Source organism: Acanthopagrus latus, chromosome 19 (assembly GCF_904848185.1).
Source record: "Acanthopagrus latus isolate v.2019 chromosome 19, fAcaLat1.1, whole genome shotgun sequence".
Classification (NCBI taxonomy): Eukaryota; Metazoa; Chordata; class Actinopteri; order Spariformes; family Sparidae; genus Acanthopagrus; species Acanthopagrus latus.
Genome location: NC_051057.1, coordinates 13660591 through 14237306, shown reverse-complemented (window position 1 = coordinate 14237306; position 576716 = coordinate 13660591). Strand labels below are relative to the sequence as shown.

Below are 576716 nucleotides of genomic sequence, written 5' to 3'. Positions count from 1 at the left end.
TGACTACTGAGAGAGAGTGTACAGGGTGCGAACAAAGACGAGCCCAAGGCTTTACAATGGGCTTAATGCTGTGAGGTTATAACATCCTGCTTCTTCCTAAACAGCATGTGAAAGATTAATATATTTTTATTCAAGAAATTGTGTATGTGGCAAAACTCTTGCTGAGCTTATTAAGATGACTAAATGAAACAATTTTGTAATCGTTTGCAAGTTAAACAAACCTAAATACCTCACGACAGAGTCTCACTTGCTATATTTTCTTGCTAAACTTTACTCATTCTTAAAGGATAAGTTCAACCAATAATGAAAATTCACTCATTATCTACTCACACGCCTGTCGCTGGAAAAGTTAAGTTTCATAGTTCACAAAACATTTCTGGAGCTTTGCGGCAAAGCAGCGTTGTAGTATTTTCCAAAACAACTTAAGTAATATAGATGGGGAAAATAAATAAAATAGCTCCATGGTGTTTCTGGAAGCCCCAAAATCCCAAACTGATTTGGAAAGATTTCCTTTACATCTTTGAATGGTGGTTTAACTTGTGCACCCACCTCAGACAGGGTGTGTGCTAACACTTGTAGCTTAACAGCTACAGTGACGATTTTGAGAAGTGAGCAGATCTGGGGACCCCCGTATTTTTCGTTGTAAGTAATACAATGGCAGAATGTGTGACTGTTTCTGTCATGTGTTTTTGTGTAATGAAACATCTTAAGGCAAAAAATATTCTTATATGGGGGACAAAATCTGATCAGAAAGGGGGCCAGTGATCGAATTTGAGTCAAGGGGTGCTTGATGTGAAAAGGTTTGAGAAAGTGAAGAATTTCAGAGGCAGTTTAAATCCACACAATATCAAAGTACAAACACAAACTTCCCCCGGGCAGTGTGAACTGCGTATATTTCAACTTGAAAAAGGTTTTTGCTCGTATCTCTGGGTTTAATGAGTCTGCCTCTTAAACACACAGAGGGGAGGAGAAAGCTTTGGTGAGCTCTGTCGGAGGCTGAGCTGAACACAAACACACACAAAGTCTCCACACACAGACACAGTTGCTAGCTAGCTTACAGCTAACGGCTGTACAGTTGGCTGTTTGGGGTGAGTCAACACACGGACAACGCAGACAGTCCATGGGTCGAAAATGCACATTTGACGCAGGGCAGGTTTTGTTTTTTTTTTGCTACCGATACATTCTTTAGAGTCAAATAAGAAGGTGCCACAGGCGGCAGGTTAAGCATGGCAGTTTAGTTTAGCATAATAGCATGGAAACAGTTGTTGACAGCTAGCTTAACTTTGACAAGTACCACAATATATCTTGTGTGATCAATCCGTATAAAAACCAAAGTGTAACAACACACGAGGGGGTTATGTGCTGGCCAATTTCTCCCATTTCTTCAGTTTCTTTTCAGGATGTCACCGCTCCTTTAGTCAGCGCCAGGCTAGCTGTGTCTCCGTCTTCCAAGGCTTCATGCGAGGCTGAACAAACTGTCTCCTGGCTTTAGCTTTATATTTAACACACGGATATGAGAGTGGTATTTATCCTCTTCCTGCAAGAAAGCAAAATCTTCTCAAAATGTCGTGTAATTCCTTCCGAGCATTATTTGAGCCCTTTTGATATAAAGAAGACGCCGTCATTCCTCTCTCAGTCATTCAGTAAGAAATAACACAACCATTGTCCTGTCAGAACTGGTATGAATCTGTATCATATATTCTGCAAGTGATGAATATTCCTGTGATTAAAAGGTAAAGATTCTGGGTGTTTGGCTACAAAGCTCTGGCCAGGAACACGGTGCTGTGTGCCAGGACATCTCACAGCTCAGCTGCTGCCTTCATGCAGCAGAAGTGTCATCGACACCTCGCTCCATCTCTAAAGATAAGGCAGTAATGACGTTCTGTATTCCGTCCTGGGCCCCTCCAGTCTGGGTGTTAGTCGCCATTTGGCCCAAGTGGTAAAGATCTTGACGGCAAAATAGCGTGCTGACAACATATGATAAATTAATTTAAACTCCCTCATTTCCCAGTCATGTTCCTTTCTTTTCAGACGGTGGACAATAGATGGATGATGAAACCCTTGAGGGCGATGCTATGTCAAAAAAAAAAAACAAAAAAAAACAAAAATGTCTTCTCATTGTGTTCTAAATCAATTCCTTCAGAGATCAATCAATCAGTTTTTCATTACATTAAATGTCACCATCATCACACTCTTAGTGTTAAAAGGGTCACAAGCACCAGCACCCGAGGGATCTTCTCCAGAGACCTCCTGCAACGTGAAGCGCTCCTGTTTACTGTATCAATTCTGTGACCTCTGGCGATATCTGGTCCCTTTATCTCCCCGCTGACTGTATAACTGTGTAACTGTTTGGTTGTAAAACTGACAAAACTGAGAAGAATTGGATTAATGAAGACAAATGTGTGAACTCAGTTGTATGAATGTGGCCTTTCTCGTCCCTCTGGATGGTATTTTTGCTCCAAAGGCCTTTTCTCTCAATCATTGTAATAAGGCTGATCCCAGTCAGAGCTCTGACAGCTCGGAGGCGAGGCTACCCTCGCACTGCACGGCGCTCGGCGCAGCACAAGAGGAGACACAATGACTGGACTAACAAACACAGATCTGCAGTTGCTAACAAATTCAGTGCAAGCTGTTGCGTTTGGTTCTATCTCAGCTTAAAATTAAAGCAATGAACAGCCAGACAGATCTGTGGGAATTCATGTCAGAGGTCTGTGATTTCTGAACAATATTGCAGATATTTAAATCAGTATTTTAACAAAAAACTCAGTACTTGAGATGTCGAGGAGGACGGTGTGCATTGTTTTCGGTGGTGGAATGTAACTAAGTACATTTACTCAACTACTGTATTTAAGTACGCATTCGTTTTTTACTTTACTTTGATCCATTTTTCTTCCTTTGGCATGGCAGCGATGAGCTACCACAGCTCTCACACAATCATAGAAACTACCCGACAGTATAACAAAGAAGTTAAGTTAGCTCAAACGTTAACATCCACGGCAGTAAGTCATACACATAGATGGAGCAATAAGTAACACACATCATTTATATAAGGTGAGAAAGCCGCCTTGATGCACACAGCAGTGTATCCTCATTATCTTGACATTGTTATGAGTCTCAGTGGAAGTACACACCGAGGGTCTTTAAGGAATCCTGTCCCATTAAGATGCTCAGACGTCTCTCCCACGAGGGTAAAACCTTTAATTTTTTGTACTGATGTCGGCTTCCGCCGAGTGCAGTAACATGTTGTTGTTTGGCCAGGAGGAGGTGAAAAAATGAAACATCATTTGTGGTTTTTCACAGTCGCATGAGCATCGAGCACACTGTCCACAGAGCGTGTTACGTCGCCGCTTTTAATGGGATGTTGTTTATTTGAATTGTAAGGAGTCACGTCTAATCGAGCTTTACCTCATGTTACACTGGTGCAGGGATGCAGCTCCTCTCCTGCTTTTATAGGTTCTGTGTTAATGCACAAGTGACAGCGTTAATAATGCTTACGTAAGTAATTACCTTTAATAAATGAGATATTTTACCATTTCAGTGTGCCGATCCTCCCTGACCCAAAACTGACAATTGTGTTAATTGGATCTGATGAGGTTAGTTGACACAAATTTACATTTAACCACATTAAAGTGAAAAAGGAAGAAGACATCGCCCTCGGAGTCATCAACTCAATCAACACTAATGACTCTAATGCTTCTTTGAATTTAATACTTTATCACACATTTAGTTGAGGCTCGGAGAAGGAAAGGTGAAGCAGCAGGATCTGTTTCCTGTGTCATTTTACAAAACATTTGAGACCGCTGCAGGAGAGAATGGAATGTGTAGAGATTTTCAGCATAAGCATCAGAAAGAGTTTGGGTTTTTTTTTTTTTTTAGAATTTTATGAGAAGAGGTTTTTGCAGCTCTTTACTTTTTCATCTTTTCCTCTTGACCTTCACGTCATCCCCACTTTTGCCTCTCGTGATTTTACTGATCAGACCTCCGTTCAAAGCATCTCTCCAGTCACTCCGGCACGCTCCGAGGCTCTGCATCTGATTTCACCACCACAAGGATCCTCGGGAAAACAAAAAAGTCACATTTATCTCTGTAATTGGCCCCAGCGTTTAAGTGGATAATGTGGTTATTGCTGCATTCTTTGTTTCATTTCTTCCCCTCCACCGCTCCTTCTTTTCTTACCCCCTTATTCTCTCTTTTTTTCCCCCCTCTGGGATTTTTCTTTTTTTTCTGAAACTGTTGAGCTGGTAAGTTCAATGCAGAGGCACGTATGCACTCTGGAAAGGTAATCTAGAAGCCAGTTGAGCCATGACAAATAGGGACAGCTGGCCTAATTGAATCATTTGAGCTAAGACAGCTCAACTTGGTTATCCCCTCTGCAGCCCACACTGATATTAGTGCGGGAATCATTAGCCATGAAATCATGTCTGCTCTCTCTGACTGCATCCTTTATGACATGACAGCCAGCCCGGCCTGTCTCTTTCACTCTCACACCAAAAAGAGCCCTTCATCATAAACAGGCAGAGGTGGAGGCGAGCAGGACTGGGTTGGATGTCTTTTTGTCTTTTTTTTTTTTTTTTTTCTGGACGCAAGTATTTCATTAAATACCATGTAGACTTTTATCTCTACATGTTCTGCTTAGTCACAAAACATGCACAGTTGTGTCATCCTGTCCTCAAAAACTGGGCTCCCAAATGTATTTTTTCACGTCTTTGTCTTTTTATGTGACCCTGATTCTGGATTGTAGCGCATTTTCCCGTCCTCCTTTCCAAAAATCTTCATTCGCTTCCTGTCACACCTCATGGCCCTTAATGAGACACTCATTCCTGAGGATCATTTGCGAATAATGAAATCAGGTGGTCGTGATGGGCTCCACCGAAGGATCTGGAAGGGGGCCCCTCTCGGTGGCAGGGGGGAAGGGGTGCCACATGGTCTGAGACCCCCCCTTCCTCGCAGCCTGTTTTCTTTGGTTCCTCTCTGCAGGACGCCCCGTCGGGCCAGGAGGTGCCAAGGGCATCGACGGAGCTGAGAGGGATCGAGCAGCCAGGCAGGCAGACAACTTAGTGACATTTTTGTGTTTTATTTTTATGATTCAAATGGTGGAAAAACACTCCTTCTATGGCCATTAGAAGCTCATTATTCTCTTCTCTAGCCACAGTGTAGTGATGTAGGACACGACTATGAGCTCAATGGATGATCCTTGTGCTCTGCGTAATAATGGACATCCATCCCAGAGTGAGGATGCCTAGCTTAATGGAGCTCAGACTGGGGATACTGTGCAATGTTCAGGCCCATTTCCTTTTGACTCACATTCCACTGGGGGTGGCGTGACCCCAATGAGACGCCTGCTTTCCCCAGGTGGCAGTGAGCGATGCTCCTCCACAGTGTCGGTGCAAGGGAGCGAGGAGACCCCTCTTTGCCCAATGGGCTGAGCTGGAAAAACAGACGCCCACACAGACTCTCACACATCTCTCACGCACACATACACTCCAGTTGCACCCTTCACACCCTCGGGGCCCCAAGCCCACTTTCAAGGAAATTTCGACATGAGCAATTATGGGGGGTTAGGGAGTGACAGGTCTATTCCAGGTTTCAACAGGCGCACAGAAGAGAGGCGGACTGACAATTGTCTGGAATCACCACTCGGGTTGAAGCAGTGTGCAGGACTAAGTGAGCTGCATGTCTGTCTGCCTCTGTTTTGCCCCCTCGGGGCTTTTTAGGACAAGCGCTCTGCCTCTCCCTGGATGTTTACACATCATTAAGGTTCCCCTGTCTCATCTCTGCTCTGTCCTTTAAAGAACAGGCCTGCATTGGTGTGAGGCGGAAGCAAAGAGTTTCTGGTCAAGCGTGAGAGAAGGAAAGCAGCGCTGCAGAGGAGGCAGCGAGAAAACACTTCAGCTCATGTCAAGAGGAACTGTTTACGGAGTTCTTCTAGACAAACTTGATGCCCAGACTTTGAAAAATAAAACTCTTGTTGTGAAATATTATTATTATACAACTGAAACTTTTTGTCTGAGCTGCACTGCATCATATATATTATCTGGAACACGCAATTAATCACATAATCTGCAATTTTGTCAGTTGTGCATATTAAACAAAATCGGCAATTATTATCAAAAGTAATCAGCGATTTGTTTGTGCACGTCATCGACAAAGCTTTAAAAAGAACTTTAGAAATGTGACTTCTGAAAGAAAAAAGCAGAAGCAGGAAAGTGTGGTGTGTGGCAGACACGTTAGACAACACTGGTAATGAAGCATTGGCAGAAAGTGATAATTATTTTAATTAATGATAATGGTTTTAATGATTCAACATTTTGGCTAATTGATTATGATTGATTGCACATTACTAAACAAGGAAAGTGAATCAGGGAGGTAATCAGGGAGATGACAGCACAGGTCAACACTACAGCGTGACGGAACATACACTACACATGCTAATCAGACCCGGAGAGACGGAGAGAGGGAGAAGCGGAGGGAGAGAGACGGGGCAGATGGAGGGACGGAGTGGAAAGAAGTGAAGAAACGCAGGGAGATAAAGAATGGATTGTGCCGAGAAAAAATGTCACAAAAAAGAGCAAGCTATCGGAGAGACGGAGCTGGGCAACCAGACACAAAAATATGCAAATTTAAGATGATTTTCAGCAAATAGAACTGGAAAGATTCTCTTTGTTTTGTGATTTAGTTGAGATGAACTGCTGATTAATTCCTCTGAATCAATCATTTTTTTTATATACTTTTAAGAAGCGAACTGTATTTTCTTTGTCAAATTTTGGACAAGATCTTTGTTTCCAGTGTTATGTTATATGGAACGTGTCTGAAGAAATGGTGTTTTGCCGTCTTTCATAAATACATGTGGGCCAAATTTGTATGTACAATAGAGTGTCAGCAGGTATATAGTTTTTATTATTATTATTATTATTATTATTATTCTATATACTATATTCTAAGGTCTACTTTACTATGAAGATTGATTGTCATCGTATTGAGCACAATGGGCACATACTTAGGGCCACTAGGGGTCCCAGACAAAGGAGAAAGAACCGTCCACTTGAAAAATGAGATTTCAAAAATTTTAAAATCTCTGGTCTCAAGCTTTATTCCAATGTTTACATGTGTATTAATCATATTTTTAACATATAGTGTTAGCTATACTGTTCTTAAAAGTACATGTTGCGCTTAATAACACATTTTATAAACAGAAAAAGTAGATACCTAACATGTAAGCAATTTTGTTTGTTAATTACTGATAAGTTATACAGCAATACTGGGAAACTGTGATGTTTTCTGAGATGTTATCGAACAGAGAGCATTTCACACCGTTGCATCCCTACTTGTATGTTAATGGCACAAAAAATAATGTAACTCACTTGTTTCTCTCCAACCTCCAGCTTAATTGCAGAGGATGAGAGGTGATATTAAACAGAGCCTTCAGTTGCATTCCGGGCATGCACAAGCACGCATTTCCTTTCCTAAGAGGTATCAGTCACACTAGTGCCTCCTCACAGCCACTAGAAGTGTGTTTGTGTCGGGGAGGAGGCATTGTTCGTACCACACGGTGTCGCCCCCTGACCCGGCTGGTGATTAGCATTAAAGGAGGGAGTCGGTCCTTCGTCTCCATCTTCTCCTCTTGCTTTTTCTCCACTGTGCAGACACTTGTCAGATGGATCTTTTTTTTTTTTTTTTTTGCTTCCCAGACTCCCCACTCCACCTCCATCATCAGCTGCTATTGTCTAACCCTGTTGCTGTACCCCACCCAGTGCCCATGACATGCAAATCTGTCCCCTTGATTTCACTTTGGAGAGATGGTGAGTGGAGTGGTGAAGCGTCCTGCCCTCTGCCACCGTCCTCCCCGCCCCGCCTCCTCCATCCCTGCCCACCTCCGTCTCCTGCTCCTACCCTACGGATGGGGTGCTCCTCAGAGTGGATGGACTGGGTTCGAGTTTAATTAATGAAATGTATGATAATGTGATTTCTTTAATAGAATGACATAGTCTAATGGTGTTGTGTGATCATGATTAATATAGTACTTTGGTGGGAGAGAACATCAGCCAAAGGCTAAATGAGGACCAGTCCTGCTCCGGTCCTGGACACATTTCAACTCTGCTTTGGACCTCTGAACGCCGCCTGTGTCTGTCTCACTGAAATAACTGCAGAACTTGCTATATTATCACCAGTTAGCATGTTAGCATACAGCTGATTATTCACACATCTGGCAGATGCGGAGCAATGTTAACGCTGGCAAATGTTCAAGGATATATGTTGGTTTGCACCAATTCTGAAGGTAAATATCTCACTCTGTAGCTGCTAAATGCTCAATGAACTTCACCATTTGGTGCTAAGCAGTTACTGTATAGTTGGCTTTTAAAGCTTTGAGCTAAAAGTTTAGGGCCCAAAACCAAAACAAAGCACAACATAGTCCAATGATCCAATGTTTTCTTGGCTAACCTGCTGTTAGCTAAATAGCTTAGTAAGCTGTGTAGCTAGCAGTCTGGACTGGGAGCTTGTATTACTCGGGAAGTGCTGGTGTTTACACAACTAGCTTCAGACTGGGACAGGCCAGAGTGAGTCGGTTAGCATCAACTTTACTAGATATCTCTGCAACATAGAACATAGAAGTCATAACCTCAAAACTGTTTTCTTCACATTCTGTTGACAAGTTTAGTAAAAGTTTAGATGTTATCAAACAAAAATGAATACGTATTGCACCTTTAAAGACATAACATGTAACATTTCTTCATTAAAATGTCTGAAAACAATCAGATCTTTGTTTTAAATTAGTTAAGTTTTGTACTTAAGTTATCCCAAATGTTTCAAACAATGTTGAAATTCAGAGAAATCAGTTATTTTATTCAAGGCAACGGCTGATTAGATTTTTCATCAGCAATGGTGGCAACTCGCATGATCCCTCACTGCTCACGTCTTTTCTATTGTTTTGACTGAAAGTCCCCTGGTGGAAGAATACAAACTGTGCCGTTTAAACTGCAAAAACATAGCCTCTTTGCCTTGTTAATAAAATATGTCAATATTTATGCTCTTTGTGAAATCCACCTCCAAAAAGCTGCTCCTATTTTCATTTGAACTGTGTTGACCTCACATAAACATGTAGAACATAAATGTCTCACACCGATCACTCATGGTTCTATATATCTTACATTTCTAATGATCCCACGGGTCAAAGGTCGCTATCGTCTCTTTCAGATGTAGACCGGTGAAGTGGCAGTCAAGCATGAATCATATTATCCTTGAAGAGATTAATGTAGCTGACTGAATGAAGAGGGTAATGATGTGAACAAAGGCCACTTACTCTCCCTTTACAATGGCCGTAACTGCTTTGATTCCTGCGAGGTGTTTACCTCTTTTTGCAAATTTTTGGCCTAATTTCACCATATGGCAGGAGAACTTCTCATTAGATTTCATTCTGTATGGAAGCATGAAATGTCAAAACCCATAAGATTTTACTTTTGAGCTTCAGAAGTGACATCTCTGGCAGCGAGTGGAAAGTGATGAATCAAGGTGGATGCTTCTCCCTCAGAAACAAAGCCCTCCATCATTTCTCCACCTGTCTGAAGGTCGCCTGAAGGACAGAAGTGATGCCTGATCGTCTGGAGAAACAGGAGGCTTGAGGGAAGTGCTTCTCCGCAACCGTTTGTCACTCTGATATTTGGTAAATGTGATAATTAATACTGTAATTTAACTAAACCCACTCGGCGAGGTCTGTAATTAAAACTGATGTACCTACTTAGCACACCAAGCATCACAGGTGGGCCCAAATTAATCTGCAAATAGAGCTAAATTGCCTGTGCTTAGCGTTTTCGTCAACGTCACTCACTTTGGGGGGAAATATGTGTAATTAATTCTGATATAACAAAGTCATAAATTTGAGGTTAAATGCAGCCTTGACAACAGACGCGATGACAGCAAGAGACCTCATCTAGCCGTCCCAGATGGGATCCAAAGACTCTGCTTTCTCCCGAGAACTTGGCTGCGACTTCCTCTGACAACTGTTTGCCGCTATAAAGGCAAGAGAGAGAGAAAGAGGGAGAGATTCGAAGATAGACTCATCTTTTCTTGCATGCTCTCAGTCTTTTTCAATTTCGAGTAAATCGAAATGAACTGGAGTGAAAGCCGACTTCCAGGCTTACAGAACGGAAAATGAAATGATTAGTTCTGGATGGAAGCCAAATGAATGAATGCATTTTTGATTTTGACTTGAAATGAAGCTGCAGCCGCACGGCAACTTACAAGCTTGTAAAGTCTGAGTTTCTGCTCCTCTTCATCATTTCTGTGCTACTCTGGACCCCACAATAACAGTTTACTGTGTGTTTAATATATTCAGTATGCTCTTTGCTCGTACAGTTTGGCAAATATCAGCTCTTTCTTTTAGAAAAAATATGTCAGAAGGGATCTTAATTGCAAATGTGGAGCATTTAAATCATTCAGAAACTTAATGTATATTTAATTCACACCAGAATAGATTGTTCAAACCTTTGATTTTGCAGATTCAATGCCACGAAAGATCATTTAGTTCACAACGTGACCTCAGACAGGAGCATCCAAAGACATCTCCACATACACAAAGGATCTCAAATCATCACCAAACACAAAGACACTAAATTAGCATATGGATGATGTAAAACGGAGGTGTATTGAAATTAAAGGGTCCAAAAAAATTAAAGGCTCCTTTGAATGCACGGTATTGTTCATTGTTCCCTCCTGGGTTTTTGTTTTGGTTGGTACACACAGCACAAGCTGGCACGCCGCTATTGTTGAGCAAAAATAGTAGATTAAACTAAACGACAGTCAAATCAAAGAAATAATCACATATTTATGAATATTTAATACGGCCGTGGCAAATAAGGCAAGTAATTAGGAGTTTCCATAAATTAGCAAATTGTTATTTTATGTTAATGAGAGATCTTCAGCTTTTTTCCCCATGAATAATTTATGAATCCACAAAAAAAATAAAAGTTTAGCAGGGAAGGAATGAGGAAGTCGTGTTGATCAGACACACGCACGTGTGCCGAGACACGCACATGCATGCACGCACATGTATGCACACGCATGCACACACACACACACACACACACACAGCTCTCTTTCAGTTCCTATTGTTTTGTTCAATTTGTCACTTGATATTTATTAGGCTGGAGATGGCAGGTTGTATCAGTCGAATGTACAATGCAGCCGGGTGTGCGGTTGTTTTGGAAGGAGAGGTGATACTGGCATCTCGAGACGACACCACAAACGCCTGCTCGTGTCCACTTTATTCACAAAGCAGCTTCTATCCCAAAGGTGCAGAACAAAGAGATCTCGCAAGGGAGAAATAACGAGCAAAATCAGACCGTCATCTGCCAAATGTAAGGAATAAGGAAAATAACAGGACGGAGGAAACATGAGACAGAGCGTACAGTGAAGACCCTGAGCCGGGAGGGGTCTCACTAAAGGGGTTAATATGAAGGCGGGGGGGGGAGGAGTGGGTGGGGCAGGAAGGGCAGCGAGTCAGAAAACAAGAGCAAAACAAATCTGTGATCTGGAACTCGGAGAGCAGCCACTCAGGAGGGATTAATGAGAAGTAGGAGGCTGTGAAATTATGTGGCCTTTGAGTGGGGAGAATGGCCCTAGCAGAGCATGGCCCTGAAATGAGGTGAGACAAACTTCACCTGATCCACAATTAACGGCATCATGCGGATGGGTGACACAGGGTCACAGCAGGAGGGTGGGGGGGAGTGGGGGAGGGCGGGAGGGGAGAGGAAAAAGAATCACAATTCACTTTGTGGCAAATTATCACCCCCTCAAAAAAAGGGCAGCCATCAGAAACACGGAGTCAATGAGGAGAGGAGAGGATTTTACACACCTGTCTTTAAAAAAAAAAAAAAAAAAAAAAGACAGCGATGAGGATGAGAGGAGAGCTTGTTAGAAAGATTTATGCCTAATAAGGACAGACAGTAGCAGGGGATGGAGACAATTAACAGTCAGGAAAAACATAAATAAGAAGTGAAAGAGTGAGAGGCAGAGGGGGAAAATGGGGTAGAGTTGATTGCACAGGGGGTGAGGAGCAATAACAGGAGCACAAATGATTAAGTGGTGTTCGGGACTAAGAACACTTGTTTGCAAGGACAATCTTTGTGTGCTTTTGTTGTCTGCCGGCCGCCTTTATCTTTGTGTAATTCTCCGTCTGATGAAATGTGTTTAAAGAGATGAATTGGGATCGGAGGAGCCGTCCTGACATGATTATGAGGGATTCATCTGCAGCCATCTGCCACCGTTATGAAAAGGGGGGGGGGGGGCGAGGGAGGGCTAGCAGAGAGATAGAGAGAGAGATGGAGGGAGGAAGGGAGGGAGGGAAGTGCAGACCTTCTGTTCAGCAACCCTGCCACAAACCCACCATTACACAGGCCTCTGGCCTGCAGTTTAACATAAAGACTTGCTTTGCTTGAGTGTGTGAAGGTGCAGCTTTGGGTGCAGTTAAAGAAGCAGAAGTGGGTCATAAAAACTTGTGCACTTGCTTTTGTTTTACACGTGTCAAAAGCCCATTAAAATCTTAACAGGAAAGATATGCAGAGACATGCTAGCAGTTCCAAGTACCATAAGACGAAACTTAATCATGTTTTAAAGAATATCTTCCAGGTACCACTGGCATTACACTCCGACTTGGAAACGGCACCTAGAGACTACATCATATTCACACACCAGTTGGAGGAGAGGGCACAGCAGATGGGTCCATTGCTCATCACAACGTCCACTTGTTCTAAAGGGGAAAGCGGGGGCTTCAGACAGCATGTCTTAAGTTGTGTAATAGGCTTTTAGTGTCACAAATGAAAGTCACACGTTCATTTATTTTTCTCAGGTTGTTTGGTGTGTTTGTTTTTTTTTTCTTTTTTTTTTCAGAGTGAAACATTTGCTCACACAGCTCAAACATCCCTGCGGATAAAAATGGAGTTTAAGTAAATTGTGTGACATAAACCAACATGATCTTATAGAGGAGCAGAATGTGGCTGAAACACTCGTCACTTTTGGTGATTTTGAACTGTATCGATGACTATTATCTCACTCTCTAATGTGTCAGCTGTTGCCATGGCAGCTGGCACGCAGTTATAAAATCACAGTCTGTGTTATTCGCCTCTATAAGTTGAATTTTACATTGGCAGCTGTCTCATTTTTATGATCACTTTGCTCTAAAAAAAAAAAAAATCCTCCTCTTCTCCTGTGTTTTTAACCGAGCACCTTTTTTTTTTTTTTTCGTTTCTGCCCACTATACGACTGAGCCATCACTTCATATTACAGGTCAACGTTACGGTGCTTAATTATGTGCCGGCTGCTTGGGGCTCCTAATAACCTGTCATTGAGGGGAATTTGAATGTCACACCATATTGTTGGGCCCTAATGGCAGCAGGCAGATCCACTGATGAGCCGTTTTGGGACAATTACAGCAGATATTCAAATCACAGGTCTGGTCTGTGTGCTGAACTGCGTCCACACACAACCTGACACACACATGCACACACACACAGACACACACACACACACACACACACACACACACACACACACACACACACACACACACACACACACACTTGTTGTATCTTGACCCTGCACGGCCTCCACTCTTGACACATAAAGAAGATGCCTCCCCCTGCTGCTGCTGCTGCTGCTGCTGAAACAGTTTAACTGTAGCCTGATCGCTTTTATTATCCGCCTAATCCAGATATCAGCGATTTCATCAAGATGGGAAGATATGCATATCATGAATTATTTTGACACTGGGACCTTTTAATTTTCGCCGGCAATATTTCATCCCACCAATCAGTGCCTGGAGTGGTTGTCGGACGCGGCGGTGTCAGAGGACGAGGCTCCCCCCCGGCGGATCCAAATCATCCGGGGGACAATAATGAGCTATGGCCACAATTATGAGCTGCCTGTGTGTGCACGCATCTCATCAAGGCCCCCCACGCAAGCTGCTGCAGGAGGAGGGAGCATGCACAGAGATACACAATGCAAGACGTACAGTACACAGCAAAGATTCCATTTTTCATTCAAATCAGCTTCTGAGTGTTTCATTCAGTCGACATCGTCTCATACTCGTCGAGAGATGCATTCTTAAATGTTGTTCACAGGAGTGGAAGGCAAGATAACACTTTGTAACAACCAACATTAATACAGTGAAAATGATAAATTAATTAAACGTTAGTGAACAGTTACTTCACTGTTAACAAACAATGAAATGCTTTATAAGGCATTCATCGGGAAATTGTTTATTATTAACATTTACAATTGTTTAATAAATGGTTTCAAAGCAGTGAAATATCTTTAAGTTTAATTAACTATTTGATATAACATTTATTAGAGATGGTTATTATAAAGTGTTACTGAAAGGAACTAAGTTTACTTAAGAAGTAGCTTACTGTTGTTTTATACTGCTTTGAGAGAGAAAAACTGTACTCTATAAAATATTATATAGTGATGTACAATACTGTCATTTCTGAGAGGGGCCATTCTGCTTCAATAATGAATAGTTTTAGTTAGTTTGACATTTTCTTTGTTTGTTGCATGAGCTGTGAATTTTCAAAATAAGATCCATTGTCATAGATCATACTACCAGAAGTAGTTCAAATTCTTGTTGACCAGCTATAACATAATAGAGTACTTTAATGTATAAATATCCCGTAATATAACTGGATAATACTGACTGGAGCCATTCTGCATTATGAGCATCACATTTGAGTAATTTACTTTTACTTGCAATGGAAAATATAAGCATTGTGTTGCTGAATACTTACAGTAACACAATGATTACTGTACTTGATACTTGATAATTAAAACCCCTAATTAACTACTAAGGTCACACTTTATGCTATTATAAATATTACTATTTATATTTTCTATTAAAAGAGGGTCTTGATACTTAAGTAATGCTTGCCTAATGCTTGACTCCTGAGTATTTAATGCAGGTTTTTAATACAAGGATGTATCATAAATATCTGTTGCTCACCATGAAGTAATCACTACAAATGATTAAGACACTGATCAGTTAACAATTAATAGATCATCGGTTAATGAATGGTGACTCACATTTCCATATACTAAGTGATTAGCCACAAAGTTAGTTGGATTTCAGTTGAGTGCATTTATGTGCCTGTACTTGTGTTTTATATTTATCATGTAAATATTTCCATATGATTACTACTTTGATTAAATAAATAAATAAATAAATAAATAAATAAGAACAGCTTCACATTTATATGCGATCACATACTCTGGGCAAAAAATAGGTGTGAAATAAAGTTTTTTCGAATTGAAATTGATATCAATAATCAGGAATGCAGTGAGTTGCTGTTAATTGACATTCCTTAAATGATGATGTATTGAGTTTGAGTTACTCACATAAAGTCACAGTCATACATTTGTCAGTGTTGAGCATGAATTCATGACACATCCTGCAGTAATGGATGCCTTGAATTATCGTGAGTCATGCATTAGATAACCATTACTGAACTATATACCGGTAGTTTATATATAGTAGTCTGACGTTACCACCATCAAAGTGTTATTTCCAAAGAAACAGATAAATTAATGCACATAAGATTTTTCTCTGAATTCCCCTGAATGTATCTTTTTGTTTGTTTGTTTTTTTAGCACAGGTTTAAAAGTGATGTATGCACAATTAATAAATTATTGATAAAGCCATTAGCCTCTATAAAAGGTGCTTTATTTGTTCCCTTACACACTCACAGCAGCCACACATGAAGTCATAGGGACACTTCACACTCCACCATGTCTGTGTGTGATATGTGGACTGTGTAACTTAATACTTGCCTTTGCCCAGCTCCCTGTGGAGCGGGTATTACATGAGCAAATTGGATGCTCAAACAGTCAGTCCATGACCTTCCCTCATCCTGGATGTTGACCCCCGTATAAAGAGAGACATTACATCTCGTTACACAACAACACGGCTCCGGCGCTTCGCTCCAGATAAAGAAAAATGTCTCAATTAAATCTTCACCGGGGCCCCCCTGCCAAAGAGTTATCGCTGCCCCGGTAGCGCTGATCGCTACACTCACACATCCTCAAAAGTTATTTGACATAAATTGCCGGAGTCACATCATTTCCTGCCACACTCTGAGCGGGATTTACAGCTGATCCCATTGACTGGGAGCTGAACCTCCAATAAAATTCCTCAAGTGCCCACGGGGCCGTGAGACGCACCTATCTACCCTCCATCAGCCCCCACCCTGCATGCGCGCAGATTAACCATGCAAATACACACAGGTGGGAGGGTGATACTGACAACACATTTATGCACATGTATGCAGCTGGGCTGATACGGTTGGGGGGCGGGGGATGAGGACGGTGCACAAGGCAGGCTGATTGTGTTTTATCTGATGGTGACGGAGGGGGTGAAATGGTACGGTGGCTTATCCAAAGCACTGAAGGAGGAGTGAGAGTGAAATTATCTGTGGCTTTAATTTGAGCGTGAGAGGTGAGAGCCACTGTTATGGTCTCTGGAGGATATGTGCCCAAAAAAAGAAAAAAAGAAAAGAAAAAAAACTTCTGAGGGGAGTAATATCATTATAAGGCAGCGTATAAACCCTTGAGGAAAATCGTTTAAAAGTGGAAATTGCTTTTTACATTAGTGCCTGGGCATTGTGGAGAGAAGCGCACACTGTATTAACTACTAAAAACAACCTTATGGCTGCATTAGTCTGCAGATATTATTACAGTGCGAGGTGAGCAAAGCATGTTAATGGTTGTGAGCGTGTTAATGGTTACGGCGGTTCTTGCTCAAGCTCACACTGACCAGATGGAGGTGTGGTTCCAGCAGGGCTCTGAGGAATCTTAGGTCATCTAATTACAAACAAGTGTTTTCATCACATGTTATCAGATTATAGTCTGGACCCCACAATTTGTTCTCCTTGTCAGGCTTACTGTCTCTCTCTAGTGGTGATAAGTGAGAAGTCTCAGCTCGGAGGCCGCGCAGGCCTCTTTTACTACAAGTTGTACACCAAAGAGCACGACAGATCGCTGTGAACTGGTTGGTATTTTTTGGTAAATGTCCATGGGACTGCATAAAAGTAGTTTTTAGATATTGGTAACATTTTATAATGTTGGAATCTTCTTGATGCAGACTACCACAGAGGTTTTTGAAGACTTGAGACAAAATGTGAGATTTGACGCCCTGAAGCCCTCAGAGAAAAATCTGGAAATTTGATCATCTGACTTTCCCCGTCTACCTGGCTATTTCCACATGCTGATGAAAACCATGTGATATGACCGAAAAGCTCCAGAACAGAGCCAGGAAATATATCAACATTACATTGTTATCGTGATACAAGACTACATGTTGTCCTAGATTTTGGATATCATTATATTGTGACTAAGTGTGCCCCAACTTGATGTTTTCTTGGAGAAAACATCAAGTTGGTTCATTTTTGTTAGTGCTGTTTGTAGTCTATATAATGCTGCTCTGGTTTCTGGTCTGTTTGTTCTTTTCTCTAAAAGGCCTATTCAGGCCAGGTGCATTATTTGTGCATGACACAATAATAAAATTAATCATCATGATTATCTTCATCATAATGTGATATAAGTATCATCTTTTCCTGTTTTGAAAGGCTGCATTAACGTGATATCATTTTCTGAACTTGTTCTAATACATGTCTTAACCCACTTAGTCCTTATGCACATATTACTGATGATTATTGATCAAACATCTGTTTAAGTATTATTAGTAATATTCACACTATCAGTATCAAGGTATTTGGCCAAGAACTTTTGTCACATTTGATTCTGTTGAAGAGTTTGTGTTGCCCGACCAACAGGGTAACCATGGTTACAGCTCGCCTGTTTGGACTCATTACAGACCAGAACAGTGGCAATAACTTTAAAATGGCATTGATCTACGCACATGGATATGAGATGTGAAATGTATTTACTTTTTTTTTTTAATTGATAGATCTTGAAAGCAGCACAAGAATTGATGTCACTGAATTTTTGTCCAAAGCCGGGTTGGGGTCGGGTGTCCTTGTTCTATTCTTTTTTTGGTTGTGCATTGTGGCTTAAAAAAAAAAAAACACCATCATTTTGTTAGCTCTGAAACTTATTAGAAAATCCAAAATCAGTCAGTACTCTAATGATCCCCGAGGTGAAACTGGTAGTTATGTTTCGCATTTAAGAATTTTTATGTAAAATATATTTCCTCAGGTGAGTTTACAGTTTACATGAAGGTTTCGCTTAAAATGATCTGAGCACACTAACGTCAAAACTGTCATTTAAACGTGCTCTGTAGTCACCTCCCATCCAGATGATACAGCAGGGCAGTGCAGGCCTCCCCTCCAGCTTGGCACAGTGTTTCATTGGAGGCTCAGCGGCAGAAGCAGAAGCAGCATCAGCATCAGCAGTGGCTCCAGGGCCTCCAGCTGGGGCTGGCTGCTGCCTCTGCCTGCCTACCAGTACCGAGGCTGGGGGAGGTGGTGGGCAGGCCGCTGGATTGCCCTGGGGCACCTCACTTATGCACCAGTAAAGAAAACTGAATTTCTCCCCTCTCTATCGCTCTCTGCTAAGAATGGTTGCTGCCTTCAGCAATTTAATTTGACAAAGTGAGGTCTGGAGCACTGGTGTAAGCACTGCACATGCCAGGAAGTGTTTCATGAGAGTGTAATACTGGGAAATGACTGGTCAAGACCATGTTCTCATACATACATGAATACATACATACATACATACAATCAGCCACAAAAAAAAAAAAAAAAAAACAGAACCAGAAATGTTTGATTTTAAGTTTATCATCATTTGCATTAACAGTGTATGGGAATCTACAGTTTTAAGATCTGCATTACATTATATTACATTACATTTGATGACAGACATGTGAAGTCTGTACACATGAAGTTACATTTTTGAGTCTGTGGTTGTTTGTCAACCTTACAGATGCCATTATTCTAATAGGTAAGGGTAATGTACACATGTATCAACACATAAGGACAGTTCTAAGAAACGTTCAAGTATTTCTTTGCAGTATGAGCCGAGACACCGAATATTAAAAATCAAATCACATGATGCAATTTAAGAGCTTAATCCTGTGCAAAATGGAAAAATAAAGAAGTAACTTTAATACTGATGCTGATCCTAACTTTTAACACATACCTTTTTATTAAAGGATGGATGATGACAATGTATAATCACTATGTTTAATGCAAAAAAAAATTAAAATATTATTGCTTGTCCAGAGAAGAGCCATCATCAATTAGATTATTCAGGTCATTCTGTGCAATTCTGCTATCTGTTTGACCTCAACCAACTGTGACGTCTCCGCACCATCAGAATAATATAAGTTGCCTGGTCAGCACTGTGTATAATAACTGCTAATGACACTCAAACAAGTCAGAAGAGATAATAAACAAACCTGGTGCGAGATGAGGGGTTGTAACGACTAAATAAAAAGGACAATACTTGCTATTAGCATTAGCTGCTACATCCTATTATGTGACCTTAAAAAAATGCAAACCAGTATTAGAAAAACAGAAGAAAAAAAAAAAACCTTCACATGAAAAGGTCTGAGATTTTAGGGAATCAGGCACAATTTACAAAATGTACATAATCACGCCTTTGTTCCAGTTTATCACTACTGCTCATGACAGCAATAATGAGTCCTCTGTATGTATGCATGTGTGTGTGTGTGTGTGTGTTTGAGCGTGCACCAACATGATTTTTGCTTTAAGGACACTGCTGGCTAAACTAAAAGTCGAACTGAACAGGTGGGAGCTAGAATACTGTAAAAAAAAAAAAAAAAAAGTCCAGGTAACAGGAGGAAGTATTTGACGAGCAGGCAGCTAACGTGTTTGTCTTCACCATGCTTTACTAAAAGCTACCAAAGACTGAATATAATGATGATGTGCGACAAGAGGGCTGAAAGCAGAGGTAGCCTAAAGTCTGTGCAAATAACACAAGGAGCTGTCAGTCAATACGACGCCACTGCAGAACTCCATTTGATTTTTCCTGCATTTTAGCATCATCAGAGGAGTCCTGATATATGACAGCTAAACGCAGTAAGGGGCCTACTCACTAAGCACTTCTCAGTATAGAACCATTGAATGCATGTGAGCCAGTGGCTGACTGCTGCAGCCTCTTGCTGGTGTCTAAGTTTAGCATTTCTACTGAAGTGATGACCCTCTGTGAGCTTAAAGCTAACGGGAGCCCAGGCCAGGCTGCTGCTGCTGCTAAGGGCCGCGTGGGAAGCACAAACGTTACATCTGACATGCTTGGAGCTCTCGAATCATTTGAATGAATGTTGAAAAAAATAATAATAATAGTAATTATAATATTATCAAAGTAAAATGTCAAAAAGGCACACACAATAATCAAAGATCTAGGCATCAGGCAAGATTGGCACAAGAGACTCGTTGCATGCTAATAAAACTGAAAGGAGGAAAAAAAAAATATTTTGGAAATTAAAGAACAAAAAATCTGAATTTTTTTTTTTTTTTAGTAAAAAGGACGATGACTGGGAATAGACACCAAGAGGAAAACAACAAAAAATCATGCACAAAAAAAGAAATGAAAAATAACTCCCAATTTTCTTACAAAATCAGCCTCAGAACGATTAAACAGCCTGCCACGTGTTCGTCCGTCAACGTAGCGGTACACATTTCCAGAATGGTATTTGGTTTGGGCTGATTTAAAGTCCTCTGGCTATGCCTTGTGAGATACATATGCAGCTAGTATATAGTTGTGCACACACAGCCAGTAGTGGGGTTTGTAGCTCAATATATACACAAGTTAAAGTTATTGCAGGTTCCACTTGGCAGTCCAGCACTTGTTGCACACATTTGGTCTGTGCACTTTGCAGAGGGGGGAGTCTAGACTAGTATAGGGCCGTGAGGCAGGGTTTAGTCCAGGACGAGGCTGAGAAAGACGCTAAGGCTGCAGATGGATGGAACTTTAGAGAAAACGGGGAGCGGAGAGGGAAACACAGGAAGTGGTCACCAGTAAAAGGAGCGCGTCAGGAAGTTGGCGGCCGTGCTTAGCCAGCCCATGCCGTCCGTGATGGATCCCACGCGTGTGACGGCTTTGTCCTGCTCCTCGGACGGACTCTCCTCCTCGGGCAGGTAGTCTGGGATATCCGTGTTCTCCTCCACCAGCACCTCAGAGTCCTCCTGGAATGGCACCATGAGCTGCACAAAGACAGAGGAGAAATATTTAGTTAAAGAAGAACAAAGAAAAAACGAACAGCGGCGAGAATAAGTTGTGTTTGTATTGTCACGAAGCATGCAATGTGTCCAAAAAAACTCATTAAATCCAGGATTAATGTAAAGCACACTTCGACTACAGAGCCAAATGAGCATCATCTGGAGTCAGATTACATGAGTGAGCCACGTCTGCCCCCTGCTGGCCACACTGTATACGACTATTAATGCAGCCTTCAACCTTTTTTCCCCCCCTGAACTATTTCAGCAACAACTAATAAAATCTTTTGCAGATTACTGGACAACATACACTTTGGAATCTCATATTTTGTGAAATTTCAATATGCAGTTTGGGTACGAGCTGCAAATTAGGAATACTCTGCTGTAAATGATGCCAACTAGGACTGTCCATGTGTTTGGCAAAATGCATGTAGCCTACAGGCTGAGGCAGAGATGTGACTAGCTAATCATGTCAGTGTGAATAAGCCTCAGCCACAGGCAAGGGCGGCTGCACTCCCCGTACAGAGATACACACGACATACAGCGAGATTACTGATCCATCAGCTGACACGTTCTAGGTCTTACATACATTAACTTAATGTAAACAATAGATGTTATATCTCTTACCTCTCCTCCATCGTCTGTCTTCACCACCTGCTGAGCCGTCATTACTTTGGTGGAGTTGATTGCTGTGCCCAATGCCTGTGAGAAGAAAACACCGTTATCATTCACAGCTCAGCTCGAACAGGAATGGGGAAACTTTTGGTAAATCAAATGTGAACGATCAAGCAACGGCAATGGAAAAGCTGCTCCAGACACAGGCGGGCGATCTACTCTTCAGCTTTCTTGTATGATATCATACCAACATCAAAGTTATGCCTGAGAAATCCAACCAATCAGATAGAGTAGATTTAAGTTTAAAGTACATTTTAGGCAAATCAGGCTCATTTTTATCAAATGGGATAGTTACCAAGTTTTAAGTACAAATAATAAAGCAACTTTTTTTCCTTAAGCTTTTGCACTGACTGAAGCTTTTTATTTCACGCTTTCAATATTAGCACAAAAAAAAAAAAATCAACAAAGTAATAATAAAACAGGTTACAGTCACATTTTCCAAGTTTCCTAGATTGCAGGAATAAAGACATATGGAGTTATCACTATTATCCTGTCCAACAGAATTGCAATTCACAATATTAACTGGATTATCATCAACATATCTAATTGCACTGAAACACAGTGACATCACTTTAACCTTACATTTTGTTCAGAAAGATATTTTTTATTGCATAACAGATTGGACACTCATCTTTTTAGTGAACAAAAAAAAGATAAAATGAAGAATCTAAGTAATCTTCTTATATGCATGGTTGTTTACGTAGGAATATCACCGATAATGTAACTTTTTAGCTTTAGACTTTGGTGCTGCACCTCAACAGTTTCCTTACTGATTTGGCTGTATTTATTGAGAATTTTAAATCCAATGTCTGAATGTGAAAATTTCAATTGAATTGCTCTTTGAAAGGGCATACCTACATTATCATGCTATTATATTATCATTAAATCAGTGGGATAAAATGGTCTTAAAATGACAATAATATTGTTTATCGCAGTTATATAGTGTCCAACAAAGCCACTGTGACAGGCATATCACACATGCTTCCTAACTTCCTGTATTTTCTGCGTCTGGACAGACGCTCACCTCAGCTTTAAGGTCAGAGCGGATCCTGACAACACATCTCTTGACGGCCATCTGGAAGGTGAAGCTGATGACCCCCCGAATCTTAAGCAACGCCTCCTCGCAAAGGCTCCTTCGAGTCTGCCAACAGACGGGAAACAGATGAAAGGTTTGAGTGGACGTGCGACACAACAGGGCCAACAAGTCATGAGTTAGGAAATGATTGTGGCTTTAAAAGGTACATCAAAGAGTAAAGTAAAGAATCTGCGACAGTTTTATCAAGTCCAGTGTGGGGATATCAGAAATATAAGAAGTCCAGTGAACATGAGTATGGTTTCCAGCTGCCACATTGTTGTGTTTCTGCTGCAGTGATAGCGATGCAGCCCACCAGAGGCCGTCTGTCTGCTGTAATGTAATCTGGCTAGGTGAAAGCTTCCTGCAGTGCAGCGTTCAGGTTCAATCTTAACATCCTGCTGTTCAATGGCTGACATTTACAACCTGACCCCTCCACCCCCCCCCCAGTCCTGTGCCAGACAGACACCACTAAGCTGCACTGACAACACTGTGATAATGACAGCAGCGAGCATGATGCCGCCAAAATGAGATTTTTGTGCATCAGCAGACGTTTGGTGTGTCGGAGCATGATAGATGCGCGCCAGTGCGTCGTGTTGAGACCTGGACGTGCTCCGTGAACACTTACAGGGTCGTCCAGTCCGTCGATGTGCAGCACCACAGTTTTGGCCCTCTTGTTGTTGGAGCCCAGGAAGAAGTGGGCTTTACGCTGGCAGGAGGCAGCTGCTGCCTCGGCCTGTTCGGCTTCTTCTTTACCGGCCGCTTGCAAGATCTCATAGATCTCAGAGGCCAACAGTTTGGTCTCCCCTGGCGACGTACCCCTTTGGTGAGAGAGTAAGAACAAGGTTGGAGCGGGGACAATCGTCAAAGATATGACACATGAATTGCAGATGTGGTTCATGTACACACACGTGCTCCGTTGTGTTGACAGTGTATTTGAAAATACATCTGTAACAAAATAGAAAAATAAGTCTAAATATAGGATATCTTGAACATTGATATATAAGCACAGTTTGCTATGTGATGTGATGTAATGGTGTCCTGAGCAGAATATGACTTCACACTAACTCCATATGTGCTTTTTCGTAGCCATCCAGCTGTGCAGGTATGTTAGCACATTAGAGGGCCTCACTATCATCTCCGTGTCCATTTTCAAAATGGCGGCGAGCACACTTAAACCTTTTGAAAAGGCAGCTAAACAGTGCACTAAAATATGTTTCTGCAAGGGTTTGAGGCAGGAAAGTTAAGATCCTCCTTGAGGTTTGTAGAGACAGTGATGTCTAACATCCTCTTCTGTCAAACTTTACACAACCTCTTGTGCAAAGTAATGTAAATAATGCAACGTGAGTTATAGCAAGCGGCATGGCAGATGAGGAGCTTGTGCTGAAAAAGGACCCTCTTTACTGCAATTTTGTGTTTTAATGGTGCAAATGGAGACATTCCTTGGCTGCATCAAGCCTGGCATTTCATTTAGACAATTATAGGTCTAATAGGACAATTTAGATCACGACTGTGACTAAATAGATCGTAGTGTCAAAAATATTGAAAACCAATACATATAGGAATATTTGAAACTGTTTCAATTCTTATTTTTCGCAGTATCGATACACCAGTATTAGTTCTCTCCTCTCCAACAGAGTTGGTCCATGCCATCCATGCCGTGTAACTCTTGCTCTCAGAGAGCTGTACACAAGTCTCGTTACATTTATCTTTCGATAACAATCTACAATATGAGCTCAACATTGTGTCAACACCAGTAGTAACAAATTCTTGATCTGCACCACAGTTTGACAATTTGATCTGAGCTTCATGAGCAGTGCATGTTCAGATGCCACTTTCTTCTTTTTTTTATTTCTTTATTTCCAACTTTCATGACAAAACAAAATGCCTGAGGTTCTGGTGGTCTAATGCCATTTCTAGTGACAATGAATGTCCTACATATAGCCTGTAAAGGTGCAATACGGTTGAATACATGTAAGACTGAAATCAAGAATAGGTAAACTTGTGCATTCTTAAAAGGCCAAGCTAGAAAAACCCACGACCCACACTTCTGTGGGAGGGAATAAGTGTGAATGCGGCTTAAAATGTTGATAAATTCATTCAGCTTCCTTTTTGTCTCTGATGCTGGAGCATTAGAACACGGAGGGGCACAGTGACAGCCTATCATCAGCCAACCTTTCAAGTATACAAACACGATCAATCTCTGAGTGTGTTCATCCCAATATATTCTGTGTACACTGAAAGACAATGCTGCAATCCATCACACAACATCCAAACTCATGCTAATTAAAACCTATTCTGCACTTCAATCATATTTTTACCGCCCTTTTAGCAAAAAAGAAATACACAAAAGAGTGGAATATCTTAGTGGGCAGCAGCTTTCCCTGAAGACGCCACAGGAGGTCGGTTGCAGTTACTGATATTTTCTGAGGGATCCTGCGATACCTCTGCAGGCTATATTGCTTTATGTGTCACCAAGTCATCACTCCTTCTATAGTAACCACATACGACATCAGCTGTCTGGCTTGACTGCCCTCTGGGAGCCTGGTGCTTCCCAGCGCTGCACAACCTAATAATCCTGATCCAGCTCTATGGAAACCTGCCAGCCCTTAGGCGATTGATTTATTTACCTCTTTGTCACTTTCATGAGCTGAATAAGAGCCAACATTGTCTTGAGCTTCTGATCTTAATGTCTTGAAGGAACGAAAATGGTATTCACACCTGTTCGGTGCAACTATGCAAGACGCTGCAAGACGCTGCCCCCTCAGCCGCGTGTTGCCACTCTGTCCAGCTACGATCGACCTCTACCCAACGTCACATCGACTGGACTGCAAGCAGGGAGAGCTGCTGCCATTACTGCAGGGCTCCTCTTGATGCCACCCCTGACTAGCTGAAGTGACTCGCTCACTCCAGGGCCAGCAAGAGCTTTGCCGCAGGAGAGACGAGAGGAGGGGGCGACAAAAATCATACAGGCTACAGCCGGCCACTTGAACATAGGTCTATTCCTATCAGGGCGCTAATGATGAACAGCAGTCACTTAACAGAGCTGCCACGCACCCGGGGGTAAGAGCAGCTATCTGGAGCACAACACGTCCTCAAAGCGGACCTGCCTATGACACTACATGGGTGACCAGAGTGGGTTCATTATGCTGGAATAAAGTGGGCACCACACTTTTTTTTTTTTTTTTTTAAAGATTGCTTAGAATCAGTGCTAGTTCAGCTTTTTAATAATAGGAAAATTCAAGCACTCTCAACATACCAAAATCAAAAACTGTCCTGCCCAAATATCACAACAGACGATGTTACGGTCTCAGAGTGAGAATGACATGTAGTCTCATTTGAATCCCTTGGTTGATATATTGGTTGATATTTGATTTCACAAGAGTTTATTCATACATTTAATCTATCATGGCGACATGAAAGCAGATAGAAATGGGGTCAAACTGCTTTCTTCTTCATGCCCAGTGGCAGACTAAATTGCAGTGAAAACAAGTTTTATATGGAACTAATCCAATTGCAGATGGTGTCATTGTTCTATAGCCATCACACTGTGTGATCAGGTGACAGGATACAAAAAAATATGATGACGGGCTTGTTTCATCTAAAACCCTTTAAGGTTTTCGGTTTACAGGAGTGATGTAAACGCCAGGTTAAAGAATTAGAGTTCAAGCATATTCCTAACCTCAAAAAACACAATTTTTAAGCATTTTACAACATTTCAAGACTTTTTTACAAACCCTGCAAAATGTACCTTGTGTGAAAAATGAGCCACCTCCGCTAAACAACCTGCTAACTCCACTACAAAACAGGAGCAAATATGAGCTCACATCAGTAAAAACACGCATGTGGACTCATCAAGAAATTGTCGAGAGGTGGCAGGATGCATTAACATCTATGACATGCAGAAACAGCAATTTAACTGTTTACTGCACGACTCTATTTCAACTTTAATCACATTCATCCTGACAGGGCAGCTGGATTGACGTCATCCTGCATGGAAAATTTGCAGACTGGCACACATTGTCTGTGCAAAACAAAAGAAATCCTAGGTTAAGGTTTTACGCTAAAGAAAGTGCACAGTGAGCGTGTGTGTGTGTGTGTGTGTGTGTGTGTGAGATGTCGTGATGATGGGGACTTGCTTCTGCATGACATTCTGCAGACTCAGCATCATGCCCAGCTCGCCCTTCATCTTCTCCCTGTTGGCTCGACATTCTGCCAGGTAGCGCACGGCCTGCAAGGACAAGGGCAACCGTTATCTATCCGCCGCTAAAAGCTGACAGACCCCTTGTGATATCAGAGGAGAGAGAGCTTTCAAAATGAGTGAGCCTGTACAATGCGAAAAATATTACATAACCAATATAAATACACATGCACTGACCCCGTGTTTACACTTCACGGGTTACCGTCAAGGAGGAACTGTTACGTAAAAGCCACTGAAGTGTTTGCTCACAATAAAGCATTGCAGGAAAGGGTGCCGGTGGTGCAAGTTGGTTGCCATTTCAAGCCTTGTGTTAAAACACTAAACAGACAGCAGATGTCACCATTGCACAGTGTTTTCTTTTTATGTACATATAAAGTGCATGTGTAGCTGTTTAAATACCACCACGTGTCAGCTTGTGACTGTGACACAGTGGTGGGAGAAGTGGCCTTTAGACGGTCAGAGGAACCTGCTCTGAGGCTGCTGGACAGCAGGGGGGGACAGACTGTGACATGAGCAGAAAACAACTAAAGTAAAGAACCAGTAGAGAACTTAACCAATTAATAACAAAGGCCTATTGAATCTGAACAGTTGCTGTAGATATTTAGACTCATACATTTAAATAATTGATATGTATCTTTGTTGGGTCGTAAAGAATACCGTTTCTCTTAAGGCACCAGTAGCCGTCTGTGAGGAGTCTTACATGTGAACTTATGACGAAAATGTAAATAATTGATGCTGATGGCTCACCAATAGTGCAGAGTAGACGACCTGTGGGTTGGGGTGGTCCAAAAAAAGGATGAGACCTGGCAGACAGCCTTGGTCTTCTACTATGGCTCTTCTGTTCAGGGGGTCTGCAGCGAGATCTCTCAGCTGGTTCACCACAGTCAGTGCATCAAGCTCCGCACTCATGGTGCCTCTTGTCTTGACGTCACGCACATCAAACCAACCTCTTCCCTCTACTAACAAAAAAAAAAAGAAAGATGGAACTCAGGGAGCTTACATTAGTCAAATCATGGCTGGAGCTAACTAAGCATGATTATACTGTTGATTGTCTCAATTAATTGTTTTTCCTACTAAATGTCAAAAGGTGATATCTTCATATGTTCGCAACCACTCGTAATAAACCTAGAAATATCCAGTTTTTGAAACAAGTCTTTACATTTGAGAAGCTGAAAACAAGAAATGTTTAGGCTTTTAAATTCTTAAATGACATGAACATAAACTGGCTGTCACTATTACTGAAAGATCATTTCCTGTGAGCCAGCTGATCAATTAATAAACGACTGGTTGCAACACTGAAACAAATACAATTTATGTGCATAACAACAAATCTCAACACCTAGTCTGTTTTATGTTTCACTTAGCAATATGAAGTGTCTCGGCATAACCGTCCTACTAAACTTCAACAAGTATCCCACTGCCTTAGACCAAGTTTTACTGAGATGTTTGTTATTTCTATGGATTTATATCAGCAATAACCTCTTAAATGAGGTGACACGCCAGCTGACTGATTAGAGACTCTTGTAAAGTTGCTGATTTTACTGATATACACTGATAACTGCAGATAGCTCATGTAAGAGCAAATAGCTTAGCATGCTTTGGTAAGCTAGTTCATAAAACATGCGGTTCGATCTCGTGATTTTCTGCTGACAGAATAAAGCAATTTGTGCAAGTCAGAACACAAACACTTGTTTTTGACAAAGGCACTTTCTACGACCCCCAGCCTCACCTCAAATCACGCCCTGTGGTACAGGGGCGATTCAGCAGCTAAGCTAGGCTAGCTAACGTTACTTGACAATTATAGCATACCTTTTGGACAGTGTTCAGTGAAACCATGAGACAACCCCAGCTGACTTCAGTTACAACAGATGCAAAAACAAGAACCAAGAGAGATACGGCTAAGTTTCGATGACACCTTTAAAACAACTGTAACAAAATAATATCACAAACGCTAGGCCTGCGCCTCTTTCTTTACTACGGTACTGAGGCTAGCAGCTGTGCCCAGTGTTTGGGTTTTGTGGCAGATCAACGGGTACAGCTGTTTCGTTAATCGGGACATCCCAGTTTTCCGTTAAAATCCCAGCGGTGAGGCAAGGCAAAGCCTCGCCGGGCAACGTAGGGACATATAACGAACATACAGCAAGTTCCCAAAATATGATTGGACATTATAATTTGATTGACTGGTATTAGACCCAATCATCAGATGGTATTCTGTTAAAGCTCAAATGCAATCGGTGACTTTGCCTGTCAATCAATATAAATAACCAATGGTGGCGTGCCATAGTCACAACCTAGCTATTGTAATCTGTGTAATCCAATTGGCTAAAGATGTATTCCATGACTCTTCCCACATTTCCCCTGCAGTGGATGTCCGACAGAAGACAAGTTGGAAAAAATTACTAAAGTTGTCAACCAGCGTCCGTCACGGTAAGTTGGTCTCAAACTCACGTAGAACTGACCTCCGCCTGTGAATACATCGTTTAAACATTTTGTCTGGTGTCACACCTTTGGGTTACATAGAAGTACGGGTGTCTTTAGCGTATCCTACGAAATGTTGCTAAAGGTGGCTGGAGTTAGCTAGCGTAGCTATCGTTGCTAGCATCAGTTAACTGTTCTGCCCGCTAAATGTAACATCCACCCGTTTAATTTGGCTGAGCTAACCGCTAGCCTGTCACAACCATACCAGCTGACATCTGTCAGTGAACGATTAAGAGTTTCTTGTCCTTATCGTATGTGAGTTCATGAAACCAACAAACAGCGGTAGATAGTATCTCGTGAATATCGTGCTGCATTAACAGAAACGCTGGATAGACAACGCTAGTTAAATAGTTGGTACTGATGAGAGAAATGGAAAGTACTTCATTAATCTCAGTCATAAACTACAGTGTTAGAGCAGACAGTCGTACTTGTAATGGCAAATCAATGTCAGCTGTTAATTATAACTCTACCAAGTTCAATCTCTGTAGTACCTTTGTTTGTTACTGTTTTAGCTAAACGTTACCATCCTTTTGCACTTGAAATCGTTTGCTGAAATGGCTCGGATCAGGCTAATTCATCTAGAAATAAATGTTTTGGGGTTTTTTTAAGTAGCTCTTGTAAATCTTGTAATAGCTTGTATTTACTTTGTTGCCAGTTTGCCAGTTGTACATGCCCCACTTGTTGGGAAAAGGATGGAGAACTTCGTATTCCTCACTGGCAGCAATGATTACATTGGACAAATTACTGTAAGCTTTTTGAAGTCAATACTGGTCAACACTACTAAAGCCTGAGACATAATCGGTGTATTGTACTAGAGCATTTTAACTCAGGATTACATTGTAGAGGCTTAAGGCTCCTCAAGAAGTTATTGTCGGTCTTAAGTTTTGGCATTCAAGTTGAATGTATCACGTTTGTTTCATGTTTCTTCTAGGTGACCGTTTGGTGATGATGCCTTTGGTGTCAGGGCGCATGTCTACCTGCCCTTTTGAAACACATCAACAGAAATGAGTAAAGATCATACACAAATTGAAATGGACCTGGTATGTGAAAGTCCATGTTGATATCTGAGATTAACATGTCTGATAAACATTCTTTTTCCAGACATTTTGAAATTTGATTTCGTGGTCTTACAGAGCACATTCTACCTTTTTTATTGACTCTCAACTCAAAGCCTATTGTGAAGGTCTCTCAGTTGCAAGATCTGATAAGTACCAACCCTGACTAGTGAAATCTGCCGGTGCTCCCACGTGTTTCTAGCTTGTGTAGACTGCAAGTTATTAAATGAATTAACTGTAAATGACAGAATTTGGAATTTAATTTATTTCTTTTATTTGTGACTCAAGTGATTGTTTAAACTTCTGTATTGCAGGCTTTTGGATCAGCTAAGCCCTATGGGTCCTCGAGAAGTATTGTGAGGAGGATAGCTGCTAGTCTTCCTCTTAAACCCTGCCCCAGGGTTCATTTTCAGGTGAGGGAAGGTTAGCTGAGTTTTCATAGTTTTGTCATTCAACAGACTAACCCTTATGTCTTTAAAATGTAGTGTGTATATTTTGTATTTTTAGATAATGGCATGTTGTCCTTCTTGTTATTCCATGTTTTTTTAAATAGTCACCTATGACACAGCCAAATCTACTCTTCTGTCTTTCTGCCTATGTCTGCCGACTGTTCACACACAAATCACACTCACTCTTCAACGTTTATTAACCCTGCTCGTCTGACTGTTTACATTTATGAACCATAAACCGTGGATGCCGTCATTATGACAGCTATTTTGTTATTATTCGAGTTCTGACTGTTTGTTCAGAAGTTTTTAAACTGTTATCAATACAACCCTTGACATATTTCAGATAATTCAGTGGCATGACATTTTAAAACTGAATTGGATCTTCTTGACTTTTCTGTCTCCTTCAACACTGTGCCTTCTCTTTTCTTCTGTCTCCAGCTCCCCTTCCCTAGCAATGAGGAATGCAGCATGTCTGCTTTAGGTCAGTTTTTTTTAGCAATCCTCAAGCTGATGAAAGACCTGTTGAGCTTCCTGAACCTTTCATTTACAACTTGTAGATCTCCTCCTAACCCCTTACCTCTGAACTGCCATTTTTACTTAATTAGTTGCTTTTATTAATTGCTGAAATGCACTGTTGTGCTGTGTGCTTGGATGTGGTCTTTTCCATGATGAGTTTTTTCTGTTTAAATGTTAAACATGGCATCCCTCTCTAACAGCTTCATCCATATACTGAGGATGCTGGTGTCTTTATTGGCGCTAGGAGGCAGAATGGTGTTGTGGCCTCTCTGGCTGATATTGCCTTGATAGACAGGGATGATGAGGACGAAGACAACCTGGGCAAACCCAGGTGAGAGCTCAGTTTCATGCGTCATAATTAAGTTTGTAACTATGGATTGTGTGTAGAAAAGATGATTCCCCTTTTTACAACAGGTCCGGGATCTCACAAGGACTCGTGTTCCGAGCACGCGAGCCTCATTCCCAGAGAAAACCTTTCACCCGCCGGAGGTCACTGCCTAGTCTACATGAGGGGGCTCTGGATCCCCAGGGACAAACAGTCGCCAACGATGAGGCCTTTCAGAAGATCAGTGTGCTGGAGAATGAACTTGCGAAACTCAGAGCACAGATAGCGCAGATCGTGTTGGCTCAGGAAAAGAGCGCACAGCCAGGTAAATAAACAGACTCTCTGTGTTTGGTGTCAACACTGACTGTTTCTGCTCTGCTGTAGTTACATGCATTTTACTGTAGATGGCAGCAGGATTTCACATGTTCCACAGCTTTGAGCTTTCTCTTTCCTTTGTTTCACCTCAGCTGCTACCATAGGGACACCTCCCCCTCCACCCTCTGGTGCCCTGCCTCCCCCGCCACCTCCTCCTCCTCCTCCTCCACCACCACCACCACCACCTCTTCTAGGTCTCCAGCGGACATTTTCTGCCATAGACTTAATAAGGGAGCGCAGAGGGAAGAAGACAGAGGGACAGACAACTTTGGATCCAAAGCCAGCAGAAATTCCCAACATGCTTGATGTCCTGAAAGACATTGGCAAAGTCAAGTTGCGGTCAGTCAAAAGGTAGGCCTCTGCTTTCATAGTGGACCAATCAAAATGATTTCAGAAACATTGTGGAGAATTGAGTTTCTTTTTTTTTTTGGAAGCTAATAAATATGTGTCTCAGCTAACAGTGGTGTTTTTTAAATTCCTGACTTGATTTGAATGTTTATGCTCTAAAGTCGTCCAGTGGAAGTTGATCCCAAATTGAAGTCTAACGAGCCGGCGGATCCTGCAACTCTCATCGCAGAGGCCCTGAAACGCAAGTTCGCCCACCGTTATCGACACAACAGTGAACGAGATGACAAGGAAGAGTTCAGTCTTCCTGTTCCAGCAGTGAAACCTCAAACTGAAACCCCTTTGGTGAGAGATGTTACAGTTTTAATCACTGCTATATAAAACAAGCCACCGACTCCACTAAGTCTGCCATTAATTCATACTTTACGTCCGAGGTAGGCTGTTCTTTTCTTAGCGTGGGACTTCGAGGGTCTGCTCTAACATGTTCTTTTGTCATCAGACTGATCTGATCTAAGTGGTTTACAGTGTGTCATGTACTTGTTTTGTCCTCTGTCTGCTTTCACAGTTTGGGCAGCACATGTTGAAAAAAACTGGAAAAAAGAAGTTGCTCTGAACAGGTGATTCTGAGCCGGAGGTCCAGATGTACCACCGACACTTTGAAGTGCCTCATCAACCTTTTAATATCAGCTGTTTCTGTGGAAGGACAAGGGATTCTGTCTGAAATAGATGACTAGTCTGCTTCAAGTATCAGTCATCTCATAATATTGCATCTGATGATCATCTTGACCATCTGTTTTTGCACTTTTCTAACTTATAATATTAGCTTTCTCTTTTAGAAACATGATTTTTTATGTTTAACTGAATGTTTTTTGTTTTTGTGTTGAATAGTCTGAATTTATGTCCATCACAGTCCTCGGCGAACAAGTTGGAGGCATGAGCACATCTTTCAGCAACACTACAGAATAGTTAAAATCGGTTTTATTGTTCAGTCATCACTTTGGATTTTGTTAAACTTTTGTTGCACACAACATAGTTGGTCATTTCCATTCTCATGGGGTTTGTGAAAGCCAGATAGTTATTCTACCATAAGAAGAAAGGGAGCACTTTCTTACTCATGGAATATTGTGCTTTATTGTTCATGTATGTATCATGACATGTAGATTAATTTATAATTGGGATACGTTTATTTATGTTAGAGTTAAAATAGATAATTAAGTTTTGAACAGGTAATTATGTTACAGATTTTACTGTTATTAATTCCAGGCAGGTTTTGAAGAGTTTTGTTGGATCCTGTGTTGGGTCCCAGTTGCCAGTCTTGCCAGGACTTGTGTGTGTTTTGCTGGTTAAAATAAATGTCTCAGTTTTAGTTGACATTATTTATCTCTGTTCTACAATTAGATTAAAGGGCCAAAGACATTCCAGTTGTGCTCTGCGAGATTCTGCCTTTCACTGCCAAATGACCTTTTTCTGTTTCCTATTTGGGATACTACTGTAACTGTTCAGCAAACTTTATATTTCTAGATTATTAACGGTACAGTTACATGTGTAATGTTATGTTGCTTTATCAATACTTCTCTTGATAAGAGAAGTCCTTTTTATCAGAAGCATGTAAGACTCACAGTTCAAAATCCTCAAATAAGTACTTGTTGTGGTTAACTTTGTATTGACAACATATTTTAGTCATGGGTCCTAAGGCACCCACTGTTATCAGTGTCCCAAAGGTGTAAATGATGGTTTTGTGCCAGCAATCTTCACATTGTCATGCCTCAGTTTGAACTTGTGTCTCAGAAAATGAAAACTACTGTCATGCAAGCACTTTGTTCCAAGTGTCTGATTGCAGTTGTTCCCAGTTTTGTTCACTATGCCAGTGTAGTTGCTGCTTCCACACAACTTCACTAGTATTACCTTTTATATAAAGGGAAGGTGTGTCAGTACTAAGTGTTCAAGGGTTTGTAGAAACGTTGTCTTCCATAAAAACTATCCACTTGAATTGTTGAATCTCTAAATAAAAGTTTGTCTGCCTCACTTGGTCAAGTGTGTATCTGTCATGGCTGAGTGTTAACAGAAGCTGTTGACATCTTTAAAAGTTTGTGAGTTTTAGAGAAAAAAAAAAGATCTTGAGAGTTTAGTTTGATATATTTAGCATAGATATACACGCAGAGAAATTAACATTCTGTCTATATTTTTTAATTGTTCTGCTGTCTGTGCGTCTGTCGCAGTTGCTCCTTGTTGGTTGTGGATGCTTAAGGCATTAGCCCTTTATAAATTACATGAAGTTACACCAGCCAGCAAACCTGCCTTTCATATTAATGTTATCAAGACATATATCAAGCACATTAATAGGGCAAACGATATAAATAACATTAATACAGAGCCCCTGGAGTCCCGAAGCCGCCCCCCAAAGATTCATACTGAAATGGCGCGTTGAATTTAGCCCGGCATTAAAAGTGCGTCCGGACGATGCCTGATTTCACCTCTTTTATTTTGGAATATGAATATGTATCATAGTCGTTCATCATATGAGAATGGTTGATTTATTGATTGATTGGTATACTTATGAATTAATTACCCCACAACATTCAGTGTGAGTGGAAAATAATCTGCAACTAGTTACGATTTACCTACGTATTACTGCAGCGTCACTTCCGCCATAACTTGTGCGTTTGTTCGTGCGTGACAGCGAGTGTGTGTGTGTGTGTGTGTGTGTGTGTGTGCGCGCGCGCGCGCGCGAGTGTTCGATGGGCGCTTTGATGTTCGTTCTAAATGACGCACGCACATTGCTTGAAAGCTAATTGTGACGTCATAGAATGTCCAAAAAAGATTACAGCAGGTTTGCAATCCTGGATATAAACGACTTTTAGTTTATACTTGCGATAGGTACTGATCAGACTAGACCAGACCCAGCACAAGAGCTAGAGCTAATAGCTATTTACTACGAACAGCACCCAACAACTTTCAGCGAGTTTCAAACCAACTTGAGGAAAGAAATAGACATGTCTTCAGTGGAGCAGTGCGGATCTCCGATGGATACCACCATCACTATCAAACCAGGAGCTGTGAAGCCCATTGTGAACAAACACTTTGATCAAATCTCTGAAATACAGTGGAGCCTGTTAGCTTCTGGGATTTGTGAGCCAGAAGTCGAATTGATACTGACTGATATGCTGTGTGAAATCATACAGACGATCGCTTCGTCGGCTTTGAGCATAGTTTTACCAATGTTTCAGGAGCGTCTGCGGACTAATACTTCCCAGGATGAGATAAATACAGCTTTGGAATACGTCAACACACAGCTGGGCGAGTCCCTCATTGACAGTTTTGCTGAGGTTCTTCACGTCTCACCGGAAAAAAGTGAGAGTGTAGACAAGCTGACGGAGCTGGTCGAGGAGGAAGTTTCACGTAAGGTTGCCACTGCTGTATCTCTGGCCATCAACAGCCCGACTATACCAGAAAGCTCTTCCATTTTCATCTCTGGCACCATGTGCTGCGGCACGTCCCTCTATCAAATGGTGACTCATGTTATCGAATGTCTGAGAAGATTTATGAATAAGATGACATCCAGCTGCATGCGCTGTTTGCGCTCAAACACTCCTGAATCTGAAACACTGACCCTGGAATCAGAGATGAAATCGTCTCAGAGGATGAAATCCAAGATTTCTGTTCTCTCAGAGCAATGTGAATCTTCTGGGACCATGACATCCAAGGTCTCTGTTCCCTCGGCGAGATGTGAATCGTCTCAGAGCAGGATATCTAAGATCTCAGTTCCCTCAGCGATGTGTGAATCATCTCAGAGCAGGACGTCTAAGATCTCAGTTCCCTTAGCGACGTGTGAATCATCTCAGAGCAGGACGTCTAAGACCTCAGTTCCCTCAGCAAGGCGTGAATCATCTCAGAGCAGGACGTCTAAGACCTCAGTTCCCTCAGCGAGGCGTGAATCATCTCAGAGCAGGACATCTAAGACCTCAGTTCCATCAGCGAGGTCTAAATCATCTCAGAGCAGGACGTCTAAGACCTCCGTTCCCTCAGTGAAATGTGAATCGCCTCTGAGTATGAAATCAAAGGTCTCTCTCCTCTCAGTGACTCAAGCTGTGGCTGAAATCCTTGACAAGTGGTCCACTGAGCAGGTTAGCTCTGTCTCCCAGGGTCCCAGCCCCTCTTTGGATGCTTGTGATGCAGCATTTGAGATTGTCCGCATTGTAAGTAATGATCTTCATTATTCTGACAGAGATGATGATAGTGACAAGAAGAGTAGCTCATCCAAACATCATTTCAATTTGAGATTAATACTTAATAAAGTGAAAGAGTTTTTTGCCTGCCGGGCCACACTTTCAAAGGACACCTCAGATGAAAGCCCAGAGGAGCGCAAATGCAGATTTCTTAAGTTTTCAAAGAAACAATTTCAGAAAATGGAGTCAGAGCTGAAAATGTCTCTTGAGAAAGAAGACCTTGCCTTTGGCGTGCCTCTCAGCCAGGATTCAGGGTCCTCTCAGCCGACGCAAAAAGTGGCCTCAGATGAAAGTTCTGATTTGCCAGGAGCCGATTCAGGGTCTCCAAGACCGAAATCAGAGGCCGGCATTCAGACTGGCATGGTGCCATTAATCAGTTTACAAGAGAAGCTGCCCTCTTCTATAGAGTTTGATTCGATCAAAAGTACTGTCGAGACCTTGTTTGATATCTCCACCCAGCCAGAGAAATCTAAACCACAGGCCAAGGAAAGCCTGAGAAGCCTGGCTAAGCAGCTTTCAAAAGACTTGACTGACAAGATTTATGGTCATGTCGCGGTTGTCGGCATAGATCAAATTCCCTCAAACCCGCTGAGAAGAAGCGTCTCTGACCCTATCATCGTTCGTCTTGGGGAGAGGGTGAGCCCTACTCTGTTCTACCCTTCTCTTCAAAGTAGGCATGTCATCATAGAGGACTCAGTGGGAAAGTTCCTGCAGCAGATGTGTCACTGGGTGGAGAAGGAGCAATCAAACAGGACAAGTCACAGTGAGAAAGTGTCCGGTGCACTAGGTGACATCAGAGACCTAATCGAAGAAACAGTGACCCCACCAAAGGACGCTGTGCCGGAGACCCTTGAAGCCTGCGACAGCCAGACTAGAACACCCAGTCGTTCAGCTCCAGTCACACTATGCAGTGACGATTCAGTGAAAGACAGCCAGAGTAGAGCAACCAGTTGTTCGACTCTAGACTCACGACTCGGCGATGATTCATTGAAATCAGTTACCGGACTCTCACCGCTGGCAGCCCACTGCTCATCTCGTGTATCAGAGAGGACAACCAACAACATCATCACGGCTCTACTCATGAGACTCGTCATGACTGAGGCCCCTAGGCAAGTCAGAAAGTCCAGTCAGGCAAAGGACATTGAAACCATCATCGAGCGCCTCTCAGAAGTAGCACGGGAGAACATCAACATCAGCGACTCTGATGTCAGAAAAACTAGGAACAACATGACAAAAATCAACATGGCGGTGATCAAGGACCTTAAGAAGGAGTTTGGCTCTTGTAAAATGATACTGGAGGCTTCAATGGCAGAGAACAATCCAGCTTTTGATAGAGCTGTGATTAAGTGTCTGAAAACCCACCTGGATGACCTCTACAGACCGAAAAGGTCTGCTTTTACCAGGTTCTTCATAAGGGTGGGTAAAGCTCTAACCAAACCCTTTAGGTGCTGTTTCTCTGACTGTAGTGATGACTAGATAACCATCTCCGACTTTTTCACCTCCCCCGCAGCGATGCTTGCAGCGATCATCTCGAAGGAAACAGGTTCACAAATGATCACACCTTCCATCTCACCTGACCTGCAGTAGGTCAGATGAAGTGGAAATTAGCTGTGGAACTAGAGAACTTCTTTCCTTCAAGATGAGCGGCTTCAACGGACCTTTCTCACAGTGATGGTCAAGGTTGGATTCCCAGCCTAGATCTTTACTCTGTGTAGTTTCTTGACTCCCTTGGTTAGTAGGGTTTCCTCCGAGTTGCTTCGGTTCCCCCAATGATACATTTGTATTATTAAAAAAAAATTGCTAACCAGGCCATGGAGGCAATGCATCGTGGGCAGCGGCGATGACTAAATTACAATCTTCCTCTTTTTCACCTCTGCTTGCGTCTTTGAAATCTCAAAACGTGCTGCATTCATCTTGAAGGAAACAAAAGGTTTACAAACCATCACAACTGTCATCCCACCGACTTGTAGTAGGTCAGAGTGGAGGGGCAGCTGTGGTCAAAAAATTGAGAACTTCTTTCCTTCAAGATGAACTTCTTCAACAGACCTTTCTCACAGTGATGATCAGGGTTGGATTCCCAGCCTTGATCCTTACTCTGTGTAGTTTCTTGACTCCCTTGGTTAGTAGGGTTTCCTCTGAGTTGCTTCAGTTCCCCCAATGATACATTTTGTATTATTAAAAAAATTGCTAACCAGGCCATGGAGGCAATGCATCGTGGGCAGCGGCGATGACTAAATCACTATCTCTCTCTTTTTCACCTCCCCTCGCTTCTTTAAATTCTTGAAGCTTGCTGCATTCATCTTGAAGGAACCAAACCCGCCGTTTACAAACCATCTCAACTTTCATCCCACCTCTTTCCTTCAAGGTGAATGCCTTTTATGGACCTTTCTCATAGTGGCTTTTTTGACATAACTATTCCCTGACAGCAAAACTGCTCCGGCAAACAAGAGCAAAATCACCACTGTGAGAAACATCCCGTTTCCCCCCACATAGAAAATAAATGCAATCCAATATAACAATTATTAAAAATAAAATAATCAAAATTGAAAAAAGAAAAAAAAATGTCTGTATTTTTAAAATGTATACTCAAGCTGATTCAAGTGAAAATAAATCATGTGCATTTATATAAACATTTTATTTCGATTACTTTTTATTAATTATATATATATATATATATATATATATATATATATATATATATATATATATATATACACCTGGTAACAACAGTTTTGTTGGTACATGTTGTTCCATTGTTCAATTTAAGAAAAAAAAACTGTATTATGAACTTAGGTTCTTACATCAAAAGCAATTTTCTTTTGCACAATACAGTTTCAGAGTACTTCTTCAGGACATTTTCAGCTTTTTACTCAGTAAAGTTTGTGTTGACTGAGAAAAGTGAGTAATATAAGTTATATAGTAATATCCTGGTAGTACCCTGCAAACCAGACAAGTCTTCCATTTACAGTCCAGTTTCCTCTTACTTATTGAGTAAATTGGCAAGAATAAAGTCAGTATTACCCAGACAACCCTACAGAGAGAAAGTACTCCGGTGGTGTGTGTTACCAAGTAAGGATTGATGTCACTTGTCAGCTTAAATAGAAAAATGTACATAGTTTCCAAAGTAAGTTAAGGTCAATTGTGTGAAACTTCGAGCACAACAAGCTGAGCACAATACTGTGACTGGATGGGTGTAGCTGGATCCTCCCTCAACAAGGCATCTGCAGGTGCTTGTCATCTCCTCGTGGTGTCAGCAGGTGGAGCCGGGTCCTCGCTGATGTGACATCACATGCAGACCACAAGTTTCTGTGCTGCTCCTCCAGGTCTGACCTCACAGAGGCACAAAGACAAGATACAGACTCAGAGTGGAGCAACCATGAGAACATTTCTTTACTGTTGTGGAGTTTGTGTAAGACATCATATGATGATAAAAATCAGTTCGTAATAAATAACAGATAATAAATATCCAAGAAAATGAATGAATGTGATTTTGTTTCCACTGTTATGACATTTAAAGCATGCTTGTAAACCATCTGCAGGGATTTTCCTGTTGATATTTTTCTGATAGTTACCAGTACAGCCTATATACATTTGATATTTTAAAAGTCTGAACTGACTTTTCATGGCTGTCATGTCCATTAACCCAGAGGGACAATGACTCCTGGTAGCTTGAAGTCATTAGACCTTTTTTTTTCTTAATTTCTTGCACAAAATCAAGTAATCTGTTTATCATTAGTATGGATGCTGATTCAACGCTGCTCTTCCAGTTTATTAGTATTCTGTATTCCATACGTTTTTCAAAGGATTCCCCTCTTACAAACCGTTCGACTTCTACATTATCACTACTACTTCACCTACTACTCTTTCTTCTACTGATACTACATGAGGGTTTTTCAGCAGTGTAGATTCATGCAATTTCGGGCAATTATTTTCCAGCATATTCAGCAGTTTTTTGTTGTTTTGTTTTACAATTACATCAGCTATAAGCATTCATACTGTATTTTCCGTAAGAAATAGAATTTTTCTAGTTTCATGTGCAAACAGCCTCCAGAAAATACACATTTAACTGGTTATGAAAAGTTCTTTCTGCCATCATCAACCTTGGTTATATTTGTCTTTTACTAAAAATGGAATATCAATATTTTTCAAGGTATTGTGTCAAAGTAAGAGATGTAAGTATTGTTACAACAGTAGTCCACAGGCATGGCAACACACTCAACCAAAGAATGGAAGTCACTTGTAGCAGCTTTAACCTTGATTTGTGTTTCAAAAGTTCCATGTTGGGTCCTGGAAGTTGAGAAAACTGAGCCTGGGGGAAAAAAATAAATGTGTGGGGACCCTTCTTCATTTTGTATTGCTTCTAAGTAGTTAGGACAAGTCAAAGGCAAGGGAAAAGTTGCCCTACTAAGATTAATAAAAGGCTTACTTAACTGTGTGCAAGTCAAAGAAACATTTGTCAACAACAGGTTTTATTATTCAAATTGTAACTGCAACAGGCATGTATCAAAAAGGTCAATACAGCAAAGCCTTTACAAAATCTGGCTCGACACTTAAGTCTTCCCAAAAATGGCTGTCGCAACAAATTGTAAACAGTTTTATCAACAGTCTTACAGCACTTACAGCAAAATACAAATCAGCTAAAGTAAGAAAAGCACCTGTTATCTTTCAAAATGTTTAAACACAAAACACAATTTGTGCCACTGTACAGAATCAAAGTAGACAAACCAAACACAAAGAAATGGAATGTTCAAAGTCACTCGGCCATTTTTGTTTCCATACAAAAAAAAAAAAAAAAAAAGAAGGAAAGGACAGCTGGAGTTGTTCCTCACAACAAAAAGGCAAAGGGATCGGACAGTGCATTCAAAGACAAGCACACCATGCACTTGATGGGAACAGGAGCTGGTTTGGTCACTTAGCATAGTTTGTGCATAGTTATAAGGCATCAATCGAGCAGTCCTTTAGGTTGCATGTGGCTGAGAGAGACAATCTGCGGAGAGGGAGAGTCTCCTTCAGTAGATCCTAGACAGGAAAACAAAACAAAAACAAACCAACAACCTTGCATCGCCTGCAGTCACCTTCCTCCCCCTCTCCCTCTTGAAAAGAGACTGGCAAAACCCCTGAGCGAGTCGAGTTGCGTGGAGTGGAGTTCCAGGTGAGATGCATGTGCAGTGAGTAACTGATCTCCAGTCTGGGAGGGAAGTTCAACCAGCACTGGAACAGTCGGAAACATCATCAGGAAAGGGCTAATTTTCTACAATACCTTTCGCAGGGGTCTCTCCGAGGTGTCACGGAGACGAAAGCTGCACAATCCAAAACCAATCGTTATTTGGGAGTGCAAGAACACATTGTAGCACAGGTGGAGTTACTTATGGCATCTGGTGTGTTTGAATAAGGTTCTGCTCATGGCTTCAACAGTGGGATGACAGTTCAAAACGAGTGGTTCTTCACATCTGTGCTTCGAAGGCAAACCGTGGAGCTGACGTGATTCACTTCAGTTCAAGGGATAGAAACAACAAAACAAGGAGATGCGTAAACAGTCTTCGTAGAGGCAGCAAAAGGACTGGGCTTGTCACATTTTTTTTTTCTTGTTATTTCTGTTTTTTTTTTTTGTTTTTTTTTTTTACATGAGGAAGAATCTTCAATACGAATGCAACACGGCTTTAAGTCTTAGAAGGGTGTCATGTCTGAATACTCAAGTTGTCTCAGTCAATGCAGTTCGGATCATTCTTCAAATCTTTGTTTTCAAATGGCACTTCAAAATACCAGGAAAAAAAAAATGTCTTCTTCAGTTCGTATACTGCTTTCCCCTTAAGGTTCACCAACACAGAAAGTGGTGTGTTCAGTCAGTAATGCCAAAACTACAGTGGACAAATAAATAAAATAAAGCAAATAAAAGAAAAATACAGCAGTAGCCAAATGAGGTATCTATGTATTGCTCTATGCCAAAAGAGGAATTAAAAATTAAATAAATTAAATAAAATCAGTGGTTTATCAAGATGGGAGGCAAAAGCAACAAAACATAAACAAGTTGTTAGGATCAGGTGGGGCAGCGGCAGGGGGGCTGCAGGCCATAACATGCCCCACCCGGCCCCCAGTGTGTGGTGAGGCCCGAGGCCGGGAGGGTCAGGGGTCAGGAGGTTGAGGTGAAAGGGCACACGAGGAGTGTCAGGATTCTCTGCTTCCCTGAGGTATTTCTTTGGAGCTGGTTCCTCCTGTGTTGCCGTCTTTTTGGGCGGCAGCGTCTTCTACGTCGGTGCCGGCCGTGCTGGGCTCCACCTCCTCGGAGACGGAGGTTTGTTCCTGCTGTAGGCCACTCCAGCTGGCCTTGTTCAGCCCCATGTGGCCAAGCATGGTCTGGGACAGACGTGTGTCAGAGAAACGGGCCCACTCTGCAAACAGCGGCTCGGCCACGTACGTCATGAAGCCTGGAGGGGGAGACGAGGTGGCAGATGAACACCAGGGCTAAAGATGAAATATTCTTGTACTGAAGTAAAAGTATCAATACCATCGTATAAAAATGATTTGTTACTTGTTAAAAAAAAGTACAAGTACCTCAAAACTCTTACCAATGTAAAAACAAGCTATATGTGACTGAATCTGAATACAACAAACAAACAACACAGATACTTGCCTATTTGAATGTTGCCAACTGTGTTAGCCACTCTGTCACAAAGTGGGCTGACTTCAAGTTTGTGCTTCTTCTCAATGTCTCCTAGAAGAGCATGACAAAATGTTATTCATATATAAGGTATTATATGGCATTGTATGTTCTAATATTATAGAACTGATTGATAATAGAGAATAAACACACTGAATAACAAAGGAATTAACGGTTAGTAATGACAATATAAGAGCTGGCAACAGGATAAAAAGAAAACCTTGTTGGAAGAACTCCTTGGTCACTTTCTCGCTCCACTGTTTGCTCAGCTCCCAGGGTCTGCAGGGGTTGCAGATGTCCGCACACTTCAGAGCCATCTGTACATGGTGGGCAGAAAAAACAAAAACAAAATAAGAGCTCACAGTTCTTCCTGAGATGCAGGAGTTGTGTGTGGTGACCGAGGAGGACACCGACCTGCAGGAGAAAGTGACGGTGGCTGGCGTTGCTCAGGCACAGGTTCTCCTGGTCCAGGTGCAGGCGAAACTTGGACAGGTAATCGTTCTGTCTGCTGATGTCCGTGGCCAGGATTAAAGAGCCTAACTCCCTCTCCATGTTCAGGCTGAAGGGTCAGAAAGACAAAATGATCAGACTATTAAGCACCAACTGTGGTATCCAGTATCATTTCCTCTGTAAAACTGAGCAGATATGTGTTTTGAAACATGTATTATCTTTCAACAGAAGCTTTCTAATATGGTTTTCCTGGTGCACTCAGCATCAGTGCCGTGTCAGGCCGACCTGTCTTCAGCAGGCAGATGGGAGAACAGCCCAGTCTCTCTCAGCAGGCCCACTGCCGACTTCCAGTGGTGGTTTTCCAGAACTGAGGTATTCTGCATGTTGAAAAGTGTGCACGGAAGATTTCATTTAATAAATCATATGATTTCATCCCCTACTGTACTTTCAGGCTAAAGAGTGACCATTTTGTGGTTTTACCCTATAGAGTGTAGCTAGATAGTGGTCAGTCTTGATGAGGAAAGGCTGGTTGACCCCTGGATGGTCCAGGTCGTGTGTGGCGGCCGCTAGGAGTCCCAGCAGGATGTCACGGGAGGTCAGAGACTTGGCGAGCTGCAGTCACAACGAGCACATAAATTATGATGCGTGATTTTTACAACACAAATACCGCTCAAATGATGCTTTTCCAGGATAAGAAAGAAAGGGTTAAAGGAAGTTTCCCGAGCCAAAAGGAACCAAAATGTCTTGTTTGCATTTCTCACCATGGGTTCCCGCATGTAGCAGTACATGGCCTGTGTGACATCTGCAGCGTGGACTGCGTTGTGGTAGGGGTTGTCGCTGTGGTAGTCCTCCTGGACCATGACCAGGAACCTCCAGAGTTTGACCATGTCCAGCTGGTAGAGCTCCACCAGGCCATACTGGTTCAGCAGGTGGAAGGTCAGAGTGATCAGGCTGTTTCCTGAACAAGAAGACAAGCAGAGTTAGCGTTTGTCTGGTTTGTGTATCTCTTTTCAGATGTATTAAACAAGAGGAACTGCTGTCACAATGTAAAACATCATCCATCTATTTGCTAAGACAGTAATGTTTTCACCCGTCTGTTTTTGTTGGTTGGTTTGTTAGCAGGATCACACAAAAACTACTGAACGGATTTCATTAAAACGTGGATTGCGGATGGGTCCCAGCCCAGAACAGCCCCCCATTCATCTTGGTGCAGATCCAGGAATGTTTTTCTCAGTTTCGTTTACCTTGCATTTATTTGCATTTTTGTTAATTTGTCAGAGAACAATTAAATGATCTTGATGAAAAAAAAAAACCATCAGGAGTATTTAGGTGGCTTGGGACTGTCGGGCGCTCTACTGACTATCATTGTAGGTTTTTTTTTTTCCTAACCTTCCTCATTTCCCGTAACTACTTCTTTATGTGATTTTCATCCTTTTATCTGCTCCCAAAGCACTCTGGCACTGCAGCCGTTATCTCTTCCCATCCATTTCTCTATCTCCTGCTATTGAGTTACACAGTATATATCAAGACAGATGCGTGGCCAAACATATAATAACCAAGAACATACTTCGTTCTGCTCATGTTTGGTCTGACTCATGCCCCTTATTCATAATACAACATATCTTGTGTCTGGAGCCCCTTTCCAGTCTGTTGTACCAAGGCTACTGTTGGTTGCAGGAGGATCTACTATACAATTTTACACCAGCACAGCAGGTTTTTTAAAAATGGGCAAACCCGCTAAAAAAAATAGGTGATTAACTATTATTCAAGTGCAGGAAAAGGGGTGAAAATGTGCATGTCCATCTTTGTGTTTCCATCAGTGCTGATTGGAGGTGGAGCCAACAAATACTTGTGACTTGTGAATGAATGGCGACAGTACCCTTTACCTGATGATGACACTGGATAGTTGTTAGCCTGGGTTTAGAGTCTATTGAACAATGGTTAGATCACTGCATTGGAAAAATTGCTAATATATTGTTGTGTACTCTCCCAAAAGCAAATGACAACAAAACAAACCAAAGACAGCAGGATTCTCTGATCTGTTTTCTCTTTTTCAAAATAAAATTCAGTGATTTATAATAGAGGTAATCATGATACAGTAAATCCTCCGTGTCGGCCAGCATCCAATAGATGGCACCATTGGTAACACATTCAGTCCAAGGCTGGTTTAAAACTGGATACCCCTGTCAGCACTGAATCACTTCTGTCATCACGACTTTTAATTCAACTTCTTTCATCATATTTGACCTACCGTTTGTCAACCTATCGAAGAGGAAAATGTCAAAGTTCCAGTTCCCGACTTTTTCCAGCATGCACTGTGAGAGAGGAAAAAAAAAGAAGCACGGGATTAGGGATGAGACGTCTGAACAAAGCAAATCATGTGCTATGATGGTATCATTATATAAAAAGGAGTGTGTCATACTCTGGCCTGTCCAGTGTAGTCTTCATCCAGGATGTGGAGGGGGATCTGCTGGGGGACTCCTCGCAGCAGACGGGATGAGTGCAGGTACCTCTGGAAGCTGAGCAGTCTGTGGACCCTCCTCTCCGGGGCAGAGCTCGCCGACGTGGACCCACAGCCCAGCCGCGCTGCGCACACACACACAAATTGACAAAAGATTTAACATTTAAAATATGTAACAATGCTTTTTGGTTTATGTTTCACTTCACAAGCTCATTAGGCTCAGAGAATCATTTTGGCTGCACAAACTCGGTGGGGATCTGACACCAACACAGAGATATACAAACAGTCGCTGCTGACACAGCCGCCCACTCGTAAGCCTTTCGTCTGGGATCACACAGCAGACATGCTTTGTCAGTGGTCTCTCTCTCTCTCTCTCTCCCTCACACTCACATCTAAACACACACACACACACACACACACACACACACACATACACACACACACACATGCACAGAAGCACTGTGTCTGAATAAACCGTGACTGCAATCCGGAAACACGTCAGCATGAGGACGGATTACTTTTGGGTCAAGATGTCAACACACACACTGACATGCACACACACACACACACACACACACACACACACACACACACACACACACACACACACACACACACACACACACACACACACACACACACACACACACACACACACACACACACACGACCTCTTTGTAACCATTTGAGTTTTCAAAGTAGATTTCACTGAGTGGGAAAACTGCTATTTTCTCACACGCCTATTCACAAAGCTTTGATAAAAACAATCCTTTCACAAGGTGTACACTTAGACACACGTTGGTCGTTATCGTTATTTGAAACGCTGTGAAAGCACCGCACAAACATCTGTCAATCTGGCTGCGAGTTAACAAACTGTATTCGGAAGCTACAGTTTGATAATGTCTCTCGTTATCAGCTAGGCTGGCGAAGTCGGGGTGATTGGCTGCAATTTATACTCACTGTGAAGAGTTCGGAAGTCGATGCACAGGTACGGGTGGGAGCTTCTTCGTTCCGGTTCAAATCCAACCTGACTTCTGACTCTCACATCTCCTAGAAGAAATCAGCACTTATTTCCTCAAGATTCATGTGGTTTGAAAAGAAAAGTGTCCGAATGTGCTAGGCCGAAAAGTATTTACAAATGTTCTCGATTATATACTGGAATTTATTTTGTGCGAGTGCCACAAGAATGGACTTTACCACAGGACAATGAAGAGTCGCCAATGTATTAATGTAAGAAAACGAAAAAAGTTTAAACCAGCCAAATTTCTGGTAAAGCATGCATGTGGCTAGAAGGTTTGCTTCACTTCACCAGTCAAAAAGACAATAGTTATCTATTGAGTGGCTGGTAAAACTGTCACTAGCTATTTGGTCAGTGGACAGATGTTTTTTTTGCACCCCACCAACACGACTGAAATCCTGTCTTCCATTTCAGCATATCGCAGTTCCATGAGGCAAACAGAATATTTAGCATCGTAGAAGGTTTTTTTTATCATAAAAAGCTGAAACAGATTCCAGTAAGGAGCTTGTAAATTTGAGACAAAACTTTATCCTCAACCATTTTGTTAGAAATCAGTTGAATTTTAGTTAGATGGTTGCTTCCAAAGCCTCATGGGAGCTGTAGACCTTGAATGCAATTAAAATAATAATTAATAATTTTGTCTTTTTTCTTTTAAATATGTGGCATCAGGACTCTGGATTAACTTTTCACACTGGTACGCCTGACTTTTTTAGTTAGTCGCACCAGTACATAATTTAGCTGTGTCCAGTAATACATTTACATTTACATTTTATCTATGAACTGTAAAAAGCAAAAAAGTGAAGACATCTTTAGTGCTTGTGAAACTCAAATAAATACAGATATGAACATAAAGTGTTATTAAGGTATTATAAAAGAAAGATTAATAAAAAAAAAATGCTTACACTTGCTCTACATACTATAGAACATAATCACACCTGCTAAATTTCAGCTGCAGTAGTGTGACCAGTGAAAATGTTTTGTTGCAAACTTCCAGCACATGTGTGACCTAAATGGTTGCGCCCTGGAGATCACTTCTTTGTTGTCTGTATAGTGCAGGATATGCATTTACAGAAGCTCGGATTGTGGACGGAAAACCCACTGTCACGTTTCAGCTTTTTATGATAGTTAAGAAATCCAATGTATGAAAGCATTGAAAGTCAAGCAGGATTTTCCTTCTCTATTGTCAAAATGTGGTAAAACCCATCATTTTGGTACTCTAAAATAAGCAATAGAGATTTTGTAAATACTATTGGACCCAAGTCTGGCGTATCCTATCCATGTGTGGGCACAGTCACGCACAAACACACACTCCCACGTCCCAAAAGAGAAAATTCAATGGACAGACAAGTCAATCAAACAGCTGAGCATGCAATGCCATGTCAGGACAGTCTGATCTACTATTAGTACTCAAAGCCACTGAGTGTGACCTACAGTATAGTCTGTCTGTTTTAAGAAGTCAGGCAGAAGAACAGGGAGAGGCTCGGACAAAACATACGGCAGCCGGCCTGCTTGTAGACTGCAGTCAGGAGCAGTGAGAGCACAGTGAGGTGACGGGATGGTGCTATGACACTGATGCAGTAAAATGCCGGTGTGTCGGTCCAGGCAACACTCTATATGCGGCAAGACTGTGTGGCAGTGTACTCGTCAAGGTGCTTAACGGTGCAATGGTATGTTTCCAGCATGGCACTTCTGAACGTGTCGCGTGTGCATTAGAATTAAAGTCAAAGCAATCACACAGGTGTTTTTACCCCAACCAGCATGTTACTTACTTGCACACAGCTGTTTGAATACTACACAAGCTCCTATCAAAATACCAGAAACTAAGAATTACAATTCAGTCCATAACGATGCTCAACAGTATTTCTGAAAAGCTGCTTGTGAAGTTGTTGGTATGAATGTGGAGGGTGAAACCGTATCGGTGGTGTGTCACGTGCAGAAACGTAAATTATGACCAAAACACACTACAATTCATGCATTCCTAAGCAGTTAGGGTGTGTGTGCCTGGATGTATATACATCTGTCATATCTGCAGATGCATGTGCTAGGGCTCAGCACGTGTGTGCGTGCGTGTGTGTGATTAGTGTGTTATGAGAGTCACAGGGTCCATGTTTCCCCTGTGGTGCATTAGTGCTGGCGCTCTGGGGTGGATGTAGGTCATGTCATTATAACTGATGCGGCGAAAGCTCCGAGTCCAGCTATTTGAAAGCACATCAGCATTAACTTGGCAGACTGAACCCTGGCCCAGGCAAACACCAGTCTGCATTAACGTGCTTCTCCTCACACTCGATTTAATATAAAATCTACAGACACAGATGCTTTAGGCCCGTAGCGTATGAGATTGCCATCATACTTAGCCAAGTAAAATGATTAAAAAGCTAAAGCTCCTTCAGTCAGCTCAATAAATCGCTGTTACTGTGACTGGACGCACGTGGCAGCAGTCGACTCACGGGCATTACAAAGCTGGAGAGAAACAAAGTATAGCAATATTATGTGAACTATGTGGAGCTACAGCAAACAGGCTTCCAACAAAGACTTTCAGTAAGCCCTAAACTGCCCTGGCTGTTTAATGCTTCCTGCCTACTCACTATGCTTCACAGGAGCAATCTAATGTCTATGAACGACACTGACAGGATGTCACTCTGAGCAGTTCTAGTTTCTTCCTTTCTGCTCGCAGCCAGTCACACCATTCGATTTATGAATTGAGGGTGGCAAAAGTTGCACGGAGGGCGCATCTTTGCGCAGTAGTCCGATGTCAGGGGTACATCCAGGCTCTAATCGCTCCATTATCCCCAATAACCTTATTGATTAGAAAGCCAAGGCTGATCTGGCGGCTTCCTGGATGCATTTGACTCCATCTGCCTGGCAGAGCTCCAAGCTCTCCATCCTCTCATCCATTTTCTAAACTGCTTATCCTGTGTGGGGTGACCGAGGGCAGCACTGGGCAAATGGACACACAGGCGTGTACAGCAACACAAAAACACACTCTGCTAATGAGTCCATTTCTGGACACAAACGTGATCAACCTACACTCAACATTAAAAGATGCACACAACCCAAATCTATTCTGATTGAGGGATTACCAAAAGGCCAGGGATTGAGTGGACATGCACTCTTGTGCGTCCACAGCTCTTTATAATCTCTGTATCCCTCTGTCCATCCAACCACTTCCTATCTCACTGCTTTTTAAGCCAATGTGTATTAAGGAAATGGATTTGAGCACAGGCAGAGATGTGTGTGTGTGTGTGTGTGTGTGTGTGTGTGTGTGTGTATGTGTGTTTCTACTGAAAATACATGTGCTTGTATGCACTGAGAGCGGGGAAACACTTACCTAGCATACGGATGTACAGCGCCGTCTGGTCGGAGCTGTCGTAGGAGATCGCCCCCCGTCTCTGAACAAACAAAAAGAAACATGATCAACAAACTGCTATTATACCAATACAAAGTATGTCATTGTGATGATCTAGTAGGTCAGCCCACCAACCGTAACTGGCTGTTATGTGATGTGGGTGGTATCACAACCCCATCTCCTCCAAACACACACCGAAAAAAAAACGCATAAAAAGACTTAAGCAAGTGGAGGGTTGTGCAATGTGGTGTCTACTGTTGGTTCTAATCTGCTGTGTGTGTGTGTGTGTGTGTGTGTGTGTGTGTGTGTGTGTGTGTGTGTGTGTGTGTGTGTGTGTGTGTGTGTGTGTGTGTGTGTGTGTGTGTGTGTGTGTGTGAGTGAGTGCAAACTGCCACACTGATAAACATGTTCCAGCTCCATATCATCAGCCTGATACGGCACTTCACTGCTGCTATCAGTCATGTGAGAAACACACGTGTTATGTCTGCACACGCACACAGAAACTATTTTGGGTCCCATCCAACGACGCTCTCCGATATTTTGACTTGTCATTATCAGTCTGCCTCAAACGACACAGTTCACTGTAGTACACTGTATATTGATAAAATGACTCCTCTAACCTGACGTCAGCAGGCAGACGCAATTTGAATGAATTTGAATTTGTATTTAAATTGACTTTAGTGGAACTGACATCGGGGACAATAACTGCGGTCCATCAACCTTCAGATCAATATTGTTCCAAAAGAGCCAAGTATTTCATAAAACATGAATGATATGAGTAAAAAAAAATTCTAGTTAGCATCTCTAAATTTATATTTTCTTCCCTGCAAGATTAATCTAATGAACTCAACGCTGCATGCAGACTTTATCTAAAAAGCAGCTACAGTTGTCAGCCCACCAACTTTAGTGACGATCTGGTAACTGTTGTGCAATATAAAATTATCAAAATCTGAATTTGGACATTTGATTTGGACTTTTTCCACATGTGTTGCAAATCTTGGGGAGTCCCCTCACTTACCATTTTACAAAATGTCTTTGTACGAATCAGAATGCAAAAACATCGGCCAGTATGCAGCAAAGTTCATGTCGATATTATTATGATGATATTACACCAGAGAAAAGTTCTGAGCAAGCATAGCAAGTTCTTGTTTTTAAATAAAATGATCAACACCATAGAAAACCGCTCGGCTAAGATGTAAACTTAGCTGCCCTAACTATGAACTTATTCTGTTGATAATCAAATGTAGAAAAAAAGAACAAAACAAAACACCACAGTACTCTGCTGTTGCATGCTGCACGTGCAAATTAAGGCAAAAACTTCTTCCAAGCATGTCTTCCAAACACACGTCTAAACGGATACACAGAGCGAGAATGTTTGCTTTGTAAAATACCCAAATCCATGTGAACAATGCCTGAGGGTGCTTCTGTTGACCTCGGAACAATTTGCCAAAATATGGGTGAAGATCCAAACAAATCAAACTGGTAAGTTGTCTGTTTCATCTTGTGTCTGCAGCACCATCCAGCGCAGCAGCGGAGCCTCGAGCACAGTGGTAGTTGTAGCAGGTATGACTGTGGTAACTGCATATTTGCTCTGTCGACTGACAGCTGCTCCGGGCTACACTGAGGTGTTGGCTCACCTCTCTGTGCACTCTGCACATCCCCACCCCCTCCAGCCCTACTCTCCCTTCTGGGGCTACCCTCGTCTAGGGTTTCCCCATTCCACAGGCAGCCTGCACGACTGGCCGGTGGACACTGACGGACTCTGTCTAAGATCTGGGACCATTTAATGACAACCATCAACTGGCCACACCACAAACATCTGCAAACACAAATGGACACGCTTGTACACTCATTACTTCATATACTTAGGATTATTGTCAAATCTCCTTCACACACATGCACACACCTGACACTGTCTGTCCTCTAAGCTCAGGACAGACGCCGATCTAAAGCTAATATTTTACCTGCTAGCAAACAGCTCGACTCAGGCAGGGTAATCTGCAAGGCAGTATTTTAGTGTCAACAGGCCTCTGTGTTTACACACAGCACCAGTGGTTAGTGTGAATATTATAGATTGTGTATCTAGAATGGGTGTGCATGTTTTTGTGTGTGTGTGTGTGTGTGTGTGTGTGTGTGTGTGTGTGTGTGTGTGTGTGTGTGTGTGTGTGTGTGTGTGTGTGTGTGTGCGTGTGTATGCGAGTGTGTAAGGGGATTGGTATCGGCTGTAACATGCGTGGGAACTGTATAATGCTGGCTCCATGGCTGGGAATGGAAGAGTGACCAGCTCTGCCAACACTTGCCCAAACAAACCTTTTGGCTAGAGCTTGCTGCAAACACACACACACACACACACACACACACACACACACACACAAACTCATACACTCAAACAGGGCCAGCCACCAGTTGGCACTTAAGAGGACACTGGCATGTGCTCCCTTGTGAGTTGGTGAGAAGGAGGCGGCAGTGCAAACACTTTGTCAATGTCACATTCCCACTGCGAACGGTTGGGAAAGTCACGTTTTACCCTTGAAACGACCAGCCCACAAACACATACACCTCGGCCACGCCTCACAATGCCAAGTGCCAACACACACACACAAAAAAAAACATAGTGGTCCCGTCATGGTCCAACATGAACTCAGGCCCCTTTGAAAGTGCTGTGTTATTTGGCATTTATGCTTCACAGCTGAAGGTAATGGGAAATAGGGGAGAGAGAAAGATGCAGCATGTCGAAGGACTTCATGTCACAGATGCATTATTCGTTTATTGAAATCTCCTTTGCACGTTGTCCCTCAGTGCACGGGCTTATCATACATTTTAATCGTATGAAACAACAGGAATGTAGTCCGGCAGTGGTTAATCTTTTAGTGTAAGCTGCCTGCCTGATCTAAAAAAGGTTTTTCTGACTGTATCTTACATCACTTCGCAGCAGAACTTGGGACGGTTAGGAGGGTTGTTTGCGTTCCTGTTGCAACGACAGGACAATATTACTCCACATATTGAGCCCGAACCGAAAAACGTTAAGCATGTTAAGTTAATGTCGCAGCAAACTGACAAGCTCAATTTGCATCCTTCATGCCAGAAGCCAGAAAGAGCTCAACATTTTGTACAGCTGCTTGACAATAAAAGCTTTCTGTAAGCCAGATAGCTTCTGGAAAGGTTCAGCTATGAAGCAGCTGCAGGAGGTCATGACTTGTTATGAATCGACTGCGAGCTCTATTGTTTGATGAATCCGTCACAGTCTAACAGTGGTTAGACTTAAAGATGCTGGCAATAAGCAGAACTAAGTTGAATGTTAACCCTCAAACTGGAGACATGTGGGTGGTTCAGTGCCCATATCACGAGTTCTGATCGCAGTTGTTCGCTGATGTGCCACAGCGAAGGTATCTAGCTTGTACAAACACAGATAACAACATCCGAGGCATTATTTTGAGTTTATTGGGGGATATATGAAGCTTGGATTTGCATGTACGCCTCATTACCAACACTGTCAGTTATAAGGGCCATAAACTGAAAAGACATGTATTTACCGTAGGACAGCTGTGTCACTGGCACTACAAACCATGGCATTTGGGTTTTCATCACCAGATTGAAGCATGCAGAGTTGTGTCGCAGGAGACGGGGACTGACGTTTTTCAAAAGTTTGTGTTCAGCTCGCCACTTCCAGGCGTTTTTGGGGAGCCGTGTTCAGTTACTGCCAGTGAAAATATTTCCTGATTTTGCAGCTTCATAACAAAAGGATTTTTAAAAATAAATAAATAACAGGTGGATTTTATTTTTATACAAAATAAAATTGGGCGTATCCATTAATAGCTTGTCACTATAAATCACTTGTAGAGCTTTGTTAGTGGCGATTCTTCAATAGGGAGCAAGGAAGGGCAACAGTCGCTCCTTTAACAACTATTCAAGACGAGTGCATCATTAATTAAGGACACAACTTTAAGTGGGTAGCCCTAAAATTCCACCCAACTTCTTGAAACAATTTAAACAGGCACTGATTGGTCAATTGTAAGAAAAAGTTAAGTCAAGGTATAATGTGGAGCAGCTGATGGTTCCGGATTCTTAAATGTAAACATTTAATTTTTTTGTCATTAATGACAGTAACTGAGGGGTCTCTGGGTTGAGTGTTGCCTGCCTAAAACAGGCCCTGAGGTTACATTTAACCGATTAACAATGTCCTAAAGCGGTTGCAGGCTACGTTCTTTCTAGTGAATCTCCATGAAGCTCTACAAGTTTAACTTCAACTACTACTTTATTTTGGAGCGGATATGGAAACAGGTCGGATTTACAGCCCGTAGGTGTTCAGAGCGAGCGTTAACTCAGTTTTGTTTCGAGTTTACCGTCAGCAACAGTCGGCTCATTGTGCTGCCCGCAATTCCACGTGAGCTCGTTTACATACGGCTCTGTTTCTTATCACAGCTTAGTCCCGCTGCCTGAGGTTACAGCACTCAGGTTTCTAAGGTCAGGGGGTCATGTGATGTCAAAACTTTCGACTGGATGTGTTACTCCAAGGCTTCAATGTTTGACATTTTCTGACTCCTACACTTCAAAACATGCTAACAGCATCACAGTGGTTCAAAAATGCGAACTCAGGTGACTTTACTGGAATCTGGTGATCATCTGCGAGTAAAGGTGTGCTGAATAACTGGTTTCTGTCCCCAGTAACAGGAACCTTATTGTCATGGTGACGTTTAGTCAAGGCTAACTGTACTATGTGTCTATGTGTTTGTGTTTATGTGTGTGTGTGTCTGTTTAAACCAAAAAGGCTCTGGCCGAGTTGCAAGAACTCAAATTCAAAGCTGCCCAGTAGCTTTTTCAAACAAGCTCTCTTGTCATCATAGCATTGTGATTGAGCTGATATTGCAGTCTGACGCCCTTTGAATGGCATTCAACGGTCCAGTGCGCAGTGCAGCATTCTCATACTTCCTTGTCTCAAGCATAGACTTTAAAACCTACTTTTATTATGTCATTTAGCTGTAAAAAAAAAAAAAAGAAAAAAAAGAAAAGAAAATCTAGTCTTTAGCTGACGACAGGCTCAACTGCAGTCAGTGAGTCAGCTGGGGCCAAGCAATGAGGAAGCCAGCAGTATTCCTATAAACTGTCATTTCAGAAACAAAGCAGTGCGCACACGTAGATGTAAATTCTCCAGATAAAAGCTGCTGGACTCAGCACAGTTTTATAAACTGAAAGCTTCCTTCTGAGTTATGACCTCTTGCAGCGCTACACTGTGTGGGACGGCACATTCCAGTAACTGAGTGCTAGGCCATAAACGCGGACAGGTTTGGATTGAGTGAGTATGTGTGTGTGTGTGTGTGTGTGTGTTTTTGTGCACCAGCCGTTGCATACACAAAAGCCCTAGATGGAGTCTACCTGCTGTAGGAGAGTTTTATGAGAACACTGTCCACTCTGACACACTCCAGCTGCAGTGAGTTTTTGAGAGAGAGGGCTGCTGGTTTGAGGGGAGGCCCGGGGTGAACTGGCCCGATGCCTTGGCCAGCGAATGACGAGGCGGTGTTGTCGCCAAAGAACAAAAGAAGCATGCTTGTCGAGCGGTAATATATCTGTAACCAATATTTGTTTTACTGGCGGCGAGAGTGTCTTAAAATGATTTAAGCCTTCTTTACACACAGTGCTTAAAAAGGGCCTTGTGTAAATGTGCTTTAAGCAGCGCTCTATGAAACAAGTAGAGTTAACGGGTGGGGGAAGGGGGAGACTTGCTCCATATTCTCACAGGCTGTCTACCCCTGCACAGGAATTTCATTCATTTTTAAACATCATCCCCAGGCTCTAATTGCTTCTCTGGGGCCAGCTTAATACCCCCCAACCCCCTTGGAAGTCTTAACCTTCTGAGGGAGAGCAAACAAACCCATAGTTGCCAAACAATGCGCCTGCGGACAACTCTGTAATGTTTAAAAACTAGCAACTGGTAAATAAAGTCTTCCTTCCTGTATAGGCTCATCTCATAAGTATAAAAGACTACAGTAAACATAATTAACATTCAGCCGGAGCGGTTGGCCTCTGACGTTGTGTCCGTTACTGTGTTGATGTGTGGAACCACATTCTCACGGCCGATTGCACTCAACACTGCAGCACAAAAACAGAATGGTCATGTGATAAGAGAGGCCCCACGCAGAGAGAGGCAGACAGCGAAACAAGGAGAGTGTGTTTAAATAAAGACAGGGCGAAAGGTTTGTTTATTTACTAAATAATACACATCCTCGCTTGATAACAAACAGTGCCATTCACTCCGGCTCATTCACATTTGGCAGAGAACCTGGGTCTGGCAGGGAGAGAGTTAAAGTTTTTGTGAAAGGTTGTGAAACACCCAGCTCAGAGTCTGAGCGGCTCCTTCAGCATTCTTACCACATCCTGAAACTACGTCAATCCGATGGCACTGTGCACAAAAAAAAGCCTTATCGCTTCAGTTAAAATCAACAGAGTAACTCCCTCAGAAAGAAGCACTGTTGTCTGTATTCCCTTATGCCTTATCATGTCCTGCACCGAAACATCCATAGTGCGGATGAAATCATCGGCGCTATCTCCCGTCTTTACGCACAGGCCCATCATCAACTCCTGTCGCATCTAAAAATCAGAAGGAGCCGATCTGGGGTCAGTGGCCTAGACACATATGCTGATATCTCTGACTCTGATATGATGGACTGAGCTGGCAGCAGGTCGGTGTTTCCCGTCCGAGCCGCTTTCCTCCCATTATTGCTGAAAGCCATGTGACTGCTAAGGCAACATCAATACCGTGCATCTGTTTATTGATTCTTGCATCTCTGCTAGGGGTTTTTTTTTTTCCTGTTATGAAAAAGGTGTCAATTGCACAGCCTCATCCGACCATGTGACTGTGTGTGAATGTGTCGCTAGTACCAAATCCTGACAGCCAGCCACATGGCATCGAAACTTAATCTCAGTCCTGCAATGCGCATCATCTCAGACGTGCGATGTCAAACTTCATGTGCGAATACACGTGTGTTTTGCAGTTGAAATGAGAACCACATGAGCTTTTGTTCTTTGTGACTCCTCAGCTCACACTCCTGCACCAAACCAATACTTCGGTCCAGTGTTTACCCCTCACTCCAGAGAAGCCAAAGGGGACCAGCGTGCCTCACTACATACAGCACAAGCAAATTCAAATAATCCTCCATGACACTTTCAGGAATTAGCCAACATGCATTCTAATAAAAAATGAAAACAATAGAGGCGTTGTAATAGACGAATGAGCCCATTTATTTAATGCCGTTGCTGTTTTCAACGCCTCTTCATTGGCATATTTACACCCATTGTAAGCATTCCACGACCACAGAGTGACATATTCTTCTGAGACTGTGTCGTGTCTTCAACCCTACATGTCCTCTGTTTACAAGAGGAAATGTCTTCATCTGCGAGGGAAGGGGGGGGGGGGGGGGCTTAAAGGAGAAAGAGAAAGAAAGAGAGGGAGCTTGTGAGTGAGCGGAACAAGATAGCCGGAGAAAGAAAAGAGACTGAGACTCCGGCCATCTGTGAGTCTGGCAGCGATCCAAACCACTGCCCACAGAGCCCAGGCACATGCCTAACTGCCTCTTTCTGCAATGGTCGTCCAGAACTGCTTCCACAAACAACAGGCCTGTGGAACCACACACAAAAACACAGCAGCCACCAAGGACAAATGCACCCTTATGGTCATAAATAGGGCCCGAAACACAATATTTGTAGAAGTGTAATTGCTCTGTGACAAAGGCTGAGTGACACTGCTGTATGCGCACATGCATGTTCGCCCCGTTCTGCCAGTGTTCAGCGAGAAGCAAAAAAAAAGACAAATGACTATGTCAGCAGGTCTTTATGTTAAATTACTGCATCTATCGCTGTCGCTGAAAGGAAAAAAAAAGGTTTGTAAACCTCATGCAATTCAACAATGTCTCCACAAATATGACATGCAGATCATTATTGTTTCACTGGAAACTCACTTAGCACTACAAAGTGCACTGCTTGCTGCAAATGACCCCTCTTTTCACAACAAAGCAGCACGATGACAAACACACCTCACACCTGCCAATTGAAAATGAACTTTGGCCCACTTGAGAGATCAACTGTTGATATCCTACCAAGAGACACAATAGCTTTACGCTTGTGTTTGTATGCGGAGCATAAGCAATCAAGCATTGTGCTGAGATGGGTTTTCTCCTGAGGTTTTGGGACCTCTCCAGGGAACCCTCCTGTGGGGCTGCGGTGTGAGAAGCAACCAGCAGGGAAGGCGCTGGACAGCTACAGGCCCTGAGATTAGTTTTATAAGTCTAACTAAGTGATGATGGATTTGTAGAATTATATATGGATAGAAAGATAAGTGGATGGTCCAAAAAGTCTTGTGTAGCCAGTTTATCCAACATTTCATGAAAAAAAAAAAAATCTGTCAACCCTGTGAAAAAAGGCACCACTGGCGATGAGAGACATTATGGGCCTTTGATAGCCGCGGCTACGCATTAGTCTTTGAGGGAGCTGGCCGTGATGGTGTTGCAGGTTCAAAGCGGACACACATGGGTGGTTATGTGGAGCAGCGTCTTGCACAAAGCACTAATGGATGGCTCATTGAAGAAGGGGATGCTAACAAACGTGAAAACAGTGACTTAAAGCTTAGTTAATGTGTTGAGAGACACTGTTCATGACCAACTAGCGGAAACGTGACCCAAAGGGATGACAATAAACCCGCTGTTTTTGTGCAAAACCACTGAAGCAATAGAGAGGACGGCCCAAAATGTGAGGAAAGAGTTCACTGACTCATGTCTTGATGTGCAACTCTTCTCTGAGCTGAGGCACACGTGTTACAGCTAGTTAAGTGAGTGTACTGCACCTAATGGACAGTACATCATTGGAGACACATGCTTATACAGTACACAACGGTGACTCAGTGCTTGGCTCTAATGCATTGGAGATGTATTGTACTGCTGTGCCAGTTTCACTGTGTACATGAGAGTCAAGCAAAACATGACCTCCCCCAACTACATGAAGATGTGCTGTTGTGGCCTGGGTTTTTTTCTTCGTCTTCCACCGCAGAGGAGAAATATAGAGGCAGGCTCACCAGAGGCACATTTTCAAGTATTCAAGACTCTGAGAAAGCAGGAAGTTCAAGTATGACTCAATGATTTATGTTTCTTTCTGTCAATGTGTCAAGGGTCTGTTAACACAAATAACAGTGTGGCACGTTCCCTCCTGACAAACGTAGCGAGTCCCAGGAGTGAGCTGGTGTACTTCAGGCATCAGGCTGCCAGCGGCTGGCTAAAGTGTAAGCCAAGAGGGCCTTTATCTGTGAGCAACATGCACAAATGCAAAGTGGTTTCAGGAGATGGCTGCTTGGTGTGTGTTTAAGGTGTAATAGATAAGAACATGTTGTATGAGTGTGCAAATGAGTGTTCACTGTGTGTGTGTGTGTGTGTGTGTGTGTGTGTGTGTGTGTGTGTGTGTGTGTGTGTGTGTTAGGGCCTAGATATCCAACAACCACCTGCAAGATTCCTGTGGATTATTCATGTATTGGTTTAGGTGCTGCGTTCAAAAGACCGTGTGAACCCCAAGAGCCAAACCCACTGTGACTAAATGTCATAAAAACCGGAGATGAGCATGATTTAAAAAAAATAAAAATAAAATAAATGTATTTACCTGTGACAGCTGTCTCGGATCAGGAGCCCCGAAGAGAGAAGAGCTGGAGCTGAAACTAATGGCTCCCCTCCGGCTGAGGACATGCTTGGGAACCGGCCTGTCTAGAGGCAAAACCGGCAGCTGATAACATACTTCCATTGAATAATCAGGGGCTGGATCCGGATCAAAAATTTAAAAAAGAAAGAAAAAAAAAAGGAAAGAAAAATCAAACGTATAGTTGGAAAGGATAATGCGAAGATAGATGACTGGTGAGTTAGAAAAAAAAAATCTCCCAAAGCCGAAAAAAAAAATTAAAAAAAATCTCTCAATATTGTAGAAACGATCTGCTGTCGAGCTGCAAAGTATTTCTGTTCATTATGAGCGACTCAAAACTTGTCCAGATCGCCTTCATTGATGCTGCGTCTCATCTACCTCCACCGCTTCACCTCCTTTGGTGTCATCCTGCCAGGGGGGAGACAGAGGAAAAAAATCATGCTGCTGTTGCATTCGCTCCTTTCCTTCTCATTTTACTCAAATCCGGGCCCACGGACGACGAGACCTTCTTGCCATTTTCTGGGTCTTTATGAAAACGCTTCCTCATTTTCACAGCAGGAAAAAAACGTCCGCTCGCTTGCGCTTCGTCGCGTCCACGGATCCGCAGCTATCACATATCCCGAAATGAAAACAAAAGGCACGACCACTTCCAAAAAATGTCATCAACATATCATAGTGTGAGTGTGAGTGTGTGTGTGTTGGTACGCCGGCGGATGAGGTGAGGCAGCTCCAGGATGTGAGACCCCCTTCTTCTTCTTCTTTTTCTTTTTCTTCTTCTTCTCCTCCGTCAGCCGTGGCCGGGAGCTGCTGCTTCTTCTTCTCTCATTCAGACTCGCACGAAATAAAAATCAACATGTAGGGCTTCCCGTCTTTTCTCCGGAGCTGCATGATGAAGGAGCAGTTGTCTAATTCACCGCTGACCGTGGAGCACAAAGTGTCTGGCTCAGAGAGGGAAACCCCGACGTTCATCCCATCCACTGCGGTTCCGGTGGTTTTAGAGGACACGTAATGGCACGTAAAGCGAAGATACCGACCGAAAAACGACAAATGAATCACCTTAAGTGTGGCTATTCCCCTATAACTACCTACCTATCGTCCTAAACGTTAGCCTACTGTATGGTTTTAAAGCACACACCACCTGCCAGAGATGGTGCTGTTGGAGCTAGCGAAAAACGCCCTTGTCTAAAATCGACCAATGGCGTCCTGCCAGTGATTGTTACCTCAACGCTCATTGGACAGAAGCACCCCCGACGTATAAACCGATGTTCAGGATTGGCTGCGCGGCCAGGGCGATCCCAAGACCCATATGAGCAGTCGTTTGCAGACGGCGTGGACTTTCTCAAGGGTATTCCTCCACAACGGGGCTTGCCCTGCAGCGGTCCACATCATTGCCTGTGATTACCTTCCTCTCATGACTCATACTACTTGGGAGCTGAGACTCACCGGGAGTTTGAAATGCAGCCTGGGAAATACAGCAAAAATGTTGCAGCTCTGTTGAGGCAATCTGCTCCATATGACAGCATGGTGACTCAAAACACATGCAGATTGTATAGTAAAGCAGACTCTTGAGTTACTCATTTTCTTGTGTGGGTTTAACATATACTGGACCACAGCTGACTCCATGGTTCAGCCAATTTATCAAATAATCTCCCCCTCGAAACAGAGCATTAATCAACCAGAGCTTGAACCTTTTCACTGAAGGTTTCTGTGCCATGCCCATGTGCCCGGGGGACAATGGAAGTGCCATGGCAACAGTAGGGCCCTGTGCCAGTGAAGGCATAATCCCCTCCCTCCACATTTCCATGGGTCTGAATGTTGGTCTCCCACAATCATACCCCCCACACAGAGGTCCTGCATCTTTTCCAGGCAACTAAGGCAACACTGCAAAACACAACAACAAATGAGCTGTAGACAGTGTCAGGGGTGGAAAGAGGCCCTGAATACCCCACACAAGTCTTTCAAACTACAAAAGGAGCTGTTTTGACTTAGATACAGTCAAAAGTAACACTAACAAATGTCCATCTAAAGGTAAAAGTTCTCAGACTAAAACACAAGCCCTCCACCGGTTGTGAAAATCATTACAAGGTTTTTTCACAAAACATATTTCATGTCTGTCATACCCAAAGCTTTCTCAGCAACATTTGTATTTGTATTTTTAAACTTTGACCCAATGCTAGTATAAAAAACAACAGTCAATATTTAGTTCCAATACCACAACCAAACAGCAGAAAAAAAAAAAGTCAGGCACAGATAATAGGAATTTATTTTTTTCTATTATCAACTTGTAGCTGGGAGGATGGTACAGTCACATACATTCGTAAGACTCTTAATCAGTTCCTCCAGGATTTTGCAGACTTTATTTGTGGCCTAAAATGCTTGATTTCATGGCAGCATGTCCAAGAAACCTTCAACCCATGCTGTACAGTTTTAAGATGTTTTTTTTCTCAATTTCTTAATAAAAAGTTGCCCTTTCTGCAGAAAAAAAATGTCAACTGATGTATTCCATTTGTGTTCTGCCGACACCAGGAAATTGCATTGCACTGTCTTTAGTGGTGAGGTAAATGTAAGAAGACTGTGTCACACATTTTCACAATCGTCACAACCACAAACAAGAAAGTGAGTTATATGATGCTCATGAGTGGCTCAGTGTTTTCCTCGTGGGACTATTTTGATTGGCGAACCTCATAGGAAACTACAAATTTGTGGGAAAACTGTGTTGCTGCAAGTTCACGCAGCATTCAAGCGGAAGTGGTTGGATTTGTGTTTTTTGTTACAATTGCAAAATTGCAACTTCCTGGAGGGGCTGGGTCGAACTGTAGAGTGAATAATGAAAAATTGGTTCATGTAAAGCTGAATCACTGTTGTCAGAATGCACTTAGCGAACTACAAGGCAAAAAAATACTCTCAGTCACAATTCACTTCTTTCATACTCTGAGTGTTGGAACACCTCGTGGCTGAGAACACAAGAACTTGATCTACTTTTCCCTAATAGTCAGTGTCAGCGACTAACATTTCAAGTCTTCATTCTTAACGGTATTTGCTGCAAACAGAGTAGTGAAGATCAACCAACTGCAAACACACTTGCATCGTTTTTGTTGCCAGACAACTCTGAAACTGCCTGATCTGGCATATGACTACGTCAACAGCACATCACATGTGTGCACAGGACAGCACATATTTTACACTCACTCCTCTAAGTGTACATGTGGGAAAAAGTGTTTGTGAGGCATTCCTGTTAATTAACTTCCTTCAATTAACCACAGCCCTTAATTTGCCACATTCACACATGCAGGCTATCTAACACACATCACACACACAGACACACACCTTTTTAGCATGGTAGGTGTGTTTAACGGCTCTAGCAGCAGCCTCGGGAGCTTTCGCAAAGACAGGTGAGCTGCATACCTGATGATTCCCCTTTGTACAGTATCTGCTTGCGAGGCCCCAGGGGCTCCACTCGCCCTGACTCTAGTCTTACTGAGAGCTCTCTGGAGGTAGACTGCAATCCTCCACGGCGTTCCTAATTGATTTACCTGTTATCCTCTGACGACACTGCCCACGCAGCAGTTTTACACTTATAGTGCCCTTTGGCACACATATTCTATATGTGCATTGGTAAACAAACACACCGACGCATCATGGAGTATGTCTGTGCGCTCCATTCTAAATGTTTTCAATATTTATGAATGATGTAACAGTGCATCATCCTCAAATGATTGTCTCATATTTTCCTTGACTGATTAATTACATTTCTATCAGTTATTCGATACATTTGCAGCTGTCGTCATATCATCAGGTTAAATGTTAAATGTAAATTGGAACAACATTTTTGTACTGTAATATAATTGTATTTTAAGCACCATTGCAAGTGCCTAAAAATGTATTGTTATTGGTATGCAGAGCCATCTTGTGGTGAAAAGGAGCTATTGCAGGAACAACACAAAAAAAAGGAAAAATGTTGAGGTCAGTGACAGTATATACAGGATTTTAGCCTGGTTTCTTACAAGAGGGTGTTGATAAGTATTGAGTCCTTAACTTTTCTTTTCACTGGGTTATTCAACACATTCAGGAAGAGGAAGCTCATAGACAATTCAGAGTTCTTACCAGTGTAAGAAAACATTATCACATTGCAGGTATTAATGCACTTTTTAAAATTTGTTACCACCAACAGTTGTTGGTTGGTTTGTCAGCAGGAAAAACGATACTACCAATTTCCATGAAACTTGGATGGAGGATCTGTCACAGCTACAGGATTTCATTTCTTTTTCTTTATTTTTCTTCACTTTTTTAACATGTTTAACGTTTTTTTGTTGACATTTGACAAAAAAGTGTAATGAGGTTGCTGTTTCTATGAGTGAGTACAAAATGGGACTGTTGGGTCTTGGTGGAGGTATGACCTCTACTGTATTCCATTCTAATGCTTACTGTTGTACCAATACCTTGCATATGCCTAATGTTTTTATGCCTCTTTTTAAATGTATAGCACATTGATTTTGCGTTCCATAAATAAAGCTCTCTTGCCTTGCCAGTATACAGACAACTACACTGTAGAACGCCAAATACATACATGAATTCTATGATCTAAATGGATTTAAAAGTGAAACGTGACGACTGCAGCGATCGACATGACATAGTCTGCCCTCTCCCTACCACTAGATAGCACTCTTTTACTGTGTTACAGGCCAGCAGGCTTGACAGTCACAGCTCCTCAGCAAAAACCCTAGTATAATGCTCATTCAATCAACACTGACATTTAAATTCTTTATTCATTAGCACTGTTTATTCAGAAAATAATCTGGTAAAAAAAAAAAAAAAATGCAATGAAATAGTGGTGGCAGGACTAAGAGGAGAATCGAAATTCTTACCATTTGATGAACTGTAATACTGAGGCTCATCAGTCAGGAGATGTAAGGTGTCTGTCAGGGGATTGTAGTTACAACACTCTCCCTCATCATGCAAGGCAGCTATCTGCAAAGACATAAAATGTCACAAGTAAATAAAAAAATTAAGTTTATACTGGGGCATTTATAGCTGTCTTTTGTAAAAACAAATAACTGAATTAAGCTCCACAGATATGAATGCCTTCTACTTATTGTCAAGAACACTTAGATCTAGATTTACATGATAAGCATGTAAATGTTTTCATCACAGAAAATGTACCATGTACACAGTTCACAAAATGAACCACAAAAACTGTGGATATAGTTTGCTTGATTCACACTGTCTCTGCATCAAAGAAAACTTGATGACTTTGGGCTACATCTTTCAAAGGCTCTCTGTTCTCTCCTCTTAAGGTACTGTACCCTAGTTTAACCCACTTAACGCAGGCAGGCAGGCTGTTGGTGTGTAAACACCCAGCTGCTGGTTGTTGAAATCACCCTGCTTCACTACGTTTCAATTTTAGTGTTAGAGATGAAACAATGTAGATTGCAATTCTCTCGGCGCAGAGGCTGTGGGGCTGAAGCCAAGCTGAGAGAAGCACTTGAATGCTGAGCACATCTCAGGTTCCCATGACCATGAGCTGCAGCGGTGCCCGTTAAAACAGACTGACGTCTCTCGTACGTCATTGTATGGGAGGATGTTACATAAAACTCCATGCAGATATCTTGCTGTTTGACTTCACCCTTCTTATCATCAAGTGAGTATATGTCAAAAATGATGAAAGGCATTTGCAAATCTGAGGGTCCACATTACATTGTCATGCAAATCCATTATCAGTAACCCTGCTTAATACTTACATTGGCTTATCCCAGACACAGTGTGGTAGATTGTGATTGTGGAAAATGCAACAGCTTATCTGCAGTTATTTCAAAAACTGTAATTCTATTTTCAGCATTTGTAGATTGCTTAGAATATCTCTGCTCTGTGATATTGTGGGTCAGTGTGTTTCATTATAGTGTTGGGATTTCTTTAAAAAAAAAATTTGCAACCTTGATCTACACTCTTTTTCAGCATGGCCAGCTCACATGTGATTATAACTAAATACAAATATTAAATACATCTTGATTTAAATATTTAGACACAGAAACATGTGGTAACCTGTGAAAAATAATAACACAAGGTAAACTGACATCCACAGTGACGTGAGAGAAATGATAATGGTAAGCTTGAGAGCTCAAGAGTTCAACAGGTTAAGAAGCTGTCCCTGACCCTGATTGTGCAAAACTGCCTGCTGGAAGGTCTTTTACAGAACTGATGAAAGAGTCACCATCCACCCTAAAAGAAGATATGTACTATACTCTGAGATACTCTGCATCTGCAGTCATCCTGCACAAAAGAAGCCACTTGTGTGGCCACGTCAAAAAATGTCATGTCAAAAGATGTTCTGAAGCTCACTGTCTAAAACACAATGAAAAGATAAAGAGAGATGAAAACACCTAGTTTGCACATTATAATAAATTCTGCACATTTATCTGCTTAGGTTCAGAGTTCATAGTACCTGTGAAACTATATACGTAACATCTATCAATATATTTTTTTTGTATTTGTGCATTTTAAATAACAATTATCACCAAACACATACACCGTAAACTGTCACTGTACCTTGCAAACTACTTATGACATGACATAGCTGAAAGCCTTTAAAATGAATTTTCACTTAATTTCTAATTTAATATGAAGACAAAGGGGAAATAGACATATAGACAACATGATGTTTACCAAGACCTTTTAAATCACATGCTGCGACTGCTACCATCTGTATGACTTCCACCTAACTGAAATATTCATACACGAGAACAGATGGCACCCTTTTCTGGCCCCATATACACTTTTATCCTGTTCACAAGCTTCCAGACTTATGTGTAATGTCGTGTGTGATTGTATGCACGTAACACATCCTGCTGTGTACCTTGTGGCCTTGGCAGTATCTGCAGACCCTTTTACTGTGTGATCAAAACAACGCGTACCACCACCGGCCAACACAGAAGAAAAGTAGGGTCAGGCTGAGCTCTTTAAACTGGCAGCCTCTGGCCTCCAATTTCAAAGCAGCGCCTATCTGGCTTTTTATCATCAAGCAATCTTCATACTGCTATTAATTTGTCAGTCTTCAATCTTAATTGCATTTTTTTGCGAATAGGCTCTGCAATATTATGAGTCAGAAAGAAAAGGCTTAAACATTTAAAATTCCCTTCAATCACAAAGACATAACCCATAACATCTTCTTAATTGATATAATTTAAATTCACTTTTAGGAGCCATCTAAATGGAGAGCATCTGAGCCGTCTTTCCTAGCTATTAATGAAAATTGAATCATACTAGTTAAGCCTTTTAAAGACTACTAATTAATACTGAACGAAGTGGTGGGCCCACGGCATCACAGAGTAACAAGAAAGCATCATTTGTAGTAGACCACAAGGTATACACAGAAAGGTAGAATCGAGTTAAATATGTCTACACTTAGAAAATGGCAAAAGGTAAGACATGTATTGTCCCCAGACTGACACCAAATGAGGCAAAGCGAGAGAAATTAGAGAGAGGGGCTGGAGAATGACATTCATTCATTTTGGAGTGATAACATCTGTCTAAAACGTTTAAATATGACTCACTGACTCTGACGTGCCTGTGTCAAAAGCATTGTGTGTGCTGAGCCATGTGGACTAATTATAAAGGGAATGGAAGTGCAGGAAAGGCAGATGTCATATTGTATGAGTCAAAAAAAAAAAAAACCTCAGATTGTGTATGCTTAGATAGGTTGTGAACTGACACAGCGTTGAGAATCCTGTGCAATGCTGGTTTGATAGTAAGAACATAGATTCTTAAAATGTAACATAATTCCCTCATCCACATTTTCTTTTTTTTAAATATATCAGTGGCTCCTGAAAAGCTCAATGATGGAAAACCTCCTGACTAACAGTGTAGCTCTGCTGGTTTAAAGGATCATCCATTGATTAGAGTTTGATCTTGTCATACGGCTATAGACACTGACCCCCAAACTGTTTCTGATGTGAGATGTGTGTTGGACACACTGACACACTTTGCTTCCTCCAGAAATAAAGCTTTGAAACTATTCTCCAAACAACGATGCTGGAAACCCCCAAAAAATATATTTTCACGTGAGAATACGTCTTGGAAATAATTGACACAAAAAGACTTATACTGCTGAGGAGAACAAATGGAGAGAGGATAGCATCTTCGCGAGAACACACTAAAATGCAGCCATTATAGATAAAGCAACTTTATTGGTGTGTGTGTCTTTATTAGTTTCTGAGTCATCCATCTAAACAGAATTGCGGTGCATTTGCAAGCCATTTTCACAGTCAAAGCAAATGAGGATTTTTTTTTTTCCAGCAATAGTTGCAACCAAATCACCTTTAAACACCCATACAAGTGCTTGCAGGTGGGATCATGTTTCATCAAACGTCATATTTTTAATGCAGACCTATGCTGTCACGAAAGCTGTCATTTTTATGTCTGTCTGACGATGAAATACTGGCATATTTCCGCCAAGGCATCTGCGCATCCTCTCAACAAATGTCTAACTATTGCTGAGTTAACAGGGGATTGGGTGACTATTATTAATCAGGTTATTTGCAACCCTTTGCTCAATGTTAATCTGTAGAACAGAATAGAGGAATACATTAGACACTACATTTCAGCTTATCCCACGAAAGACAATTCTGCTTGTTTACTTGAGGTGTGTAATGTAGTAAATTGAAGAAAACCATCATATGGTAGGCAACTATTATAACCATTTGCATTGTCTTTTTTTAACTTAGCTCCCTTTTTTGTTTCTTGGCTAATTCACTTCTCTGACTGCTAACTTTATGCTAACGTTATGAGATGATTATTACGACTGTATAAATTGCTTGAAGTAGGGTTTATTTTCTTCATAAAGAATGTTACTGTGTAACGTTGGGCATTTCAAGAGTAGGCTTCCACTCTGTTTAGTTTATACATTCGAAAATAAATGCGTTTTAGCCGTGAGCGATTTGTCAGTGCGCTGCTAACTTGACATGGGCCTAGCAAGTTGCATTTTGGGAAGAAAAAAAAATGTCATCTCCTTCGAGCCGGATTTGAACCAGCGACCTAAGGATTTCCATGTAGCCACTACAGTCCTCCGCTCTACCAACTGAGCTATCGAAGGGACATGGCTTCGAAGGCGGAACTCCATGAGTTATTGTGTCCGTGAAACGTATCCGGTGTATTTGCTGCGACGGTAGCGAGCCACAGACAGAACGAGCTTCGAAGAAAATGAGCAGTCATTGCTCTAAAATGCTAACGTGTCAGCGTTAAAGTTAGCTGCTAGCTCGCTATTAGCGTTAGCTAAACTCTAGCTTGTCAATGCTAGCAAGGTCAGGGTGGTACCTTTCCATAGAACGATTGTCGCTTTTGAACGCCACATGACAGTCCCCAAAGACACATGATATAAAATGTTCCTCTGACTAGTATAACTTAATTTAATGGAATATGTAGCATATCATGTCTTTTGATTATGCTATGGGTTAGCAAGGCCTATAGATGGGGAATTAGCTCAAATGGTAGAGCGCTCGCTTAGCATGCGAGAGGTAGCGGGATCGATGCCCGCATTCTCCAAATTCCTTTTCACCTGGGAAAGTTTTATTCTGTTTTCACAATCCACATTGACAACAATATGCATACGCATTCAGCTCATTTTTTACTTGTTCTTCTTTACTGCTAACTTCGGTGATGGGCTCGTGAATAAAAATTGTGTAATAATCGCTACTTTGTACCGTGATGATAAGACAAGTTAGCTTAAGTTAGCTAAAATTAGCTGTGCTAATGTTAGTTTAAGTTAGCTAACATTAGCTGTGCTAATTAACAATTAGCACATGAGCAAATACGCAGTTACTGCAGGCCTTAGAGACGGTGAAAGTTGTTCAGTGCTACCTCAAACATGTCCCCGTCTTGTTGTGGTTGACTAGTGCTGCTAAAATACTTTTTAATGAGTATGGTCATCGTCCCTTTGGTGCACGAAGTTTCTACTTTTAAGTTCCAACAGTTGTCGCGGGGATGCCGCCCGCTAGCTAGCGCCTCTAACGGCTACCTAAAATGTTAGCTACGTCAGCAGGCTAACATTTCACAGGGCCAACATTAGCTTACGTGTTATCCTGCAGAACTGTTTAGTAAGTGTAATTGACTTGAGTATATGAATACGTTGTTCATCACTTGCCTTAACATAATGGTTTTGATGATCAGTTATGTAGTTACTCATCTTGGCAAAATCCAAATCTTATTTTTAGGAGCATGCCCCTGCTGGAAAACCCAGCATGGTCCAGCACCAAAACATAACATATGCTGGACCAGTCACCAACAAGACCAGCATATGTTGTGTTTTGGTGCTGGTTTTGGGGCTACTCTATGCTGTTTGTTTTTTGTTTGTTTTTTTTTCCAGCAGGATGCTTCAACTCAAATAGTCCTATAGCCCTTTTTTCATGGCTATGTAACAACTGATTTATGTCAATGTGATGCAAAGCCTAACCACACACACACTCGTGTTACATACACTGCACCAGACGCCCAGTCACCTCTGCTAGCAGCAGAGTAGAGGAGAGCATAGGGGCTGGTGGGCAGCTGTCCTGTTTCATATATGGGCAAGGTAAAAATGGCAACCTTTGACGTGACAGCAATAGCTGCTAAAAACAGAACTGACAGCAGCGAGATAGGAGCCCACACCCGCTAGGACACAAGCAGCAGGCCTACTCCTCAGGCCCACTGTAGGCTCTGTTTTATACACAGGCTCTTTACTAACTTTTACCTTCCTTCGTGGTCTTATCTAACTATTTTTCTTTAATTGTCGTGTTTGTTTTTGGGGTCCCTGAAAGCGTTTGTTAAAAACATGAGTATGGACAACTTGGAGAAGCAGCTGATCTGTCCTATATGTCTGGAGATGTTTACAAAGCCCGTGGTCATCCTGCCGTGCCAACACAACCTCTGCAGAAAATGTGCCAATGATATTTTTCAGGTAAGCAGCTGAACAAAATGCCACTCATGTGTGTCCAATGAGAAAGTATTTGTAAACTTGAGGAGGACTGTTGATTTACATATGCATCTCCAGCTAACAGCCTATGTCATTTGAACCACTGGTCTTTAATGAACCTGCCCTACATTTGTGATGTATGAGGCCAAACCAAATTTAGGCTTACATCTTTAACAGATGTATAAGTTTCAGACGGTAAATCAGCATATTTTTGTGTCAGAACCGATCATCATTTTGTATGCGTGGCGTTGTTTACCAGCATCATTAATATGTTTACTCATTTATTCACCAGCATCAGAGAAGATCATCGGCTTGGGAAATGTAAGATGTGCTGTGTACAGTGTTGTTTTTCGTTCATAAAAAAACCTGTCAGCAAACTTGGGATAGCAGCTAGGCATGGGATAATATGAACATTTCTCGTCATTATTATCCTGGCCTAAATAATTGCAGTTTATGGTATTAGCCCAATAAACATCTGAATATGCTTTAGTATTTCCAAATGGCACAAAAGGAAGTTGTAGGACTGTTCATCAGCGAGCTAGATAGTTTTTCTAAGTCACTCGTGAGGACGCTTAAGATTATCCTGATAATGGAAACTGACTATGATCAACTTATCCTTAAGTTTTCTTTTATTGTCCCACCTCTGATAGCGCGACAGTTCAGTGTTTTGACAGTTGGTCCTGGGGTTACACTTGTTATTATGAACATTTGATGAATTAGATTAACCTTAACTGTTGATTAAAACATTTTTATTTGATCTTTTTGTAACTGAGATGAGCTTGTGTATCAAAACCATGTGCCATCCATCTATATTTAGGTGTGCACTGTGACTCTTTACAGGCCTCTAATCCGTACCTACCGACAAGAGCTGGCTCACTGACGTCCGGTGGCCGCTTCCGATGCCCGTCCTGCAGACATGAGGTGGTTCTTGACAGGCACGGTGTTTATGGGCTGCAGAGGAACCTTCTGGTTGAGAATATCATTGACATGTTCAAACAGGAGTCCAGCAGGTGAGACAGATCAGACACACTCATGCGTATTGTTCAGTTCCTTTATCAGACAAAGCTTTGTTTCACCCTGAGGCCAGTGAGCAGAGATTATACAGGAGAATGAGGATAAACTGGTGGTGTCATGGAAGCGCAGCAGTTGCTTGTGCCAGTGGCTTCTGAGTCAGAGAGCGGGAGTGGATGACAGGATGTTTGTACTTTTAGTCATATATCTACACATTTGATTTCCCAAATCTGGCTAAAAGGCTTGTATGATATAATATCCACCAAACTCAGGAAGCTCAACTTGATACAGTCAAGATTTTTTGTCAAGACGTTATGGACATTATGGACATAATAGAAATCAAGCATAACGCCACACACCTTCACCTCCACCTGCATACTGCGCATGTTATGGGGACGCACAGTATTGATTACAGTACAGTGTGTGTGGCAAGGCGAGTCTGATGGATAATCAATAGAACTGCTGAGATGTGTACCTGTGACATTATCAAACTGACATTACACGTCACATCAATATGCACCGACACCCCTGCTTTCTTTAAACATCAACAGCAGCAAGCCGGCGCCAGAGAGAAAGGAAGAGATGCCCATGTGTGACGTTCACGAGGACGAGAAGATCAACATTTACTGTGTCACCCACGGCGTGCCCACGTGCTCCATGTGCAAGGTGTTCGGGGCACACAAAGACTGCGAGGTGGCGCCCATCTCCAGCATCTACCAGACAAAGAAGGTGAGGTCTGAAATGCTCATGCGGGTCATGAGATTTTGACAATGTTGAGCAGTAGATACTGTCAATGTATGTTTTTGTAAAAATGGTGTAACTCTTTATAAAGTAAGTAGGAAAATATTACACACAATATTGAATATGTGAAATATCACTTCCCCTCAGTATCGATCAGTGGTGCCAGCTGTGCTTTCTTGTTGTCGCTTCTCTCCGACAGCAAATATCCGAACACACCTCTCGCCACAGGGCCCACATCTCCTCGTCTCTTCTCCTATTCACTCAAAGTGCTGTCTTGTCGCCACTTGTCCCAGTCACTACATTTCGTTAGTGTGTTGTAACTCACAAAAGATGGCAAGACCAGTTTGGGTTGTCAAAGAAAAACAGTGGGAGTGCTATTTGGAAATACTTTGCATTGAGGCAAAAAAACAAAGGAGGGGCAAAGGGCACGAGCACGACCCATACGCTAAGGATGCTGCAGTTCAGTGCTAACAAATACACAAGAAATACAATTCTTAAGTTTTATCTGGATTCCTCTGATCAGTTTGTGGCTCTCGCAACTCCCTTATGCACTGTATTATGGTCTTGTATAAAAGTGAATAAAGTGTGGATATTTATAATCTGTACAATATAAATTCAGTGTTCGGCTGAGCTGGGCATCTCAGAATGCCCCCCAAAAATATGATATCCTACTGGGTGGTCAGGTTACGTTTTCGCCCCTTGTTTATAAGAAGCTCATTTTAAAACACTGAAAAAACCTTCTTGATGACCCACTGAGGAATAGTACTACATTTATGAAGCCTTGTGACATCTAAGGTAACAAGCTGTGGCATGGCTGGTATGGGAAAGTGGAATCTGGTGGAGAGTACAGGACACTGAATCATTGTGAGGAGTGTGTGTTTGTGAGCGTGTGTGTGTTTATGTTTGCAGAGGATGGGATGATAGGGATGTGCTTTCGTGTAAGATAAATGAATGTGACATGAATGTACACATCCCTCATCTTGTGTCTTACGCCTTTGGTTTGTGACTGTATAAATGTTTCATATCATCCCGATACCATCCTTGGATAGTCGAAACTGCTTTGCACATTATGTTATTATATACATTGTACTGCCAAAAGTATTCACTCACTGGTGTTCCAATCACTTCCATGGTCACAGGTGTATAAAAGCAAGCACCTAGGCATGCAGACTGTATCTACAATCATTTGTGAAAGAATGGGTCACTCTCAGCAGCTCGTGAATTCCAGCGTGGTGCTGTCAAAGGACGCCACCTGTGCAACAAGTCCAGTCGTGAAATTTCCTCACTCCTAAATATTCCACAGTCAACTGTCAGTGGTATCATAACAAAGTGGAAACGATTGGGAATGACAGCAACTCAGCCACAAAGCGGAGACGCGTTCTCTGGAGTGACAAATCGCGCTTCTCCATCTGGCAATCTGATGGACGAGTCTGGGTTTGGCGGTTGCCAGGAGAACGGTACTTGTCTGACTGCATTGTGCCAAGTGAAAAGTTTGGTGGAGGGGGATTATGGTGTGGGGTTGTTTTTCAGGAGCTTGGCTTGGCCCCTTAGTTCCAGTGAAAGGACCTCTTAGCACACCAAGAGATGTTGGACAATTCCAGGCTCCCAACTTTGTGGGAACAGTGTGGGGATGGCCCCTTCCTGTTCTTACATGACTGCGGACCAGTGCACAAAGCAAGGTCCATAAACCATGGATGAGGGACTGAGAGCCAGGCCTTCCCGTCCAACATCAGTGTGTGACCTCACAAATGTGCTTCTGGAAGAATGAAAAATTCCCATGAACACACTCCTAAACCTTGTGGAAAGCCTTCCCAGAGGAGTTGAAGCTGTTACAGCTGCAAAGGGTGGACTGATGTGATATTAAACCTTATGGATTAAGAATGGGATGTCACTTAAGCTCATATGCCAGCCAAGGCAGGTGAGCAAATACTTTTGGCAATATAGTGTATGTATGTTGGTGAGAGACTGTAAGTAAGACCCCAGAGTGAAAAGCAAGAAATTAAACAAAGGTCATTCTACAAAAAAAAAAAGATCAGGGCTAACGATAAACAAATCTAGCAAAGCAAGAGAGACCGACATACTGCTCAAAGCTATCCCCCATGTCCCTGTTGTTCGAAAATGGTATCGAGTTTCCATATGTTTAAGGTATTTTATCAAACTTGGAAATATGGAAATACTTGGAATATGATCACAACACTGTTGCACCATTAAGTATATTTACTCAGGTCAGGTCTCAGGTATTTACTCTGCTGTGTCCTTGCCCCTCAGACGGAGCTGAGTGACGGAATCGCCATGATGGTCGGGAACAACGACAGGATGCAAGGCATCATTAGTCAGCTAGAAGAAGCCTGTCGTGCCATAGAGGTCAGTGTCCAACTGCTGCAGCGCCTGGCCGCTCACTCACGCAGCAAGCACTCGCTCTGTGCGCACACTAATGCACCTGCACTCACCTGCACAGACGCACATAACAGACATAATGTGTCCTTGTCTCTGCTGCTCTCCCTGCTTTTATCTGTCTCTGAGATGTAGACAGTGAGTTGGAGTGAGCAAAATTAATGTCTTTTTGCCTCAGTCTGGCTCTTTCCCACATTTTCTTCTACATGCACTTAGCAGGGTACTCCATTCTGCCTCTGGCCCATTGACTTTAAAAAACGAGCAGTGTAACTGATGGAGGGAGAACAGACAGCTTTCGTATGGTTCACGTGCCACAGTTGGACATAGTTGGGAGGAAGCTGGAGAGGTTCCGGTCCCCCATGTGTCACCCTCAGTGGAGTCACTCACGACGGACACACAGAATGAGCTTCAGTGCCCTCCCTGCACATATGGCACTACCGGATGGGCGGAGGACAGGCTAACCAGAACATTTGTAGTTTACAGGACTGAACCATTTTACAGAAAGCCATTACCTCATTTTCTTTATTTGGGTTTCATTTATTTGTGTATTTTTTTCTCCAAAACTGAAATGAATGATGAATGAATGAATGGATTTTCAGAATTTCTGATCTTTTCCTTTGTGCGTGCGTACATAGGAAAATGGCCGGAGGCAAAAAACTGTGGTGTGCGAGAAGTTCGACCAGTTGTACACCATCCTGGAGGAGAAGAAGAGGCAGATGAGTCAGAAGGTGACGGCCGAACAGGAAGAGAAAGTGAACTACATCCGGGGCCTTACCAAGAAGTACGGGGACCATCTGGAGGAGAGCTGTAAGATTGTTGAGCAGGGGATCCAGACTATGGAGGAGCCAGAAATGGCTTTGTTTCTACAGGTCAGGCTTGAAATGGGGTTCACATGGGGTTTAAACTCATCACACAATGGTTACAGTGATCGGTATTTTATGTTAGATGTTTTGTTTCTCCTCCTCTTGTCTAATTTAGAACACAAAGCCTCTCCTCAAGAAGTAAGTACATGTTTTTATCCATCATTGATTACAATGACATTGGGTAAGGGGAAATATTCAGCTATTTTTAAAGCTGTCCCTGTTTTTTAGATACATTGGGATGTGAATAACTAATGGGTGTAAAAAGTTTGGGGATTTGTGCTTGTTTTTGCCACTGACAAGTTTAGATTGTCATTCTAATTGTCTGACAACATTATGGGATGGATACCTACGGCGAGGGACTTTTTTGTTAAAGAGCAATGTCCTCTTTAACCTAGAACAGCCATTATATAGCTCTGTTCAAAACCACCAGACTTCTTTGACAAAATCATTAATTTTAACTCACAGAACACGGAAGTTGGTGCCCCACCTCGGCCTGAATCAGGCAGATTGTTTGTGTCCCCAACCGATGTGCTGCAGGATTATGTTAGTAGCATAGATTATTATTATTAGAAATAAATGTGTACAGAGTGATTAGAAAACGCCTTTTGTTATAGAGGCTGTTTTGTACAGATATTACTGCAAGAGGGCCTTGACATTTTGGCTTGCCCTTTGGTGTACCTTAGGAACAAAAAGTGTGAAAACCACTGGATTAAATGTTTTAACACCTTAGTTTCAAATTGACATCCCATTCTGTGGCTGCCAGAGGCGATCTTCTGGACCATCTCCAAAACTTTTTAGACCTATAGTCAATTAGCCACCTAAATACTCAAAGAATAGGGCCCGGCTCTAAAAATAATAAAATACACCTCAACACTATTAAAAACTGCCAATGGGTATGTTTGCATGTTTATTTTTTCCATAGACTTGTGAATGACTTACCAAATTTACATCTGCCTCTACACATACAAAACCACCAGCAGCAAGATCACACCTCGAGAGTAATTCTGTGAAATGTAGCAAATCACTATTTGCAGCTGAATATCCTGAAATAACTTGCAGAAAGTGCTAAAAATCACAGATTGATGATGCATCGCAAGTGTCACATTATCTGTTTGAGGGTGGGTTTTTTTCCCCCCCGTAAATGTTCTAATTGCATCTTCTGCACTCAGGATTGCAGACGCATCCAGCACAGCACACTTGGACAAAGTTGAGCGCAGCTATGAGAATATGGATCATTACAACGTAGAGTTCAAGAAAGAGGGGAGAGCCCTGCGCAGCATTGACTTCATCCAAGGTGAAGGGACAGAGTTGTTGATGGCACCACTGGGAATAGGCAACATATACAATAAATATATAAAGATTTCAAGACATAAAGATATATATAAATATGTGTGTGTGAGTGTGTGTGTGTGTGTGTGTGTGTGTGTGTGTGTGTGTGTGTGTGTGTGTGTGTGTGTGTGTGTGTGTGTGTTTTTATGGTGATGTGAAACTGTAAATTGCCTTAGATATACAGTCAAAACAAAATCTCATTGTGGTGACATTATGTGAAAGTAGTCATACTATAGACAAATCGCCCAGTCCTAGGCAGCACTCAGACTTGTAATAATCTTGACTTTGATCTCCTTCCTATCCTCTCTCCAGATGAAGAGGATGAAGAAGAAGATGATGTGGATGGAGAAGCAGGCGCTGAGGAAGGAGAGGGGGCCCAGACTGTTTCAGGAGGCAATGCTGTCACAGCAGCCTCCGTCCAACCTCCTGCACCCCAGCAGACAAACTCCCCCCCGAGTGCAGCCAAGAGCGCTGCTTCAACCTAGCTGTCAGCCCCCCAGCCAAGACACCACCCTAAACTAGGAGCAGGATAAGTTTTGCTCCTAGATGTTGATTTCAGGTCAGTTGTGGTACTATTCCTTCCAGATTGGGGAACAGCAAGACGGATTTAGATCTGTGCCGAAGGGAAATCCTGAGTTGTTGAGGTAGATCTAAAGGAGGAGACGGAAGTTTCTGTTCTCTTCTTTTCCTTCTGCTGTGATTGTGTTAATGTGCGTCACTGCAAACTGATTTTTTTTCCTGACTGAATACACATTTTTGTTCCTCCTGTAGTTGTACTTTTACATGCAGTCTGTTGGTTATTTCCAGAATTCAGTGTCATACATTTTTAAAGTCGCTGACCTTTTGTGTCTCACTGCTTAAACTACATCATTAGAGAGAACAGCGAAGGGGAGCCTGAGGTTTTCCTCCCTGTCACATACTTTTTTTACGACCGATATGACTTTGAGTAGGTGAAGCAGATAAAAATTTTTTAGTCATTTTAGTTGTTCATATGTGCAATAGCCTGTGTCATGCGTTGTGTTCTTTGTTGTGTAACATTTTAGTATGATGGACGAAAGGTCACATGCTGCTCGGTGTATTATATGTAATGTGTCATTAAAACAGAATTGCACAAACACCGGCAGGATAGAAATCCTCAAATCTTGGTTGAGAGCACCAATACAGCTGTTCTCAGTTTCATCTCGCTGCCACATGTGTCGCTGTACTTTGTGTGATGCTTTTTGCCTGGACTGAATTACCAGTGAAATAGACTTTGTGTAACAGCCTCCCCGTTTGACTGACTTTTCTCTTTCTCCCTCCCTTTATCTCTTCTTCACACTCTTTATTTGTTTATTTTTGTCAAAGGAAATCCATCCAGCAAAGCCTTTAGTGCCAGTTGTATAGCTTCTCTCTACAGCATGGTCGTGATACCGTTCTGCCCACAACCTTCTCTGCATTATCAGAAGGAGGCGTGCTGCAGGCCACCAGTTCTCTATTTGCCGCCCCGTGATGGTCTCACCTTGCTGTCCCTCTACCATTGAGGTGGTCCTGTCTAATTATTGCGTGAGTTAGTTGGATCCTTTACAAATGGGTTCAATGCAGCACTAAGCCTCAAGTTGCTAAGTGGGCCAAACAGAATAGGATGACTCACACCCACAGCTCTTGTCTAGTTTACTCTGACACTGTGGGTCAAGGATCAGCACAACACACACACACAGTGCCTTTCACACTCATTAGCTGTCAGTGGTGCATCTTTCAGCTCCAGCCTCTTGCTGGTATAATGAGAATTACTTCTTGGGGGATTACAGGGTTTAGGAGAAAAGGACGCTATGTGAATGTTCTCCACCTGCAGATGCTCCTTAAAAATGTCTTTTTGGTAAATGTTTTTGTTGTTACAGCTCCTTTTAGAGAGGAGGCACAGTGTTAACCCACGACTTGGCTCCGGAGCAATGCCACGGTTACACCATATAAGATTTTTATATTCTGTTTGAGAGACCTTTCTCTATCAATCAATATTTGTGTAGGCAAGACTCAAGATGCAGTGGCCATTTGCACTCTCTCCAAACAACTGTTTGCATATTGCTCCTATTTAAGATTAGAAAATCTGTCAGGAAATTGTATGTTAATCAAATTAGTAATTGAAGTGGGAATAGTTAGCTTTCATTTTAGCTGGTGTGTAAGGATATCCACAGAGAAGTGTAAGCATTGCTTTTAATTTTTTTATTAAAAAATATAGATATAAGACGTTCTCTTGCACAACAGAAAATGACTGGTTGCACATAAGTTTATTAACAAACATAAATATCATAAATACAGTGATTCGTAATCTAAAACAAAGTATGCCAGTTTTGTCAATGCAGTATTTCATGTCAACCCAAAGTATTTCATCTCAAACATGAAGAACGGCGTAATTCTACAGATTTGACACCAACATTAAAATGGCAAGGTACAATCGGATCATTATAAGTCAAGCCCGTTTACGCTCCATAGTTTGAGGTTAAAGCTATAAATAATAGAGTGATAAAGCAGCACTATATTGTACAGAGCATGTTTTTGTGCTGATGGTAAAAATGCAACAAAGAAAAAAAAGAAAAAGAAAATGAAAGGAAAGGGAGATCTTTGGCGGACTGGAAAGAGGTCTTCATTTCCCGAAGAGCTCCATCATTCTTCTGTTATTTTGCGCTTGCTGGGCCAGCTGTTCCGCCCTGGACATCTCCATCATCTCCCGGAGCAGGTGGAAGGTCAGATCCAGGGAAATCGGCGGGTCCTCGGACCTCCTTCCCCTCTCCATCGAGTCGTCCCCGCGGTCTCCGAAGCCGCTTATGAGCGCCCTGATGTTCCCAACTTTTCCTTGTAAAAGACGCCGCGTCAGCTGGAGTTGCAACGCTCTGTTGTAGATCGCAGGTGATCCGCCGGGATACATGGACGATGATGGGAAAGAGTTAGAGTCCCCGTTGCCCAGTCGGATGAAATACTCCTCTCCAAGCCGCTCCAGGATGGGACCAGACTGCTGTTGCTGCTGCTGGGAGTTTTGGGTTTGGGGAGCTGGGACGCGCAGGGCACCGCCAGGGCTCTCAATAGCCCGACATTCGTAGCGGGGTAAGAAGGCAACGAGCAGAATCACGGTGGTGCCAAGTAAATTGAGCTTCATGTCAGGATATCAGCAGGAATCTGAGAGGGAAAACAAATGCCTGAATTATTTTCATGCCACATTTATTTATTGTTTACCTGTTCCGGTATGAAATGCGATGCGTACTGAGGAATTTACGCACGAAAAACAAGCATTTGTTTTTTATGTAATGTGGAATATCCCGCGCGTAAAGAGGATTTTTGATGAACTGTGTAAGTTTGAATGTCACTGCTTGCCGCTTAATAAATCAGAATCAAGTTTAGAAATTCAGTACAATTACTAAAGAATCCACTTCGTGATCTGTAAATAAACGTTTGTGAAACCAAAGCGCGGGACCTGTTTCTTCATATTCACCTGGAGTTGAGTTGTGCGGAGAAAATGAGAATAAGTAAACCGCCAGAGAGGACATGCAGACAAACTCACAACATGTTTGAAAATAAATGAATGCATTTCATACCTTCAGTCTTTAGATTAGGTCCAGAACAGCCGTGCAGTTTGCCAGGTAGTTGGCGAGATGCCGCCCTCCTTCACTTCTTAGGAGAAACAAGTATATAGTTACTTAAAGAGTAGATGCTGAATGGACTTATATAGCCAAGCTCACTATAAGTGTCGCGCTCCAAGCTGAGATTGAGTCTGCGCGTACTTGCATGGGTGTAACGTGAATGGACGCCTCTGACAAAGTGCTTTAGTTTAGATGAGATGAGTCATATGTGAGCGTGCGCGCGCGTGCGCGAGCGTCTACCACTGTGCTTTCAGAATAGACCTATAGGTGCCACACCTGCTGGCATTTCCACTTGCATGAGTGAGTTCAGAATAATTGTGGAGGATTCTGAGAGGAAGATAGTGAAGTGTGAAAGACTGAATACTGAGACATTTGTATTGTCTTGCTTCTTCTCAGTCACAGCTCATTTTCAGACTGATGTGCCCAGAGTTAGATCGTGGTGTGCTTTGCATGACGAAAGTATTTCTTCTCAAATAACAGACAGTGACTGTTTTTGTCTTTTCATTTTTTATGTTTCTTTTTGATCAACTTGTAATAATGAGTAAAAGGTTTATTGTTTTTTTTGTTTTTTTGTTTTTGTTTTTTGGAAAAGCATCTGCAGGCACAACAGGGTGCAGTCTGCAGGACTGACTTTGTTTCTGCACTCTAATGACTCCAGAGCTTGTTGACCTGTGTTGTGTTCAGTGCATCTGCAAACAGCTCAGGCTGAGAGGGGGGCATTGTCTCCCAGTGATTCATTGCTGCCGCACATACGTACGTCACTACCTCTGCCACCGGGTGCCTCGGCCACCTCGCCCCGGAGGGGCCCAACGCCAAGCCAGCCTTTTCAAGATGGAGAGTCCGATCTGACACCAGACGAGCTGTAAGAATCCCAAACAGTCTGGTGACAAAAAGTAGAACTCTCTCGCTCCTCCAGCTTCAGTGCAACGTGATGAAATAACCCCAACATGAGCATGATCAAAATGAATGAGGAGCGCAAGCATGAACTCTGTATCTGTCACAATGTGGTAAAAAAAAATAAAATACATTAAAAAAGTACTTAACAATAAATCCATTTCGATCAGACATTTAGTGTGTGTGTGTGTTTATGGGGTGGGGGAGTTCTAGACATACAGTAAATACTTAGGTCAAAGTGACTTAGCACACACTGTGCTCTCAAGTAGGAGCCAGCCAATTTACAAGACGGGAGAGGAGAACATTTGGTTGTATAAATGTATAGTTAAGCTTCACAAGGTTGGGGGGTTTTTTCCCACCATGAATATCTGCCATCTCTCCTGAAAGTCACGTATCGTCAGCAGACATTTGAGTGAGTGGGCATCAGAGTGTAATTCGCAGTCGGTGTGAAGATGTTTCTCCTGTAGCGGCTCCACTTTGTCGCTCTTCATGCTCCGCGCGGCTCCGGGGCGCGAGGTGTCAGGTCCCATCATGAGAAACACATGTTGGCTGACACAAATAGAAAACACCGCGAGATGAGAGAGTGGCTGCTCGTGGTCAACTCATGTCACCTCATCTTCAAATCACTGTCCCGCATCCCCCCTCCACCCCCCAACACCCACAACCCCTGCACCGATCACTGCGAGAGAAATCCTCCCCTGTGACGACACGCCGGAAAAGACTCGGGCTTTAAACGTTATCCCCTTTGTTTCCTCAATTAGAGCAAGTCTCTCAGACGATTAGATCAGATTAGATTAGATTAGATTAGATACAATTTTAATGATTCCTCCGGGAGAAACTGGAATGGTGCCATTTATTATGGCTGCCGACCTTTTGTGTCTGACCTCTTTCCGCAGGTGGACAGTGCAGAATAGCCATGATCAGATGAAGATCTGGACCAGAGCAGACAGGACTTCACAGACGAAGAAACATCATGGCAGCAGATTCTTTTTTTTTAATTGATCATTTACCTTTCTAATTGTGATCAACTACAGGAAAGTGCTTCTGGCCGAACTGTCCCTTCCTATATAATTGGACAGCTATCCCCTGTGGACCGAGCTTGCTGTTTTGTTTTGTTTTTTTCTTTCCTCCTAATACTTCCGGTGTGCAGCTCGACTTTGACAAACTCATTTTCATAAACAAGGTCACTCTGGCTGTTTAGATAAGCCTGAACAGGTATTCTGGTTGCAAGATCACTGGGTCTGCAGAGACCACGGCCTGACCTCGGACGGCACTGTTGCTCAGGTGTCCTTCTGGTTTATAGTCCAGTGATATAACCTGCTATAAGAACAGCTCTCTAATAGAAGTGAGAGCTTGGCCTTTCATCTTCAGAAAAAAAAAGGCACGGAAAACTTTACAGAAATGGCTTTTTCTTGTTTTACAATCAGCCACAAAACTGCCCAAAGCTAACAAGCCAACTAGATATATCAGCACTTCACTCATTGGCAGTTTAGGGCAAAGAAGACTCATCAATTATGCAGATTCAAAGCTGCTGACTAGTATCCCCCCTGATTTTCTTGATTTTAAAAGTTCTCCTCAGTGGAACTGTTTTCAAAATGTGTCTCAATGCGTTTGAAATGATAGAATAAAGGAATCCTCTGAAGCTCCAGACATGATCACCTCTTAAAAAATTAAAAGCGAGACAGCTGGGTTCCCTCTCCTGCGGTTTGCATGCAACTTACGTATGCAGCCCCAGCGAGAACGTGTGAAGCAAAGCTGTCCATAATGCAGCGACCCCCACGCTCCCCCCCAGGACCATTCTGTCTATATAATTCTAACATGTGCCGCTCTGAAGGTGTCAAACCAGAAGCTTCTCTAATGCTTGTACACGTAACGGATGCCAGTCTCCTCCTAACGGCTGTATTTGCTCGCAGTCACATCCCCGTAACTTTGATTTAAAACAAGCTTATCTCTCAATTGGATTGGCCACTGACGATCTATCTGTGCATGATGTGATGAGTGAACTGAAGGAGAGGTCTGGTGTTTTGTCTATATTTTTCTTACTGCTAACAAAGTCCTGTAAAAACCCAACAATATGCCAGCCGGGCCTTTATTACCCTCTGACACCTCTGCCCTGTCTGTGGCCCTCAGCTGTTCCTGAAGGTGTAAAACAGGCTGCAAAGAGTTGGAGATCTCTATAAACGCTTTAATAATTTCAAGGAACGGCTGCTCTTTTTTTTTTGTTTGTTTTATTTTTTTAATCAAAGGTTACTCATTGCGTATATGTGTGTCACTTGTTCACAACTATATAACACACATGCGGTGTGCTAGTTGCTGTTTATAGCATCAGGACAGGATGGTGTGTTGTCAGAAATAAAAAAGAACAAAGTGCCTGTGTTCCTCTTAATGGAGGAGCATGCAACTGCGTGGCTAAATAAGTATGTGTTTTTGGACAATAATTCAACTCTGTAGCATGTCAAATATGAATTGAACACACCCTGCCTTGGATTTTCAAAATTCATCAGTTTTTGTTTGAATTGCATGAGAAAAAATAAATTCTCTCTCTCTATGCTATTCAACATTTACATCGGATGTCAGTCTCACTATTTACACTGTAAAAATGTATTTCATTTTATGGGTTTCTCTGTTTGTTTTTTCTGTATTTTTTGAATACACAAAATATCCAAATATCCAACAATTTTTTTGTTGTAAAATGTAAATTGTTCTCCCTATAGTGTAGTCTAAATGTAACCCACTCTGCTTGTTTATAGATATTCTTCAAAATCCCACTTTCAGTATATAATATAACTAACTTATGTTATATATACTGAAGGGTTCAGCTTTGTTTCATTAAACGCTAAATGTTCTGCCTCTGTGCATGATTTGGTGTTATTAGGCCATTATTTTTTTGCCATACGGGAGTAATGCTTCACAGAAATGCATGGCAGCGCACCTAGAGAGCATAGAGTTTACTGCTTCATAAACTGACAGAAAATACCGTCTCGAGAGAAATCTAGGGCAAAGCCATTCCACCCAAATTGTAACCCAGTTTTCGTCTCTCTTTGATAACACACTTTGACCATAATTGGCTCTTCAAGGCCCCTTATTCGTAACATATAATGCGGATACTGTCTTCCCTGTGTGGCCTCATGGCCAAAGCTGGAAGCGTCTATAACTCTCTGTTTCTGCTAAAACACTTGGTCTGTCATTGAAGTAACTCCAGGCCTTAGTGCAAAATGATTGACGAACATCATATACATCGACTCTGACAGTTCTCATTCAGGCCCAGGACGTCAGGCAGAAACATTTCGAATGGTTGTCTTTATTTTATACTCGACTTGTCTCTGAGCATCAATGACCTTAAAAATCCTCCTCTTTTTTTTTCTCAACGCTTCTCCCCTCATCCCATGTAACAATCAGAGGCATAAAGGCTGAAATGGTTGAACGGGTTTCCTCCTGTCTCTGTCGATGTATGTCACCTCGGTCTGTCTTACAGCATTCACTGGTTAGCTCAAGATATGTTCACATGAGGACTTTTTTTTATCAGGGTTAAGATCGAAGACACGTCGATGAGACCAAGCAAAGTTGCTGAAATATGCAGATTATAATGATAATTCTTGCTGTTATACAACCTTTCACATGTAACATTTGAATGTGTATGGACAACTGTTTCGTAGACGTATGCTTTGTTATGAGGAGCAGATCCTGTCAGCGTCGGTCGATATAAGATGTATTTATTGTGAAGTGGAGTGATAGAAAAAAAGAAAAAAAGCCAGTGTAGGAGGAGGCAGCGTGGTCTTTTCTTCCTTTCCTCAACCGAGCTGCAACCTCTTTTCTCTCGAACAGAAGGAGTCCCAATAAGTGACAGTTCAGCGTGATGATGGCCAAGACTGCCCCGTAGTCAACATATAAGGGAAACTGATGTCAGTTGAGTCGGAGTTGACTTGTTGGCCTTTGTCTATAAGAAATCAAACATGTACATTTCTTGGAATTGACTCAAAGTTGCCTGTCTCCAAGAAAGCCTCCTCCTCTCTCTACATGTGCACAAATAGGAGCCCTTTCTTAAAGCCGTGTGCACAAAACCTCTCAGATGGTCGCACCGTGTGCCCCACAGCACACATAATGCGTGTCCTCCACCACATTAGACCGGATGCAAGCCAGTGAAGATGCAGTGAAATCGGCTGTGTTTGTGCAGGACGTGATGCTTTGTTGTTTGCTCAGAAAATGCGTCTAAAATAGTCTAATGAGGAAAACAACAGGCCTGGGCTGTGAGTTGCAAATACAGTCAAGAAATATCCTGACAGCCCTTGTGCACAAAGGGGGCTAACCTCCCCACGTAAATATAGTCTTGATTTTGTCGTTATCACATCAGAATCTAATTAGATGAGTGTCTGTCCAATACAAACGTTGTGGAGATAAGTGACCTTGTTATCCGTGCTTGTTTTAACCCTGCAGAAATGGAATGACTCATCCTTTGTTTTGGTTTCTCTGTTTTGCTGGTTAAGATCAGAAGATGGCTGATGGGTTTCTACAGTAAGTTGCAAAGCATTCCTCTTCTCCAATTGTCTGTGTAGGTGTCTGTGCTCCCTCCTCGGTTTCCCTCTGATCATCAGCGAGGAGCTAACAGGCACTGATCACACAGTGGCATCAGGCCAGAATCAAAAAATGAGACAATTACAGCAGACAGCAGCACACTGGAAAAATCTAAGAATAGCCCGAGAAAGGACAGAAGAAAGAAGAACCACATTACAAGGGAGCTAATATATTTTTGCGTATTTTTTAACATTTTACAATGTTGAATGTTTAAATTAAGTGCTGCCAAAGTTTCAATATCAGGTAAACGTATTTAAAACTAATCCTGAGCTCGGGTTTCAGACTGCTCTGACTGTAACGTTTCCACTTGTGTTTTTTCTTCTTACACAACGATCCGACACATTTTGTCACCAGATTATTTACTGGTAATGGACAAGCTGTGCCTGGGGCACAGCATGTCTACAGAGTACATTGATAAGCTCAACTACCAGCTCAGACTGTCCTTTCTACCAAGGTGATGTAAAGCAGCTCTGACCAGGACTCTGATCTGGATCATATTTCATGGAAAATAAATCTGATTTTATCTCTGTTTGAACTCTAGGTCATTTAGTTTCCTAATAGAAAGATAGGTTTTCTTTTTGGTAACAGTAAGCACTAACCCCAGCTCAGTTAGCCGTCCAGTTAGCATTGCTATTAGCTGACTCTTCCCACTGGGCCCGCCCCTGCCGCTAGCCTGAAAACTGCGGTCCAAAGCTCCTGCAGGTGTAAACATGAAGTCTGAGCAGAGCTGTAGCTGCTAGCTGGCTAACCAACTGCAAGGCCAACTGAGCTTACTAGCCAATGGCTTGAGCACATTTTTAAAGTTGCCAGATCGCTTTCCTGTTCTTGCAACAAAACTTTCTGCCTTGTTGCCGGGAGTCTTGCACTTTGTGTGGTTTTCATATTAGACCACAAGACTGATCGGCAAAGTCTTTGAATTCATGCTTGATAGAATAAATCCAATTCCCCTCTCAATAAAGCTCTGAAGCTGTGTTTTTGTACATCAGTGAGGTCTGGACTCATCCAGTTCAGTACTCAATATTGCTAGGCTGTTGAGCACACCGGCAAGAGGATGGTGGCTGCGTTCGTGACGCCATCTGATCGATGGGTGCTGACGAAGCACCCGGGAAGTAGGCCGGGCTTTGAAGCCAATTTAAGAGACTGGCCAAACTGAGCCTGTTTCCCTCATAGAAATAACCACATAGGTAAAACAATGGCAGGTGCATCGCAGTGATTTGAGCCCAAAATATATATATATATTTTTTATATATATATTGATAGATATATATATATATATATATATATATATATATATATATATATATATATATATATATATAGAAAATTGCTTAGGTTAAGTTTAAAAAAAAAAAAAAAAAAAAAAAAACTGAGACCGTACAATGAAGGTCCAGGGAGACGCTGACTAGTGATCTAATCAGTCGTTTCAGTATGAGGACGTGTTGAACCATGTAATTATAATGTCACCTGATGCTGAGTGCCTGTGAGTGTAGGTGCATGCAGCCTGTCACGTCTGCCACTGCCTGTTTTAAATAATTTCCCCCTCGAAGGGATCAACGAAGAATTTCTGATTCTGATTCTGATGCACTCAAGCTGAAAAAAAAGACTTGGGCTTGCGATGAGCAGAATAGGTCCCTTTTAACAAAGCCGGTGGGGGAAAAGGTTTTGGCTTTTGTAACCGTGTAATAAATGATATGTTTTTATCAAATAAAACAGGCGTTGAGAGCACAAACTATGTCAGAGAGTCGCTGCTAGACTGAACTGAACTGTTCTCTGTGATTAATTCGACTGAGTGGCCGTAATTTAAAAGCTTCCAGAGCTCGGCATCAATCAACTGAACTGGTCAAATAAAACTAATGTGATGAATCAATCAGCAGAGATACACACATTAATCTGCTCCTCTGTCAGAAGCCTTTCAACATCAGGCTTAACCCTCCAGAGACAGCGTGCGAGAGAGAACAGTATGGATGCTTCTGGTAAGTGTTAGAGAAAACACACGTGGGAGACAGAGAGGAGGAAGATGCAGGTACAGTCAGGACAGATGGCAGGTAGTCAGACACGCAAGCCTGACCCATCGTGTAAATTCATCAGCGTGATTGATTGGACGACTCAAGAGTGACATCGTTTCTTGGGATGAGCAACGTGGGGAGGCAGCTGTCAGACTGAGAAGAGGTGCCAGGAACTGTACTGTCCTTCACTGTCCCCCCTTTTATCCAGCGATGATGGGAGGTCATCCAAACATTTAGAGGATCCCAACATTTAGAGAAAAACTAACTTCGACACTTGAGGGAAGGTAGAAGCCTGCATGAAGGGGTTTGTCAGCTCGTCTCAAACGCGTGTCATGGATTGTTTGCAGGAATTCTCCTTTCCACAATCACTTCCCTCTGAAATTTTCTGCACAGAAGATTAAAAAAAAAGAACAGATGCTAGGTTTTAAAGACCAATACTGATTTTATTAAAAAGCTCATGCTGATGTCAGCCAATATCAGGACTTTTAAAATCCCTACGGATTTAGAAATCGGGTTGTGTTACACACATAAGAACAAACTCACAAAGACGGATTTTCTTCTCTCTAATCTTAAATGTGTACACACTACAGGATTTCAGAATAATGGCTCGTCACACACGTGATCTCATGGGGAAGCAGACGTAAACAAAATGGAGATTAGCATGGTCCAACAACTTGCTGTCGTAATGCATCACAGTGACAAAAAAAAAAAATGTTTTTTAAGGTAACTTGTTTGTCCCTTTCTTGGTTTTTATTGAACAATACAAAGACAGGAGAAGAGTGACAGGGAACAGGGAGCGTGATTAGACTCAAGCCTGGATCTGTGAACGCCTCACATTAACAGGCACCGCACTAATTGTTACAAAGCTGGAATGAGGACAATAACCACAAGTTGACATGTCAGAGATACATGTTTTAACAGAGCAGTAATAATATATAACTTAACTTATCTCACTGATAAATTGTATTTTTTACCCCAGTCATTAAAAGTGTTTCCTTGTGCCCAGCCCTACAAAGTAAAGACTCTCCTCTTCTGCGTTCTCTTAAGTTTTATTCACTGGCTCCTGTACTGCTTAAGGCGAGAAAATATTTATGTGCTTTTGATTGCAGCTGCCAGGTTGTTGTTATGCTGCCAAGCATATTGACCTTGAGAAAGACTTTGCATCCTGATATGTTAAAGCACCGCTGTGTCTGAGCCCAGAGGATACGCGTGGTCTTTACACAGCCACCGCCTCAGCTTCTGCGCTGATGGCAGCACATCGCAGGTTGCCCACGATGTAATCCACCTTCATCTTTTCTTTATTCTTCCGTCTTTATGCGGCCTCAGTTTATCCTCAGTCTCCGCTTCAGCTGCTTTGGCAGTCCCTAGGATATCCTGCTGGCGACGCACTGACGCTACAACCAGTTGGCTGTTTTGTTTTTGTTGTGTTTCATACAGGGTTGTCTGTGTCAAGAGCGGGACCTCTGCAGCCCTGTTGTGTTTTCTTTTGTGCGGGTGTTGCAGCTCACCGCTCATCCGTCTCTTTCAGGGCCTATTTTCACTACTACCTATTTTTGGCCTCTTCTTGGCATCAAGTTTCTCACTTCTGTATCCTCTGTTAGAATTAAAACAACCTTGATCCGTAGATTTAACGGTTTCCGTTTGCCTGCCAACACTGACCCCTGTGCTGTATGTCGTCTAAGCCGCTTAGCACATTCTGCCTGAGCTCCTAAATATCTTCTTTGTTGTAAGGTTTCACATTATGCCATCTTCTTAATCTTTAGAAAAGCTTCTCTCTCAGGATCCCAAAATTGTATCTTTGCCACGCAGTGCTTTGTCTTTTTGCTGCAGTTCACCTTAACAATCACTGCCCTCAGTGAATCTCTGGTCATGACAGCTCCCGGTCATGACGAGCGAAGACAGACCTCGCCTAACAACCGGTAATGATACAACCCTCAGATCTCTTTTCTGCTTTATCCCCACAGCTCCTGCTGAAGTTTTTGATCTTTACCTGTGTGTCCAGGAGCTGTGTTGCAACACGTACATTTTTTTAGATATCTAAATATGGCACAATTAAATGTGTGGTTCTCGCTTCTGCACCTGCACAATGCAGTGTGACGTCTGTCTGCTTTATGAACTGTGCCAACTCTACAGGATACATCTATAGTTTCCTCTGTGCTATTTAATCCCCAGCTTAGTCAAAATGCGTCAGTTTTCACAGTTCCCTTTGTAAATAGTGTCAGTAGTTTAAGTTCCTTTTTGTATGTCGTCTTTTTAACATTTTTTTTTTTTTCGATAATCACTTAGGTGTTTTTAACTTGTGAGGTTAGCGTGTCAGCTAGCCTAGCTGGCTTCCTAAAAAGCTCTGCATACACATAACAGAGTTCAGAGCTTTACTACTCGCGTTCACTCTATTTTCTCCGCAGCTCTTCCAACCAGCGAGTGTAAAAATGCAATAGCAATAGTGTTTGATTCGCTAACGTCGCTAACAGTTATCTGTCTATCAAGCTACAGACTAAGTCAATAGTTAAATCAGTATTTTAACTATAGACAGATAACTGTTAGCAGTGTATCCTAGCCACGTGCTAACATTAGGTCGCTATGGCTCGTTTTCTGCACTTGTTGCTTCGAACAGCTGCTGAAACTGAAAGTGATGAGAGACGCAGAGCTCTGACCTCGATGTTGGATTTCAATCACAAATCAGAGAGAATGTGAACGTTTCTGCTGTTGTATTGAAAACATAAATGAAATTATCAAAAATGCCAAAAAAAACTAACAAAAAAATACGACAAACACAAATGAACGGAAAGCTAATGACAATATATAGAAAGGGAACTGTGAAAAGTATTTTAACAAAGGTGGGAATGAAAACGCACTGAGATAACTATGGATATATACTTTTTTATATATGCTTTTTATAAAGTGGATTTAAGTCACATGATATTTTACAAGTGGAGACTACACACTCATTTCACACAGACATCATTTGATTAATTAACATACTATATAAACTTGCTTGATTTTGCTGATAAAGAGCAAAGAACATCTTGACTGTGTTCCTTGAAAGTACAAAAATACACGTTACATGCCGTAAAAAATTGTGGTCAACAGTTCAGACTGCTTCTCACAATACTGTGCAATTAAATTACAGCACCTATTAAAAACCTCACTAAGTGCTCTGTGACGGCAGGAGGTGGTGATTGCTTTAGAGTTTGCTACCGTTAATAGAGGAAATTAATTTCATCTCAGGTTTGAGGACCTGCATTTCCATCGCTAATTGCTGTTTGCGCTTCCACGTATTAATCAGTCTGAGGAGAGCAAATGCCCCAAAATGTTGCTCGGCAAGTTTTCCAAGAACTTGCTCTTTGATTACTGATGTGCTCTGTGACCACTGTTTGCAAGCTGTGTTTTGTAATTAGATTGTGTTTTTCTCTTTCTCCCCTCAATCCCTCCTGATGTGTCCAGCTCACTGGGCTGTGCACACGACTCCCGCACAGGCGATTGTCAACTCAGGTGGGCTTCCCCAAGCTCCTTGACCCCTCTCATCATGGGCAAGCATGAATTACATTAGCCGCAGTTATGTAAACAGTAATTAGACGGGGGATTTGGATAGTGGCACAACACCAATCTCTCTCTCTCTCCTCTGCACTGAGCTGGAAGCCATCGCTCTCCACGAAGTATTCCTTGTATCCGAGTACACGTTTATGTATGCATGGATATGTTTGTCTGTCATGCTCACAACAATGCCTACACTAATAAACCTCCGGGAGGAAGCAAGCTGAGCTCAGGCTGAGCATATGCAGCCATCTGCTTGATTGAGTAGTGATGTAACACCGAGCCGCGGGGTAGTTTAGTTTAACTTGGGTTGGCAATGACTTTCAAACAGGGCAGAAGGAACAGGAGCCTAACTAACTACAAGTAGGTTGTAGATAGCCGCAGGCGATTCACACAATTACAGTCAGGATGCTGCTTTGTTGCAGCCCTCCTCCCCTCCCACGACGGCATGTGAAGAATCACAAACTGGATCCATTATCTGTGACACTGAATCATCGTGTTTTATTTGCGTGCACATATGGAGTCGAGGCCGTGACGCTGCATTGATCTCCCAAAACAACAAGCACGCAAGCAAACGAGCAAATGAAGTGTAAGTCATCCTTATATCAGAGAAACGCCTTTAGAAATACCCCAAAATAAGCCAGAGACTTAGCACAGTGATAGTGGTGTTTGGTTTCACTTCATAGGTGCTTGTTTTAGGAACTGGACTGGAAAAATGAATGTGTGTGTGAGTGTGTGTGTGTGTGTTAAGACAGAGTTTGTGTTGTGTTTGTCTCAACATGGAGAAAATTAAAAGACCTGTTGTTTATTCCCATTTGCCCGCCATTTTTGATCATTTTAACAACTTTCAATGTGAATCAAAACTTTCAAACACTCCAGAGTGTCGACAGAGCTTCGGGGAGTCCCACATTTGAAGAACTACCACCTCTCATCTGAACTCAGAGTGCTTGCAAGTGTGGACAAAATACCAGAAACTGCCAATAACATGAAGCACCTAGAGAGGAGCAGCGTCACAGTCTCTTAAACAAATTCAAGCCCTCTTTAGATGCCGTCACAGTGTGAAACTGTAGAATAAAATCCCCTCTTTGAAGGATGAAGGAGGTGGAAATCAGCTTTGCACGCACAGATCCAAAACTTCGAAGATGAAGATTCACTGACGCTCGGTTCTTTTCATTTCTCAGGGGTGCAGGTTTAAGGCTCCTTACGCCTGGTCTTGCTTCTTTGTGCACAGGCATTGGATAAAAGTGGTTTTCCGAAAGGCAGACCTGCCGTACATGCAAGCTTTGTATCCTGAAGGCCGCTACCTACACAGTGACAAAGGTGCCAGTTCAATTTAGCAGCCATATTTGAGGCACTTACCACTCTAAAGTGTCCATTTGTGACAAGCGCTCCTCTTCGCTGATGCACTTTGTCTTCATCCAGCAACTGCTGGCTTGATTCTATGTGTTGCTTTGCATGTGCACGTTAAACGTTTAAAGCTGCAACATTTGGCTAATAGGCAATCAACATATGAATGACTCACCGTGCATTTGTAATTGTAATGTATGAATTCCATTTGTCATGTTTTGTACACCACTTACAAAGACCCAGGATTGGCTTTTAAATGCTAATCAGCGAGTCGGCGGTTCATAGTCAAATTAGCATTAGCCTCAGCCTTGGCGATGAAATCATTATCATAACTCATTTATCTCAACACAAACTTAGGGTTAACAGTTCCTGATCAATTTGACACCAACGATGCTTTAACTCTCAGATCAAATGTTTTTTTAGGAACCATTTTCGGATGCTGGAATATTTCGCAACCTGAGACGCCTTGGGAAATTCTTCTTAATTGTTTCACTTACTCAAACTCTAGGGCATGTGGTGGGGAAGAGAAGCGGGGAATTCTATTTACATATCAAAGCAAGCATACAGTTGCTTGAGGGTCCCTGCATAGATGTATGTGATCCATATTATTTATAGCTCAGGAGCCTCCCCTGGGATCCTGATGCTGTTCGGTGTCTGACATGCTACAAGTGAGGACAGTTGGGTGAATGTAGCTTGCAATTAGCGACTCTCGCACATCATGTCAGGCCGAAGGGTTGCGTGAGGCGTGACCAACATTTAAAGGCGCAATTGATCAGACAACTTTTTGGAGAACAAAGCAAACCGGTTGACAGGAGAGACTTTGAGGGCCACAACGGTGAGAGCAGGAGAAGGATCGTACCGCTGATCCTCTGCTCCGACATGAATCTGGTCATACGGGGATGTTTAGCATGCCACCGACACACTGACACTCTGTTGGTGATAAGTGACAGTGGCCCTGAGGATGAGTGGAGCAAGGTGACTTCTGCCCTTTTGCTAATGAGCACCGCGGCTCTGACTCATGCTACAACGTTGACTGATACAGGAGGAGTCGCTGCTGCTGAATGTCGCAGTATTCCCTGATGATTATCCTGGAACCTCGACCTATTCAGGGTGCACGGAATATACATCGTGCGAAAGAGCATGTGCAAAGAGTAAAACATCCTCACCTGCTGCGCATTTATGGAGGGTCAGGAATGGACAGACAGAAACGCAAGTTTCACAGTCTATGGCGGAGTAAATTAGACAGTTGGTAAAATGATAGTGATGATAGCCAAATAAACAAGTTCATCTCTAATCATGCGTCAATCATCTGGAATCATCCTTTTCCATGATGTGCATCTCCCACTCAACGGTTTTCCTGCTCTGCTCACAAATGATTAAGAGTTGTTGAACTTCAATAGACAGATATGATGTCTGAACGGCTCTACGAATCCCTCTTGAAACCTCATGACTTGCTGCCCACGAGGGAGACAACAGCACTTCCACGGTGTCTCCAGTGTTTCTCTGAAAAGGCCAATTTGTCACTTGTCAGAATGCATATTTTGTTTGAAATCATTTCTTCCTGTATCATTTCTTTTTTTTTTTTTCTTCTTACATTCCCCATGGCCCGTTGCCATCAAATCAGTCGGCGTCAAGATGAGCAGCACTTAGAGGCTGAAAGCACTCTTGTCCATGATAAAGCGTGTGAAGGGGACGTCATTAGGGTGTCTTGCTTGCGTTTTTTAAAAGCCTCACTTAAGACTGATCAGTGGTCATTATGTTGCATTTAGAGAAAACAAGTGCTGTACATGAAATGAAAATGAACATATTGTTCATGTGTTGTGTGTGGACATTATATATATGCATGCTTTTGCCCAAATTGTCTCTCTGATTGACCAAATTCAACACCCTTCCTGCAGTGAACAATTCCCCAGAGGAATTAGTGGCTGTCTGCATTCATTAAGCTCAGTATCAGTCTAATTATGCGCCAATGTGCACCTACGGACTAATTAACAAGGGATCAATAAGGGCCCTGGATGCCCCTCACGTAGGGGCCCGGTACTCAGCCCCCTCATTATTGGAGCTGCACCGAAGCTTCAAAGAGGATTTCTCAGGCTCTACCCGAGGGGCTGGATGACACATTAGGCTGCACAGGTTTGGCAAAAGTTTGTGTTTCGTCTCCGCTCTCTCTCTCTCTCTCTCTCTCTCTCTCCCTCTCTCACTATTTCCGTGTGTTTGTGTTGTTGGGTCTGATTATAAGTATGTGAAAATTACCACAGGCTGTCGAAGAAGATGACAAGCTATTTAAAGATACTCCACAAGTCATGAGGCCCAGTGGAGATTCAACATGATTCTGAGGTGAAAGACTTAAAGAAACTGTGACAGCACAAATTTAACCATAATGCGTCTGCACCGCACATCACTGGTGGGACTTTAATAAGAAGATATGATATGATTTCTAATATCTGTCTGATAATATAAAACTACTGTTGGCTAAGCTTAGCCTAAAGAATAGAAAAACATCTTACTTTCACCACAGAGATATGAGAGAGTTATTGATCTTCTTTTTCAACTATTGGCCAATATTCCTATCAGCATACTATACCTAGTATTTTTGGACCAAAAAGGTTCAAATCTGATGCAGCATCACTAGACGTATCATCATCAACTGCTGACATTTCTGTCGGAGTTTTGAGTGTATTGTGCTACTTGCGGCCAAGGTTTTTTAATTCCCTTGCCTTCTTCATCTCCATAGTCATAGCTGTGATTGGAGGCACTGTAAATCACCTCTGTACTGTATCCTGTCTTCTGTATGTCTCGTAGGACGTGTTCAGTCATTGTCTCGATCACTCGGAGGCTGGTTGAGCTGAGCATCCAGTGGTGACACCCCCCTTAACTCTGTTGCAGTCCAGGATAACTCGAGTCAGCTAATGAGGTCACAGGCTGCATGACTAACTGAACTAACTAGGTACCAGCATGTCGTTACTACAGGGAAAGACAGCTGCAGCAAAGATTAGCAGCAGCTGGTGGTTATTCATGTTGAGCCCTATTTGTTTGGAGAGGCCTTTGACAAGTGAGCATATAATACACACTGCACCTTTAAAAGTGGCCTTAAGACAAAAGCCTCAGGCGGAGACAAAAAGTGGACTGCAGAGGTCTGACTAACTTTTTAGACACGTCTTGATTTAAAAACACCAATTCTGACGGAACGGAAAAGACGAAGGCTGTTCTCTGCAACAAGATGCTAAGTTAAATTATAGAAATAACTTTGAGCAGTCGATGAGGAGATCCTTTAATCCAATCATTTGATTGTTATTCTCACAAAGTTGCGAGGCAACTTGGTGCAGGCCCCGGCTCAACAGAGTACAGGGTGTACCCGATGATGTCACTGCGATAAGCCCCCACAGTGCTGCTGAATACCAAACTGAGGGACGACCTCTGGAAGTTGCCATGACACCAGGCGCTAACCAGCTCTGGCTGCTTCCAACATCCAGCATGAAGCCACTGCAGCACATACACACTCGCGCAAACACGTACGTCACGCGCTCACTTGCAAGATTGTGTACCCCCCTTGCACACACACACACACACACACAAACTCACTGGTAATGCGGTTGGAATGATATCTCAAGGACTCTCCCCTCCATGCCGTGCTGGTTCTAGGAACCCAGCCAGGTTTTGGGGAGCAGTTGAAGTGTTTCGCTCACGTCAGGGTGTGCACTTCCGGGACACAACAGCTGTGTATTCCTGCTCACCTCCACGCAGCACACCCACTGTGAAGTGGCTCCATGAGAGCAGGGTAATACCTGCCACAGCAAGCGGTCTGAACACTTTTGTCATGTTCTGAGACGTCTAAAATGAACAGGAGAGATGCAGCGAAGTGAAGCCCTTGTCGAAGCCCTGTAGAAGAGAAAAAAAAACAGATGATGCAGTTTATCTTCTGGCTTGTCCTTCTCGCAGTGTGAGATACCACGCCGAGCGGGCGGTAGTTTAGAAGCAGCAGGCGGCTGTGAGGCATTACACATGGCCAAATGGTGTTTCTGTCCCAACCACAGCAGATCAATAAAGGCTCTGACCTCAACTGTCAGCCAACTCAGATCTGTTCGCCAGGGGACGCTCATTTCCCTTTCATAGTGGAAACAGGAAGCGGTGAATGTAATCTACAAAAGTGCCTAAGCCTATCAGCTAACAGTTCAGTCATGTGGATTTTTTGTTTTTGCGTGAGCAGCTTAGGGTTAACTTGCACAGACAGTCCGCTTTATTGATCGCTTTCTGAGAAATCGCGTCACGTGAAGCTGCCTCCCATGATATTTACCACGGTAATGGATGTATAGATCTCTGTATGTTCAGGGAATATTTCTAAGCCATCTATATGCCCCTGTGACACGTGTGAACCTCAGAAACCCTCCTCAACACGGAGACTTCACCCTGTGATCTGATGTGAAGTAAACAGAGAGAGCGCGAGGTTCTTAGAAGGCAATGAAAAGCGCAATATCTGACAAAATCCTGGAAACGTGCAAGAAAACCAGCGTCTGTGTCCTCCAGCCAAGCACGTCAAAGAATTTTTATGTAATAATAACGACGACTATAAATACACAAGCAAACTGTCAGCAGCTAATCACGTCAGATTTATGCCCCGATGGTGCTGACGAGATTATTTTGCCCACCTTCTAAATCTGGCCCTCCAGCGCTCTCACCTCTTCTTTGACGCTAACGGGTCAACTTTTGGAAGCAGGGGGAAGTTATGAGCCTCGGGCCAGTTTTTTTTTTTTCTTTTTGCATGAATGAATGTCCTTTTTACCCTCCCCTGTGATTCATGGATCACAGTGACTACCAGTCAGTAGGTATTTAAAGAGGGAGATGACAAAACAAAGCACCATGGCAAACGTTTTCCTGTGTGAAGAAATGCAGGATAGAGATAATACAAACATTAAATGAACTACATCACTGTGAAAAGCTTCAAATGTATTAGACAAAAGCATTTTTTTTTCAATATTTTCTATGAATATCCTTCAATATTTGGCGTTAATGGCGTTTGGGATTAAATTATCGAGTGTAATTACCTGGACCGCTTCATATGTAGAGAACGGATACACAACTGTTCCTTCAGCATGTTTTTGAAGAGATTTCTATGCATGCAAACGCTGAATTATTGACGTAATGTGAAAGACAAGTGAGGCCGTACTTGTCAGAAATGGACAACAGATTGCCCACTCAGCCCAGAATAAAAGGGACAGAGATAGAAACATATTTATTTCATTCTTTTTATTTGAACTTAACTTAAGCAGAAAGTAAGAGTCACATTTTAGACAGAAAATCACATGAATCTTTTCCTGTATTTTCAGTGAGACGCCTCCAGTTTACACACTGTAACGATGACATTGTGATCCAAAATTGAAAATGTAATGCAAAAAGGAATGTCAATCGCCTTTGGTTTATTCATTTGACAGTTTGCTGATTGAACATATAAAGCATAACACAACACAAAAAACATCACATTTCCATACATGTAAATATGGAAAATATTTTCATTGGACATTAAAGGATTAGTTCACTCAAAACTGAGAATTCTGTCATTATTTATTTACCCACATGCCAATGGAAATTCTGGAGAAGATTCATTTTCCATCAGTCATGTCTGGAGCTTTTCACAATGTAAACATAAATAAATAACACCTTTTAAAAAATGGTTCCATACAGCTCGACCCGTATAATCCAAGTCTCCAGAAGCCCAGTGATCCAAAAGTTGATTTGAAAGACATTATTTACTGTCTTTTAGAAGCTGCAATCTCCCTGTAGGCTGCTAAACTAAAGCACTGAAGTGTCAAAGGTGTAAATATTTTCTCTTTTTTTGCTGTTTTTTTTTTTTTGCTGCTTTTTTAGGTTTCAAAACAAGTGCCCATCTGCTTCGTCACAAAGGAGTTTTTCTGTTACATTCCATACACATTAATGAATCACTAATTATAATCCATTTGCACAGCTGTTAGTTGTAATAGTTTATTTCTCCACTGTGGTATTTGCTTTCACTTCAGTAAAAGTTCAGAGCTCTTCCCCCACCCCTGCAGTGACTACAGCATGAACTCAGGTGAGACTCAGTTGCACAATGTCAGATTAAAAGCCTCCTGCAAGTCCACGCTGTCAATTATTTCAGGAACTTGGGACAGAAGAGGAAATCAAAGAATCGACTCGGTAAGGAGGATTGAGCTGAAACTAACAAACAAAAGAAACCAAAACCTGCGAGGAGGGTTTTCACATGAAAGCGGCGGTATGTAATGGAGAGAACTATTTCTATGAATCTTATCCTCTAAGCACATTTAAGAGCTGTGGAGACTCGGACGCTGGGAGTGAGAGCGGCTTTGCTCCACGGTCACAGCTCATAGATAACTTTATCCAGCCTGTGATGTGTATTCTTCCTTAAGAGAAACACCATGGAAAAGTAATCCTGTTTTGCTGAATTCACCAAGGATCAAAAGTCAGCAAAAAAAAAAAAACCCTTCAACACTTGTGGAGACAGTGGAGGAGACAGTCAGGGAGACCAGCGGCTCGTGGACCACGTTTAAATTGGCTGAATTAAGATGATATAGATTTGCGTCACAGAGGACCTTATAGTCTTCTCTAAATCAGGAAGGGGGGACTTTGGGCCACTAATTACGCATTTCCTCCTCACATCTCCAAACACAGCATCACTTGTGACCTTATCTCTGCGCCTGTCAGAGCGTTAGCATTCACATGGCAAGTGTGGCGATGAATGTAATTACTGGAGCCCAAAATAATAACACCATCGTCTTTGAGCAACCAGCCAGTCAATTGTAAGAGGACCCCCACCCCGCCTCCTCCGCCTCCTCCTCCTCCTCCTCCCTCTCCATCTCCTCCAAATCAGTGGAGACAAGGACAAAAATAGAGTTATTAGAGTCGTGGATCTAAACACATACCGAGTATGTTATACAGAGAAAGAGGGATATTAATATTTCAGGGGATTTAATCTCTCATGAAAACACTTAGAGTAATCCTATTATGAAGTTTATTACAACTTCATAACTTTAAAATGAGGCGCAGCCATTAAAAGAGTCTTGATGCAGAAGCTTAGAGGTGAAAACACCAAAGAAGACCTTGATATATATGTTTAAATAATGTCTATTCTGAGTTTTATTGCCAGGGTTTTGGTCTTTATATTTTCATTTACAATGTGTTCAGTGTTCTGTTATTCTACTTGTTTTGTTTTGTTTTATTTTGTCTGTCTTATGATACGTGACTGCTCCAGAATTTGATTTGTTTTATTGCATTTATTCTACTTGGTTTCACTTCATGTCTTACGATCGCATCCTCCTATGTGTTTCCAAATCATAATTAAAGAAACAATTGTTAAAATAAGGAATTTTTGGTCATTATTTGGTATTTTGCACAGTTTCAGATACAAGAGTCTGCACAGCCAAATCTGTCAGCATGCCCTGCAGTTATTGTCTTTCCCTCATTCAGTTTTTCATTCTGGCTGTATTTTTATGGTTCATTATGCTTATAAAGCAACAACAAAATTCAGAAAACACCATATACACCAACTGATGAACACCAATATGTGTGCGTGTGTGTATCTTTATGGGAATTTTGAAATAAAAAGGAAAGGCCACTTCTCATCCATCTCACCAAGCTTTAGTTGTGTCACATGATCACTGGCATGTCAACAGCTGTTTCAAGACGAACTGTCAAGAAATATTGTTCAACATTATCATGAGAGAGAAATCCTGAAAGTGCTTTTAAAGTTTGTAAGTTTGAACGGGCAAACTCCATCTACTGATGTAGATGAGCTCATACAATCAGAAGCTGTAGGACACACTCACTGGGTCACAGTTTTTCGTGCAAAACAAGAAAAGGAATAGGCTACATGTAGGCTAATATCATGCACTGTGGTAATAGATAAACTCTATATACATGAATGTATCTTTAAACGTATGTCCAAATTTTTCAATTTTTCACTTTGAATCGGGGAAAAAAGTAGAAAATGTCTCAAAGTCCCAGTGAAAAAACATGTTTTGCTAAACGTGATCTTCTAGTTGCAGAATTATGTTTCACACTGGGTGTCTGTTTGCACAATAAATTTGCATTCAAGGCATGTACATAATGGATGATTTTGTTACATCACAACTAGTTTGAAAGGCAATCATTGGTCCAGAATGACACACAACACAAGTGAGACGTAAAAACTTGACACTCTCTGTCCACATCAGTGCACAGAGAGGGGCCTTATTTTGTAAACATAGCAAAGAAACAATCTCTCAAAACTGTTTTTGAGCGTGAAATATCTAAAACAATTGTGGATAGACAGTTGCACCCTTGAATCAACTTCATCCTTATTCACTAACAGATATTTTCCATGTATCTTCCAAACCTTTTTACATTATCTCCATTTCCTGTTCATTATTTAGACTTATTTTTCTACAGTTCTTTCTCAAAATGTAAAAATAAAATAAAAATAGAGTGAACGTTCTAGTGAAATAAGAAACATATTGTGTTTGTGAATTAAATATTTGAATGCTGGATATTTCATTGCGGTAGAAAGGGTAGATTTTAGGAAATCATTTTCATAAAAAATGTTGTATTAAGTATATGTGTCTTGAAATATGTCTGAGAGGGATCTTTAAGGAACACTGCCGCCATCTTGTGTCTGGAGGCGGGACTTCTTCACGCTAACTGTGACCCGGAAGTAGTGTTCCTGTGTTTTTCTATTTGGCACGTGGGGAGCAGACGTCCAACAGCACTGTCCAACATGGCGGCGTGCAGTGTGGAAGCGCTGCTTGCTAAAGCTGAGCAAGAAGAGGCCGAAAAACTGAAAAGCATCTCCGTCCAGAAGGAGCTGGACCTGGAGTTTGACATCGGCAACCTGCTAGCTTGTGACAAAAACCGCATCGACCTGCGGGAGTTCAGAGAGCAGAAGAAAGAAGACTTCCTGCGGTCGCTAGCTCGTGACAACACGCAGCTGCTCATCAACGAGATCTGGAAGCAGCCCACGGAGAGAGTCCAGGAGGCGATAGTGGTCAAACTACCCGAACCGGCGACCCCGCTGCCCAGAGAGAAACCACCTCCGAAGGCCAAACCACCCACAAAATGGGAGCAGTTCGCCAAGCTGAAGGGCATACAGAAGAAGAAGAAGACCAACTTGGTGTGGGACGAAACAGCGAAGGAGTGGAAGAGGCGCTGGGGCTACAAGAGGGCTAAAGACGACACCAAAGAGTGGCTGATCGAGGTGCCGGAGACCGCAGACCCGAACGAGGACCAGTTCGCCAAACGCGTCAAAGCCAAGAAGGAGAGGGTGGCTAAAAACGAGTACAACCGGCTGAAGAACATCGCCAGGGCGCAGAAGGGCAAAGTGCCAGTCATGGGGCTGGCCACCTCAACCCAGCAGTCCAAAGACGAGCTGTCTCTAGCTGTGAGTGTGGCCAGGACCTCCACAGCATCCGTGGGCAGGTTCCAGGACCGCCTGCCCAAAGAGAAGGCACCAAAGAACACGGGCAAGAAGAGGAAGTTCGAGCCCCTCATCGGTGACTTTTCCAGCGAGAGGCACAAGCAGCTGGAGCTCCTCAAGCTCATGGACGGCAAGAAGCCCAAGCTGGACATCACCAAGGCTGTCAATAAGCAGATGAGAGAGGAGGACAGGGAGGAGGCGGCGGCCAAGTACAAGAAGAGGGCAGGGAAGAAGGGACGCAAAGGAGGCAACATGTCAGGGAAGGGCAAAGGGAAGGGTGGGAAGGGGAAAGGAGGTAAAGCTGGAGGAGGAGGAGGAGGGAAGCGGAGAGGCAAACCTGGGAAACACTGAGGACTTCCTGTAACCTGCTACACCTGACTGTGCCTTGATCATCAGAGCATTGGACTGGACTGATATGATGCGATATGAAGTGACTGATGATCTTGTGTCAAGTCCAGAATGTCTGTGGCTCTTTCACCGTACGTTTAAAACTGTCACCAGACTCTTTTAAATGTCTGTCCCAGCATCATGGAGGCTAACTGATCAATATGTTTATTATAAATGGAAAATATCTAAACTGCTGCCAGAATTTAAAAAAACAAACAAACAGATAATTGTGATTCCTTTTCCCGTTTGCATTCAGAATTTACTAGGTCAGCATGTTAGAGATAAGACACATGGCAACAAGAAAAGAAGTAGAGCTGCAGTGACTGACTAGTTTTCACCTGTTTATATTAATCACCATCTGTTTTTGATGATCGTTTAGTCCGTTTGAGTAATTCGGCTTCTTCAGTGTGAATATTTCATGGTTGAACTGAAAATCTTGACATCATTTGACATTTGAGGATATCATCTTGGGGACCGATTCAACATTTTTCACCAATTTCTAGCAAAGAAACTAATCATATAATTGCAAAATTAATCGACAGATCAGTCGACAATGACAGTAGTTACTGGAATCAGCCCTTACACAGTGCATCGTTCCAAAACTAAGAATTTTTATATTGGGAAGATTGAGATTGCCCTCTAAAAATGTTATGTAAGATGCAAATAATGACATTTTTCACATATGTTCAATGTTATCAGAAATACAGTAAGCTGGTGTTATAATGTGTAAACATGTCACAGTCTACAGCAGTGTTACTGACGTTCAGAGTGACATAACAGGATTCAGACTTTCACCCATGTGACATGTCATCATCAGTAAAAAAGCCTTTTCATTGGTCTGTGTGTCAAGTAAAAAGGATGATATTATTATTATTAGTTGGCTGTATTCACATAAGATAAAAAATGAAAACTGTAATTATATTGACAGATTTGATTGCCTTGTGATTCATGATTGGCCCAAATGAATGTTTTTGCGTTGTAATTTTCATTTCAGTGAAAAAAAAATATACAGTTAAATCCTGACGTGATGTTTGTTTCCTTACATCTGCAGAAGAAGAGAAACTGAACACAACTTTTATCGTTGTACATGAAATTTCATATCATATCAATACACATAATTATATGATACATTGACAAAAAAAGAAATGAATCGAGGAAGTGTTTATGGATTAGTCTGGTTTTAGACTAAATTAGAAATAAACTAATGGCTGGCAACACCGATGTACTTCATCACATTGATGCTAAAGTCACATCCAGTATATCTATAAACGTGATATTTAAGGGATATATATCATAAATGGTAAATATCTAATGGTTTAGACATTTATATATATTTACTTTGTTTCAGGTTGCTTCAGTGAAACTGCATCAGCTACAGTTTAGACAAACTCAGTCCAGTGAAAGCGTCTCATGTTTAATGTCTGCTCTGCCTTTTCTTAACTTTCAGCACTTAAATCCTTGAACATTGAGGTGCCCGGGTGTTTTCTTCTCCCTAGAAGTGAACGTCAGTCCTGTTTTCTAAGCGGCTTAGCTGTGGTTTTCGGTTATGTAAAGGCTTTTCTTTGGCCTTGGTGTCTAGACTGGAGGCGTCACACTGTGAGAAGACCTACAGACTACAAAAAAAAAAAGAAGAAGAAGAAAAAAAAAGCCCCTTTGGAGCATTTTGATTCAAGCAAAGTACAATAAAGGCTGTTAATAATCAAAGCTTTCTATCATTAATGAGCATGTCGTTATCCTACTGATTATTTCTTCATGTTCAGGTATGTAATTTCACGCGCCACCTGTTTTTAAAGAGACTCCTCGTAGGACCAGAGAGGATTCAGTCCTGTCAAGTGTTCTGCAGGAGCAATGAGGCCACAGATAATGAGGTTAAGTCTCATCCAGTTACTGTTGCTTACACTTTGAGACAAACACATGTCACCTAGTTCAGCTTACAAAGCTCATCCACAGCTTTCCTGACAGGATTTTAACCACGTTCCTTCTTTACGCTGACGAACTAAAATTTTCATGTTTGTTTAGGTAAATATGTGAGTAAGTTAGATTATTGTGACCAATAACTGTAATCAAATCTCAAGGAGCACCTGAAATTAGTATCTTTTATATGATATTACGTGATTGTGTGTGTCACGGCAGCGTATTTTCAGCTTTTGGGACGTGATGAATGAATAAAGAAATACTGTTTGGCTGCAGTGTGTCAGGCTGTTCGTGACCACAGTTGTTTTAGTGATGGTTTGGAATTTGATCTGAGGACATGATCAACAGATGTAGTATCACCTGGCTGTGTAATGACTTTCCTATGTAAAAAGACTATAGACTTACATTTAAAGGGGATAAAAGGTCTCACACTATAAACTGGTATTTTATTGAAGACTAAATATTCTTAAGTTGATGATTTAGCCTTTATTTTCCCAAGGCAGTGTTTACATTTTAGACTTAAATGGCCTAGTTGATGTTCCAAAAATAAAGAAAAAAAAAAAAAAGAAAAATGTAAAGTAAGTAAGAGCACCTGACTGAACCTGAAGACATCAGAGCATTGAACCTTGTGAACTAAATGCACAGTTCAATTACTGACACAGTTTGATTACTGACCAGAGACATCTTCACCGGCTCTAAAGATCGATTGCATTCGCTCCCAGTCTCTCAGCCAGCACGTGAAGCTGCTGAGCTGCACTGGCCCTCACTGCAGGACTCAGGCGGCTGTGGCAGGAAAAAGCCAAAATCTAACAAGTTGGTTTAATTTCATGTCATTATAATGACGTTGCTATCGGGCTCCTCCAACTCCTGAGGGAAATATCTAACTCTTTAGCTGCTAAATCCTTCAGTATGTTCACCAGCTAAGTTGCTAACTTTGTCTGTCTGCTGTTTGTTGCTTTGCAATTTTAGTACAGTGGTAAATGCAGATTGGAGCAGTGAGAGTGAACCAAAACATTAAAGTTAAGCACTGTAACATCAAAACAGCAAGCTGAAAGACACTGAAACATTGTGTGATAATCTTCTTCTGGTTCAGGCAACAAAGGAGGAAGACCACACATCAGGCTTTACCAAAAACTGTGGATAAGTTATTGAAGTATCTTTTTACATAAAACAACTACATGGGAAATCAGAAACTCCTGCTATGAGGGTGTGTGCACTGGTGAGTGATGATCACAAAGCTAATTTAAGGATCTGAGATGGGGGGACTTCGCGGGCTGGTTTTAGAGGCTTCCCACACCACAAGCCCAGGAGACGCTGCTCTCAGAGCAGCTACACAGGAGGGGTCGTCACAGAGACCTCTCTCACCCATCTGTTGAGCAGTCCGCCACCCCGTCCCAAGCTCATTCATCTTTGTCTCTGCTCACCCAGGCCTCCGGAAAATGGGACACAGTCAATAACCCTGAATCAATCAAGCCCTCTCGGAGAGGCAAAATTATGAATTCTCATCCACATCCACAGATGGTCAAAGAACAATAGGCACAGGCATGAAAATGAGGTGGTCAAGCATGATCTCTGCCTTTTATTCGACTGTCGGGGTGAAACAGATTGAAAATAGACCTGTCTGGTTGAATACAATCTTAAAAATGAAGAAAAACATAATTATTAGTTTCACAATCACAAGATTTTCTTTTCCCCTTCAGTCTGCTGCACATGCTTGTGTGTGTGTGTGTGTGTGTGTGTGTGTTGCACTCTAGGAAGGACGCGTTGCTGCTCGTGTCCAGCTCCAGTCAGTGCTGCAGTGGATTAGTCAGCTGCATTTATTTAAAGGTAGTGCAGAGAGTGCTGGAGCCTCGGCTCAGTGTGCAAGTGTCAGATCTTCAACATGCAGCGCATCTACATGCACAGCAATGAACACTTTGAAGTCTTCACCACTGTCCTTGCTCCACAAGGTGAGTGGGATTATATCTGCAGTGAAGTGTGGCGTCGCATGACATTATTTACATTGCCGGCGGGAGCGAGATGGCATATCAGTGTCAGATGATTAATAGATAATGGGATGGATCCTTTGTTTTTCTCCCCATGTGGTCTCTGTAATGGAGGATGTTGTTGTAGACATAGCTATGTGCATGCATTTATGTAAGACATTCCTATGCATCTTGCAGTTCTGACAAATGTAGTAAATACTGTTTTTTGCTGATTCATTTCCACTCTTCATGGTTAACAGGGAGATATCGGTACAGAGCAGAAGCTGAAAAGGCAAGTTAATCATTTCCATTCATTTAAATATCGATCTGAATAAAAATGCATCTGTTGAGCTCATATTGTGTTGGCCTTGAACTACAGAATCAACACAAACAGATCATTGATGTTGTCTAAATTTTACATGTGCTGGAGACTGACTGACAAGTCTGACGTTGACATTATGTGAGGTCAGCTGTTATGATGTTATGTCAGTCAATTTCCCATGGCTCCATTATGTGTTTCACTCATCTAACTCCTCAGACAAACATGGACTATATTTAGGAGAACAGATAATGAAGCGTACACCCAGATTTAGGGTTTCTATTTCACTGCCCAGCAGTTAATCTGGACACATAATCCTCTGACCCATAGACTGCAGTGAACATATAGACTTCAGCTTTTATTGGTCCAGCGAAAACAGAAGCAACAAACCGTACCTTTGCTTTAACTGTGTGTAAAATCTTGCAGTTTGAGATGAAAACAACAGGCTGTAACTCTCCCTCTGTCCATCAGATGGTAGTGGTGCACAGCTACAGGCCCAGCTGGCCAGATGAGCTGGAGCTGTGTGCCGGTGACGTCATCCTGGTGCTGTCCAAACATGAGGAGGAGAGGTGGTTTGGGCGGCTGCAGGACGGCCAGCGGGGCTACTTCCCCGCCTCCTGTGTGATGGAGCTGAGCCAGGTTGGTTGGCTGCCTGAATGAGCTCAGCAATGCAGCATTACCGGCCTGTGCTGTTGCTGCTGCTTAATATCAGGAGGCAGATTGTACTTTCTACTCTTTCATATCCTGCTCTTCTTCCGCAGCACGGTCAGGTTTCAAAGATCATGCAAACACAGTTTCTTAATCAGCTTCTGGCTAAAAGAGATCTTAACACACTGTTTTAAAGGATTCAGTACATGAGATTGAGTTTACTGGTAACAAGGACCACTACTCTGCCGTGGAAAACATTTTAATTCGTTCTGTGGTGCTCAAGCAGCTTTTTCTTTTCAAAGGCCAGCGACATGGTGACATCACTACGACATGATCAGGCCAATCTTAGCTTCAGTCTTGAGTTTGAAAATGGCTGATCGTGAGCCTGCTTTACAAAGTGGTATCAGAATCAGAATAAGTTGGAATTTAGGAGGTCTAATGACAGACAAGATGGAGTTGCATCGTGGGAAATGTTGTCTCCAGTGTTTTTAGGGCTCTCAACTAGAACATGTGTAGGCTAAGTGTATAAATCTGGTACTAAATCACTGAAGTAGCTCTTCAAAGGTCTAAAGAAATACCTCAGTTGTGAGCTTTTCAAGGCCTTTAACAGGAACACAACCGGGACTTCCTTAATTCATGTCCAATTTAAAAGCATGAATAGACTTGATAATATAAATAGAGTTCATTTTATTTTACAGGTGTCCCTAACCCTAACCCTAACAAGTAATTCATAAATTATATAATTATACATTAATATACAAACATACACAAGATGAAATAATTAGATAAAGTAAAGATAAGATTAAGTAGAATAATATGTTCAATCTAACAGCACAAATAAACTCACACTTCTGTTCTGCCACCGTCTAAATAAAGACATCAGAACAGCTAAATAAAGCCTCAAAGAGTTTGAGCTATTTACTCTGTTCAAACATGATACCAGAGGAAGTGTGTTTATATCAGGGCATCTGACAGACGTTTTTTTTAACTCAAACGTTTTGATCGACCGATCCCATTCTCAGGTGAATCTTCCTCCGAGAGCCGTGCGAAGGAGCGTGTCTCTGAGGAGCTATGCCTGTGAGAACGACTCTGGTATACGAGGCAGAAAGTAAGTGTAATATTCAAGCAGTGGCCACAACAACAAACTCGGCAAGTGCATGCACACACATCGTTCGCACACCCAGCACCCAGCAGCTGTTCAATCACCGAACCCCCAACACATCCCCCATCCCCAAATCCCATCCCACCGCTCTCCGCCCAGCACCCCTGAACAGGTGGCCCCTCTGTCCCTCATTAGTTGACAAAGCACACTGATTACTAACCCCCCTGAACACACGCAGGCTCGCACACACACACACACACACACACACACACACACACACACACACTAGCCGATCCCCTCTCACCGCACTGCATCTCATTAAGGCCGAAAAAGGATCAGGAGGGAAAGGAAAAGACTTTGAAGTGTTTTCATCTAAAGGGACAAGCAAATGTTTGACAGCTCCTTGAAATCTTGTCGGAATATTTGCGAAAGACTGACAACATTTTCTCAGTGTTGCAGCAGATGATAGGATACTGTATCTCTCTGGTGGTTTATTTGACAGCGGGGGGCATTTATTTTTGACAGTCTGCCACTGAACTTTGCTCACACACCCTCACATATACACACACACGCACACCACACAGAGCCCTCTGTACGGCTCCGTGCCTGTCTTGTCTGCTAGCGGTGGAATTTGGGTCATGAGGAATAAACAGCGCCTTTGTGTTTGTTATTTCCTCTTTGTCCCCCAGTGGACACATTCTACAGGCGCTCAGGAGGGGGAGCAGAGGAGGTGGAGCAGGAGGTGGAGGGGGAGGAGGAGGAGGAGGCGGAGGAGGGGGAGCCAGGCTGGATGGGGGCCAAGGTGAGAAGGAGGGCCCCATCCCGGCGCAGAGGCCCCAGATCCCTGCGCCTCAGCCCGCGGCCTCCCAACCTCAGACACACAGATCCCCGGGCCTCCTCCACAGGATCTTGTCCAAGTGCCGGAAAAAGAGTGAATGCCAGGGAGCCACGAACGGGGCCTTTGAGGGCGACTAAGAGGCCCTCCTCTTTGTCATGTGTGGCCGAGAGGAGGGGCTGCGGTGGGGGAAGGAAGCACGAAAAGACGGGTCTTTGATTATCCTGACGATGGCAGGTTGATAATTGTCATATCAGGTGTTTCTTGACCCAGCCGCATTTCAAAAAGCCAGAGGTTGAATGGGGATTGTACAAACCGGACGAGATCAGTGATGTCACAGACAATGTTCTGCCCATTGCATCTGATGGACTGTGCCCGATGTGACATCACTGATGGGGGGCGGGGCCACACATGCAAACATACCTGAACGTTTGAATGTACAGAGAGCTGAGCAGCTGCTGTTTTTCTGCCACCTTTATCCTCCTAGTGAGAACGCCAGGCTCATGCTTTGGAAAATATATAAATGCAATCACTGTGTTCATTTGTGTAACAAAGAGCAGTAATCATAAGAGTTAGTGGCAAACAACAAGGCAATAAGCGATGCTTTAATTATCATATGTAGCCTTTTTCTATGACCTGCTGCTGTTACCCAAGAGAAATGGGTTGCACTATATATCAAGGTCCATGTAATAAGAGTTGATAATTTATGCATTTGTTGTTGATTATGAGGCATTTGCAAGAAATGTAGCAATTTGTAGACTGCCAAAGAATATTAAAGGTCCAGTGTGTCAAATTTGGGAGAATCTATTAGCAGAAATGGAAGATAATATTGGACATGATTATGTTTTGATTAGTGTACGAGCACCTGAAAGTAAGCATCATTGTGTTTTTGTTGCCTAAGAATGAGCCTTTCACATTTACAGGGGGCACGGGTCATCTTTCACTGAGTCCACCATGTTGCACTGCCATGTTTCCACAGTAGCCCAGAGCGGACAAACCAAACACTGAGGGGGATTCAGTTGGTTTTCGATCCGCAACCGCACTGCTAGAGGCCTCTAAATCCTACACACTGGACCTTCAAAGGTTAAGTTCACCCAAAAATGAACATTCAGTTGTTACCTACTCACCCCCACGCCGACTGAAAGTCAGGTCAGAAGCCTCAGAGAGATTTTTGGAGTATCACATCAAAACAGTTTTGTAGCATTCTTCTAAACAACTGAAGTAGATGAGGACTGGTTTTAAAACAAAAAAAAAGCAACTGAAAAAAATATACAAAATGCCTCCACACAGCTTGTCTGGCATAATCCAAGTCTCAGGATATTTACACCCTTTTTAAAGCAAAAGACTTTATCTTAGGTGCTAAGCTGAAAGCGTGCAAACCTTGAGCGCATCGTAAGGTTTTGTTTATTTTTTCAGTTGTTATTTTCACATTTTAAACAAGTCCCCATCTACTACAGTTCAGTTTAGGAGACTGCTGCAACGCTGTTTTGCTGTGAACCTCCAGGAATGTTTTGTGGACTTGGAAACTTCACCTGACTTTCCATCAGTGTTGTGGTGAGAAGACAATGACTGAATTTTCATTTTCAGATGAACCTATTCTTTAACAAAAGCCTTATGAGTTTCCTTTTATTGTTTATTTAGATTAATATATACCTCATTATACGTTTGTTGCAGCTATTGGACCTTATCACCTAGTAACTCATGCTTATTACAAGGAGCTTGATGTAAAACGCTACCGAGAAATGTTATTTTTGTTCCATCGTTCATGTGTCTTAACTTCATCTGCTCATGTGAGTCCATTTATATGTATATTTTTGGCTGCTTAATATGCAATAATTACTATGATTATAAAACCAGTAAACCCTTCCAGGCTAACGTGTTTTTATTTCAGTGGAAACATGCCTCAGTGTATTACCTCATACCTCAGCTCCTGCTCATTTTCCTTTGAACGCTGCTGGGCCTCCCTCCTATTTAACAGCGCTGGAGGAAAAAAAACAACTCTCTCAAGCGAAAGGAAGTGTGATTGAGGCCTGCTGAAAGCCTCGCCAAAGGAGCGGGGATTGTGCTGGTTGCCCCAGCAACCCTAAAGCAGCTCTCAGATGTCGCATGTAGTCTTCTTCGTCTTCTTCTTCTGTGGTGCCTCCCAGCATGTTTCCGTAGCAGGGTCTCTATAGGGTGGGCTGTAGATTACCTCCTTCCAGAGGACACAAAAAAAAAACCCAAACCTAATCCTAACCTTGGCCTTGACCTCCGTGGGGAAACACACTCCTCCTCCTCCCCCACCATTTGATATTCACTGTTGTATAATCCTTTGTAATAAAGGCTGTAGGAGGCAGTCACTCTGGGGCCAGTGTTTGGGCGGCATGTCTTGCACTGGAAGGGTGTAAATGTTACAAAGAGAGACGGCTCCAGTGGTCCTCTGTGCAGACTCTGATTCACGGGGTGAATATTTGAGTGGGCCAGTCACTGTTATTGCTTATCTTGAGCTCGAGACTCTCTGTCGTAAAGGCTTTCGGCATGTTTGAATTCAACTTTTGACCTTTAAACAAGATTACAACGACTAAATATGACAGGGTATAAAATCAGTATATCAGAGTATAGAAGGAGACATTTCACTCATCTTTAAGGTATCAGGTGTTTTTTTTCACATGGGAGTATGAATAGTGTTTTATTACTAATTTACAAGTAATAATTCCAATTCAGATAAGGTCACAGAATGTGCAGATATAGCTTACTTTCATTCTTAAATCCAAGTCAATCATCCACCAGGTTTTGCTTCAAACATGGCAGTCAAATGAGAGCCTGAGTTACCTCACACGGCGCTGACACACGCAAGTGGAAACAGTGACCTATATAGGGTGGAAAGGCCAGGGTCCAATTTTAACACACACACAAACACAAACACAAACACACACACACAAACCCAGGCTGTGGACTCTCCCGCCTAAAAGTGCCCAATCCTTGCTGTGTTGTGCTGGGTGTCTTCAGGGGGATGGTGAGGGGGGAGGAAAAGGGGAAGGAGGGGTAACAGGGTGCCTGCCAGATGACTGCTCTGTCAGTCCAATAATGGGCTGCCATCTGCTGTCTAGCATACACAAAGGCAAACTGTGTGTGTGTGTGTGTGTGTGTGTGGAGAGTGAGTTTGTGTGCTTGTTTTTGGGTGTGTGCTCAGAGGAAGAGGGCAGGGTAGATTTGGTTGGACGCCTGCAGGCTCTGTTTCATGTCTTCTGTGTACAAGGTGGACAGGAAAAAAGAGCACACGCACATACAGTCATCGCATTGGGTGTATTTATAGCTAAGTAAATGACTGAATATGAGCGTACCAGATCTGCTGTGGATAATAAAAATGGGTTGGGCACATCATTTTATTCAAATAAAAAGATGGAAAAGGTAACTCACTTTTAATAAATCACATATAAAAACAGCTCTGTATGTCTATAACGTCGATTCTATAGACAGCACATATGTGTCTACATGTCGGTAAGTCACTATAGTCTAAGAGTTTCCTCCCTTTTAATACATGCATGAAGAATAAGGTAGAGGGGCTGCCGCCAATAACCAATTAAGAAGCAAAAGGTCCCTGACATCTTTCAACTCTTAGTGCGGGTCAAACAGGAACAAAAGACCCTCTTGTACAGGATCGAGAGCGAAGGGAGGACAGGTTGATTAAGTGGACATGGCGTGCATGTGGCGCCCGTGTGTTTACGTGCGCATTGTTTATGTGCGTGTGCACTGCTGCTCCTTCAGCATAAGGCAAGTCGTCACGTTCTTTTGCCTCCCTCCGTTTTGGGGGGCAATTGAGTGAATGGGCCTGTAAAACCAACAGCCCCAAGGACAAAAGAGCCTGGGGGCATTAAGTCATGGGTGAGTGGGCCCCTTTAGGGCCAGCAGCTGACCCTGTGGAGAGGCCTCTTGTTCTGGTGGAGGGGGCTCGTGTCCCTGGACCCCAGGCCAAGTTGACAGCATCCCAACATATACATACACGCATGACGGGGGGGGGGCGTTCAGCTTAAACCACTCTATCAGATGTAAACTCTCAACCCATAACAATTCACCTGCATGGCTGTCAACTCCACCTGGGAGTAAGATTAAAGATGGAGGATTTGGATTTTCATCCCTCCCCCCCACAAAAAAAAAAAAAAAAAAAAAAAAAAAGCGCTTTTCAATGAACCATTTTTTGGCAGGAGCTCAAGAGGTTGCCATGCCTGCTGTGAGCATGTCAGAAAAACTAAAGCATCACCAGAAATCTTTATTATGCGGGAAATACCATGTAACCTACACTAATTTGCACAGGAGCACTTGGCAGAGAGAGGGAGAACGCAGACACAGATGTCATGCAGCATGATGCATTTATTTTTTGCAAATTAAGTACACGGTTAAACAGACAGTTGGCAGGATTTCTATGGTACCTTGGTTATGATTTCAACTGAAAATGCTACAAAATATAGAGTGTTACGTCTGTGATTCACCTCGTCGATTAAAGCAAAATCCAGCATCTTGTGTATTGCTCATGCATAACTACAGTAGTATATAACAGCCGCTGCTACAATCCTGTAAATGTACTGAATTCCCTCAAAACCTATGATGTTACGTGGCCAAATGTTGTTAACGCGCAAACATATCAACAGGTGGAATGTACAAACACAAGTCAAGCCAACAAACAGAACGTATAACACAATTATATACAGATTAGACACATCTCAACCGCCAGACCTAAACACAAATGTGGACGTTAGGTTACTTTGTGTTTTAGAGGCGTGCACTCATGATCTTTCCACCTGATCTCCCTGACAAGATTCCCTTCTTATTCTCACTCAATTGCCTAATGCAGGATAATCCAGATTATAACTAACACTGGATCCACTAATGCCGATAATACGAGGAAGACCATTTATAGCTGTAGTGTTACTTCACCAGATTATAAAAAGTTTGGTGCGTGGATGGTTAAAAATGACACGTTAACGCTGAAGCACAGTGCAGTACATTTCGTCAAAATCACACCCAGATTTGCATAACTTGTGTCAAATAATGAGTGAGCAGGTAGAAGTTTAGGGTCTTGCTCAAAGGCATTTCAGCAGGATAGAAGGTTTTTCAGACACTGGCAGCTGCAGGGATTAAATTTGGATGTTGCTGAAATACTCTGGAGGCACCCGTCTGAAAAATATCTGAATGCAAGGCTGTAACATAGATACATTTCTGCAGCCGAACAGGAGAAAGAACATGTTGAAATCAAGCAGCGAGATCTTAATGTCAGCATTCATTACAACACGGGGAGACAACAGTAACACACACACACACACACACAAAATTAAAAAGGACAAGAGCTACATCATCAGAATGAACAAACATTTCAAATTAAATGATGAGTAAAAAAGTGCAATTTGTCTATGATTAGAGGTCGGAAATGGCGTCCTGCTACCTAAAAAAGAAAAATGTCCTATCTATATGTTACAAGGTCACAGATACAACTACACAATGATTATTTGCTAGATCTTGCCTGGTATGAAATTAACATTAAATTAGTGGCAGTGCATGTTCTACTAACTTGGAGTAATGGAACTGAATGGTAGCCCAATCCTGACTTTTTGAAAGAGAAAAGACGATAAAAATTCTTCAATAATTTCTATTAAATGTTTTTTTAAAAGAAATAAATAAATTAGTAGACATTAAATAAATAAAAACCTACAGCCTTCACATAAAACGTAAATCCTTCTCGACCAAATGCTTGTGGCAGAACACTGATGATATGAAAACTGGTCGGCATCAACCAAAGCAATGGTGACCATTCACTCTATCACAGATACCCCTTATCCACCAAACTAGCTCTGGTTCTTGAACCGGTTCTGTTCAGGACTGTTGGAGCCGTGGTGTGATGTGGCGAACCAGCCTGTGTTTTTTGCTGGCTTTGAGCTTTGTGTTCTTGTGTTAATGGTGCAATATGTAACAAGTTGCCCCCCTGTCAAAATAATAATTGGCAGCATATCACCAGAGTAACCACTCACAGCTGCTACTTGTCATCCAATAGCTGGTTAGCTCAGTTAAGCTTGTGCTATTTACACCACTAGCACTCAAGCTTTGACCGCTGGGTGGAGGTGGTTTTCAGAGCTAGGACGGGGGTGACTGAGCGAGGAAGGCTGGCAGAGAGCAGCGCCAGAATGTGCAGAGAAACGGTGGGTTCAGGTGGGGATAGCAGAGGTTTGAAGGGAGAGGTTTGGCATCAGTCAGCGCTCAACCTCAGGAGTCCTGAGCTATACTGTACAGGACAGGCCAGGGCTAGCTGGTTAGCATGCTAACTTCAGTAGATATCTCGGCAACAGAGTACAAAGGCGTCTTAACATCAGTGTTGTTATTTCTTCAAATTCTGTTGATGTTTGTTGAATTTTTTTTTTTTTACTAAAATTCTTACATATTGCACCTGTAAAGAAAACTGTTTTGTCTATTGTCCATAAGATTATCCTGGACTAACTTGTTATGATAAGTAGATGTAGAATACCATTAGTGCAAGATGGACATACTGGTCCATCCTCTCTTTTCCAACCTGTAGAGTGTCACATGCCCACTCATGTCGTTACTGGTTGCACTTCAGGTCAAGGAAAACCTGCTATTTTTTGGTTCCAGCTGAATTTTCAGTTTCCCAATCAGTTTAATTTTTTGGTCAAAATGCTCCAAACGCTTCAAAATTTGGTGCACTGAGCCAGAACAGAACCTGTTCCATGTTGGTGGAAAAGGGGTCAGAGGGAGCTGATTTAGAGCAAGTGAGGGTTTTTAGGCTGTTTTGTCAGCAAAGTTAAACTTCTTAAAAACTCATGGTGTCCGATTTTATATTAATATCTAAGCTTTAGAGCTGTCAGATAATAAATAAAACAAACAGAAATAAACATTAATGTACCCTTCCATTTTTTGAGGTTCTTACACATGAACATTGCAATGAAATACATTCAACCGATGTCTCGAAAGACACTATGGCCTTGGAAAGGAATCGTGTTGTTAAAAAAAAAAAAAGAAAAAAGATACCATCACAAGTGCTATCCAGTTTGCCCTTAAAAACACTTTGCTCCTTTCTCAGCAGCAAAATCAACTCAGTAGTGCAATACTGACAGCTTCTTATTTCCATCCTCAAAAAAATTCACATCACCGTGGAGACGCATTCAGCAACGTAACACTGCTGTCACACAAAAAACACAAAAATGCCTTTTCCCCTACAATGTTCAAAGGAATTGTTAAGATTATATTCTTTACTGTACGTGTATTTGCTAAAAACCCATGGTGTGATTTTTAAAAATACATGGGTGTCATTATAATGCAAGTACGCATTTTTCTTTCTGATAACAGCAATTGGGGGAGTTTAGAAAAACAAGCTGGAGGAGATACACAATGAGTAGCGTTACTTTATAAAAATGTCTTTCATGTCATTTAAACAATATATTAACAATATAAAACTCAGAAGCAGCCACTGCTAGTAATAAACACTATTCCTACACCCTACTGTATGTGCAGGATGTTTCAACATTACTGACTAGTGCAGAAAAAAGTTCTAGCGTTTCATATCTGTACAAGACTGTTTACGTTGCCAGGTTGTGTGTATTCGAGGAGGAAGGAGAAAACTACTACGACAGTGACCTAGAGTTGTGTTGAAAACAATACCAGCAGCCATGTCTTTTTGTGGGCGTCGTTGGCAGTGCATTTCTGCTTCAAAAGAAAAGTTAAATCATTTGTCTTCACTGGATTGTCTCTTACAGGATGCAGTGGAGGTTTCAGCTGTCGGACGGGTGTAGTAGTGTTGCCTGCGCAGCGAGGGGACGGCTTTAAAGCACAAGGGCCCTTGAGGTAGAGCCAGACGACGGGTAAGGGTTCAGGTACTGACGGGCCTGTTCTGTCATGATCAGCTGGTCCTCTGTCTTCCCATAAACCACTGCTTCCCACTCACTCACCTGCAGAGAAGGCAACCGGTCATTACCAATGGTTGCCAAAGAAGCTAACCTTTCATTATGCAAAATCGTTTTAGGGTATTTTGTGTCTTATTAGACTTGGTTTTAGTTAAATATAATATATACCTGCACAGAGGTGTGTTTTGGTGTTTTGTGGGAGGCAAGAAATTTCTTCATCCGGGGGCTGGTGAAGCGATGAGGATGAACGGGGACTAATGAGGGCTCCTGTCGGCCAGAGCTCAAAGAACGGCTACACTCCTGCTCAGGGTTTGGGCTGATCAGTGAAGAGTTTGTCAGTAGGCTTTCATCTGGAACCTGCGATATGAGCAAATAAATGGAAAATCTAAATTAACATGATGATCCTGAAAGTAGCATTGTAAGTGGTACCATTATTTCCATTTCCAAAGGCAAAATTCTTTTGTGTTTGTGAGTTGTGAGCCGTACTCTTGTTCATTTAGGTGGTTGTCACCAAGTATGTTTTCTCATCCAGCTAAAGAATCTGAACTACTGATTTTAAATTTAGCATCGTGACTTACTTGTGCATTGTTGAGCTGTTCTTGGAAGAGTTGGACATTTAGGCAGTCTTTCTCCCACGGGTCCAGCACAAGAGACTTGCGCACCTTTCTAGCAGGGCCATCAATCTGAAATCAAAAGGACAAATATACAAATAACAGTTAATTCTCTAGTTCGCTAGCCGTATAGCTTTGATTAAGTTCAGTACTATATTTCAATAAGGGGAGAAAGTGTGTGTGCTACACATACATTATGCTTCCACACTCTGTACTCTGGCTGGATGTCTGCTCTATTAAAGAAGTCTGCTCCAGTCTCCTGCTTTAGAACCTCTCGAATATCTTCCTCTAGAAATGCCAGTGGCTGTGGCTGAAAAACACAAACACACATATAAATACAGCCACAAGATCATGGAGCCATATACTGTACAAAATAGGGAAAAGTTCTCATGAACAAAAGTTGAACAAAAGAGTGAAAACACACAGCTTAACTGCACATCGGCACATTTTTCCTCTTACCTCCATCTTCAGTGGCCCATGCATTTTCTCCTGAGCAGCCAAAGCATTTTTGAAGGGGGTTGGTGTCCTCGGTGTCGGGATCATGACAGTTTTACGGAATTTGGGGGTCCGTGAACTAGAAAGTTGACAGAAATTATTATAAACCTTGTACTCTCTTGTACACTCTAAATTTAAGGTGAAACTACGAAAATACGGCCAATCTTAAAAGTGCTTCTTTCATCGTAAATTATGCTTTTACACGAAGGTTTGACTCATATACATTCACAAAAAAAGCCTAGGTTTCATTTTGGCGAGAGTTTCACTTTAAGATCGAAGACTCTTGTGGAACTTTTGCTGCTTTTATATACTTATTTACCCATCATTCTCTTTCTGGTGCTTAGGTGTGGTCTCTTTTTGGAGCGGCGTGTTGAGGAGACACCTTTGGCCACACACAGGAGTTGAGGTGAGGGCGGGGTTATCCAGATTCAGATGCTCCGCCCCTGATATGTTGGAGAACTGGGAAAACAGACAAAGCACATTAATTCATGACAAATCAAATCTATGAGGAAATAGCCAAGCTGAGGTGGGGATAAGGATGGGTGAAGAAGAAAAATAGATTTTATTTACTCGTGATGGTGTGAATGGCAGTGACTTTGTGGGCGTCTTCTTGGGAGAATTTGAGATATTTTCCAAGAAGGAGGAGCAGGTCCTGTCGCACAAAGGAGACGGTTCTCCCCGATCTCTTCTCCTCCTTCTCCCAGTGGAGGCTTGGGAGGGTTTTGATGAGTTGATAGGAGTCAGGGTGGTGACACAGCCCAGACCAAATGGAGCACAGTTCTTATCACGACCAGAGACAGTGGTCGGGGTGTTGACTGTGTAGCCCATTGAATTGTCAATTGTGCGCTCTTGCAGGAGGGTGGCGTAGCCCGCCTGGTTGTGCCTGGGCGGCGTTGCTGCGTCTGACAAGTCGAAACTGGCCATTTCACTCCATGCAACAGGGTCCTGCAGAGCAAAACACATCTACAGTAGATCTTTAATACATTCATGACTTTTAGTCGACAAAGTAAGACTGAGACTTGTTTTCTGCTGTGCTCCTTCTGTTACTCACTGAGTCAATGAGCTCCATGGTCTCTGCAAACTCCGGTATGGTCTGCAGGGTAGAGAGCACAGTGCTGGCCTCTGCAGCCAGGAACTTGCTGGGGGAGACAGGAAGCTGTGGTGGAGGCCCTTGGGGGATCTCAGGGCCCCTCCAGGACCTTGTCTCCGCCTGTTCCTCCAGGCTGCTGCTACTTGTGGTCAATGCGTCATCTGACACACTATCAGGCCAGGCTGAGTACTGCTCCAGGTTCTGAGGGGGCAGGATGAGAAGGATTAGATCACTGGCGCCAGCGGCAGATCTGATATAATGGTGTGAGATTGGTTTATGTTGAGTAAAATTATAATAGTTTCTAAATTTGCACCAGTCTTAAAAAGTGTAGAAAACACTGACCAATCTTCCACCATTAAAATATTCAGTATGAGGGATGACACATCACATGAATGGAATGAATCAAATGTGAAAGGGGGGGTCAGAACAGGACCAGGAGACAGAGGGGGGTGCTTGGTTCAAACTGCTGGCTGAGCGTGGGCATGGGGGGGTGAGGGCCGGTGGAGATGAAGGAGAAAGCTCATGTTTGGGACGATGGTAATGGGGGAGAAGGGCAGCTACCAAGCGCAGCTTCAGGCCAGTTTGAATGAGTAGCGAGATGGGGAAGGTGGTTACTATAGCAACACTACAGCAATTCAGGCACACATACATGTGCGCCATTCTCGTTTTCACACACATACACTGCAAAAAGTCATTAAGTATAAAGTCTTAAAATCTTCTTTTCCTTAAAGAAAGGAAATGTCTAGTGAGGAGATGGCTCTCAAGAATTTTCTTTTAACAAGTGGCTCAAGAAAATTCACAATATCCTCTCTTAACCTCATTATGATTTGATTTTAAGACTCAAAGTGGATTTAATAATACATTTAAGATTACAAATGACTGTTTTAAAACTTTTTACAGTGTACGTAAGCTACAAACACACGCAAGCTATGCTGACTATATGCAAACACACATTCAGAGTGTGTTCTTACACGTGGACCTCTGCACTGCACTTGTCGTTGGACTTCACTCTCTGCTGACATAAGCAGCAGCTCAAGCTCCTTAATTCTTTGCTCTCTGTCAGGATCATCCAGGCAGGATGGCTGAAATGAACAAACGTCAGGGAGGAGAGGTCGAGAAGGACAGGAAGGAAAGGAAGAAGTTAAGAAAAGCAGACAAAAAACAGATAACACATAAAATATATACCCCCTTTGATCTGTTTTCAAATGTTAGGTGAAAATAACAGGACATTCAAGTGTTTTGATTTGAAGTCCAGAGTTAGCAATCACAAGAATAACTAAAGAAAGTCCAGAAAATAAAGAATGTGACAAGTATTTCACCCACAAGCATGCAAAGAAATACACAAAGACTCACTGATATGAACCCCGAATTTTCAGGAAGACTGTCCATCAAATGCCCACTGTGCGGATCATAAGGATAGCCCCCCATCTAAAATATAGAGAATGCTATTTCAGTAAAAATAGACAGAGCAGAACTAAAACAAAGTATATCTTGTAGAGCTCAGAAGGGAAGTGGACCTGGTTCTGGCCAGCTATAGGCAGGGGACTGCCCTCACAGTGCTGCGGCTCTGTTGGAGGACATGGTCTGTGGTGGCGTCTTTTCACTCCAGCGTGAGAAGATGTGAAACTCTTGCAGCCATCTTGCAGGTACCCCTCATGCTCCACCTTCCTCCTCATGGTAGAGTTCCAGTGGTTCTTGATGGAGTTGTCCGTCCTGTCAGGGAGAAGATCAGTTTAGCGATTATCTGTTTCGTGACTCAAACTGGAAATGAAGACATGCAATGTGTGCACGAGACTGTATTACCTTCCAGGAAGAAGCTTGGAGATCTCTGCCCAGCGGTTGCCAAGCCGTTTGTGGGCCTCGTAGATGATTCGGTCCTCTTCCTGTGTCCATGAAGACTTCTTCACCTCTGGATTGAGGTGGTTGTGCCACCGTTCGCGGCACTGCTTTCCAATCCTCCCTTGGAGGTGCTTAGCGATCACGGACCAACGCTTGGGGCCATACTTGTGTACCAGGTCAATAACCTGCACAAACATTTAGTTTTAGTACAGTTTGTAAATCAGAATAATATAATCTGTGTTATATTTCATTTTATGGATGGAGAAGAGCCATAACTGGGTTCATTAAAACATGAAGAAACATCTTTTCATCTTTGTATTCATAGCCAGCTGCAGCACCAGTGTTTAGAAAGCTTTGACTGTAGCAGCAGCAGAGCTTGTTAGCCTGTTTCTGTCAAGGCTGAAAAATGCTGTGAGGTCATCGTTGGCAGCCCATGCTGTTATTGATAGGTCTATGTTTCTGTTGTGATGCCAAGATGTTGGAGGAATGAGACGCAATTCTTGACATTCCTGAAGAATTGTGATCCATTTAAGGAACACATTGTTCAGCTTACAGCTGAGGAAGATATTAGAGCTTTGCTTTACTGTACAAAGAAGGACTGGGCTGTGAACTAGTGACTTGGAAAGGGTTATTAGGGATGACGTAGTGGAGGATTAGCTTTGCAAAAAAAAAAAAAGAAAGAAAGAAAAAGAAGCTGAGGCTAAGAAAGTTTTGGCGGGAAGTAATCTTGCACATGTGCGCAGCCTTGTTAGTCTAAAGGTAAAGGATACATTGCATATTGTGGCATTTGTGTGCTCTCTACAGAGCGTCCGTCTGCATCCCCTATCATTTACCTATTTTATCCTCCCTCCTTCTATCCAGAACAGGAAACTCCCAGCTCCGCTTACCTTTTGATCCTCCTCTTTTGTCCAGGGGCCTTTCACCAGCTCCGGGTTGAGCACCTTCTGCCAGCGGTGCTGACACTGGCCATCTGTCCTCCCCTGTGATAGAGGCAAACAAAGCACAACACCTTATTACACCACACGACTACCTCGCAGTTACACCTACTCCTAATGGCTGTAACTATATCTGCCAACATCCTATTGAGAAACGATGTTAATTAATCTAAATAGTTTCAATGGTTATTAACCATTTGAATGGAAAGAAATGGAGTACTATGGCATAAAGAAGTCAGATGCAACTCTCAACTCTCTTATTATTACTCTGCAGACACATTCAGTTGCATACTTACTGGAAAGAAGTTAGCTATTAATTTCCAGGAGTCACTTCCGTGCTGCTCTACAAGTTTTTTCAGCTTTTCATCCTGAGAGAGTAAGGAGAAATAGAGCGACACAGAAAGTGAAAACACTAACCGTGATCAACTGAAACAATTTAAAAAAAAAAGATCATTATTACAATGTGAGTGGCAGACACTTAAACACAGTCTTATTTACAAGAAGATGAAAAAAGGCCAGACCTCACTTGTGCCTCTGATAAACGTACCTCATCTCGGGACCACTTTACTTTGCACAGGGTCTTTTTGTCTTTGCTCTTCTCTTTACTCTCTGGGTCTGTGGAGTGCAGCTCTTCATCCTCATCATTGCTATAAAAAAAAGCAGATTTTTTTTTCATTGGAGCAAAACTACAGCTGAACACCTTTTTTACAAAACTGGAATAGGGATATTAACCTGGTATTGCATGGAATTTGCTAATACAGACGATTAGTACCATAGATTTTATCAGCACTTTTCGAATAATCAGCAAAACTGCATCTGGATTAGTCATAAAAATATATGCAAATGCAACATATACTTGTTCTGCTCTTGTAAAGGATATCCTGTCACTGCTCAAGCAGTCAAGGTTAAGCCAAAAGAAGCTTAATCATTACACAGGCTACAGAAAGTCAAGCTGTTCCTTTCTGTTGTGAATGCACAAATATCATGGGAAAAGATGTGAGAGGATCACTCTAACCAGCAAGTTACCAATTAAGATCACTAGTTGTAGATCAGAACTACTTTTCTTGTGTCAAAAGCCAAAGCGAGCAAGACAGGGAAAATAAGCAAGACACATTCAATCAGTCTTGAACTGATTCAAGAACTTAAACAACACTGTAGCACTGAAATTAATAATCAGGGAACACACAGGGCCACCGGTTTTTGACCGACCTTGTCAAAATAAAAAGGAGAAAACTAAACAACTTGTACTCATAGTGCGTACAAGAAGACAAAATTCCTCTCTACTGAAACAAGAAGTTGGCAGGCAGCACTGTACTTCTGAGTTCCTATAAAACTTGCTGCTGGCCGGGCAACACTTTCTTAGTGGTAGTGGAGAGGAGTGCAATAAATCCATTCCGAAGAGCTGTTACTACACAGCACGATCACAAGTGAAAACACTATCCACATACATAAGAAGAAAACATAGCTTTCGTGGAGTTCTTGTATCAGACTGTGTATGAAAGGTCTTCCTCTGTGTGGAAACTTGAACATGGCAATTGAATTTTGGTGGCCTGATTCCCTCACCAAGGCAAAGAGAAGTGGGGAAGAGAGTGTGGACCTATGACTGAAGAGGAAGGAGGGGAGGAAGGGGGGCTAGAGGAGAGGGGCAATCCAACATCAACAGGCTCTTTCACCTACAGAGGTGTGTGTGTCGATGAGATGGAGGAGGCGTTGCGCTGGGGTGTGGTCAGTCAGGGGGAATGGCAAAACACTAACGGTCCAGTTGTTCAAAAAGTTTCAAAAACAGGCAAACTTACATAACCTCATGCCTTTTTGTTTGACACATTATCAACTCAGTTATTAGTTTTGGAACAATAAGAATATAATATTAAAATTTGCTTGACAAGTTGTCAGAGGAATAATTTTAGCATCAGCTGGAAGTCTCAACAGTACTAAAATAAACTGACACCACTGTACCAAACATTCCTTGAGAGAGTTTGCTGTATTAATAATATCTAGTCAGTCATAAACAGTTAATGTAATATTGTAAAATACAGGTCAAACTATCAGCTGTTCTAATTGTGATCTCTCTCCAGATGTGAACACCAGTATGTGGTGGGGATAATTGTTTGATTTGTTGAGTTTTGTTTTTCAATGAAATGTGGACTCTGAAATAACAGGAAAAAGTGAGAAAAACTAAATGACTAATGACTAATTTCCCATAGCCCAATGTCACATCTTCAAATAGCTTGTTATATCCACCCAACAAACCCATCCTGAGATTTATTTCACTTTGAGATTGAAAATGTCATATTTGGTGAGCTGGAGCTAATGTTATTCAAGTTTGTTTGATAAATGGACAAAAACAAACAAATCAGTTTATACATTAGACGTCACTTAGTTGCAATTGAATGTTCATGTACATTGGTCACCATAACATATAATACATCATAACTTATTCACAAAACTACACAGCTGTTCGTTTTGTACTCATGTAATTTGTCAGAGGTTTCGAAATACAAACAAGGGTTTTGGGATCGCAAGGGGGTTTTCCCTCTGTCATTTTGTCAACTTGGACACTGTTCCAAAAGGACAAGATGATAAAACTTTTAAGGTAAAAGCACAGATAACATTTTATCTGATGTAGCTCACCCGTGTTTTGTTCTTGTTGTTTTCAGAGAAAAGAATCTGACCACTATACATTTATTGCAACTAATCTACCTGGCTTGTCTTTTTCTGTCTAGTAACGTGCTTCCAAGTTTGCTGCTGGTGACTATGGGCGTCCCGCCTCTCCTGCACAGCAACATGATCAGGCAGTCTATTCTGTATTGCTCCAACAATATTTAGAAAAACAGTCTCGACAACATGTCTCTGGATTTAAAGACTCTAATTTTCAACTTGAAGTGTCGTGCATATTTTACTCTATCCCTACTTACTGTCAGGCTGCTGGGAGAGGTACGTTATGAACCATCAATCATCATGTACTAGTTATTGATCCTCTTGGTTAAATAAGACTAATGTTATCTGTCGCACATCTCACAAGTCGACCTGGCTCCAGTGCGACCACGTAGGCGCACGTGTAGCGTACATATGCTGTCAAAAACGAAACTTAATGCATCGTAAATGCCCACACTGTATTATCAGGACGCGGATACCAACCCATCCTAACTTATTCGTAATAATTAAGAAGCAGATAGCACACTGGATAATGAAACAGCACTGTATTATTATTGCTAACACCCACCTGCGTGGCTTCACGTTGTCCATGACAGTCCGTAGGATGATTGAACCTTTTCAACGACGAACCTGTGTTTTGGCAGCTTTGTAAAATTCCACATTAAACGATGTTTATCCATAGAAATCGCTGTCAGTCATCGCTCGTTTCCTCTCTGGGACGCAGCTGCATCTAGCTAGCAGTTTTCGGCTAGCCGGTGAGCTAACTTAATGGACTGTCCATAACATTACGCTCTCTCTGCTGAAGCCTCACTCACTGTCGATAACATCTTTCCAGAGAAATGCGTCACTGTGTCATCTTCTGTCACTTGTCTCCAAAAAGGGAATATAGCAGCATAAAAAAAGCCGATATTAAGCAGAAGAGACCAACACGTTACTCCCGTTACTCGCTGTCCGGGCTGTTTCTATCATAACTCTGTACTTCTATTTGGCGTTATGATTTTTGTCCAGCCCGCCGATTCTCGCGCCCAGCCCTCTGCGCAGGCGGCCTCGCCCCTGATTGGTCAGAAATGGGGCTGTGGATAGAGGAGTCGGTACTCGAACCTGATTGGGCAAAAATGAGGAGAGGCTCGCGTGCGATTAGTTAAAAGTGGGCGAGGGTTTGGTTTCATTGGTTTAAATTTTGAGGAGGCGGGTCTTATGTTAGACGACTGTACTGTCACCTTTTGCAGCAGAATGGATCTTTTCATTAGGACAGTGGTGGCTCAAACTGGGCTGCAGGGACTCTCGGAGGCCCTTGAGGGGGGTTCAGGGGGTTCCCAGACACACAATCTCTCAAGAGGCAAGCGCATTGAATTCAATGTTCAATTGTACCCTAACCTTTAGTGGTTAGATGCTATTTTGTGTTGGTATTCTCAGAAGCTTATCAACTAAACAGAGTATCGTATCCACCAGATGCTGCTCAAATATGTAAGAGTACATTGTCCATTGATTACACCGATTTATGCAGTTGTTTCAAAGGCTAGTGCCTTTGAATTGACACTTCTTGTTGTGGTGCCTTGTAAGAGATGTAAATTACTGTAATGATTCACATAATAATTGTATCATAACTGAGCAGATTAAGATTCATGCAAAACGTATACGGAATATGAATGACATAATCTTTCCTTTCGCTTTGACAGTCGTCTTGCGTGTCCACAGTGCATTCTGCTGCTCCTTTAGATGGTGTTTTGCTGACACCTTGTGGGCAAAAGTGTGGCCTTGTTTCATTCATATAAAGCCAAAAAATAAATAATGCATTCTAAAAAAAAAATCTTTCCCTGAAAATGTCTTTGGTTCACATGCTATCTTCAAATTTCTGTAGATGTTATTCCTTTTAATTTATCACAACACATCTGGTTATTTTTTCACAGCACACTGTCAGCTCGAAGCTGGTAGGTTAACTCAGGACACAGCAGCCTTTTTTCTATGGGATAGTGGTGCATTGCGTTTATATGGATTTTGACTCGGCTGATACAAGACCAAGTTATAGATTACATATATGGTACGTTACTCGAAATCATTAAGTATCTCATAATTCCTCAATATTATTTCAAACTTGTCACTCGTAAATTCATTATTGATATAGGTCGTATGATGACTGTATCATAATTTGGACGTAGTCATAATATTGCCTTTACCATTCACAGTTTTTGATCTGTTCATTTGACTTCCTTGCAGTAAAATGGATGTGGACTTTTTGGGGGGGGGATTGTTTTGATAATAGGCATGTCCTGCCTTTCTACCTGTAGGTGACACTGTTTAACTGTTTCACTCCTCAATTTGTTGTCATTCCTGAGTTTAAAAGAAGCTGTGTGAAGCGAACCTCAACGCGACCGGAAATCTGTCATTTCATTTTAACTGTGCTTATGAAATAAAAGCACGAATTCTGCTCATCCAAAACAAATAATGATAATGGACTGTAATCACACACAAAAAAACATTGTCTAGTATTGTAACGTGTTTTTTTTTTGTTATAGTTCATCATATAACTGCTAGTACAAACCACACAACTAAATTGATTTGATTTGTTAAGACTTCCATTGTGTTTAGCTGACCTTAGCTAAAGATCAGCTATTTTTTATTTTGCAGAGATCAGAGGGAAATTAATTCCTTAAGGGTAGTGGTGTTAGTGGTGTGTGTGTGTGTGTGTGTGTGTGTGTGTGTGTGTGTGTGTGTGTGTGTGTGTTAAAAGTCATTTTTTTCCCTGAAATGTAGAGGTATGAATAGCATGAAAACTTAATTAAACAGATAGATAGATAGATAGATAGATAGATAGATAGATAGATAGATAGATAGATAGATAGATAGATAGAAAAAAGAAAACAAACAGTAAGAATGAAAGTTTTAAAACAACAAGTCAAAAACAAAATGAAAACAGAAAGATACATGAACTAACAACAGACTCAAGTAACATCCCATCATATGGTTTCCTCCAACGTGTGCTCTGGTTTTATTTTGAAATGCAGTACCAGAAGCAGACTCGTGTACTCTGCCTGGTGTTTGCAGTTGTGCGGTCCCGTGACAAATTTCATTGGAACTTTTTACGGCCAGGAAAGACTGATGTTTCCTGCTTCTCTCTCAGTTGACTTTACGCGTATGGGCAGCAAGAAAATACACCCTCAGTTCGGGGGTTTGGGGGCTTTCGTCTGAGCCGAGACTGGGGACATGTTCGATGTACTGACAGCTTAAATGCCGGATAGCGAAACATCTTCACTGGACCAACGGAAATAGATGAACCCCTCGTCCGAATACTGTAAGGTACGTGATGTTCATGTCAACGGCACCTTGTTGTCGCTGTATTAACGTTGGCTAGCTGTGGGGTAAAATCCACCTAGCATACAACACTCTAGTGTCAATGTGATAAAACGTTGTTTTTTCAGGTAATAGCAGAGGGACGGCGGTTAGCTATAACATCATTAACTTAATATTTCGAAGAGAACACAAAACAGGAGTTCAACCGAAGCAAAACAAAACACATTAAGTCAAGTTAGCTACTTTGCTGTGAAGCACAGGCGAGAAAATGAGATGGCAGTCGAGTGTGAGCTTTTGCTGTGTTTTTGACGGTTTGTGTTAAACGCGGGGACTTGTCGGAGCACGTCAAAACTTTCATTGCGCGTGTATATGTGCGTGTCGGTATTTAATTTGTGTCTCTGTGTGTGTTCAACTCCTCCCTCCTCCGCCTCGGTTATTCCCCCCCCCGTCCTCAGCTGGAGAAGGTAACACTTTTTCCTGCAATACACGTGATCAGTACAGAGATTTTAAAAAGTTGTACCGGTGTAAGTACACAAGTAGCCTCAGGTGAAATTACTTGAGCTCACCAAACGGTTCAGCCAATATTAAACAGAAGTAGGCGAGGCCTTTCTGGTACTGTGCTCCAGGGACATGTTGTCCACCCCCATGTAATTGGTTCTCTGAGTATAGAAAATATGTGTCAGACCTCTATGCTGACAAACCGAAGTGATGTTAGGTTGCTGATTCAGCTGTGCGGTATGGACAGTGGCACGCAACCATTTCTAAGTCCGGGGATTTGTTTTTTGCATCGTTTCCCTCCTGGGGTGCTATTAGGTAAAAGATAGATGTCGACAAATCGGGCAAATGTTGACAAGCAGTATGCTTTTCCTAATAACCACTCTCTCACAATCCTTTATTTATGTGAGAATAGGCTTAAATAAGATTTTGACATGGGGAAGGTTAAGGCTGGTTCCTGGATGTGGCAGAGATGGATGCCTGTAACGATAATGGGATATGAAATACTCCAATATCAATATATCTGTTAATTTACACACCTTTCTGCAGAGAATCCGAAAATGAGGCCATCAAACACTTGTGACAAAGTTGTGTAACAGATGCAGGATGTTTTATAGTTTAACAATAAACTTCCTTTGTCCAAAAGTACATCAGCACACTGAAACAGTTAACTCTACCAGGTACTGGATGTATTTCTGTATTATAATCTCTGTAAACACAAAGTTTTCATACTGGTGCATATTGGGCAACTTACACATAGATACAACATTGGGCAATTGATGTAATTGTTAGGCCCCTGTAACAGGTAGCTTTTCAGAATACTTTTTATCAAACAAAATTTAAGAGCTTTACTAAGTGAGAAATGTGGTGTGGGATTTCAAATCCGTAGGTATAGCCAGGTCAATCTAGAGCATCTTATGTTCTGTGTTCAAATTTTCTAAGTGCGCAAGTGGTTTCAGACCTGTTTCTAAAAGGAAGTAAGCGCCACTTTGCAGACAGTCGATGTCTGTGAGCTGTCTGGACGGTCAGGTTGATTTAGGAATTTGTCCAGATGCTGAGGTCGGTTGCACGTAGCGGGGTTGACTGAGTTCATGCCCCTCACACACTTCTCCAGCTGCACTTCCTCAATCAGAGATCTGTCTCTGTTGCATCATAATGAGATACCTCAATACTGAATAATGTTGATGTCATTCAGTTGTATCACACACAAAACAGATGTCAGGTGTACTGTAGAAGTTTTAAACATTTTATGTGTATCTAAATAAATCATCATGAATTTATTTGTGTTTATTTGAAAGTACCTGGTCACAAGAACACCTATAAATGAGGGTTCCTCTGATTTGAATTGTCTTCCTGTTTCAGGTCTTTGTGTGGTCTTCCACAATAACCAATTCAGTTTGGGTTGTTCTGTGTTTCGGTGTTTGTTAGTGGATGCTTGCCTGATTGAGCTTTCACATCTGATTTACCATTGTAGACTAACTTCTGCCTTGTTTTCTTGCTAAAATTGCTTGTCACGCTTGACACACCACCACACACACACACACACACACACACACACACACACACACACACACACACACACACACAAATGTATTCAACATCCTCTTAGGATATCCACAGGCAAGGATGTGTGTTTGAGCTAAGCAGGAAGAATGCTATTTTTGATCCGCTGTAGTAGTCTGGCATATTTGTGCCTGTCAGCACAAGTTAATTCATGTTGTGGTGTGAAGGCAGGGCATGCTGGGCTCAAACTGCAGCTCGCAAATGTGCTGAACGTTAAACTTAATGTCTCTCTAATGCTTTGTTTTTAATTTTATAACTAAATCACTATTAGTGGGTGTGGTAAGCTGCAGCATTCCATATGAAGGAGTAGTCACCTGAAAACACAAGTGATTGTACTACATGCTGGCCATGGGTTATGTTTCCTTTGAACCAAAATATTTCAGGAATGTTAAAAAGCGGGTCTTACCCACTGACGTACAGCTTCAGTTAACCATGAAAACATGCACAGATGTGAGACAGCTCAGGGAAATGGCAAACCATTTTTTGTGTGTACCAGTCACAGTTCACTTTACCAGCTCTCCTTATTTGATAGCCAGGGTTTAAAAAATGAAAAGATCTGACTATGTAGCAGTAACAATCATTCGACTTCTTGCTAACTATTAAAATAGTCGGCAAGTATTTGGACAATCGGATAATTGGGTTGAGAATTCTTTTAAGAAAATATGTGATTTCATCTTCTTTAATTTTTCTGGTTTCTTTACCTCTCTTTGAGAAGTTACTTAGCACTCCAGTCCAATGAAAATAACCTTTCATTTTATTTTCATTCAACTGCTTCAAAATAAAAGGAAAGACAGTTGTGATAGAAGATAATGTTCATGCTATTTGTGTCTTAGTTGTTTGTCTTGATGCTCATAATGAAACTGACAGAAAATTAAAAGTAGAAACAAAAGTGCAAGAAGAGACTGGTGATGAAGAGGGCATGAAGGTCCCTCTGATTGCACACATGCATTTTAAATAGGATCCGCTCTTTTGCTGTACCCTCACCCCAACGTGAGTGGAATGAGACTTCCCTTCAGGATGCATTCAAGATCAATACGCAGGCGGAGAAAGTCGACACAAAGCACGTTTTTTACCCATGTTGTGAGCAAACAGCAGTGAAAGTAACAACGGTTGTGGTTAGAGAGACAAAAACTACTGAACAAACTGGGCTGATGTCACTAATGTCAAACAATGGACAAGTCAGGGCAACAGACAATGAGCTTTGTTGTTAAAGAAAAAGACGTTGCATAACTCATGGTGAAGGAAAAGAGATAAAAGAGAAACGCAGTGTTTACCCAGAACATAATAGATTTATATCATGTCATCGGGTCAGTTGAATACTGGAGTTAACCTCTATTAAAACTGAATTCACTTACGAGATTCTGTACAATAACTATGAACTTTGCCCTCCTTTGCCTTCAGGGAACTTGGGTCCTGACCTTTCGCGACTACAAGTTGTCAGGGGAAGGAGTCTATAACACTTCAGCATTGAGCTTTATTTCTCTCTTTTAAATGTTGGGGATGAACAACCCTGGGGGTCCTACTCTTAACCTATTGTGTAACTCCAGCTTCAAAGACCCCTGGAAGGTATTTAAAAATACCTTTCTACTGACCGGAACAAGGGAGAATGTCACAGACCCAGCATGTGTAAGAGAGCTTGTGTGTGTGTGTGTGTGTGTGTGTGTGTGTGTGTGTGTGTGTCTGAGTGTTTACAAGTTAGAGTGAGTATGTATGAGATGAATGCATGTAGAAGAGGCTGCACAGATAGAGATTTTTAATTCTCATGTGTGGGAGGGTTGATAGCACCATTACAAGTCATTAACCAGCAGTATAGGTGTTCTGGTCATTTTTATCTATTAAAGTGTCAGATGAGAGGGAGGATGTGATGTTCCTGCTCAGAGGAAGGAGTGAGTTAACTGGCTGCCCAGAGGGAGGGAGCCCGCCTGCTGTCATGTTGCAGCTCACTGACCCTCCGGTGGTTGCCAGTGCACGCTACAGTCTTTCTTCAAAATGCATTGGGGCCTCTAGAGAAGGTTTTCAATCAGCAATGCTTTAAAAGCTTTTTTTTTTTGTAGATTTCTTTCTTTGCTTATTGCCCATAGGCAGCATCTTTTAATCTGTCCATTTGCACACCAAAGAAAAAACAAATTTTTGTGTATTCTTGGCAAAGTGTAATCACCTCTGCAAGAGTGTTTAAAGCGATTGACCGTAATGGTTGCCAGGTTGTCAGTAGGGCTACAACCAACATTTATTTATATATATATACTCTGACCCTGATGAGTGGTTTCCAACCAGAAAAGCACATTTAAACATTAGTTGTGGGCCCTGATATAGACACTACAACTTGTTAAAAACCATACAAATAAAATTTGAAGTAGTTAATTGCAGTTGTGCTGCATAATGCTAATGTTAAACTGGTCTTAGCTGAGGACCCCAGCAAATGGATATTTAGATACATTTTGTTTATTTGTACTGTGTTATACTTGCAGGCAACCAGCTGGTGTTGTTTTGCACACAGCTTTAAGAGGCAGCCCACTGTGAACCCTGCAAAACTAGTGAGAACACAAAGGGATAGATGGATGGATAAACTAATGTAATAGAGTCTTACAAACACATACACATGATCAGTGAACAGGACAACAATGTTACAGCTCAAACAGCAATGAAATATCTCACAACACAGTTGTGAAGAGGTGAATTAGTAACTAAAAATCGATTCAGAAAGTTTTGCTCAGAGACAGATGTTTATCATATCAGATGTAGCCACTGCTGACTGAAATGTGGAGAGAGCTGAAGAAGAAGTTTCACTTCCTGATTAACAGAGTCTTGTTCTCTTTTCTCCACCACAGCAGTGACCAAGGATGGGGATTGGCCAGTATACTTGAAGTCTGATTCTGAGGAAGAAGCATCATTTTATGACTTTGCACCTTTGAATGCCCAAGCTTTTAAGATGGAGGAGCAACCCAGTCTCCCCAATGTCAGCATACCCTGCCACAACGAGCAGAGGGACAAGAAGAAGCGTTACACAGTGCGTGATAAACTTCTGTTCATTGTTCAATTTGCAGTTTTGAGTAGAATCAAACATGTAGGTCAATGTTTGGTTGTCAGGCACCAAACGCCTACAAATGTTATTGCTGTGCAATAAAATCCTCTTTATTGATGATAGTAGCATTTAATGCTACTACTCCTTGTGTTTACGTGGACTTTCCTTGACTTTTTTCAGGTTTACAAAGTCATGGTTAATGTTGGACAACAGGAATGGTTTGTCTTCAGGCGTTATGCAGAGTTCGATAAACTCTACAACACTGTGAGTGGTGGAACAATGTTATTTTCGATTTTACACCATAGTACCTACACAATAATGTACTATTGTTCGTGACACGCTGTCCACATTGACATTTAGAGAAGTTAGACACTTGTGATCGTAGTCTGCAACATAATGTTCTCTGCTGCTCTCAACAGTTAAGGAAGCAGTTTCCATCTATGAACTTGAAAATTCCAGCCAAGAGGATATTTGGGGACAATTTTGACCCTGGTAGGTGTTCACAGTAAGCTAACATATCCAGTGTACACCAAGACAGAATCCCCCTACCTCACCATAAAAGACTTAAGTGCAGTTTATTCTTGATCCATGTTGTCTTCCCCTGTGTTTGATTGTAATTTAAGTAATAAATGCATTTGCCCAACAGAGTTCATCAAGCAGAGAAGAGCAGGGTTGCACGAGTTCATCAAGCGAATAGTCTCACATCCTCAGCTTTGCAACCAGTAAGTGTTCTCATTGCCATTATATACCGTTGCATCGGCGACTTTATTAGGATTAATGGCTTCAATGATCTGAATCCAAAAGTCTAATGAGATCAAATTTGTTTATCCATGCTTCACACTTGGCTGAATTAGATTAAGAAGATGGAGAGAGTTCTGCTTTGTTTCATTCATTTATTAAACTGCTCGGTCCCTTTTAAACTTCACAGACCAGATGTGAGGGCTTTCCTAATGATGGACAAAATGCAGAACTTTTCTGATGCCTCTGAGGATGAAGATGACAAAGTAAGTAACTCATCAACCAATTTTGATCAATCAAATTCCGTTTTTGTTCTCCTGCTGACTACATCTTTTCAGTTGATGTGTTGGATAGTTTAGATATATTAGAGTAGTAAGGTCCTTTACCTCTGGTTTTGTTATGTTATGGCTGTAGCAAGAGAGGTGTTGATTCAGCTCTGTATCCCTCTTGGTAACAACTGGTTAAATCTGCCTGGACTAAAAAAATGCCCTTGTGTCAATAACTTAAAAACTGCCATTTAATCAGTGTTGAGCTCTACCCTATTGTTGAATCTTGACGGCTAACCGAGATAATGTTTTTTTGCTGCTGTTTTACAGAGCAACTCTACCTCCAGAAACATTAACCTGGGACCCTCTGGAAATCCACAGTAGGTTCACTACTCAAATGCTCCTTTAGAAAATCTAATGTGTTAGCCCGAAGCAGGCTGCCTTGCTGTCTTTGCGGTTGTGTAATTACATACAGTGCATTTTACGTCTGTGAAATTAATGTATTAAAATGTTTCTTTCAGTGCCAAGCCCACAGACTTTGACTTTTTAAAAGTCATAGGGAAGGGAAGTTTCGGGAAGGTATGTGCACAACACAGTACGGGAAAGTACAGTCAGTTTCTGTTAATCCCACAGTGAGAATTCTCACGGGTACAAACTTAATTGGTGTATCGGATTAGATGAAGTTTTGTAATCCGCTTTATTAAAAAGGTTTATTTTAAGTAGCTTACAGGCCAAAAATAATTTTGTTGACTGATATGTTTTTGTTATAGTGGAGTTCATGAATTATATTTAGAAACGTCTTTCATGTGTCTGTGTTTACTGAGTGGGTAGCAACAAGTTTTAGTTCTGCATGTCTTGGCCTTTCCATGTAGGAAGTGAGAGCCAGCTCTGGGATTCCTCTTGTTTACACTGCTGACGCTTTCTTGTCTTGTGATGCAGGTTTTCCTTGCAAAACGGAGACATGATGAAAAGTATTATGCGGTCAAGGTGTTACAGAAAAAGGTCATTCTCAACAGAAAAGAGGTAATTTTACAATCAAGGGGGACCCTGAACCTGTCATGTCATGCTTTGTGCAAATGTGAATTATAATTCTTCTTCTAACTCACTTGTCCCAATTAGCAAAAGCATATCATGGCAGAGCGCAATGTTCTGCTGAAGAATGTGAAACACCCTTTCCTAGTTGGGCTTCATTACTCCTTCCAGACCAAAGACAAGTTGTACTTCGTCTTGGATTTCGTCAACGGAGGAGAAGTGAGTTGTTTCAGTTTTGTGAATAATGTGCTCACACAGAAATTAGTCATACGGTCGAGAAAAGCTGAGAAAGGCAGTAACACAGGAAATGTGTAATAAACACTTCAAAAAAATATCCTCAGAGCAGCATTGTCACTAGTTAACACACCTCCGTGTGTGAAAGTCTTATTAAAGGTCACAACATTACTCAGAATGGCTCGAGCGTGACTTGCTCTGTGAATCTTAATTTGACCACAAAGGCTAGTAACATGTGAATTAAATCAGATAAATATTTACATTTTTCAGTCAAAGTTATTGGATCTATTAGATTCAAAAGTCATTTTTATACAAATTACTTCAGTATGATTGCCATGTAATTTATTCCAGTAACTGAATAGAACATTTTGATTCCAGCTTTTCTTCCATCTTCAAAAAGAGAGGACCTTCCCAGAGCCCAGGGCAAAATTCTACATAGCTGAAATGGCCAGTGCACTGGGATATCTGCACTCTCTCAACATTGTTTACAGGTATGTTGGAGATTTATATAAGTGCTTGGTGTTTAGTTTAGTTTGTTTTTTCTAAAGGACTGAACTAAATGATGTTGTGTCAGTTAACAAATTTCAGGTATAGAGAATGTGAATTTCTTTAACAAGCTGCCATTTCTATAGACACTTACAAATGTCATGTAGTATACAGTGTATAAAATTGAACATAAGTTAACTTAAGCGTATGTTCGCCACACATGTTGGCCTCACATGATGTGTCTTCAGTGGCATTGCTACCATTTTTTGGGGTTGGAATTTCCTGGTGTTTAACTCATGAAATGATGATAATGATAATGATGATAATAATTTTCTTCCAGTTCTTCAACGAATTTAAATTCCTGGATTAAAGGGAGGTGAAATTGACATTAATGGTGGGAAGAATATGTAAAATACAAACAGATTTTGCATTTTACTTCTTCTGATTGCTGGTCAAGTAGTTTTTCGGGATGTGGGGTCTCAGTAGGGGAATTCATACTTATGTCCTCAGTCCTCTCAAATCCTGGCTAGAACACTGTCCTTTTTGTTTTTTTGTTTTTTTTTACTAAAAGTAATTCATTTGTGTTAATTTTGTCCAGAGACTTAAAGCCAGAAAACATCCTCCTTGACCACGAAGTGAGTATTCTTGTTTTTTCAGTAATATAGAATAAACAATACATAATGACTGTACCAGCAGTTACACTGAATATACCTGGATGGCACTGCTCCTAATTTTTCAAATTAAATATAATCTTGACAGTAGATGATATCTTTATAATATGGCTACTCACTGTTGTGGCTAGAACTACAGCCTAAATGCTGGTTGTAGATTCAGCTTCATAGCACAATGTCATTTCATGTCTTTTCCGGTCATATTTGTACCACCGGTGAACAACAGTGTCATTTCCAATTCCAGATGGACAAAATGTGTGTGATTGGATTAGGTTCTACTAATGATTTTCCTGCCAAGCCTTATTGAGAAAGCGAGGGAACGTTGAATGGGACTGACTGAGCTACGCCGCAGCCAACATTCCTGGGCAACAATAGAATCCTCAGTCCCCGGGGATAATGAGCTGCTTGTGTGGCACATGTTGTCTAAAAAAGCCTGTGTGTCCTCTTTTTAAAGGGGCATATCATTTTGACGGACTTTGGATTGTGCAAGGAGGGCATTTCCCAGACAGATACCACCAATACCTTCTGTGGAACACCTGAGGTATGTCGGCTTTGGATGTTTACACGATTACTGATTACTGAAAATGTTGCACCACATTGTTCCACCTTTGGTGTCAAAAAGTAAGAATCATTAACAGGCGTTGTGGAATAAAGTTTGGTTAATAATTTTACAAGCATGAGTCTATTCCATTTAGGGCCTATACTGTTGTATGTGTATGTGAGTTCCCAGGGGGAAAAGGCTTTTATGTAGCAAGAATAGTAGTTGATACATTTAGTTGGTACATTTTAAGTCAGAGGGAAATGCCAAAGCTAATGTTATACTGTTATGTTTGTGTGCAGTACTTAGCTCCAGAGGTCCTGAGGAAGCAGCCGTATGACAACACAGTAGATTGGTGGTGTCTGGGTTCAGTGCTGTATGAAATGCTATTCGGCCTGGTGAGTTCTTACAATAAGCTGCCTGTTTACTGGTCATTACCCAATTTGTTTTTTTGCAGTGTTGTCTACTTTAGGAAACAAAGCTTTTTAGTTTTAAACACAATGTACATCATCAAATTTGACAATTTCCCATAGTTCTAAATGTCAAAGAGTCAAAAAATCTCTCACTTTTTTCATGCAAGCATGAAACTTGGTACACGTGTACAGTTTGGGGCCCTGAACATTTTCAGAGGTGAAGTCATCACACAAACGGTACGTGGCGGCCATCACAGCCATTTTATTTTCCACTATAGCTGAATGATTTATTTTCTATCATATCTCCTGATAACACAGAAAAGGTGCCATCAAGTGATACCATATACTACATGATGAAATGCTCAGTTGAGGAGGTAATGGTGATTTCTGTTATACTGTAAGAAAGGAAACTAGAGACCATCTTGCAATAGGAGCACACCATTCATATTGAGCCGCAAGGACTCGGTAGTCATTACAATATTATATCACAAGTTCTCAGTAATCATGGGTCAGACCACACCCATCTTCAAACTCTTCCTTCATTTTGATCTCAACTACGTACCTGTAAAGTTTAATGACTGCATCGTGCACAGTTATGGTGCTATGACACAGACAAAATGTTTTCACAAACAGACATACCAGTTCACCTTTACAGATACTCGAGCGGTGGCATCGCTCTCTCTTTTCCCATCCCTTAAGGTACCTCCCTCTAGGGTACCTGATCACATACTTGTCTAGGAGGAATTCGGGATTGGTCTTGTGACAGGATCCCACCAGAACAAGGAATGTACGGCAATAAACATGGTATAGTTCTCTTGTTTCACCAAACTCACTTCTCTAATGTAATCGTTACCATTGCACCATTCACATTACATGTGACCCCATTGCAAGATGGTCTCCAGTTTGACCTAACCTAATTTTTATCTCCACCACACACCTAACACAGGCTAGTTGCTAAGGTCACATTCGAGGCCTTGTCAGCCTAATCCCTGGACTGGCAGAGCTTGCCTCTCCCTTATTCCCACCACTGAGGTGCCCTTGAGCAAGGCCCTTAACCCCAACTGTTCCAGTGACCAGCAGATCAGACTGTGTTTACACTAAGCAACTCCAAGGGGTTAATGGGTAACTGTGTTAATGTGATCAGGGCGTTCCTGGAAAAAAAAAAAAAAGAAGGAATATGCTTTTAACCCTTTTTACAACAAAATTTACATTTACTACGAAAATGTGGCACCCTAAATTGTACAAATGTACCAAGTTTCATGCTTTTATGAAATGGTGAAGGATTCCCCTTAAACACGTTGCCTGTCTCCTGGACTAAAAGCACCACACTGTTATGTCACACACACCTCCATGCTACTACTTCCCTTTTCTTTCTTATCCTAGCCACCATTCTATAGCAGGGACACACATGAAATGTATGACAACATCCTCCACAAGCCATTGGCGTTGCGTCCTGGTGCGTCCAGCACAGCCTGGTCTCTCCTCCAGGGCCTGCTTGAGAAGGATGGGCAACACAGACTGGGATCGAGGGATGACTTTGTGAGTGCTTATTTTTCTATGCACTTGTCCAAATACAAACCTTATATGCAAAAGAATTTCTTTTTCTTGGGCTCCCCCTGGTGGCTGATCTGTATGCATCATAACACTGCTGCTAACGACTTGCAGATGTACTTAATGAAACTAACTTTTGAGAAATACGAAATTATGTTTTTTATTCTGTATTTTCAGAATGAGATCAGAGCTCACAGCTTCTTCTCCTCCATCAACTGGGACGACCTTGTACAGAAGAAGATCCCTCCACCATTTACACCCAGAGTGGTGAGTATTTGTTTCTTTCACAGTAAACAAAAGAATCAGAAGACTTTGGACAAAAAATATTCTTCAAAGCAGAGTACTTTTATGTCCCTGGGGGGGAGGAAAACACCACACTCACAACTACATGAGCAGAGGTCTAATCAGACTGAATAACTTGAAACACCAGTATGGTTGCAAGAACTAAGACTTTACTGATAATAAAAAAGTATAGCAAGGTTTAGCTCCTTCTCTTTAGCAGATCTCCTTGTCTACTTTAAATTTATATTTTTGGATAGGGTGATTTTGTCTGCTCAGTAGACACAGAAGAAATTAAATAAATGCAAAAAAGCTCATTTGATACACCTTTACCATTAATTCTTATTAATTGAAAATATACCTACACACAGTAGATTGAGCAGGTGTTTCTATTTAACAGCAGATGTGACCTAATTACGCAACATTTTACTTGCAACAAAAACCTCTAAGAAAAGTGTTGTAACATTACTGTTTTGTGTCCATTGTATGAAAATACATATACATTTTGTTTTGCATTCATTTCATGAATGCTTATATGACCCATTTTATTTCATTATTTCCTTCCCCCAATGTTTTCACAGAGCTCTGTTGGTGATATCTCAAACTTCGATCCGGAGTTCACAGATGAGATGGTCCCCAACTCCGTGTGTTGGTCTCAAGAACATTCCATAGTCAACGCCAGTGTAATGGAGGCCGACGATGCCTTTGTGGGCTTTTCTTATGCCCCTCCTTCTGATGACTCTTTCCTATGAAACATTCCCAATGAGGTCCTGAAATTCCTTAACCACCATAACTTCTTTTGACTAAAAGGGAAGAATTTATAACATGGATGAACTTGTTCTATGAAGCCAAAGTGAGAAGCTGAGAGGAGAAAGCACTTACAACAGACTGTAGTTGGAACAACATGTGCCTGAAAAGTCTTTATATTTTACCAATTTGTATTTATATAAATATATATACATACATAACAGATTATATTTTTAAGAATTAAGGATATCCATCCTCTATTATTGTTATTCTTGGTGGATTCTAAAATGAGCCTTTATAAAGCCTTAAATTTGCCCCTCAAATGAAATCAGTAACCAGTTTTCTGACAAACTTGAACAATTCACTGGACTTTACAAAAATACCATCTGACTGTCAGTTGGAAGTGTGTTTGTACATGTAATTACTGTACAAATGAACTTGTGTATCATATTCATTTTAACTGAGCTGGAAATAGGGATTACTTGAGAGACCACTGAATACAGCATTTTGGTTTATAGGTCACCTTTTGTTAAGATAAATGTCTTCTATGTCTTCAGTTAGCTTTCAGTTTATCTTTGCAAGTACTGAGTGAAATGTTTTTATTGGATTGTTTGTGTTTATCTTTTGCTATCCCTTGCCTTAACACATTTTCAGAAATCCACAATGCTTTGCTTAGCCTGGCAATTAAATAGGCCTGTACTCCTGCACAGTAATAAAATATTTTTTAAAAGTATCCCAACAGTGTCTGTGTATTCTGAAGTACGAATTGTTGTTGAAACGCATGAGATGAAATTAAAAATTAAATTTGTAATTACTTTGATAAACGTATTACATTAATCGCATCACTTCCTGTTTCTTGCTTCAGAGAGCGGTCACCATGACAACTTGATTGGAACTAGCGCGCCAAGTAAACGTCTTCATGCTACCTTCGAATTAAGTGAAAATGGCTGACGTTTTATCGTTGAAAGAGTCGGTTCTGGTCTATTTAGACAGAAGTGGCGGCCTCATGAAACTGGCCGAAGACTGCAAACAATTTAACGGTGAGCCTGCTCTCTGCGAAATGAAAAACTTGCAAGCTATTCGAGCCAGATTGTGTTAACGTTAGCTCACTTCACTTAGCATCGAAAGCTAAGCTGTTAACTGTTAGCCCCTCCTTTCCAGACCCCCAACAGATGGAGGCAGTCTACAGGTTTTGTGTCAGTGTGAATCCCTCTGATGTGATAGAGGTGGATCCTGTACTGGGAGACTGTATTCTGCGCTATCCCCTAAAAGCAACGGCATTGTTTCAGTCTGTAAGTGATAACTGAGCCAGGGCTAGCTAGAATGAAACATAAACTTGTATCTTCTGTATGGTTAACTACATTTTCCTAATGATTTGTTTAGGTTTGCTTCCTGGCCATAAAGACACTGTCACTTGTTGAAAAAATACACACAGAGAGTCAAGTAAGACTACTGACAACACGTGTTTATCTTGAAAGCCAGAAGAGGCTATTAAATTTCCTTAAATCCTAAATGCATACATCTGATAGGAAAAGGCAATTGCATTATCAACTAAATCCTATGAAAATGTTTTATCTGATTGTTCCATTTGAGGTCAATGTGATCCTGAAGTTGACACACCTGCCTCCATTCCCTGAGTACATGTTGGACCTTTGTAGTTTTCCTCGTGGGTATGGTCCATTGAGGCCAGTGTCCATGGAGGGCTTGGTGATTGCCATGACCAGGGTCACAAAATACACCCAGGGGGCCAGGTTCCTCTGCATTAATGATGACTGTCCGTGCTCTACAGGTACCCTGATATTTGTCAATAAGCTTTTAATAGTATAAATGTAAAGACAGTCCTCTGCAAGTGACATTTATACACTGAGCTTTCTGTTTTCCAAGCAATTCCCAGGTGAGTAGCATTTGTAGGCTGAAAGTGGATTCCCATATGATTTCATTTCCTGGATGCTGACTTTAGGGTTTCACCACATCCGCATCCATGCACCTGGAGCCACAGAGTCAGCTACAGTGGGAAACAGCTTCAGCTGCATGATCTGCAGTTCCCCCCTGAAAGAGGATATGAAATTTAGAGTGTTGGGAGGTGAGAGTGATGCTTCTAAAATACATTACTTGAGACTTTTGAATGGGTTACTATGTATAATAAGATCAAAAGTGGAAAATCAGTGTTAGAATCCGTGCTTACAAACACGCAAACATGGATTTTCCACTTCTTTGTGTCTTTGTGGAGACAGACAAACAGCTTGTGGAGCTGATCCATGTCAGTGCACTGGATGGTTTGAGGGGCCATTGGCAAAGCTCACTCAGGTACCAGTCTGTCACCCTGTTTCTCAGAGGTAGGTCTACATTACACACGTTTACAGTGTATAGCACAGACCCAGCCAACAAATTGACTGATTAAATGTGTTTGAAAATGACACAATTTGTTGCAACATACAATGTGGCGAATAAAGCTGAGAGAGAGCTGTGGGTGACGTGGCAGGTGAAGACAAATGTGCACCAGCAGAGTGTGTTACGACACGTCATAATCAACAACAGTAACTGTAAAGCAATAACACAGATCAAATGATCTCATCAGAGTAAGCTGATCTTCAAACAACAGAAAACACGCAATGATAACAAACAGTACAGTCTGCAGCTCCTTCTTTGTCAAATTCGCCGTTGATCTGGGCCTTCAAACTAAATTTGAATTTGCTTGTGTTTTTTGGAACCATCGTGTCTCTTTATTCAGGAGAACAGCTGCAGAGCAAAAGAATGGCTCCTTTCCTTTGCACCTTTTAGACTGAACAGCACAAAATCAGCTGATCTCCCTCTGGTGGAGAAGGCATCTCTTTCACAGTTATATGGTAGGGTATGTGGATGTTGTCTCCATCAACCAGGGAGCTTTTTCAAGCATTCAGCACCCATGTCAGGATGCAGCCACTCTGCTGAAATGTCCTTTGCTATACATGGCTGGCTTCAGTGGCTCTTCTGCATAGCTGTGTAACCTTTTCTGTTTGCATAGCAAAAAAAAAATGAGGACGTTAGGCTCAGTTAGGTTTTTAAGATGGAAAGGTTCGTTTTTCATTTGCAGGTCAAAAATCTTAAAGGAGATACCACACTGTAGATTAATATTCTCAAAATTGAAGGGGTATTATTTATTTGTAAAATCATACTCTCATCCATTATAGTCCTTCCCAGGTCTGACTAATGTGGTAGTAATAGCTTATATTTACACACAGTCAGATATATTAAGGTTTGCCATTAATTTTCTGTGGCTTTCTAAATGAGGCTCACTTTGTAACACAAACTTAGTCGGGGAGAGTTCAAATAAATAGATTTTTGTGCAGCCAGCCCCACACAGTGCCTCACAGTGGGATATTAAGTGTTTCTGTCCCCTCTAATAACATTGTCCAGCCAGTACCCCTGAGAGCTTAGCAAATCTCAGCACTAGGATTAACATATTCTGTTGACCCAGTCCTGTGGAGGAATTCAATACACTGGGTTCCCGTTACTAAACATATATGTTAATAAGTGCAAGGAACACTCATTAGCTGCCTGTGCGATTCGCACACAGAGAAATCTTTGTTCCGAAGGCCTCACTGTGTTTCTCTTGGCAGTGGTTTGTAGGTGGCATGCATGTTTCTTCAATAATCACCAGGCAGCCCAGAACAACCCCTTTGAGTGTTATTGCTTTGTTTCCTCTATTCACACAGATGAGCTGTGCAACTCTGTGAGGATCGGTCGACTCTACAGGGTGCTGGGCATTTCTGCACATGTGCACCAGTGGCCCAGCACTACCTGGAGTGTAGAGGCAAATAGCATCCAACCGTGGGAGCCAGAGTGTAAGGCAGTAAATGATAGCATACTCTTTACACTGCACTACAATCTGAACAGTTTTCATATTTTATATCCAACATTGCGTTACCAATTGAAACATTTATCACATCTCACAACTCTACCTACAGATCCCCATAAAGTCAGTGCCAGGTTCCAGGAGCTGTTGAAGGCCACAGCCGGGTCACCCTGGAGATTCTCTGCTGTTGTGGCTCAGGGTTTTGGCTTGGACGTGGCTCCTCCAGGCCTGTACAACATCTTGAAGCTGGGCTTGTTGCTCAGTTTGGTGCAGACAAGAGCAGATGCAAAGGACACATTTCACAGCTTGGATCTCCTGGTTGTCACTACTGACACTCTCATAACTGACAGGTATGGTGGGTTGCATGATCCAACTTTTGCAGTCTAAGTGGACCTGCTGCATGTGTAACCTGAGATCTAATCCTTCCTCATTATGCATTACCTCCTTGTTTGTCTTAGACTAATGACCTACAGCCTGAGGTTGGCCTGTCGTGGGGTCAGGCATCAGGCCTCAGCGGAGATGTTTGCATCTCTGTCCCGGGACGAACACGGGGCAGGCACAGCCAACATCCATGCTGGCTCTGCCCTGCTAGCCACAGGTGGCATTTGCATGTTGGGAGATCTGGGCTGTTATAAAAAGGAGAGGTTGGATTCCCTTCAGTCAGGTAGAGCACCAAAGTGGTTAGTTATATTGTTACAACGCCTGTGTGCTTTACAGTTAATGTTCGTTCCCCCCCTTCTGAATGTTTCTCAGTTCTGGAGAGTTGCACAGTGTCTGTGTTCATCCCAGGGAAGAAGTATGGTGAGGATGCTGACCAACAGCTTTCCTTCCCTGTCCAGTGCAGCTTCTGGGCCCTCACAGATGCCTCTCGACGGGCTGGGAGGGCAGAGTCCGCCCTTCTGGGAACAGCAGTGGGTTCAATCACAACGTGGTGTAGTATTACCTATATATGGTTGACTTAAAGTTCGTCTGCATTGGGGAGTTTTGTTTGTTTGTTTTTTTTTACGAAATAGAGAAAATAATTTAAAAGATAGCCTAGGCTTGTATTGGTTGCAGTGCAGTAGTGTGTTACAGTGCACTGAGTTCCAGAAATGTCACATTTCACATAACACTGATGCTGTTTGTAGATAGAACGGACAAAACAGGAAATTGAGACAATTTACTTTTGCTGAAGGAAGTGCCCTGCCCAGACAACATTACCTCATACCAAAGCCCTTGAGGAAAATCAGTGCTTGTTTTTTTTGTTTGTTATGAAGGCGGAAGGTTAATAATAAACTGTATAGGAAATCGAATAGAAGTCTCAGAGATGCTTTAGATCCTGGTTTGCATCAGCAGGAAAAACACCTATAAAAACCAACAATGCACTAGACAGCTTTCTGATGCCCAGCCTCTTTATGAGCAGGATTTGGGTCCTGTACCAGTTCAGCTGGCAGATGCCTTTGGTCTGGTTATTCAGTGTAAGGACATGATGGGAGAGGAGCACGCCCTGCTTGCCCAGACTGTCCACACCCTCCAGCAGGCAGTACAGCCTGGAAAACCCCTCCATTCACCGGGCTGGGAGTTTTCTACTCAAGACTACCAGGAGGTTAACAAACACGTTCTGTTATCAAGTACTTTGCTTTTTTTTTCCTGCAAAAAAGACTGACTTGATTTTAGTGTTTGTACACTGACTTTAAATTGCAACAGCTGTTTTCTCTGTTTTCCAGCTAGTAGCTCATGCACGTAGTTTGCAAGTGAAGCTCAGCCCTGAAGCAGAGAAAGTGATCCATGGTTATTACATGGCCAGCCGAAGAGTTCGAACACAGAGTCAGGGAGTCAAGATGTCTGTGGCCTCTGTTAAACTACTGTAAGTGCTCAACTTCAAAAACCACTGGATGAAATACAGCTGTTTTGATACTCCATCCTCACTTTCTGCATCTTAACCAATGTAATCAGTGTCCAGTGTAATGTCACTATCATCCACTAGATGGAGAACTCTCATCCAAACCACTCTCAGATGACTATTTTTCATTTGGTTATGACAAATGTTTACACATCATTTTTTTTCTTTTCAGTGGTGATGACACATTTAATGTGGAACTAAAACTATGAAAACAAATCTGTTTTTGACTGCTGGACAAAAATGTCACATTGAGTTTTTAATCTTTAAACATTTACATTGCTTATAGCAATTTTGATCATTCTTAATTATCTGTTGCCATCTTACTTTATACAGTGTTATAACTTTGCTAATCATATAGAAATTCAAACTACCCAAGAAAACATTCACTTCTCAATATTTTTATCCCCTGCAGGATCTCTTTGGCCGAGGCCCACTGCAAATTATGTCTCCGAACACGAGTACTGGAGGAGGACGCTGTGATTGCCGTGCTCCTCTGTGAGAACTCTGTCACTCTCAGGCATGGTAGGTCATTTTATGTATTTACGCTCTGCTGATACCATCAAGTATAGATTCAGTTCTTAGAAAATAATGTCCTAGTTTGTACGTGACATTGAGATAAGTACAGTCACATAAGATAAGTACATCTTTTAATACTATTGTCTGCTTTATAAGAATTGTTTACTCAAATCACGCAAGTCAGTACTGTACACATCACCTCTCCACTGAACACTGTAACCTAGCCTTGGGTATTTGTTATTAAATAAGCACTGAGGGCTCTTTTGGACTAACAGATGCCTGCCTCTTCCTACAGGGGCCTCTGCTCTCATTATTCCACCGGACGCAGTCTTTCCTTGTGACCTGGGAGATGCGGATGGTTTGCACAGGAGAGACGTGACCCTGGATGAGCTCCACCAGAATATTCTACGCTTTATCTACACCTACGCACCAGGAGCAGATACATACATCACGGAAGAGTAAGACAGGTAGGCAGCACAGAATTCCACTAACCTTTCACCAAACTGTTAATGCTTACGGTCATTAAGTGTTTCATTCCCTTGGCGTTTTAGACTTAAAAAACACACACAAATTTAATGCACAGTGAGAGAATCTGAATAGAGCGCAACTTTGAGAAAAAACCTCTCAAACAAAAAGATAAAGGAACAAATTCAAAAGATCAAGTCCAGGCATTATCTTGCAGAGGTTTATTAATACTCTTTTCAATGAAGAAATGTGGCAAATAAAACTCAGGACTTCCTCCAAATGGTGGTCCCTCAGCTCCAGTAAACTGCAAAAAAATTAAAATCACATTTTAACAAGACAAACTGGAAGAGGACAAACATCTAATGGTTTTACAATTTTTTTCTGCCAGTTCAGTTAGTCACATTCTCAGCAGCCCATTTTGGTCTGATGGGTAAACGGCGAAAAGGTGAGCTCATCATTACATCTTTGATAAGGATGTGAAGCAAAAAGCTTGTCCGGATTAGCTGGGACACAAACGACCAATAAAAAAGGAGTGTAGTATGGGCTTTACCTACCTGTTCTGGTGTCACTGCTGCACCTACTGTTCACCTGTAAGGGAATGGGAACATTAGTCTTACTCACTGTAATTCCATAGGGCAATTCAGCATTTCCTGTCTATGTATGACACCTTTGTAATGATAAATGTTTTAATCCAGATCCTAAGGAATAGGCTGAATTTAAACTGAAGGTTGCAGCTGGTAATTCAGTCATCACAATTCTCACCACTGAGTTGTCTGATGGGTAAACGGCAAAAAGGATGAATTCATCACTATTCCAGCTACAACATTTGCCAGTACTCAACCTCAAGAAATGTATCCAAGACCTAGCAAAGCAGACAAGCCATTCTGACCCCTTTACCATGGATAATACTTGGAGAACAGTTAGGAAATTATTTTTAAAAACTAGGCTGGTCAGTGCCTTTCAAAGGAATTTCACTAAAATCACCTGTGTCCAGTTTCATTTGGACTAAGTTAAGTAATTTTTAGAGATGCATGGTTGGGTAGACTCAAAATATAAATGTTCTTACAGCAGTAGTACAGTGCAAAAAGAAAAATAGCTGGAAACTTACCTGATCAGCACAAAAACAATATCTGGTGCATCTCCTGACCACAGCATGATCTCAGATGGAGCTTTAGGAAAACCAAAAAAAGAAAAAAAAAAGTCAACTTTCAAATTCAGATATCTACATCTAAATTTACTCATATGTACAACCAGTTATTACTGATCTAATCACGCTGGTGATTCAGTTAGACAGTTTGTCCTGTTTACTTTAGAACAATTTAAAACCAGATTATCAAAAGAAATTACTGCAACTACTCTGGTCACCCAGTCTAACCAACTATGTCTTGTTGGTAAACTGAAAGTGTGACAACATTGCTGCAACAGTACAAAAATATCATGGCAAGGAACTCACCTCCCGATCAGCACAGGAGAGAAAGGATTACATCTGGTGCATCTCCTGAACACAGCATGACCTGGACAGAGCTGGAGGACAACCCAAGAAAACAGGACTTTGACTAATATCCACATTAAATTTACATTAAAGTTTGTACAACTAGTCTCAACTGATTAATCACGCTGGTGTTTCAGTTCATCACAGTCTCACCACCTCATTGTCTGATGGGTAAACGGCAAAATGTGAAGTCATCACTATTCCAGCAGAGTGGCTAGTACCCAAACTTCAGAAAGGTATTCAGGACTTAACACAGCAGACAAGCCATTTCTGACTTCCTTGCCACACAAAGTTGATGCAACCTTAATAAGCACAGTTGGGATTTTGTTTTTTTTCTAGACAAGTTAGTCACTGTCTTCAGTAGTCAGTCACCAAATGTGACTATGAAGAAAGTTCAAACTGATTTAGAGACTCTTATTTCAGTCTGTCTCACCACCCATTGTGCCTGGTGGGTAAATTAAAAATATGTAATGCAGTACAAAAAAAGGACTCACCTCTTCATTAGCATAGGTGACAAATGATTACATCTGGTGTGTCTTCTGACAAGACATCCGATGCAGCTGTAGGGAAAACAAAAAGGTCTAACAATAACTTTATTGCAAAAAAATATATCCAAGTTACTTGTTTGTGCAACCGTCCCAAATCATCATGTTATGCTGGTGTTTCAGTTAGTCACAGTCTCACCACCTTATTGTCTGATGGGTAAACGGCAAAATGTGAAGTCATCACTATTCCAGCAGTGGGACAGACCTATAAACTAAAGTGCAATAAAAAGTCCCATACTTACAGTTCAGTTTAAGGTCCACATGGTGAAAACCAGTTTCTGGCCATCTGTAGTACGCAGTGGTGACCTGACACCTGAAACAGAAAAGACCACTCAGTACACAGATTCCACATCATTTGCAGTTCTTTTTAAAAGCCTATTATTTGACAAATCTTCAAAAACCCAGATATGAGAAATGTCTTACCTGATCAGGTTTACCAATCATAGATAAAATGTTCCATCTTCATTGGCAAACCTGTGAACAAACATACACGTTCAGTCCTTAAGTTTTAAATCATGCTCAACACTTTATTCATATTTTCCCTCAGGACCTATACAAGTCTGTCACAGTGACTTAACCAAACCGCTAAAATAATTACTCTCAGGAGTGATCTATTGATTTTCAGCTTGCATGAATAAGACGTACTGAAGAAAAAGCCAATATGGTGAGGAGAAATGACTGATCACCCGAAGGTCAAAGGGTGCAGTGTAACACAGCTTGGGAGCATGGCTACCGTCGCAGGTTTGAGGACCGGGTTCAACAGCAGGTCTCGACCTCTGCCATGACCTTACGTCCTCAGAGGGAGCCATGATGACTTTCCCCAGTGAAATAATGGGAGAGGGCAGGTCCCTGACCAGCAGCTCTTCTGCTGACCTCTGAACACGGCCAGAGATGGTCAGATGGACACAGAATCCCTTTGAACTGTCTAAAAAAATGATTTATTACATTACTTTAGGGAGGAGAACTGTCCATAGTGACAGGTCTACCGGGTTAAGATGACCTGGAAGTAGCATTGCATTTGTAACGCTGCATATAAGTCATGTATCGGTCATTTTAGTTGCTGCAGGATTTGCCTGCCTTTGTCCACATCAAACGTTTTGCATGTCATGAAATAATTTCCTAATAAGCTGTGACAATTGGACACGCAGGCCCTTTTTTTTTTTTTTTACTAAATTCAAATCCAAACCCATGCGTGTGTTTTCATGGAAAGAAGTTAACGTGCAGAATTAAAGTTCAGCTGTATGTGTGCGTTATGTTATAGGCTTTATATTGAGGTTTGGTTTGACTCATGAGAACTCCTGTAACGTTAAATCAAGAGTTAGCTGCGCTCTTTCCTCCCACGTGGCAGGACACATGAGCTAGCTAGCTGTTAGCTAACATGCAATGCTCAGTTAGCGTTCAAGCTAGCTCGGAAAATACGTTCGCGATATGCAAACAGCACAGCCGTGAAATCAAATAAAGCCATCTCGTCCTTGCTTACCATCTTATTGATGAACACACATGAAGCCGTTTTCTTGGTTTTGAGAGAAGCCGAGGAGCAGCGCTGCGGTCTCCTGCTCGTGGTTGAGTGTCCGGGACAAGAGGAGGGGTTTCCGGCTCCGACCTCCTCTTCACTGCGCCCCGGAGCTGCGCACTGACTGCGGCTCAGGAGGCGCACAGCTGAGCGATGATGATTATATTATCAGCACCAGCTTCGTCTTATTTAGTTAACGCTCAGATTTAACAATGTATGCATTCTTTCTATTACATGACACAAAAGCTCCGGGTTTGACACGAATTCGAAATCTGTTGTGGAAAATTAGTTTATTTTTATTGTCTTTATTTTGTATTTTATTTTTTTTTTTATTCCTCAATCTCTTAGAATAAAAACATGAAATGTTGTGATCTGCCCATGTATTTATTAGTATTTCATTTATTATTAAAGGCCTATAATCAGATCAGATCATAGATCAGATCATAATCAGCGTCAATAGGGCTGAAGCAGTAACTATCACCTTTGCATCCACTTAAATAATAAATTGTTAGAATGTTAAATGTGAAGAGGCTAATTTGCTTAATATTTACGCCTTCAGTCTGTGCAAATATATACAATTGTTTTGTTTGTTTGTTTGTTTTTTTGCTTTGCTGACCATGATGACACTAAAAACAAGCTGAGACACAAACATAAACTATGTGTATGTTTATCATCGTTCATCTCATTGGACTTCTGATGTCAGCCTAAAGGCCTATACCGCATATTCGTCAGTGGTGCAGTGATTTTACTGCAATTAAATAATGCGTTGTGAAAAAAAAATCTTTATAACTTACAAGTCAGCACCACATTTCATTGATTTAATACTAATTGGCACAAAAATAAAGCGACTTTACGGTGATCACAAAAACAGTGTTATTGTTTTTATGGAAAAATACCGTCACTGTTTTATTAGAATAATAATAGTTATTATATAATTTTAACTTTCTTGAATAGCTCTAATTAAAAAAAAAAAAAAGATATTCAATTATGGTCAAAAAACTTAGGAAACTCGTCTTCCCTCACTGAAGTCATTTATTCACAAATACATTTACAACCATGCATGTAAAAGTAAGAAGGAACACGAGATGGAGAGCCTCCATTGTTGACTCTCTGACAGACCACTTCACATGACAGATGTTAAGTTATTCACACATGCATTTAGTGCAAATGTTTCAACTGAAAGTGCACACCTCAAGCATGACGGGCCGGTTACCCCAATGGAATTTCTACAGATATCATACCTGGGACATGTAGGGAACTGCACAATGCAGGTCAAACAGGATTAGTCCAAAATAACAACAGAGAAACATAATGTATGCTTTCTCCAAATTCATACAATAAAATTCACATAATATATTAATTTACAACGTCTTTGTGTCGGCTGTAGTGGGAGTGAAGATAGGCAGGTAGGCTAATTGTTCTACAATCATAAGGCATAGGCTTCTGCCACAGTAAACAGCATGGAGTCATGCAAAAATGAAGTTTCATACAAATGATTTTAAGCCTATTTCCGGGAGGTGGACGATGATGGGCCCTGGTTCTCTGACTCTGAAGGACTTGAGGTGTTGAGGAACTGTCCGGATGCTCCGACGTACAGTCTGGACCGCATGGGCCATTTCTGTAAACATATTTAATGTGTTAGTGAATCAGCCTCTCTAACAGGCCCAAAGGCCACCGGGGAGGGTGGTGCATGCTTTGAACAGTTGTGACATTATAAATAATAACTGTTTTAGATCTACCAGGAACAATTTTCGTTGATAAATAAATTGTTTATCAAAAACAGTTTAGCAATTAAAAAAAAAGCATGAATCACAATTAAGAACATAAAGAGCTGAACTTCTAACATTTAACATACAATTTCCAATTACTATTATTATTAGTATTATTAATATTATTATTATTCTTACTGACCTTGACCGGGTGCAGGTAGCCATCACCTTTCAATGACTGCAGCGCCTCTGTTTGTTTTGTGCTCTCTCCCTCCTCCGCGCCTTCTTCTTGTAGTGTTCGAGTCAAATGGGCAATATAGGTGGTGGCCAGTATCAACACGTCGAGTTTGGACAGTTTGGTGTCCGGCGGCACGGACGGCAAAGTCCTTTGTAGCTCCAGGAACGCGGTTCTCAGGGTCTGCACCCGGCTCCTCTCCCGCGCTGCGTTCGCTGCAGCCGGCCGTCCTCTGCCGCCGAGCCCGCCGGTCTGGAGCACTCTGGCCCGCTGGAGCTCCCCGCGACGACGACCGTCCGGACTCGGGCTGGAGCTCGGGCTGGATGCGGGGCTGTCATCCACCACCGCCCCGGAGCAATTAGAGCTGTCCATCAGGAGCGACTGTCTTCCTACCATCCGGGTGCACTCACAGACCTGCAGAAACCCATTATACAGATAAAGACACATGACTTTTTATAGTTGAACCTGGCCTGTAATTTTGCATGTTTTATTCTGCCCAAGTTAAAACTTAGAAGGCTACTTTATGCACAACATGTGAATTATTTATTGTTGTCTGTATGCATCTGTTCTACCTTTTAACTTAACATTTAATTAACGATAATTTAACTTATTGCCTTTGTATTTATTTATTTATTGATTAAACTGTAACTAAAACTGTCTAGTCTACAGTCCATGATTGAACATGTCTGCTGTCAAGCTGCATGGTGCTGCACATTTTTACAGCTCATCCACTAACAGACAAAACTCAACGAAAGCCGAATGACAGATCACACAGCTGTCCAAAGTTGCACTCACACACCTGAATTTGTGCTGGCTGCTCGGTGACATGTCAAAAAATAAAAAACAAAATAGCCTGCAGTGAAGTGAAGTCTTTATTACCAGTGTACAAACATCACGAGAGCGTTTTTTTTTTTCTGGATGGTTCCTTTACCTCTGGTTTTTCTCAAGGTCTTGAAAAACAACATGAAGGCAATCCAAAGGGTTCCTCTTCGATGGGACAATTTGCTCCTCAGCGCACAAGAATCCCACACCAGGTCCAGCGTATCCTCTTATAAAGCGGCGCGTCTGCAGAGAAGGTGCGCAGCGGTCCCCCCCCCTCCTTTTACGCTCATCCAACGCTTCACCTGTGTGCGTAAAAGTCTCAGGAGCCCGTAATTTATTGGATACACAAAGCGGCGGACAAGTATTTCGCTCCGACGTGATTAATCACTCCCTCGCAGTGCCGAAGACTGCTCTTTCCCCTTTCCTAACTTATTTCTGTCCGAGGGGCAGCAGAGGCTCGTTTTCATCGCCAGAAGGCAGGACTTCTCTTCTCCCCCCCTAACCCCGATATGTGGTAGGCCATATCCCGCTCTAATTGGCTGCGAACCCGACACTGTATTTTCTTTATAAGCCTATCAAAAAGTGGCGACGTTCAAGAAAAGTTCGTCAGATTTACCTCAAAAAATGTGCTCGTCACGGTCAGAAATCAAGGTTAGTCTTTGAAAAAAAGAATTAAAAAAAACGGCTTTGCAATAGACCTTGAAGACAAGCTGACAAGTGTAAGGCGATATGCAAAACATTTGACTAATTGCCAGGCTGTCTTGAGTTGCAAGCTCGTTTGGAACAGCTAATAAATAAACTCCTGCGCTGCAATCAACAGGCAGGCGTTGAGGAAATTCTTGCGAGACTCATAAATTAATCACTCTGATTTCCAGGCCTCCAAACGGAGATGTCGGCGAATTAATGAAAGGAATTATTCATAATATGTATATCCTCTGGACTGTTCTTAATAAACATTGTTTTTGTAAGGATGGGGTAACAGTTTTGCTCCGGGCCCACTAATTATGGAGCCGTGTAAAAGGAGGTTAAGTCAGCTTGATTCCCTAATAACCCCGCATCTTTCAGGGGGTCACGCACCCACGTGGCTCTTAAAAAACCTTAATTTAAACATTTAGTAACAAAAATTATTTTTTTTACTGTATTTGCAATTAAATAAAGGACCTCATCATTTATCAGTTGCCTGAACAGAAGCATGTGTCGTTTGTTTTAGATAATGTAATGGCAGAGCAGAGAGATCATTTGTTTAGATTGTGCCACTCTGCATCTCCTGGTTCACTTATTCTCCAGAAGAGAAAAAACGACACACACCACAGAAAAAAAAAAAGAAAAAAAAAACCTGCAGGACTATCAGTAAGCAATAGTTTGAGTTGGACGGACTGTTTATATCCTCAGACCCCAAAAATGTAATTCGAAATAAACCAGCTGTGAAAGTGACGGAAAGAAATGTGAGCAAACCATTAAATCATTGTTTTACTCTTTATTTATTTATTTTTTTCAAACAACTTACAGGCTAATAATTCATTTAACTGGAACTTAGATTTAGTTATTACAAAGATTTTAAAACATGCTGTGAAATATATATTTTTCCACTATAGGAGTGGAAGTCTCAGCTAGCAGGTCACAATGACTCTCCCCTGTCCTGCTAAATATACAACGATAAAAGATCAGCTGCTGTGATGATGAACATGGTGCTCAGACGAGGCAGTAACAAGGTCGGTCCTGGTCTCCGTCTAATTTGTGAGTGAGCAGGAGGAGGTGGAGATATTCTTGGACCGGTAGGTTTGTCTCAAGCGTCCACATGACCGAGATGTCCACACAGAGGAATCTTTAACTTTTGTGCCCTACGATATCAGAGGAAAAAAGAGTAAACAACCAGAAGACATTTCTCATACGATTAACTCTGTGGCCTTAATTTAAATAGTGATTGATAGCATTATAATACTACAGAAAACATGATGACAAAATAGCAAGTTACTTGTCAAGAAGGAAGAATGAGTCAACCTTACAACCACTTTACAATAAAAGTAATCTAGAAACGTTTCTTCCTGATTTTGCTGAGAACTGTAAGAGATCTGTATGTGTGATGACTTTATGAGCTGTTCATCGCTCATAATTTGTACATTTCAACATACAGTAAACATACTGTGTGACAGATGGTTGTAACACTTAGAATTTATGTCTGCAGTTCATTAAATTAATATGTCATGAACGTGAACTCTCTGTCATTAACTAAGATCAGTGTGAACTATGATGCCGGACCGGAGGGACTGCTGGAGATTCCACCTCTGCGCGTCAGCGTGGCTGTAGGTGTGACCAGGAAGTGGTGCCTGACCCATGGAAAAGTCATCTGGAACATAAACAAATTCACAGCAGACACAAACAAATCCAACTGAGCAAAATCCCACACAGCATTATAGGGTAAAGGATGATGAATGTGACAAACACAGAACATACTTTTTCTAATATGGTGTAAAAAATATGATGTAAAAAAAAAAACAAAAAAAAACCTAATATGTAATTAGTAGCTGTTTCACAAAATCTGTCATAGGCTGTTAGTACTGTCATTAACATGGCTGTAATTTTGATCAAATTTGTAACTAAATCAAAGATGTGATCACGTAAAAAACAAAGGACCGTGAATAATAAGTATGACATTTCAAGTCACTTTAATTAAGGGCTGATTTTTTGATGTGATCACATGAATTATAATAAGGGAGTAATTGTTATAATATGGGCAAAGATGTTACAGTAGATAAATAAAAGACACACTTATGAAGGGATGATGGTTGATTGGCCCGGTCATCGTATGTCCGTTGTTTTTCTTCTTCTTGGCCTCTTTGGATGCTTTCCAGTTAATGAGGAACTCTCTGGTTAACTCATTAATTTCCCTGCCATCGAGAACCACTATGAAGACAAAGAAAGAAATTAAACAACTAAAGTTAAATTTGTGGTGGCGTAAATATTAGTCTGGGCAAGTCCAATCAATGCAGTGCATTTTTCAGATTCATCTGTCAAAGACCATGAACATGAAGAATATCTCACCAAGGCTTTTGCACGCAGTTATCAGGCGGTCTCTGTATTTTGTTTTTTTACACACAGGATTCCCAATCAAATCCATTTGGAGCAGCTGAGGCCAGTGACTGAACACATCCTCTAACTCCTGAAAATGCGCAAAAAGGGAAAACTTGCTTGTGAAATGTGGCGTATTCATTTTAGCTTCTACTGAGTCAATCCTACGTCTCTAAAGCTCTGTAATTAAAGAGTAAACAATGGACAGCTTTCTTTTAAACAAATACAACGCGTATTTATATATCACGAAAAACCTTTAAAGACATGGTATGAGTGAATGGCAATGTGAAGCACAAGGGCCAGTGGAGAGCACATAAACAACACATCAGTCTATTTTAATAAACAGTGTCGCCGGTGTCATGTAACCACAAGTTTTCTCCTGGGGCAGTGTGAGGCTGGCTCCTCCAGCCAGTTGCCTGCAGTTGTATGTTTATCTAAAGGCACATTAATCCAAGCCTGGAAATATGAATACTCTCTGGACACGCTCTGATTGTTCATTGCCTTCCTGTCTTGGCCAAAGCGCTTCCACTTTTCCAACTCGTGCTGCAATCAGTTCAGAGGGGACCCCTGAGCACTGCGCGCTCCCAGGCTTTGATAAATGATCGTGTCAGGGCCGTCACTCAGAAGGCCCTCACCGAAGAGCAGCCCAGCGCCAAATTGCCCCCCACGCGGGGGCGTGGAGAACAGCAAAGGCTGGAGACTCACCAAGCTTGGCTGGCTCTCTCGCCCGGACTAATGATGGGCCAGTTATGAACCTGTATTTGACCAGGGCTTCGATTCCCCTGTCCTCTCTGCCCTGCACACAGCTAACGGTCTCAGAAGATGCTCCCCATTTGTCACCCTAGCTGACTGCCTGTCATAATCTATTTTAAAAATCCATAATGTTTCCTCTGGATTCAGAGCAAATGGCACAGAAGAAGGGATTGATCCTTTTGAGGGCTGTCTTTGCAGGATCAATAGTGGCAGACGGGTTGTATAAATTATAGGAGAAATCGTCTAAAAATGACACGTACAGCAATTACCTGCATCAACGTCCTCAAAAGAAAATCACTGTTAGGAAAGTAGCCGCAGCAATATAGTCAATTATACAGTGCTTTCAATGTGTTGTCCTGCTGAAAGATAAAGAAGTACGGCCTTTTAAATGAAGTCATCAACCTTTTCAGTTAATACATCAATTTCAAACAGAAAAATGAAGAAGCAGGTCATTTTTCAAAGGAGCCAGAGAGCATAAATCATATCTATGGCCTCAAATGAATCTCCCATAAGGTGCTTCAGGGTATCAAATAGAGGATCCTGAGGCGGAGAGGGAAAAAATCCGCCTCCTAAGGAAAGAGAGAAACTTGTGCTTGTTTAAAGCTGTCAGCGAGAAAAGTCTCAGGGGGATAGCCCACTGATTTGTTGAATAATTCTGACCCTGTGCGAGTCATGGAGGCTGGGAACCTATGGCGGGATTTGACGGATTTGGTTCTTTAGAACCCTGTTCTCCATATCATTTCACACATCACTGCAGAAAGCCGCGGAACAATGTTAATGCTGACCCGATCAACCAATAGCTGCTATGCGCCATGTCGTGCATAGTTGCTGTGATGTGGTGCTATTTACTTTGACTGCACAGTGCACAGAAGGCAGCCAGTTTATACCTCTGTCCCACCAAAGAAGAAGAAGTATCGAATCGCAACTTCTAGAATAAAAGAAAAGCCATATTTACCTGCATATTGTGCAATTTATTGTCAGAGGCAGAAAAATGCTGGAGCTCCTTCAGCACTGTCAGGTCCTTGATCTCATCAATGTTGTTGTTACTGATATTCAGGACACAAAGAGATTCCTGTGCAAAGAATTCATATTCATTAAGAGAGAAGAGTTCATTTTACAGTTACAGTATTAGAACAAAGACAGAACATTATATATCAATCTTACATGGTGGAAAAGGAAATATAGAATGCAACTTCCAAAAAAAGGCATATATCAAAAAGTATATTAACATGATTTATTTTGGGCACAGAAACTCGAAGAAACGCTACTTTTAATATTGCCTAAGATAAATGTGCATTTTCATCCTTTTCTTTTCTTTTCTCTTATCCACCTGGATTAAGCTTTTACATCTCCTTCTATGCCTGAGCCACTTGGATCACATCCAAATCTGACTCTAGATAGTGCTGTTGCTAAATATTCATCTTGGTTTGAAGTTCTATAATGGCACATTTATAAAAAGCTGGAACTCTTCAAATTTGCACAGCAATTTCTTTAATTATCCAAACAAACAAGAAGCTGAGACTTTTGGTGTGTTTATCCATGGCCAGGCCAGTAAAAGAAGTAAACAGACCTAACTGATTTGTCAGACCAGAGAGAGAGCAACAGAGGTCTCTTTGACATCATCAAACCCGGCACAATACTGCTTTTACATGGATCACTGGCCTCAGAGAAATCTGAGAGCTTTAAAACTGGATGCGATAACCTACCAGGTTGACACACCACACACATTCTTGTGTGTAAAAAAAGCTAATTGAGCTTTCCCCTGTACTTCTAATTACTTAAAAATACATAATTTAAAACCCCAGATTATTGGGGGGGGGGGGGTCATCCTTCTTTTCTCATACTATCTCTGTACTGCACAGTGTAAAAATAGGTCATACAGCCAATGAGAGTAGAGTCCTGGGGTCAAGGAGCAACTTTTCCCCTGGTGCCAGCCTCTGATTCTCCAGATGAAGCTCCTTGAGCTGACAGAGCTTCTCTAAGCCCTCCACCACTGCGATCCTGTTTCCACCCAGATACCTACAGAGCAGGAAAACCACACACATGTTCACACACCACAGTCTTTAAACGATCTTCACAGCAGAAGACCACAATCAGTCAAACTCGTCTACTCACAGCTTGGAGAGGTTCTGCAGATTGGAGAGATTATCGATGTGAGTGATGTTGTTGTTCTGCATGTACAGATGGGTGAGGTTGGAGGCAAAATCGAGGTTGTGAATGTGCGTGAGCTCATTATCATACAGGTATAGGACCATGAGGTTTCTACACATGGAGAGATCCCCCTGAAAGTAGCATTTAAATGTGAGGCATAGACCAGAAAGAAAATCAAAGAATGTAAACAGGAGCATTACTAATGGCTACTTACAATATCTTCGATATTTTTGCTGAAAAAGTGGAGGTGGGTGAGTGTCTTGAGGTAGTCTGGGAAGGAGAGGCCCCTTTTCTTTTTGAAGTGGTGTCTAGATTTAGCGATTAGATCTACGGTCAGACGTACCATGGTGGCTGCTTTAGAGGGGATCCTTTTCAGCTTCAGCCAAGCATTCAGCCCACAGCAGTGGCTAGACCTCTCTGCTCGAGAGAAAAATAGACAAATATGAGCTGATGTAGACCTTAGCTGGCAAACAAATGTTCCTCTGAATAACTTACGATTAACACAAAATATAAGTAGCATTAGCAATCACAAATGACAGACAGAGATTAACCTTGCACTGGACTTTTAATGGCCTAAAAATGAAGTGTCAATTCACAATTAGGGATAATTGATAGGAAAAAAAAAAAACATCACAATTTTCCAGGAAACTTGTTATGAAGCCAAAGGTTGGGTGACCACTCAATTTGTGCTATAATAAGAGCTGTCAAATCCCAAAGCAGACTCAGCAGAGTTTCTACTGTTTCCCTTCATTCAGTGCCCATGGGGCTTGTTTATTAGCTTGACCTGACGTTGAGATATGACAAATTTGCACTTTGATTTTACTTTGCAATAAGACATCATAACACATCACCTCATTACCTGCTACATTATACAGCAGTGAGCATGCATGAGTGTGGCTAAAACATGCCGGTGGGTAGAGAAAGGCAGAGAGAAGTGACAGCAGGTCTTTTTCACACTTGATCTCAAGGCATCAGGTCGAGGAGACCAGAGACACAGATCGATAAAACCATGGATGAACTATGGACAGAAGCTATAAGCTAACAGCATGTATACTCCCCTGGGCATATTCTCTCAAGAGACATGAGGAGAGCACTTTATCACTGTCAAAGAAAAGTGCCACTCTCATAGATGTCCGGGTGTAGTACGCGAGGGACAGGAAATATCTACTAAAGTTAACGTTAATGCAGAAAGCCAGTGAAATGTGGCACACGGCCGGAGAAAAAGCAAAACATGTTGTTGTAGCGTTACAAATTGAAAATGGGCACGGGTTATGAATGTTAGAGGCTATCTTATAAAGCTACCGTAACACTGTAGCCTCGTCTTCAACCAAAATTAGCATGAAATACTATAAATTGTTTAATTTGGGATTTTGTGTGAATCATTAACGTAAACGTACCGTAACGTAACTCTCCTACCTCTCCGTCTTCGAAAACTTACAAGAAGAGAGCTAACAGTTAAATAAAAGTGAGAAAAACCGCCGGTTAGCAGGGTTGTTTGAGTCTGTCATGTTGCTATGGAGACCACGCAGGCAAAACGGCAGATACAGAAAAGTGCTCGGTCACAGAATTTGGTGCAACACCGGGGAAGCGGAAGTCAGCGATTAAATGACTTAATTGTTTTTTCTGTGGCGATACTTGTTTCTCTAACAAGCAAATATTCTTTTTATTTCATGGTGAAATGCTGCTAAATCAAACGTAATAGTTGCTGAATCAAACAATCCATTAATGTAATGTAATGTAATTCAACTGCATTTAAATGTCAAAATAATAGCAAGAGAAATTGCTCTTAATAAGATATGATTTAACCAAAAGAAGTGACGAAGATTTTTATCATCATTATTATTCTGCAATCCTGTGATGGCTTTGAAAAGAGCTTACTTCAAAATGTGCCTTTAAAAGGATGTTTGAAATTATTTTGCAGTATAAATATTCTCACCCATTGAATAAAATGTAAACTAAAACTTTATGCTGTTTATATTTTCTAGCTTTGCAGCAAAGATGACAATTCTCCAAGCTCTCAGGACCAGTACCCACTTCTCCCAGTGACCCCCGCAGTGTTAATCTATATCATGTCAAGACCTGAGTTTCCTGTAAGCGAGTGACTTGCTTCCACTTATGCAAGCGCACATTGAGAAGAGGAAGTGTAGCACCTCCAGCTCTCTGAGCTAGGATCAACTTCTTCACATAAACTGCACCGTGCTTGTGGGGTTGATTCTTCTGAGAGCCAAACTAAACATCACATCTCCAGATCTTAGTGGGGTCATTAGATCTGGAGAGCTTAAATACTGTAGCTACCCACAGCTATTAATCATGAGCCTTATCAATCTGCTGATCAATGCCAAATCACCCAGTTGTTTAGCTTTTAATTTCTGTGCAGACAGCTTAGGAGAAGGCATTTCACCGCAATCTGTGAAAGCCTTTTTATACTAATGAAGAACACACTTTGGAATTAAAGAATTGCTAAATCTTATAAGTATAAAAGGGTCAAATACATGGGTAATGAATTTTTGGCTGCCCACAATTTGACTTGATCAGAATTTACATACATTTTCCTATTCCACCTTTAGTCATGCATACAAATGTCCATCTGGTGATAATCATAATATTTACATGTCCAACGAGTTCAATATGTTTCACAGATTCTTAAATCGCCACGAAAGACCAAACATTAGGTGAAACTATTTTAGAAAAGCATACTCTAAATACTTTCTCAGCACTGTGACAGTCATCCATGTAATGCATTTAAATATCTGGCAAAAACATGTGCTATTCAGTAGACCGTGTGTGCAGAAAACCTATTCAACAATTTCAAATTCCTAAATTTCATTAAATATAATCTAATAAGTTTCCTCTTCCTAAACCGCTATGCTGGACACCCATCCAATTGAAGACATGGCTTAAATAATGGTAAAAGAAAATCATTATAAGAAGCGGTGCCAAAGCTCATGCACATGAGAAAAAACAGACACCGTCACTGCCCCACTGGGACTGCCCCCCCCGCCCGATACATGACATAAAAAATATACATTTAGCCATTACAATACCATAAAAGAGACAGGACACAAACCCAAGCCAAAGCGGCTGTCTGTTAAAAAAAAAAAAAAAAAGGCAGACTTGGTGAGTGTCTGATGCGATGGAGAGCAGACACGTTGGGTGAATAGACTCCAGTGTGTGCGGCTTCTGTTTCTGTGCTGCATCACTGCCACGCCACAACCTGACGAGCTGGCCTCTCTGCCAGAGCGTGTACCACCGAGAGCCAAACTGTGCTGGGAGTGACTCCGCAGAGACATCCCACACATGGCAGCCGATTCCCACTGAGCCTACGCAGAAGCTTGAGTTTGTTGTTCCATTATGTAATGCTGTGACAGGCTACCCTTGACTGACTGACTGGTGCAAGGTAAGGCTGTGTGCTGGAGTACAGGCCCTACATGCAAAAAAGCACAAAGGGAAACAACGCCACAGTGCCTCACACCTTTAGAATACTGTACTATATCACTAAATATTTGAAGACAAGTGAAATTTCCCAGCTACAGTATGCTTTGTTTCATAAAAGACTGAAATAAACCATATCATTTTGTTGAAAAAGGATGAAATACTCACAGATCTTGCACTTTTTATGTTTTTATTTTTTTGCATGGGTCCTGACTGTATAATCATGAGCTACTTCTAGGACAAAGGAAGAAATTGAATAAAAAAGCACTCCCAAGAGAAAAACACAGAAAGTGCCACCTTTAGCAGTTAAACATAAACCATAAACCAGTAAGTGCTAGACATGCACAAGGAAATCCAAATCAGCTCGTAGTCCAGGTTTTAATTGGCAGATGTGTTGATTTGATTGAAGAGTTTGTCCTTAATGACTTGAGACATCAGGCCGTGAATTGCCTCTATGGTTGTCTTGCAGCTGAAATAAACCACAAGGAAAATTTGAGATTACTACAATGACCCCAGAAAAACAGAGAACTTTCAGAGATGTGACGTGTCTGTAGCTGTGTATTACTGAAATGTGATCTTTTGGTTAGTTTTAATAACAAGCACTTTTAACGTTATTGCATGAAAAATAGAAATGAATGGAAAATGTAACAATGATACAGGTTTATAAGTTTAAATACTTGTAAATACAACAGTTTGAAAAGCTGACAGACTACAGACCGTGAACTAAGAGCTTAAATTCTAAGTCAATTAGCTGATCGACAGGAAATCATTGTGATAATAAATCATTTGAATCATTCTTTGTTTTACATCATTATAAAGTGAACGTCTTTGGGTTTGGGACAGTTAGTCAGAAAATGTGTGATGTGTTTATTTAATAGTTGTTTGACATTTTACAGAAAAAAAGATTTATTAACTGAAAAAGTAATCCACAGATTAAGCCTGTGATAAATGTATTTATTTAAAAGTTGGTTGCAGCCCTACATCAAACTTTGTATTAATTAACTTTTAAAAATTCTGGTATGACTGTCCCTTTACACAACACTTCAGTTGGGCTGGGAAGTAATGCATTTAACTGTTGCAAATTCTGATAAATATTCATTGAAAGTAATACAGTAATACCATCAACCACGTTTTTTTGGAATCAATAATATACAGTACATAGTGGGAAAGCAGGCTTCAGCCAAAGACAAAACTGAAATCAAAGTATCCAAAATAAATGAATCCTATGTTTTTTCGTAAGATTTTTTTTTTTTTTTACCTATCTCGTGTTGCTTTGGCCAGTTTGTCCTCAGACTTCCTGTCATGTGTGTCCAACCCAAGCATGAAGCTGCCTCTGCCCAGCTGGGCCTCCGACTGCTCCAGCTTCTCTGACAGGTCAAACACCTGGCCTGTGGTGTAGTCCGAGTTCTGACCATCCAACAAATACACACACACACACACACACACACACACAGAAAGCCATTCATGCACAATTTGCCAACAAAAGCTAAACAACAGATTTTCCACTGAGAAGGATTTTGCAAGATGGCAACAAATCTGTCTGACAGGCTGTAGGAACACGTTGTGTGTTGTGGTGACTGAAAAGAAGTCAGTGTAAAGTTTGCTTAAGGTGAGGCCGTGTTTTTAGTGGAAAAGGTAATTAAAACACAATGACACAGGGGCCCCTGACTAGGGTGACAGTATAGCAACTGACAAAGCCTGTCACCTAAGGAGCAGCCCTTTCTTGACATCTAGTCAATTCATCTTCATCCAGACTGCCAGAGAGCTAACTGTTTGGATAAGCCTCTTGCCTATTTAGACTGTTTAGTCAAGCCCAGGACAGAGCGACTGCATCCACAATGGGAATTCACATGAGGGGCTTTCAATCTTCAGAGTGAACTGAGAGGGGAACGGAGATGATCCATGATGAACCATGACAGTATCTGTGTCGCCGGAGTCGGGTCTGAGTTTTACACTTATCTCCCTTTTTTAAAAAGTTTAAATTAAGCTTATTACTAAAATCAATAAACAGGGGCTGTTGGCTGCTATGTAGCAATAAATCACAACATCAAGTGGGTGACCACATGTCTCAGTGAGTTATAGAGTATTAATTAACCATAAATCAAAATGTCAAACAATTAGCAAACATTTTGCTTTTTGAAGTTGCCCACATACCGTGAGGAGACTTGAGGAACTTAAGGTGTTGACCCAGTATTTATTCCAAAGGAGTTCCAGAAGCTTTCTATCAAGGGAAGACTTGAAGTATGTGACCTCTAAGGCGTAATACCTAAATAAAACAAATAAAGGAAAAACATGAGCCACAGACAGTTATACAGTGCACTGTAATATAGTTCCACTATTAATCTAGAAAAAAAATAATTAAAATAATATATACATAACATGACTGTATAAGTAGTGATGTAAATATCTCTGATATGGTGACAACACTATATATATATATATATATATATATATATATAAATAAATAAAACAATACTCACTGTTTACAGTGAACACCAAAGTCTTCAATCTTGTTCAAGGGGATTGTCTGGTATTCTGAGGGTCCTTCATCCGGAGGTTTGTAACCCTGAAAATCCAAAGAAGAAATTACATTATTAGAAATCCTAGTTTATAACGTCTAACAAATCTATATTTAATTACATGGTTAATACATAGTTATTTAGTGTAAGATAATAAAACAACAATATACACATTGCACATAAATCTTTAAAAGAGAAATCTTTGATCGCTTTTAGTGTTTAAATTAAAGGAAAAAAGCTGCTATGTACAGCCTTAGCTTTACCTTTGGGTAGGTCCTGAAGGCGCCAAGGTTGACTTTCCCTGCAGAAATAGTCCGAGTGGGGTCAATCTGTGGGAAGTAAGATACAGTAGAACAGGAAAACAAAGTCAGGGGTCACACAAACCTCCGGGGACCACTCGAATGTGGCCACCGGGTGCCTTTTACTATGGCTGTCAGTGTGCTGAAAATACACACTTAATTATAGGACGCCCATGGCATTTAAGCACCGCTGAACCAAATGAAGTGTAAATAGCATACATGGTTGCAATAGCAAAATATTCATCAGGACTGCATAGAAAGCTACAACTCATACATCAACAATCTAAACCCCCCTCTCAGTTTCACCCGCATCAACTTGTATTGTCATGCTGAGGAAGAAAAGAGCTTACTCTTCTGAATTCTATTTGAAAAGGATGCACTTACCAATTACAGTAAAAGAAGAATTTAGGATGAAAATGGAAAATAATAACTAATAATAATATAATATAATATTTCTGCAATCTTACCACCACGGCCACAAAAGGCTCCTGAAACTGCTGGTTGAGCATCTGAGTGCTGACATCTATGCCTGAGAGCCAGCATCCGTAGCCCGGGTGACTGTGATACCAGCCGATAGCATTCTCCAGCCGGCCAACCTGAGGGATAAGAGGTTGATGTGATGTTTATTATTTTAAGGCAAGTAATACAGTATTGTACAAGAATACCACTCAAATTAAATAAAAACAGGTAGTATAAAAACATTCATCAAAGGCTATTTTTGCTAACAGAATTTAGTGCAGTGCTTAAATTTGGTATTATATATATTTTTTGGAATATGTCACTTAAAACACCTTTCAATTTGGCAGCAGAATTAAAGCACAATGTATTTTTTGTAGAAGAATCAAACCGCATACACCATTTAGTATCCACATTAGAAGTCATACAGTGTTTTACCAACTTATTTTATACACACACACACACACACACACACACACACACACACACACACACCACATATACATACACATACAAAATAGATATTAATATATCTAAAAAAAATAATTTGGGGATACTTTTTTTTTTTTTTTTTAAATAAACGACACATTAATGTTTGGTTCAGACTAAGCCAGTAAATTAATTCCACTACAGATCAAAGTATTTCAGCGTGTTGAAAATAAATATATTTTTTAAATCCTACATTACCATACATTCCTCGGCTTATTTCATTTATATTTATGGAGACATTGCCCATAATTAATCAAGACAACAAACCATAATTAACTGTTATCCTGGTAATAACAGTAGACAAATTAATATAATACAGTCTGGTCTTATCTCCATGGCCACAAACCATCACATCTCAGTATTAAATAATGTGTAGATGTGTGTCCACATTACAAATTAACAGAATATTTTCAGCTACAGTTGATTGGTCTCAAAATAAAATAAAAAACATGGTTGCATCAATTACATCCATAGAAAGTGACGCACTGCAAATCAAAATAAACGTAATTTCACCAGTGTGTGTGTGTGTGTGTGTGTGTGCAGAGTTTCTCAATCATCAAATCTGTGAGATGCCTTTTAATGGCAGTCAGTGTCTAACCTGTTTGGCATTTTCAATGTAGGCAGCCATGTATTCATATGCTGCAGCCTGAGCGTTGACTCGAGTTTCTGTGCCCTCTACGGGCAAGGCAAAGCTGTCCATAATGATCATGGTTTCACCATCCACCTTCCCCAGCATGAGGCCCATCACCTCCAGGTTTCCTCCAGACCTGGCATGCATCACCATCTTCAACAGGGCCAAGGCTGAGATCTTGCAGTACTTGAAATAGTGATGACTATGGGTCAAAAAAAAAAAAGATATATTAAATATCAGTCATATTAAGACTGCTAATGATTATATTAATGAGTAGATACATTCTTAAATACACACCACACGGTGTGTGCTGGAGTGCTGTTGATAAACAAACCAATGCTAATTTGTAGCTATGCTAAAAGGGTGTTCTAACCTACCATTAAACAGCATACGACACCAAACATTTAGCTTAACAATCACTAAAGTACTTAAACTTAAAACCATATAGCAAAGTACACAGCTGTACTCACTCCTTTGTCCATGGCTTCGCAGCGAGGATTTCTTGTTGTTGCTTTTTGTCATATTTGTAAATTTCATCTATGCTCTGAACTTCCTGCATGCTGTTGGTTAGCTCCCACGTTTTCTGAGCCGTGCTACTCCCTGCCATGATGAACGATCCAAACCAAATAAATGCGTCGTTAAAACCACTATGTTTTGCTCAAGTACACGATATAATGCTATATATCTCTAAAGATTTCGACGCCGTACGTAACCGGGCCAAATGTCGACTTGCTTAGGTGGCCATGACAGTCAACGATACCAATATACCACAGTGCCATCGCAGGGGATTTAAGTCTCATTGTTCTCTCACAAACATGACATTAATGTGTTTTTATGCCACATTACATTTTTCTTACGGTAAAAATTACCCATTAAAAAAATGAAGTCCATGTGAAGCGACTTTACTGTAATTATCACTCGTATTAAAGGCCGGTCCCCCCTCTGAGAGAATATATGGTTCCGTCCTGGGAGAACTCGTGGAAACCATGGTGCTGACCGTTTGGGGCGCACTGCCATCTAGTGGCGCTGTTCGGAACAGCAGCCTCACTCATAAACGCTATTTTCTTCCAGGTCCATGGTGCTGTGCTTTTAACTGAAGGCTAAGCTATCTGAATACTGACAAGACTGCAGCCAATGTGCACCAGAAAATAGTGGGCTTTTTTTTCTCCCACGCCAGTAGCTCAAACGGCTACTACTAGGGCTAGTTGTTGCTTGATTTCTAGCATTCGTTGTAAAGCTCGCTTTGTAAACTTCAGTTATTCTATTAATTCCGCATCAGCAGCCAATGGCATTAAAAGTATGTCCAACTAATGTGACAACTACTAAACGGTGATTTTCACTCTCGGCTATACTTTATTATCTAAAGCACACTTGTAGCTAGCTAGCTTAGCGTCTCCCAGATGACCTTTTGTGTCAAGGTTGCCCATAGCAACGGAATGATGCTTTGCGCCATGCTGACAATCTAGACAGAACTATACGTCGGGTTTTGGTCTGTTACGGCAAAATATATGAATATTAATAATATTGTACATTATTTCTGACTTCTGTTGTCAGGGCCGGGTTGCAGGTGAGCTCTGAAACTTTGAAACAATAACAGTAAGATACCTTGTTGGATATACATCATCACATAATCACTAACGGACGAAAATGGAGCGAGCAAAAAGAGGAAGCATCCAAATAAATGTCAGCACTGAAATGTGAACCACCATCCACGCAAATCAAGGTATGTCAAATATAAGTGCTTAGATGATCACCGCTGAACTACAGATAGACCAGATATTTTCACATGATGTGTGAATGTTCTCTACAGTCAAAGGCAATAATAATATAATAAGTAATATAAACAACCCTTTACAGTGGAAATGCCTCCCGCAGCAGTAGTACAAGGAATGTCCCCAAATCCAGACCAAGGTATTGTGTAAGTCTGATGTTAAACAGATTGCATTCTTTGAGCACAGTGTCATTCATTTTATGTATTTATGATACTTTGCAGGTTTGGGTGTAAGTTTGATGCTGGGGACTGACTATGAAAGCAAGAAGCATAAACTGAATCAGGAGCTTCAACTGGACTACCAACATTATATTGCCAAGGTGTGGTGATGTATTTGATAATCATTATCAAGACGTGTTGCTTTTTTTTAAACTTACAATCAAGTCCTTTTTTTGTCATGGTCTTCCTCCAGAAAAAGGATCTGAAACCCAGGGAACCCCTTCCACAACCCCAGGGTCTCTCCCTGCCTATTAATGAGAAGATTTCAGCTCAGGTGTGTATCTGTGTGTGTTTGTGTTTGTCCGAGTAGGTGCCAGTGAGTCCAGTTTTGTGTGTGTATATTTGTCTTTTGTGTGTCCCTGAGTTTGACATAACAGGAAGCAGTAACCTCTCCATGGGAATCAAATTGGGATCTTTTTTCCGCTGGCATGACTTAACTTGCTCATTACAACATGAATGGAGTTCATGTACAAGACTGAGGCTCAGCTGTACTGTTGATTGCACAGCACTTTGTTGTCTCATGGCAACTGCTTTTGCTCTTGTGCAGTGTTTGCTCACAGTCTTCAAGACAGTATTGTGTAGAGAGTCAGCGGCCCAGTGGCCTAATGGATAAGGCATCAGCCTCCGGAGCTGGGGATTGTGGGTTCAAGTCCCACCTGGGTCGTCTGAATATCATCTGGATCATGCAGATGTTTGAAGTTTATGATGATATTACAGGCAATGCATCATTGTTAACACGGTAGATCATGCCAGGTTAAAGGTGGATAAAATGCATTTCCATTCAAAGCTACATAAGTCAATGCTGTATGTCTGTCATACATTCAGCTTTTCATCCTCAGCCTTTTTGTTTTTGCGAGAAACAGAACACCACAAGAGCATCTGCCAATTCAATGTCTAAATTAAGCTGTGGGAAATCATTTTACGGTCAAGCAGCTACCTCGAACTGAGACGAGAACATGATACTCTGATAAAAAAGCTACAGGTGTCTTATATTGAAAAGATACATTCGGTTTGATTGTCATATGTGCGAGTGATGAGTCAGATCAACACAGCATTTGAGAAAAGTATCTGGCAGTCTACCTGATGGCTGCTTCAGAGACACAACTCTAAATATGTTTCTCTCACAGGAAAAACTAAGAGAGGAGAGAAGCAAAGAATACAACCTTTTCCTACAGGAACAAGCTCAACTAAAAGGGTTAAGGAGGGAAACACCTCCTGTCACTTCAAAGGTAATGAGAATAATCAGTTATCAAACATGTGCATTGATGCTTTATAGCTATTTCTTCTGTAATAACACCCAGCGATTAATTATATTCTTTTCATATTCTTTTTTTTTTTTTTCTCAGCCTGGACAGGTTCACGCTTCAGATGCTGACTGGATTTCTTCTCCAGCTTCACCTCTGCCCATCGGCACTCATAACAACCCACATCCTCCCCCCAGGGAGCACCCGAGATCCAGGAGAGATGCTGCCACGCTGACTGAATCATTGGATAATGCAAAAAGGACGGGGACTCGGCGTCCAGCCTATCAGGGACGAAGGCGTTGGCAAATCTATCAACTAAAGGAGCCCTATAGCTCTGAGGAGGAGCTAAGCACAGACAGAGAGGAGGAGTTGGAGTTCAAGCACAGGAGGAGGCGAGAAAGACACTCTTCAGAGAGAGATCACAGAGCTAACAGGTGCAGTTTTATTATTCCTCTAATCTAATCTTCTAATTACATAGAGAGAAGGTCAGGTATGATAATGGAAGTAATTTTCACCTGTGTTGTTTATCTTTATGGCAGGGCTCCTCTGGACACGAAGGAGGTGGAAGATCTTGGTGCTGGTGATCAAAACAACAGTGAATTGGTTGGGAAGTCAGAGTAAGCAAAATTATCATTACTTCTATGTACAGCTCTGGTCGACTGCAGCAGTGAGTTGTAATTCTGAAACACAATCATCTGAGATAGCAACAGTATTCGTATGCAGAGCTGGACAGCCGATAACATCCTCCCGGAAAGTCACATAACTTTCCCCCAATCAATGGAGTAACCTGATTGAATGAGCCGACCAGTCAGGTTGCCGCCGTACTCAGTTATTGCTCTCCTGCACTTCTCCTTCATCCTGTTGCCTTTCATTGTTTCCACTTACACCGCTCAGTTGAGCCACTCTCAATAAGCCGTTAACATGTGGGGCGGTGATGCAGGGTGAGCTCTGGCCCAGCTCCAGGCAAACAATTACTCACCCCAGATCTATCAGAGCAGCTGGATTGATTGGAGAATGAGAGAGAGACAAACCTGATGCAGTGTATGATGTAAAATGGTAGCTGGGTGTGGCTCAGGGGGGAACTGATTGCTATGCTGTTCCCACTGTCAGTAATTGGATGACTTTTGTTGAGTGTCCCGATCTGCCTGTGTTTAATAGTCCACAAATGCCAGACAGCATGAGGACGGCTGCGAGACCCAGACCCGCTACCAGCGAGAATAAAGCAGAGTTTGCTACCGGACTCATGATTGGTAAATACCATTGTTATTGCAAGATGCTTTTGGATATATATTGACTTGTGTGATTATTGATGGAATCACTTGAAGGCCTGTTTCAGCATCGTTGTTGACAGCATGTGCATGTTTCTCTGCAGGAGCAGCAGAGGAGCGGACGGCCTCTCAAATCAGGAAGGAGCAGTATAGGCGCGAGCTGCTGAAACAAATTGCTGAACAGCAGATAAACAAGATGAGGTGAGTATTTGTTTACTGAACTGGGGTTGTTTTTGCTGGAAAAATCCCATGAGTCAACAGTACACAAAGGATGGGATTATGTTTTTTTCGCAGAGACAAGAAACTTGAGCTGAGGGTTGCCGCCACTGGAGCCACAGACCCTGAGAAAGAGGTAGAGCAGAACGAAGAGAGCAGCGGCTTGTGTTGAGGTTGTCATTAATGCTTTTTGTGTGATTTCCTTTTCTCTCGTTTGCACGTCGCATCACCTCTTCCAGTCTGACCGAATTAAGCAGTTCAGGGCTGTAAATCGGCAATATGGTGACCGGTGGCGAGATGTCTCCTACAAGCCCGGAGTGGATCTGGAGGCCGCAGGGAAGGATCTGAATCTGAGGCCTAAAGAAGACAAACCCAGCGTGGACACAGATCAGAGAGCCGGCATGGGAAAGCCCCACATGGACGACAGCAGTACATCTCTCAATCTGCATACAGGGAAAAAGACAGTGGCAGCAGCACAAGATGTCTCCTTGCTGGACTATTTCAGTGAAGTCTACCACAGGGACTTCTCGAACACACTGGGAGATTTGGCCATCCCGAGGTAGCTCGCTGTTGCTCTCTGTCACATGAAGGAAACTGTCACCTCCAATGTAAATTCATGATAGTTTTCTGTGATTTTGTTTTTTTTCAGGGTCACTGCTGCCCCTCCTCCTGCTCCTCCCACTGTAGCTAATGATTACAAGACTCCACACGATGCTGCTTATTACTACTACGGAACCAGGAATCCATTAGGTCCTAATCTCTCTTACAATCAGAGTATATTATTGCAGCCATCTTCTTTTACAATAGCTCTGCCTCTTTTGCCTTTTAATACAAATCATGCACACTTTGCATTCCCACTAGCATTTTGAAGCATCGATGAAGTTTACGGTTTACGTTTATTTCGCTGGTTTATAAGCAGCAACTGTGCAGCGATGCGGCCGCAAGTGCAGCTTCACGTAAAGTCTGCACAGAAGAGTACAGCAATCGTGTATTGACAAAAAATAAAAGCAGTTGTGATGTTCACTGTTATGGATCATTTACCGCATCCTGAGCTGCTTCGATTGCTTTTCATGGATTTGAAATGGTCAGCAGTGATGTAAATTACGCATATTTGAGACAAACACTCGTATGGCCCTCCACGGGCTTCGCTGTGTGTTGTGTCTTCACGGTCATAAACTGACTCGCAGTCTGACCTTAAGATGGGAGGGATTCACATCGGCTTAAATAAACTCCTAGACCTCTCTGTAGAGAACCATTACCATTTATTATGGAGGCACTTTATCACCCCTATCAATGGCCAAGGGGACTTGGCATAGCAATTCATAAATCTCATTTTACAGCAGAACTGATTTTATTACTGAGGGGATATACAGTTTATTGGATATGAGTTCAGCAGATCCAGATGGATCTCACTTCATCCAGCTGGTCTGTTTGGTTACATTTATTTTCTTTCCATTTTCACTTTGCTGCCAGTTTTCGGCCCTGGTTCTGAGCTCACGGACATTTTATGTCAGGGGGGGACGAGAGTTGGCAGACAGTTTGAGCAGATAGCTAATGAAACTGTGAAATCTGTTTGTATTTATTATCTTGTCTTTTTCTATTTTCTATATTAGATGGTCCACCTGAGGTGCTGCAGCAGTCTGGAAATTTCCACAGTCCTCATAAACGACCACCTCCTCTGAGACCTGCTGAGTCAGTCTCCCTCCCATCTCTGTTGTTTCTGCAATAGAAGTTTTATAATTAGATGATAAATTCAGTGTTAAAAATTCAGCACAATCTCAAACTTGTGTCCAAGTCCTATTCTTTACATTGACAATACATTTGCGAGGGTGTAATAGCTTGTACAATAGCAGATGTCTCTCTCTTCCAGAAGAGGGCAATCACTGCATGTCTGTCAGTTCCTCCTGCAGACATGCCTCCCCGTCATTTCTCACTCTGTCCATCTGCTTCCAGAGCAACTGATCAGCATCGGTCGTCTCCCCTGCACTTTGGAGAGCTTCCTGAGGACAAGGCCAGGCAGAGGAGAGAGAGTGCACTGATTTACCAAGAAGCTCTCAGACAGCAGGTATGACATTAGACCTCCAGGATATGATAAGATCTGTCATATATAACAACTAACTTCGCCAATTAGCGATGACTGTTTGTGACCAAGACGTGTGCCGTGCCCGGCTTTCAGTTGGGTAACTTTAGTCGAGGGGTTGAGGGAGCAGCGCACCGTCTGATATGCCAACTGTCACGCTGACACTGCTGTAACAGGCGCTGCGCTGATACCAGAGGACACCGTGGCACTGACTCATTTTGGAGACGGCAGATATTTTGACAGTTAGAGACCAGATCACGGTGGACTCAGCAGTTCCCAATGGGCAAAGAAATGCATCAACTGTTGAAACACCCTGCCTTCCTCTGTGTCCAGATCAAAGAACGAGAGGAGCGCAAAAGAAGGGAGAAAGAAGAGAGGGAGCGATATGATTCCAAGAAAGAGGCTGAGATGATGGCTTACAACCCCTGGGGGAAAAGTGGAGGAGGTGCTCCAATTAAAGACCAAAAAGGCAACCTCGTCAGTGAGTTGGCGTTCACTTTCTCTCCTAATGAGGTCTGCTAGACCTCAGATACTTAGCATACACAGCATGTTTTAGGTACTCATGCATGTTTCCTTTCCCCTCAGGTGACCTGAATCAAATGCACAGGATCAACGAGGAGTCATATAGGAATCCCGTTTCCAGGAATGGCGGGCAGATGCAAAGTGTTTCGACAAGAGATGGGGACACTCCCCGGTCTGAAGCCAGGGCTCCTCTTTCCCATCAAATATCAGGTAGTGTTCAGTCTCTCTGGGTTCTTGTGTACTTTGCATCTTGGCCTTTTTTTCCTAGATAGATTTCTTTCTGTCTCACTTGTCCTTGCAGGTTTCGGTGATCAGCCGACTCCACAGCAGCTCCACATGCAGAGCAGATACAAAGAAGACCTGCAGCGACAGGTGAGTCCTGGGCTACAGCCCTTAGTGGAGGCGAGTCACTGCTTGGGTGCTAACGGAGGGCATAAATCAAACCATGTCTCCCTTTTCATTATGTCTAAATACTTCAGCATCCCTGAGCACTTTAAAGAAGTTGTAAATGAACTACAAATGTCACATGACCTTTTCCTTACCGACAGATAGAGGAAAACAAGCGGAAGCAGGAGGAGGAGAGAGAACGGATGAGGGCCGAGGAGGAAAAAGAAGAAAAGAGGTTGGCGGAGCAAAGGGCTCGTATGCAGCGAGGATATGACGAGGAACAAAGGAGGCAAGAGAAGGTCAAGGTGACTTCTCGGGCTGAAGCCAGGGCTCCTCTTTCCCATCGAACATCAGGTAGTGTCTGGTCCCTCTGGGTTCTTGTGTACTGTGCATCTTGGCCGTTTTTTCGTAAATAGATTGCTTTCTGTCTCACTTGTCCTTGCAGGTTTCGGTGATCAGCCGACTCCACAGCAGCTCCACATGCAGAGCAGTTACAAAGAAGACCTGAAACGACAGGTGAGTCCTGGGCTACGGCCTTTTAGTGGAGGCGAGTCACTGCTTGGATGCTAATGGAGGGCATAAATCAAACAATGTGTCTCCCTTTTTATTATATCTAAATACTTCAGCATCCCTGAGCGCTTTAAAAAAGATGTAAATGAACTACAAATGTCACATGACCTTTTCCTTACCGACAGATAGAGGAAAACAAGCGGAAGCAGGAAGAGGAGAGAGAACGGATGAGGGCCGAGGAGGAAAAAGAGGAAAAGAGGTTGGCGGAGCAAAGGGCTCGTATGCAGCGGGGATATGACGAGGAACAAAGGAGGCAAGAGAAGGTCAAGGTGAGGAGTGCATCTCTTTGATGAAGAACACTTGGTCACTCCTTCCTCCTTGCAGCTGAGCGGGGTTCCTCACAGCGGGCTTGCAATTCAGAAGCAGTTTTGTTTGCTTTCAGCTGCATAGGCTGGAAAACACGAAGGAGGAAAAGAGGCTGAGGGAGGAACAAGAGATTGAGAAGAGGGTGTCTGACAGCTCCAGGGACGGAGGGGAGAAAAGGGAGCAGTTGAGCAATGAGGTACAGTGAGCCTTGAATCTCACTGGTTTGTGGCTTACAGTTTTGCTGAACACCCTTGTCAAGTAATTCTGCTCGTTCATTTGCAGCGAGAGCCATCTCCTCCCATTCCAACCTTGCAGAGGAGGCAGACAAATCTCGTGGCACCCAGACCTCCCTCTGTAGTGAGCCAACTTTCCTCCAGGACCGTAAGTCAATAAGTAAATAAATAAATAAATATTGTCACATCCACACTGCGTGTCTATGGTATGAAACTGTTTTTTCTACGACAGGAGCGCTCCGTGTCAGCACCACACAGCAGACAAGTCCCTGTGAAACCCCCCCAGCCACAAGGTAAGACAGCCTTTAGTTATCTGCACCCCATCCCCTCTGAACATCAAATGCCTGGCTGCTTGTGAATCACAAATTACAACTCAAAAAGCGCATAATTCCAATCCAGGTCACTTTCTTTTCTCAACCCCTCCATTTGCATCAGATCGACAGCAGGAGGTGATCAGAGAGCTGTCGGCCCTCCGCAGGTACCTGAGGAAAGAGCAGAGGCAGCTGGAGACTCAGCTGGACCAAACCGATCGACAGGAGAGCCGCTCCACTCCCCCCAGCAGGTACCACCACAGTCGGCCCGCGAACAGCAGATCTTATTTGCGTGCCCAGAATTACCAGGCTTTCATCATTTTCCTCTCAGCTAAAAGATGTGACATTTAGAGATCCTATTAGACGTGCTCTTTCCATTCAGGTCCAATTTCACCTAATGCACCCCCAGATGCATTTAAGGTGAAGACACAATACTAATTCTGTCTTGTTAAATGGCAATTTTGATTCGCCGTTCATATGTGAGGAGCCTCTCTCGCGCTCCGAGCTAATGAAAGTGACCCGGGTCAAATTGGCTATCTCATAATCTCTATTCAGATTTGTTTCAGGGACTCATTACTGCAGCGATGTAACTGTATGATACCCAGGGGGAAATGTTCTTTTCTTTTCTGTCTTCCACTGCTCTAACCAGCCTGGATAAACCCATGCAACATAGCATGTGAGTAGCCCCCCCCTTGCACCACCTAAAAGGACAAGAATGTACTACAAGCTACTTGTATAAATCTCTGCTTATATTCAAATAAGTTTGCTGCCAATCATCAGAGAAATGCCTCTGAACTGGCGCCAGTCCCACTGCTTTTCTGTGCTTCTAATATAAGCTGCTTACACAGAAAGCCCCGTGCTTTTAGGCCTCTTGAAAGCATTTGGAAGTGCTCAACACACACAAACCAGGTGCTATGTCCTTACTATTTAATAACAATATTCACCTAACAGCTTTTGAATGTAGCCTAACCTACGGGGTCTGGCGTATCAGAGTGGAGCTGCAGGCTCATTGGACAGCATTCAAGCCAGGGAACATTATAGGAGGGCATCTGTGGTCATCTGAGGTAGCCGTCCCGTTTTAAATTGGGGCTTTCCTCCTTTGCTCAGGCCCAGAGGACGACCCAGAGTGGACGCCTTTGAATCGCAGCACAAGCGAGACGTCCGGCCATCAACCAGGAGTCCCTCCTCCGCTGCTGAACGCGTTAACGTGGAACATTTCAGGGAGTTCAACCGGCTCAAATACAGAGGTGATGACAGACACTGTGATTTCCAACATGTCAGTTTCCTGTGCGACCCGTGTGCCTTGAACATGCCCTCAACCGCAGTATCATGAGCAGTGACCCAAACTGCAGTATGACTTTCACAGTGGTAAAGAAGGAAGAAATATTATGTTTTTCCCTTGTTGTGGACTGAACGTCACTCTGTGATGACAAATCAGTTTATCCCACTGAACTGACACCAGTTGGACATTGTTTACAGTTCCTCTTCCCTCTGAAATGACCCATTTTTTTCCCCCAACTTTGATATCGATAAACCTTCATATAATTGCCTCGAGCGTGGCGTCGTTCTAAGGACAACAGACGAGGATCACTGCGGTCCTAAACCAGCTGGGCACTGGCAGATGGTTTAGGCTTTCCAGAGCCTCATCAGTCCTCCGTCTCCCTCTAGCCACACTGAAACTTTAATCTCATGAGGTCGTGACAGACAGCATGAACAGAGGATGCAATGTAAGCGACCAAGGAAATGGCTTTGGATGTGTTCCCAGAGTGAGTTAAAGTGGGAGTCTGAGCCGCAGCTTGCAGGACCAGCAGCATAGGAACAAATGCAAGTTTGTGACAAAATTACATATTAAACTTCCTCATGTTAATTATGGATTAAAAGCCGCATCAGATCCATTCTGCATTGTCAAACGATGTAGGGGGAGGGACGTTGCCAGGCTGAGGAGTTGCTGAGTCACAGCCAAGATGGAAGACGAGACAAACATTAAAAGAAGGGGGCAATTAGAAATTAATCTGACAAATATGAAAAGTGTTGGTTTCTCTTTTAATGCCTTCCGCCAGCCTGTGAGTCAGTCCTATTTTTGTTATTGCTTCATCAGAGGAACCCTCTTAATTGTTACTCTAAGACAGATGTGGGACAACGTCTCATGGGATGATTATTTCCTTTGTCAGACACGGCATCTCGAGAGGAGGTCCGTCACATGTACCCCGACCCTCCCGCCGACGCGCAAAGTCTGGACATCCAACAGCAGGCGCTCCTTCGTGAGCAGCAACGCAAGATCAGGCTCATGAAGAGAGAAGAAGACCGTGGTCAGTGAACACAACAAACACTCTCCTCCTCCATCTGTTGTGCTCTTTAACTCATTGTTGTGTTTCACCGCAGACTTGCTGGAGCAGCGTCTGAGCAGCCATCCTCCTGTGAGTACTCATCAAGATATCTTGCATTATTTTTCTCTCCTGACTGGTACGTGTTTAATAGATGGGTCTTTTATTTCTTTCTCTCAGAGGAACAAACCTGGACACTACATCCACAGAGACTCCAACCTGCCATCTGAGACTGCTTTCATTGGTGAGCCTGGATGAACAGGGTCTGTTTGTAAAGACTGTCCCTCTTCGTCTTCTTTCAAGTACTAAAGAAAGTGTTCGGGACACGACATGCTTTGGGTCTCGTTTTCTTTTTTTGTAAGGCTTCGGGCATTTTGTCATAAAGGTGACATGGCTTGGGATGCCAGCTACATACACCGTCATAATACCACACCACAACAGCCCCTGCGCCAAGCCAATTTAGCTCTTTGTCTCTGTGCCAGGCGGGTTGGTGCCCACGCCAGCTCACGTCCCTGTGTTGCAGCTGCTGCCAGTGCTGGGTGCAAGACGCATATGCCAGCTGCAGGGTGTCGATAGGACAGTGCCAGCCACTGGGAATGGGAGAGAAATTGTAAAAAAATAAAAATAAATAAAAGCCTGGCCCAGGAAGTGAATACTTCCCTTCTTCTCTTCTCCATTAAAAAAAGTTCATTGTTTTCATGTTACACGTATCTGAATTGACAAACGTTTCAGTCCCTTATCTCTGTTCTCTGTCTTTGTCAGATTTTTACAGTGGTGATGGGTGTGAAGAGCGCATTGATGAGCAGAGACGCCTTCAGGCCTCCGCAGAGCACCGGGAGAGGACAGCCCCATGGAGGAGACATGATGTATGGCGCTGATTAGTGAATGGAGTCTTTTGTTTGCTTCAGGTCAAAACAGTCTGAGTCACTGCAGCTCCAGAGAGGCATCTATTTCTGATGCTTTCAATGCGTATAATTGAAGTCCCGCTAGTTTTCTGATGCTGCTCTAAATTTCTTTTTTATATATATATATATATATATATATATATATATATATATATATATATATTTATATTTATATTTATATATATATATATATATATATATATATATATTTATATTTATATTTATATTTATATTTATTTATTTTGTACAGGAGGGGGTTGTGTCCATTAATCAAAGGAACCATAGCAACCAGGCAGATTCCCAGTCCTTACACTCAGAATCCAAAGTCCCACAAAGGAAACACAACCAGCAAGGCAACGGAAGACAGGACAGTGGCGATCACAGCAGCAGATCAGGTGAGAGATAAAAGTAGTGAAAGAAGCTGCATGCGAGTCTCATCTTCTCATCTCAACACCTATCACCTTTCAGATTATAAGCATCCTATAATTTCTGCTTGCCTTAAGAAATGTGTGTTACCTCTGTTACCTCTCCAGAGGTGGATGTCTCCTCTCTGTGTTCTGCCCTGGAGAGGCGTGTTTCTGTGGACACGGTTGCCACAGATCCCTGGCTGCGGCCCGGAACATCGGACGCTGCCAAACATTCGGGCTGCGGGGAGAAGCCCACTATCAGGATGGACACTCCACCCTGGCTGACACACCGCGTCACATAGCTTCCATTACCTGGCGTCTAAGGATGGAAAGACTGCACTGACTGAGCCCAGGTCTTAAAAATCAAAATCAAAATCATCACTTTTCACTGACTGACATGTCAACTGTGGAACTGGTAGACCAGAAGCTTAGTTAGTTTCAAGAAGTAGCATCTTACACTCTCAAGACTCTCATATTTTCTTGACAATGAAGTGCACTTTTTACCCTGTTAGCTCTTGAATGTTTTGTCATGTGTATATTTGTACATAAACTAACATCTGTTTTCATATAGTTATACCAAAATGAATATATTTAACACAAATGTTATTATTTCAGTGTTGTCATCATTAATGGAGCGGAATAAACGGCTATCATTTAGAAGTCAGTGATTCATGATTTCAAATCAACCAAGTTCAAAAACTTTATTGACCTAGAACCTGATTAGAATGCCAGATGATGTATCGTACAGAAAGTTGTACATAATCTTTTTTTGCAACATAGAAAACTTTACATTGCTGTATCATATACATTTTGTTTTCTACATCCATGAGCAGGAATGCATCCCATTCATACTTAAAGCACAGCTAACAGTTCTCATCTTCTCTATACATATAACTTTCCCCAAAACCAAAGAAAGAAAAAAACAAACAAACAAAAAAATTAAATATATTATTAACTTTTGATTTTGTACACAAGAGTGTGAAAACTAAACTCAAACATAAAAACAGAACTAGTGACTCAAAAGCAGCTAGCATCAGGTTGACGATTCATCTTCCAGTTTCTGAGGCCCAGTTATCATCCATCTCAGATAAAAACCTAAGAACATATAAAATGGAATAATTTAACCCTTCACTTTTCACGGTCTCGTTCGATCACAAGTCATACCGTATCTGCTGGAGATGGTGCAGTCAAATAAATTATCACAAAAGTAAAATCTCCAGTGCATTCGAAAAAAGAGATCAAGTGCAGCAAATCCAGAGGAGGAAAAAAAAAATAAACAAAAATAAATGAAATCTAGTGTTATAAGATTATATTACATAGCGGCAGATTTGTACAACTAGTTTCATCCAAGAGGCTATCAATACTAATGTTAGCCATCTGCGGCGCAGACAGAGAGATCATTACTATTGATGTGTGAGAAATGTCACATTTCATAGTTACTAAATATGTCTTTGCATGTTGTTGAAACCACTCATTCTTTACTTTTTAAATATACAGTAAGAAGCACACATTGTTTGAAATATATTCCTTCTGAGCAGATCAGAGATATTGGTAACTGTCAGTTGGTTATCAGTAGTTTTATCCAGTGGATGCATCGCTACACCTTGTACAAGACGTTACTGTTCATCATGATATCAAGTACTCTGTCTGTTTGTGTGTATAGGCGTGTGTGTGTGTGTGTGTGTGTGTGTGTGTGTGTGTGGAGGGGGGGGGGTGACGGGGTTAAGGGTGCGGGTGGGTGGTAGCAGACGGCCGACTGATCATCAGCCATTTAAGTCAAGTGTTCGGCATTAACCACGTGGAGGGCCCCGATGGTGACACAGGGCCTCAGTCGTACAGGTGTGAGGTGGAGGCCTCGGTGGAGTCAGGCTATCTGTGGGGCAGCATCACTGGGCCTCCTCCCCAGCCTCCTCCGCGACCTCCGTGTCGGCCTCCTGCTCGACACGTTCCGGCTGAGGCTCCGGTTCAGGCTCAGGCAGCTGTGCAATGCGAAACACGAGGCCGATGCGCAGGTAGAACTTTCTCAGGACGGCCCGGAGCTCAGGGATCAGGTCGAACTGCATGATCTCGCACAGCAGAGGGTAGTACCTGGATGCATGGGCCTTGAACTGAGGGCGGCGGAGGGACGAGACAGAGACTGAGTTAGACATCTTATCTATAAGCTGTGTATTCTGTGCAAAATGGCTGTATGTGACAAAACCTTTTTCTTATCGGTTTGTTTTCTTGTTGATTAAAAAAAGTACAACATGACAAAAGCCCGACTCCTCTGCTATTTTCGGATATCAGACTACGTTGTTAATTATCGCCACATCACCACAAGTCAGGAAAAGGCGTCATCAAGCGTTTTTGGCTCCTCACCCTTTCATCGCTGATCTTTAGCACCTTGGTGAGGAAGAGCAGCAGCAGGTTGGTCCAGGCCTCTCTGTGGCTCTCCGAGGTCAGAGCCAAGAAGTATGCTACGGCCTCACTGCACACACTGTAGCACCCAGACAGAGAGAGGCACACATATCACAAATGTGCATTTACACTCTGGGAGGACATTAAACTGAAAAGAAAAATGGCTGGCTGTGTTGTTCAAGAGAGCATCTGCAACTCTGCCTCGCTCAGTAGCCGCTAATTAAAGCCTCTGACTGGGGCAATTATGGAGACACTTTTCCTCCCAGTACAATCTTGAGGAGAACTGACGCGATCTCTGACCTTTTCTCCTCCGACCCTGCGGCCCTCTGTTAGCCCCCCCAACAGTTTCTCTCCCCCCTCCTCTCTCACACTCCAGCCTCTTTGACCTAATCGCCCCGTAAATCTGCTTCAGTCAAACTGTGCATATGTGCTGTACATGGCCTCTGGTAAACAAGTGTGTGTGTGTGTGTGTGTGTGTACAACTTTAAGAGTCAGTGAGTGCCTGTGTTTGTGGACAACAGGATGAAAGGCAAAATACAGGCATGATGACACACAACAGCTTTCCCTTGAATTAGGAAGTCTGAGCTGCTCGCACATGTGGCACCATCCTTCCTCCTCCTCCTCCTCCTCCTCCACCATTCCTCTTCTTCTCTCTAATAACGAATGCGAGTAGGAGAGACAGGCAATGATTCTGCTTCATCTTGATATCATCATCAATTCGAGGGCGAGGCTGGGAAAGAAAAGGGGGCGACGGCTGTTTGCGAGGCACTGAATAAAGATGCAGCGATGACAGCAGTGCTGACTGAACAATGAAACATCAGCGCGCTGATTCCTTCGATCTATAAAGCAGACGGCATCCGTTTCAGAGAAATGAGGAGCTGTGCACACGTTGCATCTTTACAGTCGGTTACTCGTGGCGGATAGTGACATCAAAACAGCCTCCCCTTCCCTCGGGGGCTGATGTCTCTTTTTGATTTCTCCTTCCTCTGAGGTGGCTATTGACGGCTCAGCCCGGAGAAGTGTGATTTCTTTGTTCTCACTTTGATAACAGTGATGGTGCATGTGTGAGAGACGTCCTGAGGTTAACCCCAGTTTGACTGATTCGTCCGCAGCTCATCAGTCGATATTAATATTTCACAGTTATATCGGCAAAAAACATCCCTGATATTGGGCCAACTGATTAAGCAGGAATGATGGTGAAGCGGCTTTAAAGATCTGGATAATTTTCAATAACAAGAAACTGCCCTCAAGACTTTGAGGATTATTAAAATCATTAATTTTTTCTCCTCTTCTTCAGGATAGATTTAAAATCACAAAAAAAGTGAGACTGAACTTTTGAAATTCTGAACATAATTAGACCAGAAATTCACACGTCCATCCATCTCAAGCGCACACCTAATTAAATTACTAAAACAGAGTTTCTGCGGAAAGGAGTCCTGAAAGCGCTCACCGTGTTTTCTTCCCACCAACAAAACCTCTAATTAGTTTCTCATTTCTGTCAAATTGAGAGCACATTTTCAGGCATACGCACGCATAAAGTCCACCTGTTCCAACTGTCTCTTGACACGTTTAGTAGGAGTAGTGAACTGCAGACGGCATCATTAGTGGGCTGAATGTACGCAGCACAATACCAGAATCCATTAGAAAGATCAGTAGTTTAACCTGTCACATCATGTGCATTAACCGGTGCGTTTCAGTTATTCTCTGTGGGCAGATTGTGGTGCAGTCACTGAAGGACTGGAGATGAGCTACAGCGATGAGTGTCAGAGCAACAAGAGAAGAGCGTCACATCTACCTAGAAATCATTGTAAACATCAATGGAGGTGTAATTGTCAGATGCAACTGACGGCTGCTGAATGACCAGCAGCTGCAGTGGGATACGAATGCGCCACATGTTTGTTCCTTACTTGAGCAGTCGTCTCTGGACCTCCTCCCAGGCGTCCTGGCGGCTCTCGTCTGTGTACATGCGAAACAGGATGCGCAGGCCACAGGCCAGGCTGCTGGTCTCCTGCTTCAGCAGGTTGGGCTTCGACTTCCCCTTGAAACCTTGAACACACGCACACACAGATATGCTCGGTTACAGTCATGGCCATTTTTTTTACATTTTTCCTCATTATCATTAGTGATGGGTGATCATTATCTGTATCTGTTCAACCAGCCAAATGCTACGTATCCATATCTGTGCTTGGAGTGGGCGGGGCTTAAACTGGAAGTGGTCAGTGCTTTAAGCAGAAGGAAGTTGATGTGGGTTGATCACATCTTGTTATTCTTTTAAAGAAAAGCCTCGGATCAATGTTTCATGATCATTTGTCATCATTTGTAAATGTTATTTTTATTGTTTTTATTTTTTGTTACATTGTCGTTCTTTTTCTGTTTTTGTTGGTTGTTCTTTTTTCTTTTTTTATGATGATGAACTTCAATAGAGTTTGCTATTTTAGTGTTTTCGAGCACATTGTTTTGGTTTGCCTTGGCTGGTTAGTGGTGTTTGCAGTCACAGCAGGCAGCTGGTTTCAGCGAAAACAACTAAAAGTGCTAACCGTCATTACTCTCAAAATGTCTGAGGAAGCAGCAAGGCCTGAGGTAAAGCCTACCTGCTTTCCAAAGTAAGGTCCTCTGCTCGTTGTTGGAGTTGAAGGCCTTGGCGAAGCGGTGCGACTCCAGCAGGCAGTCCAGCAGCTTGAAGAGCTGTTCTGAGGTCAGGTAGCGATACATGCCCTGGTCCTGGGTCTCCACCGGGACGTCTGCTACAACCACAGCATCCCGCTTCAAAAACACAGACACGACAGATTATTATTGACTACGATCACAGACATGTAGGAAATTAGAAGAAAAAGTGACTGTTACTATATCGTGTTTGTACCTGAGCAGCAGCAAAGTTTTCAGCATCTTCCTTCTTACTGGTGGCAGGAAAAAACACAATGTTATCGATGGTCTGGATCAGCTCCAGCTGCACGACGCACTTAATCAGCAAAGCTGCAAATAAGCGCTGCTCCTGGACCTCTGTGGGACGCACAGATAAACTTCTATCAGAGCACACACACAAACACACAAACACACACACAGACAGAAAAAGCTCAAAGTCTGTCTTTGAGTGAAGCAGCGGGCTTACTCGCTGGAGCCCTGCTCCTGGAGCCGTCCTCACACATGCCCGAGGCAGAGCTGTACTGACTGTGCCGGCGGTTCTCAATCGCTGCCCTGTCAGCGCTGCCAATGGAGTGCTGGTCATCACAACGGGACTGAATATCCACTGACTTCTGGGAAATGGAGTCCTGAGAGCAAAGTGGGCCTGTGAGTTAATGCGACTTTTTCCAGACACGGTACTTAAAATTATACAGAAAAAAAACTGCGTCTCCTCACCAGCTGTTTGTCTGACAGACTCTGTGCTGTCAGGTGTTCTCCATCTGCCCCTACTGGTCTCCATGTTAACAGCCTGAAAATCAGTTGGTCAGAGTCTTTATTGATTTATATTTTTGATTCCTTTTCATAGTTTTTTTTTCTCCAGACTTTTCTATGTTCAATCACAGCAGCTTACGCATGTGGGATGGTGGTCTTGAAGATGTCGAGCATGCAGTTACACGTCTTGTCCCAGGTCTCTAGGGAGAATTTCTCTCCATTCAGGATGACCACGTTCTCTAGACAGTTGGTGCCTGAACGGGCAAGCTGCTCGTTATCTACAGGCACACGGAGGAAGAGGAGGAGGAGGAGGAGGAGGAGGAGGGGAGGGAGAGCAGAGAGACACAAAGAAACAAATTGAAAAATGTAAGCTGTATTGATAAAATAAAGTCTACTGAGATTTCTGCCTTTTTTAATCTTTTTTTCCAATAAAGAACCCAAAAATACTACAACACCTATTGATTATTTGCTTTCACCTTTTTATATAGTGATGATTCAGTATTGATCAAGCACATAAAAGCTTGCAGGCAATCATTAAGACCTGTCACGGCTAATGCCAGTAACGGTCCTGATTTAAACTCAAACACTGCAAAAATCCTGGGAAACTTAAACTACTTGTGTGAAAGTACGGTGTGAGATAGAAAGAGCTGTCATGTGCTCACCTTGCTGCACACACCAGTAGAGCTGAGCCAGGATGTCATCCAGCAGGACATCACTGAGGGACTCAAAGTATTGGGTGAAGACATCACAGATGGCATAAAGTGCATGGTTGCAGGTGGTGGTCATCCACTCTGCTTTCTGAGGGCGCAACACAAACACTGTGAGAACACAAGCTACAACGCAGTTCTGCAGCATAGACACAGTATTCTGATATTGGAGACACATTTAAACCAACAGGTCATGTCGGTGTGAGACAGACAGAATGTGAAACAGACGCTGAGGATGAAAGACTTGTCGTGTACCTCGGTCTGTTGCTCAGGCAGCTTCATGTTGTCAAAGATCCTGAAGACAATTCTGAACAGGTCTTGCCACCAGTGTTTCTCAAAGGTGTGCCCGTAGGTCTTCATCACTTCAAACATCACTGTCAGCCCCCTGGGAAATGCGCACACACACAGACACACACACACAGATTTGCCCTTTCCTTGGTGCGACTGCTGACATTTGCTTTTTTACAACATGCGGTCCATTTCTATCTTGCAGACACTTGCCGTGCAGCAGCACTGTGCAGAACCTGGACTTGTCTTTATTGCTGTTGAATTAAAATTTAAACTAATAGCTGTCATGCCTTAAAGAAAAAAAAAACAACAAAAAACTGCAGGCTAAAGGTGAACTCCACCTACCTGGTCCTGACATCCAGCTTACACCTGTTGATGATGCAGGAGAGCTCGAAGAGGATGGGGAACCACCCCCGCACCCACACACGGTCCTCAGGCGCTACATTCATGTCATCACTGGTGTAGTCTTTGAAAGCCTGCCAGAGAAACAGATCCACGTTCACTGCTGTACCGCTTCAGCCTCGGGGGAGGCTTAACCCTCCCGAGTAAATAAATGCACCTTGGCATATATGCTGTGCGTGGCCCTGACATACACTGTGCCCACTCGTTCTCCTTCATGCTTTCTGATGCACAGACTCTCCCTCTTTATGGTGTCAAGAGCGAGAAAAGGATTATAGTAGCATGACAAATCTGTGCCCGACAACATGGGCACGGAGCACATTTACATACACACTGGATGATGTCAGTAGATGCAGCTGTTTGTGCATTAATTCATCCTGTACTGTGCAGCTTATAATCAAAGCAAAACACGCTTTTATTCAGCCAATCTTTAGATGATGTTTAATAAAAGCTACAGAGTTCGGATTATTCTTGATTCCATCGTTGTCACAGCTTTAAAGAAAATAATAATATTCACGGTCTGCCTAAAGTGATGCACTCTTACAGCCTTTACACTGAGGAATACACTGTTTTGTATAATAATTATGCCTTAACACTGCCAAGTTTACACATTAAAGTGTATTAAAAGGTGTTGGTTAGTGCTACAGCATATCCGAAAAAGTAGCATAAGCCTTCTGTGTGTCCAGAGGAAGAAGCATTTAATCTGATTAATTTGCTGATTGATATCACTGACGGCAATTTATCAGGGAGCTTCCTCTGGTGCCACAACAGGCTTTAAACTACTTTTTTCAGATATACAGTAGAACTTCCCAAGACCTCTAAACACACTTTAACATGCAACATTTGTGGAGTTACCCTCATGCACATTTCCCATCACATTTTATGACCTAAATTCCATGTAAAATGATCTTTTCGGAGTGCACAGCTGAGTCTGGTGCTGACCTGTGGCCTCTCTGAGACGTATTTGGCGCAGTGTCTGATGAGGCGTATGGCTTCCATGCTCGTGTCCGGGAAGGAGGCATTGCATGCAAACTCTGACAGACACTTAACAGCGTCTTGGAAGGAGTCGATGGTGGCTGCAAAGTGCTTTTCAAATACATTCGCTGGGGTCAGGGGGAGTTTGTGGAACAAGAGAGGAGAAAATGGTAAATGAAGAGACAAAGAGAAAGATCAGAATCTGGCGACCACAAGATGAATGTGACTGGTTCAGTACAGCATAAGTTATGACAGTCCTTCTTAGGCGTCTGTGTGTGTGTGTGCTGGACTTACTGACGATATGGCCGGTGGTCTGGAAGGCCAGCTCTACGATGCTCTCGTCCTGGTCAGAAGCAGCCAGGTGGAAGACGGAGAAGATGTTCTTCCAGCCTGAGCGGATGTTCGCCGCCTGGGAGTTCACCATCTGGGCTATACAGCGCACCACCATGTCTCTGATGGTGGGAGACCTGGACGAGAAGAAGTTTAAAATAAGAGGAGGAAAGTGAATTGGAAGAAGCAGGAGTCAGAGGGAGAGCAGTGCATGAAGAAACAGACGAAGAAAAGGGAAAGCGGGGAAAAACAAGTATGAAGCATTAGAGCTGATCAATTAAAACAATAAAATTCATCTCTTCATTGATGTCAATTATCTTTAAAAGCCCTTCATAACACCCTCGATTCTATTCTCAGGCACAATCATTATTCCAGCTCCGGCTAGTCTTGGCACGACGTGTTTTTACAGCAACTGTTGCCATAGTGAAGAGCAATCCTAATTGCTCTGTAGTTATGAATGAGAGAGAAACTCTGCCTCCACTTACCATGGAGGCAGAGCGCACACACACACACACACAGAGGGGCAGCATGAGTGAGTCTAATGGACACACAACGCTGCAGGCTTTACATGGCTGCCTGCCATCTCCTCCCTGCTGAAGCTCTCAGCCTGTTCAATCTGTGGGTGGATTTATACTGCTACTCCTCTTTCACATGAATGAAAAGGATGCTGCAGTAAAACAGCTTGCCCTTTTGATGTTGCTGCAGTTACAACGGCAAAATCCAATTCATTTATAGGTGATATCTGTTCAAATTCCATTCAGGACTGATTGGGGCCCAAGCAAGGAAATGAAATGGTTTTCACATGAATTCACTGGGAGGGTAATGCAAACAGACTGAAATGGGTCAGTTGAAATGTTCCCTTGCCAAACAATATGCTTACTCATTGCCATAAGAAGCAGAGACAGAGTAGCAACACAGAGAGTGAGAGAGAGAGAGAATAACAGACGAACTGCTACAGAGGTGGAGAGGAAGAGGCGAGTGCGAGTCAGCAGCCATGTGAGAAACAGCCCAGAAATAGTAAGTACTCAAAGCCACAGTGTTTACACTGCAGATCTACATGGGAGGAGTGACTTGAGCACTCACTCACAGATAAATGTACCACTTGTCTCCTGACCTGTTCTTTTTCATGATGTGCTCAAAAGGCCTCAGAAAGTCTTTCTGGAATCTGAAGTTGGCCAGCTCCCCCTTCTCCAAAAACTTCATGGACAGTTGCCTGAGAGAGTCCACAGCGAAAATTGCCACATCTTCGTTGGAATTACAGCCAACCTGTGCAGATACAAAAACATGATTGAGTAACATCACAGCACGTCCTTAAAGAGGCAACAGACATCTTCCCCTGTTCTTAGTGTTATTATTGTTGGCACAATGTTGCAAAGACAATTGGATTGTCTACGTTCTCCTCAGACTGCCAGGTTACTTTGCTTGTCCTGGGTGATCACTTGCTCAGTAGCAGACAAAATTGGCGATAACTGTGATTGATATGTTTATAGGGAAGCAGTGTAAATGCAGATAGTTTCACAAATTGTGCAAGCAACATTGACTTTATCTTAAGGCAGAAAACTTGCCTATTTCCAGTTTAAATATAATGAGTGAGATGTAGCTTTCCAAGAACAAACTGTTCCTACAGGTAGACTTCAAAAAACAGAAGAAGAAACAGAAGCAGGAAAGAAATATCTCTAAAAAGCCACTTTCCAACATGATAAACGACTATTTCAAGGATTTGGTTTTTTACACACACCAAACACAGTTTGCGGCATCTCGGTGAGAAACAGAGTCGCAGTGAGAGAGATGTCCTTGAATACCAAACTACTAAAAAGCTTTTCTGGCAACAGTTTGTGTTTATCACTGAGTGAAATCAGCTTTCTGTAAAACAGAAGTTGGGTGAGAAAGTAAACAGTCGTTTGAAGCCCAACTGAGGAAGTGAAGAATTGAGATTTTGGGCCAAGTAGATCATGAATTAAAAAAAATATATCAGACTGCTTTTTACTGGCCTTTTTCCTGGCTGGCTATATAGAAAAAACATAAAGGTCACTGATTGAGAGGTTGCCAGTGTGTGAGTGTGTGTGTTATTTGATTTGTTTCTTCTTCTGTGGATTAGTATGCATACAGTAAATGGATGGTTACTTTTTCATTCATCTCCTTTAAGAAAGCTTGCACTGCTCTTGTGTCCCCACCAAAAAACTAGCTGAGCATCACTTGCCTTGTTGAAGTGGTCTCCGATCACCTCCCAGATCCTCGACCACTGCAGCCTGATGCGGCCCATGTTGTAGTAAGAGATTTCCACTATCTTCTGTAGGCTGAACATGCGTGGGTGTGTGGGCGAGGCCAGCTCATCCATGGACACGGCGCACAGCCAGCGCACGAAATCAACTGATGAATACAGAGAAGATGTTGGCAATGAGCAAAGAAAGGGGCGCTTTGTACGGCCAAAGTGACTCACGGCGATTAAAAAATAGCTCAAATGTAACTGTCCTTGGAGCATTTAGAATACAACAGCTTGTAGCTACACTCACCTATTGCGTTACCATCCAGTCTGGTGGAACCGGTGAATATCCTGAAGCAGAGAGATGTGGCAATCGTCAGTTAAATGCTGCATTGCATGGAAAGATTTTAAGAGTAGCTAGATCTGCAATTGTGCCATAACGGAGAAAAATACGAAGGTGTTGGATCAGAAAAATACACCATACATGGCATTAATATCTTTCAATGTAGTTTTTTAAATGAATGTTTTAAATGATACTTAAATTAGGGGTGTTGAAATGTATCGGCATTGCTAAAAACTAACACTAACATCATTTTACTAATAATAAATAATCTGGTGACATCTTACTGTTAATTTCATTATCATTCTCGATTAATTCTTGAGTTATGGCCAAAATTGTGTCTGTCTGACATTTGTCTACCAAATTCTGGTCAGTTCATTCTTGTGTCCAAGTGGTTATCTGTGCAAAAGTCGAATTTGAAGAAATTGCCTCTCAGTTCTCTTTCTCAACTACAGAAATTGGAGTTCAACCAGAACAACCGTGTGGAAGCTTTTAGGCCAGGGTGACCTCAGTACCTGTCCACAGCCACCACCACACTCTGAGAGCTGGTCTCTCCGATTGACTCCTGAATGCTGGCAATCTGCTTTCGGTCCACAGTCCCTCCGACTGCAGAGCAAAGCACGGAGGATTACAGATCATACAAAGAACTGATTTCAGTTTGGACTGATTTACGTCAAAAACAGGAGAAGGTCATGACAGACTTGCTTTACACTAGTATTAATAAGCTTGTGCTGACCTAGACCCAGATACTCATCGTTGCTCTGCTCCTTCGTGCTCGTTATGAAGCCCTCTTTGCCCCGCACAGTCCCTGAGATGTAGCGTGCCTTCACGCCCGTACCGATGAGCTGTGCCAGCTCCAGCTGACTGATGCACTTCATGATCTGAGAAAATGGCAAGACAGTGGCTTTATTAGACAAACAAATGTGGATAAAAAGCAATATGTGACACAGGAAGGAAACATGAGCACTAGGAGTATTAAGGGGGATATTGAGACTGATCAAACAACAAAATACCCAGAAAACCTACAGTATGACTGCATGAAACTCAAATAACATTGTTTTATCATTGTAATATAATACTGTTGTTTTTAGACATCTTTTTTTAGCAATAACCCACAGGAGGCTGTGTTGGCTTGGTTCATGTTGTGCCTAGTGACGACAATTAGCCATTCTAAAATATACGCATATATTTCCCAGTGGAAATGAAGGCTTAATGTGGCTCACTGCCTGAATCAGGAAAAGGTAAATATGAGGAAACAGAACAGAGGAAACTGGGCAGATGAAAGTCAGTTTAAAGTGGGATGATAAAGATGAGAACAGTGGACCTCATGCCAGGAGTTGCCAAGGTAATTGCCATCAGTGTGGGCCACAGTGATGAGGGTCTTGATGGTGTCAATGTTCTTCTGCTTCATTTCTGAGATGCCAGAGCTGGCCGTCAGCAGGGTGAACCTCGCCAGGGCCTGCACATACGCGTCCCTCTCCAACTGTTGCAGAGACAAACAGACCAGGCAGTGTGTCAGAATACTGCACTGTAAGAGACACAGTAAGACGACGAGCCCCTCGGTTCACACTGCAGTACCTGTATGGAGAAGATGCACGCTATCCTGATGGCACAACGGATCCCCTCCAGACACAGTGAGGCCACCTCGGTGTCATCGCAGTCCTGGAGACCCACGCTGAAGGCAGCCAGGAACGGTGTCCATGCCAGCTGAGGGACAACAGAGAGATGAGTTGTTACAGTCTCTGCGTGAATCTGTGTCTGTGCTTTATAGTGTGTGTGTCTATGTCCACTTGTGCTACCTTGAACAAAAGATGTGTGCGATTGCTTGACTAGGCTTTTAATATTAATAATAATATGAGGTAATAATACAAAGGGGCCACTGCATGTAAACAAGGTAAAATAGTATGAAACTGTGTTGTCCTTTAAGGTCAGTTTGTTTATTCAATTAATTCAGTCATGGAAACAAAGAGAGTTTGTTTAGGCATAGAAATCAGTAACTTAAGATCTTTCTCTTCTGATTAAAATTTCTTCTCCAAAACTACATGGAGCACCTTTATTTAGTAGGTTGTGATGTTTTGTAAGACAGTGTGTGCTATTAAAAATATGATTTGGTTATCCAAGAAAGTGATTCATGGTTTCAAATGGCTCAAATCTAATAATGTTCGTCCTCATGTAAAAACATCCGTACCTTGAACATGGGCCTGACGTGCTCCAGGTGTGTAGCGCTGGTGAAAGGCGCCTGGACGTGGCTGACGGCCTCCATCAGAGCTTTGGCCGTCTTGGCCATCTGCTCCATCTCGACGTTGTACAGCAGACGCCTCTGCTTCTCACTGGCCACGCCTGAGTGAGAATTAGCAGCAGACGCATCCACACACACACACACACACACACACACACACACACACACACACACACACACACACACAGCTTTTATTAACAGAGGGCAAACAAACTTTCATCTAACGAGCTATTTCTGGACGAGATGTGACAATTGGTCTCTTCCTCTTCACGCCTATTAAAATGTATAACAGCTCATTCAAGTGTTTTTCATAGAACAACTGATGGCAAATGTGAACAGCCTAAGGCACTGTGTGCTGTATATTTTAATTAAACATTCCGGAGATGACTCACAAACACCGGCTTTTCTAAACCAATCAGCAGCAAAATGTAATCACTCTGCATCTGACATGTCCCTGGTGGCTGCAGGTCTCATTCAAAATCATCACAGCTATGAATACATCAGGTAAACAGCTCTGGATAATAACTTGAATCTTCCACTTAGTATTTATCCAATCTCTGACACGTCCCACAGACTCACTCTGCTTGTTGGACTTCATGGTGAGCTCTTTCGTCTCCTTCATGGCGATCTTCTTCCCGGCAATCTCGTCGTAGATGGCCGAGAGGTATTCTTCAGGTAGGTCTTTGCTGTCATTGATGCCTCGGTTCATCTTGATGTATTGCTCTTTTGTCATTTTGTTCTTCACCTTCGCGGATGATAACAACGATACGGGTCAACAGCTGGTAATGCAATCCCTGTGATTTATGTGGCTCTGATATCTGAGGGAATGACTGCTGTTCAAACATATTCCCAGATGCCATGGCTGAGGTGCTTACCTGTGGACTGTGGAGGTCTGTTGTCAGCATAATGATTGAGTAGGCAAGGACGTACGCAGTGTCAGCACTGGCGAAGAGGGTTTGCCTGGAGAATTTGAATGGGAAAGACAGAACGTATATTAATATCGCAGATGTGGGCCGCGCAAAACCAAATTCTGCTTCTTCCACAGCCAGGAGATGAAAACTCACCCCTGATTGCATTCAAGATATCTTGCTGCAAATTTCTCCATGAGCCGGTCAATTTTCTGGGCCTCTCCGGGGAGCCGAAAGCCTTCCAGGAACATCCGCAGCGCAGAAACAAAGTCTTTGCCCTGGAAGTCCATTTGATCCACGTAGGCGTACATCACCTCTTTATTGAAACGGTCATTATCCCCGAGGAATTCTCCCACTTGAGTCTGAGAGAGCAAAAGACTTATTTTAACACAGAAATTTAAATAAGGCAGTCTTGTAAAATCCTACTGAAAGCACCTAAATGCTGTGCTCATCTTTGTTCTTCAATTAACATTTCTCTTGTCATAAGAGGGAGAAAAATGATTCCAACACATGAAAAGATCAATAAGCTGCTCTTTTACTAACCTACAATTTTCACTAAAAACCCATAACCTCTCTTATTAGCAGGACCTTTCATCCAGTGTGGATATGATAAATACATGTATACATGGTTATCCACTCCTGTGACACCACCGCATCTAAGGTTCCCTTCTTTTATAACCAGAAGTTATAAAGCCTCTTTAATGTCAATTACCGCTGTGCACTGACATCCTTGAAGTTGTGCAATCAAGGCAGTATGTGCTCCTTGTTAAAGTAAACATTTATGCCGTGTAGTGTGTATTAAGAAACTTAATGAAAACAGGGTTACCGAATCGAGCCTCTCCTCCTGGTGCAAGAACTGAGCGAGGTCCTCTGGGGTTGTACCCAGCATGCCTTGCTCTTGAAGGTACTGGATTCCTCTCTTTGGTTTCTTGTTGAACCTGTGCAGGATCCACAGACACAGAAGACGCTGTAGCAGATGCAACATCAACAGAATAAAATGTTCATTTAAAGTGTTTCTAGCAAAACGTACAGGTCGATGCCTTGCTCGATAATCTCCTTTTGCTGTTTGAGGACCTCAAACTGCTCCGGGTTGTCAGTGCCTGACATCTGCGTGCTGTAACTGCCGATGCCAGACGAGGCTGTGGAGTCCAGAGAGTTGATGCTCCCATAGCGGTTTATGGTCTCTGGGGCCTTGGTCTCTGTGCTTTCCTGTTCTGATGGTTTCTCTTGGCCTGAAGCGCAATAAACACAGGATAAGATGACCAAGAAGGGATGATAGATGAGTGGAAATAACCAGACAATTTCTATTGTTACTGTAAGATGAAACTGCCTGAAGCCATCACAAAAGGTGAAAGTTTTTAATTGAAACTCTGTCGTCGGCACAAACTCGGCCCGGAGGCTTGCGAAGTGAGCTAAAAGTGAGCTAGTGCTGTGAGAGACTTCAGTAATTGAGAGGGGAAAATTGCAACACAGAGAACAACGTGACCCTGAGGCCTCCTTAATGATTGCTGTTGGCAGCGAGGGTATGCACACTGGGTTTAATCACATGCACTCAAGACCACAGCCTAACAAACTCCAGGACGCACACCCTAATTCACCCTAAACAGGTGGAAGGCAGGGTAAGAAGGGGAGGATATTATGAAAGGTGGGTTATCTAAAAAAAAAAAAAAAAAGAAAAAAGTTAAACAGGAAGCAGCCAGAACTTTGGCCAAGAGAGAGGAGCACAGGGATCTCCTGCTGCTGCTGGAGCGGGTCCACCCTGTAAGCCTGTTCTAGGGCCTGGCGTCCGATTACCTATCGGAAACTCTTTAAAACATTCAGGAGGTTGTCTCACAGTAATGTGAGCTGGCAGGGTGCTCCCCATTCTTAGAGAGGGCTCAGAGAGTAAAGAAAAAGGGGGAGGGAAACAGGTGAACTGGAAGTTTAAAGGGCCCATATTTATGTCCATTTATAAATTATTGTCAAGGGCATGGCTGAGGAAGATAACTGTGTAGTTGTGACATTCCAAAGTCAAAGTTTCTGTATAAAGATTGTGTATTTCACAGTATATCCCACTTACACCTGCTTTATAAGAAAAAAAAAACACATACATTTCACTTTCACTTTGACAAAATATGGGACCTTTAAGTTTTTCACTAGGGCAAATACTTCATATTATAAGATTAACATACAGCATTTGAACCCATCGAGTTTAGAAAAAGTGATGTCACCGTTTTTTGGTTACAATTCAGGGGGTGTGAGTGATTAAAGGGAAACCCTAAAAACAACACAGGTTATACAATGCAAGACTACTACAAAAATCTAAAGACACAAACAGACCATAAAAAAATCATTTCCATCACAGCAACATGTTCTAGCAAACACTCCAATCTGTTCTACCTTTACCTGCTCTTGCTTTGAAGACTGACAAAAAGCAGAAAGAGAAAATGACACAAGACACGATTGAATTCAAAAGTAAGGGAGATATATTTGTACTTGCACAATTCAGTGTTTTTTTTTTTATATTCACAAATCATATTGTGCTTCCATTATACAAGGAAGACAATAGTCTGAAATCTGCAGCAGACGGGTGGTAAGATTCAACATTCAAATTCTGACCTATGAGATGCAGCTAGACTACTAATGAGTTGTTGCAAGTTTTGGCACAATAATGTGACCGCCAGTTAGCACAACTGCCTCAGCTGGTTTGCCTTGACAGCTTAGCCCGAGGCTAGCCTGTGGAAAGTCCCAGGGACTTCTGGGATATCGTTCCAGCCCTTTCACGGAGTTGCACTTTAGCTCCTTGCTTGAGCTCCTCCTTTGGCAAACAACAGAAATCCTCTGGTGGGCGTAAGACCCAGGGGTCTGTCTAACACACTGGATACGCTCTGAGTGTTGTAGACGTTTCACAGCGGCTCGGCTTCAGGTATCGCTCCGTTTTAGACTAAAACCTCCTGGATTAGCCTGCCTGCACCGGCCCCGTGGGCATTATCTCATCACTTCCACTGGCTGGAGCTGAGCAGACGGACGCTCCCTCACCTTCTCAGAGCTGAAGTTTCCCTGATGAATGCCGACTGTCAGTCCTACAACCATCCTGCAACTGAGCTGATGGATGTGAGCTTTACCACTAACTCCAGTTAACCTCAATGATGAACTGCTGCCAAGACAGATGATCAGGGGAATGTCTTCCTGTAACATTGGCAGTATGGTCTCTGATGCAACACGAGTTCAATTCTCCACAGACGTTTGAGGAAAACAACAATCTGGATCTTTATGGGCAAATCCGTCAACGGAACAACAATGAATGCTGCAGGTGAACAAACAATTACAGCATGTGCCACCTGTATTTAACACAATAATGAATGGTCATATCATGTTTTAATATAATAAATGTAATACAGTCATGAACTTCCCCTTAGTTGAATTCTGTGATTAATCTCTCTCATATTGACACAGACTAAAAGACAAACATGAACTCTGACAATTGTGTGTCTGAAAACTAAATATTTAGTCAGTGTGTAGAATGAGAGCGAACACAAAGGTCATCGTCTCATTGTCATTGTCATAGTCAGTGTCTTACCGAGGCTGGTCTGAGAGTTGGGGTTGACGTACTGGTCTTTACTCCATTCTACCATACATTTCAGGATGGACACTAGACATTCAAGGCCTTTCTTTCTCAAGGTCAGCTCCTAGAAAGGGATTAAGAAAAACATTTTAAATGATATAATAAATACTGTAATACAACTACATCAATAAAGCAAAGTGTTAGGGAGAAAAAGGAGATTCAAAAACCAAAACAATCACCTGTAGGGGTGTTGTGCCGAGTTCATGGCCACCACGACCCTGCGCAATTTTCGAGAGGTCGTTCACCAATCGCTCAAATATGTTAGCAGCATTCAAGTCACAATCATAGTTCACGTAGATGTCCACCACACTCTGGGCATCTGAGAGAGAGACAGATGGGAGACAGATGGAGGCTGTCAGTGGGAATCTATGAAACAAATACAAACTGTGTACACTGCTGTTATGGAAGCAGCTAAATAATTGTACCGTTTATAAGAGGTTAATTATAATCATTAACTTAATTGAAATCTTTAAAAAAAAGTATAATGTGATTAAACACACTGAGCTGACAAGTATTTTGCAAAACATCAGGTTTATGGGCACCAATTACAGCCACACTATCACAGTGCTGACACTAATTAAGCAAGGAAATAAAAATAGCCAGTCTTTTTTTCAACAAAATGAAAAGAGAGACAAACCTGCGCATATTCTAGTGAGGGTTTGTATGACCATCCACTTGTGGTCGTAGGAACTTGTGGACGTCTCCAGAATGTACAGGAAAATCTCTTTGAAGAACACCTGCAGACAAATGAGAAACAACAGCAAATGTACAAGGAGGATTTGTAAGGACCACCCGCACTATGAAGGTAACATGCAGTAATCCCCAGGAGCCCTACTGTGCTTTAAAAACACAACCAACTATTATTTTTTATTGTCATCAATCAATAATCAATCATACAATTGCTGTTTGTTTTGCAAAATCACAGAAAATGATTTTTAAAAACTGTCACCGTTTCCTTTTTAAGTCTAAGATTACGTCCTCAAATGTCTTGTTTTGTCCACAACCCAAAGATAGTCATTTTACTGTCATCAAGGAGTAAAGAAGCCAGAAATGTTTCACATTTTAGAAGCTGGATTTTTTTTCTTTTCTAAATGACATATTATTCTGTTATCAAAAAGTGAATGAATTTAATAGCCGACAACTGAGTGATTCATTGATTAAGCCTTGCAGCTCTCACCAGTAGACAGTGTAAAGCAGGTGATACAGAAACCCTCAATTGCACTGAGGTGAAAAAATGTCAGAGCAGTCTGTGAGAAATCACATCTCCTGCAGATCTTCTGCATCAGCTGCCTGCTGCTGTGAGAAATGTCGGTGTGAATAGAACTGAGGTGGAAAGACGCTGAAAAGAGCAGGACAACCAAGTCTTTTCAAGGTATTAATCATAACATATTAATGAGGTGTGAAAAGAGTACACAGATAGAAAATTCCATTTTACAGCACTGTTTTTAATAATTATAATTTGTTGCAATTCATATTATTGAACCCGCTTTCCTTCAAATCTTCCCACTTTAGTCATTCATTTCCTGTGTTTCCCCAAACGACTGTCAGCTGCTGGAGAAGGTGTGAAACTATCGCTTCTCATCAAGACGTGGTGGGTGGAAATATAAATATAGCTCCTGCACTTAACCATCTAGTTCATCAGGTTTTCCCTGCTTATATGAATCAAAACAGAGCTGTGGAAGACATCTCGGGACACATGTTGGATTGTGTGAAGTGGCTCTGAGGCACAAACTGGACGAGATCCACGCTGAGCATGACTTCTGCCTCCCAACAATTGCTAATCACATCAGCCAGTTTCATCTGAAGCTAACCTCTACCCACAAATAAGAACTGCTACAGCAAGCCCAGCTAACCAGCCAAGATACAAGGAGGCACTTGTAACTTTGCCGTCCAACTCTGAGAGGTGTGTGCAGCAGAGGCAGTTGAAGCATTAAAGCTAAATTACAACAAACATGATGAGCAGATGGATAAATATTTTGTTTTTGTAATGTTTAATGTTATGATGATAAGTAGCCATGTGCAGTAATATAGATCATTTGGGTATGCCATACACTAAGGTGCCTCGAGATGCATCAAGAATTGTTTTGCATTCAAATCGAGTCGACAGCTGAATCATAATCGTTTCCATACAAAGCAGATTCTGGTAAAACACAAAGTTGTAGTCTTCACTGTAGACAACGCTTCAATTAAGGATGTTGCTTCAAAGAAGTTAGACATTCTAAAGTGTGGATGCCTCACAGGTTCAGAAGGTCTACACAATCAGGATGGTTTCAAGGTGGCTACCCATGATTAGTGTCATCAATTCAGTACCTCACAATCTGCTCCCCTGCTTCTCAGTTATTGTGTTGAATCATGAACAGAAAGTGTTTTTGCAGAATATTGTGAAGTTCAGCAAAGTTGATCTTTGCCCTTTTGGGTATTAAATGTCATCACTTCATCCTTTTATCTTTATTTTCAGAAATTTTCAAAAATCAGAAATGTTGGACTTTTATAATTAGCATATGAATTCTTGAGCTAGGGACAAAAAAGTATTTTGTGAGGTCAAAATGACTTTGAGTTTCACTATTGACCACTAAATTCACATCCATTCATCCCCAAGTTCAAGTGGATGTTAAAGCAAAATTTGAGGACATTCCCTCAACACATTCTTCAGATGTTTTCTTTCTGAGCGAGGGACCAACGGACAGCCGGAAGACATAAAAATTAGACACAAAAAACATGGAGGAGGATGAGAGCTTAAGGCAGTGAGGCTGTAGTCGTTGTTCAAGATGTTCAAAGACTTTACCTCGATTTGCATCTTGAGGTGCGTCTTGAAGTGGGAGAGCAGAGTGAGGAAAATGGAGAGTGACAGCTCGAAGACCTCAGGCACGGAGGAGACTCCGTTCTTGGACAGGGCCACACACAGGTACTGCTTGATGGCGTTGATGAACATCTCATTAGTCTTGAAAATGGGCCCGGCGTTCTGCAGGATGGACAGGAGCAGCTGGAGGGACAAGACCTTCGAGCGCAGCTCATGGGACCTGGGGCAGGGGCGAGATTAGGAGAAAGTTCAGGCAGTGTTTCAATGTATATGAGACAATATATAACACAGCTTTGGTGGAGCAATTATTAAAACCATTTGTCTAAGTCAGGGGAAAGGGTTCTGCTCGAGAGCAAATATTATAGCAGTCCTTTGTTATCATAAAGTCAGTGTGACTGTTTTAATATGGCAGGAGATGATAATATATTGATGAAATTAAAACGCAGAGAAAGAGGAAAGACTGTGTGTATTTCTGTGTGGTAGTGCATAAAGTGTAAGTTCACGTCTGTATCTCTGGCACTTATACTGTATTGTGTACCCTAACCCTTTGAGAATGAGGCTGGCTCCTGCATTAAACAACTTGAGGGACTTCTTTCGCAGCCATCTGCTCAAGACTCTGGGAACACATCGTTCAATCTGATGAGCATTAACATTTCACACATACAATACATTCAGCGACTAAAAAAAGAAAAGAAGTCTCACTAAAACTAAGTACTTCTAGTCAAATTCACTGTCCTTCAAGCAAAGTTAAACCTCACACTGAGACCACATCATACTATATCTCCCCATCTGAGAGTTAAAATCTTCAACAGCCATCAAAGAAAATGCTAGGGCAACTTAATCAAAGCCCCTGTGTGTGGAGCCTCAGCTTGTCTGAACTGTTTTTCTGCAGCAGGACAGAAAACCCGAGCTGAAAAAAACCCCCCAAAAAACATACTTTCAGCTACTTTATATGCTGAGATTGGCTGCTTCTCTCCGATGTCTTCCATCTCTGGCGGACAGACAAAGTAGGATTTATGTGGCACTACAAAAAAAAAAAAATTGTGGCTCGACTTCTTTTGCAAGTGTTCCAAAATATGGACGTTTTACCCCGCCAGTGGGGCTACAATCACGGGCAATCTCAAGAGCAAAAAAAAAAAGAAAAAAAAACTAGGGTGCACAAATAACTATTGGTAAAATAAACCAATAGTTTAGGAGAAACTGTTAAAAGTGAAATACCACATGTAAATACAGTATAGTGTTATATTAAAGACTATATTACTCATAATACGGCAGAAAAAGAAACACGACACCTATGCTCCATTCCAATATGCACACTACCAAACAATTTAGCCTGCCAGAAAAAGAATAAAATGCACTTTGCCAGAAATACCAGAGTGTCTGACTGCATCCAGTCACATTATGCAGCATGCATGCCAGCGAGAGAGCGCAGACAGATGACAGCTCATTGACAGACGACAGCCTCATGGCTGTGTTCCGAATTGCTTACTTTTTCTTTTTACTTTGAATTTCAAATTCAGGGAACAATGTTATGACTAAGTCACAGTTGTATAGGCTGTTGTGATAGTTCAGTTAAACTAGTCATTTCTAGGGCATTACAGAGGCTGATGTTAATTAAGGCAAAATTCATAATATCAGCTTCAAAAGTTGTCGCAATCAAAACAAAACAAAAGACTTTTTCCAAATGCTGTGTGGGACATTTGTGTGTGGGAAGAGCCAGGCAGAGCTCAACACTGGAGTCATAATGGACTCTGCTCTCAGAGATTAGATTTAAACTTTTGGCATTATAAAGTTGATTTATCTTCTATCCTGTTTATCAACCTGACTGCAGTAGCAGTCTGCGGAGGTGACCTCAATTATCAGGTGTTTATGTAGTGTGATGTTGACTTCCGACTGGAGGGGAAATGTACCTTACTTTGTTCTTTTTCCTGTCTCCTCTCTGCTACTTTACACAGAGAGAACGTGAGGCGGACCTGAATTCAAACACACACACACACAACTTCAGTGCTCACTTCAGCTAACTCACAAAAATCGAGCTGTTTGGGGGCAAATGATGACTCACGTCTGTAATATTGCTTCGCTGAAGTTGAAAGCACCATTAAAACAACCACCATTACTGATGTCAGTGTTTTTAAGTCTTATTCACGTTATGTTCAGCCATGTTGCCTGACTTCCTTCCTCATTCTCTTGCTCTCTCCCAGAGGTTATAGCGTCCGACAACCAAATTAAACACACCGTTATCTTGAGTAAACTTGTGGATTTCTTTGGGTTTGAACATTGTTGGAAGACTTTGATAACATAAGTACACAACCCAACAAACTATATAACAAAAGGAATTTCAAAACACATTTGAACCACATTATTTTTAACAGAGACTTTACATAAATCTGATAATCTCTGCTCAACAGTTACAAAAGGACAGTTTTGTACATTCAAATCATCATAGATGTTCCCCACAAAAAGCACATAATAATCCTTCTTGTGAACAGATGTGTACCTTCTGATCCAACATGAAAACACAAAGTAGTTTCTGCTTGTTAAGGTAACAATAATGCAACTTTTCAGCCTGTTTGTGTGTGTGTGTGCATGTGTGCGTGTGTGTGCGTGTGTGTGTGTCAGGGAGTGCAACATCACACAGAGAAATCTTGTTAGGAGGGTAAAAGGTTTTTGTTTGGCAGTGACATGGCCTTGAGAAACACAAACACACACACACTTGCCTTTATTTTTTTAATGCCCAAAAATTCTAGAATGGACTGAGCTTATATTTTGCCCACTGACATGAAAAATTGAAAAAAGATTAGATAAATAAAAAAGTAAACAAACAACCTTTACTCTGCAGACACTGTGCGAATTGAGTTACACGCAGAAGCCAGATGCGGGAAATCCTGTTTCACAAAAGCTGCCGCTATCAGGACGAGCCAATTAGATTCCTCTATTTTGTCAAACCAGAGCATGGTCAGAAATAATACACTGAATGACGGTAAAACCTGATTGTGATTTTTCCCCTTTCTGGTGCTTTGAAAAAGGGAACAGTTATAAAGGGGACTCTTGTGAAACTAGGAAGTGATTCAGAAAATGCTGAGCGATGCCTCATTGTCTCCTTCATCGCAGTTTATCTAAACACTATCGTTAGCACTGGAGCAGCCCTCATTATGAGCCATGACTCATGTCTATTCTTATCCCTGACACACTCACACAGAATCATCACCACTGTTGGGGGGTCAAGTCACGGTGGCTTGACTAACAGTGCAAAACTGAAGCAAAAGTGATCTTTTAAAAGATCAACCGATTAAGTGTTTTTTTGGCCGTTGTATGGCTTTATTGATAGTACAGCTTAAGAAATAACAGGAAACAGGATGAGAGAGGAGGAGTGACATGCAGCAAAGGGCCCCAGGCCGGGACTCGAACCCGGGTCTGGTGCAGCGAGGACAAAGCCTCTGTACATGGGTCCCGCGCTACCAAGTGGGCTAAACAGCGCCACGAAAGAGATTAGCCTTTTAGATCAAATTAAATACTAAATATTTTTGCACAAACACAGAATTAATTCTTACTTAGGATCAGGTGGTCCATCTGACAGTGGCTTCATCGACAGCTTGCAGAGCGAGCGAAAGACCAGGAAGGCATCTTTCTGGAGGATGTGGGAAAACTTTGCCCCTGGCGGCTGGCCCGGTGCTGCTCCCGATTCCTACGGAGAAACAAAAATAATCAAATCATTGTGCAGTTAGCAACATTGAACATCTTCCAGCCTACTAAACAAAATGCATTTGATTATAAGACTCCAGGCTGATTAGAATCTTGATTAGCAGTCCACAGAGTTTACAGTCTTCTCCATAATTTTGTCTTCTGACTAAATTAAACTTTTCATTTTCTTCTGACTCTCAGCCAGTTTGGCTATTCAGCCCAGCCAAAATGTTACATCATTGACAAGAATTAAATCACTCTGAAGACGGGGGTGAACTCCAGCTAACAATCATCACACTTGAATATCAAACACATTATGACTTCAGCACGTTTTTCTTGAGCATCTCTGGCTGTCCTTCACCTGAGTGTCATTGGAGGAGACAGACAGTCTGTCATCAGGCAGCGAGGGGGTGAAGCTGGCAGAAATAGGTGTGCCAGGGATGCCGTTGGCGTGGACGTGCTCGCTGTCGCTACCTAGGGTGCCCTCGTCCTCCAGGGAGCTCTGCGTGCCCTCCGTCACCGCTTCGGCTGGCTCTGACTCTGCCGGCTCGCTCTCGCCACTGGTCTCTTTGGTGTCGGAGCAAAGATTTGTGGGGTCCAAGCAGTGCCCTGTGGCGATGATGGAGCAGGGAGGAGTTAGACTGAGGCAGATACTTAAACAACTTTTAAAAAAATCAAATTGTCAGTTTGATGTTATGTTCTGGTCAAGTACAAAGGACAGTGGCACAGAGCAAATCTAAGCAGCATGTATGAGAACTTTCAGGTTCAGAGGAGATGCTAGAGTGCATTTCAGTTCAAGATCCTCCTGACCATTAAAGCCTGCTTGTCAAATTGTTGCTCAAGGCTAAAAGTGTATTTGAAAAAGGAAGCCAAAGCACTATTCTTTGTGTGTACAACTTAATAAAGCTTTTTTGTGCAGCTATAGACAAATAAAGGCTTTTTTTATGTTATGCACACAAAGACAGAGTGCTTTTTGTCAGCATCTAAAGGAACTTCAGGGAGCTTGCCCTGACAGCCTCCCAGGAAACTGGGCAGATTTTTTCTCAACAGACTGCTGTGTTTCCGGGTTTAGAGACTTTCACATTTCCTTTACAGACACATTTTGTACCCAGAGAGTTGCTTGTTATTTATCAAACTAAAAGGCACCGGCCTGGAAGCACAGTTTGCTTGTCACTTGTTCGCTGAGGTGCAGCTGGTGTAATGAAAGTGCACCTCGCCCATTTTTCCCATACACATTTAACAAAGGAGAGGTGTACTGTATATGTGGCCGATTCCACGGCACAGCTGCATTCTGCTAGATCACTACATTTATAAGGGTCAGTTTTGCATTAGGTGAGGAAGTGCACATTCAAATAACCTGTACTCTACAGAGAAGGGTAGTTGTTACTTTAACTTATGATGCGCTTGTCTTGTGGTTGAATGAGCGGCTGTAAACACTCTTCCTGCCCGCAGTACTATCAAAGAACAGCCGCTAGCAAAGCTTTTTGATAATTTGGTTACAAACTTGGTGAATTTCCTAAAAAAATCTTCGTAATAGAAGTCATTTTAAAGCTGTTCTTGTGAAGGAGGGAAATCAGGAAATGTTGGGATTTTACCAGCAGTAAGTTAACACGACTCCTAAAGTGCAGCATAATAACAAAAAGCTATGCACCACAACAAATACATTCACTTGGCAGTTATCTTAAGGTGGACTGTGCAAGTAATCCTTTGCTTTGTGCTTTTTATTTACTAAATTAGTTGAACGACTCCCACAACATTCGCATAACATAATATGTGGTTAGAAGTAAAAGCTAATTATGTTGAACACTGCATGGAGAACAGATCTCACCTCCTGCAACAGTGTTGACCACCTCCTGCAGAATACTCTGTACAATCTCCTGGGCTTTCTCCTCATAGTTTGGGGTCTCCGCATCCTCCTCTTCACCTCTTTCTGGATGCTGCTGTGCTGCTGCATCTTAACAAAACATACACACAGCTCAAGAAAAAAAAACACTAACCTTCTTTATTGACTAAAAGGTGTATAAGGCAATCACAGTCACTCTGCTACAAGCATAATGCCTCCAGCATACACAAAGATACAACGTGATTGATGGACTATTTTCAATCCGGCTCCTCATGTTCTACAGAAGCATTGTAGTGCTGAATATGGTATCAAATGTCTGTAAGAGGAAACACTTCTGGCTGCTTAGTTTTCTTTTAATGAAATCGCACAACATGTCAATAGCGAGGCTTTTATTTTGCAGATTAAGGGGTGTTTATTTTAACTTTGGATGTTTTTTTTGGCAAACACACCTGTACCTCGAGAGTGTTTGGCATCCTTTATAGTTTTAAGACACATTTAAAAAGCCCTCAACTTCTTAATATTTACTTTTTTTACTTGTTTAAACAGGAAATTGGGACAGAACATGTTCATTCAAAATCGCTAACATATGAAGTCAATATAGCATGCAGGACAGTGAAATAAATCCCTGTAATCAGTCTTACTCTGTGCTGCTGCAGTAGCTTGATCTGCCTCAGTCTGTTCGTTTTCAGCCACGCAGAAATCAGAACCATTCTCTGGATCTGGGTTCTCGTAGACAGGTCCCTGTTCTCCCTGCTCCTCCTGCTCCCCAGACACAGTCCTGCTGCTGCTCTCCTGGGCGGGTGTCGAGGGTGTGGATGGGGTGGATGGGATGGTGAGGCTGGGAGTAGGAGGGGTGACGGGCCCGTTGGCCTCCTGGGCCTGACCCTTAGCTGGCGGGTGGATGTGAGTCTGGAGCTGGGGGGAGTCTGGCTCAGTGTGCTGGGTGACCGGAGAGTGCTGCCGGTGACGCTCTCTCTCCAGCTGCTTTGCTTCCTGCAGCTGTGGGGGGGGGGCAACAGAAACACACACACACAAAATAAAATAAAATAAAAACAAAAAAAGCACACATACACATAGAACAGGAGGAGCATTCAAAGAAGAGGCACATGCAACCCACACACACACACACACACACACATATGCACACAAAGGAAAAGACAGATTAAGACTATGTCAGCAAACTCATCCGAACAATTACACATCTGAACAACCTGTCCAGAATCCTTGAGGGCTCACTGAACCCAAAGAAGGGTCACAACACTTTCAGAGAAAAAGACGACGGTTCTTATAATTTTCAAGATTTCTTAACATCTAGAAGGTGTCAGCATACATTAAATGTAGACGCGTGTTTGTATGGAAATGTATATGAAGTCGCACTCACTGAGAGCTAGGACATGCTACTACAACAGCGATGGGACAAACTTTGTGGAAATCGATTCATGCTGGCTCGTGTGAACTGGGTCTATTTCAGTCGGCTGGAGGGAGAAGGTGTTCTCTGATGGAAAATGGCTCATGCAGCCGTGTCCTGGCCGATGCGTCATGGCTGACTTGTGTTACCACTGCTTCTGATATGGAGTACTGGGAAAGTGTTGCTGTAGCTGCTTTAGCTTGGTGGGTCATGAGCTAAAAGTGGGTCATGAGACATTTGCACACGGTTTGTGGCCTAAAATGTCATGTTAGTGAATATTGCGCTATTTCTGATAATAGATAGTAAAGTTAACTATCTCTGCTGCAGATCTCTGAGGGGAAATAAATATGCGGTTACACACTTCGCTATTTCATAGCAGACACCAATACAAGTTCCAGAAAAGAGAGCAAACAATTACAAGCAGTGGAAGTTCTCTCAGCCAAGCTAAATTAACAACAGCCCATGGTGCATTTTCAATCCAAGTGCATTTGTAGATTTGTCGGGCATAAATGTGAAGGAAACAAAAGAGAGAAAAGTATAGACTTGAGGGGGAACAAAGAGAAAAAGCACAGTAACTAAAGAGAGACATTGGTCACAGATGGAAATGTAAACAGTGGGACACATTTACAAAACAGTGGTGATAGATGGAGATCCTTCAGTCTACAACAGGCTAGTTTCTCAATTAATATCCGTAATTAACAGCATAAATCTGCCAAGAGCAGCGACACTGAGAGCAAATGTGAATTTCTCTCAGTGAAACAGTCAGTTTCATCTCCCTTTCAAGACATAAGTCACAACTACACAATCTGCTTCATGCCGTTTCTTCATAGACTGTCTCGTGAGGAGAACCAAAAACTGCAATCCACATCTCTTTGGCACACCAAGTCCTTTTATTAAACCCATTATGTATTGTCTTTAAAACCGCGCTTCCGCAAGCTGTTCAGCTCTAATGAAATGAGCCTGCTGCTAGTGTCACATTTAAATGTAAGCAAACTAAACTCAATGATGCAGCATTCTGAATGAAACAATTAGTATTGAATATGAGCAACGGTAACAAGGCCAGACGACGCACCTCGGCTGGAGGGGACAGGCGAGGCAGCGCAAACAAACTAAGCTCATTATTTAAATGCCATCTCAGTCGGATAGTGAAGGCTGAGTCTGTGTGAGAGTGAGCCAGACGAGCGCTGTGTGTGCCTGTGTGTGTGATCACACCATGCTGAGCTGCAGTCAGGAGGATACATCTACATACAAACACAGAAAGTGGATCTCCCTGTGCAGCAGCACAACACTACGCAGGCAGTGACAACGCAACAATAGGCCTCTGCCTCAAAGTCTGCCTTGTCTATCTATCTCTACCTCTGACTGCCTCTTTATATTTCTCCGTCTGGGTGTGACTCAAAACCAGTTGCTCATTGTTCTAAAATAACTATATTAAGCCTTTGGAGAGGCAGAATGTAAGAAAAAATCTGTCAGGAATGAGACAAGCTGGCTGACCTGCGGTAAAACACTTAACACACCCCGGTGTGAATGTAAACTAAAATGTAAATTGGTGCAGGAAAGCGAAAATGATTTGTAGGCAAGTCAACAAAAGCCACGGCAAGCATATGGTGGAACACAGCATACCTGCTCCTGTGCAGTGCAAGAGCAAAGGAGGAGAACGTATGAGTGCATGAATGGGTGAGGATAAAGCTTAATGCGCAAACACAGATACACAGAGAAGAGTTTAAGAGTTCTGATCAGGCAAGTCACGGCAGTCCTGCACGCTTTACCTGGCGGTCACGCTTTCTGGAGGCCAGAGACCAAGATAGCTTGTGATTTGTAAGCTATGTGTCCAAAAGGAAGGGAGGGAGGCAGGTGAGGAGGGGAAAAGTGTCATTCAAAAAGAAAAAGATGACATTAGAGCAAGCTTTTGTTTTGAAAGGCAACACCTAAAATGTCCCTCTGGACACAAAGCAAACAGTAGATTTCAATTAAATCAGGAAGACCAAAGAGAATCAATGTCTTTCATTAAATTAAAATCCAATCTGACTCCATGCCAAAACAGATTTACATATAATTTGTTGCAGCAGTTTTAAACCGCAACCTCCCAGATCGTTTGATCCATAAAACAGCTATTTTTTGTTTAGTGTCAAATTTCACCAGAGAATGGCTCAAGGGAGGAGTTGCCCTCTCTCTCACTTTCGTGGGTCTGTCTACATAAACAGCATTCTGTGTTACAAGCGGAAGTTTTCAGACGGTTGAACATACTGCTTGGTTCTCCATGCGTGCAAAGATGACGTTGAGCATCTGTGTGAGCGTGGCCTTGGCCGTGGTTTGGTTGATGAGGTTCTTGCTGGCCAGGTAGATGTTGTAACACGTGCGGACGGCCTGCAGCACGGTGCCCTCGTGGATTTCTATGTGCTGGGAGGTCACCGCTGTCAACAAAGCCTGGAGGAAAGAGCAAAGAGAGGAAGTGAGAGAAGGTTGAGACTGACACCAAACTGATACTATTGTCGATTTTTTGGCATCCAGTTTTGTTACATGCACGCGTTAGATCCCTATTTAACCCTGTTCAGGAGGCACTGGATCAGCTCTCTGTCCAAAGCGTCAGGTCTCTATACCTACAAGCTGCTGCTTTAATATGGATTTAACTGGAAACTATTATTCTGTTATTTTCAGGTTTGTCATGTGGGCCAGGGGAAGATTTTTGCACATGTAACCTCGACTCATTTGCCACATACCAATATGTCTCTAAGGTCTTTTCACACATGTGCTTTACTCCATAAATGCTCTGGAATTTTTGCATGTCTGTGTCAAAAAGTCCTGAGTACTGCTGGGAAAAGGTTCAAGGTTAAAAGTTCATTTAATGGTCATTTTACAACACCAAGGTTGTAAAACAGAATTAAGTTTAAGTCCCTTTTATGCTATAAACAAACAATTGTACATGGAAGAACTGAGTGCTTACTGTTGTGGCAACACTTTGAAATTCACTCCTAAACACAAACAAACAAAAATAAACAATCTAGAGGAATCTGACTAATTTTCTGAGGCCAGCTATTGTAGTCCGTCACACTTTGGTGTGAAAGATGCAGAAAAATTGCTACCAACCCCGCTTCACACATGACTCACCTAATCATTACTTGTCTGCCTTTAAATAATCACATTTATAACATAATTATACCCCAACTGCATTAGTCTTTACAAATGATGGATTAGTCAAAAACTAAAACAGTGTTTAAAAACTGAAAACGGTTTAAAACAAACAGGTTTTTTCTCAAGACTGATGCCAAGCGCTTGCTAAAAGTGTTGCTACTTTTGTTGTGAATCCACGCAATATAAATACAAATTGACTCGACCTGACTCATCACAATAATGCAGCAGAATTGTCTGCAATAACCAAAAAGCAGTTACTTATTGATCAGGAATTCATGTGACTGACTCAGTAAACATGACTTCATAAAGCGATTAAGATCCAGAGATCCGCTGCTGAAAATCATAACTGCAATGGCAACTTCAAGCGCTTGCTATGTGTGTAATGACCCATGATGCCTCAGAAGAAGAGGACAGCAACACACCTTAATGATCTGTAGCTGAACGCCCTCATCCGTCTGCGGCCCCTGGAAACAGGCGCAGATGGTCTCGATGATCCTGTCGATGAGCTTCTTGCCCGGGGCCGTGCTGTCCGGGGCGCTGCCCGTCAGGTGGCCGTACGCTATCAGCTTCTACAAGGTGGATACACATGCGGACACATACACACAACTTGTGATGCCCACGAACATGACCCGCTCGCCTTCACTGTCTTGATGATTTCTGCACAATTCTTCTGCCTGAATGTTTGTCTTCAGTTGTCTCCTTTTAAACAGATATCGCAAATGACAAGCCCAGCATACAGTACACTGCCATACAGACACGGTCATGGAAATATGGAGGTCTGCAGTCCAACTTGTCCCGCCACTGACCTGTAAACAGTCGAGCGAGGTGATGACGATGCGGGGACATTTGGACTGACATGCCAGCTCAAACGGCAAGAAGTACTTGTCGGCTTCTATGAAGTTGGTCTTTGATTTGATTGGCGGTAAAGTGCTGGAACCCGATTTGCCGTCTCCACTGGGCGGACTACAGTAGGAAGGAACAACAGGAGAGAAGGAGGGACGATGAGATAAAAACAGTGATCACACATCTGTCAGAACGGAGAGTCGCTAGGGAAGAAGCAGTGTTCAGAAATCAGGCTGACACACTCACACTCCCCTTGACATCCAGGCACGGCTAACAGAGCATGAAAAAGCGACTGCAAGGAGTGTTTCACTGTATAGAACAACCTCCTCTTACATACAGCTGTAACAGGACACGTTAAGCCTAAATACTTCTTGTCCTGCTCCTCAGGAAAATGCAGACCAAGAAAATCTTTATTACGATGAATTTAATGTAGTGCCTGACTGCTTCAAATTTTTCACTTGATCTCTCCCAGGGAGGGGCACTAATCCCTGAGGTTCGTTATTCAGCCTCAGACTTTGCCACATGTTCACGCTGACAAAGCATCTCCCGCTAAGCCTTAAATCAAATGATACAGCTATTATTTTTTCCTGAATTCTTAAAAAACAGAAACATAAAGTATGGACCACTGCATTCAGCAGCCATGTGTCTACAGCTTCCCTGAGCACAACCACCACACCCAGACTGTAGAGAGGAGGGAGGGAGGGAAAGAGGGAGGGAGGGATGAGAGGCATTGTTTATGTCTTGGCAGTAAAAAAGGATGACTTCAGCTCTTTTAAGAGGGACGACCTCACTGAGTATAGCCGGGCAACATCGCAGACAGAAAGAGAAGACGAGGATGAAGTGCCTTGTAAAGGAAGGGAAGAGGGATACAATGTTATAAAGAGAGCGTTTTGAACACAAAGAGGAAAGACAGGAGTAGCATGAATTAAAGAGGAATTAGCGAGAGATCAAGAGATCATAGAGCTCATAGAGAGAAACAGACGAAAGGGAGGAAGTGTGAGGAGCTTAGAGAAGGAAGGAAACCGAAAAAAAAACAACGAACCAAAAAAAACAGAAGAAAACAGCTAGTGAGCGCCAAAAATGAAGGAGCATTTAGAGTGGAAATAAGCTACAGGAAAAATTACAAAAACATTGAAATTTGGAAAAATGTGAATCTGTCTAACACCCCTCTCTTCATTTTCAGAATCCTTTTGGACAACGAGATCAAAGCGGAGCTGTGATTCAGCAAAGAGCCTCCACGCCGTCGGCTCAGCTGTGTGGTGTGACCCAGCCTCCATCTCTCTCAGCTATTGTGTTGTCTGTCTCCAGGGAGCTTGTCTCCTCCGGACTCCCTGCTTAACGTCAGCTGGCCTGCTCTCTCCCTTATAATCAGCTCGACGTCAGACTTAGCCTGCTTATAAAACATAATATGGCCATCAATTTTCAGTCAGACAGCAGGGTCTGCATCAACGACTCCCTGGTGCTGTCGTGGGGTGCTGCGTTTGTAGCTGGCGGCACATTTTGTGTCATGGAAGGGACGACACATGACAGCGGATCGATATAATATGACTAATGTTATATGATCAGTGTTGTCTGGTCTTTGGTTGGTAATGCATCTTAAATGCAGAGCTTGACAGTTTATCTTTGACCTTGGAAAAAAGCTGATACACTTTGGTTTCTTTGGTAAGAAACAAGATACAACTTACGTGTTGACAGAGCCAGGCTAGCTGTTTACCTGTTTTTTCAAGTCTGTACGATTATTAGCCTGCTTGCTGTGGCTTCATATTTATCAGATCCAAGTGTGTTGATCTGGTAATTTTAACTCATGTCAAGAAAGTTAAATATGTTTTCCTTTTACTGTACTTGCTTTAAAACAACATAGCTGAGATGATCTAAAAGTACTGAGAATATGGGAAAGTATGATGATCTACAGTTGACAAATGAGCTAATTTGATTTGATGATGAAATGAAGAAGCAATTAACTGGACCTTGAGTGTAGATTGTTCTACAGATCTTAAAAGTTTTCTTTCGCAGGTTGGTGAATATGTGTAACATCAGCATGTTTATATCTACAGTGACAGAGTGAGACATGCCCACCAGTACTGTTGTGATTTTCAAAATGTCTTTGTGAAATCTGCCCTCGTATGCGACTATGCTACAGAATGAATGCACAAAAGGAAGCAATTTAAATAGGACTGCAGGCTCGCAAAAAAACATATCTGTATTGCTGGTTTGAACTGCGAGACTATTGCATCTATATAACCAGAACAATGGGTGAGAGCTGTAAAATACCTGAGATGAATCCAAATGCAGCAGCATTTCTGTATGAGCTGGGTGTGGCTGCACACATCGCCTACATCTATCTATCTTTGATCTAGAAGACCCAACCTTAGGGGCAAAATTTGAATGAAGTTGGGTACTGGTAATGCTAATTTTGTGAGAAGGAAAAGCTGCAGAGAAATAATGGGCAGTGAATATGGAGCAGGGTGACAGAGGGGAAAACGGTGAGGGATAAAAATGTGAGAGGGAAGTAAAAGTGAAAACTGCAGGAGGAGGAAGAGAGGATGGGGATGAGGAGAGGTGGCACTCATGCTACGTTTCATTCCAAAGCCCACGTTACTTGGCAGCCCAGACATGAGCATGCACACACACACACACACACACACACACACACACACACACACACACTTTCAAAAACAAGTTCAGCATTAGGCAGGGGTTCGTGAAGAAAGCCATTAATGAGAAGGCAAGGGGCTGCTGAGAACAGGCCAGGCAGAGAGGCACAAACAAAAACACACTGCGCGCGCACGCACACACACACACACACACACACACACACACACACACACACACACACACACACACACACACACACACACACACACACACACACACACACAGCTCTAATCCCCTTTACTAGTCGGAACACAGGCGAAAGCAACAGAGAGGCTTGCAGTTGAGCCATGCATTTTACAGTGCCTGAACACGCAGAGAGATAGACAAACCCCATCAAATGACCCTATATGCCTTATTGTGTTATGTAATTAATCAATTACTTACCTCAGTTTTTCTGATTCTTCTTTGATTTCCTCTGAAAGAGAAAAAAGGGAAAGGAAGATATTGTAATTAGTCAAGTTTGCACCTTGGGGAATGTAAATTCTGCCATATTTTATAGATAATTATAACACGGGGAGTGGAGCGCCTATCAGGCCTGGCAGCACAGAGGATACAATGAAATGAAAATTTATGAAGGCCAGACTTTCTGGAAAATTTGGAACGCACACGTGTTTGCACCTCAGATCAGATTATGTTTTTAAGAGCTTTTTAGGAAGCCGAGGTCCCTCCCAACTATGGTGTGCAGACACATGCAGCACACTGCACACACCTCACACGTTTGTCTTTCTAGACACAAGAAAAGCACTCGGATTAAAAGTATTCAAGCAGACAAATGTGTGCAGTGTGTCTTTGTGTCGTCATGGTGACGGGTTTGTTGACGTCCTGCCACCGAGCAGAGAGGGGTCTGGTCAGTGTACGGCCTCGGCTGCAGCTCCTGCGTTGCAATCATTATTCACTCTGCGCCTTGTCCATGAGCCAGGCCAACATTTGTGTTTATTTCACAGATCTCCAGGCATGAAAGCAGTTGTATGAACTTGCTGAGCACTGGCACAGAAGAGCAGGAAAAAAAAAAAAAAAAAAAAGACAGACAGACAGAGAGGGAGGGAGGGAGAGAGAGATGAGAGAGAAAGAGACAGAAATAGAGCGAGAGTGAGCGAATGAGAGGCCAATTGGTACTAGACATTAAAGGGGGCCTTCAATGAGGAAGCTTTTTAAAACACAGTGGCAATCGGCAGAGTCCTCATAGAATTGCACCAGCCTGCAATGGATGGGAAAAACCCCAGCAATGCAATGACAGCCCAATTATTTCACTGCTAGAAGGCTAAGAGTCCTTTCAAAGAAATCCACTTGGCGAGAATATTTAGCACTTAACACTCCGTAGAATTAAATTAAGGACTGTCTCAACCGTATTTTACTGTACTATCCGTGAGGGACATGAGGGGAAATAGTCGCGAAGAGACGGAGCAAAGTCAAGTGTTGCTTTTGATTTGGAGCCTTCTGATGCCAATTTATACACGCAGTTGCATACATGCTGTCTCAGTTGGCCTTCAGGACTTTTATGAGTCCCCCACGGACCCTAATCTGGCATGAGATCCGAGCACAGATCATCTTGTCAACTTTTCATGTCATCACTCTGAGACAGACTGAACGGGGTTTGTGGATCCATGACCCGAGTCTCGTCTGTCTGTCTGTGGCTAATGTGCATCTGTAATGATGGCTGTACTGCACTGGGCACCAAATCAGATAAGACATCATAGATGAGGTATAATAGGGGACAGAATTACTAAATTCAAGACTTTGTTGGCTTTTACACAGAGAATAGGGATACCATTTGTTGATTATTTTTCCTTTAATCAATTTGTGTCAAAGCAGACCAACCTTTTCTTTTAATGGCTGCAAACAGCAAAAATGGGTAATTTTTCTTATTAATAGCTGATTAATTAATAATATGTCTGCAACAAACTAGCAATTATTTAACTTTTTGGTTCATTTTTGAAGATTATTCTCTGCTATACTATTGTTTGCTGAAATTTTCAAATGTATTGTTTAGTCAACTGCATTACATTAAAGTCTTTATACTATCAGAGACGAGTGAGACAACGTGCAAATGTTCACATTTTTCCAACCTGACACCAGGGAACTTTTTGTCTTTTTTACTTGAAATTGTCTAATAGTTCAATTCATTAAGCGTCTCAACAAGACTGTGAAAACCCGTCTGGAAACATGATGATATTTCTAGCATAAACATCCAATATTTCTTGTATTCACACTCAATTTGACGGATAAATGGATCATTGACCTGAAATGCACTTCAGCTGCCACAATAACATGGAGGGACGGCATTCAGTCTGAAATGAATCTTACTTTGGGCTCAGGCTGACGGACTGATGCAGTCAGTGTGTATGTAGTGAGAGATTTAACAGGAACAAACAAAAACAGAGCGATGCGAGACAGAAACGAACAGATGGAGAGAAATGTGCTGAGAGATCCCAGGCACTGCTGATGAATGTATTGCAATGATAAAAATGTCTACTATTAACTTTGTCCTTCTTGTATTTATTGATGGGAACATATTTTGGAAAACTTCACATTATTGTGGTTGTTTTATTCCTATTAGGCTCTTGTGCCATGAATGTATAAATATGTTTTAGTTCCTAAGCTAGAGGTTCTGACTTAATTAGTAAACACCTATCAACTATCTATACTGCTGCTATACATCTTGATGTACAGTATAATAGAATATGGCCTGCACTAAATACACTGTTCAAAGTCACTACGTCTGCAAAAAATGATCCTTACTATCAATTAATGTGTGACTTATTTGTTATTAAAGATCCCATATTGTAGAAACTGACATTTCCTGTCTTTTTTGATTACACAGCAGCTCTAGTTGCTGTCTAAGTCTTGTGAAAGTATCACATCCATCAATTCATGGAGAAATGCCACAGGGCATATGAGGAAACTGTGCCTTTAAATGAGCTGTCAGGACTTTCGTAGGGTTGTGATGTCAGTAAGATACAGTCAGAGTGGATGCTGAAACACAGTATGCCTGCTCAGGCCTGAGAGATTCGACCAATCAGAACAGACTGGAGACATATAACAGAGAAAAGCTGCATAATATCATACTCAAGACGCTGAAACCAGCAAAAGTTTTGCATTTTTTTTACTTAATGAATGAAAACAATGATTAATAGATTTTACATTATACATTATACATTATACATTTTCTGTTGATCAACTAATCCTGATGGTCAGTACTATTGCAGATATTGTATTATGATGCTCATGCATGTTCAGCCGGCTAATTATCTTTCACTGTGTATTCCCTTGAAACTTTGTGATTTTTGACAACCAGTCAGCTCCAGAGTTTATTTCACCAAAGGGAATAATCAGTACAATCCAATCTTTTATCTTTCCTGGCTACCCTTTCACTTTAGTGCAACACAAAGCCCAAGATCACAGAATCGGACCCGAGAGAAACCCAGAGCAATATCACACTGCACTACACGCCACAGAGAAAAGAAAAAGATCAATGTCCGTCAGTCTTTCTCCGGCTCTGCTTGGCATCTGTGTACATCTGCAGCTCTGTAGTCCACAATATTAAAGTTGCAGCAGGACTCTAGAGGTCTCTTCTCCAGGATGTGTAAAATTACGACATGCGCTGACCCAGGCTATTGCACTTTCAGTATTAGTTTCACATCATATGATTTCTGTGGCACAGGGTTATTATCAGATTTATGCAAATACGCACATAAGTCAAACAAGAAGACAGATAGGCAGGCACACAGGCAGACTGAATGATGGGAGGTGTGGGGATCGTCGTATTGACTGTGTAAGTAACCATCAGATAATTAGCTAGGTGTGTCAGGAGAGTGTTGATGAGGAACTGTCACCCCAGGATTTGAGCAGTGAAAACCATGGCAACGGTGGGTGGTGGTGTTGGTGATTAAAGAGAACAGATATATCAGAGCTGGATACTCCTGGGACTGGGCAGACGACGCGAGCGGCAAATTAAAGCTGTGCGATAACGACTCATCTGCCAGCTACCGGTTTCAAAACAAAACACATACAGTTAGACAGCGCAGACATATGCCGGGAGGCAGGCACAGACAGCTGAGTGGGACAAGACACACGCACACATTCAGACCTGAACTATCTTTCAATTACCTACATCTCTCATTCTTTAAAGAAAATTTTTTTTAAAAATTAGCCGTGGAATAATCCTAACAAATGCTGTAATGAATTAACCCAGTATATACAATCACTAAATATAGTCAGATCAGATGTCCCAAAATAAAACAATGGCTTAATGATTAATGAGCACCAGTGATTGAATGTAATTGACTAATGTATGTTCTGTACTTACGTACAACTTTTGAATAGAGATTCACCGATCGACCAGCCAAGGACCGAAACTGACCAGTTTTACACGCATTGGCTCAGAGGATAAAAGATCCCTTGTCTGAACCACCGCAGCAAACTTTTTATCCCACTCATATGTCAACAGCATCACATTACTGACAGACTCCTTCTGGTTCTACCTTTTATAATAAGAGCCCCGGGTAGCAGGATGTGTTATTCTTATGTTTAATTATACATTTAACTTTGTTTGTAGTAAAACCGACTATTAAATAAGCTATATGTGTATGCAAAGAAAGCAAATCAGGATGGGCCAAAATTGGAATTGGTGCATCTCTAATTTAAATCAACTTCAATTCAGTATTTCCATTTTCTGCTACTTTATAATTTATTAGAAATATTCTGCTCCAGTCCGCATTTGTTAATATTCAGCCTTTCAAAAACAACACTATAATCAAAGAATTATTTGCCCTCCTGCTTGCTGCACATGAGGGAAGGGATCACCTGGATTACATTTATGTATAATCATTAACAGAGAAATCTGAAACTGACGAGTTATATTCATTAAAGAAAAATGCAAAAAGACTCCAGTTCAAATTGTGATGGACATTCAAAATTTCATTCAAAAACCTTAATGAAAGCTTTGAATATATATATAAAAAAAAACTTGTCACTTATTAACCGGACCCCTCCCTCGCTCTAACTCTCATACTAAAAATTCAGCTGACCATGACGGCGCTACCTTGTGTGCCTTGCTTTGTCCCAGGGCCCTGCTATAATCAAAGGAGAAACAACAAGGGCTGCAGTGGTTCGGCTGGGTGATTAAACATTGTCGGTGACGGGGGTCACACAAGACGAAAGCGACACAGAAGAGACTGAAAGCCTCACCGCCTTCCAATTTGACGAGTCCACATGAAGAAGACTATCGGCCCAGTCAGAGGCTTTTGTGATTCAAATTATGAAAATGTGAATGTTAAGGAACAGACTTGCATAAAGCCCGAAACTGATGTCTCCACACATCCATTGTTCTCTTAATACATTTTAATAATGGCACTGAGACAATAAAGTTAACCACTCCACTTCATCCAAACTGACTCAAAGAAACTCTTGACATGATTGATATGTGCTATTAATGCTTTGGTTATGAGAATAAATTGCCATTATTTTTTTTATCCTAATACTTAACACTAAATTGCAGGCACGACTGTGTTGTATCACTAACATTATCGCTGTACTGATGCTTCAGCAAATGAGAAGAGGATTACCGGCCCTCAGCATGCTTGTGTTAAAATAAACGCTGAGGCTGGAGCACTGCTTTTACCAAACACCAAGGGGAAGTGGCAGGTGTCAGACACCTACTTCACTGACCAGATACATTAGAGGGAGCCATCCTGCTCTCCTGTGAGTGCAGCCCTGATCAGGCCTCAACACAAAGCCTCTGAGAGCTCCATAATGTATGAGAGCAGCATGCTAAGCCTGAATCACCTTACCCATTTTCCCTCCTCTGTGAGGTACTTTTCACCCTGACTTTGACCCAGATCCTTACAGTAAATGACAGTAAATGAGCATTAATGTTGGCAAATCAAATTTCCCCTTGGAGACATCACCATTTTAAGCCTACATTCAACTCTTTTTCATCATCAGGAGCCAAGTGGGTCACATACACGTAGAAATTTCCTTTTTTCAGTAGTGTATTATCGCACTGGGTTACTGCTGTTAACCAATCCAGCTCTGACAAAAGCCAGTGCAGGTACTATGCAAGGGTGAGCCTTTCACTTTAGATACACCCTAAGGTTGTTATATGTTCAAGGGCCCCCTGAAGCTACATCCAAAATGGGGGAGAAGGTCAGTCAAAAGCTGGCTAATCATTTCTCCACTCTGCTCAGGAGTGACAGCAGTCTCCAAGCCTGGTAAAAAGCAGGGTTGGGCTGAGGGACATGCATGAATGCAGACGGGCATAGGCAGGCACACACTCCAGTCAGGTGCTTCCCAACTGTCAGATGATATTTGAGAGCCGACAGCGCTAACAGCCTTTGTCCTGCTGGTAGGGAAATAAATCACTTCCTGAATTTGAGAAAACAATCAGCCCTGCAACCCCCTTCTACTGTCTTGATACAATAGCACCCATGAAAGTAGCTGAGTCAATTCTGCCAACTACGATAATGACAAACATCATCCTCAGAATAACTCCAAGTCTAGGCCTGTCACAGTAATGTGTCTACCTTGAAATAAAAGCTCCAGAATCACTTTGATGGTACAGTATCTTGTTATATGGTGGATGGTGTCTCCATCTCAGCCACTCCGCCCCCCTATCACTTGTTTCTACACTATGCAACTCCAGTGTGAGGGCAGGATCACAGCGTTACCTACATACAAGTTTTCAACACATAATATTGTAATGATGCAACGAGGTTTGTTTGTAGTTAGCACCTACATTACGTCTTCAAAATTGTCCCAGACCTGGAATTTGTATTTACAACAGTGATGTTGCACTCATAAACTGTGGCGGTGGCAAATCTCACAAAATGCTGATTTTACACAATGTTGCCTTTAGACATTTTTGTTTCACTGAAGGTAAAAACTGTTGTCTATTTCCTCTCAAGAAAAAATAAAAATATAATAAATAAAACTGAGAGAAAAAAAAACTAGCTATGCACCCATATAACAGTAGGGAAAAACAAGCTAGTTATTTTGGCATAGTGTTGGTAAAAATGTTTGTGACATTCTTATGTAAAAACAATGGGCAATAGCAAAGTCTGGTCAACAATGCCAACATGATAGCCTCAGTAGAACAAAGTCTGATATACGACACCTGCACGACAAGGCTGCCTGTGAAAAATACATGAGATGATGACGACATTAAGAGAAAAGCTTCAGCAACTTCAGAATTCATTTAATAAAATACAACCAAAAGCCACCTCTATCACCTCCGATCACCACTACAATGTTATACTTGCACTGAAAAAATTAGCACCCCATGGTACATGTGATTAGTTCTGTACTGTCCTGTATGAACACTGGAGAATAAGTGAGGGGGACGGATGTTATTACATGAGAGAGAAAGGCACAATAACCCCACAGCTTCAGGTGACTGTTTATGGCTTAGAAGCCCGGATAAACACACAGTGAGCAGAGATGGGTTTCTGCAGCACATTATATAATGCATGTTTCAAAAGGGGCTTATCTGCGATCCCTTCACTCACACTTACTCTGAGCTACAGCAGAAGCTGATCATGGCTTAGATATATCAAGTGCACAATAGTATAGTCAGCCTCTTAGGATGCAAATGTGCAGCTGCGGTAGATAAGGCTGATGAATCAGCAAGGGAAGTATTTGGGAAGCCTGAGCCAAAGGTTAGAAGTAGGATTGTTGCAGGGTTTCCCAGTTCAAATCCCTCGAATATCTAGCGGAAATCTGAGCTGAGTGAATGAGAGATGTGCTACTCGTGCTGCGCTTACTACCAAAATCCCTGGAGCGATGCTGTTTACACCCTATTGCTCCAAATGTTAGCTTATGTATCTAGATAAAAGTAAACAGTGTCGCTAAACATCTGTATGCATATTTATTAAACCCCTCACTGAATAAATAAACACTATGGAGAGGCTAAAACTATACTATGTATACAGATGGTGATGCATTTTTAAAAATTCAACATCCATTAACACATACAAGCAGAATGATAGTCTATTTTCATTATGTATCACATCAAAGTCCCACTGCTTCTCGCAGCTGCATGAGAAAACAACCTGCTCCTCGTCTCTCGCTGCTGACGAGAGCTGCTCGCAGGCTGACTACAGTCTCCTTCTTCCTGGGCGCCACCCTGCCTACAGTGGCATGACAAAGCATTCCTTAGCCAGCAGCAGCAGCACAGCACCCTGCTGGGAGTGTCCGCCACAGGGAGGACAGCTCGCCAGAACCATTTACACAGGAATCACAGGTCCCATCTCCACCCCTGGTGTGTCTGAGCTCATGTAAGTTGCGCTTGTGCAAAACTGCACTAAGCAAATGTAATTCCATCAGTTACATGTAGCATTAAAGACTGAGAATTTTTCCTGATTTGGAAAATTATGGATTAATTTGGATGAATCTGTCGTTTATTCCCTTGTTTAATCGAGTAGTTGTTGGGTCTATAAAATATCAAACGATGGTGAAAAATGGTGATTAGTGTTTCCGAAGAAGATGCACAAAGATATTCAGTTTACCATCATAGGAGTAGAGAACCAAAATAAACATTTGAGAAGCTGGAATCAGAGCACTTTGACCAAAAAAACTAAACAAAAACACTTAACTCAAATTTAATGATGTTCCACCTCTAGCCCATACAATAGAAATAGGAAAGTAGCAGTTGGTGGTAACATGAAAGTAACACGAAATGTAAACATAACTTTGAGTGTGCACACAAAGAATCTTAAGGACTTAGTAAAATAATCCAAAGTTGCAGATCTGAATTATGCTGAGGACAAATTCTCAAAGTCAAAGTCTGACAAATGCTTTCATAACTTTTTCATTTTAATCTATCATTTTTTCACATATAACACAGGTCCATAATACAGATGCACATTGTCCATGCAGTCTAAGGTAAGGCCTAATTATTTTTGTAAACTTGTGCATCAGTGTATGAGTGTTGAACTTGGCAGATTACCACAATAAATGTGACCTTCATCACAGCTTTCCAACAGTGTTTCATGAAAGGTCTTTCAGTTTTGTTGTTAATTAGAAAGCTATTGTGAAAGAAAGTTTGGAGAGGATTTAAATTTTGTATGTCCAAATACACAAGTCCAATGTGGTTTAAACTGGCAGCAGCTCATCCGAGCTGCAGTAAATTTGCAGGATGTTGGGTAAATAGAAGCAAAGCGACCATTACCTCAACCCAAGGGGGGCTCTGCTCGCTGGCGCATGCCGTCAATGTGGACACTTCATTTAAAATATCTGGCTGCTATTTAATTGTTCATGCAGCCCTGCACTTCTCTTGCAAAGCTGTATGTCAGGAATAGCTTCCTCTTTTTTTGTTATGTGCAATAGATTACAGTAAATAAAGTAATATCAAAGATGCATATAAGTGAATCAACCCTCATATCTTAAGGTTGGAAAACAAGATGTCTCTTAAAAAAAGCCCCAGAAAAGAGCTGTTCAGCAAAGTAGGAAGAGAAAGTACTATCCACACACTGGACTCTCCTCGGCTCCTATAATTATTCAGAGTAGACTTCCACAGTGTGCAGGGAGAGCCATGCAATGAAAAGCCTGGGAGGCTGCGCACACCTGGGCAAATATTATTGCTGACTAAAGCTCATGAATCAACACTAATTCAATAAGTGGACATTCTGCCAGCGAGATGTTCACACACAGAATCACAATAAAAACATCCACCGATACAGTACACACAAACACACTGAACGCGCATGCACAAACACCCGAAAATCTCATGAGGGCTCTAACATTTCATCAATTAAGCCACAGCAGAGCCTGCACACGGCTGCTCCACTGGCGGGGAGGGACGGAGATAAACAGACGGCTCTCCGGAGACGCTCTGCAGTACGTCACAAGACCGGCAGCAGGAAAACAGCATGCTGGGAGGGGACAGCGGGTTCAGACACAGAGTGAGGGGAGAGAAGGGAGAAGGGGAGAGAAATAGCAGGGACAAGGACACGGCTGGCTTCCAAAACAAATCGGCTACATAAACCTGTCTCTCACCAGCTCTGTGGTTTGTGTCCACGTGCTGTACGAGTGTGTGTGTGTGTGTGTGTGTGTGTGTAGGTGCTCATATTACAAGGCTTCTAGAGAGAAACAGTATGCAAGGTCTTATTTTAACACTTTAGTGAGGCATGATTTGGTTGTCTGTACATTCAAATCTGGTAACACAGTGTGAACAAAAGAAAGAAAGAAAGAAAGAAAGAAAGAAAGAAAGAAAGAAAACGAAAAATGGAAAAGAATTCATGCATCCCAATTATTTCCCGTCCGTTGGGTGTGTCAGCAGTCTGCACTATGATAATAACTCAAGCTGCTTCCTAATGGGCTTCCAATCTTTTCACTTACACACAAACGAAAGCAGAGGTTAGAGGGCATTCCCTGACTCAGTTTCCATCACCTGAGTGAGAAGCTGGACACTGAGAAAGGGCATCCAGCCTCCTGCAGCAGCATTTCCATTTCAAAGAGCTTAGAGCCCATCTGCATCTGGCATGGGTCCCATGCTTGGCTCCAACCGCTCCGCACGCATTTATCATCTTAAAATTCAGTCCGGTGTCAGAATGTTTTCATCTCAGTAAAACACGGTGGTCAGGTAACTGTGTGTTTACAGATATAGACCATGTAGGAGGTGCAACCAGGTAAAAAAATAACATAAAATAAAAAAAGATATGAGTGTGTGGTGGGAAAGATTTGCACTGAGGAGACAAGAAAAGAAGCCTCTGGACTCAGATGGACATAAACTGTGGCTTTATGATGGTGCAAAAATAAAGTTTTATCTCCATTCAGAGCCCAACACCGACCACAATATGAAAGCCGTGAACATTATTACGTCTCTGGTGTATTCATTAATCAAGCAGCAGTATTTTGCAGACAGTTTGTAATAAGCTAATGTCCATAGGCATTACAATAAAGACTACACTGCAGCTTTGCTTTACTGAGATAGGCCAATCTGAGGATGAATCTTTGTGTAGGTGTCTACCTCCACCTCTGACCAAACAAACACCAAACAAGAGGCAGCTGCGACCACCTCGGAGAGCCTGAGAAAAATCAGACCCCTGACATTTCTATTGTCTGGGCTGAAAGGAAAGGTTGCACAGCAGTAATTACATTTGGAGGGTAAGAAGGAAACACTGTCAGAGGTTGTCTGGGCTACCTAATCGTGTGCATGCTCATGCCTGTGTGTGTACGCAAAGCACACGTAACGCACACACACAGGGCATGTGCATGTGCGCGTGCGCGTCCAACCAACCCCCTCATCTGCACTTGCATAAGCCTGTGTCTAATCAATAGTCTCACTCCCATGGCTGATTCAAGGCTCTCATTTTCTAGCCAAAAAGTCACTAAGCACTCGGCCTCCACAAGGCCTTGATTACTCAGCTGTTGGCTTTGTTATTGAGATGAATTCATCTTTAATAACCTTGCTGCCGACACATGATTTGGCACTTTTCCGCTTCAACGCTGTGAATTGCACTCTCTGTCTTCCACAACAGGGTTATTATTATTATTATTGTGCAGGACTGCGCTGCACAAGGTGGAGATAGTGAGCCAGTGGAAGATAAATGTCTGTACTGTGAACTGTGTCCTCCTCACTTTATTCAGCCACAGTGTCCTTTTCCCATCCAACCTCTTTTAGGTCCCAGCATGCTTTGCGATAGAGCCTGGCAGATACTGGAGTTTTTTTTTGGGGGGGGGGGCTGATGCCGATAGTAATATATGAAAGAAAATAAATTTAAATATTGATAGATCAAACAAGATTTATTTATAAATTCAAAATATATACGTTATACATTTTTTTGCAATGACCTCTCAAATAAAACACTTGACAAAGATATAAATGCAATGACGCAGGATATTTTATTGTCCAAAATAACATCTATATTATTAAACAATAAACTTCACAGTTTAATCATTACAAACTACCCCAAAATAAAGAATTACGTCCTGTGTTTTTATTTTTTTATTTTTAATCAGACAGCAGATACATGCCGTGACACTGATAGCTTAGCCCGCTAAGCTAACACCTCTAAAGTGTTATTATAACACTGGACCACGCCCCAGAAATATTACCTATAAAAGGTTTACCCAGCAACCTCCCCAGTGGCCTCCTCAAGAGATGTGTGGATATTTACCAAAAGAAAGTGTTGTACAGGGGTCACAAAGTAACGTTGGAAATGACCAAACCACAGATGCGACAAAGCAACAGCTTATGAGGGCCCCCAGTTGGTTCACTGCTTTACTCTGTTGAAGTAACATTACTTACAACCTTAAGTGCCTTTCCACAGAGCCATTACATCAAGGATATAGACACTGATTTTGTAGAAAAAAAAATAATTCTGATTTCAGTTCAATTTAAAGCTCTTAATTTCTTTTAAAAAAAAAAACACTGCCTCCTTCTTTGAATCCCTTCCTCTTTTTTAACTGCCTCTTCTTGCCTTGATCCCCCGGGTTAATGGCTACGTATTACAGCTTGGTACCAACTTTCCTTAGCTGAATACAAATGATAGATGAATACAAGATAGATAATACAAATGTATACAAGCATGAGATGAAACAGAAACAGAGGGGAAGAGGGAGAGGGAGAGAGGGGAGGGTTTCTTTTCATTCGCCTCATCTGCTTGCGGTATAATTAATTTATCACCCATCCCAGGACTGAAGGAGGCACCAATGTAGAGAAATTATGTATTATGTATGGAGGTATATCACAGTAAGAAAATAAATTTAAAAAAAGAGAAGGAAAAAAAAAATCAGACTCCTCCTTCTAAATTCTAAACTGTCTCCTCCGTATAGATAAAAGGATTATTTATGCTTTCAGAGTGAGCACTGGCCCTGCCATGTTGACTACTCCAATGCTCATTATCTGAATACCAGTCAACCTTTGGGGTTACAAGCAGCTTAAGTGTCTGCACTTAGTCTGGAGGGGAGAAACGAGACAGAAACCAGGCACGGGGCCTCACCCGTTCTCATTACCCCCTTTGCTTCAGGGCAACGTAGCAGTAGACTTGATTGTGGAACAATTAATATCAACACGTGTAATGTACCTTTTTAATCACATATAGCACTTAGAGGCAAGCTCTCCTGCCCTACTCTAACCATCTTCATGAAACAATAGTTACTATGGCAATCCTGGTATTATTATATTGCCATTTATCTGTTTGAGGTAAAAGAACACAGATACTCAAAGTTATCAAATAAAAAAAAAAACCTTGCTTCTTTACCTGATCACAAGCAATGTTTTATAACGGGAACGATACCAAATGCAGCAAATTTCTCTGCTGGACTCTCATTAAATTTTCAGTGTCATATGCCATTAAAAAGGTAGGAAATGCAACACTGAATTACCGGGACCGAGACATCAGGGAACGAAAATAGAAATTGTTTCATGCTTGTTATAAAGAAAAGGACTGCAATACATTAAAATGACATAGTCATCAAACCCTTAGTTTGAAGTTTACCCAGCGAGGCAGCTGGATTTGCAATACCACAGGTATGCAATCACATAAATCCATTTTGCCAGCTCAAAAAAACAATCGGGCCGATCAGTGTCCTTTGAGGAAATAGAGGCGACAGTGGTGCCATTCCTTCGTCGCAAAGCTCAACACAAATGTAAGAGCAGCTCCAGTCTTTGTGGCAGAGGAGCCTTAAGTGTTGACAGACTATTACTTGTGAATAAATCGGATAAATGCCGATTTGGACGTCGATGACGAAGGCAAGAGTAGAAACTTTGAAGCCTCTTTGTGTTTTTTACTTCAACGTGGCCAAAACAGGCAATTTTTAGATATCATCCTGGGCTGAGAACTCCAAGTAGGAATCTAATCACTACTTTCTCAAACTTTAATTATCAGCAGATTCATAAATAATGTAAATAAACATTAACTGCAGCCCCACAACAGACGAGAGGGGCAGATGTTATCACAAAGCATTTTGGCTTCTCTGACAGCGATTAGTCCGTCTAGTCTGGATTCTATTTGTTTGTAGCTCCACTGTGGAAGATGCCTTTCACGCGTTTAAGAGTTTAAAATTGAAGTGTACACATACGCGCACGTACATCTGATTCCATTAAAAGTCAAACAGTGGGACAGCCTCAGGATAACTCATCTAGTGCAAAGAACATTTACAGCAACCTTATAAAAAAAAGGTGACATGAAAATGTAGCTGATGGCTGCCACCTCTTCCCTCTTTTACACCTTCTCATCCCCGAGCAGTGCCTTACAGTTTCATCAGCAGGTTCGCTAGTGTGCCTCCGCCGCATGGAAATCATAATGACTTTAACTTCTAGGTTGATAAATTTATGTCAGGAAGGATGCTGGTATAAAGATTGTCAAGTGCACAAATCACTGAAGCTTTTATTATTCAGTAAGTGTGCTGCACTTTTTTGGTAAGGCTGTGTGGGTCTTCAGGGAGTCATGGTACAAACCTTAATTAACAAACGGCATCATTTATAGCCTGGTGCTTATCATGGGCAAGCATGTGGTGACTATGGTGCCGCTTATCATGGGGAAGCAGCACGTGTTTGCCATCCTTAATGATCGGAGACACATTCGTCCCATTGGCTTACCCATCAGATTTGCCTTCTCTTAAGAAAAAAACAGCCCGTGCAGGCAGTGGCCTTGAGCCTGGTGCAGAAGAGCAGCTTGCAAAGTCTTGTCGATGTTTGTGTGTTTACAGAAACTCTATTCAAGGTTATTTTGACCTTGGATGGGGAAATGTTTTGCCACTCGAATGCCATGGCATTACTTCAACCTGTCAGATAATGTGGTTTGTGTTTTGGTTTAAATTTGTTTGGAAAAATGTCTTAATGCTGAAAGCAAAAGAACTTCTAGCTTTCTACATGGTTAAGAAGGCTCATTTTCAACACATTTAATAATTAAATGATTACCTTATGTTGCAGAGGATCAAGAAAGGAAATTACTTCAATTCTGCATCTTAAACTCAGATTTTTCATTACAAAGACAACTGATTCACAGGACTCTGCAAATGAAAACGCATATCAACGGAGGGAATAAAGGTAATGGAACGATCTGATGGCATATCTTGGGAATTGTTAACAATTCTGAAACTGATTAACCAAATGTTTGGGGGCTCAGGAATCATCCAAAGACTAGGAAAGCTATGATAACAAAACACACAACATTTAAGAGCATTTCCCATCTGCAACAGACCTCACATTTTACACAAGGATAATCTCATTGAATTTAGAGCAGGAGGACTAATCGAATCAATTAAAGAAAGCAAACATTACCATTACAGTGTGCCAAAGTTCAGTGAACCATATCAATATAGCTGCTAGCTCCTGGTTTATTGTAATTTCTTCTCTCATAACCACCCCATGTTGCAGAAACATTCAGATTTAATGAATGTCAAACCCTGAAGACCATCAGGAACACACCACAGGCACTCAAACCATCAATATCTCTGGGCAAGCAAGCAAGCCGACAAGCCAGTTGACATCAACGGTAATGCTTGCTCGAAAACATAACTTTCTGGCATAAATTCACACACTGCTCTCACATACAGCCCAAAAAAGCGCTGTGATTTGACTGCTCAGCATGAAACAGGTGAAGTAAACACGTTTCGGATGAAGAAAATCGAGCATTTAGAAAGCCATGAGAGCCTGATGTTTTTCACAAAAGTTGGTGGAGCACTCCAGGACCTAAACGCCAATGAATAAATTGATTTAATTGGGTGGCGACTAAGGTTTATCCAACTGGATGTCCCTGTTGTTCTGTGTCTAGTAGCCATGCTACTTAACGGCTATTGTCATTTTAGATGACAACAAAACAAGGTTACTGAGTATACATTCAACAAATCTTCGGCAGTTCCCTTTCCAGTGGCTGCTTCAGGTGTGTTGATAAAATATGCATCTGCAGGTAAGAAAAATGGGGAGGCATGAAGAATGCGTCAGCAACAGGTTTCCAGGCTGCTGTGACCTCTGCAGGTGACCCTCAGATCATACACCTTATGGGCAGAGATAATGAGCAGTGGGCTCAGCAGGACTCATCTCCTTAAGAGACTACTAGCCTGGAAATGAGTCCTCACTCCTCTCGGCATGCCAGCTTGTACAGAGACGCTTGATTTAGCTTTTTACATTCACAGTATGACAGCAAAGCCACATAAACTTCTCAAGCTGAAGAGGACAGGTTTGTTTTTTACAAACAATGGGACCATCCACAGAGCCAGCATCACATGAAGTTAGCAACATGTGGCAACAACGAACCAAAGCCTTAAGGTTTTACAGACAATGGGACCATCCACAAAGCCAGCATCATATCAAGTTGGCAACGTGTGACAACAATGAACCAAAGCCTTTATGTTGGCTTCCAAGAGGTGGTGGGCATATACAGCCTGCGGGCCTTTGATATTGTGAGTTAACTGTCAGTCTTACCCTCTTCCTGACAGCTCCTCTGAAAGAAGCAGGCAGTGTGATCCAAAGATAACAGGACTTGCACCGCTGCAGTTTAGAGTGTGTGAGAAATTGAGATGATGTTCTTTTAGGGGGGGGAAACTGCTGAGTGACATTTTGATAATCCAAGAGAAAGGTCAGTTCAGCAGCAAGGAAGGTGGGCTGTCTGTCAAAGGTAGCCTAGTCAGAACCGTTTACCTCATATCTGCAACCAATACACAAAATGGGTGTCAATTATATACTTACACACACACACACACACACACACACACACAGGAGTGTAGATCTATATGAAAATCTAAATAAAAACACCAACTTGTATTATGCAACGTACTACTCGAACAATACCTAGTTTTACACAGTGTCAACTTTCAGTGACAGCAAAGAGGAGACTCTGGCACAGGCACTCTCTCTGAGATGTCTCAGAGCCCCAAGAGCTAGGGGGGATTATGTAAGTCACTCAGTATACTAGGTCACCCAGTCGTTTTTGATATGCACTACAACTGTAGAGCTGCTACGCTCATTGCAGAGAATCTCATTTTGTTGATTTTTGATGTACAGCTGAGTCCCAATGTGAAGTTAAAATCAGCACAGCGAAGAGATATTTTTCTACTATTTCACTGATGCCCTGTAATACTGCTATATGACAAGTCAGTTGCTGTGGTGATGTTTTTGGTTCATAGGTTTTGTTCTGACTCATTTTCAATAAAACCCACCGTGTGTGTGACAGATTAATTTACAAAGGACACATTTCACCTTATGACATCATCAATTCAAGACTTCATGCTTCATTGACTTCATTAGGAAAAAAAAAAGCTCCCTCACTCAATGAAGGCAAACCACTCAGAGCTTTTATTTTCTGTTCCTCTACAGACAATAAGTATGGGAGGGGGGAGAATATATCACTTTGTGTGGGTGGTTGGCTTTTTAAAAAACATCAGAGCAAGTCTTGACAAATACAGTACAGTTGGTGTATTTAGCCTTCAAGGCCATTGCAAAACCCCCCAAACAGCTGAATGAGTTGATAAAAGAAGCAACTGTCGGAGCAGGTAGGATGTTTGGCTGCTGCACAACATGGCAACTACTAACCCATTGTTTTCTCTGGCAGTGTCATGTTACTCCCCTTGCAGGATAAAACCCAGTTTGTTCCAAGAGACAGAGGAGATTAAAACAAGTCCGATGTGGAGAACAAAAAATGGGAAAGTTTTTAACGACCATGACTCTATGTGAATTTGTTTAATCTCCAAGCTGCTTTAAAATTGTATATTTATTTCAAAGTAGTCCCTCCCAAGGACGTGTTTCGACAAATACACCTGCTAACAAATAGTGTAGTTAAGCTGCATCAAACAGTTCAGCTAAAAGCGGATGTTTATTGATCTTGACTTCAAAATAAAAGGACCGTCTGTGCAATAACGACTGACAGAGTGGAGTTACTGTTGAGAAAGACATGGTGACAAAGTCTGCAAATTCTAATTTTCATACCTTAACAAGATATTAACTTTTTCTACTTTAGTGTGTACAGTATTTGTCACGTTAATCACCATCACGTGTCCTTTCACCGTAACTTAATTTTAGCTTTAACCGGAAGTCGTTGGCTCCCATTTCCGACATCTTGATTTTGCTCTAGCATAGAGATGCTAGTGACAGCTGTCATTGTCTGCCATCACTCTCCCGACTTCACTTGTTCTTTAACAACAGAATAATAAAGAGCAGAGCCAAGAGCATTAACTGATTATCCTGGCTACTGAATAAAAGGTATAATAAAGTACAAATATGTCTTCCAACACTCCCTGCACTGAACGGACACGGCTACGTCTGCTGTGTACCAGGAAGAGACACAAACATCTCACCTTTATGGGGTTTAAACGTGCGAAATGAAGCAGCCTCGCTAAATGTAGCTGACACTTGACGAATGTATGATGTGTGGCTGTGGGTTAGCATGGTGTTGGGGGAAGACAGAGCCGCTAACAACTTTGTTTTTCTGCCCGGTGTCCGGCCTGTTCCCACAATCGCTACTAGTTTCGCAGCATCGGCTCAGTGTTGCAAACACCCACCCCTCCTGCACCATTTCCGTGTTTAATACGGAATCATTCCCACGGAGCCCTTTGCCACGTCAAGTGAATACGCAGGTTTTTGCTGAAATTAAAAAAAAAAAAAAAAGCAAAAGGCACCGAGGCAACCACAGCAGCCAGTATTTAATGAATGGAAAACACGCTGCGACATTGTTGAAGGAACAACCGGGTTAATAAGTGAAAGGGTGCATGACGTGTCTAAATCAATGAGTCCAAGACAAGCCTGAAAAAAAAAAAGGAAAAAAAAAGCGTGATGCTGAAACAACACAACTCACCGAGTGCCACCTCGCAGGCTTTGCGCAGTTGTGAGTGGTGAGCCTTTTTCACCTCCTTGTCGGCCAGGATCTTTTCCAAAGCTCGTGTCAGGAACATGTTTTTCGTCTTTTTGCCCTCAAACATGTCGCACCGGAATTTGGGGCGAGGTGTGCCTGGTCCCAGTGAGGGGGGAGTGGGGTGGGGGAGAGGGCTTGCAGCCGCCTCGAACGGTAGATGTAGTCCCTTTACAAATGTCAGCCGCGGAGCCCCTAACAGACAAACATAAATAAACACAGAAGGTGGGGTAAATCCCTCAGATTTCCATTAGCGACCTGCCTCCTGCGCCATGTTGGAGAGAGGAAGCGACGTCACGTACGTTTTTTAGAGCGGCCGCAGTGAGGCAGCAGGGAGAGAGAGAGAGAGAGGGAGAGAGAGGAGGGGTGTCATGAGTGTAGTCTTACAGCTAAGCTCTCCCCACACATGTATAAGCCCACATGAGCTTATTAAACTTCCATGTGAAATAACCGCCATTAATATATGCATGTTATGAATTAAAGCCAGCTTCAAAATGTGCACAATTTCCCTTTTTTGTCCCTTTCTTTGCTGAATAAATCATGTTACACTAAGACATGGAATGTATGCACTTTAAACAGTGGGCTACTTATGTGTGAGATGTAAGAGCATTTGCTTAAGCCTTTATATTGATGAACAAGTGGTTAGTACAGTTATGTTAGTGGTTTGTTCGAATGTAATTGAAGCCATTTGGAAGAAGCCTTTTTGTGATTCTGAAATTGTCATAATACAAAATATGGACATCTTTTCGTCCAATTGATTTAAACACACCTGATTCTGATCGTAGTTCATGTTTACTGAATGGCTTTTTATGACATGACTTGAGAGATAGAGAGAACTTGAGCTTTTGAAGGTTTGAAGTTTTGCCCTATCAGAAGAATTTTAGTGTTTGCTCGCAGCCTTGTCATTGATATTTAAAGTCATACAACATGCAAGAAATCACAGTAACAGTTGGAAAAACACAATATACAAATAATAAAAATCTATAAAAAATATATAATATGTTTCTGCTCCAACAGAGCCCCGTCCCTAGTTCAATCTAAGAGAATTGACTTCATAAACAGTAATGATACCATGGGACAGGACACGACACAATACAATACAACACGATACGATACGATACGATACGATACAATAGGATATGACACAACAGCCTGGAATTAGATTTTTTAATATCACTCACAAATGTTTTTCACCATTGCTCCTCCAACCCATGGCTGGCATAATTTTTCTATTTAATAACATAAAGTAAAAAAAAACATAATCTTACAACATTAGTTACTCAGATTTAGTTGTTGGTAGGTTTCAGTCTTGGTGGTTGAGTAGCCTTACATTTGTATTCAAGAAGTTCCCGTCATCCACAACACTATGATTACAAATGTGTGAACCATGTCCAGCAATTTCTTGTGAAACATTAAATATTCATATACTGCGAAAATTATTATTTGTAAATATGTTCATGTCTGTTTTAATTAATCACTCCATCACTTTGCTGAGAGCTTCACCTCACCTATGACTGTGTGTACCCACATGTTTAGTATTGCAGCGCTGACTTTTGCAGCCTTGGGTAACATTTTAGCAGAGTCCAACAGAAAATACATCCAGGAAATCTGGCAATTTGACAGCACGGATTTGGCAGTTGTGGGAGGCAGAGTTCACCTTAACTTTGGGATGTCTTATGTGTCAGCTCCACCGTTTCTGAATCCATAAATAACAGCCTAGCTGCAGAATCAGAGTGGAAAGGAATACGAGGAGGTTGTTTGAAAAAAAAAAAAAAAGTTTTATACTTAAACAGGTCAGGTGAGTGATCACATTGAAAGGCACATGACTTAAATAATGTTTATTCCCAAACATACTAATCAAAAACCTGTACAAAATATGAGCAAAATTTAAAAAAACAGAACTTTGATTGACTGACAGAGGGGAGATTAATGTGACGACATGAACCATTTCTGTTATATAACAACATTTATTCAAGTCAGACATTTCTTAGAATCTTATATTAAGCACAGAGGTCATCAATAGTAAACATTTCTGACTCTGTCATTGATCCACACCTGAGTAATGACACAATGAGATACTGTAGTGACAGGTCATTCTTCCCAAACCTCAGTCTTCAAATCTAACATCTAACAAGAAAAACATCTCAATTTGAATCAAACCAAAGATTGTCAGGTGATAGCATATCATGTACACCAACAATGTTGCAGTAATAAAGGCATTCATACATTAAACTTTAAAGTTGAATATCTAATCTGGCACTTTGTAGGACTCATTTTCATAAAAAGGAATCAGAATAAAAATAGAGTTAGGGTTATATTATCCAAAACTGTTCGTGTGAAAACATATTTTTGGAAGACATTAAAATCTTAGTTGTTTTTCTCTTAAAAAAAAAAAGTGCTGCTATATCATGACAAGTGCTAACATGACCATGAAAAAGCTTATTCTATGGAAGAGTCTGCATTATTTATTTTCTCCGAAAGTGAAGAGGATCATATGCTAGAGATCAAGCTCAGGTACTGCATGGCACACATAAAGACCCACTGACCCTGCAAGATCATGTCTGACACTGTACGCAGGATCTTATTGTATACAAAAAGGCTTGGCCACTTATAGGTTCTCTGGTTATTATCACAAAAAACCCCACAACTATCAGTTCATATCGTATCACATGATAAGGAAAACAAGGTGAACAACGTCAAAAAACAAGAAAAGCAAATTAAAATTCATGCTATGCTGGTCCTTGTCAGCGCATCGCCTGATAATATCTGTGAGGAATATTGAATCCCGAAGAGGAATATGAGGTGTTGAGATAAGTAACTGAGAAGGCGGAGCTGCAGTTCGGTCATATATATGGAAATCTGTCCCTGTCTGTCTCGCACTTCTTCAGCAGGCCTGATGCGATGGCTTTCACTGCCCTCATAGTCTCAGTGCAGGTCGGGTTGATCAGGGATTCGGGTAGGAGGAAGCCGAAGTATCCTGTATCCCTCAACTCAAATGCGAACGCATACGGAATCCCGTTTCTGTAGGCCCAGTCGATGGAGCTGCCTGAGCTGACGTCTATAAAAAAGTTGGAAAAAAAAAAAGAGTTAGAAAAGCTTGGAACAAAATGTTTATATCATCATGTCGAAATGTAATTTGGTGCCAGTGCCAGAGGTTGAATGCATGTTGAAACACAAGTGGTCAACCAGATACATTTGCATTACAAGGTGACTGTGGCCTAAAAAAGAGCAACATTTGCGTCTTTTCGTATCAGTTTCTGATCCTGGGGCCTCCCAGAGACTTTGATCATGCAGGATGAGCTGTATGAAGCCAATTCATGTATTTCTTGCTTCTTTTTGAATGTTTTAAAAGAAGTCCCAAGCTGCTTCAGTTCTTTAAAAAATGCTGTTACACTGTTATGTTGTGGAGTGCCAGAAATGTTTTGTGGCCTTTTCTACTTCAGCATTGTTGTATCTTAAACTGCCAAACAGTATATGCAGTAGTTAAAATAAGCTCCACCTAAAGAAAGTACAACACTAAAGTACAGCTTGTATAATCTAATCATCTGATAATATGAAAGTGTAACACTCATCGGGGCCCTTCTGCGAAATGAGTACGTTTCCTGCATTTTAAATTGTTTTGATCCTTGGTCTTCTTCACTTCTGAGACCAAGTGGATTCAATTTGAGCTGATCATAAAAGCATTTCATCCTTATCAGTGTTGCATCTACATCTCTGCATGGGCTTCCTCTCAAGTACACTGACTGCAAGGCTAAATTGATTGGAAACTGGAAACTTCTCCCTATTTCACAGCGCGAATAGGGATCCATTTCACATGTAAAAACCACAAATGAGGTTGACAGGAGTGCGCAGAACAACAGGTGCAACACGACAAATTGTCAATTCTGTTTCATTTGTCTAAAGCTGGAAGAGAACAAAGAAGTGAAAGTGGAACAGTACTCACACAGAGTTGTGGAGGCAGGTCCATATCTGTACCTCACTCCATAGGCAGAGTACAGGGCTGTCACTGCATTATGAGCTGCTAACTCCTAGACAGTGAAACACAAGGCCGTGTCACCAGTGGTTCTATATGTGTCTTTACAGTAGGCTTTAATATAAAGACGTTCCTGTTAGGTAACTCGAACGGTAAAACCACGCAATAGGCCACTGTAGGTGATGGCTAAGAATATTATCCTATATAAAGATTTGCTTTTGGATGTCTTACCACGCAGTTGAAGTTGGGAATAGTGGCATACTTGTAGGAATAGGGGTACAGCAGCATTTGGGCGTAGGCGTGGATGGATATGTACGCCTTGACACGCTTCTTGTGCTTGCGCAAGAACTTGGCGACAGCCTTGACTTCAGGTTCAGACTCAGGAAATGGACCACAGTATGTGTCATCACAGGGATGAGAGGAGGCACCCTCCTCTGGAGGGGGAAAGAAGAAAAAACATGATAGATAAACACAGAAAAAAGATTTGGTAAATTTTACATCTGAATTTTAAATTAAAAAAGGAGGCGTAAGGATACTAAGAGTGATACTGTGCAGGGGAGACTAATGCATACACAGATTGAATTCACCACAGTCACATTATGATGCCAAGGATAACAGAAGCCAAAACCTAAATGCTTTGCAGAAACTCTGAACACAGTGCCAAGAGTAGGAAATAAAGCATTCTGGTCACTGTTCATGTGATGTTTGTGGCTCTGACAAGCACAAACATGCTTATTTGTGGACAGTGGGTCCCTTCTCTCCAACACACACACACACACACACACACACACACACACACACACACACACACAAGCACGTTTGTGGCTGCACGTGCTGTTGCTTCTAATTTGTTTTCAGTTATTTCAGGAATTGTGTGTAGAATTAGTGAAGCTTAATCAATTCTCCCATTACAGAATTGTACGACTGACCCCACACTAAAGTTACAGTTAACTTATATATTTGTAATTCTTACTATCCATTTATCATCATTATTAGTTTTATATTTCATTTTAAATTTATTGCTGTATTTTTAATGTAATATCACATAATTCATTTTCTTTTTTTGTCTCACCTACGGTTTTTCTGTTATTTAAGTTATTTCGGCATACATGTAGGCAATTTAGAGTCCCTCCATTTAAACACAACAGGTTAAAACCACCAACATCAGTTGGCTGCTAATTAAGATCTACCATATTGTATCGCATCGTATCGTATCACATTGAATCGTATCGTATCGAGTCATATCGTATCGTTTTGTATCGTGTCATGTCACTTCGTGTCGCATCGTTACGTATTGAACCATAACTGTTTGTGAAGTCGATTCTCTTTGATTAAACAAGAGATGGGGCTCTGTTGGAGCAGAAACATGGAAGAGGGGGGTAAATTGTTGCAAAGGGCAAAGCTTCAAAACTTCAAAAGCTTGAGTTCTCCTCTGTCTCTGAACTTGTGTCACATCTCTGTAGGTCCGTCTGTAACACAAATGTCTCTGCTATATTCTCGGAGCGCTCCCGCAGTGATGATGATTCAGCAGAAACCCCATCCTCCCACCTCCCACCAGAGACTAACCGACATCAAACACAGATTGTTGTCACCACACAAATACCTCTTCCCCCGGCTCACACTGATTCATACACAGAAAAAAACTACATCAGCAGCAGAATATGACAAGTGTGCGTATCTCAGCTTGGTGTTCTCATACTCACCACACCATTTCACTTTCCAGTTTCTGTTCGCGTCCACTCCCCGGCAGTGGAACTTGTGATTTTTGGACCGCGTTTTCCTCCAGAACCGATCCTACAGGGGGAAAACAGAGACACTGGCATTGTGTACATGTGTCCACTGACTGCCAGGCTCATTGAACAAATGGAGCTCCAAAACAATCCATCTGTCACTAATTCAGCTCTGCTTGGTTTATTACTAAAAGTAGGTATGTAGACAGAAGTTGAGGGGCATTTTTCACTGTATTACCTGTAAGTACACTTGCCTAAAGACAAAAAACACACTGATGACTATCTGCTGTGTAGGTTTTCAATTACTGTATAAAATTCTGATCCACTTGGACACAAAATACTAGAACACTGCCTTGAAAATATTCTGATTCTGTGCGCTATTACGATTCTGCATTCATGTACTTGCACCTGAATGAAATACAGAAAATAAAGCACCTGAATATTGCAGAGAACAATGTCTAAAGGCAGGATCTTTACTGTGTTGTCTTGTGTAGAAAGACCTACAGTACCGTGGTCCAGCTGAAGTGATATCCATCCACGTTGAAGACGGGCATGATGTAGAAGTTGAGCTGGTTGAGCAGTCGTCTCGTCACAGAGTCGTACTGGTATGAGTTAATGGCCTCGAATCACAACATAAAACAGTTTATTATAAAACAGTGTATTGTTTGATGATGCAGATATTCATTTGTTTGTTACCTTTTGCGTGAATACTGTCACAGTTACACACAGCTACAATAGGTTAATACTCTATACAATAGATGGGGATTGCAGTGAGGAGATCTGGGCAATGGGTTAATACTGCTAAGACACGAGGTTAATATCCTTTAAGCCTTATACAAAGATGGCACCCTGACCTCCAGTGGCCAACCTGAGTTACTGCATTACAATACATCAAACGTCCTCCCTTGATATTCTTAAATTTGGTGGTTTCTGTCTCGGTTTCTTGCTGATATTTCTCTAATTGACTCACTTTCTCACTAATTTTTCATTCTGTGGGGAATCTTAAAGCTGCAACGGATGGTTGTTCTCACTGTCGATAAATCTGTTGATTATTTTCTTGATTAACTGATTAGTTGATGGTCTATAAAATATCAGAAAATTGTGAAAAAAAATGTAAATCAGTGTTTCCCAAAACCCAAGACGACATCCTCAATTATCTAGTATACCTAGTAAACCAGAAAATAAACACATTCAAGAAACTTGAAACTGATTAATTGTTTATCAGAATAGTAGGTGATTCATTTAATATCAGGCAACTTATCAGCTGATTGTTGCAGCTCTAAAGAATTCCCCAGTGAATTATTTAATTAGTGTAATCTCTTTGTTTTGTCTCACACTAGATGTCATTTCAAGAAGTGTGCACATAGAATGACTGGAGAGAATTCCTTAAAAAACAGGCTGTGACTCTTGATATAATCTAGACTTTCCTTTCATTATCTTTACGTTCACACACTCATCTGGCATCTCAGTAGTAAAAAAAAAAAAGGTCATTAAAGGTTGTTGCAGTTAATGTCGGGCTCTGGTCTTCTAGCCACGACTTTAAGGGCATGATGGAACTTGTGTAAACGTCTGGGTTATGCTCAACATCTGAACGATAAAGGGTGTTCTTAAGTATTTCCGTAACTGCACGTGACAGATGTGAACAGATGTTGGTTTTGAGAGACCAATCATTACAGACTGCTATGGAAACACTGTGATCAAACAGTGGCTCAATATCACAGGACACAATAACAACACTACCTCTTTGACGAACCACTGGCAGAAGGCAGGTCCTATCCACTCTCTGGCGTGGACGCCGCAGTCGATCCACACGGCTTTCTTCTGATGGCGACTTCTCTTTCCTATCTGACAGGAGACAAGCAGGATATTTCGAGTGCTGCCGCAGCCTGCATGTCGCTTTATTCTCGCGTGTGTCTCGTGCTCTCTCTCCTACCTGAAGCACGTAAAGTGGCCTCCCCTCGTACGACTTCCCGATGGAGAACATGTCGACCAGGTGGGACTGAGTTCTGTTCATCTCAAACATCCAGCTCTGGATCTTGAGAAGGGAAAATGATGTAGAAGAGAAAAATGTTATTCAAGGCCTTGTTTGCAAACAAAACAGGGAAAAAGATCATGATTGATTTAATGTGATTTTTCTTTTTAGGCCACTGAAAGTAATTCCAAAGCTTGAATGAAAAGATATATTTATGCATGTAGGCTACTGTCCAGGCACACATATGCATGCATATTTAGTATGTGTTTTTTTTTTTTTAGTGAAGGAGGGGATCAAAGCTCACAGTACTAAAGATTTGTGTGTGTTGAATTCATGCTGCCTCATAGGGCCTGGCAGATTCATGAGGCAGGAGCCTGATCCGAGTTTGGGAAAATAAACACTCTAAAGCTGTGAAGTGTCGTCTCTGTGTGCGAGAGAGAGCGCGGGGCGCTGGGAGAGAGACCTGTGGAATGGGGTAATTGGGAGTTTGAGAGCGCCTCGGAGAAGCGTGTTTGTTTACTCTGTGCGTGCATCAGATTAGAGAGCAGTGAGGAGAGTGAGAGACAGGCGGGCAGGCGGGCAGGCGGGCAGGGTAGATGGTGGGCTTCACATCTACCTCTTCCAGAGAGTGGTAAACCTCGTAGTCATACTGAGACTCTGACCTCCGCTTGCGAGACGAGCGATATCCCGTCTGCTTTTCAATTTCCTTCTGTAGATTGGAGATAAACACGCTGTGGATGGAGGAGAGGAAGTCAGACAGACACATATCAGAGATAATAGCAGCTATTGCAACAACCTCAGCGGTAAGGCTGAAACAGATGAGTGCAGTCATTGAGGAGCATGTTTTCACTCAAGAATACTTTATCTAAATACCAGGATACTTTTCATTATTTCTGCTTTTGTACATAATTGGTACCCCCTTTTTCAAAAACAGAGTTGAAAATTCTGTGTTTTTATTGGTCAATACTTTATACGATACTGCTTTGTAGCTCACCATAATTAACAAATGGTAAATTTCTAGTTTATTAAACTTCAGTAAATGCTTATTTCACTGTTAAAAAAAACATTGAAATGCTTTACAAACCATTTATTAACCATTTACAAAGTTTTTTTATCATCAGTTGCAACTTGACAATAAACGATTGCTTAACAATTGCTTTTCTAAAGCATATTCATTGTTTGTAAAGAGTTAAATATCGAATAACATTTCATTGACCATACATTTACAATTTATTAATGTTATTACAATATCCTCGCTTACTTACTTATCCTTGACTGAGTGAACCGTTAAGAAAAAAGGCAAATGTAATAATAAACCATCATGCCTGACGTTCTAATTAATGTTATTCAACAATAATCAAGCAATTTTCTGGGTATCGCAAGAACTGTAAATACTAAAAAATCTAAAACTAAGTCTAATATGATGAGGTAGGTGAGGTATGATGATGAGGTGGTTTTCCAAAAAAAAAAAAAGTCCAATGCTATACATTACATGCCAAAAAAGCAACAAATGTTAACATCTGAAAAGCTGTAAACACAAGTGCAGCTACTTTTGAAAGATGACCAATGCGACTAACAGAAACACGCGAGAGAGACACACATGTGAAACTTTGGTCACATTACAAGTGTGTTTTGCCAACATGGCGACCTAAATGTTGTTACACTTCTTATAGATAACCAATCACTACTATCTGGTCATCAAAAAAGTCTTCACTCTAGCTACAATTTACAAACCCTCACAGATATGGTTGATTGGAGTGCAGTGCCCCTAGCTTTCGTGAAAACCTGTAAACAGCATTTAAAATAACTGCAGATTGGGATTGTGTTGAAGCTGCAACTAAATTTCCATTAATGTTACATTTCTTGTGGTTTCTTAGAGGGTTTAGAGAGTGTGTACGTAAAAGTTCCTTTTGACAAGTGACAGGTTTGCAGATATTTCCATTTAATCATCTGTTACAGTATGTGAAGTACATCATATATCTGATGGGTGATAAGAGCTGGTATGAAGTGGCGGATCAGGGGTTCTGGATTTATTGTTGACTCATTCCTAACACCAATTACGTAACCGCGCTCACTCATCTCCTCGTTTTCCAGAATCCAAACCGGTTTTCTACACCAGCACTCACCCTGTTGATACTGATCACACCACTGCTGAAACATGTTAAGCCACAACGATGATTATCATTGTCACTATCTATTTATAGCCCGCTCTCGGGTCTGATCAGAACCGATGCCTCCTAACTTCTTCACTTCCCACTCCAACCTGAAACAGAGGGTGTGTACTTTATAGCAGCTTATGTGGGCAGCCAGAAGTACACTTCCTCATGAGGTCCATTTCTAAACATAACTTCCTCGATAAAACTAAAAAAAAACATGGATTACGTCCCTGAAAATAAAATGAGATCTTTGACACCCAAACCACCTACAGACGACTGTCCCCGGACGTTTAAATCATTCTCTCGGTCAATCAACACAGAGCAGGAAAAAAAAAAACCCTCGTCCTCAGATCTGCGATTCCTCCCTCAGGACCGTGATGACAATGGAATTCTTTCTGGGCGCGGCTGCTTTGATAAACCTCCATCATTTCAACGTTAATTTTGAGGAGGGATGGGGGCAGAGAGATGAAAGGGCTGCTTTTGGGAGCAGATTGGGAAGAGGAGCTCTGATGTACCGGGTGTGTGTTTGTGTGCGTCCCGGCTCTGAGGGAAGGCCCTTTGCATGCAAACTAAGGCAGACTCTGCATGTGCAAATCATACACCCGGGTTGGGGAAAGCTGTGTTATTGCAACGGCCTTTGAATAACACATGTGTCTCGGGGTGTTGAGGCTCTCCTAACGAGATTGCAAGATGTGCGAGGCAGCGTGTGTGCCAACTGTGGTGCGTCCATGACGTTTCGGCTGGTGGTCACTGCAGTCTTACCCGTAATTAATACGCTGCTGCTTTAAGCGGGCATGTAAACCCCGCGTGTCGTTGCGTTTCACGTGGACGTCCACCGTGGCATTTTTACAGATTAGTGAGGCGGTGTTGGGCTGCCAGAGGTCCACCTACAAGAAGAAAAGGACAAACACGTTAGATTAGGTTAAACACCTGTATTCATGGAAAACATGTGGCTAACCTGCTATTGATTGAATAAGTAATAAATATATGTATGAAAATATTTCTTCAAATTGCTAGCAAAAAAACACATGCATTAGCTATCCAACATTGATCCTTTCTCTATCTGACTTTGTGTGAATTTATGAATTGATGCATGATACTAATATAGGCACATAGGCTCACCTCAGGCTCAATCCTATCCATTTTTCAAGATTTTCATTCATTTGTCAGGGAGTTACGCATGATCCTGATGACAAACATCAGGCGTATTTAGGTGGCTGGTCTCTATATGTGGATCCAAATTTAAATTTTAGATCTAGCAGACTGAAATATGGTTTATTTGATATTAGACTACACTGGTAGAATCAAATGGGACTGCTGGGCCGTTCCAGTTTTAATATTTTTTTTACTGTGGCACCACAAACTAAGTTGGTGGTCTGTTGTGACTTAATGAATGCAACCGATTCCAGTAATACTGAATTTTATAATGACTACGGGTTGCATCGGAATGAAAATTGTTGTTTTTGTGCATTTGCTTACGTACAGTATTGAATTCTTCCATGTTTGTGTTATCAAAAATACTGAATTTAACCAGGTCTGTATCGGCTTTACTTTTGTTTTGGACTTTCTCATCACCTACATCTGCATCATAGATGTGGGTAATCTCCTTATGTCTGGCCTTTTCATACTGTCAACTAAACTAAACTGAACCAACTCAGCTTAAGGTTTTTAAAACCCACACCTTTCAGAAAAAGAACGGCCTCCTTATCTGACCTAAGTGTTTAAAACAGCCCCAGACATTTGGTGATCATGACCTGAACTGTTTTCGGTATGACCAGGACAGTTCAACATTCCTCCGGTCTCTACCTTCAAGCGATGGACTGAATCAGGGGAATGCTGATGACTGTACAGACTTAATGGGACAAAAACACGCTCTGCCGTGCCCCATCAACGACCTGCAGCGAGCGACTCTCCCTCCGCTTCCCTCTCTGCTGTTTGACCTCATATTAGCAACAGGAATCCATGTCCTTCAGCGCCGGTTATCAAGCTCCTGATAGCTGGTTGTGTTGGCTTTAGCTGAGACGGACGCCCATTGGCTGTGCTAACTGGCTATATAAACACAGACACCATGTGGGTAACTGATAAAATAACAGGGAGACAGAGAGAAACTCAAAGAAAGAGAGTCTGGGGACCGCCGATCTACAGATGATGCGCACAGTAGTCGCTGCACAGAATCCTCAAGTGTTTTCTGTGTTTTGCAGACGCGAGTGAGCGTCCTCACCTGGCTTTCATTTGCTCCACAGCATTGGAGCACAGACAGGCAGGCTGGCACACATGCTTGTTAATGTGTCAATTGGTTTAATGGTTTACAGAATGCATACCAGATTAATTTAACGTTGTTTAGAGCCAGAGGGGGAGAAAAAAAATCCTGGGCAGGAATGCGTGTTGCCCTCTAGTATAAACCCGCTCTGCGCTTTTATGGCGTTTCCAAGTGGTTGGGCACCGCAAATGTTTTCTGCGCCGCTCCTCTGTTAGCCAAACAAATCAAAAAACACATAGGCCAGAGAGGCACTTAAATAAATAATCCCTGATCAGATAACGAAGCTCAGCACGAACAGTCCTCTCATTTTGAAATTTTATGGCTGGATTTATGAGCCTGAAAGATGCATTCTTTGTCTGCTTTATAAATCTTCTGTCTCCTGATTTTTTTTATGTGTTTTTTTTTTTCTATTTTGTGTGTGTGTGTCTGTGTGTACAGGGCATCTATAAATTGAATTTGGGTTGTTTTGGTTGATGTAAGACTGGCGTGGGCAGGACAAGAAAGGAAAAGTTATAGTTCAATAAAAAAAAAACAAAAAAAACGCTGGCTTTCCTTAGGGCAGATGAGGCGAAGCTGTAACTTGACTTATAAACAGTCAAGTAAAAGAAAACATGTCCCCCAAAGATAAACACAGTTGTTAGCGAGTATTTTCTGTGGCCTAAATAGGTCACTGTCTTGAGAGTCAGATGAGAATATGACATCACCCCAATACAGAGTGAATATGCATCTGCAGCCAGTGGCTACACATTTAGCTTAGCTTAGCATAACTGCAAACAGGCGGAAACAGCTAGCCCGCCTTCGTCCAAAAGTAACAAAGTTCGCCCACTAACACCTCTGGTGCTTGCTAACCAACACTTTTTGGTTTAATCTGTGCAAAAAGAACAAGTTCTGGGCGACTGTATTTATTTCTTGGCTTCAGCTGTAGCAGAGACACCAAGAAGTTTCCAGTCCTCGAGACAGCTGGTAAGCTAGCTGCTAGCTCCTGCTTTATATGTATTGGACGCTCAGGCTGAGAGAAAAACATGTTCACACTGTAAAGTTTACTCCAGTTTGAAGAAGTCAGGAAACAGCAAATACAAATACACTGAACATTTCTTAACGTGACTTTTACTTTAACTCCTTTTTAAAAAAGTCAGTAATTACCTTAAAATGACCAGGTAAAGTAGAGTCTTACATTTAAGTTGTACAAGCAATTCAAAATCATCATCTTACTTTACTTGGTCATTTTAAGGTAATCGGTGTCTTTGATTGTTTTTCAAAGTATTTACAGTGTAGGGTCATCTGTCATGTATTCAGTAAGACGTGAGGATGAACTGATTAAAGAGGAAATCCAGCCCGCTCAAAAATGTAACACGTATAACTCAGTTTAATTGTTGTATTTCATCAAGACAAAGAACAGCATGTCTCACCCCCAACAGCGTGAAAGACTGCTCAGATGATGTCATCATAGACAATGGTGAAACTCCTCCATAGTGAAATAAATCATAGGACGCAATGACAGCGGCGGTGGTGATTTAACGAAGATACCAGTACATCTGTTTCACAGATTTAATGTCTGGAATATCTCAGACGAATCCTCTGTGATGCAAGAAAGAGACAGAGTCAAAGATACTGTGTCACTGCTCCCCTCCAGCAACACGGGGCCTGTGGAGATTTCTGTTTATTTCAGTTTATCCTCTGGAATGATCAGATCAGTGATTCGATTCACCGTCCTCCTACTTTCAGCTGAAAGCTTTTGGGTTTTGGAGTGTTTGCAGCAAGAAATCAGAAACTATCACCTCAGTTTTTTTTTGTTTTTTTTTTAGGAAATCGGCACTGACACTTCTCGGTATTTTGTAGACTAAGGGATTTATTGATGGAATAAGTTGCAGCCCTAGAGTGGGATCCAAGTAGAATAGGACCCCTTATGGCCACTGACAAGCTCTACAAGTATAACAAGGTATTATATTATGTTTCATTTCAGGTACCGTCAATCAGGAGCTGAAGTAGTGACAATGCACAAATGTAACTATTAACTTTTTGTGAAAATCCAAATATCTTATCCGGACAATGCATAACGTTGGTGAAGTATTTGCTTTACTGGGTGCATTCAGGAGCTTTTGTGTTTCTTTTCTAGGCTGCCCAGAGTTCACCTGTCAGTCGAACAGGTGAGGTAAAGTTGACTTTAACCTTGTTTTACCTAAAAGGCAAATCGGTCCTGCAGGTCAGACTCCGATCGATCACAGTGGCTCTCACAGCTTGTTATTGCATGTTCTCTCTCTCTCCTGTTGCAAGTGGAGGCTCTCCAGAACTTCTGCCTTTTTCAGGGCAGATCAGCCACCTCAGTTTTGTGTTGCTGGGAAGCATTGGAGCTTTCCGGAGCTGCTGGATGGATGGCTTTGCCTTCTGACCCAGTGGTGGTTCTCCAGTGGCTGCTCAGCCTGTTTCAGAGCTACCACAAGGGTGATGTTCTCAAGTTTCTGTCAGTCCAGCTGAGCCACGTAAGGAGCTTTTGACTTCTCCATATCTGGCAGCAGGGAGGATTTCTCCTGTTGCAAGCGGAGGCGCTCAGTCTCAAGCAGAGACTTTGCCTTTTTCAGGGCAGAAGCCATCTTCCTGGTCTCAGATTCGTACTGCTCCCGCTGGGCCTGATGGGAAGCCTCTTCTTTTTGTTTAAGAAGAGCTTCCTCCATCATACGTAGTTTCTTTTGCAGCTTCTGAGCTTGAGCCTTCTCAAACACAAGATCTTGCTGTTCGGCCTTGCTCTCAGAGGTCTGCTGCTCAAGGTCAGCTTGAGTGGTCCACGGCGGCTCAGAGAGAGTTCTGAGTTGTAATCTCAGATCCTCTTTCTCTGCCTTCATTTTGTCCAGTTTGACGTTGAAGGTCTTTGCTGATGGACGTTTGCTGCTTGAGGTCATGGTCATTTTTCCACAGTGACTCACGGAGCACAGTGAGCTGTGATTTCATATCGTTGATCTCTCCTGAGGAGTGGACTTTGGCATGAGCACCAGCCAGCTGTGCTCTCAGGGCTCAAATCTCCTTCTCCATCAGCTCCCTCTCATGGCTCCACTTTTTATCTTCTTGGAGCTGACTGAGTATTAATGCCAGCGTCTCCACGTGGGTGACCAAGTTGACTTTCCCATTAGATCCACATAGTGTGAGCCTGGACTCAGTGTCCTTCAGCATACACCTCGTGTTCTCTTGTGGAGGAGGACGCTGGAGTGGAAATGAAGGCTCAACCTCCTTGGACATGTTTGTCATGTCATCAAGCTGCGTCTCCTGTTGGACCTCTGTGTTTCTTCTCTGTCTTCTTGGGTTTCTCTTACCACTAGTACCTTCCATGGCTGCACTGAAATTCACTCTGAATGTACAGTAGGTCTGATTTCTTACTTTAAACCGGAGTCAAAGAGATACTGAAGTTCAATACAGAATATGATAAATATTAGGGACTAGGGGTTGATCGATTATCTGCCCCGTCCGATATTGAGTGCTGACCGAGTATTTCTGTTTTTTTCCATCAGATTGCAGATGAAATAAACGTGGCTGTACTTTGGCTGTGATGGGACATCCTGTCACACAAGGTCCCGCCCACAACACTATCTGATTGGTAACACTATACAATAAACAGCCTATAAACAATGAATTACCTGAATCTGCACTGTAACAACAAATTAAATTGATCAAATATAAATTTACTGGAGAGGAAGTACAAAGCCGCATGAAATGGAAATACTCAAGTAAAGTACATAACTTGAGTAAACTGTATTTAAGTTTTATTTCATCACTGGTTGACACAAAAACATGATTTTTTTCCCCCTGCAAATGAATATCGTTCCCAAATATCATTACTAGTCAACCCCAACTTCAGTTTACCCTAAACTGTTGCTGCTTCTGGACATGCAGAGCAATTCATCTCCCAGAGGACTTTTTTATTGGAAATGACACACATGCCACCAGGTGTTTGGACCAGCAAACGTGAAATATTTTGTCAGTATAACTTAAATGTTGTCAGCCATCGAGCAAAACCAAACGAAATGTACAAATCCTGCATCATGACGCGGAGAAATGTGTAATTTTGGTGCTGATGGATCTGATTCTTGATTCTGCATTCTGTAGTGCACGGCGGTTGTTTATTATTTGACCTCACGCCTCGCCTGGGGGCTGAAAGGTTTGACTCTGGCACTGGAGGCATGGCACTGTGGCTAAGCCACTGAAAACACAGCTAAGTCCACAGCTGTCCAAACAGTGCAGTGCCACTGCCTCGGCCGGCCTTGGAGCACCGTGTCCGCTGCCCTTACATACATAAAACTCCGGCTAGGTCCTGACCAGCGGCCTGGCTGTGTTCTGTTCTCCCTGACCGCAAATCACAAACATTTACTGAACCCTCTTTTGCCCTCCTCTGTTCTTTCTCCGCTGTATTGGTTCTGGACGACTAAATGACAGGCTGACCTGAAACTTAAACAGATTTCATGTATGCAGATGAGGTATCTGGCTGCACAAACACAACCCAAACAGACCAAACTGGACTCAAAAAAAGCCACGCTGCCACATGGCTGGAGAAATTCTGACACTGAAATCTCCACAACCCTCCACAAGAAAGTCTTGAAAATACTTTCATTGGATTTTTCATGTATTTTTTTTATATATTTAACTGAACAATCATGTAGCCTTTTGCCCTGAATGTAAACACATCCACAAAAACTCCGTAAATCTAACTTAAATCGAACTAAAACAAGCTTTGAAAGAGCTAATTAGAAACAGGAAACTTTCTTGGAGAGAGATCGGACAAAATAGTGTGAGATGCTAATAAAAAAACAACAAATAGGCTGTGAGATTGCAAAATGAAATCACTGCAAATGCTTGTGAGCAGGCTTTGTGTTGAGATTATTTTAGCAGACAAAAAACATTTCCTTTTCATTTTTAAACATAAGATCTAAGTTTTTTGTCTCAAAACCATCCTCAAAATGCCACGTTTGCAGTTCTGAAGAAATCATATGTTCTTTATCCATTCAGCAAATTTTAAATCCAAAGTCTAAAAATAATGAACTCAGCTTTGGAATTTTTAGGTTTAAAAGTTGTAGAATACAAATCTTGGCAGTTGTTGAAAAAACAAACAAAACAAAAACAGATAGAGAAGCAATATGTTCAAATGACACATCACCTCCCAAAACAACTATTTAAATTAAATATAACAAGTACAAGTACACTTTCATTTTCTGCTACTTTAGACTTCCTCTGCACTAGATTTGGAGGCAAATATTGTAATTTTTCATCCACGACATTATTCAGTACCTTTAGTTACGAGTTACTTTGCAGATTGCAGTCTGTGTCAGAGCCAGTGTATCAAGTTTCAAATCAGTTTATTTTGTCTGCAATCATATAAAAAAAAATACATAATTCAATAATCAGAAAAATACTGAATATATGACCCAGTAATCAGTCAACCCACACTAGACAGTACATACTTGTAAATTTGTGTATAATGTACTTTTACTTATATATATATATATATATATATATATATATATATATATATATATATATATATATATATATATATATATATATATATATATATATATACATATATATATATATATACATATATATATATATATATATATATATATATATATATATATATATATATATATATATATATATATATATATATATATATATATATATATGTTCATCACTCCATTAGGGCGTATTATTGAAGTGATTTACCAATAAAATCTCTGAATCATTTCTGTTTGTTACATATTTTCTCACTGAGATCAATTTTCATCAAAAGTCAGATCCATTCAACTAGGACTGGTTATTAATGGAAAAGGCTCGCTGGCAAAAAAACTGATATTCACAAATATGCTCTGGTATTTCATAAACACTCCAAATGCACCATTCATCTGCAGGGGAATAATAAACCTGGCAGAGCTAACCCTTTTAAATGAATCAACTGTTCAATCAATTATTCAAAGTGGGTCCTCGACTATTTGCAGAGCAAGTCTATAATTGCATCATGCTTTTAATGCTTTACAAACAATCCTCGCTATGTATTTGCAAACCAAAACAATGTGCAGAGGAAGGTCATCCACGCTCCTGAGGCTGATCGGTAATCACTCCCAAATGTGTTTGGGGAAAAAGAGGCAAGGCCTTCGTGTCCTCCAGGGTTCCCCCGCTAATTTAGATATCTTTGAAACACATGTTCATATAATTTCCAAACACTCCGCATCATTATGGAGAAATGTTTTGTATTTTCCTCCCATTCTTCTCTCTCCGGGGGGGTTCTCACTGAAATGAAATACAAGAGCATCCTATCAACTGTATCTCGGTCGCTCAGATGGGGGGAATATGTCCTGACTGTGACGGATGACCGCACTCGGCTGCTCGGCCCTGCCTATCGCTGTCCACCAGCCTCCTGTCACATCACCCCCTCTTTACCACCGCCGTCACGCTTCACTCTGTCTGTTCAAGTGTCACAGACAGACCGCTGGGGAATTATAGGTTGATGTGAAGAGAATAATAACAGATATTTTCATTTGAATACATCGGTCGGAGAAGTTAAAAAAAAAAAAAAAAGAGGCTTCGATGACAATAAAAACAGAAAGAAAAATGAAGAATTATGAGCCAACCTTCATATGTCCCAGAATATTCTTGAGCGCTTGGACCTCCTCGTCATTGCTCGGAGTTATCCTGAAGACTTGATCACTGCAAAAAAAACAAAAAAACAACAGAGCTCCTCTCAGTGTCAGTTTACAACAAGGATCAAAGTGCCTTAAAGGGGTTTATTACAGTGCTAAAATTCACCGCCACAGTGCAGGGATCCATTTTCAAATCTCCAAAACATTTGGGTCGATGAAGTCACAGGTAATGAAACCTCCTTTTGTGCTGATTGAAGGCGACACTTATAATAGCAGACGTTTGATGCTGAAATGGGTGGTTCCTCGATCCTATAGATGACAGGGTCAAACCCCAGTCAGACAATCTGCGCGAGGCGTCATTATGGGATTATGTTTCATTGGCGGCACCTGGAACTGTTCTTTGGCAGATACAGTAGCAGAAGCTGTTTCACATTCTGATACTGTTGACACATCAACAGCGGAGGACGTGTCATGTCTGCGCGTGGCGTTAATACACAGGAAATGAATCACACGTGAATGTAATACTGCAACGTGAAGGTTGAAATACCGCACAAGGTGTTTCACTGGTCATCCCTTATTGTTTATGTGGTTGAAATTCAGGACAAGATGAAGCTTTAAATGAGGGGAGAACTTTCAGTCGTTATTTACGCACTCTCGCTCTGATTGGAAAGTGAGGTGAAGTTTTGTAGTTTGTGCACAAAACATTGTTGGAGCGTCACAGGAAAGGAGCGTTGCATCATTCTTGTAAACAACTGAAAGTAGATGGCGGATGTAAAAGCTTCATCCAGATCACCTGGTGTAATCAAAGTCTCTGAAAAACCCAGAGATCAAGGCATGATTTAAAAATATGTAATTTACACCCTCGACATGTGTCGAATGGACGCACACTCTTCCAACAGGGCGGGCGGCGCTGCTAATGCTTTTAGCTTAGCAACTGGGATTACACAAAACAAACCGTACGACGCTATTGTGTCCCATCGACTTCAGTTGTTTAAGAAATGTTTTGTGGACTACAAAACTCCCCCTAACTTTTCTGCCGGCATGGAGGTGACTGGAGATTCATTCTTGGCTGAACTTTGCTGGTTTTGACAACTTCATAGAATTATGTTCATCAAGAATTGAGAAGAATTTCATGTTAGTCAACAGCGGAAAAAAAAAAAAAGTTCATGTAATTGTTTTAAATTTTTTTTAGATAGAATTGAGTTATAATTCAATATTTCACTCATTAGACACTAATGTTATTCAGCTCACACTGGTCTTGGCACTCACTGAAACAAAAACAGGCAGCAGATAAAGAAGCTCGAGCCTGTCGCACTCAATCCGCAAACCACATCTTTCATATCGACTTGCTCCCAAACAAAGACACTCTTTATATCCTCACCATGACTCTAACACATCATTGCTCTTGCTCTGCAGATCACACTTTCTTGAGGTTAAAGCTAACATGCTGACAGTAATTCATTACAGTCTCTGTGTCTGCCGAGTCACCTGCCAGGTCACATACGTGTCCACTTTCATCCGTTCATGTCTTTAAAACCTCTTTCTTCCTCTCTACCGTTTCACTTATTTCAAAGAGCCTTTTTTATTTATTTTTTTATTTTTTTACAATGTGCCACACAGGAAGCTGGGCCCCCCTAAACAAAGGTGGCAGTGGGCCACTCTGAGGTCTGAGGGAACAAAAGGGTCCCGGGGTGTCCCACATGAACGGCCACCCCATTTCAGCGACCACAACAACACGCTGCCAGGAAACGGCCTGATTCGACAGAAGACGGACTTCAAAGCGAACAGGTGGTCGGTAATATTCGGGGGGAACTGACTGAAACTAAGGCAGACGGACTGATTCTCAAACTTCAAAAAACAACCTTGAAGCATGTTCTGTTATTATAGTTTATTCTCTCTGTCTGAAACATCAGAGAAATATGTGATTTAGTCAGGCTGCTGTTTTTTGTTTTCACCGGTCTCGGAGAAACTAAGTGGCACCCCAGAGCTCCACTCTAGTCCAAAAATGATCCTTCTCTTCATCTTTCGTCGATGACGGACTGTTTTTGCTGCAGCGCTGGCCGGGCAGAGGCCTTTTGCTTTCGCGTCTACCAGCTGTGGGGCTTTGAGAGGTAAAGCTGTCCTTAAGTTGTCAGTCTGTTGATTCCCACAGCAGTGCTCTCTCTCTCTGGGATGGAAGCAATTTTGCTTTTAAGATCCAGCGCTTGCAGACGTTGACTGTCTTGATACTGAAACACAGTACCACCATCATTTCTCCATTTCCAATATTCAGTAACGCCAAGATGCTCTGTTAAAGGTGCATCATGTAATGTTCTGGCAAGACATTTTAAGAGAAAGATCTACAACAACTGGATTTTTAAGCCTATACTAACAAAATAAGCAAACGCTCTTTGTCTTCATGACTGAATAAACTATAGAAACTGAACACAAGTTCATGTTTTACTTTGTTTATATGTGGCGGACCCTGCCACCTTTCTACCTTAAAACAGTGTTCTGAGGAACCTTATTTCCCTCTGAGAACCGCTTGTTTGTTCAGTTATGTTTATTACCTCACTAATATTGTAAATATATCTGTAAAAAGCTCATTGTGGGGCAAAGCAGAACAACATCCACCACTCCCCTGGTTTCTGAGACAAACCTCCCCTCCCGTCACGCTACATATCGGGATTTCGGTGCCAAATCAGAAGTGGTGTGAGTCCACAACTTTTGGAGTATATCCAACGCGTATGTTATTTGAGACACAGGGAGGTAGGGGGGGGTTTCCAGCAGAGGTGGTCTGCCTACACTAAAGGCTCTTTTTAAAAAACAGACCATAAACCCGTACATGCCCCAGTCATGCCTTCCATGGCCACTGTATGTTTACCCAAATGACTGTACATGCTCAGCTCCCGATGGCCTCATGGCAGACCGGCTATTTGTCCATACATCAAGGAGAGGAGCGCCCCACATCCAGCCTCATAAACACGCAGACAGACTGCCATGCCAGGACAAAAATGACTGTTATGACAAATTGCGCTCTGTCTTGTGATTATAGAAGCACATGGCTACACGAAACAGACTTAGTAGTCACTGCCATCCCACGGCTATAATTTCTGAAATGAATACTTGGAGCAGTTTGACAGGCTGCTGTTGCTGCAAGCATCCCCGTCTGAGCCTATCCTGAGCCATCTGAGTGTTTCCCTCTCTCTCGCTCTCTCTCTGATGCAGTCTTATCCAAACTGCCATCAGACACAGACTAAAAGCATTATATTATGTCTCGAACTGGATGGAGAAGGTGGTGAGCAAAAAGACTTTCTTTGTTCCTTCTCTCAACACGAGATAAAGCCCGTCTCTTCATGTGGAGTCTGCAGGAAACTTCTCCTCTCTCTGTGCGCTTCGAGGGGCTCACAAATGAGCCTGAATGGGCAGGAGGGGGTCTTTACTCACCCAGCGTAGCGGTTGTTGTACAGATAGGCACCGACGGGACATAGCACGCTGCTGCAGATTATCACACAAGCCAGTAAAACGGAGGCGCGAAATGCGCTCCCGTGGTCCATCCTCGTCCGGGCAGGTCAGAGACAGGCAGGATACGCGCCGATCGATCAGGACAGAAGTGCGGTTCGGCTCAAAGGACTCGGAGCCGGCGCACCATCAGCAGATTGGCAGGGAAGTGGCCACTCCAGTCGCGCCGCGCTCTCTCTCCCTCCCTCTGACACAGAAGGTGCAAAAGGTGCGAAAGTCGGTCATCTGGCACAGGGGAAGCATTTACCACCTCTTTGAAGCTCTGGAGGGAAATTGCAGGGTAGCGGCTCGTTTTTAAAGTGAGGAGGACCCGAGTCACGTGGGTCGGTGTCGGCGAAGTTGGTAACTGGATCCCCGATCACTGGTGCGCACTCTGTGTGTGTGTGTGTGTGTGTGTGTGTGTGTGTGTGTGTGTGTGTGTGTGTGTGTGTGTGTGTGTGTAACCAAAAGAGTGAATTTTAAAATGTCACGTCATGTGTTTCTCCACATCTGAAGGGATGCACAAAGTCCTGAAGTGTATCAAGTATCATCTTTATCACTTGAGAAGAACAACAGGCTCATTCTTCTGCTGTGCTCAGCTCAGCTCAGGCTGCTTTGAAGAAGACACTCTGCTTTTTATCTTGTCCTTGTCCTGATAAGAGATTTGAGAGCCTGCACGGGCTCAAAGGTGCTCTGCTATCTCCTGGTTCACCTTCATACAAGTGATGCACGTTCAGATCAGAATACAGGCCATAAATATGCTTTAAAGGTGCAATATGTAAGATTTGGCCAGCTGTTGAATTCATGAGGGCTCACCAGGAGCTCAGATGTGTTGGTGTCTTCACTGATAGCGCAGGAGCTTTGGACCAAGATGGTGTCGTGCTAGCTGGTTAGCAAGTGAAACATCCATAAACGCTGTACAGCCCAAACTGTTGTTTCAGGGAAGTTTATAATGTTTACAGCCACAATTTCTACATATTGCACCTTTAAAAAACATCTCTACAGCTTTTAAAGAAGTTGCACTTTTAAAAGCAAAATTTGTTACAAATATCCTGACAAAAAGCCTGCGCCAAGAGCAAACAGGGTGAAATGAAATCAAATTTGTCATCATGCACAATGTTTCGCTGCTGTATTTATCTACATTGATGTCTCGTGATCCCTCATTACGTTGCTTAAAAACATATCAAAAACGGTTTGTTTTCTTTCATCTCAAATCACATGTTAAAATGCAACATGCAAATCAAGATACAAATAAAACAGGAGAGACTTCCCTCCACAGGACCCTTCCAGCACCGTTTCTGCACGCTGGTGCTGAGACACATTCAGTGGTGCACTCACACGTTGCCCTATTTATTTTTACCACACAGAAGCGAGCACAGAGGTAATTTGTAAGTTCACCAAATCGTAGAGAGAATGCGATGCTGCATTTGCTTTTGCAGTGAAACCTAAAGACGAATAAGCACGCTGAGTCCAAACAGAATATATCAGTCACAGGCAGACTTGACCACTCCCACATGGAAAGGAAGGACATATTAAATCCAAAACACAATAAATGAATTTAGCTGATCCAGTCTTTAAGAGCCCATTGAGCTCCTGAATCCTCCGTTTCCTGTTCGCTTATACCTCGACACGCAAAATCCAGCGTGATAAGCAGCTACCAGCCCTGTCAGTGCCTTGGCCCGGCTCCACCAGGGATCCCTCCGTGGAGCTTTAGGTGGCTCTGCCTGTTATTCTAGGCTTTTCGTGCCTCTGTTTGATCCTCTACTTATCACCCAACATGGTGATTAAATGTCTAAGTCAACTGCCAGCCCTTTCCTTTTGTGATTGCATGGCAGCAGCACATTTTTCACATGCTTCTCTCCAGTGTCAACAGTGCACCACCTGTTTTACACCCAATTACTGTACGACAGACCCGGAGCCCTCCCTCCAAACAGACACGGACTTTACAGTAGACAGGGCAGGAATACTGTTTGTGACGACAGCCACCTTGATGCACAGGAGATGGTAGATAAGTGGTATTAGGCTCTTAATTACACAGTTGAGATGATGATATTTACAGAACGCAGGTGGTCCAAACAAGCAGAGGAATGAATTGCGCGATGGCTTGAGGATGGGATTAAAGTAGCGGTGGGCTCATCTTTTATACATCAGAGAGCTTTGAGAGATTTACTGGGGATATAAACTTGAGACTAATATTCACTTCACTCCACATCCAACACGATGACTCTGTGTAAAGGTGTGTAATTGTCCACCACATAGTGCACCATCCCTACCAGGTAAACACATTTCTTATCCTTCTTCGATCTGTTGTTCTGCTTCGAGTCCTGGAGACACTTTTTTTTAAATTTTTTTTATAAGGTTCAAAGCTCAAAAACTAGGCTTGATATTGTTTTATAACACTTATATTTTATTACTTTCTAAAAAATACTTGAATGAAAATTAAAGTTTCAGAATCCACTATAAAAAGTAATGTATAATTTCTGCCAGCCTCAGTATTAAAACAAGTTTAAACACAACATTAAACACATTTCTGACTTTTTTATGCACAGCCAACTTAACTGATAAAGTATGTTTCCTTCTTTGGTGTAACAGAGATGCTTTAAAGGATCAGCTCACTGAACCATGAAATTTCAGTCATTATCTACTCACTAATGGACAGTCAGGGGAAGTTTCGTTGTCCACAAAACTTTTCTTTGAAAAACAGGGTTGCAGAACGAGATCCCAAACTGATCTGAAAATGTTGTTTTTACACGTACAGCAGAGTGGCCTGTTGTGCCCCATACAGTGAGGAAATAAAGCCAATATTTAACGGTTAAAGTGACATTAGCTATATATTCATTGCACCTCTAAGTGCTTGACCAGCACATCCAGAGTGAACACATCTCTGGTTCAAATGCCAAAATGTCAAAAAATCCCCCTCATAATTGGAAAAATGTCGTCAGAATCTAAATTTGACTGTACCAGGGTTTGAAAAGGGGTTTTCTGACAGACCTATTTTTCAAAAATAACATAAACCCAGAAAACCAAAGTGTTTCTGAGCCCTGCGACAGCTGCACACAGAAGCATATTCATGAAGTGCTTGCTTTGCCTTCCATGTATATCATGTTCAGGGATTTGTGGGGAGAGTGAGAGCGCTTGCGTGTAAAGGCTGTTACGTTGGCTGGTCAGTTAAGCATGACGCGTTGGGCACGGAGACGTCGGCTGAGGGCGACGCCCGGGAGCCGGTGTGGTGGTGTCGGTGTTGTTTTTAACACACAGGAACGCAGACCTGGGCGTGTGGCACTGCTCTGGGCTGTGGTCTGTGGGAGGGTGAAGAGGCAAGCATCTTTCTCAAAACGCTGTGCAATCTTAGAGCGGCACCGAGGTCCAGTAAATCACTATATTCCTCTCTGAGTCTCAAACTCAAACTGTGCCGAGGGGTGAATGAGCTCTTTGATAAGCGTGCAGTCTGAGAGCGGGGCTGGGCCCGGTCGCAGTGGCGATGAGGAGGGGGGTCTGCTCAAACTGCAGTCTTTGTGATGCCTTTTGGGCTTGTGCAGGATCTGAGAGCTCCCAGCTGACCCCGAGCCGGGCTGTGAGTGCACATCTTTGACCTTTTGACTCTGAGGGGAGAAGTGAAGAAAAGGAGTCGAGGGGGTTAAAGATGGCGCTCGGCCTGGGAGGCAGCACAAAGTGGGCCATTTGGCGGCCAGAAAAAAATGTGTCACTCTCTCAGTGAATGGAGAATCTAGGGGGATTTAATCTTGGTGACAGAGACTTACGTTTGCAATCATCCATCATCGTGAGATCATGGATGAAACACGGGTTACGCTAAGCTTTGCTCTGACATCTGCAGCCCAGAGACTTCCATCTGTTAGATTACAAAGCACAAAGACTTGCTTACAGTCATAGAAATCAGTGAGAGGCAAAATGAATAACAGGGGCACTTGGCAGCAGAGCGCAGCGGTTACAGAACAAGAGACGAGTCAATAGAGTTGAAGAGGATCTCTGAGGAGCGCTGCTTTGAATTGTTGCTCAAACCATCAAGTCAGCATGACAAAAGAAGTGGCTGTGGAGGATTTACCTGACTATTATTATGTCCCCAACCTTCTGGCTTTAAACGAGTGATTATTTCCTGTTTTGTGTGTGTGTGTGTGTGTGTGTGTGTGTGTGTGTGTGTGTGTGTGTGTGTGTGTGTGTGTGTGTGTGCATGCGTGTGTGTGTGTGTGTAGGGGGGGTTAGACTGATAATGTTCAAAGGTAAGACACAATAAAAGGACCATCTGCAACATTAAAGTTGTAGCTTGAAAGTTTTACATTAATCAGATGGGACATGAACATAAATCACCTCAAGGTATAAATATATGTAAAAAGATACAAAATATTCCAGTTGGATGTCCGGATACACAACATAAGTCCCAGACAATGGAGGTCACCTCCATGGATCGTTGCTGCAGTCAGGTTGATAAACATGAGTGAAGATAAGACTGTCTGATGAGACCATATTGTACGTTTAATGACACACGTCGCATCTTTGATCCACTGGCATTGGGATGGAAGGGCTACATCCCACCATTTAGATAGAATTGGGCGTCTCAATGATAGAAAGGAGACGGCAATGACCTTCTGTCAGTGAGCAGAAAGATTTGAATCATCTGGAAATGAGAGTTAAACCCAGAATAGAAACTGTGGGGAGAGAAGGCATAATATCACACCCATACATCTTGGTTTCCCATCCAATCTTACAACCCTTTAGATTTATCTGCAACAAAAGTTTCCAAAAGTTCAGCTCAGATTTATATGCAGCCGGTCCAGTGTCCTCTCATAAATATAGAAGAGAAGAAAAAGGGGGTGAACATTTATAGCGCACTGGAAAATGTAATTAATTTGAGCTGAAAGACCCTCCCAAAATGCTTCAATCACAAGACAAAACCAAGACACAAAGAAGGCAGTGTGTAACTTATATTGAGTGCACACTGGGGTGACCTGGAAATTGAGCTTCCTTGATGTTTAAGGCGTAATATGTCTATAAAAGTCGATGCAAAAACATCAAATAGTGTTTCATTAAACCTGCTAATAAAGTGAATTTAAAGCTGTCAAAAGTAAAACAAAATTAACTAAAGGTTACAAAAAAGGGAGGAAATGTCAGTTTTATCATCATACATTCATGCATTGTGTCGCTGAGATACTGAAGTTAGCGTAGTGTAATGGAAAATTACATTACTAGACACTTGTAAGAGAGACTCTTAGAACCTTCTTTATAAAGAATAAAATCATCCAAAGACAAGTGGTATCTCTTACATGTTTATTTCCGATATTTCACAAGTAAGATACATTTCCACAGCAGTGCTAACCGGCTAGCCCCAGCCTGTCCTGGTCTGAAGCTCCTGTGCGAGTGGTCTACACATCTACAGCTCACAGTTCTCCGAGCTCCCAGTCCAGACTGCTAGCTGCGCGGCTAACTGAGTCTAACAGCAGCTATAGTTAGCAGCAATTAGCGGTTACTCTGGCGATATGCTGCCTTCTATTTGTTTAGAGTTTAGTTCAATCGCAGAGTCTCTCTTCCAAATTGTTTTAGACCTTTCGGTGAAAAAAAACCCCTTTAAATAATTTTAATGAAATAAATCTACTTTGTAAGTGGAGGAAAAAAGCAAGACGAAGGTGCCCCATGTGAATCTGACTCATACACATTACGAAACTAAACTTTTTTCTTGCGGCCTTTCATTTATAATCTCTTTATCATAACACTGAATAAACAAAAGTGCAGTGTATGCCTCAAGCAAAATAGATTATTTTTCAAGTTTGAGAGCTGCATTGTGTTTCTACTGCAGAGTTTCAATATGATGCAGGATATTGCATATACAGTGTTTATTTGATTAATGGCTGCAGGGATGTGAGTGATACCCCTGGTAAAAGGGGAACATCAGCTACAAAACAGGGACAGAAACTTGGCTGGAAGAGGGAAGAAACTGATACTAAACTTTAGGAATAATACATACGTAGATGTAAGTCTGTTAGCAGGACCAGGACTTTAATAAAGCACTTATCTTGACTGCCTGCTGCGCACCACTGCATGAGGAACCAGTGCAAATTAACCACAATGAAGAGATTGTTACTCACAACATCTTAAAGTTGAGTATGAATGCCCTTTTTGTAACATGGATTTACTAACTCAAGGCTGTAGTTGTGTTATTAAATTACACGGAATGGCTTTTTTTGGCAGATATCTTGTTTTCTTTTCTCGGTTAAATGTAGTGCAGCCATCAAAGTTCTGCCAGGAAATGGTTTTATTTGATAAAAAGCATCAAGACGCATGTGTACCTACAGCCTCAGCCTAATATAGACTGTAATAAAACTCACATAACTGCAGCGATAAACCTGATTTTTAAAACCCGCCTCAGCCTCCCAAGTGGTGTAAAGTAGGTACATTTAGTCAAGTACTCCACTTCAGAACAATTTTGAGGTGTATTTTATGTAAGTAGTTCAATATTCTGCTACTTTATACTCTCCACTGTGATTATGAGGTAAATATTGTACTTTTAACTGCACTACGTTTAAATTCTAACTTTTGAAACCAAATTACACAAATTGCCAATTTCTACATAATGTTGCTTTAACGTGATGGAGGCATTAATGCATTTACAATTACAATCTGAATGTACATGTTATTCTGAAAGATGGCATTCTGCATGATGAGTACTTTAATTGGTACTTTCAAGGTCCAGTGTGCAGGATTTAGTGGCTTCTAGTGGTGAGGTTTCAGACCGCAACCAACTGAATACATCTCGCCCCACCAAACGTATAGGAGAAATCGTGTTTGCTGGTAAAAAGGCCCTATGTGGAGCCATTGTTTGTCTGGGGTTTTTTTTTTGTCCATTCTGGGCTTTTGTAGAAACATATTTGTGCAGCATGGTCGGCTCTGTGGAAGATGACCTGTTTCCACGTAGACACATTGGGCACATTTTGATTATATTTTCAGCTACTTATGCACTATGGAAAACACATTTAAAACACAGATGCTTGTGAAAGATATAAATCATTATATACTTACAAATATTATATATTTCTGCCGGTGGATCTCCATCAATCCTACACACTAGACCTTTAAGTGTATTTTGATGCCAATAATTTTTATCTTAAGTCACAGACTTTGACTTCTAACAGTGGATTTCTATCCTGTGGTATTGCTTCTTTCACCCGAGTAGAAGATCTGAATACGTCTTCCTCCCTTGAGCCTCCCTACACGCTGTTTTCCTCCAACTGAGTGGACAGAAATACATGTGAACAAATGAACATGTTTGACTGACAACACTGCAGATACATCATGAAGGAATGTTTGTTTTGGCTTCCATAAACACATTCAGAGGGTGGCAATCAGTGGCTATCACCATTTATATTTGATGTTACGTGCAAATAATCAGAAAGAAAAGCAACCGTAACTGACACTCTTTTTCCAACGGCAAGAACAGAGCGCTTCCTGGCAGCCCTCAGCAAGGCACCGGCAGCACTAAACCACAAATAATAGAAGTTAATTCCACAGAACAAAGTCATGGGTAATAAAATGTGAGGGTCTGGAAATTTACCTGCACTGGAAGGGCCAATATAAAACCATAATTAAGTTGGTCTACCGCAGATGTCGTCAAGGTTGCTCTACTTCTCTCGGAACCTTAATTTAGCACATTTAGTGCTGGACTGGGATCCAGGCCCATGCAGACTTTGAAGACCTATTATGAGGTTCTGTTTGATGGAAAACCCCTACGGACACATAGTGTTTAAAGTTAAAAGCAACAGTGCTCTCTGGCGGCAGCACAGAAACAGTACGGCATCATCAAGGAAAAAAAAAACAAAAAACAGCACAGGCATGCAGTGCTGCGTTCAACCACCAGAGTATACTGCATGTCAAGATTTACTCAGCTTCAGCAGCCATGTCCTCAACTCAACTCACCAAAAAACTGACACTAACCTGTAATTGAGACATAAAAGGGCTCCATAAAGTAAAGACTCCCCACCGGTGCTGATAAATTGGGGCAGCAGTCATCAGTTGAATTCATTTTCCCTCCTGGTGAATGTGACTCTAAGAAACACTTATGAAAATGATGAGATACATCTGAGCAGAACAAAGGGTATGAAATTGCTGCAGAGCGGAGTTAACAGAGCCCCCTGCTTGTTGTTGTGGGCTCATAACGGATCCCCTAAAATCCCCCTAAAAAGACTTTCAAGCTGGTGGAATTAAGGCCAGTTTTTAGTGTTGATTGCATTGCTATTTACCCAGGCTCTGACTGTGTCTGATTCAATATATAAACACTTAACCAGCTTCTCAAGTGGCTGCGAGAATGGAAATATTGTCCCTTATTAAACACAATCTGACTGATCACTGTTTGTACCTCTCTGTGTGTTTTTCACAGGAGAAGCTGGGCCCAAATTCCAAGACAGCATTCACTGCAGCGTGAGAAGCGGATGTAATCTACGACGGTTTGTTCATTAAGATCGGCTGCTTGTTAAGATGACTTGTGGTTCGAGAGCATCTGCTCGCTGAATTATGAGAAAGATCTTAAATCTGGACCAGAAAAAAAAATCACCATACTGAGGCATTTGGCTGCAGAAAGGGAAAAAAAAAATTTTGTGTGAAGGTCTTTTACTGTCGTTAAGTTTGGGTTTTTCTATGTGCCTGTTTGATGGCCAAACAGTATCAATTAATTAGCAAAGGAATGTCTTGTTACTAACTGTGCCTGTCAAATAGAAGTAATCATTTAGAAAGTGTTTTAGTAGCTGCGAAGAATATAACTTTGCGATAATGATAATAATCCTGTGGAAGAGTGTCTGTCTTCTGATGTGGTCTCTTCAGGCACCTTGAGGGGCACCTTCAATATGACAGCAGAAGGATTTTATGTGTTTCATGCCAGACAGATCTGTGAGTCACTCTCTCCTTTCCAGGTCAATTGTTGTTTTTGTGTTTTTATCCTTGGATTCACTGAATGTGTGGTTACACTTTCTAAGAAGGTCACGTTGATAACTCATTACTGTGTGAGCACGTTCATGAGACAGGCGGGGGAGGCACCAGGTCAGCTGCTCTGGGCCTAAAAAAACAGACTGGGGATTATTTTGCCCTGGGCACAGGCAAAACTATCAGCAGCCCTGTTCATAAAACGACACAATGTTCTGCTAAGGCTCTTCATAAATGTTTATAATCGTGCTCAAGACGGGAAGTTGTGTGTTTTGGAAAATGGCTTAGATAATCGCTGTTGTTTTCTTCAGTGATAAACTTTGCCTTCAGCAAAAAACGCTCGTAAATCCTCATAATTTGCTATCATATCACAAACCATCACTAATACCCTCATTCAGTCTCTTAACTCAAGGCTCACAAAGCCATGCATGCATATTACTGATGTTTATGAGACTTTTTTTTTCTGAAAAGTAATCCGTCAGGCTCTGTGTATCATAACTGTGATTTGTTTTGAAACTCAAGCGTCGTCCTCGATGTGTCTTTATAACCGGATAAAGACGAGGTAGTTATGCTGTGACTCAGATTTTACCTTTCAAACACTGTTTTCCCCTTTGGCCTGGAGGTGTATTGCTTTAAAACTGCCAAAGTAACCAATCTGTCTAGTCAATGCAGAGTGCAAATCATAATCTTTATACTTGTAAAGCACAATTTGCACATTATGTGTTGGATCCGCTGCGAATGTCTCCCACAACCGCTCAGCTCATCGAACACTGTGCTGCGGAGGCACAACATGATCAAAACTACTACTTTACTACTTTTATGCCTATTTTACAACTATTCTTATTGATACCTCTTATCATATTTGAATATTTTCCCTCTGTTTCAAGTTTATAATCATATTGTAATATGTTTCATATATGTCCTTTTTGTAGCTTGGTACGGCCCACTGAATCTGGTTGTACATGCACAATGACAATAACAGTTAATCATCAATACGAATACTAATTTCATAATACATGATGTCCACTAGGTGTATCGCTTCGTAAACCTTCATAAAGTTGTCATGCATGATTATTAACATTGATGAAGGGGTTTGTATGGTATTATACATGCATTATAATGTATTATCGATTTGCTTATGACACATTACGGACATGACCTTCATCAAATGTGTGATCAAATTCACATGCAAGCACACAGACGTGATGTAAATACAATCACACATGTGTACTTTATAAATATAGATGCTGGGAAGTATGCAATTACAGCGTGCTATATATACAAAGATATCAGTGATAAGCTCATTTGCAGTTTAATGGTGTAAACCAGGGTTTTATGGCTGAATGTTATTGCTTCATTAACTGACTACTGTGCTTTATTACAAGGAGAGAGAAAGCAATTAAAGTAATGCAACATAATTCCCTTGCATGGTTGACTTTTGCAGCGTACTGGCACTCTGGTTTCAGTTTGATGTTGGCACAAGGGGGGGTGGGGGGGTTCTCGATAAGGTTTCAAGGGGTTCTGACAAACAAGCGAGGAACAATTTAATTCCCCAATTATTCCGCCCCATAAAATTCAGTGGGTAGAAAATAAGTGAGAATGAGCGAGATGGAGTAAAACTGCAGGCTCTGCTGTCTTTGTTTTTATCTGATCTTCATCTCATTTTTTACTGAGTAAACAGAGCAGTTTTATGTGTGCAGAGTTTATGGCTCTTCTTTATTGAGAACTTTTCCTGTCCTATCAAGCCAGACAGAGATAACAAGGAAAGCACCGGAAGTACAGTGTGTGTTCCTTCAAATTAATAGCATAAATGCGGGACGGTGACATTAATTTCCCTGCGTGTCGTTTCCAACAGCTTTCACGAGCGATTCTAACTGATCATATATCTCCCGTGTGTTCCTGAAAACAGTTTGGTTCATTATGTTTACTTATAAAGCCCAGTGCTGCGGTTTTATATTGAAAACAGCAGCCGGAAGTCGCCGTCTAGCCCGTGTCTGACATGACTGTGGTCCTCCTCAGCGTTAAAGGCTGTTGGGGAGGGAGGCTGGATTAGGATGAGGATTGTAGGAGTCACATGGACTCAACTTTCAAACTGGAGTGTAGTTTGATGTGCTCTCCTCAGTGACGCTCCGAGGGGAAGCCGTCTCACGCCGTCGTGTCATTTCCATCTTTATTTTCACTCACTTTTTGCTTTTCTTTATTTTTTTGGGGGGGAAAACTTTGCCTCGCTGCACCCGCGGCTTTTGTGTTCCTACTTTTCGTGGACTTTTCCAGCGCACTGACCGGGAGCTGCAACCTCTCAGTTCTGACCATGCTGTGAACTTTGCGCATCTGAAAAAAAAAACAAAAACCCAAAAAACAAACCAAACCAACCGTATTGTGATGTGAAAGGAAACGAAAGGAACTAATAAGAGTAGCGGTTTATTTTATCCACAATGACTGAGGAGAGCAGAAGTGAGCACAGAGGCGAAAGCGGGAAGGACCTGGAGAAACAGCTCCGGCTGCGGGTGTGCGTCCTGAATGAACTTTTAAAGACTGAGCGGGATTATGTTGGGACGCTGGAGTTCCTCTCGGTGAGTTGTTTTTTTTTCTTTCCCCCTGAACAACTGACACTAAATTGCACCTTCACACTCGAGTCAGTGAATCCCTTCCAGAGGGGAGGGCAAACAAACAAACAAACAAACAAACAAACACAGCCATGCAGCCTGTTTAGTATGCACGGTGCGTCCATCCACTGCGACACGTTGATAACCTGTGGAGCTCCGACAACAGTGCGATGTCTAACACGGGGATCAAACATCTTCCAGAGTGTCGCCTCCTCTGGTCCGAGATATTAACTTTTCAGATCGCGAGTGTGAAATCGGTAGAGCGGGCACAAAGAGGCATGGCACAGCTTTTAGTTCCTGCACAGCCAGAGAGATGTTCATCCTCTTTGCAGCGGCTTGTCTGGTAATAACTCATCAGAAGGTTTTGTGAGTCATCCGCCACACCAGAGCACAAAAAAAAAGAGAAAGAAAATCGCAGCGAAATCAAAAGTTTTTCAGACAAGTTCTTCACTCTTTAAAGGGGCACTGCATAGTTTTGGACGAGACCTCTGTTAAAACTTCTTGCCTCCAAAACTACATATTGCACCTTTAACTGACCACTGTCTCACATGATGTTTAATATTCAGGTGATGTTCGCTGTTGTGTGTTACGTCAGAGTCACGGTGTCTAGTGGTTGAAAATGTTAACCTGAAGGACAGAAAGAGGATAAACTCATCAGCGACACTTCTGCGATGACATCTGTATTTCATCTCGCTGAGCCTGTGTCCCACTCAGGCTTGTAACTTACTCCATCCGTGTGATTACCCCGCTTCTTACACAGCACAGAACACACAGGAGAGTGCATTTTGATGCCAACTTTTGAACAAATCCAGAAGTGGGGCGTCCCGCCAAGGACGGGACAGGTGTGGCCTCGGATGAATAACCTCCGGATGAATAAGTCCGGCACACTGTTAGCAAAAGTGACAGGCAGAAGGGAAGGGAAACTTTGGGAACGTGTCCTTGTTGCCACGTACAGTTGCTAATCAAGCCTGTTTCGAAAGGCAGCTGCGGCTCTTAAAAGGTGAAATACCTCGCAGTCAACACTCTGAGACGATGTGATGGAGACTGTGGGTCCGGAGAGCTTTCACCCCATTTGCTCATCAGTTTCAACTTCTGGGAACTTTGCAGGGAAGTCGGGTCGAAGGGCCACTGTGTTGTGTGCCGTTAAGCGTTCCCAGGCCACATGTATGAATGTGTACACCCCGACCCTTCCTCCCACTGCCCAGATGTTTCCAATGGAGGACAGAGTGACCAGGGGAGGAGACGGCGCTCGCTCGCTTGTGCTATCTGGCCTTTCTTAGAAGTGGCATCACAGAAGAAGAACCGGAGGAGGCGATTACATGAGGGAATGTGTCCTCTGTCCTGGTGGTGGTGGTGGTGGTGGTGGTGGGGGTTTGGGGAATGCAGTCGCAGCCCCTCCTTCATGTCCCCTGTTGTGCCGGAGCTGGGATTCATTTTCAGAAGCGACTGATCCTCACAAGGCAGCTCTGTTCTGGCCAGGGGATGTAGAGATGGATGCATCAGATCGAGATCTGACAGTGAAAGATGGCTGCTGTTGGTTCAGCTGATTATGCGGCTAAAAAGTGAGAGGGAAAATACAAAAAAAGAGTCAGTGTAATCTACAGTGTTATTGTCTGGGAGGTCCTGCGGAGCATCGTGGAGGATACTCAGGATGATCAAAGACAGGCCCCTACTGGGGAGAGGGGTCGGATTGAAGACTTTCATCTGATCACACACAAACCCTCCCTTCTTCCTTCCTCTGCTGCCACACGAGAACCACTTACCAACCACACAAGTTTCGGTGTGTCTGGAGGTCAGAACAGAGAACAAGCTCGCCTCTCCCCCTCTGTGAGACTCCCCGGTGGGATAATCCCGGGGACTCCGAGCTCCAGCAGGGAGAGGCGTAGTCGGGATATTGCCAGAGGGGTGAAAGGGAAAAGTGTCAAGCAGATCCAGGGATAGATGTTGCCAGGAGGGTGAAGGGTAGTCGGGGGGTGGGGGTGGCTGGGCCTGGTGCCTTCTCTTGTAAACCATATTTCCTGGAGGAGGAATTCCTCCGAGGTTAGGAAATGCTGGGGAACAATGAGGCTCTGGTCAGCGGCCTGAGTTGAACAGTGGAGCAGAGATTGTTGCGGCTGATCCGTGGGACCCAAACACAATGCACCTCGCACATACTTTACTCTTAAGGTAGTGGAAAATAACAAGGATGATTAGCGCAATTTGTCCCAGGATGGTCTGAGCCCATTGTGTGGCCCTACCGAACCCTCTCGTGGGAAAAATATGCAGATTGCATCTCGCAGGTGTCGCTCGTTGGCAAGTCTAAATTTGACTTTTCCTCGGGCTGGAAGCACCACCTCTTACAGTGAATGTACTTAAGTTACACGGTAGTCTGGCAGCGAGCGGACGGCTGTCTGAAATATCTCAGGCCTGTCTTACATAATGAACAATTATAGCTGGAGATAGTGGGCGGCGGTGGACACTGGTGTTTATTTTGGACGGCCGCGAGCCAATAAAACGACAGTCATTCTCAGAAACGTCTCAATGAGGGAGAACAAATCATGACTTCATGTAAACAGCCGCTTTAATAAGGTGCTTGCAGTTTTTTAGCAACAGTGTCAAATAAAGTTCTTCGCTCGGTCTCTGCCATTGTTCGCTGTCGACGGCGAGACACTGAACGTCTGAACGATAAGCACTTAGAGGAGAGAATGCGAGTGAAAGGACAGCGGAGGAAACCTTTCATGTCCTGATTTCTGGAAGAAGATCTGAGCCACGAGTTAACTTAATATATTCCAAAGAGCTTCGCAGTGCATTAAGTGGTCCCTCAGCTGTTGCCTTCCTCTCCCCCAACAAAAGCCTGTTGAACTACGATGCAACCACAGAGTGTGATGTTTAAAACATTTTTAATTCCCTGCATAAATTTAAATTAAACAAATGTGGTTTGAGACATCGTAGGGCTGTGGAATCTCTGAAGAAATTCAAGAAATGTTGCATCTGTTTTTTTTTTTACCCACATCCTTTGAACGCAGCTGCCCATGATTATCCTCCTTTATTCATTTTTATTTATGTAAAAGGTTGAAATTAGTCAACAAACATGTCGGTGGTCACTTTAAGTCAGTGCATTTTCAGTGAAAATGGATGCAGGAAGTTGAGGAAACAAGCCTAATGGAGAAAGCAGACGCTGAGAAGGCTCATTTAGCGGCTCTTAGAAAACCCAGGTGCTCAAGTCAACCCGGTGTGTGTGTGTGTGTGTGTGTGTGTGTGTGTGTGTGTGTGTGTGTGTGCATAACTCTCTCGCAGAGTTTGGACTTGTTTACATCTTGAGCAAGAAGTTTTCATTTTTTCTCTCAACTTATGACCATCGGCCAGTCCAGAAGGTGGTCAGGTCGGGAGCGGGGCCAGAACGAGGGGGTCTGTATGCTCCGGACAGACAGCTGATGACCCTGGAGGTCACGACCCCTTGTTCCTATCCCTTTCCTGTCTGTTAATCTGTAGACGTCACGCCAACTTTGAGCCGCTTTCTGATGGAAACAGGGACAGAAGATACTGGCGCTCTGTGCCTCCTGATTAGATGCAAACACATGTTAGAAAACAAAGCAAACATAAGATTTTGTCGTTAATAAACTCAAAATTAAGAGAGATTAATTGAAGTATGAATACTGTAATTCGTCAGTGTTTCAGCGCTCAGCAGCCAGAAATGTTAAGAGCTGTTGCAGTGGGAGGAGATGATGGCTTAAAGAGGGTTGTTTATGTTGGTATAATGGGACTGACCCCACGTGATATACATCAGCCCCTTGTACGGCTTCCACGCAGCAATTCGAATAGCTTATGTAAGTGACAGATCAGATAAGACGGTCCTCGTCCAACATGTGTGCTTACATGGGAGCAGGGATTGGGCTGACTTGAGGCCGAGGGTGAGCGTGTAGACTGGACCCGCCTGTGGCCATTTACTGTTGCTTACATTAGCTTGTCTCCGCATGGGGAGATAGACTGGGAACTGGGAGATAAGAGATTCCAAGGAGAGCAGAATATTGCTGATTCCCTGATTGCTCTCTTTTTTACTCTCTCAAGGTCCCATATAATGCCTGTTTTCAGCTACATACTCTTTTTTTTGAGTGTTTACTAGAAAAACACCTTATTTTACTCACACAAATTTCTGCAGCACTTCTATTCACCCACTGCCTGAGCACTCTGTTTTAGAGCCTGTCTCTTCAAGGCCCCTGCTCCTGAATAGCCAAGTCTGCTGTGATTGGTCAGCACTCACAGGCCTAAGTAGGCACCGCCCACCATGTTTCCAACTTAACTTTACAGGCTTTGATTACTTCCTTTATTCAAAGCTGATGATGTCTCCTACGTGCTGTTGCTCATTCCCAACTTGCATTTAATGCCCTCCGCCCTTTGCTGTACATTAAATCTCTCCGTTTTTTGTTTTTTTTTCATGGCGTCCCACATGGGAAGTGACTACATGTGGCACATCAATTATGGACGCCGTGTCGACAAAAAGTGTGTTTTTTCCCACTGTCTTTCTACAGCTGTATGCAGATGTTCATTAGGATCCCCGCTAGACTACTGTAGATCACTGACATGAATCCTACAGAGGCCCCGTGTATTTCCGCTTTAATTGAGTTTTATTCCACGAACATACACATGGCTCTGCCTGCTCTTTATATATGTGTGATTTTTTTAGAGAGAGCCGACATGTTTTTCTCCTTGACTCCTCTTACTAATTGGATTGGGGTCAGTCAATCTCTCCTCTCAGGGAGCGCAGGCAGCTTCCCTCCCTGGTGCGAGTCCCCTGAAGTGATGATGTGGCTCGCTCGCATTTCAATTTCACACGACTGCTGCCACGACACAAGAGGCCCGCCTGATTATAAGTGTAAATGCATTCTGTCTCCGTTTGTATATTTTGCGGGGTAAACCTGTCTAGTACCCCATCTCCAAGCTAAAACTGTCTTTTTATCTGGCCTGAAGATGAATGATAGCGAGGATTAGCTCGACGACAGCAGAGCCCTCTCCTGCAGAGCGTTTTGCATCAACCTTGAGTCCCGTATCAATAAAAACACTGAGTGGGATAATCCCTCATCTTCCCATTGAGCAATTCTGCTATGGGAGCTGCTTTGTTTTGCATGCCTTTCAATATTTTATCCATTCAACTTACAAAAAACAAAGATTTAGCAATTTCCTAGATGCAGCAACTATGATTACCACAGGGTATTATTCAGTAACATGCCTACATTATGCCAAGTTGTTGAATAAATATTGAATATTTTAATGTTCAGTGTGAGGCGTGATAGTGTAAGTTAATGTTATTTGATTGAAAGGGTTGTTTCTAGGGTTTCAGTCCCTCCAGGATTTTTTCTAGGGTTCTTTGAGGCCTTAGATGCCTGATTTCACAGCTACAAAAATTTACGATGCACGCTGCAGTGCTTCTAGCTGGTTTTCGAAATTGCGGGAGCAAGTGAACATTCCAAAAACAGCGTTTTAAGAGTTTTGTGATATAATTGCACACACATGATCTCCATCTCATCTCTGCTTTCTTTAAACATCCAACTAGCTATCCAAGATTGCGCACCATGTTTTATTTGAGACTTTTTAGTCTTAAGCTCCTTTCTGGACTTTTTCACAACCATGTGGATCTCAACACTGTGCACAGGGGACTGCTCACAGGAAACTCACAGGAAAGGAGGATGATTGGTAAAAGTTGCGGAAAACTTTCAAACAAATTTGCAAGGTCGTGCAAAATTCCCTGGGATCGGTTGATTTTGCATTGATTTTTGGCATCCCTACATTGCAACGTCCTGGAGGGACTTGATAGATGCCACACTCATGTCTGTATGGTCAATATGACACTAATACCAGCAGCAAAATGTAGTGGGTTTTTTTTCTCTATTTCTTGGGCGGACACTGTGACAGCGACACTGTGTCCGGCCAAGATGATTAGATAACCAGCAGCCCAACCAAGAAACGTTTCAGCACATATTTCTGTAATATCTCAATTTCAAGGTCAAACAAATGAACTATAACATGTGAATCACTGTGAGCTTTAAAGATGCTGCGAGACAAATTTTGTCAGTTGTCGAGAGATGAGAGTGATATTAATTGCTCTAGGTCTCAGTAAGAATAAGAGAGTATTTTCCAACTGTTGAAGTGTAAATAATAAATAACCATAAACCTTTAAATAAGTAAAATGTTTTGGTAGAAAAATAGTAAGATATTTAAACATTTAAACTGATGCCCTGCTCTATCTGTTGCAATGAGAAGATGAGTATCAGCGAAAGAAAAACAAACTTTGCTTTAGCCATTGTCTAGTCTGCCCTTTAGCATATTGATGACTGTTTTGTTACAGTCTTTTACACCTTTCTGTCAGTGTAAAAGTCCCCCTGGCAGGTCCTTACACTGCAGAGAGTTCTTTTGCTTTTGTCTCGGAGAGGCCATTTCTCAAGCAGGATTTCCTTCCTTCCTGGCCCTCCCCATCTTTACATTGTGCTGCGTGTTTCCTGCTTCGACACACACACACACACACACACACACGGGCACACGAACACTTCCCCCACTGTCTCCACCAGGCCAGGGAAAGGAGAGTTGCCCACTTGGCAGCGTAAAGCATCATTGCATAGGGGATAAGGCTGCGAGGACTCCTCCTGCATTGAATCCATTAAGTGGATTCAGCTCAGGAGGCAGGGGTGGAGCTGCCCTGCTGCCCGGAGGAGAAGGCGGCCTTTGATACGGCCCCAGCCAGCTGCCTTGGTCACATGACGCTTACGTGCGACAAGTAGAAGAGTGGCGGGTCCACGTTCGACACTTTGTCAGGACGTCCATGGAGTGTGAAGGGGTCATCATCACAAGGGGGGAACTGTGTTTTTCTCTGCTCTGCCGCGGGGAACGCACTCGCAGGCACGCACCCGCGCTTGTTTCAGATCAGTATGCCCGTGGTGTCGGTTTAGCACTTTCAAACCTGCTGCGGCCTTGCAGTAATTCTGCGTGACACAGGAAAAATGACAGTGTGTGTGCAAGTTAATTAAATTCCGGGATGATGCTTATGAAGCCAAATTAAGGGTATTGCTTGTAAAGTGCATTTTCTGTTTATTCCCAAATCTGACATCGTGTCCTCAGACGAGCTCGCACGCTCTCTCTCTCTCTCTCTGCGGTTTAAACTCACACTTTCCATGGCATTCATGTCTGCGTCCGCCCTGCATTTCTAGCCTCAGAATCCATAAACATCCAGAGCTGCCCAGCCAGACATGATGGGAAATTCCACTTCACTCCTAATTACTTAATTAAGCACTTGAATGGGATTTGCTGCAGAAGCTCTGAGAGTTAGACAAGTGTCTCTCTGTCTCCGAGCACGCCTTGTCTGCAGACATCCTTTTCATGTCCGTCCATCTCTCTGCTTTCCTTCTCCAGTCTCTGAAACTGACTCTTTAATACAAACGACTGGACCTCGTTTGAGCGATTGGCAACGAGCAAACCCCTAGTTTCCGATTAAAAAATGCTTAAAAACTGGAGGTCAGTGTGTTTCAATTAAACCTGCATTGATTAATTTTTTTGTCCGCTTTGGGGCAGCAGAAATAATCCGCTCATAAAGTATTCACAGCAAATGCATAATCAAACTCCAGCACACGTGGAGCAACATCAGCAAAACAATGGGCTGAAAGATGCTAAAAAGAGACCTGGAGCTAAGGGCAACTGCAGAGGGGGGCGTGTCATCACTATGAGCGATCACTTTGTCTTACCGTAGTCACACAATCCATTGTGTGTATAAAAATGTTGATTACATTTCAAGAGAACTGCTACTGTTGCACCGCGGTTATGAAACGTTCACCTAGTTGTTGGTATAACGAGAAAATGTCATTGAAACATCAGTTTTAGAATAATGTGGAGATGTTGTTTTATGTTGGTGATGAAGTGAGACAGCTTGGCACAGTCAAAGCTACCTGACTTGCCATCGAGCAAACTCAATCATCAAGAGTTCTCAGTAACTCGTGTGTTCGTATCACCAATCCCTGGATGATCAAATTAGCCAGATTGGGAAGTCATTCATCCAAGGTCATGATGTGGAAACAACAGGGACACTACAAGATGTGTTGTACTTGACCTTTGTTGTACATTTAGTAAAGTTGTGTACCTACATTATACCAAACGTTGTTACCAAAATGTTCAAACCCAGAACCCAGCTGAATGAAAGTAAGGATTTATTTGGTCTCTTCTCTCTTCTTTCTGGATAGTGAAGCCAGCAAACGAGACAAAACTTAACTTGAAAACACTTTCAAGTATTACTGTGTGTGTGAACATTTGCACTTGATTCAAAGTGTGCATGTCTGTGTTGAATTGAGGTCAACGCTGACTGAGTTCAGCACTCACCACAGACTTCGGATCTCTCTCTACTTTTTCCCCTTTCTGTAACGTTTCGTTCATGATGTAAGGTAAATTTCCTCCAGCTCCAGTCGGCTGTCAACATTACAGTACAGTTACACTGGACAAGGACACTCAGACCGGAATCTGATGTGACACCGGGTGTTTATCCCTCCAGAGGGTCTGACTGTTTTGATAGAGAGACTCCCTAGTGGCAGAAATGCTTGAATCTGAAAATACATCTTTTTTAACATAGGTCACTCTATGTGGACAGCAACTCATGGTTGATATGAAACAAATACCTGAATTAGTAATGTTCCTTACCATCTTCCATCTTCTTTAATTGTATGATAATAAATATTACCAAACAACAAGATTTTACCCTTTTCTTCACAAAGTGGCAGACACATTTTACAAATCTGAAATGAACTGCTCTTTAGAATACAATAAAGCTGCTTAAATACAATAAAGGGAGTTAATGTACAGTAATTAGTGGTTTCCATTCTGAGGTCTATACTGCTCTTTCGGAGCGGTGTTGGCACGGCGCCTCCTCCTCCTCTGTCCATTCACAGACAGAAAGAAAGGCATGATGAGCAGAACCCTGACAGGAGGGGGCATTTGCACGGGTGGGAACACGCTCAAAAGTCATGCTCAGGAAGAGTGGGGGGGGGGAGAATCTGTTCAGTTCTCCATTGACCGTGTCCGGTTCTGTCTGTGAGGCTGACGCTGCAGGTTTCCTTTTTTTTTTCCCTCGCCAGTCCCGCTGAGTTGGATGGCGGGGAGGGGCTCCGTCGGACAATTTGGAGCCTGAAGCGGTAATGAAGGAGTCAGCCTGGGTGTGTGACAGCCATGCTTGGGAGTGCGCCACAGATTGGGAGACTGATGATTCTGCTTAGTCATCTTGCAGATCAATACAGAGTCCTGGTGTGCGGCCCTGATGGGAATTGCCAGCCATCAGTGGGTAATGGTGTGCTCGGCTGCACATGGAGATTGGGGGAGCATGGCAAGTTTGGTTTCTAAAGACCCAGTCTCATCTACCGGAGGCTGTCCTCACTGCCTTAATATCCAATTTCACAAGTAAAAGATCTTCCAAATGGACTGACAACTCCTGCCATTTTTAGTGCCGCGATGGGTGAAATTGGACAGATTCACCCCCGGTCAGGCATTCAGTTTAGCGGACATGACCACAAGCGGTGGGGCTCATTTTTGCTCCGGCGTCAACCGTGCAGATAGCTCACCAGGAGCCGGGGCGTAGACGTTGGACACAGACATATTCATTAGATAAATTGCTTCATTCCAGCTGTTTATGTAATGCCTTGGGTGCCAGGGTCACTGGAAGGACACGAAGAACATCAAAGAGATGAATTTTTCTTTCTTTCTTTTTTTTTCTGTACCCTTCACAGACGACAGGGAGTTTGGGGGAGATGTGTCATCGCGTGGCTGGTGTAATTTTTTTCTTTTTAGAGACCATTATTTTCCTTTTTGCACAAAACAGGCGTTCAACTCTCAAATGATATTCCAGCGGCTCTCTTTAATTGTCTTGAACGAAGCCTCTTCAGCTGCACTGGTTTATTTATTTCTGGGAGTCATCTGGAGCTCACACGGGCTGTTAAAATGAAGCGAATGACTCCTCCGACGACAAATGAACTTTTGTCCAGCAGAAGTACCTGTGTTGTTGATTACAACCACAGGCCCTGCATTGAGCTGTGCAGATGAACCTTAATAGCCACTCCCGAGGTAGACATATTAACATTCCCCACTGTATTTATAGTGTCTGTTTCCTGTGTACATTCCCAGTGGAGAGAAAAAAGGACAGATTGGGGAAACCAGCCAGGGGCCTAATGAGACGGGATGTGCGGGATGACTCCTGGAGGTGTCGTGGGGACCTGTTGAGGACAGGAGGCTTCTGGGAAGGAGTCACCACAAAGAGCCTTTTCTCTCTTTTTCGGATGTTCCTCTGTGAGCTCACAGCCCCAGAAACTGACTCCGTCTCTGCTCAGGCCTTTTTGCGGGAAGTTCAGTTTTCGCTTGCCAGCAACTGGGTGTGTGTGTGTGTGTGTGTGTGTGTGTGTGTATGTGTGTGTGTATTGAGGCCTCTGTGCAGGAGAATTAACCCTGTAATGTTGAATTCCGGTTAAAAAGTGCTGGAAGTATGGTATAGGGCACCGTATCCTCCCTACGGGGTTGTCGCATAAAGAGGGCCAAACAAGCCTCTCCTTTTTTTCCCTCTCTTTCTTGCCCTCTCTGTCTGTTTATTCCGTCTTCCTCTGCTGCTCTCTCTTTTTCTTACCACCACACACACGCACACACACACACACACACACAAACACAGCAAATCCAAAGACTCAGGTGCTTTTTCGATAGCTTGCCTGAGGGAGCCAAGCTGCTGCTGCACCTGTTACCTACTGCCCTTTAACTGTTATCACAGTGCCTCACTTTCTATCCTGCCGTCCTCCGGGACGGATCTCACAATCTACTCAGAGAAACTGTTGCGTTAATGAGCATACCTTCACAGTCTGGTGGTTCACTACAGTGGGCTTGCTGTTGTTTGTGTCTCCGTCGCTGGCGTTGGAACGGGCTTCGTGTCTTCTCCTTTATTTGCGAACAGGAGAGGATCCTCGCACAGGCGGCGCATTAGAGAAAAACATTAGAATACCTGTACATGTGTGTAGCAGCGTCCCCTGAGCTCGTTCTTGCGCTTGGCAATTGTAACGCAAAGTGGACAAATTCTTGTGGGTGTTTGTGTGTGTGTCAGCCTGCCAGCTCTCCAAACATGACAACAAAGCAGATCAGTGAATCATCCGCGGACAAAAGAGGTACTATGTCCAATAGACTCTGAGAAAGGCCTGCTTATTCTTCCAGAGTTTATACTGGTGACCAGTGCCAATGGGCTCAAATTGGACCTTTTTTTCCCCCCTCCATTGTTAGCAAAAGATCCCACACAGCAGCAAAAGCTGGAGAAGTTTTAACTCTTTTTTTTTTTTTTTTGATTTAGCCACTCCAGTACTTTTAATATCAGGGAGAGCATGGTGTTCTGCAGCCGAACCAATTGATCCAAAGAGACCTAGAATGGTTGTTTTGAGTGTAATACATCAAACAGGCCCCGTTTTCCTCTCTGCCCACTCTTGCAATAGTCTTAAACGCATTAGCAGATGTTCGAGGCGAGCTTTGTACTCGATTCAAGCTCATTTCTGCGGCACGGCAGCTGTTTTTTTTTTTTTTTTTTTCTTTATCAAAGTAATTTGCTGCATCATTTTGCTCTTTTGGATCTCTTTAGCGCTCTTTTTCCTCTCCGGCGAGGGATTTGTATTCCCATCACAGCCCACTCCGCCGGGTCCGCGTGGCTGCGTAACGTGATGAATGACATGCTTTTTTTCTCTCCTTTGCACTCTTGTCCTCTCACTTCGCATTCGCTGTACAAGTATTTTGATTCTGACACAAGTACATGCTCTGGCTTGGCAACTATACTGTACACCCACTTTATTTAATTAAGCCCCGAGGGAGGTTTATTTGAAATAGAACTTTTTTTTCGGGAGGGGGGAATCTAGGGGAAATTGTGTCTAAAAGGATGCATGAACAGATTTATTTTTTTCCAATAATAGCCTGGAAGCGGCATCATGTGGCTTCAGTTAAAGGAATAGTTTTGGGAAACTTGCTTCTTGGGGAGAATTCGAGGAGATGATCGACAACCGCCTCATGTGAGTCGCGTAGATATGAAGTTAGTGACTTACAAAAACTGGGAACAGAGAAACAACTAGCCCAGCTTTGTGCAGAGTTTTTACTCTTTTATTGCTGCGTGGATGAGACAAATAACATGTAAGATGTTAATTTATCAAATTTTGTTTCTAGGCAGCCACTTTGGGAACGCCTCGGGCAGTTCATTTGGGCTGACGAGACCAGGCCCCTGTCTAAGTGAATGAGGGAGAGAGCCAGAACTTCACATGTAGTGGTCACTGGGACACAAAAACTGCATGAGTAGACTCACCAAATAAAAGAACTGAAAACATTTGGTGACTTTGCCCCAAAATATTGTTTAAAACTTCCTTTTTCCAACCGTTTATACTTCCACTGTGCAAAGCGGTTTCGTGGTCCCTCAGTATTGATCGTTTTCCGTAATCTAAGCACAGCGGCAGCTAAGGGGAACTTGAGATGTTTGTACTATTTAGATCCTCAACAATACAAGACAATACAGTCCAATAGATGCTTACTGACAGTTAACTTTCAGTCTTGGCCCTCCAAGAGGAAAAGTTTCGGCGTCCCTGCTTCAAATGGTTTGCCTCCCCTCTTTTAATATCTCTGGAATACGTTAGTGTTTGTTGTAACAACTTAAGAGGGGATCAGGGTTCAAGAGTTTCAAGCACAAGAATGTCAATCATCATCATTGTCCTCTGGTTATGTCACATGTTTGAGGAAGCAAACGGCTTCTGTTTTTGCCAAACTCCTCTGCTGTGATTCATCTGTTTCACTGACACGGAGATCAACATATACAGGGGGAGTGGCTGGCCTTCCGCTGATTGTATCTTTCCAATCTGGTGGAGAGATGCCGGGGGGGCAACATTGCATATTGTCCATTCACAAAGTGTCCATAACGGGGTTGGCTCAGCTCACACTCTGTCAGCCCTCCGGCCAGTCTCTTGTTAACCCTCTCTGTTTCCTTTCCCACCAGACTCCAGGGGATGCTGGACGCAATTTCAAGTAGCCTGCTCCTGAGCAAAATACATATTTCAGCAATCCGCGGTTATTGAGCGAGCTGTCACTCATGTTAGATTGAGGCTGTTTTCCAATCTGCTCAGTAGGGGACTGGGAGGTCTATCATGTGGCCTGCAGGTTTCATATCTGAACCTGATTTCAGTCTCCTGATTTCATTTTTTTCGTGCGACAGCGAAGGTCAGGCGGTCAGCATATTTTTCTTTTTTTTTTGGATTTGAGTGTCACTGCGTCGGGCAGTACAGCCATGATTTCCAGTCCCGCGCCTTTTGTTGCCCACAGCGTGTGAGCCGGTGTTGATTAATGGCAGGTTGGGCCACATGCAGTGACTGGACCGATCTATTCATCACAACCATCTGCTCTGTGAAATAATGAAAACTTTAATGGGGTTTTAATGTGTAAGTCCCCCCCCCATCAGCCATTAAAGTGGCAATCCAGGTGATTATACCTGGGCCTCTGGGAACAAAGTGAGAGCTTTTTTTCCTCCTGCTGATACACGATTAAGGCAAAAGAATATGTGTACTCTGTGTCCAACACGTAGAAGGGAAAATGTCTGATGCAGGGATGAACAGCCGCCAAAGAAGTGAGGTTGCTCACACTCTTTCAGTGGTTGATGTGTGTGTGTGTGTGTGTGTGCATTACTGTGTGTATGTTTGTGCATGTGTGTGTGCCTTTTGTGTTTTTGTGTGGGGTGAGCGGTTGCCAATTTGGAGATGAGTCTCGCTTTCTTTGAACTGCCAATGGAAAGAACACCGTAAGAAAATCACTGCCGTTGTCCAACTCTTTCATCCTCTTTGTCTTCTGAGCTCATCACTTTACCTCATCTTTTTTCCCTGAGTGTCTTATAAACATGCCAACGATAAAAAAAAAAAAAGAAAAAAAAAAGCAGAACTTGCAGGTCCAGTGTGTTGGATTCGGGGAGATCTGCTGGTAGAAATGGAACATAATGCCCGTATTAGTTTTTGATTATGTGTGTAATCACTGAAACTAAGAACTGTTGTCATCTCAGAATGAGCATCAGAGAACTAACACTCAAGAGAGTTGAGTGTGTTTCTTCGTAGGGGAGGGTGAGACGAGGGGTATTGAGTTTGTTGCAATCGGCAACCACACACAGTGAGATGCCACTAAATCACACCCAGCGGACTTAAAGAATGTTTCTGTCGTGCCTCTGCGCTCGTCCACCCGCCCTTCTCTGCTATTACTGTGAAAACAATGTCTCTCAAGAACAACTTGAGGTGATTTCTTCAAATTTGGCACAAACGGCCACTTGAACTTATGAACTGAAGGATGAACTAAACGGATTTTGATGGTCAAAAGTCAAACAAGGTCACTGTATTATAATGTGTAGCTCAACTCCCACGTCGCTCGGTGTTCTGCACTTCCTGCTCCGTTCTGTCCATCGGTGGTCACAGTAAGCGTGACACGGATCACCAACAGCTCCTATTGAGCTTCACAATGCAGTGGCAAAGTCTGCTTGTGATTCAGTAGAGGCCGGTGCCCGGACATATTGGATTCCTGCTAGAAAGCACATCCAGTGCTAGGGAACAAAATGTGTCCCTCTGGAATTCAGCTGGTCGTCACTGAGTATGAGGACAAAGGCCGCGCGATGGACGATGGTGGAAATGTGTTTCTTAAAAAAGGAGTCTTGAGCTTCAGCTTCTTCTTTGGATTGGAGACTGCATCTTTTTACATCTAGTTCGTTTCTACTTATTATCCTCATAGACAGAAATGTCAGTTCTCTCATGACCCAAACTCTTTAATCCAGAGAACAGATGCTGCGCTAGTCTGTGATGCAATCAAGAGACAAATCCTGGACGTGCTCCGCTGACACTGAATTACAATACTGGATCTGGATGACTCATGCAACGCTTGATTTTAATACAATCCATTCAGGCTTTTGCCAATGAGCTGTGCGTTTATGTACTGCGGAGCTGTCAGGTGCTGCTTAAACCTGGAAACGGGCTTATATTCACAGTCACCCTGGGTACTGTTATTGTGTCCATAAATCCAGCCAGTCAGTCAGCTTCCCATTCACTGTCCGTGGAGCAGTTCCAGGATTAGTCTCTTTACGACATCAACAAGGCAGCCTTGGCGGTCTCTTTCGGAAGAGACATGTTTCGTTTCCACAAATCAAGCCGGAGCCGTCCACAGTTCTAGGAGCGACACGAGGAGGAGTGTCTCAAACGAGTTTTTCAGACTTTTGTGTGGCTGAGCCTGTTTTCTGTGCGCTGCATTCCTCTTGAAGACTTGAAAGATGTTTTCAATTTTGCCCCATGTCTTCTGCGCGACACTCTCTAATCCTTTGGGGTGATAACATGATTTATTATCTCGGTCCATCCGATCAGATTTCGAGCCCCTGCGCTCCATTATGCAGTGTTTTTTTTTGTCTGTTTTTTTTACATTGTTTACTTCTGATAAGCATCTGCAGGGTTTTCCCCCCATAGCTGCAGATCATATACAGTGCTGTTTAATTAGTGCTTTGCAGATATAGTGATTATTTCCTGTTTAATAGACTCCTCATTATAAAAACTGAAAGGATAGGCTCCGTAATGGGCCCACGTTTGATGCCGCACATCAGTGAGAGGACGCAGGGTGTTTGATGCAAATTAGCGCTGCTTTAGCTCAGCTGAGGCCCTGTACTGTAAGCCCTGTCAGGCCTGTGCGAGGGCCCTGTCGAAGTCTGCTCTGTGTTTGTACATATTAGACTTGCTAATCAGATGCTAATGCTCGTGAGTGGCAGAGTTGCGAAGCAAGGCGGCTACAGAATGGTAATCAGCGTGGAGTTGGCCTGCAACAAAGAGGCTGATTATTTAAGCCCTTCATTCCCCCCCAACCACAAGACTCAAGCGCTCGCTCCCGCAGCCCCTTTTGAAGTGTTGCTTGACGTCGATGCAACGTGATCGAAGATCATTTCAGTTACGGTTCCATCTCGGTGTGCTCTGCAACAGAGCATCGCCTTTGTAATTAGCAGGACATGGAGATTTTACAAGCGACTCAGCTGAACGTCCTTTCCATCTGTTCACGATTAATCAAGTGAAACTTCTCAATGCTGTAGTCACAACCACTTACTTAGATCGCCGTGTCAGGGAATAATTCTTGGCTTGTCTGCTCATTAAAGTAAGCTGTTTACATGCTTTGTGGTTGTATTATGTGAGCTCGCCCAGGTCAGACTGCCTGCTGTGTGGCTGCACAGGCCGACAGATGGCATTATGGCCCTCAGTGGGGCAGTGAAGTGATGCTCACGGTTAGGGTCAACTGCAAAGACAGATGTAACTTCTCACTGCCCACAGCACGGATCGACCAATATGTTTTTCAAGAGCAGATACTGATTACTGTAGTAATCGAGGATAAGTGATGTAGTTAGATTGCTTTGTAACTGTATTTTGTACATTTTACAAAGAAATGCTCTTCTTCATCTTAGTTTTCTTAGTTATAGGTCAAGTAGATTAGTAGATTAAACATGTTTGGTTACTTTAGTTTCAGATTTCAGATTCATATTATTATACAGAATATGAATCATACTATTATGAGACAATTTGGTTGCATGCTTCCACTTTCTAATTCTAATCTCCAGTAGATGTCAACTGTCATTAAACTGTCAACAAACAACGGAATCCTTTTTAAACTTTTTAATCATCAGTTGTAAGGATTCATAAACATCAGTTGCAAATAGCAGATTTGACATTATGTCAAATAAGTGTATGTGTTGCTAGCCCCTCGCAACTTTTTACCTCAAAGAGGTGATAGTCGGATAGTAAACGAACTCCCAGTCTGACAGCTAATGCGACGGCTAAATGCAGAGTTAATTGAGATTACTAGCTAATGGCAGCAGCAGTGAGCAGCAGGTAGCGGCTTCTCCGGTGATGTGCTGCTCCCTGTTTATTCGGAGTATGAATTGACAGATGTCCACGCCGACCCTTTGATGACTGTGTGCATCACGCTGCTGCTCAGTGTCGAGCTCCATTGTGTGTCTATGAGGCGGCTGCTGTCTGCTTGTGTCTCTCGCTGCCCCCTGAAATGAAGCTTTGTGCTGCCGAAGTGTCAGAATGTGTCACGTTTTCTGCACCTATTATGTTGTCTGTCATGTTGTGGCAGGAGACAGATTTGCGTGATCAGTGACAGGCCTCTGATTGAGTCAGAGTATGAGTTTTGACGGCCCGGCTGCATCCTGGCAGGTCTGTTTTCTAAATGGATGGACATGAATCGAAGCTGGAATCGACCTGCCGGTTAAAGTTGCCTCACGTTTCTTTGGTTGAATTATAGTCAGTGTCATGAATCTTACCTCTTGGCAGACAGGTTTGGAATAATAAAATCCTTCTATTTAAGGATCTTATCTTTGCTTTTTCTTCACTTGAGTTTCTGCCTTTCACACCATTTGGGGGATAAATAAAGTTAGTTGTGTGACATGGGAATTGTTTGTAAGAAAGAAAAACACTTTACACAAATGCTTTTTTGTGACGGGATGCCAAGGACATTGTTTTTCCTGCTGCTTAACTGGCTCTCATTCAGATTTGACAGCAGCGTGAACATCAGGGACGCTGTTCATGTCGGCGCTATTGAATGCCATTTTCTCTCATACTTTGTATTTTCTGAAAGTTTAGATTTTCGAGCCTTGCTTTGGATTTCATCATAGCTTCCCATGAAGTGAAGTGCTTTACAGACATCATTCAGAATCAAAGCGTGGCACCGTCAATTTGTTTTCCACAGAGCCCTTTCTGCGGAAGATAGATTCCCATCCGCTCAAGCCCTATTTCATGCGTTGCACACTCAAAAAATGAAGATTCTTGTCTGGTGTGTGTTGTCTCCTCCTTTTAAAAGCTCTCCCTCAGGCGGCGTGCAGAAGGGGACTAATTCTTCCCTAAGTCACATTTTTAAGCATACATTCGGAGCGCACCTTCTTAATTTGCCATTCTCACAAAGTGCCTCGGAGCATTAAATGGGTTTGTCGTGGGCTTGTGCGCTGAAGCAGCCTGGGAACCTTCATCCTCGGGGGAGAGAAGAAAGTAAGAGCACTTCCCATCCATCTCAATTCACACGCCGTTGGCCCCACCAGCTCCCGTCCCCAGCCACTTAACATTGCCTTTGAAACACCATGCGCTGCAATTATTGTGCTCTTTTTTTTTTTTCTCATCTAGCGCACAGATTGGGTTTCGTGTGTATCAGGTGTCCATTGTGATGTGCAATTTGCTCCGGCAGCCAAGTGTTGCAGCTGCACACAAAGCCTCAAATCTGGCCTTTTCTATTTGTCCTTTTGAGGGGCCGAGGCGATCGGACGCCAAAACGTAATTCAATCCCGGAGGCCGGTTCAAAGGTGTTAACTGTTGCTTGTTTTTTTTCTTTCTTTTTTTTTTTCCCTTTTCAGGTGTTTCTACATCGTCTCAACCAGTATGCAGCCACCAAAATCGACAAGAACATCACAGAGGAGACCGTCAAGGTGAGGGTCAATCTGGGACTGCGTAATGAGGATTTGTTCAAATATCAAGGGCAGTTGACTTTTGCTCCGTCTGCAGTGCACGTGGAACTTATTTCCAAACAGTAACCTGATCCATTCAAAAGGCCGGAAATTACACTGGAAACTAAATTAAGTGGGCCCGTTGTTCGGGGCGCTCTTTAACCCAAAATAGCCAAGTTCTGAATGGAGAAAGAAGTAGAGGGCGATCCAGGAAGCAGCTGTAAATATAATCTATTTATAAATGATTCCGGCTGGAGGATAATAAAGGATGCTCTCTCACAGTGGGAGTGTGTCTGTTTCAGTGAAGTTGCTTACTTTTGAAGGTAAATACACATTCAGTGGATATTTACTGCACGTCCTCATGTTTTGGGATAAGTCTGCGCGTGGTATGTTTTGTTTGGGAACTGGCTGTACAGAGGGGGGGTTTAGATAACGGGGGTCATTATGGGGTTGGTTGTGTTGTCACCAAGCAGAGATTAAGTTTCACCAGACTCTTGGCTGCTCTCAGTGTCACTTAAGATTAGTTTTGCCTCGCGAAGCCCGTAAAAGACGTTTCCTGTTTTTTTATATATTTTTTTTAAGCTTTTGCTTATATTCCTCTTGCTCCTCTCTCCATCCAGCATGAGCGTAGTGTTCGGCGCTTTAATATCGCCACAAGAACGACATAAAAGGGGGCACAAGTCAACACCACATGAAGGCCAAGTTCCTCCAAAATGTGCTCATTTCTTTTAGCTTGCATGATGAATTATCTCCAGTAATGCTTGAAATTCAAATGTCAAAGACGTCTCAAGCCAAGAGGGCCATTACACAGAAACCTCAGTCATTACTGTGCTGCCACAGAGATTCTCTCGCTTAGTGCCGCTGGCCACAAAAAAAGCAGCACATGCCAAATTATTGATTGGGACAGTCTTCAGAGCGCTATTGAAGGAAAAACAGCTGGAAAAAATAAATAAATAAATATATATATATATATATATATATAAATAAATATATAAATATATATATATATATATATATATATATATATATATATATATATATTCTGGGCTGGGAAGCCATTCTCCTGACTTCAGTGTTTTCATGTGCCTCGTGTCAGAATGTGGGAGCAACATGGTACCGGAGAGAAGTTATTTAACATTTTAAGGATCAGAACATTTAAACGACACCTTGGCAGCTGTTTCCAATATGTGAGTGACAAAGGAAAAGCTAAAGTGACCATACGAGACAAGACTTTGGGAAACGTTTTTAACCATCCAGCACTGAAGTTGTTGCTCCAACCTGAGAGGACATTTGCGTGAATATTCCCAGTTGGATAAACGAAAAGAGTCAGTCTCCTTTGACAATCCTGTGTCCTGTGTCTGTGTGTCTTTTTCCCTCTCAGGTTTTATTCGCCAACATCGAGGAGATTCTGGCCGTTCACAAAGACTTCCTGTCCATGGTGGAGGAGCTGCTCCAGCCCGAGCCACACGCTCACCATGAAATCGGCCGCTGCTTCTTACACTTCGTAAGTTCTGCACGACCATGATGACTCAAAGGTGCAATATGTGAGAATATTCCACCTGTTGATCTCACACTCCCATTGGCTTGTCAGCTCACTTAGCCCTGCAGCTAAGATTTTTAAATGTTTTCTATTAAAAATTCTTAAATTTTGCATCTCTTTCAAGTTGTGATCGTGTCACCAAACTCATCTCTTCATGGCTCAGTCGCGGCTCTGTTTTCAATAAAGAATCCCTCTCCCTCTTTACTGTCTGAACTCAAATGCAGTTACGCCTGTGACAATGATAAGATGCACCACATGTTGTCAGTTCATCTGGATTACCCATGATGAATGCACATGTGTGATAAGCTTCATAGGGCTCTGATATACTGCTCAGCCCTGTTATATATATATATCACATGTCTTTGATGCAGAGCCCTGAGGCACGCTGGCATGTAACAGGTTTCAAAGTGTAATAAATCTCACCGTCCTTCTGTTGCCAGTAAGGCCCTGATGTAGCACTGGGCTGCAGTTGGTACAGGTGAAAGACGGCTGATCTAGCGGCACGGATGGTGTAGTCGGGTTTATGACGAGATGACCTCATTGAGAAAATGGAATATAACTCGCAGCATAACTGAAAACCCATGACCCAAGACTGTAACTCAGTCATGAGTGACCATGTGAGTCTTTAGAGATAAGGCTTGGACATTTTCTCCTTCGCCTCCCTCCCCTTCCCTCTCCGTCTCCGTTGTGATTTGTCGATTGCTCTAAAACTTCCAAGAAAAGAATTACACAATCGAACTTTACTACAGAAACACAAATATGCAGGGAAGCCAGCTGGACGGTGGGCCGCTGAAGAATCAGAATCCCTGCGCGACTCTGCCTTGCAAATTCCCGCTGACTCAAGACTCCACTACAGTAAACTCAGTCCCAGAGGGGCCAAAAAAATACTTTGAGCAGATTCATAAACTTCTTTCGAAAGCATGATTCAAGCAGAAGGGCACACTCTACAGTTAATCATAAAGTTGTGTTTCCCTTTAGTGCCCTGGCTTGTTGTTGTGACAGCGATGTCTCTCCACATCAGCAGCTTTGTCTTCTGAGGCAGATTAGCATGGCTGAGGACCGTGTACTATTTTCACTGCGGGGACTTTGTAGTGAGTGATTTAAAGGCTGTGTGGTCTGGTCCCCCTGCAGCCTCTCGAAGACAATGGGATGTGGATGTCACGAGAGCTGCTTTGGTTGAAAGTTGTCAGTCGTATGGCTGCGAGGCAGATGACAGGATAGGACTGGAACAGTTTACACGTCACATTATGTATTTCTTGATCGAGAGGAGAGTGTTGAGGACAGTACTTACCATAAATCCCTTAACTCATATGTCTGTTTTTTGTCTTCACTTTTTCCCAATTTTGCTTTTACTTTTTGACTTTGTCTCCATTTCTCTTACTTTTTGGACTGTAATTCTCCCCCTCTCACCTTGTCTTTTCTCTCGGGCTCTTACAGAGGAGCCGCTTCCAGATTTATGATGAATACTGTGGGAATCACGAGAAGGCCCAGAGGCTGCTGCTGGAGCTCAATAAGATCAGGAGCGTTCGGACATGTTTACTGGTAAGAAGTGGCTGTAAATTTGTAACATATGCAGCCAAGTGTAGACTTGGAGGATCTGCACTCATACAGAAGTCTGAGTTATAGAGTATAAAAAAAAAGCCTTGTCATTAAATACCAACATTTTAATACCCAACAAGTTAATCTCATCAGTGCCAGTGAACCAAGTAAGCATGCAGCATGCTTGTTGCGCCAAGATCTGATAGCTTTAGTCGACTTTCAGTCTCACGTTAGTCAAAGAGAAGCTCAACGACTGAAGTCTAGTTTTTGTCAATGAAAGGCTTTGAGCTTGCTGGGACATTAGTTTGGAGACTGAAGCTCAAACTGCTTTAAATAAACTTTCAATCTAGCTGACACTTCGTTATTTCCCGTACAGTAGCCTACATACTTCCCCAACATCACATCACTTCCACATCAGCTTCCTCCCCCCAGAAGCACAGAAGAAATGGAACTGCTGCACTGGCAAAAACACAGTCTGCTATATTGCGTCTGTCCTTGTTTTGTCAATGAAATTAAAGATAACATTTGAATCTTTTGAACTAAATTTTAGTCTTGTATATAAGTAAGGTAAATCCTTTTGTGGCTCCAGAGAAAGCTGCATGTAATCTGATAAATTGACTCAAGTCATGTCTCAGCTCAGCCAAATTGCATTGTGGGAAATGTAGGCACATGAAAAAGGTGTTATCTGGCTCTGCTGTGTCGAGTTTGATCTTTTTGATTTTAAACTGTCCATTATGAATCCAACAGCATTATGGGAGTGCAGTGCTAGATCAGTGGACTGATTTTTAAAACCTGGCATCTACATTTCCCACAATGCAACATCACTGGAGGCAATTTATGCAGCTGCTGTTGGAGCCACAAAGAACTTTATGCTACTTTTGTCAGATATGCAGAATACTCCCCAACACTAGTGTGACATGAAATGGACTGGGGTTATGTGAGGATGTGGCCTTTTTATAGTTACGTCAAACATCTGCGTGATTGAATGAGAATTTAGGGAGATTCTGGAAATAAAGCTGATTTTTAGGGCCGTTATTCAAGTCCAAGTGAGGTCATGAGTGATCAAAAGTGGACTGCTCTCATATGAAAAACAAACCGCCGCGCTTTCTTAGAGACATTCGAACACACAGTCACCCACACACAGCAGCTGGACAGTGTAAAACCTTGTACTTTATGTTCCAGTGTGTCTGACAGCTGATGTGACTCTGCCCCTCGTGTGGGCGGACTCCCTCTTCCTGGCCCGACACTCGGAGAGACTTTCACGTCCGCAGGGGAGCATCAAGTTGCTCGAACAAAAGATGACTGCATCCCTACTGCTGGCTCGCTAGACTGTGTGTGTGTGCGTGTGTGTGTGCGTTTGTGGGTGCACGTGTGTGCACTTTGAGAGGTCAAAATGTTTGCCCTTGTTCTTTTCCCTATTACAGCTCTTTTTAATGCCGTTTTCAGCCTTTTTTTTTTCTTTACTCATCGGCTTTGACAGTTCGCACTGCCCAGGCCTTCCCTCTCCTTTGCGCCGGAGCAACACACATTTGTATTGCCGCACAGTATCACCTCTTTAACACTCCAGGAAAACCAGGGCTCTTTGAAATGGAGACCTACAGCAGAGTTACACACCCAGAAGAAACTTACTGGTATTGATTGGCCGGTTCTTTGGTGAAGCTCGTGACCTTTTTCTCTGGACTATAATTGATGGCGTGAGGAGTGAAACGCACACATGCACATGCTACACTTGAGAGCTCTGTGTCTGATTTACTGTCCATGCGTGCCTTTAATCTAGGAAGCCAGAGGAGGCAAAGATATTAATTGACAGTGATTTAACAGGGTCTTTATAGCCTTGACCTTTCAGCGACCGAGCCCTCCATCCGGGTTATATAGGTCTCATGTTTCCCCGCAACCTACACTCAGCTATGGGCCCATATACCTCAGGTCACCTCCTCGGCCTTGCAGTGACCAGGGTGGGGATATATCCGCTGACCTCCACTAAACCTTTGGCTTACTGGCTACTAAAAAAGCCAGGTTTATTGTTTACCCTGTAATTCAGCACCTCGCGGGAATTCAGGTGAGAGGGAGGTGAGAGTGGATATTAGCGGTTGACCTCATAACCTGTAACCTACCACATGTAGGAGAGGATGTGAGGGTCACTTTGATCAACTGAAGACGTTATTAAATCTAAATTTAGGGATGGAAATGATATGAAATGCAAACTTTGACATACCCGTCAACATGACCATTAAATCTGATCCTAAAGCTACACACTTAGTTTAGTGATAGCATAAACAAAAAAAAGTGTTGGTCAGAGGGGCGTAATGTGTCGGCCACCGTCCCACTTCTCGGACCATGCCCATCTCTGAACTCGCGTTTTGACTGTGCCTTAAACGGTTGTGGCATTATTGTGCTGTCAAAATCTGTCCACAGGCGTAAAAGCACAAAAACACTCGAAATCGCTGTTCCTGTTACAATACGTGTCTCTAGGGCCACATTACCAGCTGACACAGCTGATGCAGCTGGTAACATGATACAAATTAAAAACCGATACTAGAATGGCGCTCAAATGGCACTTGGAGAGATTGAGAAAATATTTCTGGATCTGCACCAAAGGTTAATGAGGTGTATTCGTTGAAATAGGTTCAGTGGTTTTTGTGTAATCGTGCTGACAAACCAACCCAACCAAGACACAAACAAACTAATTCTCTCCTCTCCTCTCCTCTCCTCTCCTCTCCTCTCCTCTCCTCTCCTCCAGAACTGCATGTTGCTGGGAGGCAGAAAAAACACGGAGGTCCCACTGGAGGGTTACCTGGTAGCTCCCATTCAGCGGATCTGCAAGTACCCGTTGCTGCTCAGAGTGAGTATGGTCTTGTCAAAGCCAGCCGTGTATTATGGCGATGCCGCACCCTTGTGCCACCTCTGTAGATCACCTTGCGCTCCTCCTTTCATCCACCGCCACCTTGTCATTAGTGAGGGCTGTCCGGTCTGACTCACATCAGTTTCCCTCCCGCTAATGAAACACTTGTCTCGCATTCTGACATGTCGTCTCTGCTCTGCAGTTCCCCAGCAGAGCCGCATCTTAGCAATCGCACAGGACCTATCACCACTTCCCCTGCCCAGCTGCCCGTTCACACGCTCCGGCCTCATCCATACCTGCCCACTCACTCGTTAGTTTTAAAAATGTTCCCTTTCTCGGGGTGAAACGTGAGCGAAATGAAATACACGTTCAAAGGCTCGTCTGACTGTGTGATCCGAGCTGTCCCGTCCCATTCGTCTTGTTATGATCTATTAATTCACCCAGGCGTTCTCTAAACAGCCACCAGCGCGGCCACTGAGATGTAATAATAATAAGGGTGTAATCTGATGCTGTGCCATTTGAAGTCTTCCAGCTGCCGGGGCCTCCTCCTCTGAAATGACACAGATAGCCCTGTAGTAGCTGACGCGCCGAAACACAGTGTTTAGGCTATTGATGCAGGGATTGCCAGTGTTTTTTTCATAAACGATTGCACGCAGTAGCAAGAGTTTTAACTGCAAAACTCCTGAAGGTAAGTGAACGTGGAGTGGGCAGGAATTGGAATATGTTTTTATTTCATGCTTTTCGGGTTCTTATGCAGATAGAGTGCTGCAGGGATGAGATATGCACATAGTCCTTGCTTGCATAAAGTTTAACATCACACAGGTCAGTATAAACGTTTTAACAAACAATCCAAAGCTGCTTGTTTTTGCTCCATTTGTTTTTGCCTTTAATGATTTGTTGTTGATCTTTGGTGGCCAATCAGAGAGCTACAGTGTACAGTGTACAAAGCCCATCATGTAATTATTAATTTTTGTGTGTGTGATTGTCTGTGGTTTACATGTGCAGGAGCTGCTGAAAAGGACCCCTAAGAAGCACAGCGACTACGCCCTGGTGCAGGAGTCTCTGCAGGTGATGAAGGCCGTGTGCTCCAGCATCAACGAGGCCAAGAGACAGATGGAGAAGCTGGAGATTCTGGAGGAATGGCAGTCTCATATCGAGGGCTGGGAGGTGGGCCTCGACTAAACTGTGTACACTGTGTTTGAATGGTTTAATCTTGTCTAATATGTTCGACTTAAATGGCCGCATTGACTTGTTGCTGTGCTGTTGGACTCGGGTCGCTTTTTGTTGCCTTTAACACGCGGTCGAGTCCCCCCCCTCCCCGCCAAAGCTCAAAGTCATGACTTGTTGAAAGCCACTTAGCCCTTTGCCAGCGATTCAACAAGAATTCTGTGTGCCGTGACTTTTGTAGCCTTTAAAGCCTTCTTGTTCTCTGGGAACAATGACTCGAATTCACAATGGGCAAATTCTTTCTGCCTGGACGAGCCCGTTGCCTGAGGTTAATGCCGTCATGCTTTAGGGTAACCGGTCAAATTGTCATCAGGTGGACCCGCAGTTCTTGGTCTGCAGGGTTTTTTCCTTTAGATTTGCTTTCCTGGGGTGCCTTAACAAGGGGCCGGTGAAGACTAGCCGTGGTCAGAAAGAGAAAACAGTGGTGGTAATTGTGAGGAAGGAGGCTGGGATGCTGATGTAATTGACCTGGCTTCATTCAAACGAGGCCCCCGAAGGCTTCCTGGACACATGCAGTCAGAGACACGTTGCCAGTGTTGATACAGCTTCTGACTGAGGTGTAGGCAGTAACAGACTGTTACAGGCATGATTAGACTTCCTCGCATGTGACCAAGATGTTCACATTTTCTGACTTGATGATTAGGGACCTTTGTTGTTACAGCATTAGCCAGACATTTACAAGGGCTGTTAGTGAGTTTGTCTTCCTTTGTAGTAAAATATACCACATAAAAAAGCATCTTGAAGCCATCAAAAAATGAAAAAAAATAACCCGAAGGTATTACAACAAATTTGGACAGATAATTAGGAACGGATAAAATTTCTGTTGCACTATAATTAATCTCAATGTAAGGTCACAAAATAAACGCTGCAAAGTCCCAGAATAATGATCAGAAAGAGGCTTGGTGTTGGGTGGGGTGACACATCTTTGAGCTCGACACAGTCCTGGCTGGAGCTCCTCTGCGGTTTCCCCCTCAGCACTTTTATTAATTGTAAACATTAGCTCATTCTGGAGCGGGACCCTCTGACCGCTGCACGCCAGGCCTCTGCAGCTCCAAACGAGATGGAACGGAGGAGGAAAACTACAAGGGAAAACAGAAAGAATGAGAGAGAGAGAGAGAGCGAGTGGAGAGTGTGACGGCTGCATCTCGCAGCACTGTGTGGGTGTCAGAGGAATGATGGAGGGATGAGGAGTGATTGTGAGAGCTGCTGCTGCTGTTTTTTTTTTTTTTTTCCGTTTTCCTGCTCCTCCGCCCGGGCTGATTGCTTGTTAAGCGCTGACCTGCTCCACAGCTGGCCGCCCTCGGGCCATCCTGGCAGGTTCACCTCGCGTGGGAGAGACAGGGCGATGGCCCGCCGTGGTCACCATGGCGACGGCTGCCAGCATTTGTGCCGGGGCAGTGATTGCCAGTTGGTTCGTGTTGCAAGTGTCTGTGTTTTGTCACCGCGCAACATAGAAATATGTTAATTTTAGCGCAGCGGGGTAGTCGTTTCCAGTTTAGCTTCACATTCTGTTCTCTTGCGCAAGTTTAATTAGTGTTTTACTCCAGTTTGTTTGATTTGACTCCTTCGGTTTTTCTAATTTTTACCATAGTTTTTCCTTAATTAAGGTCGTGTCTGGCTTTGTCATTTTGATTTTTTTTTTTTTTGATCCCTCTCTGCAGTTGCTATGTCTGGCAGCTGTCCAACTATAAAAATAGAGGGTTGAAATTTAGATGACACAGATGACTGAGCGAAGTTGAAGATTCAAGACAGTACACCTTCTTTTGAGCTTTGGCTTGGAACAAAATTGACGCGAGGAGTGATAGAAAAATGCTGCAGAGAGCCCCGCAGCGAGAGAAGTGAACTGGCACATTGTTTTTTCTTTTTCTTTTTTCTTTTTTGTTAAATGGCATGAGACACAAAGGGGAAGTGTCGCACTTCCATTGAGGAAATGCAGCTCTCAATTCTGGATCAGTGTGATGTTGCTGTTGGCCCCCTTCAAGTGACCAAGACAAGTTTCCATGTCTGGTGTGCACACATTCACTGGCTGCAAATGACTTTAACATCTGGTCGTGGGCTGGGGAGTTAAAAGAGCGAGGGATGTGTGGAGGAAGGAATGAAAGAGATAGAGGAACAGGCCGGGGAATCATAGAGGAGGGGAAGAGAGCGAGAGACGATCGAGAAGGAGGATAAAAAAGGGCGAGGAGGGAAAGAAGGCAAAAAAAAGCGGGATGGGTTTTGGCGCGTTGATGTCTCCAGCAGGAGGAAATGCTTAGCACATTTTCCGGCTCCGTGCGCATGGGAGTTATTTTTAGCTCTGAAGGGCCGATCAAACGTGCCACATAAATTCCCAGAGCGGGCAAGGTAAGGGGAAAGACAGCGCACTTTATCACTTGCAGCAGGAACCCCGTCCAATATGGTGACCAGACGTGACAATGCAACACATAGTTTGACTGGACGGGATGTTATTCTATAGAAGCCATTAATGGCCGCGCATTTTAAAGTCCCACAGCAATCTGCTCGGAGGAAGCGGGGAGTGTTTTTACAGACCCCTGAGAGAGGGAGCAGGAAAGGCTGGCCTATGCGGTCCCTCCTCCTGCTCAGACTTTATGTGTGAATGTGGAGAGGTATAGGAAGTAGATGCTGCCTGAAACTTTTTAAAAGAGATTATTTGCTAGTTGAAATAAATTCTTCCTGGGTTTCCCCCCCCCCCCCCCCCCCGTGTGTCCAAGCATCTGCTTTGCTCCTCTGTTTTGTCTGACATTTTTGTCCACATGTCCGCTCGCAGGGCTCCAACATCACGGATACATGCACGGAGATGCTCATGCATGGCGTCCTCCTGAAGATTTCAGCTGGAAACATCCAAGAGAGGATTTTCTTCCTGTTTGACAAGCTCCTGGTCTACTGCAAGAAGAAAAACAGGTGTCTCTTGACCCTCTTTTACACATCACCCTGCAGACAAAACCACACAGTGCAGAAGACGATTTTTAAATTCTCATTACAGTGTATGTTTTTGAAGAGATGGAGTAAAAATATTATGAATGCTAATTTTACATTTTTCCCCCTGTCTCTGTACTCCTACACAATATTTAGAGCATGGACCTTATAAATAATTCACAGAAAAGGGAGCGGCGCACTGTGGGAAGCATTTTTTGTGAGGGGGTTGAAAGAAAAAAAAAGTTATGCAGTCAAGGAGACACGTGAGAAAAGAATTTGGAAGGACTTTTTTTTAAATTGAGGAAATGGGGACATGTGATTAGTCTAAACCACCGTCTGTGGCCTCAAGTGCTTTTCCTAGTAGATTTATCTTTCAGGTGCTTCATGCGGAAGTATAGCAAGAAATGTGGAAATTATGATGATCAGCACAAGTTAAGTCAGGAAACTCCTGCTGGTTGCAGACAGAACCCCTTGATGAACAGTAGCTTCTTACCGCCTGATCTGTTCAGCTCACACTGAGCCTCTGATGCTAACAATGCTCCTGCGTCTATTGTACTGTGTTTTTGGCAGCCACCTGCTTTGATTTGCTTTTACCGTGCATGTCGTGTACAGTTCAGTGTCTGCAGATAGTACATAAAAGCAAATCCAGTCACGACTAAAGAGGGAAAATAGGATGTGGTCCTCTGACCTTAAAGGGACAGTTCATCCCCAAAAGAAAACAACTTCCTCCTCCCTGTTGTGCTATTTATCCATCTAGATTGTTTTTGGTGAGAGCTGCAGAGTTTTGGAGATATCAGCCGTGGAGACGTCTGCCTCCTCCTGAATAGAATTGAAGTAGATGGCACTCAACAACAACAACTCAGAAACTCACCAGCAATATCTCGTTCCAGAAATCATTACCAGGTTACCCAAGATAATCCATAGACCTTGTTGTGAACACCCCGATTGGCAATGAGAATGACGGTATTGCGGTAATGAGACACATGTGATTATATTGTGTAAATAATCCAGCAATCCATTCGTTCCATTCTCTCGTAGTCATGAAGAAGAAGATGCAGTAACTAGCTAGTGGTACACAATCAAATATATAGTTTAACACTCACATACTAATGTGTGTTAAATTAGCAATTTCCCTATGGAAGTTTTGTATTGCCGCGAGTGTTAGGCGAGCGCTCGCAACACTGGCAAATTGCACCAAATGTTACAGTAGCATGACCCTTTACGTTACTACAAGACTGCAATATTTGCTTTTTTTGTCAACCCCGGGCACTCAGTCCATTGTCTGCCACACACATGCCACACAGCCATGTGGAGAGGAAGAGGAAGTGATTTGGGATTGGCTAGGTTGTTGTTGATGTAGCTACTACTTTGGCACAAAATCACGTGTGAGGAGAGGATGGATGGGTGCAAGACTTCCCTGTGAATTGTGAATTGGCTACATTAATCGCATTGTAAAAATCAGCCCAACGCTCTTTCGAACCACACAGTGTGATGAAGAAGGACGCAAGGTTGTTCCATCATGGCATTCTTCTTGGCTGAGGTAAAATGTTCTCATCCAGGAATAGATGCACACTTCTTTTTTCACCGTGATACAGAAAGTATCTCAAAAGTATCTCAAATTGCTCATATTAAAGCGTTCCATCTAGTTCCACTATATTGGAGAGAAGGCAGACATCTGAATGGTCGATATCTCCGTAACTCTGCAACTGCAAAACAGTCGAGAGGGATAAATGGCACAACAGGTAAGAGGGAAAATACATCCTTTTGATTTTCGGGTTAACTGTTCCTTTAAAGCCATGACCCTGTTTCAAAAAGGATTAGGTTAGTACATATGGACAAACATCAGATGATTGTGTCGAGTGCGTTATATGTGTTGAGCAGCAACTGAGACTAATATGCTGTAGTCAATAACAAGGAAATGATTAAACCTCGTTGGCTAATTCTGGTGGTTTGCCCCTCTCTCCGTCAAAGGCGTTTGAAAAACAGCAAGACGGCCACAGAGGGTCCTCGCTACCTGTTCAGAGGGAGAATCAACACGGAGGTGATGGAGGTGGAAAATGTGGATGATGGCACGGGTGAGTGGTCCTGTAAATTGATAGATGAGAATGTTTACGCAGCTAGGTTTTCTTTCTCTTTTTGTGTTTGCTGACTTTTAGATCCTCATTTTTTAAAAATTTCAGCACTCCTGGCAGCAGCGGGGTTTTAAAAATGTGCCATAATAACCCGCACAGGAACACTGACAATACAGTCCTCGGCTTGAACTCGTGCACAAGTGTGTAATTTTGTACTTGGATTGCCAATGGAAAAATAAGATCTACCTATAAACACATTTTTCAAGACATCTATAGTTACACATCCTTGGGGCTGTGCTGCTGCTGCTGGTACTTCAACTCGAGCGGTTGTGTCTCTTGGCCTCATGTAGACGCTGATTATCATTTATATTTGTAGAAGCCATCATTTCCTCTCCAGCGGGCCTAGATGGGCAGTAATATTGGGTGTTTTTGGTGTGAGATGGATGGGTTTGGGTCTGGAGAGGCAGGATAAACAAGTGAGGCGGGCGGCGGCGCGGTAACACTTGGGTGTTCTGCACCACAGGCGGGAGATCTCAAGCTGAAATCCAGAGCGACAGGAGTATTTTAGCTCAGATTCCGACGTAATGAAAGCGCAGAGACCTCTCTTTCCCAGGCGCACACTTGCTGCCTGAGGTTTTAAAAAACGCCCTCGAGGCATACCATTTAAAGGACGCCACAATGTAGATGCTTTTAGACGCGATTGTAATTGATGATCGTAATTGTTTGCTTTTTGTTACACCCTCAGAGGAGGGAAATCAGAGGTTGGCCAGAGATGGAAATAATGACGGGGATTTGGGGAACGGTCAAGAGATCATCTCCAATTACTTCTGGTTTTTATAAATTCTTAACGTCTATATTTGAGCTGCGGTGGAGAATCACGTATCCGACAGCTGTGCCGGAGTATCCTGGAGGCTCAGTAGTAAATAATGCTGATGGATGGCTCCTCGTCTGCATGCGTGTCTCCTCGTTTATCTCATTAAAGGAGGAGAGCGATAATCGATGAAGCACTCAATAGAGAGGCAATGAGGGCCGGCGCTAGAACTGGGAAAAATGAGTGTCTGCGCTGAGGTAGAGCAGATTTTCAAATAGATGTTTCTGATAGAGCATACACTGCTTTTAAAGGTGCTCTTTGTAGTGACATCTGAATCAAAAGGGGAAAGATACAAACTTTTCATGACTAAGTAAACCGAATACAGGACAACACAGTTTCATACTGTTATATGTGGCGGACCCTACCACCATTCTAGCTTTAAACAATGTTTTAAGGACCTTATTTTCCTCTGAGATCAGCTTGTTTATTCAGTTATGGAGAAAATACATATTGGGTTTTTTGTTATTACCTCAAATATGAATATTCTGAGCTTGAATTTTTTTCTCCAAAAGTAAATAGTTCCCTCTTTAATTCACCAGATGATATATTGTCTGCTCTTGTCTGTTTTCTCAACGAGGCGTAGCGTCGCTATCACGATGTAATTTTGCTTCTTTGAAGCCGATCGTTGGACTCGTGCCTCCTGTTATTGCTGTGTTTCATGCGGTAACCATGGTTCGCTGCAGAGCCGACTTCCCAACAACTCTGTTTACAATGTCATGATCAGTGCGACCACTAATTGACGGCCCTCCCCTTCAAACGCTAAGAACCACGCGGAGCCTGAACGAGTCCAAATTTGCATTGTCACACCCCTCGGCGAGCAGAGGAGACTTTATAAAACTAGTGAAGTCCAACTCTCCCCACCTCTGCCTTCACAGCCGACTACCACAGCAGCGGGAACATAGTGAACAACGGCTGGAAGATCCACAACACGGCCAAGAACAAGTGGTTCGTCTGCATGGCCAAGACCCCGGAGGAGAAGCAGGAGTGGCTGGAGGCCATCATGAAGGAGAGGGAGCGGAGGAAAAGTAAGAAGGCGCTCGGGTGTATCGGTGTCAGGGTGGGGGTCGATCAGGGAAACTCATTTCCCTTTTAATTTCTTATTTTATTTTCACCCTGTGTCTTGAATCAAAATACTGAGAATATATGCTGCGTTTGGGAAAATCAATACAGAACAATTGAAACTGGAATAATTGAAAAAGTTAGTTCTGATTAGTTGTGGGACCTGCAAAAGAAAGAGAGTGAGCAATGTAGCAATGCCGTGTGCGTCTTTGCTAGCATTCACAAGAGAAACTACAGTGAAAACTGCATAGAGTCTGTTTTTATGTGACCCATTTTGACATTGTGTACAAGTTAAACCCTTCATAGCGTCAGCCACTGACCCTGCTGAAGACTACAAGCACGGCGCCGCTAATTATCTTGCTAAATTTGATGTCATATTCAGTCCAGAAGAGTGTAAAGACAGGCTTTTTGCAACCCTCTGCTGCACAGGTCTGAGGCTCGGCATGGAGCAGGATACGTGGGTGATGGTGTCAGAGAAGGGGGAGAAGCTCTACCACCTCATGGCCAAGGGTAACCTCATCAAGGACCGGAAACGCAAGCTCACCACCTTCCCCAAGTGCTTCCTGGGAAGGTAAGAGTCGTGAGAACGCTGCAAAGCGTTCAGTCCTCGTGGTTTCCTCTGTTTGACACCAGAGTGAACTCCATAACTGTGAGGGAGTGAGCGCAGACGACTGTGCCACAAATATCACATATTTTATTCTGTTTGTTCTCAAATGTTAGCTCTTTATATTTGCGCATCTTTATATTTGATGCGAAACAGGTACAAATTGAGTAATCAAAGTACACATAAAACTGTAATATAGGTCCCCACTGTCCCTGCTTTCGTTTTAAAATTGGCAGGGATATCTAAAGACAGCAGCTGGGAAGAAGAAAGCGTCGGCGCTTTTTGTTCCGGAGACTCCGTGTTATGTATATCTGCAGTCTCAGTCATGGGAAAATCAAATCCTGCCAGATTTAGCCCATGAATCTTATTTAAGGATTATTGGTGTGGTGTCTGGGGACGGATCGGCCATCGAACGGCAGTCGTAAATCACGGGGAGATATCCCTGTGCGTCTCAGCTGACTGCCCGCTCTCTCCCTCTCGCCCATGTTAGATTACAATAAGCTCTCTGCGGAGGAATCAGTGAGGGAACTGCAGTCAGGGGCCCGTTATGCCAGAGGGCAGCTGTGTGTGTGTGTGTGTGTGTGTGTGTGTGTGTGTGTGTGTATGTGTGTGCGTGCGTAACATGTTCGTCGTTTTCTTTCCATCCTTGACTTTCCGAGTTTACTTTTTAATGAGACTAAACATGCCAATCTATCTTCCACTCGCTGATAGGTGAGGGTATTTACTTGTAAGGGTGCTTTGCTTGAAAATCCTTGAGCTATTTTAAGCATGCATGATTTGATGCCCTCGTTTCAGTGTTTCCCTTTCATCATATAAGATGTAGATGCCTCGCTGTCATATCAATTTGCCAGATTTTTATGCAAGAAGATCAGTCTGAACTGACTTTGCCCGGGGTTTAATGTAGTCCAGGGAAGCACTCTTTAATAACTCCTTGAATGTGAAATTTCGAAGTCTAGATCACCTGCTAATCCAATATTTAGCAAGCACACGCTGTAACTCCAGTCACTGGAATGATGTGATCCTCAAACTACTAGCTGTGATTTGATGTTCTTTTGTTAATTTTTTAAAAGTAAATCCTGATGGGATATCACACCTCCTGCTCTCCTAAGCTGGAAAAGCACAAAAAAAAACCCTTGTAATTATTTTTTCCATTTCTCGCACAAAACTCTTATTTATTTATTTTTTTTACGATAATGTGGTTACCATATTATACGCCTAAGTGTGGCGCACACATTGTGAGACTGAGGTCGGGACAAAGCTGGATCAGGATGACAAAATCTGAAAACATCTGGCTGCAGCCGAAGAGAGGTCTCCGCGTTTGAAAATGAAAAATTGTACGAGACAGCCGGCAGTCTTTTTCTTATAAAGTGATGACACGTGCAGTTTTAAAGAAATGGAACTCGAATTAAATATTTTCACGAGACAGTCTTGGCTGGATGTTATTTTAAACTCTGCTCCTATCTTGACTCTTGAAATCCCATAACAAATTCCCCTCGTAAACGCCTCATTGCGTTTCAGAATGACCTGTGTTTTCCATTTGTTTGAAATCTTTACAGAGATGTTTTGACTGGTAATAATCACGCTGAACATTATCCCAGCTTAAACAGTCATTTCAAAAAGGCCTTGTTATTTTTAAAAGCGTGGAGAGCGAGAGAGGGAAAAAAAAAAACAACAACCAAAAAGTCCAATTGGACATAGCTGTGGCCATGTTATATCGCATGGCGGTTTGGAATGAGGAGTTACTTTCTCCTTTGGTCCGCGCAGACAACACCAGATCCCTTGCGGTCTGGAGGAGGAATGGATCTGTCAGCTAAAAAGATTAAAAGGATCAGATGTTGGTCATATGTGGGTACCTTGTTGAGACTGAGGGGATCGTATGGTGAGAAAGCAGCTCAGGGAAGCTCCCTTTGGAAACCTATCCTTCCACAGACAACTCGGCCAGCACCTGGATGACCACTTGTGGGTAGAAAGACGTCTCTCGCCCCTCTGTACTTCCCCTGTCTGAGATGACTTTGGAGAAGATTACATGTAGGCGTAATTGGTGAATTGGAACCAGCATGGTATGTCTCTGATGAAAGCCACATTGCCTATGGCTTCGACTCGGCCCACTCCCCCCATTGTGAAATGCTTTGCCTTTATTCTCTTTCCACGCCTCGTCTTTCTCTTTTGGATTTTTTTTTTTTCTAAGGCCGAAGGCTATTTTTGGGTCTCGAGCTCCTCCCCTTTAAGTGGTGCAATCGTATTTGTGGTTTGGTTCCTGTGAGAGTGTAATTCAACAAAGGGAAATGTGTGTGACAACCACCTAGCTTGCAGTTATCATCCAATTTTAAACTTGGAATAAACAGAAAAACAAAAGGAAGTCAATGCGGTAGTCTCTCCTACATATCAAAGACAATACTGTCTGCTTGTCGTGCGAGATGTTGATTAAAAAGCCATTTAAGAGCTCAGTGAAAAGGTCGGACATCCTGTAAGAAAGGCTCGTTGTCTGTGTCAGCATCTGCTCTTTGTTTCTGACATTATGAGGGACACCCATTTTGCTCTTTCAGCCTACAAAAATCATTTAATGCTTAGATAGTAGCATGTAGATGTGGACAGCATTTTTACTCCACAAGCAGTGAGCTATAAGCCTCTTCATTAATATTCATATTGTATTGCCTGGGGTGACATAAGGGACTAATCGTTTGACATTTTAAGAAATATGCTTGCTTACTTTATTAATTATTACTTTATTAAGAGTCGGGTGAGAAGATTGACACCACTCTTGTGTTTTTCTCCAAGACATTAAGCTGCAGTCAGCTAGCAACTATTTAGCTAGCTAGCTAGAACTTAGCATGGAGACCAGAGAGAGGAGGAAGCAGCCAGTAAGTTTTTTTCCAGAGATAACAAATACATTCACCTTTAACCCCTGAACTCACTGAATGACACGACATCTTGTTTGTTTAGTCTACAAACGGTGAACAGAAATGTCTGCCGACTAGCAGTTAGACTCCTTGCTTACAGACACTGAGCTGACAACGAGAACTTATTTAGCTTGTTTAGAAATGCTAACTATTTTGTTACCTTCTACCCGATTCATGCTAGCTGTTTCCTCATGCTCAGCTAACCGGCTAACATAGCTGCATATTTACCCGCCAGATATGTGAGTAGAAGTCTTTCTTCTCCTAATCCATCTGTTGGCCAGAAAGCGAATGAGCTCATCTTCTAAAATATTGAGGTAATGTTTGAAATGTCCCCTTCTTTGTCCTGAAGACCCTGACAGATTGGTTTCCTCAGCATTTCTCTGAAATATTCATGACAACATGAAAGTTAAAGTTAGAGTTTGGATGGAAAAACAGCAATTGGTGCTGCTTTTATTCAACCGTTTTAAAAAACTTAGCTGATGTGCTTTATCACTATTGTCATCACACAGTGATTCAGGGAGGTATGTGACCTTTTGAAATCACCTTTTTTTCCAATTTTTCCTCCAAAGTTTTTTTCCAAACCAGTGACTGTAGCACAAACAAATTATTCTAGATACATGACATGGCTAAAATGTTTCAACTTGAGCAAAAAGCTTGGTTATAGAAGGACCTGCATTTACGAAACAGTTGGTTTTGAGGCCTTTTAAAGGCTGGACTAAAGTGCTGAGGTTTATTTGTCTGAAAACAAACACCAAGACCCATACATACATCAAATTATCTCTATATACGTCAGTGAGTCTTAAATATTGGTATATTTAATTTGGCCATTTTGCCCTGCCCCGCACACATGTGACCCTCAGCTTCCATGAGGCCATGAGAACGGCACAGCTCAACATTTCGGGGTATTTTTCCTTCCATGGTTAAGGTACAGAGGTTGACAAATTGACGTTGTTATAGACTTGTGTTTTTCCCCTGTGGTCTGTTATGGAGAGAAAAGCGCCAAGGATGAGTGGTTAAAGAGTGTAAGATGTTGGCCGGACGGACGGGGGAGGGGGTGGAGATGGTAGCGGTGGTGGTGGTGTTTGTTCAGTTGTTTCTCTGAAACCTTTTGTAAATTGCTTGCGCTGGCTCGACGCTGCCACCCGGCCACTTCCGTCATGGCCTGGAAGTAAATTCCAGTGAATTCCAGTGGTGCCGCTGGCCGTGTTTGTTTGGCTTTTATGGGGAGACGGGACATCAAGGATGTAATCAGATAGGCTACTGCTACTTCGCCTGCTCTCTCTCTCTCTCTCTCTCTCTCTTTGTCCTCATAGTCTCTCTCTCTATCTCTCCCTGAGTCCGAGTCTCTAAATTATGGAGAATTATCCAATTTAGCTCATTTGGGCCATCAGAAGATCGGATGCTGTTTGTTGTTTTGGCAGCCGGGTTTGTTTCCTTCTTCCCAGTTGTGAGTGACGCACAGCAAAACATATTTTGCATTTTTAGCATGAACTTCCTAAGATCCAATTAAACCCCTTTCGTAGTTGATAGTGTGACGGTGTTTGTCTAAAATAAATAAAGTTGAACTAGACAAAACATGCAAACTAAAGCTTGCTGGTTGTTTAAAGCAACAGATGTGGCCCTTGACAGTAAATAAATCATTCCTCGTTCTGCCAAGATGGTGTTTGTTGCCATAGTCACATCAATTTAGAGTAAATGTTGTTAGTAGCATGTTGTAAAGGCTCTCTGTAATGATGGCAAAGGCCAGCACATTTTTTACAGTTTGCAGATTATCAAGAGTGAACTCAAAGCTCTCCTCCTTTTGGAGCGATGCAATTTCGCATTGGGGGATTTTGTGCATGTTTGTTGTTATCCCTGAGTGAGTGAGTGAGTGAGTGAGTCTGCTATCATGCAAGTGTTGTCTTTTGTGTGTCCCCAGTGAGTTTGTGTCCTGGCTGATGGAAATCGGTGAGACAGGCAACCAGGAGGAAGGGGTTCACCTGGGTCAAGCTCTGCTGGAGAACGGCATCATCCACCACGGTTGGTTTTCTCACACCCAGTCCCTTGTCTCGCACTTCACCACCGTCTGCTGCTCCATCTCTAAAACCAAATCTACCACAGTCTAATTCACTTTGTGCTGCGCAGTATAGAGCATGCAAGTGCCTGCTACAGCCTGACCTAAACTTCAGGAACATCCAATTAATGTTCCGCGAGTTTCCCAACAGTCGCCCCCCCCCCTTGCCGGAGCCTACACCATAGACGCAGCCATCTTATTTATGTCCCAGCAGGTGTCCCATTTAAACACTCCCCTGACACAGTGTTTAGGTAAGGGATTATAATTAATAATCTCTTCTTGCTGTAATGTTTGTGTCACATTTGCTCAAGTGGCTGCTCTGCGGCTTTGTGTAACAAGTGTGTTTAGCGCGCAAGGCTTAAGGTGGCTTTGCGTTTGCACTAAATGGCGCATGCTTCTCCGCATGCAGTTTTTCCTTGAAAGAGTAAGGGCCCCAAGCCAAGTTGTATCTTAAATCACTCGTGGGAGCTTTATTGCTTCCTCGCAGAGAAATGAGATTGGGCTTTAGAGCCGTTCCTGACAGAGAGGAATAACTCCGAGCCCCCTCTGAGCTCTCGCTCTCTCGCAGTGCAAGTCAGAAGTCCCCATGTGAAAAACGATAGAATATCTTTTCATAAAAACCTTTAATGGAAGCAGCGCGGCATCAGCCAAGAATATGGAGGAGCCAGCTGTTATTACTGTGAGAAGGGTCCTCGACAAAGTCCCCTAAAGGAAGAGGAGCTGTGTTATCTGTGACCGCTCTGTATGAGTGTTCTTGTCTTGAAAGCTTGTTTCACCGTGCAGCCCTGCTATGCTTTTAAACCTCTTATACTTTCAAACTTGAAGCGAGATGAATAATGTTCCTTTAGGGATGGAGTTGTTTCCACTTGCTTTTTTCTTTCATTCCGGCACTTCTCCTTTCACAAACCCCCTTGTGTTTTTTTGCATTTTTAGTGACAGACAAATACCAGTTCAAACCCGAGCCTGTGCTGTACCGCTTTCGCTACGACGACGGCACCTACCATCCCCGGAGTGACATGCATGACGTCATATCTAAGGTGAGGTCTAATTTACTATAAATCTACTTTTACGCACCTGTCACTGATGTAACAAGAGCTTCCATCTTGTTTTTCCTCAGGGCGTTCGGCTCTTCTGCCGTCTTCACAGCCTCTTCACTCCCGTCATCAGGTAGGCGGCCATTTTCCTTTCCACTCCGTTGCAGCCCAGCCAGGTGGGGCTCCAGTAGACTCACATTCTGGCTCTTGCTCCTAAAAATAGCTCCACAACAAAGAGACCAAAGTGGAGGAGAGAAATAACACAGTGAACTATGAGCTCATTGTTTTCAAAGAGTTCCTGACTTAGGAGGAGTTGGCACAGATGGTGATGGAGTGCGGCGGGGCCTGTGGGTGATCGAGCCTGGCAGGTTTTTATCTCCCCAGTCTCAAATCACAGATGTGGTGAAGAACACTGAGTCTGTCAGATGTTAGGAGTAGTTTGGGTTCATGTGGGAGACAGATTAATGGCTGGCATTGTGATGAATTCTCTCTTGGTGCTTTTGAGAGTTAATTATCCGCATTTAGAGACCTGTTGGAAATGTTGGTATTTAAATACTGTGAAAGAGAAACAGTCCCTTTTCTTGATCTTTTTAAAGTTTTTGTAGGAGCAGTGAGAAATCCTAACTATTGGTGGATTGGTATTAAGGTCCACTTGTGAGCTTTTTCTGGAGCTTTCAAGCACATCACATGGTCTTCATCAGCACAAATGTTTGTTCTTGGCTGCTGTCAATTCTAAACTTTAAGCCAACACGGACACATTTATACAGCCAAGAGAGTGTGCATACGATCCTTTTCCATCACTTCTATGCAAAATATCCTGATGAAGGCCATGTGATTCTGTTGAAAGATGTAGAAAAAGCTTGAAAGGAGCACTGATTTTGGGGATGGAGCCATTTCGCAATGGCTTCATGCATCTAAGTGCAATGCTTTACTGCATTTAATGGAGCTTTAACCAGTCTCACATGGTCTTCATCAGCATGAACATGTACTATAACAAAGGTCTAGATGTTTTTTTAGACATTCTTTTGCAGAAATCTTGCATCATATATTTTTATTTGCAAGTGAGCATGAATTAGAAGTGCCAAAAATGTCTCAGATTAAAATTCAGCAGCGACTGAGCTATTCTCTAAACGATAATATGGGCGGACAGAGCTTGGTAGTGGACCTGCCGTTGTGATTGTTTTGTCAAAGGATGTTGCCTGTTTTCTAAATCTGAATGTACAGGTGATTTCTGCTCATTTTTCTCCTCCTTGGTTGTGTGTGTTCAGTTCACATGGCTCAGTCGTTCATCACAACTGCAAATAGCCTCCTTTCTGTTAAGCAGCATTTTCTAGGGGCCATTCAGGTACAATACACAGTTATTGTGCATTTCACAGAGTGTGACCGACTGCATATTGATCCTTCTCTCTGAAAGGCCCGTCACCGATTTGAGCTGCTGGAGCCAAACATCGATTCCAATTCTTATACATACGAAACAGCTGTTGGGACATCTGGACTTCAATGCTGTTGTTTTCAAAGTTTTAGCAATGAAATTGGATGGCGGTCCATTATATGTTATGCAAATATAAACTTAGTAATTATTGTAAACATGTTAAACACTAAAAACATCCGGGATGCCTGTGTAACAGTCAGTCAAACCCAAATGCCAAACAGGTGTTACTGAGCAATTTTTGGCACATGTGATGAGACAACCTTTTGTCCAACAGCATTAGAGGTGGAGCAGTCTCATTTTAAACAGTAATGCTGGCATGTGCTATTTTTTTTTGGATTCCATTTGATCAGCATTTGCGGTGCAGACTGCTAAATGTGTTTAGCCGCAAAGCACCACTTCAAGGTTGCCTGTTTATGCTGCATTTGAAGTGGCCTGATGAAGAGCTTTAATTTCACACCAATAAAACTGTGCCATAGCCAGAGGGAATGCTGATTTTACAGTAAGTGTAGTATTCCAGCATAGAGGCTTCTCTGTATTTCTCTTTGATTCAAGTGCTAAAAAGCCTAAAGGGTGATTCTGTGTTTGTCGTCAGCATTCAGTCCATCAGCATTTGTATTGAGGCCAAACCTCCTTTTACGTAAAAACTGTTGTTGGTGTGCTAGAGTTGTGTGTGTTGTTGTTGTGCAGTGTGTTCTCACTGAAAGCCCAGTACAATGCATCACAGGGCCTGGGAATGCCAGAGTTTAATTGGAGCAAGCGGCCCCTGCCTAATTAGGTATAATTTCCTGGCAGAGCGAGAACGATGAATCAAAGGCGGGAATGTACACGACAAACACCCCCCCCCCCGCACCCCCGCGCAGCTTCTGCCCACCCATTTGAAATGTCCACTACTGGCTAATACTGTGTGCAGAAAGTTTAATAATGCAATGAGAGGAATGCACACAGAGAGGCTGCAAACCCATAAAATACAGCAATCTCATAAATTATCTTCATACAGAATGGAAGATAAATATTGACAAGTTTTCCTTATTATGCTGGAGAGTCTCCTCAAACTCAATATTTATAGATGTAAGTATAGAGACGATATGGTACACTGTACTCGAGTAATTCATCAGGACTGCAGCAGTTGATAAAGGCTTGAACTTTCAGCATCCCCTGTATAATATATTCCAAAGAATTCTTTGAAAATGCAGCATTTTCTGCCATCATCCATTTACCGCTACCAAAATGTCAGGGCAAACTTTCCTCTTTGGACAGCAAATTTAAAAACTACCTCTCTGACCTTTCCCTCTGTTACTCCTCAAACTGCTGTTTCCTCATGCTGGACATATGGCTGCCCGCTGGACCCCTGTTTACCCCCCATTTTTCACTCTTGACAGCCTCACTGTGCACCAGCCGCTGCAGCGCAAATCTCCCTGTCTGCAAGATCGCAATTCAAGGAAAAACTTTGTTCCTTTTGCCTCCTCTGGTCCAAGTGGTTTATGCATGGCAAAGGCAGGGCAATGTTCCTAATACCAACACAAGGGTCCTCCTCAGAGACCAGCACAGGCTGTCCGATACAGTTACACAACAGAACTTTCCATTGTGGAGGAGACAGAGCAGCATTCGGCCTCTCCAGCTTCTGAGGAGCTCCAGAAAGCTGAGATTGGGCTTTAACTTGGCCCACATGTCATGTTTGACTTGTGTGAACTTTGTGTGCAAGTGTGTGTGGTTGCGTGTGTGTCTGAGTGAGTGTTTGCATGTGGTGGAAATGGTGAAGTGGTATAAGTCACAGTGGTTCTGGACTTTCCCGGCCTGCAGCTCGGCCCCTGTGTGTCCCAGGGGATGTCTCTGTGTTCATGGGAAAGTCACAGCTCCATTTCAGACGGCATTCCCGGGGTCTGCACGCCTGCGTGGGTAACACTGAGAACAGCAACACCAGACTGACATGGGGGCACCCAAGTGCCAAACGCCACAGGGGCCACTCGCAGCCATGCTCGGAGGAATGCTGTTTTGCTGTCACCGGCTGTCAGAAACTCCCTTAGATTTATGACGCAACTGCCAGTGCTTGAAAAGTGACCACGCCTTGCTGACAGTGGGAATTATTAGTCCTCTTTTAGTCACTGTGTTTAAATAGACCAAGCAATTACAGCTCTGCGTGTTCACCATCTGGTTTTAATACAGTTAAAGTGAATCATAGAGTTGAATACTAACATGGCACGGTTAGAGTTTATAGGTCGAATTCTTGTTTTATTGATCCTCCTCATGAAGTTTTCTGCTTTTATGCCCATGCAGGGATAAGGACTACCATTTGAGGACTTACAAATCGGTAGTGATGGCCAACAAGCTGATAGACTGGCTTATTGCACAGGTAAGCCCTAAAAGTGCTTCATCCGCAGCAATGGTTGCACAGTGTTATTGTATGTCAGCTGTAAGTATGTTATGGTTATTACAAAAGGACCCAAACGCAAGGAACGCCAGAAGATGTGACACAAATATGGCCTTCTGAGTTCATACTTGAAACAAACAAGGGGAAACAGAGTACCTGCTAATCGCTGATAACTGTAGCTGCCAGTTGCTAATTAGCTCAGTTAGCAGGCGACTAGTGCTTACACCTCACACTGGAGTTGTGGGCATGGGATGGTCTGGGGCTAACTGGTTACATAATACATAGAAATAACAGCAACACCGTTATTTGTTCACAATGTGTTGATGATTTTCTGTAACTGTTTACGTCTAAACTTTGTACATATTACACCTTTAACTTAAAGCTGAATCCACAAAAAAAATCAAAGGCTTGTAGAAGGCTTGAAGTTATATATAACTTAAATCACACATCAATCGGACTCTTGTTATATGTTTGAGAGTGAATTCAAACGCGGACCAGAGGAAAGAAACTTAGACAACAAAGTGTTCCTCGCCGTCAGACTTGAGTAAAAAAGGAAACGAAGAAAGAAAACTCGAATTGGTTTGACAGCTGAGCTTTATTGGCTTTGACAGGAAGCTTTTGAGGTTGACAGATTGATAGTCTTGCTCCGGATGACAGCAAAGAAATGAAATGTATATGGCGACCACCACAGAATCAATGGCAGACATTACATGTTTGTGCGCGCATATTTGCTATGAGCGCATACATGTGGTGCATATGGTGGTCCATATGAAGGTGTTTGACCCAGGCCAGTGGAGTAGCTTTTCACTCCTGCTTTCTACATATAATTTTGGCTGGTGTTTAAGATGGAGTGTGGAGTGGCTCTGCTGGCCTCGGGGCTTTTGGATGCAGGGCGCGAGTGTGACATTTCTCTGAACACACAATGTCTTTTGTTCCGTCTCTCTTTCTCTACTTCATTTTCTCTCATCCTCTTTTGCTTTTTTCCCCTCTCGGCTCATTTCCTCGATCTACTCTCTTTGCTTAAATCCGTCTCATTTCCCCACTGCTGCAATCCAAACTCTTTCTCTTCCTCGTGTCTTCTGGTGCAGGGGGACTGCAGAACCAGGGAGGAAGCGCTGATCCTGGGGGTGGAGCTGTGCGACAATGGCTTCATGCATCACGGTACAGCACTTTTTCTCTGCTGAGGATTTCAACAGTGCAATAAAAAAAAAAAAAAAAAGTGGCATTTAGCATCCTGTTTTAGAACACAACCACTCTTGTTCACTTTCCACTTCTACTTATAATCCCTTTGACACACCACAGGAATAGAATTTTTTCCAATCCAGTGAATTAATTTGTATGTATGCATGTGTGTGTGTGTGTGTGTTGTTAGGGCTACAGCTGTATTCATGCATACTATCATTAACTTCATGCATACTTGCGTGACTTAGGTAACCAAGCACAGGGTACATGCTTTGGTCGCTTTAGCTGTGAGAACTTGGCGGAAAACGCATGGATGTTTAGGTGCGAAATGGTCAGTAGCCATGGTTGCGGTTTGTTTATGCACGTCAGAGTTGTTTTTAACTCCGCACTTGACAAAGTCCATATCATACACTTTGCTGTATGAGTCACAGCGTGTCTCCTCGTACCCCCGTGATGTAACTGCTCCAACCTACCCACACTACAAATTACGTGAACATCCATGGAACATAGCAGTCCCAGCCGTCAACTTCCTCTCACTTCCAGAGCCTTCAGGGTAATTTTTACCAGTGGTGCCAGTGAGTTATTTGGCCTGACGATGTAGCTATTAAAGCTATTGGCGCTGTATCTGATCTTGAGGGGAATGAAGTGAAGAAATGTTAGAAGGAAACTCTGTTATTCCCCTCAGGCATATTTTTTCTTTCTAAAAATCGAAGTCATGGTGAATGCGTTATGTTGCCGTGGAGACTGGGCTCCTTCAGAAGGGAGATCTTGCCACAGGGGTCTCCTTTTCTTTTCTCACGGCCCGTATTTGTACATTTTGGGATACATGGCGTTTAAGTGCTTGGGCATGTGCCATTTGGCATGTGACTAATTATTTAAACCTCTTAACTAAAACCTGCAGCGTGGGCCGACATATAAATGAATTTCCGTTACATTTAAGCACATTCCAAGCAAAGTCACACAATGCTGGTTAAGCCAATCACTGTCAGATATATCTCTCCCTGTATTTTGCAGTATGCCACAGTTTTAAAGGAGACGTATCATGCTCATTTTCAGGTTCTAGAGTAGGTTTTCATGCTTTAATGCTCATAAAAATCATTCAGCTTTCTCATACTGTCTGTATGTGTTCCCCCTCTGTGTGAAGCTCCTGTCTTTTTAAGGCCCACCCTCCTGAATACCCAGTCTGCTCCCATGGGTCCCAAGGATCAGTTATGAACCTAAAAATGAGCATAATATCTCTCTTTTAATACATGTTTGCATGTATAGGCATGCCCATTTTCCAGAAGTCATGTCCTAATGATTGTTTAGAACTGAATTTTGAATCAATTTTCTAGGTTTTCCATGCACCCACAGGTTTCCATTCATTTCCAATTTCATAATAATTTGTCACAGTTACGTAACAGTTCTGAGGTAATCCAGTACATATTCTTTTCAGTTCAGCCACTCTCAGAATGGCATAACCTTGAGAAAGATAATGTAACTCAGGATCTAAGCCTGTGTAGTGCACGTGTGGAAAACATACATTCACACTGGTATGAAAATAATCCGTTTACCAGAAATATGAACATACCTTTCAGTTCTTTGTCCGACTTTTATTCATCTCTTTTTTTTTTTTTTTTTTTTTTGTACTTTATTTTTATAGACAGAGCATAGACAATATACAGAAATACATTGAACAAACAGTTGGTCACCTATACATCCATTCAGACACTATACTGGTGGAGTTACAAATACAATGACAGCTCAATGAGCATCTCTTGTGGACATGTACACAATCCATTTTTTCCAATAGTGCAAATATTTATCAGTCTGTAGATTTAACGAAAAAGTCATTCTTTCCATATTTTGAATATTGGTCACAATATTGATCCAGTCAGTCTCTGTCGGAGGCGCGGCCCGCAGCCAACTTCGAGTTACAGTTTTCTTACTGGCTGCTAATAATATTTTTAAAAGATACTTTTATTCATCTCTGACCTTGTTGTTGCCCCCCTCAGTGTTGGAAAAGAGTGAATTCAAGGACGAGCCCTTGCTGTTCCGCTTCTTTGCTGATGAGGAGATGGAGGGTTCCAACACCAAATACAAACCCATGAAGCACGACCTGAAAATAGTCGAGAACGTCATCTCCAAGTCTCTCCTGGTGAGCGCTCACTTACAGCACTCCTCTGTGGCTTATTGATTGATTAGTCTGTCTTATGCGCTGCGACTTTTGCAGTTACGTACCCACAAAGCAGAGCAAACCAAAGGAACACTAAATCATTACGAAGCACACAGCTGTGAGAGAAGGAAAGTCATAACACTGCAAAAGTCCATTTTATACCTCAGTAAGCATTCTTCTCAGAGGAGAGAGTAAACACTGACGTCGCTGCTATCTGTCTGTACCAGAATCTGCCTCTTGTGTGTGTGTCTGTGTGTTTGCGCTCTGTGAAAATGTCCTGCTCTGCTGGCTTGGGATTTTGCTGATGAGGGACATGTCGTTTTTCTCAGATAAGGCCTAGTGATGGAGGCTACGGCTTTACCCTGGAAGAGAGGAACAGGGTGCCCATCATCAAATCTGTAGAGAAGGGCTCCCCAGCCGAGGTAAGGATGCTTCAACACAATGGATACAACGAGCACAACACAGCTAACGTGAAGCTTGCTCCATTTAGGATTCCATGTTCTGTACGTGAAAGCATCCTGAAAAGTCCTTTTGTTTCTGCAAATCCACTCAGCCCAACAATCTTCTTGAACAAATTGATTTTCAAAATGATCTTGTTATTAATTCTGTTAATTCTTACCGCCTGGATTTACATATAGTCTCCTACAGTGGAGAATACATCCATGTAATCTCTGCTGGAACGATGTAGGCACCGAGATCCGAGGATGTCTTTGGCTTTCCGAATGTGGTTCACTGTGTCCTGCAAAGCTCTGGTGGCTTCGCAGCGGCTCTGTGCCAATCAGCAGGAGCCTTTTGTAGCTAAAAATGCGGTTCGGCCATTCGTCATGAAAAATCTAGATCTTTAACTGTTTCCGGCTTTGCGGTGATGGACACTGATGTTAACATTAGAGGCATTTTCATGCAGAAATAGAGCGCATTAAAGGGCACCGTATTTTTGAGGTTTCCTTTGGTGTTCAGCTTTGATCTGCTAGATGAAAATGGGACGGAGGAGTTTGGAGGCGAATGTGATCAATTTGAGCACACGACCTGTAATTCCCTCCAGCCCTGAAGTAGCAACCAAATGTGGCTAGAAGGTCTGGATCGCATAGAGACGAGCCTTGTGTGTGTGTGTTTGCCTTTAAATATTCAGTCTGGGACAATGAAATCCACAACGGGACCCAGCTGTACACTAGTAGATAAAAGTTCTCCCGTATTGTGTGTGTGGTTTTCTTTGTGATGTATAGAACTCCTTCGGGAATATTGCTGTTTTTATAGCAGAAAACTTCAGATAAAAATGACATTTCATTTGGATTCTGTACGCTCTTCTCCTCTTCTCTCCTCTCCTAAGATGGCTGGCCTGGAAGTAGGGAAGAAGCTGTTTGCCATAAATGGAGACCTGGTGTTCCTCAGGCCTTTCTCTGAAGTCGAAGTTCTCCTCAGGCAGTGTTTCAACAGCAAGGGACCCCTCAGGGTGCTTGTTAGCACCAAGCCAAGAGAGTAAGTCTGATCTGCATATGTACATATGTTAATCTGTGATTATTCGTGATAACGTATCCTATTTTCACTCTTCCCCAGGACGGTAAAGATCCCAGACTCGGCTGAAGGCTTGGGTTTCCAGATCCGTGGCTTCGGCCCGTCTGTGGTCCACGCTGTTGGGAGAGGTAAGAGATCACTGCCTCCAACACTTGAGCTTTCTCTCTTCATCAGCTAAAAAGAGCCTCCCGTCACCTAGCTGTTATTGCGGCCCAGCTGGCAAGCAGCTGCCACGCCAGCCTTTTTGGGGGGGGGGGGGGTGCGTGACTTGGCCACCAGAGGCCCATTTTCCCCACTGATGCTCTCCATGTGCCTCCGCTGGTTGTTTAATGGTGCAGCCAAAATGCAAAATTATCTGGTTATCAGTCACTTTGCACATCACAAAAATTCCCCTGTACCTATTTACATTTTTTAAAGTATTCTTTTGGGCCTTTTCGTGACTTTCGTGACTTGTGAGAGCGGGGAGATGACGGCCACAGGCTGGACTTGAACGAGGCCTCTGTATATGCGTCACGTGCTCTTCCAACTGAGCTACAGGGGCGCCCGCCTAGTCACTGTTTTTTTCTTCGCGGTTCAGTTCCTCGGTGTGATTGAAGCAGCACTCATCATTTTTTAATCAGAGTTCCTCTTTTTCTCCAAACACGCAGCGTGTCTAGCAGCGCCACTATCAAGGCTGGCACAAGATAGCGTCCAATCCAAAAACAATCCATAGCCTTGTCTGGCTGTTCACAGGGGAATTGAATCTTGTTTCTTTTCCTTAAGCAATCTAAGTGGGATAGCAGGGTAGAAAAGTGTTGTCGCTTTCCAATGTGTGTGTGTGTGTGCGTGCGTTTGTGTGTGAGTGTGTGTTTGTGTGTGTGTGTGTGTGTGTGTGTGTGTGTGTGTGTGTGTGTGTGTGTGTGTGTGTGTGTGCGTGCGTGTGAGTGTCTGCATATGTTGGCCTGATGATGTGGTTGCCTGGGAACCTGCCGTGTGTTTAAGTAGATGCTCTGATCCCCCGAGACAAAGCTGATGATGAAGGAGGTGTTTAATCCCCTGGATTGTCATAACAGCAGCCGTCCCCTGGCGTCTGAGGTCAACAGGAGCAGGTAGAGACAATTAGAGAAGAGACACTGAGAGACAGGAAGGAGTAGATAACAGGTTCATCATTAAATCACTTTTGGGTGGCACTGTACTCTCGTTGTCGGTGGTACACTGTCATTTCTGTGATGCTTTCTTTTTCTTCATGTTTTGTTTGTTAGGTTTGTAGTAGGTCAGCCACCGACTGAAATATCTTAACTTGAGGTGCACAGTGATGTCATTATCTGTACCTGTGTCAGTGTTTGTATTCAGACAGTTTTTCCGAAATATTAACAAGCAACTTTGGGTATAAGCAATATCTGTTTCCATTGCATTATTTGTGTTATTCAGCAAGTAAACTTTCCCTCACAGTAAGCAAAGATTAAAATAACCCTATTATGTTGAAAAGGTGGGCCATGAAGATCTGTACTGTACTGTAAGCACAAACTGAGGTTCAGATTAGGATGTCAAGGTGATACCTCTACAATAAAATACATAGACGTGTTAGATATAACAAGAAAACTGTGATTTCTTTATGGTGAATCAAAAGTTCATTTTGAAATGTTTTAAACAAACATTCTTACATGTTGCATTTTTAACCAACCCAATTTTTTTGTACGTATTCCATAAAGAGTGTTGTTTCTGTTGTAATTACAAAGCACTTCCTGTTAAGTTTAAGATTTTCCAAAGGAGAAACCTGCCTGAAACAGGGTGTGTAAATAAAGCTGCTGGCAATCGTGTTAGGAAAGCAAACAGATACACATGAAGAGAGGCGACTCCAATAACATTTGTATCATATTGGTTCTTGTGCTGACTGGTAGCCCATATATCTGTTCTACTCAGAAAAAAGTAGACCTGTCTGTTGATATAATTTCATACGAAGGCAGCCTGATAATTTACATTCTTACACATTCTTGGCGATTGAGGTGCAGATTCTGTATATTGCAATGTGAGCTATGCCTGGTGTGTGTTTAAGGGGCTATGAAAACAAATGGGAGGAATATTTAGTCTGCCATGCACTTCCTTCTGATAGCTGTAAACCTTGAAGTTCTCTTATGGTCTGAATCACATCCCTCAGAGAGGCCCTCGTCTACCCCAGATAAACAACTTCCCTCCTCTCTCCCTCTCACACACTTTTCCCGAGCTGCCAAAACAGGAAACTAAAGTTGCAAATACAATAAAGGAATGTTGTTCAACCCAAATTTGTGTACAGGATGTGGGAGATGTGACAGTTGTTTTTTTGGGGGACGTGCCGGTTTTTGTGTCATCCGGATTCCGCTCTCACCTGCAGGATAATGTGCTACAGTTATTACCCTTGACACCTCTCCTTTTGTCTCTTTGCCTGCCTCTGTCTCACGCCAGGCACGGTGGCAGCCATCGCCGGTCTGCACCCGGGCCAGTGCATCATCAAGGTGAATGGCATCAATGTGAGCAAGGAGAGCCACGCCAGCGTCATCGCTCATGTCACCGCGTGCAGGAAGTACAGACGGCCGACACAGGTGAGGGAGAAGGAGAAGAATTGTTTCAGCCAGAGGGAGTGTTCAGGGTGTCATACTGTACGTTTCTATAACCAGGTGCGCCAGATGGTTTGTCACGCTTAACCATCTGGGAAGTTAACCTTGAAAAAAGTTTCGAACAGGGCAGGCAATCGATCATTAACTTTCAATCAATGAAACTCTCCAGTTTTGATATAACATGTTAGGGTTAGGTCTAAGGTTAAGGTTAGCCACACATATAGCTGCCAACAGAACCACTGTAGTTCGGCCATTGGCACATAGCTTGAAGCGTAGCAAGATGGGTCCTCGAGATCACACGATCACTCGATCAACAGAATCCAGCTTTTGTTTGATTCCGAGGTCACACTTTCATTTCCCATGAACCACACTTGCGGAAAGCTTAGATGATTTGAATCGTATTTTGATTGTTCCGATAGTTGTGCAACGAAACTGGAAGGGCAAGAAGTGTGGGAGATTATGAAATAGCAAAAAAGAGCAGAAAAAAAGTGGGGGAAACACGGACTAGTTGACCGTGAGAATAAACACAGACAGACCTCCTAGCTCCTGTTCACCTTCATATCTCTCTCTCCCTCTCTCTCCCTCTGACTCCTTCTTTCCTTCTCTTGGGTCATTACGCAAAAATAATAGTAGTTTTGGCTCCTCCAGCTCTGACCCCTGGCTCACAGCGGTGGGCCTGCTCTGGGAGACTGGCAGGCTGCGGGGAGAGGTGGGAAAGGATCTGGGGCTGGCTGAAATCCCTGGAGGTAGGAAAAGATGGGGGGAAAATATGGAGGAAAAGCCAGCCAGGGTTCTCTTTTTTTCCCACCCTGGTAGAATGGTTGAGAGCAGAGAGAGCAAAGCTCAGTATGCCACCTGTTGAAGGTGGGAAAATTGTGTGAAAGTGGAAGCCCAGGGTTGTGCGTATGATGTGAGTTAGTGTAGTGTGTCACTATAACTGCGCCCCGTTGGGACTTTAGACTTAATGAAGTGCTTCAGGGTTCCAACACTACTGCAGATCTGGTTTGCATCAAGTATGGACGCGGAGGAGCCGCCCTCTCGCGCGCGCGCTCTGTCTCTTTCTGTGTGCGGCTGTACACCAGAAGACCACAGACCATTCGGCAGGCACAGCATGCAGCCTTGGCAGAAAACCCACTGTGGCTTGGGTGTGGAGAGGACAGACAGACACACAGACGCACGCACACATACGCACACACACGGGGCGGTGCGGCACGCTAGAGTGAGTTGATGAGATTGGCATGGGTTCGCCTCTGCGGTCACACCAAGCACCATGTTCCCATATGTTTGTGAAGGCTTCTCACTGTATGCTTTGCCAACCCAACTGTGACACTGCACACCATATCTGGGCAGAATCAGCTAAACATGCTGCATCGAACCCAAACCCCAGCCTCTTTACACACACGCACATGCACACACACTCCAGAGTTCTGTGCGCTCAGAGTTTTATTCTGCTTGTTTTCCAGCTTTCTAGGGATAGAAATGCCACCTGTTAACCACCAGAGAGAGTGAGGAGATAAGAGGAATGCTACAGTAGACTTGGTTTGTGTTGACAGTTGTGACTATGCTGGTTCCAGTCAATTCAGTTCTAAGTGAAGACAGTTTAGTTCAATACACGTTTGAGGTATAAATAGATGTTTCAGTTGTTTCAGATCTTTTTATGATGCACAAACATTACAAAAAAAATCCTGTTTTGTAACCCTATGCAGCAAGATACCATTAAGTGGGTGTACAACAACAGTGAGAGCGCCCAGGAAGACAACCAGAAGACGAACCAGAAGCCAGCCCTTGAGGAGAATGGAGACGGCTTTGAGTGTAAAGTAGAAGGTGACCAAACACACACACACAGACACACACACACACACACACACATCCATACAATCACATTCTCAAGGAACTGCATAATAATTGCTCATCAGGGAAAGTGTTTTCGGCTCAAGGTGTCTGTGGATGTAACGCAGGCTTGTTCGCAGGAACACACCAGCTCCAGTTAACAAGTCAGACGCGTCTCCGATGAGGCTCATCTGGAGCGCATTAGCCTGAGAGCAGCTCCTCTGGCTCATCAAGTGTTAATTCTCCCCCTGCAATTTATGGATCCCAATGAGAAAGTAAAACAGGAAAACTATTCCCTTCATAGCAACATGAACAGAACAGAGCAGGATTTATTGCCATATTAAGTCACCACGTTAGCATAGAGCTGGTTAACTTAATGCCCTTGGAATTGCTCGTCTTTTTCGGAGGGCGATGGAAGGAAGCCACTCGCGGAGGGTCTTCTTCTGAAATGAGCTGCACATTTGGTGGTCTGAGGCCTCCTGTGATGATGCAAACACTTTCTGTGGTGAAGATTCTCTGTGTTCTTCTCTGAAAACATGATCATAACATCGTTTTTATCTGATTCACACATGTGAGCTGCCCTGTTGGCATGCAAATAACCAGAGATCTGTTTCACCACCGTCTCTTATGTTCTCCTGTGATTTTAAAACCTCAGAGGTGATGGACAAATTTAACACTATAGCGATCATCGACGGGAAGAAGGACCACGTAAGTCTGACGGTAGACAACGTCCACCTGGAGTACGGAGTGATGTATGAGTATGACAGTACAGCTGGTATCAAGTGTCACGTGCTGGAAAAGATGGTGGAACCAAAGGGATTCTTCAGTCTCACTGCTAAGGTATTTTGTCCACAGTATAACTGTAGTGAATGTATGGTTAAATTATATGATATATTATGATCTACCAGCACATTTGTTACCAAGCTAGTTTCACATTTCTGTAAAATCATCAGGACTTCTTTATATTACATCCCTGGTTATGTAAACACAAAATGTTTTCACTTTTACCCAAAAGTGCTGTCTTGTATAGTCCAAGAATCAACATGTAGTTTAAAACCTTTATTATTTCAGCTGACATGATCTTTATCTGAGCATATTCCTTGCTGTATTCATGTTTAATCACATGAATCATTTGTTCTCCAGCAGAAGAGAACAGATTGGTTTCTGGTGTTCTGTACACAAATTAATTTGACAATTAATTTTATTAATATTTAAAGATCAGAGTAGGATTTAGTGGCATCTAGGGGTCAGGTTGTATGAATGCCCCTAACCTCACCCTCCGGAGCATTTCTGTAGAGCCAGAAACTCGACAATTCTTATTTTCAGGTAACACAAATGAAAACAGGATTATGAGTATTGTATTCCACTTCGGCCTCTAAATCCCCCCTAAAGCTTCACATTGGAACTTAAGAAACATACTAGTGTTTTCAAGGCTCTGATGTCAAGATGGCTGTCTTAGGATTACAGAGAGAGATGGAAAGACGTGTTTTATTACTTATTCAGTGCTTCTGTCTCTCTCTCTGAACTTGAAAATGATTTTGATAAGTCATAATATTTCATTATATATGTTTGCTGTTTGAAAGTTAGCAGAATTTGTAGTCAAGAACTCAGGTCATGGCATCTTTCCTTTCCTCAAAGTTGAAACAACGCACAATTTCTACAGTGTAACTTCCGCACAGCCTGACACAGCCAACAGCTCTCCTGCTGTGCAGATGAAGCGTCTTGATGCTAGTTAAAACGGACAGCTTTTATTTTAGTCATGTTAGTTCCCAGCTGTGTTAAGTGCATGCTTTTTACATCCCACTGGCGATGTTCACTGATCATTACTGATTTAAGACACACAGAGGAAAGAAAATTCACCCAGACGTACATTCGCACATGCCGGCAAGGAAGATAAAATGCAGTCTGCAACATGTTTATGCCAGATTCCATAATGAACACGATGTCTCTTGTTCATGGTAAATTAGCAGAGATCACACGTTGGTGTCTCTCACTCATCTAGATTTACAGCCCTGGAGTTCTAACGTCTTTGAAAGCACCATCTTAAATGAAAGTTGATGACTTAAATAAAAATAAAACTTGCCACATCCCCTCTGACTGTAAGTGGTTTCCCAGCCCTGCAAAGTGAAAGTAATGTTAGTATTATTTTAAACATCTGCCCCGGCAGTCCAGGATGTCCTCTGAGATCTGTGTGATGTTGAATTTTAATATTGCTAACGCTGTCGGGGCGCATGCGTTTTCTTGTGCTTCACTCTGCTCTTACATTTCCTCCTCTGCTTTTCTCTGTCCTCCATCGGGCATCTCATTAAGACAGCTGGGAGATTTGTGTCTCTCTTCCTGCTCATATCTAATCTCTGATCGGGGAAGTCAGAGTCTTTATCCATACGTACAGCATATGTATCACAGTCTGGGCTTATCTCTGTGGATTTATGAAAAGCACATGGAAATGTAATATATCTCAGTTAAACTGCTCATGAAATGCTGCAGAGGAATCAGCCCTGCGGCCTAAATATGTTTTGTTTTCCGATGGAAAAATCGGCGCTCGGCCGTTCATTTACATTCCATTAGTTTTCTTGAAAAGGGATTTTAGAGACATCAGTTAATCATCTCTGCCTTTGTTTGCCCTTTGCCTGACCAGATCCTGGAGGCACTGGCGCGTAATGATGACACGCTGGTGCAGATGTGCAGCAGGTTGAGTTTCAGCTGTGATGTGATCCCTGAGGAGCTGCAGGTACGCTTCAGTGCCATGTGTGGTGAGAGGGTGGAGCACATCAACAGGAGAATCACCAACTACAGAAAGGTAACTATCTTGCATATGTATAGTTTTCACACAGCTTGTAACCATGAAAATCATCTTAAGCATTTCAGTGTACACTCAGATTAACAGAAGCAGGATGAAGCTAATGTATGAATACCACGTTTCCCAGGGGAGTGGAAAGCCTGCTGAACTTAGGTAGAGGTTGATGCACTTTAACTTTTATAGCAACCTCAACTGTCCCCAAGAACACATGCCCCTGAGTGAGGAGGACGTACTGAGTATGTACTACAAAAGACATAAAAGTCTTTGATTGAGGCTTGTTTTCACACTGCACTGACACCCCAGGGCTATAATTTTTCTTAGAACCTTCTTAGCCCCAGGCTAAGGGAGCTGTAAGCCCCGTGCAAAGAAGGCTTTCATGGAACCAATCACGATGTTTGTTTACAAGTATGAGTAGTTAGAAAAACCCAGCCTCACATTAGCTTGCATACAGTAGAAATGCTTTTTTTCATTATGTTCTTTCAAATCGTAAACACCCTCTCTATCTTAAATGATTGTTTGATGCTTTCATACACTTTCACAAAAGTCAGAGAGACCTAGTTTTCCTGTTGGGCCATAGAAAGTGTTGGGCCGTAACGTGTTATTAAACAACTCTTTACTGTAATACTTTCCTTGGTAACAAGCAATGTGAAGAATTGCAATTTCCAAATTCCAGTAATTATATAACAGTTACTATATTAAGTAATGCTGCATTACTGCATTGCCAGAACACAATTCGCTTTTTGTCCTTGGTGGGCTGTAAACATGGTATGTCAGGGCAGATCATCAGAAGACAGCCACAAAGCTTTCCAAAGCAGGAAATATGAAGGAGAGACGTACACTTTAAAGTGTTTTCATTGTTTTGAAACTGTCTCAGTCAAAGATGCAAAGAATGTTGTCATCCCTTGCAAAGTTTGAGTCATTTACTGAAGCATCTGCTAGGGGCAGCACAGCAATGTGAAACTTGTCAACAAGAAATTAGGCTTAGGCCCCGGCTAAACAACAGACATTGGATTTTGCAGCAGGGCACGGTTGTATAGAGACGGACATGATCTAAAGAAGCTCGTTGCTTGGTATATCCTTGGAGAAATGTTACCTTTGTAAAAGTAAAATGGTGATATAATGAGTAACTTGTTAGCTTTGGTACTAAGTAATAAGCAAGATCCAAGATGTCACTGTTTGGTAGATATGAAAGATAATAGCAAAGCATCACTGTACATAAAGTAAGCACTGCTGAAATATCAAATGGGTCGGCCACACACATTTAATTACTTATCTTTTAACGTTACGCTAACAACCACATGTATCTCGTTGATGCAGATCTGACTGGAAGTGACTGTTGTTAGCAAGATGTGCGTTTGGGCTTGCTGGCCCCTGCTCCCAAGCATATTAAGCCCCAAGATCTCTGGGTCATCCCCTGAAAATGGACTAAACACATGGCCTAAAGGTGCCGTGTGAAATGGGGCTAAAGTAAACAGAGTAGTCACGCTTCAATCTTGAATGTAAACATTAGTTGTAGCTGTTTAACCCTGGGTTAGCAATATGTGCGTGTGTGAAAGGGGGGTTAAGAATATGCAGAGTGGAAAGCGCTTCTGTGCATTAAACCTAACATGCTCCAATCATTGTAATTAGTTCTCAATGACTTCAGAGCGAAGACGAAATATTTAGCTAAGACGTCTTTCATTGTCTTACAAACTTGTCACTGAAGTGAACAGTTTGTGAGTATGTGTGCAATAAGTTGTCAAACCTGCCACTTTGTTTGTAAGTAGGTTACAGCCGGTTGCTGACAGAGCCCCATCGCTTTTCAGTCACATCTGTAAGCATGTGTCTATAGGCCAAACATCCCGATGCGTGCAAATGTGCGTGACGGGGGGGGGGGGAGGAAAAGATCTGACTCAACATTAGAGTGGGCCTTGAATTAATTACCAGTCATTTATAAATAGCCCCGCACAGCCACAGCCAGGACTTTTGTTGTGTAAGATCCCCTCCTGCACTGGAGCATTCCTTCTCAAACCCCCAGAGAGAGAGGAGGGGGGAGCGAAAGTGAAACAATGAGAGAAGGAGCGAGAAGTGAGGGAAGGATGGAAGAGGGAGGAAGTGACAAAAAGGGACAGAACAGAGATACAAGGGAGAGATTTTAGCCTGAGGCCTGGAAATGAGAAACCTTTGGAGACACATAAGAGACGTGTTGTGACTCTTTGGTCTCGTGAGAAGGTCAGCTAGTGGTCCATCTGGAGCGTATCATCTCAGTAGTTCCATACTGCAGCTATCTGAGATAACCGAGAGGACATGTTTGGTTTAAGTTCCTTGGTAAACATATACATTATGTTCTGCTTATGTTGCTTGACAGCCCAAGTTACTAAAAACTGTCCTGGCGGCTTGTAGCGTCTGCTGTGTAACATCCAAGACAGGATGCAGGCCCTGTGATGGTGGGGGTTCAAGGAAAGTGCAACCAAATGTTGCAAAGAAAAAAACGTGTTTGTGATAATATGTATCAGTTCTGCTGGATCCGAGCAGTCCTCCGGGCTCCCCATGAATTCTGTTTTACATGGAGATGTTATCTCGCAGCACAGCAGGGTTGGGTGAGCTAGATATTCTATAGGTGTTCCATAGCGTTAAGCCACTGAGGAGGATATTGACACTCGTTTAACAGTGTGTTATATCATCTGAAAGCATCTTTATTTGATTTTGTCCACGGAAAGCATGTTTGATGTTACTGTAATAAAATACAACCACAGTTCTTCTGCAACAAATTCAAAACACAGGCGCACATTCTGGAGGTTTGTTGAAGTTACAAATCAAATCGGGAATAGCAAAACACCATTTCATCATATAACCTCATAGACTTGATGATATGAGCTGCTATACATCAGCTTAATTCAATATCATACCATTTAGAAGATAAATGGACATGTTTGGGTCTGGAGTTCTTCACATGTGTGAGTAATGATGATGCTATGTGTCTGTCTTGGATCTTTGATTTGAGTTTAATATTCAAGCTGTCAGAAAAAAAAAGGAATGTTGAAAAATGTACAGTAATGTGTGTTTATACCTTTCCTCTAGTGCCAGAAGTCATGTGTGAAACAAAACAGCACCGTCAAGTTGACAGATATTCTGTAGTTTGTTTTACATTAAGCCTTTTATTCAGTAAGATACACAGATGATCTAAATTATCATACCTATTCAAGGAGACATATTCTGCTCATTTTCAGGTTCATGATTTCATTTGGGTTAATACTAGAATAGATTTACATGCTTTAATGCTCTCATATTGTTCAGCCCCTGTCTGTTTAAGGTCACCTCCCGGTAGTTGGTCTGCTCTGATTGGGCAGTTGACACATGCCTGAGCCCACTGTGTCTCCAGTCGACTCTAAAGTGTTTCCAGTTTCTATGTTCAGTTTATTCAGTCATGAAAACAAAGCCAATTTAGATTGAGGATTTTTCTCTTCTGTTTAGAATAACATATTTACAGTAAACACAACAGCATTAAAGCAGAACAACCAAGCAAAGTGGTACAAAAACCGCAATCTATGTTGGACTACTCAGCTTTTGTTTTAGTGATTTCTTGGAGCAAGAATGTACTTTTGATTTGTTTGACATTATTTGGTAATTTGGTAGAAAAACCTTTATACACAACAGTTGTAGTAGTAGTAGTCATGTTAATCGTTCACTATGAACTAAACCACCTGTTTCTCTCGTTCTCGACTTTTTCGGAACAGTTTGCTCGGGTACTAAAGAACAGAGCGTGGCCAACCTTCAAGCAGGCCAAAGCCAAGGTGTCCCCTCTCCACAGCAGCGACTTCTGCCCTACAAACTGTCATATCAACGTGATGGAGGTGTCCTACCCGAAGACCACCACCTCCCTGGGTAGTGCCCTCGGTGTGCAGTTGGACAACAGGAAGAACACGCTGGAGAAAGGAGGCCGCAGCAGCAGCAGTGCTGAGCAGGGTGACCATTGAAACAAAATACCCACACAGTGGAATAACGACACGTCGAGAAAAAGAAAGCACTTTTACCATTTTGTTTCTGTCACCACAGGTAAACTGAACCCAATGGTTAACGTCCAGCATACTATCACCACCATGGCTGCACCATCAGGTCACAGCCTGGGCAGGACGGAGGGTCACGGCCTTCGCTTCCTGCTCAGAGAGGAAGACCTGCTCACCCTGGACGCCTACCAGAAGCTCCTTTACAAACTCACCACGGTCGTCAAGGAGATGGAGACGCACGGTGCTCACATTCATGAGTAAGTTGGTGTTGTGCACGTGCAAACATAAACACACCCAAGTAACACGTTTACCTTTTTTCTCCTGTGCACAAACCCCCTGCAAATCATTCCCATGTGAGACCGTGAACAGCGTTCTGTCTCATTAAATCGGGTCTGAGATTAATCTAGTCTCACATATTGCCCACAAATAGCAAAACAATGGGTGGAATGTTTTGGGGTTTTTTTTCCAAACACTTCAAATCACTTTTTGTTTATGATGGAAAGAGACACTCACTCGCTGATTCTATTCGACTTGATTGGAAGTGTCCGCTGAAACCAGATTGCCTCATATAAAAGCTGTAACTTTAGCAGCCTGTTTTTTTCATTGTGCTGCATCTGGCGCTGGGCGGGCATACATTGTGGTCATTACATCTAGCACCTGTGTGTGTGTGTGTGCACGCGCATGTGTGTTTGAGAGAGAGAGAAAGAGAGAGTGTGTGTGTCAGTTTGGTGGATTTTCTCTGCAGTATGTCTGCACAACTTGTGCACAAAGGTATGCTCACGCCTCATTTATGCTAAGGATTTTAAACCCGATATGGCATGTGCATGTTAGATCAGTGTTTTCCTGGCTCGCCACTCTTGTGTTTCGTGTGGTCACTGGGTTCATTGTTTGGAAGGGCATGAGGCTGCGGAAAGGAAATGGGAAACGCTGCTCCAGTCCGACTTCCCCCACCCCCAAACAGGAAACACAATCTCAATGAACTAGAGGGTGTGTCATTAGGCCAGGTGCCCTCTGGAAATGCCATTTAGCAACAATGGACCACTGACATACGCATGCACACACATTCCCAGTGTGTGTAAAACCGCTAAAGTGGTCACAGCGTCAGATTCCACCTGCAGATTAATGGCGGGCAGCTCCCTGATTACAATAGATGAGTGTGTTTTGAATCCTTAGGTGATCATCTGATTGATTTAGTCATTAGAAGTCTCCTCAGTGAAGGCGGCGGCATTCTGAGAATGACATTAAAAGTCACTAGATGGAGCGGCGGACAAATTCTGTCACGCTCCTGTCGCTACCAATTAGCGTAGTTGTGTCCGCGCGCATTCAAATGGCCCGTGACGCGGCTGGCGAGGGGATAATGACCTTTACCATCCACTATCTGTTTAAACATGCAGACCTACGCACACATGCACACTTCAGGAGTGTTGAGTGTGAGCTGTGTGGGCGGGCAGCAGTGGAACTAATATGGGATGTGTTGCTAGTATGGGCGCATTGATCTGACCTCTGTGGGTGTGTTCAACACTTCTGAGCCCTTCATTAGATTAGTTTGCATATTAACCTGTTTGCTGACCAGCCTGGGGTCAGCAGCGCCACTTGTTTTGCTCACACACACGCTGCCCTCTTTGTCCTGCCTCATCTCTGCTCTGTCTTGCTTTCTGCACGGCCGTCTGCACACAACATTCCTCACTCTGTGTCTCTTTCTCTTTCTGTCCTGGGTGTGACTAGCTTTGACAGCACCACTTAGTAATGATTAAATAATGAACTGAAGTGGCCATATTTATGAGGGCTCTTTGGTGCATTATTGTCAACCTCCCCTGTCACAACCCAAAGTCAAGAGAGGAAGCCTGAGGTACGTTCACGGGAGAATACAAATATAGTCAAGTAATTCAGGAAAGGAAAACTACCGAACGCAGAGCGACGTGTTACATAACATCTTGGCTGATTCCTGAGGAATCCATTTTGAGGAAGCGACTCGTGGCCCTTTGCCTCAGGGGGCCACAGATAAGGGGTCACAGCTGCGTGTGGACGTGCATTTTACATCAGGACCTCCTCCCTTCCTGGATCAAGTCAGGCCCTCCCCACTTTCTACCTCCATTTTCGCACATTTTCCCTCTTCTTTGCGCATCATTAATAGCATCCTGGCTGGTGGCAGTTTCATCGCTATAGGGCCCTCTGACTCATTTACCTCAGTATGGATTAAAGAATGCAAATAACCCACTGCGAAACTGCCTGATGGGGAGCTTTGTAATGCAGATGCACTTAGAAGCTGCAATGAAGGCGATTGATGTCTAATGGTTTAATGTGTCGAAGTGGGTTGAGGAGCTTCCTGTGGGAGATTAAGAGATCTTTCTGATTGCTCGAGATAAGCAGCGGTGTACTTTGGCCTGTTTTTTTCCCCCTCTGTTGCAGCCCTGTTCTCTGATCCAGTCATTGTTATTCTCCCTCGCTCCCTCCGATAGTTTGCGCCCCAAAGGCCCCAAACTGCGTTCGCTTCTTTATTAACCAATAGCCAATCGCAGAGCCTGGAGAGCTTCTCCATGGCGATGGAATGCCACTCTGCTGTGGAGGGGCTTTGTGGTGGCTCCTGGAGTGGCCCATAATGAGGGCATCTCTGTGGCCCAGTCAGGCTGTGAATGGGGAGAAAGGGGGTCAATAGAGTGTTGGAGGGAGGAATCAGGGGGGAAAGGAGAGGTGTTTAAAAGCATGAAAGGCATAAAAATCTCAGATGCATTTGGACAGCGTGAGGGAGACAGGTTGTTTACTTCAGCGGCCTCGAGCAGCCCCCTCCGCACTGCCTCCAAATGTCGTTAAGGCCGATGTTATGACACAATGGAAAATGTAAGCGGACGCAAATTAAAATAAGCCTGAAATGTAAACAGACATGGCGTGTCAGGGTGTGTGTGCGTGGGGAGTGAGATCAAAAAAAAAGTCAGAGCCCAGCATTTATTGGAATATGGCTTTAAATGCCACCATGTGTTGCTGCAACTGTGAAAATATCCCGGCCGGCCTCTTCCTGCTCCTCTGATAGTGGCCTGATACAATACAGGCCGGCGGTAACAGTGAGAGCTGATCTTTGCACTGGAGTCGCGGCATGTTGACACAGCTGTACCCCGCGCCATGTTTGAGCCTATTAATATGATGTGGATACCCCGTGCCTCTGAAGCTGTTGTGACGGAAGCTGAGCACAAACAAGTTTTGTTTGGCCCTCTCGCTCAACTGTTTGACAACCACACGCACATGCTGCCCATGCTGGATGTACAGTTCAATATGTAACTGTGCTGTGACAAATGTTATAGCCTCTGTGTTGCATTAGTCTGATCAAAGAAGCTGTTTTCATCCCGCTGTCTCGAGTTTTGGATGAATGTCATAGCTGTTTTAGTTACCGTTTCTCTCCCTCTCTCTGTCAGCCTTTTATCCTCCATCACCCACCCTCCGGCGACAGAGGCAAGGACTCCAGAGAGCTACATATCAGCGGAGAGCGAGGGGGAGAAGGGGGAGCGCAACGGGAAGAAAGTGTGTTTCAATGTGGCAGGGGATGAGCAGGAGGACTCTGGACATGACACAATCAGCAACAGAGACTCATATAGGTAAGAGTGAACTGGGACAATGTTACGTAAGAGGCTTTGGGGAGATCTTAGAGAACATCTTAGATAAAGAATAACAGTGAGAGAGGGCCATGAAAACAGAAATCTGTAAAAAATTCAGTAGTATCGCATGGCAGTAATAGTAAGCTCTATTTATATAGCAATAGAAGATAATAAACCATACAATATTGCATCATACCACAGAATGGCATACCATACTGTGGTTGCTGCTGGCCACAGTCAGATAAGTGAGTAGATATACCATACAGTTACCGAATAAAATAAATATTTTTCTCTCCTTAAAGCTGGAGTCGCTGATATTGTAGAAACCGGCGAAAACAAGCTACATTTTGAAAGTATCCATCCGAAAAATTGCCCACCCCCCCCCCCAGGCCTCCCTTCAGAGCAAAATCTCCGAAACATATGAAACGACACACACTGCCTGACTACACAGACACCGACTGCCCCGTAGCTCTTGCTGGGGTGCAGTTGAGGGCAAATGAACGACTCGGTCAAATGTCACAATCGTAAAAAGCCAAGCTTGTGTGCGTTTTGCTAATGCTAGCAGCCAATGAGGTGGCCATTTTTAAAGAGGCTGCAGTGGGCCTGTGTGCTTCATGCTAAAAAGTTAGCAAGCTGCTGAACAACAGGCCCAGGAGCTGTTTAGTGTGAGTCCAGTGCATTGTTGTCATTGCTAACCATATCCAGCTACCCTTATGTCTCACTCCTATGTAAGAAAACACCTAGTTTTATAATAATGAACATAATAAAAGAACATAGCTGTTCTTTTAGCTTAAGGAATATAATTCTTTGATGAATGAGACAACTGAAATCACTTAGTTGCTGTTTCTGTTTCTTTTGGAAGTGGGAGCATTTGCTGTATCGATTGCTATCAAGATTTTACATAAGAAAAAACACATCTAAACACAGACTAATTAAACATCCTAGCTTTAACATCGATCTCTCTTTTTCTTCTCAGTGACTGTAACAGCAACAGAAACTCCATCGCCTCCTTCACCAGCATCTGCAGCAGCCACTGCAGCTCTTACGTTCACAGTGATGACATGGACTCAGGTACAAAAATGCAACACAGATGACATGACACACACCGTTGGACCTACTTAGATAGAAATAATATAACTTGTTTGATTCCCAGTATATAGCAAAATAGCCTCATAAGTGACAGGTCATGATTATAATGTTGCTGCATGATTATATCATCGAGAAGGCGAGAACAAAAATGCCTGAAGTTGAATCTAATTGGATTAGACAGCCGTTTGGCCCCACATCTCAGCTGGATTTGTCATTAACATCTTACACAGCTGTGCATCCTGTCAAATATGCTTTCCCTCCGTGTCTGAGGATGTCTCTGTCACACACACACACACACACACACACACACACACACACACACACACACACACACACACACACACACACACACACAGTACTAAATGCATAAATGCAGTAAATAAACATGCATGTGTTTAGTACTTGAGTGTACTAATGCTGACAAGTTGTATCCATGCCTCTGCAGGAGATGAGATGCCCTCCAGTGTGTGGCTGTCCCATGAAAAGCAGAAGAAACTTCACAGCTTTCTCGAACATCTCTTTAGTCAGGTGGGTCAGCTCAACATCTGTACAGATGTGATTGATATAATGTATTAGTGGAAAGACCAAAAAAACAAAAAAAAAACACATTCTCGTACCTCTTACTGTCCCTGAACATTGCTGAAATCCAGTTTGTCTTGCAGGTAAACATCCTTTTAAATCTTATATTTTATTAAAAACATTTGACTTTTTGGGTTCTCTTATTAAGGTGAAAGGTCAAGTCATTGTGTTGTCTGATCGTGTTGTGTGATGGATTGCAAATAGCCTCATTAAAATAATGCACAACTTCATGATTATTCTGCTATTTTAAAACACAAAACAATTCTCATACTTCAACTTAATGTTTTAAAGGTCACATTTATTCAGACGTTGTTGTTTTTCTTTAGGAAGGGGAAGTCATGACAGCCTTAAATTGACCCATGACCTTCCTGAGACCTTTGAAGAAAAGACTGACTATATCGGATTACGCTTACAAACTCTTTAGCACACACACACAAACACACATGCATATACCATTCAGAAGAAGCTTTTGGAGGATGTCTCCATCGGCAGTGGAAAGGCAGAACAAACTGCACTTTGCTGTCTCTGCACTTTTGGGCTGCTTCCCGTCATTTGTTTTATTGTAGCGCAGTTTCCACAGCTTTGTTTACATACTGCATAGCAAATTGTATTCATTGGGGCTCTGTGGAGTTTTGTGTGTGTGTGTGTGTGTGTGTGTGTTTCAGAGAGGGTGAGAGAAGCAGGTGTTGGTTATGTTTGGGCAGCAGTTTTTGCTTCCCTCCTCATGCTCTTGATCTCAGCTTAGTGTGAAACTGTATCGTGTAAGTGCGCCGTCTTGACCTTTGTGCTTCCTTCAGGTGGACTCCATCACCAGCATGCTGAGAGGAGCAGTGGTGGCTCGGGCGTTCGAGCAGACCAAGTGCTTCACACCCGGAAGAGGATTACAAGGTAAAACACCAGTACTGTGATGTGCTTCTGGGTCCTTTTACACAGTGCATCAGGCCATCAAACAGCTTGAGCAAGAAATGTCAAAGTTATTCTTTTAGAATCAAAATTATATTTGACCGCAGCAGTGGAAGTGTTTCCTGTGTGGAATGTGTTTTTGTTTGATGGTGCAGCTCCGCTTCCTGGGCCGTGCTGGGCTGCACAGCAGGCCTGAGAGAGGAAAAATAATATTGGAGAAACTCCCCAGCCCATCCAGCGCCATCACTGAGAGAAACCAGAGCACGCAATGAAAATGTCGCGGCTGCCGCCTGCGCAAGTGGGCTGTAGCTTCCTGTTGTGTAATGTGTGTCTGCACAGATGTGATTGTAGAGACATGGGGGGAGTATTGTTGGTGGATTCCAGATGCTTAAAAAAACATTTTCTCCTCGCCTCATTCCTCACTCATGTCTTCCCACTTCTTTTTTTCAATAATACCCATCCAGACCCCCCTTCTAACATCCCTTTAGTCCTTTTAATTTGTAATCTTGATAAAAAACAACTTGGCCCTGTGTCACTACATTTAAGCTAATGTTGAATGGCCTAAATTAGCTGCTATTTACCAATCAATTGAGTAGAAACGCTGCAGGTTAAGCATCAGACTTCATCCATTTACTTGCCTAGAGGTGTGGAGCAGTGGAAAGCAACACCGTTGTTTACTGTTGTTCTGCTCTTCAGTCTCAACACCTCGGTTGTGTCTATAGGGGCTGTAGAGTCCAGTTCTGTTGCCCGCTTGCTTGGCTCCAGCTCTGGTGCCCATTCCAGTCCCAGACTGGGAAAAATAAATGAATGAATACAAAAAAACTACGATAATTGGGAGAGAGGAAAACGTAGATTTTCAGCGTTCCACAAACTGTGAAGGTGCAGCTGCTGCACTGATTTAATTGTCTCACCCAGGTATTCCTTTTGGGGAAAGTGAATGTCTTTTCACTTCTTGTGGCTTTCACATATCCCTCCGTCCTTCACTCCGAAGCACTTCATAGTGTTGAAACAGCACCACTTTGCTGCACACTCATCTCCTCTTTACGGTTATTGTAGTGCCACTTATCAGTCAATGGAAAGTGTGACCCTGCAGCTGCTCCTGTGCGTGTATAATATCTGTTCATTTTTATTTCTGCTATCCGTTTACTTGCCACCTAACCTCATCTTGGCCTCGGTGTTTAACCGTACTCATCTGTTGTTAAGTTTTATCTCTTGCAGGAAGATGTAGGAAATGTTGCTGGAAGGGGCTAAATGCAGCCTTATCATTTCCCACTACTAATATAAAAGTAGCGTACGATGCCCTTGCATGATCCGTGGTGTTTCGTTCATGTGACTCATCCCATTTATGAAGATTGGATAGAGGAAACACTCAAAAACAGTTGTTTTCTCTCTGTCTTGTGTTGCTGCTCTGCTCAAATGATAACTGTATGTTTTGCATCGTGGTGGTCTGTACTGTGTTACGTAAGACTTTAATAAGCCCTGATATGAAGCAATTTTGCCTATTTTATGATCTTGAAAGTGACTTTAATAGAGTGTGATCAGCACTAAATGCTGAGGAGCAGATTATTTTGTATGTTTGGATGAGGGAAGCCTCCACACACCCCGACTCATTTGGCACACCGACTCCCCTCTCATCTCAGGCTGTCTTCCAGTGAGCGCGGATATGCTTGAACGGAATATAGGTCTTCCCGTTGTGTGTGTGTGTGTGTGTGCACATAAATGCCCTCAGGAGGGATGTGGAGGCCTTGATCAGAGCTGATCCATCTCCACTCCTGTAATGTGTGTGGTTGATAAGGGAGCAAATAGGATTATTTAACAAGTGGAGCATTCCTGCATCTGATCCCTAACTCTCTCCTTCGCCCTCAGACACACAAACACACTCCAAACCCCTCTTGAAGCCTCTGTTAAACAGCCACCGCTCTATCACAGATCTCTTCTTTGCTTTTGTCTGCAAAGTAAACTTTATCACAAGCCGCTCTGTTAAGTTTTAAGAGGGGTTGTGCCATGCTCACAGACTTTTAGACTTGTGTTTTGCCAAAGCAAAAACAAGGAATATGTGGAATACATTTATAAAACAGAAGAATATTGTTTGTTTGCGGCTCTATCTGACCCATATTTTGTTTTATCATTTCATTCAGAGAGACTGAGATGAAAGCATGACACAAATGCAAGGAGAGACACATGAAGAGTGACTGAGATGTAACGCGGAATAGAGGATGAAAAGTGAACGATGATGAGAGTGTAATAATTAATTGGCCTCTGTCATCTTTTTTTGATGATCGTCTTTGGCTGAAATGTTTTGTTGACTGAACAATCAATCTGATGAATAATTCAAGTGTGTTATAGTTTTCAACAACTTGATGTGCTCAGTAAGGGAAATTTTATTATGCCAATAAAAATCTGCGAACAGGGCTAACTGGAGAGTCAGGGAGAAAGAGAGCTGGAGAAGAGGGAGAACAGAGAATCGATCAAGATGTTTATTATTCTTTCCTCACTATTTCAATTCCCCCTCCAGTCGAAAGTATGTTTTCTTCTTGTTCCTGCAGCTGATAGGTTGAGCTTGACTGTCTAGAATGATGTATGTACTGCAGAGTTCGACACTAGCAGGCTGTTTCCACACTAAAATACCGCCACTGTGCCAATTCTCTGTGCATGTCTGTGTGTGTGTTCCAGAGTTTCAGCAGGAGATGGAGCCCAAGGTGAACTGCACCAAAAAGTTGCGACTCCACATCAAGCAGGATCCCTGGAACCTCCCCAGCAGCGTTCAGACCCTCACGCAAACCATCGCCAAATTTGTTGAGGGTGAGTGTGCACCTGAACAGAATAATGGGTAAAGGTGTAGCCGATTAAAAACAATTGACTGTTGCCGCAGTACTGAATGAACGGCAAAACGTTAAACAAACACTACTGCATTGCAAACAAATGTAATCTGATTACAGCAACCCACAGCACTGGCTTAGACACACTCAAAGTTATTACTGTCATATATTGTTTCGCACTTGAGGGTCATGTGAACAAGCACTATTTCACGAAAAAGCTCGCCAGGCTTGGGAGGTAGTGTACATTAAATGTACCAATTCTCCAGTGTGCCTCATCATATTTATTGGATGCAATAATAGCCCGTGTTACAGCTGTGTGGGTACAGGCTGTCCCAAACCGCTAACTGCGCTGCACTCTTCAAACTTCTAACCGGAAACCATCGTGGGATGCATAAATTTGAGCTACAGAGTTGGAGCTGAAAACTAGCAGGTTTCAGAACGAGGAGATTTTTATATCTACAGAGGGAGTTTGAGCCTCATTTATCCACAACGGGAGTGTGCAGTCTTGTGTTTGTTGGCACTCAGATTGAACACACATACAGACACATACGTACTGTACATACAGACACACCCGGGGCAAACGCACTGAGACACAAACAGCCGGGGCCTGAAGCTAGCAACATGACACTCCTGGGAAAGGTGAGCTGGCGGTCACAACTGAGAGAGTACAAATAAGCAGAGTTCATATTAATGTGCAGCTTGGCCTGTGTACACCACTTTTTTCCCCCCTACCTCTCCACATGATGGCTTTTTCATGCTGCTAAGCGTCCTGCCAAGCTTCCCGCAGCTCTGATATGACTATAAACAAATACGGATTTATGTTATTATCTTTGCCTGTGGCTGGTTTTTATTTTTTTTTCTTATATGTGAGGATAAACAGCTGTGGAGCTGCGATGGAGCATAAGAGTAATACGGCATCGTCCTATTTATGACTTGAAGGGGTCGATTTTATTGCACAGGTCATACCACGGCGGTCTGGGAGAGGAGCTCTTTGGGAGGTCCTGTAAGGTTGTTCAATCCCTCACTGGACTGATTTTATTTCTTCTTTTTTTCAGAGGTGAAGACACGGCTGCTCTTGGTTCTGCTACAGTACACAGGTTTGTCTTACTCTCCCCGTGCACGAAGACAGGAACACCAGATATTGTCACGACTGAAATTTTACTGCATGTTTGCAAATAAATGAATAAATAAAACCACTGTAAAAGACACGGTGTCCTGCAATGGAGAACCACTCTGTGAGCAACGAAATGAGCCACTCAAAAAATAAACAGTAAACATGAGAGGGGAAAGAGAACAAGCAGAGAATGGAAATCAGAAACACACATCCAAACAGAGAGCTGTTTAAAGAAGAAAGAACAGTGTAAACTTAAAGCAGAAATAGACGACTTTCCAACATTCCCTCCTCCCTGTGGTCTCACTGTTGGCTACTGCTAGCAGCCTGGCTACTGTCAAAAGCAAAAGAATTCCAGTTAGACATAGAAACCCGAGTGCTGAGTGCTACAGAAAGGCACAGTTAAACACACAGTTATATTAATAAGCAGGCTGCTTTTGTTAAATCCTGGTTAAGTAGTAAGAAACCTTCTCAGAAGCATATATTGGGGGGGCAGAGTGAATGCTGTCTTCTCACCCTTGTTTTACCCCTTCACTCCTTCACTCTCCCTCTTCACTTTCACCAGTTCTGCTATTGTTACTTGGGGATAGCAACATGGGAAAACAATATATCTTCCTGTTCTGAGTCCACAAAGGCAAATGTGCTTCCTTTGTTCTGTAATCAAGCCCTTTGACAGGCTGAGTAGCAAAGTGAAAGCGAGGTTCATGGGGAGCCAATCTATATGCAGATGACGTCACTTCAACTGTGCAATCAGTATTTATTAAGATGTCGATTTTGAGTTTAAGTAAAAACAATAACACAGTCTAGAAATACTGTCCTGTTACAAGTCCTGCATAAAGTTAAAGTTAAAAGCTATTAGCATTATATACATAAAACATAAGTAATTGTAATAAAGTCTCTTAAACATTGCTTCTGTTTTATGTTTCCTTTTTCTCTCTTTTCTTTTTCATGTTTCTATTCTGTATTCATAATCAGAATCTGCAAACCCACACATGTCATAGAGTAAAAAAGTCAAATATTGGCTTCCAAAATGTAGTGGAGTAGAAATATGAGGTACCATGGTATCCCCTCTGTTTCTTTATTTCACATGTTTATTGCATTATTTTAGTTTATTTTCTGATTGTGTTCTTGTCATAATCCACATCAAACCTTGCAGCACTGCAAAGCTCAGATGTCAATCATGTGTTCCTTTACATGTCTCCAGGAACTATATATTAATAAGGAAAAGTGAAAAAAAAGTATATGTATTTTCTAAGGTATGGTGGTATTAGTGAATAGTGTCAAAGAGTTTGCGGTTGTTCTCGTGACACATCATTAATTTCTGAGGAGTTCATGAACTCATTTTTAACTCAGTGAATTGCTGAACTTTTTCAGGGGGCCTATTTCTCAGGACATTATGGCAGCCAATTATTTTCTGCTCGGGCACACCTGTCATTTGCTCTCTCTCTCTTTTTTTTTCCCTGATACAATATTTAATACCCAGCAGATTAAAAAAAAAAAAGCAGCCGCGGATTTTTGTCTCCTTATTGAAAGCTTAAAAATTACCACAGCGCAGCCTGACCTATAAAGTCTGAGAAGTTTAATTGTAATAACAAACTCATGCTGCTCGTCACTCCTTGTTTTTTTTGTTTTTGTTTTTTTTTTGTTTACCTCACCTCTTTACACTTCTGATTTTGAGATTCACTTCCAACATCACTTTCCTCTTACTTGGATTTATTGTTTGTACTTAACTTCTTTTGTCCGATCAGCCTCATGTCCTTTTTTCTTTCCCTCCAGACTCAGAGATCCAGTTGCGTCGAGATATGGTGTTCTGTCAGTCTCTAGTCGCGGCTGTTTGTGCCTTCTCAGAGCACCTACTGGCCGTCCTCAACCAGGTAAACTACACACATATCTGATTTGGAATTGAATAATGAGAATATCTATTTTTGGTTGATCCTTTACCTCAGCTCACTCTTTGACCTCTTTTCATGTGTCCACTCTCAGTTCCACAATGTAGGCAGAGACCAGGACGGGGATGGCTCGGACCCCCAGGACCTTCAGGAGGCCCAGGAAGCCAGCCGCCGTTGGCTGGAGCAGATTGCCAGCGCTGGGCTTCTCTTCCACTTCCAGTCCCTCCTCTCCCCCAATCTGGTGAGCACCAGACCAGCCTCAGCTCTCAGTTAATCCGCTTTAACAGACACTCTGAGAAAAAAAAGGTCTGAATACACAAATTAAAAACTGAGGAAATACGGCCAAATATAACAATACATGTATTTGTATATAGAGGCTTTATCTGTGTGTACCAGTATGTGTAGCGCTCACATTCTGATATAAAACGGTCATCGTCCATCTATTTGTTTAAGTTTTAAGATCATCATTCAGGATGCCTCTGTCAGGCTGCAAAGTCGCTGCTGTGCTGAGTTTAAAGGATAAGTTAACCCAAAAATAACAATTTAGTCACTGTCCACTCGCTGCCATGCTGATGGATGAACTGTTTAAGGATGTGGTCTGATCATTTGGATATTGTTTGTGCTGGAACTGTTGTCTGGGGATGTTGTGGAAGAATGTCAAACTGTAATTCAGGTCTGAAAAGGTCCAACTCGTACAGTTACTGTCAACTTCTGTTCATTTGTGTCATGTAAACTTGTTGCTTGAATTGGTACATATTACCTAATGTCAGACATAAGCAGAATTTTTTAAAAGCTAATACAATTGATGAGAGGGAAATAACACAATATTAGCTGATATTCTAAAATAATTAAATAACTGATGTAATAAAATAGAATCATATAATACAACATAAATACAATAAAAAAATAACTGTTCCAGGGTCTCGGAGCATAAGAGCTAAACTTTTAACCAGCTGTTCTGCACCTCTGCACGTGGATTTAACATGCTAATTTCTCAAATTAATCCAAATCACCATCTCACAGTTTTGGAAAGGTTTTGACACTCCTGGCAGCCTAAATAAAATGCAATTCATGAGTGATAACAACTAGAATATAACCTATAATGTTGACTGCTGTATGTGAGTCTTTGATCTTATTTTGGAAAACTTGAAATCGAGTCGTCTTTTGGCTTTTCTCTACTACCTGGATTTAAGTCAGTCCAGTGAAAAGACCATCTGAAAAGGAGTTCACTCTGAACAGCCACCTTGGATAGCTGAAATCAGGCCAAGCGCCCACACCGTGACCTCGCTCAGATCCATATTAACCTTTCCCTCCAAGAATTTTCTAAATAATTTTCAAGTTTTCAGCCACGATAGAGAAACTTTTTCTCAAGCTGCAACAGGACTGTAACATATTCCTCCAAAGCATTTATGTCCGTCCTATTTCCATCTATTTCTTTTCTCATCATCAACCACATTGAAAAACATGTTTTTATTGGGGTGAGGTATTTCGATTTAGTTTTCTATTTCTGTCTTTGTTCACTGGGAATTAGCAACACAGGAAGTGCTTTTAAAAGTGTATTTTGGCAGCTTACGTCAGATCCCCAGAAATCATTGATTCATTTTCCCTCTTCATCCTGCAGTGCTCTCTCTCTTTTCCCCCTTCATTTCTCAAGACATTTCTCTTTCAAGTGTCCCCGCGGAACAAAACAGGGTCTCTGTACCTGCAGGTGATTCCAGTGAAATCTCGGCACACTCCTTTTCAGGGCACCACATGAAAGGCACAAAAACTGGGATGCTGTGGATGTGTGTGACTGTGTTAGGTTTTGTTGTGTATGCTGAATGTGTGTGTTTATGTGACGCCCCATGAGATGAACCTGCCCACACGCAGCAGACGTCACTTGGCAGGGCAGCGGGTCCTCCTCTGTCACATGTCCGGCCATCTCAAATGTGTCTTTAGGAAAAAAAAAAGACCCTAATCCTCTTTCACCACTGCTCTGGTTATCCCTCTGCATGTGGTGGATGAAAGAAGAAGAAAGAGAAGGGGAAGGGAGGTGTGACGGAGGAGTGCGGGGCGTCATGGTCCGAAATGTATTGGGGGCACTTTCGCTTTCGCCACGAGCGCATGTGCTTGCGTGTGTGTGTGTTGGATGCTGAGTGCATGTTTGAAAAGGAAACAAGCGCACGTACAAACAATCAGAGGTATAAACAAACCAGCCGAAACGAACGTGAAAACAGACGAAGACATGGGCATACATGCGCTGTCACACACGCAGGGGGAACTCCTGATTTAATAATTATGATGTCAAGGCCTCTATTAGCATCGACTTTAAGAGTTGAAGTCTCTGTCCTTCAGCAGCCACAATATTAATACATTATAGGGTTGTTTTGCCCACTTTCTGCATAATGTTCCAAGCATAACTATGCATTTGCAGCTCATTTATGTCAAGCCACAGATGCTTTGTGGCTGTTGTTGAATATGACAACCTTTTGTTCAGATGTCTGACAACAGAATACAGATGTTTGAAAAGAAAGAAAGAAATACAACCCTGAAGCACTAAAATGTTGATTCGTACACAACTAATGTTATCATGTGACCTCTGCTGAGCTCACACGGGCTTAAGATCCCAGAAAACCTCTTCAATATTTTACAAATGACTAGAGGTCCTCAAATAACACTTGTCTAACACTTGTAAAGATTAGGGCTGCATAGTTAATACACATATTTTCAAAATCGCAATATCTATGTGTCCTTTTGGATGCCCCTGTGGTAGATGAAACCCTCTGTGGTGCTCTTTCAGTGGACAGAATGCATTGTCCTCCTGAATACATGTGGTGCCTTTTTTTGTTTTCCTGCCCCTTTAAGATCCTGAGTGGCTAGATCCTGTGAAAAACAACTTGGTGGTCAAAACAACACAAGTTCTCTGAGGTGTTCCTCAGGGATTAATGTTCAGCCTTTAAATCATTAGTAAGAGCCCGATCTTGTAGAACAGTAAATGTTGATTCTTTAACAAGAATTGATTTCTGTCAAGGAGCAGGGTATTGATCAACTCATTAAGAGTCTACTTGACTGTGAGAACCTCTTTTTTCTCCCAGAATTTAAGTTTCTTGGCTGTAATTAGGCTGTTACAAAGGGGTTGTTCTTCCTAATGTGTACTTTCAGTTGTAGTAGTAATCCCCAGGAACTGTAAAGAGACTTTGATGAGTACAGCTGATGATAATCCCCTTTAATTTGTAATTTGTGTGCTGTCTCTTTGACCAAAAAATGTTCCGAATGCTTTCTTCACCTCTACACTCTCACTAGCATGCTAACTTTCTCTCGTCAGACTGATGAGCAGGCCATGTTGGAGGACACTCAGGTGGCCCTCATCGACTTGGAGAAGGTCACCTTCTGCTTCCAGCAATTTGAAGGGGAGCCGCTGGTGGCCAGTATGTACTTACATTTGACATTTTGTTTTTTTATTAATATTTTGTTTTTTTGCAACAATTTAGGAAAGATTAAGATTAAGCTTAAAAGAGTGCTCTAAATATGTATCATCTCTTCTGGCAGACATGCCCATGTCGTACCAGGTCGAGGGCACCCGTCAGACCTTGAAGGTTTGCTTCTACCTTGAGAGTTTCTACTTCTCCCAGCTGCCTCACCGGCTGAGAAACGGAGGGGGCATCAAAGTCTACCCTGTGCTCTTCACGCAAGGTACAGGAAGCCTGGTTAGGGAACTTAAGTCGGCATGGAGTACAGAGATGAATGTTACTTTATCTTTCGCTCTTTGGTTTGATCTGTGTGCAGCACTGGAGAGTATGGAGGGTTACTACTACAGAGACAACGTGTCAGTGGAAGAATATCAGGCCCAAATCAATGCTGCCTCATTGGATAAAGTAAAACAGTACTACAAGAGACTGAGGTATGTTCTACAACACACATACACACACACATACACACACACACACACACACACACACACACACACACACACACACACACACACACACACACACACACTCACTACTTTGAAGCTGTGTGATATGGCTCTTTTACTTAAATATATAAATCAACACAACTTGCGCCAGTCGTGCTTGACTCTCAGCGCCCAGCAGGGCCTCAAGGTGATTGGCTGAGGGAGACACAGCAGGAATGTTTTATGATTGGTTGCGAACACACCCAGCAGGAGCGACAGTGATTGGATGAGAGTTCCCAGCGTGTCACCAGCGCTGATGTAGTGCCTCTGCACAGCTGCTGCACTCGGTTAACTCGCACCCCGTTTGGTTTGCCGCACACCCGAGAGCCTCTGTGATTGGCCAGGCATGGACAATTTAATGAGGTGCAAACAGAAAGGAAGAAATGGACACTTCTGGGAGTTGAAAATAAAGGCTTGGCTTTATTTAATCTCCTGGATGTGTGAGCGAGTGTCAGGCCTGTATGGCATGCTGTCTGAATATCAATTTAGTTTTGTATCAGATGCTACATGAAGGAAAGTCACATTTAAACCAGCTGCATGTGAAAGGATGTCTGTGGATGCACATTAAGAATTCATCTTTTAGGAAATATTGTAGACTTTGAAGAAATGAGATGTGGCTCTGGCAAAAATGTCCTGCAATGACTTTTATAGACACACACTTACATCTGATCCTGTTATCATAGATCTAAGTTTGGTGCCAGCCCAGTTGCCAGTCTACTCACTATAGATACTGCTCATCAAGGTGAAATGATACTCTCCGATACCATCTAGAAAGAACTGTTCACACTCTTGGAAAGCCGTTCAGAGTGAGTTCCCGCACTGAATACCGAGGGCCACCAGTCAACACGTCGGCTTCGACTAAACATCTGCTGCTGATTGTGTGGATAATTAAACACAGAAAACAGCAAAACGTCATCATGTTATTTAGGGACAATCTGCATTGGGGGGGGGGGGGGGGGGCGAATGATTTAGTACATCAGTGCTGCGACAAAAACATTAATTTGCTGGGTTGCTTTCCGGGGATGGTTTTTAATTTGCTCGTAGTGTTTAGCAGGATGAGTGAAAAGAATTTCAAGCATTCATTTCTGTCAGATTTCCACACATACCACATTGTGCTGGGTCATTAAATCCTTCTAGTGCAATTGTCCTTCCATCGCTTTATGTGATAATATTGTCTACTAGATCTTCTGGGACTCCACAACCTTTTAATAGTGCAGTATTGGCATTTTGTGGCATCTCTTTCATTTCATTTTATTGAGTCCTTGTTTGCAGTAAGGACTGCATGATCAGTCTCTAAAATGTCACTATTCTAATTAAGAACCACAGGGAGAGATACATTGTGTCAGGGCGCCTGCAGCACCCTTTTAAAATGAAATTATCTTAATAAGCTTTCATTACTCAAAGCGTACATCCAGGACTCAGCCATGTGATTCAGAACAGCCTGTGTTTGTCTATGCGTGCACGTATGCTGTATGTTTCTGTACAGTATGACCTGTGCAGAATGAGCCTAATTGAATTGACAGCAGAGGCTCCAGTGGTAATGCGGAGCAGATGTGCACTGACAGGCAAGCGAGTGAGGCTGGTGATGTGGGGAGCATGAGGGGTGCTGGGTAGGGATGTGGGGCGACAGTGTGCTTCAACGGCACAACTGGAGTGAAACAGTTGAAGAGACTTTGTTCCTCTTAAGTACTCTCTACTCTCATTTTAAATCTCATTACCTGATTCTGTCTCGATCCAACTAGCTTTCCTAGCTAGCTTGTACCTACTATATGTGAATCAGCTGGTGTTGGGTTAACATATGTATTGTACACAAGGATCAATTCTTACATGATATCACATACATGAAAAGTTTGCAGGAGCAGGAGTTTGCCTCACTGCTGTTGATACACAAAATAGTGAATGACTCATATAAGGCGCAAAGCTGATGACTGACAGTGGGGGAATTGTACTCATACGACCTTCAGTTAAATATTGTTATTTCATGCTGCTTCATATTTATACATAACTTAAATTCTTTCAGAAACAGAAAACACATCTATGTGAAGGTTAGGCAGAGGCCGTATAGTGCAAATGAATAATCCATCCACAGACAGGTAAATCAACTCGTGTAAACACATGCAGTTCTGATGTTGTGTTAGAATTGTGTTTCATGTAATGCCACCCAGCAGTGCATGTAAAGATCAGTAGATGTCATACATATCAATGGGGAACTCAAGACCAGATAAAAATAAGTCAGATAAATGAAGAACAGCATGATTAAATTGTTGTGTTTAAATATTTACACTAGAAAATAATCATAAGTATTTCATGCTTCAAATTTAATAAAGATACATTTTAAATGACTTCTCATGACCCACCTGCATTACCTTTACAGCTCACCAGTGGGCCCCGGCCCACGCTTTGGGAGTTCATACACCAAGTAGCACTTTTAATTCAGCATTACTGCTCAGTCATTCGTGTGCACATGGAACAATACAGTAAGAACTAAGCAAAACTATAGCAGGTGACCCGCACCAGAAACATGTTGTTTGCTTGCATCAATCACAGCAAAGTAAATATTCCCAGCTGGTTTTTAACCAGTCAGTGAATATAGTGTCTCTGTCTATGTAATGTTAGCAGTAGTTTTCTTTCTCCATGTGTCTTCGGGCTGACCACAGACCAGCCTGTGATGTCACTCCTCTCTCCATTGCTGCGTTCCAACCTCAGGCACCTCGTTATCCTTGGAGCCCGGCCATGGCAGTGTTGGGTTAAACCCACACTATGGGCCGGAGCCAGAGGCTGACTGACAGACAGAAACAGCACACGCAATACTGAACTGAATGAACTGCAGGGGCTGAGATTTCTTGAGTGGTTTCATGCCGTCGATCCCCCTGAATGCACTCCCATTACTCCTAAGGCCACAATGTGAATTTATGAGCGCTGAGACATTGTTGTTTAGGAGTTGAAAGTGAATTTTTTATCTGTTAACATTGCATGTGGAGAAATAACAGCGATGAGGATGAAAATTTGCATTTTCACTTAGAAATGCTTGTATCGGGATAATTTATTTTCAATTAAATTAATGAGGAAGAAAGTCGCTCATTATGCTGTGGAACCCAGTCAAGATGTGACCTTTTCAGAAGTTAAAAGGCAAAAAGAAAGCATGTTTTTTGTTGTGCTTCTCCCCTGATGACTTTGCTAGCATGCTCTACATTGTGGGCATTATCCAATTTCAGAGTGGTAAATGATACCACTATGAGGCTTACACTTTCCTTACACGCACCATGATACAGTATGATCCAAGCAAACCTGTACTTCCTGATGAAGTCACTCAAGTCTTCAAAACATAAACTCTGCTGCCAAATCACAAGCACATTGCTGCTGCCGCTGGAGTCAGCGTTAGCCAGATGAATGCATGTTTTCAAGCTTTCATGAACCAACTCGGCTGTCATGTGCATTTGGGGAGAAGAGGTTTGAAACCCTGACATGTACTGAGTTTGCTAAGTCACAGCCTAGTTGTTTGCAGGATTCGCATGATGCAGAAGCAAGAAGACACAGAGGGAATAAAGTAATTGCCTCTCATTTTCTGTCACAGATTGTGAGCTGAATTAGCAAATGCCTGTATTGTCTACTCTTGCAGGGAGAAGCAACATCTGAAAAATGAAAAGCCCTGAAAAGAGAAGGCTTTTCCTTCAGGACCCAGACACACAGAACAGTAAAGGGGAAATCGAAAGGGGAATATAGATGGCCAGAGCAGGTTGGAAGGATGGAGGAGATTTCATCGGAGGGATGAGGATGATGGGCTTGAGGAGGCGAGTGTGCAAAAGGAGTCGACACGGGCAGTGTGCAGAGGGGCGAAGCAGCACAGAGTCTGCAAATGTTTTATTCAGAGGGAGAGATTATCACAGGCTTGTGGTTTTATCTCATTTTGGTCGTATTGACAGGAAGTTTCAGGAGGGAATCGCTATCGATTAAAGACGCTTGGTGCATAAAGCATGGTGAAAGAATGCAGTATACGCTCTGTCGGTGAATCGTATGTGTGTCATGCCCATATGCCGCGGCTGTAACACTAACCTGTGAGTGTAAGTCGGCGTGTTAAAATCGATATCTTCTGGCATGGCTGAGGCAGGGAGCTCGCACTGCTTGCATTAGGCTTTTCTCTCTAATTGAAATGCATTTGGCAGGTGTGAGGAAATATTTGGCACTGTTTCACAAGGCAGTAGTAAGATTTCCACATCTTATGGCCCCTTTGATAAAACTACTTGATTTATGTGGATATTAAAATTCTACACAGTCTGGCTGATGCTGTATAATGACGGCATGGTGACTGAAAGATAAGCAGTAAACTCGGAAGTATGGCATCCTCCAACAAATTTCACATATTATTATTACTACAGTCTTTTTGTATCCCATGCTTTATTAAACAGTTAAACAGTCATCAGTCACAGCTTCTAGGTCATTTTTGCTAGCAGTGTTTGCTCTCCCATCAGCTGAAAGGGAATCGGTAATCACACTGATGGAGTGCAGTTTGTCTTGGTTAAGCAGAAATGCTTGATGCTCATTGCAGGCCAGAGTGTCACTTACAGCACAGTAGTGAGCTCGATCACTCTGCCCTTTATCTCTGCTGCCCCGTGGCTGGAGCACAGCTCGGTCCTCTCGCTGTTGTTCAGAAGTGACCCTGGGTTTATAGAGCGAATAAGCAGGATAAAGGGCTGTATGATTAATGCTGCTGGCTGTTAGATTGCCAACTCAGGTAAGGCTTTGATATACACATGTATCAACCTCTGCTTGCGCCATCGTGCAGCTACAACCATATATTTGAGCCTCCCTGACAGGCCTGTTCTCCAAAGACACCTCCACAATATATGCTCAACAAGAGACCATAGATAGCGTGACGTCACCTCAAGTTGCTCAGCACACAAATATGAATCCCACCATTGTCCTCGACATCGATATGATGCTACAAATCTGCAGCTCAAACAGCAGCGTTGCTCTGTGTTATTGATGGTATTCTCTTCCTCCCTGGGGCAGGGCATTGCAGTGTGATGCATAATAAAGCAACAGACCATATTTACACAGTGGCCATTTTACCTTGACATCATGCTCAGGGTTAGACGCTTGAATGCTTGGCTGATGTTATGCTGCTGTTTTTTGGATTGCAAGTCATATAAATGTTGGGAATCTGTCAAAATATTATTATTTCACCACTTTCCAAATGATCAGCAACTGATCAGATGATGGACAGTGAAAATCTAGGGGGACAATAGGGCATAATTCAGGGTAAAACAACATATGTGACAACCATTAGCTTCTGTTAGACAACAGCTAATGTTAGCATTCATCTACTTCCATGCTAAAGTGACTGTTTGATAGTGAATCACTGTACAACAGGAAAGGCGTGAATTGATTCTTAAATATCTACGCACATCTGGGAAACATTTAAGCATGTAAGTGGAACACACTGGACGTAATTAAATAACACTGTTCGCTATGAAGTGGTTGAATGCTAAAGTTGGCTGGTAACAGGTTATCAAATATGTTGTTTTATCTTGAAATATGTCCCAATCTCCCTCCGTATTTTCACTATCCATCATCTTTTCAGTCGATGATCGGGAAGTGGTGAAATGATAATGTGTCGTCAGGTTTCCTATGTTACTACAACCCAATAGCTCACCTTAGCATTAAACTGATGTTACTGTTTGATTAAAGCCAATGTGTTTCACCTCCAAGCTTTAACACATCTGTCAGAGATGTGTGTGCTGATATTTTAGAATTAATTTACAGCATTTTTTTTACGGCATTATCAAACAGTAACAATACCTTGGAAGTGGTTGAATTAGCTTAGCTTACATTCTCAGATGTCTAATGGAAACTAATGGTGATCAAATATGTTGTTTTATCCTGAAATATGGCCAGATGTCCCTCTAGATTTGGACTATCCTTGCCTGTCAGATTCCCAGCTTGTTAGCTAAATATCAGATTAAATTTTATCTTCCCACCCTGAGCGTGAAGAAAATGGCTGCCATAAGAACATGGCCTGTGGCCACTGCAGCAAGTTCCCTAATCTCCCATCTGGCTTACATTAGTATTGTAAAGCTAGTTTGGTAAAGGTGGGTTTTCTCAGATGGCTCCACCTCTAACCTGAGACATATTAGGTTTTCCACACAGAATGAAAAATACTTCTTATTTGAGCAATCATACCTCGTGATATTCCAGTAACAACAGAAACAGAGCGCTCTCTGCCTGGTTTAGGAAGTGATGAAAATGCTATGGTCTTTGCACAGGCGCTGGGAGTCCCAATCCACAAGAGCGCTGGTGGTGGAGCTTCGTTCTGCTCCATCCACTGAACCCCTGTTTATGAAGCCTGGTGAGGCTGAGCATTAGAAACCTGGTTCTCTTTATCATTTCTCTTCATAAAAAAAAAAGACCTTGACTCACCTTTCAACAAGTTAAAAAAAAATCACCTTTACAAGGAGCCGAGAATGCTTTGTGTCTCCTTATGTGCAGCGTCAGGGCCGTTAATCTTTCGCCATTTTAAGCGAGTTGCTATTTTTGCATTGTAATATATGCAGTAACTGCATGTGCGTCTTCATTGACAATGATTTAGTGATAATATGTCTTCAGATGGCTGCGACACCAAGACCCCATTAACACTAATCTGCCTTGTGGTGTCAAGGAGTGGACATTAGTTTCCCGCTCTTGACTGACACTAATGACTTTGCAGTTCCTTGACTTAAATGGACTCAGCATATGTGTGAAATATTTTTGGGGGATTTATTGTGTTTTCGAACCAAAACTATAAGCATGCAGTTGTTACCTACAAAGAATTGACACATTTTTCCTGCTGGCATGTGCGCCGTATTAGACTACAGTTGACATATAGCTGGTCATAAATATTTTCCTGGTGGTGTAAATTGGAAGTAGGCATGGGGTAAGGATATGACCTCCAACACGCTTCACAACACACACACCACCTATCTGGTGTCAGTGCAGAAGCATCACCATGTCGCATGCGAAGGCTCCTTGGAAGCCCTCATTAGCCCTCAGGTGGTCCTGCCACACACTGCAGGGGTTTGTTGGGGATTTAATAACACTGAGTGTCATCCATCATGGCAGTGTGAGTGATTTACATGGACCAGCATGCACCTCTGCAGGATCACATACACCGTCATAAATCCTAGACACTTAACTCGTGTCCTCATGAGCGAATGGGTGTGAAACCAAATCCGCAGAAGACTCGAGGTATTTCAGGGATCGTTTTAGCTTCCTTTGTGGTTTTTTCAAATGGAGGATGTCATGCCAATGTGCCCATTCCCACGCTGCTTCTCTGTGAAACATCTGTGCCTCAGATCCCTCTTTTTTGACGATGCAGCTGACTACTAATGCTCCTGTGCTGTAAAGGGGCCTCAAGTGTCATATTGTCATGAAGGAAGCAGCAACAAAGAGAATTAAGTATTCTCTTCGGCCCAATAACATAAAACAAGCTACATGCAGAGCCGGTCATCTCTGGCCTGCAGCCAAATCCTCCATTAGAGTCTCATGTAAAAACCTATTGGCAGGTTCTTTGTGCTTGTGTGTGTGTTGTCGGTTATGACTTATTGCAAAAGGAGCTGCAGGCAAAATTCACCTTAAATTTCCTTGATTCAAGCAAAATATGAAGAAGGGAAATGCTCAGAATAATGAGCCTGATCACACACAGTTTATGTAACCTTTGTGTTTGATGCACATAGGCTGACAGATGGTGGGTTGAAATTTTGAGTGGTGTAAAATTACCCTAAAGAACTTAGGGTACCTGGATTAACCAGGGGAGCTGTTATTTTTTTTAGCATTAATATTTGAGAATGCCAGTGATAAGAAGAAATTAAAACAGTCTTATGCAAGTCGGGCCACTCGATGCTGAAGAACCTGGGAAGTAATAGACTCTACCTTATGTACGTAAGGTGCATGCAGTGTAATTGAGCCACACAGTGTTGTATTTTTTTACTGTGTGTGGGCTTAAAATGTCATTTTTCATCCATAATAAATGTTTCTGACAAAAGAACTTCAGCTAAGATGTACTGCAGGTCCTCTTAAAACCACACATCACTCGTAGTCGACTCCTATTATTTTGTCATCAGAGACCTCCAGGAGAGAGGTAGAGAGTTGGCCCTGCTTCTCAAGCTGTGGCTGATGGTATTTTTAGAACTCTTACAGTAGGCGTTGAGATAATCAGTGGGTATAATAACCTTGTTTCTGCAGGAGGAGGTGCACAAGGTCACGACAAGGTGCTTTTATTTAGTCTGAAAGAGATTAACAAATGTGCACATCTGCAGTAGTCTGGTCCAGTCGACTCAGACAGATATTGTAGACCTTTAAAGGTAAAGTCTGATGACTGTAGAACCCCGTTTGAAAGAGACAGATAACCAGAAACATCTGCAGTAAGAGTCAGAATATTAGGATTTTAGGAGAAGGTTTTGAATCCCAATAAACTTTCTTTTGTTCTCTGTATTGTTTCATTGCTGTTTTATTGCTTCACTTAATGTCGTTTCTCTTAAGAGAAAGATGTGTAAGCCCGTACAATATAATACCAAGACCACAAAGGAACTGGTGGACTTTCCAACTATTTGATTACTACACTCATGCTTTGTCGCAGAGGGGCTTTCACTAAGTCTTCTTGAGGCTCCCACCGGCAGTTTAACCTTCAGTCCAGGCATGGCATCGATAAGCAGAGTGTCCATCCCGTCGCCAAATGTACGGGGAATTCACCTTAGTGACTCGGTGAGATGAATCAGATCTCTTTGAGACATGCGGCATGGAGAGAGGTGTTCTCAGCAGCTTGTTTTTCCACAGCAACACATCGCAACACATACTGAACCAATGTGGAATCCAGGTGTTTACTGTCAGTCCTTTAATGAGGAAATCAAATATTTAGATCCTCAAACACAGTCTTTTATAGATTGTTCAACAGTCGTGGCCACCACTTTATGAGGGGAATTGAAGAGGTGTGTATTCCTCATGAGGTGCAGAGTAACTTGTGAGCATCAATTGAATGATAAGGCCATCTTGAAACAATTACATGGGCTGTTAGCTCCATCTGAACCCCTAGCAAACTCTGCTGGCAGTCATTTAGTGGAGCACGCCACGAGGTTAAAGGATAATTTTCCGTATGGGGATTGAATAGGTGGAAACCTTCAACAAGTGAAGATATAAAACGGACAAGTCACTCGTCTGTGTTGAATAGATTTGTGTTGCATCTTAAGTTTATATGTGAATGAGCTCAAGTGAATAGGAAACTTGCTGTTGTAGGTATAAAGCCGTGTTAGCCAAAAAAGATTAAGTAAGTGTACTATATACACTAATAGAATAGGGTAATTTTTTATCTAAGAGATGTCAACATGAAGTAAAACATTTAATTTTCATAAGTGTGATGTATAATTGTGCAAATGAGTACTATAGTATAGTATAATGTGCATATATTAGAACAGATATCTTACCATTGGTTAAAAAACATGGATCAAAATACTCTGGTTCAATTCTGTTGATATATTAGAGCCAAGAGGTTTTACAGAGGGGATTTTGGATATCTTTTTTTTCATCAGAAAATACAATTTTCTTCATGTTGAGAGTAATAAGATGATTTATAAATCAGGCGATGGATGGTGTATGAACAAGCTTCTCTGTAAAAACCTTCAGAATATAGATAGGAGTAAAACAGTAAAACAGGTTCAGACTGTGAGAAAATTGTCTCTTAAGAGTGAGAAAATTGTCTCTTAAGATATATATAAATATATATAAATATATATATATATATATATATATATATATATATATATATATATATATATATATATATATATATATATATATATATATATATATTATATATATATATATATATATATATATATATATATATATATATATATATATATATATATATATATATATATATATATATATATACATGTAGTAAAATCCCATACATTTTGATACTAAGAATGATGAATAATGCTCACATTGGCCCTGATAGCAGCGCCCTGTTCCCAGTGTCTCTCTCTCTCTCTCTGTGTGCCAGTCCTGTTTTCGACCACACATCTCCTGTGCTCCTGTGCCTGTTCCCCAGTCCTCATGCGCCTCCTGTATTCCTGATTTATTCCTTGCAATTTTTGTATTAATAATGATGATAATGATAATGACAATAGATTCAATTTATATACAGTAGTGCCTTTCAGGGTACCCAAGGACACTTAACAAATTAGAACAAACGTATATGAAAACAAACAAAACAAAGAATAAATGGAGCACCTGTCAGTCAGCACCGCAGGGAACAGCACCCTCCGTCCAGAAGCGAACTTGCATGCTCCTCTGCCCACTTGCCCCTGTGTGTGTCTTGTGGTTGGGTCCTTTCTTTCTAACTGTTACAGATTGCTAAACTTCAGTTTTTTTTCAAAATGTAAACAGTTAATGGTAAATGTCACAGGATATATATTGTTTAAAAGAAGGATGAGGAACGATGTTGTGCCGTCAGTGTGTGTGTGTGTGTGTGTGTGTGTGTGTGTGTGTGTGTGTGTGTGTGTGTTTACATTTCTGTGTGCTCTCGATGACTTTTCATTTCAACTTGGCTGGTTCATAATCACTGTAAAATCTTGAATCAGGGATGTGGTAACTCAGCTCTGATTGATTAATTTCATTAATAATACGTCAGGCAGAAGTACCCCACTCATAATGAATGCCTCCTTGGCCTGATTTTAATCACCTAATAGCAGAGTGAATGCAGATGAATGAGTTCTGCTTCACTGCTTCTTGTAAACAATCTCCCTCCCTCAAACTCTGGCAGTGCCGCATCCACTAAAACCAAGTTCTCCTGACTGTTTGCGCTCTCACAAAAGTGTGCTGTACAGATTGACCGTATGCTGTACTTCATTATCGCTTCTGGCAAGAAGTAATGGAGTATGTGATTTTATTACAAGGGGGTTTAATGTGGTGTAGTGTACCTATTTTTAGTCCACTGCTGGCATACTGAGATTTGATGGAGTCGCAGACTGCTGAGTTTGCACCAGCAGCACTCCACCTCAGATGGACTCGTTGCGGCATACATCCTCTGTGTCTGCATAGGGATACTGGTCCAGTGCTGCCTCCAGTGTGCGGAAAAGGGAAATGTCACCAAATCTGTCTGTACTCCATGAATGAGTGAGGCAGTGGCATTTGGATTGATGCCCAGGACAAGAGATGCTTAGTCCGTGTTTCTGCTGAGCTGTGCCCAAGTTACTTTCATGATTGATCAGCGGATGGTGGAGCTCCATAATGAGCAGGTGGCCTACTTTTCCCAGAAAGGCAGCCAGTTTTCCCGATGACCTAATGATGCAGGGAAATGCGTGCCACAGTGTGTTTGTCAGGCAGTGGGGCTTCTAAATAAGAAAAACAAACATGTGTTTGATTGTTAAACAACATCTACTGCAGTGGGTTACTGCTTTACTTTGTTTTGTTTTTCTGCGACTGCTGTTAGATTCTCTCCATATGTGAACTGTTGTTTCTCCCCCAGGGCTTTCTACCTGGATCAGTCCAACATGCCACCTAGCGCTGCACCCAAAGCTGCCCTCATAGATAAGGTAAGAACTGCCTTGTGCTGCATTCATGACATCATGGAAAAACTGAAGAATGGGATCAGATCTCAAAGCTGCAATGTGGAAGTGTTTGCACGTGTAACATGTTGGAACCTCCAGAGTGGACAACAAATACACAAATGCCTGTCTTACCTGTACTTTGAAGCTGATAGGAACCAGGACTGGGCAATTTATCAATATAATATCATTGTTGTGATATGAGACTATTTTAGATGTTGTTATATCACCACGTGGCACAATTATTGTCTTTTCCTGGTTTTAAAGGCTTTTGTCTTTTTGTCTCCCAGTTCTAGAATTCTTTTTTTTTAATTCATTTAGGAATTAGAAATTACTGTATAGATTTAAAAGTTGTAAGGAAGCCAGATAGAGAGTCAGCTGATTGTCCCTCTCTTCAGTAACCATGATACAGCCTAAAAATATTGCCAGTGTTTTCCCAGTGAGCAGCTCCTTTGAATCATAAATCTGTGAGCACTGCATTGCCAGCACAATCTGAATCTACCTGACAGAAGCACTTCACAATCTGCACATCTACTCTTTTTGTGCTCTACTTTGCCCATAAACAAGCTGGGATCTGGTGTTGCATCCTGCGCTAACCCATCTCATTCTGTTTGTGCCCAGCTGATGCGTCCCCTGAACGCTCTGGAGGAGCTTTACCGTCTGATGGAGAGTTTTATCAGCTGTCGCCGCACCGCTGCCTGTCAGTACACCGCCTGCGGGGCTTCTGGAGTCGGGCTGCTCACTGTGGCCTCTGAGCTCTGCTCTCGCCTGGGAGCCACGCACATTGTCATGTGCAACAGCGGCGTTCATCGGTAAGTAATACTGTACAAGTCTTCCAGTTCTAGCCTCCGGTTCAATTATACATCCCTGCTTATCATTGTCTTTGTTTTGACAGCTCTCTTGCAGTTTCTCTTTCTCTTCCTATCACCTTTATCATTTCTACCACACTGGTTCTGTGCACCTTCTTTTATCCTTCATGCCTACCTCTCAATTCCATGAGAACCCTCCTTACCGCAGGGATTTTTTTCTATTAATGTTTCTCTGCATTAATTACCAGCAGGATATTCTTGCTAATAGGGCCCATTGTTTCTCAGACCAGATTAGGGACTTCTAAGCAGGCATAGCATGTTACACAGGAAGGAGACAGGTCAATTACTTCCATTCTCATTGAATTCTATATATGGCTGCTTAATTCACCTGCAGCTGAGGGCACCATTCATCAATGCACGGAGACAGAAATATCCTGATCGTTTGTCACCACTGATCCCCAGTCCCAGCTTCCATCTCTCCCTCACCCACCCATCTCACACCGGTTCCCTCTTTCTTCATCCCATGACAGTTTCCATATCTTTTTGTCTCAGTCATGTGCACAAGTTCACGCACACGCCTGCTCATGCGATCGCCAAATGTGACTGATGGCTTGATAAAGTGCCATGGATGGAGCCGCCTGGTTGCCTGAGCTCTAATAGAAAGTTCCTGTCTGTGCAGTGACTGCTGCTACTTTATTAACCCACAGGCTGTGTGTGTATATGCATGTGTGCGCCTGTGCAATTATACCCATTGGCCACAACTCACCCAGGCAGGCAGGCTAAGTGTACCGTGACACAGCAGGTGACAGGACCAGCCATGTTTAGGATTATTTGTGAACTGGCTTTCTCCTAAAATACTGTTTTGCCCTCCAAAGCTGCAGACTGATGGGTGTATTGGATTCTAAGTATCCACAGAAAATCAATGCTATTAACTCTGACAGTCAAGGTTTTTATGTATGACCCTTACTATTGACAGAATACACATTATGTATGGACAAACCAATTTTATATATATATATATATATATATATATATATATATATATATATATATATATATATATATATATATATATATATATATATATATAGGCACAATTATGAGATATATATGAGACACACACAACACATACATATACATATAGAAGAATCTCTGTATTGCTCATGTAAATTTGAGCATGCAAACTAAATCTGGCATAATTGAAAAACCCTATGAAACCAAGCCAGTAGATTAGTAATGTGGAAATTGCATTATCAGTGTGGCAGCCTTCGCAGGCTCTATTGATTGGATTAGTTGACTTGATGGATGAGTTTTAATAACAGTGAAAGCGAGATATTTTGGGGGCATCAGCAGTTTGCAATGCACTGTGCTCCTCACTTCTTCTCCAGACTTTTTTTTTTTGTCGGTCACTCCCACAAAAACCATTAGGGAGGCTAAAAGAGTGCTCCTGTCTGATCGAAGCAACTAAAACGATGGCACAAGGCCTCATACACAAGGTACAAGGCACTAAATTGTTCAAACACTTGACATTTTTTCCTTGTTTTTTATTCATTACACTCACAATTCAAGTAGGGCTGTGCGATTCGAAGATATATTCTGCATGACAGTAGACAAAGGTCTTTCGTTTCATATTGTGCTCGACTGTTTATTTTGTTATGGACTGTAGTAAATAACACCAGTGGGGTTCAAGCAGGAATTTGCATGAAGGCAATTAGGGCGATCTAGAAGATATATTGTATGTTTTTTTTTAATCCAATAGCAATTACAAGTTCTTCACAAAAATGCCTAAAACAACACCCCACAGGGAAAGGGAGTCAGCCACACCTTAAATTCTTTATGTATTTAAATCTCCTATTTTGCAATTTATTCCCACCATCGGAAAGCATGAGTTTTTGACTCGTTGATACTTCTGACTCGTGAGCATGGGTCAGGTATAAAAAGTCCAACGCAAAGTAGAAAAAAGGGGATTTGGCTGAACCAAAAAAAAGTTAATGTTAAATCTACTAGATCTGGATTTTTATTTGGATAATAATATTATAATATAATAAAATTGTCAAAAAACACCCAATCTCACAATTTAAAGAAAGTGAGGAATAATTCCCGGATCATCCTTTTATCCAGATTTGTACCAAAAAGGTAATGGGGTCTATTCTGAGGGACACTGTTGAAAACACTGGTGAAAACCAGACCGTGACACGAAACAGGCCTTTCAATTGTGTGTATTTAAAGAATTTAAAGAAAAATGTGATACGTATCGCTATGTGGATGTAAAATCACCTCTACTCGGAGTGGGGATTTCAGTTTACACTTCCCCTCTGCTCATCGCTCCTCTCTGCATTTTCTCTCTCATTCCTTCCCCCTTCTTTTTGTGTGTCGCTCTCTCGTTTCTTCTCATTTATCAGCATGGACTTGGCTCTGGAGGAGGGTTAAATGGGATATGGGCTGGAACAACATGAAACAGATGGGTATAAATCACCTCGTACTATCTCACCAGCCCTAATGAAAAGGGAAGCCGTGCAGCCTCACGCGCACACATTGACACACTCAGATTTTGTGCAGTCCCTTCATCTTGCTCCAGCTGAAGAGATATTTAAAGATCCTCTGTGGGTGACTCCCCTCCCCCCCTTTCCTTTATCGGTGTTGAAAGCTCAAAATGGGTGCTTAAAATATTCCAGGGTGGCCTGCGAGAGGACATCTTTTGCCATTCTCCGCTGGGATATCTTTTGGCACACACCTTAGATGATTGTTGAGTTCATTACTTTTATCACATCATGTCATGCTGTCATAAAGTTATGCAACTGGAGGGACTTTTAAATCCTGATGTTGATGGCCTCTGGCAGCAATAAATTCCAAAACGCACACCTTTTTTTTTTTTTTTTTAACAAAACTTCTGTTCTCAGTCAGTGTGAAATCCTTCCACAAGAGAAGGATATATTTAAACAAACTGCTCAGATTTCTCAGCAGCCCCTTGGCAACGTAACTCCAAGAAACCGAGCCTGGCAGCAGTGGAACTTTAGACAGTTCAATTTGCAGTGAAAAGGCCCTGGATCGATATACGAGTACAGCTTGTTATCATAGAAAGGTCACCAGGGGCTCTGATAGCTGCCACTGGCTCGCCAAGAATTCATCCGCATGCTGTCATCTATCTGCATGTGTGCCTTGAGTGTGTGTGAGTTTGCTGTAACTAATGAATCACAGACTCACGTCAGCACTCATTTTGCACACATCACACCCATGGCAGTGAGAGTACACCACCTCTGCTACAGGGAGACACGCCGACTCGTCCTTGGACCCTTTTTCTCTCGGCCGCTGCAAGTATCAATCTTGATGATGTGAAAAGTGCTGAAAGTCCGAGATGATGTTCAGTCCTCTCCTTCTTTCCCCCCACTCAGCCCAATAAGAGATCAGGAGGTTTGTTATTCTCACGATGTTTGCTCACTGAGTGACATTTCAGCGTCGAGTGAAATGATTCATTAGCGATGAGATGAGCGAAGGTGAAGCGGGGGGGGTGTGATGGCCATGACAAGGTGTCAAGTGGAGCAAAATGCGAGCGGGGAGATTTGATTTAGCTGCACTGAATTCTGTCAAAGATTCATCAGATCTGGATAAAGCCAAGAGTTTGAGTCTTGGCATGCATTTGTTTTCTGTTGATGTTATTTCAGCGTCAGATCTCCCGTTCAGTCTCCATCTGCTGCAAAGCCTGCTTTGTTGGGATGAAAGCATGTTGAGAGTTAGACAGTCTTGAGTCAGAGAACGTGTTTATGGTCACGGCATATGGTTTTATTGTGTCAGATAGTTCTGACGAAATGTTACTACGTACATTTACTAATTTCACCAAAAAGGTGGGGTTACAGGTCTTGGCGAGCACTACTGCATATGTGAAAAAAGTTGTATAAACCCTTCTGTGGCTCCAGAGGAAGTTTCATCTGATAAACTGCATCCAGTGATGTCACTCAGTGGCTAAGCTGCATTGTGGGTAATGTAGGCACCAGGTTTTGAAATGGAAGACGAATAATGCAACTTACTCTTTGTTTGGCTGTCTGGTAGCCTTGCAGCTGTGACACATCCACCACTTTCGAATACAGACTGTTTTGATAGTACAGCATCTCTGAAATAGGAATACTCCCAAAATGGGATCAACAGGAGCAGTACTCTATATCATAATTTCCATGCAACATCATTCATCATCCATATCCTTAGTAAGAACCTGATGAATATGCAGCTAGAGAGGTTTGAGCTTGACCTTATGTTTTCCTCTCTGACCAACAGCTGCACCCTGAGTGTGACACTGGAGCAGGCCATCTTGCTGGCCCGAAACCACGGCCTTCCCCCTCGCTGCATCATGCAGGCCACTGATGTCATGAGGAAACAGGTACGTACTTAGTTACCATGTGCATATATAGCCTCTCTTTATGTCGACAATGATCAACACTCCCTGGAGTAACACTTTCTCACTCTGGGAGAATTTTTTGCTTCAATCCACCACACAATTTCCGCATCCAAATTCATTAGATAAAATGTATGCTTGATTGAGTCAAACTAGGCTGCCAACAAAGTGTTAGCTATGGATTTAACAGCGTCAATAGATTAGCAGTTATGTGCTTTTACTTTCTGTGAAAGTTTGATTTCTCTCAGACAATTTGACTTCGCTGGGAATGCAATTTTTAAAGGCAGCCAAATGAAAAAGTGTATTTTTTCCTTTTGGTTATGAAAAGTGTTTGCTGCTGTCCACAAGTAGAAATCATCAGCTCTGCTGCTGCCTATGTTATAATTTCTTCTGCCTCTTCCCCTGTTTCACCCATCTGATTTCGATCTTATCAGATATGCATTCACTGCCACCAGAAAATGAATCCAACCAAATGAGGGAGTAAAAAAAAAAAGTAATGAGAAACTGAACAGATTGGCTGAGAGTCTGGAGCTTGTCAGTTTTTCGGCATGTCTATTAGGGGTCAAGGGACGTTATTCCCATTACTTTCCTCCGTGCGCACATATTTTCGCCCCACAAAAGGCTGCAGCCATGACCATGTCTTGGCCACTATTTCAAACTCTCATCCGAAGTTCTGTGACTGCTGGTTATATTTGCTGTTTTGCAGTGAGAGGAGAGGTTAGTGGAAAAGCTGAGATCCTGCGGGAGGAGAGGCATTTAATTTCTACACTCAGAGAGCTGCTGGGCTGCCAGCCAGGAGGATGCAAGTCTGTGCATTGTGTGACCTTGAGTACAGCTGTGTGTAGCTGGAAAAAGATGTGCTGTGGAGGGTGTGGTTTGAGATATCTTTAATGGAATATGAAGAGGTGCTTGTATGGAAATCGGCTGTTTGGGTTCATTTGTCATGTCTGCTTTCTAGAGCAGAACCTTTTCATTACTTTTTGATTGTATCATTTTTCTGCAACCATCACTGGACATTTTGTGTGTCCTTGCGTCATCGTTGACCTAGACTTCTCTGAGGAGAGATGGTGTGGTCCTGATAGAGAGCAGAGGGGAGTCTGACAGTGTGTGTGTGTGTCATTGCTCTCAAACATCAGCTGATGAATCTGATGAATAGGAATCTCACACAGGTTTTGGATGACGCCTCTCGCTCCTCTCTGAATAGTCATACCTATTCACAGAGAGGTTATGTGCACTGCAGGACCCATCTATCGAGACCAGACAGCATCATTCAGAATCAGAATGCATGGGGCGAAATGGATCCAATCACAGCTTGAGGTGTAAATGTCTGCATAATAATTCCCCATATTTGGAATGTATAGGAAGAGTATATGTATTGTATCTAAACTAGTTAGATAACTCATGGAGTCACCCTTTTGGACTTTATTATTCTTGTTTCATAACATGCAAGGGACACGTTAGAACTGTTTTTACAAGGGTTATATGTAGTGAAAGCCTGCAAATCCAGATGTAACAGATACTGGGTTGCGGTTCTTAAGTAATGTAGAAATGTGAACATGTTTCGTATAATTGTATGTTAATGCACACATGGTGCATTTTGAATGCAGTCATTGTTTGTGACGGTAAAAAAGCATTGTAGGACTCTGCATGAAAAGTAACAAAAGTAACAACAAGCAAAAAAAGGCAGCAATAAGATGGGAAGTAAAAAAAGTACAACAAAACATGACTCAAATGGAGGGCACCTAAATCAAGAAACAACTCAACTGAAACTTTTGTATAATTTTGTCCAACATATGTTTAACTCTTCGCATAGCAATGCTGCTGAGTTGATCTGTTGCCACAGTTCCACCACATGGATTGCTGTGAAATGTTGTAAATTCAGTTATATTCCCTAGAGGCAATCCTCAATCTTCCTCTTTTATTGAACTACTGGGTGGATGAATTGCCATGAAATTTGCTGCATGCATGTATGTCCTGCAGAAATCCTAACTTTTTTATTTGGCACCATCACAACGTCAAATCTTTTAATTTGTCCAACGTTTTTGGTTTTAACCTGACGTGCCAGATGGTTTGTTAGGTAGAATCATCTGCGTAGTCACCCTTGGAAAGCGTTTTGGAAAAAGGCAGGCACGTTCCAACAATAGTTGGCAGGTAATTGGAAGAACCATCTGTCCATCATGAGCTAACTTTAACCAGTTTAACCAGGTCAATGAACCATATGACTGTCAAAGCAACCCTGCTCCTAATTAACAGTCACACAGAGCTGCTAGCATGGCTGTAAACTCTGAGTTTTGTTACCTACCTCAAAGATCCATAAACTTGTATCATAAAGTCACAAATCCAAAAAAGGAAAGTGTTGCATGATTCACTCTTATAATACTTCAGGCATCATGAGATATTTTTGGTTTTAGAGATCTTGTGTTTGTAAATGAAGTAACTGTAATAAAAAAAAAGTTTTCTTTCCCCTGTCTCGTCACATGCACTCTGGGTGTTGCGTCCTTTAGGGACATTAGGGGGCATCTCTGTCTGGAGGCATCAGAATGGATGGCCGTGATAGGCATCGAATAATTGCTGATGCTATCCAGCTATCAGGACGCAACTCGGGGCAGACAGTGACATGGCAGACAGCGGAGTTGTAACCGAGAGGTCAGCTAATGTACTTTTGTCCAGTGGCTTGCTCTCTATCCAAAGAGGTCATCAGCGTCTCCTCTTTGAGCAATGATTCGATTGTGTGCCTTGGCTTGCGTGTGTGCGTCACAGAGATGGAGAGAGCGGAGGGTGTGTTGTGTGAGTGCAGGTGTTCGTGTCTCTGAATCGAGAGGCTGAGTGGCTTCCTGCCCCCCTGCAGTCGTGTATCTGCCGACTCTGCGCGCTGCTGCCAGCAAACAGCAACATTAGCAAAGAGCAGACATGCTCCTGACTGGGAATAATCAAATGCTGCAACATACGCAGAACAAGAACCATTCGTCTTCCAAATGCCTTACTGCTTGCTTCTATTTCCTCACAAAGGCTACTCTGCATGTGCTCTTTTGCAAACATGGCTGAAAGAAGACGGATACTCAAGATAGAAAGCAGCTGTAGCTTAAAATATTTGCAACATCACATCTTATATACAACCAGCAATATTTTATAGAGCAGTTTGGGTTTGACTGGAAGCAGCCTCACTTTGAACTCATATTAATCCAAAATCTCCACGAGAGGTGTATTCGAACCAAGATGGCCTCCAATCGTTACACTGAGACATGGGCTTCTTGTGTTCCTGAGGTTTTATATAAGCTCCTCTTTCTATGGTTTTTTGATCCTGATCCATGAAGTCATGAACTGTCATTGTGTGTTTGTCTTACAGGGGGCAAGAGTTCAGAATTCTGCCAAGAACCTGGGAGTGAGGGATCGCACACCGTCATCAGTCCCAAGGTAAAACTGCAGTCACATCATGTATTTATGTGGGGCAACATCGTACATCATTGTACATGAGAGGATCTCTGCAAGCTTTGCATGTTATAGCTCATTAACGGCAAATCACACATATTGCATCACTGCTGGCCATTCTGTCAAAGTGATTTTCCCCTTGCTTCCAGGCAGGCATTTGTTTCCATTAATTTAATTTAGGCATTAAAATCAACTTGGGGAGAGAGAAAGATGTGTATTGCCTCAATGAGCATTAAATCGCCACATCGTAGTTGGAACCAGGAATTGATTTTTCTTCCTTGTTCATTTGAACATTTTAGAGTCCGTAATCGAAGCACACAACTACAGTAATAGTTCTTTATGATTGCAGATAGTCAGAGATTGTGTGGAAAGTCTGTAAGAGGGCTTGTTCTATAACGGACATAGCTATTTTTTTGTAAAGGTCAAGTGATCTAAGTAAGAAAGCATAAGAAATGTACATAGCTTGTGCTGACTCTTAAATCCCAGATGCTGGTGCTTACTGCCGATCTGCAGGATCAGGATCGGGGCTGATATGGGCATTTTTCCACTGATCGGTGATCAGTAATTTTGAACGTGGACCCATGGCTGATTTTTTTTTTTTTACGGCAGAGCACAATTTGTGGCAGACGCACGCATAACGCAAACCTGGCAAACCTGGCAAACCTGTGGATTAAATGTCTGCAGTGTGGAAATAACTTAAACCAGAAAGTGAAAGTAATCCAACAGTGACATGTAACATCTGCAGTCCGACTTTTTGCGAGGGGGGGTAACAAAAGAGCTGCATTTCATACTACACATTTGGTACGATAAAATATTACAGAGAAGCCAATTAAATTAATCGCTCTGGATAACCAGCTCATCTCCGTGGTAGAGGATCAGGGTTTTCTTCCTCACCTGGAGTTCTTGAAATTAAATTACGTTATATCCATATCCACTTTCGAATTACAACATGTCGGTATGCATGCTAGTTTCATGGGTTTCATACAGCAGAGCATGTAAAACAGGCAATTGAAGAGATGCTGAACGTGCGTAGACTAAGTATCGGATCGGGACTCGGTATCGGCAGATACTCAATATTAAAGGACTTGGATCGGGATAAAAAAACCTGATTGGGAAATCCCTACTTAAAGGTGTTATTGATAACATTCAGCCACTAAATCTGGCAGCATCTAACATAAAAATATTGTCAATATGACCTTTCAGGCTTCAAGGACTTTAAAAGGTCCACTGTATAGGATTTGGTGCAGAATTCATATAATGCTTGTATACTGTATAATCACCTGAAACTAAAAACCATAGTTTGTCCGTGTCATTTGGAATGACTCCTTTAATATCCACACAGGGAGCAGGTCCTCTTGTTTTTCAATCTGCAAAGTCACAGCTAGATGAGGCTGATTCCTACACACAGCACCTTTAAAAAAACAGCCTCTGCTCTCAGTTCCTCTATACACTTTCATAAATTTGACCCAAGAATAAGCAGAGTAATACATAAATAATTAGTGTTCTAAGTGTTCCCTGAAAGTCTTGGGTCTAAAAACAAATAGTAAGTAGTATGAATACATAATCCTATAATAACCATCTTTTTTTAGTTGGTGCAGTCTGACTTTTTCTGAGTGCATGTTTCTGTACAGTGGTGTATGTCTGTGCGTGTGCTTTTGCTGTGCAGGACTGTGGCCAAATGGTTCCATTAGAGGGGAGCTCCCTGCACTCAGGAGCCCCGAGATGAGGACAAGGACTGCCTCAGCCATTTGGCTGTGACATATAGGCTTTCGTGTGACAGGCAGCCCTTTTGAACCTTTTAGTGAAATTGACAAATACAATTAAGAAGCGGGATGATTAGTGTTGAGACATTGTGGTCAGAGAGCGAAATCACTGCACTCTCTGTAGGTTTATGTCACAATTGTTGCAGTGTGAGTGACTGCCGCAGAATATGTAAGTGTGCCGCGTGGATCGTGAGACGTGCTGGTTGTTCTCTCAGCTGCACATAAAAGAGACGGTAACATTTTACTGAGTGTAACCTGCAGCCATGAGACGTGGAGAGCAAAGGACGTGAACGGTGCAGTCGATTATTTAAACTGCAGGAGACAGTAGTGCTCGATTAGGATGCAGTTGGTATTGGAGAAGATTGTACAGGGATTTAGGAAAACACTGATCAGTTCTGAATAATACCAAATAAATGTGGTATTTAAGTGTTTTCTGTTCATTAAGGAAGCAGAATAGACCATATAATGCTTGACTGTGAGAAGGATTAGAGATGATAGGATTACATTTATTTCATAATGGTTATAGGAAAAAAATGCATTCAGCCGGATGCTGCGTTTCTTATTTTATTGCAAATGTAAACAACTGCTGCATAATTCATGTTTTTATTTCGAAGATATTACCAGACTGTAGTGTATACTGTTTCTGTACCAACACCAACACTGAGGGTAAAAGCTAAACTCTGAAGTCATTATTTACGTGTTTGAACATAGTTAATGTTGTTTGAGATAGATGTGCTCAGCAAAGGGTAATTACTTTCCCGGTGCTGACAGTTTTCTCTTCGTGAGACTGCAGCTTAATCTCTGGTTATATTTCCTTTGCACCAAACAGGGAAGTGACATTTTTCAGCAGATCAGGTGCAGATCATTGCTTTGTACCACATCTTTTTTCGGTGCTCACTGAGCTGTATACTAGAATCTCATTATGTGCCTTTTTGCTTGTGTGTGTCTCTGACCAGGTTGTACAAGCTGTGCCAGCCTCCACCCCCAGATGGTGACCCATAATGCACTGCATCCAGGAAGATGCCGAGGAGAAGCTGGAGGATGATGGAGGATCATGAAGGATCAACCTAATTAAAGACAGTTATTGGGTCCATTTTTATGTGTCCAGATTAGCTGCCTGAATGTAAATAGGATTTAAAAACCGTAAATAGTATTTTTAATACTTTATATTTTTCACTGTTGTGCTTTATACATATTTTGATGTGTTTTTTTTTTTTCATATAATGCAGCTGACAAGACAATGATTCAGAGTGACAAAAGAAGAGATTTGTACCCTGAGAGTGCAGTTAAATTAGCCTAATGAGTTGGAATGAATCCCATCAGTTCCCTGTCTGAATTGTGCAGGCTGAAAATCATGTTTGTTTTCACAAGGGACATTTGCATTTCATGTTATTAGCTTCATTTGCATATGAGATACAAAACATAATATTGATTAAAAGGATACTGGATGAATTTCGGCTTCCCATTGTCTTCCAATTAGCCAATAATTTGTCTGCCTGACTTCAGCTATGACATCTACGTTTTATCGAATTCTCTAAGTATTGATAACCATATGAATGTATGTCTTTGTAATGATGTTTATTTGCTTGTAAATATACATATTTAGTGTGCGAATGTGCTAAATGTGTCATGCCCTTGTTTTGCATTGTCTGTTACATGCATGCATATAAAGATTTTCAATGGTTTATCAGTATTAACACACAATAGGTTTTTGGAAGTAGAGCTATGAGATATATTCTGTTATTTTATATTGACAGTACTCAGGATTAAAGTGTCTCTCCCTGTTACTTATTATTGGATGTATCATGTAGATGGATGCCTAGCTCACTACTATGCAAACAAAACAAGTGGTAATAAACTACATCAATAAGCTCAATCAGTGCTCCCTGTGTACATGTCTCTGTCACATCCACGTGAAAATGGTTGATTCTTGCGGCAGAATTTCTTTGAATCCAATTGCTCTTAGTTTGTGTTGAAAAGCGGTGGGGACATGAGAGCTCAGATGGAAATCATTTACAGTTTTACGCAATATGATGATGGATCTGTATGAGGTAAGAGATAAGGAAGGTGGGGAAAAAATTGCTTAAAGGAGCATCAAACGGTCACTGAAAGTATTTCATCAGAGGATACTTGATTTTTTGTTAGCGTCCTGCAAAGACAAGTTTATGCTACTTACAGATTTTGTTCAGCAGGATAATCTTCGCAGGTGAACAGCTCTTTTGTGAATGACTGACTAAGCGTCTTAATACACAATTACTTTACATGTTATGTAAAATTAGAGTTACAATAGTTTGTAAAACAAAGTCAGCCTGTAAAGACGGACCAGTGAGTAGACGACTCTCCATATTCATGCTCGGCATGCCTACTGATTTCTGGGTTTTAGGCCTTCAAACTACACCAATCTATTCTGGTTTTAACCAACAGTATAGGTTGTGCTGATCACATGTAATAACATTAACTCCACATGGGTCTTATCTTCCTTAGCCTTAGTTTACCATGTATAGTATACATATCGTACAAGGTACTATGTCACAAGTTCTGTCACAAAGAGAATCAGTTCCAACGGCTCGTACTGTTGGAGAGCAAAGTGTTTTTGTTCGTTTGTTTGCATTTCTTGGCGTACATGTACGTTATTTTTCATATTAGTCGCTGTCAGAAAGTGGTGGGGGCAAAATGGTGTCATCTTAATGACAACACTGTTAGGGCCAGGGCTGAGAGAAAATGTTGATAAGAAAGTCAACTCTTCTGGTCCATTAAATCCAGTTAGGGGAGCGACTGACAGCTGTGTGTACTCCTTGAGCCCACGGTGTGCAGTGTAATGATCTCTTCGAGGTCCAAATACTGACAACTACACTGTGGTTATGAGCTAAAACAGATACAACGTCTGTGAGTCTCAAAAATTCATCTACAGAAGGCATTTGGTTGAGCACGGTGATGTACTGGAAAATGGTTGACTGTAAGTCTTGGAATATCATTATTGTCGAAACTGTATCTCACATGTTCGCTCGACTTTTTTTTCTTGACATTTTGACTTTTTTTTCTCTACAAAAAAACTGCATTTCGAAGCTATTTTCGACATTTTGACTGTTTTTTGACGTGTATAATCTCCCCATGACCCCTGGCCCTAACACTGGTTCTCACTGAGCCCATGATGGATGTTTGAAAATGTTCTCACATCACCAGTCCATCTCCTGTTTCCTTCACTCTTGACTCTGGTGTATGTCGCTCAGTGAGGCGCTCGCGGTTCCCCTGCCAGTGCGCTGGATGTAAAAACACATGTTGATCGCGTGACTCCTCCCACATTAATTAGCGGGACGCACTGCACCTGCGTTAATCGTCGTCGGTGCGCGTGCTGTGTCGCAGTTGATGAGCGCGGCCGTCCTCCTCCCTCCGCGTTCAGCTTGAACTCAGCCCGGCGGATAAATGGGAGTGGCGGTGGCACCGTCCACACTGCTGGCAGCCAGTGAGCGGAAGATTTGTAAGCTCTGTCACAGAGCCGCCGCGCCATTGGTTTCTACCGGGAAGCTGCCGCCAGAGAGTCAGTGAGGCGACAAACTGGGGATGGTCCCGGGCTGAGTCGTCCACAATGAGCCGGGCTCACAGCCGCCTGCTCCACACTTGACGCCACCCGTCTGAACTTAACCGCAAAAAACCCCACTGTGGTGACATTCCTTTCTTTTCTTTCTTTTCTTCTTCTTGTTTGTGTGAGTCGGAAGAGACGCCTCTCTCCTGAAGGACGAATGACACCGGCTCACCTCATGATTTCATCCCGCTGAAAGCTCCTGCGAGGCACAACAGTTTCTTCATGGCGTCTCCACAACAGTCAAGAATTCAGTCGTATCTGGAGAAGAATAAAATCGGACCCCTGTTCGAGGTGAGTCCGCCAAAATTGCAACTCTGAAGTTCTTGTCTGCCAATTTCATCAAGCGCCATTGTTTTGCACCAGAATGTGTTAAAATCCGCTTTTACATGTTAGTTAGTGCCAGTTAATGAGGAGAGCACATCTGCAATGTGAGTTGCCACACTGAAGTAACCGAGGACTGGATCATCACTCCTTAACCTCACACGCGTACTGGTGTTAAAATCATCTTTTTTTGAAATGCAGTTTGGTGGAACGTCCCGCTGCGCTCCCTTCTACTGTGGCACAGAAACACGTGAATTAATATCGGCTGCTGTGTTTTGCCCTCACGTTTTTCATCAGTGATTTGCATTTGGGCAGAGGATGGTGTGTTTGCTGCCACTGCCTGACTCGGCAGTGTTACAGTTTGTCTAAGTTGGAGGCTTTGCTGCTTCAGAGGGAACATCCTCAGATTACCTGGCTCTCCGTCTGTTTGTCAATCAATCTGTGTGTTGTTCTCTCAGTGTGGCATCTAAGCGACACCGGGGGAGAGCATGACTTCATCCTTTTTGTTTGCGGTTGGATTTCTTGCCGAGGGCAGGACCACACAGGTGTGAGGCATGATCGGAGTAGTCCAAACTGTCCAGCTCTTCTATTTTCCCCCTCCTCCTCCCCCAGCAGATCTGTCAAACAAAGGCTGAAAAACTATGAAATGCAACCTGGGGATGAAGTGAGAAGACGTGCACTGTGTTTATGCCAACGTGTGATTCACATGCACATGATGTGATGCGCAGAAGTGCTGACATTTCAGTTTCTGCGCTACACACACACACACACACACACACACACACACACACACACACACACACACACACACGGGCTGCATGTTAAACAGATGTGAGAGCAGGCGTGTTTCAGCACCGTGGACAGAGACTCTAGAGTAGCGTTACACCAGTGAAGAAGTGTTTGTGTGTGCGTGTGTGTGTTTGTGTGGCCACAGCAGACAGTGAGGCTCAACGGCACAATGATGGTCCTCTGTGTGCTCTCCCTTGTTTGTTTTTCCTCCCTCCATCTTCTTCTTCCACCTGTCTCCCCCCTCTGTTCTGTGCCTCAGCTCCCCTGTCTCTGTTTGTCTGTTCTTTTTGCCTCTCGCCCATTTAAATTGTGTCTCCTTCATGTGACAGAGGAAGATGATTAAAGCGGAGCGAAGCCGATCAAAAACGCCTTTGTTCCCAAGATCAGTGAGCTCATGTAGTAAAGATTTTACCAAGCAAAATCTCTGTTGGTTTTATTCTGACCAACACGGACATGGATCATTGCTGAGTTGTTCACAGCATTTAGACCGTGAATGGTGTGTTGTGAGGCTGCATTTTACAACTTGGACTATCAGGCGAAACTGACCATTATGTGACAGAGTTGTAGTAATAGGAGATTGTGTGAAACCTCTCCTGGGTCTGCCACTCCTATCGTGAGAGAACGTTGCAGCCACTACCTTGGTGTTGCAGTTGGAAAAAAAAAAACCCTTGTTGTCCCAAAGAAAACCAATCCGTGTTCAGTCAGACGTGAAGAAAGTATCCAGAAGAGAGGCAGGAATTCTCCCTGCAATTTTCTGTTTGATCAGATGTAGGGAATCTGTGCAGCAGAAGTCATAATACAGCTGTTCTGCTACGCTGCTTAAAGCAAAAAGGACCTCACTGAAAGTATGATTGCCATTCGACATGAGTGCAAGACACACAAAGGTTCCGTTAAAACGACGCAAATCAATTTCCGAACACAAGAGCACATCGTAGAACTGAGTCTGTGTATAACTGAGTATTTTTCCATTACTCACTGTTACAAACAGAGCTGTAACAATTGGTTCATTCATTGATCAAAAGAAAATAAATTGGCAACTCTTCTGATAATGGAGTCATCATTTCAGAATTGTTTTAGTCAAACACTTTGAAAAATATGCCGCTTTTTTTTTTACATTCATGACCGCAAAATACTGTTTTGGATTTCGGTCTGTTGACAAAAGAAGAAATTTGTAAATGTTTTTTGGTGAAGGTTCTGGGAAATTTTTCACAACTGTTTGACATTTTTTACAATAAACAATTACTTAGTAGTAGTAGTAGTAGTAGTAGTAGTAGTAGTAGTAGTAGTAGTAGTAGTAGTAGTAGTAGTAGTAGTATATAAAAGGTGGAGTAATCAACAATGAAAATTAATTGCAGCCCGGGTCACAAAGTTTATAACAGCAGCCACAATGTTGCATTGAGATGGTCTGCAGTGTTGTATCTTATTTGTATTGCACAACAAAAACCAAATACATCCTCCCATCCAGGTCTGCCTCCTTCGCAAAAGTTATAATTAAGGAATAGAGACGACATTTATTACATGAACGCGCCACTGAGAGTTTCTACAGAAAGAGTAAATGTACCATCACTTGTACTGATCTGGTTGGTTTCCATGCTAACAAAAAAAAGGGTAATCTTTTATAATATCATTCATTAAAGAGTCGTCTTACTTTTGTTTATATATAAGTGCTGCGAATAATAAATGTATAATAAAACACCATAACCGTTAATAATAGCTGATTTATTTTTGTATAAATGTTAACAGATATCAAGTGAATGCAGTGGAATAAAATTGCAAATGAAAATGGAAATACCTAAGTGAAGTTTACATACCTTCATATTGTACTTAAGCACAGTAGATTACTTGAGTGGATTGTAATTAGTTACAATCCAGCAGTGGTTATTCTAAAGTTTGACATAAAAACCTTATATATTACTGCACATGTCGCCCACCGGTCTTTTTGATTTTGAACAAATGACATCAGTTGCTCCCTACTTGACAAACACTAGTATGAAGGTGTAAACCAGTGTTGTGTAACATCTAAGATAATAGTGCACGTGTATGTTAAAGTACCACATTAACACCCTGGGTCCCTTGCTTCATGTTGTGTAAACTCAATGTAATCACTCTCCTTTCTCTTTATTTCCACCACTCAACACTTCTACCTCATACCCCCAGCAAACAGCTGCAGTATTAAACAGACTGTGTAACAGCAAGCGGGGGGTTCATTTACTCACTCTGATGAGACACAGCTTATGATTCGCCATGGAATTGATTTTTTTCCCCCCTCGCTAATGAAATGGTTGCTTTGCAGAGATAGCAAGCTGAGTCAACACTGGCTGAAAATTCTTCCCAAAAGTGAAGCAGCCTTTCATAATAATTGAAATAATTGCAGTCCAGATTGTTGTCAGCCACTTTCCCATTTTGGCAAATTGATATTCTTCTTGAACACCTACTCTTTTCTAATCACTTAACAGTTAGCTGTATCTTTTTACAATGTGAATCATTAAGTGTCTGAAACTATACGGATTAACATGCATGTATGTGTGTTACTTACTGCAACACACAAAGGATAAAAGTCTCCCTTACCTGTTTTGTTTTGGGTTAGATCTATTGGCTCTATCTGACATTTATACTTGTGTTACTGGACCAGTAGGTGAAGAAATGGAGCAGTATTTGCCTTCAGCAGACAGTGTAAAACCTGCTCTCATGTTCCCCCCTGCTGTGATCAGTCAATCATATCTGAGGCCTTATAACTGCTTTATTGGAACAGACTGAACTGATGGCTTATATAAATGTAGCCTAGACCAAAGAATGTCACCGGATTGAGCTGGCTTTTGTGTAACAGTCATATGTTGAAGTAACACACATTGCTGTGGAAGTATTGGTTTCATTGTTTGTGGTGAAGTCTGATTTTTTCCTCTCAGGACTTTTGCTAGCTTGAATATAATATCTGTTGTTAACTGAGTATTGGTCTCGACTAAGGGGTTGTGATTAGTTCAATTATCAAATGACTGTAAACAGGAATAAAGGTGAAAGGTGGTTTTCTTCATTTAATTCACACATGGAACAAGACGATAACTTCAGTTGTTTAAAACATACTGCTACATTTCATTCAGATTTTTGGGCATATGCAACAAAATGGTCACATCTTAGAGCCCTGTTAACGAAGGTATGAACTGGATTGGTATCACAGCTGATGAACATTTCTGTTTTTCTTATTCGAACCCAAACAATATTTGGTTTCTGTGGCTCTTACTGATATTGGGGCATAAAAAAAAATCTACATCGATACATCAGGCAATATACACACTTGTATATATGCTTGTTGTCCAGCATGACATCATTGTACAGAGACAGTAAATTTAACTCAATATTGGATAATTATAAATGACCTCAATCATCATTTTCTGTACTGTGTTCTTTAATACCGAAAACCTTTTTCGGTTTTCTTCTGCGGCTTGGTCAGGTTTAGTGAGCTAACATTTGGCAATACAAATAGTTGGTTAGTTTCAGGTCATGTTAAGTCCTGGTCCTGCATGTTTTGAATGTTTCCCTGCCCCAACACACCTGATTAAAATGAATAGGTCGTTATGAGGCCTCAGAAGAGCTTTATGATTAGGTGATTATTTGAATCAGGTGTGTTTTGAGTGGGTAGACTTCTGAAACATGCAGGGGGCCCAATGAGCCAGGACCCCTTCACAATGTTAAACATGTGTTTGACAGGATAACCTCTCCTATGTGTGTAATTTTATGGTCTTTTGCCCCAGTCTTGCTGAAGCTATGACATTACAAAAAAGGGATTGGTCAGTGTCATGCTGAAAGTATGATGATCACAGATTAATTATGATGTTCTGGGTTTTACTCCAGCATGGCTACATAAGATCATGTGTCAGTGAAGAAACCATAAAATGTTTGCGTTAACTGAGCTAGAATCAGAGAATTTTGACCAGTGATCAATTTAATAGATTGCACAAATAATCTAGTAAAACTACAACCATACACAATGAAATACTGTCACATTTTGATTTTCTTATATCATGCAGTGTATACAAAGTTTTCCTTCTTTTACAGTTAAGAAGAGATGTTTAGTCCCAGCCTCACACTTCCTTTGACACGGAACAATGATCCCAATTAGTTCTGCTCTGTGAGAATTACAGATTTTAAATCGATAAAGACTAAGAAGGGCACTTGTATTGAATCTGCACTCAGTTTGAGACTACATCTTGATTAAGTGCGGGAATTTACATCGGTATGCTGCTCTGTTCTTGTGATTAGTGTTGCTACTTATAGTAAAGTTAGATGACTTTGCCTCTCCCTATAGATTTCTCAGAGGAAACTATAAAGTGGAGCCATCCACTCCATCCCGCTCGCTGTGTAGTGTTTCCAATCTGCTGTACTGTAAAGAGGTCATTCAGTCAAGCAGGACATAGGACACACACACGCACACTCACACACACACAGTCCTGACCTATTGATCCACTCTCTAAGGAGGTAATTTATTGGACGGGGTGTGATTGGGTTTCAGCTGCTTTCACGTGGTGTTGTAGCTGTATGCTCTGTCTTCCTCTCCGTGAAATCATCCAATTTCAGTATCCATGGAATTTGTATTTGTAATTTTGTATCTTTCTTAAATCATTTTTTTTATTTGTTATAATGACTGTTAATGTGAGAGTTTCACTTCAGCTGGCCTGCATTTGATTTGAATTCTGGTGCAGCTGTAGAAATAAAGGGGAAGAAAAACGTGTCACAACTCAAAGGCATCTGGCGCTGAAATCTTTGTTATTCTTGACCTTTGAGACGCATTAGCAGAAACACACACAGACAATTTAGCACACGGAGAGGGCTTCAGCTGTATGTCAGGAAGAATCCACCAGAGGTCTTATTACATCCACAAACACACCTGGAAACATTTCTGTCTGTCGGGGTAACTTTGTCATTGGCATGCCTCCCACACATCTGGTAATAATAACCTGGTAATTTCATCTTGGTTGTGGGTTATTTGATTTTATGTTTATACCTCACTCATTCAAAGGAAAAAAATCTGCAGAATTAGAACAGTTATTACAAAGAAGTGATAATTTAATATTATACTATATATATATATATATATATATATATATATATATATATATATATATATATATATATATATATATATATATATATATATATATATATATATATATATATATATATATATATATATATATATATATATATATATATATATATATATATATATATATACAATCCAATATGAGAGGTGAGGTACTTTTATTATGCTCAGTGGTGTGATGACAGCTGGTTCATCACAAGGGATGTCGATGGTCAAACATGAATCTGTTAACCATGGAAAATATTTTTTACCCTGTACACGTGTTTGGACAGCAGCGTTTTTCAAACTTTTTAGGCTGTGAACACATCAGAAAATATAAGGCTTACCATCTACTACCATTATGAACAACATTAAAAGTATAGCAGCGATAGCCTGCTCTACTTGAGTTTACTGTTCACTACCAAGTCACTTCTCTCATGCTTCCCCACAGTCGAAGCCTTGTTGGACATACTAGTCACTGTTTCTCTTCTGCATCAAACTGGCCTCTGTTCGTCTTGGAAGCTGCTAAGCCTGGCTCTGTTGCCCGTCTGCCCAGCTATAATTCTGATGCTTATTCCTCAAAACCTCCTTGTCCTGTTGGTCCAGAGCTACTGTGTTGGTGGTATAAACACAACCACTCGTGTTAGCTGCATGGACAACTAGCTAACAGCAGTTTTGCTCCCTGATTCATACATCACTACGGCCAATGTGCAACTCTCAACAGAGATGAGAAGGAAGCAAGATGGCTCACTCCACTGCAACTTTACAGCTGTGCACCTAATACTTCTATAAGTATTTTGAGGTAGTTATTTTGTGCGTGAAGAACAGACTAATAAAAGCCTGGTCAACAAAGACTCTGCTAGCACTACCGCTAAGCCAAGCCACATTGAGAACAAGCACTTGGCTGCTTAGGAACGGCTCACAGAAAGCAAAGATAACAGCTGCTGGCCAGGGGAGGAAGTGTGATGCACACCAGTCTAAGGCAAATTGTTGAGACTGATAGGCTGCCAGTCAGTGTGGTAGATGGTCAGGGATTAGTTTGGTACCTCGAGCCAGAGTATGTCATGCCAGCAGGAGCTACTGTCACTAAATGCATTGAAAAACCCTTTGAGAAGAAGAAGGACAAGCTAAAAGTGAAGCTCTAGCTCTGATCACAGACTGTTGGACAGCCCTCACAAATGAAAGCTACATCACAGCTACCCGTCACTTCATCATTGTTGACAAAGAGCTGCACTTCAGGGTGCTCCTCTCTCAGATCTTTTTGGTCTGGCACATGTCACTAAGAAGCTGACTTGTTTGATAGAGACATGGGGCCTCAATGGCCATGTGTTTGTTTCATTTCCATGATAGCAGCAAACACATTGTGACAGAATCTCCTGTGCACGTGGCCCCTGGCTTTTTTGCAGGGCTATCAATGGAAAAATAACCAAAACTGAAATCCCCATTCAGAACCCTTGACCTTCGCCCACATATCAACAATGTTCGCTCTTGCCAAGTTTATCCTTCATTTGTATGCTGGTGGTGTCTTGTAACATATTTAGATCCAAACACAGAAATGTAGATGGCTCATTTTAATTTTAAAATCCTATTTAAAAAAAAAAAAAAAAAATGCAAATGCTGCTGAAGTGATGCTGAAGTCAGTACTGTGAATTTAGGGTAAATGATTTTCAATTTCCTATGGTAGTTTGTTTTTGAAAAGAGAGTTGTCTCTGGGGGGAATGCTGGACAAAATGGACTTCATATTTAGAAATAAACACCATCAAAATTCAGGGGAGGTAAACAGTTCAACTCTAAACAAAAAATGTGCCAGACAACACCCAGCCAGTGTCCTCATCAGATCAATGTAGCACGTTTTGAGGTCAGTAATACTGTTGTCAGAGGCTGTGACTTGATATGCCAGGCATCCAGTCATGCATGGGTTAATACAGCTCCCCTTCAGGCACAGTTAGAGTAATTACTACGAGATGGGCAGCTGAACAGGCAGCCTAAGGCCAGGTAGGTCCTCTGGGAGTACAGGAAGAGGGCAAAGAGGGAAGACAAGGGATATCTGGGAGATCAGGCAGTGAGAGGATGAGTGAAGTTCAATATGAGAACGATTTAGAGAGTGCGGAGTAAGACTGGGGATGGAGTGCGTGTGGTAAAGAGAAAGGGAGAGCGTACAGTGGCTTTGTTGCATGCTACTAATGTTATCATGTCCACTCACAGCCTGAGGATGACTGCTGCGTGTAATTGATAGTCATGCTGGTGGTGTGTTAGAGCTGATCATCTGATATGCAGAACCTTGAAAGGTACCCTTTATTTGCTCAGCTGGAAACTAATGGCAGTGTATGTTTGTATAAAGAGGGTTTAGATTTTGTCGTTTCCCATGTGCACCTATACAGTATATATTTTTCTATGTTGTATCTATGTAACTTTGAAACAGTTTTTGGTAGTTGTAATTGTTTGTCCTGTATGAATAGAGATCTGTTCCTAACATTCGCCACAGTCATCACATCACAAGGATCTCTGGCAGTTTTGTCAGTTCAGTTCAGTTCTTCCCACACAAGTAACCCTCTTCCTCAAAGAAATTGATATAGGATCTCTGAAACATCTCTGTGGAGCTACCTTCCTGCCAGTCCCCCTGTATTTTTTATGTACATATTGTATGGGCAAGTATGTATAGGTAACTGATCGGATATTAATGTTGTCTATACAGTGTGAGAAAATAATTTATTAAGAAGAAATCAGTTGGCAGTGTGAAGTTTTTATTAAGGTTTGGAAGGATGGGTAATTAACCCCCATCGATGTGAAACATCTTCATCAAGCATAGGCACATATGAGGACAGAAGACAGAACAGGATCCTGTGTACCCTCAGTTCAATCTCCTGGAACGTCCTGAAGGTCATGTTGGTGATAAGAAAGATTTGCAAACTGTGTGGCTCAAGACATGATTGTTGACAACAGATGTGGGAAGCAAAAGTGAAGAAGGGCTAGTAGCAGAAATTAAGCTAGAGAGGAATAATGTTAAAATGCAAATACAGCAATACCCAAATATGCGTTATTTTCAGTGGTATGTCTAAGAAAAACATCTGCAAATATTCACATATAACGCAGAAACATGTTAAGCATTTGTCACTCTATAAATGACCACATTTTGTAGATAGAGGTTTCTCAACTGATAAATGTATCAATTGACTGATGGTTGGCCAGTGCCCCATTACTTGTACGCTAAACCATGTCCATATTTCTACTTCTGCAAAAAATGGGGCGTAGTGATGAAAATGGAGTCAGTGCTGCAGGATGGAGTGAGTCAGGAGTGAGGGCATCTATTCCTTGTGTGGGCCAGATAAAAGCATCTCCTCTGATGACTATTATCTGGTAGTGCCAGCCTGGTCAGGTGACATTGCCGCTCCCACCGTCTCCTCTTCCGCATGATCTCTCCTGCTCTCGTCTGCCTGCTTATTCAAGGTCTGGATCTCTTCCAGTGGCATCTTTCGCTCTCTCATCACATCATTCTCTCTTTTTTTTTCCCAGTAATGACCTCTTTGTGTACATGAAGCATGCTGGACAGACACTGAAATGTCACCTTAGATTCCCCTTTGTATTGTCATATTTCATTGACAAACAGCAGGTAAATCAATGACAGTTGGTTGCGGGGACATGAAGCCCTCTTGGGAGTCCTGGAAGAGCTGTTGCTACACTAAAAGGCTGAAGAAATATGTCTGGTTTTATAGTTGATCAGAGCTCCTGCCTTCATTTTTTGAGTTCAAAATATTCTGCAGGTAACAATTATTCTAAAACAGGCAAACAGGAGAATATATGATTAATGTATGCAGTTTATTTCTGCAGTATTCCTCACACGAAGCATAACAGATACTGTTGTCTCGTTTCAGTAGATTGCAATAGATACACTGCCTCCCAGGAATGCAGACATCATAGAGAGCCGGCTCAGTGTCTCCTCACGTCCAGACATCCATAGCTCAAACAGTCCACCAGGAGTCTGCAGCAGCTGAGGTGGAAATTCATCCGCTCACAGAAAGAGAAAGAGAGGAGTAAATCTTAGGCCAAGTCGCTTAAATCACACAGCTTATGTAGCTGCATCAGTTTTTCTTTATTTCACTCCACTGTTTCACTGATACCTCCTTTGATTCCCACAAGACAGATCTGTCTTTTTTAGCCTTTACAGAAAGGGAAGTGTCGATGGGTCAGAAAGCGAATAGCAGGAGTTGTATCTCTTAAGGACGCTTGATAAGGGTGTGTGTGCCTTCTGTTACCGGAGATCACCTCCCTGTTCACTCATCGTTTCTCCCCTTCATACCACTGTGAAACTTTCTCAGTGGATTTCTCTCTCTGTTCTTTAAACCAGTTGTGACCTTCAGACTTCATCCCTGTTTTCTATCCTCATATCACCACTTTCAATTTGGGGAGTTTGTTGAAGTTGCAGGGATGCAGGAAGCATCAGTGAAAGTATCATGATTGTCATTGTCCCTCGGGCAGGAGACCTTGAGAGCTTCCAAGGACGCAGGGTGTCTCTTGGCCAGCTGACAGCTTGTCAATTACAGCCACCAAACCAAACTGCCTGGGGGCAGAGAGATATCTTGCCCCAACCACAGATCTGCACAGATATGGACTGCATGTCTCAGTTGCTGCTCACGCCACTTGTTGTACTGCTTAGTACATTGTTGCCAGCACTGAAACTCTCTGCCTCTCTTTATCTCCCTCACACACACACAGCAACATATGCTAATAATGCTTCTTTTGCTGATGCAAGTCACTTCTAGGCAACCAGCATTAAGTCTACTTGTATATAAAGAAGGTGACCCAAATATGAACCTACATCTTACTATGGTTCCTGTCAAAGAAAATATAATTATGAGTCAAACAGCATGGGCTTATGAAACAGGACTGTTATTCAGAGCGCCTTATTACCATAGAAAGTGAAATAGTCAGATTTGGTTACTTTTTATGTGCAACTGATATGATGTATACATCATGAAGACAACCATGAGATCTGTTTGTATGGGTCTTTGTCTTTTTATGACCACATCGGAGATGGTAAATGACACAAAGGTACGAGGGTGCATTAGCTCCCTCAGCAGTTTGTATCATACGAGATGCAAAACACTCTACATGATGTGCAATCAATATATGTTGGCACACGAGCATTTTACTGTACTGACGTGGGCAGAATGCAGAGGTACCCAAATAACAGTTTCCTTAATGCTTTCCTTCGTAGCCGTTTCCACCGGGAAGCGCAATCATAAAAAGATCTCCATAAAAAGAACTGCACATTCTTCCCTTTACCCCCTTCCTCCCAAAAAACTAGTAAGAGTTGGAAACCCTGCGGTACTCGACAGCATTTTGCCAGTTCGGCTTCCTGTATAATCTCCCAAATTGCAACCTTCATTTATAGACCTACTGTTGGTAGGTTAGTTAAATTACCCACAAGAGCTAGTAAGCAGTAATTACAGCTTTTACATCTTAGCATCATTAGTGGTTTATAATTGTTAGACAGAGGCCACAGAAATCCAATGGAGTCATGAGGAGAGATGCTTTACTAAACTTTCAGTGTGCATTACATTCTTTTCAGGAATCTTTCATATTGCTATTCCTCAAAAATAACATAATTTCTCTTTCTTGAGGGGCCAGTCGATCACTTGAGCTTTATCTCCTGCAGGCAGAGGAGTAGGTTTTTCTCAGTCTGCAGAGAAACATTTCAGCACGCTCTCCATTTGTCCATTCACATGCTGTTTGCTATCAGAGCTGCTGTAGACACTGGGGCAGGGCAGGAATGTCCCCCTGACCAATTACCTGATTAGCTTTCTGAGCACATGCACTGCAGCCAAGGCTAGCCAGCACTTACACACACACACAGGCTGTCTCCCTGTAGCTCGCCACGCCCCCTGAAACACACACATGCAGACACATGAACATGTATGTAAGGAGCAAGCATACTCCAAAGCATCCGTCTACATGAATTTGTTGAGTTGCATGTGTACATTTTTGCAGTTGATGCTCTCGACACACACACAATCGCTTTATCCATACGTACAGTAATTGCCAATTCACTGCAGTCCACTAATGGCTCTTTCCCTCTGCAGTAGTGTCCTGTAGTCATCCTCAGCTGCTCCAGCTGGCTTAAACTGGTCAAACGAAGCCGATACTCATACGATATCAAGCCAGCGCCGTTCACATGGGCTCACTTCACTTCACACATCAGCTTTGAAGGGACACTTATTTCCTACAGCTGTAATAAAAGCGAGACTTTGCTGTGTGCCAAAAGTAGTTTTTGGCATTCTGTGTGAAAAAAGTCATTACTTTTCACATTACATTTGTATTTTCACCCAGTGTGTTATAAAGTTCATTTATTATGAATGTGTACCTTGGCAAAGCAGAGAGACGGGACATGATTAGTTCTGACATGACTGGCGCATTTGATGCTGAATTCCCATTGTGAGCTCAACGGATTTTATATTAGCATGCAGACTAAGATGTGGCCTTTACCCTCAGCACCTGTTAGTGTGACTCAGTTTGTGCTTTCCTTGATTCCTATCCTCTGCAGCATGATTCCACTGTTTGCCTTCTTGACTCTCTCGATCTTGAGTCACAAATTGTGAGTCTGTCCTATGAATAATTTCACTACCTCCCTGTTCTTCAGTGTCTCATCTCCTCACAGTAAAATTAACGTTCTCACTATTTTAACTGTTCAGATCCTCTTTGACCTCTTTCTCTTTTAATAACCATGTTATCATCACAGTGTTACTTGATGTAAGACAAGTATTGGGGATGAAATGTGTTGTCCTAACTTTACTAAAATTATTATTCCCAACACCGACATTAGCCAGTCATGATCAGTAGTATTTTCAGGAGACTGGAATTTCTATCTTTGAATCAAAACCTTACAAAGAAATCTATATTTGATAGTATATTGATGCCACAGGAAAAAAATGAGAACGTTCCGATTTTCTTAATAGATAAATTTAGTGAGGCTTTGTACTAACTGTTAAAAACAGCATCTAAATTAATTTAGTTCTGCAGGAAATATGGCCATTACAGCAGTGTATATGTCTACTGGAGTATTGATACTGCAAAAAATCAATATTTAGACCTTTTTAGATATTCAATATCAATACTTATTTATATTTCAATATTCCTAACAACACTACGCACCAGGGCAGCCAGTGTAAAGATAGGGTCTGGAGCCTTGTGAGGGAATGCTGTGATTTTCTTCCATAACACTGTTTTGAAAATGCACAGATTGAGCAAAGGCTGCAGTGTTTGTTTGTCCTTGTGTCTTGGCAGACTGATCGGATTTTGATGGTGCTTGCTGACATGTTCGTTACTAATTGACACAGAAGGGAAGTGCTACCATCTTTGGGGACGTAGTGTTGTCTTGTTTACCTCGACTTCTTATTTTTTGGGATATTGGCACTTGTTGTTGCACATTTCCTGAGACTACAACGAAGATAAGAGGATTATTCCATCGCTCTGGCCGTTTCTTTCTCCTCACATACCCTCCCTTGACAGTGAAGTCTACAAAAAAAACTTCAAAACAAGACTTGTAATGCTTGTAGCGATTGATTGTCTTTCTCTACTTCCACATGGTGGATGCTCCACTGGCCATTCTCTCTCTTTGTCTCTCTGTCGCTCTTTCTTTAGTGCCACTTTGATCTAACTGCTCTCTGCTTTACTCTGCTCCTGTAGGAGTTGATGACCAAATTGATAACTGAGACTCCAGACCATCCAATCCCTTTTCTCATTGATCACCTGCAGACCAAGCAAGACAGCCCCGGCAAGCTGCACAGAGCTCTCTCTGGCTCCGCAGCACTCTGGGCGCAGAGCTCCCCAGGTCGGTACACACAGATGCAAGCACGCACAATGTACTCACACGTGCGGAACGACTTCTCTGCACATCGTCCTCTGCACAATGCACACAGTTTATGATGACTATAGGCTTGCATCTATATTCATTTGCTACAGAGTACATAAGGCCTGCAGAGTAAACTTGGCCTCCATTTATGCTTTCTAGAATTTGCATAACAGGGCATTCTGAGCAGAAATTGTGACTATCTCTTCACACAGAATGCAAAAACCCTCGAAGGGAGCACAGCAACTATGAGAAGCCATGGCAAATTCACCCAAAGAAACCGAAAAAATCCAAGAGCGACTTGGCTGTTTCGAGCATCTCTCCTCCCTCACCAGAATCCAAGTCTTGTAAGTTTCTTTTTTTTGGTGCTCTACTTTCTGAATTTCCTCCACACACACATACATACACACACCATCCACTTTAGAATATGAAGCTGCATGCTTTCCATACCTGTTGTATCACTTGTATCGCAATTACACGCTCCATTGACTTTAATCTCCATTTTTAATTTGACATAATTATATCTAATTAAAGTTAGTCACAGTGTATAGTCCAGCGTCCTCCTTCCAGCCTCTGGGAGGCCTGCAGATGAGTTCATTATAGAGTCCCATTTTTACACACTTGCTGCTGTGCTGCTACACACTCTGAAGATGAATTGCTCACAAAATTCTTAATACATTAATGCAAAATGGATGCAGATGAGAAGATTTTTCTGGCAGTAACTTTTTTTAGTCCTGTAATAAATTGCTGCAGCTATGATGTTCAAATGAAGTATGACACTTGAGACAATGAGGGTAGGTCAAATAGGGAGCAAGCAGAGCTATAGACCACCTTAATAATTTAACACCAGGCTCCATCACTGCCAGACCAAGTCTATTTTAGGCCGCGGTCGGGGCATTTCTCACAATCAAGAAGAGAAGGGGTGTCGGGATGAGTGCATGAAGAGAGGAGGAGCAACCAAGTGAGAGGGAAAAGTCAGAATAAAGTTAGCAGCAACACTCAGCACATCGAGGTGTGCTTGAGTTACCAACATTAGCAGCTTTCCTTCTAGCCCTTCAGAGTAAGAAGCCTTCAAAGCTACATTTAAAGTCAAATCACATTAAAAAAACATGCAGAGGTGTTTTGGTGTGCAGAACTCATGAAAAATTCAAATCAAAAGAACTGCCGCTCATCATTATTGTGCTGTGTAGCAAGAGCAAGACAAAAGGTGTCACAAAGACGGAAAAATCAAGGAAACCAGCGGCGCCGCTCTTTCTGTTTACAGATACTGGGCTTTGTGCCTCAGTCCCACTTGAGTGATGCTTTAATGGGCGGCCCCAGTGGGAGTTGAATCCTTAACCCTTAATCTAGGCTATTAAGATACAGCACAGCCCTTTGCTGCAGCAGCAGCTCAATGCACACATAGGAGAGCAGAGAGGACACAGAAGCACTCTTTCTGGGAAGTAATGACAGTTTTTTTTTTTTCTTTTTGCTCCAGTCTGCATTTGGCAGAGATGTTTGCTCTGTGTTATGGTTGTTACAATGCCAAGCAGCTTAGTCAGGGTAAACAAGGGTAGAAGATGGCAGGTTGCTGCAGCAATGCTGTCAAATATTCACATTCATGGGTTAATTTATTTATGCATGTGTTCAAGCAGAAGGGCGACGCTCACCCTCCACATCTATCACCACATGTGTTTAACTCAAGCATGCATGCAAAAGTCCTTTACATTATGTTAAAGTCAGCATGTCTGTTCAGGCAGTGTGGTAGACAACCAGTACATTTGTTTGGCATCTAATCATAACCCACTAGTGATTTTTCATGTTAATTTAAATTCAGCTATGTCAGAGCATAAGAATGTTAGATATGGATGAACTCGGAGTAATCCCTCTCCCATAAAAGAATATCACTCTGTCTGTCTATAAATAATGTCTGTCAGTTTATAAATTAACCATCATATAGAAGCTGAGGGATGCTGCTAGAGGACATGTGGGCAGGATGTCAGGACAGTATGTGGGTCATTTCCTGCTCCTGCTTGACTTATTTTTGAATGTTAATCAAAGAGACTGACAGACACTGTCCCTTGGCCGACACCCACTGAGCCCTGCGCTTCTGAAAGACAAATGTTGACTTTTCTGCTCGTGTTTCCACTCCATACTGCGCTGATTCACAATATGTGGCTTTTACAGATAGAACAACACTGTGGTTGTTTATTCTGCACTTTTTATTGTTCAAAAAATGTGTTTGTCATTGTAACTGTTAATCTTTAGTCAAACAAATTCATCCTATTTACTCCTGGTATTAAAATGTGATCTGTAGAAGTACATGTTTATGCAAGGTGTAAATGCTTCATGATCAGAATTAGCTTGGAATTGTTGGACCGTATCTGGAACTAGTCTGGTGCACATTGTGCTCAGACGGTCCCAAAAAAGCATGACGTTCTAGGGTTGCAGCGGTGACCAAATGTTCCCACTGGCTAGTTTGCTTGTAAAAAGCCGGTGGACCAGGTATCAGCGGTGCTGTCACAAGAAAAGACACTCACTGTCTGTAGAGTGCTGTCTGAATTTTACTGCGAATGCAAACCGAACATTTCCAACTGCTGTAGCTTCACATTAAAAGCATTTAACTGGTGAAACACAAGTTGACCTTTATGTATAATTCATATACTTTTACCTTTTTGAAGTAGGATAGTCAAAGGAAATGCATTGTTCAGTGAGTTCAGCACTGATGTGGTTTGCTGTAAATGCTGCTACAGAGCATAACAATGGTGATTTTTGGCATTTGTTGATAGGAGGTGATTTAATGAAATCTGTGGGAGTTTTAGCAAAAGTTTTAGCTTATTAAATATAAGTTGTTGTTTTAAATTTAGCAAGTGAGAGAGATGCAAGAAACACATTTTCTGACTGTCTATCCTGTGCCATTGAAGCACCATAAGATGATTTATCTAACATACGTACAGGTGAAATATGATATTCAGTAAGAATTTAGTAATCTGTGCTACTTATCTGCTTTAAGAAGGCATGTAAATGATCTATTCACAGGGTAGTCTACACACTGGAACAAACTGATATTTTATTTTTTTACAAAAAATGTGTGTGCCTGATTTACAAGAAGGAACAAATAATCAAGAATCTGTCACATACGATGTATCACAAACTTTATAGTGGTTCCCCTAACTTCTCAACTCAAAAACACTGATTATTTTGAAAGGAGTCTGGGGCTGATTTGCCTCCACTTCAAATTACTCATTCTCAGATTTTCATCTTGAGAACAGAGATCTGATCGCAGTGTGGATAACGAGAAGACATTAAAAATGATCAGTTGTTAATGCAAATGCATGATTGGATCCTGTATTATCCAGATCACATTTTAATACATTAATACATGATACTTTCAGTACTATTTTAAAATGAATGTGAAAGTCTTGTCTGCATCTGTTTGTAATGTCCAGTGCCGCGGTCAATCGAGTGCCCAGCCTGGGACTGGAGGGAGAGCCGGGACTTTGACGAGCTTAACCACATCCTGCAGGAGAGCAAGAAGCTGGGCAAGGCCCTAGAGAGTCTGTCACGCAGTAAGTGGCTGCTGCCTGGCATGCACACACAATCTGAGCTGTGCTTAATACATTTTAACATACAGAAATTAAGTGTAGACCTTTCTGTAAATGTCACTGTAAATCCTGAGAGAAAACCAGATCAAGCAGCTAATCTTACAAGCCCACCACTAAGCTCAGAATCTGTCTTAGCTGGGATTTTGAACCGTATTAGATGCTTTTCTGTGCTTTAAACCACGTTCTTCTCTTTGCAGGCATCGCCATCTCTGATGAGCTCGATCAGGTAGACACTAATGAGACCAGAGTCCTTATTAATCTCATATACACACTGGCATTACTGTCATGTGGAAATGGAGCTCTTGTCACTCATCACTCTGCAGCATCACTCACGCTACATCAGACAGAAGCCATGTTTCATAACTTTCACTTGGTTGACAGAGCAGCACAGCTCTTTTTCTGATGATGAACAGCTATCTCCTGGGAGTGATATGCGAGAGTGATACTTCAGTAAGCATGTCCTCCATCTCCAGTGTGCATCCTCTGCGCAAAGCTTTGTCTGAGCTCCGTCTTTTTGTCCTCGTCTGGCCCCAATTCTCTCCCAACACAATAGTGCAGCGACTGCCCAGGCTGGACACGCACTGAGCGGTTTGGAAAAGATGGACCTGTGTGAGAGACACAGCATATGTTTTGACAGGGACTTAACTTTTTGCTCAGTGCAGCAGCAGTATATGTCCAGCGTCCTTGGCTCTCAGCCCAGAGATTTTCCCTCCTTTCTGTGGGACGGTACAGGGAGTGAATACTAAACACCTGCTCTGATCATGCACAGACAATAGCATTTGATACTCTCCTGAATTAAGCCAAAGTCAAACTGACACATCTTTACTTTTTGTATTGAGTAGAGTTGTAAATGGGCATCAGCCGGCTTTGGGAGCAGAATAGTAGTGAGACAGATCTCAGACAATAATGTGGTGCACTTTAAAAGTCCATTGTGTTCAAATAAAGTTTGCACCACTGTGCTCTTTTTCATTTTAAATCAGCATCTTTTTCTCTCTGTGTGCCCTCTCCAGTCTATTGTTTTGCCTCTTATCATTCCTTTATTTCTCTTTTAGAACTTGGGAGGCTACAATTCAGTGCTGCGCCCTCGAGTGGTGGGGGAATGGGTCGGTCGGTCAGAAGAGGACGCAGACCCGCTGGCTGCTGAGATGCTGCATCCCCCTGTCCCTCGGGCTAAAACTGAAGTGTGCTGGAGTGGAGACAGCAGCCCTGCCGGGAGGTTGGCATTATATGTGTGTGTGTGTGTGCGCGTGTGTGCGTGTGTGAATCATTTCAATGAACAAAAAATAGTTTAAAACTTCAAGAAAGTTCACCAAGCTATTGTTGCCTCTCTAAAATGAGGAGGTAGACTTCGAACTGTGCTGCCTGAGGAGTGCCCATCTGAATGGGGTTGATAATCCCATTTCAAAGGCGTGATCAAACATGCCTGCCATGATACTGCTTCAACCCAATTTCAAATTAAAGCTAACCTCATTTCTGTGCGCTCAAGGCCAGAGGAATTTTGTGCTTGTTATTTTAAAAATGGCCTGTCTTTGAAAAAAATTACTGCGTCATGTATTGAATTGTTAAATTGTTTGTTTGTCACTTGCTCAGGAGGTTTTTTTCACCCCAACACATAGTTCCAAATAGCCTGCTACCTCTTAGATGTTACTATTGCTGTGTGTGTGTGAGAGAGTGCGCGTGCATGTCACGTGCACCGCAGCTGCTGATGTGACTAATTAGAGGAGGATTGGATATAAAACCATAAATCATGTGGGGCCTGAGCTGACATACACACAGTGTTAATCTCATTAGCTTACCGTATGGGTGGATTATGGGAAGAAATCACTTAGTTAGAAGTCTGAGCTGGAAGATAGGGATGTGTGTGCGGGCCTACTGATGAGCTCTGCTCTGTGTGTGTGTTTGTAAATGAGATGTTTCTTGTTTACCTATGAGTGTGAGAAACATTGGACTGATGCAGCCCAAAATAATCACAGCTCCTTCTCTCATCAACCGGAGGAGTATTTGGCTCATCCAGCAGACATTTATATCAACTCTGAATTGCGTTTACGGGGAACTTGCTCCCACTTCAAATCCGGTTTTGGGATTGAGATCGCTTTCATATTCTCTGAACTGCTTTTTCTGGCTGAGCCATGAAGTAAAAAATAGGTAGATCAGGAAAAACATAAATACATTTGCTTTTTGTTTTGCTCAAGGTGAGGATATAGTGTAAAGTAGAGGAATCCAAACTGAGGCTCGCTTCCCAAGGAAGGGGGGGCGTGGGAAGTTTGGAGGTGGGCAAAGAAAACAAATACAATGTGGCTGAGAAAGGGCTATTTTCTAGATTTTGTCTAGAGAGTGGCCAAGAGTGTCAGACAATTAATTTAAGATCATATTAAAAGAAAGATTTGGTTTGGTTTTATAATTTGGATGAGATGAGATCAAAATGAACACTCTGACAAAGTGGAAAACTGGCAAAGACCAGTACTGTCCTCGCTTAAAATCCCATCTGAGCCTTAAAAGGCCATCCCTGCCGGTGCTCATACACTTTCAGTCTAGAGTCATGTATCTGACCTTATTCGTCAAACCAGTCCATCTCTCTTTTCTCACTTTTGGTAAGTTTACTTGTTTTCATTTTCGATCTTCTTGCCTCTGACCCTCATTCTAGCCCACCTGTCACTGTGGAGCATAAGGAGAGCTGACAGGTGGCGTTGGTGACTTTCTGTATGATTGGCTGCAAAGTCAGGAAAGATAAGTGCAAGGGGCACATGGGAAATCAGATGCAACTGTGGCAGAAGTATAGTCAAGGAAATGGCTTATTTTGACAGAGTCTGTCCAGTGGAATGGGACTTCCCCATCTCATGTCTGCCACTGCAATAAACTGTACTTCTGTCTTTCCTAACATTCCTGTTATATCCGTACATTCTTTCTTGAAACAAGACTGGATCCTGATTCATTATTTTACATAATAACAGGGAAAGATCAGGATATGGAAATAGCAAGGGAAAGCCAGCTTTGTGGCCAACACCTGCTGTGATTTTGTATTTATTGTCTTAAATGACTGATTTATACCAGAGCCAGAGATTTTCATACGAGATGTGAGCCCATAATGTGGATGATTCCAACTACCGGAAAATGTTCAACTTTTTTCCCGAACAGTTGACAGAGTTTTGGAAGACATCACATGTATTTTCTAATTTTTGTTATTTTATTTATTCATTTATGTTTTACATATATGTTTTACTTACACACTGAGTCTGTTTATTTCAAACACTGTATTTATTTATGTATCCAGCCTTCAACAAGGCAATACTTTTACACTTCATTTAAATGTATATAATGCACATTTTTTTTCTTGCACTTACTTTATGTCTGTCTACCTGCTACTGTCACAAGTGAATTTTCCCCGTTGTGGGATGAATAAAAGTCTAAAGTCTAATATCACACTAACCACCTTGCCTTGTCCATGCTGGCAGATTTAATTATCACAGAAATACCATGCAGACAGTATGAAGCAATATCTGTCATCTTCTGACCCTTCTCCATTAACTGTAAATAGAAGTCATTAAACTAAGATTAGAATCAAATTAATACTCTTCCGCTGCTCTAATCCATGCCCTCAGCCTGTGGGATATGGAAATTAAGTTCTCCAATATAGAGGTATCGCAGAAGTCAGGCTTCATAAATGTAACATCAGCTTTAACTTGGTCATTTTTTAGCCGTTCTCCATGATCCAGGCTTAGACAGATGCACCACAATTTCAACTGAGAAATGAATTTGGGAAAAAAAAATCAGAAGAACTTGATTTTCTTTCTATCCATGTTTCATTTTTAATTTAAAGCAGCCCAGGAGGCAGCCTGGGAACTGTAAGCTATGTGGTGATGAGTGCTAATGCATAAACAGGAATGGATTCTGCAGAAAACTAGTAGATTTCCAGAGCTGCATGCTGTTGCCTATATCTATGGCCACAGTATGACGGTATATTAGCTTTTATGAACAAACACAGTGTATGAATATATGAAGATTAAGTGTCAGGAAACAGAAAGCATATGGTAAACAGTTGCATTCTTTTTTCATTACTAGATTTTAGCCACATTAAGTGAAGCAGATGTGTATAAACATTTCATGACTGCTTCTCCCTGTGCTTTCCTTTATGATTTAAAGATTAAAACAATAAGTTCTCCCCCTGCATGTCATCCATTTCATCTTTGTTTAATACCTTGAATTTGATCATTTGCTCTCCTGCTGAATAAAAACTACAGGGGATGCTTTTGGCACCTCATGTCAAAACCTCTTCTTCTTAACCCCACATCGTCTAAAAAATCTGCTATTATTTTTTGGTTAGTGTTGCTCATTCAGAGCTATTATCCCCTCTGATCTTCTCCCTGCTAACCATTTACAGTACAGCAAGGTGTTCTGCACGTACATGGCACTTGAAATGATTGTATGGTGTTTTGTCCTTCAAGTGCCATGAAATGGCTGCCAAGTGCAACAAGTGGTGAAACTGTAAGACTTTAAACATAGTCACACATCTGCACATAACCGAGGCAAATACAACATGTACTGAACCTCAGGCAGCTTAGATAAAAGCCTGAAAGGTTAGGATAAGAGGATGTAATTACCATAAGAGCACAGTTATTATAAAACATGCTATTTTTGTAGTAAGTATATTTCTCAGTACCTGTACTTTGGATCATTGTAGAACATTCAGTTCTTCAGTACTATTTAGGGTCTGTGTGTGGAAAATGATCAGCAACAAGTGATTTGTGTAAATGTTAATATCTCTTAATAAACACCGATTTCATGCTTTTTGTCCCCTCTTCTGTTTGTCTCTTCTAGCCTGAAGATGGAAACAAAGAGCAAAGGACTCAAGGAGCAACAGCAGCATCACAAGAAGCTCCTGGCAGCCATGTTGTCCCAGGACTCATTTGATTCGGTTCACAGCCCTGCTCCCTCCATCGCGGAGGAAGAGATGGAGGACGAGGACGATGCCATGGAGCTTCTGGGTAACGTCACATGTTCCGTGCATACACATTTATTTTACACAAATTGTGTTAACATGTTCTGCTGTGAATCACTTCTGGAGATCACTGAGATTAGTGAGCTGCCTGCAGGTGTACGACGCCTTTCTGTGTGTGCCAGCAGATGCCCCCTTTTGGTGTGCGAGAAAGACACCTGTTTTCTTACCCCCTCACGGACACAGAACAGCTTGCTGCATTTAACTTGAATGTGTGTGGTTGAATGTGTGCACCAGTAAGCTGACTAATCCCTCACTGACAGGATGACTAGAGAGCAAATTATAGCTGTAACAATTCGCGTTTAATGACTCGTCCTCTCTGCAAAGATCATTAGGGTTTGTTTTTTTTCTGATAAAAATTAATCTCTTTGATATTAATTATTCCAAATGCATTTCAGAGACTGTTAGCGAAACTACAATGACAGTTCTGAACATGTTCTCATGAAGAGCATTGTATAGCCCAGACCTTTTCCTGTGGAGGTCCAAAACTGCAACTTAATGTTGGACCACAGGCCAAAAGCAAACTACTATACACACAAGTGTGATCAAATTGTTTTCTCCTGTGTTTTTGACTCAAGAACAAGTTAGAAAATGTTGTACTAGTATTTCTTAATACGCATTTCATTTTCCACCTGCCTTTCAGGGCTCCCGTAGTACTAGGATCCCAAGTTTGCTTAATTGACTAACTTCCTGCATATTCAAAAATGTCACTCAGCCCACTGTGCCCACATAATGAAAAAAACAGTTACATTTTGGACACCTCTCATTTTAAAGAGTAACTACCACTGCAGATACAATAGAGCTTTGGTCGTAGAAAGAAAAAAAAGTATTTGGCATAATTTTTTCTTGCACCGCATTGCATCAACATTAAACATTGAAAGAGGGGAGATATTTATCATAGAAAAGCCTGAGATAAAATCTCCCTACTGACTTAAAAGCAGTACTAGGGCTTCTGCTTTTTCACAGCTGGAAAAACTGTTGCTTGTGGTGTTATCCATTTTCCATTTACTTTCACTGGCTGTATGCATGTACCCAAATGTGCCATGTTTAGAAAGATTCTCTGGTGTAAGTGTAACAGCACTCACTGAGTGTGCAATCAAGAAAAAAGGCTTATTGGAATGAAAGGGGGGAAATTTCCTTTAACGGATTTAGAGGGTACTTGCAGACCTGTAGAGGCGTGCATACCGTACTGTATGTTGCAGCTGGATGAGCAAAACAGCAGCAGTCAGTTTATGTCCCGTACTAAGGAGCACTTTTTACAGTAGCTGGTAAAGGAAACTACGTTTCCTGTTTACTTAGTCTGGCCAGATGCTTTCAGCCAGTTAGTCCAGGCATTCAATTATCTGACAACTGAAGAATCACAAAGAAGCTCCTTTTGATATATGTTATGTGTGTTTACATTCCTTCACGCCATCATGTGTTGACTTGAAATGGTGCCAAAGAGGTTGGAGAGGGGAATTTTTGTGTCTTGTTTCTATTCAGTGGAGTGTCAGAGAGCCCCTAACCCTGTTATGTTACCTGAAAATATTCTGTGTGGTAAGGCTCTCTCTCTCTCTCTCTCTCTCTCTCTCTCTCTCTCTCTCTCTCTCTCTCTCTCTCTCTCTCTCTCTCTCTCTCTCTCTCTCTCTCTCTCTCTCTCTCTCTCTCTCTCTCTCGGCTCACCGCACTTACTGTCTCTGCTGTGTTTTCATCTTTACCTGCAGAAGTGATCTGCTTGAGTAAAGTAGCTTATTCCAGCATTGTAAAGGAAGGTCATCCACACAACAGCTGCCACAAATTATGCCACACAGTATCACTTATCGGATGTAGTTCAATAGCAGCTCTTCAAAAGAATCCATCAGAATTGTTGATATCTAACCTAATACTGAGAAATGTCAGCTTCTCATTGTTAAGTCACTACATTTCCTCTCCCGTAACTCTTTGAAGGATAACGACCCACAACCTGGTCTTTTTTCATCTCCTTCAGTCTACAACATGGGCCCCAATTAAAGTGCTTCTCTTCAGTCTCCTTAGAGCTGCTGCTCTGTGGTGACACACCATCTACGGATGTGTTGGCTCTCTGCTCTGCTGTCACAGCAGTGAGGCACATGCTTGTTAGCTGGATCTTTTCATCTGGGTCATACAGAGGGTCACCTGTCTTTATTGATGTGTGACAGCAGAGTGGCGTACAGGTTACACTGACTGGAGCTAAAACAGATGTTTTTTTATCCTATTTTTATCCTTCTAGCCTTTTAATTGCTTGGCGTATGAACTATCAAAACACCATATAAGACTGAATTTGAGCTCCAAAACTATAGGGGCCAGGATAACTGCTGACTGCTGCTTTCTTTATGTCTGTCTTTGGCTTTAGCATCTAGCTGCTGTTAGCAAGTAGCTCAGATAGCCATGGAGCTAAGTGGATCTATATGCTGATGGGAGCTTATATGGATGAACACCAGGTTGAGACTAGACATAGCCTCTGAGAGCTCTCTATACTAATTAGAAGACTGGGGATACATCACAGAGGTGATTTACAGTGGTTCAGACCAGGACTACAACTCCAGAGAAAAAGATACAACAGGAGGAGACACCAGAGACATGAGGGGCCAGAGGGGATAGAGTGGGGTATCGGCAGAGGGACCAAACAGTGTGTAGAGCTGGAATATTTTGACATCTTACTCTGATTTGGTCGGCAAACATCCTCAATTCATAAATGTTATTGTGGAAAGACAAACCAAGACTGTGTTGGTGAGTTTTATTTTGTTGGTGTGGAGTTTGAACATAGTGTGTTTTGTGAGTTAACAAGACAATAAAGCTCGGTTTAGTTTGGTTAAAGAGGGAAAAACTTTAATTCAGACATGTACATGAGTATTTCCTTTCTCGACATTTTGTGATCTTTTTTTTTTTTTTTTTTTTTTAAATTACGTATTGAGTTATTGGACTAAGTAGTTAACTTGTCGCAGGCATGCATCTCTGAGCTGAAAGTACGGGTGTCACACTTGCCAACCTTGAGAATTCAAATGAAGGGAGGATTTAGAAACCAAAGGGGGGTTCTCAGGGTCCTGTTCCTGAAAAATTATCCTCTACAGTCTGCTGACATATAAAGAATGAAAATGAAATAAGTTAAATGCAACAGCAGTATTGTCTCTAATAACTAATTCACACTCTAATATAAATTTGCATAAATCTGTGGCATATTAATCACTTTTCAGGGCCAGAAACGGATTATGATTACTAAAAGGGGAAGAGGTGTGAAACATGGTCATGAATCAGAAGAATATAGGAGAATTGTCAGCCCAGGGGGTCTCCTAGAAAAATTGTGATGTTTGGCAAGTGTAAAGGGGGTTATCAAATCACCTCTAGTACAAAGTGGTATTCTGAGACAGGACGGGCTGGGGTTAGATGGATAGCTTGCTAGATATTGTAAAAAGTATGTATACACCTTCTGTCACTACACCTTAAACTCTGCCACATTCAATTCATTTCATTCATTCATTTATTACAGCCCATCACAGTCCCAAGACAATAGTATATAATGTTGAAAGATACAGCCATGAAGTGGACTGTTGATGATCTGTGATGGCCCTCTTTAATCACAGCTCTGAATTCCAGCCACATTCTCCCAGTGGCTTTTACACGATGTTCCGGGGCAGTAATTCAAAGGGAAAAAAGCAGCAAGATCATCTCTGATCCTCTGTCGAGGCCGAGCCCTGCTGCTCTCCACAGGGACTACTACCGCTGCTGTGTTGACTGTCACTGTGAGTGGCCTGCCTCACCACTGTAGAGTTGATTAAAGTAATGCTAACATGCAGCATGTGGTGGCCTGGTGGACTTTGAGAAATGAATGACCCTCAGGAGGATTTCTGTGCCTCTTTTAGAAAGAGAAATTTAGCTCAGATTTTGGGGCTGTGACGGAATGCATCCCAGAGATGACTGATGAAACTTGGCAGGAATGGTGATCCTGTGATAGTGTATTGATCCCTGAAGGAGGTATTTATCTTTTCCTTGCTGCTTTCTACATCAAGGTTAAAACATATGGTGAGCTGCTCAGCATCACTCCTGGAGCTGGTAGGGATTCAATGACTTGCTCAAGGACTCTCACCAGCCGGGGTGGAGTAAATCAGTGGAAGTAGAGATTTTTCTCTAAAATATACGACATAGCAAACGCAGAATCTATTACAGCTCCAGTGTGTACAGTTATCTTAGGAAATATTTTCACAGATGATGATGATGTAACAATGTCTCTATCCAACTCCATTTTAAGCAGTCTGATCTTTTACTTTAGGTTTACCAAAGCTTAAATAGTTAATTGATAACATGCTTACCAAGCTATTTGGTGCATTGCTTCATGGGAAGATGTTGAATCTTATGGCCTCTTGCATGCAGCAGTTCACTACAGCACCGAAGGTTGTTGGCTGTCTTTTAAAGCATTTGCATAGGATGACATCTAGTGTCTGCTACGTGCTATTACATTGTGTGTGTGTGTGTGTGTGTGTGTGTGTGTGTGTGTGTGAGACCTATCTTAAGAGGAGCTTAGGCAGATTGCTATGTCTTTTAAAAACAGTCATTAGATGTCTTATTTTGTTTTATTGTTCTTTTTACTCTTAATGGTCTTATATTTCAGCGTTTATTACTAGTGAAGCACTGTGTGATCCTGCACTTCAAAAAGTGCTCATGTTATATGAATTTAACTAATTTTAGTGGTGTCTCAGTTAAAAGTAATCTAGCAAGTGTGATTAGACAGGGCATGGCTGGACACGCAATGGAGTAGATGCCCTGTTTGATAGCTCTGCCAATTATCGAATCAACAGTTTGTTTGTTTTTTTAACTTTCCAGTCTAAATGATTTACCCTAAAGAAAACTACACTGAAAGAAACAACATTAACTTCAGTTTGAATTGAGAAAAGTTTGGCGAGCGAGCTTTGTCCATAAATCTGCTGACTTATCAACCCAAATCAAAAATCTTCTGTCAGATGTCACAAAACCAGAATGATTAGACAGAGCGGTAAGATAAAGCTCTAGGATTCAGGGCTGTGAAGCCTTCAGCAAAGTCCGTAACCATCAAACATACTTTTAACTTTGTCACATTCAATCACAGACTTTTGCATCTATTTTCATGCACCCACACATACGTGCTTCTTGAATACAGCGTTTTGTTGGTAAATTGCAGTCTTGATCATAAATACTCATCCCAAAGGAATATAAGTTAACTCCAGGAGCACATGAGGAGTGTCTCTGTGTAGTTGTATTATCAGTCAAGCAGAGCTTTGTTCAACACACCAGCTAATTGGCTACAATTCTCCTTGTTGTGCTGATTGCTGCAGGGGAACAGACAAAGCCACACCACCCAAATTAAAGCAGTGACATTAATGAGAAACGAGAAGGTCCCATAGTGTGGATGTGATCAGTCATTCTTTCGTGTTCAAACCCCCAGAGGACAAAGAGAAAAGGGTTCAGAGCTACGGTGAACATTAAACATGTTGCTGTGTATCCACTGGGAGGCAGGAAAGGAGCACTATTTTATCCTACTGTGTATCAACTCTCAACTACTGTTAGAGAGTAAGATGCGTGATAAAAGCAGGCACAGGAGATGCAAAGAAAGTTAGCAACTAATCTCCATTTCCATATTGAGCAGGAGGGTTTTTAGGACTGGATGTCTTTCTGCCAGCACCTGGATAAGGAGCTTATGAGAAAATAATAAGATCTTCCTGGAAGGGCTTACAGTACTGCTAGCCAGAGTTGTCTAGAATGAATACAATTATAAAAACCAAAGACAGGGCTTAAGGTTGATTTGTTTTGTTCATGTTGTTCCAAAAGGAGAAAGTAAAATCAGCTTAGAGTCTTACTGATTCTCTCTTGCTGCTCTCAGGGATGGCACCATGTTTTCCCAGTTGTTTTCATTAGTCCTGCGCTTGTTATTTGCCACAGTCCAAACCATATTGAAAATGAATATGACTCACATGTTCTTGTTAAAGCCACGGAAAATGTCAAGATTCTAGCTTTCCCTGGGCGGCGAGACCACAGCTTTATACCAATCTGAAATAAGAAACAAGCCGAGTTCAATGTGTGGGGAGAAACACCCTGTTTCTAGCCTTGCAGTGTTATTTTATGGTAAGTTAATGAGACGAGTTAGCCAGTTCATCACTGTAAAGTTACTGTGCTCGTCATCCTTGGTGGAAGTATTCCATTTCAGAGACTCTGAATTCTCCAAACCTATTTTTCCTGTTTATTTTTTGACAGTGTTTGTTGTATGTTGTCCTCTGAAGAAACATAAACTCAACATAAACTTCTCGAGGTGTGATGGAGAGTCAGATCGTACTTTGAGTGTCATCTTACTCTGACTCTTCACTCTTCCTTATGGACATGTTGCTCAGTCAAGAATCGTTCAGACCCACTGAGCTTTATTTTAAATTCAAGCTTTGATTCCAAAGTATCCAAAGATAACATGAATATATGATGTATCGGGCTGGATTGTAAGAAATGTGCAGAAGAGTTGCGCTTTCATTGCATTAGAGAAACAAAGCTTCTCTCAGTGTGAAACCTTCAGACATCAGACCCCCCTGTATGAGTCCACGGATCCTTTTTAGGTATGTTGGCCCACTCTGGCACGATTCCTGTAACAGGAGAGGCGGACGTGAGAATAGCTTTACCCACTCTCGCTGATTCACAGTGACAGTGAGTATTTGATGGGGACAGGATGGGGGCATGATAAAGCTATGTCTGATCTTTGATACGCAGAATTAAAGCAGTGTCTGGTGGATGAGTTACAGAGCCCGTGTGTGGCTCTTTTGTTTGAGGACGTTGTGTCTCCCACGATCAAGCAGAGCACATGGTGCGATTATATAGCACAGTTTTTTTTTTTTTGCTGTTTTTTTTTGGAGGGGGCTTGTCACAAACGTCACGGTCTTTGCCACCCTGAAACTCAAGTGAAAGATGTTCATCTGCTTCATGTAAACCGCCTTAACCTCCGAGTGTGATGAAGGTGTTAGCCTTTCAACTCAGGCCTTAATTTACTTAATCCTACTGAATGACTTTCCGTGGTGAAAGAGCAAAGCTGCTGTTATTAACTTTATGGCAGAAAGGAATGACAGATATTTGTTTTTGAGTATGAAGAAAGTCTCATTAAAATTCTTGCTTTATGTTTGGCATTTTTTGTGAGAAAGATCTAACAGAAATGATGTGGATGTGAGTTGTTTCAAAGTGAAAGCACGTCACTGTTACTAGAGTTTATAACAAGTGAAGTCCTACATTGAAATGTAAAATAACATCGATCAATTAATCAGAATTACCTACATTATGATCTGTAAGCCCTTTAGTTAACAGCTCAACATCTAGAAGGAAATTTGATCACATACCTACAAACAGTAATGATATTCCCTTTAGCCTTAGTTCTAATTTGTGTTTAGTGATGATTAGCAATTGATAGCATGCCAAACTAAGATGCTGAACATGGTAACTCATAAGCGTGTCACGATCTCGATTTTAAATCGACCGAAATTAAGTCACAATCTCGAACTTCGAATAAAAGAATGGAATCATCGATGCTGCCATGCCCCCATGTCACGTCTGGTCGGCTTGCCAAGCCGAAAAAAACACACACGTGTTGAAGTGCTTTGGGTCAAACTCCTTTAACTTAGCTACTAGCTAAGCCAGTAGCTATTAGCTACATCCAGCCAAACGATAGCATGTTGTTCCCACCATTCCTGTTCAGCTCCCAGACAGTGGTCGGGAGGCACAGGGGAGATGATTTCCTCCAGGGCTGAAGTTTATGATTGCCTTTGGGGTGAACCCCTTTCACATGTGAGCTTTGCTGTATCTTGAGGAGCCGTCGCCTTTATTCACAACCAAACTGCAGCCTATACTGTACTCTTTATTGCTGTCCCTACTACTGCAACTCCTTTCGCTCCTCCTTCCTCTCCCATTCATTCACTAGGACTTGTGGAATCGTGACACCCCTAGTATCTCAGCAGCCTAACATCAGCTTGTTAGCAGCATCAATGCGAGGATGTTAGCATGCTACTAGCATAGCTGTAGATGGTCATGTCTAAATGGTAACCCTTTTGTGAAACTCTCCTGAGTTTTGGAACATAGTCATTCTTCATACTATTTCACCAACATCGAGGAAGAGTTCACCTGGAGAGAAGATGGTGGTGACTGAATATTTTTTTTCATTTTTATTTTCAGTTTTCAGTCTGCGTTTGGTTTGTTTAGGCGCCCAAAACACAACGTTAAAGGATAAAATTACCACTTTTCTTTGCGTTTTCCTGGGGTTTTACAGTTGGTGCCACAACATTAGCAACATGACCTACCACTAGCAGCCTGGCCTCTATCCAAAGCAAAAACAAAAACATTAGAATCCCAGTTTGACCCTGATCTCAGAGCTGTGAAGAGACAGAGGAAAACACCCTGTTGATTTAATAAGGTGAAGGGATTTGTTGCTGACTGATCTAGTAGAAAAAATGCTGGTTTTCAACCATCTCGAGTCCAGCTGGTAAGTTGGAACACATATTAGCAGAGAAACAGACTTTGACACCACACAGGAGTTCTAACTTTTGGATCGACAAGGGATACAAACAGCTGCTTTCTGAGGACCACCTTCTCCTGTTCGCAGTATGTCTGACATTGTTGTGCAGAGTTAAGCTTTGCTGTGCTAGATCTAGAGCATATGTGCTAGAGTTTACCTAAACACAGCCACTGCGGACCTTAAGTTGAATCTGGCAAAAGTCAAGTTTATTTTACATTCTTTTATTGGTTTAAACAATGCACTGTATTCTGTAAGCCCATCATGTTTTATATGTAAATTCATAATTGGCATAGTTACTGGTAAAGTTGTCAAACAAACATATTGGAAAAAACAAATAGTAAGTAAAGTACAAGTGCAGTGCTGTTCTTGATTAAACGCTCTTAGTTATTTTCCACCACTGTTAAGAGCATTGTGGGTATCATTCACCTCTGTGTGGTAATGTGACCGGTAATATGTGCACATCCCTGCATGTGCCTGAATGGACTAGGCGTTCTCTGCTCGTCACCCTGCCTTAGGCCAACATTAGGACTGCCAGAGTTGGCAGACTAGGCGCACTCTTCCTGACGCCAGCACACACACAGACCGTTCCTATCACCCCCATTTGCCCCCTGCATCCTCGCTCAAACAACTGAAGACACAACAGTTGCCCTGGAGACAATGTCAACCAACAACAACACAGCAGTGTCATCACAGTACATTGAAAGGAGGAGATGGAGGAGAACATGTATGTCAGTGGTGTGAGCTGCGTTCGGCACTAAATCTTTCACTTGAAGTGCAGACTTGAGAGGGCTGGGTTCACCTCTGAGGGTTTCGCCGGCCTGATGGTGAAAAGAATGTCCCCCCCAGTAAAAGTCTAACTGCGCCCAATTTGACGCCTGTAAAAGTCTCCTGGGTGCAGATGGATACGCTAATCGAGAGGCAAATTGCTGTGGTATTACGGTGGTATTACTGGAAGCAATTATCAATAGGCAAGTAGACCGCTGTGATCAAACCATAAATCCTGCAGTAGTCATTACGCCAAGCATGGCCTAATACCATCCAGCGTACATATATCTGTGTGTGTGTGTGTGTGTGTGTGTGTGTGTGTGTGTGTGTGTGTGTGTGTGTGTGTGTGTGTGTGTGTGTGTGTGTGTGTGTGTGTGTGTGTAAGCGCCTTAGATGGACTGAGCAGATTATCTGAATGGAAGGCAGCTGAATGGACAGTGATGGTGTATTGTGGCTGCTGTAGTCAAGACACGAGCAGAAGATGGCAGATAGACACACGAGGATGATAAGAGGACTCCCGTGAATAGAAGCATTGTATTACTTTATCTAAAAGAGTAGGACGTAATATATAAATTTACATCACTGCTCCCTTGGCTCTTGTTTACTGCAAGATTACAATTTAAGAGACAAATAGAGAAGTGAGTTACAGACTTGATGTCATTATGTATAATTGCCGTGTAATCAGTAGATGCAGAGCTGTGCACTGCTGTATCTATGTGTTTATCACAAACAAGCAGGGTAACATTGATCTCCTGAACGAACTGCAGACATTAAAAGTCAGAGGAGAGAAACATTCTTATTACATCAACACATTATCCCATCACTCATGTTAACTTGTGTTTGTTTTGTTAAAATTGCTCTTCTGTCACCAACGTCTCTCTAGACTCTTCTTGTACAGGCACATTCCCGTTTGATGGATTACTTAATTCTTTTATAAGGCATTAAAAACCAACATTTTGAACTGTAGATAGCAGACTTGACCCTGCCAGACAGCTGCTTTACTGCCTAAAAAACACATTCTTAAAAGGGCAATATGCTGTTTAAAGAAGAAATTTAAGCACAGAATTTCAATATTTACAACATTAATGAGGTTATAATGAAAACTCAAATATTTATCTTTTACTTAAGTGAACAAGCTGTTCTCAGAGAAAGACAAGGTCCCCTGAACACTGTTAAAGGCTAGAAAAGGTGGAAGGGTCCACCACATATAAACACAATTAAACAGTTTGAACTCATTTTTTGCTTTTGTTTGTTTAGTCAGTTTATTCAGTCTGTAAAAGTGAAGAGAGTATTTATTTGTCTTCACTCTAATTAAAATGTCTCCCCCACAACTACACAGTGCAGCTTTTTAAAGCTCAAAATATTTTTTAGCAACAATTCCAAGTACAGTAGACTAGTAGACCAATTTTTAGCAACAGTTCCAAGTATGAGTAGACCAGACTCTGCTGTGTCTACACTCACGTCCTAATCTCTGCAATATTTGCGGTTAGAAAGTGAGTTAAAAGGAGGTTTGCACCAAAGTCTGTGATAAGACTTTCCACAGACCTCAGAGCTGTGATGTTACCCTGCTCATGTGTGTCCCCATCTGATTCTGATCAAAGTTTTTTTTTTTTTTTACTGCTGTACTCAGTTGTAGGGTGCTTGGAGCCTAACAGGCATATTTTTAGGCCAGGAGGGGAGGAGGGGTGCCATCGAGTGCCGAGACATAATTATGAAACGTAAGTTGGAATATTGTTTTTATTACAAAGCCAAACAAATGCGTCTCCGCTGCGACTCACATCAAAGATGTCTCTGTGTCGACTAACCGCCGAGTGGAGGCTTTGGTGCTCGGGGCTTAATGAAAAGCAAATGCTGGTTGTATGTGTGAGGGCAACAAAAGTGTGAGGTCTGCAAGTGTCACTGTAAGTGTTGGGTTGAGTACGTGTGTGTGCGCGTACGAGTGTGTGTGTTTTTTTTTTTGTTTTTTTTTTTTCCCCCTCAATCTACTGTGTTGCTCACACATGTGGGTCTCTATGTGTGAGTGCAGCAAGGCGTCTATCACATACAGGCTATTAATTAGAGCCTAATGTTATGTGGCGAGACGTCGTCACTGCTCTTGAAAGAACGGAAAATTCAATCATTTCACTGTGAGACATGAGACACAATAACTCACAGCGCTTGATGAAATGTCTCAGATTTGGTGCAGAGGATGATGAGGTGTGTGCGTGCGTGTCTCCCCACTTCACGTGTGGGGTAACGCGCCTGGTGATTCCACCTCATACATCTGTCAACGCATCATCCGGGAAGGCTTATATTAAGTTTTTAGTGAAGCCAGCGCGCTAATTATGACTTCAACTCTGTTTTTAGCCGAACGAAGAGCAGCACAGAGCCAGTCAGCCCGTCGCTATCTAAACAACATTAAATTACATGGAAACTTGGAGAGGGGTGCACACAAACACTTTATCTGCTCCTTTTCTGGCTTTACTGTGACTGAGTCGATTGCGGCACGGAATTTCTCATCGCTCAGGCCCTTTTGTTGGGATTGCATCGCTCGAATAGTTTCCATCCCCTCCCCTCCCACCTACCCCTCAGTTCAGACCCATTTTATTTTATCATGTCTCATCGTTAGACAGGGGGAGCACGCATGGCTGCCCCGGTGCCCGGGGAGTGGAAATGTGACGAGCTGACAAACGGGCGAGTGCGGACAGACGTTTGTTGTGTCTAGACAGAGGCCTGGGAGGCTGTCATGGTCTCAGGGTAAACTGGTCTCACGGGAGACGCACTGTAAACTTATCATGGTGGTAATGTGTGGGAGGCATGCTGGGAGCTATTGTGAACCTGGAGAGTATGCACTCAGTCATATGAGTTCGACAAAGTGGACATGAAGAAGAAAAAGACACTTGGACACAAGAAATCTTCTTTGTGGATGGAGATTTGTGAATTTGCACATGAAATGACAGCATGGTGAACAAGTCTACATTGGAGAATAGTTGATCCGACTACGTTTTTTAATATTTGAGTTTTGTTGTAACAGATTTTGTTGTTGGAGAAATATTCTTGCCACCATTGTTGTGATGATGTAGAAATGCAACCCTTGTCAAATTGTCCACATTCACTGGACAGAACAGAAAACTACTTGTGCATAATTAAAGGCCCCACTTTTTGCCAGAAACTTTGGGGCCGAATATCTCTTTCTTATTGTCTGAGACAACAAAACTCACACGACTAACAAAAAGTTCCTGCAGTCAAATACATTCATCAGGCTACAGTGTGAACATGTGATCACAGTGGTTATGTGCATGTAAAAGCAGTCATTTACAACACTAACACCCAAACCCCAACCCAGGAGACATATATTCATCACTTTAGCACTCCATACAGGCGCTCCTCAGAGACCATGTGGTGTCGACACGCGGATCTGTCTCCTCTCCCACCCCAGTAGAAAGTTGACTCAGCCTCATGGATGGTTGTCATGGCCGAGGTTCAGACTGCTGTTGCACAGATGAAGGGCTGCAACTGCTCTTAAAGCCTGTGCTTGGAGAGGAGTTAAATTTAGAAAAATAAATGTTTGTACCCAACATTTATCCAAGCGTTGTCGGAAAGTACTTCTTGCTAACAGTACCATACCTGCAACTTGGCCAGTGAGCAGCAACAAGTAGTATTTCAGGACACTCTGTTGTAACCTTTTTCTTTTATATCATCTGTGTCCACAAACAAACACACTTAGAAAAGATGAACTGGACTGATCAGGGGTTACACTTCACCTTCTGTTTGCATCTGTGACTGTTGATACAGTCAGGAAATATCTCTTTTCAGTTGTCTGGCCAAAGGAGGAACTGATTCAAGCGTGGAACATGTTGCTATAGAGCAAAATATTGTGACTCTTTGTCAGTGTTTCAACTTCCGACATTTCATTGAGACACAGAACACTCCAGATAAAATCCTTTGTTTACCTCAGTGACCTTTTGAAATTGGCTTTCTGAGGCCTTCCTGTCCATTATTGTGTCAGTTTTTTCTTGACAGAAGGAAACAAAGTGGTAGGAGAGGTGACAAGCAGCTGTGTACACTGAGGTCATGTTCGCTCTCTTAGGGTCAGAGCCGCGCGCTGTTATTCTTTTGGTACTTCATGAAAGCTGCAGTCTCACAAGCAAACGTTTCCAAGTGTCAAGTCATGATTTGTATCACAGGCTATGACCCAAAGAAAATCTGGCATGCTACATTAGTCAGTCGCCAAAAGAAGGGAATATGGTCAGGAGGAGAAGTGGGAATGGATGAAGAGAAAAGAGGGGAAGGTGAAGGCCCGAAGTCGAGCAGTTCCCACGACCGGCAAAGTCGCTGGTGGCTCTCTGTGTCCCCACCCCCTCCACTGCATACCGTGATGAATGGGACATTTAATATTGCACTGCTTAAGGGTATTACTGGAATGTATCTGTCCTTGTCAAACCACTAAAACAACAGTTGCTCTCAGACAACCTTGGATGCAATGAGACCGAAGTGTCAAACCCAAGAAACATTTTGTCTTTATTAAGGGACTGTTGTAATTTTGTAGAAAATATTCTAACTCAGAATTTACAGAATATTAAATTAATATTTACAATATTAATAAGGTAATAATACAAACTAAGAAATATTTTTTTCACAACAAAATAAACATGCTTTTCTCTGAAGAAAATAAGTCCAGAACGCTGTTTGACGCTAGAAAGGTGGCAGAGTCCACTACATATAAACAGTATGAAAACGCAAACTGACCCTAAAGGACAACACAGTTTCAGCCATGAAGACGAAGAGAGCTTGAATGCTAATGCTATCTTTAGCATACTAACATTCTGATGTGCTGCTGGTTTGACGTTTACCCTGTTCACCATTCTAAATTCCCTCCTTGTCAATGGTCTGCCAAATGCCATGACATGTACTTGTTCAGACATTTAACTCGAAACAGAAAATGTCGAACTCATGGAGGCATTAGAGAAAAAGATCAGGATCACTGAAGTAGGATTCATCCTCTTGACACAAACACTATGATGACTAAAACCACAGTACAAATAGTGTTAAATTCAGACTGCTTATTAATTCATTCTTATATTTTTTTTCTTGTGCGGTGTGGTTTGTGAAAAAATCCAAACTGAGAATCAATTAACACAAGACTGCGCTCAAATACTCAGGTCAGGACAGAGAGACAAATTAGTGGATTAGACTGAAGCACCGACTGTCTCGTCAGACTTGAGCTCCTGACACCCAGAGGAGACGGGTGAGATTTTTTTGGCTCTGCGCCACGCTGATGGATGCAGAGAGAGAATTCTCATGAGTAAGTGTCATCTAATCTAATCCAGGTGATTAGTCATGCATTCTCCTTTTCAAGGTGTGAGGCCCATTTTTTCCCCCTCAAACTAGGGGCTAGGTAACGTGATCTCTAAGTGAAAAGTATCAATGTTGGTTTCAGATGACTCGACGCACGGATTCACAGAGACGAGCATGAACTGTTTGCAGTGTATTGTGTGCACAAGAGCAGAAACAATGACAATAAGAGACAAGGATACACTGTATGTCCTGAAGGCCCCCCCCCCTCACTGGCAAAAAACCGAAATTCTTCTGGTCTGATGGGAAGAACAGGACAAATATCATTATGGTGACCAGTCAGAATGTTCTGTGTGATTCAACATGTGTTTGACAAGCTTGACCAACACGTTTAACCGAGCAAGAGTCCAGACACTGACTTGCTATTCATTCTCAAAACACGGAAAGTACTGCAGTTTGTTTTATCTCTTGAGGATGCGCTCAAAACCAAAATGGTCTGGCCGGCTCTGACTCTCCCTTTTGATCCTCTGTTATACTTAACAAACCATTACAATTCTGCACGTTGCTACACAAAACATTGACTTCATATGAATCTACTTCACTTGTGTTCGCTCATAAATCTTGCTATTGGCCCTGATTCATGCTATTGCACTGGCCAAGTGTCTATTAAAGAAACCTGTGTTGTGATCTTTGTCCTGATCGTGAACATTTAGTACTCTACCATGATAAGCCGATGATCCTGTTTAGTCTTGTATCACATTCAAACTTAAAATTCTTCCATGTGGAAAGCATTTTATCACGTAGGAAACAGCTGTAGGCAAAAATTGTTTATTTAACAGAAATGAGAAGTAAAAAACGTGGACCTCTGCACCTGTTATCTGTGTGTTTTAAGTGGGTGTCAGCGTATGCTCACATTGTGGCTGCAGAGACACAAACAGACAGAGTGAGAGGTTAGGACGAACAATGCTGGCGTGTCTGATACATATGGACTTCTTTAGAGACTCCGTGAAAGGCTCTATGTGTGTGTGCTCTTTGGGACACAGGGAGAGATCAGACAAAAACCAAACTTTTCCAGCTCTCCGTCTCCCTCTCAACCCTTATTTCTCCTTTTTGCCTTTATTGTTCTTTGTCCCCCTTCTCCTCACTTTGTTAACGTACGCTTCCTGTTTCTGCGCTGCATCCTTAATGCGGCACTGTCAACGCGCCTTCCACATCACTCCCCTGTAACAAAGAGCTGAAGATGAAAACAGTTTTTTTGTCCTTCTGTGTGTGTTTTGGTGCGTGTGAGGGAGCACAGCAGCATGACTGGGCTGAGGATGTTTGTTTACTGTGATGTGCTTACTTGCTCCTCTTGGCCCAAAGCACACTGTCATCACCGGGCATCCTATTGACAAAAGGCAGGCCAAAGTATGATTAATGACTGTCGTGTCTCTCTCTTGTTTTCTCTCCCTCTTTTCTCCGTTTCCTTCTCCTTTCCTTGCCCTCAGAGGACCTGGATGACCTGAGAATGGAGGGTGTGACCGGCTTGGCTCCATCCGGCAGTAAATTCAGCCAGGGACGCAGCTCCTATCAGCCTGAACCACAGGCCAAAGTCACACTCAACATCTGCTCGAGGTGTGCCAGGTAAATGTGTTCACCTCCTTTTATCTGTTGCCATAGCAGAGAGTTTGTATCATTACTCTACTGTCCTTCAGCATCTGTGTCTTATTATGGGGCTTTAAGGGAATAGTTTGACATTTTGGGGAATTATCTTAGCGTTAGCAACCTAATGTTCCAGACAAAAACACCTAGGAAGTGTTGGGAGAAACTCAGATGAGTGCTACCAAAAGTTTACTGGTGAATCACTCATCTTCTCCTTCAGTGACATTCTTTGCTCCTTTTTTCAATGAAATTAACCCTTCACTTCAGATTCTATAGTAGCTACGCTAACATTCACTTACCATTGTTCCATCACAGTTTGAGTTTTGCTCGTAACTAATTCTTTAAGTATTTTGATAGTATTTATTTGGTAGTGTTTCTAGAAATAAAACATTTGTTAGTTCCTTCGAGTACCACTAAAGGGAGCATGCACACAGTTTGAGAATAGTGACTCTGAGACTTTAAGTTATATGAATTCAGTCATACTTCTCAACTACGGTAAAATTGCACCAACTACTGCAGTCCATTACTTTCTTTCCATCATCCGAATGCATTCTTATCCCAGGTCATGACTCCTCCTTGTGCCCTACCCTGCTCTCCCCCACCCACTCTTTCTGCATCTATATCAGTTGGCATACCTCAACATCCCGAACAGAGAATAATATCATGTTCGAAGTGCATTCCGGTATCGCCTGTTTTCCCAAATCAGCCCGTGCACTGATAATCGTCTCCATTATCACCCTTTCTCTCTTTATCACTGTTTTTCTCTTCTGACACATTTCCTGTTCCCCCTGATCCACAGCATCAGTCTTGCGCTCAGATTTCTGAGTGTTGGGTGTGATACCACAGGCAGGTGTGGGCAGGACTCTTCCTTGATGCCAGCCGAAGATAAACTGGTATCTGTTGGATGAGACGCCAGGCACACATCTGCCTGCACGGCCTACCCTGTTTGGGGTTTGGAATTTGTTTGTTTCCTACTCTTCTTTCATTCACAGTGCTTATCGGTTCTACTCCACGCACATGCTGTGGGATGTTGTCAGTGGTTGTGCAGGAGGGTAAATGCCATCAGTGGGTTTTCTGTTGGCTGTTTATCGGCTGGATGTTTTTGAAGCAAATAGTTTATACCTTCAGCTTATCATTGCATCCCAGGTTCAGATCAGTGGCTGAGCAAAGCAGCATCTGTATCTGGAGATGTTTTTTTTGGCTCATTCGCTGAGTTTTTTTCATGACTGAAATGTCAGACATCTGTTCTCCTTCTCTGTCCTCCTTTTTTCTTCTGCCTCAGTCCAAATTCTTGTTGCGTCCTTTATAACTTGACCACAAAATCCTTCCCAAGTTCTACTGGCGAAGGAGTAGTGGTCGTTCAAAGTCATTTTTGGTGAGTGTAAGGGCCATAAACAGATCACTACGCTGGAAAAGTGTTGCACGCATGGTATGCCTTTAGTGCTATTCTGGAGACACGTAATTCTGAAATCAGGAGTTCATGCATGCATACACACTGATATTCATGAATCCACACGCATAACACATGTGCGTGCATGCCTTTGCACGCATACACAGACTTCCTCTGTGAAGAGAAGACAGTGGAGGCAGAGGTCAGTGAGTCAGTGAGCAGTTTAGTGCAGGGTAATCCTAACAGAGACTTAATGCTCTGTGCTTCAGCACCCTGTCTTGATGGGATTGCCAGAAACACCATTCAAACACGTCTCAATATGGGGCCAACCTTTAAACGGACCCCTTAGAACACTAACATATGTGGCAAATTTACTGCCCCTATGTTTAACACCTGCAGACAATACTACTGTACAGATGTGACCTTTTGCTCAGGGTGAATGTTTGAATTTATTCTTTTAAACTTAGTTAAGCATACATTTAAGGCCTGACAATATTGTGTGGATTCTTTCTGATAGTAGAGGGTAATTTGCTCCGGTATGGAACTGTGAACACTGACCCAAGCAGGACAAACATTCCTGACATACCCATCACCCCTCAGGCTCCATTTCCCTGTGAGCTCTGATGGGTCAGTGGGCTTAAAAGCATGTACGATGTTTTTGCTACCTCTCGTCGTCGGTTAAACGAGACTGAGCCACTTGGTTTTACCGTGTACCACCCAAAGCCAAGGTGAAGTGACGCTTACTTTCACACCCACAGCGTGAAGGCGACAACTCGATTCCTCCCTTGTGAGCATTTATTAATTTCCTGCAGTGCTCCTGTGTGTTTTCCACCTGTAATAGTGCTGAAGGTGTAAATGAATTACTGGAGGCTTAAATTACACAAAAGTAAATACAACCCTGAACACCCTTTTTCATTATATTTAATATGCAACATGTAAGAACATTAGAGTTAGACTTTAAAAGTAAGAAAAATAAAATTATTAACAGAATTTGAAGAAATAACAGCGTGTCCAAATAGTTTAATAGAAGAGCTCAGGTCTCTGAAGGTTGGCGCTACTCATGTCCGGTAGGTCCCCTAGCTGCACGGCTAACTGTGCTACACAGCTAATGACAGCTACAGGCAGCAGGTAACTCATTGGAGTATGAATTCTACAGGTGCCCAATTCTTATATATTGTAATTTCTCTTTGTTAATTTTATGTCTTCTGTGGCAACTCATTATTTAATTCATCAAATGAGTTGTCAAATAAATAGAAAATGCAAAGACCAGGTTAGAAAAATAGATTATTTACTTGAAAACATTTTCATTTCCACAATTACAGCCTTGCAGAGCTTGGGTATTCCAGTTGTCAATTTGTTGAAGTAATCTGAAGGAATTTCCCTCCCTGATACTTAGACATGATCTGGCTTTTCTTTGCAATCCTGCCTACAAAGACAGTATCCTTCTCTGTAGAAGTTGAGTGTTTTCCTGGTATCGTTTAATCAAATGGTTGATTCTGATGTACTTGTGCTTTTGCTTTGTTAGACACAAGGGGCTCCCGTTTCTCTATTACCATTTCTATTCTTTTCTTTGAAATGAGGAGTATGCCACTGTATGAAACCTTTAGTTCCTTAGAAGTCTCTGAACAAGAATAGACCGTCAAGTTTCAGCGGAAAGTTCTTTTTTTTCTGGCTATTTTGAGACTATAATCAAACCCACAAATGCCGATGCTTTAGATACTCAACTAGCCTAAGGAGGCTAGTTTTATTGCTACTTTGATCAGCACAACAGTTTTCAGCTGTGCTAACAGAATTGCACAAGTGTTTTTTTAATGATTAATTAGCTCTTTAACACAACAAACTTGGATTAGCAAACACAATTTGGCAGTGGACCACAGGCGTGATGGTTGCTAAAGATAGTCCTCTATAGATCTGTGTAGATATTCCATTAGTCAGCCAAAATAGTCATTAACTACATTAATAATGTCTGCACTGTATTTCTGATCAGTTTAATCTTATTTTAGTTTATTCTACTGATATAAGGACATCTCTAAGTGTATATTTTACATTGATTTTGAGAACTGTGAAATAAGACAAATACTCTGTTTTATAAAGATTCATAATTTTTATGCCAGATGATTTGTATGCACTGTACTTGTAAGCATAATTAAGTTTACATTTGTGAACTAAGTTTGGTAGTATCACCTCTGCTTTTGAACTCACTGACCCCAAGCAAAAAAATGTTCCCAGCATTTAGACACCTCCCAGAATCATTGTCCCACTCCTTCTCTTCAGTGCACACAAGCAAACAGTGCAGTCAGCCTGTGTGGCTCCTAACTAGCAGTGGCAGGTCAGGAAACACACTGCTTCCTCTGGCTCTCTACTGGTCGGTTGAAGTGCAAAGTACCGTGTGGCCTGTGTGTTGTGGGCATGTCTCCGTCTCTCAGGCTATAGCTGTGGTCACACCAGCATTACATCCACCTCCTTCATGCACCCGATCAGCTCTTTAAACAGCTGTGCACTCCTGCCACAAAACCTCCTGGGTGCAAACGCATCCCAGATCTTGGGCACAGTCCGAAGGAGTTGGCAATGCAGTCCAACGGAAACGGATAAATCTCCAAAAACCTCATTTGTATTTCTCATTAAATTAATTGTTTTCATATCAGGAATGTACTGAGGGTATGATAGTCAGGACTTGTGGCTAGAGACGGCTTTTATTCAGAGAATGTGAAGGCCTTGTGATAGTCATCTTGGGCATTCTTTAATGGTCTTTATAAGACCATTAAAGAGAGGGGAAGACAAGAAGAAGGAAGTTTAAAGAAGGAAAGAAATAGAATACACTTTAAAAAGCTGTGTTCTGCTTTTACCATCATTGTAGAGGTAAACCAAATGGCCCTGTGGCTGTGCAGGAATGCAGCCGTGCCATAAAAGCGCATGGATTGCTTTCCTTTGTTTTCAGCTAATGGTCACGCCGATGACATGGAAATAGCATGCAGCTAAAGCAATAGGAACTAAAGCAGTGTGTAGTAACAGTTCATTTGTGGTATGGTTTACACTTTTTAAAAACATGTGGAAGAAAAAATTAAGGTCGTGTTTGATTCCACACTGATGTTGAAGTGTGTGAATTAGAAGAATGTGTGCAGTGTGAACTGAAAAGGCATTTTAATAGTATGTTTTTCTTTCAGTAATGTTGGAGGAAATATCCATATCCTATTCATTTTGATAATGCAGTGAAATTATGGAAATGTACTCACTTTACTTTCTATTATCATGTGGAAGTTGGCATTTTGTGTGAACGGTTTGTCAGGCGTAATGTACATGTTAACTACAAACAGAATTTATTACAACATCATAATGTTATGTGTGGTAAACTTTGTATGTTGAAGTAAACATGTATGGGCAGAGTAGCTGAGACAAAGACACCATTCACCTCATAACAAGACACTGAACCGTCGAAATGATATTGAAGCTGTCGTTTTGAGGTAAAAATTACATAATGTTGTTTTAAAGTATTAAAGTCAAAGCAGTGAATCAGAAAACACTGTAGATCTTCACATTTGGGAAGCAAGAGAGATTAATTTAAAATGATTGAAGTGATTTGAAATAGATACATTTCCTGTCATTCTAATAATTAATTAATCATCTGATTGTTTCAGCTGCACTTTGATAGACTCTTGGCCAACTTAATTTAGAACAAAACATCATTCATCATCATCATCATGTTCTCAGATTCTACAAATATCTTTCACCCAAGGGTTACTTTCCTATCGCAGGGAAACTTAAAGTGAAACTCTCGCCAAAATGCAACGCTGTGTCTTTTTGTGATTGTAAGGTCAGTCGAGACCCTGGTGATACTACATGCAAAGTTTCATGGTGTGTTGAGCCTTCTTAGTGTTTTAAAAACAGCGAAACAAACATTTTGATGCTAGTGTAAAAGTGCCCGTAGCACTCACATTGAAAATGATTTCAACCCGAAAATGAAAATACAGTCAATCTTAAAAATTGCCCCTTTCTCGTAATTATGCTTTTAAGCAAATGTCTGACTCGGGTACATTCACAAAAAGGCCCTGGGTTGCATTTTGGTGAGAGTTTTGCTTTAAATCTTTCAGTATCTTAAGGTGACTGCCAAATCTCTCAGACCTGCTTACATATCCATTTCCAAGTTACCCTTATAGCTTTGGAATACGTTATGGTAACTGTTGACTGATGTAAGGGGAAACAGAATCTGTGTGCCAGCTTCTTTTTAGTTTGAGTGAAATGCTTCTTGCTTCTGAAACAAGTGTACAACTGTATCAATGCACCACATGTGTTTTTGTTTTATATCGACATACTAAGGACCATCTTTCATTTTTATTTTCAGTGGGATTAAATCTGTGATGATTTGATAAGATTTGTGCCCCAAAACTGACCCCTTTTTTTTCTCAGTCCCATCCCAGATTTTGCAGAAGAAGAGTTCATAAACTCACTAAACACTTCCTCTTTGTCTCATCACCTCAGGCTGATAAAGACTTGCTTGTCGTTTTGCTATCTGGCATTCAGTTTCCAAACACACAATCTTACGGCTGAAAAATGCAGATGTCAGAGATTATTTAATGTGTACAGTAATGTTATTTGTGTTGCGTGTCGTCTCCAGGTTGCAGGGGGACAGTCTATCAGACACCAGATCTGAAGAGGAGCACAGGCCTCACATATCTGAACAAGCTGTACCTGACATCTCCTGTAAGTTTCACAACACAGCTCAAATTCAAAGCAGTTATTCTTCTTCTTCTTTTTTTTTTTTTTTTTAACATTTCTGTGGTCTCACGCTCTCTGTGTTGTTCTCCCCCCCCACCCGTTTGTGTGTGTGTCGTCTGGAGCAGCTCCATTGCCTGGGGTGGACATAGTGGCGGGGCGGTTGCAGGAATGCGAGGCCTTGTCTCAAGTGTCAGCCTCTGTAAGTGTCCTCCCAAACATCCATCACCAAACAATTAAGATCACTTTACAGCCATCAATTACCATGTCGCTCTCTCCTCCTCAACCTCCATTGTCCCAAGAGTGAATGAAAAACCACCTCGAGCCTCTTGTTAATAGGACAGGACCCGAGCTAAACTGATCCATCTTTATGTGGGCAATTCAGCTTACATAGCAGTCGAATAAGTGATAGCCAAGTCAGAAATCTCCCTGTATCATTTGCTTATCTCCCAGGGCACTTGTGTGTGATCTGAAAAGTTTGAAATGAATAGAATATCGTGTGACACAGCAACAATTGAGGCCGATCTAGGAGTTTTAGACAATACAGATAAATATTTATGACTTACGGGAGTACACACAGTTTTGTTCAACAGGAGGCTTGCGTGATAACCTCACATGCTTCGGGGGAAGAAATCTATAGAGTCCTTATGTGGTGCACGCCAGACTCCGACACAGGCAGACGCTCACATGCTGTTAATAAAGCGGCGAGCGAAGACGCCGGTACCTTTTTGTATAATTACCCACCAAAAAAAAAGCCGATACCTTTTTTATAATTGCCCGATCTAAGTGTTAGACAAGGAATTTTACGGCGTTCTCTAAAGAAAAAAGGGCGTTTGGAGCCAAGGCATTGCTCCGTGTGCGGAGCAGATGCAGAAAGGCTCCAGACTAACTGGGAGCAGACTTTTAGAAACTGAAAGCCCCGTTGAATCAAAGCCTGTAGTCGGAAGTCTGACGGATTAGGCCAAATGCAGTTTGTCCCTATCGCGAAATTAGAAAAACTGTGCACTTTGGAACATTAGACTGAATTATACACATTCTTTCAATTGTTTCAAGTGAAAAGGTGTGTGTCAATTTAATCAATGCATAACATCTAACACTCCTTGAATCTGATGTCCTCACTACCACCGACCTTCACGTCCACTTAGAGCCCACTTTTTTTTTTTTTTGCATCTGCTTACACTAGAGGACTGAACACTACATCTCCATAGGTTAAGCCCTGTCTGGCACACTTAAGAACAAGGTACTAATGTGTCCCATATGGAAACCACGAGTGCAAACGTCTACTGTCATCTACTGTAGCTAATGTGCTTGTTTTGTGTTTAATTGCTTATGCTTTGGCCGTCTTTGAAAGGCAAATGCAATTTGTAAGAGCTTGTTAGTTTAACTGGTCCTTCAGGGGCTCGTGGGCCACAGTCATTAAATGGTATGGAACAATAATGTAATGCTTTTATGAGCTTATTTGGGAGAAAACACAATGGTTAAAGTCATCTTGAGAAATAACTGATAACTGACTATTATTTAGTGTATCTCCATCTGCAGTTCTTGCAAAAATGTATTTTTGAGAGCACAAGTGTCCTAGAAAAGTGTCCCAGTTGTTTCTTCACTTTCTGCGCTAGTTATTTGCGTTAAAGAAAGGATGCATGCAACTTTTTCAGGGTCTGAAACTGTGAAGTCGTTTTTAATTATTAGCACATTTAATCATGCATGGCTGTCGTTAAATGAAGTATGCCTCTCATTGTATATTGCCCTGGTTTGGGCAGTAAAAGGTTGGCGATGTTGGAAAGTAAACACTGTTAATGGTTATCATTATTAGTCCGACAGACCCCCTGCCTCTGCCAGCTCCTTTAGGTGATAATTGCCCCATAAAGACAAATACTTTCCTAAAGCAATCGCCAGAGCAAATTCCCCAAACAGTTCTTCTATAGTTTCCTTTGTAAGTGTTCACTGATATGTTTTAATCAAATTTAGCTCAGAGCTGTACTGTAGGGGTGTTAACCATCATAAAATCTGCCAGGGGAAACTGTTCATTTGTGTGGTAGACATAAGATAATTAGTGTGATGCAATGCCATGTGTGTGATACAATGCAGAGCCGTTGTGATGGCTTATTTTTTTTTCCAGGGGACTTTTGGCAGAAATTCAGCCGATACACTGTATGGCTTTATGCATTTGGCACCAGTCAGCTCCTCACACCTCCACAGTCATGCAAGCATGGTTATCCTCTGAGCAAATCCCTGTGATTTTACAGTGTAGCTCTAGTGCAGTTTTATTCCTCCAAAGGTCTAATTGCAACACATTTTTTATTATTTGATGAGCAAAAGTTGTAGCATGGTTGCAAAATGTTTGATTTCAGCCTTTAGGTTTAGTGCACAACATAACATACTATTCAGTTAACTTGTAATTATATTTTTTATAAGCCCCAATAATTCAAAATTCATAACTTAATAATAGTTATACCTTAGGGTCAAAATGTCTGAGTCAAGGTGATATACTTCTACTTATCATTAGTTTCAACTGTAATACTACTTTTTTTGAAAAAAAATGGTAATATAAGCTTAAATAATTGAAAAAAAGTACATGACTTTCAGAATGTCTTGGTACTTAAGATTTCCTCCTGCATGACAGCAGGCACTTAAGCTGGCATGGACTCCACAGCATCTGATGTAACAGTCGCCTGACCTAGACTCATCTGAACATTTATAGGGGCACTTGAAAACTGTGAAAGCCAAGCAGTCTGTGACCTCACAAGAAGCTGGTTTGAGCACTATCACATCATGCTGGGATAACATGAGTCAGCAGGTTTATATAAACCTGTGGTACCAGCTTGAGTGCATGCTGTCACTGAAACAAATGGGGGACATACCAAACATGTACTTGACATGTTTCAAATATTTACATTATTTTCTTTTAAATCATGAAGTTGATGCTGTCATTTTTGATTGATTGAATTTCAAGTGATCTCAGAGTTTTTGACCCTACTTTTCAGACTTCAGCCTGCAGTTTGTACAGAAACCATCACAAGAGAATCTTGATCAAAATCTTTTGAGTGGTCTGCTAAGTATAGCTCCTGCTCAGAAAGCCTTTGGTTGGTGACAGATTGTTTGATTGATATTGTTGATGACTCTTCATGTTTATCTTCAAGATTATAATTCCAGTCACTCTGATATTCAACACTTACTCCACAAACAGTATGATTTCCTACAATCTATCCCCTCATTTGCCCTCTGCTAGTTTTTAATCCCATTGGCACAACCTTTAATTTTCCCTGCTGGCAGTTCTCCTGTGACTGAGGCATAGACAGTATGTTATACAACCTGTCTTTGTAATGCTTGAATAAAAGTCTTAACTGTGTTATTGTCAATATCCTGTTTGCTTTTGGCTGCACTAGCTCAGTGGTTGGGCCGGTGAGCCCTGTATACAGTCCATAAAATCCATTAGGTGATTCTGCTGTGAGCCAAAACAACAGGAACTCATTAAAAGCTGAGTGTTACTCCTCATATCCCTCAGCCTCCCATGGCTATGCAAGCCACTGCAGAAGGGGCTACAACAACACAATAAGTTTTCTGGAAAATATATAGTATCTCTTGTTTCTGACAGTTAAGTTTAATCGAGTGTTTAAATCCCAGAGTCCAAGAACAAATACCTTTAGATTACATAAGAAAATAACTTAATAGCACTGGCTTGTGCTTGTATGCTCTCAGGACATCTGATCTCGCCCTGCGTGTTTAAAGGGCTGGTGATCAGTGTAATCAAAAACTTTGTTATTTGGTTACAACAAAAATAACTTGGTGTTACAATACACAATGTTCTCTATCAACACATGTTCATATCAACTCCTTATGTCGACAAGTTCACATCTGCCAGGATGTTCTCTTCTTCATTCAGACATCAGCTCATCCATCACCCAATTTGATGAACATTAAGTCCTCGCTGGGCTGCTATTGGCATTTGCTTCTGATTTTTCACATTTTGGATGTTTTGATTGGAGTGCAAACTTGTGAGATATAGTTTGGTTTGTGTTGCAGTGGCAGTCATCCAGTCATCCTTCCTACAAGTGCAGTTGTATTTATTAGTCTCATTCTGTTTCAATCTTCCTCTTTGCTAGAGGAGATGTCTCAGCTTAGGATGAGTCATAGGAACAAAAGGAAATGTTTTCACTTTTAAGCTGTTAGCTGCTGCAATGGAATACAGACTGAAAACAATGACCAGTTGTGTTTTAAAAGAACTACAGTGAGCATATAGCCCACAGCTCGTATCATCCAAAGGAACAAGTAGCCCCAATTCATCAATGTGCCCAGTTAAAGGCCTAAAAAAGTAAGACCACAACAATAGAGTCCATCAATAGTGCTTTGCAAAGCCAGCCCGACCATGTCCATGTCTGAGGCCTGTGACTGCATGCACACTCCAGCAGTCCTTGTTGTGTGGAGGGCAACGTTGGACCAAACCCCAGATTGTGGTGATTATTACTGCTGACCACACACGTATAGCTGCACACATGCAGGCTATAAAATATTTAACTCTAAACTTCCACTCCTGCTTTTCCTTCTGTCTTGTTTGCTCTCAACATGGAACCAATTTGGCAGGACCCTTGTTTGTTAGTCGGGCAGAAGCATCACCAGAGGGTTTTTCCCTGTTCTCTTTTCGTTTTGTCATACTGGGAGGGAGATTATACAACTTGGGTTTTGCACCACTGACATTAATATACTCGTAAGTCAATGCAGAATCATTGCCACTCTTTATTTTAGAGATGAAAAGGCATTCCGTCTCTTGTCTTTGTCTGAGATTAAAGCATTCAATGTAAGCATCCAAACAAAGGAACAAACGTTTGAAACATTTGCGCTCATTGTTGCTGATAAGGACAAGGGCCGCTTTAAACTATAGTGAACGGAAATCACTTTTCATCACTTCATTGTGCCTCTTATGTATGTAATCAAATCCAGTTTATGCTTAGTTGTATTTTTCCGCCCTCACTACTTGGTGGGGCCTTGCTGTCTTGCACATGATTTTTTAATTTGCACTACTATGGTACGCTGTACATGTTGACGGCTTCCAGGTGACTCTAATATGTATGTAAATGTGTTTGCCCTCACCGAACTTGACGAACAACAGTCATATTTTGATTGTAATGTCTGTTTATTTATTGATGTTATCTAGGGAGGTGAATTGTTTGCAGACTCAGTACATCCTGTCAGTTCTGTTGCGTACCAGTGGCCTCAGCCTCCGGTCTGCAGTCTCCAGGATATATGGTCCTGATTACTGTATAGTCTTTCATTCAATGGACAGAGGAGTTTGAGGGCTGGCATGCAGTTGTTAAGCTGTAGGCACTGCTGATAAGAGAAATGTGTATTTCGTACTATATCATTCGGTCTTATGCCGCAAGACTTGGTTTTCTTTCTTTTTAAAACATATCCTTTAATCTTTTCCCAACCAACATCCGGATAGTTCACCAAACAATATGATCATTGCTAAGCAAATAGTCTAATGTCTTAATTTAAGTTTATAGTCATGTCATATATCGTTGGAAACCATTTCAGGATAACTCCATATCAACAGCATGAACTCACCTGTCTGGGTATTTCAGTAGTGCACCAAACCTGAACAAAAACGTTCTTCTTTTATATTCCCTATGTCCACAAAATGCATTTCAATCATCTATGTAGTCTAAAACACAGTATTCCGTTCACAAATGGTGACAAAATGGGCCAAAAAACTGAGATCACGGATGCTTATTCTTTTTTACAGGTAAGCATGAAAGTCATAGCCTTTGCCATTATCCCTCTAGACCCAAGATCCCAAGATGGCAGCCGTTTAATTTAAAGCTTATTTGAACAGATGGGGGCTTTCAAGCCCACCCCAGAGCTTACAACAGTCATTGAGTGATGGTGTAGAAAAGCGACTCACTCTCTTCTTTTTCCTCTCTCCTGTACCACTTACATACCAGCCTCTGGGTGATTGATGCATAATGTAGCCAATGAGATTTCAAATCTGGCAATATATAGTTTATATCAATGTATATGTTGTTTAATGCAGTTTTTTCTTTGAATAGGCTGTTTTTTGCTAGATGCCTGTTAATTTTCATTAATTTTGTTATCTGATGTGTTATGTTATGTGAGCCACATAAGACCATATGATTATGGACCCATTTTGTTTTCCAGCTACTAGGGGTCATCTGCCAGTTTATTTTTCATTTTCAAATTATTCAGTCTGATCAGACTTCTGCAGAAACTTAAGAAACTTAAACTATGAATCTGTTGGTGGCCTTGTTTGCCAGAGCTGAGAAGAGCCAGAGCGAAAGCAGGACAAGATGATGTAATGCTGTTGGATTTGGGGGGATACCACCAAAGAGAAAGAAATAAAGTTGGGGAGGGGACACAGTTGTAATGTTCAACCCGCCTCGATGTTTTATGAGGGCTGTAATTAAGGATTGGCTTGTGGTGTTGTGGTCCTGCTGCCACAGAGGGCCTCATGTATCTGACAGGCGCAGAGATCAATGCCATAGACCCTGGGAATCCTGCTCTGTCATTTATCAGAGGAGAGCAACTTAACTTGTTTTTCACCCTACCTCTTCTTTCGAGGCAGCCTGGAATCCTGAAATCATAAAATCAGCAGCCTGCTCTATCCCAGGTTTATCTTTAAGTGTTGGAGGATGACTGCTCCGTATGTATATCACCAGATCTCCCAGGGCCTTTTCTCTGTGTCAGCACTTTGTCAAGTCAACTCTGTCTCTCATTAAGTGCTTAGCACATCAGATGATGTAAGTGCATCGGAGGTATCATAACTTTTCCAGTGTAAACCAAACTTACAGGAGGTGGACCTCTTGCTGACAGATTTTATGTCTCACCTGTGCTCCAAGTTCACATATACTTGGTCCACTGGCTTAACAGATCATCTGGCCACTTGTGTACCATCAAAGGAATACATCGGAGGATTAGGCATGCTGCCATTTCAGGACTTGGCAACCTGGGTCTGCCTAACAGGTCCCTTCCCAGATCATACACTTGGCCAGCAAGAGGTACGAGCAAAAGAGGCCAAAAAGGCCCCTATAAGTGGTCCAATCTGCCTTTTTAGAATTTATTCTCTCTCATATGCTTTGGAATATGATCGTCTTTATTTTAGTATGATACCAATATAGTGTGCCCTTGAACTATCCAAAATGGCAGATTTATTGTTCCTTAACTGCTGGTGTAAGTTTGCCGCTGTCAGGCTATCTGCCAACAGACCAGTGTGCATACAAGCTCCTATAGATTTACTGATAGTTAGACAAAAATGCCCTGAACCACTACTGACAGTCTATCGTCCCGCATTCACTAAACAGATTGCACTGCATGCTCCAGGCTTTCATCTACACTTGCTGTGGTTTCTTGTGTTTTTCTAAAGCCTATAAAATAATAATTGCCCCCTTTTTTTCCAGAGATATGGCTCGGATATTTCCAGCAATAGCTGAAAATTATATAAAGAGTTAATTGAAGGGTCTTTGGTCTAATGTGACTTTCTCTCTTTTCTGTTCTCCTCACTAACTAGCGTCAGGCTGTCTGGGAGGCTGATCTGAAGGCTGTGCGAGGTGGGAGCTCTGTCGGGCAGACGGGCCTGCTACTGGGCGACTCCCTCTTTTCTAAAGAGCTGGAGAACATGGGCAAACAACTCGCTGGTAGGCTCTACTGTGTGGTGTTCATGTATGTGTGCTATACAGAATAGTGTCTGTACATTTTTTAGTGACTTTACTGATGAATGAGATACTTATTTTGAAATACAAAACATCCACACTGTGCAAATATTTATGCACATATTTATACGCTTGCGCGCGCGCACACATACACACTCACATTTTGAACTACAGAGACTTATGAAATAGAAAAGGGCTTTGAGGGCACTTGTGAGGAGTTGGAGGGGGTGAGTCCGGCTAAAGAATGCACAGCTTTTGGCCAAAGGATTTTCTTGGTTAATTAAAAACTGATCTTCCTGCTAAAATGAGTCAAGACTAAATAGAAAAACTAATTAAAGTAATTTCCACATGCAATGAATTTATCTTGGCTTCAGCTTTGACAGTTTCAATCAATAACTCTCCACTGAGTCACTGTGCTAGAGACAGATTTCATCTTCACAAAATGGAATTTGTGTGGCATTTTGGAAATCATTTTATTCCTAATGCAGTTCAAGGCTCGTCTTTGATTTACGTGCCGTCTGGACGACTCCGAGACTGCTTTTGTTGTCATGATGATCAAGCGTGTATCCACTTACGATTCAGATGAAAGCCTAGAGTGGATGCCAGAGGGAATGTCGCCATTTCATCATGTGTCACCCACTTGTTTGTTTATGCTTGTCCTCCCACTCTGTTTGACAGCGTCACTGTGTGTAAAGACCTCATATGTGTCTTCACATACCGGACTTATACAAAGCATATTGGTTCTACTTAGTGAACCTATTACTGTCACCCAACAACTGCTCTGATCCTCTCTTCTCATCAGCACTGAATGCACTGATTCCCTTAGAGCCTACAGAAGAAAACAGCACGCTGATGTACCATAGGAACAATAAGAGTTAACAACACACTTGATTTCATCCCAGAGCTCCTCAGATGGCATTCATTTCTGGTTGTTTTACACTGAGTTACTGAATGTTCAGCCCCAAGGGCTCCCACCAGGCAGTTCAGTGAAGCTGTTCAACAAGCTAATTCAACTCTTTCAAGCCTTTATTAGCTGCTAATACTTTCCATGTTTGGAGCCAGAGCCTCACTTTTCATCTTATATTGTTACCCCAATTATGTGGTTGTGAAATCACAGCTTCTCTGTCTTTCATGTTCAAATGAATCTTTTTTTTCTAGATTGTTAATTTCCTATATCATTGTTGATGCAATTAGTTTTTGGAATATTAATATATTTTGATTAATTTTGACATTTCACAACATGCCAATCTGCTGAGCGCATCACAAAATATTGAAATAGAAAATTACAATTAATCAGGGACAAGAATCTTTCGAAGATTAAATGCCAACTTTTGATTTGTGACACTTTTTGATATTTAATGCTACAGGTACATTTTTGTACCCACTGTACCCACAAAATAGCAAAGGAGACCTATTGTGCTTTTTTCATTTGTTCCTTTCGTTCACTGTGTTATATATGTCTTTCACGTCTTGTATTGTGAAAAATTTTGAAAGTTAAAAAGCTCAAAGTCTGCCCCAACAGACGCCCCTCTCTCCCACTGAAAACACTGCTCCTGAAACGCCTCATCAGTCGTCTCGCCTTAAATGCTGTGTCTACACTACATCACCAGGTCACACATTTCCATATTTATGCATAGCAGCTAGTTTGGCATTAAGAATTGATTCAGTACAGCTGCTCTGTTGTTGTTGTTGTTGTTGTTGTTGTTGTTGATATGCTGACTCTGGCATATGTAAGCTGACCAATCAAATGACACTGAGTGTTCAGGAGTAGGGGCCTTAAAGGGATAGGAGCTAAAACAAAGCATTTCAGACAGAGGGAGAATACAGTTTTACAGCACTGGACAGTATGAGAAAACTGAAGTGTTTAATGAACCTGAAAAGGTTCCATACCCCATCTGAGTAACACCATATTAGAAATGTGTACTTCAGCCCAAATTTGTACTTGATTTATCTAACCAAGGAATGGCTAGTATTTTAATTTCTTCAAGCAGGCTGCACATTATGTGGTTGTAAGCCAGCAGATGAAATGCAGACAAGCGATATGTGATTAGCACTTGAGTTTATTTTCAGAGGCGGGACCGAATAAAGTTTGCCTGAGCTCTGAATGCTTGTATAGCGTGCTGTGACCCTGTACTCTCTCACCACGTGCAACTGCTGCTTGATCAAAGACTAATAGATTAGATCTGTTTCTCTTTCTTCTTGTCTCCTTCTGTCGTCCTCCATCTCATTTTTCTTCTCTCTTCTTCCCGTTCGTATTACTGGAAGACTGGATCAGAACTTTTCAAAGGTTTATTCCAGATGGATTTTGATGCTCCTTCTTTGATGTTTAGGAGCCTTCATTTTATATCAGCGTCTGTGTCATGGCTTCTTTGTTAAACATAGTCACCCACATAGAATTTCAAGATGAAGTTGCTTACGATTTTATCTATTAGTGCCAGGAAGTAAGGGGGAGGCAACTGGTTTACAATAAAATCATGAGGGAAGCAACCATTTACGGAAGTAAAAAGGATTTTTCAAACAAAAACATGCTGTGTTTATCAATTTTAACGGTAAATGGTTTGAGATGAAAATTGTACGTCATGGGAACAGATTAGCAATGAACATATCCTGTTTACAATATAATGATAACATCAGCCATGGTGTGGGTGGTTAAGGGCTTTAACTGGGAAATCATCATACGTGGACCTGGAGTTTACGCCAATATTTCTTTATATAGTGAGTAATTTACTGCTATCCAGAGGCACTGGACCCCCAGCAATCCCATGGTTACCATGTAGCTGTGATTCAGAATTGGGATCAGGTTTATTAATGGGCAGGATTTCACATAAAATAAATTTGCCTTGGTGTATTGCTGCATAACATTGGAATGTACGAAATCTCAGTTTTAAAGATCCAGTGTGTAGAATTTAGAAGGGTTCAGGGGCAAAAATATAATATACTTTTTCACTAGTGTGTAGTCCCTTGTAGAGGAGGGTGCAATCCATACCTCACTGCTAGATGCCACTAAGATCCTACATGCTACACCTCTAAGTGTAAAGAGTACAGACATGCTCAAACTATCAACTTCCAGCCGGCTTTCACTCCAACATGTTGAATAAGGCAGCCTTGTCAGTGGCCCCGTGCAAAAGTTTGACGCTATGGTTACCCCTCGACTGTCACTTCTTGAAGCGCACCCTTTAATGCAACAGTACAGTAGAAAGAGCGACAGAAGTCTGCTGAACCAGGGGTGACTCCGTGGACCATTCACAGGACTTTCCTTCCAGAGACTGGTGTTAACATCACACAAACTCAAGAGTGTTTTGGTTTTTTTTGATTTATGTAACGTAAATAAGAGTTAACAACATATATGACGTGACTGATAACATGTGACATAAGTGATGTGTATGTAACATTACATGAAACTGAATTTATGCAACATGCTTTGCAAGACTCAGTGTAGTTATTCTAACTCAAAGTTTGATCTTTTCAATCTATTTTTTTATGCCTAACCCTAACCATCCCTGATATTTTGACAATGTTAATAATATTACAAAAGTCATTCAGTGAAATGTCATACGTTGTGAACTGTGTGTCAGCGCACTTTATTTTGAAAGTCTAACCTTGCGTATTATATTATGTATTGTTGCTAACTTGACCACAGAGCCTTTAATTTAATAAGTCTAACCTGACATTGCATATAACCCATTAGGGCAAACGTAACCGCAGAGCCATGCACGTACAAAACTGACCCTAAAGGGGTTGGTAGTGTCATAGCTGGGAGTGAGAACATGTTGCAACATAATCAGCTTCTTTATGGTTGGCAATGTTACACACTGCAACCCTGCCATCGCTGTGGGATGTTCAGGGTATATCATAATATCAGCCCACAACAATGGCAGGGCTGCAAATTTAATTATCTTCCATTTTTCAGTCAGAGCTATACTAGCAAATGCTAAGTTGTATCATGCACCCTTACCTTCCTTGTTATTTAGAGAAGTAACATGTGTAGAGTATACTCAGGTTAAAGCAACACAGACACAATGTACGTGTGCAAGGCAATAAGAAGTATGTGCTCTGCATTGTGTCTAAGGTTGACCTCCATGCAATCAGAGCTGATTAGGCAGAGAAACAGCCATCACATTATGCATGTCAGAGAATGAAATGCATTTGATCCCTAAAGGAAAGTATACAAAACAGTCTGGAATAGATTACAAACCAACTAAGTAATGTCCCAAAGCAGACTTTCAGCCTTGCATCCCAATTGGATTTTTGTTAATGAATGGGGCCATATGCGTGACATTTATGGACGGAAAAATGTTGTTTGCACAGGAGGTGAGCAGTGTGCTCGAAAACAAGGAAGTCAGGGTTTATGAAATGCTTGTCATGCTTGCTTTTGTTATTTATTTAACGTCACACGTATACAGTTCTCCAAAAAAATACTCCCCTCTGATGAGTCATTCCTGAAATTATCCCTCTCAAATGATAAGTCCCAGACTGGTTTGTTGAATCCCAATTGCCAAGGTCTTAGACAAAGACATAAAACACGGAAAAAATGATCCAGATGTTGATCGTAGAAGCTGGCAGCGTCACTACTTTCACAAACACAAATGTTTTTGAGACTACCAGTCAGGCAAACAAATGTGTTTTTGTCAGGAACAGGAACATTGCTCTACCAGGCTGTGCTTACTGTATATCAACTTGGAACCTTTTCTGACAGAGGAAGCTGGATTCACCACAATTTACAAGGTCTATAAATATTGTCATCATTGCTCAGAATGAGGATTAAAGCAAGCAGTCTCGCCTACTTTAATGCTCAGTAAAGTTCGTGAATCATCAGTCTTGTCGGACATATACTAACCTCACAGCACAGCCTCTGAATAGGTCATAAAAAGTAAGCCTGACTTTACCTCGGAATCTCTTAGTCCATTTACCAGAGTTACATGGGATTTGTTTTACAAGTTTCCAACATTTGATTTGTTGGGGAAAAATAGAATTTAAATGATGAAATAATAAGCGCTCAATCCCTGTGTTACTGTATCTGTCGAAATCTGGATGTTGACTTGCATTATCTCGCCTTTTTTTCTTCCAGAGGTTGAGAAGGACCTGGCCAAGCTGGCAGAAGTAGGGAAAATGACCACTCGGAGCACCAATAATCCGCACAGTAGCCTGCTCCACACCCCTCTGCGCCACAGAACCCTACCCGACACACTGCCTCTCACCAGCCTGCTCTCTCGACCCCAGTCTCCAGCTGGCAGCCTCTCGGGCAAGCCCTGTGGTGTGGGCCTGCCTTTGCTCAGCCCCAAGCCCACCTCCCTGGTCATGGGTCGAACTCAATCTCCCAGCAACCCTGGGAGCAGGACTCAAACCCCCAGAACGCCCAGCAGGCCTATGACCCCAAATAGTTTACTGACACGCTCCACCTTTAACCCTGGATCTCATAAAGAGGTGACCTTCAGGAGGTCTCGGAGCCGGCCTGTGACACCCACAAGTCAGCCCATGCACCCCCGACCACTGCTCACCCCTCCTGGACTAAGCACCACAGACAGCCTTGGTGCTAGCCTACGGGCCTATCTGTCTGAGGTAAGAACCAAAACTGAGTTGAACATTAATCATCAAACACACCTTTTGTTGCCCACTGTTTAGAGATCATACAAGAAATAATGCATGACAGTGTCCTTAACGTTAATTGTTAATGCTAGCTAGCGGTAATCGCCAAAACACGATACTATGTGATACCGATGGCGTTATACTATTGGCTGACAAACTGAAGCTGTAACCAATTCATCTACCTTTCTCTCAGAAAGCCAACAAGTGCAAAATATTGAGCTGTTCCTTTTGTTGACACAGCATCTTCCATGGTGTGTAATTAAATTCTACAGATTACATCTTAGCAAGTCCTCATGTGTAAGATTTATCTCCTGTGAAATAGATCAAACACACTGTGTGAGTAAAACTGTCTCAAACTTTGGGTCATGGACTTGGAGAATCACTCCAACTTTCTTGTAATGTTTTAGTATGGTGAGCGTGAACTTGTGTGCTGACAGTCAAACAGGCTCACTGCCCAAGTAAAGCTGGCTGTAGAACATGAGGGCCTTTACACATAAGGATTATGACCGAGCGCACCAGAACACACTATATCACACATGTGCATACCCTCACGCACACACATACACGCGCTCTTCGTGTGGGGTTTACTGGAGAACCAGGGAGGTCCATACAGTAGTATGTCATTTCATTGTGGAAAAATGACTCTGGCATAAAAGGAGAACTTTCAATGGGATTTCTTTCTTATATTGCTTTCATGATTTACTTAACAGCGGTGCTGTTAAATATGAGACCTTTTTGAAGGCTTTATTAATAGTGGGCAGGGATTTTGCAGTCTTTCCATATACTCTTTGACAGTTATGCTAGTTGACACCTAGTGAGATTATCCACAACACCAGTGCACCCAGTCTCCTTTTATTGAGGCCACCTGGTCCCATGTAGAAGGACTAAGACCACTAAAGGTAGCCTGCTAAGAGAGTCATGAAATCCTGTACGTTTTTAAATAATGGATGTACAGGAATGATTTCTTGAAAATTTGTGTAGTTATTTCAAGGAGTGGGGCTCTGTCATTCCATCATTAAAAAATAAGAAGAGAAAGAAGGCTTTTGCAGGCAGCATGGGCCATTTTATTTAAGTTTTGTCCTGAGGACCCTGCTGAAAAAAAAAAAAAAGCTTAGGCCAGCTTAAGATGGTAGCTGGTTATTATAAAGGTCTTGGTTGGTGTTAGGCTGGTGTTGTTGGTTTACCAAGCTGGTCTATCTGGTCATCTAGCCTAATCAGCCTGGTTGGTCTAAGATGTTTTTTTTCATCAGCGGAGCAAAGAATTAACCATTCTGATGTTATGAAATCCTTTTATTGTTGCAAAAATATTCACTGAAGATCGCGTGCTGACTGGCTAGCCCTGGCCCGTCACATTCCAAAGCTTCTTAACTAGCAGCGTAAACACCAACGTTCCCACAATGCTCCGAACTTCCAGGTCAGACCATTAGCTGTAGGCTAACTGAGCTTACTAGCTAATGGCAGCTACAGTTAGTGGTTTCTTGGTGTTGCCCCCTATTGATTTGGAGTATGAATTGACATGTGGCCAACTCTTACATATTGCACTTTTTAAGTATAGTATGATGTTGCTCCTTTTCATGGATTCATTGCCACTTGTCATGTGGCATGTGGCAAACTGTTTGTATTCGAAGACAGTTTTTTAAATTAGTTTAGATTCAATGTTTGAAAACGAAATACACATTTGTTTACATAATGTTCGCTTTACATTCACTGCAAGACCATGAATAGATGAACAGATGGATAAATTAGCAGACTTGCCATGTTTTTCAAGTCTACCATTATGTCTATTCTTGTACATTTTTCCACCCCAGGATGAGTTTTACCAGCAGTTACAGGCCATCAGACAGCCTTGGCATATTCCCAGTGACACAGACAGTGATATCCTGGAGCCTCCAGAGCAGGATAAAAGTGAGTAACCTGCCTTCCCCTTCCTTCCTTCTGTCGTTTCCTTCTTGTTTAAACTCTACATTTGATTATTTATCATCTCATTCAGGTTCTCTTTACTAGAGAGAGTTGCTGTGCATTCCACAAAACCACTCAGTTGAATCCACGCCTCACAAATCTGTCAAATTGCAGCTCTGTTTTTACCTTCCTACTCTTTTTTTTTTCTTTATAAGACGTGAGTTATATCACTTTACGACTGTGAGTAACAACATGGCTATAGATCTATTAAAAAGTGACGATTAATGTGCAAATATTTCTTGTAAAAAAAAAAAAAAAAAGTTTTATGAAGCACAAGGTCCTGTCATGTGAAAATTTCCACATCTCACAGTTGGGTGAGATCGTGGGGGGTTTCATAACGGGGGAAATGTTATGTCATGTAAGATGTTCTTTCCTGGCATCGTGTAAGAGATGCATCTCTATCAAGATCAAGTCAATAGACTTGAACGGGTCTTTCTTTTAAGTCGTAAATCTTGTCATAGTAGTGGTCTGGCTGGGATACACTACAGTACATTACTCTGGCGTCAAACATGACTGAAATAGATCAGACCTCCTTGAATCTTCTGGTCCATAAATCACATGACTGTATATAGCAAAATGGGCTGATTATCAGAGGCTTTTAATTCTCAAATCACTGAGGTCCACTAACAAACTGACAAATTTATGCTCTCTTAGCATTAGTAATTAACGGTGCAACTTCTCTGATCCTCTGAATTAAAATCTAAGATTTGTCCTGATGGAAGCACTAAAAAACATGGGCCCATTAAAATCAATAGGGTTGTTTTATGCCTGGCTTTAGAAATGTTTTCATATTAGTTTTTAATTGTTAGATTATTATGGCGTATGGTCTGCAATGTTAATATTGTTTAGGGATTGTTTGAAGCAGAAAGCTCTTAAGTATAAAGACAGTCCACAATGCTTAAGGTTCTGGGGAACATCTATGTGCTCATTGAGAGTGATGGTGATCTATACTGACTTTGGCCTAGTAAGAAGTCACAAAGTGGCTAAAAACATTTTTAATCCTCTCGGAGCAATGAACTTCCATACTTAATTTTATGAACATCATTTTTTGAGATTCACTCGTAATTCTTTACAATGAATTCTGCCTGTGAATGCAATCAGACCAAGACCAGGACACACTCACTGGCATTTCAATATGTAAATCCCACCACTACTGGCACAAAAATGCCAACTCTAAAGTTAATTTATGATTGAGTCAGAGAAATTATATATGCCGTGAATTCAGAAATGTTCTCAAATTAACTTAGCCCTGTTTTCTCAGTAAACAAAGCGTCAACATCGGCTACTCAAACTGAAAATCAAGTGCATGTGTGACTCAACAAGACAGTTTTCATCTGACGTTATGACACAAGAATTCCAGTCAAACAAAAGATCAAGAAGGCAAATGGTTGTCACATGGAAATATAACCCCCCTGACAAGTTCCTCTAGAGGCTTGTTGTTTTGCCAAATGTGTATCTTGCAAAATAAATGGATAAATTTTCCTAATAGCCCCTGGGGGCCTGCTCTAAAGCCTTGGCAGCAGTAAAGGCATGTTGAGAAAGGATATGAGCCGCACATTGAATTAGAGGTGGCTCAGACACAGGGAGGGAGAGACTGACGGAGGAAAGAGACCCAACAGCCACAAGACGTGACAAAGCACTTTTTGGCGTGAGAGAGGGCCCACAGGACTGTTTGCTGAAATCTGGTTTGTATGTTTGTGTGTGTGTGTGCATGTGTAAGTGTGTGTACTAAGTGTGTGAGTGATTGTATTAGTCAGGGTATGACATCCAAATTGTTTTCAGAGAGCATTTTCCACCCTTAATCAGATTTTTCAGGGGTAATTTTTGACCTATGAAATGGCTGAATCACATAGAGACAACGTCTTAAAGTATAATCTACAAACAGGAAAGAACCAAGAGGAACTGGGTAGCAATCAGACACATCTTGTATTGCCTACTCACTCACCACTGACCAAATCTTGTCCATGAGCCATTTTGTTCTTAATGTTTAAGTCCAGCCATGTACCTGTATGTCCATGTGTGTCTGTGAATGGGGTGGGGCTCGCCTTATTAGCGCAGTGACACCCTGTTCTCAGTATCACAACAGATGTGACTTAGCTGGCGCCAAGTGTGGTGAGAGCTAAATAATGAGGAAAAAAATCCATAGCTATTTCCTGTTATTCTATAAACTTCCACAATGGAACAACCACACATACCACAGTGGGGATGAAAGCAGTCTGTCCTCATTCTCACTCTTAAGCCTTTTGTTGTTAATGCCTGTGGTTGTCCCACTCAGCACATTAATGAATTACAAAGAACCGTACAGTGGAAGTTAATCTGTACGTTACATTGCCAACTCTAAAGGGGATTTAAAAAAATGCATTTTTCATTTCATCTGGACTTAAATGGATGTAAGAATATTCTGTTTTGTTTTTTTTTTTACAGGTGGTGCACGAGATGCCAACAAGAGATCTGTGTTTTCAGGTGAGAATCTGAGCCGTCTCAACCCCACAGAGACCGACTAACCCCAGTATGTGCGCCATCACTTGAATCACAAGAAACCAGTTTTGCTGTTGTATGCAACTGTCTGTTCAGTCTAGAGAGCCTCAATGTCTGTCAATGACCTCATTTGCAGAGCCACAACATGTTACCCAAATAACCACCAATTGGCGACTTGCTGTAGAAGCCTCCACCTTCATTTATGGTCCATTCAATTACAGTTACAGGCTAAATGGAGGGCACAGCGGCTCTGAAATGTGATTGGTGGAGGCTGGCCATGTGTGGAGACGGGAACGCTGTTGCCCAGTTCCATTAAGTCACTTGGGTTCTGAGTTTACACGCAGCAGACAGCGTCAGCGCTCAGCGTCAACATTTGGGAGAAGGAGAAAGTCTGTCTGGTTTGAGGTTGTCTGCGGTTCTCCTTCTTGTGGCTCTGGAGGTGCCCACAGTTCCCAGTGTCAGTGTGCCAGTCTGGAGGGAGATCTGAGAGCGTGCTGTTGCTGCTGCTGCTTGGCTATCAGAGAGGCCAGCGTATTGCCACAGCAACCAAACTCAAAGCTTGCTGCTTAAGTCACCCCAATCACTGCTCTCCCAGAAGTTATTGTGAAATATGGTCGTTGGAGCCTATACTGGGCAGCAGCAGCAGGCCTCATTTTCCACCTCATGTTTGTCTATGACATGTTCAAATATTAAATGGCCGTTTCAGAGTGATTACCCCGGTCATTATTCTTATTAGTGGTTAAATGTGTCTGATTTTGGTTTCTAGGAGACTGATGTTTATGTCTGTCATTTTTCACAGGCCTATAGTGACGAAGACCAGAGACATTGATCCCATCAAACTATTATGCAAACCACTGGACATTTTGAATATGTGTACAGAGACAATTATTTTTTATAATTCATATGAATGACAAAAAAAGATTGTATACTTTTTCACAGATATTTCATAAACATTGTACTGTAACTGTATGATAAAATGTGAAAATATAACTTCAGAGTATGGAATATAACATTTATTTTTGTTTGCTCTCTAGCATGCTATTGAACTTCCATGTGGAGTCCTGAAACAGATGCATTTTGTTGTTGACGGACTCTTTTTCTAGGCATATTCCCATTGTGAGGGCAGCACACCCATGTTAGGAAAACATTAATTGATATGCACTGTTAAAAGATGTAGTGTTTTACAAATCGCAAATACGCAAGTTGTGGAGGGAATACAAGGAATGCTGTTATATTAATTAAAATGACTTGGTGCACTTGTCCTCATTTGATTTTTGACCTTAATGTATTCCACTTTATGTACATATTTAGATCCTATGTACAATCCTAGTTCCAAAGAGCTTGAGACACTGTGTAAAAAGAAACAACATAATGCAATCATTTGGAAATGTATTTACTTACCGCAGTTTTTTTTTTTTAAAAAAAGTGTTCCCCAGCCCTTGTAGTAATATCATCCATACAGTCATGTGTTTCCCAAAGTGGTGAACCTCGACCAGTCTTTACCTGTGAACAAGTTATCGCTGTACATTCCAGGAAACACGACTCTGTAATGTCAATAATATGCAATGAAAGCACTTGTGGAGATTATAGCTGCATAAAACAACATTTCTGGGTTTGAAGAGTAATTGGCGGCTGACCTCCAAGAAATTAATCTGAACAAAGGATATGTTGTACACTTACAATTCAATAAGACACATATAATGGTCACAATGCATTAAATTACATGTCTCACTAGCTTATGTTTGCTAGCTAGACAGTAACCGTATTTGCAGCTGTTTGAATGGACCCTTTTCAGGGCAGACATAAGCACAGGTGTGACCAATAATATTAACGAAGGCTCCATTCTATTAAGTGTCCCAGCATGAGTGAGCACGCACAATACTACTGCCTTGAAACTGGCTCACCTGAATGGAATGCAGCCATCATTAATGTTATGAAGTCCACCTGTGCCTCTCCTGCTTTGATGAGCCAGAGTGTCTGGCGTGAAAAGAGTCTTTTTGTGTCAAAAAGCGAAGCTGCCAACTCAACCTAGTGTTCCTCAGCTGGCTGGGTGACATAGTGTTCGTTAGCAAAGCTACAGCATTACTTTTAGTGCGCTCCTCTGGATTTGCCCTTGAAAAAATTTCATGTAATTGCCCCCTCCAATATTGAGACCAGATTTTTGCCCCCAAGCCTTTGGAGGATGCCCTTTTCATACCCAATCATGATAATATCAGCTGTTGCAAATAAACCTCTTTACCTTTGGAATGTTACAACAGGTGTTTTTAGAGTACTCCAGTCTTTTGTTCCCCCAGTTTAAACTGTTTGCAACATGTTGCTAGCATCAAATTCAGATAAAGCATATTTTACACAAAAAATATGAGTTTAAACATTAAATATGTCACTTTTGCACTGTTTCCAATTGAGTACATGTCAAACACAATTAGCAAATAATCGCATGTTTTGTTTTTTTACCCAGTGTCCCAACTTTTATGGAATTTGGGTTGTACAAACGCAAAAACACTCATCCGCTGTTTCATTGAAAAATACATTGTTGACTAAAACTGCCTCAACACAGTGTCTGTTTAATCCAGTCTTTCCTAGATACACGATACCTCTAACTGTGTGTCACATGTACTGTGGTGCTGACAGACGAATCGAAATCTGTTCTGACCATGACTACATTTCTCCTGTGTGTTTGCCTGGGCACGTGTTGGTTAAACTGTGGTTGTCTACGACGTCATCTAAAGAGAGAGAGAGAGAGAGAGAGAGAGAGAGAGACACACACACACACACCCACACACACACAGGCGATGAGCACACCCTCCAGCCCGACACAGCCTGATCCCTCCATTCGAACCCTGCTGAGTTCTGTGGTATGGTACACCCTACAGTGCCAACTTTTCAGTCTGTCTCTCGGGATGTGGTCAACAAAAGTACTCGACTCTCCGCTCTCATTTCACTGAGGCCGATTCCTGTGAAAGGATGTGTGAGAAGACTAATCACTGAAAACCCCATCCTGTAAAACATGGTATGTGGATTCATGTCCCATGTATTTTAGCACATCATGTGCTCATTGGAAAGGGATGTGGTTTCGAAAGATCTGTGGAAGAATGTGAGGGCATGGCATAATCGCGTCAGAGTGGTGCCTTAATATAATCTTTATATCACTATAAACAATATTTTCTTGTCAGAGAAGGGGGAAATTACAATTTTCACATTTTCATATTCCATTTTCACTTTGTTGGATTTGAGAGTATGATTGCCATCTGTTCTTGTTCCACATATCACCAGCACACTGACTCCGTTTATACTATCAATATTTTCTCTGAGTTCACATGTCTCCTTCAGTTTTTCATTTGTTATGTCAGCAAAATATCAAGGCATGAGGAGGTCTGGAATATGACAAGACACTTTGGGCGATGAAGACTTAAATTACTGCCACAGATGTCACACAAAGACAGCGCTCTGATGCTTTTCCTCCCTTCTGTGTATCTGTGAATGTCTCAGCATGTCACAACTTATAAAGATGAAATGGTGTGACCATTACTGATACTTCTTCCTGCCACAACTTCTATCATATGTCTGATTACAGCCATATGACTTCTTGATTTTTCCAAAGATGATTATGATTCTTCATATATTATCATTCAGCTCACACAGCATCTTTATCAATCACATGTGTCATGTTCCTGAGGATCAGGCAGATCGAGTTTCATAACATTAATACCATCTCCCTGGAGTATGAACCCCCAATATCTTCTTAAAGTATGTTTACTGTGCAGACAGGCCCATTCAAAGCAACTGCTGGGGCCACCCAGGAACAGCGGCAGACATCACTGTACTTACTGGGAGATCTGGACCACCATCAATGGTCAGCAGACTGACCCAGGTCTTAATTTACAACTGAACAGACTGGGACGTACCCTGACGTACAGCACAAATAAATCTATGGTGGAAGAGAGGTATGCTTTGAAGGCATCTAAAGTCAGTATCACACACTGCTCAAAAAAGAAAAGGCAGACTTATGTTGACACATTTTTGTCCATATATTTTTCTGCCTATGTTGAGAGATTGCAATCTGAATAAATACAATCCCACTGTACCATGTTTGATTATGGAGAAGATCTTTATTAAACGCTTTTCGTGAGAGCTCCTCTGCGCGACCAGCCGAGGGTTTGTGTGGTTGAATTTCATGGTAATTTAAAACATAATCAACAATCTGGATTTTGTTTTGGTGTTCTTTCAAGTGAACTGCCTGTGCTCACAGCACTCTAATGAAATCAGCCTCCACTGTTATTTAGCTGTTAACTTCTTCACATCTGTCAACAACATGTAAGTTAAATTGTGGCTGTACCACTATTTGAAGGGATTCTGCGCTACAGCAGTTCACTTTGTTTTAGAAAATGTGTAGAAATAAACATTCATAGATGCAGTAAAAATCCAAAATTAACAGTACGAGACTGACCAATGTCATATCTTGTTGTTTGAGCTGAATTGTTCGTGTGCACAGAAGTATTAAACTGCTGTGCGCCACTGGAATAACTGGTCTACCATTACTCCAGTCTTAGGAATGTATTTCATTAACCCTTTAGCATTTGGGGAACTGATGATTAATAAGAATCATAGAAAGAGTCAATATTTATTTCAGCTGTATAGCCTTAAATGACCATGATTGACCAATAAGGTAGGGTGACAGTGTGCATTACACTTTAGAGGAGGTAACACCCTATCAAAGCTTCATAGGATTTGCTTCTTTTTTTTTTTTTGTTCACAAAGTCATCATTTGCCGTTTCCGATCACTATGTGGTCAAAATGTGCCTTAGTGTGTGTGTATATATCAAGTTTGATATAGGATTAAGCTTGATTGAGGGGGCGGTGGTACAGTTTTAAGTGAACTTTTTTTTTTTTTTTAATTTTTATTTTGCAGTAAAAACTACTTTCAAATCAAAGAGACACAAAGCAGAAAGCACAGGTTGTTTGACAAAATGGGCTGCTGCTTTGAAGACATTTCCAGATTTGTGAGAGACCTTCCAGCCAGTATGAAAAAGAAATTATCCGCCGCACACTAATGAAAAAAAATCTTGTTTAAAATCTGTTTCTTCAGCTAAACGTGGCAGGAGGAAATGTCCCTACTTGTGAAATATGCCAAAAAGTGATGCCTCATTTCCTTCTTGATGAAAGGCTTGAAGCAGTGAAGGCTTATTGCTGCCCACTTCCGGCCGCCATTTTAATTTGAGTGTACAAGTTGGATTAATGGCTAAAATACCTTCATCTGCACAACCTGCGCATTTGGCTGTTTCTCAGACTGTCATGAAAACAGCGGCAAGTGTTCGGCGACTCACAGAATCTTTTAAAACATTTTGCTGGTAATTTAACAAGAGACAAACGCGCTACTAGCTACGTAATTAAAGTTTTATCAGCTGAAAAACGTCGAGGCCAGAGACACGTTCAAGTTGCCAGTGGAGGGACGTTGTGAAGGTAAGCTAGGTTAAGCTAACTTTATGCTGTTTGTTGGTTCGTTTGCCATTTAAAATGTTAGTTAATTTCCCAGTAAGACACATGTAATATTCAATCATGTAGTAAACTTAATAGAGAACCCATATTGTAATTGTTGAACAAGAGACATCAAAACATGGAGTTGAATTAGCTTTTGTAGCTACATGCCAGTCTCAACTTATTCTGTGATAGCATTAATTATCCATCCAACATTTTTTTTTAGGTAACAACAACACATCTTAAATCCATTTCCCCCACAGAGCATGAGCATTTGAAACCTCAGGCGGCAGAATGAAAATAGTCTTTGACCATCTTTACCCCGACATTGTAAACCAGAAGATATCCATCATTGTTGTGTGGATAGTTGAGGCTGTTGGGCTTGGCAGCACTTGTGCACAAGTGTTGAAGGACATACTGTCTGTATTAAACAAGTGTTGTGTTTTTCCGAGCTGAATGGTTTCCTAACATTTTCAGCTGGTTTGCCGTGGCAGTTTATTGGCCTTTGCCTTTTATTTTACAACTACGCCTGATATAGTGGTAGAGACATTTGTTTGTTTAATGCTTTTTCTGTAAAGTTCCTGTTGTCAATCTGACTGTTTGTGATAAATGACATGGAAATGGCTGACCCCCCTTGGAGTGTTGTGTTTGAAAGAAAACGATCACTACTGGGAATTAGTGAAGGCTTGTATGGCCCTGTGGAACATCATGTATTTAATGCTGTTCCAAAGAGTTGTTAGGAAAATCCAAAAGGATTACATAGTGGATGGATAAACAGAAATCCTATTGTGATCTCTGGCTGATTGTGAGGCTTTTCTGTCAAATCTCTGTAAAAGTCACAGGCGGCCCAGGGAGTCTCCAGAGTACTCTGCACTTTCGGGTTCAATTGTGAGACCTCAGTGTGCGGGAATGGTAGTCTGAGCTGTCTTTTCTGTATCTCCCTTTTCATTCTCACAGACTAATTCATGGTTCTTCTCCATTACCGTGATGTGGTCAGTGTTGCAGACGCTTGGGGATCCTTTCAAAGGCTGGGCCGTATGTGTGTTACACACAGGCCTTGTGGTGGGTGAGGCTTAGACCTGGGTCAGATGACTCATCCAGACTTGGTGCTTGTCTCTGGGTCCAGAGAGTCTTTGTGCTCACGTTAGTCTCATTATCTTGGTCTGGTGGTGCACCATGTCTTGGAATGTTTGCGATTGCGGATTTATTTTGTTCCTGTCTGGAGAGGATTGAAACAAAATATTGTGGAAGGGGCATTAACCTGATCATATGTGTACCTATTATCAAACTACCTTCTCTCCATGTCAAACTCGAGCTGCCTTGGGGTAACGTGGAACACCTCGACTGCTGCGGTTATACTTGGATTTTGTTTCACCGTTGGAGCTGATGGTTTCACTGTCCTGTGCTCCAAGAGAGCCTTTTTTTGTCTTTTATGTTTTCATTAACATATAAAGTTGCAGCAAATTTATTGAGTCTGCACATGGCATTTTACTCAAGCTGTGATTTATTACATGATCTCATGCAGCTTTATTCTAATTGGCTGCCATCGTACTTTTTTATGTCTTCACCAATTAATCAAAGCTGTCTGCCAGTGGTTGGCTGGGTTAGATCTATCTGTTGAGCTTTAGTTTTTTGACTCACCTTTTATAGATTCACCCTTATTTATTCTGTGTAGTAACACATTTTTCACCGTCATGCCAAAAATTGAATGGAAATCATCTTCTGTCTGATTCACATAACCAGTCAAACATATTCCGACGACAACAAACCAACATCAGTTCTTCAGCCAGATGCTAATCACATTCATATTCCTGTAAAAGGATTGTCATGTCTCTTTGGTTAAAGGGAGGTGAAAAATATTTACTGGATATTAGCTGGAGAGATTTTAGGCTTGAATTGCTAATGAATTGTCATGTATAGGCTGCCAGATCCCATAAAATGATGCAGTTGTTTACAACGCACTGTGTATGATAAGGACTGACTTTCTAATCACTTTGGTTACATTTATTGGTTGATTATGCCGTCTGCCCTCAGCAAAACCATGGTAGCTCATTGCCTGTGCGGCTTTAAATAATGGAGTGATCTTTGAAACAGATTCAAGAGTGTTCCTCACAAAATGCTGCTTTCATTTGTTCCTTTCCTTCCCTTCTGGCTGTAATGAATTCTTAAGCGCTTAAACAATCACCCTTACAGGTTCCAGATAACCCGTTGCTCTTAAACTCTCATACAAAAACTGCGTAAGCGGTAGAAATAATATTGAATAATTTAGTTTGGCAATAATATCTCTGTTGTAGTCTCTATGTTTCCTCATCAGGACTCCGAGGGACAGCATGCAGGAAAAGGGTGGAGTAGGATTGAATGATGATGCTGTTACTGGCCGGTCGGGAGGGGAGGAGCCGTCTGATCGGCTCTGTTAAATAGCCTCCAATGGATATCTGACCAGGGGTGACCAGAGAACGTCTGTACTAATGCCAGAAGAAGTTTGATGGCTGTAAGCTGCTTCACACCTGCTGCTCTTTTCCCTTTCTATTTTCCTTCGCTCTCCCCTCCTGGGTATCATGTCCCTATGTTGGAAAGTGGTGTATAAGTGGCCTTTTGTTGCCTTTCTTTTTGCACATACCTGTCATCAGCATTAGGTTCACTCAGTTGATTATGGTTAAGGGCCACTGGCTTGTAGGTCACAGCAGGGGAAATGGCAAAGGACAGATTAATTGTCGCCGTGTGAGTAACTTTGGAAGTGTTTGGTTCTCTTCCTTCCCAATCACCAAAATGACGCTGTTTCCCCTCATCAAAGATCAGCACTGCCAAAAGTCTGATCTCAATTTCCCAGCAATGCAATGCGAGATGGAATTATTCAGGGGTCATGATACATTGGCTTTAGCTCGGTTGAACCGAAGCATGATGGACGGACCGGAACATTAACAAGTCACATTTGTTGTTGTGACTGAGTTCTCCATGATTTGCTTAAGATGTTGAAAGTATCAACATACAAGGAAGATGAATTTCTTTCTTCCCTTTTTACGGCAAAGCTAGGATGAAATCCTGTCTGAGTCATAAGTGTTTTTGCTCTGGCTGTAGAAAATGCTTTCCATTTTCTGGGGTTCAGTTTTATGATTTTGAACAAAGAATGATTGGATGTCTAAACCAGCTGTCCCAGATTGTTTTTTCACTCCATCCACCCTGAGGACAGCTTAAACTTCTGTTTTATTTACAGCCATTTCAATCAAAAGGTTGTAAATGTAGTGTTTATCCAAATTGAGTACCTCTGAAACCTCGGTGGGCTGTTTGAACCTCGGGAATAGACTTCACTCAAAAGAAAATGTTGTGTTAGAAGGTTTCACAGCAGGTAGTCTACCTCAGTGGTCGACATTGGAGTGTTTTTTTCAGCCACACTGTGTTTTATCTTTTATTAAGTAGGGACCACAAAGATCTAGAGAACTGGGTTGAAAAATGTATGATCTTGTAAAATGGTGTAACCCACATGTGTGAGCCTATACAATGTGCTGTAGGGTAAGCATGCAGACAGACTTAATGGTACATGATCTCATTGGTGGCAGCGCAAGAGCGAACATGAAAATTAAATAGATTTATTGGATGTGGGGGGAAACACTACTTTTTGGTATCCAAAACAACTTTTCCACTGAATGGGTAGAAACATCATCAGTGCTAGATAGAATAGAACACTGATCAAAGCTTTAATAGAGAGCATGTCCAGTACTCTTAAAGACCATCTCCGTTGAAATCCTATAATGTAAGAATTAATCAAGTGGTCTGCTCACTTGATCATTTACAGCAGACTCATTCAACTGCCGGCCCATAAGCCAAAAGCTGTCCGTTTTAACAACAGTCTGGTGCTAAGCAAAAAAACCCTCTTATTTTCTTTAAAATTTTAGCGCAGGCTGTTTTTAAGGAGAGGATATTTACAAGAATCAAACTGACAGCTTCCTGTTAAGATTAGAGGTACATCTTTTTTTTGTTTTACTTTTGTGTATATGTTTGTTTTTCAAGTGTGAAACTATTAAACAAAATGGACAAAAACAAACTAAAAAATGCATTGTTAACATATTTAAATTCCTAGCCTTTCAGATCATTAGGTATGATTGTGTCATAACGCACATTAGTAATGTCATTCCGTACAGTACACATAGTGTACACTGATCCGCCAGTGTACACAATGCAGAAGAAGTGAACACTTGTGTCTCCAACACACAGCATAGTAGTCATAGCAGAGCCTCTTCCGTGCTTTGGTGCAGTTGCTTTCACACCTGATGCGAACTGTACCTGAGTAGACATGAACGGACCTCCTTTATTAAACAGACTGTCACAGACAGTACACTGATGTTCATGCTACTCAAACGAACTGGAGAAGTAGCCAGATTTACAACCTTTGAAAATCTCTCTTAACCATTGCTCAATTATAATCCATTAAGCTTGGATATCTTAAGTTTACATTAACAACCTAACAGAGGCATTTATCATATGATTTAAGTCCTGGAACTGAATACTAGTCTTAAACGTTTTTTTATTACAAGAAAATTATTTCAAGATTACAACCAATGACTTCTGTGTACTGAATGTTCTCTCTATTTTCTAATGGTTCTTATTTTAAGATCAACACTCTGAATCATCCTCTGTCTCTTGCGTCATCTCACTGGGGCAGAATCTGCCTTTGAACCCCCCTACAAATTGCTTTTGATATTTATTTTGCATTTTGGCTCATCTCAAAGAATAGCCAGTGAATGAATGAATGAAGAGAAATCTTTGATAACCAGGCAATTTTTGTGTTCCTCCATGATGTCACTGAGAGTTTAGCTCATGGTTGGGCTTTGCACGCTGAAGAGTCTTTCAAGTCTTTCAAGTCTAGGCCAAACAATGAGGGGTTTTGAGGCTGATACTAGTTTCTCTGATACATTTCCATGAAGCAAAGAGGTGCTTGGGACTTGCCAGCAGTTTTGAGGGAGAAAAGAAAGAAGAGCAACTTTAGAGAAGAGGTTAGAATGACTGTTAAAGAATGTATATTGCCAGCAGCTGTGGTCTTTTTGCCACAGATCAAACAGGGAGATACAGGCAGGGAAGAAGTGTGAGGAGGTTGAACTGTGCCAGCCCTCCACAAGAGGGCACAGATGATGTTGCTGAAGGAGGCTAACTAGATCTCCTTATGAGTATTTGTGATGACATGCCTAGTTGGTAGGACCCTTAATGTTGAGCCTTGGCCCAGCTCTGGTCATTAATCTCATGTTGTTATCACATGTCTAGGGTCTGCTGAAAGAGTCCCTGGTTAGAAAATGTTCTCTAATTATAGCCTAATGTCCTCTTAAACACACAATTTTCACAGCTGACAGGATTTAATACAGACTATCATTTTAGTGTCTGTTTAGATTGTGAATTTTGAGATTGGGAAATTTGATTTTTCATGGATGGTCAGACAAATGAAACATTTGAAGATGTCATTTCTGGGTCTGGGAGATCATTATGGCCTTTTTTGGGGTAATTTTACACATTGAAAAATGAATTGGTTAGTCAAGAAAATAATTGTCAGATGAATCGTTAATGAAAATTATAATTAGTTCCAGCCAATTCCAACCATGGGTCATGAGTTAACCTCAGGGAGTTTATCTTACTGTAGTATTAAAAAAGAAAAAAATAATCTTAATTTGGAATTGATTCACAAATATGAAAATTGTGTATATATATATATTTTTTGGAATGTTGATAAATGCAGCCTTGATGGAGCAAAACAGGAATAGCACAACTGCAAGCTCACTGCAGCACCCTCCCATTCTACAGCAGGCACAAGCTCGAGTGTAAGAGTGAAATTCATCAAAAAAAAAGTGGTGGCTATTGCAAGCTTTTGATGACTTATTACCTTTTGCGAGATGAGCGTGAAATATGCTACATGTTGAATGTTGTGAATACTTTTTTTATGCTGTCCCTCAGACAAACATTAATGTTTTACCTCAAAACCCTGAAAATTAAGTAAAACAGATGAAAGTAGTGCCCCCTTTTTAATGAATTTATTCAAGAATCAGGTTTGAATTGAGAAGTGATCTGAATGAACACCCAAGAATCAGATTCGGCAATCCAAGAGCCAAGATCTTTTATAGTTGTTGAAGTGGAAACAAACAACTCTAGTGTGTTAAAGCAGGGTTTTTCCGTGCCAGTGTAGCAAAACTAAGCAGATTGTTTACTCTATTTATTCTATTTATTCAGGTAGCTTATAATGGAGACATGAAAGCAGATAGAAATGGTACCAGGCTGCCAGCTTGACTGGACTGATAATCAGCCCTCTTTTCCCAGGAAATTTTGTGCCTGATGGCAGACAAAATTGCATAATGAAAGTGAGATTTATAGGATTTGTGAATGCCAATTGTGTCATCATTGTGTAGCCATTACACTGTGCAATCAATATTTACTTTCTAATGATTTCTTGACGCAAAAATATTATGTATATTGCCAGTTAAAAATACTCACCTAAGTAAAATAATTTCAGCAGTTGGTCACACTTTTACTTGGTCCTGTTTTTTTGTTTTTTGTAATTAAAGGCTTAAACATCAATAAAGACTTTCTATTCCCCCTTCCTGGTCAGATTTACCACCTCTGTCCATCTCCTCCTTTGCAAAGACAGGATGTTGAGCAAGACTATGAAGTGTTCATAATGGTATCACCTGCCCTTTAGTGCAGGATGTCAGACACTGACAGAGAAAGAGCAGTCGGGGTTTGATTTACAGCAACATGTGGTCTTGGCTGCTGTTTTGTACTTGCAGTTGGTGTGCTATTACAGAGCCTGTGACTCTGTAGATGGCCCCATATGGTGCAAAGGACATCTGAAGTTGCCTTACTGTGTCAGGAGTTTTGTTTGGAATAAAAAGAAGATAGAGTGGTTTGATTGAGGGATGGAAGTTTTTATCTGTTTTCCAAGTGTGTTCCTAGTTAATGTCAAAACAGTAATCATTGAAAATAAATTGGTGCTTTGTATTTATGTCCTCATTCATTGCAGTATGATGTCAAAATAGATTATTGTACCTTTTCATCATGTTGCTGTCCTTTCTGCAGTTTATCTAGACATGGTTTTCTTTTGAAGCAAGAACCTTTACGTGAAAAATGTAGTATAGTTATAAATTGAATTCTGCCTGTACTATACTATTGGCTTCCTCTCCCCCATAAACCTAATTGATACCTTGGGTCAGTGGTGAAGTGTAAACATACAGGCAGCTGGTGAGACAGCCATGTGTCTTGGACAGACCAGCCACCCAGCCGGTAATGTAGTGCAGTTTGGATTGTTCACTCCCTCTTCTGTGGCTGTCAGGGCCGAACAGAGGCGAGGAGACGACCACACAAAAGAAATATTTGTCCAATCTGTCCAAGCAAACTCCCCAATTGAGGACTGAACTTTCCCATCGCATTGCTCTGTGTCTGTGTGACATGTAATTGAAAGAGGAATGGCACTTTGAACTGAGAAGCAGGCAGCCTTTGCATTTAAATAGGTTGACCACTGAGAAATTATGCACCTGTTCTGTTAAATTTTGACCTGGTCAGACTTCAACATAGGAAAATATATTTAGGTTTTACAGTAACGAAGTCAACTTAGACTAAACAATAGCTTGGCAGCATTTTCAAAGCTCCTTTTGCTTAGTAAAAAAACATTTAAAGTTACCAGTGAAATATTGAAGATAAAAAGATATTGGTTTCAGACCACTATTTCTTGCATTAATGTTTATCTGCAGATCTTAAATATGTTATTTCAGTACACCACATTAAAGATTGTTGAACCTGGTTTGAAATAAGCCAAGTCTGTGTGTCTGGACGATTATTATCATATGCAAACATCAAATATATCCTCATTGAGCCATAGTTGAAGACATGCCATTTAAACACAATGTTTTTCAAAGAATCTTGGTCCATAGATCTCTGCCCTGTTCATAATATTGGGTCTCTCTCTGTCAGTATTTCCAGGCTTCTCCGATGGCTCTGCTACCAGCGTCACAAAGAGCCAGGAAGTCGTGTTCTGTCTGCAACTACTAAAACGTTTATCTCTCTCAATTCATGAGGGTCTGCCATCAAGAACTCTGATTCGGTGTGTGTCTATGTGTGTGTAGACTCAAATGTTTTTGCCAGTGTGAAGTGAAAAGGGTTGCCAGGGTGGTCAAAGCAAGCTGTTTGCTCATGTCGAGGCCTGCAGAATGGATGAGGACACAGATGGGATTTCTCTCTGGTGGATTTTTCTTGTGACCTAGCCTCTCTGTGTTTGGAGAGACATGGAAACCTCAGCTAGAATGGACAGGCATCTTATTGAATGAGGGAAGACTTAGGGCTTTCATCCAACATGGTCTGAATAGGATGTGGGAGACGGGCAGCGAAAGTTGTGTGTGGGGATGTGGGGGTTTGTTGAGATGAGGTCAATATAATGTGAATGGCCCATACTGTCACCAATTGCTCTCTCCTTTGACTTTGGGAATGAAAACATGTTTTTAGATACTAATAAACTTACTGACCATGCGCATGTGTGTCCAGAGCATGTGGTAGATTGATATAAAATGGTGGTCTGTACCATAGTTGTCTAATGCAACTCAGGCGCATCCAGGCCTTGCCCTCTGAGGCTCCGTAGAGCCACACTACCATAAAACTTCAAAGCCTGGACCATAGAAATCATCTGGGTTTGTTTCTCTCCACTCTGAGTACTTCTGCATTTCTCTTAAGAACCATGGGGAGATTCATAGAACAGCAGCACATTTTCGAAGGGAAACAAAGTGCATCTCCATGAATTGCATCCAAGACACTGTTCTTGGCTTAATGTAGAGGGCAACCTCAGTGTATCTGAAGTTAATAGCAATGCGCATTAATAGGAGAGATAGTGCTGAAACAGATTTTCCATGACTGGTCTGCTGATCTTTCCCACCACAGGATGATAAATCTACCTTATTATACGACATTGGTTTTAGAAGATAAAAGTCTAGGTGAATAAAGGTGTTGATGGACTGGAATCAACTAGAAATGGTATAAAAACATTCTCAATGTCAATACGTTTTAAATTTTCTCAACAGGAAATGCCACAGATACAAATGGCTAACATCGAAACAGACAAAAGTTTCATAATCCACCAAAGTAACATAGTCCATGTTTCACTTTGTCATACAGTAGGTGTTAGTTAATTGCTTGTTGTTTGGCCTCATGCCTGGGACTCATTTGCTATAGGAGACCCAGCCAGAAGCTAAATTATCCAGACAGCATTACTCCCAGGGTCACAGGGGCACAAAGTTTCGTCTTTCATGATAACGTGGCTAGTCCAGGAGAGAAAATGGGGATTTGCTCCAAGTGTAATTTGCCTTTTTAAAAGGGACACATACAGATGGATGATGCAGAGATAGTCGTCTTGTACAAGTTACACCAAGCTAATTGACACAGTGTCATGTACTGATGGGATTTCTCCTTCCACTGTAAAAGTAAATCCTCATCCCTAAATACTTAAGCTTACCAAAGGCACCTACTGTAGTTTTAAGCTCTTTTGGTGTTGACAAGGATGGCTCTAGTGTGTTAAAGATTCCCATTTGCCTTCAGGGTTGAGTTGTTGCACCAACTGAGGCAGTTTACGTATTTCAGGACCTTGTTCGAGAGTGACGGTTAAATGGGGTGGGCGGGGAATCCACGGTGCAGTTGTGACTTGCTGACAGGTGTAGCACGACCAGGGGTGAAAGGTCAAGACAGTTTCCATGGCAATACAGGTCTGGAACTGTCCCTGGAAACATAGTTGGACAGAGTGAGCAATCAATGGGGCTCCGGGTATCCCTCCTACAGTATAATTTTTGCACATTAATTTATTTGTTTATTCATTTAGGAATGTAGGAATTGGTGTTGGGGTTGAAAACCAATCTTGTAGAAGTGAGGTGGCACAGTTGATCTATGCACTCTTTTAAAAATACATGTTTTCATTTCAGTTCATGATGGAATGACTTATCATAATTAGATGAAGACAATAACTCTTTTGTTATGCACAATGTATATAATGGAGGATGTTAACAATAACCGTTCAAGTATAGCTTCTACTTTGCCTAAGCAGGCCTGGTCTTTGAGCAAGAGATGGCGTTATAGAAGTATTACTACCTTTGTGTATAGACAGACTGGAGGTTTTCAAAAACTTTGAAACACTCTCCTATCCCCAGGGTATCAGCAGTGTTGGCCTACATCTATGTCTTGCCTACTTTGTCAAGCAATAACATACATGATTTCAGATGTATAAATGCATTCTTTCTTTTGTAAGATGGTGCCACAAAAACCACAGTTGGGTGGCAGTGGTGACAGAGGCTAGATGTATTTTCGACCCTGTGGAACAGAACGTTGTTTCAGAAGTGCAAAATGAGCACATTAACATCGGGTTAAACCAACATTTGGAATGGGAGTGACACCAAGATCATTAGAGAGGGAGAGCAAGCGCCGGGCAGGGTCAGGTTACAAGATGTCGACCCCCAGACCTGCCCTGAACCTATCTGTCAGAGGAGAGGTAGAGCCAGAAATGGAGTCGGGGAGGAGGAAGAAAAGTTCATTCAGCTGGACACTGTTTCTTACTTTGGTGTGTCAGAAAAGAGCCTAATCAGAGTTGATTGTTGAGTTAGTGCCATTTCAAGTCATATGACCATTAACCAAGTTGTGTGTGTGCGACCGCTTGCTCTCAGTTAGATTTAAGAAACCAAACTATCTGGTGATGTTTTTTCCTTGAGATTTATGCAATAAAATCAAACAAGTTCCAACTAATTTGTCATACAATAATTGGTCATTTTTGTCAGGTGACACGAGTAATAATGCAGTATGGATCGACGTTATGTCAGTAATTTGTTATAGCGCTCTGAATCCAACACTGGGATGTCTGTGGCCTGGATGTGACATCATGCAGGGAGGTGAACCCAGTGCTGGGTCAGGCCCTAATGAGACCCGCAGAAGAGTCATTACAGTCAGTGGGAGAAAGTTAGACTGTTGAGAGCAGCAAACCGCCGGGTGGAGCAGGCCCCCATCCCCTCTCTCCACCACCCCCCCACCCCCCCCCACCCCCCCCCCCTCCCCCCCACACACCCCCCCCCCCCCCCACCCCATCCTCCTCTTCCACCAGCTGGCTAACAGATGGAAGGACCTGTTGGCCAAGAAAGTGAAGGAGAAGAAGAAAATGTGGGCGAGGAGGGAGAAAGATTTCAGTGACAGATATATTGAATGATAAGCAAATTTGCGGATGCCTGAATCAGAGCTCAGGGAGCACTTACATATTTTTTCTCCCTCACTATGGACAAGTGTGACAAGTGTGTGTGTGTATGTGTGTGGAGGCGACATTTGGCTAGGGTTGCCGATTGGGTTATGCAATGTTAGCGTTTGGCGTGTTTGTTTACAAGGCTTGTGAAATCGAGGAAGTCAGATTGTGCGGGGGAAGGTGATAAGAATGTCAGAGGATGGGAGGGAGAGTGGATACAGGTCGTGCAGTTTGCGGGGTTGAGCCGTGTGTGTGTGTGTGTGTGTGTGTGCGTGCGTGCGTGTGTGTGTTTTGCATTTGCGGTCAAGGAGCACAGCAGTTAGAATGATCTCTGTCCTGCTGTTATTTACCTTCCAGGCCCTTCAGAGAGGAAACCAGTGGGTGTGGTGGGATCAACAGGGACTTGTCCTCTTAGATTTATACAAACACCACCTCCTCAGATCGGCTGAGAGTTTGTTCTGTCCGTGTGCTATTGAGTACATCATCTTAAAGCTGTATACACAGGTGGTAGCTATGGAGAAGGAAGTCAGGTCCCAGTTTAACTGCTGTCTTTGTTGGTTGTGGTTTAAGTAGCTATATTGTACCTATTCTGAGATATTTGATAAGTTCTGTAAAGAGTATAATATGTGTATTGATGGCATCTTGTAACAACCTTTTTTCTGTGTGCTGTGAACAAGTGTTCAGATAAAATTAGGTCATATTTGAATTTTGAGAGCCAATAAGAACATATCAAAATATTTTGAATGTAATATATATTTATGGTTTAATTACGATAGGGTGGTAGATACTCTTTTCTTATTACATTTGACAAGTTTGAAATACCTGAAGAAACATTTTCACACTAGTGTTGACAAAGCTGGGCACTGGACACTTTTTACCTGCATGTGTCAATAGTATTAATGTGCATTTTAATAAGATGCATCTAATAAGGTAAACACACTGTTGTTGATTAAGAGATAGTGTTGGCATATTTTTTTGTTTTCTATTAAACTCAATGGGCCTCGACAGCTGATATCATCTCTCCTTGTAGATATCGTTTCATGATCATCATGCTACATGTACCCATTTAATGTTATGCAAATAAGGGATGGATATGAATGGTGGAAAATATATTTTATGTCAAAGCTGATATTCAGATGGGGAGGCAGTATTGTTGATTCTGTTATTTTATTTCATCTGAATTATCTTACTGTGCATAATTTATGTATGATGATATATAATGTTCTGTTAATTCTTCAAGAGGTCATAATTCAGAAACTGATCTGGTTTTATCAGGGTGACAGTCCCCCTGTAAAGCCATTTAAATGTCTGACCTGACCTGGTGGCTTAACACTTAGGTGATGTTATGTCTGTTATTTCCTGTCTGAGTGTCATCCTAAATACCACTTTTTGTTTTCCATCCTGCTCACAAACAAAGGAAATTGATTTGATGCCTGGGCCCAACACCTGCAATATAAGTTTTGTGCCTCTAACAAAATAGAATGTAGTTGTCCCAAATATGTCAACTAAATATTGTTTTAAAACTATTTCAGTGAGTCTTCAAATGTTATTTCAATAGATGTAATGTTTCCCTCAGCTACTCATAGCTCACTCAACCATTTTAAGCAGGATAAATCTTCGGACACAAATACATGTTGCGGAAACTCTAGCCACTTCCTCTGGGTTTTTATAGCTGTGTGTTTCTTCCTCAGTTATGATGGAAAAGTACATCTGGCATGGTACGATTCGCCTTATTGGAGGCCAGAGCCTTGCAACATGTTCTGTGTATCATCATGCTCTGCTCATCTTTGTTGGATATTTCAGGGAAATCCTGACATGAAGAGGCTTTCCTCCCCAGCTCAACTGTTTTCTTTCCCACAGCTCTCAAGATATTTTGGTGGTCAGTCCCTCTCAGCAGGATTACACTGTATATACTACACGGAGGTGGTTTGCTCAGATTTGGCTGGGACTTCAGGTTACAATGCAGAAATGTCTTTACTAGTATGGTGCAGTACCTGGTAGAACTGCCACAACTAGTCAATTATTGAATTAGTTGATTGAAAGAAAATGAATTGCCAATCATATTGAGACCTATGTGATAACCATTTCAGTCATTTTAAGCAAAAATGTCAACATTTGCTTGTTCCAGCTTTTTAATGTAAAGATTTGCTGCTTTTCTTCATCTTTTATGATGCTAAATGAAAAGTCTTTGGGTTTTGGACTGGACTCTTGCCAGGGAGCGTTTTCTCAGTCCTTTCATCGGCTCTTCATTTCACTTTAAAACTGGTGCTGGGTCCAGCTTGACTTTTCTAATTTCCTCTTAGGAATTGTTTCCTTAGCAGACTGCAGAGCAGCTTCAGTTGTTCCAGCTCTAGTTTAGTCTACTTTACATATTTTTTTTCAGTTTCAGCTAATATTTACTTGACCCTGAGATGATCAGCAGCAGCTTCCTTTGTGAAAAGCCACCCCTTTAGTATCCATTTACATTCATTACACCCTGCTACACTTTTACAACAGTTTGAATGACAATCACTGTCCTTGCTATATCTCAGGTCAAAGCCCTCACTTCCTCTCACCCGCCCTCTTCTCCACCTCCTACCCTCTCCTCTGTTGTACCTTCCTTACAACCCAAGACTGTAAAATGCTAATTTTCCCAGTCAGCAGTCTCAGGGTTTTGTTTTTTTCAGCTGATAGCAGACCTGACCTGGCTGGGACAGTTTAGGTAGGTGCAGGGACAGCTGCTCTCACCGACTGTGTGAGAAAATGCTCATCACAGGACTCTCCTCAGGGCTTTACTGTTCTCTTCCCCCCGTGTTTTGTCCTGTTGGGAAGGAGGCACTGGGCCATTCAGACTAATATCCCGGCCGCAGCACCAACAGAGCTTCTGCTGTTGTCTGCTTTGAGGGAATTTATCCCAAAAGCTAGACGTCACCTGGTCATTCTGAAATACTCATTTAAATCAGAGTGAATATAGCTCTGTTTTAAGGGTCAGACTTTTCTGCATCTTTCTTTATAGCTGTCTGCGCTAAAGGGCATTCTTGGAAAAAATAGCTCATTTAATAAAGTGAGAAACACGCTTGACTTGAAGTTTTGAATACCTTGTTGAACAGCCAGGAATGTTTAAGTGAGTGTGCTTTTATTCTCTTTACCATTTGGGCGTAAAGATGGAGGGCATCCTGTTGGGTTGATTGACCTACTGATGTGTGGCACCTATGTACCTTGTGCTAAATGCGTTGTTTGCTTTTTGATAGTTCAGTATGTACTCAAATTGGATTTATGTCTGTCTGGGCAAAAGGTTAAAAATTGCACCCTTGAGAGTGTGCTAAAACAAACTGTTATACCCCTATGGATCCTTGGGGAAAGCCCGTAAAACTCAAATTCCTCTAATAACTGAATTCTCCTTTTCTCCTGTTGTGAAAATGCAAGTGAAACATTTCTGGACATCATTTGAGCATTCATAGGTTGTTTTTGTTTGCTGTTGAGTCTTCATACATCATGACGTTTTTAGACTGACTGCACAGGGCGAGGTTAAAGTTGTGCATACAAGTTTGAGATTGTTGGAAGGATGCTTTCATTTGTCTATTAACTACTACAGACCACAATGCAATTGGTATGGCTTTAGCCCCATGAAACTTTTTAATTAGTCTAAGCTGGTGAAGTGCTGTAAGTATGATTGGAAAATACCTCAGTGTTCTTAAAAACCCACCAAGTAACCACAAGCCAAAACAACTGCTGTTGACAAGTGAAAAAGACTGGGAGGAAATGTGTCACAATGTACAGTCATATTAAGTGAACCAGCATCATTTGTAAAAATCCTTCAAATTTGCAAACCCAACGCACCTTTTAAGAGCCAGTGTAAACATCCAGCTCATGTCTGTTTGCTCTTTGACCAAAGATACAGGTTGGTTAGAGCAGCTGAGAGCTGCTGATAAGATCAGGAGATGCCTGGCGTTATTGGAGTCCCTCTTTGCAGCCTGTCATTTCCTCTTTTACGTGTCTCCGCTTTAAGACGTACTTGAATAACCTTTATTAGCCTGTTACTTCTCAGCCTGGACGTCATGCGCTTCCATATGCTTACTATTGCTTTTCTATTTGACATTGTACTGTTTAGACCGTTTATGTTGTGAGAGCAGTTGACTGTCATGAACAAAAGAATGGTTTCTAAAGTACCTGTACAGACATTTATATGTACTACATAGAGAGAAAGGGAAACATGTCTGAGTACACATTAATATAAATTGCTGTATGCAGCAATTAAACACAGAGTTACAGTCTTCCTTTTTGATATTGTTTACACAATTACAAACAGAACATTCTGTGAAATGTAGTCAGTCTTTGATGAAAAATGTCTGCTACTGACAATTTAGCACCACCATCACTCAGTAAGCTTTGTTGAAGGTGAACACTTAGATAAGCACATGCAGCATATCATCCTGGATATCGTAAACACTGAAGTAAGTCCAAAACCTGAGTGCTAGTATAACTCATCAGCAGGCTTTGTTTTTACAACTTTATAAAAAGGTTTCTGGCATTTGTCTCCTGGACACAGGTTCTTCCCAATAGGCCTATTTTCCTGTGTGTGACGATTTTAAAAGGAGTTGGGCTATACTTCAGATCATCATTGTCGGTATATCTGACGGGAGAGATAACTACTGTGAAGGGCGTTTTGATTCTCAATTGTATAGGCAGAACAACCATATTTTATTCCTTTACTGTCTTTTAAAGCCACACTGTGCCTCAGAGCACAAACACTCTCGTGGCAGCACTGTCTCAGATGAATGTACTTGCAGATATGTGTTCCTACTCTGTATTAATGCTGCATCTCCACTCAGCCAAAAGAGATTTTTTTGGGGACAGGTGTTGTAAATTAGCATTTGTTATAAACACTTAGTGCAGTACATCTGGTGCTTGTGCATGGTTGTATGTTGCTAGGGAACAACCAATTTGATGTTTTTTTTTATTTCTGTGCAGATTATCCGTATTTGAACTGATACATTTTCAGTGGAAATGAAAATCTTAGTCTCAAAATTTAGAATATCCAGAGAGGGAATGTAACTTAGTGTAATTTACTTTAAGTACTGTGCTTAAAGTCCATTTCTGCCAATTTGTACTTCAACTCCTCTACATTTATTTAATCATTTAAATTACTAGTTACTTTGCAGATTCAGATTATTCAGTGTTGATGGGTTGTCATGTGTGATGTGCAAATGAGCAATTTGATATAAAACTATCAAATATTGCCTTTTTTATTGGACAAAACACCAAATTACATGTAACTCAATTTAAATGAAATCATATTTGTTGATGTTTTGTATTTTTAATTGAAGCTATGTTCTTTAATTGTTCTCATTCTACTTGCAACATTTTCCTCTGGCTTTATAAAATGTTGTGCAACCTTAGAAAATCTCCGCACACCTGGCCAGCATGTTTTGGATGTTTTTTCTGCTTCAGCATTCCTTCATTCATTTGAAGCAGGTGTGTTATATTAACTGTTAATCCAGAGTTAAACATTTTAAAAAGTCGCTTTCACTAAAGACACTTTAGAGAGAGATGCTTTAACCATCCCAGCTGTAGCTCAGGCCCCCCTGTTCACCACCTATTAAGAAGTACCCAGCCAGTGCCATGTGATCAATATGTTTTCCTTTCCCCTTTCAAATCAGTGATGGTCTTAAATGGGTCTTGCAGCCTTGGCCTGTCTGGCCTTTCTCCCAGCCACACTAATCAGAGACCCTTGTGTACGCCTGTCTGGCTCTTTCACAGCCAGCCTGGGAGCTCCCCTAATTTATGAGTCATTTCCCAAAGAAAACACGCCACCTCAGCAGTCCTGATAGAAGGATACGGGACAGTTTAAGCACGGCTGATTACTGAGAGGGTGGAGGGGTAGCTAGTGGAGATTGAGGAAGGGAAGATTGAGTGATGTCTGACGGGAGGGGAAAAAAAAGGATTTATGATGCACCTGTGACACCAGTCACCATCTGGAATGATGGCAGAAGGGAGAATAAAGGATTAGAGGAAGGCAGACAGAAGGAGGGAGAAAGATAGAGGGAGAGAGCTTGAGGGAGTGATGGAAATAAAGGGAAGGAAGAAAGTGATGTACAAGCGTGCAAAGGTGGAAATCTGTAGGTGGTAGAACTCCAAAGACTACAAAAGTGAACCAAGACAGCCAGAAATTAAATGCTTTATAGTCTATACAGTTACAAATTACCAAGAGATTAGGTTACATCACATGGGGACCATTAATGTCTGTACAAAATCTTGTGCCAGTCCATCTAGTGCGGGGTGAGATATTTCAGGTGGTCAATGAAAAGCCAAGGGATTGCCATGAATTCACTCAGTAATGTAATGAATTTAATAAGATATTCCTGTCGGCAATGCACTGACAGACTGACATTACCACCCACAGTCATGAGTGGCTAAAGAAGTCATTATAGTGAAAAACTCCTCTTACAGGCATGGTTGCTTTAACCTGTTAAAGCAAAAATAGGGTATAAGAGGAAGCTGTGAACTGTTATTATAGCACTTGTGTTTTTAAAAGAGCATTAAATTGGTTTTAAGGGCTCTCTTTTCATTAACAGCACAGGCATTGCTATGGGTTAAGGTAATCCTGTCATTAGATGACTGTAATGTAAGGGTTAATGTTCTTCTTACTTGGATTATATAGCAAGTATAGTAGAATACAGACCTTCATAGGAAGAGCCTCATTTTTTTAGTATCAAGGAAATATAACTCTACTGTGTCATGGTACATTTTTGAAAAAACTGGCTTGTTGCAGTGTGATAGAATGACATAAGGAAATCCTGGATAAGCAAGAGACTTCAAACTTTGATGCTGGAATGAAGGCGATTAACTTTACCTCAAAGAGAGCAGTGAAAGCTCTTTCATTCCTCTTTGTGGCAATGTGACTCCTGCTTCTAAAGCCTGTCATGCTTTAGTCTGTCCAAATCCATCTCACTCGTGTAAATCTGTGCCTCTTTAGCCAGGCAGCCCCTCACTTGCAGCCTTTTTGTATCCCCAGGCAACAAAAATAAACATTTCAAAGTGCAAACGCCAGCGTCTGTTCTCTCTTACACAGGAATTATGCATGGGATATTTGAGGCTAAGCATTACCTGTCACGGGGGAGGAGGAGATATATTAACAGGTGTGTTCAATTTCTAGCCCTTTTATTTATTTGTCAGATTGTCATGGTTCTTTTGGTGGAGTGCGCTCCAAATAAATACAGGAACTGTCGGTAATGCTTGACTTGATTCTGAATTCTGAAATTCAGAACATCTAAATTTGGTAAGTTTCAACCCAAAATACCCTGATCTTTAGTCTTAGGAAGTACTCTCTGACCTTTTTCTGATGGCTTTATTGGACTGGACAGGAAATGGGATGAGTGAGGGTTGTAGACATGCAGCAAAGGACCATTGGTCTGATTGAAACCCTGGCACTGCAGCATGGACACGGTCTCTGTACATGTGGTGCATACCAGCTGAGGGTTCTTCAGTCCATTGCCGAGTATAGGTCCATTAGACAGCTGACGTATGAAGAAGTAAAGGCGTTTTGATACACAATTTTTACATGCAACTATTCAACAACATGACTGTTGCCCCATCTATCATATGCTTTGTTCTGTAACTTCATGTTGTGTTGAGCATATGAAAACGTAGTCACTGGTTTACAGCTGTAGAATTTTAAAAATGGTAGATGACATGAAATTCTGCGAATACACATATACACCCCCCCACCCCCCCAAGCAGGGACACTTTGACTTTTAATATAATAGGGAATATGAGTCACTTATTAAATCATTTTGTGCATGATGATGAGTTTACTCCGGCAGTCATTTGAGTAGGCCAAGTGGTTTTCATTAAATTTTAATTTATTGGTTATCATTCTACAATGTAAATAATGCCATGAGCACAGCAGCAACAAGGATTGTCCTCTATGAATATTGTGTCCTCGGTTTAATACAACCATTTATTTGCATAGCTCAGGTTTCTCCAAGCTTTTTGTTCACACAGTGCTGTTTCACGTTTGCCTTTGTTTACATTTTGTGTGTATCAGGTGACCACTACAGTGTGTCCACTTTAGCTACTAATCTAATAAATGAGCCTTGGCAGGCAGTCTTTTTTGAAGGCTTGAAAGGCAAGATAAATCCACATTCTATTGTACATACATCTTAGTTATAATGCTCTGAACTGTACGTAATTACTGCCATCCAAAGGCAAATACATTGAAGTCAGGGCATCCTCAGCTATTTATGGACAGACCGTGTGACTGTCAGCAGACCAGATGTTTCTGCAGCACTTATTAAACAGTGAGCATATTGTCATAGAGGCAGTAAATTTGAGTGCGGGAAGAGGGGGAAAAATGATCTTTTCAGATGACAGAGCGCAGAGGTTTTCAGTTTACATCGTACTTTGCAGAAGCACACCCATCACACCACTTTGTTCTTCTGTTGCAGTCATGTTTCAAACCTGGAATAACAGGTGTTTATCATTTATGTTGTTCTTAACACAGTCTTTAAGTTTTGCCCCTGTCTCCTATCCTCCTGAGCTACTTAAATTGCCCTCTCCTATGTAGAAGGACATGTATATCTTTCAGAGTAAAGAAGGGAAAAACTTTGTAGATATTTAGAATATTTACTGGTATTTCTCTTGATTGACTAAACTCCATTAGTCTGTAAAATGGTAAAGATTTCACAATTTTGCTAAATGAATGTCAACATTTGTTCAGATCAACTGATCATACCAAGAAAAACAGACCTGTCACGGGATTACCATCAAGGCTGGTTCCCGTTTTCAAAGGCTTAGTCAAAGAATCACGACAAAAGTGGTGTTAAAAGTTTGGAAGGCTGCATAAAGACAACAGCATGTACTCCCTCATAAAGCACCATGAAGCAGGATAGCCACAAAAAGGACATTGCTCCAGCATTCTCAGAACCTCACTCGCACCTTTTTAGAGAGTATGCTGGCCTGACTCAGCTTCTCAGATTGCAAATTTTGAACCAAATCCTCTGGTAACAGATAAGGAATAAATGCTCGAGTAATGGATTTCTGAAAATGTAAAGCAAGTTAAAATGTGCTGTTTTCCCTGAATTTTAATTTGCACAGAAAATATGATATGATGGTTTGAATAGATATGACATCCCTTGTACAGTTAAGCTGCCGCAGTGGGGTTATATAGCAGCCCATATCTAGGCTTGGACAACATGCAAACGATTGGGTCATTGAGTTTATCAAATGGGTACCTCCCATCACAGATGTTTCATTGAATGGCACATGACAGCTTCTGACCCCCCTCCTCCCCCTCCCAGTCAACCCAAACACCAGCCATTACACGCACTCTCCCACACACACCCTCATTCTTTGTTTTCCTTCTTTCACAAAAAAAAAAACAAAAAACATTTACAGTGGTTAATGCTAACTATAGTGTATTGGGAGTGCTGTGATGATTAAAAAGAAAGGAAATCTTTTTTTTTCCTTTTTTTTTTAACTGCAATTAAGCAGTTTTTGTCCCCAAGAGACTGAAATGTGCGAACATGTTTGTAAACAACTGCCTACTTTCAGCAGACACAGAACAACTTAGGCGTCCCTTTGGAGTCATGTTTTCTCCATGGTTGATGGATTTAATTCCTGTTTTCACTCTCTTTTTAGCTTCCAGTTGGTCCTTTGGCACTTTGTACAAGATAACTAGGGTTTTGGCACGATAGTTGCCATATTTTTTATTTATCTGTTTTGTTCTTTGTGCAAATTTTACCATATTGAACTGATTTATTGGAACTGAGATACAAGCTTACTACAGCTGTAGTTGCTGAAGAAGTTTCCAGAAAGGATATAAGAACAAAAAGCGCAGACTGTATATATTTTTGATCATCCAAACCCCTCAATTAAATCACACCTTTAGGTGTAGATTTCAGCCTGAAATGGTGTTTTCCAAGGTAAAATTGAAAAGGCAAGGAACCTTGTGACATGAAACTTGGCAGTTAAGAAATTGAATTGTATGAGCTGTGTACGTTTCTTTCCCATGCCTTATAAAAGATGTATAGTATGGATCCCAGCTGGTATGCATCTATTTGACTAGAGTCACTGTCTAAATGTGAGCCATTAGCAAAGGGGGACCATTTATTCAACAGCTGGACAACACAGATATTTATCAGAGGAAATGGCTGACATTTTTCACAAATTTCCAGTTATGCGCAATTAATGACCAACATCCAGATAGTAATTCACACAGAGGAATCCCTGACAAGGAGCAAAAAAGCAAGTTTTGTTTTTCTTAACAATGCTGGCTTTCTTCATTTTCCCCCATCACTTTCACATAGACATTTCCAAACCTAGGGGTTGGTTTTCATATTGGTGGGAGGGAGGTAGAGCTTGTTTTTTGACATTTAGCCCCTCAGCTGAGGCCCATAGGCCCCTTCTTTTCAGCTGCTGGCAGAACAAGGTTGCTACTTGTCCTAGACGCTCAGTGCCATAAATCAGTACACAACCTTGACTTGGAATCACGCTATAAACCAACAACCGTTTGGATAAATATCCAAATCAGAGATATCCTGGGTAAACAAGCATTGTCAGGTCTGCTTCGTAGAAACCACTCAGAAAAAGTTATTATTTAAGAATTTCAACACTATTTGTAACTGCATTCACTTTCAGACCTACTGTAGTGTAGTTGCTGGGTGGTCATGCATCATTGTGTATATGACATGTTCGAAGAAGCAGATGGATGCCAAGTTTTGAATTGATTTATTGCTTTTGACAAGCTGCAGCCCTTTGTGAGGAAAAATATTCCCTGTGTTCATATTTTGGTGTTGTATGTGCTGGTGGCCGATATTTAACCCCCACGCAAACCTAAAACCATACATTTCCTTGTAATTAAAATAATATGAGGCACTTTTCTTGGTATTTAATCTTTAGGGCATATAATAAAATGCATCAAACCATGCCTTAGAATTTGTTCACAGACTGTTTTGACAGAAAGCCTTCACATGTAGAATATGGCCATTTTAACTGCCAAGTGCCAAACCTACATTCAAGTTGCATTGTATCAAAATAAGGTTTTAACATTGTACTGTAGAAAACATTTCCTGCTTTCACATTCCTTAGTCAACCTCACTTTCGAGGTCTGAGGTTAGTGGTGTTGTTCTGGGGTGGCACAGCTCGGGGTGCTGGAGTGGCAGCCATTGCTTAGGGTATTGGTGTGTTGGTGTTCTGTCGTGTTAATATAAAGATGGTATGTCTGGTGCCGGCCACATCATTTGCTAGAGGGATACTTTTTGAATCTGTTTGTTTGTTGGAAATGAAAGATGCAATTTTTTTGGAACCATTACTCTGTCTTTTTGTTGACAAGATCTTTATTGTTCTGCGCAACAGTTGGCTTTGGACATGTTTTCGCTGCCCTGCCCATTGTTTACACCCATTAAATGGCCTTCAAGTCCTCATGTGTGAAGTCCCATAAATTCCATTACTTTAAAAGCCGCGCTCTGAATGATTTATCTGTTCATTGATGATGACCCAAAATACTTCTCACCGCATCACACACTTAAATTCAACAGCTTTAACACGATGATGTCACAATTAAAACTATGTGGGCCCCTGCTCGCTTAATGATGTGGTGGGAACAATATCTTCCACAGCATCAATGCAGCGATAGGGAGTTTGATTGATGATCTGGAGGAGACGCAACTCGCAGATGGTATGCTGATCTCATGTTTTTGGTGGGCTTATTGGAGCGCAGCAGCTGTGAGGCCCGTGCTTATAGCAACGTGTGGAGCATGCGGCTGTCATTAGAACAAGCACTTTATAGGCATAGATGGAGTCCCATCACTTCTGACTCTCCATGCCAATTTCTCGTGGGTTGTCTGCCTTATATGTAATGCAGATGGGTGGGCAGATACTCAGCGAAAGCGAGGAGCATGGAGGCTTGGACAAAAATCTGGTTAATTTCTCCAATATAGGATTATTACAGAAAATAAGATATAAATAGCTTTTAAATTCCTACATGTTTTGTTCAGCAAAATAATCCAGAACTAAAAACAGCTAAAGTTAGGCTATAAACTTACCATACTTCAGTCTTTTGACTTCAGTGTCACCACCACTAAACTTCCTATTGCACGTCACTATACACACTTATTACTGCTATACTATAAATTTTCTACAAGTTGGACAGAATGAGCTCACTGAAGTCTGACTGTAACGATGGACTTGTGAGAGAATCAGTTTCATTGTTCTGTGCAATGATGTTTAATGTATCTGAAAACCTCTGTACTCTCATTTACCCACACGTTAGCCTTTAGCCAATTTACTGACTAATTTTATGTTTTAAAACAAAACATGAAAATCTTGTGGTAACCACACAAGTTATTCAGGCAACCAGCTTCTGGGTTTTAAGGACTCATTTCTGAGTCACTGTATTGTCCCTACACTTTTAAATCAGAGGATATTCCCCATACTCAGTTGCACAGTATATTTTCTGTATATAATCTTTAAACAAGTGGGTATTGGCTTTGACATTTGCTGTAGGGAAGGGGCTATTGTAGACCTGATATGAAAGCCCCATTTTACAATGCTAGCAATTTCTCTAAATTGATCTATCATGGTGTGTTGTCTGACAGCACAGCAGTCCTGAAGATGGCATTAGGAGCCATTATTGTTTTCTCAGATGGAAACTGGGCCTTGCTCTTGCCCTTTGGCTGGATACTCGGTGCAACACACTGATTAGGATTGCCACCACAATGACCTAAAGAAGCCTTTTGAGAGTATGCTGGAACCTTTTAGAGGGGAGTTGGAGAAGTGAACGTGGACTGCACGACTTCTGAAGAACATCAGCAAGGCAAAGTCAAACTAAGATCGTGTAATGGTAGTTAAATTGGAGGTGAAAGAACTGCAGGCAGTGGATAAGTCCTGACGGTGTTCATTAAACATGAATCAACCACTGTTTAAATCTCCTAAAATACATGAATACAGTTTGACAATGTTTGGTTCTCATTCCCCATGGCTGTAGACGGGATAATGTCTTGGCAAAATGTATAGCAGATGCACTCCATTTTTATGGATCAAAGGGCCAGAAAACAAGCAGAGCAACGTCATGCCTACTGTATTTCACATCTGGACCTCAGGATGTCAGTCATGAATGGCCAGTTGTCATAATTTGAATGGTTCAGCCTTCAGTCTTCATTACAGGCATACTGTTGTGAGTTGCAGCTAATGTGGGTATTTTTTTTATAATCGGGGATTGTTTTACAAATCTGAGGATTTTTGTCCTGCACTTGTGCTGACCCCTGAATTGTAACATAGATGGATGAGGTACTATATTCATTGTACTGTTGGGAAATCTCAATTGTTGAAGTGCTTCACAGAAAAATGTTCTGTGGTATTGGTCAGCATCTTTGTGGTATGATATATGTATTGGGCCTCTCCAAATGGGAAATGAATTAGTGAGGGCCTCATCATCTTTTGGACTAAAACCATTGCTTTAAAAGTACAACTTCTTATTTTTCTTCATTGGCTAGCATCTCTGCTTAAAGGGGAATGTCTTATACCCAAGATAGCATGGTTTGTTCACAGAACATTGACCGCTGCCCTCTCTAACTGTGGACGAGAATAACAGACTGACCCAACCATGACTATAAGGTTATACCATTATAATCCTGTAGTGAGAAGAAAACTGAAATGATTGAATGATAGAATATGAGAATAAACAAGTTATTTTCTGATTTAGATCAATTACAGTTCTGTGAGGAAAACATTGTAATTAGTTTGTGACGACGGACTGCTGCTACGTTGGTGGTAAATCAGCTGATGGGTCTCAGATAAAGTGGAGACGTGTGTGTATATGTAGGTATGTGGGTACACACAGATAAAGTTAAATTGTTTACTGACATGATGCTTGCGGGATTAGCCGTTTGCTTGGCCATCAAGATTCACCTGGGAGAAGAGAAAGCCAGTGATTAGCGGGCCACTATTGCAGTAGGTTTGAAGGCATAAGATCTTTTGGGCGATGGGATTGTGGATAAATGTGTGACGCATAAAACTTACTTCTGCCGCTTCTCTTGCTCCCAGGGTGTGTCCAGACAAAGGAGTCCGCCGGGGATGCAGACACCTTTTATTAGTTCCGCTTTGTTGAATGGGAGGAACTAAGAGGGGAGTAGGTAGAGGAGAGTTTAATTGGTGGGTTTTAAATGTAAATATATGTAAATTATGATGATTCTTAATCTAGGTGATATTCATGGGTTTATATTGATTTGTATTTATATTTGATAGGGATGTTTTATATTTGTTTATTTATTGTTTATTGTATGTTTAGGTTGGTGAAGAAAAGGTAATAGTACGTGCCGATTAGGGAAAGGGGTGCTGGGGTATTTAAGCAAGTCATTTGGAGGAAGAGTAGGTTGAGTTAGGATGTTGGTAAACATGACATGCTGTATATACAATGAAAGAAATATCAGGGGCTGAACATCATCTGCCTAGGTCTCCTCATTCTGGTCACCTCAACTGCTCGAGCAACCTGACATAGTTATTGTATGTATCGAATACATTGAAATAACAGCTGTAGCGTAGTTAATCTAAAACACCTTATTTTCCACAATGTACTTAATATGTTTAAACCAGGACCTACAGAATTTGGATTCAGTTTATAAGCTTAAATCATTAATACGATATGAAGCAATGTCCAACATGGAGAATACAATACAATGTGATCTGTGTGTCAAAACACGGTCAAGAACCACAAAAAAAATGTTTCACATTCACACATTCTTACTCAGATATGCAGGGAAATACTCACGCTGTAGCACCCAGCTGTTATAACAGAGAGCAGTGCACAAGAACACTAGCAAGCAGCGAAACATGGATTTTGATCAACTGTATGGATCGACTCCATACAATTCAATTTGAGCAGTATTCCTCTTTTTAAAGGCCACTTTAAAGGTAAAGGAAGTTCTGAACAAAAGTGGAGACTGTGTATGATATTGTGTATCATTGTAAATAAATGAAAGTTGTCTCCTGGCCCTGCTGATTCTCCTCTCCTGAGCTCAGGTTGCAGCTCCCATATGGTTCCTTAATCTGTAGGTCCCACTCAGGTCAGCTCCTGCAGAGCCAGGTAACACGAGCCAAACTCATAACCCCACCATCCTCCGACAAGCATCCATGGAGACCCAGACAGATGACTTTAATGTCTTCACTTCTTCTAAAAACCTGCGCCACATGGAGCTCAGTGAGCTATGATAGAGGGGGTAGCCTAACTGAAACCTATTATCTACAAGACCTGGTGCTGTGAGCTGAAATCCCTCTCACTGTGTTCTTTTGATGACGAAGCATTGAACCTGGACCTAGTGGAAAAGAGCTTGATAGTGGTCAGATTACCAAAGACGTCACCTCATGTGGTGTTGAAACACCTCATCATTTCCCACTCACTCCAAGCAGCCTTATAGCTTGGTCCTTTATGGTGTACGGGTATTCCACATAGTATAGGAGTTTAACTTTCCATAACTGGATAAACCGCACCAAAATGCTTCTTGTCAAAGCCATGGTAAGAAATTACAGCACACTCTTGAGGGTTTGATCCCTAGCCAGATAAGCGACTGCTTGATGAGATTGGGTTACCCCCCTACTAGCCTTGGAAGAGAACAACCACAGCAGGTCCTGAGCCTCCGCTCTGATAAAATGCCTCCCTCTTGGTGTTCTCCCATCTCCTACTTACGTGTAATATCTAATCATTTCCATGCTCCCATATGAGTTAACTTGTCAGGCTTTGGGTATGTTATTCCAGCCAAGTTACAGCTGGAAAGCTTTTGCAGGCCAACCTGGCGGGTGTGAATGAGCAGCTGACCCATAATTTCACGTACCAGCTTTAAGTGTTTTGAAATTAGCCCCTGAAATTAAAGGCTTTTGAATCTGTTTTTGCTCCTTTGATATCTTCCATCCAATCTCTTAAATGCTATCTTTCTGTTTTTGATCATTGTCTTAAAATGTTACTGTTAGTCTTTGTTTTGTTTTGTTAGTTGTTATTACTTTTTTGGGTTTAGTAGGTAGGCTTTTTTCTACCTTTCAAACATATATTTACTGAAACTAGTTGCAGGGTCATTGGTGCTACCTTACTGCAGCAAACCGTCACATGAGGCAAAAATAAATGGATCTTTTGCCTCTCAGCCTCCCCCTGGACACTGTAAAACACCTCTTAAGATAAAGTTTTAGTGCATAGTGTAGGCTTTCACCAATGCAGAAACCACATATGTTGGCCACTCATGTAAGAACAGAGTCCTGTTGTTCAGAAAGCTACTTCAACACCTAGACATTTAAGACATTTAGTGTTGCTTTGTGAGGACCTGTGTTCAATCATTTGTGCGCTATCTCACAAAATGGAAAAAATCCTGTCTTAAGCTTTTTGTGAAAAGTACTGGGGTTGATGTTTATAAGAAGGTGCAGACGTTTGTGCTTGTCAACATGTGTTTTCTTTTTTCCCACTGACCCTGGATTCCAGTCATCTTAATGAAACCAATTTTCATATAAAGACGCCTTTTAGCTTTGGCTCCTCGCATGAAGGCAGTAGCATTTTGGACTCTGCCGCTGTGAGGAGACCTGGCCTTTGAAGTAGCCTCTGGTTATTTTTCTGCTTGACAGATCAGAGCAACTGTGCAGAAATCAAAAGGGAAGTGCCCAGCTGCCCCAGGTAAATGGTAACTCAGGCCTGAGCTGCAACATTTTGAAAGCTAATATGGCTACTGCTGAGTTAGGGCCATCTGGACAATTTGCCCTCCATCCAAATTCTTGAAAATGTGATGCTTAATAGAATGAGATGGTGTGCGGCAGATGTGTGCCAGAAGTGTATCATGTGACTCATCAGAAAATATTGCTGCACATCTTGGAGAGTGTGAAAGACAAACCGGAGTCGGAGACAGCGTTCATTGCTGGTCAGGTGTCGACCAAGGCTATCCAGGCATGTCTGACCAGTCGCCACTCCTACAGCAGGAATGCAGGGTGCGGAAAGAGTTCAGGAAAATCTTGAGAATCCTACATAACACCTGGTGGAGTTCTTTTTCCCCACAGGAACAGTAGGTATTGAGGGATGAGACACGGTCAATTTAGCTAAGTGAGATGTACTTCTCCACCAAGCAATATCTAACTCCCTGTCTCCCAGCACAATTGTCCCTAAACTAGGGCAGTGAAGTGGGAGGAGGGCAAAGTTTTCCACAGCGCTTGCATTTAATTTTCCAATGCCCCCTGGAGGGTTTCAAAACAAGCTCTGGGGTTAAGAGCAAAATCACTGAAAGCCGTTACACCACAACTGATGCCTAGTCAGGTCTGCTTCTCATTGGAAGGGATCTTGGGTGAGGGAGAGGGCTTACCAGGAAGGTTCAGAGTTGCAAACAATCAATGCCACATTGACGATCGCCTCGACTGAGATTATAGGTGTCATACATGTGCACACACACTAAACAGTGATGTGAATAAAAGCAGAACAGTAATCCTTAAAACTGAAAATAAAATGTCATATTGTGTTTTCCAGCTGTAGAAAACTAGTATTCAATTTATGTGTTGTGTATCTACCCCCTGTGTGGCCCACATGCGGTTACTTTTTACAAGAGGCTCTGGTAACCAGTTGACCACTAACTGCATCATCATTTAATTTGTTTCAGTAGAGTCTGCAACTGCTTTCACCCACAACCACATATCATATTTTTTGAAATACATTTAATATATCAATAACATGTAAAATAGAATAGAATCGTGATGTGTTGCTTCAGTAAACCATCTTTTGACTTTTGCAGATAATCTTAGGAGGATTATGTATAAGATTAATGGCAGATAGTTTTACCTCTCCACCATTTGCACTTATACACATATAAACAATCTGCTATGTCACACAAGATGATGATACAGCCTTTACTAATTTAGATGAGTACAGTCTGTTTTCGTATAGTCTGTTTTACGTCATCAAAATGATATAGGACATATTTTAAAATCATTTTGAAATCAAACACTGTCAGAGCTGTGGAGGAGGGTAGCCGATGTCTGATGCACCGCTCTTTCGGAGACTGTAAACTCTCAGCGCAGCCGGTCTTACCCTGATTGCTGCACCGTGTGCCCAGGGGTAGCATTCCTCTCCAGGGAGAGAGGGGGGTTCACTGTCAACATTTTACCCCCTTGCATCTAGCCATGCAGTCCCAGAAACAATGGCATTATCTCAGCTTATCTATGGTTGCACTGTTTTATAACTAAACACATCGTGTGCCTTTGTTTACATTTCAGTTCGGACTACAACTTCGTAGAGGAAAGATTTATGATTTAAGATTACTTTTTTGAATTTAAAAATGATCAACAGGTACTCTAATGAATTATTTGTTTATTACTACTTATTACTGAAGCATTTAAATCAGCATTGAATCGAATCGATATTGAATCGAATTGCGACCTTAAGAATTGAAATTGAATGGAATCATGAGGTCCTTAACAATACCCAGCCCTATCTCTGACCTCTGAAAATGCTGCTATAAGACGCATGCAGCAGCTATTGAACTGTTGTATATGCTTTGTATAAGCATCACTGTAAAATGTCTTTTCCTTTTTTCCTTTCTTCTCAAAATCAGCTATGCAGTATAATAGCAGGACAAACATTTTCTGTGGTGTGTACACTCTAGCTTTTCGTGTTTAAAAAAATGAGTAAATAAATAAAAGATCTGTGGACTTGATCAAGAGCAAAGACTGTAATATGAAAGACTGAGTCAAGTCTGAGTCATACTTTCCACAAGTGGGCGATGAGAGTGAGAACAACCTCCCTTACTACTGTATGAGATGCTTTGTTTTGTTACCACAATTTTCTCTCTGACTTTAGTTTGCAATTTAAAACTTACTAAACTGAAAAAAAAACTGTATTTAACCAGTTTAGACAACCTTTGTCTTCAAATTGCTGTACATATTTAATCATGAAACAAAATAAAATGGACGAACAGCACTGAGAATTAAGAGATTTCATGTGGGTAAAGCGAATGTTAATTTAATAACAGTATCGTTTTCAGTGCTCTGGGGAAGGCATTTCTTTGGTGTGCTATATAGATTGGCATAATGTAGTGTTTTTCTTGTGCAAGGTTGTTTATCTAGACCAGTGGTGGAGATGATTTAGTGTTGTTTTGATACAGCTGCTTGTGGTCCTGCTGGGCCCAGGGAAGCTGGGAGGTCTTGGAGGAAAGGAAAGGAGTTAGGAGGATATGAGTCCAAGTTGATTTATCTGCAGTCTAAGCTTAACCTGAGCTTCTGTCTACCACCAGACCCCTCAGCTCTCTGGGATACGGACACACAACACACCAGCTAGTCAGTGAGATTGATGTGGGAAAGAGTTTGGAGAGTTAGTTTCTCATTAACTGCTATATTTGATATGTCGAACCTCAAACTCTTGAAGTGAAAATGACGCACATAAACGCTCACACAAGTGCTTACACAGTCAGTGGTGTAGGCCCATTCGTATTTCTCTATCCTAATTGCAGGTTAATATTTAAACCCCTTACTGAGTTTCATTTGAGAATTGAGTGAAGTGAGTAAATATTGAATGGAGAATGGAGGTACAGGTTTTATTAGCATCTATTAAAAAATAAGATGAACTGAATGTAATTCAACATTGATGCTTCTGAAGACATAAATACAAATGGACAGGTTATGTAGTGAAAACACATTTCAAACAGAACCAGTTTTCAGTTTTAGGTTTCTCTGATCCTTACTGTGTTTATTTATTCACTTCTTATTGATTTCTTGTTGATTACTGCGGTAAAATGCAAAGATTCAGCTGGGCAGCAGCTTGATCAGGCCGTGTGTTTGATGGATCTGTGATATGCTATAGATATGTCCTATAGCAAGACTTTAGGGTTTGGTTGACACAACACTGAAGGCTGATATCTGATAACCTTCTCCTATCAAATGGATGGCCAGAACAAACTTGCCAATAATGATTGGTATGTGTTTGAGACTGAGCCCAGAGCTGATGCTGATGACAAAAAAAAGAAAACTCCAAATAGTTTCTGCAGCACTTTTGCAAAGATTAATCTCAAACTCTCTCTCATACCATCTCCTTATTAAAAAGGAACTTCCTGATCTTTTTTCAATTTTATTTTTTGTTCCATTGATGAGGCCCATTTTGGAGGGGATTAGGGGAACACTGTGAGGATTGCTGCTGTGCTCTGTTGTTAACATTCAGAGGATGCGGGGCTTTGATACTTCAATATGTTTTGCATTAAGTCTAAGCATGTTTGCTTCCCTCAGGGAGCTAAACATATTAGCAGATAACACATTTTTCTTCAAGCTTAAGTTTTTACTTACCTGTTTAACCTCACTGTTGTTTTTATTCAGAGATCCTTAAACAACAACTCAAGCAGTGTTCGAATGTCCAAATGTGGAAGCTGGCACAAGAGGTAATTCGCAAGATGGTTTTGTAATAAAATGACTAAGAGAGCGTTAAACAGTGGCAAAGTAAAATTTGACAGTTACCTTAAATGCATGCTCTTTGGTTTTGGCATAGTTGTCACTATGGACTGGAGGCTTGATCTCCTTCCTGCTGCTAATAATGTAATGGCCCCTTTTAGTTCGCTGTATACCATTTCATCTTACACACTGCCAGTGTGGATATTCTGCCCTCTTACTAAAACAATGGCAGGGTTTGACTTTGCGTGTATGCATGTGCACGTGTTTTGTATTGTGGTCTGGGCAAACCCAACTTGGCTCTGTTTGAACGTGGTAGGATAAAGCCTCATACATTTTAATATATTACCCCCGTGTCAAGCAAGAAGGAGCAAACACAATGCCACGGGGGGCGGGGGGAAGCTACTTGGTAATGAGAATCAGAAACATCAGTTTCAAAAACGGAGGGTCGCTGAAATATATCTGTGTATATAGACTAAATGTGGGAGGCAGTAGGGTTGTCAGGTTAGGGATTTGGCCCCCACTTTCACTTTTCTTGTGACCAAAAACAGGAAACAAACTACCTCTGGCAAGGATGCACCTGGACACACCAAACCACTAAACGCTCCAGTAGGCTACAGCATGTAAAGTTGGTCTGCACTTGGTTTTGGCTTGTTCATTTTCAAGCAGGAAAACGTAGCCGCCAGGTCACAAACTCTATCGTATTACAGCTTAACAGTACACCTCTGGAAACATTTGAGGTAAGAAATGGGCAATGCAATAACAGATCATGTTTGATCAGCACTGCCTAGTTTGGTCTGAATTGATGTGTTGTGCCAAACAGACTCATTTGATTACAGTTTAGGTTGAGTCAGCAACTGGCCCATCAACTCACCATAGCATGTACAACGTGCACAGCCTCGCTGAATCTCCTGTTCTCCATAGAAGCAGCAATAGCAATAGAATCCAATGACTTGACATCTGTTGTCACTGTTTGTTAAAATGAGATGTTTGGTCTCATAGTAATGTGCACAGTATTGCTTTACCCCATGGATCTAACAATTAATCTAGATACAGTGTTGGTGATGCCCTGTTTATTCCATTGAAGCTACTCAATAGTGCATGAAGCCAAAAAAGTTTTAAAATAAAAATATCTGTGAAGCTTGTGGTTTAGCGTCCTGCTTATATGAATAGTGATAAAATGATTTAGTCTTGCGGCTCTTCTCGACTGTCCAAATTTTATTGGACCGAATAGCTCGAATTATGATGCTCAAATGAGTAGGGCTTGTGACGCTCAAAATAAAGGATCCAACGGTCAACAGCTGCTTCTTTTACAAGGTAAGTGTATGGGGGAAAGTGTCTCTGAACCCAAGTGCATTTTGTAATTACACGGTTTGGCCACAACGAAAGCTTGCTTCAAAGCCTACCGAGGTGCTACATTCTAAAGTCATTAGCCCTTACTATTGTATTGGAGTGTGTAGATACTGTGATTGTTCACATAATGAAAGCATTTTTGCTTCATATTGTCAGCTCCATTCAGCTATAATTTCACTGAAATACAGCTGTTTAACAGCCACTTGTTAAACTTAACTCTAATCCTGTAGCTAGATCAAGAGAATTGATTAAACTTGACCTGTTACCCTCTCATCAATTTTGTTTTCAACATGTCGTGAGGTACCTAGATGCAATGTTTGCCTCCACTCCATTTGTACTGGTTCTTTGAGATGAGTGGGGAATTAGCAAGAGTCCATGACTAAAGTGTCTGATACTACTTATTCCAGGCCTCTCTTACTCCTCCAGCCCAGGTCATAGGTCGTGTGCTCTCCCACCGCTCTGCCCTCATTATAATGTGTTCAGGGTCAGTTTATCTAAGAGGAACACGGGATGCTTAGGTGGATCAGCACGTTTCCTCCAAGTCTTGTCGTGGAACATTAAGTAATGCTGCAAAGCCGCCACATTGTTGAGGGATTATCACTCTGGTTGTGGCCCTTATTTGTTCTATTTATAGCTGTAAATAGTGGCATTTCTGCTACTTTCCAGATGGCTTTCATGGCCAAGACTTGCATGCCCTTGACAATTGCCTCCAAAAGTTTGGCTTGTGTACAAGCACACTGGCACCACACACACATCTCGGCCAAACACTCTGCCTGCTATGTGCCTGTGAGTAATTTGGAGTGTAGTGGCCTTGTCAGTCAAATGCAGCGCAAAAGGGCTCCATTTTAAGTGTTTTATATTCTGGGATATATTTATGAAGTCTTAATTGTGGGAGCAAAGACATTGAAGTGAAAGCCCTTTGACTTCCTGCTGATCCAGATTTCTACATTTGTGGTGCCAGCAGCGTAGTTTTCTTTGACTTGGATGTAAAACTTGAGGTTGTGATTTCTATTTGGCCGGTGATGCGAGAGGACCAACTTGCTGTTTGACATGGAACACCATTGTGTAATGTCATTACTAAAGATGCCAAGAGCATGGGGTTCATATGGCAAACTTGATGTGATGTGGAAAGTGCACAGAGCACATTTTATAGGCAATTTCTGTCAGCCTTTTTTGACTCTACATATTTGTGGCTGAGCCGCGTTGCTGTTTCTCCAAAACGGGATTCAGACAGTATCCCAAAACGGAATGATTTAACCTGTTATATCAGTAAGCTTGGAGCCTGTGGCTGGGTAATACATCCTCTAGAGAAGGGCTTAATAGGTTTGATCTCTTTGATAACCCATTATCCCTCTTTACTCAAAGTTAAACACCTCAGCTGAGTCTCCTTAATCCGCACTTTTCCATGACCGTTTTTCCATGAAATTGACATTCGTCAGGGTGGGCAATCTGATGATTTTAGATTCAATCTTGAAGGTGTCACAATCTGCCTTTCAGGCCTATTGCAGAAACTGTGATGTTCAATGTCTTCTTACTTCTGTTTCCAAACTTTATATAACCTTGTTGACCAGCAGATCTGTGCATTGTGAACATACCAATAGAGTGATATAGCCAACTAAGTGGACAATTTACTTCATATGGTTTCTCCTTGGGTGATGTAAATAATGCAACACAAGTTATAGGTGGGGGCATGACAGATGTGGAGCCTCTGCCAAAAATAAGTATCTTTATTGCTGTATTGTCTTTTAGTGGTGCACATGGAGAAAGTCATAGTCTATTTCAAGTCTGGTTATAGTCTAAAGAGCATTTCATAATTGAGAGAAAAACATTGCAGTTTACATAGTGGATTTCTATTGCACTTAAATAGACTGTGATATCATATTTTGGCTAGATCGACCACACATATCAGCTACATAGTCCACAAAACTACATGTCTCAGTTTTCCTGCTCAGTTTGCAAGGACACTTTTGGGAAAACAGAAAGCATGATAGAAAGAGATAAATAGGCTTATAAAGTTATGACTACAATATAAGGTGAACATAAGAATGTTTCCTTATTGTGTTGCCACTGTTACTCTCCCACTTATTTTTAGCACAAGGTATCAGATTGGAAGAATACTTGTTTTTATTGCCCACCGTAAACCAGTCAGTTTATGTTCTCATTCTCCTAACATACCTGGATGCGATCCGACAAGTGCAGAAGCTCTTCCACAGCTGTGATGTTTTTGCGTTCGCGAAGCATGTTTATCTAAGCTATAGGCTGTAATATTTATGACTGTTTTTAATTCAGTCAGCGTACAGTTTTGATTTCACCATCAGCTCAAGTGGTGTACAATATGTGGCAAGGGGTCCATAAAGCCTTCAACATGTTTTATCCCTTTCTTTCTTACGTGTATGGTTTCAGCATGTCTGACACCAAGCTAAACACATTCATCTCTGTATAAAACGAGACACTATTTTTCCAGTTTTATAAGGAGTTCAGATTTAACTCTCGCATTGAGTTCAGATGAAGGATTTTTGGGTTCATCAGCTGTATTAGAAATGTGAGATCTCTAAACAAATCTACATGCGCTGTGTCTATTATCTCTATGTCTATTACAACATGTCTGCAGGTTAGTATGCAGTGAATGTTTTACTTTGTATTATTTGCAAAAATGCATTTGATGGTTTATGGGTAAGATAAGCTGGTCATGTGTGCTGTGATGATACAAATCCTTCTACCTCCCACTTACTTTATCCTGCTCGGCACCAGCTCAGTCATGAAAGTCTTCAGTCATTCCGTTACGGATGTTCTCTGGATCTCTTGGCCATCTGGACGCGGACAGGAACAGGAAATGAAGAATGAGGAATTAAGAGGGGTTCTTTTTAGGATATGAAAGCTTGGAAAAAGAAAAGCTGAGCACCCCTTTTCACAGTTTAAGCCTGTGGAGGCACTTTCTCTACCTTCCATGCTACCTCTCTTTTTATCTCTCATTCATTCATATCTTCTTTCCCTCCTTCCTGCCTTTATTCAAAGGCCATGAGTTATTTCATTCATTGTGTATTTAGTATTATCAGTAGAAATTAGTTCACAGATCTTGGGTGAGGTTTCATCAAAGTTATCATCACCACTTTTGAAGTCAGACAGTGGTACTAAGCATGTTCACCAATGAGGTAAGATAAAATTGCCATAATTTTTTCTCCGAGTAATAACATAGTTCCATGATTGCTTCATGAAAACAAGTACAGTAACTACTACAGGATTGGCTGTTGGGGTGAAGAGGGGACTAGAAGAAAATATTCGGAGAAAAAGTCCAAGTTTAGTTGTTTATTAATTCTTTAAAGAAAAACTAGATGGGCTTGTAACATAAAGCCTTCTTTTTCTCAGGAGATTTTGTACCTGGTTGCAGACAGAATTGCATAGTGAAAGTTAGGCTTATAAGGAACTGATTTAAATGTAGATCGTGCAAGTTAGGAAAAAAAAGTGGTCTATTGCCAGTTTGATTGTGACCATATTGCCCCCCTCTCCCTCTTTCTTTGTTATGAGGATTATCACAATTAGATTTCATTTGTAATCTTATCATACAATTAATCTGCCCTTGTAGCCTGAGATTGTGCCAGGTGTGCCTGTAATCTTCCTGAACACACAGTATTATTATCAGATTGTCTTGGTAAAGTCTAAGAGATCAACAGGCTTGCCAACATGGGGCAGATTGGGGTGACAGAGAGACAGGAAAACATGGGTTGAATTTTATTAACGTTGTTTTTAACTACGCCCTCCAATGCGAATGTATGTTTCAGGCAGCTTTTGTGAACGCCACAATTTTTATGTGACTATTTTTGACAGAAATATTTACAAGGTGATGCCTGTTTTCTCCTTTTTGGCCTCGTCATTGCGGCTGAGATTCGATGCCCCAAGAGGGAAGATAAGCACTTACGAGGAGGAAATTCTGAATTCCTGTACTGTTTTTCTGCCCTCTAATGCCCCTCTCTTTGCTGGAGTTTATTCCTTGAAACAACTTCATATCCATATCAGTTCAGGTAGGAGTCATGATGGGTGATATTATGTACATTTATGCCTTCAAGCAACATATCTCTCTGTCACATAATGAAGCTAATATACCCATACGTCCATATTTACCATCTTATTTCTGTCCCTCTTTTCATTCTCTTTCTTTATGAATGTGAGGTCAGCTATAGAACAGCACAGAGAACAGTCGAGGAGCCCCATCTCCGCTCATGCATATTCAAGCACACGTGCACGCACACACACTTGTGCACTGTGAAAGGCTGCTTGGCTCTTGGTCAAGGGATCTCTGCTAAAGACTGGTCCTGGACGAGAGAGCTGATCGCCAGCCAAGCAGGACAGTTACAAAGTGGAGCACGGGAGGCCCCGCCATGTTTGCCGAGATCTAAAGCCTCTTTCTCCAAAGCTTTGTTTGCATTTTGTTCACTGCAGCAGCTGAACAGTACACAGAAAAGCCTTTTCTTACCCTTTCTCTGTCCACTCTTTTCGCTTTTCACTTTCTCTGACTCGGCTGCTTTCTGACAGTTGATTCAATTCCTGTGTACTAAAGGAAATTATGTGCTTAATTGGATTATTGGGAGTTTTCTTCAAATGAGTGCTCACCCACCCACACAGCCCCAGACTCTGAATTCTTCTCTGGGATGGGCTGTCCGGTACATGTTTCCAGACATTGCAGTCTGCAGGATGAGCATGAAATGAAAACCTTGGCAGTGTGTTACGTTTTAATACCATTCAGTCATAGTAAATATGATTAAATATTCATGATGAGGTTTTGTTGACACTTAATTATTAAACAGTTTTCACATCTAGGCAGCAGGCATTTACATTTATTTAAAACATGTATTCAGTCTCTTCATTTTCTGTCTGCCTTACTCACCACACACACATAGTAAAAGAATTGGAAAATTCAAACTGATAAGGGGAGTGAAAGCAGGTCAGCTGGTTAGCTGTCAGACATGTCTGCTGGCCATCACCTTCAGCGTGCTACTTGGCTCAGGTTTATAGAGACAGAGTAGTGTCCAAGCGCATGCAAGCATCACTGGAATTTGCACCTGTTTGAGACGTGACTTGTATGGTTTTCTCTCCTAAAATCTTGTCTGTGAAATGGGCATTCTTCAATAGTTGAGGGGAATGACCTACTGAGGTTGATGGTATAGAAATGTGAAACAAATCTTAAAAGTAGGGAAATATGCAGAGAGAGTTGAAATGGATACAGAGTGTGGTTGATGTGAGGGCCTGTGGATATAAAAGCAGCTCAAGAAGGGGAGGGTCCTGCTTTTGTACCTATTCTCATATAAACGACCCTTCTGCTCTGTGTGGCCCTTCACTAGGTCATAAACATCACAGTGGTTGTGTGGTTGTGCAGTTGTGTAGTGGTGAGTCGTTTATGTAGCTGATTTTCTCCTAGAGAGAGGAAGCGGAGTCTAGGGCACAGATTAAAAGGCCTCTCCTCCCTCCCGCGTGCAAATCACAAATCACATGGAGCCACAGTGCTTCCGCTCGCCCAGGAACCCAACCAACACCCTGTTAAAAACCGTAGCCACATCCCTGTGTTTTCATCTTACTGGGCACAGAAAACCCAGTTTGTATTCCAATTAAACCAGCGTGAGTACCGACTGTTCCATGTGGGCACCATTGCTGTAGCTGATGCCTATAAGCTTGCCAGTTGAGTTGCTTGGGTCTCATTATTTGGGATTTGGATTGCTTGTTAAAGACTGCAACTAACGATAATTTAGATGATCGATTTAATCTGCCAATTGTTTTCAGAATTCTTCCCATCTCAATTCTCATCATCATTAAAGATAGTATCAAGATTTATCATCTATGGCATAAAAATTCAGCGCATCTTTACATCTAAGAAGCAGCATCATTTTTGATTAAAGAAACAATTATTCAATCATCAAAATACTTGATGTTCATATGATGGACTTATTGTTACAGTCTTGTTGCTTGTTGCACTTTTTTTTGGTCGCCTGTTGAAAACAGAACCGCAGCGTTCACTGGAGCTGTTATGTAGTTATGTATCATTAAGCGACTATATGTCAGCATGCTGTAGTGTATGTGCTAACCTGATCTCTCTCATTCTTGCCACATTCTGCTGACAAATTAAAAACGTGGTCCTTATCGTGGCCTGTGGACAGTTAGTGGCCTCTTAGGGATAATTGAATGGCCTATCTGCTCCACGCAAATCCTAATTCTTCCTCTCAACAGGCCACTGGCGGCATGCTTTATGGGATTATTTTCAAGCAGGCATTTTGAATGTAATAGTGCACATAGGCCCTCCTTCCCACATACAGCTTCCCCCCCTTTCTCCTTGTCCCTGCCTTTCACCTTCTCGCCTGAGAGGATTAGTCAGGCTTCCGGAAACGGAGCACCACTCGGTGAGAATGAGACTTCCCAAAGCTCCTCTGAGACAGGAAGGAGCTGGACACTGGCTTTATGACAACAATTACTGCCTTCTCTCAGTGTCTTTTCGGGGTCTTTTTTCAGAAGTTAACAAAGAGTTGGCCTGTTTTCCGCAGAGAATATCAGTGTAAACAAACACTTTTGGAGCAGATTTTTCTGTGACCCAAGAGACTGAGTGGAGTCTGCGGAGTCCGAGGGTATGAAGAGAAATGATTATTTGTTGAATGCATTATTGTTTAGTGGTGTGGAGACTGTTGATTTGTGGCTACAGTGGAACGCTCCTCACGGGGTCAATGATATGCTTTACCAATGTCTTTATTCCTTTATCTTTAATAAATCTTTTTTTTTGGATGCAAAAACACATTCTTTGTTGAGATTAAATATATGTTTGTCTTATTGACATTTCCAGACAAAGGGTTCATATTCAGGTTTGGACTGAGCGAGTGAACTCCTTAAACAAAGTCTGGACACAAAATCCCATTTCTTCTTTTTAATCTAACTACTGTGACACTTTCAGAGATGTAGAGCACTTTTGTGAATGTTAAATTAATTAATAAATGTTGGCACATTCAGTAAACTGAGTAATCTGGTTAAAAGAACAGCTTAATCCATCAGATGCTATTTGCATTAAAAATAATGTATTTTCTTTTAATTGCTTGGCCAGTACTATGAATACAAAGAACCAGACCATGAACAACCAGAGTAGTGAAAGATATTGTATATTTAATAAGAGATTCCAACTTTTTGAGAAAAAGTGTGTAGGCTCAGTTTTAGCACCAATCACACACCAAATGCTGTTGTCCTAGAAAAAGAAGAAAGAAAAGTAGGGGGTGACTGTTGCAAGCCCAACTTTAAAGAGCAATGTTGCAAGCAAATTACCTTGAATTCAAGGCTTTAGAAAAGATTCTCAATTGCTGAATTTTGTACTCACTGTGAGTCATATTTTGGTCCAAGTAGAAAGGCTGTTATGTTTTTTGTTTTTTTTTGTTTGTTTTTTTAATCTTTCTCTTATCGAGCTGCCCATCAATGTTTCATAACCCATTTTTGTGCCACTTGTACTGTTATAAAATGACAGATATTCAGGGTACTGTCCACAGGCAAGGCCCAGGTTTACAAAGCATGGCATTCTATTCATTTTAAAAACCCCATTACTGCAGTTGATCTTCCTGATCTTCTAACCCCCCACTGATGTCCTAAGCTAACATTGTGCTCACCTGTACTACTCTTGTCTTACAGTGACAAAGGGCATAAACATGTTTCACAATTCAAAAAGTGGAATTCAGTTGTATTGAAGTCTGATCCCTGGGGCTTTGTTTGTGGAACCTGGCCACTACATGACCACCATTGTCTTGATGTCTGAATGTCTTTCATCTTCTTTCTTGGACCCAGGGAAAACAATCGGTATCTGCCTGTTGTATCTATCTCATATCTTTGTGACTTACAGCACTGGTTCCCAGCATGTACTGAACCTTAAGGCTATCCCAAATCATTCCCGTCATTCTGTGAACCACCAGATAAGGGGAATGATAGGACTGGTTTCTCTTGCCATCTTTTCCCAACTTGTGTAGAAGTATTTAGATGGTCCCAATCCATCTTTAAGATGACTCACTGGGTGGTCTATCAGATTTCTACATTTTCGTTTTTCTATCCACTATTGTTGTATTTATCATTACATGAAACATACTCTTAAGTATGGAAAATGACTAAGAGGTTTGTCACTGTGTTCAAGGCAACATAGTTTGGAAATGTTTGTTGGATGGACTTTGGATTTGATAACCTGACCTGTCCATGGTTTTGGAAGATAGGAGGCCCTGTCTTGGCCACATAGTGTCAAAAGGATTTACTAGGGCGAGTCTCTCTGTGTTCTCAAGTGCCTTGACATCTTGAAAAGGCCAAGGAAGCAAAGTCTGTGCTGACAGTTGTTGTTATTTGGAAATCTGGACGCATTTACCTTTTTTTTTCATGCCAAGAATTATCCAATATAGTCTACATTCCTTTTGAACTAGATCTGTGGAAGTAAGTAAGTATTTGCACCTGTTTATCATTACCAGTCGTACAACCTGTCATTCGATATTATGTATGGAAATTTTCTTCCGAATTTTCTTCAGATCACAAATGATCAGCAGAAGGATCAAGTCAACTGTATTTTGGGGATGCTAAGAGAACAACATGTGTGATTGGGACATAATGACAGTATGGCTTATGGAAACAATTGCTTTTAATGACGGCTAGTCACTTATGCTTTATGTTAAGAGAAAAAAGATAAATACTGCAAACTGCTTTGAACTTTTAGGGTAATACTTTAGCTGTTAAAGACGTGAAGTTTAGATTGTTATCAAAATGCAAAATTATCTTCTATTTAAGCGGAAATGGCTTTTGCACTGATGGTTCATGGCTGTGATTGACCATCATGCAGACATCTGCTACAGAGGTGATAACACATCTGGCATCTGACTGAAGTCTGTTGGTGGATGTCATTATTAGCAGACCTCTAAATCCTATCATCATTACCTTACACTTGATCTCAGGTTACTGTTAATGAGTTCATTGTGTGTTAGTCCGTTCCCATTGTCTGCAGCACTACCTGTCAGCTGCTTGATAGTGGGGTCTTTCAAGAATGGGTGTCAGCCTTGGTGTTTTTCGCAACAATGATTGGCAACCTTTTAAATAATTAAAAACAACCTTGTGATATATTATTATTTAATGTTTTGAGTAATACATGTAATTTGAGTGCTTCACACATACGAAGCATGTTTACATCCACACAATAATTTATAATTGTGTGGACCAAGATAAGGGTAAAAGCTCAATTATTATGTAAGATGTTGAAAGTAACACGTAACACACTGTTAATATGATTATGCTTAATTCAAGTATACCATGAGTACACCATGACGCTAAATTGGTAAACGTATGAAAGTGTAAGTTTACTCCAGGTTTAAAAAATATTATTGTGACTGGGATTTACTCAGGATATTGTGGCAGATGCAGCCACTTTTGTTTGCATGCATGTATGGTTTTTCATGCATGTTAAATCACATACATATAATACAAGGGCACATGCATGGCACAGTGGGGGGTGGCGTGAGGAGAGCTCCCTTCACATGCGTGTGCTGCATGTTCAGCTGTCACTGAACCACAGAAGCCCACCTCCTCCTCCATTCCCCACTTTCTCTCTCGCTATTTTTTCTTTACCCCTGCTGCCCTTCTGTCCCTACTGTATTCCTGCCTCCCCTCTGTCCTCCCTTTCTCCTGTCTTTCATTTCTCCTCCTAGCCATGTACATTCATGACCAACTGTGCATGTCCTGCTCTTGCTCTCCTGCTGTATCCTAGTCATCCCCAGCTCTCAGCTGTGCCTCTTTGGCATGAACTTAAGATGACACTGATTCAACCTCCTGAAGTGTAAGGGGTCCTGGGAACCAGCAGGACCAAAGTAAATGTAGTATATAGAAACAACACCACCAATGGAGTATCTTACTTTACAAATTTAGCCACACCTGGGCTTATTGAAAACAGTTTTGTCTTCTCTGATGTTGCCATAAGCCCAGCTCCCAGAGTAAGAATTAATTAGTTATGGGTAGTTGATTTGTATTTAGTTTCTCTAGTGTCTTACATCTTAGACTTAAAGGGATCTTAAGAACCTTACAGATTCAATACGAAGTTAGCCAGCAGTCATCTGGCATGAGTCTGCGGCACTGCATTACAGAAGAATGCTAGTATGGCAGTAGCCATGTGCTTGACATTTAAAATGTTGTTCTCGCACAAGACAGTGTCACCCCCAAATTTGCCTTCCACCCCATCCTCGCTGTATCCCCCAGTCTCAGCTCCAGTCCTCTAAACTGGCACGGCTATGACACCCCTATGTATCTCATTCAGCCATAGAGAATGGGGCTAGTGAACCGAGTAGCCCCCCAACACTGGCCTCTGCCTGCACCTGCAGGCCCAACTGATGGTTGGAAAGCTGGAAGGAAAAGGGGGGGGAGTAAGTTTGAGGTCTGAAGAGGGTCAAGATTAAAGGTAAAGTTTGGACAAAAGTATGATGTTCCACTGTACAGGGATGCAGAGAAGTCTAGAGTAAAGGAAAACTAGTCACTGTACTGCTTATTTGTGTTAGATACCCACCATGGGCTTGGTGAGGTTGGGGAGAAGGAGGGTGAATGGGGGTTACCAGAACCACTGGCCCCCCTGCAGGTCATTCAGTCATTCATAAGATGAGGCCATTTTATAGACCTCCCTCGACTCTTGCTTTTTTGTTGCTGTTGTTTCCATCAGTGGAAGAGAAAATGGAGATTAAGAGTGGTCATGCAAAATGGATGATGTGTGTTGGTAACCAGTTTCAACAACTTGAAAGTTTGGTTTCTAGGTGAACATTTTGTGTGGCGTAGGCTGTGTATATTTTCCTTGTGGAAGCTCTGCCTGATAACCTTTCTGTCTGGATGGATTCATGATGTTTACAGATGTGCTCAGCTTATGAAAAAACAGCCCCTCTCCCTCAGTGGGCAGCCATCTTTAATCCAGTAAAAAGCACAGGGATTTGGTCGCCCCTGGCCTGCCTGAAGGCCCTTTTGAAACCTCTCGGCCGTGAGAGTGGGGGCTGGGGTTGGAGGTGTGGGTTAGGATATGTGTAGCCATGCAGGAGGGGCTGGGGACAGTCTTTGTGAATTTAGTTAATCTAATTTGAGCTCTTTTCCCCCTAAGGCCCTTTTTCTCCCTTGCCGCTGCCCCTGTTTCAAACATCAGTCCAAGCTGGGAAAAGTTTCACGTGTCCCTAGTGAAAATAGGCTTTGTTTGGTTTAATCCAATATCCTGATATGTAAACCTGAGGGGAATATAACTGGGAGCACCCACTGAAAAAAGTGACAGTCTTTGGTGTTTGTGTGTGATGCAATCAAATTAAAATGGAAATCTGTTACACACGAAAGATCTGAGCACTATTACAGCATAGGAAAGTTTACCAGTTGGGTCAAGCTACGTGCAAATAATTTTAGGATACAACAAACAGTGTTGAAGATGGTTCTTTCGGAAAAAGGAAGTGATCCGATTAAAAGTATCATTGATTAAAGGACAGTTGGAGATGGACAATCAAAGTCTTCATTAAGAATTCTCTGTAAACCTGTTTGAACCTAACGGTGTCTATCAGAGGATGACTTGAAACAGAGGCTGCTTACAGAATGTAAATGAACCACTTAGAAGTCTTTCTTTGCAGTTTAACACCTCTGATTAACTCATTGTGATGCTGTCAGATATCGAATGGGTATTAACTCATTAGGGTTCGCCTTTGAAGTTGCTCCTGAATATCATCAGGGTCTTGTAATCCTTTTTTAATGGATCAGTGAGTAGGACAGTGGTTCAGCAAAATGATTAATGTGACAGCCTTTCTCACCTAATGTTCACTGTGTTTGGCATGAATGGACCCAAAATTGGTTGATTCATTTAGGAAATGTACTGGTAATGGTGTTAATGTCGGAGAGTTGATAGTCAGCTGTGAATGTTTGCTTTATCAGTCTGCTGCCATCTAGCCGTAAACCCACACCCCTTCTTATCTTTCCTTCTTTTCCTTTTCTTTCTCTTTTTAGCTTACTCTTTCCTTAGCTTTGTAATTTTAGTGCCTTCCCCTCTGCCCTCCTTTTAACTTAAGGCAATAGGTGGTGAAGGGCAGGAATGCAGCCGAAGGACTGTAAGGATTTATCGCACAAAGGTGTGAGAGCTGCTGCCTGTGCTTCTGTGCCTGGAGATGTAACAGTTTAGTGCCAACAGCATTCCCACCACAGTCCATACACATTTTTATTGCGTTTTTAGTTTGATTCTTTAGACCACATACTGGAGGAATGGGAGGAAAGGGGTCAGGGAGATAGGGTTGTGTGTGTGTGTGTGTGTGTGTGTGTGTGTGTGTGTTTGAGCTTGTGAGAATTGTTAAGTAGCATTATGAGCAAAAGGTACTATAAAGCACGAGAATACTTTATCTCCATCTTATTGGTCTCTGCTTTTGTCACTTAAACATTCCCCATTCTGTGTGTCTCTCTCTCTCTCTCTCTCTCTCTCTCTCCCTCTCTCTCTCTCTGCTCTCTCTCTCTCTCTCTCTCTCTGCTCTCTCTCTCTCTCTCTGCTCTCTCTCTCTCTCTCCCCTCCCATTCCTTCCTCTCCTTTCCACTCCTCTCACTCTCCCTGTCCCTTCCTCCTACTCTACCTCTCGGGTTACGATGACTGGATGACTGGGGGTTTTCTTGCTTCCATCTCGTAGAGTGTCTGTGTGTGTGCATGTGAGTGTGTGACTGCATGCGTGTGTGTGTGTGTGACTGCATGCGTATGTGTGTGTATGACTTCACGTGTATGTGTGTGTGTGACTGCTTGCGTGTGTGTGTATGACTGCTTGCGTGTGTGTCTCCCTCAGCACTGAGCTGTGAGCGGTGTCCTTGTCCCTGCCTCCTGGCAGCAAGGAGCCACCCAGCAGCCGGTCTGTGATTGGGCAGGGGAGTGGGGTTCTTGACACAGCACGGTGCTGACTGCTCCGGGACGTGTTTCAACAGATGGTCGAGGTTAGAGAGTGTCATCACATCGGAGAGGGGATTAGAGGAGAGAGGTTGTCTTCCAGGAGCTGTGTGGTCCCCCTTACTCTTCAACCCAGAAATCCCGAGACCAAGACACAAACCCCTCTATGAGCGGAGGGAGACCCAGAGAAGAAACAGGAGAGGAAAACACAGAGAGGGATCCTAGCCTTCCCTCTCACTCAGCCAGCACTCTGCTCTCCTGCCTTTCAGGTACTTAACTTTCTCACATTGTTTTCATTTCTTTTTTTCTGTTTTCTTCTGCTTTAGTTTCTGCTGTGTCTGTTAGTTTGTTCAGTTTGCATTACATTTCTGATGCAGCATGCAGTCACAAGTGGGAGTCCACAAGTGCAGTAAATCTGTGTTGCCTGTACAGCAGTTCTGTGTGTGCCGGACTTCATAGTTTTCCCTCTGAATGACAGGAATTCCCTCCGTCGCAAATTCCTCCGTCTCAAAGGATTAGAAGGCAGCACATTCCATTAATGTCATCTTTTTTTCCCCCCAATTCCATAAGCACCCATCTGTTAATTTGTAGTTTCCTGAATGCTAGATATTTGAAAGTGAAAGGAAGCTACTGTAAATTTGAAATAGCTTGCTGTCACTTAAAAATAAATGTGCTGCATAATGAGCAGTGTCAGTTGGGGCATCCTATAGGTTATAATACGGACAAGGATATATATGTTTATATAATTTTATTCCTGAAAATAAATTGTTTTCTATTCAACTCTGTCAGCTCATCTAGTAGGAAGTTAAAAAAACATTTTTTCTGCATTCCCAAAACTCAGTGTGGCATTTAACATTCCCTCACTTCAGCCTCGATAAGTTTTTTCATAAATCTTATTCGGAGTGCACCTCTGGCAGATCGTGTCAGTATACGCTAAATGGATGAGCTGCTGAAGAGCGCTTTCCGGACAAACTGTCAGAGCTAAGTAGAGAGGCAGAGACTCAGAGAATGTACACCTCACTTCAGCTATTTAACTCAAGTCAAGTGAGAAGGGAAACTTGCCAGTGGAGTGGGAATATGATGTATAGTATTTATGCCTAGCTCCAGGCACTGTGTGTGTGTGTGAATCTGTCTGTCTGTATGTGTGTGTATGAGGTGTTTGCAAATGGAGATTGTGCAGCTGTGAAAGACTGTGTGGACAGCAGCCGGGCTGAGAGGAGGTTGTATGGGTGAAAGCTGCTGTTGTGTGAATTTCTGTTTACCTTGGTAAACCAGCCGTAGCTACACTTCCTGTTTGTTACTTTAAGTATTTAACACAACCACCAATAGGTTGTGATGACTGCTGCTTGAAGCCCAGTGAAGACCTTGGTACAAAATTTGGTCACGTGGGCAGATCAATTAGGGTATGGATGTGTTTTCTGCACATCACAAAAGGAAAGAAAAAATCACATGCATCTAAATGCTCTAAAACATCTAAACATTGCTGTCGTAAAATACGTTTTATATTCCCTGATGAGTAATAGGACATTAAAGTTCCTCCATTTCATGGTACAAGTGAGTGACTTGGGACTTCCTGTGTATTCATTCATTCATGTGTTCACTTACTGTACCAGTCCAAAAAAACTAGAGAATTGATCCTTCTGAGTTTGTTTCCTAAATGTCCAAATTATGCTGCAGTCCCCTTCAAGGCAGAAGGTTTGTACCAGGCACAATTAGCAAAACATGCAGCAGCCTGGCTTACTTTTCCGTATCCTGGTAATGCCAATTTGTGTTACTAAGAAATTCAAAGTAATAAAGAGAACACCAACTTTAAACCTCCAGTATTGAAGAGACTGATCCATAAATCTTCCCTTCACTTCAGTTTCACCCCTTGCAGCGTCAAGATTGAATTTCTGATTACCTTTACTCAGAGCATAGCAAAGCTGCTTTGGCGTGTTTAAAAAAAAAAAAAAAAATGCAGTATTAACTGCCAGCTCAGAAGAGAAGGGAGATCCTTTAAACTGTTTAGCTTCACTGTGCTACAAACAAGAGCATGAGCAGCTGCTGCAAATAATTAGGTTTTGGGGGGCAGACGCTTGCCAAGACAAACGTTGTTTCAGTAGCAGCTCTGCCATCAGTTGAATCTGCTTCGCTGTGTGTGTGTGTGTGTGTGTGTGTGTGTGTGTGTGTGTGTGTGTGTGTGTGTGTGTGAGAGAGAAAGCTGTAACTAAAGTAATTAATTCTTCTGATAAGAACAAGTAATGATTAAGTGTAAGGAAAAAGGAAGGGGTATTATCTGTGCTTTTCAGTGTAATTGTGTGAACGGGAAGTGTGTGTGTCTGTGTGTGTAAATGCCAGTTACAGTGAATCAGAGACTTCCCAGATGTCTTGCATGACTTCATACATGCTGACTAATAAACAACTTCGAAGGCACGCAGATCAGACTATCAGATTATTGTTAAAAATTGGCATATTTTATGTATGTGCTATACCTGTATAAAGTACTGCATTTCTTTAAAGATACTAGTATGTGTGAGTGGTGGAAATACTTAACCTTTTCCATTCTCTCTTTCTCATGGACTCCACAAATAAACCTGCCCTATTCTTCTGCTTTGTCTTTGCCTTCTTCCTCACAAATCAGCACTATAATTTCATCTCAGCAGAGTCACACTGTTATCACGCTGCATTGTGCTTTCTCAAATTGTTCCCACAGTGACAGCAGTCACATTTATGAATTCTGTCATTATGGGTTTCTCTTGGTTGCAGTTAAATTGAATGCCTTACAGATGACTTTTCATTCTCCCTTTTAAGAGTAACCCATTAAAAAAAAGGAGTTGATGTTGATAAAACGGATAAAAACTGGATCTGGAGCTTGAAAGTTATGGGTTTCCCAAAGTACCATGAATATTTGTTTGATCAAAATACACCTAATCATTTAATCTGGCTGACGATGAAATAAATACTCTTACTGAATTATTCAACATCTTTGCTTTTTAGTTGGTTCCTCTGATGATTCATCTCTCTGAAAAAGATTCTATCCAACTGTAGTTTGTGTGTGTTCTCTTGTGTGTGAGCATGTTAAGAAAAGATTTCCTAAACCACCCTCTCCTCCGGCACTTGTTTATCTCTTCAGCTTAATGATAGTGTTCCTTGTACTATCCTGATTGCATAGTAGCGCTCGAGTAGATTGCACAGTCCTATCACTGCAAATGACCAGTATTTGAACAGTGAGCGTTTGGCATGCTTTTATTTATGTGGGATCTAGAAAGTCTATCTTTAGATGAGTCAGCCACTTTCTCGGTTCCTTTGTTGTCCTAACTGATCAAACATTTCCACGGGGCTTCGATGCTCTTAAAAGTGTCCTTGACTTTTGTGGACATATCTCGGGGGAAATATGCCATGCATATGTGGATGCACAACGACACACAGCATAGATCTATTTTGGGGGTATTGAGTCGCTCACAATAGCACCCCCATGTGTTTGTTCAGCCTCTCATTTGAGCAGTAAAGGTCAGGTCATGCAAACATCACATTCAGCTCATCATTGGCTGGAATGCCTGATTCTCAAACTTCAGTTTAGTGCTTGCACGCATTAAAGAGAGCAGCAAACCAGACATATATTCCACTCTTTAAATGGTGTGTTCTACATTGCCCCCCTCTTCTTTGCCTTGAGGCTCTGGCCTGACGACTAGTTGGAAAGAGAAGATCTGTTCTGTGAAGATGTGTTTCATGCAGCTCTGGTTCAGCTATGCAACAGTCGGGAATGACCCCTGACCAGGTCCTTGGAAATTTGTCTGAAGAATGAATAGGGAGAAGATGCGGGATTGCTGCAAGGCTTTATTCGTTAATGTGCACTTTTAGCCACTGAGTGAGAGAAAGAGGATTTTAATGCTTTTCCTGTGTTGTCGAAAGCTCCCTTTGTTCAAATGTCACTGCACATAGATGCAGCATGGACTTAAAGAGGGAGGAAGAGAAAGCTGGGTCAAGAGAGACACAGAGCAGGAAGTGGAAGAGGGATGAAGTAGAAGAGGCCAAGATAAGAGAAAGGGAGGTGTGAACATGTGATAAAGAGGGGAATAAAGTGTAAAGTTGACACAGATCTTGTTGTGATCAGTGGCTTGATCTTGCACACGCGTTGTTGGTTGTCACCCACACGTGCGCGCATTTGAAACACATGGACACAAACATAATCTTCTTGTGACACAGGCATGTACAAAAGAAAAACATAGAAAAACGTGTACACACACACACACCATCCACAAGCTTACCCCCCTCCATCCTCCACCCCCCAGAGGGCTGCACTGTCCCTGCTTTGTCATCTCTACTTGTCCAATAATCCCCTCCCCAGGGAGAAGCAATCTGTTTTAGATTTGAAAGAGAAAGGGCCCTGCCTGTATCACGTACAATTAAGCAGCCGTCAGAATGCGTCGGCGTAAGTTTGGAGGGAGAAGTGCTGCCACTGGGGGGTTGTCCCTTTCATCTGCCGCCTTTCCAGAATGGAGATAATGGGGTAGGAGGGTTGGATGGATGGGAATGGATGGAGAGGGGGGCAGAGGGAATGAATACATTTCCTCACCCCTCTATCCCGCTCCACAGCTCGACTAATAGAAGCCAGCATGCGTTTGTTTCAGCTCTTCTGCTCCCTTTCTTTCCTTCTCCCCTGGAGCGGGCAAACACATTCAGCCTCTGCCAGCACTCCCCTCCTCTGCCCGTGTGCGCCTGTGTGTGTGTGTGCACGCACAAGCACTTTATAAGTGTGGACTTGGCCATGTGCTACTAGGAGCCTCTGGTCGTGTTTGCCCTTACTTTAACAGCCTGACTTTGCCATGTGGATGCTGGATATTTTGAACAGTTGTAATATTAAAGGTTGAGCAACTTTGTTTACACTGACGAGGTCCAACATTGCATGACACACATTATCTTCGCTTCGCTTTACTTGAATTGCCCACGGCAAGTTCAGCTGAGTTTGGCTGGTGTCACTTGAACATGTTGGGATGATATGTTGCCTGCATTCCTCCAACTTTGGCTCAATTGTAAAGGAATGGCAGCATTTGGAGGGGTAAGCCCTCTATTTTTATGCTTTGTAAATTAATTAAACTTCCAATAGATATCATATATTAGATATTTGACACTGCTCTAAGATGGATTTTTTTTTTGCCAGGCAGGATAAAGTTAATTAAATTACAAATGACGTTACTGCATACTTTGGAAAGCCACACACTGTGCCAGAGGCAATGGAAAGGAGAGCTCCCCTGTGTACAAATTACAGGTTACATGTCTGTCTGTGTTTGAGTCTGACTGATTCTCACTGTGACTGTTTAAGTGAGTGACTAGTGCCTAGTGACTAACGCACACAGAGTACATGATATCCAGATTCACACGCGCATATATGCCCACAGGCCTGGAGAAAAGGGACTGCTGAACAGGCACAGGTGCAATCGGACGAATGGGTTTTTACGAGTGGTATCATGTTGGTGTGTCACAGCCATTGAGTTTGTTTATGGCGTCCAGGGTCACGCAGACTGGTTCTCATGGTCTATGTTTGTCTACGGTTCCCAGAGAATATGGCTACACATGTTCCACATTTCAGGGGTGTTTTGTTTCATGCGCTAGCAGCAGCACTACATTTAACTGGGGTTTACTGTCAGATTGGCCACCACCTCAACTTGAGGAATCTTCCTTCTTGTTTTCTCTTTTTAGTGATTGCTACTCCAAATTGATTTGGTTTGTTTTGGATTGAGCAATTAATCAAAATACTATTAAAACTGAAATATTTCCCAGTGCAATATCCAGATTGCGGAAGCAGCAATTTTTTAATAGAGGCAAATGTGTGACAAAACAGCACTATAATGAACTACTATGGTGGTGCGGAGATAAAAATGAAATCATCGGCAACTGGTGGTGACAGTGCATTTGTTATTGGGTATGTTGAAACATGTAGGCCATCTTCACAGTCAGAGCAGCTGCTAAACTTTGTGTCTATTTCAGGTGCATACAGTCGTCTAATTGTCTGTCTGTTTGCATCTGTCATAAATGTGATTTTTCAAGGCTTACTTGTTCCTAGAAGGCAACATACTTGCTCAGTTTGAATCCAGGATGTTGGGTTTGCCCCCCCCCCCCTTGTTTTTGCTACTATAAACACATCTGTCTGTATTGACATTGACATAATTCTCTTCAGTCTGTATTATGAGTGACAAGAACTCTGTTTTTATTGTAATGACAGACCAACAAAAACACAGATGGTCAAAAGTAAAGCTCAATTTGTTGCATAAAACATGTAGCTACCTTATCGTTCCTAAATTAAGTCAACACGTTATCCAGGAGCTTTGTGCTCAACTGGTCCTTTTTGTAAATCAGTAATCAATGCCTATATAGTGAAACATCTTAATTTCACAGTAATATTAGTTCAGTCCCTGGTTGTGGTCAAAGTGAATGACGCAAGTCAAGTACTTGTCAATGTCCACAATATGCAGGGTTCACACTTCACACTTAAGTCAGTAATCGGTGAACATTACAGGGCCATTGAACTTGGGAAGCTGCCGATATTTAACAGAAACTAATCCTTCAGACTTGGCGCATTTACTCTCTCTCACTCTCTTTCCCCCTGTCTCTCCTTCCTTCTCTGTGCCACCATGCTGCTGATTTCATGGAAAAGAAGTCAATCGCTTTATTCTTGACAATTACCTCAGTGGAAACCCATTGAAGCAATTTGCCAGTGCTCTCTTTTGTGGTAAAAGGAATAATTTATCTGGGGTATATTTGACGAGTCAAAGAGACAAGAAAGCCACCCGTGAGCGAGCAATACGTTCTCCTCTCTCTCGCGCTCTGACTTTCTCTGGAGTGCTCGCAGTCTGATAGAGTGTTTCTGATGGGAGTGTGGCTTTTGACAAGAAAATGACTAGAGGAATATTAATGCGCTGTATTTTATTCATCTTGAGGTCGTCTATCGCTAATGGTTTCCATTCATAGCTTAAAATAGATTTAACAAGAAAGTGCTTGCTTTGGGCTCATATCGTATAACTGTGGCTGCTGATCCTCTGATTGTGATTCCATGTTTTCATATCACGCTATAAATCCAAGGAGTGGTTTCCCTTTCTTTCATTCTTTGCCCCCTCCCTCACCTCTCCTTCTCTCACCCTTTTCCTTACCTTATTGAATGGTGAATCTGCTTTTCCACTTGTAAAACTGAGCCTCATGTAAGCCTCCTGGAAGAGCAGTACATTTCAAAGGAAAAGTACAAAAAAACATTAGCGATCATTTTTCAGTGTTCATTTATAGCAAATTTTTGCATTGATATTTGTCTGATGATTTTGATGGGGGCAGGAATTAATAGAATTTTGTTATTTTGTGGTAGGACTAGTTGTCATCCCTACAGTATTGTCCCATTATTGATAACAAGGTTATTGGCCAAAAATGTTGTGATATGATTTTAATATATAGCCACAAACACATTGTGGTATTACTTTAAGGCCATATCACTCAGCCCTTTGTGAGTGATACCAGTCATCCAGACCAACACTAAGCCCAATTTGTCAGAATTAGCGTGAGGCTCTTGCTTAGATATACAGACTCAAACAGAGGGTGTCCTTTGTTATGGACATAAACACCTACACACCACTTTCAGGACAGGAGCACACATGTGCACACACATACACAAATAAATACAGGCAGCTTTCCCCATTTGTGAAATGACCTTGTATGTTTTTTAATCATTTCCCTCCTAGGGTTCCCAAAACCCCTTCACGATTACCAACAGACCACCTGGTGGCCCGCAAGCCATTCCCACTTTGAAGTCTTTTGGACCAGGATTTATTTAATTATACATTAAGATGCATCCATAATATTGATGGGGTGGCCTGGCAGCCTTGGCACTACAAAGGGTCTCTTACCAGGTCCGAGGGAAACATGAGGGGTTTAACTAATAGCCGTGAATGCACTCACTCCAGGTTCACATTTCACTGAATTGAGGCCATTCTTCTTCATTAAAGTGGCCTGTGTTGTACTCCAAGCACAGCACATACCAGTGGATGGGAATAATTTCTAGCGAGAGCATCTGAAGTTTTATCGTTGCAGCATGGACAAAACAAAGATTCTGAATGGACCTGTCAAGGTTAAGAGTCATGTTGCCATAAACACATTGGTACAAAGAGCCAGTGATCTCTCCTCACTGCCGTATGCTTGGTTTTCTCACTGGAATTCTGTCAGAGATCCTGCACCAATTTGGGCATTTTGGTCAAACAAATCAGTGGCGTTAAGAGTCTGAAAACACCAAGGTCTGAGCATTTTCCGAGTGCATACCCACAGCCAAGTGAGTGCACTGGGACAGAGCTCTCCTTCAGTCTGCTCAGTGTAGCTGACGGGCAGCTCTTGGTGGGTACAGTGTGCTGCTGGGCACAGTGGACCCTGACACAGGCCCTCCTCAGTGTAAAAAGCCCTCGTCAGTCCTCATGGCAGCAGACCAGCTGAATTCCCTCGGATTACAGAAATATTTGGACGAACCTTAATCTAAGGCCTCACAATAATAATTTTCCTCCTCTGAAATGGAGAGAGAGCCTGTGCTGAAAAATATCACAGGTCTGAAGCAAAAATCAAGAGATCCAGCATTGTTCTCCGACTATCTTGTTTGCTTTGTCTCAGATCAATATACAACAAAACGTCTACGATCTCTACTCCCTGTCAATTTTTATTTACTCTGATAGTAGAATGGAGTTCCTTTTCCTTTGGTCTTTGTCATGACTGCTGATAGTCATTGAGCATATAGGCACAAAAAACCTACATTCAATTCAAACTATGCCATCAGACTTTAATTCCCCTCTTTCCCCATTGGTCCTCTGTGACTTGGGCTCCTTGGAGCTAGACTGTGCAAATACAGGGAGAGTGAGAGAGATGGAATGGACAAGAAGAGGGGATTTGAGATCCTTTGAAATGGCCATTGTCCTTAATGGGAAGGCCCTTTTTATGAATGACTGATTTACTTTAGCGGTACATCAGCATCTGGTTTGGGTTTGACTTGCATCTTGTTTTGGAAAGTTGAACCCCTTCACCTCCAAAGTCTCCACGTTAACTTGAACAAGATTCAAAGTCTGTGGGCTGACACACATCAGAGGACAAATCTGCTGCTTTAAAGGATACGTGGATTCATTGCTGTCAGTGTATTTTGTGCAGACAAATCCCCTTATGTGTTTTCTCACTGTGTCTGCTGTTTTTCAGTGACAGCTGATAAATGTATAGGCTGCCACTGCAGTCACTGAACTGATCAGAACCCCAGCCAGATGCAGCCTGTTTGCAACCTCTGAAATGAATATGCAGGCCAATCATGTCCAGGTTTTACAGGACTTTTGTTACCTCTATACCTCTGCACTAAGCCCCCCTTCATTCAATTTTTCTTCCCTCAGAGTTTACCCTCTTAACCCCTGTGTGTGGGTAGCCTCAGGTTGCTGAGGTTAGGTTAAACAAGCCACCATCAAAGCCATATTACCACTCGGGTCAGAGGAGGGTCGGGGTGCAGCAGGGTGTGTGGTTTGAGGCCCTAACTGGAGGGCACAACTGCCAACCAGCCAAAGAGTACTGCCCTGGATGGTTACACAAGCAGCAACTCTATTATTTTCAGCTTTACTCTGTGCACAAAGCACAGCTGTCCGTGCAGCCATACCAAATCACTGAGCAATGCTGCATGTGCCAAAGGAGAGTAAGTGAAAGAGCTGTTATCTGCAAGTAAAGTCAGGGGAAAAAAACTTTAGTCATGAAAGTAAAGATTAGTAGGGTGTTGAGGTGTGCTAAAAGTCTCTAGTGTTGATGGCCATTAATCTGAAAATTGCCTATCTTTTATGTATCTGGCAGCTGTGTGTCTGAAAACTCCATAGTGGCCTTTTTGTTCCAGTCCTTTGAACCCCTGGGCATTTTACGTTCCTCCCATCCCTCCCCAATATTCTTCCCCCAGCTTAACCATGATGAGTACAGTAAAGGCTCATTTAAAGGGTCATTAGTGCTAATCCTCCAAAACAATGAGGAAGGAGAAACAATGTGCTCCCTAGTCCTCTGACTCTGTCCAGGAATAAAGACCTCGTCTGTTCCACAGATGTATAGAAGTCTGTTCTACTTATATCACGATAGATGACATAAATAAATGACTCATTCAAAATGAAGGGTTTATGAACACAACATGAAACGCAATTCTCACAGAGGATTCCCAAGAGGTTCATGAAATTGGCAACACATACTTTGGTGGCAAGAAGGAAGCCATGGTAATAGCAGAAGAGAGTTTTGTAGGTAAGCTTTATGGTAACTTTCCATTTTCCAGCCCATATTATTTATTTTATTAACAGTGTATGAACTAGGTCTTCAGTAAGAATACATCCAGTAATGTTTAGATGGGTTAGGTGTACTCGGTGCCTTCCTTGCTGCGTTTGTGCCTGAGGGCAAGTACTCTGGATGACACTTTTCAAAATGTGTACAAAACAAGACACTTGGAAGTGATTGTGTTTGAACACACTGATCTAATCAATTTACTCTTCTGCAGTTAATCCTGGTAACCAGCAGTGATTAAAGAAGCATCTAAACTGAGCAATCTGGACAATTTAAGGACTCTCCAGTTTTTTATTCTAAAGCAGATGTAGCTTTTAACAACGGAATATTTGAGGTATTTACAATTTAAAAGTACTTGGTACAGTTGATTTGTCTCAGTAAGGTTCAGTAAAATCGTATTTGCTGAGTGCACTAACATCCGTGTTCAGTTTATTCTTTTCTTATCAAACCAGCTCAGTCAGGTGAACCAAAGACACTTTCTTTTCCCACGGGCCGCTCTTTCTCTCAGTCATGCTAGATTTTCTTATCTTAGCTGAGTCATTGGCTAGTTGGCCAATGTTGGTTTTTTTTTCAGGCTGAACAACCCTAAATTACGATAACGTGGTGCGGGGACGAGGATGCTTTTAGACCTGGCACAGGGATTTATGTTGGTGGTAACGGGAGATAGTTTCCTATGCAGGTTGTGACAGTTGGAGTTACATGTCAGAACAATGATGGGAAGCGGCAGCGGTTACAGTAGTGAACTAATACAAAACTGCTGCCTTACGTCATCACTGCCTCTAATTCATAAACAACCCTGTCATCGCTCATCATGATGTTTCACTATAGACGTCATCATATTAGGCAGACATTGCCCAACCCTGGAATGTATAATGGTACAATCATCACTCTGATAAAAGTACTTTCAGACCACAAATGTTTTTGTTATATGGAAGAAATATCTGTTAAACATCCTGAATTGTACATTTCAGTGTGAGTAAAGTCAGTCTGTTTGCTCTTTATTTTCCTCCATGTGAACAGGAAGCTTGCTTCATGTTCCATAGGTCTTAGCACAGCCAGCCAAATGCCATCAATCTACCTCTGCTCTACAAACGGCAGCAGCTAATCTCTACACGCTGCTCTCGCCACTCCAGCAGCTTGAAGCTCCATGTCATATTAACATGAAGAAGTCAGGTTACAGTGGATGCTACATAAATAAATAACTCTGGTGTTTCCTTTGATGAGGGGTGACTTTGAGATGGACAGCTGTCAGGTGATTCAGGAGTAAGTTTGGCTGACACAGAGCTGATAGAAAATCCTTTTGGTCATAGGTGAACTTCAGATGACCTAGTGAGGAAAGTGGATCAGGTGAAATTGAGTTAAGATGAGAGGTAGCCTCGAGGACAGCAGCTGCCTGAGTAACCTAGACATACATCCCATTGGTTGTTATGCATGGCACTTTATTTGGCCTGCCATCTCAGACAGTGTAGCTATTGATACCACTGTAGCTAACCACATCAGCACCACAAGGTTTGTATCGGATTCCACAGTGAACCCTCTTGTCCGTTTTCTCACTCGCTAAGTCGCATGAAGAGCCTATTGCTAGGAACCATCGGCATGCAAAATTGAATTTGCACTGGGTGCTAACACTACATTAGTTGGTTGACAGACTCACATTTGATTTCAAGTCTTCTACAGCTAGACAGAAATAGAGACTTGAGTTTTATCTAGATTTGGGCTACGTCTATTGTTTCTGGGAAGCGGTTCCATTTGTGTAGGAGGACTTGGACCCTCATAGCAGGAGAATTGTTTTTTGTTGGAGAAAGCCATGTATGTGTGAGTGTCTTATGAGTTTCTGCCTATCACCATATGTTTGTACAGTAGTGTGTGTGTCTGTGTGTGTAATTCACTGTGAGGTTCGGTGCAGTCTGCCACCCTGCGCTGGAGGGGTGTTTGTCCAAACGGCGCCAATGTTTGCACAGGGCCTGTCACGATCACTTTGCTGGCTGGCCCGGACACTGCTCATCTGAAACACAGGACAGACCGCAGTGCTCTTAAAGCTCTTTCTGAAGCTCTGCGTATCCCAAGACAACATCTCAGTGAAGGATAGATGGATAATCAGCGCAGTGCAAAGGACATGAATCACTTTTTCACCCATTTGATGTGTTTGTATGAGAAGATCATATGTAGTGGTGTTACTTATGAGAGCAAGTGTTTGCAGATGTTGGCTTTTCTGGATGTGCATGTATTTGTAGTTGCTGGACAAATAAACATTGTAATTTCTTGTAAAACAAATGTACTGTTAATATACTTCATACATTAACTGCAAGCTCCCTCTCTTAAATGTTTTTTCCTTCTTCAGTTACAGATACTGTAATATATTGAGGATTATGTCTTTGGGATATATTATCTGTCACAGTCATGTCAACCCCTAATCAGTTGATTATTTTAGAATATGAACTTCACCCTTTTAAAATGTTAATACACTTTTCCAGTGGCTTCCATTATGACTCAAACACCATAGATGATGATTTATTTGTGGAGGTAGCTTCCTCCTCTTGCCAATGGGGTCTGGCCCTTTGAAGAAATGAGGGTAAGGGTGGAGCCACCCAGAGGGGGTTTGACCAGGCTCAGGTGTCCCAGACCTGCCATTTATCTTCAGGCCATTAACTCAGAATAGCGAGCAGTATGGTGCCACTCGGTGGGATTGCTGTCCATAAGGCACCTTTTCACAGGCAATGATTGAGTACTCATTATTACATCGTCATAGTTCATCTCCCAGCCACAAGCCATTCTTTCACACATATGTTGTTACTGCAAGTTACCTGCTAATTTAGATCATCTTCACATTATATTATCATTATTACTGCTTAATCTTATAACAAATGGATTTATGGAGTTTTTGGAATTTATTTAAACAAGTGTGATACCTTTTTAGTGACTTTATAATGTCTGTCTTTTGAAGCTGGGCGTAGTGGTAGTATACATTTTACAATGGCCCCTGGTATCAGAGCAAACGATAGGCAGAAATTTTATGACCAACCATGACATTGTAAGAGAACAGGAGGCTGTAAAGAGCAAAGATGACTCAGTGCTAATCTGTGATTGGCGACAGTGGCACTGGGGTTAATGCAGCGGAACCCTCTCTCCGCCTCCCATACCCCCTAACCCCCTCCCCCCTAGTGTGGTCCCATCCTCCCCACCGGCCCTCTGTCACGCTTGACTCACCAGGGGGTGACTTTTGAGTGACAGGTGGACGGTGGGCCATGATTGGCTTATGCAGGAGATTGGCTGTGGGTGTTTTGAGTGCAGAGAGCCAATGGTGCAGTCTCTGCACAGTTAGCTGAGCAACAGCTTTCCAGTAGTGATAGAAAGTTTCCGTGTGTGAGTGTGTGTTGTCTGAGAGAGAAGGAGAGAGTGAAAAATACAAGGAAAAGTACAAGGACCAGAACAAAATGAGTCACAGGACTCTATGAGGTGAGGCCTGTGTTTCTGTTGTTTAGGGATTGTGTTTTGTATAGGGAGAGTGTTGATGGGGTTTCAGTCAGGATGCAACATATGTGTTTGAATTGTTGGGTAACTTTTCCTTGGTAGACCATCAAAGGCTCAAGTGCAGAAGAAACTTGTTTGGCTTCTCTGTTTATGGATAAACTATTGTCTGTGTGTCTGCGTTGTTGCACACAATGTCTCTGAAGTAAATATGCATAAATATTACTAGGAGGTCTCACTGTCTCTGAGAAAATGATGTAATTCTCCATCCTATTTTTGTCAAAAGTGCCCCCTTTATTTCTCTTTTCCGAGTGTTCCTTGTTCTGATGTCTCCATGTGTCCTCTCCTTCTGTCTCTTCACAGTCGACCACAGCTGTGAAAGCAGCACGGCTTTGAGTGATTGGCCTGGCTGGACCTCTTCTCCCTCCCTTTACCTCTCCATTAATCCTCCCATCTACCCATCCTGTCTCTGGTTGTCTCAGGCACCATGCTGATGCAGTGGCTGGCCTGGTTGGCCCTGCTGTCTTTGGACTGGGCTCCAGGCAGCTGGGCCTTCATCACAACCAGGGCTCAGGGCCTGAGGGGTCGCATCCAGAGAGACCGCAGGAACATCCGGCCAAACATTATCCTCATCATGACTGACGACCAGGATGTTGAGTTGGGTAAGATTGGCACACTTGCAAGTCTTCCTGGAATTGAATGAGTGCTGTTTACGTTTCATCTGGGCCCCTTTTACTTACTTTTACAATGTTTCTTAGATCATTTCAGTTTTCCTATTCTTCCTCTCTATTCTGTCTTTCAATCTCTTTGTCTTTGTGGGTTTTTGCATCAGGATTTATGCAGTCTTTCATCACACATGAAATATTAAATAGAGGCCATAAGCCAGAGCCGAATGGCCATCTGGCCTATTAACTGCTGAGTTATTATTTGCCACTCAGAGAAAATAGTGGGAAAAGTAATATAAATGGACTGAAATATGTATGTTTATCCACATCAGAATGTATTTAAAAAATCAATAGCATGTGTATTGGCCCATTTCAGTGAAACTAAAGCACTCAGCACTGACCTCCACTCTTGTTCTCCAGGTTCTCTACAGGTAATGAATAAAACCCGCAAGATCATGGAAGATGGAGGCACATCTTTCACCAATGCCTTTGTCACCACACCCATGTGCTGCCCGTCACGGTCCTCCATGTTGACGGGCAAGTACGTCCACAACCACAACACCTACACCAACAATGAGAACTGCTCCTCCCCTTCCTGGCAAGCTCAGCACGAGCCACGGTCATTCGCTGTCTATCTCAACAACACTGGCTACAGGACAGGTTGGTGAACAAAGACACACACTCACATACATGTGCAGTTTTCTAAATACAATAATCAGCTATAAAGTCAAACTGTGTGTCCCCAGGGACCTCAACATACAATCTAATAAAGTTTTCTAGTAAAGTGGCATTTTTCAGGTTATGATTGGGTTCAATCTCAGTTTATGCAAAGATATTGTCAATCACCACCAGCTCGAATGTCCTACTGGCCTCTCTATTTTCAGTCAATGCAAATTTTTATAGTGAGCTAGACTCCACCGCCCTGCCTGGCTGGCTGCTGTGAGAAATGCAAACACGGTGAGCGTGCCAGGTCGCTGTCATGTCTCATCAGACAGTGTCTGTGTGAGTGATGGGCAGGCGTTGGACTGGGCAGCTCAGTGGGGTCCTGTGGGCTGCAGCACGGCCTGCGGTTTTCGAGCTGATGCGTTAGTCTGCAATTAGCCTTCTCTGGGACAGGCTGGCTTCCTGCCCAGCCTATCCGAGAATTTTGTGCAGTTAAGCCAGGGCAAAGAGACTAGCAGAAAAGTTATGCGTCACATATTCGAACACACAGATAAAGTCACACAAATGCACAGAAATCAGATTTTCACAGGCATAAGGAAATGAAGAAAACATGTATTTATGTTTTAAGACATCATATTGAAAGAAATCCTTTTTCCTCTTGTCTTTTGCAGCCTTCTTCGGCAAGTACCTCAATGAGTACAACGGCAGCTACATCCCACCTGGGTGGCGCGAATGGGTTGGATTGATAAAAAATTCCCGTTTCTATAATTACACTGTCTGTCGGAATGGTTACAAGGAAAAACACGGTGCTGATTATGCCAAGGTATGTGTGCCCATAGTTTCTTAAAAAGGGGCCATTAACTCAATCACTCATTTGTTTTCCCTTTATGATCTAATATAGAGACTGTGCCTGACAAATTGCAGGTTCCAATCCACTTATAAACACAGACAGTGAAGCTCTTCACTTATCATGGTGTTGTGATCCAGGCTGACAGGAATTCTCATTCAAGAATTAAAGGGAGTGAGGCGTCTTGAGGCGGCGTCTCTTCTTTCTGTAGCATCCTTTTATTATGACCCACCTCACCTCAACATCTAGACACTGTAAAACTGAAGCATATTTATAAGAAGTCAATGTTGCCTGTGATAAATACCACCCTCCACTTGTTTTTGTCTCTCTTTCTGTCTGTCTACCTTTTTGACTTTGTGCTGTAATGCTACAATATAGAAAGGAGGTCAAAGTTCACTTTACAACTGAAGATTCTGAAGATGAGCACTGTAGTAACACTGTTTTTCTGGCTCTGGATGGCACTGATCATTAATCTTCCCCAAATGTTTTTGTAAGAGCTGTCAGCTTGTTTTCGCAGCTCCGTGCCAGTATCTTCCCAGGTAGCGTAGTCCTAGGTACATGAGGAATCCATGAGGAGAGTTTATAGTTTGGATTCTTGTCAAGTTTCAAGATGGCCTGCCCAAAAGATGGGCAAACAAATGTTTGGGCCGCTTTTCCACTGCCAGCTTGGACCGAGGTGTAAAGTTACCCACAAGCTGAGGCCGAGGTGTTTACATGACATGGGCTTGGTCAGCAGATTGTGGTTGCAAACCAAATGGACACACTATTTGCTATTTACTGCCAAAAACCATTAACCTGTTACCACCGGGACAAACACTACTCCTCTTTTCAGATTCACACCGGGTGAGGAGGTCATGTATTCTATACAGAATGAAGCTGGCACACCGAGTCTTTGTGATTAGACACTGTGTACACAATGATTTCATTCAATTTGGTCCTTTTTGGTTTTCCATCAGTTGGAGAATGAGTTCATTGAGGTTAACGCCTTTGTCAGAGACCCTTTTGTGTGAGATTTACTTTGACAATATGATTCCTTCTTTAAATGCCATGACAGAAGTCTAATTTTTCTCGAGGATACAAAGCAGCCTGCATTGCAAGCCAGATGTGAATTGTTTGTGTCATGAATGCAAACAGAAAATTCCCCTGATCAGAGATCAAGAAGTCTTCAACTAATTGGGAACTCCCCATCGACAAATATTGTAATTTGTAAATCCACAACGCCCTGCTGTGTTGACAGTCAGACCACTTAATTTGTTACGACACTTAAATCATCAGAATCTCAATTTAAATAGACAAGTGTCATTGGGGAAACAAATCATGTGCGAATGAGTTTGTATTATGTGACTACCACTTAGTGCTCATCATCTCCAAATGGTTCTGGGAAAAGTGATACTCCTCACCTCCCTGACTATTTTATAGCTGTTGGACAGGCATTCCCCATGACACCGTCACTTCCTTTTGACCTGCCAAAGCCCTTAGCAGCAGCGGCTCAGATGTTGGAGAGCTGGCATCACCGAGAAAACAAGAATGGCAATGCTTCACCATGTGCACGCAATCACCGGCCTCCACGGGCATGTGCAGCCAGCCAGGCCATGAAAGCTGGCCTGGCTATAAAGCCTATTAATAGAGACAGGATGAATCAGCTAAACCCACTTCTGACATTTTCAGGGAAATCACCCTTTACCCTTTCATTCTGAACCTGGCACTCCCTTCCGCATGTTGTGTGCCATACAGTGGCGTGCCAAAGCTGCAGGTAGAATGGATAATCTACTGTTGGAAACTTGGCAAATGCTATTGTGATTTTAGTTAAGGGTGTGACCTACAGTACATTTTAAAAAGAGACTCCCACCACGCCTGGAATAAAGGTTTTGATAAAAAGTCACGCCTGTGGGATGTTTGATGTGACAATTTCACATTCCTTATGTCCTGAGCTCTTTATAGCAAGTTACACTTTTATTCATTCAGTTGTCCTCTTTATAAAATTGGAAAAACAGAGCACTTAAGGTCATGCTCATAAAACTTCTTTAGCGTCTCCTGTGCGCATCCCTCCCTTCAGCTCATTTATGTAGCACAGTAATCCCTGAGGCTTGTATCTTTTGAGCGCATTGTGCCTGATTTGTGTGTTCCATTATCTCCCAGAGTAAATCAGTGACAAGGAGAGAAAGTACCGGTACATGTTAAGAGAAAAGGGGTAGAAGAAAATGAAGCTAAATGGGGAAAAAGGGAATGGATAGCCTGGAGAGGAGGAGTAGAGGGTTGGGAGCTGTCATAACAACATACCATTTGAGAGCGCCAGGCTCCTCTCACCATCAAGTGGTGTCACATTCAATAGTGCAGAGATTCACTGATGAGGCAACAGCCCATATACTGTATACACATACACACACAGACTCAAGCACACACTCACATTTAAACGCACACACACACACACACGCACACACAGAGGCGAGCTGCCAGCTGTTGACTCGACAGATTGGTAGTGTAGTGTACTCAATGGCCCCAGTTCATATCCCCACTGGCCCCTCTCCATTTATTTGAAAATGACTGGACGAGGGAAAGCAACATGTCACGGTGACTGGTCTGAGTTTATCAAAGCTCGTGTTGTTTTGCATTTTTTCCACCTTCTCCTTTTACCCCTCTCTAGATGAGGTTTTAGCCCTGCGGCACCCAATAATTTCTGGTGTTTGCTCTCTTTTTCCAGGACTATTTCACAGATCTGATCACCAACGACAGCATCAACTTTTTCCGCATGTCCAAGCGGATATACCCTCACCGTCCTGTCATGATGGTCATCAGTCATGCTGCTCCTCATGGCCCAGAAGACTCGGCTCCACAGTACGCAGAGCACTTCCCGAATGCTTCACAGCACATGTAAGTTACATTCAGGCTCACATTATCACTCAAGAACTCATCAGGTTTCCTACATAGGATTCTTAACCCTGTCCTTACAACGAGAAATGATTGTTTCGGCTCTTTATTTCCTGACTACATACACAGACATCCTGGCAGCTTTCACTGCTGCAGTATGGAATTTCTCTTGTTAACATCCAATTTAAGTTTTATGATTTGGTGTACCTAACGTTATTACAGTGCTCACGCCCCTCAATCCCCAGTGATGACAGGTTGCTTAGAAGCTGCTAAGGCAGAGCGTGAAATCAAAATGATTTATCATCCAAGAATAGCTGGGGCACATACCATTAAGAAAGATCAGGGATGACTTTTTTTCATGGAGCACTGTGCTCATGCCAAGCCTACATTGGCCTTCCACAAATCTCGTCACTGAGCTGAGGCAGTGCAGCAATAGTCTGGGTCGTTCCATGGCAACATGCCTCAGACAGACTCCCAGAATGCACCACTGCACTGTGTGATGGGATGGTGTGTTGGGTTCAAGTGGGGCTGTGAAATATGGCTTTGAAATATTATTATACCTTGATAATGATAACACAGCAGTATTGTAGGGATGGCTATTGGTACTTTCACAAAATATAAATCATCAGTAATGTGTATATGATTATGGAGTGGATAAAGGCAAGTATTAGGATAAGGAGAATAGTCTGGTAAGTTCAGAAAATCACATCACTTTACTGTAACTCATTCTTTAAAACCAGGAAAATACAACACTTGCACCATATCACAATATAACAATATCCAAAATTTAACATAATAGTTTCATATAACTATAACAATGTATTATCAGTATGTTTTGTCCAGTCCTAGGTGCTAGATTTTCAGTGTATCTGACTTCTTCCTCTCACTCTTTATCCACTTAACATTCCTCTAGGTCTGTTTGCTCTACCACTTTGTCGCTCTATCTGTGCATCTCTGTTTTTTGTCTGTCTTTCTGTTTATCTCCCCCTGTGTCTCCTGGTGTCTTGTCTCATTCTCTCATCCCTCGCGTCTCTCCTCACCCCTCCTCTCCCCCTTTCTGTGAAATTCACAAAAAGGACTTCCTGATCCTTTCCATATCAATCAGTAGTTTCTCCCCGCAGCACTGGGGACGAGAGGAATGCATTGTGCACCTCCGAACACCCTTTGTGACATTATTAATTTATTTTTAGCTCGAGCCTTTGGGTGAAGGGGAGTGGGGCCTGTGGGTGACTAAAAGGGGGTTGCCCCAGTGATTGTGTGTAGGTGCAGTGTGTGTGCTGTGGTTGGTATGGGTGGGTGTTTGTTTTGGTGTTTGTTTGTTACACTCTTATATAAAATATTTTCACTGGCAGATGTTGTGGAACAAATTCCTTTATAAGTATGGTTTTGATACTGTTCCATTTTGACTTGGTAAAAGGAGCTTTTCTCTACAAAAGCCATTAAGTCCCTGGTAAGGTCATCCACTAATGGAAAAGATATGACTGAAAATGTGCCTGGTCTGCATTTTTCTGTCTTCTATACTTCTCCTCCATAATGCACGGAGTCGGGAAGAGACAGCGTGGCAGTAAAGGAGGAGCTGCCTCATAAATCAAATGAGCGTCTGTACTTTTGACAGCAACAATAGCAGGGGAGGGTTTGATGTTAATGTCATTAACATTCCTCTCTGAAGGTGTTTTTACCCTGTCTCTATGCTCCTGACTTATTTTAAACACTATAGATGTGCTGCGGTTTCTCAGTGGCATGTAGAAGGGAGTGAATGGGAGTTATTTTGGTTGTCGCTCAACAAACGCTTTAGGGAATGTTACTAATCCTCATGCGGGATGTGTCTATGTTAAGTTTTGTAAGGTCAGGAGGCATTCTGGGGTGAACAGTAGGCCCTGGGCTGCTGTAATCCACAGCTAATACCACAAAACGTGACCTATATGCGACAGGTGGCAGGTGTGACCTCTCCTATGGACTGGCTCAGTTCCACTGACCTCTGCATTCCTGGTTCCCCGGTGCCCAGGGCCCCATACCTTGGTGGCCCATTGCCCAGAGACAGGTCCCTTTGTGGTGCTTATTAGACCGCCTGGCTTGGTGGGTGAAGAGTTCACCCTTCTCACAAAGCAGGCCTGAGGAGACGAGGGCAGAAGGCAGCTCACTCAATCAGAGCAAAGCGGCTCCCATAGCAGCTCTTCATTAAATATCCAAGTCTTGATACTTTGTCCAGCAGCTGCCTATTCAATGGTGGAAGCTGTTCATTTATATTTGTTTTTGGAATTAATTACTTTTAGTAGAAGGGAAATTTTTGGTTGTTGTCACTTAACCTTCCAACATTACAGCTGTGAAGCTGACTTAGATTCTGGGACTAACTGCATATGCTTGCAGTATATTATTCATACACTATTTTGCTTTGAATTGCAGAAACAAACATTGCAGGCACAATTAAGCCATCTTAATACATAAGTGTACTGTATTTCTTATGCCACAATAATAACACAGACAGGTGAACAGTTCCTCTCACTTTTAACTCCACAAACAAGACCGCCTCTCCCTCATTTTTGCTCTTTATCCAAACTTGTTATTCCCCTCAGTTTAAATGACCATGACTTATTGAGTTTTTGGTCCAGAAGTTGTTGCAAACTTGACTTTGGGGCCTATTATTTTCTTAAGCATGTGCCAACCCTCAAATGACTTGTCTGTGCCAAGAGCACAGCGGAGCGAGGAGACTCTCGTCTCTGTGTGAGGGAGAGAGACGTTCAGAGAGGTGTGGAAAAACAGCTAAGGTGCTGGCTGCTGACGATTAAGACGTTTCCTTCAACAAACAGAGCAGCTATTGATGCGTGTCAAATGCAGTGGACAACTGTGACACCTGTTACTGCACAGTAGTTTGTGAAAAGTAGCAGACAGGTGTTTTTTTGGCATCGTAAACGGGGTCTTCGGCTCTGCTACGTGCTCTGATAACTCGCGTTGAGACAGATTTTCTTACTTTTATGCGATTTTATCAGGCACACAGTATATAAATAAGTTATATCTGCCTTGTTTCACATGTCTCTCTCCTCTTTCCATCCTCTGTGCCCTCCTAGCACCCCCAGCTATAACTATGCCCCAAATATGGACAAACACTGGATCATGCAGTACACAGGCCCCATGAGACCCATCCACATGGAGTTCACCAACTTCCTCCATCGGAAGAGGCTGCAGACACTCATGTCTGTGGATGACTCAGTGCAGAAGGTACTATATTTATTGTAATTTTTAAATCTGGAAAGTCCACTGTGTGTCTGTATTGCCTCTTATTGTTGTTTATTTTACTTTACCAGGTTTTTGACATGCTTGAGGAAACTGGAGAGCTAGACAACACTTACATTATCTACACAGCAGACCATGGCTACCACATTGGTCAGTTTGGGTTGGTGAAGGGCAAGTCGATGCCCTACGACTTTGACATCCGTGTGCCGTTCTTCCTGAGAGGACCCAACATAGAGCCTGGGGCAGTGTAAGTCAAAGTCTTTGCATTGTGAAAGTCAATAATTAACTATACTGTGTGCATTTTGATAAAATGTCTATCAGTGTCTAAGATTTTGTCATGCTTGGGATTGTTATTTTATATCAGTGTATTTCAGAACATTCAGTAAGCTTTGTTTGCGTGTCGTTCTTCAGAAACCCTCATCTGGTGCTAAACATTGACCTAGCTCCTACAATCCTCCACATCGCTGGGCTGGACACTCCTCCAGACATGGATGGAAAGTCCATCCTTAAGCTTCTGGAACAGGATAGGACTGGCAACAGGTCTGTACGGATCCATCATGCCATGCTGTAATGGATATAATGTGTACAGTAATTGCACAGTGTGCATGATAACAGTCCCATTCATTTGCCGATACTGAGCAAATGCAGATTTCCATAGAGCCAAAATAATTGCTTTTGCTTCAGCTGAGCACAAAGTGGGTTTGGGGTAATTTGGTGGATTTTCCTTGGCTGTAGGACTTTGGCTGTCATTCAGTGTGGTTCTTCTTATAAAGCTTCTTGTAGAATTTGTTTGTCCCCCAGAAAAACACACTGGACAAACGGTGTCCAGTCCAGTATCAATGCAAAATCGGTGTCCTTTACTGGGCATTTAAAAGAAGCAGATTGTTAATATATCTGCACTATTGAATAATAAAAATTGGTCAACCTGGAAAATATTTATTGTGCAAGTGAAAGATAATAATCTATTTGATACACACAGAGCATTACACTTATTCCCTCAACCCACAAGGTCTTGAGCTTTGTATGATCCACATAATGTTGGCTTGCTGCATACCTGACATACTGTAGCTGACGGTGAGTGCACAGTCCATATGAATTCTATAAACTTTGTGCGTTTTGTTTTCCTAGATTCAAACCCAACCGGAAACCCAAAGTCTGGAGGGACACATTCCTTGTGGAGCGAGGGTAAGCTGGGTTTTCTTTATTCCTTTTCCACACCGCAGGCACATCCATGTCATTGCAGGGCATTGTGTGTCACACAAACCTGACAAAACATTTCAATGAACCCGAAATGTGCTCAAAAGGTTCAGTGCAAGTTCCCTGTTCCAGCAAAGCAGCCGCTTTTCCCAGTTATTTGTTATCTGACAGACATTTCCTGACCACAGTCGGCTTGGAAGGCAGCGGCAGTGGAAGAGGTTGAAATATTTAAAGTTGTTTGTTAAAGCTATAAGCGACTGGCAAATTATGACAGTTCTCACAGCAGGCGCTGACACATGCGTAACCAGGTCATATGATCAAAGAAAAACAAGCAGAGTTTTTGTTCTGAAGAGGCCTTATGTATATTGAGCACATGATCGGTGCTCAAAACCTGACTTAGCCTGCTGTTCTTGCACTGCGGGAGACAGATGGAAGATACATTTCAGTAACATGGTAGAGCCAGATGCGCGTAACATAAACAAAGGCTAGTCAGACTCAGGATGATGTTACCTGAGGAATGGCTGGAGGGCTCTCACTCAATCCACTCACAGGACATGTCACCAGCTCTTCTAGTGTGGAATGCGGCAGCCACACTATAGCTGACGCTTGACTGTTTCCCTCAAGACTGTTGTCTTTGTCAGGCACGGCATCACATACGGTACATGCCCCCTCGCAAACCCCGTCAGGTCTTTATTTAACCTCCCCTCTGCTGCCAGATATACATTGCTGAAAATGATACCTCCAGCCTGACAGCAGGCTTTTGTTCACCTAACATGTTAAGCTGTGGTAATGCCAGGGGTACACTGACAGAAATCTGACAACTTGGAGAGGAATAATCCCATCAAGCTCGTCTTCGCATGAGAAAAAAAGTTTTGAAAAATTAGGTAAATAAGAAGGAAAAGACATATGGGCAGTGTTAGGAAAATAAAGGGGGAGAGAACAGTAACACCAGCTGGGGCCAGACTGTGCTGGCAGCATGTCTGATGATACTGTATAATACAGTAAGTCATGTTCTCACATACAGCTGCTGTTTTCTCCTCAATCCCCTTTTTTTTCCCTCCACTCACTGGCTTGGCACTCCCATCTCCTTTCCACTAATCTGCAAGTGTACCAGTGAGCACATCAGGATCCATGGACACACATCCAAGAGTATAATGGATAGTTAGCTCTGCTGCCGTGCACACACATCAGTCTCCTGTCTGTTTGACAGAAACACTAGCCGCTCTGTAGGCTGCTGTGTATGAAATGAAAAGAGTGTGACCTCTGACCTGTAGGGGCTTGAGCTCTTTTAATCCATTCCTCCATTAATCCACACTGTTTAGAAAGTCTATCTGCTTGTGCGCTCGTCTCTAAATGCTGAGATTAGCCTCTGCAGACCTTTCACTCACCCGGGCACAGATGTAGCAGCACACACAGTAGCTAATGTTTTTTTCGTACGGTTCCTCTCACTGGTCATGTGATACGCTTTGCCATTTAATATCCTCACACGACCTTACAGTACAGTACCGCTGAGCCCGTGAAACGCTGACTGACAGCTGGGACTGACCGTGTTGTTCGGGAATCCAATCATCTACGTAATGCAGCCATCAGGGAGTGACATCTACAGCAACTGTTAGCTCTTTAATCACCCTTGGCTAAAGGCAAGAGGCTGCAGCCAAGCCAATGTGTGAACCTTGGCTGTTTTCCGCCTGGAACAGAACGCGAGCGGACAACACAACAACGGGTCTACTCTTAAAGGGGACAGGTTGTTCTGTGCTGCGTCGTCGCCGTCATTCTGTCTGTGTTCGTGAGCAGCCAGGCCGTGTTGGCAGACAGTTGGGAATAGAGAAGGGGATGAGGTGTGGGGAGGGAGGCTGGCATGGCCTGGGCAGACACTCAGCCAGGCCTTGTGGTTGTAGCAGAGGAGAAGGGGGCATTGCAGTCGAACGTGATGCCAAGCCAAGGTCAAACAGCTTGGCCTAGAGCTGAGCACTGGTGTGAGGCTGAGCTGAGCTCCATGCCCAGATCCTTTGGCACAACACAGACGCTTCATAATTTATCCATTCATGACTATAGCCGTGACAGAAAGTAAAAAACAGGAAACTCTTCAAGTGAATAAAACTTTAATTCAGCTCGCTTATGTTGAGTAATACTTTAATAGTTTAATAGTGACTCCTTGAATAAGTCTTTTTGTTGATGCCGATTTCCTCCTAATTCTGTTTACTTGTTTTGCGCAGAAAGATCCTGAGAAAGAAGGAAGACTCGGTGAACACTCAGCACACCAACAGCCTCCCAAAGTACAAGAAGGTCAAAGAGACTTGCCAGCAGGCTGAATTCCAGACACCCTGTGAACAGCCTGGACAGGTAAAACAAACACACCCACGTGCACTCTACAAACCTTTGTGAGCAGAAATGAGTTGTCCTGATATCCACTGAGGATAATTTCTTTAGTTCTGCTGAAACATTAATGAGTACCGCTCTCGCAGTGACCTCCATGCTGCCTCTTGAACTATTTCACAGAGCCACAAGTGAAATAGTCATTTACAGCACATCAGTTGGTTCATAACTGGACCCTTTTGTGCTGTTTTGTGGTGTACTGGTACTTCCTTTTCATCTGAGCCCATTAATTCTCTGGCAGTCCCACAGCCAAGTGCTACAGTAGTGGCCTTGGAGCACGCAGACCAGAACAATACAAATTGTTACAAGTTTCAGGTAGCGTTAAATGACGGGCCGAGCTTCTGAGGAGCTGACTAATGCAATCCAGATCCATTTTATGATCACATAAATGTGCGTATGTAGTAATCAGTTATTAAAGACAGCAACAGAGCACATTTTTTGCTTGATCTCAGCAGTGTGTGTTGTGAACGCATGTGAGATTGTGTGTACCTGCGATAGATGTGTTGAAATGGAGTCATTTACAGTACACGTCATAATTTGTAGCTGCATAGCACGAGGGATAAGGTTTGGTCATAAATGGCTCGTCTGCCAGGATTTAACATGACCTCCCAGTGAGCAGCATGAGAGCCAGTGGAATATTTCCTTTTAAATTATAGGGGGAATGGGACCTAGACACAGCAATCAGACAAGTGCTTCATCTCTCATCTTCATTTTGTTCTTGTTTCCTTTATTCCAGCTCGTCGTCTTCTGTTGTTTGCATGCACGATAGTAGCAGTGGTTAGTTTCTTTTATGTTCATCTCATTAAACTGAGAAAATATTCAACAAAAAGCTGCAGGCTGAATCTTTACGCCCACCCTTTTTACCATTTCACAGATGTACAAAACAGAAAACCAAAAGCTTCATACAAAATAATGATTACACTGTTTTATACTGCCTTATTTTTATTGTTTTTAGTAGCAAAGTACACTAACAACCATTTTACAGCTTTACCCATTTGCAACTCTTTTTTTTACATTTGTCCTTGTTTTCTCAAACATACTGGCTCTCTTTAATCCCAAACGACCTCTGAATACAATTACGGCAAGAAGTATTTCCTATTTGTGCTTCGTACATTTCCGGACACATGGAGATTTAAGATCAACTAGATAACAACATGAGCATGTGAGTTGTTTTGTTGACAGTGGATGAAGGCTGGATAAACTCTCCTCCTCAGCTCGAACAAAAGTATTCCATTGAAAAAGTGATCTTCGATGATAAAACCTCAGCCATGAACACACTTAAGGTTAGAATGTGAGAGTTTTTGTTTTTGAGAAGTCTTAAAAGTTACTGCCCTAAAGTTACCACCACACCATCTTGGTTCAGACCAGATTTTTCTGAGAGCGCAACCTCTGTTGTGTTTTTTGTCACGGAGCTGTTGCGGTCCTTAAGAATCGATCATGTGATAACTGTTTGGGTTTGTTGTGGGTACAGTTTTACTCACCAGGGCCTCAGAAACCACTGTTACTAAATGTTTTTGTGGGTGCGAATGACGTCTGGTGCTCTTACCACTCCTCCTCATCCTCCTTTCTCATCCGTCTCTGTCGTCCTGCTGCTGCAGTGGTGCTGCTGTGCCTTAAAAGAAGTCACAGGAGGGAGGGCGAGGGCGGAGGATAAAAAGAGGCAGAGATCGTTTTCATCCCTAAGTGACATTACATCTCTCTCTCTCCCTCCAGTCTTGTTTAATGCTGATATAACAGCTCTGTTGGGCCCATAAGCTCTTCGTCACTATATGAGCCTTCCAGAAGAAACTTGATCTGCCTTATGGCCCCTTTGTTTGGACGCTCGTTCCCACACTCACCACTGATCATCGGCGCTGCGCTCTGCAGATGTGTCTCTTCCATTTATACAAGACCTAACCAGCAGCGCTACTCGCACAAATTAGCCTCAGCTTTCTTTTCCCAGTGGGGGTGCGTGGATATGTATTTACACAATTACGCTGGTGACGTACTTGGCACAGACATATCCAGTGTGAGAGTGATAGGGGTTTCCACTTTATTTTCTAGACACCAGACAGGCCCAGTTCATCTTATGTGGTCGTTTTGGTTTATCTTTCCTGCTGCTTTTGGATGCCATTCTTACCCGCAGGCTGAGATTTGCCCGATATATGTCACAAGCAAGTGTTTCTCAAGGAGTTTCTCAAACCACAGTCAAACAGAGGCTTTGTCTGGGATTAACTTTTTCATATTGTCAACATCTATAGCACTTTATGGCCATGCCAGCAAAATCAGTTTGGTGCTAAAGTAACGTGGACATTTCTAAAAGAATTGGAGATCAAGGACACTTCGGTTTGTGATATATATATATTTTTAAATCCATACATGCTAATTAAGTTTAAGAGCAGTAACTTTGAAAAGTACATATGGAAATATTAAGTCTTTCTTTTTACTTCTGCTGTTGTTGACAGAAATGGCATTGTGTGGAGGAGATCACAGGCAAGTGGAGGATACAGAAGTGTAAAGGTGGTTCAAAAGAAGGCTTCAGGAAGAGGGCCCGCAGCCTCAAGCCCCGCAGCAGCTATGACAGAGAAAGGGGCTGCGACTGCGGCGATGCTGCCTTGAAACCCTCCAGAGCGGACCGCCGCTCCCACCGACAGCTTTCATCATCTCAGCGTGAGTTTGCTCAGACCTGTTGTTTCTTCATTTAATATTGTCTGGGAGTATAAAGTAATTCAAAGTGATGGAGGATTGGATGAATGTATGTAGGATTATTGTGGTCGTTTCAGCTCAACAGTAGGTGTTCTGGCACAAAGCGGACTGCTTTAGTTAACATCCAGTTTTTTCTGAACTCCTCACATTTCATTGATGTCTGTCTCTCAGTACCAGTGAGAGGATAAAAACGTCTGCAAAGGCTCAAGGCTTGATTTCCTGTAATGGATTATTTATGCTCTAAAGGGAGACAGATGCATGGAAAAAGCAAACATCCTGCAACAAGTCCTGCAATTTGTTCTGTGGATGTTGCTGTGTGTGTGTGTGTGTGTGTGTGTGTGTGTGTGTGTGTGTGTGTGTGTGTGTGTGTGTGTGTGTGTGTGTGTGTGGGGTTAAGGTCTGAATGGTTTGATGCCCTCTAGTGGTGTCTAGAAAAGGTGCAGCTGAAGTATGAACATTGATAATACTTGTAGACACACACAGATTATATAGACAGTTGAAGGATTAGAGTTGCAGCTTTTATGTAAAAATACTATATTGGTAAAATACGAGCAGAAGTGCATTGCTTGACTCAAGGATTTTGTTTTCCTCTCAGGTTATCGGCCGCGCTTTGTTCACACCAGGCAGACCAGGTCTCTGTCTGTTGAGTTCGAGGGTCAGATCTATGATGTCGACCTTCAGGCAGACGATCAGTCAGCTGTCCGCCGCCGCGTCATCTCAAAGCGTCACTACAACCCAGACGACCCAGAGTTTGATTTGGGCTCTGATGACGGTTCGGAGGAAATGCTGGCGGACGATACCAACGCTGTGGGATATCCAAACTCTGTGAAAGTTACCCACAAGTAAGAAGGCAGATTCTCTAAAAATATAAACACTGTGTTTGTTAGAGTTCGGTGTATGATGGGTGTTTTTTTTTTTTTGCACCCCTTTCAGGTGTTTCATCTTGATGAATGACAGTGTCCACTGTGAAAGAGAAATCTATCAGTCCTCCAGAGCCTGGAAAGACCATAAGAGCTATGTGGACCAGGAGGTGAGTTTACAAAGCTCATACTGTAAACCTGGCACCAAAACACTCATGCACACCTTTTCCAGGTTACTCATTTTGTCATTAAATTCCAGATTGAGGCACTTCAAGATAAAATCAAAAACCTCCGGGAAGTACGAGGCCATTTGAAGAGGACACGACCAGACGAGTGTGATTGTGGAGATAAGAGGTCAGTCACTGAAATCTCACCTCCAAAATACTTTATAACTCTATAACTTGTTAAAGGCCTGGAGTTCACGCCTCAAAAAATGTTCTGTGTGGTCCTTAGTCTCTTTTTCTGTTTATAAAACCAGCTATTATAGCAAAGGGGGCAGAAACAAGGCAGAGAGATTGAAGAACAGGAAAGATCAACTCCATCCGTTTAAGTGAGTTTCTCTTCCCCTTTAATTATGGCTTTGCCCCATTTAGTGTCACCCATTTCTTTATTAATAAATACTGACCATGACTTATAACTCATGTAAGAAACTATTGTATCTCATGATGCTGTTTGACTGTACACGTTGCTGAATATCTGCACGGTCACTGCATGTCAGGTCTAAACATACAGCTCACCTTCATTTACAAGACCTGTAGTTCCCATTCGACCATGTGTGTGTTTTGTGATGTCTTGTGTTTTGTAGACATTTTTATTCAGTGTTGGGTCCCCGGGTTGAGCTTAAATGACAAAGCAGATGTATGGCTAGGGACCCATTTTGTGTGTGTGTGTGTGTGTGTGTGTGCCTGGAAGTGATTGAGTCCCACAGAAAGATAGAATGACTCAACAGAGGAGGGGGGGGAATCAGTCAATCCCTCAAACACAGTGATCAGCTTCCACCAGGAAACATTGGGAACAGATTGGGCCAATACAAAGCAGCTGCTTTTTTTATGGTCAGTGCCTGGTCTGTGTTCGTGCAGGGAGGAAGAGGGGGACAGTGGCTAGAATGACATCCCAGAGAAAATTGGACATAGCGAGGGCTTACACATGAAAGTAAACGGACTGTCATATCTTGGCACTGCTGGTGCCGTCTGGAAGTCCCCCTCTAGATCTTCTACCACTGAGGTTACTGGCATCAGAGAGGGTAGGGGCTGATGTCATCTTTGCATCCCACCGTTTTCGTAATTCTCTTGCGTTTCTGTCCCAACAGGGAGGCTGCGCAGGAAATAGATGTGAAAGCCCAGTTGTACAATGAGATCCGGAGAAGGAAGAAGGAAAGGAAGGAGAAGAAGCGGCAGAGGAAGGGAGACGACTGCAGTCTGCCTGGACTCACTTGTTTCACACATAATAATGACCACTGGCAGACCGCTCCCCTTTGGACGTGTATGTATATGACATTTGTGGTGACCAAAGACCTGAAACAACTAATCGATTAATCACTGCAAATAGATATTTGTTACTAGCTTCAGTACTGAACCAATTTTCGATTACTGTGCAGTGGGTGGATTCTGTGCGTGCACCAGCTCCAACAACAACACCTACTGGTGCCTGAGAACCATCAACGAGACTCACAACACGCTGTTCTGCGAGTTCTCCACCGGCTTCCTGGAGTTCTTCGACCTCAACAGTGACCCTTACCAGGTGGGTGAAAGCTGCACTTTCTGTCTATATCTCTTGAGACTTTTTAATTGGTCATTGTGTTATGAAACTAGTAGTAGTAGTTTGTGTGGTTGTCAAATTTTGGTTTGTTCTACCTGTGCAGCTGACCAATGCGGTGTACTCAGTGGACCGGGACGTGCTGAACTCCCTCCATGCCCAGCTGATGGAGATGAGGAGCTGTCAAGGTTACAAGCAGTGTAACCCTCGACCAAAAGGACTAGAAGCAGGTAAAAATGCTCATTTTCAGCCTGTTTACTCTTCGTACTCATCATAAATGACCAAAAACATGTCACACTGGGTTTAGTGGTAGTTGTGATGCCAACGATGACTGAAACACATTTTGCACTCAAGAGGAAAAAAAGAGTAAAATAAACATGTGACAATTACATTCGAGTTAGAGTTAAAAGATGCTGAAATAGTGACCGTATGGTTAAATCATAGTCTCGACTCTGTGTTTTAAATCTGTTTCAGTCTCAGTGGTGTGTGTGTGTGTGTGTGAGATTGCACATATCTGCATGCTGCATGTGTTTTGGGGGTGATCCCACTCAGAGACGTTTGCCGAAGTTTCAGGTGGAGGTCGAGGAATCATCACTCTTCAGTGTCTTGTGTGTCTTGTTGATTTATGTTCAGTGTTTCTTCCATGATGACACATGCACACCATGCACACACACTCTGACCTCTCTCCCTCAGCACAGAACCTCCTCACATACACTGATTTCTCGCGTGTTGTATGACATAAATAAGTTGTTATAGTAGTGCGTCCTGGCAATCAACCCCTCTGTGACTCACGAGTGCTCAAGATATTATTTGGAGGATGCTGTCATCGCTGCAATTGAGCCTGTCATTTTATTTGAGCTCGTCATGCATCGCCGCTCTAATCAGCCACAATATGTTTTTTTACTACCACCACACGGATGGAGCTGGTTAATAAGTAATGCAGCGATGACCGAAGCCCATAAGGGTTTGTGTGTGGCACGGACTGGCTGGCTTGTTTATGTCCTGAGGATAAAAACTTAATGTCTGTAATTACCAGCCTGGAGAGTGGAGAGCCGGGGCGGCCGAGCTGCTCTGAGAAAACTAATTGTGTTTCAGCGCTGGCATGCTGCTGACTTGTCAAAGCGGTGCCAACACATGTCACATAGCAGCCTAAAATCTCTTACTTGTACTGGCTGCCCTGCTTGGGTACGATGCCAGCGCCATGAACCAATGAAAATTGCTGTTGTGGTTAAATCAAGTGATGTTTTTGTTGGAGGAATAGATTATTAAAATCTAACCAGCCTGGTGAAATGGATCTAGCAGTTACTTGCGTCAATTTACGGAGTGTGACTTAACTGCCATTATCACCTGACTGGATAACCCTGTTGAACTCCACATCTCACAAACCACTCAGTTTCTGATCAATCTCTCCATCCAGCCTGATCAAATGACCTTTCAAACTTCTTTCAAATCTCCTTTCTCCTCATTCTGATCATCCAATAATTGCATTTCTCCCTAGGGAGTAGCAGCTGTGCATGAAGAAAGTCTTCAGTGTGAATGATCTATTTTATCTCCCTCCCCATATCTCCTTGAAATCAAGGCATTAACAATCAATTGCTTTTATTTTTCCGATCAGGAGGTAAAGATGGAGGAAGCTATGAGCCACACAGGTATCCACCCATTTTTGTTTCTCTTCAGTGGCTTTTTTTTTCTTTAACACCTGCATGGGCCGAATTTGCCTCATTCCCACTAATACATCCATCCATGGAGTGCTGGCGCTTAATCTGTGGCTGCATGCTGGGGACACGCTAACAAATCATAACAGATGATGTGGTTTTTTTTCTCATTAAAGCAGCTTCATTTGTTGTCACCTCTGTGCACACGTCTCTTCACTTTTACCTGCTGTGTCAGTCTCCAGCAGTTTAAATGTGTCATATTTTCTCATGATTTCACACCTTTTGCTTAAGAGTCCATCTGTTATAGGAAGTTTATCAACAGAGATAGCATGGCTGCATAAGAAGTCACGTAGGGAGGGCTGGATATGTGCTTCTACTTGAGAGCCATCAAAGCATCAAGTGCACGTGAATGACAATGCATGATACTGTATCACCCCCCTCCCATGCCTCACATTCTACATGAAATCTTAAAGGATGAGTTCAACATTTTGGGAAATAACATTTTTTACTTTGCTGAGAGTCAGATGAGAAGATGGATACCACTCTCCTGTCTGTCTCTTAATGTTTACAGTACAGACAAGAGAGTAGTACTGATTCTGTCATCTCTCTCCAGGAAAGAAAGCCAATAAGCATAATTCCCCAAATCTCGAACTGTTCCTTTAAAGGTGCACTTTATAGTTTTGGGGAAGGACATTTTAGTCAGAAAAAGATATATATATATTTTTTAAATGTTTATGTCTAATCAAATAAACAAACTCTCTTTGTTTTCATGACCAAATAAACTAAATAAACAAGCTGACCTTAAAGGACAATTCCATACTGTTTAACTTTGTTTATATGTGGCGGACCCTGCCACCTTTCTAGCTTCATACAGTTCTGGATTTTCTCATTTATTCAGTTATGGAAATATATATATATATATATATATATATATATATATATATATATATATATATATATATATATATATATATATATATATATATATATATATATATATATATATATATATATATATATATATATATATATATATATATATATATATATATATATATATATATATATATATAATTTCTGAGTTTGTGTTAGTAATATTGTAAATATAAAAATTTCTTCTCCAAAACTCTGCAGTGCCCCTTTTGAGATCACCCTCCATGCCATGTCAGCCATATCCACAAATAATCCATTGTCATCACATTAGTGCAACATGACCTCCAGATACCTCTCATGTAACTTTCCTCATGGCCATTAGCTTGTGGTAGAGTGGACACTTGAGTTGCCGCGACCTCTCTGTGCCCCCACTGACCTTTTGACCTGTGTTTCTGGCACCTGCTTACCAGGCAACAGCAGCATGGAAAGTGGTCAAAGAGGAGACCGAGCCTCTCCTTCCTGTGAGTCCCTATAAGTCAAAACCATCTCCGTCCTCTAGCTGCAGTAGTCACAACACAGCTGATCTCACAAAGGAAAAAGCCAGCCTCAAAGCAGCGCAGTACTGATGCTTCTTTGCCCTCAGTTTTTACTTGCAGACAGCAAACCGAGCCCGACTCTTGATTTAGCTTTTTTTTTTTTTGCTGCGATTTCCTTTTATTTGCTTTTTTTTTCCTCTGTTTTTGAATTCCTTTACACATCATTCAGCAGCAAGCACATTTTCTTTTTTTTTTCTCCCTGAGCATCTTCTTGTTTTGTTTCCTCTGCCATTAAGTTCTTTTGTTCCAGGTTGCCTGATTTTGCATTTCAACCCAGTCCAGGCCAATCATTAACTGTACCGTCACTTTTTTCTTTGTGCAGCACATTATGTTAGTCTCTTATGACGGTTCATTCAATACTTTTCAGTCTGTTTTTTGCAATGTGAATTTTCTAAGGCAGCATGTTTTTGCAGTACTCATGGCCTGAGCTTAGTGTGGGTGCTGTGTTTATCTAGTTTATCTAATGCTGCTTTCAAGTGTGTGTGTGTGTTTGTGTGTGTGTGCTGCTTGGGGCCTAAAACCCCATGGAGCTGGCTGCTGTAGTGAGAGCCGGAGGCTGGGCATGACTGCATGGTGTCTGAGTAAACTTGAAAAGAGCTCCCTGTTCTCTCTCCTCCAGATCCTCACAGGCTTCTGTCTCTTTGTCTTTGGCAGCACACAGCCCATGTGGGACGGACGACAGGGTTAAACTACCCAACTTGACAGACGAGGAGGTGAACTGGCAGGGACTGGAGGATCTGTATAGCGTAAACGAAAGCCTTTATGAATGTAGGCCTGACTACAGCCCCAGCCCAGACAACTGGGTTAACTTCGAGAAGGATGTAGATAATATATTTGCACTGCGACACGTTTTAAACAAATTCAACCGAACCCACGAGCTTGACGACTCCACCCTGCCAGAGCTAGGCTCTGGGGCCGGGGGTGGAGGCCTTGAAGAGGGCAGCGGAGAAGAGTTAGCCTCGGCCGGCGACGTCTGGCCAGGCCTCACCACCCCCGCCCCCAGCAAAACGCCACCAGCACCGCCCACACTGGAAAGGAAACTGGAATCTGTTGTCAACGACCTTCCTGAGAGGCTCATAGACAGACCCGTGACGGTACCATCATCATCTGCTCCAAGAGGAGATGGGTTTATCCTCCACAGCGACACGTTGGCACAGCTAGAGGAGATCGAAGGAGAGATGTTCAGCGGAAACGGACTGACGGAGCTGGAGACGCGACATAACAACCTGCTCCGCTCTCACTACAGCCTGCAGGATGAGGAGAAGGGCCCTCAGGGTCTCAACCTGGGCCTAGACCTTGAAGAAGAGGAGGACATATTCCGGGCCCAAGGCTACCTCCCTTTCTCCATGCGGACGCTGCGGCCCAAGGTGCAGGCCAGCACCACCGGGAGCCCCCCCACCACACAGACTAGCACCCCACAGAGTGTCGGGTTGGTACTACAGGCGCTGCCTCAATCGGCTCTGCCTCTCACCTTGGACTATGAGGGCAGCGGCTCCCTGCCTCGAACCTCTAATCAGACCCTCTGAGGTGGACGCAGGCGCTGGCCAGCCAGCTTAGCCAATGAGCTGCTGGTCGCCGTAGAGACACAGTGATTGGGAGATGAGCTCGCCGAGGCGAGTGATGCCACCTCAGTCAGTCAGAGTTGTATAATGAGTATTAAAGTTATTGTTTATTTTTTTACAGGTGCCTACATTTATTAGTAAACAGTGTTAATTTTTTTTTCAAATATATATTTAGAAAAGAAAAAAAAGCCTTAATGCAGCTAAACTTAAGTGTTGGGATTAAAAATGATGAATTCCCTCTGGATAATACCATTGATGTTTTTTAATATATGTTTTTATGAAAAACAAGTTTGAGTGGTGAAACCATTTGAACATGTGAACGAGTAGTTGGCATGATTCAGCTTTAGGTACGCTCCAGAATCCACTCCCCATATAAATAATACATGAAAGGCAACATCAGACCCTGAATGCACTTTTCAACATTTACACATTCTGACCTTCATCCTCCAGTTTGTGTTGATAGTGAAATTTTTTAGGATCTAGGACAGTAACTGGATCACTTCTGAGAGACGTCTGGTTCACAAATAGTTTTTAAATTTGCTGTATGAGAATATCTTACCTCTGTGCTATGTGTCATTAATAGTTTAGACAATCATGGGACAGTTTAACAGTTAAATTTACTGACCTCATCTGAATCATCCAGCTGCAGCTAACAGATCTGACGCTCTGAGCTCGTTGTGTGCCGACATCGCGACACCACATCTGTCAACATTCACAGCAGCTTATTTTTAGTATCTAATGGCAAGCATATGCATTCACAATCACAAGGGTGAACATGTTCATTGTCTAACTTGTTCTCTGGGAAATGTCACCAATTAATCACGCGGTGTAGTGCTTTGATAATCCTGAGTATTTTGTTGCACGTATAGTCCCTTTAAACTGGTTATAGGACGACAAACTCAGTCACAGCTAAGTATTTCGGGGCAAAAATATGTCATGTTTCTGCCTGCGTTCATCTCTGCTGCTGCTTGTAGTGTCGGTGCTTCCAAAGGGCGACTGAGACGTCAGCAAAAAAACCTGAAGCTGTCCTCGTTTCTTTCTCGACAGAGTGTGTGTGTGTACAATTGTTAGAACAAGTCTGGTTTCAGGAAAGCCATGAAGCTGTTAAAGAAATAAACCATCTGAATTGAACCGTTGTCAGCCTCAAGTGTTGTCCCACCACCACACGCAAGCTTTGTAATAACTCAATCAAGCCAAGTGGATTTTTCTGCTTTTTTTAATGACAAATATCAAGTATTCAAGGCATTTGTAAACCAAGTGTTCACAAACAATTGGACTCCTGCTCCTGAGGAACAAAAGCGGTAAGAGCTCAACTTTCAGAATACAGCTTCTGCTCGGTCCAGGAAAACATCTTTCAGTTCAAATACTGATGAAAGGAACGTGTGTTAAAGCAAATCTACTGTCAAACATCAGGACAGCAGAAGAGCGGAGAAAAGACAGACACCCCTGTGTTAACTGTTTCTAACGATCAGTGTGGCATTACTGGGTGATTCTCTACCCTTCCCTGCAAACAGTGCTTTGATTGGTTCACTTATTTTTTTGTCAATCATGTTCATTTGGTACTTTATCAGAATAGAATTTCACAATAAATATTTAATTCTAAGATGAAGTGCACTAGAGGAAGGCCAGAGAATCATTACAGATGCAGAGAAGGGCATTCTTGCTACTTCAGCGCTTGTAAGAACTCAATGTGTCGTCCTTTACAGGAAAAATACAAAGAACATCGTAATAACCCGACTCCCTCCCCACATCACATATGAATAATACTGTTCAGGCACCGTGAGACACATCCAGCGCTTTTACTTTGTAGCTTTAAATGTTTTTTGTTATCAACTACTGTGTCATGGGTTAGTTCATAAATATGCTCCTAACTATGTGTGAGCTCTATAATACGCTTCATTTGCTTCGACGATATTTACATGATCACTTTCAATGAATATGTTGTTTGAGGTACTAAGTCACGTAATACTAAAAATTAGTCACTGCTGTTACCACTCGATCAACTTCACCTGGTAGAATACGATGAATCTTGGCCAAAAAACGTTAACTTTTCAAATGGATTCACTACAGCAGATACTCTATTTTCCCCCAAAAAAACTTGTATGTAGAACAAATTAAAATATAAAATACAATTACTTTATTAGACTTACAGTATATACCTCCTCAGAAAAGAAAAATACTTTTAAAATGCAGTTTTCAAAACGTGCCACAGATTAGAATAATTATATCCACCTAATACAACTAATATGGAACATAGCTTTGTTTTTGAACAGAGCGGCATTAGCACCTGTTCTATTTCTCTGCAAACACTGTCTCTTATTTAAAAGAGGGTCAATCCATAAGATACTCAAGGATGCAATTTGTAAGAATTGGCCAAAAAACAAATAGGAGCAGCTAACCGTTGTACCATTAGCTATTTAGCCATACAGCTAGTGGTCCAGACTGAGCGCTCAGATCACCAGGGGCTTTAACACGCCAACATCAGTAGATATCTCAGCAACACAATACAGACATTATGTCAAAACGTGTTATTTCTTCACATTCTGTTGATAATATTTGCTAAAATTCTTACATATTGCACCTTTAAAGGGAGAGTTAACCCCAAAAATATAACTGTCACCTGGAATTAACTTATCAAGATTGTTTTGGATTTGGAGAATTTTGGAGCCATCAACCGTACAGATAAAACAAAAAAAAAGTGGAACTACATTGTGAGCAGCATCGTGTAGAAACTTTTTCTTTCTACCAAACTACAGTACACCAAAATGTCTGCACTTAGAAGGAAGCATGCATCCTCTCATAGACTAGCCAACTAGGACGATGCCATTAACGTGAGCTTGACCCTCTTGTCCAAGAGCAGATGCACACTTGTACTTTGGTGGAAGGAAAATAGTTCCTGCGTGAAACTGCTGTTGAGTTTTTCAAATTAAATTTCTTTTGGCACCGCGTGCTCAGTTTGATCATGAACGAGAGATGGTAAGATATCTCCAAAACTCTGCAGCTCCTTTCTAAATAATCTGGATGGCAAAATAACAACAGGTGAGAGGGAAAATATGTATTTTTGATTTCCAGGTGAATTCTATTAAGACAATAACATGAGCCCGAGGTAAAGGAACAATATTGTTAAACAAAAAAGTTAAGGCCCATGCAAACAGTTTCCATTTGTTCCAAGTTCACCATCAGACCAACCGAATGATTTAGAACACTGGCCTCCATCACACGAGACCGCAGGTCATGTTTCACTCCGGTCAGTCTTTGGGAAACGTGGAGAGCTAACTTCAGTGCAGTGACTCAGTTTATTAATCAACCTTTTAACCAAGAACGTCATAGTAGATAGAGTACAGTAGGTCTGACAAACATTCACTGGCCTTCACACAATCACCTCTTTGTCCACTAGAGGGCCCCACACACCCAAGAACTGAACACTCAGTCAGATGACTAGCTGATAAAAGGAGGTTCATGCTTGCCGCACTACTTATTTATTCATTTTTTCAAGCCTAGACTACTAGATAACTACTATGTACATCTGATGACCATTAGAATGGAGAAGCCATTACAATGCAAAGCCAAAAATGATGCATCTTTTAAATTTGTGTTTTTGTTTTTTTTGTTTTTTAAAACAGATTAGACACAGATCATTTTACTTTGAGGATATTTTGTAAAAAAAAAAAAAAGAAAGAAAGAAAAATGGGTCAAATTTCTGCCACAGTTTCTTGAATCTCCATCATATTTCCAGTTTACGGTACAATCACATCTTTTGGACACACAGTGGCTTCAGCACAAGGTCTGAGATGAGATACCATTCTTATTTCTTTCTCCTGTTTGGCTCAACATTACACACTGTAATATTAAAGCAGTGTGACGTGTTATCGATTATTCGCTCAGAAACGAGACTTAACGCTGTACCATTGGTGCTCGTCAGCTTTAAGCTACATGGTTACCTTGCCAAGGTGAGAAACGCTGTCCACTCGAGCTCGGTGACAACAAACACAAAAGCCAACGGCAAAAAAAAAGAGTTTTGTCGCTCAGCTGAGAGACAGTGACTGGCTTTTTTCGGTGGCTAGCATTTACCCTGGTAGCTAGCTCTGTATACTGGACTGGCCAAGGCAGCCTGAGAGGCACTGATACGAAAAAGGAAGGAAACAAAAAGGTGAGAGGATTAAAAAAAAAAAAAGAAAATCCCACTTTCGTCAACTGTGAAGATGAAACAAGACCGGACGAGAAGAACAGTGTGGTTTAAATACAAGAGACCGCTGATATGTTCACAGCTCGGACTGTGGGGAGAAATGGGATTATGAATGAATAAATGAACCGACGACAACGTGGTGGTAACTGAGCAGAGAAGAAGAAAGAGGTACGGGTGTAGAATACAGAGGAAGCTGTACATTGGATCTTGCATAGTACAGGTTTGTGCTTTAGATGCTGTGTTGATGATGACTCATCGGTCTGTACGGAGATTTTAATGCCCTGCCCTTTAACAGTAGCACCATGTGATGTCTTTACATCGGCCCAACCTTGACGTGGAGGTCTGACCTTTTGCGTGGATGCTGTGTGTGGCTGCAGCTGATGATACGCTCAGAATAAAACATCTGTCAGTCTCCCGTCGCTGGAGACAACAATGAGCAGCCCTTTAGGTATGGTGGGCGCACCTGTGTCAGTCCTGCAGCAGCTGTGGAGCCCCGCCTGGTGTCCCGTTGGTGTAATGCAGACACACAAACAGGAAGGCACATGTCACGATGAAGCCTCAAGGCTCGGAGCGCTCTCAGACATGGGCGGAGCCTCTGTGGTGGTGCGGCAACAAGATGGGCGGGGTTATTGCTTTGAGGGCATTGCCAGGGCAGCTGAGGCTGCTGTGGCCGCGGTTGAGCAGCAGGGCGGCGGGCGGGTCAGGCCGCGGCGGGATGAACACGGGGCAGGAGCGGGTGCGTGCGTGGCTCTTCTGGCCTCCGGCGTGGCAGATGAGCTCGCTGACGGTGCCCAGCGGAGGCAGGTGCTGGCGCCAGCGCTCGTCTCGCTGCTCCTTGTGCTTGATCGAGTACCAGGTGAGGAAGATGAAGATGAAGCCAACGAACTTGAGGCTGGCGGCCAGGCCGAAGTACACGAAGCGGAACGAGGTGACGTCGTACTCCCAGCAGGAGCCGTGCACGCCGCAGTCCTGCTGCCACAGCATGCAGGTGGTGTCGATCACAGCACCGAAGTAGATGGGCGTGGGGATGTAGGCTGAGGGAGGAGAGAGATGGTGTGATCAATGACCTGAATGAGCTGCAAGTGTCTCAAACTAAGTACTAATTCAATTCTAATTTAGAGAAGACTGTGTCGTAGTAACAGGACGTGACACATGAACACACTTTAAAGTACATTAGCTTCATGTATACTTGCTGCAAAAACACTTACTGTACACAATTATGTCATGGATATGGCAACAGAATTTAAATGACTGTATTGCAGTACCCTCACTGCACCACTAGGTGGCACCATTTCATTCAGATCAGCAGCAGCTCTGACACCCTCATGTGGCCAATCAATGGCCATAGACAAATTATTAGATACACCATTCAGAATAATTAATCCTACTCGACATCATGAAGTGCGACTTCAAAATTAAGCGACTTTAGTGCTGATTCAGCATTTCGCTGAGCGCAAAAACGCAACATGAGCAACTTTATAAATGTAAACTGTGTTGCACAGCTGCTGTGTAGGATTGCATCAGGTCGGAGAATCAACCGATAACCACACAAATTCAGACGCCTCCCCTACACATGTTTAAGTGACGTGACGTGACAGCTTTATGTTCACACAGCCATACCAAGCAGATAGGAGGCATGTCAGGGCAGCGCTAACTAACCCTCAGGGCTTTTCTACACTTATCTACAGAGGAGTTCACAGAGGTCCACTACAGTGCTGCAGCCCCGCTCTCCTTAAAATTGTAGGCTGGGGTTTACAGGGCATTAGAAAAACAGATTACAGAGCAGCTGGAAAAGCCTTGACAATAAAAATTAGATGAGAGACCTGAGTCGCCGCACATTTTGTGCCAAATCCTGAAGATCTTAACCTCCAACATCCAAAATGGATAGAGTAGACTAGGGATTATAGTGTTTAACACATTAAAGCCCCTCCACTTTGTGTTTTGTGGCCCTGTGATTTGGGTTAAACATTCACTGTCGTGCAAATGTTCAATAACTTACCAAGAGTTCGGAGCAAGACGAACTGCATCCCGAGAGCAAAAGGCCTCTCCTGTTCATCAACAGACCTGAGGGAAGAGAAACAGCCATGTAAGCGATTCTGCATGGACGTAAATGGATGCAGGAAATAAGCATCGATCCCTTACCTGAGTGTGACGATGATGGCGGAGGGCTGGGCACAGGCGGTGATGAGCGTCACGATGAAGAGGAAGATGAGGAACGGGATGAGGGTGTTGCAGGTGCGGTCGCACTTCCCCGACACGGCGTAGCCGTTCTCATTCAGGTAGGTTTTAACGATGACCAGCTGGAGCTGGTTGACCTGGCCGCCGGAGGACGGGGTGATGACCTGCCTGCTCTGCACGCAGCCGCAGTCAGTGTAGTTCCTAATCTGTAGTCAGAAACAAGTGGGGTAAATCAGACGACCACTGACGCGGATCTGAAGCCAATTCCAAGACTCACAATATTGTGGCTACATGGAAACAAATTTTAATTAGACACTTGCAGACCGACTGGGTGGCACCAGTGATACGATCTAGACATTTGCTTTCCCCATGTTGGTATAATTTCCTATCTGACATTGTTGTGCTGTCTGACACTTCCTGTACTTTCAGAGCTATGGGAGGAGAATGTACAGAGCCCAACTTTGTGTTTTCAATATGATTAATGTGTCCTTTTATTCTACTCGATGTATAAACGGCTATTTCTGACAGGAAAACAATGAAGCTATGGGTGTGGTGCGTGTGCGCTCACCCCGGTGCTGTCATTGCCCACAGTGCTGCACCCGGCCAGGCAGGGGTTGAAGTAGGTGATGCCGTCGGAGCCGCAGACCGGAGCGTACTCGTGGATCCTGCAGCCACAGTTCACGTTGCAACTGCCCGTCAGGTTCCTGTGGGTCATCGTCAGAGTCGGACTGCGCACACAAGAAACATTTGTTAAGAACAAGGAGGACCAGACTACCACCACCCTGAGCTTCTTCTCATTTAGGTTTTCATATCAGTGCAGCAGCTACATTCTTAATGTAACTCTTGTTTTTTACTAGCCTAGGTTACTGTGGCCTTGCTGGGAAGAGCAGCACAACAAAACAAATTTATGCTCCTATACACACAACATTTCCCATAAAACCAAATGCTTCCTGCTGCAAAGATGACAACACTTCTTGTCCCCGCTCTCCTTTCCTGCATGGCGTCAATCCACACAATGTAGTTTCAGCAGGACAAACAGAGGAAACTCTAGAAAGAGGCTACCAGCCTTCTCCACAACGTGTCTCATTATTAATCTGCGGCACATAATCCTTTTAATTAGCTTTAATCTGTTCCTCCACCAGCTCGTGTGATGTGTGATGATAGAAGGACGGGAACGAGGGGTTGAGGAAGTGACACCTCCAGCGACTCGACGGGCAGTGTGGGAACGGTCGCTCTAAGCCAAACAGGATTTTGGCTTCATCTAAACGGGGAGCAGTGAAGCGAGTCGTGGGTTTTCTCTGCAAAGCGTTCGCCCTGAGCCCTGCGGAACAGCCGGGGACGAGTTCCTAACAACAGAGCAGCCAGAGAGCGACACAGACAGCAGATGTCTTTGTAACCGTTTGTGTTTTAATGAAGATGATGTATGAGATGCCAGTGATCAAGAGTGTTTTACAACTACAAATGAAAACCTGCCAGGAACCAGGAAAAGGCATAAAATCATTCGATGCTACATGTTAATATCAGTGGACCATCATGTTCTCTGAGACCATAAAGCAATACTGATGGTTGCAGCAAGGGAATCACATTCGGGCCTGTCCTGACATAACAGTGTCACATTCCAGACAGCCTGTGTATTTGCATGCACGTAAAAAAGGCATGAAGCCGCGGGCTCGCTGCACTGATTAAACATGTCCTTTTCTCCCCCCTCAGACTAAACCCGTCGGCCTTTGCTGAACCCTCCAGATGTTGTGTCACCATGTGCCGGCTGCACCAAATGAAAACCCCAAACTGAGAGCCAAAGAGAGCGCAATGCTTAATCTAGCACTGCAGACAATGAAAAGGGAGAATGATGGGAAATAAAGTCTGAGGTCCTGTTTTGTGAGATTTTTTCCCCATCAGCTTAGTTTTGACAACTCAGAAGCTTTTAATTAATCACACCGGCCAGACTCATCATCATGCAATAACCACACAACACTCTCAGATATTCAAGAATATTACATAACCCGATTTGTCTCTTGGCTCTAAAAAACAAACAAAAAAAAAACCTTTTCTGTTTGTCGGGTCCTTTTTTGCCAAACAGCCTCCAGCCCCGTCTAGACTGGTGTGTGAGTACAGACGGGCGACACAAAGGGGTGGGCTGCTCGGCCTGAACATTCCTCATGTGGGTGCTAGCGGTGACTAGTGACCGGTGCTGTTCATAATGAGGAACCCCGCCAGCTCACACGTCTTGCTGACCTCTCTATAAACAGCAGCTCCAACAAAGACTACAGTTATTAATGGGTCAGCTATGAGGCTTTACAGGGCACACTGACTGTTTGGCAAATAGTCATTTTGATTAACGCAGTTATGTGAAAAGTAAATTTCACAGAGGTTTAGTAGTTTCATCTTAGTGTGTTCGCTGAAGTGCTGAGTTTGCTGGCTCATACCCCCCACTGTGGGTCCTTTAGCATTTTTGGTAAAACTTGTGCAATTTTGTTTAAAAAATGTTTTAAATTAAAAAGCTAAAAGGCTGCAAGTCGATTAGTTTGCCTTTCTGATTTTTTTTCTGCCGGTGTGTCATTCTGACACACTAAAACCTTCGATATCACAGTAGCCAAGCACTGCAGGGATTTGCATCTCCATCACGACAGGGATACCTGCTTGAAGGTGCGTCTTTAGTACACGAGCCAAACATGTCGTTAGTAAGTCAGAGGAGTGGTTGTAAAATTCTTCCTCTAGCAGCACTACAGAAGAGCTCACAAACCTCTGTTAATTGAGTGGCAAACAGGTTTAATTTCCTAATAAAACTCCAGTATGTTATTTAGTTATCTGAATGCTTTATGATGAAGCAGCACAATGAGGAATAATAAAACACAGCAGATATCAGAGTATGAACAGGAACACCAGTAACTATACTAAAAAATGACTTTCACTCAGGTTTCCAACACAGAGAGGGAGAGAAAGGGGTCATCGTGGTTGACAAAGGTTCGACACATCACCACGGCCTGCCTGGAGGCAGGCAGGTGCACTTTGGACATACACCAGAGAAGGCGCGGCGCGGCTCAACTGTGCACCGTAAAACTGGTAATGGAAATGCAAATCGACGAGGCCAAAATTAGGTGACCTGAACAAGTTTCGAGAAAGGACAGAAACATGACAGTGGCCAAACAGAACTGGTCTGTGGCTCATACATTCCTAGTGAACTGTAAAGGTCATGTGCTGCTGAGATTGCTGTCTAATTAGGAGTAAGTGCAGAAATGCAAATATTGTTCCAAGGACGCGATGTGGGTCCATCTTCAAACTAACAGGCAGAACCACTTCTTATTCTGACACATTTTGTGCAGATTAGACGCTTCAAAAAAAGTTATATTCTGTTCTCATGGGATCATTTTATTTAGTGTCTGTGTGAACTGTTTTTTTTTTTTTCCAAACTCAACATCGACAGAAGGATTAATGCACCCGTCACAGCATCGCACCAGAAGGGAGGTGAAAATTAGTGTGATGTGTTTCCATCGCTGCTGATTGGAGCTACAGCTCATGAATATTCGTTACTGCTACAGAGTCATTTGACCATGAAGTATATGCCGACTGAGAGCTTTCTAAAGTTTGAGAGGAGTAAAACACAGTATCAGAACTACTTACCATGTGATCATGGTGCTGACTCATATAAACGAAATGACAATGGTGATTTTTGGTGAATGAAAGCTTGCAGCGGTCAGTCTGATGAGATTAAATATTAGCACAGTAGATGTGTCAAAGCTTTGCAGAGCATCATCCAGGCTGGTGTATTCATGACCGTGTGGGCCAATAGACACGCTCCATATTTCTGTCCGCCGGGCCTGACACATGGGATGACTGTTTGATAACTCTGCAGACTGGCTGCTGATGTGGTGTCGGGCCTCAGAAATAGAGGTGGCATGGTGATTCACTGGAGCCACAGGAGCAGATGCCGGTGTTGCTAATTAGTCATTCGCACGCCGACACAACGCCACAACACATGAGAATGATGGGAGCAGTGACAGCTTCCCGGGCCTCAAACCTTCTCCAGTTTGTGTGTGTTTCAGATGTCACTGCATATGTAGGAGGGTTTGGACACAAGTGTATCCTTAGGTCCCAAAAACCTCATATACAATGATTAATGCATACATGGAGCCCTTACAAACAAAGAACACATGCTAATGTAGAAAAAAACAGGCGAAGAAGGTCTCTTACCCAGTGGTGTAGGGTATGTTGATGCCTCCTAAATTGATGCTCTCGCAGCCCACGATGAAGAGCGTGGAGAAGCAGAGCAGAGACACCCCGCTGCAGATCATTGCCAGCTTGGCTGACTCTCTGGCACCGAGCTTCAGCTTCTTGATGATGTAGCCCCCCAGCACGATGCCTACACCGGCGCTTGGTACGATGATCACACCTGCGAGAGAGATCAGTGAAAAGAAAGTGCGGGTGAGAACGAGGAAAAACTTCTTAAGTGTTGTGAACGGCACAGAAATAGAGCGGCTAATTTGTGCCTTGAAAAGCTGTTAACACTGAATTAATTACTGTAAAGCATGTCTGACTAAGTGCAATGATCATCTGATCTGCAGTGTTTTAATTAGGCACAGTAAGATGAACAACACGTGAACATGTAAGATGTCTTGTTGGACACGTCTGCGTCAATGACAATGTGACTTCCCCCGTTAAACCAAGAATAAATCACTTCAAAAGAAAATGACTGCTGTATCAATGTGACCAGGCTAAGCTATGGGCTAACAGTAAGTCACTTCAGGCTGTGGCACGTGCTCTCAGTCCACTTGAGATAGTCTAACTGACAGCACAGAGAAAAGGCAAAGCTGGCTGCTGGCAGGATGGACCGGGTGGCGTCATCAAGCAGCACTTAAACCCCAGGGAGGCACGTGCACACGGCAGCCCTCGAGCTCAACCGTACGAGCACGCGGCTGGGTAACGAGCAAGACGGGGGCAGCCAACGGGGGCGGGAGGTCATCAGAGATAGAGGATCAACAGTGAAGTGATCCAAGTACAGAGAGATGTCATTTGGCTTCTCTCCGTATGCAGAGACCAGGAGGAAGATAGAGAAGGCAAGAGACAGGCAGAGAGAAAGTGCCTCTGTGAGAGAGAGAGAGAGAGAGAGAGAGAGAGAGACGGCTGGAGCATAATATTATCCTGTAAGTGCATGTTTCTGTGCTAAAACCTAGTGCTTTCTGACAGATTAAACAGCCAAACAGATATTATTTCACAGTGACATAAAGGCACACACACTATGCTGTAGTGTGACATGCCACATAAATGATTTACACACATTTTATCTGGATTAACAGCTTTGCTGGCATGAATCAAAGTGCTAGTTTATTCTTAGTTATTTGATAAATGTGTGCATATCACCACTAATCTATTATGGAGATCCTACAGCAAAAGGAGGCATGACTCTCGTGACGTTTGCGCTGCTTGCATTGTCAACTGAGGCTCGTACAGCCGAGACAGAGAAGGAAATAATTGAAAGAGACAGTAGCTGATCATCAAGTGAGAAACAAAAGTCAGAGAAACGAGCGCAGAGCAGCGACAGCAGCATGGGGGGAAACTGCAGCTGAGGGAGGCGTGTGTGATATGTTACAGTGCTATTTCTGTAGCAACATCTAATGAGCATGTAGCAGCAGCACCTCTTCAACCGGGCATGATACATACCCAATGAGATGGTAATTTGCAAGACGTCAGTTTATCCCGTTTTGACTACTTTGGTGAGACAAAACAAACTATGACGTTCTTTTTCTTCACATACACCCTTTGGTGAACCACTGTGGCAACCGCTGCTATTTTTAATCGCCCAACACTTCTAATTATTTCTAACAAAGCACTGTTGGTGCTGCAGGAAACATAAAATGCGTTCAGTTCCATATGGAAAGATGGTACAATAAGTGGATTTGTTAAACCTGCATTAACTGATTTTTCAGCCATTTGAAAGGTAGACTTTTGAAGTCGATAAAACAAAAACAATGAGCGGAAAGACACACTAATGCTCTTTGGGAAGGGAGGCAAAACAGTGTTCTGTGTAATTTGACCCAATGTTAAAATAAAAATATTTACTAATTTGGCTTTAGCCTCCTGTGTAACTAAACTCTTGTTAATAGCCACGCTGTTAACACAGTGTTAATTGCTATTTCCCAAATTTTAGCATGCTAACCAAGATGATGAACATGGTATACCTGCTAAACACTGGCATGTTACCATTGTTACCGAGATTATATTAGCATGCTGACGTTACCATTTTGTCAAAACATTGCTAAATAAGAATCAACATTCTTGTCTTGCAATCTTAAAAATATTGGTTTCCATCTCCAATTGAATTGAATCCCGACTCTATTGTTCTCACCAGACGATGACAAAAACATCACAAATAATTCATTTACACATTCAGAAACGCCTGTTCGTCTGGTCATTCTTAAAAAACAATCCCTCCACAATTGTCGGGGGAATTGTCCCAGTTGGTCAGTCCATCTGGCTGCCAGAGGAAGTACTGTGCTCCCATCAACAGGAGAGCCTCCTCCTCCTTCCAACCATCATCACATCCCAGCAGCTTGGCATCATTTGGGTAGCCATGACAACCGCACCACCCGTTTGCCCTTACCCCTTGTATCCTGGCAACAAGCAGATGAGTTGAGGCAATGGCACCGTGCGCGTACGTGTGCATGTCTGGAGATGACCATATGTTAGCTAGCAGAGTACTGGAACACACACACCTTTTTGATTTCAGAGGCGTAATTGAGTTTTCAATCACTCCTTGCTGTAATAATCCCATCTGTAGATTAGTTGCGTTTTAGCACCGCTGGCTCAGACACAACTGAAGGAACACTCTACATGTGTGGTGCACATATATTACAGGCAGAGAAGAGGGTAGTGTGTGTGTGTGTGCATGAGAGACGACGTTATGATGAATGCATCTCCCGCAGCCGCCGGAGACTTGTGTATTGCAGTCGGGGGATGTAATAGACGCTTATCAGTGAATGAAAGTCAGTGAGACTCCATGACTCACAGCGCTGCCCTCCGACTGTGAATCACAGAGAGCACGTGGAGAGGTGAGAACAAATGTGAGCTTGAACTGGTACAGATGAGTGGTGTACAACAGCATGTGATACATCATCTGTCCTCCTGTCCAGGATCAAGTAGTATAAATGTAGAATAAAAAAAACTTGTATTCGAAATGTCAATGTGAGACTGTATTTATGTTAATGTGTCACATGTAGGTTTATCAATTTGAAGGCTCTATATATCCATCCATCTATCCATCCATCTCATTTTATGCTACTTAAGATGTTAAATATCTCTTTCTCACATCTTCCAGAGGGAGGAAGAGCTCATTTTCTCAGTCCTAAGCTCAGCTAATGTGGAGATTTTCTTACCATATACACTAGGTACTAATTTTAGGTAAATCAATGTGTCTCTTGACAGACAATACAAAGCCAACGACTACAACGATGGCAAAGTACTTCATCCATAAAATGCTGATGCTTACGGAATGTGAGACTCTGCACTGTTCTCCATTTCATATCACTGGAAATTTAGGATCTGTCAGTTTTGGACATTTGGTCAAACAATACAAGCGCTCTAAATAACAGTTTTGGTTCAGGGAAACTGCAATTTTTACCATTTTCTCAAACTTTACAAACTAAAATCATACCAAACACGATAGAAAAGTTAACCGCTAATTAGTCATACGAAAACAGCCACCAGAGATTGTTGTTTACATGACCCTGTTTGAAATTGATCTAAAATAAAATCTATATTATATAGAGCATTCATTCTTGTTTTACAGGCAGCTGAATAGTCTCATCATGTTCTACTGCATCATTGTTAATGTGAAATTTGATTTTGTTTTATTGCTCAGAACATATTGTAAAAAAAACAGGCTCCCACACATCCTCGATGGCAGCCCACACTGGATAGTGACTCACAAGACAACAGAGGGATATGTCTATGTACTGTGATAAAATGAATGAATACAAAAAGAAGAAGTGAATTAACAAACACTGTCCACAGAAACACTTACCAGTGTATATGCTGGCATTGGAGGCAGGGATACCAAACTGTGACTCAATAAACTTGGGAATGAAGGTGATGAAGGCGGTGACAATGGCACACTCTGCCGTGTAGGACAGGCTGACAAACAGGAAGGTCATGTTGCTGAGGATCCTCAGAGCCGCCTTGGGGAGGTCTGAGGGGGGAAAACAAGACAAGATTGAGCACTTCATCACATGTGGTGCTATAATTAACACACAATCAAGCTCTGTGCCTCTCATTCACACACAAACTGAAGCAGACAGAATCATCAGAAGAAGAATCACTCCTGGAAAGCTGCGATCAAAGAAAGACAGAAAAAACTGTGCCTGTAACTGTAGTAAATCTTAATGCCATCTTTAAATGTCTCTGAAATTCACACAGACACACGTTCAGCCTCTACTCATTACAGTTAGATAAGTATCCTTGTTTCAAGCAACACTGCAGAAGCAAACACTAACACACAAACACACAGATGCTCATTGTAGCCTGAAAACCTGCCTCGCTTTAGGAAACTCATGTAGCCAGCAGCACGTTTAGTGTATAGTGCAAGAACGTGGATCATGTGTGTCTCTGCTGCAAGCCCAAAACCAACCCGAGCTCTGCAAATGCAGCCTGAAGGCCGTCATCCTTGGTTCATCACAACAAAAGGCAAACATGCCCCGTTACGTCTTGCTTGGGGACATTGTCCATGTGATTTGCTTGACACGATGCAGAATGCCCTCTCATCCTGCCACTCAAAGTCATGTGGTCAAACTGTAAATACATTATTGTAACCAGGCAGAACTGCTCTATACACTGTATATACTTTGTTTGCACTTCAGTCATTTTACAAGCAAAAATGTCAAATATTTGCTGGTTCCACCTTGAAAAGGAACATGAAAAGGTACAGTAAAAATCTACCTGGTGTCCACATGGCAAATATGTAAAAAAGTATATTATATCAGAATACCAGCCCCATACCTTTCAGATATCTCATCATATGCTGTGGCACTCACCCAAAATGTGATCCTATAAAGCGTAACCTTGGATTTTTGGAAGCGATTTCTAACCCGGTTGAATAAATCCTGCACGTCTGCCAAGCTAATCAGCACAAGTGCAGCATTTTTAACACTGGGAGAAATAAACTACAAAGCCTGTCTGTCATTTTTAAGGTACTGTTTGTTTTGTATTTTTTATTTCCAGTGTCTAACTTCTTGCATTTGTTAGCTGGTTTAAATGTCCTTGTTGGAAACACAAGGTTGCAGAGAACACTGTTCTCATGGTCACAGGAACATACCAGCTCCTTCGTCTTGACAAGACCGAGGCACAAGTTTTGACAGAATGGGGATCTCTGCAATCCGCAGGGACCTCAGATTCAAGCTGCTGCTATGCTACATTAGAAGAAAGAGCTGTTGTAGTTTGGGCACCTGGTTAGGGTGTCCTGAGGAAGACCCAGGACATGCAACTCTGAGCTTGGGCAAACTGCAGTCACAGCAGATGTCGGGTTTGTTTTCTTGGAGTCTTCCATGACCATAACCCCAATGTCAAAGAAATATGAATTCTTTAGATCAATCTAAATGAAGGTCACAACTCAAAAGATTAATAGTTTAAAAGGACGGCAAGAAACACAAGCTCAAGTTGCTTTATATTGCGGCTGAAATCCAAAAGGTCAGGAAAAGTCCCTCCATCATAGATAATGACAAGCACCTTGAAGAAGCAAGATCTTTTCTATTGAAATTAATTTTAACTTTTGGGGCTGACTCAAGTCACAAACAATTTAGCATTGTCTATCCTTGACCTTAACCATCTGTGTGATGGTAGATGTGGGAGGACAGCATCCGAGGGTAACGTTCAGTAGAGCTTTTAAAGCTAAAAATTATCTCCAGATTTGATTTAGTTTTTGTTCCATCTGTACAGTTTTTTTCTCTCTCACTCTCTGTGTGCTCTATCAAAGGACACATTTGGGAGCAAAAGTCAGTCTTCAAAATATTTCCCTACGTTTAACCAAGCACGCAACTGGCATCTTTGATTTTGTTACATGTGTGGCCAGAGTGTTTAAATCCCCTGGCTGAGGGCAAATATCACGACTTTACAGTCATAAGGCTATCACGGGGGGTTTGTCTGTCTCGTGTGTATGACATCCACAGATGCCTCAAGCAAAGGAAGGACAAAAGAGAAAGGCAGGAAGAATGTGAAGTGGATTATCACTGCCTTTTATTGGGGAGGTTCTTATGAGGCTGTCCTGCATGACTGGGCGGCGCAGTCACTTGATTGGGGAGAGCCGTCTCAGCGCTAACCCAACTAATCTTGTCGGAGGCGGGAAAATGTTAGCATCTGTCAGTGTTATCTGAGATCAAAAGGTAGAATTAGAATAGTGACGCTAATTATTTCATTCCTGTGGAGCTGGGCTGTAATCTTGTCTGGAGGGGGACAGATGGCGAGGTCCTGTTGACGTCTGCAGCAGCTGCTCTCTATATCAGTCAGACCACTGGCTCGCATTAGTTGCCACACTTGCAGATCTGTGAGAATTTATTTGATGACTTTGACAAATTGTTTCATCCATCTGCTTTGTGCTTGACATTTCGTTTTGAATGTAGACAGGTGACAACAGGAAATTATTTGTAATATCCATAGCTGTACTACAGAACTCAAAATACTCAAGTTAATAGAAATGTGTCATTTTACATCTAATCTAATCTGGATTTTTTTGGTTGATGATTCCATACAGCATCTGTTAATTCTCCTGTAAGAATGACTAGTCAATCAAAAAATACAAAATCTGCCAAATATATTTATTGTTTAAGTAATTGATAAGGTTTTAGCTTCTCCAACATGAGGGATTTTCTGCTTTTCTGTGTCTCGGTGCCTTAGTCATTGTTAAACTAACGTAGCTCCCCTTCAAACACAAATAAGGGGAATTGCTCTTGTGACAACGTAACTGTACTATCTTGAACTTGTCGCTGCATAAATCTTTAAGTTGGTGCACCACATTTGTTTTCATTCTTTCTCCAGTGTCTATGTTCGTTTAATTTTCCTCACTGTACAACCTTTGTTCAGGGAAAAACATTAAGTACTTTTTTGAGAGTGTAGGAACCAAAACATTCGCTGTAGCTTAGCCTTCCTGTTTTTACATTCTTTCATGGAAGTAAAAACTGAGTCTTGGGACAAAGCTACATTTGATTTAAATGAATGAATGATTGAATGGCTATATCTGTAAACTCAAACCTGTCAGATAAGTTATTGGCTATTAAAATATGACTTTGCTATACAGTATGTGCCTGTAGTAATTCATCGATAGTAGCTAAAACTCCGTCAGATGCCAAGCCCAACAAATGTTAAGAATTGCTTACACATAGCAAAGACATGGGTTTGAAGTATTCCATTATCAAAATGTTTCCCTCTGACGTGCATTACTGAAAATATTTAGTGTTGTGCATTTTCTTGCCCTTCAGATCGGCAACAAAAAAAAAAGCACTCAGTGCAGCATATTTTTCATCAAAAGTGCTGAATTTGTGCTATAGACACACACCTCGATAGAAGGACAAACACAGCACCAAAATACATCACAGATCCAAACACTTAAGTGCCCAAGTCTGCAAAATTGGCTGTAGTTTGCACAACAGCTCAAAACATCCTGCTGGGACAAGTAAAACAGCAGGAGAGCCAACAGAGCTGAAGGAGCTGTAATGCATTCATGCTTGTGTTATCTGCTCGCCGAGACTAAATCATGTCTTGGCTGTTCTGAGGAATACACACATGCATGGATCTGAATATGCACTCATTTAAATACATGTTAGAGTTCTCCTCATTGTTATTTTTGCATGTAATAAAGAGAGAGAACAAACATGAATGCTACAGCTTTGCTCTGCTGCCGAGTCTGTCTGTTCCTGTGTGTGGAAACGTGACTGAGTTCCCCTGAGAGCTCATTTAAGAGCGAGAGAGAGAGAGAGAAACAGATATCTGACAACAAGAGGAAACTGGGGAACACTGGAGCAGAATTCAGTTTAACCGGGGGGCTCTCCCCAGGAAAACTAGGAGATTCCTGGTATATCTGGCTCAGAAAAGACAAAACAAAAGCACAAAGGTGCACAGGAGCAAACGATCTAACAAGCACCATCTCTAATTACTGTATTGTTATTCATATGATCACATGACTGGTTGGTTTGGGGAAGCAATATCAAGACTGCGAAACTCAACATGAAGTCTTCAACTGACAACAATAATGTCTGACTTGTATCCATGTTTAGATTTCATTTACTAGGGCAAAGAGAGCCTAATGTGCAATCAAACTGCCATGTCTACAGTAAATTACTTGCTTCCTTGGTCAACTGAACCTCCTCCATCACAAATCAATAACATCTTTACGGGAGATCTCAACAGAGCATCCACTATTAGATGAGATGACTAATCCTGGCCATTGATTGGATTATAGGCCATTTGTCCATCAATAGTTCACACTTCCTTTATGTAAGACACATCAGGGAGACCAGAGGTGTCAAAGGAGGGCTGATATTATCTCTTCCTCACCTTTGATGTCCTTTCCAAAGCCCATGGAGGAGGAGACGTTCTGGCCTTTGCTACTGGACTTCTCCTTCATCACTTCGTCGTCGCTGGAGACATCGCCGGGTGAGGTGATCTTTTTCTTCTTCCTCTTCTTGTGGCGTGGAGGCAGCTTTTTGGGGAAGGCAAACATGGGGAAGATGACCAGGAGCATGGCTATAGCGCACAAGAGGAAGCCGCTCCACCTGTAAAGGAAGAAACAACACAAGGGTTCTTAAAGGCAACTGAGAATAGAGCTGCAACGATTAGTTGCATAAACAATGAAATAAATAGAGGAAAACTGATTGCCAAATATTATGATAACTAATTGTTTAAAGGTGCACTGTGTAGTTTTGAGGAAGAAGTTTTAAAATACTAAATTGTTTACAATATTTATGATGCAACAATGCAAACCCCAGAACACTGTTTTTGAAGCTAGAAATATAAAAGTAAACAGTGTTGTCATTTAAGGTCAGGTTGTTTATCAGTTTAGTCAGTCAAGTTTGTTTAGTCTGCTTGGGCATAAGAAAATAAAAAGGAATCATTCATTGAAGATCTTTCTCTTCTTTTTAAAATGTCTTCAAAACTGCAGAGAGCACTTTTAACTGATAATGAAAATATCATTAGTTGAAGCCCTAATTAAGAGTAAAACGCATGTAAAGGCTCAGGGCAGTCATCCAGATGCGCATGCATATTTACCAGTTGCCAACAAAGCGAGGGTCACTCTGGTCAATGTTGACGACAGTTTTAGGGTCCACATAGAAGCCGATGAGGACACCTCCCAGCAGGTAGCCAGCTGCAGGTCCCAGGGCTCCCATCACATACATAATGGCTGGAAGAAACACAGACACAACCAATCAGAAACATCCACATCATCATCTTGAAACAGACATGAAATAACATGTATGTTTTGAAGAGCATGAACTCTCCTTTTGTCTCAGAGCCTACATGTTTTTCCACTTTCTTCATTATTGCTTTTAATGACCGGCTGTTAGCTGCGACTTTTGAAATCAGTCCTGTGGTAGCTGTTCATTACCCCTGATGCCATGCCCACTTTATTCACAACACCTGTTCTCAGATCAGTAGACTCTCTACCAGCCTTTAGGTCATTTCTCACAGCTTTTCAAGCATCTGTAACGGCTACCCTGAAAGCTCCAGAGCTCTGACCTGAGGGCACGCTTGTAGCTCTACAGTGCTGGAGCGAGTGGGGAGGGGGGTGTGTGAAACATTAACCCTCTGGGGCTCTCAGACAGTCACTGAGGTGAGCCAATCACACTCCATCACTTTGCTGCAGGAAGGGAAAAACTCATTAAAGTTAGATAACCTTAGTTGGACAAGTGGAAAAACCTCCTGCGGACATCCAACAGAGACGTGAGTCAAAGCCATTTACCAGCTGTAATCAGGGGGCAAAACTTTCTATAATTACACCTGGAACATTGCCGCTAGCTGCCAGGGTGTGAGAGTGCGCGCATGTGTGTTTGTGTCTGACTGAGGGGAGGGATAAGCTCCTTACGATGGTTGTGTATGTGTGTGTGTGAGCGCATTAAAATGTTTCTGTGAATGACAAAATTCTCACCCACAACTAAACTCTGTTCCTCCATTTGTGTCTCTCAAATGTCACCTTCTTGGATGCCAGCGCTAAACCCCAACGGCATTGTGTGTTTTTGTGTGTGCGCAGGTGTGCTGTGTGTCAGGAACAACATTCAAATGTCTAATCTTTCCCCAGAGACCAGAGGAGCACCCAGATTGCATAACAGATGCATACACACATCTGTCCTCTATCGAGTCTATCTAGTTTTGTTTTTGCCAGAGTGGACTCTCAAACACAATTTCATCTACGTCTGTTTCGCCCAAATCCTTCCTCTGCCCTGCCAACATTTGCATATAGCATCCCCGTATCCCAAGAGGCTTGTATCTTTTTACCGCCCTCGTATTTCCATCCCAACACTTTGAGTGCTTTTGGACATCCTTTCAAACCTTGATGTGGCTAACAGAGCACAAAAATGTATGTTATCTAAACTGTATTAAATCATGGCTTCATTGAACAAAAATTATTGGGGAAAAGAGAATAAGAGGAAAATATTGCCTAAAGAACAAAAGGCCCTTCAACAAATCCTCTTATCAGCCTAAAGCAGACGCAGACACACACACACAGAAAATACAAAGCAATAATGGTCAATTTCCTTGGCTCCAAAAACTCACACTGCACATATACAATATGTGGGAACAAAGAGAAAATAGTTAGATACATGTACGAAAAATACAGAAAATACGTCTTAGTGCGTTTCGTGTAAGGCCTGAAGGTCAGCAGGAAGTTTAATTCCCCAAAAATTAACGTGAGCCGATACAAACCACATCTCTAAACACCTCAAGCAAGCATCCATCCCTCTTTCATGGCCTTTTTTTCTCTTTCCTAGCACATCTCATATTTCCTCTTTTTAACTCCTTTCACCGCGCCATTTCTCATATCCTGCTGGCCGGAGAGTCAATTCACTGCGGCAGTCAAACCGTTAGACAATGTAACTGGATAAATTACCACCCAGGGACAATAAAATATTAATTATAGTTGGCAAGGACAGCAAGAAGACTTATCTTATTATCTCCATCTTGAAATTGTAAACGTCTCACAAAACCTAAGCTAGTGAATCATGCTTTTGTGAAACACGGCAAGAAAAGATGTGACAGCTATAAAGCACAGAACATGGTCTGCATTATAAAGGCTGGCTATAACGTCAACTAGAGCTTGACAGCTGAGTTTAAGGATGAAGACAGGTCTGAATGGTTGGTCGTCTGTTTCTCTATGGAGCCTCAGACCAGCTGGACTCTTGAATATTATATTATAAATGCAAAATCTTGACAATTATACAGACGATCATGTAGTTTTTGAGCTGGTTAATAATGGATTTGCTTAAAAAAAAAATTGTAGGATTTTTCTATTAAACTATTAAAGAAATAGACAACTATTTTGATAGTTGAAAGTAAAATTTATAAACAGATAACAGAAATAAAAACAATTGTACTTCTAGTTGCAGCCCTAATTTCAAGCCTGAATATACAGTAACTAAAGGACAAGGTTGCCATTTTTGCCGCAGAGTGCCCGATAAAAAAGTCCATCGATGAATAATTCCCATCACCTCACCCTGCAGACTGCTGACCCTTCTTGTGCTCCTAATATAAACTCACCATCATTTGAACACACTGTGGCTTGAGCCAGACACACTAGGTGCAACCAGCCATTCCCTCGCCAGCCAAAAGGTTGAGCACCAAGTATGGTTCTTTGGTTGCCCTCCAACCTCCAGCCTCCCTGTTCCTGGGAACCCAGGCTGGGGCAGCCATATTTCATAACCCTTGGGTGATTGTGTAAGGTGCCTGCCTTGCCACTCCATCCATCACGTTAACAGCGTTCTGCCCGATTGGAGGACAGAGGGGGTCGTAAACCGTGCCTGACTGGTTACCCTAACCCTGCCCGCCTGGCACCGAGCCGGAATGTTTGGGGATGAAGGGATTGGAAAGGCTGCGGCTGGGCTGAAGGGCAGCTAGGGCAGAGCCATCGGATTGAGGAATATGCTGGCACAGCAGCAGCGCTCCATCACACACAAACACACATGCTGCTGGGACATACGTCAGTGGAGAGCTGGGGGTGCATGCCAATGGAGGACGCATGGCGCGCCACAGGCTCACTTTACTCAATTACGCAATAGACCTTTACCAGCAGCACGTGAAGGACAATGCATTATAAGCTTCATATTGCTTTCTACACGTGTGGAGGTAATGGATTAGATGGTTTCCATTGCAGTTATTGGCTTTTCACTCTTATGTTATACAAAGTCAGCACCTAAACCATCTACGTGACCATCGAGCCTGACTTTCAATACACGGTTGTAATATTGCGCTGACTGTGTTATATGCATTAGGCACGCATGAGAAGATACAAATTGAGGATGAAGTCAGAGAGCATGCAAGTTAACATATTACAGACAGAATCCAATCTTGGCAACGAGTTATTAATGAGGTCTGAGAAAATGTATAGCCTGGGAAAAAAACAAAACAAAAACACTTGTGAGCACTGGAAAGAACTCATGTTGAAGCACCAAAGCATCAATTACAACCTAAACCTCAACCAATGTCGCTCTCTGCCTGCATATTAAATACATACAAGTGCAGGCAGATAGACAAGTGAGAGGGGATGGGTGAGAGTGAAGGAGGTGTCAGGTAAGAGAGTTTTATAGGGCATCATCAACCCCAATTTAGTGTTTCAGTTCTTATGGTTGTGATGGATGGACACGGCGATGTCAGGCAGAGGAAGTAGAGATTTACTCAACAATTTTGCGAAGATAAAGACAATATAGTAGGACGAGGAAAGAAATGAAAATGGATAAAGTCATGTAGTTGCAGGGAGAGAAAGCGGAGGAGAAGAATAACCAGCGTGAGTGATGGAACATCAAGAAACAGAGGGAGAGGAGCTGGGCTGCAGTCTGTGGCGACTGATCCTGCTGTGTAACCGAGTGATAAAGCTTGCTCAGCAACATCCCTCTCACATCTAACCTTCAGGGACCGTTGCTCTGTTGTCTCCACTCTGCCTCCTCCACACTCTGTAAGAGCTCTGCGACCCCCCCCCACCCCGAATATCTGCATTCATGAGAGGCACTGACTCATTCAGAGCTTGTAGGACTGAATGAGGGTAAAAAATATTGAGAAGTATGGCAGCAAAGAGCAGGAGAGGCATGAATTAGAAGTGTGATTGCCATAAGGCTAAAGCCCGGGTGGCTATTGTTCCTTATGAATTGGCGAAATTATCTTCACAGCAGAGCTGCTGTGTTCTACCTTATAGATTTTGTTTTATTGTTTATATTATTTTGCTCATCCGTCGTAGCAATCTAAGTCTGCAACTAATGCCTTATTTCTGATTAAGACAGCTCATCACAATTTTCCACTGTCAAATTTAGACTGTTTGTCTGACCAACTCTCAAATTATTATCATTATTATTACAAATTATAAGGCTGTGCAATATCACAATTTACATCATGTGATGAAGGAAACACATCTCGCGATTCGTATTATGATTTTTTATGCCTTTATTTCATAGTGTCGCAAATCACTCTCCTTATGGCATTGTTTTGCATCATTTGGATGAACCAGGTAGGATTCAGGAAGAAAAAGGCCTTTTCATGAGGCCATTTTATGTAATTTATTTATTTACAGGAAATTTGCTATAGAATATGTATTAGTATTTTTGTATGAAATGACCTATAGTGGGATATGAGATCTGTCCGTGCTAATTTACAAGAATATAAAACAGAGAAAAGCCATTTTTCTCAAAGAAAAAAAATAATAATAATAAAATAAAACAAATAAAACAAAAGGCTGAAATGGTTCATAGATAAATGAAAAATGTTGACTTGCATGTGCCACGGATCACTACTACTGAGAAATATACTTCTGAAATATACTGCACCCAGCTGCCTCCGTAGTTGCCTTGGCTGTGCATGGAATTTCAGGCATAACAATAAAATGGCGTCTGCAGTGTCTGTCCCCCACCACCCCCCACTCCAACCTCTCTGACCTTCTGTTCTCCTCACTCCTCACCCTTGAGACACAGCCAGAGCAGCGGAGAAAGAAGGACGGAGAATACAGAGCGACCAGACCTGATGAGAAAGCACATCTCACCCTAATGAAGCAGCTCCCCGGTGGCCGAACTCATTACCACAGATTAACGATTTGATTCAATTGCGTGGACGAAATAAGAGGACGGGATGTTCGTTGCCTCGTCAGAATGCTGTGGGGTTAAAAGGTTTCAGCTACAATTCACACAACGGAAGAATTCTCATCATGTGCAACTCTACAAAAGATGAAATGAAACTGCGCCAGTATGAGTTTATGTTTACATGCAGGCCATGTGCAGTAAGTCTCATTTACTTTGGGATTCGTTTCTCCCCTGTTACTGTCCTGCAATAAAGGCTGCTAAGGTATGAGCCTGCCTCTGTAATCCGTCTCCGCTCTTTGGCTGGAAACTTAGTTTCAATGAATTATGTAGCGCTCCACCTGTCTATTAGCCTGAAAAGCTCAGTCAGCCTCCAAACAAGCCTGGGAATGGATGGCAGGCAGCAACACAGCGACCTTGGATTTGTATTCAGTGTGTTACGCCAGAGCCGTCTAATCTGTGAAGGATTCACTCACATTGTCTTCCATGCATTACTCAAGAGCTGTGTCGTGTTGATTTATTTGGCATGATGCATCGCACATTACCTATTCACTCTGACCTGGGAAAATAATTGATTTTCACACCTGCTGTGCGACAGAAAAAAACTAAATGTGCTATTCTGCTTTATTTAATAACATTACTTTATATGATCAGTCCTTACACACTTGTGAATTCTGATCTTCTGAAATGTACAGTCAGGCTCAATGCCTGCAGCTCTGCGGAAAGTGGAGCTGCAGGTGATGGCTGTATGACAGATCATCAATGCTGCTGCAGAGAACGATAAAGAGAGGGACGGCACTCTATGTATCCCTGTGTTATGGGGATCAATTCAGTCATGTGACCTTCCCCAGCAGAGAGACAAGAGGAGGAAAAAGACAATGAAATAGGGGAACGACGGCATTGTCATGGCGACTTGCTGACATAGCAGTGTCTTCTTACAAGTCCTAACCTTACAGTTTCACCCAGAGGGCATGCACAGGGCGACTGTGGCTTCTCACACATACATATACAGAGAGTAAGGGCAGCCAACTACATTAGCAAGCACGAGTTATCTTGAGGATGATAAACCAGAATGCAAAGTTTTAAAGTCAAAGACATGTTTTTTTCTAAATCTCTCGATCTCTTTAACCTTGCATCATAATCTAAAGGGTGAGAAGTTTTCCAACAGAAAACATAAAAAATAAGGAAAAAGTTTAGTGGAGCAGTTAATATACTTGCATCATATTTATAGTTCTACTGTATTGCATTTCAATAATAAAACATGAACTGCTGCAATGATTTTTTGGAATGGACGTTGTGACTCAGAGGAGTAATGAGCCCCGGTAATTTGATGTCTCGCGCATAAACAGAATACTGACCACCCTCTGTGTGTGTGTGTGTGTGTGTGTGTGTGTGTGTGTGTGTGTGTGTGTGTGTGTGTGTGTGTGTTTTCATGGCTATTTTGTAGCAGCCTGGTGTCATTTGCATGTGATTTAATGAAGGTAAACACAGCAGACGGCCGTGCATAATGGCACAGCGCTCCGCTCAAATCGGAAGCTGCAGATGTATCAGCGTATCTGTCCTGGTGCCTTCAGGTGACTGCAGCGATTTAATGACCTGAATGAGATTTTCAGACAGCATAAAAGAATATGTGGACAACAGACAGGGAGATAAATGTCTCTGCAAAAGTTGCTAAACCTTATACCATAAAAGAGCAAATTGTCTTTCATAGCCTTAGGAGAAGGGTTGTTGTCATGATTGTGCGGGTTGCTGCAGGTTAAGTATGAGGGAAATAATGGAAAAAAGCTCTTAATTGATTCTCGTACGAGTGCTTCTTATAGAATAATATGGAGGCTGATGGAAATCCTGACAGAGGAAGTGAGGGGGCATGACATGACATGTAAGAATTTAAAATCAAAACATTCAAAAAAATGTCTGAAACCATCACCAGAAGGGTAAGAAATAACAAATTTGATATTATCTGGTAGTTTGTCAAAGAAGTCTTTGTACTGCAGAGATATCTAATGAAGTTAGCATGCTAATCAACCCGACCTGGGCAGGTAACCCTCTTTCTCACAGCAGTCCAAAGCTCCTGTACTAGCAGTGCAAACACCAAGCCTATCCCTATAGTTAGATTAGCTGGACCACCCCAAGGAGAGAGAGACAGTGCAGGATCAGAGTCATGCTAAATAATCCCGGACTTAAGGCTGCTCCTGGCTAATGCCCCTCGCAGAAAAGCGAAATAGAAGAATGGGAATCAGGGACTGATGAGCCTACATCTTTAGATCAATTACATCATGGATCAAGCTTTTGCACCCAACAGGCAGACTGATTTCAGAACCAGCAGAGCGCAGGACAAGGAAAGGTGGACTACAACTTTACATGACTGATGCATGGCCTATCATGATTTCCAAAGTTTAAGATGATATATAGTCTCACATCACGATGACGAGCCACAGTGGAATTGAGTGTAATAGAAAAAAAATATTCCATCAGGTCAGAGACTAAATCAACATAAACCCAACAACTCTCACCAATTCTCACTTAAAATTATAGTCAAGCATTGAAAAAGAAACACATACATAAACACATTTTAGTGGCCTGTTGGAAAGAGATGAGTGATTAGATGGGTGGGATTGGTAATGTGGGATGTGGGAAGTAAATCTGAATAGCCACAACAGCACACATTGTTCAAAAAATAGACACAGACGGATGAAAACCAGACAAAATCAGTGCAGCTCCAGCCTGGTAGAGTAAGATCAAGTAGCCATTTTCTGCCATGTGTTAGGCCGGCAGATATAGTCTCTGTGATAATAACATGCCGATTTTGCTTTGCGGTGGCACACCAGTTGGCCTAGTGCTTCCAGTCTGTCTGGGCACCCAAACAGAGCACAGCCTCAGGTCTATTAATATGCCTGCCTGCTCATACAATTGACACATTGCAAAAGACCATCTTTTCTATTCTGGAAAGGTTTAATTTGCCTGTAAACTGATGTAAAATGCTCCAGTTAATTTGGTTGACATTTTAACAACACTACATGAAGAAAACTGACTCATTATATTAATCATTTATAAGGCCCCTGTAATGACTTGGACATAATGTTTTCAAGCATTTACTTCACTACTGGACAACAAGTTTGATTTATAAGTAGGAAAACACAACATTTAAGTTTTAACTGCATGCTACTGGATTATTTAATTGAAAGGATATTCTTTAATATAATGTCCACAATAAATGTATGACATGTTCATATTCATCCAACATTTAATAGCACAAGAAGTCCTAGATAGTTCCGTACAGTACGGGTGTCCCACAGGCAGAACAGTGGGTGGTAAAAGGCTGAGACAAGTATGAGGTACAGATCACGCCTTGTAGAATATCTTCATGGATCAAGTACAGTGAAGCACTTTGATCCTGGTGTGCAGTCAGTACAGGCTGGTACAGACCAAGACTTTACGGCCAGACGTGACTTTCTGAGCACCGTATGAGCTGCAACATCAAAGACTGTCTTACTCGGAAATCAACTTTCAAGCCACCCATCAGCTCTTTGTACCGATTTACCTCGAGGCATTACTGTTATAAGCCCTTTAAAGCAAAGACATGACTGGTTACAAGGGGCACGAAGAACTTGATCAGCATCTCACGTCTGACTTTCCAATCCCTTCCTCTTGCTACAGTGTTCTCCTGTATAGTGAACTATGCCTTTGTGACCTCTCGCATCCAGAAGCAGGACAGCGCTGATGTTGTGCATGATTGACAGTGCCGAGGTGATACATATAATAAGGCCAGGTAAAGACCCAATTCATAAATCTACTGTACACGCTCCACTGGTCAGAAATTAGATCCTCCTCTGCTTCTCGCCGCAGGATCGCAACAGCCAAATGTTGCTATAGTGCAGGAAAAGCCCAAACAATACCCAGTAATAACATTTTCATGCAAGCTGCTATACTTTCTGCACAGGGTCCCCTAAAGCTCACTTTGCTAAATCAAATATTTAGAAAAAGAAAGGAAAGAGAATGAAGAATGAAGGGGTTTATCTCCATTTCCAGCAGCTCCTCAGCTGCAGGGCAGAGGCTACAGTACAGCAGTCAGACAGACAGACATGAGCATGTGTTTCCTCACTGACTGATACAAAACATAAAAGCTGAACAGCATAACAATGTGCATGCATAAAAAGAAAAGTCATGGCAGCAGTGCCCTTCAGTGGTTACAACTCAAGTTTCTAGGATGCAAGGCATTCCCTGATGGACCAAAGTGCACATCTTCTGCACTGAAACTTCTGGGTGCATCAGAGGGGTCACGGATCCTAACTCCATTTCCAAATCTGCTGATTGTGATTGCTGGCCTAAGGCTTCTGGACCTGCAAGGACAGCAAAAAGACCACAGATCTGCTGCTGACGAGGTCTACCAGCATCCTTTTAAGAGGCTGAAGGGGCTGGGGGAGTAGAGTACGGCTGAATGCAAAGAACTCTAAATGGCATAGTGGCAAAAATGGACTGGGAGCAATATGATGGAAGGACAAACCAAACCAGCGATGCACAGCAGGTCAGCTGCTCGTTCCTCTGTGCTGCACCAGAACACGTGACTAGGCCCCTAAATCCATCACTGTCACATGGACAAACACTGCATTTGAGACAAAAGATTTTAAGTCTGTGTTGAGAGGACGCTTTTGGGATCAAATTTGATCAAGTGGCAGTTCTTTTTTGCAAGCTATTGTGACTTATATTGAATGAATCAGTGATTTTTCTGGCAACTTAAGTGTCCTAATTGCTATTTTTGCATATTCTGATTGATACTGATGGATAGACTTGCTGTCTAGTAGGGCTGAAACTAACAATTATTGTAATTATTGATCAATCCAGCCATTACTTTCACACTGAACACATTAATAGTTTAGTCTATAAAGCGTCAAAGACTGTGAAAAATGCTTATCACGATTTCCCAGAGCCCATACTTCTTTTTTCCAACCAACAGTGTAAAACCTAAAGACTTTTCAATAACTATCAACTAACAGACAAAGAAAAGCAGTAAATTCTTACATTTAAGAGGGTTACTCCACTCTTACTGTTTTTCTCCGTTTGTTGGGAGCCATGTTTGTAGTGTGTTTGAAGTTCGTAACTAATTATGAATGATGCTTTTGGATGCAGTATTCCAGTGTTTTGATAGCATTTAATATTTCGAATTAACATAAATCCTTTGTTAGAAAAACATTTGTTTGACTCCAGGTATCACTAAAGGCCCCCCTTACCACAGTTAAAGAATAGTGGACTTACAGTGATTCACTGACTAATTGTTGCAACTAGTATCTTAATTTGATGTATGGCGTGCTAATTTGTTGCCAGCTCCAAATGATCTATTCATACTAGAGACTGAAGGCACCTCTCTTTGACTGATGTGGTTGTAAACTTCTCCAAGGCTCATTTATTGTTTTCACTGGAAGTCTATTCAAAAGCGAACCTGATAAAGCCTGTGGCAAACATCACTGTTCGCTGTTGTTGTTTTATAAACAAGAACTGCTGAAGACTGCTGATATGAGTGAGTGATGATTCACTTTTGATGTTACTGTCATATTAAATTCTGTTTTCACCTCCAGCCACAAAAGGTATTTTTATTTATGATTGTGAAAGCTGTGCACAAACAATCCAATTTTATCGTCAGTCAAGAGTTTGTTGGAATGGAGGAGAAAAGTTCCCGTCATCTGCTCCGGTGTTATAAAGGGTTATTTATTAGACAGTTACAGAAATCTATTTCACTATTTCTTCCCAACAATCTCCTCTTGTGACAACCCAATCAAACCAACATAGTTCTCTCTAACTGGCTTAGTGATGGGATGCCATTCAAAAGGCACAGCCGGAGAGAAATGTGATCATTCCTTTGTGCGTCCTCTCTTTCATATAACTTCACTTTTAGATATTACTCAGAAGTCTCTCACAAACCAACACATTTAGTGAATCTTTCTGCTCTCTACTTAATTGTCTCACCTATCACCTTTTGTGGTTTTCCTCCTGATCCAGCTTTATTATGAGTTCAGTTTCATTGAATTGATAGCTCCTCTTTAGATAAGTTCGGGTCTCTATGTACCTTTCAAATAAACAGAACATGATGCACAGACAGGGACAGAGGGTCCGCTGTAGGGCTTATTATTTTTTCCACACATTCTGGGCGGGTTGTTATGTCAACAAGTTGCTGTTTGAGGTGAGGATTAGTCATCACCTATGTGAGATAAGCAACATAGTTAAGGTTTATAAAGGCCAAGGCCATCTGATCAACATTTTACAAACCAAACAACTAATCGTTAATCAAAGTAACAACAGACAATGATAATTGTTAGTTGCTACCCCTCTTTTCTTCCAAGAAGATGCTGTGAGTTTACAGCAGTTTCAAACAGTATGAGTCATTGTGGGGAGGAGGACTGAGCCGCTACCTCCATCAGTTGACAAAGATATGCAGTTATTATGCCATCCATCCAATCTGAGAAGATCCTTACATTACCTCCTCTCATTCCCTCTTGCCAAAACACACACTAGTGGAGTGTTTCCAAATGCAGCGTCAAACACACCAAGTCTGTTGCCACTCTGTCTGTTTGTCTACGCATAGTTAATGTTCCAGCTTTTGAGAGGGACACAGATTATCTCTTAGCTGATGAGCAGCCATGAATGGGGCATCTGGTCTGGGGGTATAACCATATAATAGTAGCAAGTGTGGGGGGCTTAGGAGTTTGCCACAAGCTTGCACCTGCAGCTTTTCAGCCACGTTTATTGAAAGATGTGGCACAGCAAATGTGGTCTGCGGTGCTAAAGCAGTGCCCCCCCCCCCACCAACCTCATCTTTGGCTCCTGCCAAAGAATTTGACCAATTCATTAGTACATCCTCCTCTTTTCCAATTCCAGCACCAGCTACTGCTCAAGAGGAAAATATACAAGAAATAATGCTGATTACAAAGCTCGAAAACATGGTGGACATTCACACGCAAAAGCACCATTTTAATTAGTCTACATGAGCTCATGCATTGCCTTCAAGAAAACGTCAGACATCTGAGATTAGCCAGGATGTCAAGGCATATTCTTAATCATATTTACCTCTGTGCTTCATGTCTGCACGTGAGATTTTTGCTCACCTATTTGTGTCCTGTGTTAACTCCATTCCCTTGGCAACGGTGAGAGAAATACATGAAAGGATAAAAGGCTAAACGAACATATAAATAACTGCTATGTTAGCTTAACCATTCTTCTGAAATACTCAATTGCTTTTCATGAGGACATGCGGCATACCGACCGTCATAGCTGCTTTCATTCACAATTATGTGTCAGTGCAGGTAAGAAAAGAACTGCTGCAGAGGAGCCTCCTACACACTGTGACAGGAGTGTATGAAGCCAGTCTTGATGTTGACAGGTCAGACTTGTGTTCAGGCACATATGTTCAAGCACCACTGACATGCTTGCAGGAAAACCAGGCATTCAATCTGCAACACAAAACCCTGCCTCCTGCAAATGCTTGTGCTCGCTCCCAACAACCCCCAAAGCCCCAAAGCTCACCCACCCCCAAATGCAGGTGCACACACTCACACACAGATATATATGCACACAACCACCCCCTGCATGCACGCTGCCAGCTCTCAACAGCTGCTCCCTTACCATTAACAGCCCTAACAACAACTAGGCCCCCTAAAATGTAAAATACACTGCTCTGATTCAAAAGCATTTCAAGGTTTTTGTCCCTAGAGCTGAGGGTTGTTAGATGGCATTTTTCTCAAAAAAATATTTAACAATAATGTGCAAATTCAGTTATAGCCATACTTCAAAGCTGGAGAGAGAGACTTGGCTGTATATAGCTTAGAAAATTGGTGCTAGGTAACCATATAAAAACAGACAACGAGCTGTGGTATTCCCTTTTGCAGTGCACCCCAGCGCACCAATAAAATTTCCTGCTGATAGGTTATGTACTGCAAGTTTGGTGCTTGGTTATGTGTCAGAGTTTGTTTTGAAACAGGAAACAGTAAAGCAGCCAGCTAGTAACAAACGATATCATGTCATTACATCCAAACGGCAGACTAAAATATGTTAACATTTTAGACAAAAAAAACAAAAAAAAAAACAGACAATGAACAGGATCGTGGTTTGTATATAATCAGAAACTACCTAGTTTTAGAAAATCTTGGTCATTTGCCACACATTTTTCTTTGGGTGGTCCAACAAGGTACACTGATAGCCACTCAAATATATTTGGTGACTAAATTTCAATTAATCAATTCTAAAGAAAGATAGTTGATTTTAGAGTCTCATTCTTATGTTGTTGAGAATCGACCAGGGGCTCTCCCCCTCAAGATCCGACTATACTCTTTTGTGTCTTACAAAATTTGGAACTAGTACCAAAAAAAGGGTAGTAGCTGGCTCTGGTTAACTTTTAGATTATTGATTTGTCCAAAATTGTAGGGATACAAAAGTTCCTGTTTATCAGTCTTGTCAAAACACTGTCTCTCCAATGAGTGGTAGCCCGTTTACATGTTAGGCCATTGGCCTGCGTTACATAATGCAAAACTAGCTAAATGCTACATTTAGTGGCATAAATGAGGCTGGCAGAGCCGCAACGACAGACAGATGAATGTGCATTGTGAAATTTGTCCCACTCCCTACACCTGTCAGCATACATTTCTAGTCTTAGTGCGGTATTTTTCAGCACATCTGTATGTCTGTGTGTCAGTGTGAGAAGCAGTGATCCCACAGGGCAAAGTCAGACGATGCTTAGTTGCCGTCCATCTCACTCAGACTGGGCCCTTTTCGCTCCAGGAGGCTTAACACTTGGACAAGTTCTTAAGGGGACAAACGCCCATTTAAAAAAAGAGAGGGCAGTCTCACAAGCCAGCCCATGTGTAAAAATGTCAACTGACTAAACACATTTCATAGAAAGAAATGCTTTCACTCATTCACCAATGTTGCTCTGGCAAAAAAAATCTGTTGGATGTCCATATGAAGAACAATGCTTGTTGACATAATCCTCGAAACTTGTGAACAGATTCTTTGTGCACCACATGTCCCTGCACTTATGTAAATGCCATTAACACTTCTCCCCTCCAGCAGCACCTCCCCTCCCTCCTACATTCTCCATCTTGGCAGCACAGGGGTCAAGGAGAACAATAGCCAGTTTGCCGCTCTGAGGGCAAAACACGAGAATGGAGAATTTTTTTTTCTTTTTTTTCTTATTTAGCTCGGTGGCAAAATACTCCTGAAAAAACCCTGAGGGCTGAATCAAGTTGGAGAACAGACTGAGTCAAGCAGATGAAATGCACAAAAGGTAGAGAAAGGAATGTAACTCAGATTGACATGAAGGGACAGGCTGTCTCTGTTCAGTATGTAACTATTTGATCAAGAAAGAGTTGACGCAGGTCAAAAATTGCATCTCCTACAGCAACAGTTGATAGCAACAGTACCCTGTGTGCCAATGGCCATCACAGAACATACAGTACCCCTGGCAACTGATAAACATCTGGTAATTACTGACAACATCTCATTTCCTGACTGGACACAACAGGCAAAGGCAGGACATGTTTCTCCTCAAAACGCTGATTAGCTTAATCAGAGAATACACACAGAGAAGCTGCAGGGTTTTGAGTGCTTTCAGGCAACAGAGATAAAAAAGGCAAAAGACCTCTAAGTAAAGTGGACTCTTATTTTTGTTACTTGCCATATAACACTTTCAGGGCAAAATCAATGTGACAGCACTATTTAAAAGTACAGAAGTTACATAAAGACGTGTCATCAGTTAGATGAGAATTGGATTAATTTGTGAATGAGGCACTCCAATTTGTCCAAATTAACAGACACTGTTCAGGTAATCATTCAATCACCAAATTAGTTCAGTAATTAGGATTTGCGGCTTTATGGGTGGGATGGAAACATCTGCAGTCATGATATAACATCTGGCCATGTCTGAAAAATCTTTTTTTTTTCTATTTTCCAAGCTGATTTCTAATGTGTGAACATCACAAAACAAAAAAGGAAGTAACAATCTCTTGCAGTGTTGCTGACTGGTGACAATTAAACTACTACAAAAGCCATTTCACGACATTCTTCAATTCTAACCCGAGCCAACAAGAGCCAGGGTTCAAGGAGGATTTGGAGGAACAGCGTGGACCAAAGAGCCAGCGAGAACAAAGAAAAAATGTCCACTTATTTCCTGCACAGCTGAAGACAAAAGGTTTCTCAGTGTTCATGCTATCACGACCAAACTCTTGTGGCATTTCCCCAGGAACCTTCCCACACTGTCAAAACAACCCGGCCACGATGCTGAAAAATGGCCAGAAGTCACTGGCCAATGAGGGTGAGCGATGATCACGCGGCAGTTGTTGGGGACGCCTGCCTCTGGAAAAAAAAAAAAGGACTCCCACACTTTCTCTCACTCTCTGCCTTTGACCATCACTCCCACGCGTCAGGACTGATTAAAGGGAGAGTTGTCTGTGAGGAGGGCAGGTTGGTGGAAAAAGATTCTGAAGCAAGGACAGAGTCATCAGTGGCACTGGACTAGCCCAGGAGGGGTCAGCGGTTCACAGGGGAGTCAACATAGTCGTTGTAGTAGTGGGAGCTGGCAGCCCAGCAGTCTGCAGCTAAAAAAGGTTGCCTGCTGCTGAGTAACCCTGAGGGCCTGTGTGTCCAACAGGCCTGGGTGGAGGGAGAGGGGGGCAGAGATATTTAAAACCTCCTTGAGAATAAGCCAAGGGGACAGTGATGAAACATTACCAGGCTTCTTTCTATATGTGTGCCAGCCACTGATGGGGCCAAACGTGAACCATACCCAATCTTGAAATGTGATCTGTCCTGGCCTGGAGGGGCAGAGAGCGACTCTGGGGACTTGTTTTCGCTTCTGTGTGTGCACAATCTGCATTTGCTTTGGCTGCTGAGCAGAGCAGGACATACAGTTTAACGAAATTGACTGAGTGAGCACAGAAAGGGACATGGCAGGGACAGGACTGATAATCCTCAGCGTCAGATCAAATATTAAGAGTGAGGTATGACTGTAAACTAACCATTTTTGCCTCTCTAACCTGGCAGGGACACACATATGTATATGCTCCAAAGACACCTCAGCAGAGAGACTGAGACCAACTGTACTTTCTAAATTTGTCAGAGGGAGAGCAAAGAACACACCACTTGTGCTTATGTGAGCGCCCCTCTTCCTAAACTGGGCACCACCTCTTTTCCTCCCCCTCCTCTTTAGTAAATAAACAAGCCTCTACAGTCCCACTGTGTCAGACTGGTGCTACATCAGATGCCCTTGGTTTTTCTAACAAAACATTAACAATACACGAGCACTATTAACACACATCAATTTGCTGTGTTGGTTTCAGAATCAGCTGCAAGGTTGCAATTAAAGATTATTTTCTCGATTAATAGAGACCCATTATGACTTAAAAGTCAAAGTCCGCACCAACAGGAGCTTCTCTCTCCTAAATAAAACACTGCTCCTGAAACACCTCGTCAGCACTGCTGCTGCCTTTAACTGACATCACACTGCATACTCGTGTCACACATTTGCAAAATTAAAGCCACCGGCTAGCTTGGCACGTGAGAATTGATTTAGCACAGCTGCTCTGCTGTTGTTAGTGGCACTAGGTCAGGCCTGCTTGATCTGACCAATCAGAGGAGACTGGAGATGTGGAAAATTAACTGCCAGTTGTGTACCCGAAGGAGCTGTATCACAGCGGTTCTGTCTAATCACATGTAGGAATTTTAGCCTCTAAAAAAAAAAAATATGAGAAATGTATCATGCAACTCTAGTCATCTGGCCAGGAGGAATCAATTAACCTTATCCTGCATGTAGAGAGGGTGACTGCGCGCATATTTGCATGCAAAGAGGCTGCAAAGTCTAGACGATAAAAAGCTTATTAAAAAACAGTGCATAAACAAAAGGATCACAACAGCTGTGACCTGGGCCTTGCTGGCTATGAAACCTGGCTTACGTGCTGTCTCCAACTTTACTTTTAATAAATTATGTTTTTTAAGTCATACTGTTGTGCATCCTGTAGAAATAATGTGGACACGACAACAGCAATCTAATCAGAGCTGACCTCTCCATTCGTCCCACATCAATAACCACTTCTCAGCGTCATTAGCTTGTAAATCACAGAGACCATCAGCAGGGGGAAGAAAAAACCCGCCCCCTCTCAGTCATGAGCAGAGGTCACAGCCACTGTCCAGAGCTGGAATTGGATCAACAATTCAATGAGGAGAACCTAGATTATTGATTGTTTAGATGTATGGGTCATTATGTTGCCAAATCAGATGGAGATGGTGACAGATTGGAGACATTCAGAAACAGCAACAACAAAAGCTGGGCAGTGCTTCAAATAGCATTCCAGATGAACTTTACTACTCAACTCAAGAACAGAAACCTCATCCAACGCAACGAGCCACCTTCACACAAGATGGAGCAGCCTCTCAACGAAGACAAACGCTCACCATAGTGACACCAAGAATGGTGTGCTGTAAATCTGTTGGTGCAGAAAGAGAGAAAGAACTGAGGAATGAAGTTGAATTGTCAATTGTACACATGGTGGCTAGTTCAACACCAGAGCTGTCACGTCTCTAGGGTGGTACAATAAAACCACAGAATCCTAAAAAGAGACAGCCACAAAGCCAAATTAGGTGTACCCTAATTTCACCATTTCCTCAGAAAGTAGAGTAAAAGTTCAGATGCCGTACTCGTTATATTACCATAGTGATGTGGGGCCAGAGCTGGGAACAGGTCATTGGGAATGCCCTACTGTGTATGCATGCATACACAAAGATAACATCCTGAAAAAAAGACACACATTCACTCTTTCTCTCCCTCCAAGGGCACCAGAAGTACCCCTCAGTGTAAACCGCATTGTCCTACAAAAGCGAGCAACTCCTCCCCTCTGAGTCAGTGTAAATTGAGATGGGGTTTACTTTAATGGGTTTGGGGAAAAAAGAAACACCTCGAGGTGAGTGTGGGGGAAGCCTCCTCCTGCAGATATGGGTAGCCTACATCGCCACAAAAATGAAGTTGGGAAAGCACGGGTAAAGGCTTTTGAGGGTGGGCAGGTTTATAGTAATGATCTATTGCAGGGAGAGAGGGGGATGGGTAGATGTCAGAAAAAGAACATTTCAATTCAGTTTTTACACGTGTACAACAAAATGTTTTTCCAAGGTGAAACAAAGAATTTCAATGTCTGAGGGTGGATCCTATTCAAGCCAGCACTACCTGAACTCATTCAACTGTGACTGATTCATGTACCAAAAATACCAACAACATAGCTAAGAGAGTGTCACAGATAAAAAACATACCTTGACAATAAAACTGAAGCCCAGTTACCATGGTTATACTAGGTATCTGAAATTCAAATCAGGGACATTTTCCCCTTTATCTGCTCTGCACTGACATGTCAGAACATGTCTCTTGTTTTCCCAAACAATGCTTCGCTGGAACGAAACAGATTATCCCTCTGAAAATAGCCATCAAGGTCACCGGAGCAAGTGCTGCTTTTGATGGATATCTGTCCGATGATGATGTCTTCATGACCGCGATGCCTCAATGAGCCTTTCAAAGCCTTGATGCATTCACTCTAGAGTGCTTTGCCAAGGTGAGGGCACAGCAAGTCTGTATTTGAGGTTGTTTTCCCCTTGTTTTTCCAACAGCTCTGCTGCATTGGCTCCCTGTGACGCATGGATCTGATCAATACTGGGTCTCCGGGGCAGCGGAGCAGGCAGCTAAAGGACTCGACAGTGAATGTGCTCCATAGGCTGTGTAATGTTTGATCAAGGGCTGGTGTCAGCACGCTGTGGCTAATGCTGTGCAACCATCTCCATGTTGTTTGTCATCCAGCAGAGTGCATGAATATACACAGTCAGTCAATTAATCAGTCAGCAGATCAACCAAAAAGTCAAATCAAATGGATTAATTGTTCAAGGTACGTATAAAGCGGAAATGAAACATTCATGATGATTATGTTATCGCAAAATGAACAATTTACAAGTCCTGGTCTGTTAGGTGGACAAAACAAGCAAATTAATAACATCAAACTGGGCTCTGTGTACCTACAATGACAATTTATCACCAAAATCAAAAATATGATCAAAACAGTCATTCCCTGCAGCCTTGTGACAATAGTATAACTTTCATAATTGTGATCTTTCTTTCTTTTGTTTCATTGTGCTGCACTCACACTCTTTACTAAAACCTGGTCGGCACTGGGTCATCCAGCCGAAACTTCACTGGGAATTTCATGATTACAAACTACCCAAGCATTTTTCTAGACACCCCCCCCCCACCCCCCGAAAAAAAGTTCTAGTATCGCATAACAGTCAACATATACACCAATACCGTCTCATATATATGAGACGCCAATATCGGCTTACCAATATATTAGTCAGGCTCCATTTATCATAGAGATCATTCGTGGTCGTTTAGAGAATGTTTTGTGTTCTGCTGTACAGCATGGGGGCAAACAGGAAATTTGCATGAACGAGAGTGAACGTGACAGAATGGGGTAATTCTACGCAGCCAAGGGAAAAAAATCAGGATCTTACATCTAAAATAGGGACTGCTTTTGTCGCATTGGCATTTAAGAAAAAATGGAATTTACAAAAAACATGCCATGTCATCATACATATTAATGTATATGATGACTATGAGATTTTGGTCCAGTCACACAGCCCGACACTAAAGTCAGTGGGGCGTGACCATCTGCAGCAGATTGAGGGATGCCCCATGTCCCAATAGCCCAACTACGGGGCACAGAGAGACAGGAGGATTACCTCTGCAATCATGCACTCCTCTACGAACTACGTAGAGAATGCGGTACGTATGTACAAGGCAAAACCATTATGGCCAGAAAAGTCCCAACATACCAGATGATTTACAGGATACCTGTGCAGAAACATACCAATGATTTGGAATCAAACAGACACAACAGAAACACATGAGAGAATGTTGCTTTACTGCTGCTCGCCTTCCGCGCGCGCGCGCACACACACACACACGTACAGAAGCGCATACAGTATGGACCATTAATCATACGCAACCCAGTTCTGCTTCTCATCCCACACTCCTCTCATGTGCTCCAAGGTTGACTTCGCAGTCTCTGCATTTACCTCAGTGTGGTGCAGAGGTTGCATGCCGGGGAGATTAAGTCAAAAGGACAGAGGGCAGGGGGGGATATGAGTGCATTGTTGAACTCAGCGGGTACATGTACATGCCCTTCCTGGTAAACATCAACAAGGCCAGACCAGTTCATGGCTGACTTCTAGACCTATCACAATGCAAACATCTAATCCATTTATAGTGGAAATGAAATCAGCAGGGATACTTGAGACTGATTGTGTTAGAGACCACTAACGCAGTCACACATCAGAGCTGTGGAGTAAGAATAGTGAAACTGCTCAAGTCTAAAGCAGGGAAAATAAAAATGCATTACAGTGTTTCCAGATTGTCTTACCCAGGTAGAGCGATGCATTTTCTTTCTTCACATTATCATCAAGATAGGTGGGCCCCAAGGTGTAGATCGGCGTTGACCCCATGCCTACCAGTATCTGGGCGCAGATGAACAAAGTCACATACAGGTTGTGTTCGTTGCCCTCCTGGTCACGAGGGCACGATGCCACATCAAGCGGGTCGCGCCCGCTGCCGTTGCCACTCTGACAGAGGCCTTCGCGGCCCGTAGATGAGTTCATCTCCTGGATCTGGTAGGGTGGTGAGATGAAGTGCGGCAGGGAAAACAACGCTGCCCCTATGGCGATGACCACACCACCCACGGCAAGCCAGCGTGGCCTCTGACCTCTGCCGCCAAAGTATGAGATGAAGACCACCACCAGCAAGCTGCCGATGTCGAAGCAGCTGACCAGCAGGCCGGACTCAGAGCTGCGCAGGCTGTAACGCTTCTCGATTGTGGTGATGACGCTGCTCAGGTAGCCTGAAACCATCAGGGACTGAATGAAGGTCAGGTAGCACATGCAGAACAGGAAGCAGCGAGAGTCCCTAAGGATGACCCGCACATACTTCCTGGCTGGGATGCGGATAAGGCGGGTGAGAGAGAAACCAAGTTTTTTACCCCCAGCGCCAGCGACCCTGTGACCGTCCACGGGTAAAGAGCTGCTCAGCCCCACCATGCTGGAGGCGGAGGGGGAGAAGTCTGTCCTGGAGGAGGGGGACTCTGCCTGGCTGGAGTCTGGGGTTTTAGGCCGGAGGTCACTGCTATCCTGCACTGCCACACAGGTGTGGGTGGTGTTGACCAGCGGACTCTCCACAGCCTTTCGATCCTGCCGACAGGGTCCATTCAGGATGGGTAGGCTTTTGGACTTGAAGCAGTTTTCTGGATCCATGTACTGGTCCTGGAGCTCACGGATCTCCAGAGACTCAGACAGGTCGCTCCCTGTTTCGTCATTGTCTGATGAAGTCATGGCACAGCTGGAGATGTAGCTTCCAACGGCCCGGGTCAGTCAGCCAGTAGCTGGTGCCACATGAGGACACAGTGGAGCTGAAGAGAAGACTCTGCCCTGCCAGTAGGACCGGGGGCGGACTGAACCCCTCTAGTTATGTGCTTGTTTTATTCCACATAGTGGCAAACTCCACCTACTAGTCACTATCGATACTCATGAATGAAAACCGAAGAACATCACCTTCTTTAACTTAACACTTGAGTCGTTCACAATAAATAGATGAGATTTAAAATTAAACACTAACCATTAACAAAAGGTGCTGCTTTTTTTGTAAAATGCTGTCCAAATTAAGGATCCCACGTTTATATTTTATATTTTATGGCTCTTTGTTAGAAAGCATCCTTGATTCATAAGGGCTTTTTTTGTTTCCTTTGTCCCATAGCTGTGCAGCATACCTGGGGGAAAAACATAAAAACAGGATATTAAAGACATTAGCTGGCATAAAAAAAAGGTCTGCTAATACCAAATACCTTCGAAAAAAATAACCATTATCACTTCTGGCAATATGGAAATATGCCCTCCCTTGCTTAAAAACCGCTCACTTCGTACGGCTAAAATGCTTAACTCAAAAAAATATAACACGAAAAGACACAAAACAAAAAGAAGAAAGGAGCAAACAGTCGCCTCGGTGTCAAACTGTCGCAGCGGGGTAAGGTTAAATTAACAGCCCTTTGTCAAAACGAGAAATATTCCTGGAGAACAAAAGACCACGCTGCCCACAAACGTCTCAGTCATGACTTTGAAAAGAAATAAAACCTCACAGTCAACACGAGAGGTTTCTTAAAATCAGCCGAACAATAAGTGTCGGCCTCGACCGAAACGCCGACAAATATAATGTGACACAACTTGTAGGGAAAGGGCTGTAATACTCACACAGGACAGAGGGGAGGTAGCCTGTTGTTCTCCACGGAGCGGCCACTCACTGAATGAAATCTGTTTGATGCGGATGGCTGCTGCTGCTGCTGGTGGGCAGGTGCTGCCTTCAATGACCGTCGGAGATCACATTAACCTTTAGGAGCGACAAAAAAGTGGGAAAAGGCGCTGAATGTACACGTTTCGATTTTTAAGACTAAATAAGTGATACGACTGATGATCACACGACGGGTTTTGATCTATAAATGTACTCATCGATGAAAGTTTCCCTGCACGAACTCAATTTACGCCCATGACTTGAAGCAGCTCTTTGTTATTTGAGCTCCGAACAGTTAAAACAATTATCGATAAAAGCGTATTGGTCGCCTTTGTTGGTAATTTACACCAAACACGCAGACGTGCCACAAACCTTGTTTAAAACTTTCAAGCCGCGAGGTGAAACACAACACGACGAAGGCAACTTCAACGCAGCAAATCTCGGGGGTGAATCGGCCACGTTTGGGATTTGTAGTTTCTTCCCCGACTCAGACGCGCGTTCACGTCCCTCTCTGCCTACACATACAACTGAAATAAGTAACAGCGGATACCTTAGACACAAGCGACGGTGGATATTTCTGTGAATATTAACGCATTTGTATTTTCACGCAGCTGTATAGAATACACCATCTCAATGACTTCAAGTACCAGCATGCTTCACGGCTCCATATGTTGGCTTGTTTGGCACGCTACGTCATGTGGACAGCTGAGACCCTTGCTGACCCAGCATTGATTGACTGCTCACAGGCTCCTATAGACAGTGGGCTCAGTGGCCGGCGGTCTCTCTGACGCAATAAATTGTAATCAAAAATGTCTAAAGTGAAGATATTTGATGTCCTCAGAGAATACTATCGCTCGGTCACTGATGAAAAGTGCTTCAGCTGGTGTATTACACTGAAGACTGCGCTGAAATGCCTCGCTTCATCTTAGAGGAATGTATTTTATACATACCTTTACAGCTGGAATTAATCTGATATTCCTGTCACATATCAACAAGACAGTCACATCTGTGTAAATCATATGCTTAGCTTTCTTTTGAGGAGGTTTATTTTTGAAAGGTAAAATATCACTTAATGTAGATTAAATGGAAAACATAAGACAGCAGATAGAGATACACATTCTTCCTTTAATAGGGAGAGAGAGAGCATTGACTCCCTGTGACTGTCAAAGGGATGGATGACTTTCCCGAAGGTCATTAATTCATTTCCCAGACTAGGTAGGCTGGGTGATCAATCCCGCTCTTCCTCCTCCTCCTCCTCCTCCTCTGCTCCCCATCCTGATGCTCTTTGGTTCCACCATAGCATTTAAACAAAGCCTGAATGTCAAATCTCCACTTCACTGCACAGCAAATGTGGAATATTTTGTGTTGTCTCTTTTTAAGTGACACACAGGCTCCGCTTTCTATTTTGACTTATGCAGTCCACCATTTGCTTGTGCGTCTGACAGAGAGTGACAGTCTCTCAACAGTCAATCAGAAGGATCGATGAGAAGCATCATGGTCCATCATAGAGGCCTCTGTGGCCTCCATTCAAGAGTTTTTCTTCCCTGTCTCTGGCTATCAGTGCGCAGAAGCCCGATCAATACCGCAAACCACCATGAATACACAACGGCATGACGAGATAAAGGGAATCATTTAGCAGTTTATCATCTCTGTGGAACCTCTGCAGATATGCCTTGAGTAGGAAACCTGTTAGAGGCATAAATGTGTGCATTGCTTCGACCTACAAAACACACTGTAAATACTACATACACTACATACTGACTTACAAACATTTCAAAGTACATACCATAGTGTTGTTGGGTTTCTTTGGTTTTTCTTTATTCATAAAGCAGCTCTGCAAATTACAATAATCCAAATCATTTCATGGATGGTCTGACTTTGCAAATAAAGTCAGTCTCTAGGAGAAAACTGTGTAGAGCTTCAGTCACTTGCTGAAGGACATCACAACAGGACAGATTAGGATTGGCTCATTGCCGGTTATGGTGTTTGGTATTATTGTTCAGTGTTGCGTTTACTGTTATAGTCCTGTTTATTCGTGTGACTTTGACTTACACACATATAATGTTAAAATTTTAATCATGGATATAACCGCTGGACAAGGCAGAGGGTATGGAAGATTGAAACTGTCAAAAATGAATAAAGAAACACATAAACTGCCAAAAATATGTTTTCCCTTAAAAATTAGTAACTACATTTATTTTGATTCATTTCTGATGGATTTAATGGCATATATTTAAGCCAGTTAGTCATTTCCTTATTTCTTTCTTGTCTCTGGCACTTCTTCATATCAGAATACTCAAGTCCAAAACAATACTGATATTCTAATTCTTTGTAGTCATGGAGAAGACGATGAGGTAGTAATTTGAACATTCACTGTCTGTACTGATTGTCCAAAGCAGATTTTTAAGGGCCAACCCAGCGCCACTGATTTGGAGAAGTGACACTTTAAGCCCAAAAGTTAGTCCGTGACCTTTCACAGTAAAACTGAGCGAGGGAGAGAGTGTGACTGGAGACCGCCCAGATGACAGGAACAGCCTTTTCCCAAAGGTTAATATGTTCATGCATTTCCCAGAAATAGTGTTAATGGACTAGAGTGCGGCTTTAGAGGAATTTGGCCTGCGGCAGCAGAAGAACAAAACGTGTTTGTTTTTGGTGCAGAAACACAAACAGAAAACTTCCCATGTGAACGAGTGAACCAGTACAATAGAGACTGAACAAGCACGCCTGCATTTTTAAAAGGGAGGGGGGTCTCTACAAAGCTTTCCTTCATGTCTAAATGTTTCCCACAACCACTGCCAGTACTTATTGCTGTATTGCACTTCTCATACACCCAGCAATAAAACACATGGCCTCTTATTAGAACGACTGTAAAATCAGTTTATCGTCAAACCTTTATAAATCAAACCCATTTAAAATATCAATATTTGTGGGAGATATTCAGACCAGTGTCGTGCAGGCATGGATCATTCCCGGTTTATGGTGTGAAAGTCGATGAAACTGTAAAACTCAAATAAATAGCAGGCTGTCTGTGTGTAACCCTGTTAAGTAATTTGTTTAAAATGTGATTGTGCAAAGCACTGATTTCACATCCAATCACTGCTTCCACAGAGGAGAGAAATACAACAGCGCCCTCGAGTGTAAGATCTGGTTGAATGAGACCAGAGGCAGCAGGGTGTTTGTGTTCCTGAACATGACCAGTAGATGGAGCTCAGACCTCAAGAGTGGCATTAAACAGAGGCCGCTTGTTGTGATAGATCACATGCAGGTTGGCTGGGAACTGTCCACTTCAGAAGCAACTGATTTGTAGAGGCATCTGTGTCTTAAAACTCAATTAAGTTTGTGAGAGAGCAACGGTAAAATGCTGTAGAACTCAAATAACATATCATGTGTAAAAAAATAAATAAATAAAAATGTACAAAACAATTAGCATATTTACTAATCACTGACATCAGTTGTTACTCTTCAGTAAACAAATGTTTTAAACCAATGGTTTATAAAGCATTTCATTGTTTGTGTACAGTGAAATAACTATCAACTAATGTATGATTAACTATAAGTTGACCATTTCTTAATGATGGTTAAAATACAGTGAGTGAGTAAGAGTCCTGCATTGAAAATGTTTCATAATTGAAAGTATGTGAGTAAAACAGGAGCAATTATTATTTTAATTTTAATTATTATTATTATTTTTAAATGTTTTATCATTTAATTATTATTTCATAATAATCAGCCAGAACACAGAGAGACACTTTCACAATAAGTGACCAATATATCTGTCAGGTGATATGGCGGCATTGATGAGCTGTCAGTTGGATTATGAAATATACATATACATATATGATATTGGTATATGAAGGATATGCACTGTGTCAGTGCACTTATTTCATTTTGGACGATAAGGTTTATCATTAAACTGTGAAATATTCTGCCTCTGTTGCGTATCTTTGTCACAAGTGTTTGATGAGCACATTTGCAAGATTGTTGAAAAACAATATGTGTATATCAGCCATAATATCAATATCAGAACTTCAACTCAAACTAGCCAAAGTTCAACCCAACAGAACATCGAACCCAAAAATTGAGTATCGTTCATGCTCTATTAATTACACACATTCTGTCCAATCACAACAGTCTAAACCTTAAAGTTATTGAAATGAACATGAACAGTTGGGTAGTTTAATTATTAACAGAAATATTCCTTCAGTCCTTCATATGGGTTGTAAGTAAAACACTTCATTTGTGAGGTAACTAAAGCTGCCAGATAGTTGTTGTAAAGTAAAAATGTACAATGTTTGAATCCCAAATATAGTACAGTCCAAGTCGAAAGCAGCATGAAAAGTAAAGTACAAGTACCTCAAATCTGTAAGTATAGTTCCTGAGTACATATACGCAGCTATAGTCCACCATCGATTATCTGCAACGTTTTGATTTTGGCATTTAATTTGTCATCGTTTTCTTCCTTTGTATCCAGCTATTAGACAGCTGATTCCAGTCTTTGTCTGACTGCATGTAACAAAGACAATGTGCCGGTGAGATCTCCTGTCAGTTCATGAGTGATGACATCATCGTCGTCCTCAGACACTTCCCATGGCCTTGGGCTGCTCTCCCCCTGCTCCATCCCACACTCTTCCTGTTAACCATCCCAACTTTATTGACATTACAGGAATCGCTAATGAAACACCGTCTGTTTCTCAGCTCACTGTGCCCGTGGATCTATTACAGGGAATCACACACAAACGTACACAAACATGCATGAAATATACTGTACGTCCCCATCCCCCACGCTTCATGTACACACAGCAGCCTGTTCCTGTATGTAGCCTGGTTACATGTGAGTAACAGTACGGGAAAGTGCAATGATGGCGGGTGCTGAGGTGTGCGCATCTGTAACTGGAAGTCAGGGGTTCTGCTGGGAGTTCCAGGGTACCTGTCTCATGATTAATCTGATGTTGCTCCTTGTCTTCGGGCTGTTTTTGCGTGAAGGTGAAGCCATTTCTCCAGTCCTCTCCGACTGTTGCAGGGTTTCATCAGCTAATAGCTTTACAGCAGCACTCAGAGATATAGGAGGACTCTATGCCTGAACTATAACCCTCTGTGGTACTGTCTCACCACATTCTGTTTACCGGGAAAGGCATCCTTTTAAATTAGCGGTCCTCTTTGTGCTGCTTTTTAAGGTCAACATTCTTGGGTCGTGGACAGACTCCCTGGTCTATAGCTGAGACTACTACCCAAATTAGTTCACCCATTCAGAGGGGGCCACAACCGGGAACTATGCAACCCAGAGAGCGACTGATACATATGAATAAGGCAACCAGATCAGGACAGAAGGGTGGTGTGTTAAAAAGTGCAAGGGCCCACAAAATAAAGACCCCCGGTATAAACCTGCGGAGGCCCCCCGACTGTGCGGAGCAATCCCAGCAGATTGGGCCCCATGCTTATGCAAAATTCCTTCACCCCCCCACTCTTCTCCTCCGAACCCATCACACTCAACCCTACCATCACCTCTGCAAGACTGATGGGTAGGCCAGGTCGCCCTTTACACAGGACCCTCCATGACAAAGGCCGACTGAATGTCCCTTTCCTAATAAATCACGAGGACATTAACAAATATGTGAAGAGCACAACAGCTCCTTTCCCCGCAGGGATCTTCAACAGTGATAACACACACACACACACACACACACACACACACACACACACACACACACACACACACACACACACACACACACACACACACACACACACACACGGCTTCGATCAGCAGAGATCCTTCCCGCTGAGCGGAGCATCAGATAACATCTCACTGATGATGGATCACTATGATGATCATTTCTAATGTTTTTAAAAGATTAGAAGTCAAGCTTGTGTTTTTGAGTTATGTGTCACATAAACAAAAAGTGATACTTTTACTTTTAATGTTATTTTTTTGTATACATTGAATAGAAAAAAGTTAGTCTTTTACAAACATGTGCAACGTCACTTTGATCTGATACATATGATTAGAAGAAATGTGAATGAATGTGAATTTAGATATTGTATTTATTTTTTATTCAGTGACACTACTATAGTGAGCTAAAACTGAGCTCTCTATTATAAATGTTACAGCTGTCCTGTTACCCTTCTCTTTGTTTATTTCTTGCAGCTGTTTCTGTTTTTGTCATGGCTTTGTTGATTTATGTATAGAGTTATTTCATTTTGCCAAAAAAGAGAGATCAGCAGCACGTTGACACAAAAATGTATGTATTGTATATTAATGTTTTAACAGTTCTGACAAAGTAACAAGATATGTTCACATTATTAAGTATTACAAACTTACCTTACCATAAAAAGAAACCTTTCTGGTAATAACAGCATGATTTTTTTTTTAAATAGAAAATTAATGTATAAAGTTATCAGTTAAGACATTTTCACATTATTTTATAATGTAAACAGTTTCATGTCATAACAGGATAAATAGTATTGTGTTACTTGTTATAATGTGGGAAGTTTGCCTGATGACATTTTATGAAAATATCAATATATATAAAAAATCCTGTTATTCCAATATCACACCATAACAAGTTATTTTCACATTATATTTGCATGTTTAATGTTTTGAAAAGATAAGTCATATTTTGTTATAACAAGTCAATGAACAAGTGATAGTGTCAGAAGCTGTGTTGGCAGAAATACACAGCCTGAGATATGGACAGCATTACAGTAATCAGATAGATATAACAATAACCAATAACCAAAGTGAAGATAATGATGATCATGATGACGACGATGATGATGGTATGAGAAAATAAGAACCCAGTTCAGCTGCATACTCAACATGTGTGTCCTTCCCTGAGTTTACTGTAAACAGGGGGGCCCTCCTCAACTCCCCCCAGCACATATGGAAATGGGCCATACCTTCAGGGCTTTGTCCTCCTCCAAGAGCATCCACACAGCCCTCACAATGTTAAAGGAGGGACTGGCAAACATTTCATATTCATGGGCGACAATTACCTCCATATGAATGGAATAATTGCTCTTTAGAGGCTTAAGCTTCCAACTGAAGTATGTGTGCGTTTTTCAGGCCCTCGGGCTGAAGGTGCTCGGCCCGAGGCAGCAGAGGGTGTGCTCTATCATCTGACGGAGGGACGGAGCGTTTGACTGCTGTGTCGACTTCTGTGCACAAGTACGTCACATGTAGTTCCTGGTGTAATCGATGTGTGGATGTGTGTGTGTGTGTGTGTGTTTATCTGCGTTTTATCTGAGGAGAAACGCTCAACATTAAGCTCATCATTTCTTTTGTTTTATTTTGTTTGGATAAGGAAGCATGATCGCCAAAGATAGCTGTAAAATAATTGAACTAAATCAGAAACAAATCATTTCAAGATGCAGAATTTTTGCAGGAAAAAAAAATCTGCCTGATGAAAGTTTTTGCAAAAGAATGTATGTTTTTGCTCAATATTTCACACATATCAGCATCAGATCATGAAACCCAAAATGTTCTTGCACCTGTTGTGATGAAGACATGTATGTTACCCATTTAAACCATCCTCGTTTACACCTCCTTTACACTTCTTTTCCGGTGTGGGTCCTGTTTGGATGAACCCAAAGGGAAATCCCTTTCCTATTGTTGTCATACCACCCTGACACACATCAGCTCCTCTGAAGCCAGAGGTACTTGAGCGTGTGCCTTCTTAACCCCTGAAGAGGATCCTTCTGCCCAGCTCATCCCACTAATTACCTCCCAGCCATACTTTAAATGGGCCACTCCTGATAATCAGCCCTAAGCTGGGAGGAAGGCTGGATGGAAGCACAGACAGAGGGAGACATGGATGGATAGAGGATGAAAAGGATGGGGAAGGGGGGAGGGGGGGGTTCAATGAAACTGATTAGCTGGGGCCAGAAGCCTCAGTGTGACAACTTGTAAACTTTTGATGATCTCATCCCTGATGGCTGAAGATCCATCCACGACTGAGCAGCTGGGATTTCTGTTTAGAGAGTTAGGAAATGGTTAAAATGTCAGACAATCGTTCAATAGTAACGTAAAACACGGGCAAGTTCGGGAGTTTATACCGTCGTTAGGTGTGTGTGTGGCACTGAAGGTTTGTGTGCATTGTGAAACGTCCAAAAATCACGTCCCTTGTTGTGTTGTGTGGTCTTTTTGGTTTGGTGTGAGGGATTTCTTCTTCGGTAAACATTTGAAGCTTCGAGACCCATCCTCCATCTGGGTTTCGGTGGAAATCTGTCCTGTAGTTCTTGTTTTTTGCTAACCACAAAACCAACCGGCAAACGGACACACGTGAAAACATAAGCCAGGCTGTCACGCTGGGTGACATGCACCTTCATTACGGCACTGTGGTCTCATTTGAGTCAAACTCACATGGCCCATTCGTCAAATTCACAGCTGAAAATTGTCCCCAACAAGAACACAGTTTCCTGCTCTTTGCTTAAAAAGATAAAGATTTACCACTTATATATAGAAACAAGTGGGCTTAAGGCTGAGATAAGTCTTTGCATACTGAGAGGGACCATCACACTGTTGGTTCTGGCCTTTCCATAGATGTTTTTTTTACACTTTGTCCTGATGAAAGCAGAGGGAACGCAGCACAGAAACTTCCTCCTGGCCCCACCGCCCACACACACACACACACACACACACACATGCTCCTCATACAGTAGTGAGGTTCTTCAGACACAGCTGCTAATAGAGCAATGCCTTCTGCCCCCCGATCCACACACACATCAGTACACACACACATACACACACAATGCAGCGGTGTTTGCACTGTTATTACTGCAACACTGTCTTTGTCCGGACCATAATCCGGTCGGGGGGGGGGTCCATTGTTGGCCATACGTGCCTGCTCCTTCATTATTGCCGACACTCACCCTCCTCCTTGCCCTCCACCTCCAAACCACCCCCAAACCCCTCCAAAAGGCTGTCTGTCTTTCACCCCCTCCGCCCCTCACACAAGAGAAGTGTGCTGCACCACAAAAGGGGCACAATTAGCCCTGTGACAGCGAGCCGCGGCATGGGCCAGGAAGCATGCCGCACAATGGGGACCAAACTTTTATACGACACTTTAATGCAAACACTGGAGTGTGCTGGCCCGTGCCTCGCTGCTTAGAGCCTTTGTGAGCGCGAGAGCAGGGCGGTCATTCATTGCATTTATTGGTTAGCCATTAATTGGGGAGGCACGGGCAATGAGGGTGGATGAAATAAAAAAGGATGAAATCATCAGTGGGGCTGAGCCTTTAATTGAATCCCATGCTAGTCATTCAGAGATTGCTCTGTCAATGATTATATGGGGATCAATACAGTGAGGGCAACTGCTGTCTTCCTACTGTAGGGCGCAGAGCAGGAAATCTGGTTTGCACAAACCTCCTGAAACACTCTTACAACACAGATGTCACACACGCACGCACGCATGCACGCACACACACACACACACTTCAACAGGTCGCCACTGCACTGTAGGACCAACATTAATGATCAGGCCGGCTTAAATAAACCCTCTGTGGTTGTTCTCTATCGATCAGGTGATCCGGCTATCAGATACGCTAACAGATCTGTGAAGGGCTCATGCTGTAATTGAGTTGGTCTTTGCAGAGTGCGTGTGTGTGTGTGTGTGCCAGTGTTCCTGTTATGCCCGAGGTGTGCTCCTGGAGGATTATCATCACACTTCTGCCGCAAAGTGTTGTTCTTTTTCTACTGTGATTCACACTGTGGAACCAACTGGGAGATGTGCCCCTGGTGCTAATTATGAGTTGTAAAGCGGGTTGTGATTGCAGTTGTTGGTTTGAGTCCCAGAGGGGGGGATCAGTATTCAGTGTGTCCACTGCGCTGTGTGATTAGAGAGCCCAGGCAGAGGAGGAAGAGGAGGGTAAAAGTCTAGGTGGTGATGTTGGACCGATTGATGCATAGGCAGAAGGAGAAACCTGTCACATGTTTCTGTTTTGGCCTTTTTGTTGTGTTTGACTGGAGCATAGGTTAAAAATTGTGAGCGAAAGTGAAACTTTCCAGTTTAAAGTTTGACCATTGTCATTTTTGTCTGATTTCTACATTTCTACAAGTAGATTTGGTAAAAAGTAGTGCCAATAACAATGGTTGGCTGTGGATTATTCAGAGTTACTGGGGCATTGTGTCTGGCAAAGTATACAGTGGGTATATTGTTGAGACTTGCACTTTATCCCAAACATGTTTAGACCCAGAGATATCCCTCATTGATAAAGAAATGAATACACCGATGTGAAGCTGTCTCTTAAAACACCGTCTAAAGCAGGATGCCTATCACAACCGTCTGACCCTGACCTTACAGAGCAGCTCCGGTCTGCATAACTCACACACAGTTACCTCTGTGGCCACATCTCGGGCCTCTAAATCAGAGCCTGGAGCCCATTAGAGTTTCCCCATCCCCGTCTCCTCCTCCTCCTCTCTCCTCTGTTCCAGACACGACTGATGGCTTTTGTTTGCAAGGGGGAGCATCATCGCTCACAGCTGCTGCTGTAAATCTGGCCCTGCCTCAGCCGTCCCAGCAAGAGAGCCAAATGAGCTCATCCTTTCGCTCAACCTCTGTTGCGGCGGTGAAATATCGAGGATGATGATGATGATGGCAATTATTGGTGATTTCCTCAGCCGCGTGCGTCATTAAGGGGAGGAGGGAGGGCTGTTGTTCTTTGTTTATGTGTGGACGGGCCTACTCAGGGCGGGATGAATCGCCTGTCGTCAGGTCACTGCTTGGATCACCTGGCTGATTGTATTTCAGCTGTTGATTAACTGAGAGCGGATTAATGTCAGGGCTATATCTGGCAAAAAAAAAAAAAAAAAGCGATTCATCTGACTGTGTCGTTCCTTTGGCTGTCTTTATAAATCGCTTCTTTATAAATGGAGCCCCGAAGTTCTCTATCTCTTTCCACCGCAAAACCCTATAGACCTTCTCCCCTCTCCTCCGTCCTCATGCTCCCTCTTCCTTTAATTACTGTGTTCATGCTTGACGGGCGCTGATGACTTGATTAAGCCTGCCGTGTGCAGTTCCAGTCTCTACCCTGCTGATGAATGAGTCTAAAGCTTATTAACTTACTTGCTCTGATCAATAAGGCGCTGGGCTCGAACACTGCAAGGACAGAGAGGAAACTGCTGTGGCTGCCGCTGCCCCCTCCACGCTGGCAGAGGGGATGAACTCATCGCACATGATCAGCCCGTGTAACCAATCCGGCCGCTCTGCGGAGAGGGGAGTACAGGTGGATTGATTTTCTGAATTACTTTCAGTAGCAGAGGCTTTAGAGCTTTATGCACATGACTTTCTTGGTAAATATCAACGATTTTGCAAAGTTGATGATAAAACGTGTATTTTAAGACACATAGATACAGACAAAGACTTGAAATTGGAGGAAACTTGAATGGAAGGACTGCCCTTAACCAGACAACTGGCAAAATATGAAAACAAAGATAAAGTTTTTGGTGTAAAACTGATGCTGGATTCTTCCTAACAACATATCAAACAATAGGATGTTCAATTTGTTGAATTACCAACAAAGAATTTTGCTTCTTATTCATTGAGGCACCTACTTTTACCTAAACTATTCCAGTCCTATATTTGCAGTCACAGCCCACAAAATGGCAGCAAAACATGAATGAGGCGTACATTATGGGAAAGGTTTTTTTTGGATATATGGTCACCATGGATAAAGATATGAAGTACTAAAAAGAATTGTTGTTATGTATTAATTTATCTGATTGTTTTGTTTTGGTGCAGTTGTCTATTCTTCTTATCCGTAAAGTTCAAATGAAGAGCTATAAGAAGTTTACGAACTAAACTAGAGACTATTTAAAGATCCCCTCAGCACAAAGTTCACAAATTAATTTTGCTTCTAATTCCAGAAAAAAAAAACAGGTTATGGCCTCCTGATGAAAGTCAGATTGATAGATACTGAACTACAGAGAGAAAGGATGAGAGGAAGGTCACAAATACAAAGATAAACACAGACATAATCATGAAAAGATTCACACAAACATCCTTGTCTCCAAGTTTGTGAGTTTGTTCTGTTTTATGTTGAGTTGATTTCATCAAACAAAACTACTACAAAATATCAAAATGTGTGTGTGTGTAAGGGGGGCCCAAAAGGCACAGCCTTCCCTGTCTAGTATTTACATTTCATCAAAGCCTCGCCAGTCATCAGACCTACATTGCCAATCGTTTAGTAATGCTCAGAGAACAGAGAATACTGCTACAGAACACAGATTTGTACCCAGGACGCCCTCAGAGAGCAGGACTGAGCAGCTGAAGAAGGGTCACATCTAAACCCTATTCCCCCGAGGAGGCCCTTCAGCTCCAGCGGGGCCTTCAGAAACAAGGGGCTCATCATTGAGGCTAATGTGACCTCCAATGGAGGCGGCCAGCGTGCGTGAAGCCTATACAGCGGTGAGCAGATATTGTTTGAAGGTGACATCTTTACTGGTTATCCTTGGAATAGGAGATTGTGACTGAGGAAGGTGCCATGTGTCTGTCCGTCTCCATCCTGGAGCCACAGGATGAGAAACATGCTTTGCACTCTTCACATTCCCATATTGATCTTTTTTTTTTTGTGCTGCAGATTCAGTCTTTTATGGTAAAAGGTGCCAGTATTGATGTATTGTGGTCAGTGATACAGACAGAAAGCACACACACACACACATACACACACAGAAGAGAGCTAAAAGGTGTTTGATTCATTTTTCATGTCAAGAAAACAATCGCTTCCTGTTGCAGAGAAGATGCAGATCATACGATATGCAGGCCCCCCCCCCCCATCCACCTCGCGTCTGGGAACTATCTCTGGTTTTGTCGGGGTCCTTAATGAACAGGACTTTGTAATGTAAGCCGCTAACTGTTAGCTAGGCTAAACAAGCCCGGCCCGGTATTAACCTTTGTTTCCCCCTTTGCTGCCCTGCCGTGTTTGGAGCATGTGTGAGAGTGTGGAGGTCTTCGGGGAAGAGCCCTTTAAGATGATGTGCACCATTAATGTGACTGTAGGCCGGCTCCATTTCAGAGGCATTGATCTGCTGCTGGAGCTTACAGAGCGCAGCCCGAGAGGACGGAGAGAAGGAACCAGAGGTGGATCTAGAGATGATGTAATGAGGGGTGCTAATGCGGGAACACTGCTCGCTCCAAAGGTTACACTTTGACTGGTCACTGTTGTCTCTTGTGTTTACCCAAAAGTTTAAGACAATGAACTATTATCACATTTTTTATTTTGCTCTATAGTTTCCCGATTTCATCATTATCATCAGAACTGCTGTGAAGGCTCCAGATTAACTATCTACTACTTCTACTAACAATATTTCACAGGATGCTGAATAAGTTTAGACATGGTTCAATCGCAGAAGTATTCCATAAAAACTTCCATCGCTGAGAGACTTTTAAAGGCCCATTTCACAGAGAACATCATTTTCTCTTTGTATTTTATCAACAAAATAACTTTGTAAAAACATTTCATTTGACCTGAATAACTTTAGCTACTTGTTACTTTTTAGATTAATAATGCATTTGAATTACTTTATCTGCAATCTGATTAAAACAAAAAATGCATTCGGATAATTGGTCGACCCATACTAGCACAGGGACAGCCTGATGCAAATCTGAGATGAAAAAAAAAAACAATAAAAGCAACAGAACAGACTGCGCATGCGTATGAGTTGTACATGACTGCAGAGGTTATGCAGTGTGTATGTATAGGTGTAAATGTATGTAGATCTGTTTAAAGTGAATCCATTATTGACATCTTTGTTGTCTTTTTTTAAATTACCATTTTCACATGTGTACTCTTTCAACTGTTTGAGTACACTGTAAACATGGAGTCCCTTGTTTGCTTTCCAATCCGTGCGTGTGGATAAATGTTTCGATACTTCTGAAATCCTCTTGGTTCAGAGGTGTATGGATAGACTGAGCCTGTTATTGAAATAGTCAAAGAGAAGAGGGCTGACGTGTGGAGGAATCTACTGTACAGAATCCATTAAAAAACGATAGCCAGGGATACATTTTATAGCCAGACTCTAGACGCTCAGCAGGCACAGATAAATTCCAAAGTGTAGAAAATAGTTGCCGAGCTCTGCAGTTTTCCCTCTGATGAATGTACATTATCAGTAATATAGACTGACTCTTACCGTATCTTGAGCCCCGTCTTCCGTGACTTCTATTACCTCAGTCAATAAGAACATCGTCAATAAAGTAGTCTGGGGTGTGTAGTTTGTATTAAGTGAAGGTTTGCGTCTTTTCCCAGTGTTGGATATTTAGTTAAAACAAAACAAACTGGTCTATCTTATCAGGCAGTATGTATGGAGAGGCATTATTGCATTACTGAATCAGGCTTACTGATAATGCTTTGATAACAGCTGACTACAAAAAGCAGCTGTGATTGCCACCACTAATTAATTGCCCTGGTATTACCAGATGAATCAATGACCATCAGAAGATTGTCTGTGGCTGAGATGAAGCTCATGTGTTGGAGATTGTTAAAATAGCATAAACAGATCAATGGAGCTCCACTTTATAGGGCTGGATATGGCTTAGATATCTGCTCTGCTTGATGTCGGAGTGTGTGTGTGTGTGCGGGGTCGGCGGTCCGCCCGGTAACCAGAGCCGTAACACAAGCCCATTTAGCATATGGCATTTTTTTTTTTCTTTACCACGGAGAGGTAAACACAGTGGGGAGGCCAGGAGAGTAGTAAAACACACTGCTGGGGCCAGATCTCCCTGTGGACACACACAGGGTGGACACACACAGAGGACACAGTGTCCAGTCCCAATGACAAGCCGAGGTCACTCTGCTCCATTCAGGAGGTCGTAATCAGTCTTTGTTGGATGTTTTCTACAATCTGGTCCCTTTCCTCTGACTCTTGTGTTGAGATTTGTTAAAAAGTAACTTACACACCTTGTCTTACTTTTTACACATTCTCTCTAAGTGTCTGAGAGTTTCCAAGTCACATTACTGTTGGGCCGCTGTTGAAAAAGGCAACCAGCAAGCTAATGCGAGCAGTCATGGCAGGCTAACGGCAGGGTTAGCATCATGGCTACTGCTTGCAGACGGTCGACTGTCTCAGTGCTTTAATAAAGACAGAGTTAAAATCCTGCTCTTATCACTAAGCAGGCAGATTTTGTTACTTACTGATCTTGTAGAAAGAACGCCAACTAAATGTCAACAAGCATATAATGACAGATAACAAAAAAATGTTATATACATGCCAATATACTTATATTGTTGAGTATATTTTGATAATGCATTAGTAAATACGAATATATATTCAGGAATCTATTAGTTTATTATTAGAGTATGTTTTGGGAGTATATGTGTTTTTTTGTATGTATGTATAGAGAAGATATGACTGGTTATATTCAATAACACATTGCAAGTACGCTATCAAATACTGTACATTAAAATTATTAAGTTTCATTGTATTTGTTGTATTTACAAGGTGAAAATATTCTCATTATACTGTTTAATTGGGACAAATAATGAAAGAAGTTTTAATATATTAGATCCACATATATGGAAAATCTCTCATGTCCTGGTGTTAATTGGAAACACTTGACAACAGAGGTACTTCTACTCCTTGTTGAGCCATTACCTGGGAATTAAGCTTTGATTTGTCTAGTGAAAACAAGAGCCATTACTCTGTGCAATCAGTATTTTCTTCAAGCAAGGAAAGTTGTCTATTTCCACTTTAAAGTTTCTCTCCTTTGTGACCTATGACCTTTATTTCCCTCCGTCTTCGGTGTGTCACAACACCAAAGGATGTTGATATCAGCTGTCAAACCCTTAAAACCCTAATGGGGCTTTTTTAAAGTGACAATCTTAACAGATCAATGAACCGGTCAGGAGTCAGATTACAAAGACCGTCAATGACCACACGTGAAGGAGAGGGGAGAGAGGAGGGAAGGGGAAAACATGACACTGCAGCACACGACAAAGTCAGCTGCCAAAGACACGGAGTCGAGACGCCCATACTCACCTTCAGTCTTGGTTTAATGCGCTGCGGCCGCCGTTTATCCACTCAGGAAAAGTTACCAGGGCGAGGCCGCTCCGACAAACTGCTGAAAGGGCGTAAAGAAGACCGGTGGTGGCGGGGTGTTAAGAAGTTAGATGCCGGGAAGAAGCACTAAGGTGGCGCTAGGCTAGAGGGAAGCCATAAAGGCTTGTTAGGGTACATTAGGTGGAGGAGAGGGTCATAAGGCTTCATGAATGTTTCAGCAGGACTGGAGGGGGGGGGGGGGGCATTTGTCTCTCCAGCTCCACTGTCAAAAAAGCCATCATGACTCAGTGCTGGGGGGTGGGTGGGCTGCGGCCATGCACTGGGAACACTCACGTACAGCATGACAAACCAGAACATACTGTACACTCTTAGCTGTGGTAGTGCACTCAGTGCCCGCCTCATCATTCACAGTCTTCTTTCTTCATCACTGTCGACACGCGCGCTGTTGAATCATTGCTCCTCGTCTCCTGGATGAGCAGCTTTAAGACCTTACAGCTTTGCCTTCACCCACGTTTGGCACCATCGCAAAGCATCAGGTTCTTAAACAGTCACTCCAGCCCCGAGGTGGCTGCTAAGCATTCACACCCCGGAGCCTTTCAGCCTCTTCTCCCCTTTGACCCTGCGGGCCTTTGGGAGCTGCCTGGGGTCACGGTCAATTGTCCTGCCAACAATAGAGGAGACTACATAACCTTGTTGGTAAACTGTGGTTTTAATAGGGAGTGGAAGGAAGGAGTAGACCCTGACAGAGGAGGATATTGACCCTGACATGTTATCATCAAATGTGTCCTGTTGAAGGCATTTACATGAGCTGAAGGCATAATTGCATTTGTGTTCTGGCCACTGGGAACTGACAGAACATCCTCACTGTCCCGTTTAGAAGCAAGAAATCTATTGAAATCTGGAGTTAAACTTCTGTTTGACTGCATGTAATGACTGCAGCAGGTGCCATAGTTTCTTTGTGTATCAGTTTTCAATATAATTATGACGGTGACAACGCTGTGCTCAAGGTCTGGTTAGGTTTTGGAACAAAAAACACTTGGTTGAGGGTTGGGAAGGGCTCATGTTTTGAGATAAAAGATCACGTTTTCTCGCCACATAATGGAGAACGACCATCTCCTTCTCCTATTGATCAGAAAATTCAAAACCCTCATTGAGACTCAAAGAATGGATGAATAACTACCAATGATTATAACGCCTCTCTGCCAACGTGGACCAGCCCACTTTATCATAAAACATACAACATAGCTATTGCAATCATTTTTTATCAATTACATCGCCATAATCCAAAACTGCCTCAACAATACTACATTGTAGTATATAGTATATATATAATACAGAAAGTTGTTGGCGGGATTAATCACTCCATAATTTCAGAATCCCTTGCTCCCTGTATCAGACTGTAAGCTGACAGAACAGGAGTGTTACCACGATTAGAGAGGAG

At 42.2% G+C, this 576716-nt stretch overlaps 20 protein-coding genes, 2 long non-coding RNA genes and 3 other non-coding genes across 65 annotated transcripts; 12 read left to right on the top strand and 13 right to left on the bottom strand.

The window, feature by feature from the left end:
* Window positions 1–18753: 18753 nt before the first annotated feature.
* On the bottom strand, window positions 18754–29238 carry armc1 (armadillo repeat containing 1). Its single transcript, XM_037078608.1, has 7 exons — window positions 28931–29238; window positions 27869–28080; window positions 27060–27151; window positions 23549–23741; window positions 22873–22989; window positions 21801–21875; window positions 18754–21161 (listed from the first exon to the last, which is right to left on the bottom strand). Exons 2-7 carry the CDS (start codon window positions 28028–28030, stop codon window positions 20970–20972), a joined length of 831 nt encoding a protein of 276 aa, XP_036934503.1. The 5' UTR covers window positions 28031–28080; window positions 28931–29238; the 3' UTR covers window positions 18754–20969.
* Window positions 29239–29400: 162 nt separating this feature from the next.
* mtfr1 (mitochondrial fission regulator 1) lies at window positions 29401–34689 on the top strand. Of its 2 annotated transcripts, XM_037078606.1 has the most exons (9): window positions 29486–29548; window positions 30255–30345; window positions 30531–30639; window positions 30969–31067; window positions 31820–31950; window positions 32034–32269; window positions 32412–32670; window positions 32829–33009; window positions 33230–34689. In XM_037078606.1, exons 3-9 carry the CDS (start codon window positions 30604–30606, stop codon window positions 33275–33277), a joined length of 990 nt encoding a protein of 329 aa, XP_036934501.1. In that variant the 5' UTR covers window positions 29486–29548; window positions 30255–30345; window positions 30531–30603; the 3' UTR covers window positions 33278–34689. The 2 variants fall into 2 exon arrangements, with proteins under 2 accessions (XP_036934500.1, XP_036934501.1); XM_037078605.1 differs by lacking the exon at window positions 30255–30345 and having other exon boundaries at window positions 29401–29548.
* Window positions 34690–41338: 6649 nt separating this feature from the next.
* Window positions 41339–70755, bottom strand: pde7a (phosphodiesterase 7A). 6 transcript variants are annotated; one of them, XM_037078654.1, is made up of 13 exons: window positions 70625–70755; window positions 65358–65460; window positions 50806–50866; window positions 47420–47509; window positions 46421–46584; window positions 46250–46313; window positions 44760–44956; window positions 44479–44610; window positions 44284–44375; window positions 43963–44107; window positions 43769–43865; window positions 43522–43602; window positions 41339–43315 (listed from the first exon to the last, which is right to left on the bottom strand). In XM_037078654.1, the coding sequence occupies exons 2-13, from the start codon at window positions 65385–65387 to the stop codon at window positions 43056–43058; spliced, it is 1413 nt and encodes a 470-aa protein (XP_036934549.1). In that variant the 5' UTR covers window positions 65388–65460; window positions 70625–70755; the 3' UTR covers window positions 41339–43055. The 6 variants fall into 6 exon arrangements, with proteins under 6 accessions (XP_036934549.1, XP_036934550.1, XP_036934547.1 ...); XM_037078655.1 differs by having other exon boundaries at window positions 47420–47506; XM_037078652.1 differs by lacking the exons at window positions 65358–65460; window positions 70625–70755 and adding an exon at window positions 60460–61676.
* On the top strand, window positions 68998–78973 carry trim55b (tripartite motif containing 55b). 7 transcript variants are annotated; one of them, XM_037078662.1, is made up of 9 exons: window positions 68998–69127; window positions 71277–71416; window positions 72272–72441; window positions 72994–73171; window positions 75452–75547; window positions 76213–76446; window positions 76556–76578; window positions 77610–77734; window positions 78082–78254. In XM_037078662.1, exons 2-9 carry the CDS (start codon window positions 71291–71293, stop codon window positions 78252–78254), a joined length of 1125 nt encoding a protein of 374 aa, XP_036934557.1. In that variant the 5' UTR covers window positions 68998–69127; window positions 71277–71290. The 7 variants fall into 7 exon arrangements, with proteins under 7 accessions (XP_036934557.1, XP_036934556.1, XP_036934554.1 ...); XM_037078661.1 differs by having other exon boundaries at window positions 69023–69164; XM_037078659.1 differs by lacking the exon at window positions 68998–69127 and adding an exon at window positions 69315–69360 and having other exon boundaries at window positions 78082–78973.
* trnay-gua lies at window positions 69492–69577 on the bottom strand. The gene is given in 2 exon segments: window positions 69492–69527; window positions 69541–69577. It is a non-coding gene; the product is annotated as a tRNA-Tyr (tRNA).
* On the top strand, window positions 69954–70026 carry trnaa-agc. Its single transcript has one exon. It is a non-coding gene; the product is annotated as a tRNA-Ala (tRNA).
* A 201-nt stretch (window positions 78974–79174) lies between the features above and the next one.
* Window positions 79175–82418, bottom strand: crhb (corticotropin releasing hormone b). Its single transcript, XM_037078666.1, has 2 exons — window positions 81336–82418; window positions 79175–80919 (listed from the first exon to the last, which is right to left on the bottom strand). Exon 2 carries the CDS (start codon window positions 80897–80899, stop codon window positions 80390–80392), a length of 510 nt encoding a protein of 169 aa, XP_036934561.1. The 5' UTR covers window positions 80900–80919; window positions 81336–82418; the 3' UTR covers window positions 79175–80389.
* Window positions 82419–102426: 20008 nt separating this feature from the next.
* rrs1 (ribosome biogenesis regulator 1 homolog) lies at window positions 102427–104579 on the top strand. Its single transcript, XM_037079618.1, has one exon. It carries the CDS (start codon window positions 102474–102476, stop codon window positions 103518–103520), a length of 1047 nt encoding a protein of 348 aa, XP_036935513.1. The 5' UTR covers window positions 102427–102473; the 3' UTR covers window positions 103521–104579.
* A 2705-nt stretch (window positions 104580–107284) lies between these two features.
* Window positions 107285–112204, top strand: LOC119008895 (caskin-2-like). Its single transcript, XM_037079619.1, has 5 exons — window positions 107285–107419; window positions 107695–107726; window positions 108225–108392; window positions 109424–109509; window positions 110193–112204. Exons 1-5 carry the CDS (start codon window positions 107353–107355, stop codon window positions 110476–110478), a joined length of 639 nt encoding a protein of 212 aa, XP_036935514.1. The 5' UTR covers window positions 107285–107352; the 3' UTR covers window positions 110479–112204.
* A 2464-nt stretch (window positions 112205–114668) lies between these two features.
* mybl1 (v-myb avian myeloblastosis viral oncogene homolog-like 1) lies at window positions 114669–126876 on the bottom strand. 3 transcript variants are annotated; one of them, XM_037079667.1, is made up of 16 exons: window positions 126418–126876; window positions 123742–123841; window positions 123491–123562; window positions 123147–123239; window positions 122224–122444; window positions 121938–122133; window positions 121774–121848; window positions 121392–121502; window positions 120382–120621; window positions 119901–120293; window positions 119650–119789; window positions 119295–119409; window positions 119029–119145; window positions 118803–118907; window positions 118393–118581; window positions 114669–118269 (listed from the first exon to the last, which is right to left on the bottom strand). In XM_037079667.1, exons 1-16 carry the CDS (start codon window positions 126438–126440, stop codon window positions 118144–118146), a joined length of 2316 nt encoding a protein of 771 aa, XP_036935562.1. In that variant the 5' UTR covers window positions 126441–126876; the 3' UTR covers window positions 114669–118143. The 3 variants fall into 3 exon arrangements, with proteins under 3 accessions (XP_036935562.1, XP_036935563.1, XP_036935564.1); XM_037079668.1 differs by having other exon boundaries at window positions 119901–120275; XM_037079669.1 differs by lacking the exon at window positions 121392–121502 and having other exon boundaries at window positions 126418–126875.
* A 1994-nt stretch (window positions 126877–128870) lies between these two features.
* Window positions 128871–141908, top strand: sgk3 (serum/glucocorticoid regulated kinase family member 3). The gene is made up of 17 exons (XM_037079588.1): window positions 128871–129146; window positions 134027–134205; window positions 134401–134484; window positions 134640–134712; window positions 134867–134942; window positions 135149–135224; window positions 135555–135604; window positions 135746–135803; window positions 136164–136247; window positions 136344–136475; window positions 136869–136981; window positions 137575–137611; window positions 138102–138188; window positions 138488–138583; window positions 139982–140137; window positions 140327–140416; window positions 141010–141908. The coding sequence occupies exons 2-17, from the start codon at window positions 134128–134130 to the stop codon at window positions 141178–141180; spliced, it is 1461 nt and encodes a 486-aa protein (XP_036935483.1). The 5' UTR covers window positions 128871–129146; window positions 134027–134127; the 3' UTR covers window positions 141181–141908.
* Window positions 141909–142045: 137 nt separating this feature from the next.
* On the top strand, window positions 142046–153565 carry mcmdc2 (minichromosome maintenance domain containing 2). Of its 3 annotated transcripts, none has more exons than XM_037079693.1 (15): window positions 142046–142215; window positions 142337–142467; window positions 142559–142618; window positions 142769–142964; window positions 143136–143258; window positions 143410–143511; window positions 144871–144999; window positions 145123–145360; window positions 145469–145674; window positions 145764–145921; window positions 146413–146595; window positions 146717–146856; window positions 147305–147414; window positions 147704–147875; window positions 149277–149470. In XM_037079693.1, exons 1-14 carry the CDS (start codon window positions 142119–142121, stop codon window positions 147868–147870), a joined length of 2040 nt encoding a protein of 679 aa, XP_036935588.1. In that variant the 5' UTR covers window positions 142046–142118; the 3' UTR covers window positions 147871–147875; window positions 149277–149470. The 3 variants fall into 3 exon arrangements, with proteins under 3 accessions (XP_036935588.1, XP_036935589.1, XP_036935587.1); XM_037079694.1 differs by lacking the exon at window positions 149277–149470 and adding an exon at window positions 148262–148421; XM_037079692.1 differs by lacking the exon at window positions 149277–149470 and adding an exon at window positions 153428–153565 and having other exon boundaries at window positions 142047–142215.
* LOC119008936 (transcription factor 24-like) lies at window positions 148072–155118 on the bottom strand. Of its 4 annotated transcripts, none has more exons than XM_037079697.1 (10): window positions 154299–155118; window positions 153335–153781; window positions 151391–153041; window positions 150334–150384; window positions 150153–150223; window positions 149860–149925; window positions 149327–149397; window positions 148982–149042; window positions 148428–148461; window positions 148072–148177 (listed from the first exon to the last, which is right to left on the bottom strand). In XM_037079697.1, the coding sequence occupies exons 2-3, from the start codon at window positions 153761–153763 to the stop codon at window positions 152928–152930; spliced, it is 543 nt and encodes a 180-aa protein (XP_036935592.1). In that variant the 5' UTR covers window positions 153764–153781; window positions 154299–155118; the 3' UTR covers window positions 148072–148177; window positions 148428–148461; window positions 148982–149042; window positions 149327–149397; window positions 149860–149925; window positions 150153–150223; window positions 150334–150384; window positions 151391–152927. The 4 variants fall into 4 exon arrangements, with proteins under 4 accessions (XP_036935592.1, XP_036935593.1, XP_036935591.1 ...); XM_037079698.1 differs by lacking the exon at window positions 154299–155118 and adding an exon at window positions 154167–154171; XM_037079696.1 differs by lacking the exon at window positions 154299–155118 and having other exon boundaries at window positions 149860–149946; window positions 153335–154158.
* A 533-nt stretch (window positions 155119–155651) lies between these two features.
* On the bottom strand, window positions 155652–161731 carry ppp1r42 (protein phosphatase 1, regulatory subunit 42). Of its 2 annotated transcripts, none has more exons than XM_037078303.1 (9): window positions 161579–161731; window positions 160377–160579; window positions 160127–160293; window positions 159892–160030; window positions 158967–159083; window positions 157232–157349; window positions 156959–157093; window positions 156449–156536; window positions 155652–156030 (listed from the first exon to the last, which is right to left on the bottom strand). In XM_037078303.1, exons 2-9 carry the CDS (start codon window positions 160506–160508, stop codon window positions 155976–155978), a joined length of 951 nt encoding a protein of 316 aa, XP_036934198.1. In that variant the 5' UTR covers window positions 160509–160579; window positions 161579–161731; the 3' UTR covers window positions 155652–155975. The 2 variants fall into 2 exon arrangements, with proteins under 2 accessions (XP_036934198.1, XP_036934197.1); XM_037078302.1 differs by having other exon boundaries at window positions 161560–161714.
* Window positions 161732–163765: 2034 nt separating this feature from the next.
* Window positions 163766–168743, bottom strand: cops5 (COP9 signalosome subunit 5). The gene is made up of 8 exons (XM_037078596.1): window positions 168459–168743; window positions 167956–168190; window positions 166880–167008; window positions 166377–166442; window positions 166075–166160; window positions 165749–165860; window positions 164853–165001; window positions 163766–164063 (listed from the first exon to the last, which is right to left on the bottom strand). Exons 1-8 carry the CDS (start codon window positions 168593–168595, stop codon window positions 163973–163975), a joined length of 1005 nt encoding a protein of 334 aa, XP_036934491.1. The 5' UTR covers window positions 168596–168743; the 3' UTR covers window positions 163766–163972.
* A 162-nt stretch (window positions 168744–168905) lies between these two features.
* Window positions 168906–181411, top strand: LOC119008378 (centrosome and spindle pole-associated protein 1). Of its 7 annotated transcripts, XM_037078592.1 has the most exons (33): window positions 168906–169317; window positions 169543–169711; window positions 169846–169899; window positions 169982–170079; window positions 170172–170252; window positions 171106–171207; window positions 171325–171656; window positions 171762–171839; window positions 172381–172472; window positions 172595–172691; window positions 172785–172842; window positions 172946–173265; window positions 173356–173456; window positions 174320–174398; window positions 174660–174771; window positions 175120–175267; window positions 175372–175518; window positions 175610–175680; window positions 175857–176049; window positions 176141–176211; window positions 176391–176534; window positions 176648–176767; window positions 176854–176952; window positions 177037–177097; window positions 177240–177366; window positions 178223–178362; window positions 179287–179424; window positions 179498–179532; window positions 179620–179683; window positions 180202–180305; window positions 180595–180616; window positions 180689–180739; window positions 180878–181411. In XM_037078592.1, the coding sequence occupies exons 3-33, from the start codon at window positions 169851–169853 to the stop codon at window positions 181051–181053; spliced, it is 3510 nt and encodes a 1169-aa protein (XP_036934487.1). In that variant the 5' UTR covers window positions 168906–169317; window positions 169543–169711; window positions 169846–169850; the 3' UTR covers window positions 181054–181411. The 7 variants fall into 7 exon arrangements, 6 of the variants coding, with proteins under 6 accessions (XP_036934487.1, XP_036934486.1, XP_036934485.1 ...); XM_037078591.1 differs by having other exon boundaries at window positions 168906–169139; window positions 180595–180739; XM_037078590.1 differs by having other exon boundaries at window positions 168906–169285; window positions 180595–180739.
* On the top strand, window positions 170570–170642 carry trnar-ccg. Its single transcript has one exon. It is a non-coding gene; the product is annotated as a tRNA-Arg (tRNA).
* Window positions 181412–181438: 27 nt separating the features above from the next.
* arfgef1 (ADP-ribosylation factor guanine nucleotide-exchange factor 1 (brefeldin A-inhibited)) lies at window positions 181439–233986 on the bottom strand. Of its 4 annotated transcripts, none has more exons than XM_037078585.1 (40): window positions 233628–233751; window positions 215281–215311; window positions 212205–212361; window positions 211821–211967; window positions 210514–210693; window positions 210036–210089; window positions 207500–207857; window positions 206844–206969; window positions 205377–205624; window positions 204886–205019; window positions 201320–201554; window positions 199172–199271; window positions 198714–198853; window positions 198490–198598; window positions 195961–196162; window positions 195757–195868; window positions 195087–195292; window positions 194898–194982; window positions 194602–194767; window positions 193972–194123; window positions 193362–193490; window positions 193108–193266; window positions 192520–192664; window positions 192299–192389; window positions 191754–191794; window positions 191441–191610; window positions 190355–190506; window positions 189205–189377; window positions 188878–189038; window positions 187882–188012; window positions 187504–187633; window positions 187204–187339; window positions 186681–186819; window positions 186506–186578; window positions 186258–186417; window positions 186009–186148; window positions 185740–185911; window positions 185056–185194; window positions 183110–183227; window positions 181439–182859 (listed from the first exon to the last, which is right to left on the bottom strand). In XM_037078585.1, exons 1-40 carry the CDS (start codon window positions 233749–233751, stop codon window positions 182638–182640), a joined length of 5847 nt encoding a protein of 1948 aa, XP_036934480.1. In that variant the 3' UTR covers window positions 181439–182637. The 4 variants fall into 4 exon arrangements, with proteins under 4 accessions (XP_036934480.1, XP_036934483.1, XP_036934481.1 ...); XM_037078586.1 differs by having other exon boundaries at window positions 182638–182859; window positions 206844–206963; window positions 233628–233986; XM_037078588.1 differs by lacking the exon at window positions 210036–210089 and having other exon boundaries at window positions 206844–206963; window positions 233628–233985.
* A 1518-nt stretch (window positions 233987–235504) lies between these two features.
* cpa6 (carboxypeptidase A6) lies at window positions 235505–256169 on the bottom strand. Of its 3 annotated transcripts, XM_037078374.1 has the most exons (11): window positions 255822–256169; window positions 252387–252462; window positions 244275–244399; window positions 241973–242087; window positions 241318–241419; window positions 241125–241229; window positions 239894–240004; window positions 239358–239448; window positions 237886–238088; window positions 237625–237709; window positions 235505–236739 (listed from the first exon to the last, which is right to left on the bottom strand). In XM_037078374.1, the coding sequence occupies exons 1-11, from the start codon at window positions 255929–255931 to the stop codon at window positions 236525–236527; spliced, it is 1338 nt and encodes a 445-aa protein (XP_036934269.1). In that variant the 5' UTR covers window positions 255932–256169; the 3' UTR covers window positions 235505–236524. The 3 variants fall into 3 exon arrangements, with proteins under 3 accessions (XP_036934269.1, XP_036934270.1, XP_036934272.1); XM_037078375.1 differs by lacking the exons at window positions 252387–252462; window positions 255822–256169 and adding an exon at window positions 247182–247307; XM_037078377.1 differs by lacking the exons at window positions 252387–252462; window positions 255822–256169 and adding an exon at window positions 244635–244679.
* A 4972-nt stretch (window positions 256170–261141) lies between these two features.
* On the bottom strand, window positions 261142–263587 carry LOC119008279. The gene is made up of 3 exons (XR_005071382.1): window positions 263437–263587; window positions 263298–263360; window positions 261142–263113 (listed from the first exon to the last, which is right to left on the bottom strand). It is a non-coding gene; the product is annotated as an uncharacterized LOC119008279 (long non-coding RNA).
* Window positions 263588–266829: 3242 nt separating this feature from the next.
* Window positions 266830–366139, top strand: prex2 (phosphatidylinositol-3,4,5-trisphosphate-dependent Rac exchange factor 2). Its single transcript, XM_037079519.1, has 41 exons — window positions 266830–267370; window positions 285801–285872; window positions 287272–287394; window positions 288868–288972; window positions 291710–291811; window positions 292817–292978; window positions 295806–295939; window positions 297926–298029; window positions 299773–299922; window positions 300386–300527; window positions 305379–305479; window positions 306447–306550; window positions 306631–306680; window positions 310254–310329; window positions 311436–311508; window positions 313524–313666; window positions 314014–314106; window positions 315012–315160; window positions 315239–315324; window positions 317618–317754; window positions 319476–319593; window positions 320255–320439; window positions 322238–322399; window positions 326116–326344; window positions 326435–326642; window positions 329793–329972; window positions 330949–331043; window positions 331507–331589; window positions 332438–332528; window positions 335217–335345; window positions 336418–336459; window positions 338250–338347; window positions 338457–338603; window positions 341667–341769; window positions 341891–342034; window positions 342128–342242; window positions 353797–353863; window positions 354497–354687; window positions 358954–359056; window positions 362418–362485; window positions 365220–366139. Exons 1-41 carry the CDS (start codon window positions 267233–267235, stop codon window positions 365263–365265), a joined length of 4848 nt encoding a protein of 1615 aa, XP_036935414.1. The 5' UTR covers window positions 266830–267232; the 3' UTR covers window positions 365266–366139.
* LOC119008840 lies at window positions 350764–354437 on the bottom strand. Its single transcript, XR_005071570.1, has 5 exons — window positions 354011–354437; window positions 353249–353662; window positions 352560–352669; window positions 352271–352410; window positions 350764–351160 (listed from the first exon to the last, which is right to left on the bottom strand). It is a non-coding gene; the product is annotated as an uncharacterized LOC119008840 (long non-coding RNA).
* A 1451-nt stretch (window positions 366140–367590) lies between the features above and the next one.
* On the top strand, window positions 367591–431685 carry c19h8orf34 (chromosome 19 C8orf34 homolog). 2 transcript variants are annotated; one of them, XM_037079766.1, is made up of 15 exons: window positions 367591–368137; window positions 381717–381861; window positions 382095–382226; window positions 385308–385427; window positions 385661–385689; window positions 386516–386679; window positions 390279–390445; window positions 406486–406621; window positions 412642–412727; window positions 412868–412941; window positions 420259–420385; window positions 425469–425959; window positions 427795–427891; window positions 430370–430454; window positions 431223–431685. In XM_037079766.1, the coding sequence occupies exons 1-14, from the start codon at window positions 368069–368071 to the stop codon at window positions 430447–430449; spliced, it is 1917 nt and encodes a 638-aa protein (XP_036935661.1). In that variant the 5' UTR covers window positions 367591–368068; the 3' UTR covers window positions 430450–430454; window positions 431223–431685. The 2 variants fall into 2 exon arrangements, with proteins under 2 accessions (XP_036935661.1, XP_036935662.1); XM_037079767.1 differs by having other exon boundaries at window positions 367592–368137; window positions 430370–430408.
* Window positions 431686–435600: 3915 nt separating this feature from the next.
* Window positions 435601–518465, top strand: sulf1 (sulfatase 1). 8 transcript variants are annotated; one of them, XM_037078479.1, is made up of 22 exons: window positions 435601–435883; window positions 481788–482018; window positions 495984–496163; window positions 496587–496826; window positions 497501–497652; window positions 500378–500547; window positions 503610–503760; window positions 503847–504022; window positions 504187–504315; window positions 504904–504960; window positions 507189–507315; window positions 509793–509997; window positions 510629–510875; window positions 510967–511063; window positions 511153–511247; window positions 511372–511443; window positions 512203–512375; window positions 512491–512633; window positions 512755–512878; window positions 514264–514297; window positions 515647–515697; window positions 516427–516610. In XM_037078479.1, exons 2-22 carry the CDS (start codon window positions 481916–481918, stop codon window positions 516458–516460), a joined length of 2760 nt encoding a protein of 919 aa, XP_036934374.1. In that variant the 5' UTR covers window positions 435601–435883; window positions 481788–481915; the 3' UTR covers window positions 516461–516610. The 8 variants fall into 8 exon arrangements, with proteins under 8 accessions (XP_036934374.1, XP_036934375.1, XP_036934369.1 ...); XM_037078480.1 differs by lacking the exon at window positions 515647–515697 and having other exon boundaries at window positions 435602–435883; XM_037078474.1 differs by lacking the exons at window positions 514264–514297; window positions 515647–515697 and adding an exon at window positions 438213–438389 and having other exon boundaries at window positions 435603–435883; window positions 516427–518465.
* A 69-nt stretch (window positions 518466–518534) lies between these two features.
* LOC119008335 (solute carrier organic anion transporter family member 5A1) lies at window positions 518535–559773 on the bottom strand. Of its 2 annotated transcripts, XM_037078482.1 has the most exons (11): window positions 559660–559773; window positions 559251–559386; window positions 557378–558772; window positions 536944–537076; window positions 536233–536450; window positions 531716–531880; window positions 527890–528088; window positions 524267–524426; window positions 523663–523904; window positions 523520–523584; window positions 518535–522554 (listed from the first exon to the last, which is right to left on the bottom strand). In XM_037078482.1, exons 3-11 carry the CDS (start codon window positions 558336–558338, stop codon window positions 522097–522099), a joined length of 2601 nt encoding a protein of 866 aa, XP_036934377.1. In that variant the 5' UTR covers window positions 558339–558772; window positions 559251–559386; window positions 559660–559773; the 3' UTR covers window positions 518535–522096. The 2 variants fall into 2 exon arrangements, with proteins under 2 accessions (XP_036934377.1, XP_036934376.1); XM_037078481.1 differs by having other exon boundaries at window positions 559251–559672.
* Between the last annotated feature and the right edge of the window lie 16943 nt (window positions 559774–576716).

Coding starts and splice junctions, on each gene's coding strand:
- rrs1 (XM_037079618.1), top strand. CDS start 102,474: ATGGCGGCGTGCAGTGTGGAAGCGCTGCTTGCTAAAGCTGAGCAAGAA.
- prex2 (XM_037079519.1), top strand. CDS start 267,233: ATGACTGAGGAGAGCAGAAGTGAGCACAGAGGCGAAAGCGGGAAGGAC. Junction 300,528..305,378: donor CCCAAGTGCTTCCTGGGAAG/GTAAGAGTCGTG, acceptor GTGTGTCCCCAG/TGAGTTTGTGTCCTGGCTGA. Junction 306,551..306,630: donor TGCATGACGTCATATCTAAG/GTGAGGTCTAAT, acceptor GTTTTTCCTCAG/GGCGTTCGGCTCTTCTGCCG.
- cpa6 (XM_037078374.1), bottom strand. CDS start 255,931: ATGGACCACGGGAGCGCATTTCGCGCCTCCGTTTTACTGGCTTGTGTG. Junction 242,088..244,274: donor CAGCAGCGTATTAATTACGG/GTAAGACTGCAG, acceptor CTCCATCCACAG/CGTGTTTATCTCCAATCTAC. Junction 241,420..241,972: donor TTTACCACTCTCTGGAAGAG/GTAGATGTGAAG, acceptor TCCCTTCTCAAG/ATCCAGAGCTGGATGTTTGA.
- mybl1 (XM_037079667.1), bottom strand. CDS start 126,440: ATGGACAACGTGAAGCCACGCAG. Junction 120,622..121,391: donor TGCAGTGCAGAGGTCCACGT/GTAAGAACACAC, acceptor CTGCCCCCTCAG/AACCTGGAGCAGTACTCAGC. Junction 118,908..119,028: donor ACAGAGTGTGGAAGCATAAT/GTATGTGTAGCA, acceptor TTTTGATTTCAG/ATTGATGGCCCTGCTAGAAA.
- LOC119008378 (XM_037078591.1), top strand. CDS start 169,851: ATGCCTCCCGCAGCAGTAGTACAAGGAATGTCCCCAAATCCAGACCAA. Junction 172,692..172,784: donor CAGCAGATAAACAAGATGAG/GTGAGTATTTGT, acceptor TTTTTTTCGCAG/AGACAAGAAACTTGAGCTGA. Junction 175,681..175,856: donor AAGAAGACCTGCAGCGACAG/GTGAGTCCTGGG, acceptor CCTTACCGACAG/ATAGAGGAAAACAAGCGGAA.
- sulf1 (XM_037078472.1), top strand. CDS start 481,916: ATGAGCGGAGGGAGACCCAGAGAAGAAACAGGAGAGGAAAACACAGAG. Junction 504,961..507,188: donor ACATTCCTTGTGGAGCGAGG/GTAAGCTGGGTT, acceptor TGTTTTGCGCAG/AAAGATCCTGAGAAAGAAGG. Junction 511,248..511,371: donor TGTGATTGTGGAGATAAGAG/GTCAGTCACTGA, acceptor TTATAAAACCAG/CTATTATAGCAAAGGGGGCA.
- crhb (XM_037078666.1), bottom strand. CDS start 80,899: ATGAAGCTCAATTTACTTGGCACCACCGTGATTCTGCTCGTTGCCTTC.
- pde7a (XM_037078652.1), bottom strand. CDS start 60,597: ATGGAAGTATGTTATCAGCTGCCGGTTTTGCCTCTAGACAGGCCGGTT. Junction 44,376..44,478: donor ATCTAGCTACACTCTATAGG/GTAAAACCACAA, acceptor TTCAACATGCAG/AATACCTCAGTTCTGGAAAA. Junction 43,866..43,962: donor ACCGTCACTTTCTCCTGCAG/GTCGGTGTCCTC, acceptor CACCATGTACAG/ATGGCTCTGAAGTGTGCGGA.
- armc1 (XM_037078608.1), bottom strand. CDS start 28,030: ATGAGTGCGGAGCTTGATGCACTGACTGTGGTGAACCAGCTGAGAGAT. Junction 22,990..23,548: donor TCGACGGACTGGACGACCCT/GTAAGTGTTCAC, acceptor GTCTGTTGGCAG/ACTCGAAGGAGCCTTTGCGA. Junction 21,876..22,872: donor GCTCTGACCTTAAAGCTGAG/GTGAGCGTCTGT, acceptor TTCTTCTCACAG/GCATTGGGCACAGCAATCAA.
- LOC119008895 (XM_037079619.1), top strand. CDS start 107,353: ATGCAGCGCATCTACATGCACAGCAATGAACACTTTGAAGTCTTCACC. Junction 107,420..107,694: donor CACTGTCCTTGCTCCACAAG/GTGAGTGGGATT, acceptor CATGGTTAACAG/GGAGATATCGGTACAGAGCA. Junction 107,727..108,224: donor ACAGAGCAGAAGCTGAAAAG/GCAAGTTAATCA, acceptor TCTGTCCATCAG/ATGGTAGTGGTGCACAGCTA.
- LOC119008335 (XM_037078482.1), bottom strand. CDS start 558,338: ATGACTTCATCAGACAATGACGAAACAGGGAGCGACCTGTCTGAGTCT. Junction 537,077..557,377: donor AAATGCATCGCTCTACCTGG/GTAAGACAATCT, acceptor TGTTTCTTCCAG/CCATTATGTATGTGATGGGA. Junction 536,451..536,943: donor CCTCGCTTTGTTGGCAACTG/GTAAATATGCAT, acceptor CTTCCTTTACAG/GTGGAGCGGCTTCCTCTTGT.
- LOC119008936 (XM_037079696.1), bottom strand. CDS start 153,814: ATGTGTCTTTATCTGTATAATGGGTTTCTGCAGGTCTGTGAGTGCACC. Junction 153,042..153,334: donor GCTACCTGCACCCGGTCAAG/GTCAGTAAGAAT, acceptor ATATGTTTACAG/AAATGGCCCATGCGGTCCAG.
- mtfr1 (XM_037078605.1), top strand. CDS start 30,604: ATGAGTAAAGATCATACACAAATTGAAATGGACCTG. Junction 31,951..32,033: donor GACAACCTGGGCAAACCCAG/GTGAGAGCTCAG, acceptor TTTTTACAACAG/GTCCGGGATCTCACAAGGAC. Junction 32,270..32,411: donor GGAAAAGAGCGCACAGCCAG/GTAAATAAACAG, acceptor GTTTCACCTCAG/CTGCTACCATAGGGACACCT.
- arfgef1 (XM_037078585.1), bottom strand. CDS start 233,751: ATGTTTGAGGGCAAAAAGACGAAAAACATGTTCCTGACACGAGCTTTG. Junction 191,611..191,753: donor ACTGGATGGTAACGCAATAG/GTGAGTGTAGCT, acceptor TGTATTCATCAG/TTGATTTCGTGCGCTGGCTG. Junction 185,912..186,008: donor AAAACTTTGCTGCTGCTCAG/GTACAAACACGA, acceptor GTGTTTTTGAAG/CGGGATGCTGTGGTTGTAGC.
- trim55b (XM_037078659.1), top strand. CDS start 69,330: ATGTTACTGTGTAACGTTGGGCATTTCAAGA. Junction 76,579..77,609: donor ACAAAGCCTCTCCTCAAGAA/GTAAGTACATGT, acceptor TTCTGCACTCAG/GATTGCAGACGCATCCAGCA. Junction 77,735..78,081: donor CAGCATTGACTTCATCCAAG/GTGAAGGGACAG, acceptor TCCTCTCTCCAG/ATGAAGAGGATGAAGAAGAA.
- sgk3 (XM_037079588.1), top strand. CDS start 134,128: ATGGAGGAGCAACCCAGTCTCCCCAATGTCAGCATACCCTGCCACAAC. Junction 136,248..136,343: donor TCATTCTCAACAGAAAAGAG/GTAATTTTACAA, acceptor TGTCCCAATTAG/CAAAAGCATATCATGGCAGA. Junction 136,476..136,868: donor ATTTCGTCAACGGAGGAGAA/GTGAGTTGTTTC, acceptor TTTTGATTCCAG/CTTTTCTTCCATCTTCAAAA.
- ppp1r42 (XM_037078303.1), bottom strand. CDS start 160,508: ATGGTACGTCTGACCGTAGATCTAATCGCTAAATCTAGACACCACTTC. Junction 160,031..160,126: donor CTGCAGAACCTCTCCAAGCT/GTGAGTAGACGA, acceptor CCTGCTCTGTAG/GTATCTGGGTGGAAACAGGA. Junction 157,350..158,966: donor ATAAATTGCACAATATGCAG/GTAAATATGGCT, acceptor GCGCATTTTCAG/GAGTTAGAGGATGTGTTCAG.
- cops5 (XM_037078596.1), bottom strand. CDS start 168,595: ATGGCAGGGAGTAGCACGGCTCAGAAAACGTGGGAGCTAACCAACAGC. Junction 167,009..167,955: donor ACATTGAAAATGCCAAACAG/GTTAGACACTGA, acceptor CTTATCCCTCAG/GTTGGCCGGCTGGAGAATGC. Junction 164,064..164,852: donor GCCAAAGCAACACGAGATAG/GTAAAAAAAAAA, acceptor GGTTTATTTCAG/CTGCAAGACAACCATAGAGG.
- c19h8orf34 (XM_037079766.1), top strand. CDS start 368,069: ATGGCGTCTCCACAACAGTCAAGAATTCAGTCGTATCTGGAGAAGAAT. Junction 412,728..412,867: donor AGCTGTACCTGACATCTCCT/GTAAGTTTCACA, acceptor CGTCTGGAGCAG/CTCCATTGCCTGGGGTGGAC. Junction 425,960..427,794: donor TACGGGCCTATCTGTCTGAG/GTAAGAACCAAA, acceptor TTTCCACCCCAG/GATGAGTTTTACCAGCAGTT.
- mcmdc2 (XM_037079692.1), top strand. CDS start 142,119: ATGGCTGACGTTTTATCGTTGAAAGAGTCGGTTCTGGTCTATTTAGAC. Junction 143,259..143,409: donor GAAATTTAGAGTGTTGGGAG/GTGAGAGTGATG, acceptor TTGTGGAGACAG/ACAAACAGCTTGTGGAGCTG. Junction 145,000..145,122: donor CCAACCGTGGGAGCCAGAGT/GTAAGGCAGTAA, acceptor CTCTACCTACAG/ATCCCCATAAAGTCAGTGCC.